Below are 509,930 nucleotides of genomic sequence, written 5' to 3' on the forward strand. Positions count from 1 at the left end.
CTGTTTTCCTGTTCTTGCAACCAAAGTGGATAACCTCACATTTATCCACATTAAATTGCATCTGCCATGAATTTGCCCACTCACCTAACCTATCCAAGTCACCCTGCATCCTCTTAGCATCCTCCTCACAGCTAACACCGCCGCCCAGCTTCGTGTCATCCACAAACTTGGAGATGCTGCATTTAATTCCCTCGTCTAAATCATTAATATATATTGTAAACAACTGGGGTCCCAGCACTGAGCCTTGCAGTACCCCACTAGTCACTGCCTGCCATTCTGAAAAGGTCCCGTTTACTCCCACTCTTTGCTTCCTGTCTGCCAACCACAATAATTTCTACCCCCCCCCCCCCCCACTCTCTTGTACTGTGTTACTCTGTGATTTACCAAGTGACGAACAGTAGTGGAGGCTGGTACTGAACCTTTTCTGTTGAACTGGGAGATAGAAACACTTCCTGTTGCACCACTTGTGAGCTGCCCTAGCACATCCTTCGGGTGTGTTGGTTGTTAACACAAATAACATATTCACTGTATATTTCAAGGTATAGGTGATAAATACAATAAATCTGAATCTGCAAACACGAGGAAATCTGCAGATGCTGGAAATTCAAGGAACACACACAAAATGCTGGTGGAACGCAGCAGACCAGGCAACATCTATAGGGAGAAGGACTGTCGATGTTTTGGGCCAAGACTCTTCATCAGGACTAACTGAAAGGAAAGATAGTAAGAGATTTGAAAGTAGGAGGGGGAGGGGAAAATGCGAAATGATAGGAGAAGACCGAAGGGGGTGGGGTGGAGCTGAGAGCCGGAAAGGTAATTGGTAAAAGGGATACAGAGCTGGAGAAGGGAAAGGATCATGGGATGGGAGGCCCATGGACTCCTCTACTGTCAAGATGAAGCCACACTCAGGTTGAAGGAACAACACCTTATATACTGGCTGGGTAGCCTCCAACCTGATGGCATGAACTCTGACTTCTCTAACTTCTGTTAATGCCCCTCCTCCCCTCCTTACCCCATCCCTGATATATTTAGTTTTTTTCCCCCCTCCTTTTTTTTCTCTCTTTCTGCCCATCACTCTGCTTGTTCTCCATCTCCCTCTGGTGCTCCCCTCCCCCTTCCTTTCTCCCTAGGCCTCCCGTCCCATGATCCTTTCCTTTCTCCAGCTTTGTATCCATTTTGCCAATCACCTTTCCGGCTCTCAGCTTCACCCCACCCCCTTCGGTCTTCTCCTATCATTTCGCATTTTCCCCTCCCCCTCCTACTTTCAAATCTCTTACTATCTTTCCTTTCAGTTAGTCCTGACGAAGAGTCTCGGCCCGAAACATCGACAGTCCTTCTCCCTATAGGAGAATCTGCACCTGTTTCAGACTATGTTTCAAAGTCAGAATGATGGTCATCCTGGAACGGATTTAGAAATATACATTCAACGTCTACTTTACTAAGTACGCCTGTACACCTGCTCGTTAGAGAAAATTCTAATCACCCAATCATGTTGCAGCATTTCTATGTATAAAAGCATTGCAGACGTGGTCAAGGGGTTCAGTTGTTATTCTGACCAAACATCAGATATAGGATTAAAGTGACTTTGACTGTAGAATGATTGTTGGCACCAGAACAGCTGGCTTGAGTATCTCAGAAACTATTGATCTCCCAGGATTTTCACACTCAACAGTCTCCAGAGTTTATAGAGAATGCTGTGAGAAACAAAAAACATCCACTGAGCAGCAGTTCCGGGGGTGAAAACTCCTTATTGATGAGAAAGGTCAGACTGGTTCAAGTTGACAGGAAGACAACAGTAACTCAGGTAACCACACATTACAGCCGTGGTGTGCAGAGCAGCATCTCTGAATACACATGTCAAAGTTTGAAGTGGATGGGCTACAGCACCAGACGATCATGAACATACACTTAGTGGCCACTTCATTAGGTACAGTAGGTACTTGATAAAGTAGCCTCTGAGTGTATATTGACGTTGCTTTATCAGATTTGATCATTGCTGTCTGCCTTTGCTAAGAGGCAGAGACAAGGTTACATGTATAAGGGCCATAACAGCAATAATGTAAGTAATGCTATCGGTAGCTTTGTGTATTCATTGGGACATGAATGGAGTCCCAGAAGAGCTTCTTGATCTTCTTTGACACGTCTTCCTGCAAGGACTAGTGGGACGTCCATTTCATTTGACCCCAAAAGAAGACAATTTCAAAAATGCAGCTCTTCTTCACTAATCCACTTTGAATGTTGGCCTGTATCTCTAAAACGGGATCTAACCCACAGCCTTCTGATTCAGGAGTCACGAAGCTGCTAATGTCAAGCACCTAAAATACTAACATCCTAATATAAAACAGTTACTTACTGTTGAAATTAGAGCCTATGCCAAAGCACCCTACAACCAAGGCCAGGATAACAGCAATTAGGTAACCATTTGCTTTGCAATGGATCATGGACCTCATTCACCCACACATTACTGAAGCAGGCTGATGTCAGGAAATTGCCATTAAATCATTAAATTACCATTTGCGACAAATGATTGAGTTGGTATGTAAAAGGGTGTGGTGACATGTACATTATATATTTGTTAATACTTTACGCTGCATGCTACACTTGTGTTTTTTTTAGACTCTCAAATAGTTGTTGCCTTTGGGGAAATAAATTGAAGTTCTCCGCACAGCCACCCTTTATCTTGGTTTAGGGCAATAGCCTCTGGCTATATTTCCAGTAATTACTCTGGAAAGAGCCACAGTGGAGGCTACTGTGGAAATGGGTGGATGGAAAGAATAAAAGCAGTTTCCTAATTTTCCTTCTGAGTTTCAAATGTTAGCTTTTTGTATATTATGTATATTTTTACAGAATTCCTCAGGTGCATGTGTTACATAATTGAAGTAGGGGGGAGGAGAAGAGGGAGAGTAAAGCCTGTTAATATTCTCTTAACACTGCCTCTGCATGTCTCAATAAACTTGAGTTCAAAGACAATCCCCTGTCAGGTAACCTTTTCTAATAGCAGATAGTCAGAAGTGAAATAAGCTTTCACAGTCTCAGTCTAGTCATTATAGGATATGAATTCGCAACCTCGATCAGTTACTTTAGGCACTTTTACCGTACAGATTTTCAGCCAACTAGAGATATACAACTCCCCTCTGACCAGACAAACTCTTTGCGGGGAAAACATTAGGAACCAATAGATTTGCAAAGCTTCAAAGAGGTGAGTCTCTGAATGTGCCATTGGATAACAGGAGCCAGACTCAGAAAGAAAAATACAGGGAGCCAATCCCAATGACCCACTTTCCACAGTGGGCCTGAGTAACCAGAAGTTAGAGTTAGAATGGCACATTGGATGTCTTTCTGCCAAGACAGGAGGGGCGTTATTTTGCAACAGAGAGATGCCTGGGGGAATTTGGGGAGTTGTTTTAATTGATTATACAAAAGAGGCACATAAACAGTGGAACAACATTAAAACATAATGTTAATGAAAGTTTTTATACATCCTTATCATTATTCTGAGTCTCTCATAGAAACATAGAAAATAGGTGCAGGAGTAGGCCATTTGGCCCTTCGAGCCTGCACCGCCATTCAGTATGATCATGGCTGATCATCCAACTCAGAACCCTGTACCTGCTTTCTCTCCATACCCCCTGATCCCTTTAGCCACAAGGGCCATATCTAACTTCCTCTTAAATATAGCCAATGAACTGGCCTCAACTGTTTCCTGTGGCAGAGAATTCCACAGATTCACCAATTCTCAATTCAAAGTGGGAAATGAAAATAACAAGGTATATTATCTGTTACAACAGCTAAGACTCGTAGCAGGCCAGTCATGTGAAGGACAAGATAAGGGTGATCTAGCCTTGTTGAATTAAGGTTGTGAAGCAATATAGTATGGACTCGATGGGCCAAGGTGTCCAATTCTGCTCCTATGTCTTACGGTCTTAAATAGCACAGGAAAGTTTCAATTTCACAGAATGAATGTATTCAAAAGCAATATTTCAAACAGAAGAGGAGTACAAAGAATGATCATTATAAAATTTAAGAAAAATGGAAAACTGATTCCAATAGACTATGGGCAACATAGGTAGTGCCACTGTCTCATCACTCCATATTGGGCTCTTCAGAGTCTACGTGGAATTTGCATATTCTCCCTGAGAATATGTGGTTTTCCTTGGGAGGTCCTCATTCCTCAAACATCTCAAATTGCCCCCAGCCTCAGAGAGTGGCATGGGAATCAGAGTGGAACTGATAGCCTTGTGTGAGAGTATAGATTACAGAGAAATAAATGGCAGAATGCGATTAATGGGATTGCTTTGAGTGCTAGTATGGACTTGGATGGGCCAGATGGAAACCTATGTCATTAAAAACATGAAATATGACTAGGAACTATCATTGACAATACATAATATTTAAAGCTCAGGTCTTTGAGTTCAACTGATCTGTAAACTGGGTTAATACTCTACACAAGCTTCATTTGTATGTTGCTAATCCAAAAGTTCAGGTAATAATCCAAAAAAATTAATTCAAAATCCTGGATGGTGATTTGAGAATCTGAATTTACTTTTCAAGAAACTCTAAAAATGTGAAATAATGAATTATATCTGTAAAGGCAAATAAAGAGCTGTTGGATTGTTGTGAAAACCTTTATTGCTCTGGACTGGTTCTAGTCCACCTTTTCCAGCAGTTAAGTATATGTGCAGTCCACAGCTCAACGTGTCTCAGAGTTTTAAGCATGAATGGTCAAACAAGAAAGTCAGATGCAGGCTTAAGTGACCTTTCATCCCATACCAGGCTCGACATTGAGTCCAGCAGCAAAGGACTGGGATGCTGAGAAGAAGGTGCATCACATCAAGTCCCATTCATTTTTAATGAGGCTGCTGACAGTCTGTATTCCTTGAAGTTCAGAAGAATGAGGGTGATGTATTAAAACACATGATATCCTGAGGGGACTTGACAGGGTAGATGCACAGATGTCACCACTAGTGGGAGAGCCACAAGAAGGAATTGTAGGTACAAATGAAAGAGCCAGTCATTTAAAACTGAGGTGTGTAGAGATTTCTTCTGTCAGAGGGGATTGACTTTCTGGAATTCTCTGCCCTTGAGGATGGTGGAGGCCAAGTACTCAAATATATATTTACGTGGAGATAAATAAATAATTGAAAATTGAAGAATTGAGGGTTATGGGGTACAGACACAGAAGAGAACTTGAGGACAGCATAAAACACCCATATTGAATGGTGAGATAGCCTGGGGCCTATTCCTGCACGAATTTTCTTGTGTTCTTGTGCCATTGCTTAGGGGGTTTCTGCTTTTACATTATTTTAATATTTTTAAATATTTCTTAGTATTTAAGAAGTTGTAATTTTTTAATGTTTGAAACCTTTTTGTAAATTATATCAATCGCTTTACACAGTTTTAAACTGTTTCTGACTGTGATATGCATCTACAAATGCATATTCCAAAAGCTTTTGACAATGGGAGGGAGCACAGAGCCAGTTCCACTTTGTAGGATACCTCCGTGGTACAAGGGGCAGCTTGGCCAACCCTCCATATCTAAAGGAGGAAAGAGGCAGCATGCAGTCAGCGTAAACAATGAGTTTGCACAGTGGTCCAGATCTTTCAAGGAAGAAACCCTGTAGTATTTACTCATTCTGGCCTATAGGTGAATGAAGACATGCAGCAGCACGGCTGATTATTAACTGATGACTGACGTGGCCTAGCAAGACATTCAGTTGCTTCATTATAAATGCTCCACAGTTGCCAGCTTTACCAGTGATGTCCATTGCTAGAGAATGATCTTTTTATAAATAACCTTTTTTTCCAATTTGATCCTGCATTCTTTTATTCTTTTACAGTCCCGCCTGCATCGAGTCTCCCGTAAACCGATCAATAATATGCGTTCCAACCACTGCATGGGACAGCAGGTCCTTGATTCAGGCTTGCTGTTCTTGGATATTTCATCCTTTAAAGTACAAATGTCAGGTGACTACTGTACACATGAAACAACTGGAAGTGATCTCAGCTGATCTCTGTAAATGTAAAGCAGGTTTGAGTTCTCTGAATCCTTCCTTTATGATTATCTCCAGCATTCTGCAATTGAGGCAAGGTCAAGTACAGCTTACCAAATTATATATATCCACTTCCATTCTGCATGTACAGAAAGTAAGGAAACATGGAGTCATTTAACAAAGGCTCTGTGTTCTGACATTGTCCAATAGAAAGCACATTGAGTCAATCTTTCTCATGAGAGCAGGACAGAACTGACTTCTGCACTTGAACATTATCAGTCTCTACACTGCTTGTTCTACATCATCACCAGTACCTGTACATTCCCTTGTGTACCTTAATTCTTATTTGACCAGAAGGCGTCGAAATTCAATAACACAAAAGCATGCACTAAGATAGCACTGCTTGGGGTACAAAGCTGCTTTGTTCCAATGTCATAATGCATAGTTTCAAGAATAATTTTATAAATCTCATGTAACAAGTAGAATTAACCAGTGCTGATCGACATCATGCCTGTACCTCTTAAATGATCAGTAATCATTAAGTCCAGCCGTGATTGGAAGTAACAGCATGGGGGGGGGAGCATTTTGTACTCAGAGATGCTAAAACAGACCTGGAAGCACACATTCCATTTTACAGACACTGACTTCAACAACATAGCTGAAGAGCTGAGCAAAAGGAGTAAGATTCTGCATTTCTTGTGGTCCCAGAAGGGCGGAGCCAGCAGGAGAGAATCAGAGAGGTCAGTGACAGGAGTAATGTGCCAAGGACTAAAAGCTATTGAGGCCTGAAGCAAATTGATCATGATCATATTGAGTAGCAGGGCAAGCTTGAGGAGCCTGCTTATATTTTCTGTGCATTCCAGTGCCAGTGAAAAAAAAAATAATGACCACAAAAATGTGGTTAAAACCTGTGAACATAGCAAGAAAGCCCACAGCCACTACATGTATTACTGAACATGCACACCAGTAACAACAGTTGTGAATAATCAACACTCTGACCTAAAGCTGTATGCCTGAATCTGTGAGCCACGACAATGGTATCCCCACGTGAAAATCTTCCTTCTTCCTGCTGCTGCACAGTGGATAAAGATTGTGCTGTCATTATGCAGAGAATACTGCAGGGTACCTCCTCGTGGGTTCAGGCAAACAAATGAAAATTAAGGGCCTCGTGGCAATTTCCATAAATAATTTTGTGGCTGTAGATGTAATCCATTTTCCAGGGATGATGTGGATATATTGGGCAAAATGTGTAATAGGCTGATGAGGGTAGCTGGGGACATATGGACTGTAGGTGAGAGTCGTTGGTAGTGATGGGTGGAATGTCACTCTGACTGGTATGGTGACTGAGCTTCAGCTGGCACAGCTGACTGACCCAGGATGAGTCACACAGAGTGTCCAGCTACAGAGCTTTGATCATAAAAATGCGGTTCAGAAGTCCATGTCCAGTGTGGAATCACCTACGGAAAGCTTCCCAAATTCATGTGCCTGGGCTTTGTTCAACAGAGGGAGGTGGAGATCAAGACCTCTCTCTGGAGAGGAGAGAATTTGTGATGTTATGGATAACGAGCTGCAGACTATGAAATGTGGAAATTCCATTTCCATAGGCTGGAAATGGAATTGGTTTATCACTGTTATATGCACAGTGAGAAGCTTATTTCCCATACTCCTCACGTAGATCAATTCATCGATTACACAGTGCATTGAGGTATTACAAGGTAAAACAATAACAAAATGCACAATGAAGTTACAGAGCTACAGAGAAAGTGTAGTACAGGTGAACAATAAGGTGCAAGATCAGAACAAGATAGATATATGGTTAAGGGTCTATCTTATTGTACTAGGGAACCATGCAACAGTCCTATAACAGGATAGGTGTCCCTGAGTTGGTTGTACATGCTGGGATAGGGGAGCAGAGTCTGGAGTAGGGGGGCTGTTTGATTATACTGGTTGCTTTACCGAGGCTGTGAGAAGTACAGGCAGGATCCATGGAGGGGAGGGTATTTCTGTGATGCGCCACAGTTCTTTGCAATCATGTGCAGAGCAGTTGCAATAACAAACCGTTGTGCATCCATTTAGAATGCTTTCTATGGTACATTGATGAAAATTGTTAAAGGTCAACAGGAACATGCCACATTTATTTTGCTTTTGAGAAAGTAGAGACATTGGTGAGCTTTCTTGTGCAAGACATCAACGTGGTTGGACCATGATAGGCTGTTGATGATGTTCACTCCAAGGAACTTGAAGCTCTTAATCTTCTCAACCTCAATATCATTAATGTAGACAAGAACATGTGCACTGAACCCTATCCTGAGGTCAATGGCACCTCTTTTGTTTTGCTAACATCGGGGAAAAGGATGTCATCATAAACATGAGATTTTGCAGATGCTGGAAATCTCAAGCAGCACACACAAACTGCTGGAGGAACTCCGTAGGTCAGGAGCAGCTGTGGAAGGAAATAAGTAGTTGATGTTTCAGACTAAGTGCCTGCATCAAGACTGGAAAGTAAGGGGGCAGAAGCCAAAATAAAGAAGTTGGTGGGAGGGGAAGGAATTCAAGTTGGTAGGTCTTGGGAATAAACAAAGAAGCTGGGAGAGGATAGGTAGAAAAGATAAAGAACTGGAGAAAAAATACCTGCTAGGAGAGGACAGTGGACATTGAAGAAAGGGAAGGAAGATGCTGTTGTCACGACACTCTGTTATTAAGAGTTATTAAGATCTTGATCTCCTTCATGTACTCTGGTTCATTGTTATTTGAGCTAATGCTCACTCCAGTGGTATCATCTTCAAATTTATGTATGGAGTTAGAGTGGAATCTGTCATGAGTTTATGGGGAGTAGAGCAGGGAAATGTGGAATACCAGTGTTGAGAATAATCATAGTGAATATGTTGCTGCCTGTCCTTACTGCTTATGGACTGTTGGTCAGGAACTTGAGGGTCTAGTTGCAGAGGGAGGTGTTGACTGCCAGGTCTCAGCATTTGGTGATGAGTTTGCTTGGAATTACAGCATTGAAGGCAAAGTTGTAGTCAATAAACAATTGTCTAATGTAAGTGTCTTTACTGTCCAGATGCTCCAGAGATGAGTGTATGGCCAGGGAGATGGCATCCACTGTAGACTTGTTTCAGCAGTAGGTGAATTGCAATAGGTTGAGGTTGTCTGGAAGGCTGAAGTTAATATGTGACTTGACCTGCTTCTCAAAACACATCATGATGATGAATGTCAGCCACTGGGCAGTTGCCATTAAGGCACATTACTTTACTTGTCTACCAGCAATCTTCACCAACACCGACAAAGTAGTCCAGAGCTCAGTGTATAGTTGGACCTCCCATTGCTACAGATCTTTTTCCAAGCCTTTGAAAAATCACAGCCCCAAATGTAACTCTCTGCAGACGGCCCCTACCAGGCGTTCTGCTCCCAAAGCCTCCTGGGAATGGACTGTCTTCATAAGAACCATTCTCCCCTTCTCCCTTCTTTGATGAAGAACCCTTGCCCTCACCTACACCAAAGACCCAGTGCAATTACAGCTCTCTTTGATGAAGAACCCTTGCCCTCACCTACACCCAAGACCCAGTGCAATTACAAAGCAACACACACAAAGTTCTGATGGAACGCAGCAGGTCAAGCAGATTCTGTGGAAATGAATAAACAGTCAATGTTTCAGGCCAAGACCCTCCTTCAGGACTGGAAAGGAAGGGGGAAGACTCCAGAATAAAAAGGTGGATGGAAGAGTAAGAGGATAGCTAGAAGGTGATAGGTGAAGCTAGGTGGGTAGGAAAGGTAAAGGACTGGAGAGGAAGGCACCTTAATAGTAAAGGAAGAAGGGAAGGAGGTGGGGACCCAGAGGGAGGTGATAGGCAAGTGAGAAGAAGTAAGAGGCCAAAGTGGGGAATAGAATAAGAGAGGAGGGGGAGGGAGTTATTTTTTTACTAGATGGAGAAATTGATATTCATGCCATCGGTTTGGAGGATAGCCAGATGTAATATAAGGTGTTGCTCCTCTGCCCTGAGAGTGGCCTCATCATAGAACAAGAAGAGACCATGAACCAACATAGTGGGACGGGAATGGGAATCAGAATTTAAATGTTTGGCCTCTGGGAAGTTCTACTTTTGGTGGATGGAACAGAGGTGCTTGATGAATCAGTCCCTCAATTTACAATGGGTCTCACCAGTGCAGAGGCCACATTGGGAGCAGTGGACACAATAGACGACCCCAGCAGGTTCAAAGGTGAAGCGTTGCATCATCTAGAAAGACTGTTTGAAACCCTGAAAGGAAGTGATGGAGGAGGTGAATGGGCAGGTGTAGCACCTCAACTGCTTACAGGGATAAGGGCTGGGAGGGAGGTTAATGGAGAGGGACAAATGGATGGGGATCACAGAGGGAGCGATCTCTACAAAAAACAGAGAGTTGGGGGGTTGGTAAAGATATATTGGTGGTAGGATCCTTTTGGAAATGCCAGAAGTTGTGAAGAATGATGCTTTGGATGTGGAGGCTCATGGACTGGTAGGAATGAATGAGGAAGTCTATCACTGTTAAGGCAGTGGGAAGACATGGTTGAATGTGGATGTTCAGGAAATAGAGGAGAGGGCAGCATCAGTGGTGGAGGAAGGAAAACCCTGTACTTTGAAGAAGATCTCTGATATCCTGGAAAGGAAGGCAGCAGAGATGAAGGGACTGAGAAAAGGCAACTTTACAGGAGATAGGGTGGGAAGAGGGATCATCAAGTAGGACATGGGAATTGGTAGGTTTATAAAAGATGTCAATCGCCAGTTTATCTCCAGAGATGGAGACAGAGAGATTGAGAAAGGAGAGGGAAGTGTCAGAAATGGAGCAAGTGAATTTAAGGTCAGGGCCAAAGTTAGTGGCAAAGTTGATGAGTTTGGTGAGCTCAGCATGGATGTATGAAGTAGCACCAATGCAGTCGTCAATGTAGTGGAAAAAGAGTTGGGGAGCATTACCAGGGAAGGCTTGGAGCATGGACTGTTCTACGTAGCCAGCGAAAAGGCAGGCATAGCTGGAGCCCCTGTGGGTGCCCATGGCTATGCCTCAAGTCTGGAGAAAGTAGGAGGAGCCAAAAAAATTGTTGAGGGTGAGGACTAGTTCAGCCAGATGGAGGAGGGGAACTGGATGGTTCTTTGTTTGAGAAAGAAATGGAGAACTATAAGGCCTTCTTGATGGGGGGTTAGAAGTGTATAAGGACTGGACTACCGTGGTGAAAATGAGGCAGTCAGGGCCAGGGAACTGAAAGTTAGTGAGAAGATCCTGAGCATGAGAAGTGTCGAGGATGTAGGTGGGAAGGGACTGAATCAAACGAGACAGAAGCAAGTCAAGGTATGAGGACATGAGTTCAGTAGAGCAGGAGCAGGCACAGACAGTCTCCCTGGACAGTCCAGTTTGTAGATCTTGGGTAGGAATAAGAAGTTTGTAGTGGAAGGTAAAAGAACTGTGAGTTTAGTGGCAGTGGTTGGGAGTTCTCCAGAGTGGATGAGGTCAGTGATGGAGTTGGGGACAGTTTTCCGATGGTCTGGAGTGGTGTCCTCTTCAAGGGGGAGGTACGGGGAGGCATCTGAGAGTTGCTGCCTGTCCTCTGCAAGGTAGAGGTCAGTCCACCACACTATAACAGCCCTTTGTCTTTGGGTTGGGACTGGTGTGGAGATAGTGAAGGGCAGTGTGTTCAGAGGAGGCAAGCTTCAAGGAGGAGAGAGGAGTGCTGAAGTTGAGACAGTTGATGGCTTGTCGGCAATTTAAGATGAAAAGATCCAGAACAGACAGAGAGCCAGAGCGGGGTGTCCAAGAAGAAGAGAAGGGTTGGAGATGAGAGAAGGGGTCATCAGTGCAGGTTGTGGAATTCCTGCCAAAGAAATGGGCTCAGAGACAGAGGCAATGGAAGAAGAGCTCGGTGTCACCGCAGGCACAGAACTTGCTGAGGCACAGGCAAAGGCAGACAAAAGTAAGGCCTTTGCTAAGGACAGAACGTTCTGCCTCAGACTGGGGAAGGTCAGAGGGAATAGCGAAGACAGCATAGATTAGAGCTGGGATCAGAAGGGAGAAGAGAGTTGATGGCACCAGAGGAGAGGGAGTGGTGAGGTGTTGTGGAGTGGGAGAAAGATGCAGGCTTCGAGCACCCAAGAGGTGATGGTGGATGGTTGAGTGGATTACAACTGTCTTTGATGACCAAAGACCCAGTGCAATAACAACTTTTGTTAATAAGCAAAAGTTTTCACTTCAGGAAAGCTGTCCCAAACTGTTGCATTATCTTGATGAGGCATGTTCAAAAAATGTGATCAAATATGCAGACATAGTATAACCTACCACTATGGCTCATAGTCAAGTTTGTGCCAGAATGTAGACTCATGGCACTGAAAACTGCATTGTGCAACTGAATTTTCACTCAAGCTATCTGAATTTTTACTTGAGTTTACTTTGGTTTTGTATGGTGATGGCTTGTGCAGAGGTAACTGTTGTGCCCCAACTTAACATTACGATAAATGATTGCTTCCTTGCTTTGAAAAGAGAGCACATTGGAGCAAACTGTGCAAGAAATGATGATAAAATATGATACAGCTTTCGATGAATTCTCTTTCATTGGGCTGATCACCTTTAAGACGTTCCTTGTGAATAATCAGTACATTTTTTTCAATGAGAATTGCATTTCTCTCAGTCTGAGGAGTCCACCATTGTTCCAACCAATTACTTTCTGATCCTACGTTTTGTATTAAAGCAGAATTAGAGGTATTAAAATTATTATTTATTATGTTTCAATATTTTAAAACAGCTTTTATTTAATCAATTTTGTTTATTTCCTTTTAAGTCCATATTAATGCATAATTTACCCTTTTTAAATTTGTCTAATGTGAAAGTGGCATCTCTGTTTAAATCTTTATAAAAATGCCACTGCACATACACATTTTACTCTTACTTTACAGTAATATTCCTGCCAAATTTTTGGCACACTGTTCAACCGTGAATTTCTTTCCAATTCCTCCAGTCTTGAGAACAAGTTCACATGCTCTGTGATACACTGCCAAAAATTTGTCTCCAGAGTGTTCTTGTGATCTGGCTTCCAGAGTGAAAATGTGCTACTCTTTCAATGTGACTCAGTCCACATGAGCACTTATGATATGGTCACATAAGCATTACTTTTGGTTTTGACACTGTGACATTTCTGCAAAGTTTTGTGAAACAACAGCTGGGAGGGATGAAACATTTATCATTTATTTTTGGGTTTCAAAAGGCTGTTTGACTAATATAAAATGAGGATTATCATGTTTGGGCTGCTTGTTTTCCCATTAATGAAGCTGTCGCCAAGACTGAGTAATGAACAGGTTTACTTTATACAGTTGATTTTGTGCCTAAGTCAGAAAATATACAAAGATCACTTTGTGGTAACCATACCCCAACAGTTTCATAATAAATTACATCAAAACAACTAACAACTTTCTCTCTGTTACCACATTAAATAATTATTCTTTCTTATTAAAGAAAGAATAATTATTTAATGTGGTAACAGAGAGAAAGCTATTTCTGCCATTCTTATGAACAAAAGTATATACACATGTTGGACTTCCAAATTTAATAATGATATGGAGCTCAATCATATGGAGCGGTGTCCATAATTCAGGATTCAAAACTCATGAACAACATGTATAGCATTAAAGTCCACAGACCCCTTGGTTATTGGTAGGGGTCTATGACATTAAAAAAGTTTGGAAACCCCTGCATTAAAGTGTCCATGGGACTCCTTTCCTAGCTTCCTATTTACATTTATTGTCGTTTAGAGATGTCCAAACAAATTACTTGTATTCCTGAGAAGTTTTAAAGTTTGATACAGTTTAAGCAATTTAGCTATCCATTTTCAAATCACTTACCAGACAAAACTAATTGTCAATCCATATATGGTCACCAACTAGTGAAGAAATACAGGTCAGATTTTCTTTGGAGACTCTCCAAAGACTCATTTTACGCAGGTGCCATCTTTACCAGAAGAATATAAGAAGGTGTTTTGAACTCCCTGAGATGGTGAATGACTCTATGAAAATGTAAGTTATTTCTTGGGGTACCAAGTTATTTCTTGGCTATTTCTTGGTAATACAGTATGAGTTAAAGGTTATGGGGAGATGGTGGGAAAATAAAGATGATAACAATAAATTAGTGGCTTGATGGAAAAATGGCCTAACTTTTATTCCTGTGTCTTACATTCACATGGTCTTTCTCATCTAGATAAATCACATGTACTCTTGCTCTGTTTATTCTATACTCAAAAACTCTTATTTAATTTGTCAAGTCAACTTTTCTTTCATATTGCAGAACTGTCTCTACTTACTTATGTGGAGTTCTCCCAGAGTTAAAGTCATAGAGTCATAGAATACTAACGCACAGAAACAGGCCCTTTGGCCCATCTAGTCTGTGGCAAACTATTAATCTGCCTAGTTCCATTGACCTGCACCCAGACTGTAGCCCTCCATACCCCTCCCATCCATGTACCTATCCAAATTTTTCATATATGTTGTAATCGACCCCTCATCCACCATTTGCATTGGCAGTTCCATGCCCTCTTGAGTGAAAAAGTTCCCCTCATGTTCCCCTTAAACTTTTCATCTTTCACCCTTAATCCATGCCCTCTAGTTCTAGTCTCACCCCATCTCAGAGGAAAAAGCCTGCTTGCATTTGCCCCATCTACACCCCCTCATAATTTTGTATACGTCTATAGAATTCCTCTCAGTCTTCTAGGTTCTAGGGAATAAAGTCCTAACCTGTTCAACCTTTCCCTACAACTCATATCCTCAAGTTCTGGCAACATCCTTGTAAATGTTCTCTGCACCCTTTTAATATTATTTACATCTTTCCTGTAGGAAGGTGAACAAAATTGGACATAATATTCCAAATTATGCCTCACCAGCATCTGATACAATTTCAACATGACATCCCAACTCCTCTATTTAATACATTGATTTATGAAGACCAATGTGCCTAAAGCTTTTTTTTACAACTCTATCCGCCTGTGACTCCACTTTCAAGGAATTATGGATCGGTATTCCCAGATATCTCTGTTCTGTCGCAAAGGAATAAAAGGAATTACAGAGGCATGAGAGTGGAGCTTGCCCAGGTGGATTGGAGGAAGATACTGGGGGGGTTGATGGCAAAGCAGACATGGCTGAAGTTTCTGGGAATAGTTCACAATGTGAAGAATAGATATGTCCCACAGAAGTTGTTCTGAAATGGCAGGAGTAGGCAACCATGACTGACTTCTGAGCGTAAAAGCCAAGGAAAGGGCATATAAGGTGGCAAAAGTGAGTGGGAAGTTGAATGATTGGGAAGCCTTTAAACTCTAACAAAACGCAATTTTAAAAGCTATAAGAAGGGAAAAGATTAAATATGAGAGCAAACTAATCAATAATATAAAGCAGGATTTTAAAAGTTTTTCAGTTATACAGTGAGTAAAAGGGAGGTGAGAGTTGATATTGGACCTCTGGAAAATGATGCTGGTGAGGTAGTAATGGAGGCCAAATAAATGACAGATGAACTAAATGGGTACTTTGCATCAGTCTTCACTGTGGAAGACGCTACCATTGTGCCAGAGGTCCATGAGTGTCAGAGATCAGGAGTAAGTGCCATTGCTATAACAAAGGAAAGTGTGAAAGTGTGTGAGGCACAAACTGAAAGGTCTTAAAGTGGCTAAGTTACCTGGACCAGATGTACTATGTCCCAGAGTTCTGAGGGAGGTTGCTGAAGAGATAACAGATGCATTGGTTATGATCTTTCAAGAATCACTTGATTCTGGCATGGTCCCGGAGGACTGGAAAATTGCACATTTCATTCCACTCCTTAAGAATGAAGTAAGGAAAAAGAAAGGAAGATTAATGATAAAATAATTCAAAGTCAGCATGGTTTCTGTAAAGGGAAATCTTGCCTGACAGATCTGCTAGAGTTCTTCAAGGAAGTAACAAGCAGGGTAGACAAAGGAGAGGTAGTGGATGTCATTTACTTGGTTGTCAGAAGGCATTTGATAAAGTGCCACACATGAGGCTGCTTAACAAGATAAAATCCTATGGCATTACAAGAAAGATACTGGTATGAATAAAGGAATGGGTGACAGGCAGGAGGCAGTGAGTGGGAATAAAAGGGGCCTTTTCTAGTTGGCTGCTAGTGACTAGTGGTGTTCCTCAGGATTCAGTATTGGGGCAGCTATTTTTCACTTTGTTTGCCAATGATCTGGATAATGGAATTGATGGTAAAATTTGCTGATGATACGAAGATAGGTGGAGGGGTAGATAGTGCTAAGGAAGCAATGCGATTGCAGCAGGACTTAGACAAATTGGAAATATGGGCAAAAATTGGCAGATGGAATACAGTGTTGGGAAATGTATGATAATGCATTTTGGTAAAAGGAACAATAGTGCAGACTATTACCTAATTGGGGAGAAGGTTCAAACATCAGAGGTGCAGAGGGACTTAGGGGTCCTTGTGCAAGACTCCCAGAAGGTTAATTTGCAGGTTGAGTCTGTGGTAAAGAAGGCAAATGCAATATTGGCATTTGTTTCAAGGGGAATAGAATATAAGAGCAAGGAGATAATGCTGAGCCTTTATAAGAAACTAGTCAGACCATACTTGGAGTATTGTCAACAGTTTTGGGCCCCATATCTCAGAAAGGATGTGTTGTCATTGGAGAGACTCCAGAGGAGGTTCACAAGGATGATTCTGGGGATGAAGGTGTTAACATATGAACAGCATTTGGCATCTTTGGACCTGTATTCACTGTAATTTAGAAGAATGCTGGGGAATCTCACTGAAACCTACCAAATGTTGAAAGGACTAGATAGTGTGGATGTGGAGAGGGTGTTTCCTATGGTGGGGGTATCCAGAACTAAAGGGCACAGCCTCAAAACTGAGGGGCGATCTTTTAGAATGGAGGTAAGGAGGAAATTTTTTTTGCCAGAGTGTGGTGAATCTGTGGAATGCTCTGCACAGACTGAGGAAGAGGCCAATTCCGTGGGTATATCTAAGGCGGAAGTTGACCATTTCCTGATCGGTCAGAGTATCAAAGGATATAGTGAGAAGGCAGGTGTATGGGGGTTGAGTGGGATCCAGGATCAGCCATGATGGAATGGTGGAGCAGACTCAATGGGCTGAATGACCTAGTTCTGCTCCTATGTCTTATGGCCTTATTCCTCAGTGCCCTGTATGATCTACCCTGGTTGGTCCTTCCAAAGTGCAATAACCAACACTTGTCTGCATTAAATTCCATCTGCCCTTTTTCCAGCTGGTCCAGATCTTCCTGCAAGCTTTGATAATCTTGATGACATCCCCAATCTTAGTGTCATCCAAAGATTTGGCTTACTACATTATTATCCAGATCGTTGATTTAGACAACAAACAGAAAGAGATTTAGCACCAATTTCTGTGGCACACCACTAGTCACAGGCCTCCAGTCGGAGAGGCAACCATCTACAACTAGTCTCTGGCTTCTTCTGCAAAGCCTATGTTTAATCCAATTCACGTTAATGAACATTTACTTAATGAATCTTAACAACAATGAAAGGTTTTATTTAATTTAATTCGTCACTTTAAACAGGTTTCAAATGCTAAGATGAAGTGCTGTCTTTTGCTCCTTTTCACTGTCCCACTTTCTTGAACGATAATGTCAAATTTGCTACCTTTCATTCTGCTGGAATTTTTTACCAAATTGTTAACCTGGATCCTATGAATTCACATCCTCAGAGTCATAGAGTCATAGAGCATGGAGACTGGAGACTGGGTCTTTAGCCCAACTCAAAGCTGAACGTGTTGCTCAGTGAGCTTGTCCCATCTGCCTGTGTTAGTCCCATCGTTCTTGAAATCTCTCCCATCCACGGCTTTTATACGTGGCTAATGTGTCCCCTTCAAACGCTATCCTTGAGACCTCATTGAAAGTACTTTCCAACCACTCCAATTATTTACTATTTACGTTAATAACTAGGCAAAAGTAATGTAATATTTCCAAGTTTGCCGATGCTATGAAAATAGGTGGAAGGACACATTGAAATGTGATTCTACAATGGGATGGAGATAGATTGATTGACAGAGCAAAAGAAAACTGGCAAATGGAGTTTAAATCAAGGAAGTGAGAAGTCATGTACTTTTGAGAGGAGGCATTAAAAGGTGCAATTTTATCTGAAAGTATAGAGACTGCAAATGAAATAAGTTTGGAGAGATCTAGATGTTCCAATGCATGAATCACATAAAGTTGTCAGACAGGTCCAACAAAAAAGCAAACAGAATATTGAATTTTATTGCAAACAGTTAGAGTTTAAAAATTGAGAAGTTACAGTTGCACACTTTTGGTATTCTTACCTAAAAAATGTATATAGTAGCATTGGAGAGTCTCCAAAGAAGATACATCAGGACTCATCCCTGGGGTGGGGGGGACTTGACAGTTTGAGCCTGTATACCTTGGAGTTTGGAAGAATGAGGGGTGACATGCACAATTCTAAGGTGGCTTGACAGGTTAGATGTTGAGATGTTTCCACTAATGGGAGAGTTGCAAACAACGGGATAGAGCCATAAAATAATATGGAGCAGGTAATTTAAAACTAAGGTGTGTAGAAATTTCTTCCCCCAGAGGATAATGAATCTTTGGAATTACCTGTTCCTAAGGGTGGTGGATGCCAGATTATTAAATATACATATTGATAGATAAATATTTGCTTGATTAAGAAATTAGGGATTGTTTGTCTGGTTATTGGGGTTCAGCGGCCCTCTGAGCCACACCACCCAGCAATCTCCCAGTTCAATGCTAGCCCAATCACTGGATAATTTTGCAATGACCAATTAGCCTACCAACTGGTACATCCTCAGACTGTGGGAGGAAACTGGAAATGTTTGCATCACAGGGAGAACATACAAACTCCTTACAGGCAGTGGCGGGAATTGAACCAGGGTTGCCTGTACTGTAAAGCATTGTGCTAACCACTATGCTACCATGCCGCCCCAAAATTATGAGGAACTGGCGAAGAGGAGGAGTTGAAGCCAGCATGGATCAGCCATGATTACATTGAACAGTGGGGCAGGTTTGAGGGGATAGAGGGCCATCTCTGACTCTTATTTTCTTACATATTTGTATCCATGATTTCTAAACAATATAGAATTAGGTGCAGAGAACCACATTATGCAGTTTGCAAAGGATGTGAAACTTAACATGATAAACAACTTTGAGCACTGTTATAACCTTCAGGGGATCATAGATAGGATAGAAAGGCACAGGGAGATTTCAAAGAGAGCTGACATGCTGTGATGCCCTTTGGGAGGGGTAATATAGACAGTGAGTACACTATGATACCATTTTGAAAAGTACAGGCGATCAACAAGACCATGATGGCCCTTAATGGAGACAAAGTGTTTTATGATGTGACTTTAAAAAGTATAAGGATTACTTGTTATTTAAGAAATAGAAACATAGAATAGAGATGTTTGATCACTATTCATTATGGAATAGAGATGTAAGCAGATCATGTTAAAACTTTCTAAATCATTTGTTAAAGATCAACCGCAATACTGTATTGTGGACAATTTCCAGGCATCATGGTTCAGGGAAAATATAAATGCTTGATCGAGGAGATAGAGGAGGTTACCCGGCTAAGAGACTGAAATGACAAGGGACTGAAATGCTGTTATTTGTAATAGTGTAGGTTAAGGTGACCTGATGGAGATTTTTAAGAAGATGAGAGGTTATGACAGAGTATGTAAGAGGACAAATTATTACTTTCAGTAAACAAGCCAAGTAATCTGTAGGCAATGGCCACAACTTAAATTATTTTTGGCATAAAATCCAGTGAGAGATCATAGGAATTTGTTTTAAAGTCAGAGTAATACAGCACGGCAACAGGCCTGTCAGCCCAATTCATCCATGCTGACCAAGATGGCCATCTAAGCGAGTCCTTCTTGACTGTATTTAGCCCATATCATCATCATCAGGAATTTGAGCCATCCCAGCCATGTCCTCTTCAAGAGGGCATGAAGACCCATACTTCAAGGTTCAACAACAGCTTCTCTCCCACTTCATTTTGGTTCTTGAACCGACCTAAGAACCCTCACACTATTTCGGACTATATTTATTTTTCTTTTTTTCAACTTGCACTGGTGCCATGTTTATTTAGTTGTGTATGTTATGTACAATATATGTTAATTTAACTTTATGTTTGTCATATTTGTAATGCACTGTGCTGCTGCTACTACTGATAAAAAGCAAATTTTTCACAGCATTTATACCTGCATGGTAATAACTTTGAACTTAAACCTTCCTGTCCACGTACCTGTACAAATGTCTTTTACATGTCGTTGTTGTCGCTGCCTGAACCACATCCTCTGGCAGTTTGCTCCATTTACACATCACCCTAATTTTATACAACCCCTCAGCCTCCTATGCTCCCAGAAATAAAGTCCTAGCTGCCCAATATTTCCCTGTAATTCAGGATCTTAAGTCCTGGCAACATTTTCATAAACCTTCCTTGCACTCTTCCCATTTTAATGACATCCTTCTTATTACTGGGTAACCAAAATTGTACACAATATTCCAGGAGCAGCCTCACTAACATCTCGGACAACTGCAACATAATATCCCAACTCCAAAAATCAGTGCCCTGACTAATGAAAGCCAATGTGCCAAATGCCTTCTTCACCACCCAGCCTACCAGTAACCCCACTTTTGGGGAACTATGTACTTGTTCCAATGTCCCTCTGCTGTACGGTACTCCCCAGGGCCCCACTGTTCACTGTAGTAGTCCTACCTTGGTTTGACTTGCCAAAATGTGTCATCTACAAACTTATTAACCATGCCTTGTACATTCTCATCAAAATTGTTTATATAAATGACAAACAACAACAATTAGCCCAGCACCGATATCTGCTTGGTGCTGCTAGTTATAGGCCCTCTAGTCTGAATGTTATTGGGATTTAGCCTGCTTAAACTGAGAAAAGTTGTGGAAGTTCATGGATGACATGAGATTAGTAGATTAAATTCATTAGAGTAAAATGTGAGTACAGAGCAAGACCAGAGAGAAAATTTGTCTGGGGTTCGGTTTGGTGAGCTAGTGGAATGGAGAGATGCCACAGAACCAACTGAATGATGGATTATCTAAAGTGAAAGAAAAACCCTTGAACTGTTTGTATATTTTTGATGGGGGCAGGCAGAAGGTCGGAGTAACTCAGTGAAACATATTTCCTGCATATCTAATTACAGGCATCCTTAAAATTGGATTCTAAGCTTTAGGAAGACTATGGATGTACTGAGGTCTTGGAAGGCAGTAAATCTGTTCTATGGGCTGTAAATAAAACCTGTGAGTAACAAGAAGTCTGAAGTGTCTTTGGAAAAGTGGTGGGTTAAGAAGAGATCAGATGTCTGGGTCTAACATGGAGTCCAGATCATGGGCTAGATTAACGAAATTAGTTACTCTGGCATTTTTCAGTTGCCAGAGTTGGGACCAAATTGTAGTTTGGGAAGAGAGGATAGACTACAGGAATGAGGTTGGGATTTACAGGGTAAGATTGTTGGACCTGGAAGAAGTTCCCCTCCTTTAGTGGCTCACCAGACAATGGCTGCCTGGTGATTCAATTTCAACTTATTTACTCTCATCTGCCAAGCTCCCCTAACCAGGAAAATCAAGTCAACAGTTGTTTTCAAAATAGATCTACTCTTGAAAAAGAAGCAGACATTTTCATGGTACTATCTCAAACTAGTTCTTGCAAACAGATTAGCTGTCCTCCCCTGTGATACAGACATTAAAACGGATTTAAACAGGTTCCAGGCACGTTTCACTCCCGGTTTGTTTGTTGAAGCAATTTAAACTGCGGTTTGACTCCAGATCCCATACACCACCCCACCCCCACCACACACAGATGAGTGACCCTCCAAATGTGAGGCATCTTTTGTGCTTCATTAATAAGCTGGTCAGTGATACTGCTGTTACAATGATCTCCAACGTCCCAAATTAGGTAGAGGAAAATGTCTACAGAACCCTGTTCCTTAGCTTGGTCCAGCTGCCTCTGCAAAAGAGAGTTCGTATACCTGCACTGGCATAATGGAACTGCATCCTGACACTCACTATTAAAGCTCATTCTTGAAGAGGTAATACAGGGCAAAAAAGAAGAATCTTGCATTTAAGGGGAACCTGAAGGGGATCTACTTCATTCAGATGGTGGTGAGAGTGTGGAATGAGATGCCAGGGGAAGTGGTGGATGCCAGTTCCATTTCTGAGTGATATGGACAGGTGTGGGTTGATGGGACTAGGCACTATAATAGTTTGGCATAGACATTTTCTGTGGTGCTCTTTGACTTTATGATGATAATTTCGGGCCATGCTGTGATATCTTCTTAATCTAAAAGCCTTTGTTTTATATCACTTCCGAGAGCTGGCAACAATCCTTTAGTCCTACAGTAAAACTCCATAAATACATTATCCAGTTTTTCAGAAATCCAGATTGTTTGGCATTTGGCTCACCAATTAATGTTTCCTGCACTCCTTTTTAAGCTCGCTAGGGCCCGATTTCCACATAAACACATCATGGCCCAGTTCCCCTGCTTCCTCTCACATACCAGAAGCCTGGTTGCTTTGCTTCCTTGAAACTCCCATTTCTCACACTCCTCACTAGAAAAATTATAATACTCTACACTGTGTAATATTTATATTATGTGAATGAATGTGTTTTCCTGTAATAATTGGAGTATCATGCAGTAGTCTGGAGAATCTGCCAGACTGGTAGCAACAAAGTCCCAGGTATTCATTTTTATTGGATATCTACTGTCCATTGAGTTATCAGCACAGATGAAATGCCAGCATCCTGTCTAGGAGCATGAACGTACACCTTCTGAACCAGAAGCAGGATTGCTGTTAGCTAGCCCAACCAAGCCTTAGGAATTACAGAATAACAGTCAAGCTGCAGAGGAAAAGGAGGTCACATGGCCTGATTCTGTAGAAGGGAACTTTTCCCTTTCAAGTATTTATCTGGTTCCATTTTGAAAGTCATGACTGAACATAATCCATAAAATTACCCAGTAGTGTATTCCAGACCTGATCATTTAATGAGATTAAAAATAAACCTTTAGTTATTCATCGTTATTCTGGTGCTTGTCACTTCATCAATGGGCACAGTTTCTCTCTTTCTACTCTATCTCGATCCTTTATGATTCTCAATAGTTCTATTGCCTCTCACTTTCTTCGGTCTATCACAGAACTAAAGTCCCTCATTCCTGGAATTATTTTAATAAATTTCTTCTGTACCTCCTCAAAAGTTTTTCCACCTGTTCTGAAGTGTAGTGACTGGACCAAAGACATTACTGCAGTTGTAACTGAATGAGTGCTTTATAAAAGTTAATCATGGCTTCCTTGCTCTTATCCTATGGGCCGCTAAGTTATAAAGTCCAGGATCCTGTGTGATTTTTCAGTTGCTTTTTCAGGCTGTCCTGCCACATTCAACAATTATCCATATGTGCCTGCAGATCTCTCTTCTTTAAGAATTGTTAATTACCTCTCCCTGTTCTGCCCATGGAAATGCAATGCATCACATTTTTCTGCATTAAATTTCATCTGGCACTGCCCCCAGTCATTTCACTAGCCTGTCTATATCTCTATAAATTCCATCACTCCAGTCCTCAGAGTTCACAAAGCTTCTACTTTTTGTGAAATCTGCAATTTTGAAAATTGCCCCATTCAAGTCATTGCTTTATCCTCACAAGAGCAAAGAACCTGAAGAAAAGCACTGTTCTCTTCCCTCCTGTCTAAAACAAAACCCGTTTACTGCCATTGCCTGAAGAGGTAATGGAGGCAGGCACTCTCACAATGTTTAGGAAGAATTTAGTTAAAATAACAAGGAATAGTAAGTTATGGGCTGAGTGTCGAAAAATGGGATTAGTTTTGATAATTACTGATTATCAGCTTGAACCCAATAGCCAGTTTCTGTGATCTGTGACTGATTGTACTCATCTTTGTCTTGTCACTAAATTCATTTTTAATCAATGCTGTTCCTGTCTCTCTTATTCCACGTGCTTCAGTCTTGATGATGGCCAATATGCAGCCCTATATAAAATGCCTTTTGGAACCACATTGCCCTCTGTGTTACATCACAAAAACCTTGGTCATGTTACTTGGTCATGAATACAATTTGACTTTTGAACATATTGATGTAGTCATAAAGAAGGCAAGATAGTGGCTATACTTTATTAGGAATTTGAAGAGATTTGGTATGTCAACAAATACACTCAAAAACTTCTATAGTTGTACTGTGGAGAGCATTCTGACAGGCTGCATCACTGTCTGGTATGGAGGGGCTACTGCACAGGACCGAAAGAAGCTGCAGAAGGTTGTAAATCTAGCCAGTTCCATCTTGTACATGAGCCTTCAAAGTATTCAGGACATCTTTAGGTGTCTCGGAAAGGCAGCATCCATTATTAAGGACCTCCAGCACCCAGGCCATGCCCTTTTCTCACTATTACCATCAGGCAGGAGATACAGAAACCTGAAGGCACACACTCAGCGATTCAGGAACAGCTTCTTCCCCTCTGCCATCCGATTCCTAACTGGACATTGAAGCTTTGGACACTACCTCACTCTTTTTAATATACAGTATTTATGTTTTTTGTACATTTTAAAAAATCTATTCAATAGACATAATTGATTTTCTTGTTTATTTATTATTATGTTTTATTTTATTATTATTATTTTTTTCTCTCCCTCTGCTAGATTATATTGAACTGCTGCTGCTAAGTTAACAAATTTCACGTCACATGCCGGTGATAATGAACCTGATTCTGATTCTGATTCTGAACATCCATGCGAGGTTTCTCTAACCATTGATCCTTCTCCTGATGATTGCTAACCCCATCCCTGGTTAGGATCAATTTCATCAATCACATTTGCTGCATTTATGCCTTTTGATCATGATGTAACCTTGTAAGTTCTCCTGTCCTGAGGGAGTATTTGCACAGTTTCAGATATCTGGAACATTGTGGCCAATTCCTCCGTAACTTCCATCTTTAATTCTCTTGGCAATCAAGAATGCAGCCCATCTGCTTCAGTTGATTGATCTATCGTATGTGCTTGCAACCTTTCTAGTATCTCCTTTATCAAATTTTAGCCCAAAATTGCAATTATTTTCCTTGGTAAATAACCATTATTCCAAACAATTTGAACTTTGGGTACATTTGATGCATTAAAAGATGTTGTGTATCTTGTTATCACCAAATTGGAAGTCACTAAAAATTCATAAAATTGAGATATACCTTCTCTAAGAAATGGTTATCACGGTTTGCTCCTTTTAAATAATTTTAACATCCAGCCCATGTATTTTACAGACAAGAGTTGGTGCTAGGCTCACAGCTGATCAATGAGAAGTGGGTTGCCAATATGTCCATGATTGCCACAAGTCTGGAAACAGAATAGCAAAAAATGGGATGGGAGGTAGAAAGTGGGGATAACTGTGCACTGATCCCTCAATCTTAACAGAAGGCTTTTGGCAACAATATTTTCAATAAAAATGAGAGAAGACTTTTTTACATATTAAAAGCCATAACATTAATTCACACACAATTCACTAATCTCAGCATAATGCTTAAATTTTATTGTGAGTTAATATATTAGAATCTATTTTTCCATTCAACTTCTGGTGATATTTAACTTAATTGTTCAAGGAGGGAGTGGTTTCATTCAAACACAGTTCACTAATTTCAGTGTGACTTTTATTGAAAGTTACTTATGTAAGGCCAACCTTTTTATCCAGATTCTGCAGCTTTTATAGCTACAGTACATGTATTGATGACATCATCATGTCCAAGAAAATACCAAATGGAAAACTTGCATTTGAGTAAATTGTGACAAGATGTGCCCAATCTAATTTCCTGATGGGCGGGAACGCAACAGGAAATGGCAGGCATAAAGATGTAAAACACTTTATATGCATGAGTTATGCAAATCGTCCATTTTCTGTACATTTGTGCCACGTCAACTGCCTGACTCGACCCACCTCTCTTTTTACTCCTTGTTTACTATTTTTAGGCCCTTAGATCTGAAGAGCAATTTTCCAGCAATAAATCAGTACACTCAGAGAAGATGAGAAAATTGTCAGAAAATAATTGGTAGAAAATAAAGTTTTGGAATATCACCACCAGGGGGACTGGATTACCTTTCTCTTTGGTCTGCTGCATTGCAAAAATTATTACATTATAGCCAATTTATTTACTGTATTACCACTCACTAGTAAATAAAAAGTAATTCTAGTTATTTTTCAGATATAATTTTCATTTAGCTATATTTTGAACACATTTTGTCCAATTTAAAAATATTGCTAGATAAAGAAACAATTAGAACCCTGGTTTGAAAATAATGTGTTGTCACAAACTAGATTATTCCACAACATGAAGCACATAGCTCAAGGAACTTGACAGAAGATTTTGTTCCTGCATAAAACGTTGTCTAAAGACGCAGCTTAAATCAGGAAATGCTTACTTTAATGCTATCATCGATCAGGTTTCTATTAGATAACAAAGAGCCTATACAGAAAGTATGGAAGATGTGTTTACACACCAAGCACACTTCTCTTATGTCCAAACTTGTGCTGTTGAGTTTGGGTGAGATTGGCACAGGAACAATCCCCTCCACCAAGCAAGGGACTCTTATATTGACAGCAGTCCGACCATATTGCTTACAGACTGGCAGGCAATGAATGAGAGAATTAATGATGAACAGAAAATGGAGTAGTAAAATGACAGGAAATTCAAAAATAAAAAAGGCAAAAAATAAACAAAGCGGAAAGAAAAGATGTAGTTACTATACCTCATGAAAGGCCTTTAAAAGCCTGTATTTTTAACGCAGAGGAAAGGTGGTTAGTTTTCACAAGCTGTTCACATTTTTATGAAATTGGGGAAAGCGAAGCTTCATGCATGCATAATTGGATGCACACACAGCACTCTTCACTGGCCTCCCACCACCATTAATGCAACTGTTAAAAACAGATGTGGAAATAGCCTGTTATATTCTATTATTTAAGAAAAAAATGGTAGTAGAGTTATAAAGTTCACATTCAGCTTCATATACTAACTACTTTTACTGCTGCTTGAAGATGACTTCAATAATAATGTTTTTCTCAATTATTTTCACTTAAGACCAACATCTTGTGAGGTGATTTTCTGATATTTACATAATTGTGAAATTGTAATTGATTGCCTGTTTCTCTATTTGGGGGGTCATCATCAGTTCTGGACTCACAATGTGTTATGGCACAGACCGAGCACACAATGTACTAGGGCAGATCAAATAACTCCCCAACTTTAGAGGCAATTTAGCTATTGACCTCAATTATTATTAGGAATGGAAAAAATATCAGTTAAAATATTTAGCTTCAAGTGACATGTCCATATAGATTGGGATGTCAAAGAGCATTAATGACAGTGTTACATTCGACGATTTCCTGGAGTCCAGCATAGTAGCTTTGCAAATTCACAACTTAGTAATATAAGAATGTGGCATCAGGAGAACACAACCAGATCCCTGGATATTGGTTGGATCAGGAAAGCTGGCTCCATCATGAAGAACTGCCAGTAATCCTTTTGCTGGAAGACTGAATATTCTTTTGCTGTGCAGGATCTGAGATCTGGACTTGAAAAGTCCAAGGATCTCACGTACATTGGGGATAAATACTGTTTCTTGAAGTCCTCAGATTATTCAAAGAGATGGACACTTTCAAACTTTACGGGGTCTCTTCTGAACAATTGACTCCTCCCACTTAGATGCCGCTGCTTTGCAGCAAACAGCAATGCTCTCTCTAGTTTGACATCAAGTTGCTGAACTGATGATGTAATTGGGTTAAAACTTTAAATCTCAAGTTAGTCTCTGACTCCTTTTAACAGAAGTGTCACTGCTGTTAACATTAGAGCAGGTTTTTGATTTTCAAGATTTTAATCCCAGCCCAATGTATTCCTCTCCCATCAGTGCAAAGATATTTATTATTGAGGCCAGTGTCCCAAAAGAGAACTTTCAAATAAAAGGGATGACGGAAGCTTGTATATGGACCGCTGTTGAGTATTTAACCCCAATACGTCAAAGCCAACTATATAAAAACTATATATCTGCATATAAAAGATGCAGATAACATTTTGCCAGAAGGCTAAGAACTCTAAGCAATCGTATGACAAGCAAAGTGTGGAAATCCATGTACAATTTTTCCAGCTCATTTAATAAATTGTCTTCAGACTATCATGGTAATAAATTAACTGTGGCTAGAGGATTGCACAAGACACTGCATGAAGGAAGTGATTGCCCTTTGTGAAGTAATGGAAATTGTACCCAGACAATTTAAGTCCCTTTTTGACTTTGGGGAGTTTGTTGATTTAGTGTACATGCAAGTGAATACACCTTTAAAAGTTGAGAGTTCGCTGTAATGTGCCCTTGATTGCATTGTTACATCAGACATTGCTGTTGTTGAGATCTGATGATCTGTTTCTTTTCTTTGCCTAGTAATTTGGAAACAGCGACAACCAGTGAGTTTACAAACGTTATGTTGGTGTTGTGTTTGAAAATTTGCTACTTGTGCACAGTTAATACAGATTGGATTCTCCATGCAGTCGCTGTGGCAGATAGATCAAAGATATGAACTATCTCAGCATTTGCCCTGAGTGGAAATGTTCCGAAAGCAGGGAATGATGACGGGAAGGTTACAAAATTGAGCAACGCATGAAAAAAAGAAGACAACTTTGCTGCTGGTATGGATGAATAACATGGTGTTGAGTCTTTGAGCATCATGAACCCCACAGAGGAGATCTCAAGTCAGGATATTGTAAAAACCTTGAAAGAATATTTTAATTCAAAGCTATTCAAGATTTTTAAATATCACAAGTTTGATGTGATCAATCAATGATGAGAGGAAATGGCTGTTATATATATGGTCAAGTTGACGACCATGGGAATAAGTATATAATTTCCTGACCATTTGACATTGAACACTGAATGCTTAATATGCAGGCTGTCAAATGAAAAGATTTAGACAAAATTAATTTTGATATGACAGACAATTTGAAGCAACGTGCAAAATAGCTCCTAAAATGGAGAAGGGACTTAACTAGTTAAGGCAGTTTTCACCTGGGGCGTGCATCTAAGGTGCAAGTATGGAATGAGCCCACAGAAATGGTGAAAGCAGCATGGTTGCCAAGTCAGTTGTCATCACAAACGGGCTTGGTGAGATAAAGTGGTTGTTAAAGATGGGCCACCCAGGTTCAGAATGCTGATTCCAGCAGGCCCTGTGCTGTATGTAATTTTAAAAGGGTAGGACACTTTTCACTGAGGTGTAACCCCTGAAGAAAGCAATTACATCCATACTGTGTGGCGAGGCACAGCTCAAATGTCATCTATAAGCTTGTTGATGACAGAACTATTGTTGCAGAATTTCAGTTGGTGACGAGAAGGCGTACAGAAGCAAGATATATCAGCTAGCTGAGAGGAGTCACAGCAATAACCTTGCACTCAATGTCAGAGCAAAGAACTGATTGTGGACTTCGGAAAGCATAAGTCAAGGGAACACACACCAACCCTCATAAAGGGATCAGAAGTGGAAAAGTGAGCAATTCCAAGTTCTTGCATGTCAACATCTTTAAGGATCTATCCTGTAACCAATATATCGATGCAGTTACAAAGAAAGCACAACAGCAGCTATATTTCATTAAGAGTTTGAAGAGATTTGTTATGTCACCAAAGACATAAAAATTTCTATAGATGTACTGTGGAGAGCTTTCTAACTGGCTGCGTCACCATCTTACATGGGAGGGGCTATTTCATAGGGATGAAAAAAGCTGCAGAAGGTTGTGAACTCAGTCAGTTCCAACATGGGCACTAGCCTCCCCAGTATCCAGGACATCTTCAAGCAGCAATGCCTCAAAAAGGTGGCATCCACCATTTTGGGACATACCCTCTTCTCATTGTTACCATCAGGGTGGAGGTACAGGAGCCTGAATGCACACACTCAACAATTCAGGAATAGCTTCTTACCCTCTGCCATCCAATTTCTGAATGGACATTGAACCCGTGAACACTAACTCACCATTTTCTGCACTACTTAGTAATATAATTATTATATATATACACATTCTGTAATTCACAGTTTTTATTACTATGTATTGTATTGTACTGCTACTGCGAAAACAACAAATTTTGTGACATATGTCAGTGATATTAAATCTGATCCTGATTCTGAATTTGATTCCAATTCTGAATCTGATTTTCCATTTGCCTCATGCATACTCTAGTGAATTTGGGTATGTATGTTTCCTGGGATATCATTTATAGCCTGGAATCAAATAACATCCATTACACAATGTATAGTAAGGACAGTTTATTTAATGCCATCTCATTAAATCAATGATAAGCATACTAACTGATTCATGTTGGTCTCTTCCAGGTCAGGATATGTGTGAATAATACATCAACACCTTCCATTGAGAGAGAGCAAATGGTATTGGGCACCTATACCTACAGAGAGACTCTGAGTTATGTAGAAAGTAAACTATTAGGTTTCTGGTGACCATTTACCTATCATTATGATTGGTCTGAGGGTACATCAGTGTTCATAGGCACAGATCAGGTTGAGGGTGTGTGCCAATATCAATCAGCACTGGGTCATGAAGAGATGTATGTGCTATCAGGTACAGTGCAGACCCAAACTAATCAGTTGTTAGGTGGGCTAGAGATACGCCAACGGGTTCAATACCCACAGAAAATGGCAGACCGGAGTGACTACAGCTCCAACAAAACATTCACAAAACTGAGAAATCATTTTGCTGGCCCACTGCTGCTAGAGTCAGCAGCAGAAAGCAGAACCCAGAAGAGAGTGCAATGTAATTAGCCAATTAGAAATTGAAGATGGTCCACCTGAACAGAAATGTGCAAAGTTACTGGAGAGGGAGCTAAGCAACTCGAAGTTAGACCTTCCTGAGTGAAGGTTGGGCAATTGTCTGAACAATGCATACAAAGTCTGCATACTAAGGAGATGGAGAAAGAAGTTGACTAATCTGGAGCAAAAGGCTATGCTGAAACCACGTGGCACTAAATGGGAATATGATGTACCCAAAAGTGGGATTGTAATACAAGTTGTCAGTATTAACAGAGAACGTATATTGTATAAAATCAAGAGAATATCAAAAGCCTGCTTCAAACTATGGATTTGCAGTGTTGGTTGTTCTGGTCTCTGCTAGTGAGGGTTGAGCTTGTGCCTACCTCAATGTTGTTTAGCAAGTGAAGCGAATGTTAGATTGTGATGGCAGTGAGTTACGACGGCAGAAGGTGTTGATTGCAGAGTATTGATAGAGGTCACCATAAGGTTGAGAAACAAACCTGTAAAGCAAGGCAACAAGCTGGTCTTGAAATCAGACCAGGGTGAATGTCATTCTGTAATAAACAGCCCAAGTCTAAAACAATAGAAAGCAATTTAGAAGATTTAATTATCTGGCTACATGGTATGTGAGAACTGGTTCACCAGAGAGTCCAGATATTACGTGCCAATCAGAAAATCCACAAACAAGGGAAAAGGCCTGGCATAACACTGTAGGGAGTCTGGCATAGTGCTGTAAGGAGCCTGGCATAACACTGTAGGGAGTCTGGCATAGTGCTGTAGGGAGCCTGGCATAGTGCTGTAGGGACCCTGGCATAGCGCTGTAGGGGGTCTGGCATAGCACTGTGGGGAGCCTGGCATAGCGCTGTAGGGAGCCTGGCATAGCACTGTGGGGAGCCTGGCATAGCGCTGTAAGGAGCCTGGCATAGTGCTGTAGGGAGCCTGGCATAGTGCCATAGGGGGTCTGGCATAGTGCTGTAGGGAGCCTGGCATAGCGCTGTAAGGAGCCTGGCATAGTGCTGTAGGAAGCCTGGCATAGCACTGTAGGGAGCCTGGTATAGCGCTGTGGGAAGCCTGGCATAGTGCTGTGGGGAGCCTGGCATAGTGCTGTAGGGAGCCTGGTATAGCGCTGTAGGAAGCCTGGTATAGCACTGTAGGGAGCCTGGCATAGCGCCATAGGGGGTCTGGCATAGTGCTGTAGGGAGCCTGGCATAGCACTGTAGGGAGCCTGGTATAGCGCCATAGGGAGTCTGGCATAGTGCTGTAGGGAGCCTGGCATAGCACTGTAAGGAGCCTGGCATAGTGCTGTGGGGAGCCTGGTATAGCACTGTAGGGAGCCTGGTATAGCGCTGTGGGGAGCCTGGCATAGTGCTGTAGGGAGCCTGGCATAGTGCTGTAGGGAGCCTGGCATAGCGCCGTAGGGAGCCTGGCATAGCGCTGTAGGGAGCCTGGCATAGTGCTGTGGGGAGCCTGGTATAGCACTGTAGGGAGCCTGGTATAGCGCTGTAGGGAGCCTGGCATAGCGCTGTAGGGAGCCTGGCATAGCGCTGTGGGGAGCCTGGCATAGCACTGTAGGAAGCCTGGCATAGCACTGTAGGAAGCCTGGCATAGCGCTGTAGGGGGCCTGGCATAGCGCTGTGGGGGGTCTGGCATAGCGTTGTGGGGAGCCTGGCATAGCGCTGTGGGGGGTCTGGCATAGCGCTGTGGGGGGTCTGGCATAGCGCTGTAGGGGGCCTGGCATAGCGCTGTGGGGGGTCTGGCATAGCGCTGTAGGAAGCCTGGCATAGCGCCATAGGGAGCCTGGCATAGCACTGTAGGGAGCCTGGTATAGCGCTGTAGGGAGCCTGGTATAGCACTGTAGGGAGCCTGGCATAGCGCTGTGGGGAGCCTGGTATAGCGCTGTAAGGAGTCTGGCATAGCGCTGTAGGGGGCCTGGCATAGCGCTGTGGGGGGTCTGGCATAGCGCTGTAGGGAGCCTGGTATAGCACTGTAGGGAGCCTGGCATAGCGCTGTGGGGAGCCTGGTATAGCGCTGTAAGGAGTCTGGCATAGCGCTGTAGGGGGCCTGGCATAGCGCTGTGGGGGGTCTGGCATAGCGCTGTGGGGAGCCTGGCATAGCGCTGTGGGGAGCCTGGCATAGCGCTGTAGGGGGCCTGGCATAGCACTGTGGGGGGTCTGGCATAGCGCTGTGGGGAGCCTGGCATAGTGCTGTGGGGAGCCTGGTATAGCACTGTAGGGAGCCTGGTATAGTGCTGTAGGGAGCCTGGTATAGCGCTGTAAGAAGCCTGGCATAGTGCTGTGGGGAGCCTGGTATAGCACTGTAGGGAGCCTGGTATAGCGCTGTGGGGAGCCTGGCATAGTGCTGTAGGGAGCCTGGCATAGTGCTGTAGGGAGCCTGGCATAGCGCCGTAGGGAGCCTGGCATAGCGCTGTAGGGAGCCTGGCATAGTGCTGTGGGGAGCCTGGTATAGCACTGTAGGGAGCCTGGTATAGCGCTGTAGGGAGCCTGGCATAGCGCTGTAGGGAGCCTGGCATAGCGCTGTGGGGAGCCTGGCATAGCACTGTAGGAAGCCTGGCATAGCACTGTAGGAAGCCTGGCATAGCGCTGTAGGGGGCCTGGCATAGCGCTGTGGGGGGTCTGGCATAGCGCTGTGGGGAGCCTGGCATAGCGCTGTGGGGGGTCTGGCATAGCGCTGTGGGGGGTCTGGCATAGCGCTGTAGGGGGCCTGGCATAGCGCTGTAGGGGGCCTGGCATAGCGCTGTGGGGGGTCTGGCATAGCGCTGTGGGGAGCCTGGCATAGCGCTGTGGGGAGCCTGGCATAGCGCTGTAGGGGGCCTGGCATAGCGCTGTGGGGAGCCTGGCATAGCGCTGTGGGGAGCCTGGCATAGCGCTGTAGGGGGCCTGGCATAGCACTGTGGGGGGTCTGGCATAGCGCTGTGGGGAGCCTGGCATAGTGCTGTGGGGAGCCTGGTATAGCACTGTAGGGAGCCTGGTATAGTGCTGTAGGGAGCCTGGTATAGCGCTGTAAGGAGCCTGGCATAGTGCTGTGGGGAGCCTGGTATAGCACTGTAGGGAGCCTGGTATAGCGCTGTGGGGAGCCTGGCATAGTGCTGTAGGGAGCCTGGCATAGTGCTGTAGGGAGCCTGGCATAGCGCCGTAGGGAGCCTGGCATAGTGCTGTGGGGAGCCTGGCATAGTGCTGTGGGGAGCCTGGTATAGCACTGTAGGGAGCCTGGTATAGCGCTGTAGGGAGCCTGGCATAGCGCTGTAGGGAGCCTGGCATAGCGCTGTGGGGAGCCTGGCATAGCACTGTAGGAAGCCTGGCATAGCACTGTAGGAAGCCTGGCATAGCGCTGTAGGGGGCCTGGCATAGCGCTGTGGGGGGTCTGGCATAGCGCTGTGGGGAGCCTGGCATAGCGCTGTGGGGGGTCTGGCATAGCGCTGTGGGGGGTCTGGCATAGCGCTGTAGGGGGCCTTGCATAGCGCTGTGGGGGGTCTGGCATAGCGCTGTAGGAAGCCTGGCATAGCGCCATAGGGAGCCTGGCATAGCACTGTAGGGAGCCTGGTATAGCGCTGTAGGGAGCCTGGTATAGCACTGTAGGGAGCCTGGCATAGCGCTGTGGGGAGCCTGGTATAGCGCTGTAAGGAGTCTGGCATAGCGCTGTAGGGGGCCTGGCATAGCGCTGTGGGGGGTCTGGCATAGCGCTGTAGGGAGCCTGGTATAGCACTGTAGGGAGCCTGGCATAGCGCTGTGGGGAGCCTGGTATAGCGCTGTAAGGAGTCTGGCATAGCGCTGTAGGGGGCCTGGCATAGCGCTGTGGGGGGTCTGGCATAGCGCTGTGGGGAGCCTGGCATAGCGCTGTGGGGAGCCTGGCATAGCGCTGTAGGGGGCCTGGCATAGCACTGTGGGGGGTCTGGCATAGCGCTGTGGGGAGCCTGGCATAGTGCTGTGGGGAGCCTGGCATAGCGCTGTAGGGAGCCTGGCATAGCGTTGTAGGGAGCCTGGCATAGCACTGTGGGGAGTCTGGCACAGCAAAGTAGGGGGTCTGGCATAGCGTAGGGGGTCTGGCATAGTGCTGTAAGGAACCTGGCATAGCGTAGGGGGTCTGGCATAGTGCCGTAGGGAGCCTGGCATAGCGTTGTAGGGAGCCTGGCATAGCGCCATAGGGAGTCCTGGCATAGCACTGTGGGGAGTCCTGGTATAGTGCTGTAAGGAGCCTGGCATAATACTGTAGGGAGTCCTGGCATAGCACTGTGGGGAGTCCTGGTATAGTGCTGTAGGGGGTCTGGCATAGCGTAGGGGGTCTGGCATAGTGCCGTAGGGAGCCTGGCATAGCGCCATAGGGAGTCCTGGCATAGCGCCATAGGGAGTCCTGGCATAGCACTGTGGGGAGTCCTGGTATAGTGCTGTAGGGAACCTGGTATAGTGCAGTAAGGAGCCTGGCATAACGCTGTAGGGAGCCTGGCACAGACAATATTAATGAGGAGGATGAGACTGAGTGAGCACAGGGAGGAACTTACTGTACCACTGAGTCCTCACCAACCATTAACCTTCCACTTATTTGAATCTCACCCACATTACTCCCATTTGTTATTATCCCCTCATTTTCATCACCTGCCCTCCGTTCCATCACTAACCTGCCAACCCACACACCTTTGGGATGTGAAAGCAGAATACCCAAAGGAAACTGATGCAGCCACAGGGAGAATGTGCAGACTCCACACAGACAGCACCAGACCAGGCCTGGGTCTCTAGTACTCTGATGTAGTGGCTTTACTCACTGCATCACTATTGCCGAAAGGACTGACTCAAGTGAGATACTCTAATAGAGGCATTGTACAGGCAGTTGAAAATCTCTGAAGAGCCTATCAGGAATGTCACAATAGGTATGGATTTACTGATATCGGCCCAATACAGCCTTGTTAGAGCATGACAAGAGATTCTGAAAATAACGTTGACAAAATTGAGAGCTTTGGAGACACTCTGGCGAGAGAGTCAGGCTGAATGACTTTGTAGCATCAAAATGGACAGCAGGAAAGATGAAAAGTCCAGTGTGTACAAGAAGTCAGAGTAGGAGACAGGATGTCAAATGATATAAAAGGAGAACTTCAAGAAGCAGCCAAGTAGAAATTGAAGTGATTGAATTCATGGTATTCAGCAATGTGCTAAATACAATACGTACATAACTGTGGCTACGTTATCATTGTCATGAGCTCCAGCTAAGTTTAATATAATGTAATCTTATGTTTTGATTATGTAATACAATATATTTATGATTATACATTGTTATGGAGACATTTATGTAAGGAAAACAACTGCAGAACAGGATGCATGATCAGCTGTACATTAGGTTTATCTGGAGAAATGAGCTTCTGAAATTATCAGATGTTTAAGGGATACGAAGATCAGCTCATATGTAAAGTTTTGTAGTTGAGAATACTCAAAACCTGAGTCAGTTTACGTCAGATTAGATTTATAACTGTGTGTATACATATCTCCATGAGTATTAATTTTGGTACAATAAGTAGTTGATTATATAATGACCGATAGTTCGAAAGGGTTTATTACATTTTTAAGGAGAACCAACGTAGTGTTAGTTATATGAATCTGATGTATTTATTAAATATAAAATATACAAAATAGTATGTATTTTGAAACATTGTACCAGCCACAGTTGTTAGTTGGGAATTGACTGCCTTCAATAAAGAAACTTTAATTATTGACTCCATATATGTTACTTACTTCTGTATGCAGCAACTCCTACTAGAGATTCCACTGTAATCATTGATATTGTTCAAATCCTTTTAAAATCTTATCATTCTTTATGAAACAAAATACTTTGTCTTGATAATATAATTATCTAAATGTCTCAAAAAGTAAAATGTACTGTACTGTTTGAGGGGTTGTGGTGGGATGGTTATTAGAGGAAATCCTGACAGATCCTAACTTGCTTTGAATGATGAAATTAATTCTGCTGAAGGCAGTCATCCTCAGAAGGCAAAGCTGATTGTGGAGCACACTAACTAACTGAGCCTTAATGGTTCTCACAAATAAGAGTTCATATAAAATGGGTGTCTGTTGTAACATTCAAAATATTTATCTTTTTAGAGTATCTCAAAAGTATGATCTTCTTGCACTTTTTATCTACATCCTTGAATGCTATGTATATTGCTACACCATTTGATGTGACCCTATATTTGCAAAGCGAGAAATTCTCAGATTTGTCAAATTAGTTGAACTCAGAATGAAAAATGGTTAGGGATCTTGGACCTATAAAGAACAAGCCAGACAAAGTCTGTTCTGCTCCTTCCACTCAGTGTTAAGATCTGAAGGAAAATTGCATGTTTATATTTATTAATGAAAAACAATATAAGATTCATTTGCAATACCAAGTCAAGAGCAAGGAAAATGGTCCAACAGTTCCTTCAATAATTGTAATCTGGTAAAAGTCTCTCCCTTCAAAAAAAGAGGAGAAAGATGGAAATTGGTTCATCGATAAACATTATCTGAAACTAATTTTTAAAACAGCACCAAAATACTTTCTCAGAAGATTATGGTTGACTGCTTTCTGTGCTACTATCATGCATACTGTACTTCTATTTTATTTCAAACTGACATTTCTGACATGGCAGATGGATATTGAAGAATTTATGGAAATGCCTGAAATTATAAGGGTCAAGTTGGCTCCATAAGGTTAAAGGAAACCTTTAACTTTAAAGTTACAGTCTTAGATTCTATAGGCTGCAGTCTTAACTTCTCAACTGATGTTCAGTTGTGGAGTGCAATCGGACTCAGAAACCGGCAGAATTCTTGGCTTACTTGTTAGTTCCTTCTGCTGTCAATTGATGCTTAGATCTCATGGTCTTTATGATAAAATCTTAACTCATTTCCAGAAAAGATTTGGGCTATTGTAGGGAGATTTAAGTCAATGTATTTCTATTATTAAAAATGCACGTATTTCAAGTTTGATGAAAACTCAAATATCTGATTTCATAATATATATTTTCTATGTAATACGAGTCATTGTCTAAAACATTTTATACTTGTAGGATCAGGTGATCATTTTGAGCCTGAAGGTTTCATTACTGTTTTTCAATATGCCAAAAAATGTCTATTGAAAATCTTCTGTAAATTTATTCAGAAACTGCATAATATATTTAAGTTTAAAATACTAAATGAAGTACTAATACAATATAGATTTACCTAAGCAGTAAACTAAAATCCTTTTGATTGGTCTCATATTAATCCATGATGAATTTGATCTCTTTCTGGTCAATGACATGGTTTCCACTCAAGGCCAATGTCAGTTTATAATTCATTGTTTGATTTTCTTTTACTTGAGAAATAAAATCATTTACTGTACAGTATATCATTAAAAAGGGGGAATTTGTGAGAGCAACTGTTGATATTCAGGGTCCTAAACAGAATGGAAGCATTGAGGTTGTGGACCATTCATCCAGAAATGTGACTTTGAGTAGTACCATGACAACTGGGGAATTTAATTTCAATAACTAAATAATTTTGGAAGTTTAATCTCAGACAAGCTCTGCATGGAACATTGAATTGTTGTAAAATCCCATCTGAGTCCTTAATGTCCTTCAGGAAATTAACTCTGCTGTACTTATCTCGATGTGACTCTAGATACATCAGTGTAGTTGACTGTTTCTCAGTTCAGGGGCAAAGAGGATGTGTAATGAATGGTGCCATTCCCAATGACATCCACATCCTGCTAATCTAAACCAAACTTGGGAGATCAATTATAAAAGGACAGTACACTGTTAATGGCAAGACTTTTAACAGTGTTGATGTGTAGAGGGATCTTGAGATCCATATCCATAGCTCCCTGAAAGAGGCTGCACCGGTGTGCTAAAGAATGTTCATCGCGTGCTTGTTTTTATTAGTTGAGATATTGAGCTTTATGTTTCAGCTTTATAAAACTCGAGTTAAGCCACATCTGGATTATAGCATTAGGAAGGAAATGGAGGCTTTGGAGAGGATGCAGAGGAGGTTTACCAGGATGCTGCCGAGATTAGAGGGCATGCGGTATAAGGAGAGTTTGGACAAACCTGGCCTGTTTTCTCTGGAGTGCCAGAAGCTGTTGGGAGATCTGACTGAAGTCATAAGATTATGAAAGGCACAGATAGCGCAGGGGATGTATGGAGTATCCAGAGTGGGGTAGCACCTCTGGTGAAGGGGCTTATTGTTCTATTCTGGGGCATCTCACTCACCTTTGGTCCCTACTGGACACTCGGCTCTCACCTGTGGCTCCATGTACCTGTTTACACGCAACACTGGCCACACCCCGGTACACTGATTTAACAAATGGGCTAAGCCAGGTGAGGGTAGCCAGTGGGTCCCATACCCTGGTGACATGGGGACACACCCGTCCTAGCATGTGAGGACAGCTCCAGTGGACTGGGCAGGTGAGATCCAAAAGCCAGGAAGGTGGTTCTACAACGCTTCGTGGGGAGCGACTGGCACAGAAGAATCCATGGTCAGCTACTGCAGCCAAGGAAGACCCCAGTTAGTGAAGACTGCTCGTACCACTGGAGTTCCAAGGTCAAGAGAGTGGAACTGCGCCTGTGTACGGCTTTCCCACTTTAAAAACTCTCCTGTACGTCCTGTCATTGTTGGATACAACAAACAACCAACAGATAGAGCCAGCATCTTTTTTCCCATGATTGAAATATTTCTATACTAGAGGTCATGCATGTACAGTGAGAGGAGGCAAGTACAAAAGAGATGTGCAAGGCAAACTTTTTACGCAGAAAGTAGCGGCTGCCTGAAATGCACAGCGTGTGGTGATAGTAAAGGGACATATAATAGATAAGTTTAAAAGGCTCTTAGACACACCAGTCTGAACATGGGTGTGTGGAAGATGGAGGGATATGGACAATGTGTAGGTAGAAGAAATTAGGTATTTACTTACTAGCTTAATTAGTTCACCACAACATCATACACGCTTGAGTGCTCGGTGGGGGCACCAATGCTTTTTGTTGGTGTTGGGGGGCATGTTGTTGCTTTTCTGCTGCTTATGTTGGGAGGGGGGAGTAGGGGGGCTTTGGGGTTCTAACATTTAACTGGCATTCATTCTTCAGGGCACTCCTCTGTTTTTGTGGATGTTTGCAAAGAAAAGGAATTTCAGGATGTATATTGTATATATTTCTCTGACATTAAATGTACCTATTGATTGAAAGGGCCTGTTCCTGAGTTGTACTATTTTATGTTCTGTGAGAAGGGAAGGAATTAAATCTTATTCCTGGGATGAAAAAGAAAATGGGGTGAAAAGTTTTACATAAAATGATTGGGAATAAAATATTCATATAAAAAGCAGACAGGATATTTAACTCTCGAAAGTACGATGGTAGTGTGGCAGTTAGTGAGACACTATTACAGCTCGAGGTACTGCAGAGTTTGGACTCTAATTCTGGCTTTCAGTGTGTATGTTCTCCCCGTGACTGTGTGGGTTTCCTCTGGGTGCTCCGCTTTCCTCCCACAGTCCAAAGACACAGCAGTTAGCAGGTCATTGTAAATTGTCCAGTAATTTAGGCTGGAGTTAAATAGGTGGGTTGCTAAGTGGTGTGGGTTGTTGGGCCAGAAGGGCCTGTATCTCCAAATAAATAAAATAAAAGCTAACAACAAACTAACCAGGAGTTCCATGTAAGTGATCTAAATTTGAACTCAATCGTTTGCAACTGTGGCGTCTTATTTAATCCTTAACTGATTGGTTTCATACACCTTTGGAGTATCAACTGTCTATGTATTTGCCTCAGCCCATCTGTTGCTGAAACACTTATCCTTGTTTTTGAACCACTGGACTTAAGTATTCCAGTGTCCTCTCATTCATCCAAATATCTGCTGCATATATCTTAATTGGCACCAGCCCTTCTTTGCTTGCTACCTATGTGGACACAGACCTATATTGAACACTGACTGGTTCAGTATATTATGCCTCTTCAAGCATGGAACACGCTCTTTTCTCTGTGTCCATCTGCATATTTGTGTTGTGACTCCATTGGACAGCAAAGTCATGTGGTATGGATACTTCTCAACCATGTAACAGTTTCACAGATGTCCATTTTGTAGCAAGAGCTTTGTAACTCAACATACAAATAACTTGTGTGCTCTTTTGAGAATAGTCCTCCCCTATATATTTGCTAAGTCTCACTGTTATTACAAATTGGAGATGAGGGTGCACTGAGTGTATTGTAAATTATTAATGATTCTCACATGGCAAGTTTATAAGGTGAGTTTATAGAACCAAATCTGAATATTTAGGATGTTGCATGTATATCAATGAGGGTGTAATCACAACAACATGCGGATGGAAGGAAAACAGTGTTGATCCATGGATATACAGTACTTTCTCTAAGCCAAATTAGTTGTGTCAGTGCTGAATGGGACTGCGCAACATGTCTGCCCATGCAGAGTTTGTTTGTATCATCATTTGTGATACAATGTGATACAAACAATCTTTCTAAAAAATGCAGCACCCCCCCCCCCCACATTTTACTGCAACACAAAGCGGTGTCATTTGTAATGTGTCAAGAAATGAGAGTAGAAGAAAAACATTCTTCCTACATTCATTAGTGAATTTTCATTTTACATCTCAAAATTCTTGGGAATTCTGTAGGATAAAATTTTCATGACCTAAACTGCCATAAATTAGAGGTTGTCTGTACTGAAAAGTCCCTGAAATATTAACTGTTTCTCCTTCTACAGATGCTGCCTGAACTGCTCACTGTTCCTGACATTTTCTGTTTTTATTATAGGTTTCCAGCATCTACAGATTTTTAAAAAAATTTTCAAATTGAGAGTCTTGGCAGCACTCTGCCAAGAATGCTTGAGAAGCATTCGACTCATACATTGAATAAAAGTGGGCATGTATTTTAAAGTGAATGATTTCCTAAATGCTGAAGTAGTCGATGTTCCAAATTGCTGTGGAAATGTGAGTATAAAAATGCAATACCCCTTACAGAATTTGGGCCAGAAGTATTTGGCATGCTTACAAAATTTTGCATGCCATGCAAGACCAAGGATGTCTTGTTTAAAGATGCTGTGCAGAAACAGAAAGATTATTTTGATCTAAGGCCATCAGACATACTAGTGACAAGGAGCCAGAAACAGGGTGAGGCAGCCAGAAAGTACAGGATTTCATTAAAGAACTTATTCTTGCATTGCAGTTCTGGTGCCTTTTTGGATTGCACCCCGCAAGCTAGGTTTGTGTAGATGAACAAAGTCAGTCAAAACTTTTGAACTTGTAAAACCTGACATTCAAACGTTCTTGTCAAATTCCTGCATTGATAACAACTTCACCCAATAACACTGGAGAATTTGGTTCACCACAATCATCTGTTTAGCTGCAGTTCACAGTCAGAGAACTCGCACAGTTCAAGTCTATGAACCTGAGTCTGAATCACACTGATGAGACCAGTTCAGTCAGTTCTTGGCATCACCATGACCATCATTTATCAGAGTCCTGCTATTTAAAAAAAAAAAGAATTTTAATTGCCAAAAGAAATGTTAGGTTTCAACAGCCCAAAGATCCAAAGCTAAGGCAAATAACAAAAGAAATTTCAGAGGCTATTCAAACTACATAAGGTGAGCTTCCTAGTTTGGAAGATTGTTTGGATAATAAGGAACCAGAATTGTAAGTTTCTCTACTGCAAACAGTAAGAGCAACAAGCCGACAGATTTTCAAGTAATGGTATTGATTTACAAACAGTGCATTGATATATCAATTGATACCATTTCAGACCGTTTAGTAATGAGTCAAGATGCTTACTTGATAAACTCAAGTATTTTTCCTCAACATATAGTTAGCCAATTCTCCCTTGAAGGCCATAGTGATCACTGTCTTCTCCACATCAGCAGGCAGCACATTCAAGATTTCAACCACACACTCTGTAGAAAAAGTTTTTCTTCATGCTCCTCTTAATTTTCTTTCCCTTTAATTTATCCCTGTGACTTCTACAATGTGATACTTCTACTGATAGGAACAATCTAACTTTGACCAGGCTCCTCATAATTTTACATACTTCTGTCAGATCTTCCTTCCATCTTCTCTTGTCCATAGAAAACAGTCCCAGATTCAACTCTCTAATCTATCCCTGCAGCTGCATCTCATTCTTGTAAATATCATGGGAACATGCCTCACCTATACCTGAAACATTTCTTCTTTGAAGGCAGCTTATTGTTCTTATTTTTTGTTTGCCAACCTTTGGTTCCAGCTTACCTGGGCCAAATTCACTCCCATCTCATTGAAATTTGCCCTTCTAACAAAAAAAATTTAAAACACAATTAACAATAAAATTTAGAAAACATATATTTTTACTTTGGATTGCTACTCCTTTTCTGTAGCTAACCTAATTTTATGACAATATGATCACTATCTCCCAAATTTTCTTCCATTGAAACTTTGTGCATTTGATCCACTTCATTCATTAGTATCAGATTTGGTAATGGCCCCTTTGTTATTGGGCCAGAAATGTATTCTATTAGAAAATGATCCTAAGCACATTTTAGAAACTCTTCACCTCTCTGCATTTGATACTATTAATATCCAACTTTACACAAAGGTAATTAAAGTCTGTGATTATAAACTACTAGTTCTGTAATCTCCCTGCATATTTGTTCCTTCATACTGCTCCTATACTAGTGACATACAGAAACAGCCAGCAGAGTCATGCCCCCTCCACTGCTGCTCTGCTCCAGCACCTACATTATTAGCTTTAATCAGTTCTACTACCCTTCTACTTTCTCTTCTATCCTTCCGAACACTTTCAATCCAGGAATACTTAGTGTCCAGTCATAGCCTTATTTTTAGCAATTTTCTGCTAATGGTATCTCATTATATCTTTGCTTATGGTTCACTGAACTATTTACAGCACTCTGTGCATTCATATACATGCATTGTAAAGGAAATTTAGTTATATCATTTTCATTTTCACTGAACAGTAAAATCCTTATACTGACCTAATCTACTGTAAACTGTCATCCACATTTCTTCTTGCTTTTTTTACTTGTAATTTCATACCTATAATTTTCTTCCTGCGTCTGACTATTTGGTGATGTGGTTTCACGCTTGTATACTCTGCTCTACTTGATAAACTCTTCTTGTCATTTCCTGCACTCTTCTAGAATGCATCTTCACCTGAACTGCTACCTTTTGGTTCCATCTTTGCTTTTCTCATTTCTGATTCTATCCTCTATCCTCCCACCCTTCGCCAAGTTAGCTTAAACCATTCCCAGCAGTATTAGCAGTCCCCTCTGTTGGAATATTTCTCTCATCTTTGCTGAAACAGTCTCTATTGCTCCCTCATGTTTCTTCCTTTCCCCTATGTAGTCGAGCAACTTGCAGTACCACGCTCCTGTCTTTGACAGCACTCCTCTGAGTAACTACCGTCTTCAACAGGATCTGAAAGAGTAAACCTGAGATTGAATCAACTCCTTATACTACCATGGGATACACATTTGCTGATATCTCGATGAAAATAAGATAGAGAAAATGCTTGAGTCTTATTTGACCAAGTTTGGCTTTCAGGGTTCCAACCGAAACAGTTGTGTCAAAACTTCATTACAATACCAATCAGGAAAACGCACCTTCAACAAAATAGTAGCATTTGTGTTCACAGCCCATCTAGTTTACTTAAGTAGGTAGGCATGATAGCAGGCAATTGCGGGTCCAAGAGAAACTCAGCTGAAGCAGGCAACAAAATCTGAACGGTTCATGTAGACCAAGTGTGACAAAGTAACAGAACCTTCTGAGCTCAAATTCAAAACTAAACATCCCTAACATTGATTCAGCATCAAACCTGTAAGAAGATCAAAAAGGCTCACAGGAAGTTATTAGATTAAATTTATTGTTCTTAGTTATTTTGCCAATGCTTCAAACGAAAGACAGTAGTTTGCAATGCATTTTTTAAGCATGGATATCCTTCCTTATCTATAGTTGTCTGTGTTTATGCTATGATCCGATTGGATTACAGAGTCATGTGGTGTGCCTGCTCCTCAATAATGCAAGAGTTTCACAGACATTCAGTTTGTCTCAAGTGCTTAGAGACCCAATCTGCACATAGAGCTTTATTTTTAGGATACCCTACAAACTATCTATTGGATTTATTTGATGCTGTCTCATACATTCATTAAGACACGAAAGAATACACAAAAGTTAAAATTTACTGTTAAGTTCAAATCCTTCCACTTTCTGTAGAGCCTTTGAAGAACTCCCATTGTCCAAGTCCTCGGTGGTCCTTCAATGTGACCTCCAATGTGTATTTCTATTCTCCACTCCCCGCAATTGCTGGTAATGGTCAGTGGACTGTGGACCTAATCTTTTGGATTCCTCTGCTAAATCAGCAAGCTTTTCTATCAATCTGTAATACTCAAGCCATTTCTTAAAACCTGTTTCTTCAACTAAAAACTGTCTGCATTCCCTCAATCAAATTTTGTCTCTGTGAAACACCTTGGGATACAGATACAGTATAAATATTGTAAACAACAGGTTCAGGAAATGTTATATAAATTTATAAATGTGATGCATTACATAAATATTTCGTACATGTTTACAGAGCTCACATTTTTTCCTTACAAGATACATTGTTTATTTTTCATTTTACACTTTTAAAACATAAATTTAAAGTTAAAATTTAACATTAAAACATTTTCAGATGAAAGCTGAGGATTTAAAGGGGACTTCTTACAGACAGGAGATAATGGGTATACGAAATGAGCTGCCGGACGGAGGAAGTGGTACAGGTGGGTAAAATTACAAAATTTAAGATATTTGGAAAGGTACATGGATAAAAATTCAAAGTTCAAAGTAAGTTTATTATTAAAGTACATTTATGTTACTATCCACTAAGTTTAGGTTTTTTGCAGACATTTACAGGGTAAAATACAACAGAATTTTTTGAAAAACTGTACATCAATGAAGACTGACCTACACCAACGTGCAACTAAACATAATAATGAGAACATGAGTTGTAAAGACTCTCTGAAAATGAGTCTGTACACCAATTCAGAGTAGTGGTGAATGCAGTTATCCATCTCGGTTCAGGAGCCTGATGGTTGTCAGGTAATAACTATGCCTGAATCTGGTGGTGTGTAGCAGTGAGAAGAGTGCATGGTCTGAATGGTAGGGGATGAAGGGTGCTGCTTTCTTGCAGTAGTGCTCCATGTAAATGTTGGAAAGGGCTCTGCTTGTGATGATGGACCAGTTGTATGTACCACTTTCTGCAGCCGTTTTCATTCCTGGGCATTGGTGTTTCCATACCAGCCATGGTGCAACTGGTTAGGATACTCACTCCTGTGCAACTATCGAAGACTTTCTCAAAGCCTTTGGTGACATGCCGGATCTATTCAAACTTCTAAGAAAGTAGAAGCACTGCCATGCCTTCTTTGTGAGATGTCACTAATATGCTGTCCTAGGACAGATCCTCTGATATGTTGAAACCAAGAAATTTAAGACTACTGACTCTCTCCAATTCAGATCCTGCAATAATGACTTAATGAAGAAATGTATAAAGAGATACTAACCAAACAAGGCAAATAGGACTAGCTGAGGAAGACATCCTGGGCGGCATGGACGAGTTGGGCTGAAGGGCGTGTTTCTGTGCTATATAACTCTATAATCATGGTTTCTAAAATACCATGGGCTGGTGTAAATGTTTGTTGTTTCAGACTTGTTTAAATCATTATTTTACAAATATATATTAATTTATAAAATTTGCTCATAAATTGCAGAATATTCAGAAAGATAATCATTCATTGCATCACAAATTATTCTGCTGTCATGGTACAGAGGGTCCCTTATTACACTTATGCATAAGATTCACTTTATATTACCACTGAAATTTCCCCCCTTATGTACATTGTAATATAATCTTAACAAAAGTTATTTTTACATTGGTCTAAATAATTTACCAACAATTCACTTCCAAGTTAGCTTCATAAACAGTCCACCTTCAAGTACAAACATTTGCTCAAACTATCCCTTTAAATGTCAGACAGGGCTGTGGACATTGATGCCAGGTTACAATTGTAAATATAACAGTTGAAGCTTTAAATTGCATTTGAAATTGTTTTTTTAAAACGCTATTTAAATTCTTTTGAAGTTCTATAAAAATCTTGTACTGCCAAAGCAATCAGTTTTACTTCCGCGCTTCAGCATGAAGTAGACAACAAACCATAATGTGGGTGTTTGAAGAAATTAGTTTCCTCCCTCCGAAAAATACTGCTCGCTAGTTATTTATTAATTGGTTTAAATTTCATTGAAAATCTGCATAGCTTCTCATCTTATTTAAAATGCCATATATAAAACTGTTCTGGGCATCATGAGCCCATCAATTAGTAAAGAAAAGCTTTTTCTTTGCCCCTTGCCTCTTTTGATCGAATATCAGATCAACCAGGATTTGCAACTAACCTTCCGGCATAACTGAACCCAACTGACGCTGGGAGACAGAAAGATCAGAAAGACTTCAACAACCATTTTATTTTTACACAAAAAACGCTGAATCACTATTACAAACTTCAAATTTATTTGCAATGAGGGTTTATTTTGCAAACGTCGGGATTATTTGATTGCAAATTGAGAAAAAGGAGAACAAAAGGGACATATCTTTTACCCCGGGCTGACGTCAGTTTGATTTTACTGACAACTATTGATGCGTGTGAAGCAATTGCAAGCAACTCCCTTTCATTAAGTAAATGAAAAAGACTATTAGGATCTGACTGAAAACTTCTGAAATTGGTTACAGTGTCAGCGTAAACTAATTGGAAATATATATCATAAAGCAATTTTAGATTAAAAATAACGATTTTTCACATTTGTTTTCAATGTAAAAAGATCTCCAGAGGGAGTATAGAGGAACAGCAAATAGGCACTGAGCAGAGCAGAGAATGCTTCAACCTAGGAATGTTGTTCATTACATTGAAGGAAAGGACACATTAGAGAAAATAGTCCCTGCTATTTTTTGCAGGATTTTTCTTAACCCCCTTTCTCAGATCTGAGTTGCCACATCAGTCTGGGATAGGTGGTTTTAGGGTGAATATTTTTTGCTGGCAGAGTTTTGATTTGGATGTTGGCAGATGTGTATAAGTTAATAGCGTAAGGATCCAGTGATCCTGTGATTATGTCTAACTCTGAGGCTAGAGAGAAATAGATTGAACCCGGGGCAGGGAGAGAGCAAAGAACTGGACTGGAGTATTCTGGCACACGCAATTTAAAAGAAAAGGTGGCCACTTTTGGAAAATAAAATAACGAAAGAAATTAACTTCAATTTAGTTTTTTTCCCCCCAAACAATACTTTAACAATTGCATTCTCAACAATTAATAGAATGAGTATAATTTTGGTTGGATGTTAAAAAATATTAAAATGGGCTTGCATATAAATAAATCTTAGCAGGGTGTATCATTATTAATACATTAATAATTATGCTGGTGTTTTCGAATTTGGAAACCAAGTTTTAAAGTTGTTGAAGGTAATTGTGCACTTTGGCTTGGTAGATAGCCAAAGCTTTGACTCAGCTGCATTCAGCGTAGAAAAATATTTATATTAACAATAAATTGAATTTTTATGCAAGATTACATAAACAAAAATGAACGAGTTAATTTTATTGTTATTACAGACAATGGAACAAAGATTATTTCTAATATAATGAGAATTGAAACGAGATCTTATTGATCATTATATTTAACTGTTCAGTATCAATTTCAATAGAATGTAGATGTTGCACGTTTTGTCTGAAATAAAAATTAAAATTCTGCTAAGTAAATGAAAGTTTAAAAATGTATTTAAAGATTAATATGTTTAAATAGCTTATTGTATGCATGAGTGAGAGTAGTATGCTCCAGCCCGTGTTTTCGAGTTGATGTGTAATAATAAGACGAATGGATAATAGTTGTTGGAGTGCTCATGCCATGCTGGGCCAGAGGCTCAGCTAGACATGTATTTACCCATATCCGGGTTAGAGAGGAAAGGAAAGTTTGATTTTTAAAACAGATTTGGAGAAAGTTTCCTATCTATTTAACAAAAATAGGAAGAGGAAAACAATGTAATATATTATAATAATCACCCATGCAACAAAAGAAAGCCTGAGCCTTTTTTCCCCTTCTCTCTTGCTTTCAATCTGGAGGAGGACGAGTTTTTTTCCCCTTTTTAATAATATTTAATGATCGGGTGTAAAAGGAAGAGAAGAAGCAGACGTGTCTGTGTGTTTCTCCCTCCTCTCTCGCTCTCCCTCTCTGCCTGATTCTCTCTCAGAGATGATCATGGCCGCTCAAGTAGCAGCAGCTCCGGCCAACAGTAACAGCGGCGGCGGTAGCCCCGGCAGCCGCGACCCCGACACCATCAACAACGGAAAGCCGGCGGCTCCCACTCCGGCTGCGGGAGGAGGACTGCCCGGAGATTCCAGTGGTGACGGCGGCGGCGGCGGCGGCTTGAATCTCAACAGCGTTGATCATCATCACCATCCCCGTCACCACCATCACCACCACCACCTTCACCACCACCTCCAGCAGCAGCAGCACCACGGCGAGCTCAACATGGCCAACTCCTCAGGCCCGGCTAACAACAACAGTGGCGGCGGCGGCGGCGCAGCTGGAGGCTCGGGGTCCAACCCCAGCCTCAACCCGAACCCCGAGCCGGCGCACAAAGAACCCGCCTCGGCCTCGCCTTCCTCGGCATCCACCGCCTCCTCCTCCTCGTCGTCGTCGTCTTCTTCGGCCGCCGGCGAGGCGGGGATAATTCCAAATCACAAAGTGAAGGCGAGCGGTGCTGAGTTGTTGCTCGCCCCCCATCACCAAGGAGAAGGAAGCGGCGGCGCAGACACTCAACATGGAGGTGGCGGCGGCAAAGACAACAACAGCCTCTTAACCGCCGATAGCCAGGGCAACGGCAACAGTCACAAGGCCGACGACGAGCTGCTCAAAATGGGTGACCAGAGGTACGAACACCCGGCAGCCGCGGGACCAAACAACCAGGCGGGCGTTGCCGACTATAATTACTACCGAGCGGGGCCGGCGACGGCGGCAGGAGCAGGCCCCGGGCCCGGCCCTTACTTCGATCAACATGGCGGACAACAAAGCCCCGGGCTCGGCGTTCACCCTTCCACCAACCTGGAACTGAGCGCCAGCCCGCTGCACAACTCGCACGACGGCTACTCCAACAACTACAATAACTACTCGGGCTACAGGCCACCCTACGGCAGCCCCGGCTACGGCATGATGAGCTCGCCCAGGGCGAACAGCATGGGAGGTAGCAACAGCGGCAGTGGGCACCACCACCACCATCACTCCGGCAAGCAGCAGCCACCGCCGCAGCAACAGCAGCCGCCCTTGGCCGGGGCCTTTCAGCGCTACTCCGGTCAGAGCCAGCATTCGGGAGCCACGCCAACCCTCAACCAGCTCCTGACCTCCCCTAGCCCCATGAGGGGATACGGCTTCCCGGACTACAGCAACCCCGGTGCTTCGCAGGCCTCGCTCAAAGGGAGCGACATGGGTTCTCAGTACGGAGTAGGGAGCAGCCAAGCCTGGGCAGGAGGTGGCGGCGGCGGAGCGGCAGCTGGACAAACCCGCAGCCACCCGGCTATGAGTCCCGGTAGCACGGCTCAGGCTCTGGGCAGGGCACAGGTAAAGGTGGCCTTGGTGTGAGTGCGAGAGTGTCGGTGTTGGAGGACATTAGAAAGGAGCTGATGGTCGGGGACTGGGCCCTTGCTGTCTGCTAGGAAGTTTTGGTGACTCTGCCCCGGGTTTTGATGTAAACCCCTTCTGCAGGGGCGTCGGTGTATCGTGCTTAATTTACCCCCTCATTCCCCAAAATGAACGACCTAGACATCTACTCCGCTGCTTGTGAGATGGTGGAAAGGAAATCCTCTTGTTACATCTTTCTTAAATAAACCTGCTAAATTTTCTCTATTATTTCAAACAGCTGTCTTTTTGTTGACCCCACCCTTTTCTCTGTGTGTCTGTGTGCAGTATTTTTGCCCTTTAGCCTGCTCAGGTTGTTTCTGGTTCGTGATGTGTGAAAACTGGCAGCTCCATTCAGTTCGCACTCGACTCTTCACAACTTATTTTGCAAGGTTTGCAATTTGAATTGTGGAGGTAAAAGGCCTGGAATCGAGTCTCCAGACAGCTGCCTCCGAGTTGACATCTAATCTGCCATCTGATTGGCTCTCACACTCACCACTGGGCATTTATCAGTGCTGATGTAAATACAAGTTGTTGAGCGTTACAATCACAAATCCACAGCCAGCACCTTTCCCACTGCAAATCCACACACCTCTTAGATAAAGATCCCTCCTCTCCTGTATTTCAAAACCTTTTTTAAAGGGATGGCATTGTACTTTTGTTTCACTAGTAATAAAATCAGTTAAATTATTTTTAATTTAACCGCTTTCAGGAATGGTAGATATCAGAACAAAATTAATTTGTTTCAAATCAAGCTGTTGAAAAAATATTTATAACCTTCTGCAATAAACAACAGCTTGTGCAAATTTAGTAAAATCAAGTGTTAATTATAAACATTAGTAATTTCATGTAACAGCCTTAGATTGTTCCGTATGTTTCAAAACCTGTTCTTCATAACTGAAGAATTTAAATGTTTATAAGCTTATTGATTATAGGTAAATTAGAGTAGTTCATGAAATTATATATTCAGTACTAAAAAGGTTCCTTTGTAGTAGTTCAAAACAGTCCTAAATATTGCATGCAGATTGTTTAGCAATTATAAATACACCTATAGATGTTTTTGATTCCACATCCATTATTGTAATGCCAAGTATATAACAATTTTAATTTTGTATTTTCTTGAATGTTCTGGAGCGATTCATTTCTCACTGTGTGGTTATCCAGTAGTGTAGATAGAAGTATTAAAATTAGTTCCTGTTGAATACTGTTTAGAATATAATTACAAAGTTACATGTAGTTACAAAATATTGTTTGTAACTTAGTGCCATGAGTGATTTCAATTTGTAACTGAAAGCTGAAAGTCAGTGAGGATTCAGTAGGCTAAGATATTGTGATGACTTCCTCAGTAATTGTTTGACTTGCACATCGTCTTTAAATTACAGTATTTCTGACAGATGTTGAAGAGTGACTGTTGCTTGTAGTATGTTGCCCTGCATGAGGGAAGAGGACAAGGATTTAAAAAGAAAATTAAGCTGTAATTCATTCTTTACAGTAGGAGTCTGTCTTTCCAGTGTTTAACATGAGACTGTCAATCAAGTAGCAATGGAGGGAGGTACCTGCGATTGAATGTGTATCTTCATGGAAGAGTACTTTAAAACTATAAACAATTTTTTTCAAATATACAAATTAATCATTTATCTACATGCCACTAGGATCTTGCTTATAATGTAAATGTAATTTTTTTGGAAAGGAAGATTAACAAATTGGTAATGCAAAATCATACTATCAAATGTTGTTCACTTGCTCTGTTTATATCAGAAAAGAACACATTAGGGTACAGAAGCTTAATTGTGATTTTTTTGTTGTTCTTAAACCAGTGCATCTGACTGAACTAGGTTGAAAGCAGTAATCTAGTTGAAGGGCTTGTTTTGAAGTCTGGACATTTCCAATTAATTACATAACAAAAGTTGCAAATTTGTTGCTTTTTAAGTCTTTCCAGAAACAACTGAATAATGTGTTCCCTAGTTCAGGTACTCTATCTATAATTAGGATTAAAATGTGTGCCATTATCACAGATCTAATTGAAGTATAGACTTTTCAAAGTATTGGAAGAAATTGCTTCATAACAGGCATCTGAAATAATTATGCTGCATTAATTTTGATTGTGTGCATCTAAGGGGAATATTTTAACAATGTTGGCTTGCATTCTTAATTATAACTGTTATATTTGGGGAAATTTCTCATTGGAGTAAGAAAAGATGGAATTTTTGGCTAAAAACTGCTTTGAGACCGTAATCCCTACTGGGGCATAGACTGTTGACAGTAGCTCGCCAGAGTCCTGTCTTTCAAGTTGTCCCTAGGTGTAGCCCATTTTCTTTGTGTATCTTTTTATCTCCTAGGGATGAGGTCTTTGAAACTTTAGGTGTTTCTATAACACTTTTTAAAAAAAAGGAATAGGGTTGTTAGTCCCATGCCCAACCCTCTTTTTCAAAGCCAGGCTTGGGACCGTTCATGGTGCAGTTGTACTGGTTTCTGGTGTGTAACTATTGGCTATGTCTTGTATGACTCTGCTGTCTTCTGTAATTTGTTTGAACAACAAACAAACATTTTTGAAAGCCTCTGCTGCTTTTTTTTCTTTCTGTATCCTGTAAGTAAACCAATTTGGAAAACTGGTTCCAGCATTGGCCACTAGGAGGTGTGTGAGAAAAGCACAGGATGATTGACCTCTTGGTTAGGTTTCTGGGTTACTGTTTTTATCCCTATTTGGGTATAATTAAGACTGTGGTGTAGGTTTTGGGAGAGAATAAGCATAAATAGAAGTGCATAATTCTATGGTCTTAGAAGTCTAATAGGCTGAGCTGTTGTGTCATCATAATTATGTATGTTTATGCATGAGGTGCATCAGAACATTTTTTCCACAGATTATAAAAACTAAATTTATACAGATCCTACAGCAACTGTGGAGTAAGTAATGGTTAATGTCTTTGATTAAATGCATTTTAAGTTACTGGGAATTGGTAAGCTGAAGGTGGTGGAAGGCTGTTATGTTGGAAAGCAGTGAGATGCAGGACGATGAAGCTGAGGACAGATCCTTCAGGATCAGAAGGGAAAATGTAAAGGAAGCGTGGAAGAAGACAACGGAGAGCAATGGGACTCATGGAAAATATAAAAAAAGAATGAGGTGTTAAAATTTAATAAATGTTCTTTGCCTTGGCCTAAATGTCTTTTTATTTTCCTGAAATTACCATATGTGGTGTAGAGTTTTCAGGGGGAGTAGTGGTAGTCTTTTAGGGAATTTTCAGGCATTTGTCAGATGGTGTGGTCAAGTCTGGAAATACAACATTATAGTTGTTAACTGATGTGGTACCATTGACCTTGTACACTGCAATGTCAATAAATTAGATGGAAGTGCTGCTTGAGTGTTTTAAGACTGAACTGCACAGCCAGGGATTTATCACTGTAGAATACAGAACCCAGATTACTTTGTCACCAAAGTAGTCCTCCTTGTCTCCTCCATTGCTTAGTGAGCTGTTGGAGATGTTGGCTAGAGAGAAGGTGGACTGTTATTTTTTACCACCTGCTTCAGGCGAGGAGGCGAGATTAGGTTTCCGATGTGTTTTATTTTGCTGAACTTCAAGCATTTGGAAGTAATCAAAAGACTGCTTGTCATGGCACAGTAAATTCAGGTGGAAGAACTTGGTGGGTCAAGCAACATCTGTGGAAGGAAAGGTTGAAACACTGCATCAGAACTATCTTCCAGCAAATTTTGTTTCTCCAGATTCCAGCATCTGCAGTCTCTTGCTCCATAATAAATTCAAGTTACTCTGCCTAAGCTTGTTTTACTAGCTGCATTTTAATGTGGGGGATACAAAAGGAATCCTTCATTTGCCACATCTAGCATCTTGCCCCAAAAAATAACATTTTTGGAAAACAAGATTGGAAAAAGTGATGGAATATTTTTAGGTTACTTAGGTGGCATATGACAGAAATGGATATTGATGGGTTGGTTAGTTCATGGATTTGGCTTGCTTGTGTGTTCCTTGAGACCAAAAGCTACACCTTTTTCCCCGTATGAGGAACTAGGGTTCAAATGGTTTTAAATTTAGGGAATTATATAATTTATGCTGTCCTGACATTATTGTGAAAGGAATGATCTTGTGCAAGTTCTGTGAAGCAGAAAGAACACCAATAAAATGGCAGAACAGCAAAGCATGAACTGCTCGTCATGCCTTTTAATTTAATGATCTAGTTCAAAGTGACATACCTGGCTTGTTTTTTTTCTCTCTCTTTCACCAAAAGATCTGTTGAAGGAAAATTCTGATGCTTTAAGACGTGTTTTAATAGGCTTAGTTGGTCGTGCTAAGTAGATACTGTAAAAATTGACCACTCCATTTGCTTAAAGCTGCCTTGTATTCCTGTACTTGTATTGCATTTGCATGTTAATATACCTTAACTTCTCAAGGAAGTATAATTTTTTTGTTGTTGCTGGAAATGAGTTTCACCTCATGGCCCATTTGGTAACTGTTTCACCTTGGGATTTGATTCATGCTGATCAGGACAATGACTCATTCACTTGTTTGGTTTGGGTTCATTTTTGAGAGGCTAATCTTGGTTGAAGATTTGGTCCCTACTGAGATTTGCTTCAGCTGGTGGTGTAGTACTCGAAACATCTATCTGGTGAATGGTAGTCAGAAACTCCTTCCAGAAAAATTATGTTGAAGTGACATTATTGTGAATTATTGTAAATTTATCTGATGCTCCTATGATGAACTAAACATATTAGCAAATTAAATGAGCATGCCCACTGGTATGACATAGGAGAATGTTTCCTTGCAAAGGGAATGTATTTAAACGGAGTCTTTAAAAGTGAGGAAACTACATTTCCTTAGATTGACACCTCATAAATTGACTGACAAATCAAAAATCATTAGCTTCCAGAGAAAATGTTTTCATTATTATGCTGTTATGATTGTTCAACACCAAAAAGGATTTTTTTGTATATAGTTGGGTATGCAGGAGTTTTCTTCTGCAAAGTTGAGTTGTGATTTCCCCCCCCCCCCCCCCCTTTCTAATGTTGAGTGTTCTTCTAAATTATCACTATCTTCTGAAGTGGCTTTGATTTCATACTGGTGCAAAAGGTGGGAAGTTTGGCTGATTCAGATTGGTTGAGCTTTTCTTTCCTCTTTCATTGGAAAGAAAGTACAGCTGAAAATGAATGAAAAAGGAAACATTCATGAGGGGATAATGCTCCACATAACATTGCCTATTGATAGCAACATTTTATTTTAGTGCAAGATCTGGGCATTCTCAGCATATGGTACTCATCCCTAAATGTCATTGTAAATTGGGGAGGCACGGTAGCACAGTGATTAGCACAACACTTAACAGTATCCATGACCCAGGTTCAATTCACATTGCTGTGTGTGAAGAGTTTGTATGTTCTTCCAGTGACCACATGGGTTTCCTCCCGCAGTTCAACAATGTACCGTTTGGTAGGGTAATTGGTCATAGTTGTCATATGATTAGGCTAGGTTTAAATCTGGGTTTGTTGGACGGCAAGGCTTGAAGGACTGGAAGGGCCTATTCTGTGCTGTATCTTAATTTTTAAAAAATGAACTAGCACCTTGAATTATTGTAGTCTGTACTTTACAGATCTCAAAGTATCTTAAGATGAGAACCAAAATCTTTATTGAGTAATGTGTGGAACACAAACTTGCAAGTTGTTATGGTGCATAACTTAGAGCATATATGTCAAACTCAAGGCCCGCGGGCCAAATCCGGCCCGCGGTGGAATTATCTTTGGCCCGCGAGATAATATCTAATTACTATTAAAGCTGGCCCCAGTAATCGAAGCGCCTATGGCGTATGATATGGCTAATGCTGAGTTTATTCAGGTAGCGGGTTTTCAGGGTTTTTAGTGTTTATTCGGCAGTCTTCTTCATAAGAAACGGAATTTGTAAAGTGAAACACTTTGTAGTTATAGCAGAGACTGAGACACATGAGAGCAGGCTGAAAAAACGGAGGCAACGAAAGCTGCATTTGCACGCGTCCGACTGATCCGGCCCGCATGAAGCTGCATTTTGCTCAATTCGGCCCATGACCTAAAATGAGTTTGACACCCCTGACTTAGAGGGAGATCTCATCGGCTTTTTCATGCACCTGTTTCTGTATCGCTCCAGCCTCTTAAGATTGCAGATTTGGGAAGAATCAATGTAGTTGCTACAAAACACGTTGATGGTATGTATATTAACAATTGTACCTGTGTGCAGTTTTTTTAAGAGGCCACCTTATTCTGAGTTGCATTTGAGCTATGACATTGCAGTCTATTAGCTGTTGGAGAGGATTCTTTGATCATCCTGACATGTGTTGATAATAGCAGGCTTTGGGGGAGGCAGTTTGTGTTTCACTAGCTAGAGTACCCAGAGTCGGACACGCATTTATTGCTGAGGCATTTATATGGCTAATCCAGTAAGATCTTGTTCAGTGGTGGATTTGGCTCTTTTGTCTTGACCAGAATTATAATGCAGTGTGTATTCTGGTTAATTGGGACACAACAGGGCTAGTACATTTTGGCCAGTTAGTTGGAGTTTCATAGCTTAATAGAAATAGTTATATTTAAAAAAAAGACAAACTCCATTTTAATGAAGTAACAAGTTATGTATTTAAGTGAAGTACAAAACAAATTAGAACTCTTAACAATACAATAAAAGTGCTGTAAATGTGTATATTAGTTTCTAATAGTTATGGATGGAGGAATTAATCCAGTGTACGATGGTGTGCTCTTTTGACTGTAAATGAACAAAATCAATGCAGATAATGGACTGTCTTCATACAATGCTTCTGATGAATTCATTCTCCAAATCTTCATTTTCAGTGTTACATTCAAGATGATTGTCAATGCCTTCAAATTTTTCGTACTTTCTAATTTGTTGAAGTGAAATGTTTCATTTTCACTCCTGGCCATTTCTGACATTTTGCTTAATTTCTCGCCAATTATTGGTGACAAATATCACTGCTTTTTGAACACCAGCACATGCAATTAACACTATTTTAAAAACTGTTCACTCTAAGCATGGTGTAGTATCTTAACAGCCACGTAAGTGCACACGACTGATACTAGTTGGAAACTTTTCGGCAATAGTTTCCTGCTCAATTAAGTGGCATAGTGTCCCAAATAAACAAAGGGAATCCTGGCTATTTTCTGAATGAGCTTTTGTTCTTTAAGAAAATGGCAACCTTGATTAACCTTTGACCAAATTAACTGGAATCCACTGTATTTTGAGGTTTGTCTGATCGAACCAAAACTTGAATATTGCTGAACAAATTATTGATGATCAACTATAGTTTGACAATGCCATTCATCAATTTTGTTGGTAATAAAATGGGCTATATTGTACTTGTCCTTTGTTGCTAAGACCTACTTGGAAATTTTCCTCAGATTGTTAAATAGATTGGCACTGTCACCTTACACTTAGTCAAGCTCCTGTCCAGCACCAGAGCCAGGATTGTATCACTGTCCACAACCTCTGCTTTATGCAGTGTGCTCAACAGTTTCTTTGACGTTGTGTAAATTGATTGGCTGGAGGCTGGCTTCTTTTTCTATGGGGATTACTGGCTGAGAGGCCAAAATGGATTATTCGTTTGACTGACTGGAGAGGGTTGGAAATACTTTGGTGTTTTCTACTAGAATATTTGATCCCCATAATTAACAAATATATTGCAGTTCATGGGATCTCATGTTAGTTGTTTAAATGCTAACCATGATTCATGACTGGATATGACAGGACTGGAGTATAACCTGTGGTGTTAATACAGAAGGTGCATTCTGCCATTGCTTGCTTCTTCCGCTGTTTATGAATGTGTTGGAGCTTCAGCAGCTTGGTATTCCTGTAAATCGATTGCTTTAACTCATGGCAAGTGCATTGCAACAAGTTGGAAGCTAAGTTGCAGACTTGTTTTGAGTTAATCTTTACATCACCTGCATCTGGGCCAGTCTGGAAATTGTATTATTCTAAATTTGGACATCTTAATCAGTTCTACAGTGTCATTCTTGGGAATTGACCAGTTTATCCCCCACTAAATATGTTGTCTGCTTTTTCCATTTGGGAATTGGCATGAAGAATATTAAGTCATCATTTGAGGGAATAAAGTCATCATTCAGGAGGTTGACTTAATGCTTCATTTGCTGTTCCATGGTTTCGTGGTACCAACATTAATGACTATTGGGGCTGTCTCCTCTAGATTGTTTCTGCCATGCTGTGACCAGGTACTTAATTAGTTTATAGAACAACTCTTAAGTTTAAGCATTGATCTCCCAAAATTAGTGAGAAGGACTTTATTGGCTTGGTATGTTTGCTGGACTTGCTGGACCCTTGCTTATAATGTACTTCACATTGTTTTCTCAATAACTGAGTGGCTTTGGAGTCCAATTTGAAAAGGGTTAAAATTAAAAGGACATAAGATTTTCTTCTCTAAGAGATATGGTCACAGACATGTTCTCATTTTATATCACCTGATACTTTTATAGTTATTTTTATTCCACATTTGTTAACTAAATTTGTATTCTCAAACTGTAGGTAGATTTGAATGAGTATCTCAATGTTTCAAGGCGCTTAAATTTTGCGTGGAGGCAATTTTTCTGCTAATTTTTTAGAAATTAATAAAAGTGGATGAGGGGTTGCTGGCCATAAGTGGGATGGAAAAAAAAAGAACAGGATATCTTGGGCTGTGTTAGTTTTATTTTATTTTCATTCGCCCTATTATTTATTATAGCCATTTATGTTCTTCTTGCTTGTTCTCTGTTATTTGGTTGGGACTGCTATTGAATTGGTTAATTTAGTAGAAATCAATTCAGAATTATTGCTTAGAACCATAGAACATTACAGCACAGAAACAGGCCCTTCATTCCTTCTTGGCTTTGCTGAACCATTTTTCTGCCTAGTCCCACTGACCTGCACCTGGACCATATCCCTCCATACAGCTCTCATCCATGTACCTGTCCAAGTTTTTCTTAAATGTTAAAAGTGAGCCCGCATTTACCACTTCATCTGGCAGCTCATTCCACCCTCCCACCACTCTCTGTGTGAAGAAGCCCCCCCATGTTCCCTTCAAACTTTCCCCTTCACCCTTAACCCATGTCCTCTTTTTTTTCTCCCCTAGCCTCAGTGGAAAAAGCCTGCTTGCATTCACTCTGTCTATACCCATCATCATTTTATATACCTCTATTAAGTCTCCCCCCATTCTTCTACACTCCAGGGAATAAAGTCCTAACCTATTTAACCTTTCTCTGTTACTCAGTTTCTCAAGTCCCAGCAACATCCTTGTAAACTGTCTCTTAAACTATATAAAAGGATAAGATTCATTAGTCTATTTTTTAGTTTATTGTTCCACTTCCAAACAAAATTTAAATACCTTCCTTGTGTGTTTGTGAATTGTTGAATTATCTAAACCAATTTAATTATTGTTTTTTTTTTTTCCGGGTGGAATTGAAGGTATTTTTCCCACTTTTGTACCACTAAGTTTGAGATTCTTATTCACAAATGGAGAAATCCTAAATTAGCAAGGCCATTTTTGTTTTCAATGTCCTTTACAGATGGTGTACCAACATTGGCAAAATGCAAAGGTGAGGAAATTTTCTAGCATATTAAATTGGGAAATTACCTGAAAGTTTCCATTATTTCAGACCTGGTTGGAAGTACACTTTCTCCATTGTAGTTGTCCTATCTATTCAAATAAAGGATCAGTGGGTTAGGCAGATTTTTTTTGAGTCTAGATAAGTGTTTAAAATTTGTTTTTTTTTCCCTGCTGGATTTGGAACTGCTTTGTTTTTATGGTTTTTCAGTTGAGAAATTCAGAGGAGCAGCTTAGCAGTACTGCTTTCCATTTGTTTATAGGATGGAACATTTTTCCTTCACCCGCACCACGCTCCTACCTTTGCATGATGGCATTTATGCGTGCAAGGCCATATTTTTCAGGGCCTTGAAATTAAGGACTTGTTGACACTTTGCAGGAAGTTAATGGTGAACCTGCAAGGGTAAAATCATTTTTTGTCGTGCAGATTAGCAGCGACTGCTGACAGTGTCAGAAAGTTCTGAGCCAACATGTTTCAAGGATATGGAATTGTGATTAATGCCAAAAGAATAATTTTACTTACACCTTTTTCAAATAATTTCCATTGATGTATGTATGACTTTTGAATTTTGAATATTGCAAATTTGGATTCATTATTGTATACAATGCAGATTGAAAATACTTTTATCTGGTAGTTTCTTTGTGTTAAATTTATGGTGTTTTTATTTTTGCTTTAATTGAAGATAGTAAATCTTCCTTTGGTGCTAGCAGCTGCTCTTGTGTGACCTTAATGGGCATCAGTGGAATGGATGAATAATATTGGTGGCTTCACTTTTGACTATCGTTGGTTTGGGATGGGTATGTAGGTAGGAAAAATCTTCCCTGTTTAGTATGGAGAATTGAGATTTTCAGCTTATAAGTTCATATTTTTTCATAGTAGTAAACTGAACTAGCATCTTGTGTTCGATCTACCTGACTAATATTGTTGATATAAACTAAATTTAATGTAAATTGGTTTGTGATTTGTTTTTTTTGTTCAGTGTGTTGCAACAGCTTGGATCTATTTGTCATGGATAATTGCTGTTAATGCAGAAGATTTGTTTTAAAAATCAGCATTTAAAAGTATTTTTCATGCCTTTACACATGAGGAAAACTTCAGTGTTCAACTGTAGCATTAGGTATTTTAATATGGTTATCAAAACTCTTTCCATATTTAAAATGGGGGCATGCTAATCTGTATGGAGTTCAAAACAGGACAACTTTCAGTTGTTTTGTGATGTTCATCTGTAAAAATGGTCTGTTAACAAAGTATCATTCCCTCAATCTTTCTTTGTAATTCATGTGCTTGTTCTCAGAAAGGAATCTGAAACCAGGTGTACTAACATGGAGTCACAGCCAACACCAAAGTGTTTCTGGTGAAAGCATCTCTACTTCTTCCCTGCTCCCTCTTGCCCCACACCTATCAATACTATCAAGATACATTGTACTAAAAAGAAAATGCTGTTAACAGTTATTATGATAACGCATTTTTACATTTCTTCTATACTGTTGTGTTTTTTCATTCAGAGTAAATTTACTATCAAAGTACATGTCACCATATACAACCTTATCGAGTTTTCTTGCAGGAATACTCGATAAATCCATTATAGGATAACTATAATAGAATCAATGAAATACCGCACCAACCAGTGTGCAAAAGATAATAAATTGCACAAAAACAAAAAGAAAGAAATAATGATAAATAAGCAATACATATCGATCACATGAGACGAAGCGCCTTGAAACTGAGTTCATAGGTTGTGGGAATGTTTCATTGGTGGTGCAAGGAATTCAGGTTGTGGAGCAGGTTTTGCTAGCCCAAATAATGATAGTGTTCTGTTGTGAGCTGGCTAGAGGTCTGTCTTAAGCAATTGAGCAAGTTGTGTTTTATTTTTAGCTCTTTTGAAATATGGCACTTTATTTGATAATTAGCAAATGCAGGGAGCATGTGAGATTCATTTGACTTTTGGATTTAAACCAGTCACTGTCTGCTAGGAACTTTGGTGTTCTGCACTTTAGCTCTTGTTACTGGGTCACAAGAATGATCTTTAAATTTGGAAATGTTTGAAAAGTTTCAATTGCTATAGATACAACTTTAACAAGTTAAAATTTCACCATTTGTAATGGTAAGTTGTAAATCATATGTTATAAATGTTGGGAGAAGAAAAGTAGACATAGAGCAAGGGATTTAATGGCTTTTCAAGTTAAATTATTGCATCATGTTTTGCTGAGAATTCTGTCTTTGTCATGTCTTGGTGGGTGTGGGTGCAAGTACACTTGGTGCTAATTTAGATGAGATAAAATTTAGCTCATTGGAGATGAAGATGGTAAATTAATTAACAATTTGTTCTGAGGAATTGTTTGAAGATATTAATTCAAAGCCCATTTATGAACCAGATATATAAATTTGTCCATTTTGCTTATTTTTCATTCTTGCAAAAATTGCTTCATGTCAGAAATGTTTTCCAAAATAATGTCTTAAAGGTAAATAATTAAATTTGGTATGTTTGCAAAAATACAAATCCTAAGTAGTGTGCTGTTTCAAGTTAAGAACCACTTAAGTGTTCTCAGTTGTTTTAATCTAGCGGTTTCAATAATTGGTACTGTTCCCATTGCTTCATCTGATCTGTCTTATCCCAGTTATTTAAATCAAAATGATTTTCTGAATTAATAGGATATTGTAAGTGTCTGAATATTTTCAAATGAATATTATTCAAAAAGTAATATGTTTTTTTAGTGGCCTGTCATCTTTTACTCTATCAAAATAGTGTTATTTTGATAGCTTGCCACTAGTAGTTCGGATCTGCTTATTGCATGATATCCAAATATTGTGTAATAAAAGCAGCAAAAAAAAGCTGTACTGACATTTACTTTGGTTACTAGTGTGACAGACTTTTCTGCATATATGCTATATTATAACATTTGAGCTTCAACTTTGAGTGTTTTATGATGTGTTTGGAACTTTCAGGAGTTATACCATTTGATGGTACAAAATGCACGTTTTTAGTAGTTGATTTTTAAATTTGTTTATGAAACAAAAATAGCTTGTCAATTTGCTCTCATGGTGTTTTATTCAGCTTTACAGTTACCAGCATTTTGTTTTGGTTTGTTACCAAAATTCCAAAATTTTAAGTTGGATGCAAGAGTAGGAAATGCAAATTGAAATAAATATTGATATTTTAACTTCTGAAAGTTGCTGCTGTGTGAATTTTGAGATGTCTCAGAAGTATTGGAATGGAAATTCATATTTCCCTGTTGGTACTGGAGCAATTAAAAATTCATTCATTTTTGACATTCAGGGCATGATGTAATTTTTGGTGCCTACCTGTTTGGATTTAAGTATAATATATTCAGGTGTTTGTTTGATTCTCTGTGGTAATTTTGTAATATTGGGTGTGAAATACATTTTGTGGAATTGCTATTTCACTTGTGTTTAAGTCCAGTGAACGTGTAGAATTTACTTAGTGTTGATTAGAATGAAACTGGGATGGCTGTGGGTCTGGAAGCCTGAGCGACCAACACGGGATTATTTGAATGTAACATGAATTTTATTGTGGTGTATGATCTTGGCCAAAATATAGTACCCTGTTTGTTAATAAGAACATAAACTGCCTGGCAAATAGTTTTTTTTAAATAAATAGAACAGATTCAGTAAACTGACACAGCTATATTAACTTTTTTCCTAGGACATGTGTATCTGTAAAACAGTCTGTTTCTGATAATTGAATCTTAATTTCTGTTTGTACTTTGTAAAGCGCAAGGTAATTTAACAATGTGTTATTTGAAATAAGCTTCTACACTCCACTCTGTCCTGTCCTACCTGGAAAATGGTGCCTCATATGCCAGGATGATGATTATCAATTTCAGCTCAGTATTTAATGCAGTCATCCCTCAGAAGCTGGTGGGTAAATTGTCCTCGTTGGTTCTCAACACCTCTGTCTGTGACTGGATCCTGGACTTGGTCACTCTGTGTTGGCAGAAATGTCTCTAGCTCCATCACGCTGACAGTAGTGATCCCCAGGGCTGCGTGCTCAGCCCGCTGCTGTCACGCTTCTGACACATGACTGCACTGCTAGATCCAGTTCAAACCAAATTGTCAAGTTCGCTGATGGCACAGCGTACAGAGAGGAGGTAGAGCAGCTGATAGAATGGTGCAAGCACAAGAACTTGAGTCTCAACGTGGACAAGACCAAAGACATGATGGTGGACTTTAGGAAGGTGCAGGCTGACCTCTCCTCACTACACGTGCACTGCTTCTCTGTGGAGATAGATAGGAGCATCGTGTTTGTGGAAGTGCACATAATCGATAGCCTCACCTGGTCTGTCGATACCAGGACAGAAAAGCACAGCAGTGTCTCCACTTCCTGAAAAGATTCAGGCAAGTGAGGCTCTTCCAACCCCACCTCCTCCCAAATTTTAACTAATTGTTACAGGAGCACCATTGAGAGTGTCCTGATCAGCTGCATCACCATCTGAATGCAGGTGCCTACCAAGGCTTGTGAGGACCGCTGAGAGGATCATCAGGGTCTCACTTCCACCCATCATATACATTTATCAAGGGAGCTGTGTACACAGGGCCCATAGCATTGTCAGTGATTCCTCACATCCATACAACAATCTTTTGACCCTGTTACCATCAAGCAGAGCTGTCGTAACATTAAGACAAGAACTGTTGGGATGGGAGCAGCTTCTTCTCCCAAGCCGCAAGACCACTGAACACCTTGACACCACTCAGGTCTTATCACATATGAAGTGTTAGTAATGTTACACTGTTTACTTGTGCTGTCTGTAAATGCTCCTTTTTATTAATTTACTTGTAATATTACTTCATGCTATGTGTGTGAGTTATATGTACTGTTATGCACCTTAGTCCAGAGGAATGCTGTTTTGTTTGACGGTGTACATGTGTACAGTTGCATGGCAAAAAAACTGAACTGGAACTTGAGCTTAACAATAAGTGTTCATTGTGATGCAAAATTGAAATGGCAGTTTTACTTTAAATTTGCATCAGATTTGCTATTTTAATATGAGATGATCAGAATCTAATATAAAACTTGTAATGCAAGAATACCCATTTCAGGACGCGAAGCGTCTGGAATTATGGCAACCAAACTGCACGGGTATGGTTTTAAAAAAAAATGAATGCACAGAAGGTATAAACTACTCATCCACCAGTTGACAGACTTCTCACTAGAATTTAGCCAATTTTTAAAAAAAGATAACATCTGGTTTGTATTTATAGAATGTCCTTTTCAATGAAAACTTGCAATCATCATCCATTGTTTCTTTATAATTAGTTATTTGTTCTGTGCATGGGAAAGAAAGGGCACATTTAGTTAGTAGGTGAACAGTAGGAAACCTGGGTTGTGAGATAATCTGAATGAATCTCATGGTCAGCTGTGTTGCTGTTTTTTTTTGCTGCTGCCAGAAGCCATCTATTGCTTTTCAGCACTCTCTCTTATTGGGCACTAATCCAAGATGTTTATATCAACCCCCTATGTGAGCTGTTCCAAATTTAACCTCTTTCACTAAAGTGCCATGACCTTCACATATGTAGATTAGCCATGTGCTCTTTGAATTGAAACTTGCCTCAGGAAGAAAAGGCTTTTTACTTGTGAGAATTGACAGGCATTCATCTCTGACCTGGGGAGAAATTGAAGAAAAGGAGATTAGGACTGACTGGAAAAAATGGAAAATGGAACTGTGAGCAGATTCCCTGGCACCACTTTACTTTATCTGTAACTATTCCTTAGGTTTTTGTGCAAATTATCTCCTAATGTGATTTTTTGCATACTAAGGGTATAAAAAAAAAATCCACATGCTTTTTCTTGTTGTTGTATAGGATATATAAAGCACTGTGTTTTCTCCAAAAACATGGACATTATTCTGGGACTGTGGCTGCTCAGACGCAGTCTGGGTCTCTGTGGCATTGCCTGGTCATTATCAGTAATGACCACCGAGGAAAGTACTTAATTGTTTTTCTACATGTATGTGTAATGCAGGTAGGAGCCATTTGATAGTAATTAAGGAGCTTGGCTGACTTCATCCCTGCTGCCAACACACTGATTGGGACACGATACCCCTGAGTTTTGTTGAAATTGGTTAAGTTTGTAAAGGTGGTGTATGAAATAGGTGCCTTTGATGTATTGCTGAGTGAAGTAAGGATTGCCAGTCTGCCAGTCTGAACTGTATGATGTTGTTAGATGTGAGAGTGGTATGAAAAATGTATGGATGTTTGTGGTTTGAATAAAGTGTTCATTTAAAGTAGGGTGTATTTCCAACACCTTTGTCTACCTTTAATACTTTTATTGTACAGTGTATTTCAGGATTATTTCAAAGTCCTATTTGGGGAAGAAAAATGACCATGACACCTATGACTTTTAAATTCATTATAGACATCCTTTATACTGAAATTCTGAAACCACAAATTCAGAGACCTGGCCATATTTCTCAAGGATTATTGTCCTTAAACTATTGACCAGTTCCTTTTGTGACAATTTTTAAAAAATATAACTTTTGAAAATGACAGCGATATGTTTGTTGTTCATCTGCACAAACCCAAGCTACCTATTTTATTTGTCAACTATACCAAAATTATTGATGTTGATGCAAGCTACAAAGTTTTAATATTCACTGTTGGGGGGGGGGAGGAGGTGAAGCTTTATCAAGTAATAATGCCACCTAGATCCTGTGTTTATAAAGGATTGGTTTGATTCTAATTTTTGAATACTAAGCTGGAAGTAACTTAAGGGAAATGAAAACAAATATTTTGCTGATATTGCAGTAAAAGAATTTTTGGAATATTTATGAATAGCTCAGCTAGTTTTTGAGTTGTTGAGCTACAGAGGAAAGGAAAGCCTGATATTGAGTCTAATTAATTTGAATTGACTATAGTTGTGTAATAGAATCACAAATGTTTGTAATGTGGAGAGGGACCATTTGGTCCATTGAGTCTATGCCTGCTCTGTGTAAGAGTAGTCCAACAATGCTAGATGCCCTTGCCCCTCAGTCTTGCAAATGCTTTACACTTCCTTTTGAAAAGTAAAATTTAAACTAGATCTGTGACACCCTTGCCAGTGTGTTGTAGACACTAAAGAGCTTGTTTTGTCTGTCTGTTTTTAAAAAAAATTCTTAAAGACATTTTCTTCTGTCTGCCTTGGTTCCAGACAACTCTGCCTATGGAAACATCTCTTTATAGTATGCTATCTAGATCAGTCATCTCTAGAATAATTTTGTCAAATTTATTCTGCACCCCAGTACTACTGTTCTTATAAATTATGCCTCCAAATTTTGTGACCACTGCAAAATTGTTCCCTATGTACTGAAGTCCATGTCTTGATCTACATTAGGGAAAGCATTGGTCTAAAACAACCTGCTGGCACTTCAGCTGAATGCAGTAATCACTCTGGAAAACTATCTGTTACTATTACATGTTATTTGGTCAATTTTTCATCCTTCTGCAACTCTTTTATTTCCATGGCATTCAACTGTGACATTAGGCTGTTACCTGCCACCTCATCCATTGCCTTTTGGAAGTCTATTTGTGCCACAATTGCTCTTACTGATGCCACTACAGAAAGACACATTAGTTGAACAAGACCTGAAATAAATTCATTTGTTACAATGAGACTGCTTCTCATTCTAAACTCAGGCTGCCAAATGGCAAGCCCCCCCCCCCCCACCAAAAACAATCCAGTGAACCTTTGCATACTTCTAACAAACAGGAAAAACAGACATATACACAATATTCCAGATTTGATCTTTGCAATGCTTTAAACTTGAAGTAATAAGATACAAGTATAATGCTTTTGCTAAAAGAGGCTAACATAGCACTTGTCTTCCCAATGGCTTAATGTATCTGTCTGTTAACTTGCACTGATTTGCGTACAATTTGTCATAATTTGAAAATATATTCCACCTCTTTATTTTCTACCAAGGTGACAACCTCACATATTTCCAAGTTATGTTAATAATTTATTTAATCTGCACCCCCCTCACAGTTGTATCATAAGCAAACTTAGATACAATAGTACACATGCTTCTTCCATCCAAATGCAGTCTGCATCTTTCTCCCTTGCCTTAGCAAACTAGGATTCTTCTCAGTTGAGCCAGATCAGTTAAACACTTTGCACATAGACATTCCAATACCCTCTATTCATTTTTACCTCAAACTTTGCAGAGACTACTAGTTTTGTTGTTGGAGAGATTTATTTATTATCATGTTCTTTCTGTCTTTGACCCCACTTCTCCTGCAATCTATTTTTCTTTGTTCACATGCACACAAAACATTTGATTTTATTCAATTATTTGCTGTCTGTTTTTCCCGTGTTCTCACTTTGCCTCTTCGTATTGCCCTTCTGAAGTTTCTGTGATCATTTCAGTGTTTGCTTGTATTACAAACCTGCTATCACATCTGCTCTTTTAATCTGTTATATTTAACTCTCCTATTTTTTTGTCATCCATTCAAATCTGGCTTTAATTTTCCCACAATTTCTTTTGTAAGAATAAACTTTAAAGACCAAAAGTTTTTAACGTATTTTTGCTGCCAGATTTTGATTCCAAATTATTAGTGCCAGATCTGTTCTCAGCTCTTTGAACTTTGCTCTTTCCACTTGATTCTTTTTACGTTGGAGTTGTCTTGTGTGTTTTCCCATAAACTATCCTCAACTTTTATGATAAGAGTTTTCTAGATGTTCTGCTGGTACAGCTTGTTTCCCAGAGCCATATTGGGATGATGCCACCTCTCATTGGACCAATGCAAATTGATGAAGAACGTTCACTCTAATGGATCTGAGATAATTCATCTATCTCTCTTTGATTGTGATGTAATTGTTATCCCAGTTTATATTTGCACCCATTATTACTGCTGGATGGCTTATCCACCTGGCTGCAGTTTTCCTGCAAAATTGCCTCCCATCCTTTTCACTAGTTGGTAGCAAATAGAATAGTACTTGTGGTACAAACATGCGTCTATATTTTTAAAAGATTTTTGTTGACATGTTTAGTTTCATGGCATTTGATGCTCGATCATAGAAGAACCTCAGTATTAAAGAAACATAAAATTGACCATGTGTTGCTATCCTGGTCTATATATAGTATCATGAGACATTGAGACAAGATGATGTCCTGGATCATACATTTATTTGCTGGTAGCCTTCACTGTTTATAATTGTGCATTATTGCTGACCACTTGGATTGTTTGTTCAATGGCAAAACCAATTTTATTTGAACATGCATTTGAAATCTAACAAACCTTCCGTAGTTCATATTTCTTTTAATTTCTAGTTTCTCCACACATCAGAGATTGTTCATTTTGAGGTCAAACCAGTGTTGTTTTAAAAAATCTTTTTCTACACTGATCAGTTGTTTTAAAACGTGGATCCCTTATGTTCTTTTGTAAGCACCATACTATTACCTTTATGGAATTCTGGCCATGCAAACTTAGGAGTAAAGGTATGCCTACACTTGAGTAAATTTTGGTAGTTCATCCCGCCATGCTTGTGTGAAGAGAAGTTGACTTGTATTTGCCATTCTGATATTTCATCATTTTGTGCTTCTTGAAATTGATTACTTATCAACTGTCTTTACATGCTTTGAGTTAATTGTATGTATTGAAATTAAGTACTATCATGGCATTTTCCATAAAAGCAATGCTATGTCCAGTTACAGCACTTGTGTTTGTGCTGTGAGGGCATGCTGTTAATTGAGAGATGGGTTTAACATGGGGCCAGAATGTGAAGGTTAATTTGCTAACTCACGACAGCAAGCAGTATTGCATGTATCTGTCCATTATTTAGAAAGTGTAGTGGAAAATCCACTGTGCAAGTTTTACATTTCTAATGTACGCTTGCTTGACAATGTATAGTTTTGGGGAGACTTGTGCCATGGAAACAGAAGCAAAAGTCATGATTGAATTGAATAGTGTTAAGTTTGAGTGAGTAGCCCTTTCCTGCTATTTTCTTCTGTTTTTTAGAATTTTATTTATAAAGCCCAGGATCCTTTTTGCTTTTAAAACACTTTACCTTTATTGATGCCTTGCTGATATGAATATGTTTTCCTTTAGAATTGTGCCCTCTAGTTTATTTTTTCATTTTTCCCACCAAATGACAATGCTTTGCATTTGTTGGTGTGAAATGTCAAATGCCACTTACCCACCCATTCCGTCACAGGTCTACACCTTCTGAAGTCCTCCAATTCATTGTTTACTGTTCTTCCAAGTTGTAAGTTCAAGTTTAATTGTCATTCATCCACACATGAATACCTATAAATACTGCTAAACAAAACAGTGTTGCTTTGGAGTCAAGGTGAAAAGCACCAGATCATCAGTCATACGCAGCATAAGGCACATGTAAGAAAGCAGTAAAATACAGTCACACAAAAAAAATAATAGTCCCAAGTCCCTGAGTCCATCCATGAATGTTTAAGCAGTCTGTAGTTGAACCCCAATGGCTTGTCAACACGGGGGGGGGGGGGGGGGGGGGTGTGCAGCATCAAGTCCGGAACTCTGGTAGAGCGCACCAGCTCTGCCTTTGGCTCTCTTGGGAGGCTGTAAACAGGCTCACCATGGCTTGAGGCCTAGTCCTTTCTATGTCCGAGGCTATGCAGCTCCTTCACCGTCCGCCAATGAATCAGGCTTGCAGCATTATCAAGGTCCAACAGGGTCTTGTGATCACAAGGAAAGTGACTAAGCCGATCACTCACTCGCTATTAGACCTCCCAAAAAGAACTGAGGGACAGTTATGTCTTACTGAAACATGGCTTACACCTGTTTCACCTGACTGCAATGTATAAACCCAAGGACTTCTCAATTCATTATATTGACCATATGATGGCTTCTGGCAAAGTTAGAGGTGAAGGGGTCTGTTTCCAAATCAACAAACACTGATACGACAGTCCTGAGTTACTGTTCGCATGGCTTGGAAAATCTAACAGTGAAGTGCTGCCCATACTACTTGTTGTGGAAGCTTATTTCAGCTATCCTGAAAGCAGTCTGTATCCTACACCAGGTAGACATAGCCTGAACTCACTCTGTGGTTGGCAGCTTTAAAATGGGATACCCTGAGGCCTTTGTCATTACTGCTGGCAACTTGAACCAGGCCTATTTCAAAAGTATATTATCAATAATCTACCAGCATGCCCCTGTCCCACCCTGGGCAATTGCTACACTACTATCAAAGACGCCTACCGTGCTACCCCTACTGAGGAAGTAGCTGAAGTTGTATGTGCCTGATTTTTAGTCATTTTAGTCATTGTTCAAAGAGACAGCTGTTGACTTCGATGAATATGTTAACCATTGTTACCAACTTTATTAGCACGTGTGCTGAGGACTATGTACCAAAAAGGATAATCCAGGTGTTCACAAACTGGAAGCCAGGATGAATTGGAGGAACCAGTCCCTACTGAACTCATAGGACTGCAGCATTCAAATCAGGTGATTCCTGACATTTACAAGAAGTTGAGATATGACCTCCATAAAGCTATCAGGGAAGCCAAGAGACTACCAATTCAAACTCAGGTTCCAGCCCAGCCATTGGTTGTGGTAGGGATTATATGCTAAGCAGGCAGCACTATAAAGTTGGGCAGCATTGCCAACAATGGTATATCCTTTCCCAGTGAATTTAACGTCTTCTATGCATGACTTGAATAAAAGGGGATTGGAATGTCACCTTCCTCCCCAACGGCCTCCAATGCACCTGTATTCACATTCATTGTTATCTGCAAATTTGATTTGCATTATTTACAAATGATACTTAATCCAACAGGTTGTGGAACAGAGGTGAAAGCAAAGTCATTTAGGGTAACTTTTACAAAAGTTAGCATGCCTTTTCAGTCAACTACATAATTTTCAGTGCTTTTTCTTAAAATAATTAAGGTAGGTGTCATTTTTTCAGAAAATTATCGTTCAAACTGAAATACCATGATCTGTATAGACATGAAATGTATGCGATTCAAATTATGAACTACAGTCATTTATGATTGTTTAATTTTTGCATATACTTAATATTAGTAAATTGAAGTAGCACTTTTATGTATTTAGGAGTATTTTCTGAAGCAATTTATAATTTCTTATTAGCTATTATAATTGAGAATTTCATGCAGTAAAAAAACTCAATATATTTTCCAAGGATAATTTGTATTTTGTATTACAACCCATGTGGTAAGCAGACATTTGGCTCCTTGAAACCCCTTTATTGTATAATGTGATTCTTGTGGATCTTGTACTTCAACATCATTTTCTTGCCCCATCTCTGTTCCCTTTTGATATCAATAATGTCCAGAAATCTAACTATCTGTTTTGAAAGCAATCTAGGATTTCACATTAATCCGGGATTGAGAATTCTTATGATTTTCCAGATTTTGAATAAAGAAATTTCTCATAACTTGTCATAAATGGTCTGCTTGTTTTGAGATTTGGAACCCTTGTTTTCATGCTGCCCATGAAAAGTTGGGATATTTTCCAAAATGCAATTAAAACAAAAATCTGTGATGTTAATTCACGTGAACCTTTATTTAACTGACAAAAGTACAAAGAAAAGATTTTCAATAGTTTTACTGACCAACTTAATTGTATTTTGTAAATATACACAAATTTAGAATTTGATGGCTGCAACACACTCAACAAAAGTTGGGACAGAGGCATGTTTACCATTGTGTTACATCACCTTTCCTTTTAATAACACTTTTTAATCGTTTTGGAACTGAGGATACTAATTGTAGTAGATTTGCAATTGGAAATTTTGTCCATTCTTGCTTGATACAAGACTTCATCTGCTCAACAGTCCATGGTCTCCGTTGTCTGATTCCTCCTCTTCATGATGCGCCATACATTTTCAATAGGAGATAGATCTGGACTGGCAACAGGCCAGTCAAGCACACTCACTCTGTGTCTACAAAGCCACGCTGTTGTAGCCTGTGCAGAATGTGGTCTGGCATTGTCCTGCTGAAATAAGCATGGACGTCCCGGGAAGAGACGTCGCCTTGATGGCAACATATGTCTCTCTAAAATCCTAATATACACCTCAGAGTCAATGGTACCTTCACATACATGCAACTCACCCATGCCATGGGTACTGATGCACCCCATACCATCACAGATGCTGGCTTTTGCACCTTTCGCTGATAACAATCAGGATGGTCGTTTTCATCTTTGGCACAGAGAACTTGACGCCCGTTTTTTCCGAAAACTAGCTGAAATGTGGACACATCTGACCACAGCACACAGTTCCACAGTCTTTCGGTCCATCTAAGATGAGCTCGGGCCCAGAGAACTCGCTGGCGTTTCTGCATAGAGTTGATGTATGGCTTCCTCCTTGTGTAATACAGTTTCAAGTTGCATTTCTGGATGCAGCGACGGACTGTGTTAAGTGACAATGGTTTTCTGAAGTACTCCTGAGCCCAGGTGGCTGTAGTTGTCACAGTAGCATGACGGTTTCTTAGGCAGTGCCGCCTGAGGGCTTGAAGATCACGCGCATTCAACAGTGGTTTCCGACCTTGCCCCTTACGCACTGAGATGTCTCTGAATTCTCTGAATCTTTTCACAATATTATGTACTGTAGATGTTGAAAGACCTAAAATCTCTGCAATCTTGCATTGGGAAATGTTCCTTTTGAACTGACTAACAATTCTCTCACGAATTTTGGCACAAAGGGGTGAGCCACGACCCATCCTTGCTTACAAAGACCGAGCCTTTGATGGACGCTACTTTTATACCCAGTCATGATACCTCACCTGCTACCAATTAGCCTGCTTAATGTGGAGTCTTCCAAACCGGTGTTACTTGAATATTCTGTGCACTTTTCAATCTTCTTTTAACTCTGTCCCAATTTTTGTTGAGTGTGTTGCAGCCATCAAATTTTAAATTTATGTATATTTACAAAATGCAATTAAGTTGGTCAGTAAAACTATTGAAAATCCTTTCTTTGTATTTTTGTCAGTTAAATAAAGGTTCACGTGAATTAACATATCACAGATTTTTGTTTTTATTGCATTTTGGAAAATATCCCAACTTTTCTGGAAATGGGGTTTGTGTGTATATATATATATATATATATATATTTATATAATAGTTCTATTACAAGATCTAATTGGAGATTGATCATTTCTGTAATCTCAAAAAAATATTTTTAGAGGTAACCAATATTGTACATGATACTGAAGTATGGTCTTACTGAGATCCTATTTGGAAATGGTAAGATGCCTTTATTGTAGTCTTATTCACTTCAGTAAAACCCCTTGAAACTCGATTCTGTATCCACTCAGATTCTTGCATTGTGTCATGTTTGTTGCAAGCTTCAAAATAATCCACTTGACCAAATTGTTTGAGAACAAATAGGCGAAAGATAGTGTGGTCAACAGACTGATGCTTTCTGAAGAGTATCAGTGAAGCTGATGAGATTTTACATCAGTCCAGTTCATTCATGTTTACCATTATTAAATTCCAATTTAAACTTCACAGCCACTGAGGTTAGAAATGTAATTTATCTCTTGGACTGTAATATTGCCCTTGTTTTCAGTTTTCTGATGGCATGTCAGTAAAATTAATTCTTGAAAATCAAGAGCAGCTAACACCTCTGAAAGTGAGCTATTAAATAGGGAAATTTGGGCATTCCTGCAAGTAATCCTTATTTCCACAGGGTGTGCTGTTGGAGCCTTTGCAAATGAAATTTATAAGCATCATAGATTTAACATGAACTTTCTGTGGATTTTTTCTCACTTTTCGTGGGAGAAAATCAATTTCTTTTGAATGGTCTGTAATGGAAATCAAAGTGATTACTACTGAGCAGTGTTTCTGGGGACAATAAATATAATTGTGGAAATCATATCCTTGTTTCAATGAGCAAATAATGACCAACATAATTGCAAAAGGTTTTGCAATTATTTTTAAATCCATCTTAATCCTATAGTCAATTTAGTTTTTTTTGTGTGGTAATACATGGATTTCTTGTAATCTACTTCCCAATTTTTCTTTTATTCTCGTCTGAGTATTCAGTCGTTTTTAGTACCTTTGGTTGCTGAGCCTCCTTGTGGACCACTCCTGGACATCACCCACCTTGCTGATACCAAGCTGAGTCTTGCCATCATGGATTTGGTTAAATCTTATGGGAACTACAGGATCAGTTCATGACTGAAGTTTCTTCAGAAAATATTCTAAAATATGGATGGGCATTCTTGAAATGTCCATTTCATGAAATTACAATTTAGTAAAGCTGTTTAAGAAGTGTCATTGATGTTTAGAAAAAAGCATGTGCATGAGTTATGATGAGGACACAAACTAATTTTTTCTCTTGTTACTTTGTAAATAACTTGTCATTAGTGGGGCATGAAGAATTGCATGTCACACTAAATGGAGATTTGACCCATAGAACAATGGTGTAGTCATCCACCTTTTTGTAGATGTGGAGTGCAATTTTACATTGTGTTGAAATTGTATTTTAAAGCTTTCTATAATGTAGTTGGGTGCAAAGGAAAATTTGATGAGAACAAAATGGGGCAGCACGGTAGCATAGTGGCCAGCACAACACTTTATAGTATCAGTGACCTGCTGCTGCATGTAAGGAGTTTGTACGTTCTCCCTGTGACTGCATGGGTTTCCTCGCACATTCTGAAGCTGTATCAGTTGATAGGTTAATTGGTCATTGTAAATTGTTTTGTGATTAGGCTCAGAATAAATTGGGGATTATTGAGCGGCAAAGCTCAAAGGGCAGGATGGGTTTACTCTGCGCTGTAGAAAGTTAACTACAACTATCTATCCTGATTATGCTGCTCATGAAACTTGACCCCACAAGCAGGGGCAGTAGCTTGTGTATAATATTAAAAGTTGTTTACATATCATCTCACAATATTTTTGTGCTAGGATCCATAAATGCTGCAGATCTATTTTTTAAAAATCAAATCTTTGGAAGCTTGCATCTTTGAATTATCCTTAAAGTAATACAGGTCTGAAGATCTATTTTCTGAATGCCAAAGTAGGCACCAGGACAAATGTTCTGGAATTGTATTTTGACGCACTGATGGGTCTTCCGTGTGAATGATTACTATAGATTTGTAATTCACATTGTTGCAACAATTGCACTGTTGAGATGCAGGCAGCCTAATCTTGAAATGGCAGGGAAGTTCAAAAGTGAACTTAAAATGTGAAAGAATGTTTGAGTAAGAAGGAGACTGCCTTTTCCTTTCTTTGTAAAGACAGTTTGCATGGGTGAGGGGGGAATTTATAAGGACAATCTGTGTTAGATTTACAATAATATGGCAATTCAGAATTTCTTAAGATTTAGGGTGGCATGGTAGCTTAGTGGTTAGTGTAACACTATTGTCTCCAGCTACTGAGGTTCAATTCTGCTGCAGTCTCTGAAAGATCATTACTAATACCTCCACAATATCTACCGCTACCTCTTTCAGAACTCTAGGGTGCCGTTCATCTGGTCCGAGTGACTTGTATACCCTTGGGTCTTTCAGCTTTTTAAGCACCTTCCCGCTTGTAGTAGTAACTGCACTCACTACTTTTCCCTCACGCACTACAACATCTGGACATTGCTCGTGTTTTCCACCATGAAGACTGATGCAAATTACTCACTTAGTTCATCTGCCATCTCCTTATCCTCCGTTATTATTTCTCTGGCCTCATTTTCTAGCAGTCCTAAATCCACTCTCATCTCATTTTTTTTATGTACTTGAAAAATCTTTTACTCTGTCTTGACATTGTTTGCTAGCTTGCTTTAATATTTCATTTTCCTCCTAATGAATCTTTGAGTTGCTCTGTAGGTTTTTAGAAGTTTCCCAATCCTATCTTCCTGCTAATTTTTTCTTTCTTGTATGCCCTCTTTTGTTTTTACATTAGCTTTGACTTCCCTCGTCAGCCATGATTGTACTATTTTGTCATTTGAGTATTTCTTCATTTTTGGAATGTATCTGTCCTGCACCTTCCTCTTTTTTTTCCAGAAACTCATGCCATTGCTGCTCTGCTGTCATCCCTGCCAGCATCTCCTTCCAGTTTACTTTGGCCATCTCCTCTCTCATACCGCTATGATTTACTCCACTGAATTACTGCTACATCAGACTTTACTTTCTCTCTAACAAATTTCAAGTTGAATTCAAACATATTGTAATCACTGGCTCCTAAGGGCTCCCTAATTGCCTCCATTTGATTACGTAATATCCCATCCAGTATAGCTGATCCCCTAGTAGGATCAACGACAAATTGCTCTAAATACCCATCTCATTTGCATTCAACAAATTCACTCTCTTGAGATCCATTACCAACCTGATTTTTTCCCCAGTCAACTTGCATGTTTAAAATCTGCCATGACTAACATAACATTGCCCTTTTGACACACCTTTTCTATTTCCTGTTGTAATCTGTGGTCAGCATCCAGCTACTGTTGGGAGGCCTGTATATAAATGCCATCAGGGTCCTCTTACCCTCACGGTTTAACTCAACCCACGAGGATTCAACTTCTTCCAATCCGCTGTCACATCATTCTACTGATTTGATGCCCTTCTTTACTTGCAGAGCCATGCCACCCCCTCTGCCTACTTTCCTATCCCTCTGATGCAGCATGTAACCTCGGACATTCAGCTCCCAACTACAACCATCCTTCAGCCATGATTCAGTGATGGCCACAGCATCATACCTGGCAATCTGTAAGAGTGCAATAAGATCATCCACCTTATTTCTTGTACTCTGTGCATTGAGATACAACACTTAGAGTGCTGCCTTTTTGATTTTGCATCCTTAATGCACTGATACCTAACCTGCTGGCTGCAATTTTGTCCTATCATTGCCTGCCCTTCCTGACTGTATGACTGCATGCTATCTTTGTTGTTGTTTTTTTACCTTCCTATCCTGAGTCACTCCATTCTGGTTCCCAGCCCCTACCCTCCACCCCCACCAAAATAGTTTAAATTATCCCCAACACTAGCAAACCTGCCTGTGAGAATATTGGTCCCCCTCTGGTTCAGGTGTAACCTTTCCCTTTTGTTCAGCCTATACCTCCCCAAGAAGGTGACAATGTGCCAGACACGAGGTTGCTTACCAAGTTAAGAACCCATGGTTTTATAGGAAAATTACTAACCTGTTTAGAGCATTGGTTGATTAGTAGGAGGCAGCTTGTGGGGAATAAAAGGATCCTTTTCTGTTTGGCTGCCAGTGACTAGTGGTGTTCTGCAGGGGTCAGTGTTGGGACAGTTTCATTTTAAGCTGTATATCAATGATTTAGATGATGGAACAGATGGCTTTATTGTCAAGTTTGCAGATGATAAGAAGGTTGGTGAAGGGGCAGGTAGTGTTGAGGTAACAGGTAGGCTACAGAAGGACTTAAACAGATTAGGAGAATGGCCAAGAAAGTGGCAAATGAAATACAATGTTGGAAAATGGATGGTCATGCACTTTGGTAGCAGAAATAAATGTACAGACTATTTTCTAAATGGGGAGAAAATCCAAAAATCTCAGATGCAAAGGGACTTGGAAGTCCTTATGCAGAACACCCTAAAGGTTAACTTGCTGGTTGAGTTGGTGAGGAAGGCAAATGCAATTTAGCATTCATTTTGAGAGCACTACTATGTGGAAGGATGTTACAGTAGCGTAGTGGTCACCACTAGTGGTTTTCCAGCATTGGGAACCCGGATTCAATTCCTGCCACTTAATGTAAGGAGTTTGTATGTTCTCCCTGTGACCACGTGTGTTTCCTCTGGGAGCTCTGGTTTCCTCCCACAGTCCAATGACGTATCGGTTGGTAGGTTAATTGGTTATTGTAAATTGTCCTGTGATTAGGCTAGGGTTAAATGGGTTGCTGGGCAGCATGGCTTGAAGGACTGGAAAGGCCTATTCCACACTGTATGTTAATGAATAAGTAATAACATTAAGGCACTGGTAAGGCTTCACAGAGTATTATGAGCAGGTTTGGACTCCTTATCTAAGAAAAGATGTGCTGACATTGGAGTGTGTTCACAAAAATGATTTTGGATTGAAAAGCTTGTCATATGAGGAGCGTTTGATGACTTTGGGCCTGTCCACACTGGAATTCAGAAGAATGATGGGAGGTGGGGTGGGGGGAAATCTCATTAAAACCTATCGATTATGAAAGGTCTCGGTAGAGTGGATGTGGAGAGGATGTTTTCTATGGTTGGGGAGTCTAAGACCAGAGGGGACAGCCTCAGAATAGAGGGATGTCCATTTTGAACAGAGAGGAGAAGTTTCTTTAGCTAGAGAGTGGTGAATCTGGAACTTATTGCTACAGGCAGCTGAGGAGGCCAAGTTATTGGGCATATTTAAGGCAGAAATTGATAGATTCTTTATTAGTCAGGGCATGAAAGGATATAGGGAGAAGGCATGAGGGAAATGGTGGTGTCTATATTCATACTTGTGCCTATTGTTTTGGATTTCCAGCATCTGCAGACTTTCTCGTGCTTGTGATTACCGGTAACTTTATTCAGTTTGCTTGTTGCCTGATCATTTTTGACCAACGTACTATGGCACACGTTGAACAAAAAAAGTTTGGAGTGGGTGGGTAGGTGGTGTCTTTATTCATTCTGGAATTTTGTTTTATATGAAGCTTGATTGGAGGATTGGGTCCTTTTTAAAATTCCTGCCTTTCCTAATAATGGGGTATTTATCAAAGTGCTTTATCAAAGCTAATCTTGGATTGGACCTTAGTCAATCCAATCAAATACTTTTTTCTGGTCTGCTTTAATTTAAAACATAGTGTGTAATAATTGTCCAGCATTTTTTTAGCGTTGTTTGACGTAGACCTGATGATCTGAGAAATGTGGATCTTGTGCAAAATTGGACTTATTACAGCATAAAGAGAGCATATGAAGGAGTGAAGATTGCATGAATGAAGTTAATTTAAATGAGCCAAATAATATAATCTGACTTGGTTTCGGTGGAAGAAAATTACATTGTAGATGTTTGGAAAAGTAGATGCATTGTTTCTGCATAAAAATGGCCTGTTACAGAACTAACAGTATTTCTGTAAAGGAATCTTGTCAAAGCTAATAATAGCTCAGTAATTATTGTACTGACTCTGTCCATCAGTATCAGATGATTTTCTGCTAAATAGGCCCACGGGATGTGTTTTAACATTATCTTTCTAACAGCAAAGTATGGCTGTTAAGACAGTCAATTTAGAAATTCCACATTAAAAGGAATCAATGATCAATAATCTTTTAAATAAAAACATTGCTTACTTCAGTGGGACATGTCTGAGTGATGGAATAAATAAATGGTTATAAGGTTAATTGGAAAAATAAGGCTTAAAGCTAAAGTTGTAGTGCTGAATAAAGTTAAGCTATCAAGCTTTTGGCATAAATTAATACATTTATCAAATAACTCTAGAAATGTGTCTGCTAAGATTTTGTTAACCTATTGTCCAAATGTTAAAGTGGGGCCATTATCACTGCTAAAAATTGAGTTAAATATGCTCACTACTAAAAATTTGTTTCCCAATCAGTTTTGCTTGTAAAGTACTTAAGACATGAACAGTAGTGTTTAAATAAGTTCCTTCTCCACACTTTGTTTTGCAAGTGTTCCTTACTTTCTTCAATATTTTTCAGAAATTTCCTTCAGCTAAATATTAAGATGTATTGTCTTTGATCAGTTGTGCAAGCTGTTTCCCAACCATTGACTCCATCCTTCTCCCTTCCATTTTTCAGTGGATAAATCAGACTTTTGGTGACATTCATGATGCACTCTGGTTGATCCGCCGTTCATTTTGGATTAGAAGACTCAAAACATCAGAAGACCATTGATCCTTCGCCATATATAATGTCTTATCATGCCTTTCCTCATCTGTTCCTTTTAAACTTTCACTGGACTTGAGTTCTTCTGCAGACTTGTACCTGGTCTCATTTGTAGCATCTAATCACTATGTTCTAACTTGCATTAATCGTTACCCCTGTGCTTTTGACCTGTATTGGTCCTCAGAGCAACATCTAGAGTTTTTAATATATGTGCTTGATAATTGAAAACTGTTCCTTGTGTATTTGTGCACTGGCATGCCTTTCTCCTTTTTAAAGTTCAAAGTTAATTTATTATCAGAGTACATGGACATTACCATATACAGCCTAAGGTTAATTTTCTTGCAGGTGTACACAATAACTCCATAACAGAATAACAACTGTCGTAGAATCAATGTAAGACTGCATCAATTTGGGCATTCAACCGGAGTGCAAATTCAAAAATAAAGAAATAATAATAAATAAACAAACAATAAACATGAGATGTAGAGTCCTTGAAAGTGAGTCCGTAGGTTGTGGGAACATTTCAGTGATGGGGGCGAGTGAAGTTATCCCCTTTAGTTCAAGACTCTGATGGTTGAAGGGTAACAACTCCTCCTGTTCCACCTTCCTGATGGCAGTGGCAAGAAGAGAACATGACATTTTGTGGGCTTTTCCATTCAAGGGCTGTGATTTACCACATATTTACCATGCTGTGATAGTCAGTATACTCTCCACTACACATTGACAAAAGTTTTTCAATGTTTTAGATATCATACCAAATGTTTGCAAGTTCTTTGGGAAGTAGAAACGCTGCCATGATTTCTTCATAATTGCACATGTGTACTGGGCGCTCCGAAATAATAACACTGAGGAATTTAAAGGTGCTGATGCTCTCCACCTCTGATCCTCTGATGAGGACTGACTTGTGGACCTCTAGTTTCCTCCTGAAGTCAATAATCAGTTGAGTAAGAGGTTGTTGTTGTGGTACCACTCAGCCAGGTTTTCAATCTCCCTCCTGTATGCTGATTCGTCACCACCTTTTCTTTGGCCTAATATAGTGGTGTCGTCAGCAAACTTGAATATGGCATTGGAGTTGCACTTAGCCACATGTTGGTAAGTGTAGAAGTGAGTAGAGCAAAGGGCTAAGCACACAGGCTTGTGATGCCCCTGTGCTGATGGAGATCATGGAGTAGATGTTGTTGCCAATCCGAACTGACTTGGTTTGCAAGGGAGGAAATTAAGAATCCAGTTGCACAAAGATGTATTGAGACCAAGGTCTTGAAGCTTATTAATTACAGTTGGCCCTCCTTATCCGCGGGTTCCGAATGCACGGATTCACCCAACCGTGGATTGGGAAAACCCAGAAGTTCTCTCTACAGCACTGGTTGTTTGAGCATGTACAGATTTTTTTCTCGTCATTATTCCCTAAACAATACAGTATAACAACTATTTACATTGTATTAGGTACTATAATCTAGAGATTATTTAAAGTACAGGCAGTCTTTAAGTTGGATTTGTACATAAGTCAGAACAGGTACATCCGGTATTATTTAGTGTCAGTGAAATGTTTGTCTTAGTATATAGTATATATTTTACCTTTCTATGCATATAAAACACTTAAGAAATGCATTTCAATAATTAAACCACTGCGTTGCTTAGTAATAATTGCAGCTTTCATTGGGGCAGGGCCTTTCACATGCTCCATTATTCTCACTTTATCCTTTAAAATTGTTCCAATGGTTGACTGACTGTAGCTTAACGCTTTTCCAATGACCGATGGTGTTTCATCTCTTTCCGATCACAATTATTTCCATTTTATTTTCAATCATGATCGTTTTAGGTCAATGGAGCAAACACTGCAGATTCAGCAGCAGGTCTGGAGCTCCCCTGGGTCCTAAAGTCCACCCACACTGTGACAGGTTAAATAAGGGACCTGAGCATCCCAATTTTTTGATATCCTTGGGGGGTCCCAGAACCAATCCCCCGTGAATAAGGAGGGCTGACAGTAATATTTGGGGGGATGATGGTATTGAATGCTGAGCTGTAATCGATAAAGAGCATCTTGATGTATGCACCTTTGTTGTCCAGATGTTCCAGTGTTGAGTGAGCACCTAATGAGGTGGCATCTGTCGCTCCTGTAGGCAAATTGGAGCAGATTCAAGTCATTTCTTGGGCCAGAATTGAGTCTCCTTTTGCCCTTTGTGCATGTAGCTTAATTAGAAGTAGTCAGATAGAACTAACAGATTGAATGTAGGGAGGTGCATTACTGGATTTGCTGTAGAAAAGCTACAACAAATAGATGACCAAGAGGCTGTTGATAAAAGTGATAATTATGAGAGTAGAAAGTTAAAAATAAAATGTTGAGAGCCACATTTGAGGCCTTGTATTGCCACATGCCTCCCTTTGACCTCTTTAGCAACATTTATTCTCCCTTGGAGCTGGCCAGGTTCAGAATTCCACTTGATCTTTCAATGCACCTGTTGCTTCAAGGACTCTGCCTTTACTCTGCAAATCTAATGAGATATTTCAGTGATGTTATGCTGTTACAAGTTCTAAATAATCTAAGTTTAAATTTTGCAGAATCAGCTAATAGCACACATTCTTGGAGCAATTACTGTTATCTTTAAATGTGACTAAGACTCAACTGAATAATGCTGAAAACCTAAAGTGTTTAATAGATTGTTTAGGGGTGGCATTTTATGTTTTTTTTTCAAAATTGTATAAATTGCAAGCCCAGTTGCCAGCACATTAGGATCCTAATTATTCAGCATGATGTTGAAAGGAAGTTTTGATGCCTTTTGTCCACCCTCAGTTTTGTCACTGGATTCTATAAAAATATTGACACCTTGATTTGAGCTCATTTGCCAGTGAAATTGTTCATTCTCAAGGTTTGGCAGGTATGAGTGTAGTGATCTCTAGGAGATGTTTTAAAAGATTCCTACATTAAACAAATCAGTGCCAGAAATTGAACTTGCTTAGTTTCTATCAGGATTTCATCAAACTACATTCATAAAAGCAATTAGTTTTATTTCAAAATTCATCTAGTTCATCTAGTTGAGCTGAATTCAACTTTTGAAAAGCGGCGTGAAGTAATGACATGTTTATATTCTATTTTCTTGAAACATGAATGGAAGTTATTTGGCCCTTGAAGTTGGTGCTGTCTCTCGAGCAAAGCCATCAATTTCATTCTCCACTCCCATCCAATCCTGCATTCTCCTACTTGTCTCTTGTGCAATGTTATGAGTTATAGAGGGCATAATGTAGTATAAACTTAATGATGTTTTCTGTGAGGAAAAGAAAAATAAACATGGTTTCAGATTTTATTTTAAATATAGGAGTATGCTCCCTGATGGGGTTTAAATAAAAACTGTATTTATTCAGTTTGTCCCTCATGGTTTATTAAGCATTTTCCTCCTGGCATGATGCTGCAAATTATGGTGAAGTGATTAGACAACTTTTCTTCCTGATTAAAGGATCAGAGTGTCATTGTGTCAAAGGCATTTTTCTGTTATGTTTCATAATGTGTATTGATTTTTTCCCACTCAATTTGCCCAAAAAGATGGCTTTAAACATTGCACTCTTTGGAGGTTCTGAACCTGGCCTAGATTTCAACCTTGTGCCTCTGATGTGGATTTGAGTGCTACCACTGTGCAAGGAACTGGAAAACTATTGTATGCACCTACTTTGAACCAATGGGGCTCCGTGGGCCAGGTTGCTGATCCACTGCCCTCTACTTGGTTAGACTTGCATAGGTTATGTATCTGCATTCATTTTGCATTACATTTTTTGTTTTATTGGCTCTCTTTCCAGTGTTCCATTCCCATAGAAAAATAAAACTGTAGACATTTTAGAGCATTAAGGTGGTCGGTCAGTGCATGTACACACCAGCCAACAATGGGCAATGCAGATTACTTCCATTTTGTAGCACTTTGTTTCCCCTTCAAATCTGCCTCTCAAAAGTAATCCTTGTCCTTTCTACGGCATTGTTTGCCTTTCAAATATTTGAACATCCCTTGGTGGTGAACTAAATGGGATGAAACAGCTCAAATATGCTGGAGGAACTCAGCAGGCCAGGCAACATCTATAGAAAAGAGTAAACAGTCGATGTTTCCAGCTTAGATCCTTCATCACGAGTTACTTTTTTGGGCTGAGACCTTTCATGATGAAGGGTCTCAGCCCAAAACGTCCACTGTTTATTCTTTTCCATAGATGCTGCCTAACTGCTGAGTTCCTCTAGCATTTTTTGTGTGTTTAGATTTCCAGCAGCTGCAGATTTTCTTGTAAAATGGATTGAAACATGGGACTCAATCCATTTAGTTCACCATTATTCTCAAATATTTCCCGATGAAGTCAGAAATGCTGTCCACTAGGACTGGGATGTGGGTAATGAGACTTTTTAGCATCCTTGTCTGTACCTACCATCCTCCAGTGCCCTCCTACAGCTGCCCAGTTGAATGGGACTGCATATGTCTGTGTCTATGTTCATTTCTCCTCTTTGCAGGCATAGAACTGCATCCAGTGAGCATTTTAACTGCCAACAGGCTATTAAAATGTTTTGCCAAGGATTTATTCTTTGCAGTTGTAATTTTCCTCATTGTGGTGAACCTCAGCAATATTACCTGAAAACTGCATTAATTGACATGTCCACAAATTGTATATGAGACCACAAGATATAGGAGCAGAATTAGCCCATTTGGCCCATTGAGTCAGCTCTGCCATTTCATCATAGCTGATCCATTTTTCCTGATCTTCCTCCTGGTCCTTATCCCTGCAGGTGGGACAAAATAGTACACCTCCTTCTCCCGTACCACCATGCAGGCTCCCAAGCAGTCCTAATTGGTGAGCCAACAATTCATCCATGAGTCTGTCAGGGTCAACTACAGTATCTGGTGTCTTCTTGAGCACCTTCACTCTGTCTGCTGCAAAAAGTAGGAATTTACAGTGGCCATTCCCATTCGAACATGTCTGTCTATGACCTCCTGTACTACCACAATGAGGCCACAGATTGGAAGAGCAACACCTCGTACTCCACCTGGGTAGCCTCCAACCTAATGGCATGAACATTGTTTTTTCGTACTAATGGTAATTCTGCTCTTCTCCCATTCTGGCTCCTGTCTTACTCATTTTCATCTTCCCATCACTCCCTCTGCTTCCTAACCTTTCCTTTCTCCCGTGGTCCACTATCCTCTCCTACTAGATTCCTTCTTCAGCCCTTTACCTCTTCTACTTGTCATCTCCCAGCTTCTTAATTCTTTTTCATTCCCCCATCCATCCGCCTTCACCTGTCACCTTCCAGCTTATACTCCTTCCCCTCTCCCCATCTTTTTAGGCTTCTTCCCTCTTTCTTTCCAGTTCTGATACAAAGCTTTTTCCTCTCCATAGATGCTGTCTGACCTGAGTTCCTTCAGTATTTTGTGTGTGTTTCTATGGATTTCCAGCATCTTCACAATCTCTTGTGTTTATCTACAATTGCGGCCTGTAACCTATATATCATTTTCATGCTTATGTTATATTCTGGTGAAGCAACACCACAACTTGAAAATCTGTCTTCTGGTTTTCAACTCTTGCCTATCCTTAATTTCCTACAACCCTGGGGGATTTCTTATCCTGCTTCGGCTCTGGGCTCCTGATTACTCCTGATTTATTTCCTTCTGCCATGAATGGTTATTTGACGCTCCAGAACTGATTTTTTTCTATTATTTTTCCTCATCCTCACACCCCTCTCCACAGTTATCTTTTATTGACCAAACACATGCTGTCAACACTCAGCAAGTCATTCAGCAGATGTATAGAGATAAACAGATAATATTTTTCAATGCTTCGTCCTTTCACCAGAACTAATTTAGTTTATTGACCTGAAAGGCTAGCCGTTTATCTTTCCACAGAGACTGACCTTTTGAGCACTTCCCAGCATTTTCTGTTATTTGTAGATGGTGGAAATCTTAAAATTTAACTTTTGGTGTAGCTTAGATAGATGCCTATTGACTTGAGCTTGAATCCCATATGTTGGTTGGGGAAATGATGTTGGAATATGTCTGTCATCAGTGATAACCATGGAACTGCTAGATTGTTGTAAAGCACATGGTGCAGCAAAGGATGTGTGCTCATGATTGTTACCAGTCTGGCTGGCATATGGATTGTAGAAACTTTAATGTGTTTGGCTCTGAATTGGCAGTGTTTTGACTAAGAGGGCTATTGGGAATTGACAAGAAATACTGCCCTGACAATTGATATAAATTTCCCAAGAATAGAAAAAAAAATTGGGCACACTTGTTACTATTTTTGATTATACTAATGGCTTACTATATTTAAGTGCTACTAAGTTATTAGTCACCATAATACTATTTCTGGACTAAATCTTTGGTTTGTGCATGTATTCTGCTTTGCATCGCCATGTCATGTAATTCCTTAGCATCAGACAGTCATGTAAAATTATTTTTGGGTTTAAACCAAACTTTAAATGATGTCTTGAGTAACCCAAACAGAATCCACTTGCTCCTAAGTGCCTTGATGTTGATGGGTCACAAAGTGTTTCATTTTCAATTTTTTGAGATAATCATTATCCGAGATCTCGGTTTCTATTGGCTAATATTTATTGCCTGTCCTCAATTGCTCTTGAGAAGTTGTTGTTGAGCCACCTTCATGAAACCTGCACTTCTGGTAAACACCTCAGTGTTGGGTGCAGAGTTCCAAAATTTAGACCTAATAATGAAAAGAAATAAGTAATTTCAAAGTCCTGGTAATGTCTTTTACAGTGGAGCCTGCATCTGGTTGTGTTCCCATATGCCGAAAGCCCAACGTCATCCTTGGTGGTAGAAGTTGTGGGTATAGGAGATAGTACTCTGTATCAGAGTACAGATGAGAAACGTGCTAATTTCCAGCACATTTTAGAAATGTAAGGTTGTTTAATGCGCTGGGTGGTGTACCAATCAAGCAGCTACCTTGCCCTGGATTCTTGATGAACTCCTTTAATGCATTTATTCCAGTATGCAGGTGTGCTCCATCATACTCTTGCTTGTGCCATGGAACGGCTTTGGAGTTGGAATTACTCAGCATAAAATTATTTGTTTATTTCAAAATGTGCTTTATACATGAAAAATCTTTAAGCGCGTATTAGAAAATTCAGCTCAAGTTTTCATAGCAGGTTGCAATTATTCCTGTTATAAATTATTTACAATCTTAAGGCATATAGTTCATAGGCTTTGGGCATGCATTTCAACTAGTGTGCAATAAATGACAGGAATGCCCTAAAATATATGGCCTTGCAATAAATGAGTCCACCTTACTTTACTGTATTCCTTGGCATGTAGTCCTGGACCTTTTAGAGTGTGCTAGTTTGCAGCACTTCATTCTGGACTAAGTTTTGCTCTGGTATTCCTGCAAGTTTTGGGCACACTAGACAATGCCCTACACTCTGTTTATTGTTTCACAGTAGCAGCTGATAATTGTGTGTGTGTGTGTGTGTGTGTGTGTGTGTAGTTAAATGTAGGAAGTAAGATGAAGTGCTCTGACATAGGCACATAGTTTTTCTGTTGCCCCTTAAGATGAAGGTACTAAAATGTTTGAAATATGTGATGCACAAGATTTTTGTCATAACATAAGAAATAGAAGCAGGTATTGGCCATCTGGCACGTTGAGTCTGCTCCACCATTCACTAAGATCATAGCTGATCCAACTTACCTCCACCTACCTATCTTCTCCCCCCCACCAAAATCCTTAATTTCCTTGCTATACAAAAATCTACTTAACTGTTTTAAAAGTAGTAAATGAGGTATCTTCTACTGTTTCCCTGGCTAGAGAATTGCACAGATTTGCTACTGTCTGGGACAATCACTTCTTCCTCATTGCCATCCTAAGTTGTTCCAGATCTTGAGGCCATGTCCCCTAGTTGTAGTCTTACCTCTCAATGGAAGTTCTCTATCTTTTCTATCTCTTTGATAATTTTATAAATTTGGATAAGATCCTCTCTCTCTTCTGAATTCCAATGAATATAGTCCCAAGTGATTCAGTCTTATCAGCTAACTCCCTTATCTCCAACATCAACCTGCTGAATCACTTCCAAAGCCAGTATGTTTTTCCTTGAGCAAGGAGAGCAGAACAACACACAGTACTCCAGGTGCAACCTCAACAGTACCCTTACTATTGCAGTATAACCTCACTGCTCTTAAATTCAGTCCTCCTAGCAATGAAGAGGGATTGAATTTAAGCGAAGGCATTTGCCGCCTTTTGTATTGTCAAGATGTTCTGAGAGGTTGCTTGAAGTTTGTTTTTGACAATATGTCAGATAGCAATTACTTTAATGTTGAAGATGCTTAATATTTAATGGTTTTGCTTTGTTCTTCATTTTAGGGGAATCCAGTTGATCAGATGGGCATGAAAAGACCCCAGCTGTATGGGATGAATAGTAATCCTTACTCACAGCAGCAACAGCAGCAGCAGAGTGGACCTTACCCTGGCCAACCATATGGACCTCCCACACCACAGCGCTATCCAATGACCATGCAGAGCAGGAATCAAAGTAACATGGGAGGAATGCAGTATCCACAGCAACAGGTAAACATTACTATTAACTTTAAGTTGGAAATCCTAGCAACTCTTGCACCTTGATTTTGGACAACTTGGAATTAATTTTGGAATTAGTTTTCTTTTTGCATCATTTATTTTGGTAGTCATGGCTGGTGGAGAAAGTATGGAACACAGGTTTTTAAATTAATTGATTGAACTCAGCTTCATTGCAGATGAGACATAAGCGATGTGTGATTGAAGATGTTCAGGTAGTCTTGGCAACATGTATAAAGTTTGTACTAGAGAAAGCTGTTGTCCTGAAACTCTTTCTGCATCCATAGTGACTTTGTAATCAGAAAAAAGAAATACTGCATTTTTGAATTTTGGACATATAAAACACTTTAAATCAATTAGATGTTTTTGAAGTGTAGTCAGTGTAATTATGGAAACCAATCCATGTACAGCAAACTCCCAGAAACAGCAGTCTTATCCTTTCACAAGAGAAAACACTTTGGGTGTTCCAAACATTTCAGCAAAGGTATCTTCTACTCCCTTAGTCGTACTGAAACTCCTCTAGTTCTTAGCTCTGAAGTGGGACCTAGCACTTTTGAATAGAGTGCAATGAGTTGAAACACAGCTGTCAATGGGATTGAAATTACCTCCTTTACCTCTCTTCTAAAGACTGTACTGACTTGGCAGATTCTGTCTCTACAATTAAACGGTGAATTTAACAGTTGAATACTTTGATTGGAAAGTGACTCAAACATGAAATGGAGTCAAAGTATGCTAATGAATGTTGGTAAGTGCAGGACAATCCCTTGTGGATGTTTGGCCTTACAGAATTGACAGGTCAATATCGTGAAATTTGAGATAATGGTGTAGAATTTTCTCTCATAGAACTGGTGTAAAGAACAAATAATTTTTCTTCCAATTTGCATTTCTTGATGCATATGTAGATGACATTCATGTTCATAGAAAATTGAAATATAGACAGCTTTCTGGTAATGTGGTGTAGTCCTGGGGGGATGTGGGGGGGGGGGGGTTCGTCTGTATTAATAATTGCAAAGGAGCTATGCCTTTTGCGTGAACTTGAAGTTAGAATGAGATGATTTTTCTTTTGTCACCTTGGCTTAACAAGTGGTCAAATAATTGAAACACCTTCACTGGGCTATCAAGGTACAACAAATCAATCATTTTACAGCAGCACTCTGCGTATTGGTGGCAGTTTGATGTGGATGCAAATCTGTGAATAATTTAAAGCGCATGAGGTTTGGAACAATGTTCTTTTTATGGTGATTGTGTTGAGTTACCTGATGACAACTGGAGAAATGATAACTATCCTGTAGTTTGATTGGACTCTGAGTTTGCTATTTCCATTGCTGTGTGGTGATTTGTTGTGAAAGTTGAGAATATGAAGGCAGCATTAATTAAGTTTTACTTGGGCTCAGTTGTGATTGTACACTTTTGAGATACAGTTTTCTATTTGAGCATTCAGGTTTGCTCATGGTCTGCAGGTGCACAGTAGTTTTTGGTAAGTTCAATGGCATTTCTTAAAATTTTGTTTTGTCACATTTTTCACTCCCTCCCTGTCACTGAGTATTCTCATTGGATGAAGGACGTCCTCCAGTTTCATATCCCTTTTGTCATTTTTTTAATATGCGAACCCATTGTGAGTGTCCCAGGTGATCTGACTGGTGTTATAATGATTGATACTCAAATTGGATTGTGTTCTGGCAATTCCTGTTGAAAACTAATCAAGGATGTGAAATAATATTTAAGCAACTACTCTGATTTTTACTTGAGACCATTCACAGTGTCTGCTGCAATTATCTTATAAAATGACAAAATAATATTATGCTACTAACTGATGTTTTCACTGCTGTTCCCTTTCAAATACATTGATCACAAAGGTGATCAGAAATATTTGTGAGTGACATTCATGAATCAAAAGTCAAATTTTGATTATTTTTATAGCATATTCTATTCTTTCAAGGGTTTAACCATTCCAATTTTTCTGAGGCTGAAGCCCATTTCAAGATTTTTTTCCCTATAATAGTTCTGATTTTAGGAGTAATCTATTTTGTTAAAATTTCAAAAATAATGTGGGCCAAAGATATCTTTCCGTGTTACAAATGACTCAACTGAGAAATTTTATAGCATATTGTATATGTTTAAATTTTATTACCTTAAGGTTGAGATATAAAAAAAATAGAAGTTTTGGCTGTTAGGATATATTTTGCATTAGTTGAATTTTTTAAAGTGCTGATTTAGCAATACTATGATCTCATATTTATGTGTGATCTTTATTCTGGAATGATGAGTTGTGTAGCGTTGGTACTGCATTTTAATAAGTATTAATTGTCTCAGGCATTTTGTTTTATTGCCAAGTAAAAGGTATTATTACTCATGCTAAATGTTTAGGAATGTGTGATCTTTATTAACACTGGTTATGTTGGGTGATTTAATTTTTTTGGAATCTATTTGGTAATTTAATACTTTAAATGAATGAAATTTCATTATTTGGTTGGCTTTAATTTTGATGTCCAGAGTAATTTTTAATTTTTAAGATGCCTCTCTGGTTGGAAAAAAAGATGAAATGTAACAGTTTCTACCTTGCCTTTATAATTTAGCTGGTAAACTATGAGAATTTATGTCCTTCAAAATACGATTATAGTGTGGTCTGTCAATTATTTTACAATGTGTAGTTTAAGTGAGGCTTTGTGTTCTTTGGACTAACACTCTATTCATTGCGTATGTTTGAGAAGAGGCAGCATTCAGTAAATTTAATTCATTTCAAGAATCAATAAGCAAGCTAATATAGTAAAATATAATATAGGGGAATTAAAGGTTATGGAGGAAAAGGCGGGTCTTTGTGCTAAGGGAGAAAGCCAGTGCATCCAACAGAAATCTACAGAAATGTGTAAACTCAACATAGGCTCCACTTACGGTCAGGATTTATACTGGATGCCTGGGAATGAGCCACTGAGGAACCTCATTAATACAAAGTTTGTAAGTGTTTATCATGGTAAAGAAAATCAATTTTGTTCCAGTAATTAATATTAATTATCTTCAAAATTTAAGAAGTACTGTGCATCTGTCAGACTGGAAAATCAACCAGTGCATCCTGATTCCATCCCTTGGAGTAAAAATAAATTTGTTTTGAGATAGGAATATAGCGTATTTTTTTATATATTACCCCGCCCTTATTCTTTCAATGCCGGGTTTCAACATTGTTGGTCTGCTATTTGGTTAGCCTGGTCGTCCAAACGCAAGGTGCTGCAAACTCAACACTTCACTTCTCAATTTCCTTTTAATAAATTGCAGCTGTCATCTCCCATTGCTTTACTGAACTCTGCTGCTGCTCCAGTCACCCCTCAAGTGGTTTACTCTTTGCGTAAACGGTTCAGTTTCCATATTGAGGAATAATGATCTGTTAAATGAAGTAAATAGTATGTTGTAGCATTAAATAAAAGTTCATTGGCTCCTGAAGTCTGCACCTGAGGTGGAATAATGAATAGCATGGGTAAGATGGTGGGAGAGGAGATGGCTTCAAGTCAGATTTTAGGTTCAAATGTTGGATACATTCATTTTAATTTAACTTTAATGGGATGCAGGGTCCTACCCTTTGTTGTTCATGTACCCTTGAATTTACTATTTGAAACAGTTACAGTATTTCCTTTCTAATGCAAGCTATAAACTTAGTTTGACAAATGACAGTCTTGCTCAGTAGTTATTGTCTGAATATGAAAAATCATGTTTACTTGAGTGATAGCATTTTGAGTTCATATTTTTAAATTCTAGATACTCAAATTGCAAAGCAGTGATGTATGCTAACACAAAATTTCCAATTTTAAAATAATTCAGTCTTGTGCGGATTGTTTAGAAATGCTCAACCACATACCAATCAACACAGAGGAAAATGAGTTGGGGATGGTGTACTCGAAGCAATGAAAATTTCCTGGAACTGATAGGAAAAGGCCCTTAGACTCAAAGATGAGCAATTATGGTGAGCAGTGAGAGCTTGAATCAGTCGTATAATTATGAAGCTCATCTTGAAGATGAGATACTGGTTTTCTGCTGTCAAATATGACTGCCCTGGGGATGTTGGTTTGGTGCCCATGTTTGCATGATCTACTGGTATATCATTAATGGTGAGATGAAATGCCAAAATAACAAAAAACAATCTTGTTAACAAACCAGATATTTATAATCTTTATGTATTTTCCATGATGTACAAACTGGTAAACTCATTGAGTTGTACAGCACAGAAACAGGCCCATGTCAGTGGTGACCTTTTTTAGTCCATCTTCACTAATCCCATTTACTTGAATTAGCTTTGTATCCTTCTACCAAAAAAAACCATGAAATGCTGGAAGAACTCAGCACGTCAATTTGCATCTTTAGATGCTAAAAGTGTAAGTTGTTGATTTGGGTTTTGAACCAGCATCAGGACAGACAACAGGAAAGATGGCCCCAATATAGCTATACATAGTGGGGTGAGGATAGTACAGAGGCTGGAAGGTGATGGGTGAAACTGGGGGAAAATAGATGGGGAGGGAGAGTGGAACAGAATCTGCACATCTTCTGTCTCCATTTCATTTTAGACTTCATCCATGCTTGTCTAAATGTCTCTTCAGTGTGTACTCCTCCACCACCTTTGACAGCAAGTTCCAGGCATCAATTACTACTACTACTACTACTACTACTACTACTTCTTGCACCCTTAACACCTGGTGGAGTCGTCGGGGTGCCGTCGTGACAAGCTTTGCACCAGTCTGTTCCATCTTTCACAGTTGTGTGCCAGGGCCTGGGTCACCACAAATTTTTTCCCTGTCCATTCTTTAATGTTGTCCGTCCATCTTTTCCTCGGTCTGCCTCTCCTTGTTTTCCCCTCCACAGTTTCTTGTAGAACGGTCTTTGCAAGGCCACTGGATCTTGTTACGTGGCCATACCATCTCAGCTTCTTTTCTTCACCATTGTGAGAAGGCCAATGTGGTGCTGGATGGTCTTGCGGACCTGCTCATTTGTGATGTGGTCCAAGTATGAGATGCTCAAGATGTTGCGCTAGCATCTCATTTCCAATGCCTGTATCTTCCTCTGTAGCTCTGCTGTGAGGGTCCATGTCTCGCATGCGTACAGGAAGATGGAGAATATCAATGCACGCAGGAGTCTGATCTTGTACTTCATGGTGATGTTGCTGCCCCTCCATATTGTGTTGAGTTTAGATAGTGCAGTCATTGTCTGTGCAGTTCTCGCCAGGACTTCTGGTCTTGATCCATCATCACTGATGATTGCCCCCAGGTATTTGAACTGCTGCATTGTCTCAAGTTGCTGACCATGGACTGAGATGTCTGTTGTGATGGCACCGTAGGCATTTGCCATGAGCTTGTTTTTCTTGGCACTTATTTCCATTCCAAACTTTGTGGAGGCTCTGTCAAGATGGCTGACCAGGTTGGCCAGTTCGTCCTCTTTTCATGCAAGACCATCAATGTTGTCAGCAATTCTTAGGTTTGTGATGTTCCTCCCTCTGATGCTGACTGTGCCCACATGATCTTCAAGGGCATCACTCACGATTTGTTCCAGGAAGACATTGAAGAGAGTGGGAGAGAGGAGGCAGCCTTGACGGACTCCTACAGAGGTATGGAATCACTCCCCGATGGTGCCTCGAGCGAATACTGCACTGGTTGCCTTGGTGTAAAGCTGATGGATTGTATTAATCAGCTTCTGCGCCATGTTGAATTTCTTCATGGTGGCCTATAAGGCAACATGCATCAATGTTACTCTAGATAAACAAAACTTAATCCCATTTAAAATTCTTCCTTCTCACCTTAAGTAGCTTTCTTGTTTTTGATACTCTTACCATCAGGAAACAATTCTGACTCCACACTCAATCTTTCTTTCTTTTTCAATCTTTTTATTAGTATTAATAATATTATGAACAAAATACAATTAATATATTAATAAAGGGATTACAAACATACAAATTCCCATTACACATGAAAGAATACTTAAGCAATGAATACAGTATAAATAAGTTTTCCTGAAACATGAACCATATAGTATATAATATAAAAAAAAGAAAAAAAATATATGCAAAGTTGACTAACCTACTAATCTAGGATCTAAGGAAAAAAAGGAAGCAAAAAAGAAAAAAAAAGAAAAACTAAAAAAAAGAGAAAAAAAAGGGATGTTTATAGTATCTCACAAGAATACATAAACATCAATGTCGTCAACTCCGATCCTCTCAACATAAATACGATTAAAGCTGAAAAAACCAATAAGCTTGGCACAGGGTCGTATTACATCATATGAAAATATTGAATAAATGGTCTCCATATCTTTTCAAATTTAATAGAAGTATTGAATACACCACTTCTAATTTTTTCTAAATTTAAACATAACATAGTTTGAGAAAGCCAATGAAATACCGTGGGAGGATTAATTTCCTTCCAATTCAACAAAATAGATCTTCTAGCCATCAAAGTGAGAAAAGCAATCATTCGACAGGCGGAAGGAGATAAATGGAGTGAGTCCATCATCGGTAAACCAAAAATTGCAGTAATAGGATGGGGTTGTAAATCGATGTTCAGTACCGCAGAGATAATATCAAAAATATCTTTCCAATATTTTTTCAAAAGCGGACATGACCAAAACATATGAGTTAAAGACGCGATTTCCAATTGACATCTGTCACAAATAGGGTTTATATAAGAATAAAAATGAGCTAATTTATCCTTGGACATATGGGCCCTATGTACAACCTTAAATTGTATTAATGAATGTTTGGCACATATAGATGATGTATTAACTAATTGAAGAACTCTATCCCAATTCTCAATAGGAATAATAAGATTGAGCTCTCTTTCCCAATCATTTTTGGTCTTGTCAAAGGGCACTGAACGTATCTTCATAATTATATTATAAAGTTTTGATATAAGCCCTTTCACACTCAATCTATACCACCTAGTTTATACACGAGGTCCACCCCTCAGCCAGAGAAAATGATCCCAGCCTATTCAATGTTCTCTTCCCCCCCCCCAAAAAAAAACTAAAGTCAATATGTTGAAATGGAGATGCAAGAGACTGTAGGTGCTGTAATTTTTGGGAAAAAGCGTACTGCTGATGGAACTCCTTGGGTCAGGCACCATTATGAGGCAGTCTAGATCCAAGATACGGACTCTCCCTTTGCCATCACAGGTGTTCCATGATCTGTTGATTTCCTCCAGCAGTTCATTTTTAACATGGTGAGTATTCTGCTCTCCAATCACACTCTTCCTGTGGTGTGTAAATTGATGGTAAACGTAACCATTTGCTTTCCTGTACTCAGTTCATGGTTTATTTGAGTTTAAACTGGCTACAGGTTTATTTGATAATAGATAGTAATTACTGTAAGTTTAAAATAGTTGCTATTCTAGTTATTGATTTAAAAGAAAAGACTGAAAAAACTCAGCAGCTCAAGTCTAATCTATGGGAAGGGACACTGGTAATGCTTCATTCATATTGAACACCTGTTGAGCTTTTCCAGTGTTCAGTTTTATTTTGGATTTCCAGCATCTATCGTTTTGCTTTTCAGTTACCAGTTACTGAATATTTTGTGCGTCAACAGCACGAAGAACGTGTAGTGTATGGTGACTTTGCGATCTCAGCTTTCAAAATGCTGCTTCCTCTTTGTGCTGTTCCACACCATTTTCGCAATATGTTTATAAACTATTCTTTATCAGAAAGGCTGGGTGACCTGGTGCAAGGCTTGTGGCCATTGTCCTGTAGCTGTCTGATTTTAAGAAGTAAGCACAGGGAATTAATTTAGGATTTTTCTTTCCTGAAGGTACCGATTTATTTATATTTTTTTTACTTTCATCCAAGTTGCAAATTACCTCAATATCAGTCATGTTTATATTCTGAGTATTGATGCTGTGCCTTCGGACAATTAAAGCCCAATTTAATGTTGTTCACACAATGATAATGATCAGAAACTGCACATGAACGAAAGATGCAAGAGAAGGCTGGTCATGTAGCCTCATCAGTGTGTTCCATCGTTCAGTAAAATTCTGACAGTTTGTGCACTACAGGACTATTTTACTGTCAGAGCCCCAAATCCTCTGATTTGGTGCGTTTAAATAAATAAATAGATAGATAGATAGATAAATAAATAATTGGATTTAGCCTTGAATATATTCAATAAATGAACATCCACGGCTGCTGAGGTAAAGGATTCCTAAATATTTATAGAATTACCTTCTCAAATTTAAATGGCAGATCTCATTTTCCTGAGACTGCTGCTCAGTTCTGGTTTCTACAGCTGGGAAAAACTATCTCTTGGCTTTACCATGTCAGACCTTTGTAAAATGGGTGAGTGCCTCGCTTCCTTCGACATTTCGTTGGATGTACACCAGGGAAATGCACCAGGTTTCATCTTCACTAGTTTCTGATTTTTAAAATTTAAAACAGTCACTAAAACATCATAATCCATACAATTTTTCCACATTACATCATCTTTCACCTTCTTGTCCATTTAACTTGTTTTTAAAACTTTTGCAGACTTTTTGCATTATCCTTGCAGCTTAATTTCTCATTTACTTCTTGTGCCCCCTAATTCCTTTGGCACCCCCCTTTAACAGTGCATTGTCAGATTTGCAGACTTTTCCCACTGTGTTCAGTTCTTTAACCAATCCTCCATTTGAACTAAAATGTAAACCTTACCTCTTTGTAATCTTTTTGTATATTTTATCAACTCTTTGGAAAAATAAAATACGTGCACTGGTTCCAGAACTGGGGCACGTAGCATCAAGATTCGGGGAGTAGATTTAAGACTGAGACTGAGAGGAATTGCTTTTTCCAGAGAGTGATGAATCTGTGAAATTCTCTGGGATTTAAGACCAAGTTGGATAGATTTTTGCATAGTAGGGGAATTGAGGGTTATGGGGAAAAGACAGGTAGGTGGAGATGAGTCCATGGCCAGATCAGCCATGATCTTATTGAATGGTGGAACCAGCTCAATGAGTAGATGGCCTACTCTTCCTGTTTCTCATGTTTTTGTGTTTGCTGTTCTGCTTTGTAAGGAAATTCTCTTAGAATGGTCACACAGTTTTTCTCTCAAAACTGTCTTGACTTTGTCCAATCATTGTGATTTTTCTCAGTGCTTCTTGTCAGAACCGAAATAATGGACTCGAAATGGGACTATACAGTGGCATGCAAAAATTTGGGCACCCCTGGCCAAAATTTCTGTTACTGTAAATAGCTAAGTGAGTAAAAGATGACCTGATTTCCAAAAGGCATAAAGTTAAAGATGATACATTTGTTTAACATTTTGAGCAAGACTACTTTTTTATTTCCATCTTTTATAGTTTCAAAATAAAAAAGGAAAAGGGCCCAAAGCAAAAGTTTGGGCACCCAGCATGATCATGATAGTAACACCCATTTTGGCAAGTATCACAGCTTGTAAATGCTTTCTGTAGCCAGCTAAGAGTCTTTCAATTCTTGTTTGGGAGATTTTTGCCCATTCTTCCTTGCAAAAGGCTTCTAGTTCTGTGAGATTCTTGGGTTGTCTTGCATGCACTGCTCTTTTGAGGTCTATCCACAGATTTTCGATGATGTTTAGGTAGGGGGACTGTGAGGCCCATGGCAAAACCTTCAGCTTGCGCCTCTTGAGATAGTCCATTGTGGATTTTGAGGTGTGTTTAGGATCATTATCCTATTGTAGAAGCCATCCTCTTTTCATCTTCAGTTTTTTTTACAGACGGTGTGATGTTTGCTTTCAGAATTTGCTGGTATTAATTGAATTCATTCTTCCCTCTACCAGTGAAATGTTCCGCATGCCACTGGCTGCAACACAAGCCCAAAGTATGATCGATCCACCCCTTGGCTTAACAGGTGGAGAGATGTTCTTTTCATGAAATGCTGCACCTATTTTTCTCCAAACATGCCTTTGCTCATTGTGGCCAAGAAGTTCTGTTTTAACTTCATCAGTCCACAGGACTTGCTTCCAAAATGCATCAGGGTTGTTTAGATGTTCCTTTGCAAACATCTGATGCTGAATTTTGTGGTGAGGATGCAGGAAAGGTTTTCTTCTGATGAATCTTCCATGAAGGTCATATTTGTGCAGGAGTTGCTGCACAGTAGAACAGTACACCACCACTCCAGAGTCTGCTAAATCTTCCTGAAGGTCTTTTGCAGTAAAACGGGGGTTTTGATTTGCCTTTCTAGCAATCTTTTGAGCAGTTCTCGTGGAAAGTTTTCTTGGTCTTCCAGACCTCAACTTGACCTCCACCGTTCCTGTTAACTGCCATTTTTTAATTACATTACGAACTGAGGAAACGGCTACCTGAAAATGCTTTGCTATCTTCTTATAGTCTTCTCCTGCTTTGTGGGCATCATTTATTTTAATTTTCAGAGTGCTAGGCAGCTGCTTAGAGGAGCCCATGGCTGCTGACTGTTGGGACAAGGTTTGAGGAGTTGGTATTTATAAAGCTTTGAAATTTGCATTACCTGGCCTTTCCTAATGATGACTGTGAACAAGCCATAGCCCTATCAAGCTAATTAAGGTGTGAGACCTTGGTCAAAATTATCTGAGAGCTCAAATCTCTTGGGGTGCCCAAACTTTTGCATGGTGCTCCTTTCCTTTTTTTCACTCTAAAATTGTACAAAACAAAAATAATACACTAATCTTGCTTAAAATGTTGAAAAGAATGTTTCATCTTTAACTTTATGACTTTCGGAGATCAGTTCATCTTCTACTCACTTAACTATTCACAATAACAGAAATTTTGACCAGGGGTGCCCAAACTTTTGCATGCCACTATATATCTGGATAGGAAGCATCTCAACTATTACTTTGGTTCATATTGTCTTGGTATTTAGAATTGTGATCATTTTTGTCTATGTGGCTTTCATACTCTTACTGAGTTGTGCTTTTGAGTGTGAGATATTTGGTGTTTTGGAGATCTGTCCTAACTAACTTGCCAACATTGCTTAAATCTTCAGGTGCTGGAATCTTGTCTTTGAAGTTAATTGGTCATCATTAAGCACATGTACATCCACATCATGCCCCATCAGGATAATTGAATGTGAAAAATTAGGATAAAAAACCAAAAAAAAATCCCAACCCTAAATGTAAAATTGAAAAATAACCATGAAGTTTAAAACTGGAGTGCATACAATAGAAATTCACTGTTTTCAGCCTGTAAGGCCTCCTTTATTACCATACAGCACACATCCAAACATTCCATTTACAATGGAGATGGAGCAGAAATTGAGCTTCTTGGTCATCAGACTAAATGCTATATTTGGTATAAGCCAAACACCACATATGATCAAGGACATACCATCCCTACCATGAAGAATGGTGGTAACTGCATCATGCTGGTGGGGATGTTTCAGTGTAGCAGATCCTGGAAGGTTTGTGAGGGTGGGGGGTAAAATGAATACAGGGAAATCCTGGATGAAAATCTGATGCAATCTGCAAGAGAACTGCAACTTGGCAGAAGGTTGTTTTTCATCCAGACAATGACCCCAAGCATAAAACCAAAGCTACACAGGAATGGCTTGAAAACAAAGTTAATGTCCTGGAGTGGCCAAGTCAAGAGTCTAGACCTCAATCCAATTGAGAATTTGTGGCTGGACTTGAAAAGGGCTTATTTACTCATTATCTCCATGCAATCAGATAGAGCTTGAGCAGTTTTGTAAAAAAGAATGGGAAAAAAATTGCAGTGTCCAGATGTGCAAAGCTGATAGAGACTTATCCACACAGATTTAAGGTTGTATTTGCTGCCAAAGCTGCATCCATTAAATACTGACTTGAAGGGGGTGAATAATGATGCAATCAATTACTTTGTTTTTTATTTGTAATTAATTTATCACTTTGTAGAGATCTGTTTTCATTTTGACAAGGAAGAGTCTTTCTGTTGATCAGTGTCAAAAAAGCCAAATAAATCCACTGTGATTCAATGTTGTAAAACAATAAAACATGAAAGTTTTAAGGCAGGGGTGGGGGAAACAGATGAATACTTTTTATAGTGTTACGGATTCAGCAACAATAAATATATAAGTGAGGCAGGATTTTTTTATAACAAATAAAACATTTATTAAACACTGAAAAACAAACCCCCAAAAGTAAACAAACAACTAACGTAACCGGAAATCAGCTGCTGTGCGGCAGCTTAAACAGTTCTTAAAGGAATAAAGCGAAAACAGTTCTGAAAGCGATGTTGCAAAAACAGTTCTTCAAAGTAGTACTGCAAAAGTTCAAAATGCTTACAGTCCATTAAAGGCGAGACTTTTTAGACGATTTAAATTCTCTCTCACATCGTGTTGCTGCAGTTCCCAGTCTAACTATACTTTTCCCAGAGAATTTACGAAGATGAAAATGAAACGGCTTAAAGGCACTGACCTTTCCTTTACAAATCTGTACCCAACCCTTTCTGCTATTATTTGCAGGGGTTAACACGGGCACAGCCAACGAATTCCTTCCGAATGAGGATCAAACAAGGTCGAACCTGTTTCACCGTCGAAATTGACTTTCCTCAATCTTTTAGCTCCCGAACTCCGATCTTCACTCTCCACTGATTTTTAACCGGCAGTATTATAAAGAAACTGCCGGCAATGACCTTTTAAACTTTAGGCATTAAATAAAACTCCACCTTTCAACGAAACTGCATCATAATATTGGACCACGCAGTGGCATGGAGTCAAAATGGCAAATCCAGCTACGAACTGCCCCTCCTCACAGGGCGGGGTCCTCCTTTAATACCCTGTTTTAAAAAAAACCTGTCACATGACCTCTACTGGCGGGAAAACGACGTCACTCCACCATCACAAGACCACTACCTTAGGTCCAGCATATCTTCAACACCACTGTCACGTGACAAGTACAAGATACCCACGGGTGCGTAACACTACGAACTGCTGGAAATGGTTTTGTGAACTGATCACTTTGAGATTGTTTTAACAGGGAGTATGAAGAAATGAGATGTTCACAAATAGCTACAATGTGGAACACAGTACTGTGCAAGAATTTTAGGCACATGTAAAAAAAAAAATTCTAAAGTGAAGATGCTTTCAAAAATAGAGAAGTTTATAAATATTAAACTATAAAGACAATTAAACTGTAAAAACAAAACTAAATCAAAATAATATTTGGTGTGACCACACTTTGCCTTTAAAACTGCATCAATTCACTTGAGGTACACTGTCGTGAAGTTTGATAAGAAAATTAACTGGTAGGTTGTTCCAAGCATCTTAGAGAATTTGCCACAGTTCTTCTGCAAGACTTTGGGTGTCTTGATTGCTTCTGTCTCACCAGGTAATCGCAAATATGGAATCTAAATCAGAATCTGGTTTAATATCACCGGCTTTTGTCATGAAAGTCACTTACTGTAACATAGAAACATAGAAAACCTATAGCACAGTACAGACCCTTTGGCCACAAAGTTGTGTTGAACATGTCCTTACCTTAGAAATTACTAGACTTCCTCATAGCCCTCTATTTTTCTGAGCTCCATGTACCTATCCAAAAGTCTCTTAAAAGACCCTATCGTATCCATCTCCATCACCATTGGCAGCCCATTCCACGGACTTACCACTCGGAGTAAAAAAAAACTTACCCCTGACATCACCTCGAGGCTACTCCCCAGCACCTTAAACCTGTGTCCTCTTGTGGCAACCATTTCAGCCCTGGGAAAAAGCCTCTGACTATCCATATGATCAATGCTGTAATTGATATGCTTATTATTTTTCCATATCATGAATTGCATTGTACTTCAGCTGCTAAGTAAAAGTGTATATTAAATAGTTAAATTAAAGTAGTGCAAAAACAGAAATAATAAAAGTGAAGTGGTATTCATGGGTTCAATGTCCATTTAGGAATCGGGTGGCAAAGGGGAAGAAGCTGTTCCTGAATCGCTCTGTTCGTCTTCAGGCTTCTGTACCTCCTTCCTGATGGTAACAATTAGAAGCAGGCATGAACTAGGTGATGGGTGTCCTTAATAATGTACGCCAGCTTTCTGAGGCACCACTCCTTGAAGATACCTTGGATACTATGGATGCTGTTACCCAAGATGAGCCCCCCCATACCAGACAGTGATGCAGCCTGTCAGAATGCTCTCCACGACTGTAGAAGGCACTTGGGCTATGCCTGGCCACCCAGTCATGGGTATAAAGAGTAGAGCAATGGGCTGTTCACATATCCCTGAGCTGCACCAGTGTTGATTGTCAGTGAGGAGGAGATTTTACCAATCTGCACAGATTGTGGACGTTTGGTAAGGTTCCATTTGCAGAGGAAGGTATAGAGGCCCAAGTTCTGTAGCTTATCTATAAGGACTGTAGGAATGATTAAATAAAGATAACAGGTGCTCTTGATTAATGACATAATGAGTTGAACAAACTAAACTGATTAACAAACAGAAATAATTGCAGAAGGAACGTAGTGTTAAATGCTGAACTATGGTCAACAAACAGCATGCTGACATGGATGTTTGTATTGTCCAGGTGATCTAAGGGTACACCTATTGTGATGGGCATATTGCAGTGGGTCAAGATCCTTGCTGAGCAGGAGTTGTTTCTAGGGATGACCAATCTCTCAAAGCATTTCATCACCGTAGATATGGGTGCTACAGGATGATAGTCATGAAGGCAGCTCCTATTACTCTTCTTGGGCACTGGTATAATTATTGCCCTTTTGATTCAGGTGGGAACTTCCAACCATTGCAGTAAGGGTGAAAATGTCCTTGAATACACCTGCCAGTTGGCAGAAGTACTCCATTGGGGCCTGCTGCCTTGCGAGGATTCACCCTCCTGAAAAACAGCCTGATATCAGCCTCGAAGACAGAGAAGGGATGTCAGTTTGAGGAATCTTTCATCTGCTGCACTCAGTTTTTGTGGCCGACCACTGTGTTTCTGATCCTCAACTTGCCCATTTCTTTGTGCTTCAAGAGAGCTTGGGTAGCACATCTTGAAACTCCTGTTTGCCATGAAATTTCTGATTAGCGGAGACCTTGCTGATGCATGTTGACCACCTTGTGTCTTCTTGTATGCTCACTCTTATCATCCTGTAAGAATAGATTATTTGAAGGTTAAGTTGTCATATCTGCCACACCTCACTTTTAGTTTGGTTGTCCTTCACCCAGTTTGATTCCTTCTGCACTTATTTCTGTTTGTTAATCAGTTTAGTTCATTCAATTCATTATATCATTAATCATTAGCACCTGTTATCTTTGTTTAATCATGCACTGGGCTATATACCTACAAAGTAATCATTTTTATTTGAAAAGTGCTCTATTAATGTGTATTTCTTTAACAAAATACAAAAGAAAATCTCCATTTAATTTTGTTAGGAAATATTTGGAAATCTAAATTGACATACTATTGACACACTAATGCAGAGGACAAAAAATAAACATCTAAAAAATTCATGTAAAGCATAAGAATTTTTCATAGTACTATATAACCAGTTAGTTCCCTTGCAATATGAGGCAGGGAAACTAACAGGAAAATCAAAGAAAAATGGTACAAAACATGTGAAAGTTAGTACATACCCTGGTAATAGAGAATAGAGGTTGTTGGCAGGGTGAACAGTGAGTTACAAAGCTAATGCATGGACATACATGATCAGTTGTTTGACCTTAGGGCGGTCAGCAGCTTTATGAGCCCCTTCAGAACTTCTGATTTTATAAACAATCCCTTTTTGTCAGTGATTTACTGTTGAACAAGAATTTCCAGCGATAAAATGGGAAGGTTTCTTTATTTTAGCAAACAACAAATTAATTGCTATGAAAAATTGAATAAATAAGACTTGCAGGGCCCTGCTTCTAGTGAATTCTGTTGTGGAAATGGGGATGGATAATGGAGATTTGCTGTTAATTGTTATATTTACTGTTGTTGCTTGGAGCATTGGTTTTATCTGGCCTGCAGATTGGATAGCATTCCACATGCTCGTAGTTTATGAGCTCCTTTGTTGGGTGGGTGCCCAGCTGCAGACAACTTTGTCTCATTGCCGGTTGCCTTGAGGAATATGGCAGTTAGATGTTCTTTTTTGGAAGCCAGTTCAGCACACATCCCCCACAAGTGCATCTGGTTAACAAAGTACTGTATAGCTAATGGGGAATTTTCAGCACAACTGGATCTGAGTGCTAACATGTGTTTTTAATCCATTAATTTGTTGAAAGGCCTATCAAACCCCTCAAAACTAATCAATAAACTTCAACACCTTGGCCTTAGTACCTCTGTGTGTAATTGGATTCTCTGTTTCCTCACTTGCAGACCCTAGTCAGTTTGGATTGGAAACAACATCTCCTCTACAGTCTCCATCAGCACAGGTGCACCACAAGACAGTGTGCTTAGCTCCCTGCTCCAATGTCATATCTAAATTTGTTGACGACACCACTGTCGTAAGCTAAATCAAGGGTGGTAACAAAGACTTGGAACTAATTCAATGTGACAGAGGTGAGGCGAAGCCCACACACCTGAGAATGAGGAAAGATCAGAGGTTTGATAGATGTAAGTGCTGACCCAAATTGGAATGGTCAGGTATGGGCTGAATCAAAGCAGTGGTGCTCGGGACCGAGAGCATATTGAAGCAGCGGGGTATGAGAGAGAGAAGTGACCTGAGGTTTGCATGATTGAAGTGCAAGGGCAGATTGAGAAGGTCAAGGTGTTCGGGGCTCAGAGGTGAGGAATGGGCAGGTGTTCAGATCAATGAGGTTTACTCATCTCTGCACTGAACTTCATCTCGCTGCTTGGCGAGGTTTCTCATCTATGCACTGAACTGAGGCTGTGGTCTGAAACAACGCACATAAAACGCTGAAGGAGCTCAGCAGGTCAGGCAGTATCTATGGAAAAGAGTAAACAGTTGCCATTTTTGGCCGATACCCTTCAGCACTGAGAAGGAAAGGGGAAGGTGCCAGAATTTTTTAAAAAGTGAGGGAAGGGGATGGTGATGGGTGAAACCAGGTGGATGGGAAAGGTCAAAGGCTGGAGAAGAAAGAATCTGATAGGAGAGGAGAATGGACAATAGGAAAAAGGGAAGGAGGAGGGTTCCCGGGGGGAATAAAGGAAGCTAGGGGAGGGGGGAGTTTGCTCACTGAAAGGAGAAATTCGATGTTCATGCCATCAGGTTGTTTAAATGGTTCTATTGTGTTTTTTTTTGTTTTGTGGCTGCCTCCAAGCAGACAAATCTCAAGGTTGTATAAAATATACATACTTCGATAATAAATGTAGTTTGAATCAGCATATTGGAGGGAGATTGAAACTCTGGCTGAGTGGTGCCACAACAACAAGCGCTCACTTAAATGTTAGCAAGATGAAGGAGCTGATTGTTGACTTCAGGAGGAGGGAACTGGAGGTCCATGGGCCAGTGCTCATCGGGGGATCAGAGATAGAGAGGGTCAACAAGTTTAAATTCATTAGTGTTATCATTTCAGAGAATCTGCTCTGGGCCCAGCACGTAAGTGCAATTACAAAGAAAGCATGGCTGCTCTTCTGCTTCCATGTAAGTTTGTGAAGATTTGGCATGGCATGTAAAACTTTGAGAAATTTTTATGGATGTGTGGTGAAGAGTATATTGACTGGCTGTGTCGCAGCCTGTTATGGAAAGACCAGTGCCCTTAAACACAAAATCCTACAAAAAGTAGTGGATGTGGTGTAGTTGATCACGGGTAAAGCCCTCCCACCATTGAGCAGATCTACATGGTGTGTTGTTGCAGGAAAGCAGCATCCATTATAAGGAGCTTCCATCACCCAGGTCGTGTTCTGTTTACACTGTTACCATCAGAAAAAAGGTACAGTAGCCTCAGGACTCACACCATCAGGTTCAAGAACAGTCATTATCCCTCAACCATCAGGCACTTGAACCAAAGGGGATAACTTCACTTAACTTCTCTTGCCACATCATTTGAATGTTCCCCCAACCTATGGACTTGCTTTCAAGGACTCTTTGTTCCATGTTCTCAATATTTATTGCTTGTTTATTTATTATTGTTTTTTCTTCCTTGTTGTATTTGCAGTTTGTTGTCTTTTGCATGCTGGTTGTGTTTCATTGCTTCTGTTATGGTTATTGTATTTGAGTATGCCCACAAGAAAATGATTCTCAGTGTTATATATAGTGATATGTATGTACTTTGATAAATTTACTTAGAACTTTGAGGTTTAAACTCTTGACAGTTAATGGAATACTTTTTGCTGTTTTTGTGCTAAAATTGCATGAAAGCAGCCTTAAATAAAAGTGAAGAGTTGATTGGAACAAGAGTTTGTATATGAGATTATTTAATAAAAATGACACTTCCTTTAGAGTAGTTTAATCTTCAATGCTTCACAAGATCAGAGGCACAACTTTCTCAAAAATTGCTGTCTCTTTTTTTCTGATTTTATTTCCTCCTTCTCTGAATCCGTAAACTTCTGTGGCAGCAGCATGAGGTGTGTAATGTGAGTATATACCAACCTCTGCAAAAGCATCACAACCCTGTCTTACAAATGGAATTATAAGCACCTGATTATAAAGGTATTGGAATTTTTTTTATCATAACTCGATCTCTGGGAAATTATATAAAATCCAGTGCAGATAGATATAAAGGTGTGGATCAGAAAGGGATTACACTTGATTAAAACTGGCAGTATGGGTTTGTTGAATGCATTGTTTCACAATCTTGATGTCTTGCTGTAAAACAGTGGGAAATGCAAATAGTCCGGTTCAGATTTGTGTGATGCATGGTAAGGGAACGTACTGTTTGAGTTAACTCCCTCCATAGTGTTGACGGGCACTGGCTGAAATTACCAAATATTTGACTGAATTAATTAACAAACTGCGTATTATTATCTAATTGCATTTTCAACTGAAATGTTAGTAATTTTAAAATATTTTTACCTACCTTCAAATGTGTTTCCCCCCCCCACCCTTTTCCCATTTAAAATCTTGGCTTCTTCCATGTATTTTTTCCACAAGAAGTGTGTCAAAATTTTCTTGGTCTCACCCCTTATGCTAGTTTCTCAAAACATAATTGGGCACATGGTTTCTTAAATGAAGTGTCCATCTATTTACTTTTGGTTAAATGAAAATATTTTGTTCTCTCTGAGACTTTGTTTCATCAGACCATGTTTACTGCTTAAAAGTTTAAAATTTCTGCAGTCCTGTGTTCTTAATTGTGATTTCAGAATTTTCTTGGCATTTCCTGTTGGGCTAACTGGACTTCTGTTTCCCTAGTTTCACTTTCCTTTTTGTTTTTTGGATGGTAGCTAAAGAAAATGTTGTTATCAAGCCACAAACTTTTTCAAAGAAGTTGGTTCAGAGTAAAAAGGTTAAGGGAGAGATGTTTGGCTTAGTTTGTATGTTATGACTAGTGATCTTTGTCATTTTAAATACAATAAGGGAACTAAAGATTAAATTTGTCTAATTGTGGATGTAAACATTTAGACTTTCAACAATTTCTAACTTTGGAAATTTGAATTGTAATCAAATACCCAATGCTCAGTATTTGGAACTGTGCATCGATCAGTACAGAGAACTGCGATGTCATGGTCATTATAGAGACCTGACTGCCACAGGGGCATGAATGGCTATTGGATGTTCTGCGATTTGGATGTTTCAAAAGGGTCAGGGAGGGCAATAAAAGAGATGGAGGAGTAGCATTACTAATCAGGATAATATCACAGCTGCTGAAAAGGAAGATGTCTTGGAGGGATTATCTACTGAGTGTGTGTGTGTGTCGATGTCAGAAACTGAAAGGGAGCATTCATTCTATTGAGAGTATTTTGAACTTTGATTCTATTGATCCCCTAATAGCAACTGACACTGAGGAGTGGATTGGGAGGCAAAAAATTAACAGGGTTGTTGTTATGGATGACTTTAACATTGTTGATTGCCAGAATGTATTAAGATGTATCCAGGAAGGATTCCTGACATAATACATGGGCCATCCAAGTAGATGTGATGCGATTCTGGACCTAATACCAGGCAGTGAACCTGGTCAAGTGACAAACCTCTTGGTGGCAAGCATTTTGGAGACTGTGACCACAACTCCCTGACCTTTACCATGGCCTTGGACAGGGATATGCCCAGATTGTTTGGGAAAGTATTTAATTGGGGGAGGGCAAAATACGCTATTGGGCAGAAACTTGGCAGTGGTAAATTGGGAACAGATAAGAGAAATATACAAAGGTAATTTGGAGGTTCTTAAGTGAGGATTCTGGTTTGTCCATTGAGGCAGAGAAAGGCTGGTAGGGTGTAGGAATCATGATTAACGAGCAGTGGAATGTCTAGTCAGGAGGAAGAAGGAAGCATACTTAAGGTTTAGGAAGTAAGGATCAGACAGGGCACTTAAGGTAGACAGGATGAAACTTATGAAACTAGTTAGGGGAGCTAGAAGGGGACATGAGAAGGCATTAACAAATAGGATTAAGGAAAGCCCACAGCCATGTACATGAAAAACAGGAGGATGATTGGAGTGAGGGTAGGACTGATCAGAATAAAAAGAAAGTGCCAAGAGGTAGGGGAGGTCCTTGATGAATACTTCAGTATGCACCAGTGAGAGGGACCTTGAGGAATGTGAGGTTTGCATGGAACAGGCCAATATGCTGGAACATGTTGACGTTAAGAAAGGGGTTGCACTAGAACTTTTGAACAAGATGCGCAAGTCCCTGGGGCCGGACAGGGCATGCCAATGCTCCAGTCTACTACAAGAAGCAAGGGGAAAGATTGCTGCACCTTTGGCAATGGTCTTTGATCTCTCACTGGCCACATGAGTAATAGCAGAAGATTGGAGAATATTAAATGTTATTCCTTTGTTCAAGGAAGGTAATAGGGATAATCCTGGGATTTATAGACTGGTGAACCTTACATTAGTGGTGGGCAAACTATTGGAGAGGATTCTTCGAGACAGGAATTACAAACATTTGGAGAAGCATGGTCTGATAACTACCATGGCTTTGCAAGGGGAAGGTTGTGTTTCATGAGCTTGATTGAAGTTATAGAACAAATTGATGGAGGAAGATAGAGCTGTGGACATGGTGTATATGGATTTTAGTAAAGTACTTGACCAGGCTCCCTATAGTAGGTTTTTTAAAAGAAAGTCAAGAGGCTTGGGATCCATGGAAGCTTGGCTGTGTGGATTCAGAATTGGCATGCCCATAGAAGGCAGAAGGTGGTTGTAGGTGGAGCGTAGAGGTCAGTGAATAGCATTGTTCTACAGGCTTATGGGATTCATCTTGCTCTTTATAATTTTTATAAATGATTTTGATGAGGAAGTGGAAGGGTAGATTAGCAAATTTGCAGATACATAAAGTTTGGTGGCATTGTGGATAGTGTAGAAGGTTGTATGTTACAGTAGCACATTGATAGGATGTAGAGCTAGCTATAAAGTCGCAATTTTGACAAGGGTGAAGTGATATACTTAGGAATGTTGAACTTGAAGGCAGAATACAAGGTTAATGGCAGGATTCTCAGCAGTGTGAAAGAACAGAGGGATCTTAGTTACGTTTCAAAATTGCAGGCAAGTTGAAAGGGTGGTTGAGAAGGTGTGTGGTGTGTTGGTCTTCAGTAGTCTGGGGATTGAGTTTGTGAGATGAGGTAATGCTGCAGCTCTATAAAGCTTTGGTTAGACCACTTATGAGTATTGTGTTCAGTTCTGGTTGCCTTGTTATAGGAAGGATATTGATGCTTTATAGAAGTTGCAGAGGAGATTTACCAGGATGCTTGGATTTAAGAGCATGTCTTATGTGGAAAGGTTGAGCAAACTTTTTTTTTCCTCTTTGGAGTGAAGGCAGATGAAAGATTAGTTGCTAGAAGTATATGCAAGATAGTAAGTGTAGAAAGAGTGAACAGCCAGCACCTTTTTCCAGAGCCAGCAATGGCTAATATGAGAGAGCATAATTTTAAGGTGAAGGTTTAGGGGGATGCCAGAGGTAGCTTCAACACAGTGCATGGAATGCACTGCCAGTGATAGTGGTAGAGGTATATACTTTGGGGATATTTAAAGGACACTTAGATTGGCATATGGATGAAAGAAAGATGGATGGTTATGTGGGAGGCTGTATGTTGAATTGATTTCAAAGTAGATTAAAATGGCAGCATAACATTGTTGGCCACAGGGGTTGCATTGTGCTTTTCTGTTCTTTGTTCTATGCTGTAAACATTTAGCAGATTAAACAACATATACAAATGGAGAAATAGATATAAATTTTAAGATTAAAATCTATAATTTGAAAATTTCAAAATTTGCTCATGGTATCATGCTGTGGCAAAAAGTGGAGATTATCTGTCATACAGGCTTGCAGAAAGGGGGCACGATGGAATTGAATACCAAAGTGTGAGATGATGCATTTCAGCAGAAGGGATGATGAGAAGCAATAAATTCGTAATGGCATTGTTGTAAATGATGCAGTAGCAGACACTCATGACTTCATATGTGTAGATCTTAATTGACAGCACTCAATATGTCCTGAAATTTTCAAAGCATATGGGATATTGGCATATGGGAGTTTTGTAACTAGAATTATTGAGAATAAAGCAATAGTTAAGCCACAGTTCAAGTGCAGGCAGTCGCTGGGTTATGCAAGGGTTCCTTTCCAGAGGACTGTCCAAAAGCTGATTTTTCTGTAAACCAGTTTAAAAAAAAATAGTAACTCATTCTATTGTACTGTGAACACTTCTTGTAATTTTTAATTGAATACCCTAACACTACCCATAATTAAGCTAATAAACATGTATTTTATTCAGTTATTAATGAATACCACAAACCATTTTATTTTCGTATTGCTATCTCTAAAAATGCTTTAAAATGTGGGAGATTTTATGTAAAATTGCATGTCCACAAGTTTTGTGATCTGCAACTTGAAGGTTATCTGTATTGTGTTCATTTATGGTCACGACACTTCAGGAAAGGTTTGAATGTCCTAGAAGATGCCTGGAATGTCTGTTTTAGTGATTCCAGGGTTGAAGGATTTTAGTTACAAAATCAGGTAGGTGCAGCTGGGAAGTTTCTCCTGAAAGCAAAGGAAATCAAGTAGAGATCTGGCAGATGTGCACAGAATTAAGGCAGGTTTATATAAGATAGACAAAGCAATGTTGTTTCCAATAGGAGATGTGTAAGAAGATTGGAGCTTTTGAGCAAATATTATGGAGGAGATTGATGTAAAGAAGAACTTCACGCAACAAGTGGTATGAGCCTGAATCTTGGTAGCAGTGAGGATGTTGAAATCAAGTAATTATTGATTTCAAATGGAGTTTTTAGCACAATTGGGAAATAGTATTGAAGAGTTGTGGCAATAGGGCACTGGAATGAGATGACCTACATTGCTGTGGAGTAGCAGCAGTGAATCTTTTTGATAGTATGTGTCAAAATTGGTAATTAATTAAAAAAAATTCTTGTGCATTCTGTGGTAATTTTGAGTAGATATTACCATTGATTTATGAATTAGTAATGATAATTGTATTTTTAAAGGAAAAAGGATGAATGCTCAGCCTTACATTTGTTTTGCTATTAATAAAAGTATAACATTTCAAAATGTATAGAAAATCTGTTAAAATTATTAATATTAATCTTTCAAAAAGACAATTGAAAAATTACATTTTGAAATAGTATTTTTTTTTACCATTTACTATCCAAGTACTGTTGTGTACACCAGGTCTGTGAAGATTTCAAAGCGTATCATCCAATGTCATGTGTTCTAGCAATGATCTAATTGGCACTAAGCCAGAGAGAATCATTCACTGCTTCATTTGGCAGTCAAGATGATCATTATGTTTTTTATTAGGGGTGGGATTTTAAAGAATCAAGGGGTGGCACTGCATGCTGCGTGCCAACAAACTTTTTGCACCTGTCATTTTGGACACATGCGCCATACATTTGTCACCCCTGCGAGAGAGTCAGTATACGCTGACTGACTTGTACTTAAACATCCTGCCTTAAGTTTGGTTTTATATTGTTTTATCTTTCTCTCCTTTCAGGGAATTTTGGCTTTTCAATTAGCTTTTCCTTTTCATATACGCTGTATTGGAGGTTGAGAGGGGGAAAGTACACTATAAATTGGAATTGTGCATGGGATGTTCTTGTTCAGTTGATCATATCTTAGCTGTCAGTCTCAGTTTCCATTCAGTGTGTTGCTTTCACAACACTAATCCTGTTTAGACATTGAGACGGAAACTAGCTTTGAGCATGTGATAGCAATTATGTTGCTGCTGTTTCTCCTTTCATTGCTTTTGCTTATATGCTTGAATATCTTTATTGATTTGTTCTGTCATCATAAAATACTTTAACTTCTTTAAAAACATAACATCTTAAGAAATAGGGGCAAGAGCAGGTTACGTGTCCCATCAATTAAGCTTTCCTTCAATGGGCAGGTCTTCTAACGTTGCTATCCTGCCCAAGCCCCAATCGTTGGTTTTGCTTGGAGATCAGAAATTCATCAGAATCTTGAATGTACTTTCATGTGACTGTTTTGTTCAGTGATACAATGTGGAGCAGTCCCTTTCGGCCCTTGGAGATACACTGCCCCAGCAACTTCCAACAAGCCCAATTAACCTAATCACGGGACAATTTGCAATGACCAGTTAACCTACCTGGTACATCTTTGTACTGTGGGAAGAAACTGGAGGACCTGGAGAAAACCCACACATTCCACGGGGCGAGTGTACAGAGAGTCCTTAGAGAACAGTGCTGGAATTGAACACTGGACTCTGGAACGCCCCTGGCAGGAATAGCATTGTGTTAACTGCTACAATACGGTGTATTTCAGATTCACGTTTTCTCTTTGGCTTGCATATAAATGACCAAGTTATTGTCAGAAGCAGTGTGCTGGATAAACTTGTGGGATATGTCCCTTTTTCCTTTTACCTCCACACACATGCATGCTGGTCAACCCATTGAGCATACTTTGTCAGCAGACTGTGTGTCAGATTCCAGTATCTGCAGTCTCTTGTGTGTGCAAGTCATTGTAAGACCAAGACATGGAACATAGAAAATCTACAGCACATTACAGGCCCTTCAGCCCACAATGTTGTGCCAACCATGTAACCTACTCTAGAAACTGCCTCTGGCTGTCCACATGATCAGTGCCTCATTATCTTATACACCTCTATCAGGTTGCCTCTCATCCTCTGTCGCTCCAAGGAGGAAAGGCCATGTTCACTCAACTATCCTCATATGGCATGCTCTCCAATCCGGGCAACATCCTTGTAAATCTCTGCATCCACATCCTTCCTGTAATGACGTGACCAGAACTGAATACAGTACTCCAGGTGGGGCCAAACTAAGGTTTTATATAGCTGCAACATTACCTCACAGCTCTTGAACTCAATCCCATGGTTGATGAAGCCCAACACACCATACGCCTTCATAACAACACTGTCAGCCTGTGCAGCAAGATCTTGCTGATCCTCCACACTGCCAAGACTCTTACCATTAATATTATACTCTGTATTCAAATTTGACCTACCAAAATGAACCACTTCACTCTTAGCTGGGTTGAGCTCCATCTGCCACTTGTCAGCCCAGTTCCCCATCTCGCTGTAACCTCTGACAACCGTCCAGACTATCCACACACCCTCAACTTTTGTATCATCAGCAAACTTAGTAACCCACCCTTATACTTCCTCATCCAGGTAATTTATAAAAATCACAAAATCCTGTGGAACTCCACTGGTCACCGTCCTCTGTGCAGAATACGAACCATCCACAACCACCCTTTGTCTTCTGTGGTCAAGCAATTCTGGATCCACAAAACAAGGTCTCCTTGGATCCCATGCCTCATAACTTTCTAAATGAGCCTTGCATGGGGAACCTTATCAAGAGAGTCCTCTTGCTATTCTTGAGACCACACACTAGGTCTAGAAGGTCAGATTTCCATAATTGCATTGATATCCAGAATGATATTTTTATGGGATCCACCCTTTGTATCTGTAATGACACAGACTTGCCCAGTACAATTTTCAGTACGTTGGTCATTAAGCTTGTAAATATGCATAATGTATTAGTTAACCATGTAATAATGCTGTTTTACCACCATAAGTATTGGTATTGCATTGAATTATTGCTGTGACCTAGTTAAAACACTTATTAGAGTTGAGTAAAATGAGAAGTGGAATCCTCTAATCTTTAAGTCTTTAAAGAATTTTAGGAGCAATTGATGGAGTAGATGCTGAGAGGATCTGGGCTGGCTGGACAAATGAGTTGAAAATGGCAGATGGAATTTAATGCAAACAAGTATTGGGTGAACAAACCAGGGAGTTGGGGTACTGAGGAGTGTGGCTGAACAAAGAGATCTTGAAATACAGATCCATAATTCCTTGAAAGTAGTGTCATAGGTAGATACGGTTGTAAAGAAAGCTTTGGCACATTGGCCATCATAAATCAATGTACTGAGTGCAAGAGTTGGGATGAAGAAGCATCTAGTGCTTTCCTGGTGTATATGACAAAAAAAAACTCTTATTGGGCTTCCAGCCGGTAAAAGTATTGATTTTTTAACCAACGTTTTGAAGACAAACTGCCATCTTCATCAGGGATGATGCCTGGGCATGTCTTGTTTGATGGTATTTATACCCTCTTAATCTATCCCTCCTGATTGATTAGTCCTCGTCTGATCAAGTTTCCACTGTCCCACATTGTTTACAATCAAATTCCAGTGCTTACTTAAACCAAGACCTTTGTCTTTCTTTAAAATTATTTTCTTCTAGTTTTATTACAATGGCTTCCTTTACCAATTGGCTCCAAAAGTGATTGGTGTGGCACAGTAGTTTCATGCTGTTGAAATCAGTCCTATGGCCATTGCAAATGCAGTGTTCTGCTACTGCTGATTTCTCTGAGTAACCCAGATACACCTCCTGTGCTTCTTTGGTGCAAGTTTCCACTGTGTGTTCCACCAGGCCAATATTCGCTGGTCCACATTCGCAGTGAATCCTATAAATGCCAGCCGTCTTTTTGACCTGCATAAACTGTGATTTAAGCTTCCTTACAGGTTTGTGGATGGGATGTTGGGGTTTTACCTTGAAGTTGTCTAAGACATTGAGGCCTAATTTGGAAAAATTTGTGCAGCTTTGGTCACCTGTCGAGAGGAAAGATGTAAATATGATTGGGGGGAAAAGTGCAGAAAAAATTTATAAGGATGTTGCTGGGTATTAAGGCCCTGAATACAGGGAAGAGTGGAAAGGGTTGGGACTTTAATTGTAGAAGATTGAGGGGCTGTAGATAGTGATGTTACGTTACTGCATCCATATTTTTCTCTTGAATTTTGCTAAATTCTGATCGGTTTAAGGATTCCCCCCAAAAATTCTTACAATAAGACTTTTTGGAGACCTCCAAACATAATCCATTGAATATGGTCAAAATTTATTCCTGAGAGAAATCCAAAGCTCTTCGAAGCCACAATGAAAATTCTTAAAGTTGCAGATCTTGCTGTGGTTCAGGAGCATGACTGCTGTCATTTTAGTCCATTGATATTTTTACCAAAGACTTCTTTCCTGAGTAACCATATCAATTCTGGATGATCATTGAAAATTGGGTATCCCTTTAGAAATGTATTCCGAAGCAGATAGGGCAAGACAAGTGATAGAAGCATAGAAAACCTACAGCAAAATACAGGCCCTTCAGCCCACAAAGCTGTGCCGAACATGTCCTTACCTTAGAACTATCTAGGCATACCCATAGCCCTCTATTTTTGTAAGCTCCATGTATCCATCCAGGAGTCTCTTTAAAGACGCTATCGTTTCCAACTCCACCACCGGCAGCGGCAGCCCATTCCATGCACTCACCACTCTCTGTTTTTTTAAAAAAAAAACAATTTACCCCTGACGTCTCCTCTGTACCTACTTCCAAGCACCTTAAGAATATGCTCTCTTGTGGTAGCCATTTCAGCCCTAGGAAAAAGCCTCTGACTATCCACACAATCAATGCCTCTCATTATCTTGAACACCTCTATCAGGTCACCTCTCATCCTCTGTCACTCCAAGGAGAAAAGGCCGAGTTCACTCAACCTGTTCTCATAAGGCATGCTCCCCAATCCTTTGTCAGGCAACGTCTCGGCCTGAAACGTTGACTGCTCATTTCCACGGATACTGCCCAACCTGCTGAGTTCCTCCAGCGTGTTTGTACGTGTTGCAACATTCTTGTAAAATCTCCTCTGCACCCTTTGTATGGATTCCACATCATTCTTGTAGTGGGGTGACCAGAATTGAGCACAGTACTCCCAAGTGGGGTCTGCAACATTACCTCTCGGCTCCTGAATAAAATTCCATGACTGATGAAGGCCAATACACCATATGCCTTCTTAACTACAGAGTCATCCTGCGTAGCAGCTTTGAGTGTCCTATGGACTTGGACCTCAAGATCCTTTTGATCCTCCACACTGCCAAGAGTCTTACCATTAATGCTACATTCTGCCATCATATTTGACCTACCAGAATGAATCACCTCACACTTATCTGGGTTGAACTCCAACTGCCACTTCTCAGTCCAGTTTTGCATCCTATCAATGTTCCGCTGTAACCTCTGACAGCCCTCCATCCACAACACCCCCAATCTTTGTGTCATCAACAAATTTACTAACCCATCCCTCCACTTCCTCATCCAGGTCATTTATTAAAAAAATCATGAAGAGTAGGGGTCCCAGAACAGATCCCTGAGGCACACTACTGGTCACCGCCCTCCATGCAGAATATGACCCGTCTACAACCACTCTTTACCTTCTGTGGGCAAGCCAGTTCTGGATCCACAAAGCAATGTCCCCTTGGATCCTATGCCTCCTTACTTTCTCAATAAACCTTGCATGGGGTACCTTATCAAATGCCTTGCTAAAATCCATATACACTACATCTACGGCTCTACCTTCATCAATGGGTTTAGTCACATCCTCAAAAAATTCAATCAGGCTCGTAAGGCAAGACCTGCCTTTGACAAAGCCATACTGACTATTATCCTAATCATATTATGCCTCTCCAAATGTTCATAAATCCTGCCTCTCATGATCTTCTCCATCAACTTACCAACCTCTGAAGTAAGACTCTCTGGTCTATAATTTCCTGGGCTATCCCGACTCCCTCCCTTGAATAAGCGAACAACATCTGCAACCGTCCAATCCTCCCAAACCTCTCCCGTCCCCATTGATGATGCAAAGATCATTGCAAGTGGCGTGGCAATCACCTCCCTCGCTTCCCTCAGTAGCCTGGGGTACATTCCATCCGGTCCCGGTGACTTATCCACCTTGATGCTTTCCAAAAACTTCAGCACATCCTCTTTCTTAATATACACGTGCTTGAGCTTTTCAGTCTGCTGCAAGTCATCCCTAGTATTGCCAAGATCCTTTTCAGTAGTGAAACTGAAGCAAAGTATCATTAAGTACCTCTGCCATCTCCTCCGGTTCCGTACACATTTTCCCACTGTCACACTTGATTGGTTCTATTCTCTCATGTCGTATCCTCTTGCTCTTCACATATTTGTAGAATGCCTTCGGGTTTTCCTTAACCCTGTCTGCCAAGGCCTTCTCACGGCCCCTTCTGGCTCTCCTAATTTCGCTCTTAAGCTCCATTCGGCTAGCCTTATAATCTTATGTATCTCTATCATTACCTAGTTTTTTGAACCTTTCATAAGCTCCTCTTCTTGACTAGATTTACAACAGCCTTTGTACACCACAGTTCCTGTACCCTACCATCCTTTGTCTCATTGGAACATATCTACGCAGAACCCCACACAAATATCCCCTGAACATTTGCCACATTGCTTCCGTATGTTTCCCTGAGAATATCTGTTTCCAATTTATGCTTCCAAGTTCCTGCCTGATAGCATCATATTTCCCCTTACTCCAATTGAACGTTTCCCTAGCTTGTCTGTTCCTATCCCTCTCAAATGCTATGAATAAAGGAGATAGAATTGTGATCACTATCTTCAAAACGCTCTCCCACTGAGAGACCTGACACCTGATCAGGTTCATTTCCCAATACTAGACTAAGTACAATCTCTCCTCTTGTAGGCTTATCTACATATTGTGTCAAGAAACCTTCCTGAACACACCTAGCAAACTCCACCTCATCTAAACCCCTCACTCTAGGGAGATGCCAAACAAATCTCCCACCACAACAACAATCCTGCTATTATTACTCCTTTTCAGAAACTGTCTCCCTATCTGCTCCCCGATGTCCCTATTACCATTGGGTGGTCTATTTAAAACACCCAGTAGAGTTATTAACCCCTTCCTATTCCTAACTTCCACCCACAGAGGCTCCGTAGACAACCCCTCGATGACTTCCTCCTTTTCTGCAGCTATGACACTATCTCTGATCAACAGTGTCATGCCCCCTCCTCTTTTGCTTCCCTTCCTGCCCCTGCACCATCCAAGTCACTGTAATGACCGCAACATCATGGCTCCAAGTGCTGATCCACGCTCTAAGCTCATCCGCTTCATTCAAAATACTCCTCGCATTAAAATAGACACATCTCAAATCATCAGTCTGAGTGCATCTCTTCTTTATCACCTGCCTATTGTCCCTTTTGCACTGTCTCCAAGCTTTCTCTATTTGTGAGCCAATCTCCTTTTCCTCCGTCACTTCAGTTTGATTCTCAACCCCCTGCAATTATAGTTTAAACTCGTCCCCAATTGCCTTTGCAAAATCACCAGGATGATTTTGCAAAGTCGGTAAAGCGGTGATCTGATTGTGGCAGGGCAGATAATAGTCATAATGAGAGAAAACCAAAACTGCATTTTATTTTTATGGATGCTGCAAAATAATCCTTGATAAGGGATGCAGGATTGAGAATGGGGTCCAATATGATTCTTTAATGTCAAAAAATACATAATTGTGCTAGAAAATGGAAATTATTGCAAAATTGTCAATGCTCAGTACTTCAGGCAAGAGTAATGATTACTGTTTGGGATTTTGAAAAAATACTATAGAATTATATTAATAAAAATTGAAAAGATTTTTTTCCAAATTTAGTTGCTTTCCAGATTGAATATCATGGGAACTCTGGTAGAAAACAGCTGTTGGAAGTGCAGCCATAATTCCATGGGAACTCAGTTTGGCACAGTGGCTGTAGGTAATTGCAGACTTTGCTTCAGGAATGAAAATAGGCTTACTCTCAAAGTTTCTCTACATCCTGTTCAAATTGCCAAGAAGCCACTTGATCTGTCTGGTCTCCACTTGTTCTCAGTGAAATCCCATCAATCACATCCCCCCCCTCCTACCCCCCCCCCCCCCCCCCCCCCAACTCTGAAACCTATTTTCTTATTTTGCCCATCAGCTCTGCCCTGATTCTCTTACATCAGCCTCGGGATCCAGTGATGTTTTACAGGAGCTAATTAATTTAACAAATAAAATAATCATGATAAACATGTAAATTCCACACAGCATCGGAGGTTGGTATTGAACCTGGATCCCTGGAGCTGTGAGGTTGGTCTACTTTCTGGTGAACTGCACTGTTTCTATATAACCATATTTCAGTTACCGTAGATTCCGTACTACAGAGCGCACCTGATTAAAAGCCGCAGGCTCTAATTTTAGAAAGAAAATCAATTTTGTACTTGTACAAGCCGCACCGGATTGTAGGCCGCAGGTGTCCCACGTTGTAATATGAGATATTTACACAGAAAGATATTCCACGTGAGGATTTTTAAACTTTTAATTAAATCCGTATGGTAACATAAACAAATACATATTGCAAATGCTTTTTTTCGAACCGTGCCTGTAACACGGCTACTTTTAAATATACATACGTATCGGTAACACACAAATTACGTTGCGTATACTTTTTTACTGAACAGTGCACGAACAACATTCCAATATCTCCTAACGACTGGTAAAAAAATATATATACTGCAGCCTACCAGGAAAAGTTATTGATCGCCTTTAACTTAAAAGCAGCGTTCTCGCGCGGGTCTAATGCCGCTCGCCCCCCACCTTCCCGTTTATCTCAAACCGGTATTTCCCACAAGACGCGGCGAAACCGGATGTGACGTCATAGCATCCCGGGATGTAGTACAGAAAACAAATATACTTAAAACACTTCTAACTTTAACTAGAAAATACTAACAAATGAATTACTAAGCGAAAATATTATAAACTAAATAACTGCCATAAAGGCAGCACAATGCTTTTCTTCGAGTGTTTTCCATGTTGATGAGGGTGAGTACAAATGACTGATTTACAATAATTTAATTGTGAAAGTGCGCTTGATTTATCGTACAATTTCATTGGACCTCTGTGAACTACTCATCAATTTTATTGGTCTACTGTTACGAGGCAAAATGTTTTTGGCGGCATGAAAAAAAACCATGCATTAGCCGCACCGTAGTAAAAGTCGCAGTGTTCAAAGCTGTTCAAAGCGTGGGAAAAAAGTAGTGGCTTATAATCCGGCATCTACGGTACTTCCGTTGTATCTAGATTTTCCCAACAAATTAATGCCTTTAAGTTTACCACTTTTAGTTTGAAAATTGCTAGTACTGCTGTTCAAATTCGTTCTGCAAGCTTTAAGAGCATAGAAATCTTGAAGGTATTTAATTGAATAATATAGATGGCTATTTTTTTGTTTGGTGTGTGATAAAATTTAAACACATTACATCAAACTAGGATACCCATATGACCCACTTAAGTTAGGAGATGATTTTGATTATGAGGACCCTAGGATAACATTTGTGCTTGAATCCCTTTTTGGCTCAGTTTAAATTTAGCAGATAACTGCCTACTTTTACTGCTGTAGGAAAACTTCAGAAGGTTCTTCAGTTTAAGTGATATAAATTGCCACAGCTTAAGCATTCAGTTTTGGAATGCAGTTAGAAAGAGTAGGGGATGAACAAGCTTTGTTCAAATCTGGTGGCTAGGTCATACTGCTTTTATTTTTTTTCATTGTACATGTAGAACCTTATTTTGAAGTTGGTTATGTTAATATCAAATGGAAAGAAGTGAGCCAGTTTGGCATGCATTACAATACCTGAAGCAATTGTTTTGGCAAGGAAATTGAATCATCTTGTCAGAGCAAAGTATTGAAAGCAGAAGTAGGAAGAAAATAATGAGATGGGCAAAGGTGCTAGTTGAACTGTGGGAGCAGGTCACCACCTCAATATACAGTCTTGGATTTGTTACGAACCCCGTAACTGGGTTACTTACCAGCAAAGATAGAGACGTCCGTTGAAGTCTGATGATACTATTTTTAACAGTATTTATTAGTAAAAATACACAAAAATAATATCAATGCAAATATACAGATAATATACGTCATCAAATACTAAACCTAAAAGTGCAGATATAATAATAATCAATAAGAAACAAGCTCTATCGTTGTCTAGGGGATAATGAATTGTCCGAGGGAAATATAAAGTTCGCTGCAGTTCACACAAGCTGCCGTCGTTTGGTTGTCGCTGTGTTGCAATTGTTGGAGAGAGAGAGAGAGAGAATGGGAACATTTACCGCTACGGGTTTTGCCAACCTTCCTTTGTGATTTCGATCCGTCAGGTGTCTCGTTGTCGTGGCCGTTCAATTGTGACCTCTCCTTTAGCTAAACTGTTCTTCCGTGGTGAGCCCGCCACCCAGGCAAGGGAGGACGCACACGAGCTCCCACCGGCTTTCGCTATAAAACGCTGTTATGGGATTTCTAGCGTTTCTCCTGGTGCGTCTAAAGGGGTGTTCCCCAGACCCCTCTTTTATCCTCACTCACGGGGTCTCAGATGTCAATCAGGTTGGGATGATGCAATCCCTCAACCAGACCACTCTGGTTGTCCCCTGAGGGGTTTCAATGAACAATACATTGACATCGGTAACTCAATACACAATTCCTTCTCCAAGAGACAATAGCAGTAGTCAGTGGTTCCGTTCCGCTTATGTCAGGAGACATTCCAAACCTTGTGTATTCTGCGTCTCTCTGTCTCATGATGTGTATCTCTCTCATTTCCTGGGTCTCAGACCCAAAATAATAGCGATCTTGCGATTCTCAAAAAGGAGGGGGCGACTTTGTACCCTTTGGCCCCTCAGAGTTGCTCCACCTTCGTAACAGATTGCTCTGCAAATGATTTGCCCTCTGTGTTGTATCACATACATGTGCAATGTACTTGTGTGCATTTAGTTAAAGGATCCTACATATCTTCCTAAAAGGATCACTAACAAGAACAAGCCATGGTTCAGCAAAGAGTTGAGGACTCTCAGATCTGCAAAGGATTGTGCCTTCAGGTCTGGAAACAGGAATATAGTGCTGCAAAATGACAGTTTAATAAAGCTCTGAAATTGGCGAATGCCACTTACAAGGATCGGCTGGACAGAGACTTCAACAACCATAGCCAGGCAGTTTGCAGTTCACTGCAAAGTCTTACCAACTTCAAATAAAAATGCTGCCAAGTCTCCCCCTCCCCTACCTTGGTCAATCAGTTTTATTGTTGATTTGATGAGGACAATTAACATCTACCTCTTCTCACTGAGGCTCCACACCACCCCTTTCAAAATGATTCCAATGTAACCATCCCCTTCACCCCAGTCCATTCACCTTCCTCAGCCTCCCTTTTAACCCTCCCTCCATCCCACCCTGTACTTTCTGTGAAGCAAGAAGAAGTTCGCAAACTATTTGGAAAACAGAATTATGAAAACCGAAGACCTTAATTGTGTGTCACCTGGTACTCAGAGGCACTGTGTGGATTCGCTTGCTAAATGATGTACGTTCCTGACCTCATGAGCTTTTGGTGTAGCAGTTTCTACTGTTTTATTTAGCCATACTGTTCTAAATGAACTAGTAGTTCTTTTGCTTCACACCCTTTGCTTCTTGGGAGTTCAAACTGATGGATAAACAATTTCGTCAATTAAAACAGTATAAATAAGCTAGTTCTAAAATCTGCAGACGTATCATTGCAAACTCCACATTGTTAACACTGTTCGCATTTGGTGTTTCATGTGAGCTGTTTAAAAATGAACTGAATCTAATCTCACTTAAATTTTGTAAATGGCCAGCTTGGGGAGAAACATGATGTTCAAAACTTTCTTGCAAGACAATGGAAGCAGTTATCAAGACTAGCGTTGGCCATGAAAAAAGTGAAGACCATGTTAAGTCCACATTGAATTTGGAACATTTTTGTTGTACACTGTCTCATAATATTTTTAACATATAAATTTGGTTAACACTTATTTCCATTCAGTATCAAAGGGAACAAAGTGCTCATTTGTTCAAATAGTTTGCTTTGCGATTCCACGAATGTCTGAAGATGTATAGTTTTAACTGTACGTGTATGCTTAGTGAACATGCGTCAAGACTGTATGCGCATGCTGTGTCTAAAATCATTTGTAATTTATTGATTAAAAAATGGAGTTAGCTGCATTCTAATTTTCAATGTGGTTAGTTGCTGATCTTCTAGACAAAATTGGTCAAATCAAGCCATAGTATTATTGTCAGTTTATTGTGGTCCACTTTATAAATGGAGAGTTCCTCAGTACGTGCAGAGCTTTTATTTGGTCTTTGCAACTGAATCAAAAAATAACATTAAGGCTTTATAAATTGCTCTGCATTGATCATAATTATTTGAAGCTCAATTATGCATAGTGGCAAAGTGTTCTAATTTTGAAATATGGGAGGAATTTTGTGATCCAAATTAAATATGGAAGCAGCTTGCAGAGCCTAAACCAGTATGTTTCAAAGAAATGCAAGTGTATAATGTGTTCATGGCAATGAACCAGGACATTTTAGGCAGAGTAGTAACCACCAGAATGAGCAGCAGCAGTGAATTTAGGTGAATTGCATAAAGAATAAATTGGAAGTGAGGGTAATGTTGGATCTCACCATAGTGGTTGAGTAATATAAATTTGAAATTTAAAAAAACTAGTCTCAGTAAAGTCAGGAATTTTCATCACACTATTGGATTGTCATTGTGACATGAACTTGTATGATTGGATCATTTGTCTCTTTGGTAATAAACCAGTACACCAGTATTTGTAGGTAATTCTCCAAATACTAACAAAGCCAGATGCCAATTAAAATTGGAGTGTACACGGGGCCTGATGCAAATGTAATGTAATTGTTTCCCTGGTGATTGCTGGGTTTTTGTCAAATCCCATCTGATTCACTGATGATTTGCAGGGAAGAAAATTTGTTGCTCTTTTTGACCAAAATGTGATCATCTCCTAACTGCTGTCTGAAATCAATAAGCAACTCCTCAGTTGCCTTAAAATTAGCTACGGTGCTACTGAGTATATAAAGTGGTTATTGCGATTTTCAGGCACAAAGACATATTCATGTTGGGAAATCTGACTATCTGGGGACAAGTGCCCAACCTAGGAGAATTGTCCTTGCTGATCAGTCAGATTAACACCCAACATGCTGTAAAGATGGTACCTCTTGGGGAAGTTGCCTGATGTCTCTATCACACTTTCTGCCCATCCTCTGCCATTAGCAAGACAGACCCACAGTGGGTGGTGTTAAATGGAATTAAACAGGAGGCAGCATCTCAAGGAGTCTTCAATATTGATCAGACCCTCAGAGCTGAGCAAATATCTTCCCCTGATTACCACCTACCATCCTTCTTCAGTTAATGAACCAGCGTTTCTCCATGTTGAGCAACACTTGAAAGGAATGTGTAAAGGAAGGAAGGACATCTGGGTTTAGGAGTGTAATAAAGTTCTTCAAAGGTAGCATAGTAATCGTGGACCAAGCTCGCTGAATCCAGGAAGTTAAGCCGTTACCAACATGAGGCATCTACTCAGTTTATCTTGACTTTCTCCTGAATAGTTGGAATTTAGTATTGATATGGTGAACCTCTAATTCTGGAGGAGACCTGTTCTCCATGGAGTTGCGTGGCATGACATTTGTGATGCATGGGGCTAAACTCCAAATGGATCTGTCAGTTCAGAGCTGAGCATTTATGTCTGAGGTGCTGTGGCCAGCAGCATTTACCTTTGTTCTTTAACACTTGAACTCCAGAACTAGCTAAGCCGCTGTTGCAGTGCAGTGGCTGACGTGGAAAACTCTGCACACAAAGCAAGACCAGTCTGGTCTTGCTAAATACCTCACTGTCCTCATTCAAATTATCAGAAAGATCATGGAAGGTAGCATCAAAGTACTATCAAATGGTACTTTTGACTTGCTGTTCAGTGTCAAATGGTTACTTACCTCAGGTGCACGCTCTCACTTGTGAAGTGAGAGTAACTCACTTACTGAGTACGAAGCAAAAATGCGTGCTTTCAGGGGGAATCTTTCTCATGTTCATACATCCCAGCCCTTTGGCACCGTGACTGCAGTGTGTATAGCTTATAATGCCCTGTGGTTACTTAACTAAGCTGCTCGGACTGCAGCTTTGCCATCTAAAAAACGAAGAGCATCTGGTGTATGAGTTCAGGACACGTGCAGGATCCACTGTTTAAGTTGTGCACAGTACATTGGCATCAATGCACTGTTCCCTTTAATTTGTAATGACCAGTGTGCGCAAAAATCCTGTGCTGAGCAATTTTTTTTGCCCAGTGACAACATGTGCATACTGAATTTTTAAGTGGAAGAAAACCTGAACCTATACTAAGGATAATAAACTACAGTCCAATTTGTTCTTTGAAAGAAATAAAATAATTATCAATAAAGAACTTTGGTATCCTCTGGGCTTAATCATTTTCACTCTCATTCATCTGCATTCTCGAAAAAAAAACATACATTCCAGGCCTGGGGTGGTAAAGAAGGATTTTCTCACTGGAACTTTTGCACACAGTCTATATATGATTTGCTTGCTAAATAATGTTTTAAAAAGTCAAGTTTCCAAAAATTGCTCCACTTCTTCCCACTTGCAAATTCTCCAGCAACTTCTGCATTGTGTCAATACATGCAGGTAACACCATTATTTCTTATAGCAGCATGCTTCTGACCTCATGAACTTTCAGTGTAGCAATTTCTACTGTTTCATTAAGCCACTCTGCTTTAAATGAACTAACAGTTCTTTTGTGCTTCAAGCCCTTTGCTGCTTTGGAATTCAATATGATGATTTGATAATTTCTTGAATAAAAACAGTATAAATATGCCAGTTCTAAAATCTGCAGACAAATCATTGCAAACTCCACGTTGTCAACACCGTCCACATCAGAAACCGGAAAAGGAAACGATTGTGTATGAGTATGAAATATGTCAACAAGGTAGAGGGTGATAATCTTTCATGCACAGTTTAAATTTCTTTGTATGCTAGTAGCAAAAGACGTGTGCTTGTGAACTTTACAGCAGTGAGAGCCGAACACCCTGCAAACACCAGAAGGATTACAAGTTCAGGAGGATAGCTCATTACTGACTGACTAAACCCGGATATGGAAAGGTATGAAATAATGACCTGATGGTAATTGATCTCTGACCAAAATAACGATATGTTGTAGGTCTGGATATTATGAGCACACATGTACTCAAGAAATCTAAACAGATGCTAGAAGGCTAATTTTCATATTCAGAAGTTCTGGAATGTATCAATGGATAGTTGATATTGCTCCAATGTGTAATCTGAAATCTGTGGGCAAGTTTTTAAATGTTAAATACAGAAATGTTACTAGAACTTGTATTAATAGAGGAAAGTCTAGTAACAAAATATACTGTAGGTGTGCATGTTTTTGTGGACACTTTTGCAGGCTGTTCCGACACATCCTTGGACTGTGGTCGTTGATGCAAACAACACATTTCACTGCATATTTCACACACAAAATGCTGGTGGAACATAGCAGACCAGGCAGCATCTATAGGAGAAGCACCGTCGACGTCTCGGCCCGAAACATCGACAGTGCTTCTCCTATAGATGCTGCCTGGCCTGCTGTGTTCCACCAGCATTTTTGTGTGTGTTGTTTGAATTTCCAGCATCTGCAGATTTCGTTGTGTTTGCTCACTGCATATTTCAATGTTCATGTGACAAATAAAGCTATCTGATCTAATAATGCTGAATAAAATTAGTTAACTATAACCTGATGCATTTTGCTTGAAAAGAGGAAAATATTGTCGTTTGTTTTTTTTTGGTTTAAAAAATTGAAGAGCCAAGGGTTAGAGGTACCTGAATTTAACAAGGTCAAATTAGAAATGCCAACAAAACATTCAGATGTTGGGAATTAAAATTTAAGTTATCTTAAGAGTTATCTTAAACGTACAAAATAGTGCACAAGGGGCATTGACTATAAAATGCACTATTCTAGTTTCCATCCATTTTAAAGAAAATTGAAGTACGAGGGCGATTTATAGCTGGGGGGGGGGTGGCCCATAGGGTAGGCTATGGGAGTAAACCTCAAGGAAAAATGTGGAGCTGGAGTCTCTAAGGCAGTCTTAGATTGAGTTAACACTGACTGGCAACTTGTGTGATGCCACTTGTGCCAAACTATGTTGGTCTTTGCAGTTCCTTTGGATTCGACAGTTGTGTGGGGAGGGGGTACCTGCTACACGGCTAACAACTTGCTCTCCATATCATACTGCTTTGGCTTGTGTATTATGTAGACAGCTGGGATGCAACATCCATGGTCGAACCTAACCAAAGATACTTCATTGATACCAAGGGCTTGAAGGGTGGAGTCAATCCCTGCTGCCCAGATGCCTTTGAAAATGAATTAAACTAATGGTAGATTTACTCTGAGCCACCTGGGAAATTATGGTTCAAATTTAAATATAAAATCTTTAGTGATGATACTTGGTTGTCAGATTATAAAAGACAATAAATTCCTGATTTCCTTCAACCTTTCCCCCCTGTGAATGTTTCCCTCCCTTTTTTTCCCTCTAATCATTGTATTAATACTTGGAGTGGGATATTCAGTAGTCTTTTTGACTTGAGAAGAGTGGGAGATAGTTCATTGAAACATACAGAATTCTTACAGGGCTTTATTAGTTAGGTAGCTGCACCACTGATGTTTTTGTTGGCTGGTGCACTGAGAACTAGGGTTCATTATCTCAAAATAATACGTAGGTAGATCAGGAGAGAGATGAAAAAATAGTTACTGATTCTTTGAAGTTATCTAACCCAAGAGGGCTGTAGATATTGAGTATATTCAGGATGCAGGGGAATTGAAAGATCTGAGATTGATGCAGGAAAGTGGCGTTAGTTGCACAAGTAATAGTTCAGCCAAGACCACCTTAATTGACAAAGCAGTCAAGAGTTGCTGAATGGCCGCATCCTGCTTTTATTTCTTATTTTCTTGTATAAACAATTTTAGTTTAACTTCCCTTGGCTTATAAAGGAGAGTATTCTAATAAGACCAGTTAATTGACCTGAGCTGCTAGATTTAAGGATCTTTAGATCTCTGTATCTGTTACATTTTTGTTACTTTTTTTACTATTATGCATTCCTTTACTTTGTTGCATCACCCCAATTGCACTCCATTTGACAGCTTCTCAGCCAATGGACCACATTTGATCTACCCACAGTCTAAAGCTTTCCTCATTGTTGTCAACTGTGTGCAGTCATTTTTGCTTTCATCTGCAAACTGTAATCATTAATCTTAGCATTATATCATTGAACCAGTTTTGATCTAGTCTGTTATTCTATTGGTTGCTAAGGACATTTTTGATCAACACTTGTCAAAGGCTGCAAGCATCTATGTGGACAATATCGCATGCATTACTTGCATCAACCTTCCTTCTTGCCACCTTATTTGATCAAGTTACTTAGATAGTTCATGATGGCTGTCTTCAAATGACTTCTGTAGTTTGAAATTGTGGTTCATACTATCCCTTAGAATTCATTCCTAGTAGGTCTGTATTTGTGCACTGTATTTTTACCCAACAGTGCAATATTAGTAGTTCTGCAATACTCTAACTCCACTTCGGTAGCCAGGGAAGATTGACAAGTGATAATCAGAACCTTTACTGCTGTTAACAGCCTGGGATATACTTCATCCTGATTTGGAGATTTACCCACTTTGAAATACTGGCTCTGATTGGACTTTGTACTGAAATAGTATCTGAAGGCCATCATTGCCAGAGTTTGTTATTAAAAAACACTTAGAAGCAGAGGTTTTGCATAGCAGAGTAGTCCCGATGAACACGGTAAAATTTAGAGAGATTTTTCAGTCACATTCTCGCTTGATATTGATTTGTTATTAAAATTGTTTGTGTTCAGGGTACTATAATTGCTGATAATTCATGCATATTCCATATGTGACAGCCTGAAGTACTTATTAATGTTACTGAAATTAATCCATTTTTATAATGAAGTGGCTAGAGGTGAAATTAATAAGCTTTTTAATTATAAACACTGCAATGTGTTGGTTAACCCTTCAGAATTGCAGATTAAACTTTTCAGTAATGATACCAATTAAATTAAAAATAATGTGAGGAGCTGAATTGAATGGAAATTATGTCTACTAATTAAATTTCCTGGAGGATGACTGGTTTTGTAAGGTTTTTGTTGCTTGCTTTTCTCCATTGTGTTTGTCATAGTTGGGTGAGACATTAAGTTAATATGCCAGTGTAACTTAAAGACACAAGTGTCTTTAGCCTTCTGTCTGACTATGGAAAGCAGGTAGCTTGTGGCTTCAACAGTGAGAGCAAATTCAAGATAGAAATTTAGTTCCAAGAATGGGTTGGACTGTAGTTCACTGTTTTTGATATGCAAAATCATGTAATAGTGTTGTTTTGAAAGGAGAAGCTAGAAGTACTGGAAATTTTTATACAATTCCAGTTACTTTAAATCAGACATTAAATAATAATACAGTTTAGTTTGTCCTGGATAGATCACAAGCCCTGTTAATACATATGCTGCTGACGTGATCCCATTTTATCTAAGATCTCGCAGTACTGTTATGTTCAATGAATTATCTTGGGATTTAAAAAAAATCGGATTTTTTCCAGATAGACTGGATTAGATATTCTTTATTTGCATTCTCTTCAATAGGTTCAAGAGTTCTCCCCAAGTATAGTACTGTGTTTTTATATGCAGTTTTTTTACTTGAATGTCATTTTCAAGATGGCTGAAAAAAAGATTAGTCATAGAGCTATAGAAAAGTACAGCACAGAAACTGGCCCTTTGGCCCATCTATTCTGAGCCAAACCATTCATATTGTTTACTGTCATCGACCCGCACTGGGTCCTCCACACCCCTATCATCCATGTATCTATCCAAACTTCTTTTGTATATTGAAATTGAGCTTGAAACTTAAGCTGGCAGCTCGTTCCACACTCTCATGACCCATGAATGTACCTACTGCTTGTAGCGACCTACCTGCACTTAGCATTGGCCAAACAAAGTGGATGTTGACTTGCTGCAGGGGGCCTTGTACAAATATAATCATTTTACACAGGGCCTTCAACAAATGTATTACCCTCCATTTAAGTGAATGAAGTTGTTAATCCTGTCCTAGATACAGCCAGCACAAGTTTAGTAAACTGGTTCCATGGATTTTGCACCATATTCTGGAGCTGCCTTTCTGCTTTTCTACCATCTTGTCTTCCTTCAGCAAATTAGTTTTCAAGAAATCAGAAAAATATGATATTTGCACAGCCTGATATGATTCTACCATTTAAGAAGAGAGAAAAAGAAAATGGGCAACCCTTTACCTACTGGATTGATGTTTGTAGTTGGGACAATATTTAAATCTTGGATTAAGGAAGTAGTAACAGAACATTTAGTAGGTAATAGGGTAGATCAACATCATTGTCTGACAGGTTTGTTAGCTGTTTGAGATTGGAGCGTGTAAAACATCTAATTGCAGATTATTAAACAAAATGACAATGCATTTTATTTGTGAAAAATGAACTGGTAGGAATTCAAGATTTGTAAATTTTCAAAATTAATAAGTTGAGTGGGTATTACAGGGGTTGGCACTGTGGCCCCAAATATTCACAATGTCAATGATTTGAATGAATAGATTGTTTGCAATATATCTTATTTCTTGATGATTCAGAGCTGAGTTGTGTGTGCTGTGAGGGGCATGTAGAGAGCGGGAAAGCACTTGGCAATTGAATGTAATGTAGTAAAATGTGAGGATATCTGTTTTGTTTGGAGAAGAAATTAAAACAAATATATTTTTAAAATGGTCTGAGATTGAAAGGTTTGGTGTGCAGAGGAACCTGATCATTGGACACATATCAGTAAATGTTAACCTGTGGGTGTATTGGGGATTGACCTTGCCTTGCGCCCTTAACTCCTGGTGGAGTCGTCCAGGTGCCGTCGTGACAAGCTTTGCACCGGTCTGTCCCATCTGTTGCGGTTGTTTGCCAGAGCCTGGGTCACCGCAAATGTTTTCCCTGTCCATTCTTTAATGTTGTCCATCCATCCTTTTCTCTGTCTACCTCTCCTTTTTCCCCTTCCACAGTTCCTTGTAGAATGGTCTTTGCAAGGCCACTGGATCTTGTTACATGGCCGTAACATCTCAGCTTCTTTTCCTCACCGTTGTGAGAAGGTCTTCATGGGGGCCAATGTGGTGCTGGATGGTCTTGCAGACCTGCTCGCTTGTGATGTAGTCCAAGTATGAGATGTCCAAGATGTTGCAGTAGTATCTCATTTCAATGCCTGTATCTTCCTCTTTAGCTCTGCTGTGAGGGTCCATGTCTCGCATGCGTACAGGAAGATGGAGAATACCAATTTAGGAAAGCAGAAAATATGTTAGTCTATATTGCATGAGTTTTTACTCCAGTTTTCTAGGGCACTTCAGATACCTTATAGAATATTACTTCTGGGTCTCGTCTATCAAAGGAAATATACACATGTGATAGATGGAGTTCAGGAAGGCTTAATAGATTGATTCCTAGTGCACGGGTGTTCTTCCTGTGAAGAAGGATTAAGGGCAGTGTTCTCTTGAGTTCAGAAGAGTTGGAGGAGATTTGATTGAAAATATCATGTTCTTATAGGGTTTAACAGAATAAATGTGCAGTTTATGTTTTTCCTCACTTGTGTAGAACTGTCTCAAAATAAATGAATGGTCTTTAGGAGCATGAGAATAAACCTTCATACAGAGGGAGTCTGTGAATATTTTAAAGCAGATGTTGACAAGTGTACAGTAACAAAGGGGATGAAAAGTATCAGCAGTACTCCTGTCAAGTTAACATTGCTGGGATACCTCGCATGAACAGCCCTTGTCAGGTCATGCCACAGCATCTCAGTTGAGTTAAAGTCTGGACTCTGATGTGGCCATTCCAAAACATGAATTTTATTCATTTTAAACCATTCTGTTCATTTACTCTTGTATTTTGGATCATTGTCTTGTTGCATCATCCAACTCCTATTAAGCTTCAGGTGATGGACCACTACCCTGACATCTTTCTGTAAAATGTCTTGATACAATTTTGAATTCATTGTTCACTCAATTGCAAGCTGTCCAGGCCCTGAGGTTTTGATGTTGGTGTGCGGTGCCCTTTTTCCTCTGAGCACAGCAGTGTGCATTTCTGCCAAAAAAATCTTTGTGATATGGTGCAACTCAAACTACCTGCGTCTCAATATCACCAAGACCAAGGAGATGGTGGTGGACTTTAGGAGATCTAGGCCTCATATGGAGCCAGTGATCATTAATGGAGAATGTGTGGAGCAGGTTAAGACCTACAAGTATCTGGGAGTACAGTTAGACGAGAAGCTAGACTGGACTGCCAACACAGATGCCTTGTGCAGGAAGGCACAGAGTCGACTGTACTTCCTTAGAAGGTTGGCGTCATTCAATGTCTGTAGTGAGATGCTGAAGATGTTCTATAGGTCAGTTGTGGAGAGCGCCCTCTTCTTTGTGGTGGCGTGTTGGGGAGGAAGCATTAAGAAGAGGGACGCCTCACGTCTTAATAAGCTGGTAAGGAAGGCGGGCTCTGTCGTGGGCAAAGTACTGGAGAGTTTAACATCGGTAGCTGAGCGAAGGGCGCTGAGTAGGCTACGGTCAATTATGGATAACTCTGAACATCCTCTACATAGCACCATCCAGAGACAGAGAAGCAGTTTCAGCGACAGGTTACTATCGATGCAATGCTCCTCAGACAGGATGAAGAGGTCAATACTCCCCAATGCCATTAGGCTTTACAATTCAACCGCCAGGACTTAAGAACTTTTTAAAAGCTATTATTAATGCTTTTTGAGATAGTGATTTAGATGCATATCATATGTTTTACTGAGTTAAGTATTGTATGTAATTAGTTTTTGCTACAACAAGTGTATGGGACATTGGAAAAAAGTTGAATTTCCCCATGGGGATGAATAAAGTATCTATCTATCTATCTATCTAAAAAGTTCAACTTCTGTCTCATCTGTCCACAAAACATTGTCCCAGAAGTGTTGTGGAACATCCTGGTGGTCTTTTGCAAACTTGAGATGTGCAGCAATATTTTTTTGGGAGCAGTGGATTTCTCCGTGGTGTCCTTCTGAAAGTGGGCACATGAACAGAGACCGTAGCAAGTTCTAGAGACTTCTCAGGTCTTTTATTGTAACTGAGGGTTCTTTTTCACCTTCTTCAGCATTGCATGTTGTGCTCTTTGCAGGATGCCCACTCCTGGGGAGAGTAGCAACAGTACTGAATTTCCTTCATTTGCAGACAATTTCTCTTGCTGTAAGCTGATGAATGCTCAGGTCTTTGAAATGTTTTTGTAGCCTTTTCCAGTTCTACTAAGGCCCTCTGAAAGTTGTTTTGATTGAGGCATGGTGCACATAAACAGATCTTTCTTGAGAAGAGCATGTTCTGTCAGTAACCTGACTTGGTGTGCCTTTTTTATAGGACAGTACACCCCTACAACCCACACCTCCAATCTCATCTCCTTGATTGGAACACCTGACTCCAAATAGCTTCTGTAGAAGGCATTACCCCAGAAGTTCACATACTTTTTAGAACCTGGACTGATATTGTTTAAATGATATATTCAGTATTGACCAGAAGTACAATTGTTTGTATGTTATTAGTGTAGGTAGATTGTGTTTGTCTATTGTGACTTAGATGAAGATCAACCACATGTTATGAGTAATTAATGTAGAAAGCCAGGTAATTGCAATGGGTTCATACACTTTATCGAGAGGTACATGAATGCTTAAATGGAACATGGATTGGAAAGGTTTAAAGGATACAGGCCAAACACTGGCAAATGGGAATAGTTTAGATGGGAAGCTTGCTTAGTATGGTGGACCATGTGGGTCCATAGACCATATTGCTCACTCTTGTGAATTGTACCTGGAAATTGTGAGACCTATATGTGGTAAATCTCAAGATACCCAGCATCTAAGGAGCATACCATTGGAATAGTAATATTTAAGGGGAGAAAGAGTGGCCTGTGATGGGATGTGGTGGTCTTCACTTTACTGCAGACTTGTTTGTGTTATAAATGTAGGTTTTAACCAAATGGTTGGATGTCAAAATAATAAGAATCAGAGATAACTTGAAACAAATAAATCTTTTGGTTCATACTTGCATCCTTATTTGTAGTTATGTTAACTTGAAAGAATTGTGTATATCGGTGATGTCGATCAGTTTCTCTGACATAAAGACCAAGGCCACAATTGCAGTAAAAGGAAACCATACAATGAATAGGTAGAAATAATGGATTGAATCATATATCCTTCGAAGATTTCAAAGGTTCATTTACTATCAAAGCATGTATCCAATACAACTCTGAAATTCTTGGGAAGCTTTATAAGAAAATAAAATTCAAGTGCACAAGACGTGATAGAAATCAAAATATAGGATGTGAAAAGTATTTTCCGGACTTTTGTTGATCATCATGTCAAGATGAGCCCAAGAGTGCACTTTGTACAAGGTACTGGAGCAAAGATTAGTCAAGTCAAGTCGCTTTTATTGTTATTTCAACCATAACTGTTGGTACAGTACGCAGTAGAAACAAAGCAACATTCCTTCAGGACCCTGGTGCTACCTGAAACAACACAAAACTACATTAGACTTCAGACCTACATGGGACTACATAAAGTGCACAAAACAGTGCAAGACAGTACAATAATTAATAAACAAGACAATAGGCACAGTAATAAGGGGCAAATTACAATATAATGATATAAATGTTAAACAATGCTTCAGCAGGAATTGAGAAAGAAATTAGCAAAAATTGCAAAGGGAGTGGAGTGGTGTTCAGTTGAGTGTGTGTGTAGATTGGAGTCAGGCTAGACTCTGGGAATTGAGGAGTCTAATGGCTTGGAAGAAACTTAATTTGGATCTTTCTTTCATCAGCTCTGAGTACTTCTCTGGGAATGAGATGTCCTTAGCTCTGGCACTGAAGAGGCAATGTAATCTTTAGGAGTCATTGTTACAGCTTCAGAGAACCATCCTTTAATACATATAGTATTCATCCTTTGATTATTGTATCTACTAAACTTTTTTTCATTCTGTCCACTTAAATGACCTATTTCATGATGCTGTAGTTAACTTCCACCCTCTTGTAAGAACTTAATTTTTAAATTATTAATTCAAGAGTTGTAGGCTTCAGAGATGAGCCTATATTTAGTTGTCGATCCCTAAATTTCCATGAGAATGTGGTGGTGTATTATCTTGAACTTTTGTTGTCTCTAAGGTATTGGTGTTCCTGTGTACCTCTTAACCTCTTAGGTTTTTGGCCTAGCATTGGTGAAGATACAATGATATGCTGTATCTCTATGTCCAGATGGTGTGTGATATGGAGGGCAACTTTCAGTGATGTGTCCCCATGCTTTTGCTGCCTTTGTCCTTGTAGTTGGTTGAGGTTATTGGCGTGGAAGGTGCTGCCATGTGGTCTTGGTGAGTTGCTGTAGTGCATCTGATAAATGCTTATATATATATATATAAATTGCTTTTATATTGTGGAAGTGGTGGAGTGAGCGAATGGTTGTGGATAAGTTGCTTATCAATTGGACCCCTTTGTCCTGTATAATATTGAGCTTCGTGACTGTTTTGAAACTGGACTTGTCTAAGCATGTGGGGAAAATATCAACACACTTCTGAAGAGTCTTGTAGATGGTGGACAGGCTTTATGTGTGTGTGGGGTGGGGGGGTGGTGGTGATGGTTAGGGGTGAGGTACTCACTGTAGGAATCCTAGCTTCTGTCTGACCTGCTCTTGTTGTGGATCTGGTTACTCCAGTTCAGTTCTGTTTTTCTGGTTTGAGTTAATCCCCATAATATTGATAAAAGGGTTTCAATGGTAGTAGTAAGTTATATTTTCTCTTCTATAGTATATAAAACTGTTTATAGCTTACAGTTATCCACGGGGGATTGGTTCTGGGCCCCACCCCCCCGCAGATACCAAAAAACGTGGACGCCCAAGTCCCTTATTTAACCTGTCTCAGTGCAGTGGATTTTAGGACCTGGTAGAGCTCTGGACCTAATTTAACCTGTCTCACTGTGGTGGACTTCAGGACCCGATGGAGCTTGGGACTCGCCGCCCGCAGTGTTTCTGTTCGGCTGACGGAAAACAATCACGATTAAAAATAAAGTGGAAATAATAAAGCAGTCGGAAAGAGGTGAAACATCATCTGTCCTTGGAAAAGCGTTAGGCTACAGTCGGTCAACGATTGGAACAATTTTGAAGTATAAAGTGAGAATAATGGAGCATGTGAAAGGCCTTGCCCCGATGAAATCTACAACTATTACTAAGCAACGCAGTGGTTTAATTATTGAAATGCACACCTTTCTTAAGTGTTTTATATGCATAGAAAGGTAAAATATAGACTAAGACAAAAGTTTGACTAATTGACGCTAAATAATACTGGATGTACCTCTTCTGACTTGCTTGTAATGCCTAATGCAAAGTAAATGCTATGTAAATAGTTGTTATACTGTATTGTTTAGGGAATAATGATAAGAAGAAAAAGTTTGTACAAGCTCAAATGAGTGCTGGAGAGAGAACTTCAGTTTTTTTCCGATCCCAATCCGCGGTAACCTATGCACATCCTCCTGTATACTTTAAATCATCTCTAGATTACTTATAATACCTAATACAATGTAAATGCTATGTACATAGTTGTTATACTGTATTGTTTAGGGAATAATGACAAGAAAAAAGTCTGTACATGTTCGAACAACAAGTGCTGTAGAGAGAACTTCTGGGTTTTCCCAATCCACGCATGTGGAACCTGCGGATAAGGAGAGCCGACTATATAAAACTCTACATTAACACAGTAGTCTGATATTTGAAATATGAAGTAGACAATTTACACTCGTACTTCTAGTTGCTTCACATAACTTTTAGCTTGCTCTTAAAAATTAATGATGTATTTTGCTTTAGAAGTAGATTGTCTCAGATTTTAATACTGCTTTTGTTCTTTAGGTACTTCAGTGAGTGAAGATATTGTGCTTCAGGCAACTGGATTGCTGTAATGGGCGCAAGCTTAGCATATATGGAAATGATGTTGCTCAGTGGTGGCCTGTGCAAAGTCTTTTTCAATAATTTCTTGCAAAGGCAGCACAGTAAGGAATATATGAGGACCATTTGGAGAAATGGTTACTTCCTTATTGACACTAGAGCTTACCAACTGAGACGTAGTATTAACAGACTTAACCCAAACCAATTTTATTGCAAGTAGTATCAATGATTTTGTTTATTGATTTTTGTAAAATTTGCATCTATATTTGAGAATAACTTTCATACCTAACTTCTGGGTTGATTGCATATGTTATCTAGTTTTTCCATCTTTAGGTAATCCCCGGGTTATGACAGCTTAGATAATGAAAAATTTGTCCTACAATTCACAAATCACTACCAAAAAATCTTGAAAACAGAATTTTTTTAAAAAATGCCCTTAAGTTATTTATATGGGGGGGGGGGGGAGAAAATCGATAACTAAGCAGTTGCTTTTAAAATTACGTTTCTTCACATGTGCAGATGACATGGTTTCACGTTATGGAAAATTGCAATGCAGACATTTTATTAGAATGCAACCACCCACCCCTGAAAGTCTTTGGCCAAAGGGCTTCTACTTTGTTGTTCTGTGTTCTTGACTAAATCTTGTACATAATGGTAGCATGTTGATTAACTATCCAGATGAGTAACTTAGATTAGTCCAGATATGAGTGACAATCCTACTTGCTTGTGGAATTGAGATGACTAATTTGGAATACAAAATGTATAAGGAAAAGTCTTACCCCTGATAGTTGTAAAAACTTGCCTAGTCTGCCATGGTAGGAAATCTGCCATCCTTGTTTGAATTTCATGTGACTTCAGACCAGATGGGAGTGTGTTTCACTTTTAACTGCCTAATGAAATGCCAAGTCATTTGATTGCACAGCAGCTTCTATGATGAAACAGAAAGAAATAATAAAATTGGACAGGTCACCCATCACAGACCAAACCAGGAAATTCAGACCCAGCAAGATTGCTTCTATCTAAGTTGACTTTGCAAACTTTGTAGTGTCCAAATCTGGAGAGTTAACCCAATAGTTTGACACAGTTGAACTCAGAATCACAACCACAGTTTCTTCCTTCATAATGCCTGAATATGTCCTGTCCAAGCAGCAGGAAAGTGGTGGAATTGCAAAATAGGAGGAATTTTCAATATTAAATTCACAAGTCACGTGATTGTACCACTAAGCAAGCAGAATCCTAAAGGATGCAGCTGCAGGGCTAGATCTACAGCTGGTAGTAAGCAACTTGCTTAAGCTCATCTGGATCAATCTAACTAACAAATACAGCCATTCAGAATACATTGATAGAATTGGTCACAAGGCTCTATCTTGTCACTACAATGCAGGTTAAGTGTTGCGCTGCTCTGACAGCTCCTTCCAAACCTCCAGGATGATAGAAGCAAGCTTGTGAGAATAGTTCCCCCTTCCTCCCCCCCACCGTCCCCAAGCTGAATGCTTTCCTGGCTTTGAAGTATAACGTGTGTGGGAGCACCTTGAGTAGGGGCTCTGGGTAGTTTAAAAGCTAGCACTACGTTGCTCAAGGGTAATTAGAGATGGGTTTCCTTTTTAAAGATGATTTTGAGGATAGCTTTTCAGGTTTGACTGACTTGAAATCAAGAGTGAAGATTTAAGATTTGAAACATTGTGTACGTGTAAGTAAATTAAAGACTGCTGGTAATCTGCTTAGGGAGAAAACTTTGTTCATTGTGAACGTTGCAAGTTTTACCATATTGCAAAGAAGGTGATTCGTGTGAAATAAATATTTTCTGCTAGATGTGGACACGTGTTAATCTTTCCTATTCTAGTTATGAATTGGCAATTAATTAAACCTAATGCACAGCTTTTTTGCTGATGCAGGCACTGAAGGGAAAAAGACGTTCATGAATTAAAATGGCAGAATTTATTCTTTTGTTTCGGAATCAAAATGGATATGTTTTATATGGTATCTAAAATTTAAATGGAACATCTAGAACAGCTTATGATTTAAAAAAAAAAGCATGTGTGTGTATATAACTGTCTTTCATTTTGACACAACTTGTTAAAAGCGATTTCATTCACTCGTTCATATCATGGATCCTTGTTATTGACTTGGAACTTAGAGGAATTTGAACATTCCATGAAGTTCTAAATTCCCATATCTCAGAATACTCACCTCAGAAAGTAAGTGAATAGGATGAAGTTATCAGAGTATTTATAAATGTGCAAAAGTAATTGATTTGATTAAAACATGCATTTTAAACACAATATTGAGAATAGTCTTTTAGAGTAGTAATTAGGAATGGATAAAGTAAATGATTTCAACATTTAATTTCTGGCTGTATGTTTATCATTAGAACACAGAACATAGACATCTTCAGCACTCAGCCCACAATGTTGTGCTGACCATGTAACCTACTCCAGAAACCTGGTCTACATTATAATTGGTCTAGTCTAGGCAGCTATCAGAAAGTTCAACAGAAATGGCGGGATAACATTGTGGATTTCCGTTCTTATCATTTTTTTTCAACTGCATTCTTATCTACTGTGAACTACAAATTAAAATGTTAGATACAACGATAAATTGTTAAATTAGTTGATAATTACTGAGGTACAGTGAAAAGCCTCTCTTACGTATTGTCCATATAGCTCAATTCATTACAATGGTGCTTCAAGATAATACAATCACAAAGTGTAGCATAAAGTGTAACAGTACAGGTAAAGTGCAGGTAGACAGTAAAGTGCAAGATCAGAACGAGGTAGATTGTAAAGTCAAAGGTGTAAAGTATCTTATACTAGGGAAACATTCAGAAGTCTTTTAACAGCAGGGCAGAAGCTTGAGCCTTGAGCCTAGTGGTACAAGCTTTGAGGCTTTTCTCTCCCTTTTGCTGATGGGAGGGGGAGAAGACAGTGGATGAACAATTGAAATTCAAAGCTAGATTACCTATGGGATGGTAGATTGGACTCAATGGTAGACTTGTGTTTGAGACAGATGATGTGGCATTTGAGAGGCATTTCTGAGATTCTGAATAGATAATCTGGGCTGACTGCAGTTTTGAGGTCTTAGTACTCTCTGACGTGCCATCTCTGAGGTGAAATATTAATCTAAAATCTTATTTGCTTTCTCATTTGAACATAAAATATCCTGTAGGACATTTTTGTAGCAGGAAAGGTTAAAACTCCTGATCATTTTGGTGTGCAGCTTCACTGTAATATACTGATTATTTAGCCATAAATACGAAGGTAAAATAAGAGTTGTGATATGTTTAAAATATAGTTCAAAGGCTGTTTCTGTAGAGGTAAAAATGCTGATGACTTTTGTCAGATTTAGAAGATTAATTGATTCTTTAAGTATTGGGATCTATGGGTTTGGTAATGAAAGGAATGGATGGGGATAGGGATCATGCATAGGAAGGCTGTAGAAAGGTTCTCCCAATTATGTTTTCTAAACCAGTCATCGTTTCTCCTTCTTGCCTCCTTGCACCATTATCCTTTTCTTCATTTAATCTCTCTTAGCTTTTCCACTTCATTTCCTTCTTGGACATAGAATGATACATAACATAAACAGATCCTCTGGTCTTCCATGTCCATGCTGACCATCAAATATCTGTATACTAGTCCCATTTACCAAAACTGGATCTGTGGCCTTCTAAGTATTGGTGATTCAAGAGATCAACAGAATCTGACTAAAGGTTGTGAGAGTCTTTTTATCTGCCATTCCCTTCAGAGAGTGCATTCTAGATTTTAACCACACTCCAGGTGGGAAAGCTTCTTCCTCAGATCCCCTCTGAAGTTTTACTGCTCAACTTAAATCAGTGGCCTGTAGTTTTAGATGCCTCAGCATTTATGGAAAGTTTCCTGTACCTCTCATAATTTTGTACACCTACTGTATGTCAGACTTCTCGGCCCTACTGGTCATCATACATAACCTACCCTCATTAGTCCAATCAAAATGCACCACTGCACACTTGACAGCATTAAATTCAATCTTGGCATTACTGTATATGGCTCATTTTGTCAAATGATCAATATGATGAAAATTATGATTATCCTCTTGATTAACAGCACTGTTTAAGATTGGATTGGACTTTTATATGCATCTCATTCTTCTCTTAAACTCACGGAGTGAACAGTATATACTCAGTGGTTACTCAGTTGGGCATCTTCTGTACCTAATAAAGGGGCCACTGAATATATGTTTGTGGTCTTCTGCTGCTGTGGCTCACCCACTTCAAGGTTAACGTGCTGATTCAGAGATGCTTTTCTGCACACCACTATTGTAAATAACATGGTTATTTGAGTTACTATCGACTTTCGTGTCGGCTTGAACCAGTCTGGCCTTTCTCTTCTGACCTCGCTCATTAACAAGGCATTTTTGCCCACAGAACTGCTACTCACTGGATTTTTTTTTTGTTTATCACACCATTCTCTGTAAACTCTGGAAACTGTGCATGAAAATCCCAGGAGATCAGTTTCTGAAATACTGAAATTACCCTGTCTGGCACCGATAATCAAAGTTACTTAGATCACATTTCTTCCCTATTCTGATGTTTGGTCTGAACACCTAAACCTCTTGAGCACGTCTGCATGTTTTTATGCATTGAGTTGCTGCCACGTGCTTGGTTGTTTAGATTTATGAGCTGTTGTACCTAATTGTGGCCACTGGATGTACATGCAGCCTGCAGTTCCATCTCTTTAACATCCCTGAGTAATCCTTTTAATAATAAGCAAAATGACTTGAGCAAAACAGCAGAACAATTTTTATGCATTTTCCACCTTTCTGCTCTTTCTGTCCTTATCTCTTTATCTCTCTCTTTCTTTTGAGCACAGTCCGAAGTGTTGCTGGCCTGAAGTTATGACTCTGTTTCACATTGCACCTTGGACCTTGCTTTCTGAGTTTACACAAATAATTGTACTTTTCAGAATGTTATATGGAGTAATATTCCTGGGTTGTATGGAAATCTATTTGCAGTTCTCTGCCAAAGTAGTATTGTAACTGATATCTTTGTATGAAAAATGTTCAGAGAGAGTACTATTTCTCTGATATGTGCAAGGGTGCCTTTGTGTGCCCTTTGAAATAAGTCTATGCTATTTGATTTCAGTGCCCATAGAGCATATGATGGCTGAAGTATAGACTAGCTTTCTTGTCAAATGCAAGCATTCCGTGCTACCTTTTTGAATGCATGGAATAGACCTTGTACCATACTTGGATATTAGGTGTTTATATTCAAAGCTTTGCTCTGTGTTAAGCATGTGGAGAGGCACCAGTAGTTTCCTCCATACCTCTTTCTCCCACCACTACACCCACGTCTATTTACTAATAGATTCAGTTTAACATTTTTGGTTTTTTTTTAATGGTGAATCAACTTCTGTAAATTTGTATAGATCTATTGTACTGTGCTAAAGTCTTAGGCACATATTTATAGCTAGGGTGCCTAAGACTTTTGCACAGTACTGTAGTAATTTTATGTATTGCACTGTACTGCTGCCACAGAAAAAATTACGATATTTGTGAGTGATGATAAACCTAATTCTGATATGGGTCTCTATTGTAGACTGAGAGTAGAAAGGGGGGCAGGGAGATGGTTAGGAATCCTGGTTTGGGAAAAGGGGAAGGAAGTGGGAAGCACCAGAGAGACATTTTGTTATCAATAAACCAATAATTTGGAATCAACTTTGCATGTTGTCTCAAAGCTGGGTGTGCCTGCATCTGTGTCAGCCCCTGTCCCGGGTGCTCTTTTTCTGCCAGCTGGAGCATACCGCTCCTGCGGATCTCCACCCTCAGCATTCCTAACATCCTGTGTACCCGCTGGATTTACAGACTCACTCTCTGCTCCGCCTGGACATCCGCCTGCTCTTCATCCTAGGAGTGGGTGTCCTGCAAAGATCACAGCAACTGCTGTGTCAGTGGGTGTCAGTTGTGACTTGTGGAAGACCGCAGAGATCAGTGCTTGGATACCAACTGGCTGAGGAGGTGAAATATAACAAGAGCTCAGGTGATGATTCATTACTAACAGTATGTTGTAGTTAGACTTGACCTCACCTGTGGTGAACTGGGACATCTGGGGAGCTGGGAAGAGTGATCCTGTCTTGTTCCCTTGCACCCATGTGGAATCCGTGTTGTTGGGCTTCAGTCAAGTCACTTTTTTATTGTCATTTCGACCATAACTGCTGGTATGGTACACAGTAAAAACGAGACAATGTTTTTCAGGACCACGGTGCTACACAAAACAGTACAAAAACTACACAGAACTACGTAAAAACAAAACAGAAAAAAATCTACACTAGACTACAGACCTACCCAGGACTGCATAAAGTGCACAAAACAGTGCAGGCATTACAATAAATAATAAGGCAATAGGCACAGTAGAGGGCAGTAAGTTGGTGTCATTCAGGCTCTTGTATTGAGAAGTCTGATAGCTTGGGGGAAGAAACTGTTACATAGTCTGGTCTTGAGAGCCCGAATGCTTCGGTGCCTTTTCCCAGATGGCAGGAGGGAGAAGAGTTTGTATGAGGGGTGCGTGGGGTCCTTCATAATGCTGTTTGCTTTGTGGATGCAGCGTGTAGTGTAAATGTCTGTAATGGCGGGAAGAGAGACCCCGATGATCTTCTCAGCTGACCTCACTATCCGCTGCAGGGTCTTGCGATCCGAGGTGGTGCAATCTCCGAACCAGGCAGTGATGCAGCTGCTCAGGATATTCTCGATACAACCCCTGTAGAATGTGATGAGGATGGGGTGTGGGAGATGGACTTTCCTCAGCCTTTGTAGAAAGTAGAGACGCTGTTGGGCTTTCTTTGCTATGGAGCTGGTGTTGAGGGATTCTCCGCCAGGTGAACACCAAGAAATTCGGTGCTAAAGGAGGTTTGACCAATTACTAAATACAAGAGTCACATACTTTCTCCAGCCTGAGCTGTGAATGATTACATAATGTTCAATAAGGACATGCAAGGTACAATTATTTACGTGTTAGTAGTTTAGGCAGATTGTGTTTGTCTATGATTGTGACTTGGATGAATATCAGATCATACTTTATAAGTAATTAATGCAGAAAACCAGGTAATCACAAAGGGTTTACAAACTTTTTCTTTCAACTGTATGTGCCTAAGATTTTTGCACAATACTGTATGTCTCTAAATTTCATTAGTTATAAACTATGTTGTGAAAAAATTCATATTCAATAGATTCTGAAGATCTAGGAGGAGTTCTGTGTATTGATTTTAGCATTGGTGAAAGCACACAGGTATTAATATTTGGATTTTGGCTGATTAATTTACTTTCTGCTGTACTTTGTCTTAGCTCCTGTTTTCATTTCGATTAACTTTACCACTGTTCCATTGTCCAGCCATCATTAAAAACACTAAGAACAGTTTGATATTCCAGAATACTTTGAAAAGTTGCAGGGTGATTGGGCCATCTTGTACATAAATAAACTTATCATTTGGCCAGATAAAGATGCTCATTGAAACAAATGGAATTTGTGTTTTGCACCCATATTTGTAGATGGATCCTATGCAGATCCCATCTGAATTGCTGTTTTCAAAGTGCAAGGATGGGTTTGCTCTTGCAGTGAATTCTTCTGCTAATACAGTAGAGAATCACTATTTGCTGTAACATGGTAGTTTTGATGTTTGCAGCTCTAAATACTATTGACATATTTACTGAAGCTTTTATTGCAGTAGGCATTCTAATGAGTGATATTATGATTGATTTTATGGCAGTATTTATTTGTAGAAAGTTAACACATTCCTGAAATCACCATGTAGGTTGACCCTTGAAATAGTTGAATCTGAAAGACAAACCAAAAGGGTGCATTGCAAAGAGTGGCTTGCTTTTACCAGTATTTACGAAACTGGTGAATTCCTTGAAGAATGTAGCCACCAAACTGGGGTTAGTGACAAGAAGCAAATAAAGGATAAACATGTTTGATTTTACCATTGACAAAACCTTGTGCATCTGCCCGTGATAGCTTTGGGAGAAGTTTTTATATGCAATAAATATCTTGTTTTCTATAAGGATATCTTTCAAAGTGTTTTGTGACACTACAGTAGCAGTTAATGAGATAGACTCAGAATAGATTTCTGAAAAAAATGAACATTCGTGAGCTGCTGTGGACTAACATTCGCAGTGAAGATCAAAACTTGTAACTTTTGTGGCCCATTTTATCTTGTGGGCATCTACTATAATTAATTCAAGGATCAACCCTAGTTGAATGAGGAGTACAGAAGTGGGTGGTTGGCATTGAGTTGCTGCTGCACATCTCCATTGATACATTTTTAATCCGAACGTTTGTGTGGTGTTTCCTTATTTCTCTGTGACCAAATGCTTTTCCTTGGGTTTTGTGGTTTCCTCCATATTCGTTAAATTGTCCTGTAGATAAGTTGTGGGAATGAGGGGTGGAGATGGTCCTGGTGGTCTGGGAATGGTCAGTGGATACGTGAGACAGTGGGTTGCAAGAAAGAAAATGTGAAAAAGGGAACTCTGTGAGAGCCACTGTTGTTTCTCTGAGAGACTAAAATAGTTTTTTATGTCCATGTCTCATGAAATGGAATTGGAGTTGATTTATTATTGTCGTATGTACTGAGACACAGTGAAAATCTTTTCTTACATACTGTTCATACAGATCAAAACATTACACCATTAATTGAGGTAGAACAAGATAAAACAATTACTGAATGCAAAATAAAGTGTAACAGCTACAGAGAAAGTGAGATTTTAAAAAAAGTTGTAAGATAATGAAGAGGTAGATAAGTGAGGACAAGTGTCCATCTTATCATATTGGGTAACCATTCAGTAGTGTTATAATAGCGAGGTAGAAGCTATCCTTGAGGCTTGTGACTTTTGTATATTCTACCCAGTGGAAGAGGAGAAAAGAGCGAATGTCTGAGGTAGGTGGGATCTTTCATTATGCTAGCTCCTTCACTGAGCTATAAACAGAATTCATGGTTGGTTTCTGTGATGTGCTGAGCTGTGTCACAACTCTTCACAGTTTCTTGCAGTCGTGTTCAAAGCAGTTGCTATACCAAGCTGTTGATCATCTGGATTGGATGCTTTCTTTGGTGCATCAATAAAAGAAATAATTAAGGTCATTGGGAATGTGCAGAATTTTATTTATCTCCTGAGGAAGTAGAGTCATTGTTGAGCTTTGTTGGCTATAGCATCGATATGGTTGGATCAGGAAAGGCAATTGGTGATGTTCACTCCTAGGAACTTGAAGCTCTCAAACCTGCCTACCTCAACACTGTTGATGTTTACAGGAGCATGTTTCTGATGTCAGTGGCCAGCTCTTCTGTTGAGAAGAGTCCCAAAAGCAGCAGCAAGCATATCTACAAATAATGAGGTGTCAAAGTCTTGCAAAACCAGATTACAGCTACACAGTAGCAATAACAAGCAACTCAGAACAACCAATGGGTGATATTGAAGCTGTACACTGTTACCATATTGAATTGAAAATGGCGGTATGATGATTGGCAATTAAATGGCTTGTGGGAGGAAGGAGCTCCAAAATCTCTATCCTTTGCAGTGGTAGGATTTCACATGTAATGTCAGCAGCAAGGCCGAGGAGGGTGAGTGCCTAAAAGATGACCCTTCTTGATTTCTTTCTGAGATCCCCACCAACACAGAAGTTAATTTTAGGCCAATTGAATTGACACAATGTATGTAATTTCAATAAATCGGCAAGAGTGCTAACCTCCCTGACAAAATAAGTAATGCATAGAAACTGAACTGGTCCAGCTTCAAAATTATGATATGCCAAAAAAACTTTTGATTTGTATTTAAAATGCTTCATTGGCTATAAACTATCTATTGAAAGGATTGTTTACTTGTGATCTTTCACTATTAAGAGTAAAATCTTAAAAGATTTTGAATGATATGAGTTACCATGGGGATCTGTACCAGGGCAGAGGTGACCTGGGCAAGGGGGATTGGTTGCATCTGAAGTGGAGGAGGACCAGTATCCTGATGAGTTGACTTAATGGAGCTGCAGAGGAGGTGGAAGTAATTGAAATGGGGGGAGGGGTTGCACTACTGATGAGGGGGAACATCACAGCAGTACCATGAGAAGAGATCCAGAGGTAATGTACAGTTAATTCAAATGGGCAAAATTTAGCTTTGAAAAAAGGATCACTCTTGAGAGAGCCTTGTCCAGCTGTATCGCTGTCTGGTACAGGAAATGCAAGGCATCTGACCACAAGTCCCTACAAAGCATTGCGAAGACTCCTGGGAGTCTTTGATTATCAGGGTGTCTCTTGCACCCATCCAAGATATTTAACAGGAGCACTGTATACTCAGGGGCCTTAGCATTGACGATGATCCCTTCCATCCATCCAACAATCTCTTTGACCCTCTACTGTCAAGCACGTGGTACTGTAGTATTATGACAAGAACTGTTAGGGTGGGAAACAGCTTCTTCCCCCAGGCCATGATACTACCTGTCACCACCCAGGTCTCATCACGCATGAAACGCCAGTGGTGTTGTACTGTTTACTTTTTAACGTGATGTAAATGCACCATATAGTGGTAATATTATTTTGTGTTATGTCCTTGAGTTCTATCTATTGTGTTGCGCATTTTGGTCTGGAGCAGGGGTGTCAAACTCATTTTAGGTCACGGGCCGGATTGAGCAAAATGCAGCTTCATGCGGGCCGGATCAGTCGGACGCGTGCGAACGCAGCTTTCGTTGCCTCCGTTTTTTCAGCCTGCTCTCATGTGTCTCAGTCTCTGCTATAACTACAAAGTGTTTCACTTTACAAATTCTGTTTCTTATGAAGAAGACTGCCGAATAAACACTAAAAACCCTGAAAACCTGGTACCTGAATAAACTCAGCATTAGCCATATCATACGCCATAGGCGCTTCGATTACTGGGGCCAGCTTTAATAGTAATTAGATATTATCTCGCGGGCCAAAGATAATTCCACCGCGGGCCGGATTTGGCCCGCGGGCCTTGAGTTTGACATATATGGTCTGGAGGAACATTGTTTCATTTGGCGGTATACATGTACAGTTGAATGACAATCAACTGAACTTAAACTTGATTTTTGGATTACCCTATAGGCTCTCAATGGTTCAGAAAAATCATTTATTATCAAAGTGTGCAGCTCTGGAATTCTTCAGTTCTCTGTGTAGCCTTGAAACCAAGAAAGGAAAGACAAACAGCTTGACCATCAACTCCCAAATCCTACCTCCCCGCAAAAAAAAAAGAAACCTAAATGGAATAGGCATATCAACCCCTCAAATCCCTCCCCCCTCAAAAAAAAAAGCAAGCAAAACAGATCAGGCACATCACCTCCCCCCCACCACACACACAATGGACCAGGCACGTTGACCCCCAAATCCCTCTTTCCACACAAAAAATACTGAGAAGATTGGGTGAAAAAACACAGAATATAAAAGCTATAAGGCTTAAAAAGAGTTATAGTCTGAGTAGTAGTCCATAAGTTGAAGTTACAAACTTCAGCAAGTCTAGTTTTAATGGCATTAGATAATAACTTGCAAAGATTGATTGGAAGATGCTTTCAGGTAAAAGGATATCTGGCAAGTGGGAGTCTTTTAAAAGTGAGAAAACTGAGATTTCAGGATGTAGCTATTAGAGTGAAGAATAGGACCAGCAGTTTAGGAAACCTGCATCACGAGGGATATTGAGGCTTTGGTCAAGAAAAAGGAGGCATGTTAGGTATGGCCAGGTTGGATCTTGTACTCCTCCCCTTGAGAGGTACAGTACAAGGGATGTAGAAGTATCCTTGAGAGGGAAATCAGGAGAGCAAAAAGAGGACTAAGAGAATATTTTAGAAATCCTCTTTTACCTATCTGCACTGGTGTTCTGTGGGCATGTGCCATTGGAAAGGTATGCTCTGTGCGCACTTCTAACTATGTTTGTTGAGTATTCAGCTTTGCAGTGTCTATAACTTGGGGACCATGAATGTTCAGTTGAACTTTTACTCATTGTAAATAAATTATCAATTTACCTATTCAAAGTTGGTGCATTATTTGTCACACTTGCCAGACCCGTGAACCTGATTCAACATTACACATGGATATCTTAGGACAAAAGGGAAACCAGAAGCTCCCCTTAAGGATCAGTATGATAATCTATGTGTGTAGCCACAGGAGAGGGCTGAGGTGTTAAATGACTACTTCTCACCTGTTTACCTGTTTAACATGAAGGACAAAACATGGAGAAGTTTGAGTTCAGAGAACAGTAATATCCAAAAGCCTTTTTAACATTTAGAATCAAGAGTTATTTGTAGTCTTGAAGTGTATCCCCTGGCCTGACCTGTGTATTTTAAAATTTTGTGGGAAGCAGTTTTCTTTGATTGTACGAGCCTGGCACTGGAAGACGGAAGAATAGCCAATTTTGTGCTTTTATTTAAGAATGGCTCAAAGAAGAGCTGATGAACTATAAACTGTTGAGCATAACACCTGTGTGGGAAGGTTGGTGGGATTTTGAAGGACAGGATTTATTTACATTTGGAGAAGGAAAGATTAAGTATAATCAACAGCTTTGTTCATGGGAGATCATGACTCATAAATTTGAGGGGCTTTTTAGTGAGGTCCAAAGAGGCCTGTTGAGGGCAGGACAGTGGGTGCTGTCTGCATGAGCTTCATCAAGGCCTTTAGATATGTTCATCGTGCTATGCTGGTCTGGAAGGTTTGAACACATAGAATCTTGGATCAGATAGCTAATTGGATATAAAATTGATTTTTGGTTGTAGAATGTTGCATTTAAAATTGGAAATGTATCTAGCAGTATGTTGTAGGAATCAGTGCTGAGTATTGCCCACCATATGTATTAATGATTTGGAAGAGAAGATAGCATAATGAGTAACTGTTCAGATTACACCAACATTGATGGTAGAGTAGACAGTGAAGAAGGTTGTCTAAGATTAGTGTAAGATATCCAGGGATGCTAGAAAGTTTGTGAACCAGTAGAAATTTCTCTATTTCTGCATAAATATGACCTAAAATGTGATCAGATCTGCCTGCTCTATAAAAGAGACACACACATCAGGTTACTAACAGAGCCTGCTCTTCACAACAAAGATTTGTTTATATGCACCACGCCTCGATCAAAACAACTTTCAGAGGACCTTAGAAGAAGAATTCTAGAGATGCATGAAGCTGGAAAAGGTTACAAAAGCATTTCTAGAGACCTGAGTGTTCATCAGTCCACAGTTAGAGAAATTGTCTACAAATGGAGGAAATTCAGTACCACTCTCCCTAGGAGTGCAAAGATCACACCAAGAACACAATGTGCAATGCTGAAGAAGGTGAAAAAGAACCCAAGGGTAACGGCAAAAGACCTGCAGAAAGCTCTAGCATTTGTTGAAGACTCTGTTCATGCGTCCACTTTAAGAAAAACACTGAACAAGAATGGTGTTCGTGGAAGGACACTACGGAGGAAACAACTGCTCTCGGGGAAAACAAACATTGCTACACATCTCAAGTTGCAAAAGACCACCTGGTTGTTTTCACTGCTTCTAGGACAATGTTTTGTGGACAGATGAGACAAAATTTGAACTTTCTGGCAGAAGTGCACGCTGCTGTGTTTGAAGGGAAAAAAAGACACTGCACACCAACACCAAAACTTCATCCCAATTGTGAAGCATGGTGGAAGGAGCATCATGGTTTGGGTCTGCTTTGCTCCTCAAGGCCTGAACAGCTTGCAATTGTTGAGGGAACAATGAATTCAAAAGTGTATCAAGACATTTTACAGGAGAATGTCAGGGTAACAGTCTGTCACCTGAAGATTAATAGAAGTCGGATAATACAACAAGACCATGATCCAAAAGACAAAAAAGTAAATCAATAACAGAATGGTTTAAAAAGATGAAAATTTTTGTTTTGGAAAGGCCGAATCAAAGTCCTGAACTTAATCCTATTGAAATGTTGTGGAAGGACCTGAAGCAAGCAGTTCATGCAAGGAAGCCCACCAACATCAGATTTGAAGCTGTTTTGCAAAGAGGAGTGGCCTAAAATTCCTCCAAACTGATGTGCAGGACTGATCTACAGTTACTGGAAACGTTTGGTTGAAGTTATTGTTGTACAAGGGGGTTACACCAGTAAAGCAAAGGTTCACATACTTTTTCCAACAAATACATGGAACATTCAATCATTTTTCTTAAATAAATCAACAAGTATAATATTTTTTGTTATTTATTTAATTGGGTTCTCTTTATCTAGTGTTAGGACCTGTGTGAAGATCTGATCACCTTTAGGTCGTGTTTATGCAGAAATAGAGAACATTCTACAAGGTTCACAAACTTTCTAGCACCACTATAGGTCAACTGAGAAAGTGTGCAAAGGAAAGACAAATGTGGAGTGAAGGATATGGCGAAGTTCAGCCAGGCCAGGATGCACACAGTGAATGGCAGGACCCAGGAGAATGTTCCTGAACAGTGAGATAATAGGCACATATTCATGGTCCCCAAAACAGGCAGATGGAGTGAAGGTGTATACCTAGCTTGTTTTCTTTGGAAAAAGCATTAAGTATAGGATTGGGACATTATGTTACAGTTGTATAAGTTGTTGGTTAGGCTGCACTTGGGGAACTATGTGGAGTCCTGGTTGCCACAGTGTGAAAAGGAGAGAGTCGCAATCTACCGTAGATTCCGGATTTTAAGCCGCTACTTTTTTCCCCACATTTTGAACAGCTTTGAACTTTGCGGCCTATAATCCAGAGCGGCTAATACATGGTTTTTTTTCATGCCGCCTCGTAAACATTTTGCCTCATAACAGTAGACCAATAAAATTGATGAGTAGTTCACAAATCAAGCGCACTTTCACAATTAAATTATTGTAAATCAGTCATTTGTACTCACCCTCATCAACATGGAAAACACTCGAAGCATTGTGCTGCCTTATGGCAGTTACTTAGTTTATAATATTTTCGCTTAGTAATTCATTTTCTAGTTAAAGTTAGAAGAGTTTTAACTATATTTGTTTTCTGTACTGCATCGCGGGATGCTATGACGTCACACCCGGTTTCGCGGTGTCTTGTGGGAAAATGCCGGTTTGCGATGAAACGGGACGGAGGGAGGGAGCGCATTACGCGAGCGGCTTTGGATCTGAGCGAACGCTGCTTTTAAGTTAAAGGTGATCAATAACTTTTCCTGGTAGGCTGCAATATATATATTTTTTACCAGTCGTTAGGAGATATTGGAATGTTGTTCAGTAAAGAAGTATACGCAACGTATATTTAAAAGTAGCCGCGTACGGGCACGGTTCGAAAAAAAGCATTTGCAATATGTATTTGTTTTTGTTACCATATGGATTTAATTAAAAGTTAAAAAAATCCTCACGTGTAATATCTTTCTGTGTAAATATCTCATATTACAACGTGGGACACCTGCGGCTGAAAATCCGGTGCGGCCTAAAATCCGGTGCGGCCTTTACAATTAAAAAATTGATTTTATTTCTAAAATTAGAGCCAGCGGCTTTTAATCAGGTGCGCTCTGTAGTCCGGAATCTACGGTAATTCCTAGGCTAAGAGAGTTTAACACTGGAGGGCATACATTCAAACAAGTTAAGAGTGGAAAGGTTTAAATGCGATCTGATGAGTAAGTTCTTCATTCAGACAGTGATGGATATGTGGAACAACCTGCCAGAGAGAAAGTAGAGGCAGGTACTTTTACAATACAGGTGGCCCCCGTTTTTTGAACGTTCGCTTTACGACAGCTCGCTGTTACGAAAGACTTACATTAGTACCTGTTTTTGCTAACCAAAGAGGATTTTCGCTTTTACGAAAAAAGACTTTCGCTTTATACGTGTGTTTACCCTGAGGAAGACTACCATGACCGTGAAGCCTTGTGCGGGCAGTTGTGTGTGCATGCGTGTACATGCATATTGCATGTATGTGCCAATTCTTTTCCTCCAAATCGATTTTGGCTCGCTATCTTCCCGATTTTGATAAGTGATACGTACAATATTTCTACTTTATATAGGCTGTATATTTATCATATCATTCCTGCTTTTACTATATGTTAGTGTTATTTTAGGTTTTATGTGTTATTTGATATGATTTGGTAGGTTATTTTTTGGGTCTGGGTATGCTCAAAAATTTTTCCCATATGAATTAATTGTAATTGCTTCTTCACTTTACGACATTTCGGCTTACAAACGTTTTAATAGGAACACTCTACCTTCGAATAGCGGGGGAACCCTGTATTTAAAAGGCATTTGGACAGGTACATGGTAAGAAAGGTTTGGCAGTGTAGGGCCCAAATGCCAACAAGTAACAAAGCTGGACATGTCAGTAAACACGGATAAGTTGAGTCAAAGGCATGTTTCTATGTGATACAAGTCTGAAACTTTGAGAACAGAAATTGTAAAGTGAATGCAAGTTTGGTCAGAGCACCTTGATAGAGGTTTATTTGAAGGGAATAAGAAGAAAGTAACTGCAGAATTTTGTAGAGCTGGGAACATGGGTACTCTTCTCTACAACCACAATTAATAATTCCAAAGTTCTATTGCCTGCCCAGCACCAGGCTTAAGGACATGCCCTTGCAGGGCTGAAAAAGACTAAGTTTGTAGTTATCCATGTAGGAACAAAGGTAGAATTAAAAATCATATTATGTTGTTACAGCTAAAAGAGCTATGGTGAAGCAAAATTGAAGAGGGAGTAGTCCAGATAAAGAGTAACAGACGGGCAGTGGCAAAGAATGGTAGTTGTTTTGAACATCAGAAAATAAAATTATTGAAGATGAAAATGAGAGATAATAAGATGAAAAGCTCTAGTGGGAGTAGTTTATAGACCCTTAACTGTGCTGTTGAAGTATTAATCAAGAAATAAAAAGAGCTTATAACGAGGGTAATGTAATAATCGTGAGGGATTTTAATCTTCTTATAGACGGGGCAAATCAAATTAACAAAAATAATTTGAAGAATGAGTTCATAGAATGCATTTGAGACAATTTCCTGGAACAGTACAAGAGGAAACCAACGAGGGAGCAGACTATTTTAGGTCATGTCTTGTGTAATGAGATGGGGTTAATTAATAATCTCATAATAAGGGATACTCCTGAACTGTGTCCATGATATAAAATTTTGCATCAAACGGGGGAGAGACTGAACTGTTAATACACATTGTTACCTGGAGATGCCTGGCAACTTAGTCAAGGTAAATGAGCAACTTGCATGACAGCCAAACAGTCCCAAACATTTCAAGAAATATTTAATCGGTAAAGAATAAGCATTCCATTGACAAATAAAAACTGAACTGGAATAGATGGCTAACTTGAAGGGTAAGAATACTAAGAGATTAAAAAAAACAGCTTGCATAATTGTCAAGAGGAGTGGCAAATCTTCGAGTTGGAAAATTTAGAAACCAACAAAGGATTATTTAAAAAATTGTTAACGGAAAAAAGATGGAATATTTCTACATGTTTCTAAGAAGAAATTATAAAAGGAATGACGAAATGGAGGGTTTAGTTAAATTTTGTTGCTGTCTTTATATTAAGACATAAAAGCAGAAATAGTGGAATACAAACACGAGGAAATCTGAAGATGCTGAAAATTCAAACAACACACACAAAATGCTGGTGGAACGCAGCAGGTCAGGCAGCATCTATAGGGAGAAGCGCTGTCGACGTTTCGGGCCGAGACCCGTCGTCAGGACTAACTGAAAGGAAAGATAGTAAGAGATTTGAAAGTAGGGGGAGGGGAAAATGCGAAATGATAGAAGACAGGAGGGGGTGGGGTGAAGCTGAGAGCTGGAAAGGTGATTGGCAAAAGGGATACAGAGCTAGAGAAGGGAAAGGATAATGGGACAGGAGGCCTAGGGAGAAAGAAAGGGGGAGGGGAGCACCAGAGGGAGATGGAGAATAGGCAGAGTGATGGGCAGAAAGAGAGGGAAAAAAAGGAAGGGGGGATAAAAAGCTAAATATATCAGGGATGGAGTAAGAAGGGGAGGAGGGGCAATAACGGAAGTTAGAGAAGTCAATGTTCATGCCATCAGGTTGGAGGCTACCCAGCCGGTATATAAGGTGTTGTTCCTCCAACCTGAGTGTGGCTTCATCTTGACAGTATAGAGGAGGCCATGGATAGGCATATCGGAATGGGACGTGGAATTAAAATGTGTGGCCACTGGGAGATCTCGAAACAAGTCTCGAAGCGACTTACTGACTGCGTGTTGTTATTTCAGCGCTGTGTGTAGCACATCGCTACAAAAACACAATTTTTTGGTGAGTGTTGAGCGAAAGGTAGAAATAGATGGTGTTTCCCTGAAGAGGAGACAAGATCAGAAATTGGGCTCAGATTGAACATAGAGCTCTATAGCACAGGATCAGGCCCTTCGACCCACAGTGTTGTGCCAAACCAGTTAAAGTAGTAATTCAATGTTCAACTAAACTAATCTGCTTACACAATGTCCATATTCTTCCATTTTTCCCACATTCATATGCCTATCTAAACATCTCTTAAAATTCTCCAAGTGTTTCTGCTTCTATCACAACTCCAGGTAGCGCATTTCAGTCATCCACCACTGTGTGTAAAAAGCGTGCCCATCACATCGTTGAAATACCCCCTCTCACATGCCCCTTGCTATTAGACATTTCAACCCTTGGAAAAATATATTGTCTGTCTACTCTGTCTGTGCCTCACATAATCTTATAAACCTATCAGATCACCCCCTCAGCCTCCACTGCTCTGGAGAAAACAACCAAAGTTTGTCCACCCTCGCATTATAGCACATGCCCTCTAATCCAGGCAACATCCTGGTGAACCTCTCTCGCATCCTCTCCAAAGCCTCGACGTCCTTCTTGTAATGGGGTGACCAGAACTGTATGCAATACTCCAGATGCAGCCTAACTTACTGACTTCTAAACTCAGTGCCTCATCTAATAAAGGCAATCATGCCATATGCCTTCTTAACCACTCTGTCAACCTGTGTAGCCACTTTCAGGGAAGTTTCATGAACTTAGACCTCAAGATCCATCTACGCATCAACACTGTGGAGGATCTTGTCCTACCAAAGTGCAACATTTCTCTTTTAGCCAGGTTAAACTCCATCTACCATTTCTCCATCCATATTTGCAACTGATCTATATCCTGTTGCGTCCTTGGCTAGTCTTCTATGGTACCCTCACCACCACCAAACTTCGTACCATCTGTAAACTTACTGACCCACCCATCGACATTTTCATTCAGGTCATTTACATACAGCACAAACTGTAAAGGTCCTAGTACAGATGTTGTGTCCTAGCTGTCTAGATACGCAAGCCTGGGCAGTACAATATAGAGAGCAAGCTCCCCATCTCCATGCATCTGATGAACCCAAAAGAATGGCAGTGACCAATACAGTTTGATACCAGAAGCATCACAATGGTTGCCAGTCAGCGTTGAACTCAACGTAGGACTGCCTTAGGGACTCCAGTTCCGGAATTTTCCCTCGGGGTTTACTCCTGAAGCCTTCCCTATGAGTGGTGATATCCGTGAGACAGCTTTGAGATCAGAGTTTTCCTTCTCCTAGATGAGCTGCCAACAATGGTTGATGAGCTCCATCTGTCCAAAGGGACTGATTTTAAGGTGTCAGTAATCTGCCTTTGCCCCTTTGCCATGGTTTTTCAAATGCTCGTAAATCCTTTTGCTACGAATTCTCTCCAGTAAATTCCATTGCAGGATTATCCCTGGTTTTCTTCTTGATTAATGGAACAACATTACCTACTTGCTTTGCCAGTGGCTAAGGAGAACATGAAGCTATTGGTCAAGTCTCTAGCAATCTTGTGCTCTCTCAATAACCTGGGGCATATCTCATCAGGCCCTGGGGACTTGTAAACCTTAATGCTCTTTAAGAGACCCAACACTACCACCTCCTTGACCTCATAATGCCCTAGTATATAAATATGCTCAGCACTGATCTCTCTATCCTCCACATCCTTCTCCTTGGTATATATTGATGCAAGTACTCATTAATAACCTCACTGATACCCTCTGTATCCAAGCAAATGTTTCTCCTCCCACCTTCCCCTGAATGGTTCTACTTTCTCCCTAGTTATCCTCCTGCTCTTGATGTATGAATAGAATGCCTTGGGATTCTCTTTAATCCTACTTGCCAAGGACCTGGCTTTCCTAATTCCCTTCTTGAATTCTTTTCTGGCTTCTTTATAATTTTCAAGGGCTCTGTTTGATTTTAGCTTCCTGAACTTTACATATTTTTTCTTCTTGATGTCCAAGGTTTTTTCACCTTGCCATCCTTGCCCTTTCATCTGACTGGAATATACCTGTCCTATACTCTGTGCAGTTGGCCTTTAAACACCCTCCATATTTCAAATGTGGACTTGCCTAAAATCAGCTGTTCCCAATTAACTTTTCCTAGTTTCTGCCTAATGCACTCATAATTTGCCCCAACTTAATTCCGTACTTTCCCACAAGCTCCATACTTTTCCTTATCTAAAGTTGTCCTAAGGCAACAAGTTGTGATCACTGTTCCATTACTGTTAACCCACTGAAAGATCAGTCACCTGGCTAGGCTCATTATCCAACACCAAGTCCATTATAACTTCTCCTCTTGGGCTATCTATATAATGATTTAAGAAACCCTCCTGGATGCACCTAACAAATTCTGCCCAATCTAAACCACTTGCACTAAGAAGATCCCAGTTTATATTATGGAATTTGAAGTCCCATGACAACAACCCTATTTGCTTTTACACTTTAATTCAGTTCCATATCTGTTCCTCAATGTTCCAGTGGCTATTGGGGAGTCTGCAAAGTGAACAGGATAATAAGGAAGGTTTGGTTGGAATCAATGGCATATTATTCTGTTAGGAAATAAAATGCCTGTTTTTGCTCTTCAGATGATCCAAGAATGGATGTCAGGGATCAGTTTAAGATCAAAGTTGGGAAAGGACTTAAACAGATATAAGATAGATGGTTTTGGGTATAGAATCAAACAGTGTCTGTAGAAACAAATGCCGATATCTCTTTTTTTTTAAAAAAAAGGAAGTGGGAAAATGTGGGCAACATTCAATTTTTGGGAAAATGTAGAGGCAATGATGCAAGAGTAGGAATTGGAATCACTGCTGAAAAAGCTTTACATGTAATTGGAACCTTAATGTGAGAATCAAGTTAAAGCAGTTCTAATAAGCTGGATAAGAGGAAAAATATTGGAGGTGTAAGACATGATTAACTGAGATGAAGAAGAGACTGCACACTTTGAAATCTGCTGGAGGAACTTAGCGAGCCTTGCTGTATGTTGGGGGATGGGTGGGCTGGTTGCAACTTAAGCAATATCTTATCCTGAAATATCAACAAGTGTTATCCCACCATTAGATTAGCTTTCTGCAACAGCATTACAAACATGATAGACATAAATTGCATTAAAATTAAAGTGACATAATTTATACATAACTTCACAATAAACAAAAATAAACATAACAGCTTCAGTGAAAGGTGACAGAAATATAGTCTGAGGTAGAATTTAAGTCCAAGAACCTGATGGCAGTGGGAATGAAACTATTATTGAAACTTGAGATACAGGTCTGAAGTCTCCTGTACTTTGCCTCATGGCAGTAATGTGAAAAGAGCATGCCCCAGGTGGTGGGGATGACTGGATGACCCAGACATCCTTAATGATGTTGTCTTCCTGAGAAAATACCTCTTGTAATTGATGGTTAGGGAAGTTACAGTTAGGAGAGTTGTATAGATGATAGAGCCATCTTAGTTAAATCTATTTGTATCAATCAGTTGACTGTAAAAATTAACATCAGTATTTGTAAATTGATGTGCCATCTCTGCAAGCATCAGCAATTCTCTTTCCTGGACACTCTCTATAAAAGCTGCTTTTAAGCTTTAAGATGCCTGATGATGATATTTAAATGAATAATTAAAGGTGTAGCACACACAAAATGCTGGAAGAACTCAGCAAGTCAGGCAGCATCTATGGAGGGGAACAAGCAGTTGACGTTCGAGGCTAAGACACTTCATCAGGACTGGAAAGGAAGGGGACTGAAGCTAGAATAAGAAGGTGGGGAGAGGGGAAGGAGAACAAGCTGGCTGAATCACCTGTGTTTATAATTGAAGGTGTAGAATGCCTTTGATTTCATCTTCATAAAGTTAGGTAAATCGTTGTGCTTTACATTATACTTAGCCAAAATGTGTTTGTTATTCAACACAATTAAGATGTTTCCGACAGAAAAGTGTCTTGAATGTTTCCCTTTGCCTTATGCCCACTAATTCGCTTAGTGATTTGATCAAGTTTTATCTTTGAATGAAAAAACTTTGGAGCCCTTGTGGGACTTAGTTCTTTCAACTCACTGCAGGTTTAAGCAGAATAAATTCATTTGGAAATTATAACACTGATGCCTGAGGTGTACTTTGAGAACTTCTTGCACTACAAACGTTTTTTTTACAATGCATACTGTTTTGTTTGTTGCCAAATCCAATCAATTTACTGAGAAACAGTAATGAATCAATTTCTAGTAGCTTTATCAAATTTGCAATGATTATGAAAAAGATGTGTTTTAGCTTTCAGCTGTTTGTGAGTTAATCTGTATATTTTGTAAGTGAATGGAAAGTAAAATAAAATGAAACATTATGAAAAAAATATTAGGGATACTGAATGCGGTTTTCTTCTGAAGAGAAGGTGAAGTACCCATATTTGAACATTGATCATATTAAGAGTATATAACCACTTTACGGGCTAAGTTATGAGAGGTTGCAAGATTAAATTATTTGTCTTTTGCTGAATACATTCCATCAGTCTGACAATGTAAAGAAGCCTTAAATTTAAAAATGTGGTTTCCACTGCCATTGCATCACCCAATGTTCCTTGCCTCTATTGCAGCTTTTCTGCTATTGGACAACTGATACTTCTGAACTTCTGTATTTCTATGTACTCCAGGCTAGTTGACTTTGATGATAATTGATGTGATCTGAAATTTTGATGCTTGTGCCCTAAACTGTGTCAAATCCTGTTTGCCCATGACCATATCTATTGATTTGCATTGGTTTCTGGTTAGATTGTTTGTGTATTTTCAAATGTATGCCTTTGATAGTCCTTCCACTGCCTGCTGTTCCTGCTATCTCTTCCACGCCAGCTGCCTCTGATGATATACTCTGCTCTTCCAGATCATCTGCAGCATCCACAGTAATTATACCACCTTTGACAAATGAGGCTGCACGCTTTGGAATTCACTCCCAAACTTCCCTTTTCTTCTTTTTTTTCAGATACTGCTTGAAACATCTTTTACTAATTTTATGATTATCTGTCCTGATGTGACTTAATCGAATTTTCATGGTCAAATTTAAGAATGCTATTGACTGTTAAAGTTGCCCGTTAAAAGCAGGTTGTTTCATAGTTTGACTTGTTAATTATGTAGACGTGCTTACAAATCTTGCATTTTAGCACTCAGAATAAATACTTTATAATTAGTAATAAAAGGAAGCTATTACATGTCTACTAAATAGAAAATTGAGCACAAAACATAACATTTAGTTGAATTACCCTGTGCAGATGCTTAAAATTCACATTGGTCCCTTCCCATTCTGTCTTACCTAAATGCTTCAACATATATAAATGTCAAGTGCCCTTTTTAAAAAAAAAGCCATGTGTTATAAGCACGCAGTATGAAGGCAAGTTCTGTATTAAAACAACTGCACATAAAACAAAGTTGGTCTTGATTTCGCCATTGGCATTATTAATTAAAAATTTTGCTTTTAATTTAGTTTTAAGAGGAAGCACTTTTCCTATATGTGTGTTGAACCACCCATCTATAATCTTAATAGCCTCTGTCAATTCCTCTAACATTCCTCAAGGGAAAGGCTAAACTTGCTCAATCTTTAACAATTATTATATAGTCCTGTTCTTTTAAATCTTGCACTTTTAGTTTCATTGCTTTCTTTGCCACTGATCTAATAAAAGTATGCAATCATTTTATTTTAATAGTTTATCTCAAAAATAAATACAAAGATTTTGATAGAATGTTTAATTTTTCTGATTTGTGCTGCTGCTTCTAATTATTCATTGTTACGTACCCCGTAACTGGGTCACTTACCAGCAAAGATAGAGAGGTCCGTTGAAGTCTGATGGTACTATTTCTAACAGTATTTATTGATAAAATACACAAAAATAATATCAATGCAAACATACAGATAATATACGTCGTCAATACTAAATCTAAAAGCGCGGGTATAATAATAATCAATAAGAAATAGCTCTATCGTTGTCTAGGGGATAATGTATTGTCCGATGGAAATATAAAAGTCACTTTAGTTCAGTCAAGCTGTAGGCTGCAGCCTTTTTGGTTGGAGAGAAAGACGGAGGTTTAACTTGCCCATTCCTTTTATGATGTCAATCCTTCGAGAGTCGTTGGGGGACTGATTTCCCCTTCGAGGTTAGCTAAAGCCGTGCTTCCATGGCAAGACCCACCAATTCCGAGGCAAATGGAAAAGGACGCACGTGGGCTGGTTCCACCGGCTTTCGCTGTTACGCTGTTACAGGAGTTCTAGCATTTCTTCTGGTGCGTCTGAGGGGCTGTGCCCACAGACCCTCTTTTATCCTGACTCACAGGGTCTCAGATGTCAACCAGGTTGGGATGATGCAATCCCTCCACCAATCCCCCCCTCAGTTCATTGCCTGGGGGCTTCGATGCATCATACAGTATTCAATACACAATCCCGTCTCCAAGAGACAATAGACGTTATCCATGGTTCCGCCTTTCGGAGGCCAGGACACATTCCAAACTCTTTGTGGATTCTGCATGTCTTTCTCTCATTTCCTGGGTCTCCTGAACTGACTTAATAGTGATCTTGCGATTCTCAAAAAGGAGGGGGCCATGGACGTAACATCATTCATTGCCCCTTGAATCCTCTTCTAGTTTAGTTTCATTTTTTATGGAAGTAATTGCGTTTTCTATGCTGAGTATACTATCCTCCACCTGCCTTTTTAATAAAAAGTTGTCACCCTGCAAGTCAATCTTCTATTATAATGTTGTTTCCTTTTATGTTGGTATTTATCAAAGAATTAATGGCATTGTGACCAAGTTTACACACGATACCAAAATAGGTGGAGGGTGGGAGCCTGCGGAAGGACTTGGGCAAGTTGGGACAGTGGGAAAAGAGGTGGTTGATGGAAAATAATGGAGTTACATATGGGATTATGTGTTTTGCTGGGAAGAATAAAAGTGCAGATTGTCTTCTAAATGGGAGAAAATACAGAAATCAGAGATGCAAAGGGACTTGGGAATCCTAGCTGAAGATTCACTTAAGATTAATTGCAGGTTGAGTTGGTAGTTTAGGAAAAAAAAGCAAATGCAATATTAACATTCATTTTGAGAAGGGTAAAATTTAAAAGCAAGGCTTTATCGGGTTTTGATCAGACCACATTTGGAATATTGTGAGCAATTTTGGGACCCATATCTAGGGAAAGATATGCTACTGCCGGAGGAGTGTCCAGAGGTGGATCACCTGAATGATCCGATGACTTAAAGGCTTGAGGGATGAGGTGGCGTGGGATCTCATGAAAGCCTACCAGATACTAAGGTCCTGGATAATGTTTCCATTAATAGGTGAGTCTGGGATTTATGGGCACAGCCTCAGAATAAAACTGATATCAGGATGAATTTCTACAGCCAGAGGGCAGTGGATCTGGAATTTGAAGGATTCTGGACACTAAATCATTGCGTGTATTCAAGGTAGAGATTGACAGGTTCTTCATTGAAAAACAGATTAAGGGTTATGGGAAGAAGGCTTGAGAAGGGGATTGAAAAAATTCATTCTGATTGGATAGCAAAGCAGGCTGGATGGGACAAATAGCCTAATTCTGCTAATATACCTATTGTCTAATTGTTCAGTGTTACTTGTATCTCAACTGTTTGTCATCCACAAATCTTGCCATTGCTTACATGTAGGTCTAAGTCATTAATATGAATGGAGTCATTGCAGCAATGAGCATTGTAGAAATTGTACTCTACCATATCCCAATTTGGTTAAATTCCTCTACCTTTGAAACCTAATTAATCCTAATCTTAAATCTACTGTCTGGTATCATGTGAGAACTTTGAAAAATACAAGTTTATTCAATGTCTTCTCTATTAACCTTACCTATTTTAAAATGTTGAAAGTACATGTCTGCTCAAGGTGCATCAATGGAGTTAGAAATTCATGGAAGTAACCTTTTATTTCCCTTGTATACATTTAGCAAATCATTATTTACTCTTGCAGAATCCATTTTGACTTTTTATTTTCTGTCTCTACAGAGATTGTTTAGGAGAAATTACGATATATTTTCCAACACTATGTTCAAAGTTCAAAAAGTTTGAAGTCAATTTTTTATCAAAATATGTGTACATCACTGTATACAACCCTGAGATTCGTTTTCTGTGGGCATACTCAATAAACCATAATAGGATAATAACCATAATGGAATCAATGAAAGACTGCACCAAATTGTACATTCAGGCAGGGTGCAAAAGGCAACATACTGTGCAAGTACAAAAAGAATGACATAATAATAAATAAGCAACAAATATCAGGAACATGAGATGGAGTCCTTGAAAGTGAGTCTGAGTTGTAGAAATATTTCAATGATTGGGCCAGTCAAATTATCCCCTTTGGTTCAAGAACCTGATGGTTGAGGGGTAATAACTGTTACTGAACTTCGATTTCTTGAACTTCCGGTAATGCTCCCCCCAGCCCCACCATTCCCCTTTACCCGCTCTCACCTTATCTCCTTGCCTGTCAAGGAGATATCTCCTCCCTCTGGTGCTCCTCCTCCTCCTTTTCTTTCTCCCATGGCTTTCTGTCTTCTATTAGATTTCCTTTTCTCCATCCCTGTATCTCTTTCACTAATCAACTTTCTAACTCTTCACTTCACCTCCCCTCCCAGTTTTACCTATCACCTGGTGTTTCTCCTTCCCCTCCCCCTCTCACACCTTTTAACTCTACTGCTTTTCTCTTTTCTCCAGTTCTGCTGAAGGGTCTTGGCTGCAAATGTCTTCTGTACTCTTTTTCCATAGATGTTGCCTGGCCTGCTGAGTTCCTCCAGCATTTTATGTGTGTTGCCTGAACCTGGTGGTGTGAGTCCTGAGGCTCCTGTACCACCCTCCTGATGGCAGTAGCAAGAAGAAAGCATGTCCTGGGTAGTTAGGTTCCCAGATGATGGATGCTGCTGTTGTGCAATGGTGTTTCATATAGATGTGCTCAATGGTGGGGAGGGCTTTACCCATGATGGACTGGGCCTTATCCACTAATTTTTGTAGTATTTTCCATTCAAGGGCAGTGGTTATTCCATTACCAACCAGTGAAGCAGCCAGATAATATACTCTCCACCACACATTTATAGAATTTGTCGAAGATATAACTGACATGCTGAATCTCCACAAACTCCTAAGGAAGTAGAGGCGATGCTGTGCTTTCTACATAGTTGACTTTGCATGCTGGGCCCAGGACAGGTCCTCCAAAATAATTGTACCAAGGAATTTAAAGTTGCTGACCCTCTCTGCCTCTGATTCCTCCAATGAGGACTGGCTCAGGGACCTCTGGTTTCATCCTCCTGTAGTCAATAATCAGCTCTTTGGTCTTGCTGACATTGAGTAAGAAGCTGGTGTTATGGCATCACTCAGCCAGACTTTCAATCTCCCTCCAACATATGCTGATTCATCAACACCCTTGATTCTGCCTATGACAGTGGTGTCATCAGCAAACTTGAATATGACATCAGAGTTGTACTTAGCCACACAGTCATAAGTGTAAAGTGAGTAGAACAGGGAGCTAAGCACACAGCCTTGTGGTGCACTTGTGCTGATGGAGATTGTGGAGGAGATGTTATTGTTGATCCAAGCTGACTGGGTTCTGCAAGTGAGGAAATAGTGGATCTAATTCCACAAGGGGGTATTGAGGCTAAGCTCGTGAAGCTTATTGAATAGTTTTGAGGGGATGATGGGATTGAATGCTGAGCTGTTGTTGACAAAGAGCATCCTGAGGTATGCATCTTTGCTGTCCAGATGTCCCAGGGTTGAGTGAAGTACCAATGCGATGGCATCTGCTGTGGACCTGTTGCTCTGATTGGCAAATTGGAGCAGATCCAAATTGTTTCTCAGGAAGGCAGTTGATGTTTTTCATCGCCAGCCTCTCAAAACACTTCATTGTTGTGGATGTAAGTGCTGCAAGACAATGGTTATTGAGGCAGGCTACCACGTTCTTCTTGGGCACTGGTATAATTAAAGCCTGCTTGAAGCAGGTGGGTACCTCAAACTGCCAAAGCAAGATGTTAAAGATCCCGGTGAACATTCCAGCTAGTTGATCAGCATGGGTTTTCAGTACTCGGCCAGATACTCTGTTTGGGCTGGAAGCTTTTCGTGGGTTCACCCTCTTGAAGGATACTCGCATGTTGGCCTCAGTGACTGAAATCACAGGATTATTGTGGGCTGTGGAAGATCCTGATGGTTCTTTGATGTTTTGACTGTCAAAGCAAGCATAGAAGGTATTGAACTCATCTGGAAATGAAGCCCAGTTGTTGCCCATGTCACTTGATTTAACTTTATAAAAAGGTGATAGTATTCAGCCCTGCCACAATTGTCAAGCATCCTTCATTGATTCAAGTTTAGTCCAGAATTGCCATTTTGCCCATGAGATGGCTTTCCAGAGATTGTACTAAAAGTCTGGCGATCGAACAGTAATTCTTAAACTTTGTTTCTAAAAATAGCTTTCATATTATTGGGAGAAATATTAGCTGGTTGCTAGACATTTGGCACAGATACAGTTTTCAGTGGACTGTGTCTATTCTCTCTTCCCTGCTTGGCATCTAAACCTTGGTGTTCTGCACTTCAAAGGAAACTTTGGGGTATAATCATTTCACTCTTTACCCATCTATATTAGTGTTAAGTTATTTTGTTGTTTATTATTCTTTTATATTTGTATTATATCTTTGTCATTACCTTTGTGATAATCATTTATATATGTATTTCTTGATAATTTGCATGTATAATTTTTCTTTTGTCTTCCTTGTCCTGTTATTTTTTCCAAGTTCATGTTCCCGTATGACTGTCTTCTTTAATGTGTTCCTTTAAGTTCAGCTTTTCATTTTTTAAAAACATATCTGCAGTTTTCCCATAAATTGCTGGTTATGGACTTGGAGTTGAATGTACTGTATTGTCTTCATTTCTTTTTGTTCCCCCGTTTAAAGAAATCCCAGTGTTCTCTTTTTCAGATCTTATCCCAGTTTACTTTCTTTAGTTCTACCCTCATATTCTCATAGTTTGCTCATAGTTGTAGTTTTCTCTGCATCAGTCTGAATCGAAATTTTGAACTTTCTTGAGGTCACAGCTGCGAAGATGACTTAGTCTGTGTCCTATTTTCTATGCAGGTGCATTCAGTGATTTATGTGTAAATTTTGTCCAAAATTCTGCTCGATTTGAGAGGCCTTTCTTCTTAAGGCAAGTTTCCACAAAGAGCTAAATATAAAATTTACCATAGACTGGCTGAGATAGATAGTGCTGGAATGTAACATTATAAAAATTGCTTTCAGAATTATTGGTTGATATACTTAGGACTGGTAAGATAGCACATTTTCATCAGCACACTTGTAAATAGGATAGTTGAAAATTAAAGGAAGTTATTTCAAGCAATTGTTAGCAGTGTGGAACTTGATTTTAAATGACAGAAGGTCAATGTAAAAGCTATACTTTGTAAGTGTTCCAGTTATATTTGAATATACTAGCTTCATAGTAGATTTAAAATTCCAAGTCCTTTTCAGTGGTCCACCAGTGTGCCCAGTTGCTCGGGGCTTACTCAGAAGATTTTAAATGTGAGTGCATATGGAGTAAACTTTCCGTCTGATTAATTCAGTTTGGGTACATGGTTACTTTTGTGGGCATATCTGGAGTTTATCACCATGTTAGTTAAACCATGTTTTTTTAAAAAATCTAGTGCAAATATCAATTTGTATTGCATTTTGTTTGTGCTTAAAAGCTTGCTGGTTTCTCTTAATTTACAAAAAAAAAATGAACACAACCTAATGAAATCTCCAGCTTATTTTAGGAAGTCTTGGCAACCCTGAAATGTCTTAAATTTCAGTTTCTGGCTGCTAAACCAATTGGCGTCTGAGTGGATTGTATGAAATGACATATAGTAGTTCCCTCAATGATAGAAGATAGAATTTGTTGTAGTGATAAATTGAAATGCATTGTAGTGTTTAACCATTCTGTATAAAAAGCCTATTGGTAACAGTGAGCTTCCATTGTTCAGGGACATGTATGAAGTAGGCAATTGTCAGTGTTTTTGCTAGGTGTTTGGACTGGCTTTAGTCCAACATCGCACCAGTTACTCGTCAATGCAAAAATGAATCTCTGTCCAGCAGCAGAAAACCATCCTAATGCATTCCATTCCTTTTAATATTCCAGGGACAGCTACATGCAATGAAAATAATTTCTTTTGCCCGAGAATAGAATGTTGTTTGTTGTTTAAAGGCCTGCTTTATTTTGTCTTACAAGCAAGCCTTTTAATTACTTAAACTAAATTTAATTTTTATGTAATTAATGTCAATGTGGAATGCTGAAATTGACAATTTTTTTCCTCCCCTCTAGACTATTGTTTCATGTCAGTGAAACCTTGATTACAATTCAATGACTGTTAAAATGCTGTTGAAATTAGTTGTTCTGGGATCAAGTGAATGTAGTGACAGTCCACTCATATTGGACTATCTGATGCTCTTGTACATTATAACCATCAGATTAAATTTTAAAAAAGTAATTACGTTCTGTTTCCGAATACTTTGATTGTTGCCTTTATTTGGTGTTGTCAATATGCTGCAATAATTATCACAACTTTTGCTCCTGTTAAACTTTCATATTTGGATGAATTCAATGACGATGTACCAGTTTAAATCTGTACCAATAAAACACAAATGGAAATTGGTTTGATTTATTCCATCATGCATCAAGGGTGTTGGGGAAATGAAAGATGGTCAGTTTTGTGCGTGCTGTTACTGATATGGCAACTGCCAATTCTTGTTATAATTTACAGACAATTTCCTGCAGCTGTGCTCATTTGAGGAAGTGCGAGGAATGCCATATTATAATTAGTGAAAATGGTGTGAAACCACTGAAGCACAGTATACATGTTGAGAACGGTTGACTCTTCTTGAATTTCCTAGAATTTCATGCACAACCACATGCTCTTTGAATCAGGATATTGAGAGTTTGAGTCTCAAATGTTTGAGCACAAACGTGTCAGATATTCTTAGTGCATTAATTGAGGGAGTGTGGCTTTGTTGTTATGTTGAACCAAGGCTGTATCATGGGATTTCTAAAGATCCCGTGTTTCTTTTTGAGGAGAACAGGTTATTGCCAATGGAATATGTATTCTGTAGTCATTATCAATTACAAAGATTATTTTGACTGCCTTTTACGTGAATTGGCTGCCACATCTCTCAAGAATTGCATTTTCTGTAACACTTTGGATCTACTGAGTTTTGAAAGACTCTGCAAATTTTAAATGAGAAAATCTGAAGATACTGGAAATCAAGTACGGTAGTACACACAGAATGCTGGAGAAACTCAGCAGGCCAAATCCATCATGGAAAAGTGTAAGCAGTTGTCATTTCTGGCTGAGACCCTTCATCAGAATTCACGCCAGTGCACTCTCTACTTTCTTAAATAAGTCAATCTGCTGATTTCCCCCTGAGGTACTTGCAACATATCTGACTTTATTGCATTAAAAAGAAACTGGTAGGATTTCTGCCCTGGACATAGAAAGTCACTTTGCATACTGTTTATATAATTGATTCCAGACACTGTCTGGCATTGTCTTGCCCAGGAAAGATCTTTGCACGGCATTTAAAAAGATGTAAAGCCAATCCCTCTTGGTGGTTAAAAGGTAAAGGTTTTGTTATTAAAAAGGAAAACCTGCAAAAAAAAAATCAAGTGAGTGAGTGTGTGGTCATACAAAAAGCATATTTACATAGGCTATTTGTTCCTTTTAGTGTATTACTCTCATAAATTACTATCACATTCTTTACCATGTATTTATCATGTATTCCATCCTCTTTGATATCCGACTTAGTAATAGGTGTTCATCGTAATGTGAAGTGCTAAGTGCTTGGGATAATGCGACTAGCAGTCTGGCTGAAGGTGTTCTCTGTTACAATTTCCCCCCCCACTAGAAACATGTTTTATAAATGTTCACATGTGATTGGTGACATTCTGGAAGGCTTGATACTTAAGTTTTCTTTCATTTTTCTAGTTAGCTCTATTGTAGATGCAGTAGAATAAACAATTGAGCATTTATGGAATTCTTGTAGCAAGGACTCTCATTAATATATGCAGGTTGACCTTCGTCTTTTATATTGTATTCAACAACTGGTTGTCAAAAGTAAACACAATAAGACAAACTAGAGTGCTTTGAAAAGCTGAAAGAGGGAGTAGTTCGGTGGTCATCTGGTTTAATGAGGTTTGACTATAAATGATGTGTTTCAAAACTATTTACCATTACAAGCAGTCAAAGATGCTTCTATTTTGGGCGCTGCTCATTACTCATTCACGTAACATTCACTGCGTTAGCCTTGCGGCAACAAAGATTTACAAGAATAATTTAACATCTTGAAGTTTCAAATGTGTTTTTTCTGCCCCTGTATTGTTTGCAACCATTATGACAAGATCACAAAAATCACAATGTAGGTAATGGAAGTAACTTCAAGATTGCCTATTTCCCTCCACCTCTGAACAAGCATAGAATGACTTGATGACAAAGTATTGCAAATTAATGGGGATTTTAACTTCTCCATCTAATTTCTTTAGCCATTTATTTGGTGATTGGCTTATTTTTAAAGATTTACTTCTTTTCATACTGTTGTGAAATACGTTTGGCCCATAAGGCAAAAAAAGCAAATTGTTTAAATTAAAAGTTAAGGGTGATGTACTGCAGATAAATATATTATTTTCCAGATACTTTTGGAATCTGCTTTAAGAAAAGTGAGATCGTGATATATGCATAAGATTAGGCTAGGTATTATTTGATGTTTAATTTTCAAAACACCACTTGTTTATTTCTATAACACAAGAAATTCTGTCGATGCTGGATATCCAAAGCAACACAAATAAAATGCTGGAGGAACTCAGCAAATGAGGTAGTATCTATGGAAATGAATAAGCAATTGTGAACCAAGACCCTTCATCAGGACTGGAAAGGAAAGAAGATGCCAAAATTTTTTTTAAATGGTGGTGGGAGGGGAAGGAGGATAGCTGGAAGGTGATAGGTGAAGCCAGGTGGATGGGAAAAGTAAAGGGCTGGTGAGGAAGGAGAGGAGAGTGAAGCATTGGAGAAAGCAAAGAAGGAGGGGGCACCAGGGGAGGTGATGGGCATGAGAGAGGAGGTAAGAGGCCAGAGGAGGAATAGAAGAAGAGGAAAGCAGGGAGGGAATTTTATTTTTTACTAAGGGAAATTGATGATCAATCCATCAGGTTGGAGGCTACCCAGACAGAATATGAGGTGTTGCATCTTCACTCTGAGAGTGACCTCATCATTGCACAAAAAGAGGCTATGGACTAGCATGTTGGAATGGAAGAAGGAATTAAAATAGTTGACCACCAGGAAATTCCTCTTTTGGAGGATGGAGCGGAAGTGCTCAGCCCCTATTTTGTAATGGGATTCATCAATGTCGAGGAGGCCACATTGGGAGCACTTGATACAATAGACTCGAACAGATTTGTAGGTGAAGTGTTGCTTCACTTGGAAGGACTGTTTGAGACCCCGACTGATGGAAAGTGAAGAGATGAATGGGCAGGTGTAGCACTTTGACTGCTTGCACGGATAAGTGCCGGGAGGGAGATCAATGGGAAAGAATCATGGAGGGAGCGGAGGGGATGGGCAGTTGTGGGTGAAGAGTGAAAGGGGATCTCTTTGGAGATGGCGGAAGCTGTGGCGAATGAGCAGAGGCTCATGGGGTGGTAGGTATGGACAAGAGGAACTCTATCATTGATGAGGTGGCAGGAAGATGTGATGAGTTCAGATGCCCTGGAAATGGAGGAGTTCTGGGTGAGGACAGAATCAATGGTCGAGGAATGGTCAAACCTCATTCTTTGAAAAGGTGGAAGGGAAGTCTTTTCCTTGGACTGGATGCAGTGGAGACGAAGGAACTGAGAAAAGGGAATGGCATTTTTACAGCCATTTTTACAGGGGACAGGTTAGGAAGAGGTATGGTCAAGATAGCTGTGGGGATTGGTAGGTTTATAAAAGGTATCGATTGACTGTTTGTCTCCAGAGATGGAGACAGATTGAGAAAGGGGAGGGAGGTGTCAGAAATAGACCAAATAAATTTTAAGGGCAGGGTGGAAGTTGGAGGGAAAGTTGATGAAATTGATTAGCTCATCATTGGTGCATGAAGCAGCCCCAGATCATTCATTAGTGCAGCAGAGGAAGAGTTAGGGAGTCTTACCAGGGAAGGCTTGCATCATGGACTATTCTACTTAGCTAACGAAAAGGCAGGCATAGCTGGGGCCCATAGCTACCTCTCAAGTCTGGAGAAACTGGGAGAAGCCGAAGGAGAAGTTGATTTATGTATTGCATGTTTGTTCATTTTTGTTTGGAAACAATGAAATTGTGAAACATGAAGCAATATGTTATAAATAGAATGCACAGGGTTCCAAAGCTGGACGACTTATTTTTAAACCATACAAAGTAAAAGTTACATATATTTAATGTCCAAGAAAGGTACTTGAGGTTGAAGTTCCTGAAAAAGTGACTGGTGCATTGGTGCAAAGTAGACTGATAGTAATAACTTGATGGTTAGAATGTGCGGGTACATTATTGACTAGCCTTTTACAGTATTTAGGCAAAATAATATCCAAAAACATTTAACCCTTCTGTAAACCCTCAAGCAATATTCTTAAATACCGTGGAAACTTGTTGCTATTTAATTGTGGTTGTGGAAAATAATTTCTATGAAAATTATGTTAACCTTTAGGGATGGCTTCATTTTCTAAAATTTGAGTTGAATAGCTCTAACCACAGGACTGTGTTTGTTATCTTCATACTTCTAAAATCTGCACTGAAAGATTTTTCAAGAATGGAACCGTATTATTTTATTTCTATTTTAATTCTATATTTTATTAAGATTAATGTACATATACTCATTGGCAAATAGTGAATCCCATCAGGAGTTAATAAAAGACAAGAAACCCTAGATTTGCATTTTGGAGTTTTATTGTATCTTGGGAGCCATACAAACCTCCGGTAGATGTACAGCAATTAAGTTAAGACTATGAACGAAGTCACTGACGAGGCACTGAAGCTGGTGATATAGAGGTCGTTATAGCCTCACAAACCCAAAGGTACATTGAATTTTGTACCCCAAAGATCAAATGTACCACTGATGCAATACAATTTCAGTATTTACAATGACATTAAAGATACATAGTGGAAGCTCATTGGTCTGTCTGCCCCAACAGCAAGTTGCTTGTTGGCGGAGAAACTGAAGGATCTGGACTTGGTGTGGATCATGCTGCTACCTGCAGCAGAAAGGCTTCAGAGAAGGTGAAGTAGGTGCAGTCTAACAGTGAGTAACTGACTTTGTCATTTTTCTTGTGATCCTTGTTGGACATGCTGCAATTCCGATTCACTGATTTATCGGCAGACAGCAGAGGAGCTGCATACTCTAAATCATAGCGAGGACTAGGCCACAAGCTACGATGTTGCCTGTTTACTGCCGCCCATGAGAGAGGCGTTGGAGTTGATGCACTCCACCAGAGTGCCAGAGATGGTGTGGCATTGCGTCCAGCCAGAGTTGGTGCTGCTCCCCAGTGACTGTTCAGCAGAAGATGAGCTGTATTGTGTTCAACTGCAGCCTACTGCAACATTAATGGATTCAGGGTCTTGGACTTCTTTTTCTGTGACTATTTTACTGATATCTTATGTACATGCTATCTTATATGTGCTATATATGCCGTGCTTTGTATCACTGTTGGTGCTGTGTTTTGCATCTTGGCCCCAGAGTAATGCTGTTTTATTTGGCTGTATTCATAGGTATCCATGTATGGTTGAATGACAATTAAACTACTATGAACTACTAATTGATAAGACACCTCTGAAGGCCCAAATATCTTTGGGAGAAACTAATTAACACAAATATTCTAAAACCTTTTGATTACAGAGAGCCAGATACAATTAATATTGTCAGGGCCATTTTTGATTATACAAATATGATAAATACACAAGAACTTTTGATTGCCCATACCTGTGGCCATGTTTGATATGCTAAATGATAGCATTTGCCTGGTGTGCCAACTTGCACTCAAGTCACAATGATGCAGATATCTTAGCCGTGCTGTCTAGTTTGATGCAATCCAATTAATACAACTCGCATTGTCTTTAATGTTTGGTTCTTGCAAATGCAATTTTTTAGTCTGTGTAATAGCCTGTGTCTATAACTTCAATTTACTGTTGGCAATTTACAAAAAAGCTGAAGGCTAATTGCAAACTTTCTGAACTTATTTACATGTGCAGAACTGAAGCCTGGTTCTTGATTGAATTAATATCTGATATATTCACATAACTCTGGAATACTTCCCAACAAATTACACAGTAATAGACGGATGAGTCTAATCTATGTTAATTTAATCTGTTCTACAATTCCAGTTGGATAAAAAGATGTGCATGTTGGGGGGTAGCGGGAAGTAGATGTTTATTTAAAAAAAAACTGCACAAGTATATTATAACTGACATAATTTTAAGATCATGCTATTAATTAATTTGTCAGTATCTCCAGTCCGTTCTTTTATAATATCTGAACCATACTCTTATAATCCTTAAAGGGTCCTAGACTAAGGGGAAGTGGATAACTAGTGAATATTAAATTAAAAGAAATATTAAATTCATTGTGATTTTTCTGACACATTAGATTGAAATTTCTGTGTCAAGTTAACATTGGATCTAGCTGAGAACACTAAAAATCAAATTCTGGATGCGAGCAAATTAGGCAGTAATCAAAAAGCAAAAGCTGTAGACTGAGAAAATATGAAATAAAGCCAACAAGTTGTAGAAGTACACAGCAGGTCAGTTAGCATTTATGAAACAAGAATCAGAATTGATATTTCAGATCATTCGTTCATATTGCCAGCATTTCTGTTTATTTGTGCCAAGACTGTTTCACAAATAATTTGAGTAATTATTCTGACTGATTTGTATTCTGTGCCTTGCAATGTTTTTTTCCATTTTAAAGATGGCATATAAGTAGATGTTGTTTTCTCACTGAATATATTTAGAAGGTAAGCGATTTTAATTTGGTAGGCAACTTGGATTTTAGTTAATAGGAAAAAGACAACATAAACCCTTCAATTTGTGCCAGGGCATAAACCACTAATTACCAAAATGTTGCTGAAATATTGGTAAAATGAAGCAGCAGTGAAATAAATGTAATGGCAGCAAGTTTCTGAAGAATTGTTCCCTGCCCTGTTAACTTGCTCTTGTATTGAGCATGTCCATCAGCATGAATTTCCTCATGAAAGCCAGCTGGGATCTGATCTGTGATGTCCCAAGCAAAGCCAGGCCATACTGATTGTCAATCATACACAAGGGCTTTGACAGGTAATGAAGATACACCCCAGGCTGAACTGTCAAAGAGCTCAAATGTTTGTGAATGTCTCAAAAACAAGCATTAACTCAAATTGTACATACTATTTAAAAATTGTAAAAAAAAACATAATTTGAGAAAAGTAAACAGCCTTGAAGACAAATTTAAAACCCATTAAAACAAAAATATGAATGTACCTGTTTTAGCAACTGTTCACGTTCATTGAAGTTGTTACAGTGCATGCTCAGCAGGTTGATTTTCCCTGTAATGTTGGGAAACTGCAGAAATTTAATTCTACTCTTGCTCCATAAGAATTGGCAAATGACATTATCAATTAGGTCAAAAGCAGTCTCTCAGTAAGAATAAAATACATAATTTTTTTTAGTTGGAGTGATGAACTTAATACCAGAACCAGAATTTTAAACTTTAAGCACGTGAATATGAAGTGACAACTGGATAAAGCAGTTTGGAAAACATTCATTAAAAATCATGCTATTGATCAGAATCAACCATTTTATGAAAGGGAAATATAGATGACATCAGAAATTAAATGAAAACTAGTGGGTGCAACTTACTACTTAGTTTGCAGTGCAGCTTTACTTTTACAACTAGAATGCATCACAGCAATGATGCTTATGAGAAATAACTGATAATAGACTGCCAGACTGAAAATTGCCTACTTATTCCAGCTCCTATCTAACCTTTAACCATGCTAATATGTTTATCAATACTGATAAATTACCTTCAAACCCTCACCCATGAACCCTAATTTTATGCAACTACCTTTTGAATATTTTATATTTTCTATACTGTCCACTTAGAGTAAAAAAATTCTACAGTGTAATCCAAAAACCAGCATTTTCTGAAATCGAATTACCTATATGAATAGGTTCAAGATAATGGTGCATCCAGTCATGGCGTCCACTCTGGTTCCAACTGCTGGTGTAATAATTCATCCTTTACCTCTTACTGATGATCACAAGACACTGTTGGATATTAAGAACACCAAGTATTGCCAGTCTACCTCACCAGCAGATCAGCTCCGCAGCTTGTCTTCTGCTTCAGCCACCCAGGGGAGACTTCATCGGAAAGCGCGCTTGTATTCGTGCAAGACTAAAGGAGAAACACTGCAGGCTAGCTCTCCTGTCGATTCTGCTTTCAAATATTCGATCACTAGAAAATAAGCTGGGGATTACCTGGGGCTGAGACGGAGATGAAGGACAGCTGCACGCTCATCCTGATGGAAGTATGGCTCCAGGGTACCACCCCTTGATAGAGGTGTATGTATATATGTTGTTGTTGTTGTTCGTCCTTTGGAGTCGAAGATGACCATGACTTCAGTCAGGTGGGGGGGTTTGTGACTGGATCCGGAGGTGACTGGTGAGGCCAATCCGGGCCCTGAAAGCTCACCCACATTTGGGACACATGAGGGTAGGTGCTGCAGTGGAAGTGGAGGTAGCTCGAGCCTTGTGCGCGGCATGTTTCCTCTGAGCCTCTGCGGTGTGTCTGATTTCTGCTGCATACGCTTCTTTAGTGGTCCTGCTTCACCGGGTTGGGCGGTCCAGAGCAAGCGATTCCCAGCTACTGGGATTGATGTTAAGGTCTTTGAGGGACACTTTGAGGCAGTCTTTGAAACGTTTCTTCTGCTCTCCAACTGAGCGCTTGCTCTGGCTTAGCTCTCCATACAGCAGCTGTTTTGGTAGTCGACTGTCAGACATCCTGACGTCATGGCCAGCCCATCTGGCTTGGGCTTTCTGTAGGAGGATGTAGACGCTGTGGGTGCTAGCGTCCCACATATCAGTGTCCCACACAGCTCTGCAACATCATCAGTATCTTGCAAACCACACACCTTGATGAATCCTTTATTATTGCTGGTAACTTCAAACATGCTAACTTAAAGACAGAACTGCTGTCAGCATGTTGGGTCTCAACACCTGTCTCTGTAACTGGATGATGGACTTCTTGACAGAAAGTCCACAGTCAATCCGTGTTGGCAGAAGCACCTCTAGCTTCAACATGCTGAGCACCGGCATTTCCCTGCTTCAACCCGCTGCTGTTCACACTGCTGACACAATGATTGGCCTCATCAACAGCAACGAGACAGTGTACAGGGAGGAGGTAGAGCACTTAATAGAATAGTGTGAGGACAATAACTAGTCTCGATGTAGACAAGACCAAAGAGATGATTGTGGACTTTGAGAAGGTACAAGCTGACCACTCCTCTCTGCACATACACTGCTCCTCTGTAGAGAGAGTTAGGAGCACCAGATTTCTGGGAGTGTACAGAATGGATGCTCTCACCTTCTCCTCATTGAACCTACTTCCTGAGGAGATTTAGATGAGTGAGGCTCCTCTCACTTTCCTCATTCTAACCAAATTTTACAGGAACACTACCAAGAATGTCCTGACTCAGCTGTTAGTTTGCTTGACATCGGACTGCACTGAGATTGACTTTTAATAAAATCATTGGTTAAAATTGTGGCTGTAACCATGTAGCAGACATAAACTGGAGAGAAACTTTTGAAGGGGATCAAGTTTGAGAATACTGTCGCCCCTCTTGATTGTGTGGTTATTTGAATATGTAAACAAATTACTTTTCATTCTGATGAAAATTAGTAGAATGTAAAGTTGTGGTTAAAGATTTTAAAACTGCAGTGGTTTATACAGAACTTATAACCTGTGTTAAGTTTTTTTAATATCAGTCTCATGAATTTCAATTTTGGTTTTCCTTTACCAGATGCCCCCTCACTATAGTCAGCAGAGCATGAGTGGCTACTGCCAGCAGGGCCAGCAACCTTACTACAATCAACAACAGCAACAACAGTCATCATACATGCAGCAGGCACAACAGAGGTACCAAGCACAGCAGGTACGTTTATCTACTTAAATTCTGGAAAATCTATTGGCTTGGAAACCAACAGCAAAGAATAGTAAATGGCTTACTTTTCACTTAATACTGGCAGGATTGATACTTAGATGGAATATTGACTAATTTCTTTAATTGAACATGGTGTTTAAATGTTTTGAGTTATTTTTATGCAGTAGGTTAGTACCTATTGTGTTACTTCTATTAAAACAGTGGATTCCAGTTAATTGGATCACTGGTTAATCGTGGCAGCTGCTTATTTGCGATAACTCTTTTAAAAAAACAAACGTGAATCAAGAATATAGCCGGGATTCCTTTTGTTTATTTGAGATATTATGCCACTTGATTGGATCAGGAAACCATTGTCGAACAGTTTCTAACTGGTGTCACTTGAGTGCACTTGCCATAGCCATTGGAGACTACACCATGCTTAGAGCGAACAGTTTTTAAATAGCATCAGTTTGGTGTATTTATGTTCAAAAAGCAGTGAATTTTGTCACTGATAGCTGTTGAGAAATGAGCAGTAGGAACTGCAATTTGGAACTGTCTTGCTCATTATGGTTTCAAAAATTCAGGCTTGGCGAGCCAGAAGCAGTCCAGAGTGAAAATGAACCACTTCCACTGCTTCACAAGTTAGAAACGATGAAGAATTTGAAGGTATTGACGGTCATTTTGAATGTTACAATGATAATTAGAATGAGGTGGAGGATAAATGTGTAGCTGAGGGATTGGAGCAGGGATTCAGATTTCTGGGTCATCGGGACCTCTTCTGGGGCAGGTGTGACCTGTACAAAAAGGAGGTGTTGCAGTTGAATCCAAGGATGACCAATATCCTGGTGGGGAGGTTTGCTAAGGCTATTGGGGAGAGTTTAAACTAGAAGTGCTGGGGGGTGGGAGCCAAACTGAAGTGACAGAGGGAAGAGAGGTTGGCTCACAAATAAATAATGCTTGGAGATAATGCAAGAGGGAGGATATACAGGTGATAGAGAAGGGATGCGCTCAGACTGATGGTTTGAGATGTGTCTATTTTAATACAAGAAGCATCATGAACAAAGCTTAGAGCTTGGATCAGCACTTGGAGCTATGATGTTGTGGCCATTACAGAGACTTGGATGGTGCATGGACTGGAATGGCTACTTCAAGTGCCAGGCTTCAGATGTTTCAGAAAGGATAGGGAGGGAGGCAAAAGAGGTGGGGGCATGGCACTGTTGACCAGGGATAATGTCACGGCTGCAGAAAAGGAGGAAGTCATGGAGGGGTTGTCTACGGAGTCTCTGTGGGTGGAAGTTAAGAATAGGAAGGGGTCATTAACTCTGCTGGGTGTTTTTTATAGACCACCCAATAGTAACAGGGACATCGAGGAGCAAATAGGGAGACAGATTCTATGAAAGTGTAATAATAACAACAGGGTTGCTCTTGTGAGAGATTTTAATTTCTGAAATATTGATTGGCATCTCCCTAGAGTGAGGGGTTTAGATGGGGTAGAGTTTTTTAGGTGTGTTCAGGAAGGTTTTTTTGACACAATATGTAGGTAAACTTACAAGAGGAGAGACTGTACTTGATTTAGTATTGGGAAATGAACCTGGTCAGGTGTCAGATCTCTCAGTGGGAGAGCATTTTGAAGATAGTTTTCACAATTCTATCTCCTTTACCATAGCATTGGAGAGGGATATGAACAGACAAGTTAGGGAAATGTTTAATTGGAGTAATATAAGGCTATCAGGCAGGAACTTGGAAGCATAAATTGGAAACAGATGTTCCTAGGGAAACGTATGGAAGAAATGTGGCAAATGTTTCAGGGGATATTTGTGTGAGGTTCTGAATAGGTATGGTCCAATGAGACAAGGAACGGATGGTAGGGTACAAGATCCATGGTGTACAAAGGCTGTTGTAAATCTAGTCGAGAAGAAAAGAGCTTACGAAAGGTTCAAAAAAACTAGGTAATGATAGAGATACAGAAGATTATAAGGCTAGCAGGAAGGAGCTTAAGAATGAAATTAGGAGAGCCAGAAGGGGCCATGAGAAGGCCTTGGCAAGCAGGATTAAGGAAAACCCCAAGGCATTCTACAAGTATGTGAAGAGCAAGAGGATCAGATGTGAGAGAATATGACCAATCAAGTGTGACAGTGGAAAAGTGTGTATGGAAAAGTGGAGACGGCAGAGGTACTGAATGAATACTTTGCTTCAGTATTCACTATGGAAAAGGATCTTGGCAATTGTAGGGATGACTTGCAGTGGACTGAAAAGCTTGAGCACGTAGATATTAAGGAAGAGGATGTGCTGGAGCTTTTGGAAAGCATCAAGTTGGATAAGTCTTTGGGACTGAACGAGATGTACCCCAGGCTACTGTGGGAAGCGAGGGAGGAGATTGCTGAGCCTCTGACAATGATCTTTGCATCATCAATGAGGACGGGAGAGGTTCCAGAGGATTGGAGGGTTGCAGATGTTGTTCCCTTATTCAAGAAAAGGAGTAGGGATAGCCCAGGAAATTATAGGCCAGTGGGTTTTACTTCAGTGGTTGGTAAATTGATGGAGAAGATCCCGAGAGGCAGGATTTATGAACATTTGGAGAGGCATAATATGATTAGGAATAGTCAGCATGGCTTTGTCAAAGGCAGGTCATGCCGTAAAGCCTGAATGAATTTTTTTTTTGTAATTTTTTTTATTGAAGTTCATCATCAAACATTTCCTTAAGATGTATTTCAGACATTGTACATATATATCATATAGATCACAAATCTCCACAAAGTATTTATCTGAGGTATACACTTATAGAAAAGAGTGGAAAGAAAAAACAAGCAAAAGGAAAGAACTATGTACAAGTAGGGAGTGATCTTTTTCTTTACAACAGATTCATTGATTTGTGAGAATAAAATCAGGCCTATGAGGCATTATGTAGTTAAACCATTTTTCCCAGTATGAATCAAATTGTTCTAGCTTATGATTAACAGATGCTGTTATTTTCTCCATCTTGTAAATGTCCATTGTAATTTCCATCCATGTATTTAAAGTTGGGCTCTCCTGTGATAATCATTTCCTAGTAAGAGTCTTTTTACCAGCCACCAACAGTATATTCATTAAATATTTATCTCTTTTCAACCATTCTTGAGGTATATATCCAAAATATATGGTCTTACTCTCTAAGGGTATTTCACATTTAAAGATGTCTTGTAGGGCATTGTGTATCCCCCTCCAATAGTTTTTGATAACAGGGCAGTCCCAAAAAATATGATAATGATTTGCATTTTGATTTCCACAATTTCTCCAGCAAACAGGGAGGTTATTATCATATGAATGAATTTTTTGAGGATGTGGCTTAACACATTGCAGTAGAGCAGTAGATGTAATGTATATGGATTTCAGCAAGGCATTTGATAAGGTATCTCATGTAATGCTTATTGAGAAAGTAAGGAGGCATGGGATCTAAGGGGACCTTGCTTTGTGGATCCAGAACTGGCTTGCCCACAAAAAGCAAAGAGTGGTTGTAGACGGGTCATATTATGCATGGAGGTCGGTGACCAGTGCTGTACCTCAGGGATCTGTTCTGGGACCCTACTGTTTGTGATTTTTATAAATGACCTGGATGAGGAAGTGGAGGGATAGGTTAGTAAATATGCTGATAAGACAAAGGTTGGGGGTGTTGGGGATAGTGTGGAGGGCTGTCAGAGGTTACAACAGAACATCGTCCCTTGCATTGCATGATGGCAGTCCATTATCTGCACTAGATGTTCACACTCATTTTGTTCATTGCGTACACTGGATGAATTCCTCCAAAGATAACTCTTAGGAATTACAGCTTTAGTACCGTATTGGTAGTGTTCTAATTTGTTCTGTTTTCATTTAAATATGTATATTATTTGTTACTTAGTTAAACAGTAGTTTGTTTTTTTTATGCGTTTTTAACTACTTCTGTGAAACTGACCAATTTAAACAATTGCTTATTTGGGCCAAAAATGTACTGGTCCCAATGTATCCCAATAACTGAAATCCACTGCATTAAAAAAAAAAGACAGTTGCATCTGATTCCCAGATACTTATGACATCTTGATGGTGATTAATTTATTTGATAAATTCATGAGGTGTGATCATAAACACTGAAGTATACAAGAAAATACAGCAACTTTTCCTGTCCTGTTTGGCTGATTAATTGCTTGCTCAAGTGGAAAAAAGTAACCAAGGAATAACACACAGAAAATGCTGGTGGAACACAGCAGGCCAGGCAGCATCTATAAGGAGAAGCACTGTCGACGTTTCAGGCCGAGACCCTTCGTCAGGACTCAAAAGTAACCAAGGCATCAATTTTAAGAACTATCTGATTGCACAGAAATAATAGGTTTTGAAATTTACTTTAAGGGAAAATAGCTTAAAATATTTGTTTTCTTGAGTCAGATGCCTCATTATTTCCACCCAACTTCAAATTCATGACTTTACAAAAAAAAAAGATTTCTTTTGTAAACACAAGAGATTCTGCAGATGCTGGAAAACCAGAGCAGTACACCCAAAATGCTGGAGGAACTCAGCAGGTCAGGCAGGGTCTATGAAAATGAATAAGCAATCGATATTTTAGGCTGAGACCCTTCAAATTTTTCTTGTGTTTGATTATGCTGACTTGTTAATCTATATTGGACTAGAAAGTGAGAGCAAACAGATTTATGTACAAAATAACCACTTTACAAATGTCTTACCTGTTTGAAAAAAAGTTATTTATTGAAAAGTTGCAATATTTGCTAATTATAATTAAAACCTTTTAAATTACATTTGTAACTCTTCCAGAATTATGGAAGTTGATTGTGGGGGGGGGGGGGGGGTGAGAGAATAGTCATAACAGTTGAAACCTTGAAGCTGGATTCACTTATATGTAGCCTTTTGTATTTGTAGTCTCATTGGACACTCCACATGAGGCTCTAACTAAAACATCTCAGCTGATGGAAGGTGCCTCCAGGAAAAATATGCTCATGATATTGTTATGTACTGTTCCTTACTGCATGGCATATGTATATTCAGAGAAGGTTACCAGGCAGAAGGAGAATGGATCAAGAATGTTGAAAACCAATTTGCAATTAGACAAAGGAAAAGATTTGAGTTGGTTCTCGAAGCCTCCTGGGGGAAAAAATGTAACATTTCAACTGTTTCCTGGGAATCCCTGGTTCTTAACCAAACGAAAGGAGAGAAGAAACATTTGGAATTATTTTAAGAACCTCAAATCCTTACATAAAAAGGCCAAGCATAATGGGTTTGAAGATACATATTGTGTTTCAAGCTTGCCACCTGTCCTATCAGGCAGTTCCTACACCAACTGCAAAAGAGTGTGTATTTTCTATATTGACCTCCTAAGAGCCTGCAGAACTGGTGTGGAAGCAAATCATCTTGGGCCCTGGGGAACGCATAGAAAGCAGATGACAACATACTTGGGTATTGAACCTAAAAAATTATGTACCAAGATGGAAATTGAGGAACTTAGTAGAAATATTATTTTCTTTCCAGAAGTCATAAGTCTAAGGTTGGGTTATTTTATAATTGTTTGCCCATAAATGTTTTATGATCTTAAATATGCCCATAGATACTCACAAATATTCCTAAACTGAGGAATATTTAAATAGGAGTAAAACACTGGGTTTAAACTGATATTATGGATCCCGTGCAGGTTTTCTTTTTAGTAGAAAGCTTGGGTTTACCTAGACAGAAAATGTCATGATTATATTGTCTCCCTTGGAGGTGGTTGAGTAGACAAGAGTTCTTCAAGATGGGAAGGACTTTGGGTACACTCCTACAGAGCTCTTAAGGGTTATAACAGAGTAGATGTGGAGAAGCTATTACTACTGTAGGAAAGAAGAAAACTGAGTTTCTCAAGGATGGATGGTTGATAATAAGTCTATTTGAAAATACAAAGTGAAGGTAATCACTCAAGCGTGAACCATATTATGTCCATGTACTAACTTCTGATGTGATGAGTTGAGATGTTCATGAAGGTTACTTCTATTAGTTATTTAGTTGTCCAACTTGTGTTCATAGTTGGGTGCAGCCTGGATACAGATGTTAGAATTTGAAGATAAAAATTCTCTTTGCTTGTATGCGGGTGATGGATGTTGCCAGCTGAACCTTGTGGCCTTTAGAAAGGTATTGATACACTCTCTTCTGGTACCTTTGCATAATGTGATGATGGCACTCACACAGTGCTGTTAGAAAAGCGATTCAAGTGCTTAGTAAAGGGTATTTGGAAGTCAAGATAAGTTGTGACTAGGAGAAAAAATAACAAGTGGTCTCTTGCAATTCCCCTTCAAGGTGGTGAATTGTTGTTGAACATCACTTGTATGGCCGTTAGACACTACACCATGCTTAGAGCAAACAGTTTTTAAATAGTGTCAGTTGCATGTGTTTGTGTTCAAAAAGCAGCAATTTTTGTTGTCAATAATAGTGGTGAAAATAAGTAATAGAGACAATTCAGAACTGTTTTGCTCTTTGAAGTTTCAAGCATTTTGTCTTAGAGTTGCCAAAAATGACTGGGAGTGAAAATGCTACTTCAACAAGTTAGTAATTACGAAGAATTTGAAGGCATTGACAATCATCTTGAATGTTATAATGAGGATGAAGATTGGAAGAAGCAGTGGTCGAAAGTATTATATGAAGGTAGTCATTCTCTGCACAAGGTGTCTGCGCAGCTTTTGCTCATTTACAGTCAATCAAAATAACACTGTATGAATATCTCCGATAATCTTAAGAACCAATGCACAGTTTTATAGTACTGTAGTATTATTGGTAGTGTTCTAATATGTACTCAGTTAAATGGTAGTTTTTATCTTTTTAACTATTTCTATGAAACTGCAGCAAATTGGGGCAACTGCTTAATTGAGCCAAAATGTACTGGTTCCAATGTGTCCCAATTAACTAGAATCCACTGCATATTCAAAGCTGATATTAATGTAAGGTTTGGCTGTAATTGACTTGAAAAGGTTGAGGGTAATGTTTTGTTTTACTGAATGCAAATACAAAAATAGTTTCAGTTGCTGATGTAACTTAAAAGCCATGTAGTCCCATAACTAAGTCTAGCGTTTGTATGTGTTGCTTTGATCATCAAAACCACTTTCCTTGACAGTTTTTTTTAAAACTTGAACTCCATCTGCTTTAATTTACATTGTGAACTTGAATGATCTCTTACAGGAAGTCTCTTAACACATTTTCAATGGGTTACTCTGGTACTCAAAAATTCAATTTATCTTTGGTGTTTGTGTGTTGATTGCCTTTCTTAACCTCGGGTTAATCTAATACATTTCACAGCCAATTATTTCAAAGTTTATTTTGTGTTACATAAGCAAATATTACCATTTTGTGGAACCATCAAATAAAGAAAATGTTGTATCTACAAGTGGATTAAATAACTTTGAAATGTAATGCCCTATACATTTACTTTGTATGTCAGTTTAGTCAGTATCAATTTTTAACATTCACACATCTTTCAGCCTTCACAGTTTGAACAAGAGAATAAATATTCTGATGTTAGTTGAGGGATAAATTTTGGCATTACATCAGGAGAACTCTCCTGTAGAAGAAGAACAGTAGGGCCATCTGATAGTATTCCATTTACCTTATTTGCTGCTGCATTGTGGTCAAGCAGTACAAATTTTGGCAGCAGAACAAAATATAACTCAGCCTCTCCCAACTTAGCTGTGAGGAAAATAGATTGGCAGTTTGAGCAAGAGATAGAAGGTTAAATTTAATATGAAGCAATGAATTTTAAGAGAAAACAACATGTATTTAAGGGATGCCCTTCTCATGCTTGAGATTTCCAGAGGAAGCTTTCCTTCTCTGGGGACAAGGGTCAAAAGGAGTGCTGGCCAAGAATGCTCTGGAAAGTGTTCGTGTCAAAGCCCCCTACACTTAATCTTCAGTAATACTTAAAAAAGACTATCTACAACAAGCTTCCTGCTGGTGTGGAGCTAATATACAGGACAAATTGGGAAGTTGTTCAACCCACCTCACTGCAGAACAAGAGTTACTTCAGCTGTGGTGGTCACTGAACTGCAGTAGGAAAGCATATACATGCATTCTGAGTTTGAGCCCTGAGTCATTGTTGATTTATTCACTGAAGTGTGTGGCAGAATTTGCTGAACATAATCATTTACCAACCTGTCCCAGGTGCACAAACCCCACAAACAAACAATAAAGTCCTTTATGAGAGCCAGTGAATATAAACCACTTTCCATATCTAGGGAGCCACCTCTCAAAGAAGGCTTCATTAGTGATTAAAATATTCCATCACCTCTGGTACCAGCTTAACTTTTGACTTCCTGAGGAAAAAAAGTGTTTTATGAGATTTGTTTATTTCTCTCCTTTCTTCCCCCATCCAAGATGCACATTTGGAACCTTCTATCATCTTGCACCAGTCCTATGACCAATGATGTTTAAAATATTTTGATCAGATCCTCCAATGTTTGTACTTTCACATCCAAAACTACTCAATGTAGACCCAAGTGAAAAATATTCTATTTTAGTGCAAGCAAGCATGAGAAAATAGCCCCTGTGCTTTTTCTTTAACTTTGATATCTGGCTTTTCCCTTAAGAATGGAAATCCTTGATGAAGGCAGCATAGAAAAGTAGTAGAATACTGTGGAAGGTACAGCTGGTTTTGGAACATTTGGTGTGACTGAACATTGAAAGGCAAGCTACAAGTGAAGGCTGTCTTGAATCATGATGGATTTTGGCATAATTTACAGTGTAGAGAGGAAATAATTTTCTGTATGTAGTCAACAGATTGTGTTGGAATAGAATTTAAATGCTACTAATGGTCCAATGAACCTCATGGATATCCAGTCTTAAGCTGAAAGATGTGATCTTTGCTTTTGAAATAGGCATGTCTCATGCCAACCTGTTTCATTGCAGATCCATATGTTGTCTACAGTGAAGACTTCAGTGGATTGGAACCAATTCAATTTGGCCCAATTAAGCGGCTGCCTGAACTAACTGTAATTTCATGGAAATAATTAAAAACATATTTAAAAAACAAACAAACTGCCATTTAACTGAGTAGCAAATTAAGAAATTAAGTGAAATACAAAACAAATTAGCACACCCAACAATACTACCACAGAACTATAAAACCGTATATTATAACCTAATAGTTATTGATTAATTCATTCAGTGTACATTCTTTTGATTGACTGTAAATGAACAAAATCAGCACAGACATCTAGTGCAGATAACAGAGTGCCTTCATACAGGTTTTCAACAATTACAGCCTTGGAATCTTCATTTTCAGTGTAACATTCAAGATGATTATCGATACCCTCAAATTCTTCGCAGTTGCTAATTTGTTGAATTAGTGAAGTTGTTTCATTTTCACTCCTGGCCATCTCTGGCATCTCAAAGCCTAAATGTTTGAAACAGCAGTGAGCTAAACTGTTCCAAATTGCCTTACTGCTTATTTCTTGCTAGCTGTCAGTGATTTAAAAAAATGCTGCTTTTTGAACACAAACACATACGACAGACGCTATTTTAAAAACTGTTTGTTTTAAGCAAGTTGTAGTGTTTAACGGCCGCATAAGTGAACATGACTTATCCTAGTTAGAAACTTCTGGCAACAGTCTCCTGTCCCAATTAAACGGCATAGTGTCCCAAGTAAACAAAGGAAATCCTGGCTATTTTTTGGTTTATGTTTCTTTTTGTTCTTTAAGTGTTGTCCCAATCAGCAGCTGCCCCAATTAACCAATGGCCTAATTAACTGGAATCCACTCTATTTGCAAAAATTAAATGAAATGCATCCAAGGAACATAAAGCTCAATAGTGTTTTTTCCCCAAGATGAACTACCATGTTGCCAAACAATAATGGGCCATATGAAGGGATCATTGATAAACAGTAATCAGATGTTGCTTGTTGCCTTGTGGTATGCCATTGTTGTGTTGGCGCATGGCCAGGTGGTAAAGGCGTTCGTCTGGATATCTGAAGGTTGTTAGTTTGAGCCTTGGTTGAGGTTGTGTGTGTGTCCTTGAGCAAGGCACTTAACCACACATTGCTCTGTGACGACACCAATGCCAAGCCATATGGGTCCTAATGCCCTTCCCTTCGACAACATTGGTGGTGTAGAGAGGGGAGACTTGCAGCTTGGGCAACTGCTGGTCTTCCATAAAAAAAAAACCTTGCCCAGGCTTGCACCCTGGAAACTTTCTAAGGTGCAAATCCATTGTTTATTGAGACTACCGGAGGCCTACACTATACCATATGCATTTATGAGTTAGTATTAACAATTATATAAGCAATGTAGATATTTGTTCATCAGAATTCCGAACATGACAAAAGAGTGCCTTGCCCAGAAGAAATTGAATTGTAAATTTAGCGCAGTGTGCATACAGGTACAGGGTGCAGACAATGGCTAAACACAAACCTATGTTTCATACTCGGACAATTCACTATTTGCTCAGTAATTTATGTATAAATTGTATGGAAGTGTATGGTCATGCAGTTTGGTAGAAGAAATGAGGGGTTGACTAATTTCTAAATGGAGAGAAAATACAAAAAGTGGAGGTGGAAAGAACCTAGGAGTGCTTGTGCGGGATTCCCTAAAGGTTAATTTGCAGGTTGAGTCTGTGATGAGGAAGGCATATGCAATGTTAGCATTCATTTCAAGAGGACTAGAATATAAAAACAAGGATGTATTGTTGAAACTTTATAAAGCACTGGTGAGGCCTTACTTGGTGTATTGTGAATAGGTTTGAGCTCCTTATCTTAGAAACGTTGTGCTGAAATTGGAGAGGGCTCAAAGGATATTCACGAAAATGATTCTAGGAATGAACGGCTTGTCATATGAAGAGCGTTTGATGGCTCTGGGCCTGTATTCACTAGAATTTAGAAGAATGATGGGTGACCTCATTGAAACCTATCGAATGGTTAAAGGCCTTAATAGAGTGGATGATGAGAAAGCCTATGTCCAGAGGACACAGCCTCAGAATAGAGGGGCACCCTTTATAACAATGATGAAGAGGAATTTCTTTAGCCAGAGAATTGTGAGTCTGTGAAATTCTTTGCCACAGGCGGCTGTGGAAGTCAAGTCTTTATGTATATTTAAGGCAGAGGTTGGGGCTGAGAGGAAAATTGGATCATCTATGATGAAATGGTGGAGCAGACTCACAGAAACATAGAACATAGAAAACTTATTGCGCAATACAGGCCCTTCAGCCCACAGTGCTCTGCTGAACAGGTACTTAATTTAGAAACTACCTAGGATTGCCCATAGCCCTCTATTTTGCTAAGCTCTGTGTACCTATCCATGAGTCTTTTAAAAGACCCTATTGTATCCGCCTCCATCACCGTTGCTGGCAGCCCATTCCACGCACTCACCACTCTCTGTGTTTAAAAAAAAAACCAACTTACCCTTGATGTCTCCTCTGTACCTACTTCCAAGCACCTTAAAACTGTGTTCTCTTGTGTTAGCTATTTCAGCCCTGAGATAAAGCCTCTCACTATCCATACGATCAATGCCTCTCATCATCTCGTACACCTCAATCAGGTCACCTCTCATCCTTCATCACTCCAAGGACAAAAGCCCGAGTTCACTCAACCCATTCTCATAAAGCATGCTCCCCAATCCAGGCAACATCCTTGTAAATTTCCTCTGCACTCTTTCTATAGTTACTACATCCTTCCTGTAGTGAGGTGACCAGTATTGAGCACAGTACTCCAAGTGGAGTCTGACCAGGGTCCTATATAGCTGTAATATTACCTCTTGCTCTTGAACTCAAAGTCAGACAGTTGGTGAACAAATGGAGGAAATTCAACACTGTTGTTACTCTCCTCAGGAGTGATTTGACTCGATGGGCCAACTGACCTTATTCTGCGCCCATATCTTGTGGTCGTATAATTAAACCACATTTATACATACAGGTACAGAATGCAGACAAAAAAAGCCACCTAAAAATACTTCTGCATGTTATCTTTTAAAATAGTGCATTTTAGCTATTTACTGGCATTTTTTATACGGTCCTTCCTTTCCTGTTTATTTAAGATAATAATCAGCTGGTAACAATCTCGTTTATCAACCTAAAGGCAATGACATTCAGCTCATGTACAGAGAGTTCCAATGAGTATCCTTGTTGCAGTTGATTCTTACTATTTCATCTTGCAAGCTCTTCTGATAACATTAAAATTCTTTCGTCAGCAGTAAATCAATGCCATTCCAGTTGGTTGGTGCTGTGTGCTACTTGATCTGTAAATGGCTTATTTTAGTCATTTCAGTTATTACATATCTATCATGTAAATAATTCTTAGAACCCTCCCCCTATAATAAAGTAAGGTACACGTACTCAGACTTTGATATGGTTCATTGATACTGGAAGAAAAGTAAAGCTTTGCAAACTTGACTTTAATTTGGAAACGCCTCTTCTGTATGTTTCCCCACTGCTATTTGCCTGAAAGATCTTCTATTTCCTGTGGATTGCCACAACATCTTAACATTTACAGTGGTGCCAGAATGTTGGTGAACCCTTTTGAAATTTCTCTATTTTGCATAAATATGAACCTAAAATGTGATCAGATCTTCACACAAGTCCTAAAACTAGATAAAGTGAACCTAATTAAATAACACAAAAATATTTTACTTCATTTATTTATTGAGAAAAATGATCCAATGTTACACATTTGTTGGAAGAAGTATGTAAACCTCCAGGATTATCAGTTCATTTAAAGAGGAAATTAGAGCCAGGTGTTTCAGTCAATGGGAGTGTGTGAGTGTGGGAGGCCCACATTTAAAGAACGTAAACCAGGGCCTTCACTATCAAAGTCTGATCTTCACCACACAGATTGTCAGAAGAGTGCCATGCCTCAATCAAAGGAAATTTCTGAGGACCTCAGAAAAAAAGTTGTTTATCCTCACCAGGCTGCTAAAACAATACAAAAGCATTTTTAAAGAGTTTGGGATCCACCGGTCCATGGTCAGACAGATGGTGTACAAATGGAGGAAATTCAACACCGTTACTACTCAGCTCAGGAGTGGTTAACCAACAAAAATCAGTCCAAGAGCAAGGCATGTAATATTCCAGGAGGTCAAAGAGCCCCAGGGTAACATCTAGGAGCTACAGGCCTCTCTTGTATTGAGTAACGTCAATCTTCCTGAGTTCAACCATCAGGCAAACACTGAGCAACAACGGTGTGCAGGGTGCAAATACAAGGAGAAAGCCACTACTCTACACGAAGAACACTGCTGCTCATCTAAAGATTGTTAAAGACCATGTTGATGAGCCAGAAGGCTATTTGAAGAATGTTCTGTGGATGGATGATTCCAAAATAGAATGTTTCACAAACCTCATCCCCTTTGTGAAATGTGGTGGCAGTGTCATGGTTTGGGCCTGCTTTGCTGCCTCAGGACCAGGGCAACTTGCCATCATTGATGGAAGTATGAAATCTGAATTGTACCAGCAAATTCTAACAGGGAAATGTTAGAATCCATGAACTGAAGCTCAAAAGAAAGTGAGTCATGCAGGACAACAACCCTAAACACACAAGTCAGTTTACCAAAGAATAGTTAAAGCAGAGGAAATTTCACACTTTGGAATGGCTGAGTCAAAGTCCTGATCTTAATCCTATAGAAATGTTGTGGAAGGACCTGAAGCAAGCAGTTCATGCAAGCAAGCCCACCAACATCACAGAGTTGAAGCAGTTTTGTAAGGAGGAATGGCCTAAAATTCCTCCAAGCCGATGTGCAGGACTGGTCAACAGTTACTGGAAATGCTTGGTTGAGTTTATTGTTGTACGAGAGTGGTCACACCAGTTTCTGAAAGCAAAGGTTTGGTGTACTTTTTCCACCAAATACATATACTATTGGATCTTAACAAATAAATGAGCAAGTATAACTTTTTTATATTATTAATTTAATTGGGTTATTTTTATGCAGAAATAGAGAAAATTCTAAGGGTTCACAAACTTTCTAGCACCTCTATATGCAATGCTAATAGAATCCAATTAGCAATCTTACATTGCTAATAATTACTTTAATTATTCAGTTCATTGTTTATATGTTATTACCTGACAATATTTTTTCATTCTTCTTTGAAATTGAATGAAAACATGTAAAGATTTTGGTATTACCTTTCTGCAGTGAGGGGAATGAAAAGTTTCATATTTTCATCTAATAGCCAGTTACATAACCCATGTCAGGCAGAGCATAGGTCTAAAGTAATGATAGTTTTAATATTGCCAAGGAGAGCTAAAGTACATTTTCTTCACTGGAGAGTATGTCAGATGGGGTTCAAAAGTTGAATGAATGTATCTTAATATTTGATTGTTTTTCCTTCTATGTTAAGTGCTCTGGAGTTTGGAGTTCAATTTTCACAATATAAAAATGCTATAGAAAGTGTCAATGTAGTTACCTTTATTCAAAAGCTGCATTACTTGACCATCTCAACTTTGACAAGAACAGTCATATTGGAACACAGTGACTTCTACATCCTTAAAAACTCCAGTGACAAGTTTTTGGAGAAGTGGCACTGATACTTTCAGTAACAGTACATCTTTTGCAAAACATTTATACGTACAAAAATTGATGGGATAACAAGCAGCAACAGTATTTGTCAGATTTAAAGTCTACAGAACTTTTCAGACAACTGTACAGATCCCCCCGCCCCAATCCGAAGGTAGAGCGTTCCTATGAAACATTGTTTAAACTGAAATGTCGTAAAGCGAAGAAGCAGTTACCATTAATTTATATGGGAAAAATGTTTGAGTGTTCCCAGACCCAAAAAAATAACTTACCAAATCAAACCCAATAACATATAAAACCTAAAATAACACTAACATATAGTAAAAGCAGGAATTATATGATAAATAAATAAGATAAAGATAAATATACACCCTATATAAAGTAGAAATATTGTATGCACGGTGTAGTTTCACTTATCAAAATCGGGAAGACAGCGAGCCAAAATCGATTTGGAGATTAAAAATCGGTACGTAAAAACATACGTATGCACGTACACGCATACGCAGACAACTGCCTGCACAAGGTTTCATGGTCATTATAGTCTTTCTCGGGGTAAACACACGTATAAAGCAGGCGTCTTTTTTTCATAAAAGCGAAAATCCTCTTTGGTTAGCAAAAACAGGTACTAATGTAGGTCTTTCGTAACAGCGAGTTGTCGTAAAGCGAACATTTGAAAAACGGGGGGCACCTGTATGTCCAATTGTTGGATATGATTTTGCACAAATTGTGAATGTTTATTGAGAGATAGATAAAGGCAGTTCAGTTCTACAACTGCCTTCTACTCAAAGGCAGTTTGAGCAGTTGTATTATACTTGAGTCATTTGAGTACATTTAACTCAAGAATTCCCCTTCAAATGCTTTCCTAATAAATGATCACAGTGTATTGGGCCGGAAGGGCCTGTTACCATGCTGTACCTCTATCTAATTAAAGAACATTTCAATAACTTCTATATTCCTGACACTCTCTTGTTAAGTTCCATTCTGTGCATACTTTGTGTTTTATTTCTTACAATATATATACAAAAATCAACAGATGATGGAAACACTGCCATAAAAACTATCGACATCAAAATTTATAGAATTTGGATATGTTACTGAAGAAGCATATATCTGTGTTGATCTGCATTGTAGACTGATGGGTGCTGTAAATGTATTCAAGGGAAATGTTTTGAGAGTGTAAATTTCTGTACAGATAGTCATCAATTGTATTGCTCTGGTTCTCCATTTCCACCCGTCCAAACTATGCAACGGTTCAGCAGTTGTTACATGTGCATATTCCACAGGCTTTGAGATGTTTTACTTAAGCCCATCACCCTACACAGACAAAAGCTACCACCAGCAGCTTGCCAGAGGACCCTGTCCTGGACCAGTCCTTTGAGTTGTCCCAAGATGTAGCCCATTCCATAAATGAGGTTTATGGAGCTTCCACTGACATGAGCTTACTAGCCCTATGTCTAATCCATGCTTGGGACTGCCCGTAGTGGAATTCCTGAAATGTTTTGCCAGTTTTGAATTTGCTGTATTCAAATGCAAATTTACTTTACATTTATTCTACTTCCACACATGACTTGGCAAAATTAACTGTTGCAACGATTTTGGCAACCTCTCCATCTTTTCTTTAAAATGTTCTTTTTACATTTTTAAACCAAGCTGTAGTTGAGGTACAGCTTTATAAGAAGTAAGCCAGAGCTCAAAGTAAAATCAGCTAGGCAAGTATTTGAACTGATGCACATTTATCAAAAATTTCAATTTATACCCAAGGCAGGATTTCAGTGCATTCATAAGAGAAATTTGGAGAAGTAATTCAATAATGAATTAAATGACAATATTGTCAGGTTTTTCAAGTTTTTTTTTATGTCCATGATAGCAGATGCTGGAAAGGAAAATGAATTTGTTGGCTGTTTTTGATAGATTCTTGTTTTCGATATTGTTGTACAAATAAGAGGGAAAGAAGACTGATGCAGACCATCTCTGGGTTATCAACCCCTGATACATGGATATCTGACATACGAATGACTTAATTATACAACTTCATTTTGACAAATGGCAGAGCAAGTTTCCCTCTCTCTCCATTTTAATAACTTTTCTTTCTTATTAGTTTTCTATTTTTGCTGCCATTCATTACAATACAGTGGAGGCATACTTACTATATTGAGTGATGTTTGTGTATTTTCTGACATACTGTCATATGGTACCTTGGTGGCATAGTGCTTAGTGTGACACGTTTACAGCTCAGGACGTCGAGTATGGAGTTCATTTCCAATGTCATCTGTAAGGATTCTGTATGTACTTCCTGTGGAATTTGTGCATTTTCTCCAAGTGCTTCATTTTTCTTGCACAATCCAAAGACTTGCTAGTTAGTAGGTTGATGGATCATTGTAAATTGTCCTGTACTTAGGGTTGAGTTAAGCTGAGTGGCACAGCTCAAAGGCTGCAAGGAAGGGCCAGTTCCGCATTGTATCTCAAGTAAGAACGTCATTCAGTTATCTACCCATCTACCCTTTGGACACCCACAAAAAGGAACTTGTTTGTTAACTGGAGAAGGCCTGTAGATGGTGTTTCTTCCAATGTGCTCCTTTGCCAATGATCCCTATCTTCACCTGCATCCAACTTATTGTAGCTTGTGAATCATTGCAAAAATTCCAGGTCTTCGAAAAAACATTATTAGAATGAAGATCAGAGGTTTTAAACAAAATACCTCTACAGCTGCAAGATTTGCATTCACCATTGGGTACATTTGTTCAACCTACTACTTTGGCTAAGTATGAAGAAATAGTTTAGTGCAAATATAATGGTCTGTCTTTGGACCCATTCTGCTTTTTAAAAAAAGAAAAGTATGAAGTATTAAATACCATTAGCTGCACTCCCAACGTTGATATTTTACAGCAAAGACCTTTCTATTCATCAGAAAGATCATTAACCCAAATGTTTCTCCATTTACAGGTGCTAACTGACCTGGTCAGTGTTTGTGATGGTTTCTAAACTTCTGACCTCATGCCCAATATTTATACGGTGGAATCCAGTTAACTGGGACATATCGGAATAAGTACGTTTTGGCTCAATTAAGTGGTTGCCCCAATTATCTGAAGTTTAATAGAAATAGTTAAAAAGGTATTAAAAAAAAAAGACAAAAATTGCCATTTAACTGAGTAACAAATTATATACTTAAATGAAATACTATACAAATTAGAACACTACTAATATTACTACAGTACTATAAAACTCTATTAGTTTATAATGGCTACTGACAAAGAGGAATTTATCAAATGTACACTGGCATAGTACTCAATTGGTAAACTATCCATTCTTAGCCCCTGAAACATAGAAGTTTAACAGTTTTCCCAATAACCAACAATTTATTTTTATCAATTCCTGACGTACTTGAACAGCACAACACAATTGTATGATCAATTTCTTTCTTTCAACCTGTGATAATATTGTGTGTTTGTCAAAGGGAACCTTCTGGCATTGCATGATAAAAAGGCCCATTTTATTGGGATTGTAGACAGCATCTGCACAAAATGTTCTAAGTGAATCGGGGAGTTTTGTAGATTCCTGTGTTTCTGCACTTAGACTGTCGGCACTACCTTTCTTGCTGTGTGCGTTCTTGAATTTAACGTGGTGCCTACTTTTGCATTGAGACTAACAGCCATCTGTTGCTTTAAAATCTTCATGAACCAGCTTCGAAGTTAGATTTTCCAACTTATTTTTTAACATTGGTCCACTGACACACACTCCTCATCCAGTGAAAATGAAAAATTGAGAGCCTCTTTAACATCTCAAAGGTTTGAAGTTCATTTCTGGATCATTATCTTCACACTTTTTTTTGGATGTTCCTTGGTGTTCCATGCAAAGTGCTCATTCTTCTCACAGTTTATTATCAAGCATGCAGTTGTAGATTTTGGCACTCCGGTTTACTCTGCCAGCTAACGATGTGTGGTGTTAGGCTTTTAATTTGGCCCAGTAGGATATTTTTTTTGGCTAGTGTCTAATATTTTTGTGGTAATGAACTCAAAAAAATTTTGAAGTCAAAGTTTTTAAGAAAACTAAATTATCAAAAATCACTGCTTTTTGAATCGGCACCCATCAGCCCAAATGGATAACATACCAACTGATGCAATTGTTTGCTCTACCACTATGTAGTATTGAACGACTACACAAGTGCACGTGACTGTCTCCTATCCCAAATAAATCAAGGGAATCCCGGCTATTTTCTCAATTCATTTTTGTTCTTTAAGAGTTGTCTCAAATAAATAGTTGCTCTGATTAACTGATATTCCAATTAACTGGAATTGTGTGTGTGTGTGTCTCTCTCCCTCTCCCTCTCCCTCTCCCTCTCCCTCTCCCTCTCCCTCTCCCTCTCCCTCTCCCCCTCCCCCTCCCCCTCCCCCTCCCCCTCCCCCTCCCCCTCTCCCCCCCTCTCTCCCTCTCTCTCTCACTCTCTCGGCAAGTATTGGACCTGGTTAATGAAGGGTGGGCCAGAGCAAAGTGGCAGGGTTGTGTGATACTCAATCTCAAGTGACAAGATCAAGAAGCTCAAAGAGGGATGATTTTTCCTACTGCCCGCATAATCACAACCTAACCAAACAGTGACCGCTTTTCACTTTCCCAGTCCATGAAATGCCAATAAAAGGCCGAGTTACCAAGAAGGTGAGAGGGGACAGGGACACACACACATGCGCAGACAGACACGCACACACATGCTTTAACCACTGGTAGATTTGATATCCTCAGTAAAGAGTGAAAAATTAGGAATGATATATGGTAAATGTATTTAAAAGACAGAGGAATGATTACTAATTAGTAAATAAATAGAAGGGCCTTTAACTTTCTGTGACGTATTTCATTATATTTTTCATTGACATTAAGTATGTTTAAAAATTGGGTGCTAGTTTAAAGTGTAAAATCAATCAATTTGTTTTCATTGTAAATGGCCACTGTTTAATTGAAGGTATCATTTCTCTATATCTAAGAAGATAGATTGCTGAAATCTAAAGATAAAATATATTGTCTTATAAAAATTAAAATATCAGGATGTGATGTAACATTGTGAAAATTCTGGATTCTCTTTTTAGTGAGTTACTCTATCATGTATAAGATCAAATTTGGAAATGTTTCCTTGTTTCAGTTGAGTTGGTTATATGTCGTGCTCAAAGTGAAGGTATTTCTCTGATTTTTTTTTGTTTTATAAGGTGAAATGCTAAAGAAAAATTAGGTAGCTGTTTAAGTTCTTGAACTGAAGATCAGAAAATTACAGTGAACAATAACAGCTTTTAAGAATCTTTATTATTGTAAGTTGCAGCTGTTGTAGGTCACTTGGCCTGAAATTGCCCATAAAACTAGATCAGAAAAGCCACATATAGCACAATTCCATTTGCCCTTCAAGCTTCTCGATTTCACATCATTAATACCTTGGATCTGGCAGAGTCGACATATTGTGCTTAATTTTCTTCAGGGATCTAAACTTCCACAAGTTTTGGTAGTCCCAACTGTTTTGGTGGTTGTTCTTCATGTTTGCTTCATATAGTTTCAGACTGTTTTGACTGCATTTCAGAAGAGATACTTGATTAATAAATGGGACAGTATTCTTATTTTTTTTTTACTTCTGCCATGTAATGTGATAGCAGTGGCTTTTACTTTGTGAGTACTAACCATTGCTGCCTGGATAGTACCAGAATTAATGGTGGTTCTTTTTTTTGTTTCCATGCCACATCTGATGGTGCATTTTCTTTATATCTGATGTTTGAGGGTCTTTTCTGCTGATTTCTGTTTATGAATGTTTTGGCTATCTTTATGCTGGGTGAGTCATACCAAATGTTCAAAAATGTCCGAAGTTTTTCCAATAGCTGATTGAAAGGTGTGTTGTCACTTACTACCTTTGTTTTTTTGTAATTTGTATATTTTACTTTGGGTCTGCTGAAGGAGTCCCCCTGGTGATTATCATTATCTGCACCTTTTATTTGGTATTCAATTTCAGATCCCTATTTTGAGCTAGTCTGTAGCAGCTGCAAGTGTTAGTATTTCATGTATTTGTACAATCAGGATGAAGACTCATAATCATATTTTTACTGTCACCATCATTTTGTTGACTTTAATTGAAGAGTATAGCTATTGCCATCTCCTCAGCTCTTTCTTAGTTAAGAAGGTCTCGTGTGGATTCAGGATCTCAGTTGTTACATAGTAGATTTCTACTAGCTAGTTATCATTAAAAAATCTATTAATTGTCTATACTCTCTGCTTTGATAATTTAATAAACCTGCAAAAATATATATTTAGAATTTGGTAGTTATGTTTTAAGTTGAAAGGTAATGAGGCTATTGATAAGCAACTTAGGTTTGCCATTGAACGTTAACTCAAAACATTGAATTGTGCTTTGTAATCTGTATACTTTTGTTATTTGCAGGATGTGTTTCTCCTTGACAAGACTAAGATTTATTTTATTTTGAAGAGTTGTTAGCAATTTATTTTTTTGGTAGTGCAGCAGTTTTGTAGTGCAGTTTTAGGATTTGATCAAATGGTGTTGAAAGGGTGGGTGTACATTTCTATAGCAAACACGAGGAAATCTGCAGATGCTGGAAATTCAAACAGCACACACAAAATGCTGGTGGAACACAGCAGGCCAGGCAGCCTCTATAGGGAGAAGCACTGTCAATGTTTCGGGCCGAGACCCTTCGTCAGGACTAACTGAAAGGAAAGGTCCTAAGAGATTTGAAAGTAAGAGGGGGAGGGGGAAATGCGAAATGATAGGAGAAGACCGGAAGGGGTGGGATGAAGCTAAGAGCTGGAAAGGTGATAGGCAAAAGTGATACAGAGCTGGAGAAGGGAAAGGATCATGGGACGGGAGGCCTCGGGAGAAAGAAATGGGGGGGGGGGGGGGGAGGAGCACCAGAGGGAGATGGAGAACAGGCAGGGTGATGGGCAGAGAGAGACAAAAAAACAAACAACTAAATATGTCAGAGAAGGGGAGGAGGGGCATTAACGGAAGTTAGAGAAGTCAGTGTTCACGCCATCAGGTTGGAGGCTACCCAGCCAGTATATAAACTCTTAGCTTCATCCCACCCCCTCCGGTCTTCTCCTATCATTTCGGGTTTCCCCCTCCCCCTCCTACTTTCAAATCTCTTAGTATCTTTCCTTTCAGTTAGTCCTGACGAAGGGTCTCGGCCTGAAACATTGACAGTTCTTCTCTCTATAGATGCTGCCTGGCCTGCTGTGTTCCACCAGCATTTTGTGTGTGTTGTGTATACATTTCCATATTTTGTTGGTCTGTGGCGAATGTGGCAGTAGCGGTGCCTGCTGCTCTGGTCCCTTTTGGTATTAGCCATGGATTAGAGAAGTTCTTTAGAGAATGACTTGATTGACTGCTGCAGTGCATTTTGTAGGTAGTATACACTACAGTCACAGTGTGCTTTTAATGGACTTTGCTAATGTTACAGTGCTGGATGGATGGTAAGCAATCGAGTGGGCTGAACTGTACTTGGTTGTCAAGCTTCTTGACTGCTGTACTCGTTCTGACAAGTGGTGTGTTTTTCATCACATTCCTGACATATTCTGCAGATGGATGAAAGACTAGAGATTCAGAAGGAGATCCACTTACTGCAGAATACTTCGAATGTGACCATCCTTTGTACTTACGGATTTTACGTGGCTTGTACAATAAAATCTTTAGTAAATGGTGACACTCAGATTTCACCAATGATGGTATTTGCTTGAAGCCTATTATGTAGAGTGCCTTGAGTTTGAGGTTTGCTTTCACTTCAGTTCTGTGGGTTTAAAGGTACTTTTGAGGCCAATGTGGGACTTGTTGATTTTGCAGAACTCAGGCAGGTAAGTGGGTAAATGCAAGCACTGATTGGGAATAGTCAGCATGACCCTGTGCATGGGAAATTGTGCCTCTTGGATTTGATTGAGTTGTTTTGAAGCGGTGACCTGGGCAGTATGGTAGATGTTGTCACCATTAATTACAGCAGGGTCTTTGACAAGATAAAGATTTTAACAGGTCTGGTCTGGAAGGTTAGATCACGTGGAATCCAGAGCAAGCTAGACATTTGGATATAAAACTGGCTTTACGATAAGGGACAGGCTTTGCTGATGGGTTATTTTTTCAGACTAGAGGCTTGTGACCAGCAGTGTGCCCAGTGATTGGTGTTACGTACACAGTTATTTGTTTATTTATTTTGATGAGAAGGGATATGGCATGGTTCATATATATTTGTGGATGACACTGAAATTGGTAGTATTGTGGACAGTGAAGAGTGGTATCTAAAATTACTATGAGATCTTGATAAACTGGGCCAGTGAGCCAAGGAATGAATTGAGAAACAGCAATGAGCTAGGAATAAGAGTGGATTTTAAATCACATAAAAATGAGGTGTTTTGGAAGATAATTCAGGTCAGGACTTGAAAATGGTAGAGTCCTGAGGAATGTTGTAAATCAGACAGTCCTGGGTTATAGATACGTAGTTCCTTGAATGTGGTAACACAGATACGGTGGTAAAGAAGGCATTTGGCATACTTTCATTGGTGAGGATAGATAGATAGATAGATAGATACTTTATTCATCCCCATGGGGAAATTCAACTTTTTTCCAATGTCCCATACACTTGTTGTAGCAAAACTAATTACATACAATACTTAACTCAGTAAAAAATATGATATGCATCTAAATCACTATCTCAAAAAGCATTAATAATAGCTTTTAAAAAGTTCTTAAGTCCTGGCGGTAGAATTGTAAAGCCTAATGGCATTGGGGAGTATTGACCTCTTCATCCTGTCTGAGGAGCATTGCATCGATAGTAACCTGTCGCTGAAACTGCTTCTCTGTCTCTGGATGGTGCTATGTAGAGGATGTTCAGAGTTATCCATAATTGACCGTAGCCTACTCAGCGCCCTTCGCTCAGCTACCGATGTTAAACTCTCCAGTACTTTGCCCACGACAGAGCCCGCCTTCCTTACCAGCTTATTAAGACGTGAGGCGTCCCTCTTCTTAATGCTTCCTCCCCAACACGCCACCACAAAGAAGAGGGCGCTCTCCACAACTGACCTATAGAACATCTTCAGCATCTCACTACAGACATTGAATGACGCCATCCTTCTTAGGAAGTACAGTCGACTCTGTGCCTTCCTGCACAAGGCATCTGTGTTGGCAGTCCAGTCTAGCTTCTCGTCTAACTGTACTCCCAGATACTTGTAGGTCTTAACCTGCTCCACACATTCTCCATTAATGATCACTGGCTCCATATGAGGCCTAGATCTCCTAAAGTCCACCACCATCTCCTTGGTCTTGGTGATATTGAGACGCAGGTAGTTTGAGTTGCACCATATCACAAAGTCCTGTATCAGTTTCCTATACTCCTCCTGTCCATTCCTGACACACCCCACTATGGCCGTGTCATCAGCGAACTTCTGCACATGGCAGGACTCCTAGTTATATTGGAAGTCTGATGTGTACAGGGTGAACAGGACCGGAGAGAGTACGGTTCCCTGCGGCGCCCCTGTGCTGCTGACCACCGTGTCAGACCTACAGTCTCCCAACCGCACATACTGAGGTCTATCTGTCAAGTAGTCCACTATCCAATCCACCATGTGAGAGTCTACTCCCATCTCCGTTAGTTTGTGCCTTAAGATCTTGGGCTGGATGGTGTTAAAGGCACTAGAGAAGTCAAGGAATGTAATCCTCACAGCACAACTGACCCCATCTAGGTGAGAGAGTGATTTGCGCAGCAAATACGTGATAGCATTCTCCACTCCCACCTTCTCCTTATACGCAAACTGAAGAGGATCCTGGGCGTGCCTGGTTTGTGGCCTCAGATACTGTATTATCAGCCGCTCCATGGTCTTCATCACGTGCGACGTCAAGGCAACAGGTCTGAAGTCATTCAACTCCTTTGGTTGTGGTTTCTTCGGTACCGGGACAATACAGGATGTTTTCCACTGTCTGGGTACTCTTCTCTGCTCCAGGCTCATGTTGAAGATGCGCTGTAGTGGTTCTCCCAGCTCAGTCGCACAGGCCCTCAGTAATCGTGGGGAAACTCCATCCGGTCCAGCCGCCTTGCTGGTACAGATCTTCCTCAGTTGACCTTCCACCTGTGCAGCCATAATCCTGGGCGTGGGCAAGGTCTCCTGTGAGTGGTTATTTTCCTGTGAGGGAAGTAAGCCTGGTGTGGATTTCTGCGGTGAGGATGAGATACGGAGTACAGGAGTTGGGATGTAATGTTACACTTGTCCAAGATGTTGTGAAGTCCACATTTTTGCTGGAAATGGTGAAGGAAAGATAAGGATGTACCAGGAGTAAAGGCTGGATTGTCTTGGACTTCTTATCCCAAGAACTTAACAGGTTGAGGGACTTTGACATTACAGAGATTTATAAAATCATGAGGGGCATAGATAAGATGAACATCCAGTCTTTTCCGCAGGTGAGGGGAGTCCATAACCAGAGGGCAGAGGTTCAAAGTGAGAGGGAAAGATTTAAGGGACAAATTTCTTGCTTATGGAAGTGCAGAAATGGAATAAACTTCCAGAGGGGTATTTAGTTACGGCATGGATAGAAGGCGTTTAGAAGTACAGGGGCCAAGGACAGGCAAATCATTTGGGCAGCTTGGTTATTCTGAAGGACCTGCTTCCTTGCTGTATAACACTTGGGAGGTTGTGTGCTTTTCCCCCTGTTTACACTCCCAGTGTTCTCAGTGCCATCTCTTTACTAGGATCAGGAAGGGGCTAGATATCCCAGGAGTCAGTGGGGATGTTGCTCTTTTACGAGAAGGACATAGAAACATCCATTGTTGTGTAAGAGGCAGCCTAAGGTGGAACTATTTTGTTTGAAGGTAAAGCCCATCCTCTTGAACTTCACTGATTCAGCCTCCGAACATGTGTGTACAGCATAGTTCATGTACAGCACCAGACAATTAAGGTTGGAATGGCTGTGCTTGTGCAATGAAGTGAGTTTATAGGAATTATTTTGGAGTGTAAATAGAAGCTATTAATTTATTGACAGATTCTCCTTAAAACTATGATTAACCTCACTTTGAACCAGTACAAGGAGCTCAAACTCTTGTCTTCAATTTTGTGATAACCTTGTTATATGCTTATATGTCTAGCCACATCTTCTGACCACCCCCCCATCCCCACATCCTTCATTGTGATTCCACCCCCCCCCCCCCAGCTTACTTTGTTGGAAGTTAATAGAATGTCATAATACTGGAGAAGTAACTACTTTGTACACATTGCCACATTCTCTGTTCCTGTGCATAAAATACAAAAGAAAAATTAGGATGGAGAGGTCTTAATTATCTGTATTATGAGTTCAGGATGCATAAGATGTAGGATCAGAATTGGACTATTAGGCCCATCGAGTCTCCGCCATTCGATCATGGATAATTTATTATCCCTCTCAACTACGTTCTCCTGCCTTCTTCCCTTAATCTTTGACACCCTATTAATCAAGTACCTATCAACCTCTGGCTTAAATATAGCCAATGACTTGCCCTACACAGCTGTTTGTGGCAGTGAATTCCACAGATTCACCACCCTGTGGCTAAAGAAATTTTTCTTCACCTGTATTCTGAATGGACGTCCTTCAATTCTGAGGCTATGCCCTCTGGTCCTAGGCTCCACTGTAGGAAACATCCCCTCCATATCCATTTTATCCACACCTTTCAATATTTAATAGGTTGCAGTGAGATTCCCACTCATTCTTCTGAATTCCAGTGAGATAGGCCCAGAGCTATCAAACACTCCTCATATGTTAAACCATTCATCCCTGCCAGCGCATCTTTTCTTGGAAAGGGGACCCAAAACTGCTTTCAATATTCGAAGAGCAGTCTGACCAGTGCCTTATTAACCTCAGCATTACATCTTGCTTTTGTATTCTAGTCCTCTTGAAATGAATGCTAATATTGCATTTGGCTCCCTCACTACCAACCCAACCTGTAAGTTAACCTTGAGGGAATCTTGCAGGAGGATTCTTCTGCATCTCTCATTTTTGAATTTTCTCCCCATTATAGCAAATAGTCCACACTTTTATTCCTTCTGCCAAAGTACATGACCACGCACTTCCCTGCATTATATCTTCTCTCCCGCTCTCTCACTCTCAAATTGCAGGGTGAATTCTAGGGTTTGTTTACCTTTAAGCTTCCTAATCAAATCTGGGTCATTACATAATACCCAATCCAGAAATGCCTTTCTCTTCTTGGGCTCAGCCACAAACTACCGTACTCTAAAAGCCATCTGGTAGGCACTCTACAAATTTCCTCTCATGGGATGCAGCACCAACTAGATTTTCCCAATCTACCTGCATATTGAAATTCCCCTTGATTATCGCGACATTACCCTTTTTAAATGTATTTTGTATTCTGGCTACTGTTTGGAGGCCTGTATAGAACTCCTATCAGGGTCTTTTTACCCGTGCGTTTTCTCAGCCCTACCCACAAGGATTCTACATCTTCTGATCCTATGTCACCTCTTTCCAAAGATTTGATTTCATTTTTTTACCAATGAGTCACCCCACTTCCTCTGCCTACCTGCCTGTCCTTTCGATAGTGTGAACCCTTGGATGATAATGACACTAAAGTAACAGGAATATTGGGTTTGGCTGCACTGACTTCTGACTGGTTGATGTGTAGTAAAGTGCTGATGACCAGCATTGCATAGATTATCCAGATTCCTGTGATTGTACTCTGCATGAAAGAGTGATGTATGCTGAAGGCCTGATGCTGACACATTGCCATTGAGTCCTGGGTCATTTTGAAGATTGTGTACACTTTGTCTCTGGCTCCTCAGTTTTATTTAAGCCATAGCCGGCCTGTTGTGCACAACTCTTTTCATTTGAATGAGTTACTGACCTCCATCCAAAAGGAAAACTTTACTAAATTTTATTTTCGAACTGAAACTATTTTACTGTTTATGTTCTAATTAATTACATTTATTACCGTAGATTCCGTACTACAGAGCGCACCTGATTAAAAGCTGCAGGCTCTAATTTTAGAAAGAAAATCAATTTTGTACTTGTACAAGCCGCACCGGATTTTAAGCCGCAGCTGTCCCACGTTGTAATATGAGATATTTACACAGAAAGATATTACACGTGAGGATTTTTTAACTTTTAATTAAATCCGTATGGTAACATAAACAAATACATATTGCAAATGCTTTTTTTCGAACCGTGCCTGTAACACGGCTACTTTTAAATATACATACGTATCGGTAACACACAAATTACGTTGCGTATACTTTTTTACTGAACAGTGCACGAACAACATTCCAATATCTCCTAACGACTGGTAAAAAAATATATACTGCAGCCTACCAGGAAAAGTTATTGATCGCCTTTAACTTAAAAGCAGCGTTCTCGCGCGGGTCTAATGCGCTCGCCCCCACCTTTCCGTTTATCGCAAACCAGTATTTTCCCCACAAGACGCGGCGAAACCGGATGTGACATCATAGCATCCCGGGATGTAGTACAGAAAACAAATATACTTAAAACACTTCTAACTTTAACTAGAAAATACTAACAAATGAATTACTAAGCGAAAATATTATAAACTAAATAACTGCCATAAAGGCAGCACAATGCTTTTCTTCGAGTGTTTTCCATGTTGATGAGGGTGAGTACAAATGACTGATTTACAATAATTTAATTGTGAAAGTGCGCTTGATTTATCGTACAATTTCATTGGACCTCTGTGAACTACTCATCAATTTTATTGGTCTACTGTTACGAGGCAAAATGTTTTTGGCGGCATGAAAAAAAAACCATGCATTAGCCACACCGTAGTAAAGGCCGCAGTGTTCAAAGCTGTTCAAAGCGTGGGAAAAAAGTAGCGGCTTATAATCCGGAATCTACGGTACTTGAAATTAGTCAAACGAATTTCAACTGTTTTCAAATAGTGGCCTCTGTGGCCAGTTATATGAAGCTGCCCCACTAAATGGTTGTTAGACCTCAGTATTTTTCAAGGAAGCTTATAAGCTATGCAGAGCATGAGATTTCAAGATGAAAACTAACACAAGTTGGATAAGGATGACAAGTAATTGCTGAACTAAAAATGACGACTGAACCTCAGTGTGGGAAAAAAAACATAATGGTCTGAATCATTTGCTTGTGTGCAGCGGTTAGGTAGTCCAGCAGTCTGTTAACACATTTGTACAGGTTCAGGAATAAGAAAGGTTCAGAGGGATATGGGGCTATTACAAGTAAGTGGGACTAGCACAGGAAAACACCTTGGTCTGCATGGGCAGATTTGTATGTCTTTCTGATTCTGCATTGGGCAACTGCTGCTTGTTCCCAGCGACAGTCTACATTGACCATTACTGAACCAAACATTGCAGTGCTGAGCAGTAGCCTTTCCAACACCAGTTCTCTCAAGAGATCCAGTGTGATTCATTGAAAAGTGAATGTTAGTAGAGAGCAGCAGTTCACACCAAATTCCCAGTACTCAGACTAAGTGTATGTCTTTTTTAAAAGTTTGGGGTGGGGACGAGCTTTGTATCTGTGAATGTTTGGATTGGAGAATGGAGAGCTACAATGAGTCAGCCCTGTGTGGGATACCAGTATTGTTGCAAGTGTGACAAAAAGTACTGGGGCTACTAACTTGTCACCCTTTACAAAATTGGCTTTGATATGGGAAGCATAATCTTAAAATTCATGGAATAAAATCAAAAGAGTATGGTTTGTCTGGCAAAATACATACATTGCAGATTGGGCATAATTGAAAATTAATTTGACAAGAGATAAATGTGAGGTGCTGCAATTTTGAAAAAATTGCTGAATGGTAGATTAAATTGCAAAATGAGTGAATGAGATTAAGGCTTTCTATCTGTACTATGCCCATTCAATCAAAGGATAAAGAAAAAACAGAGAATGTTGGAAATAATGAGCAAGTCATTCTGTATTTTATGAATCAAGATCATTGACACAAAATATTGTTTCTCTCCACTGACATCTGCCTGGTCATCCAAGTATTTCCTGCATTTTTTGCTTTTATTTCAGTGTCCAGTGTCCTTTTTATATCAGTATCGAATGTAGAATTCTTGACTGATTAACGTACACATAATGCCGGAGTAACTGAGCAAGCAGGTCAGGCAACGTTTATGAAGGGGAAGACAGTTGACATTTCGGCATGAGACCTTCATCGGGATTCAGGACTTGGATGAGTGAATAGTGTGGAAGGCTTGCAGTATGGCTATAATTCAAATAGCATTCAGAATGCCTAGTCTTCAAAAATTCAATACATAATTGTGCAATTGTATGGTCTTGTTTGCTTATTATGATTTATTTCTCTTATTGCTCCTATTCTATAACAGATATTTGTACATTAATCTGAGAATTAGCTGTGAATCAGTGATAGCAAACTCAACAATGATTCTGGGATAATGGGTTCATGGCCATATCCAAATTGTACAATTTTTGAGTTTTATATAGGCACCACCCTGCTTTTAGTGAGAGCCTTTGTGCGGGTCTAAATATTCATTGTAAGTCATGATCAGTATGGGACATTAATAATGACTTGAATACTGAATCTGAGGTGGAAACAATTTATGGCACTGCAGAGAGGCAAGCGAATTGCAAGTATCTGCTGGATGAAGTACTAAAAGAAGGGGCCATCTAACTAACTCCTTTACAGTGCATTTAGGATTGACACTGGGTCTCTGCTTGAATTTCAAGAAATAACTTTTTGAACAATTTACACAAACTTAATCTCAATATGTGAAGTTCAAGTTGGTATTTAGCTGTATCAGGTCTCCATTTAATGCACATTTAGAGTCTATTTAAATCTTTACTGTCTTATTGATGCATATTATAAGTTCTTAGATATTACTGCCTGCTTTTTCCTGTTTCTATTTATTGAACATTTTCTTTTTATTTCTTGTTCATTTTGATAACAATTTAACTTGTTCTCTTCTGTCTTTCCTTTGTTTAATCTTACACCGAAATTTAATTAGATGAAGCCATAATTACATCTGCTGTCATTAGCTGGAACTTTAAATTTTTTTTTATGTTGACGAGTGAGACAACAGATTCCATTTGCAGGACAGCACCAGTACAAACAACACTTAGGAAGTAGGTTGATGCCTGAACGAGATGTGAAATTTTTGCTGTAGCAAAAATACCTGTAGTTTTATTTTACCATAACTGAGAAAACACAATTTTAAAACAGAAGGTTTGTAAATTGGATCACTTTACATTTGATATTTGTCTTTCCCCACATAACTTTGAAACCACAATGATTTATTTTTGAAGTATGTTCTGGGGTCATATAAACACCTTTGAATTGGGGACGTAAGGAGGGAAATGTTTTGCATTACCATATTTACTTTGTTACTTTTATGTGTGTACATTGTTCTGTTTTCCAGTCTCATGTGTAAATGTCAGTCGCAACAGGGGGAGAAAAAGACAAATGAGATGCAAAGTCATTGCTTGCTCATTTTGTTTGTCCATTGTAAAGCTGTCTAACTTTGGTTCCTGATGTAGTGGAGTGAGGAACTTTCAAAGAAAGCTTCAGACATTTGTTGGTTTAAACATCCTTCTTAATCCCTTGCAACCTGCTGTGCTGTGCAGTGTGGGAGGTTATTGTGCCAGGGAAAAGTTGTCTAGCAGTTTAAGATAATCACTTGTCTGTTTTTATGACCTTCCAGAATTGAATTGTTTCCCTCTGCTGGTTATCTCATCACATTGCTAGTCCTTTGCCGTGATAACTTGGCATGCTACAGATTCATAGAGATATAGAGATTTATAAATGAATTTTGTTTTCACAGGATATAACTCAGGAAGGCTATGGAACTCGCACTGCACCACCATTGACATCTAGCAAGCCCAACCATGAAGATTTGAATTTGTTACAGCAAGACAGACCATCAAGTTTGCCTGTAAGTGATTCATAATAATGCTTTTCATGTTGTTGAGTGTACTGTTTAAAGTTACTCTGAAGAATGTGAGATCCTTTATTAGGTAAAATATAAAAGAAGTCATTTTATTACTTAATAAAGAATGCAGGTGACCCCTAAACTAAGGTTGACGGAAATTTGTCCTTATCAAATTTACAAATCACTGCTTAAAAATTAGAGATGGAGAATACAATTTGCTTTCATGGTCTCACAGAATTTATATGAAACATTTTATTAAATCAGCATAGTTTTTTCCTCATGACCCACACGTAAATAGTGTGGTTCCATGTTCTGAAAAATCATGATATGGTGTGTTTTACAGGGACATAACCCCCCCCCCCCTCCCCACCCCACACGCATCCATGGGGAGCACCTACAGACAGAGGTGTTCATCTTACATCATGAAATGAGACTTCATGAGCAGACTATTTGGCTGTCCCTACAAAGAACAACAATCCATTCAGTATTTTCTCACAGATGTGCAGTGCATTTGTTTCCACCAGTTTTAAAGTTCATGCATCCAAATTAATCCAGATGCAAAACTTCAGTGTGTGAGCAAAAGAAAGTTCTACTGTCATTTTTTTGTGTAATAGCAGTAATTTATCTTTTACGAACCCTCACTGGAAGCAGTTTTTCAATATCTAATTTATCAAATGATGTTGAACACTGATCTGCTAAATAGATCTGTTTTAAAACTATGTCACCTTTGTGTCAATGAGTTGAAAACATCAAAATGATATTGAAAAAGTTACTTAGTCATTGAGTACTGTATGTAATTGAGAGTAATTACTCTTCATTTATGGCCCCTTTATGTTACATTTCTGTTTCCATTAATTTTGCAAATGTGTGTCAAGTGTGCCATTATAATTACATACTATGGTAGGGGTGAGCTGTTTGCCCCTGGAAGCTTGAACATCTATTCATATATTAGACCAGTCACATGATTTCAGGAAAGTGTCCCTTATGTAAACCCTTTGAATAGAGAAATCCATTTTCCATACATTTGGGGATTTTCTGTTTTGAAATTGATTTAGTATTCTTATACTTGTGTGCTGACAAAGGCAGTAGAAAATGCATCATAAGATTCTTACAGGTAGTTTATATAGAACATAGAACAATACAACATAGAAATAGATCCTTCCGTCTACAGTGTCTGCCAACTGTGAAGCCAGTACAAACTCATCCCATTTGTCTGCACAGAACCTATAGCCCTCCATTCTCTGTGTGCTCGTGTGCCTCTCTAAATGCCTGATAAACATTGCGATTGTATCTGATTCCATCACTTTCCCTTGTGCATTCCCCTTGTTTAAATCAAAACCTGCCCTGTTCATCTCCTTTAAACTTTCCATCCTCACCTTACAGATATGTCCTCAATTATTTGATATTTCTGCCTTTGGGGGGTGGGGGAAACTCTTATCTACACTATCTATGCCTCTCATAATTTTGTACACTCACACCAAGTTGTCTTTGACCCTCCAGTGTTCCAGAGAAAACAATCCAAGTTTTTCCAACCTTCCCTTATAGCTAATACTCTCCAATCCAGGCTGCGTCCTGGTGAACTTTTTTGGAACCGTCCTGTAAACTTCCACATTCTTCCTGTAAAGCAGTGATCAGAGCTGTACACGGTACTCCAGATGTATCTTAACCAAAGTTTTATAAGATTGCATCATGACATTCTGACTTTTAAACTCAACGCCTTGACCAACAAAAAAACGTATACCATGAGCTTTCTTTACCAGCCTTTTCTGCTTGTGTTGCCACTTTCAGAGAGCTGCAGACTTACAGGTCCACCTACATTTTTGTCACACTGGTCCTCAGCACTGATCACCACTGGTCATAGATCTCCAGTCAGAATAATACTCCTTCTACCCTCTGTCTTCTATGGTTAAGCCATTTTTGAATCTAATCTACCAAGTCTCCATGGATCCTATGTCCTATCTTCCACATCAGTATAGAGTAAGGGACCTTGTCGAAACTTTACGGAAGTTCATGTACACATCCAGTGCCCTACCCTCATCAGTATCTTCAACACGTTAAAAGCCTCAACTCCGCAAAAAGCTATGCTGACTATCTCTAATGAGACCCAGATTTTCCAAATGCAATTAGATCCAATATCTAAGAATTTTCTCTAGTAACATCTCACCCAGCCACTCTCTAGTAAATGTCCCACCCTGTAATTTCCTGGTTTGTCTCTTAGTGTTTTTCTTCAGCAGAGGAACAGCATTGGCTGTTCTCCAGCTTCTGGGGCTTCACCTGTGACTAAAGAGAATGCAAATATCTATTAACCCCAGCAATCTTGGTTGCCTCTCTCTCTAATCTGGGTTGGATCAGGTTCTAGGACTTGTGCACCTTAATACTTTTCAAGAGCCCCTCCTTGTTAAGAATGTGCCAGAGAATGTTTGCATGCCATCTTCACTATGTCCTTCATGTCCTTCTCCTTGGCAAATAGTGATGCAATTGCCATTTGCTCTGGCTCAAGACATACATTCCCTACTTTTGTACTTAAATGATCCTACCCTTTTGTTTTTAATGTATGTTTCAAATGTCTTAGGCTTTACTTTAATTCTATTCGCCATAAGATATTCATAGATCTGTTTTATCCTCCTGATTCCTTGTTTACGTTATTTCTTCCTTCCTTTATATTCCTTCAAGGGCCTGTCCAAATTCAGCCTCCTTTTTGACTAAATTTGCAACCTGTCTTGTTATCCAAAATTCATGAATCTACCCATCCTTGTCTTTCTTTCTCACAGGCCTTCTTTAAATGACTTCCACTTCAGATGTGGACTTGCCCAACAACTGCTGTTCCCAACTTACTCTCCCTAGTTCCTGCCCAATACTGCTGTAATTAACTTTCCCTCAATTCAACCAGTGAGTTTTAGTAAAGAAATTATTAATTTTTCTAGGCCTGTTGTGAGTATCACCCAGTTAAGTGAGAGAGCAGTTGAGAATATTTTCCTCGACACATCAAGTAATCTCTTGCCATGACAATTTGGAGCAGAGTGTTTAAGAAAAAATCTGGTGTAGGGCATGTAAATGATGTGCCCCCCCCCCCCCCCACTGCTGGCTTAGTGAAATAAAGCCTTGATGCTAAAGATGATAGCTGTGGGGTGGGGGAGAATACTGATGTTGATTTGTCTAACTTGCCAGTTTTTGGGGAAGCATTGTTTGTGGTTCAGCTCCAGTGATTTGAGGTACCTGTTTGTGGGCAATTCAAGTCTCGAAAGCGTATGAGTAGACAAGTGAAAATCATTACTGCCTGCAGTAGGTTTGAGCTCATTTCCTTTTCTCGGAAAGCAAGAGGCTGTGTGGGGATCCTGGAATAGGGACTTTTGTTGAAGTTATACTGACATCAGGACTCGTGGCATGAGGGGCAACCTATAAATATTTCAGTGAGAAAATTTTAGACAATGTTTATGCAAGCATAAATTTGTCTATGAAAAAGACATTTGTAACTTGTATTTTATTCCAGGAGAGGGAATGAAATTGACCCTCCTTTCAGAGTTTTCTATCTAATCAATATTTAACAAAAATCAGTCACTGGTTGTTTTTAATACGATTTTCTGGTTTCAAAGAACAACTGCCATTACTTTACAATATTTCACACCCAGTTGCTGAATTGTAATTGAAATTTCTGATTTTCACAGTAATATAATAAGAGTTTCAGGCACAGCCTAATGGGTAGCATTCTCACCTGTGACTCAAAAAGTTTAGTGTTCAAGTCTCATTCAAGACCTATGGACAAAAGTAATGGTTAACACTCTGAAGTTCTGAAAGAATTTTGTACAGTTGGAAGTATCATCTTTAAGGTACTTATTAAGTCAAGACCTGTCTGTTCTCCAAGGTAATTATTGTGGCATAATTTTAAAAACAGCAGTATAGCCGTCTTCATTGTATAGTTGTACCGGGTTTCATATCTGAATCCATTTGTATCTTTAAAAAAAAGCTGGTTACAGTCAAATTGCTGTTTGAGACTTTGCTATGAGCAAATTTGAGGCCATGTTTTTGGCTTTATTAACGTGATTACAGTGCTGAAGTACTTCGTATCAAACTATTTTGGAGTGTTGCAGAGGTGTGAAAAGCACTTGGAAATTTTAAGTTTTTTTTTCAGAATAAAAGGTCTTAACTCCAGCAGATAAATCAAAAAGATTCTCTGTAAGCTGCAGTTTCATCAGTGCTGAACTTAAATAGGAAAATTAAACCTGCGCTCCTCATTTAATCCTATATATTGTGGTTTTTACACCCCAGTTGGAATTAAGTGTCAGAAATCTGTAAACCCATGACAACTGTCGTTTATCATAATTTACACATTGTTTTCTGGTAAATTAGGAAAGTTGTGAAAAATTAACAATTGTTAAAAATGTGAACAGCAAATTTCTTGGTGTCAGTACCAGCGCTGTATTTAATCAATCAGATGATCACCTTAAAGTTGTAGAACTTTGGATAGGTAGTGGTACCTGAATATTCATTCTCAGTGTTTGGATGTTGTAGTGTCGTCACATTTGTAATTGTGTGTTGGAAACAATGGATTTCCATGCAAAGATTCTAAATCTTTGTATTTAAAATTGAGTTTCGTGGACTTGTAAAAGGATTTTTTGATCATGAGTACTGCATATGCATTGAGGAATATACAGTGGCATGCAAAAGTTTGGGCATCCCCATCAAAATTTCTGTTACTGTGAATAGTTAAGTGAGTAGAAGATGATCTCCAAAAGTCATAGAGTTAAAGATGACACATTTCTTTAATATTTTAAGCAAGGCTACTTTTGCAAAGAAGAATGGGTGAAAATCCCCCAAACAAGAATTGAAAGACTCTTAGCTGGCTTTGGGCCCTTTTCATTTTTTGTTATTTTGAAACTGTAAAAGATGGAAATAAAAAAAAGTAATCTTGCTTAAAATATTAAAGAAATGTGTCATCTCTAACTTGATGCCTTTTGGAAATCAGGTCATCTTTTACTTGCTTAGCTATTCACCGTAACAGAAATTTTGCCCATGGGTGCCCAAACTTTTGCATGCCACTGTATGCAGTGTTCTGGCCAACATAATACAAAAAGGATATTGGAGCTATTGGAGCAAAAAAGAAGAGATGAATGGCAATGACTGATTAAATTATGCAGAGCAATTATATAAACAATTGTGCATGATCTCACTGAGAGAAGATCAACTTGGGAGGTGATATAATTGATGTTTCTTGGACTCTAAAAGGATGTGATAATATAAACCTTCATAAATGACAAAAGGGGCTGTGAATACTGGATATGTGAAATAAGAAAAACATGTCGGTCAGGAAAAATGTGTGGATAGAGGAAACAGAGCTTGGACTTAAATTTTAAAGCTGGACTTTTCTCAGGATGTCTGACCTGTTGGGTGTTTCCATTGTTTTCTGTTTGTAGATCATTATGAGCTGTTTTGCCATACTTCAAATGGTGGTACACTGAATACATTACCTGTATATGAAGGGGAATAAACTTAAATGTAATTATGAGTGAGCTTTAAATATAAGTCAAATTTTACAGATAACATTCAGAACATTTTAAGATGCATTTAATCAGACACATGAAGAGGCAGGGAATGGAGGGATGTAGGTCAGATACGCACAGATGGGATTTGTTTAAGTTGATATCTTAGTCGCCACAGGCATTGTGAGCCAAAGGACCTATTCTTGTGCTGTAATGTTCTATGTTCTAAAATGTTGGGATACCACACATGAATGTGACGTGTGGTAATTTAGGGTAAAACCCCTATGTCTTAAACTGATCAGATTATTCACCTATGTTTGACAGTTTAAAACAAAGCAAGAAAAGTTAAATTACTGAAGTAATAATGGTGCAATCCAATATTAAATGAAGATGTGAAATGCATTGAAGATCGGCACAAGGCAGTGTAAATAGTTGAAAAAAAGCAAAGGAGGAGGGAAGCATAGAAAATCTTTGGGCACGTTTTTCAACTTCATGTGGGGGTTTCAATATTAATGGAAGAGTAGATGAGGGTGTCATTGAGGCAGCTATCCTTTAAAACCTCTGAGTATGAAGGGAGCATGAGAATTAAGAGCAGGAACTAATTTGGCTAATTAGTTGCAATAGATTACACCTAAGGTGGGTGGGTAGCCAGAAAATTGGTGGGAGGGATTGGTGGTGGTCTGTGAGAGAAAAAGTTGCTGGGAAAAGAGAGAGAGAATGGGACTAACAGGATTGCCCTGTTGAGTGCCAGCATAGCCTCAACAGGCAGAATAGCCTCCTTCTGTATTGCGGTCATTTAATAATTTTCAAGGAGTTTGATTTTGTAGGTAGGGTCAAGTATTTCTGATGGTAACACTGACCTGGTTGTGGTGGAGTCATACATTTCTTTGAAAGGTTAACATTTGTTGAAGACCACTCTCCAACCTCTATTCCCATAAATGGTGAGGAGCTGTTAACAATGCAGTGTCAGTGAACATATACCACCAACAAAAAAAATCTGAAGATCATAGACACAGCAATCTGATTAATAAATTAGCCAGAGGTATAAAATGGATATGTAGCCAACCACAGTACGAAATTGAGTTAAGAGTCAGATTAGCCTTGACCTTTTTCCCTGTTCTCTCCAAGTACATGCTCGCTCCCTTCACTTTAGTTGCACAGATTCAGCACAGAAATATAAGACTTTCATCCCATTACTGGATAGGACTCAACCATAAGTCCAGATGTTAATGTACAATTTTACAACATAAGATAGTGGATTCTGGTTAATTGGAATACATTAGGATCAGGACATTTTGGCCAATTAAGCAACTTCCCCCAGTTAGCCAAAGTTTCATGGAAATAGTTAAGAAGGTATATTAAAAAAGACAAACTACCATTTAACTGAGTAACAAATTATGTATTTAAATGAAACAAGATAAATTGGAACACTCTCTATATTACTATAAAACTGTGTAATTGTTCCTAATAGTTATTGATGGAGGAATTCACCCGCTGTATTGTTTTGATTGACTGCAAATAAACAAAATCAGCACAGGCATCTCATAGATAATGGACTGCCTTCAGACAATGCTATCGATGATTGCATTTTCCAAATCTTCATTTTCATTGTAACATTCAAGATGATTCTTCGTGGATCCTAACTTTTTAAAGAAGTGAAGTAGTTTATTTTCACTCTTGCCTGTTTCTGGCATCTCCAATCCTGAATGCTTGAAACTGCAGTGAGCAAATCAGTTTTGAATTGTCTTGCTGCTTACTTCTCACCAACATTCAGTGACAAAAATCACTGCTTTTTGAACACAGGCACACGCAACTGATGCTATTTAAAATTGTTCAGCCAAAGGACCGTGTAGTGTCTAACTGCCATACAAATGAAGGTGTCTTTCGCTAGTTAGAAATGTTTGACAGTTCTCCTGCCCCAATTAAGCGGCATTGTGTTTCAAATAAACAAAGGGAATGCTGGCTATTTTCTTTATTTACCTTCATTCTTTTATAGAGTTGTCCCAAATAAGTGGGTGCCCAAATTAACTGATGGCCCAATTAACTGGAATCCATGGTACTTGAAATAAATAATTTCTAAGTATTTATGGAAAAGAATTAAAGCAAATCACTGAATTTGCAATTTTAGATAGTACTCAAGTCCGTGAAGTGGGGCGTTGGATTATTTAAAGTTTTATTTTTTTGTATTTTGATACGAAGGATAATAGAATTCTGGCTGCACATTGGTTTGTATAAGGTATTTTGAAAGAGATTTCAACTGTAGGATAGAAGACCAACAGAGGTTTGTTATTTGACACCATGATACATTATGTACATACTGGTTTGATGGCATTTTTGCCTTTGTTGCTGGGAAAATACTTTCATATGGGGAATATTTCGTGGGGTTGAAAATACTTCTGAGATCTGAGCAGCACTTCTCTCTACAGAGGACAGCAAACAAAAGCAGAATTATTTAACTAAGTGCCTATAATAATTTCTTGTGGAGTTCATAGATTATGGCTGTATGGAGACAGTTTGAAAAAGGTGGGAATGTCCGCAAGATTAATAGGTTCAGTTTGGTTTTGGGGTATGGTCGTTTTGAATTCCTGATGCAGGAAAGAAAAAATATCAACCAGTGTTTCAGCCAATAGTTTTGTGTGATTTGTAGTGTGAGTTTTGAAGCAGGAACTGTAATGGAGCAATTTGCACTCTGCTATTTAGTGTCACAGATATACGTAGTGAAAATCGCTGAGTCTAGCCGGATGATGCAGTTCTAGAAAGAGCAAATAAAATTTTAGGATAAGAATGGATGGAATAAACAGATTAAAAATATTATAACAGACTCTTTCATATATAGAGCAGGTTTTGAACAACATAAAAGTTTACATAGTAACGTAACCTGTGAAGGATATATCGTTCCAAGTTCATTATGCCAGTTAAAAGTTGTAACAATAAGTACTCCTTTATAAAATTGGTTAGTCAATTCGGGAAGTTTGCTTATTTTGAATATAAATTGGTTAAAGTGTGTTCCAGTATTTGGATCTTTTTGTGTCAGGAATTGATATATTTTCTTCGATTATTTTTTCCAATTGAACTTTCTAACATGAGTATCTCATAGTGGGTGGTTCTGATAACCAGACATCCCACCTCTCCTGGAAGTTCCGGGAGTCTCCTGCATATTGATAGCGGCTCCCTGACACCCGCAAATTATATACAATATCCCGGAAATCGATTTTTGAAGCGGGGGGGAAGAGAATGAGAGAGAATCCTGATTGGTCTCTCTTTGTGCTAAGTAGAGCTATCAGTTTTCTCTGTGGGTGGGCTTTACAGTCAACCTCTCTCTGTCTTTTATTGTCCATCAGTTCAGTTTAGTGTCCTGCAGCGCCATGGCAGAGTGTTCCAAAAAAAGAAAATATAAAACGTACTCCACCCCAGAATACAGTAAAGTGTACCCCTGCCTAACAGGGGTCAAAACTAATGACAGTGTTGCTCGCTGCACTGTTTGCAACAGTGACTTTTCTATTGCCCATGGTCTGTTAAATGACTGTAAAAGACATGTTGAGGTGAGTTTAACAGGTGTCATTTGTTCATTAGCATAGCTAACGTTATTTAAACTAGCTGGCTTGCTGCAAAGGAGCTATTCTGTTGATCTCCTACATGATGAGGCCAAACTCCCTGTAGACTTGCTTAAAGTTGTAAAAGAATAAAAAAAAGACTCCATGATAATATAAGTACATATTTTAAAGTCACATTTTTTGCATAAGAAATCAAAAGTCCTGTTTACATACACCCTTGGAGGTCAACCGGGGAGGGGGGATACAGGGTTGTAGGGGACAGGGGTGGTGGTGTTACCTCCCTGAAATGAGTTTTTGCAGGGTGGGTTGTCTGGATAGCCCGCCTACACAGAGGTCGGAGGGGTTGTGACCTGTGCCTCGGTTGATACCTAATAATGGCTTGTGAAAACTATAAATAGCCATTGGTATCAATCTGGACAGATTTTAAACCTCCAACTATTGATATTATTTGTGCAATGTGGGTGCATCTATTAAACTTCATAATATCAAAACTCATTGATTTAAGAGTCTTTAATGCAAATAAGTCTTTACAGATTTAAAGTATGAAAAAGGTGAAATATTATGTAAGATCATGCATGATTTGTATTGGTTTTTTTTAAGAAAATGCTCACAATGATGAGAAATATATTCAGAAATTTTTCAGCGGTGTCATGAATGTGTGAAATTTTTGTATTGTGAATTGCTAGAAACAGCCAACATACATTTAGGAATTTTATCATCTGGTCTTGATAAGAGAACATTTTGAGTTATAAATATAGTAAAACTATAAATACATTCTTCATGCCTGATTAGTACCTCATTGTAGAGAACTGAGTTATGAGGGACGACAAGGGGAAAATGACTTTTCAGTTCAGAATCTCAGTGTTCTTCACTTGGCTTTAGAACACCTTGTCAACAGCAAAACATATGTCAGACTGTTGCTTATCAGTTACATCTCAGTGTTCAACACCATCATCCCCTCGGTACTAATAACAACTTCAAAACCTGGTCCTCTATCTCTCTCTGCAGTTAGATCCTCAACTACCTTATTGGAAGGCCACAATTAAGGTGGATCGACATCTCTTCTTCACTGACAATCAACATAAGTACACCTCAAGGCTGTGTGCTTATCCCATTGCTCTACTCTCTAAACTTATGACTGTGTGACTAGGTACAGCTCAAATGCCATCTGTAAATTTGTCGATGACGCCATTGTTATTGGCAGAATTGCAGATGGTGATGAAGTAGCATAAAGGAATAATGTAGATGGGCTGGTTGTGTGATGGCATAATAACAATGTCAGCAAAGCTAAGGAATTGACTGTGGAAGGTGAAGTCGCTTGAACACACACCATGCAGCGCCTGTGGTAGAAAGGGTGAGCAGCTTCAAGTTCCTTGGCTTCAGGATCTTATATTACCTATCCTGTGCCCAACATGCTGATGTGTCACAAAGAAGGTATGCCAGTGTCTCTGCTTCATTCGGTGTATGAGGAGATTTGGTATGTCACAAACAACTCTTGCAAATTTCTACAGATGTACGGTGGAGAGTATTCTGAATGGTTCATCACTACCTGATATGGAGGTTCCAATGTGGAGGATTGAAAGAGGTGGCAAAAGGTTGCAGACTTGGTCAGCTGTTTGACAGGCAAAACTTTCCCTGCCATTGAGGGCATCTTCTGGAGGCTGTGCCTCAATAAGGCGGAATGCATCATCAAGGACAAATTGGATTTTTGAGTTGGGTGTGTAGGGTGTTTGGGATGAATGAGTTAAGGATCAAATAAAGATCCTCATTGCTATCTGTATGTGTTCAATGGGATATATAGAGCAATGGAATGTTAATACATAAACATATTGCTGATTAATGCACTCTTATATTTTCCACTGAATGTGTTTAAATGCAGAGGCAGTAACAACATAATACGTTTTCACCAGTTCCTGAGTTATGCTTTTACCTCAGTTTCAGAACATGTGCTGTTGCACCAAAATGACTTTTATTTTGTTTTCCTTAGTCAAACATGGATATTTGAAAGAATACTAACATAATATAATTCCATATGGAATGAGTTAATGTTTCACTAATTTTTTTTGCTGTGACTGGATAATTTATTTTGATCTTAGCTGGTAACTTGTAGATTTTGGTGTTCAAGCATATGATGACAACCCTACAATCCTCATTCAGGTTAACAGGTCTTTTGAGTTAAATCTCTGCAGAGCGGGAGATTGCAGATGAGTTGGAGACAATTATTTGTGGACTTCACATGCCAGTTGTAAAAATTTCAGTGCGAACTTTTAGGACCAGTCTGTGAAGTTGGAGTTGGGTTAATAGCAGCTAGGGTGAATTAGCAAGGCTCAATAAAAAGAAGTGGGGTTTGAGTGGAGCAGCCATTGTTGAACTGTCGAGTGTCAGTGAACTAGACAATGTTAAAGTGGTCAGGCTTTGACTCAACAGACCTTTGTAGTAACAGGCACAGGCTATAACCTAAGTTTTAGAAGTTAGAGGTGTAGGCAGGATGGTATTTAAGGCAGTGGAATGCTCCCCCTGTGAGATGTGGGGTTTCAGGGTACCTAACAGTCTCCCTGAAGACTACATCTGCAGGAAGTGCACCTAACCTCAGTTCCTGACTGACAAGGTCAAGGAACTGGAGCTGGATGTACTCAGGACTATCCAAGAGGCTGAAAGTTCATAGATGAGACTTACTAAGGTGGTCACACCCAGAGTGCAGGCTTTAGATGGGAGATCACCAGAAGAAAGGGGAGTAGCCAGTCACTGCAGGGTTCTTCTGTGGCTATTCTCCTCAGCAACCAGTACCCCTTTGGATACTGCTGGGGAAGATGACCTCTCAGGGCACAACTGCAGCAGCCAGGCCAGTGGCATTGTGGCCCGCTTTGACGATCAGCGGGAAAGGGTAAAAAAAATCAGGCAAAGGGGTAGTGATTGGAGTTTCAGTCGTTGGGAATGGTGTACAGGAGATTCTGTGGCTGCAAAAGAGAAGGTAATGAATGCAGAATGGTGCGTCGCCTCCCAGGTGCTAGGGTCCAGGATATATTATCAGAGGAGCAGCCAAAGATTCTCAATAGGGAGAATCGAACTAATGACTCCTAGCCAGAGGTTGTGGTGCACATTGGCACTAATGATGTAGGTAAAAAGGAGGAAGAGGTCCAGGGCAGTGATTATAGGGGTTTGGGAAAATGGCTGAAGAACAGGATCTCCAACGTAGTAATCTCTGGATTACTCCCAGTGCCACATGCTAGTCAGAGCAAGAATAGGATGCTAATAAGTGGCTGAAGAGAGGTGCAGGGGATGTTGTTTCAGATTTCTGAATCATTGGGATCTCTTCTGGGGAAGGTATGACCCTTACAAAAAGGACAGGTTACACCTGAACATAAGGGGCACTGATATCCTTGTGGACAGGTTTGCAAACGTTGTTGAGTATGGTTTCAACTAAGTTGGCAAGGGGGATGGGAACCAAAGTGATTGGGCTAAGGATGTAACAGTTGGTATACAAGTCGATGTAGTGTGTAGTGATACTGAGGAAGAACAGGGAGATGATGGGGCAAAATTGCTGTCAGTGGGCTGAGGTGAAGTATAACATGGGGCAAAATCGAAAAGGTGCTGAACGCAGGACTGAAGGTGTTATATTTGAATCCATGCAGTATACGGAATAAGGGAGTTGATAAGTTGCACAGTTAGAGATGGGCAGGTAAGACATTGTGTGCATTACTGAGATGTGGCTGAAAAAAAATCATAGTTGGGATTTTAACATCCAAAGATACACCTTGTATCAAAAGGTGAGAACAGTGGGTTGGGGTGGATCTGTTGGTTTAAAAAGTAGAAACATAGAATACCTACAGCACAATACAGGCCCTTCAGCCCACAATGCTGTGCCGAACATGTACTTACTTTAGAAATTACCTAGGATTACCCATAGCCCTCTATTTTTCTAAACTCCATGTACCTGTCCAAAAGTCTCTTAAAAGACACTATTGTATCCGTCTCCACCACTGTCGCCGGCAGCCCATTCCACCCACTCACCACTATTTGTGTAAAAAGAAAAAAAAAAGCTTACTCCTGACACCTCCTCTGTACCTATTCCCCAGCACCATACAACCGTGCCCACTTGTGTTAGCCATTTCAGCCCTGGGAAAAAGCCTCTGACTATTCACACAATCAATACCTCTCATCATCTTGTACACCTCTATCAAGTTACCTCTCATCCTCTGCAGCTCCAAGAGAAAAGCCCAACTTCACTCAACCTATTCTCATAAGGCATGCTCCCCAATCTAGGCAACATCCTTGTAAATCTCCTCTGTACCCTTTCTATGGTTTCCACATCCTTCCTGTAGTGAGTTGACCAGTACTGAGCGCAGTATTCCAAGTGGGGTCTGACCAGGGTCTTATATAACTGCAATATTACCTCTCAGCTCATAAACTCAATCTCACACTTGAAGGCCGATGCACCATATGCCTTCTTAACCACAGAGTCAACTTGTGCAGCAGCCTTGAGTGTCCTATGGACTTGGACCCCAGGATCCCGCTGATCCTCCACACTACCAAGAGTCTTACCATTAATACTATATTCTACCATTATATTTCACCTACCAAAATGAACCACCTCACACTTATCTGGGTTGAACTCCATCTGTCACTTCTCAGCCCAGCTTTGCATCCTAGCGATGTCCCGCTGTAACCTCTGACAGCCCTCCACACGATCCACACCACTCCCAACCTTTGTGTCATCAGCAAATTTACTAACCCATCCCTCCACTTCCTCATCCAGGTCTTTTATAAAAATCACAAGAAGAGGGGGTCCCAGAACAGATCTGTGAAGCACACCACCTCCATGCAGAATATGACCACTTTTTGTCTTCTGTTGGCAAGCCAATTCTGGATCCACAAAACAAGGTCCCCTTGGAGCCCATGCCTCCTTACTTTCTCAATAAGCCTTGCATGGGGTACCTTATCAAATGCCTTGCTGAAATCCATATACACTACATCTACTGCTCTACCTTCATCAATGTGTTTAGTCACATCCTCAAAAAATTCAATCAGGCTCATAAGGCACGACCTGCCTTCGACACAGCCATACTGACTATTAATCATATTATGCCTCTCCAGATGTTCACAAATCCTGCCTCTCAGGATCTTTTCCATCAACTTCATCTATAATTTCCTGGGCTATCTCTACTCCCTTTCTTGAATAAGGGAACAACATCTGCAACCCTCCAATCCTCCAGAACCTCTCCTGTCCCCATTGATGATGCAAAGATAATTGCCAGAGGCTCAGCAATCTCCTCCCTTGCTTCCCACAATAGCCTGGGGTACATCTTTTCTGGTCCTGGTGGAGACTTATCCAACTCGATGCTTTCCAAAAGCTCCAGCAAGTCCTCTTTCTTAATATCTACATGCTCGAGGTTTTTTTATCCACTGAAATCATCCCTAGTCGCCAAGATCCTTTTCAGTAGTGAATACTGAAGCAAAGTATTCAAGTACCTGTGCTATCTCCTCCAGTTCCATACACAATGAAATCAAACCCTTAAAAGAGGTGACATAGGATCTCAAGATTCAGAATCCTCGTGGGTAGAGAATCCTTATGGGAAACTACAAGGGTAAAAAGACCTTGATGGGAGTTATATATAGGCCCCTGAACAATAGACAGCATGTGTAATATAAATTTCAACAGGAAATTGAAAAGGCGTGTAATAAGGGCAATATTATGATAATCATGGGGATTTCAATATTGAGGTAGTTTGGGAAAATCAAGTTGCCGCTGGATCCCAAAAGAAGAAATTTGTAGAATGGCTACAAAATGGCTTTTTTTTAGAGCAGCTTGTGGTTGAGGGGAAAGGCAATCCTGGATTGGGTGTTGTATTCAGGAATTTGTCCTGCAGTTTGACTGGGAGAAGATGTATCAGTATTGCAGTGAATTGAAAGTAATGACAGAGACATGAGAGGTGAGATGACTGGACTTGATTTGAAATTGACGCTAGCAGGGGTGACAGAATAGCAGCAATGGCTGGAGATTCTGGGGGCATTTCAGAAGGTGCAGGATAGATATATCCCAAAAATGAAGATGTATTCTAAAGAGAGAATGAGCCAACCATGGGTGACAAGGGAAGTCTAGGCAGGATAGTGAGCCTGATTTCAATGGTTGGGAAGATGGTAGTGTGCATTATTAAGATTGAGGTTTTGAGGTACTTGGAGGCGCATAATAAAGTGAGTCAAAGTCAGCATGGTTTCCTTAAGGGGATATTTTGGCTGACAAATTAGTTAGAATTCTTTAAGGAAATAACAAGCAGGATGGACAAAGGAGAGTTAGTGGATGCTATTTGGATTTTGGAAGGCCTTTGGTAAGGTGCCCCATGGTATTACAGGAAAATACATGGATCAAAGATTGGGTGATCAGCAAGAAGTAAACACTTGGACTAAACAGAGTCTATTCTGGTTGACGGTGACAAGTGGTGTTCTGTAGGGGTCGGTATTGAGACAGTTTCCTTGCAAGTTATATGTCAATGATTTGGATGATGGAATAGATGGCTTTCTGGTTAAGTTTGCAGAGGCTACAAAGATAGGTAGAATTGCAGGTAGTGTTGAGGAAGCGGAGTATGCTCTGCAGAAGGACCTGGACAGATTAAGAGAATGGGCAAAGAAGTGGCAGATGGAATATAGTTCAGGAAAGTGTATGGTCATATACAAATATACATGGTCAAATAAAAGGTGTAGACTATTTTCTAAACAGTGAGAAAATTCAAAAATCAGGTGCACAAAGGGACTTGGGAGTCCTTATGCAAGATTCCCTGAAGGTTAAATTGCAGGTGGAGTCAGTAGTAGGGAAGGCAAGTACAATGTTAGCAATCATTTTGAGAGGACTAGAATAAAGAAGAAAGATGTGACGCCTTTTAAAGAGGGTTTAAAGGCTTTGGTTAGACTGCACTTGGAGTATTGTGAGCAGTTTTGGGCTGTTTATCTAAGAAAAGATGTGCTGGGATTAGAGGGGGTCCAGGGGAGGTTCACAAGAAATTCTAGGAGTGAAAGAGTCAGCATTTGATGGCTTGGGGGTGTACTCACTGGATTTTGGAAGAATGAGAGGATCTCATTGAAACCTATCGAATATTGAAAGGCTTAAACAGAGTGGGTGTGGAGAGGATGTTTATAGTGGGTAATTCTCAGACCAGGGGACACACCGTCAAAATAGATGGACATCCATTTAGAACAAAGATGAAAGGGAATTTCTTTAGCCAGAAGGTGGTGAATCTGTGGAATCCATTGCCACGGATAGTTTTTAGAGCCTAAGTCATTGAGTATATTTAAAGCAGGTTTGACAGTTTCTTGGTTAGTCAGCATCAAAGGTTAGGGAGAGAAGGCAGGAGAAAGGGGTTGAGAGGGATAACAAATCAGCCATGATGGAATGGTGAAGCAGACTTGATAGGCCAAGTGTCTGAATTCTCTTCCTGTGCCTTGTGGTTTTATTGTCTCTCCCATCAGTGCCACTTTGTCAACAGATTTACTCTTCCCTCATTTTCTCTGAATCCAAATGCTCTTAACCTTATTGCCTTAGTGCTGAAAACCTGTGATTGCTATAAAGTCAAGAGAGCACTGTACCAAAGTAAAACAGATTACAGAAATTTAACAAAATTCTGTCTTATTGTCACATTTCTTTGCTTTATATCAATGAATACTTTAAACAAGAGAAGATTATAGTTCAATCATCTTGGAGTAAAAAATGCCTCCTCACAGTGTCTGATGTATGAGTAGCAGCAGGTATTTGCATATAGCTCTTTTTCATGTTTTGAAAAATAATTTGGTCTTGAAATATAGACTGTTATTCACTCCAGCATGCTCATATTGATAATCTTTTAGGAAGTTTCTTGATTAGTTTTGATTTACAAATGACTGTTTCTCAAGCAGCTTTTGATTATATTTTTAAGCTTAAAAAGTGAGGGAAAATGAATGTCAAGATGCCTAGGTGTATTGGGAAAGAAATTAGAGTTTATAGGAACGTGTTGATAGTTTATTGATGAATAATTCAATAAGTAGGAGCACAAGCTTAAACATTAAAGATGTAAACATTGAAATGAGGGATAGTTCATTGAACCTTGTTTTATGTTCTATTTTATTTTTACATTATTGATCAAGGTCACCCCCTGTTCACATGCCATATATGTTGTCATGATATTACTAACACAGACATGTACTAGAAGATAGAGAGTCGTTATGTTTATCTGCTTGTCTTTCAAACTATTCAAAAAAAAACACATTTTCAGTTGTTTGGTGGTCTGGTATTTATTAACTTTCCTACTTAATTTCATGTAAGGAATGAAAAGTATGTTAAAAATTGACCCTTTGTCTTTTGCTGGCAGTCATCTTTGCAGCTTAGCTTCTCTCTGATTTCCGTACCGTGCTTAACTCTGCATCAGAGCGCTTGCTCCACCTCTGGATTCACTATTGACTCTGGCCTTGGCATTATTGTTGTAAACAATGCTTCTACCTCTCAGCCTTATGCCAGCTTATAGCTTATGTGGAATGATCATATTCAGTAAATGATGTTGTTGATATACATTCAAAAGATAATTGTAGGCAAGTGGTTTGTTTTAATTTTACTTCATCCTTACTTTACATTAATTTCGAACACTATTGTTTTTAAGTCAACACAAGAGATTCTACACAGAACAACCCACACAAGATGCAGAAGTAACTGCTTAAGTTCCATCGTTTTGTTTGTTTTTTATTGGTAGATTTTTAAAAATGTTTTAGCAGTTTGAGTTCTGTTGATCTATTTGAACTATTGGTGTACGCCTCTGATTATTAAAAATATTAAAGCAACATTTCAAAAACATTTGACAAGAGCAAGGGTTCCCAACCCTTTTTTATACCGTGGACCAATACTATTAAGCAAGGTGTCTGTGGACTCGAAGTGGGGAACCGCTGGACAAGAGCGAGCTTTTAAAGGTCATCAGAGCATTTGGAGGGCAGAGCTTTGAGACCTGCTCTCTTAGCCCTTGTCAGCACATACAAGGCCCTGGAATGTCACAGGTGGCCACAGCACAAGGCCTTACACTTTAAATGGAAAAATAATGATGTAGAAAGTGCAAATGCCAAAACTGCATGGACCAGAACGTGAACTAACCCTGTGACTTCGAGTTGTACTTCCCATTCATTACAATGCCGATAGAACCTCAACCTGTTAAGAGCAGGATGTTGCATTTTAGGAGTACTAATGAGAGTAGGGTACTCCCATAGAAGGGGAGTATTGAGGAGGATATTCAACAATCTCATCACAATAAATATGGCTGTGAGGAAAGTATACAAGATACTTCCCTTCTGCAGCCAAGGTATAGAATAAAAGAGCAGAAGTGTCTTTGTACAAGTTGATAACAGCTGGAGTACTGCGTGCAGTCTGGTTCCTGTTCTATAGGTAGGGTGTGATTTCACTAGTGAGTGTAGAGAAATTTCACCAGGATGTTGCTTGTGAAAAAAACTGTTTAACTTATGAGGAGAGACTTTTCAAGGTGAGTTTGTTACCCTGACAAAGTCCTGACGAAGGGTCTTGGCCCAAAACGTCGACACTGTTTCTCCTTATAGATGCTGCCTGGCCTGCTGTGTTCCACCAGCATTTTGTGTGTGTTGTTTGAATTTCTAGCATCTGCAGATTTCCTCGTGTTTGCTTGATAAGAGTAGAGTGTGAGAAACGTTAGCTCATAGTTGAGCTTCTAAAGGTTTAGATCAGGGGTAGACAGACAGACATACTTTATTGATCCAGAGGGAAATTGGGTTTCGTTACAGCCACACCAACCAAAAATAGTGAAGAAATATAGCAATATAAAACCATAAATAATTAAATAATAATAAGTTAATCATGCCAAGTGGAAATAAGTCCAGGACCAGCCTATTGGCTCAGGGTGTCTGACACTCCGAGGGAGGAGTTGTAAAGTTTGTTGGCTACAGGTAGGAATGACTTCCTATGTTGCTCAGTGTTACATCTCGGTGGAATGAGTCTCTGGCTGAATGTACTCCTGTGCCTAACCAGTACATTATGGAGTGGATGGGAGTCATTGTCCAAGATGGCATGCAACTTGGACAGCATCCTCTTTTCAGACACCACCGTCAGAGAGTCCATTTCCACCCTCACAACATCACTGGCCTTACGAATGAGTTTGTTGATCCTGTTGGTGTCTGCTACCCTCAGCCTGCTGCCCCAGCACACAACAGCAAACATGATAGCACTGGCCACCACAGCCTCGTAGAACATCCTCAGCCTCGTCCGGTAGATGTTAAAGGACCTCAGCCTCCTCAGGAAATAGAGACGGCTCTGCCCCTTCTTGTAGACAGTCTCAGTGTTCTTTGACCAGTCCAGTTTATTGTCCATTCATATCCCCAGGTATTTGTAATCCTCCACCATGTCCACACTGACCCCTTGGATGGAAACAGGGGTCACCGGTGCCTTAGCCCTCCTCAGGTCCACCACCAGCTCCTTAGTAGGTGCCTGGAGAAGGTCTGAGAAAGATTTTTTTTTCACCCAAAGGGTGGTGAATCTGGAGTAAGCTACTTGAGGGGGCAATGAAGGCAGGTACACTCACAACATTTCAAAAGTGTCTGGAGAAGCACTTGATTTGCTAAGGTATACCAGGCTACAAAGCAAGTGCTGGCAAATGGGAATTAGTATAAGCATGACCAGGGTAGCCAAAGCACCCGTTTGTGTGATCTAAGAGAATGTGCCAATATTAAAAATCGGAGTTCCAAACTGGTGAAGCTTAATGATGCTGAGCTTGTTGACCTCATTAACTTTTCCTCCAACTTTCACCTTGCCCTCAAATTTACCTGGTCCATTTCTGACACCACCCTCCCCTTTCTTGATCTTTCTGTCTCCATCTCTGGAGACGGCTTATCTACTGATATCTACTATAAGCCTACAGACTCTCACAGCTACCTGGACTATTCCTCTTCCCACCCTATCTCTTGCAAAAATGCCATCCCCTTCTCGCAATTCCTCCGTCTCCGCCGCATCTGCTCTCAGGTTGAGGCTTTTTATTCCAGGACAAAGGAGATGTCTTCCTTTTTTAAACAAAGGGGCTTCCCTTCTTCCACCATCAACTCTGCTCCCAAATGCATCTGTCCCATTTCATGCACATCTGCTCTCACCCCATCCTCCCGCCACCCCACTCGGGATAGGGTTCCCCTTGTCCTCACTTACCACCCCACCAGCCTCCAGGTCCAACGTATAATTCTCCGTAACTTCCGCCACCTCCAACGGGATCCCACTACCAAGCACATCTTCTCCCGCCCCCCCCCCCCCCTCTGCTTTCCGCAGGGGTTGCTGCCTACGTGACTCCCTTGTCCATTCGTTCCCCCCCATCCCTTTCCTCCTATCTCCCTCCTGACACTTCTCCCTCCTGGAACAAGTGCTCCACCTGCACACTTCCTCCCTCACCACCATTCAGGGCCCCAGACAGTCCTTCCAGGTGAGGCGACACTTCACCTGTAAGTTGGCTGGTGTGGTATACTGCGTCCGGTGCTCCCGGTGCGGCCTTTTATATATTGGTGAGACCCGACGCAGACTGGGAGACCGTTTCGCTGAACACCTATGCTTTGTCTGCCAGAGAAAGCAGGATCTCCCAGTGGCCACACATTTTAATTCCATGTCCCATTCCCATTCTGATATGACTATCCATGGCCTCCTCTACTGTCAAGATGAAGCCACACTCAGGTTGGAGGAACAACACCTGATATTCCGTCTGTGTAGCCTCCAACCTGATGGCATGAACATTGATTTCTCTAACTTCCATTAATGCCCCTCCTCCCCTTCTGACCCCATCCCTTATTTATTTATTCTCCCCCTCCTTTTTTCTCTCTCTGTCTCTCACAATCATTCCTTGCCTGTTCTCAGTCTCCCACTGGTGCTCCCCTCTCACTTTCTTTCTCCGTAGGCCTCCCTCCCCGTGATCCTTTCCCTTCACCAGCTTTGTGTATCCCGTTTGCCAATCAACTTTCCAGCTCTTAGCTTTATCCCTCCCCCTCCCAGTTTCAAATCTCTTACTATCTTTTCTTTCAGTTAGTCCTGACGAAGGGTCTCGGCCTGAAATGTCGACTGTACTTCTTCCTATAGATGCTGCCTGGCCTGCTGTGTTCCTCCAGCATTTTGTGTGTGTTGCTTGAATTTCCAGCATCTGCAGATTTCCTCGTGTTTGAAGCTTAATGATAAACCTGATGCTTACTAAAGTCAAGCTCAAAAGTCAATGTAATCTTTTTTAATATCAAATATTCAAGGTTGTTTATTGTCATTCTTCAATACAGGAGTGTAAAGGAGAACGGAATGATTGTTGCTCTAGATCTGAAACAGCATAATAAACACAAACTAAAGAATACAATAAAAAATACAAATATAAAAGCAATTCTATAAAACACAATATGCAAGTAACTGTCACATACATAGACCATACGTACATAAAATGACGGTAGGTGTGTGTGTGGTGATGAAATGGTGAGATAGGTTAATGGGTGGAGGTGTTGACTAATCTGACAGTTTGGTGAAAGTAACTGTTTTTGAGTCTAATGGTCCTGGCTTGGATCACTTGCAGCCTCTTCCCTGATGGGAGTAGGGCAAATGTCCCATTAAGCAGGGTGGAGAGGATCCTTTATGATTTTGCTTGCCTTTTTCCAGCTCTTTTCTGTATGTATGTTCTTGATGGCAGATAGACTGAATCTGGTTCGTTTATGTTACCATATACTACATTGAGATTCATTTTCTTGCAGATGTTTGCAGGAAAAAAGAAATACAATAGAATTTTACAAAAAATTATACAAAACTGAGAAAGTCTTGATGGACAACCAATTGTAAAAGCTGACAAAATATGCTGGTTCAGGAGCCTACCTAATGGTTGGAGGGTAATAACTTCCTGAACTGGGTGGTGTGGGATCTGAGACCTCTGTGCTACCTACCTAATGGTAGTAGTAAGAAGAGGGCACCCATTTTATTAGGGACAATTATGTCTCTTGTGAATAATTGATTTATTTTGGGATTTGAAGTTTTCAATTTTTAATTCCATGTAAGTAATAATTACTTTGGCAGACAAACATATGAAATTACGTGAAAAACACAGGTTGGATTGTTAACATGCTAATACAGAAAGTGCCTCAGTTGTGGCAGCATAGACTGCTGGTTGTTGGATTAAAGTTTTACTTTTGATCAGAAATGGATTAGATGGCAAAAAAGTGTTGCAAGATCACTGATGGGTCTTATGTCCCCTGGCTTTCCTTTTAAAATCTTCAAGTGTAGAAAAAAAATCAGTTTTGATATTTTAAAAACTCAGATTGCTAAAATGTTATTAAAAGTTATTCTATTTGTATAAAAATATTCAGGCCACTATTATGATAAGGACAGTGATTCTAGTTAGTTGTAAAAGTTATATTTATTAAATCTCACGAAGCTACACACTAAGAACTCGGCCAAAATGTAGTCCCATGGTTCCTTTACCTTGCCTTCAGCTACTTGGATCTTGAATTCTGCAGATGCCTCACCAAACTTCTCCATTTCTCTCCGAATTCCTCTTAAAACTTACCTCCTTAACCAAGCTACTGGTTACCATCTGTCCCCCCACCAAACAATTTCTTCTCTCAGGATAGTTTATTCTTCTTGAAGAATCTAGGTTCACTTAGAAATGCACCTTGTTTTTTATGCTTAATGATCTTGTAAATGGACCTTTTTCAAAATCGAACTACTGCTGATTAGATTTTGTCGGACCTGTATACATAATTGATTCAAAAGTTTCCGGAAGAAGGTTCTTGGCCGGAAACATTAACTCTGTTATTCATTTCCATTGATACTTCCTGACCTGCTGAGTTCTTCCAGCATTTGGAGTGTGTTGTTCTGGATTTCCAGCATTTACAGAATATCTTGTGTTTATGATTCAAAAGTTATATTTGATTTATAATTGCCAATGACAAGTTGTTCAATTCATCATTTAAGTGCCTAGACAAAAGTGAAATGGGAAAGAAATAATTCTTGCTCTGCCGTCACAGACCATTTATTTTCCCCTAACGCAATATCTTTATTGCTGTTGTGGTGAAACCAAGTTGGAAGTGGAAGTGCTTTCCTTATTTCTCCTTTTTATAAGAGCTGCACCATCTAGTGGACCTGTCAGAAACTGGTGAAGTTTATTCACTTCTGTGGCTATTAACATATCGAAGTGACACTTGGTTTAAGAACATCTAGTTATCTAGCCAAGAGCTAAACACTAATCCAAGGTTGTTTTAAAAGTTTCCAAGCAAGAAATTTACCAGTCTTTTATTGAGTGTGATGTTTTCAAAATTATGAAATATGCATTATAATTTCTCATTACATTTAATTATTTTTAAATTCTGAATGTAGTTTATGTAATTGCGCAGTGCAACAAATAGTAACTCTGTTGCAGACACCAACAGTAAAGAACATCCTGTGATACTTAGTGTTTGTGTTGCTACAGTCCATGTGGAGTTTTGCAGCTACATACAAAAAAAGTCTCCAGGATGATAATCGCATTTGGCATGCTTTTCCATCTTTCCCTGGAAATTTGTGTACAGCATTCTCAAACTATTTTCATTCTCCATATAAATTGAAACCTGTTTTGGTGGCAGGACAAGATTTCAATATCAGCCACACCTGCAGAGCAAATGCCATCTTACTCAGTTGATCAGGTTCTCTTCTGCACAAGAAAGCACTATGCCCACATTACCAGGTTCTTCTCCTTAATTGTTATGATCCTTGTCTCACCTTGCTCCTCCTGTAGGCAATGCTTTTCCACCAACAATTTCCACCATTTGGGAAGTAGCCTTAAGCTGGAGAGGGTACTGCTACTAATTTCTTAAGAATATCATCGTGCTTTGTTTAAAGCATATTTTCTGTTTGAATTTGGTGATGAGCTGTTGCAGTTTCAGGAACGTTGTCCTGTATAGCAGGCAATTTTACTAACTTGCATTGGCATAGCTCTCTACTTTTAAGGTAGGGTACCCAGCATACTAGAAAAAAGTGCCAACTTAACCATCACTTAGGCCTCTTAGGTAATTCTATTTAAATCTTCATGGCATCCCATTTCAACAATAATCGATTATTTTGCTTTCCATACAGAGGAATTAGATTTTTATTACCTGAAATAGCAGATGTTATACTGGTAACAAAGTCAGGCACTTTGAAGCTGTATGAATGCCCACACAATTAGTTGAAAGAATGCCATCAGTGCAGACACAGAAAGGCTAGAAAATCACAGTAGGATTTCCTCCATTAACTTTTTAAATGTTTGTTTCATCAATTTCTCTAACTTCCAGTAATTTCTCCCCCCTCCTCTCTTTTTCTATTCCCCATTCTGGCTTACCTCTTGCCCCTTCTCACCTACCTAGCAGCTTCCTCTGGTGCCCTTCCTTTTTCCTCATGACCCACTCCTCTCTATCAGATTCCTTCTATCAGATTTCTTCTTCTGCCCTTTAACTTCATCTCTCACCTCCCAGCCTCTCACTTCACAATCCTCTCCCCCACCCCTTTCTTTCCAGTCCTGATTGAAGGTCTTGGCCAAAAATGTCAACTTTTATGCTCTCCATAGATACTGACTGACCCGAGTTTCTCCAGCATTTTGTGTGTTTCTGGATTTCCAGCATCTGCAGAATCTTTTGTGTATTTGTTTCTGAACCAGAGTAGATAACTCAATCCACCCCAGCACTGAACTGGTTCTACAACCTATGGACTTGCTTTCAAAGACCCTAGAACTCATGTTCTTAATATCATTTATTTATTATTCTTATTTTGGTTTGTCTCTTTTTTGTATATGCACAGTTTGTTGTCTTTTGCATATTGTTTGTTTCAACTGTGTGCAGTTTTCCATGGATACTATTGTGTTCTTAGACCATAAGACAAAAGAGCAGAATTAGGCCATTTGGCCCATCAAGTCTGCTCTGCCAATCATGGCTGATCCTTTTTTCCCTCTTCAACCCCATTCCCCAACCTCAAGAAAATGAATCTCAGGATTGTATATGGTGACATAAATGTATCTTGATAATAAGTTTACTTTGAACTTTACTTTTTACTTCACTCTATCCTTTTGTGTTCTTTATTTCTTTGCCAGGTACTTCTGAAGCCCAGTTTCTTTAGTTGTGTAACTCTGCAGAATATTTAACTTAGAGGTCTTATTGATTGTTCGAAAACCATTTTTTACCTATTGCTCGATATTCTAATTCTACATGTCTAGAGGATTTCATTTTACTGTTTTCGAATCTTCAAGCCACATTTAAGAATAGCAGATTACAGCTGAAGAAATCTTATGAATTACCTTCTGTCCTGATGAGTTTTCTTGAAATTTTTATTGCAAATAATTCAGTAGTTTTCTGAATTTCCTGTCATTAGGTACAAATGTTAATGAGTTAGAGTACCACTTTCACACTTGGTAATTGATTGTCAGAATTATTGCTTATGAATCTCAAAACTTAATAGCATGGTTTGGCCAGTGAGTAAATCAGGTCATCACTCCTACTTCACTTGAACGTTCAGAAAGAAATAGGTAAATAATCCTTCTTACTTAAAACACCAAAAATATAAATTTAAACTACCCAACAATGCTGGGTCAGATAGAAATTGTATTGATAATAATCAATCTTTTTGCTTCCTACTTGTGGAGGTTTGGACTTGAAATGCACTTCAGATAATACTGCCAAGCTTTCTCGTCATTAATTGGTTATTTAGCTGCAGTGTGCTTTCCACATTAACTTCATGCTAACCCAGCTGTTCACACGCTAATTTCTTTTAAATGACTGAAATGATATATATTAAACACTTGGGAATGTATTACCTGAGTATCAACATTTAGGAAGTATCTAAACAGGCCCTTGAATCACCAAAGCAGGGACCAAAATCTGGCAAATATAGTTAGTATAGATGGTCAGCATGGACAAGGCAGGCCATAGGACCTGCATCTGTGCTGTATGTCTTAAACTCAAAGGAGGAACGTTTGTTAGCTGGATCTAGATTTTTTTGACACTTGAACTTCTATTAGACAAAAATGATAGTTTTCTTATTTGTTTTCTCACCATGCAACACTGGGACTGAAAATGCTTAGAATATGTGACTGGAGTTGCAAAGTGACAACATGTTGGACACTTAATTGTTTATGATTGCTAATTGGCTCATTTTTCCAACAAGGGAATTAGTTGTTGATCACATTGAATCGAAAATTTAATTTATTTTCCTATCTCTCTCTGTCTGGAACTTGCATTTTGTTTGGTTCCTCTCTTGAAGATATTGACTCTCAGTTGTGGATTCAGTTTGGTACCCAATTAAAGTGAATCGTCAAATCCTTGTACAGATTAAAAACTAAGCCTGTTTCCTTTTATTATTTAGTTTAATTACTTGTTATGTTTACAAACTGAGCTCTGCATCAGCAGGCTATTTTTGCAATTAGTTTAAATTCATATCTAAAATATGAATTGGAAATGATTTACAAGTGTTTACAGTGTAAACAATATAGTTTAGAAGTTTCAAGTTTGAGAGACTGCCAGTCATTTGCCAGACTGTTGATTTAATGAATCAAATAAATTAATTTGTTCAAAAGTTTGGGAGGGTGGGGAGCAATCAGCACCTTCTTGTACTGGATCAAAAATCATCTTGATGCCATTATGTAGACTGGATTAGCATATTTTGTCGATTGAATTGTTTTAAACCTTGGTCTTTTTAATAGAGCAGTAAATGCATATGAAATTGATCAGAACCTATTTATAAGAGAATGAGCAGTTATTTTCTTTTATTTTTACTATCAGAGAAAGTAGTTTATGTTGATATTCTTTAAAAATGTTTAATACTCTATGTAATTATTGGCCTCCTTTGGTTGTAGTTGTAGCTTCAGTTAGAAAATCTGTCTGAGGTAAGAGCTCGGGATATAAATTTATATGAGGACGTTATTAGACTCAGAATCAGGTTTATTATCACCGGCATGTGACATGAAATTTGTTAACTTAGCAGCAGCAGTTCAATGCAATACATAATCTAGCAGAGAGAAAAATAATAAACAAGTAAATCAATTACAGTATACATATATTGAATAGATTTTTTAAAATGTGCAAAACAAATACTGTATATTTTTTAAAAAAGTGAGGTAGTGTCAAAAGATTCAATGTCCATTTAGGAATCAGATGGCAGAGAGGAAGGAGCTGTTCCTGAATCACTGAGTGTGTGCCTTCAGGCTTCTGTACCTCCTAACTGATGGTAACTGTGAGAAAAGGGCATGCCCTGGGTGCTGGAGGTCCTTAATAATAGACGCTGCCTTCTGAGACACTGTTCCCTGAAGATGTCCTGGGTACCCAAGATGGAGCTGACTAGATTTTTACAATCTGCTGCAGCTTCTTTCAGTCCTGTGCAGTAGCCCCCCACCCCTCAACCAGACAGTGATGCAGACGGTCAGAATCCTCTCCATGGTGCAACTATAGAAGATTTTGAGTGTATTAGTTGACATGCCAAATCTCTTTAAACTCCTAATAAAGTGTAGCCGCTGTTTTGCCTTCTTTATAACTATGTTGGGACCAGGTTAGGTCCTCAGAGATCTTGATACCCAGTAGCTTGAAACTGCTCACTCTCTCCACTTCTGATCCCTGTATGAGGATTGGTGCATGTTCCTTCATCTTAATCTTCCTGAAGTCCACAATCAGCTCTTTCGTCTTACTGATGTTGAGTGCCAGGTTGTTGCTGCGGCACCATTCCATATGTTGCCATATCTGTACCTGAGAATCATCACCACCTGAGATTCTGCCAACAATGGTTGTACCGTCAACAAATTTATAGATGGTATTTGAGCTATGCCTAGCCACACAGTTACGTGTATACAGAGAGTAGAGCAGTGGGCTAAGCACACACCCCTGTGGTGCTCCAGTGTTGATTGTCAGAGAGTGTTTAGAATACCTCTGCTGTTTAAGAAAGAGAACACTTAAATTTTGAATCTGCTGTGTATTTAGATATTTTTATTTCAAATTAGAAAATAACTTCTCAACACCTGCATTGCAAGTGAGCAAATTACAGTGTGTTTCCCCCCTTGGACTTGGACAAACAATGTACTATATAGTTGAAGCTTTATTTGCTGTGTAGGATATTGTGCAGTGCCATAATATAAAAGACTTCAACCTTTGAATTTTGTTTACTGTTGCATTGAATAGAAAACTACTCAAATCCTTTAAATAGTCTATTCTTCATGCTTTATAATTTCAATTTTAGCTTCAAATTGTTATTCCTGTTTTGTTGGCTTTCACATTTAGATTGGATTTTGGTTGAAATTTGCTTTGGAGTGTGTCAGTGTTATAGCAGCAACTATATTGATGCACGTTTCTTTCCCTAAATTGTGTGCTCAGGCAGTCAACTTGCAGAAAGCAAAGCTGCAGTTAAAATTCCAAAGTAAACATTGCCCAATAGGTTTCTGGTTACATGTTGCTTTCTTTGAATTGTAGTTACTGGACTCCTTTGAGCTGCGATTACTATTCAAATACTCGGAGTCTGTAACAAAGGTAGAAAGTGAAGTTTAATGGCTGTTCAGTGAATTGTTATGCACTTATTCATGGTATGAAATTAACAGAGCTACATTTTTGTAACAATATAGCTGGAAAATTGAGCATTTTATTTATAATGGGATAATATAGGACTGTGAAATGACATTTTCAGTAGATAGACTCTGAACAGTCCATGAATAATAAGGTGTTTCCTAGTTTCGACTCAGGGTTTTTGACCTGAAACATTAACACTGTTCCATTTCCCACAGATGCTGTCTGGCGTAACGGAGTGTTTGCAACGTTTTGTTTTTATTTCTGATTTTCGGGATCTGCAATTTATTGATTTTTCACTGAAGAGGTGGCAAATACGGTAGCGTAGTGGTTAGCGCAACCCTTTCAAATACCAAGCCACCTGGGTTCAATTCATGCCGCTATCTGTAAGAAGTTTGTATGTTCTCCCCATGACTGTGTGGTTTCTTTCCACAGACCAAAGATGTAACGGTTGGTAGGTTAATTGGTCATAGTAAATTATGCTGTGATTAGGCTGGGGTTAAATTGGGGGTTGCTGGACAGTGCAGCACCAAGGGCTGGAAGGGTCTATTCTGCACTGTATCTCAATAAATAAATACACCTGCATACATATGCGGATACGCACACGCACACAATTGGGACAGTCGTTCAGAAGTGTGGCCTCTAAGGTGAGACAAAGGAATTCTGTGAAAGAGTCATCCAACCAGATAGTTCTGATCATTTTAAGAATGTGTTACTTGCATTTAATGTAGGTGAGGGTGGCCTAAACAGACAAGAGTCTTCACAGTCATCATTTAAATATTTGAAATCTTGAAAGTTCTGAAACAATTTTTATTGTCATTTGATGTATTCACAGTAGAGGAAAATGTTAGGCTGGTTCAGCATGCTGCCAATTACCATGTAGAACTCTCATCTCAATATTTTGGGCTTAAATGTGCAGGGACTTCTATCTGCATGGAAGTTCTTCTTCCTTAATTATATTCTTGACTTTGCAAAGCCAAGTTAAAGATACAATAATACAACATAAAAGAAAATTTTACTGGTCAATGAGCGGCTGAATGGTTTGTTTTGAACTTTGAGATGTTTGATAGTGTGTAGTTAGCATGGAAGGAGTTTCACTTCTGCTGTTTGTTGAGCAGAAAAGAAGCATCCTTCAATATGCTCCAGAGAAAGGAACTTGGTGCTCAGTGACTTTTTGCCAGAGATTCACAGAATTGATGAAGATGTCACATTTTTTCCCCCCAAGAGATCTTTGAGATCACTCTTGAGGTGTTGCCTTTGTTCCCCTGGACATGTGTTGTGAGGGGGTTTGGAGTAGGTTAACTGTTTGAGTAATCTGTTATAAATTGTGAAGGTAATGTGGCCCACCCATCAGAGCTAACTGCATATAATTAGATGCTCGGTGTTAGGAATTACTGACCTGAGAGAGCCCTCCTAGCCCTCCTTTGCACACAAGAGACGTCAGCTGCCTGCAGTATTGAAGCAAATTGGAAAAATCTCTTGAGATTTAGCTTAATAACATTGAACTCAATCATATTATGATGTTTGAAAGGGAGTGGGGGAATATGAAATGACTAATAAGATCCTATAGGCAAGCTTCTATGGAATGAGACTACAACTAGACAAATATGTCATTGTCTAAAATGACAGCAAACCATTGGGATATGTTCAGTAAACAGCTGAGCAGCAAGTAAAACTAACAAGATTTACCATTATAAAAATCTTTTGTAATTGAAATTGAAGGAAAAAATCATTGTGGTTCAGAACATTCGAGTTGAACAGCATAGAAATAAGCCCTTTGGCCCATACATCTATGCTGGCGATCATGCTCATCTGTGTGAGTCCTACTTGCTTGCATTAATGGTATATCTCTCTATGCCTTGGTCATTCATGTACCTAACTAAACACCTCCACCACTTCCTCTGGAAGATCTTTCCAGATATCAACTACTCATTGTGTGAAAATGTAACCTTCAAATCTCCTTTAAACTACCTCTGATCTTAAACCTATGCCTTCTTGCAGTGGAAAACACTCTGGCTGATCTGTTCTATCACTGCCTCTTTTTAATTTTATATGCATTGTCCCTGGATCAACATTGGTGATATTATCAATAAATCAAGATAAACAGAAGAATAAAACATTCTAGACATTTAAGGGAAATTAATACTGAATCAGGAATGGATCTTCACTATAATTATTCAAAGCAGATTACTAGTAATGAAGAAAATTACAACTTCTATATAACAATTTGTTCAGTGGCATGCTTTTTGGTTCAACAAAGCCAGGTGCCACCTATTAGAGAGTATCACAGTTAACTTATAGTTAAAAGTTTAATATCTGTCCAAATGTAGTTGGTGATAATCAGCATTTAGAAAAGCACAGGTTAGTCATGAGCAGTAAGCATGGATTTGTTAAGGGGAGGTTCTGCTTTATTCACATAGGATGTAAGCACTGATTTTTAGCTAGGTGTTCCTTACTACATTTACATAAAGCAGATTAACCGGGATAGTCAACGCCTGTATATTCTGATTTTGTACATTGCCAGAAAACAAACTGTAATGTTGTTGCATTTTGGAAGGACAAATCATAGTAAGACATACACAGTATATGGTAGGGCACTGAGGAGTGCAGAGGAACAAAGGGATCTGGGAGTACAGATACATAATTCCCTGAAAGTGGTGTCACAGGTAGACAAGGTTGTAAAGAAGGCTTTTGGCATCCTGGCATTCATAAATCAAAGTATTGGGTATAGGAGTTGGGATGTTATGCTGAGGCTGTATAAGACATTGGTGAGGCCAAATTTTGGAGTATTGTGTGCAGTTCTGGTCACCTAACTATAGGAAGGATATCAGTAAGATTGAAAGAGTGCAGAGAAGATGTACTAGGATGTTGCCGGGTCTTCAGGAGTTGAGTTACAGGGAAAGATTGAACAGGTTAGGACTTTATTCCTTGGAGCATAGAAGAATGAGGGGTGATTTGATAGAGGTTTACAAAATTATGAAGGGTATAGACAGAGTAAATGCGAGTAGGCTCTTTCCACTTAGATTAGGAGAGATAAATACGAGAGGACATGGCTTTAGGGTGAAAGGGGAAAGGTTTAGGGGGAACATTAGGGGGAACTTCTTCACTCAAAGTGGTGGAATGAGCTGCCATCTGACGTGGTAAATGCGGGCTCACTCTTCAGTTTTAAGAATAAATTGGATTGATGGATGGGAGACGTCTGGAGGGTTATGGACTGGGTGCAGGTCAATGGGACTAATGGAATAAAGTTTTGGCACAGACTAGAAGGGCTGAATGGCCTTTTTCCTGTGGTGTAGTGTTCTATGTTTCTATGGTAATTGGGAATTCAGGTTGCTGAAGGCTGAATGCAATGTAAAAAGCTGATCCCAAAATTGTCAATGAGCTTAGTAGTAAGAAAATATCAGTAAATTAGTAGCAAATACATTATTAGCAAAATATGTTACTGGCAAGTGACATTCAAGTGAGGGATTCCTTCTGAAGAGGGCAGAAACATAAGGGAATGCACAATAAGTCGCAGGGTACTACAAAGTGTGGAAGAACAGAAGGACGTTGAAGTTCATGTTATGAAGTTAGCTGGGTTGGTAGATAGTGTCTAAGGAGACTTGTTCTATTAGTCAGTCTGTATGACACCATGACTTGGAGGTCCTACTAGATCTTACGAAAATGGTTTTGGTTGTCATGTAAGAGAGAGAGGAGGAGTATAGAAGGACTTAGGAGAATGCTGTCTGGACTGAAAAGTTGTGTAGTGAGGGAAGATTCAGTTGAGATAGCAGATTGAGAGGCCTTGAACATGGATTTATTATCTTTGGAAGAGGCTTATATTTAAGAACTGATTAAAGAATCATAAAGGAAACAAAATGATAAGGACAGAAAATTTTCCTTTATTGACTAATGGAAACTGGCACTCACTGCCTATATATAAAGATAGAACCTAATAAAACACTAGAATAGTGGTCGCCAATCCATCAATTGCGATCGACGAGTCGATCTTTGTGACTTTCGCAGTAGATCCTGAGAAAAAATGAAAAATAAATACACAAATACTGTTGAGAGATTGTTTCTGGGTTGCGGGGATTTAGTTCCGTTCTAGTGTACCCAACCACCGGGCGAGGAAACGATACAAGTCAGCTGCACCTTTCCTCATTCCCTGTCACACCCACTGTTGAACTTGAACACACACGAGGTCATTACCCAAGCGCGCCAGGGATTACTGGTTGGCCTCGGGTAACCGGCCGGTGGGAAGTGCCGATGCTACTGGCCTGGAGTGTGGACAGATGGGGGCGGGCAGGCGTCCTGTTGCACTCCTCGCTCACTCGGTCACTCTCTCCGGACTGTGATCGCCGCGGCTCCAGCACGGGAACAGCCGCACCTAGCCAAGGCATCTGGCAGCAGGTGGGCGGGAGGCTGGAGCTCAGGCCTAGAGGCTGTTTGATGAGGCAATGAAGCCCTCAAAACTGCTTCAGTACCTTGAGTCCAAGCACCCTGCACTTAAAGACAAATCCACTGAGATTTTTTCCCAGCGGAAAAAACATGAGCAAGCAGGATAGCAGCTGAGAGCCACATAAACTAAATTGCGGAATAGACTGGACATAAGGAACCTGCTTCGAGTATAGCTGTATTCCGGTTGTGTTTAACCCCCCCCCCCGTCGGCTGATCTGCAAGAATACTGTCAATATTAAACCGGTCCATGGTGCAAAAAAAAGGGTTGGTGACCCCTGGTGTTCATACATTATTTCTACTTCTGGGTTGTGGGGTTTTACTTCCTGCCCCGGTGCACATGCTTGTAACTAATCGATTTGGAGTTGATCTTGCCTTTCACTAAGGCTGAGGTTGGGGATCTTGGGCTTAAAAAGGTTGGTGACCACTACACTAGAAGAACCATATCATGCGTTGCTAGGAATAGGAATTAATCTAAAGACAGTTTCTAAATGATGTCGACATGATAAGCTGAATGGCCACCCACTCTGGGAAACCCTAATTTTCAAATGTGATGTCATATTGGTGTTTAAATTGGGCGTCACAAGTTAACATCTTGACTCCTGTAGCCTCAGTTCGTAATGTCAATGCATAATATTCAAATCAACCTGTACACTATAATGGATGTTTAAATGATCACATGAGCTTAATAACAACAACAAAAAAACCACAAAATGCTGTAAGTAATCAGCAGGTCAGTCCACATTTGTCGGAAAAGAAGCAAGATTGATATTTCAGGTTGGAGAATTAGAATGCAGAACACTACAACACTACCCTTTGGCCTATGATGTTGTAACGTCCTTTTAACCTACTCTAAGGTCAGTCTAAGCCCTCCCTCCCACATAGCCTTCTATTTTTCTTTCATCCAAGTGCCTGTCCACACAAGCGGGATGTCAAGCTGTCGGAGGATGTCCACACAATCTATGCCTCTTATCATTTGTACTCCTCTATCAAATACCCTCTCGTCCTCCTTCGCTCTAAGGAGAAAAGCCCTAGATTGCTCAACCTTTCTTCAAAAGACATGCTCTCTAATTCCGGCAGCATCCTGGCAAATCTCCTTTGCGCCCCTTCTGAAGCTTCCACATCCTTCCTCTAATGAGGGAATCAGAACTGAACACAATGCCGCAAGTGAGGTCTGACCAGAGTTTTATCGAGCTGCAACATTACCTTATTGGCTTTTGAACTAAATCCCCCAACTAATTACCGGTATGCTTATCACTTGAGTTATTATGCTTGATAGAGTATCACTGATGAGCTTTGAGTTCAGACCTGAATTTTCCAGTTTTTCCAAGCCTTTGCGAGATTAAAGTTTCCAATGATACTAGAACTAATATTGGTGATAGTCCAGTATGATGAAATTTTTCATTCTGTAGGATGATCCTGCTATTTGTTGTCTTGAAGCATTGGAATAGGTAGAGATTTTTTTTTAACCCTTTGAATCTTTCCATCATTTCATTAGTTCATGAATGTTGTATCAATCCTATCTACCTACTCTAGACCAAACTGAGAAATGTCTTCCCATACAGAGAGTTCAATGAACATTTATCTGACTAGTTCCAGGAATGGCAGATTTGCCAAATGGGGAAAGATCGAATAGCCTGGAAGTGTATTTCTTAGAGTTTAGAAGAATGAGAAGAGATCTTGTAAAAATGTACAAATTTCTTAAAGATTTTGACAGGCAGGATGCAAGGAAGATGCCAGGCAAATAGGAAAGGTAGATATTTAGGATGAAGATGGAGCTCATACCACCAGGTTTTGGAACAGTTATTACCCCTCAACCATAAGGCTGTTGTACCAGAGAGGTTAACTGCACTCGCCCCATCACTGAACTGTTCCCACAACTGATGCACTTAACTTTCAAGGACTTTTCATTTCATGTTCTTGATATTTATTGCTTGCTTATTTATCTTTTTATTTCTTTTTGTTTTGTATTTGCATGCTTTATTGACTTTTATACACAATCTCTTATGGTTATTGGATTTATTGATTATGCCTGCAACAAAATGGATATCAGGATTGTATATGGTGATATATAGGTACTTTTGATAATAAATTTACTTTGAACTTTGAGATGTTTTTTTTTCATTCTTGGGAATGACAAACCTTCTCCACTCCTGTTCCTATTTCTTATTAAAAATGCAAAAACAATGATTTTTGAGAGCCAATGTTTGGGAAGAATAAAGATGTCTGTGTTTATAACCTTAAATGATTTGAACCCATAGAAAATGGAAAGATTCTGAGGGGCACACTTGCAAATTGTGTGGGCTGTTCAACAAACTGCTTGGCCTATCTGCAATTGGAATTAATAGTGTATTATAAGCAGTAAGAAAGATTTTCTATGATGAAAGTGCAATTAAAACAATTTGAAGAAATTGTTGAGCATAAAGATGAAAAGGGAGGTGGAAGAACAAATGTTCCATCTTGGAAATTTGTATGATTAATACAGTGGGGTGGGTGGTAGGAGGGACAGAGGATGCAGTTGAGGTGTAGAACAGGGTGTTCTGCAGGCAGTGTTCACCTTTTGAAATTCTGGAAGAAGAGGGGAGGATGTTTTTGCTCTTGGTATTGTACTGGAGATGGTAACAGAGAGAGCTGACCTCTTTAAGTTTGAACATGGGTGACTTGATCATTGTTATTATTCTTATTTTATTTTTTCTTCTAGATTTTATATTGCATTGAACTGCTGCTGCTATGTTAACAAATTTCACAACATATGCCAGTGATAATAAACCTGATTTTGATTCTGATCATTGTTATACAGAGAAGGAATTAGAACAGGGAAGTGCGGAGTGTTAGCTGACGATATTGGAGAGGAATCTAATTTCTCCTTGACTCTTATTTCTCCACTGTGTCCATCTACTGTTCAAATTCTTTAATTATTGTAATTTATAGTAAATTTTATGTATTGTGCTGTGCTGTTGGTGCAAAAACAATTTTCACACAGTGGCCACTTTATTAGGTACACCTGTGCACCTGTTCGTTAATACAAATTTGTAATCAGCCAATCGTGGTAATATCTCAATGCATAACAACATGCATACATGATCAAGAGGTTCAGATTTTGTTCAGACCAAACATCAGAATGGATGAAAACTGTGATCTAAGTGACTTTGCCCATGGAATGATGGTTGCCGCCAGGCGGAATGATTTGAGTATCTCAGAAATTGTTGATCTCCTGGAATTTTCACGTACAACAGTCCTAGAGTTTGCAGAGAATGTGTGAGAAACGAAAACTATCCAATGAGCAACAGCTCTATGGGCTAAACCGCCTTGTTAATGAGAGATCAGAGGACAATGATTAGACTGGTGCACGATGACAAGAAGGCGACAGTAACTCAAATAACCACACATTACAACAGTGATGAGCAGAAGAGCATCTCTGAATGCAAATATGTTGAACTTTGAAGTGGATGGGCTACAGCAACAGAAGACCACAAACAAAAAAAGTGGCCACATTATTAGGTACCACCTAATAAATTGTATACCAGTGATATTAAATCTGATTCTGATGTCTGAAATGTAGCACTCAGAGCTGAATCCACACATCGTCAGAGTGCCATATAATTGTAGAATTTTATCCTATTGTTTTCTAGCTGCCTTGAAGCAAAGACCAATTTCTATTGGATCATTTGTTTGTAATTTCTCACAGCTACATGATCACTTTATCTGGTTACCTGGGACTCTGTTTTTCCTCAGTCTCTAGATTCTTGCCATCAGCTACATGTGTAAAGTTCTGATCAGCTGCTAGAAAATTCAAGCTTGGGAGTGGGGACAAAAATATTTGGAGGGTGGAATGGTTATTGGCCAAATGCTTTAATTCTTTTATATTAGGAAGATTTGATTTTGCAATTGGAGTGTTACCACATCCTGGTAAACTGCTTGTTTAGTAAATACAGTGCTTTCCTCTGAAACCTGGCTTCCAAAGAGCTTGGATGTTGTGAATTATGTAACGTGGCAAGAGGAAAAGGTGTTAAAGGTTTCTTGTGCTGTCCAATCTAAATTACAATAAAACAAGACCGAGGCAATAAAATCACCTCTTAGTGAGAATGTAATTTTGCAGTATTGAAAATACTTTGTTACCCATCTCAATGCCCTTAGCAGAGGTGAATTGTCATAGACACCTTTGAAATTTGTCAGATAAACAAAAGTCTCTAAATGTTTTGTATAGTTGATCCTACACAGCTATAAGTGTGCCAAATTCATTAATAGAAAATGATTTTTGATTTTCATTATGAAGTAGATTTATCTCAAATGGCGGGAATAAATATTAATAGGCTGCCTACGCAATTAAGAATTTTGCATGCATCTTTGTCCAGCATATATTTTGGTTGGGAATAAGTAGTATTATGAGCATTCCATTCTGATTGTGCTTTTTATACGATCATGAAAAGTCTGAGCAGCAGGATTTTGTAATTTGCTCTTTGTGGCAGCGGTCAGTATTCATATTTGATCTAGTCCTGGTCTGAATTGAATCACAATCTGTACCAGCATCCATATACATTAGAAGGCAGCCTATGTTAAGCTGTAAACACAATAGATTCTGCAGAAGCTGTGTGTGTTGCTACATTAGGCTGTGTCAGATTCAGGTATTCTTATAAATACTCCTTTAAAAATCCATTATATAACACTTGAATCATATGAAAATAAAATTGGTGTCATGAAGTTTCCATCTCCTGCTGGACACTTAGCATGAGAAATCTATCAAGCAGTTTAACGTAGTGTGAAATATCTATGTTTATGGTTTAAAAGACTGCTTAAACATGATTCTTATGTTTCCTATCCAATTCCGCCTCATTGCATCCATCCAAGCACAAAAAGTATAGAAATTGGAGAAAAATGTTCAGTTCAACTCAATTGCTACTTCAAAATCTTGCTTTTTTTTAAAACAGTCAGCAATTTATGCTTCAGGCACATTATTTAATTCTAAACAGAGTCTGTAATATAGAGGCACATCTGACATATCCTGTGGAGTTTTGCTTTTTGATCTTATTTTAAAAATGTATCGTCGGTACTTAAGTGTGTATTTTTTTTCTCACTTATCCATATGCAACAGAAGAATATATCTACATTGCCCAAGTTTATTTAGTTCTGTATCCCCATATTATTTCCATTGAGGAAAAATTGGCCTGAATTCTGCTGACTTAAAAATGGTGGTTCCTTTGGAGGGGCTTAAGAGTCTTAGCTCTATTTCCCAATTTACCATATCTTCAGTGCTTCAGCAAGTACCAAAAAAGTGTTGTTAAACTCAATTGTTAAAGATTAATTCCAGGCAAAATGGCATCTGCTGTCAGAATTTTGCTAATTGTGTCTTTGCCATCAAGAGACAGGAATATGGTATATCAGATAGCAGCGGGTGTAAGTCGAGATGGTATAAATATATGGTTCCTCTGAATTAACTACAATCCATTTTGCTATATTGTTGACTTGCCTTTAATTGTTTCATTTACCAAAAAGGAAAATTATAACACATTCCAAAAATCTTACTCCAAAAAGTCAGCTAATTCTAATGGACACCTGACATTCCAAATCTGTTTTACAAACTTATAGAATTGCATTAATCAAAATAATCTTTCTGCAGGTAACCTAGATATAGTCAGCAAATAGATAAGATGACATATTAAATATGTGTGAGTAGCGGCCCAAATGTGTTGTAGTAGTAGTACAGAAAAGATAGCACAATATTTATGTCAGCACACCAAAAAACTCTAATTTCCATCCTTGCATTTATATTTCTCGCTTTCTTTTTATTCTAAAGATGATTGTTATTGTATTACTGTACCTTCTCAGGTAAAAATTTATTCAAAGTTCAAGTTAAATGTATTATCAAAGTTTGTGTGTCCCCATATACTACTATGAGATTCATTTTCTTGCAGGCATTAAATAGAACAAAGAAATACAATAGAATCAATGAAAATCTACACAAAGACTGACAAACAACCAATGTGCTAACGAATACAAACTGCAAATAAGTGTAACACCATGCTTAAGATTTTTACTGCTATGCTGTAGGTATTTCATTTTAACAGTTCTGTAAGAGCATTCTGTTCTGCCTTTAGCATGTTTGGGTTTCAGCTGAAAATAAGGAGCTTTGCTGATCAACTTGGGAATGTTGTGTAAGCCAATGAGGATCATGGAATTGGCAGAAGGTTCTCAAAAATGCTGGGCGGAGAGGTTTTTTGTGAGGTTTTTTGGTGTGGGTTGAGGTCTTTTCGGCAGGAGCTGGGAGAAGACCAGAGGGAAGATGAAAGCGAATGCTCTCGCTGTTGTACAAGGTGCTTTGTGTAGATGAATGACTTCAAGGAGGAAGAACAAGTACTCCCATGGGGGAGCCTATTTGTTCGAGATGGATTTCGAGTGACATTCAGAAGGTGGTGTGTGCTTTCAAGTAGACCATGGGTCCAGCGCATGAGTTAAAGACAACTTCAAGATAAGCTCCAGCTTATGTGCACATATGTACTGGGTTAATTATAATAGACCCTTTTTAACTTTTTCTCTATTCTTTTTCCTACTAACTATTCGATAAAGCTGAAATTTGTAAATATACTTTCTTTATAATTGTATGTGGTGTACAATCTGTTATTTCTTGCTGAGGGGTAATTGCAAGTGGACAGCATTTACACAGTATTCACTCAGATTGGGGGTGTGGGTGGTCGAAACATCCTGGTTCTCCTGATCTGGTGGAACCCTAGTCATATCAACCTTAGATGTACCTTAAACGTATGGAGTTCAAGAAAGTTGGTTTTCTCACCGCTGAGTCCATTGGCTTGTTCGTGAGTGGTGAACCAGCTGTGTTTCGAGAGACACCCAGTAAAAAGGGATCTCTAACTATTCCTGAACCTGCTGGTGTTGGACCTAAGACTCCTGTATCCATGATGGAAGCTGCTTCTGTGGAATTTGTTGCCACATGCAGCTGTGGCGGCCAGGTCGGTGGGTGTATTTAAGGCAGAGAATGATAGATTCTTGATTGGATATGGCATCAAAGGTTACGGGGAGAAGGTCAGGAATTGGGGTTGAGGAGGATATAGGAAAAAAAAGGATCAGCCATGATTGAATGGTGGAGCAGTCTCGATGGGCCAGATAGCCTAATTCTGCTCCTAGGTCTTATGGTGTTATGTTTTCATGTGGCAGCATTCTTTGTAGATGTGTTCAGTGGTGCGGTGGACTTTTTTCTGTGATGGGCTGAGCTGCATCCACTACTTTTTGTAGGGTTTTTCATTCTTGAGCATTGTTGTTTCCATTTTAGGCTGTGATGCAACCAGTCAGAATGCTCTCCACTGTGCATCTAAAGGAGTGTGTCAAAGTTTTGCATGACATGCATAATCTGAGCACATTTCTAAGAAAATAGAGGCATTGCTATGCTTTCTTTGTAATAGCACATTAAAGTTGATGACCCTTTCCGCCTCCAATCTCTAATGAGGACTGGTTTATGGACCACTTCCTTCCTCCATTAATGCCATTGCTTCTGACCTGATCTTTGCAGCAACAAGAGTTTAATGCACCAAACAAAATCTCTTAGTATTTACAGTATTACATTCAATCCATAACACCTCCAAGTATGAACAGTGTCACAGTGTCTGCTCCCCTTCTTACCCCATTCCTTATTTATTTATTCATTCATTCATTCATTCTCCCCCACCCTCTCTTTTTCTCTCTGCCCCTCTCACAATCACTCCTTGCCTGTTCTCCATCTCCCTCTGGTGCTCCCTTCCCCCTTTCTTTCTCCCTAGGCCTCCCGTCCCATGGTCCTCTCCCTTCTCCAGCTCTGTATCCTTTTGCCAATCAACTTTCGAGCTCGTAGCTTCATCCCTCCCCCTCCTGTCTTCTCCTATCATTTCAGATCTCCCCCTCCCCCTCACTTTCAAATCTCTTACTATCTTTTCTTTCAGTTAGTCCTGACGAAGAGTCTCGACCCGAAACGTTGACTGTGCTTCTTCCCAAAGATGCTGCCTGGCCTGCTGTGTTTCACCAGCATTTTGTGTGTGTTGTTTGAATTTCCAGCATCTGCAGATTTCCTCATACAGTTATTATCAAGTTGCTGTTTACAAAGTCCAAATGTGCAGAAATTGGCTCTTCATTTCCAACTTTGGAACACTTCAAAAGTACTTCGTTGGTATTGTAAGGTTTTGGGGCACCTTGTAAAGGATGTGATATTTAATATATGAATTCTGGTTATGTCTTTAATTTTGCGAAATGTTTCATTACCTGCGAGATCATAGAGTATTCTCCCTGTCCCTCACAGCACTGACCAACAGCCTCTGCAATAAATCACATCAGAATGGTTCCTCTACCAAATGAGTCTTTGCAATTGGAATTGAAGCTTTTGCTTTCATTGGTTTGCCAAAAGGTTTCATCATGCTTTTGAAGAAGCTTGGCTTTTTGTCATGTTGTCTTGTACTTAACACCTCCCAGCCGAGCTAACTAAACCTTCTCTTAACAGAATTGTGATGGCATTTCTTCATTACCAAATGGTAATAGTTTCCTCATTACCAAATTTTACTTAAGCCTTTACAAAAGGTTAAGACTAAATTGAACCAATACATTGATGAAATTTAGATAAACCATTAATTTAATCGAATGACAAAACTGTCTCAAGAAATTTCTGTTCCTGTGTTAGTCATTACCTTTTCTGAATATTTAAGTGTATTTTACTGCTTTATCTTTAAAATAACTGTTCTCTGTTTCACACTAAATTCCTAGCCTGAGGTTTTTGCCTTCACTTAATCCCCACTTTGATCTTTATACAGATTGTTTCTGAACTAGGTAGATTTCATCTACTATTTTGGCTGATCTTGTTCCCTCTCTAGTTTGCTGTGTCTACATTTCACTTCTCATCTTTTTTCTTCATTTGCTTATATTTATTGGTGGGTGGCATGGTGCTGTAACACTTTTACAGTGCCAACACTCTGGTTCAAATCTGTAAGAGTTTGTACATACTCCCCATGACAGCATGGGTTTCCTCCAGATGCTCTGGTTTCCTCCCACATTCCAGAAATATACGGATTAGGGTTAATAAGTTGTAGTATTATATATTAATACTAGAAGTGTGGCAACACTTGTGCACTGACCCCAGTACATCCATGGACTGTGTTGGTTGTTGACTGCAATTACACATTTCACAGTTTTGACAAATAAAGCTAACCTTTAACATACCTTTGACCCCATGATCTCTCATGGTTTTTCCCATTTTTATCCGAATCCCAGGTAATACCTTTTTTTTCGTACATTCTATTAATTTCAAGTTCTACCTCCTTCATTTGCAGTTCATTGAAATATTTTTGAAGCTCTCAGTCTGCTTAATTATTCTTTCTGCTCCATTTTGATACCCTTGTTCTCATTGAAACTATTATTATTTTTTCTTGGCATATGGGTCTTGTGAGGAAGGTTTACCATTCATTGACCCATCCATAATTGGTCACTTGAAGATGGTTACCATCCTCAACTATTGTCAATTGAAAGTTCTTCCAAAATTTCAGTGGATGAAGTGCTCCAGTCATGAAGTACAGCACTAAAACATGTCCTTTGGCCCAACTTGTCCATGCTGCCCAAGATGTTTACCCCAGCTAGTCCCATTTACCGGCATTTGGCCCATATCCCTCTGAAACCCAGTCTTTCTACGTTCCAGTATCTTTTAAACATTATAATTGTACCCAGCTCTGCAACTTCCTCTGGCAACTTGTTCTTTTCACCCACTACTCTCTGGAAAAAGTTGCCCTTTGTGTCCCTTTTAAATCTTTCCACTCTCAGAAATCTTTATCCAGTTTTAGACTCCACTTCTCTGGGAAAAAGACTCTGACCATCAACCTTATAATATTTTCTGCCTCTATGATGCTACCATTCAGCTTCCAATGCTCCAAGAAGAATAAGTCACAGCCTATCTTGGCTCTCCAGTTCAGGTAACGTTGTCGTGAATCTCTTCTGCACCTTTTTCAGCTTCATGATACTCTTTTTATAGCTGGATGATGAAGACTGAGCACTATGCTCCGTGTTGTACAGTTGCAACATGGCATCCTAACTTGTATACTCAGTGCCCTGACCAATGAAGGCCAATCACCCTCCTCGCTAACCTATCTACCTGTGTTGCCACTTTCAAGGCATGTACCCGTACTCCTGATTCTCTGTGTTCTATAGCACTGCAGGGTCCTGCGGTTTATTGTGCTTGTCCTTCCCTGGCTTAACTTGCCATCGTGAACACCTCTACTTGTCTGAATTGAAATTCTCCTGCCATTCCTTGGCCCACTTCTCCAATTCATCTACATCATTTTGTAATCTTAGACAACCATCTTATACTGCTCACTACATCAGAAATTATGGTGTTATCTACAAGCTTACTGACCATTGCTAACTACAGTGTCATACGAATTGTTAATAAACAGTTGCAAGAAAAAGTGTGTGAACCTTTTACATTTAGCTGGTTTTCTGCATTAATCACTCATAAAATGTGGCCTGACCTTCAACTATATCACAATAACTAACAAACACAATCTGACTAAACTAATAACATACAAACAATTGTACTTCTCATCGATACTGAGTACACCATTTAAACAATCACAGTTCAGGTTCAAAAACATGTATGTGAACCTCTGGGATTCTACAAAAGCTATTTGGAATCAGGTGCTCCAATCATTGAGATGAGATTGGAGGTATGGGATGTAAATAAATCACACGTACGTGTGTGTATGTGTGTATATATGTATGCATGTATGTATGTATATATATATGTGTATGTATATATATATAGATAGATAGATACTTTATTCATCCCCATGGGGAAATTCAACTTTTTTTCCAATGTCCCATACACTTGTTGTAGCAAAACTAATTACATACAATACTTAACTCAGTAAAAAATATGATATTCATCTAAATCACTATCTCAAAAAGCATTAATAATAGCTTTTAAAAAGTTCTTAAGTCCTGGCGGTAGAATTGTAAAGCCTAATGGCATTGGGGAGTATTGACCTCTTCATCCTGTCTGAGGAGCATTGCATCGATAGTAACCTGTCGCTGAAACTGCTTCTCTGTCTCTGGATGGTGCTATGTAGAGGATGTTCAGAGTTATCCATAATTGACCGTAGCCTACTCAGCGCCCTTCGCTCAGCTACCGATGTTAAACTCTCCAGTACTTTGCCCACGACAGAGCCCGCCTTCCTTACCAGCTTATTAAGACGTGAGGCGTCCCTCTTCTTAATGCTTCCTCCCCAACACGCCACCACAAAGAAGAGGGCGCTCTCCACAACTGACCTATAGAACATCTTCAGCATCTCACTACAGACATTGAATGACGCCATCCTTCTTAGGAAGTACAGTCGACTCTGTGCCTTCCTGCACAAGGCATCTGTGTTGGCAGTCCAGTCTAGCTTCTCGTCTAACTGTACTCCCAGATACTTGTAGGTCTTAACCTGCTCCACACATTCTCCATTAATGATCACTGGCTCCATAGGAGGCCTAGATCTCCTAAAGTCCACCACCATATACACACACACACACACACACACACTTGACAGAGTCTGCTATTAAGGAAGATATGTTTATGTACAGCATGCCTCGATCAAAACAACCTTAGAAGAAGAATTGTAGAGATGCATGAAGCTGTAAAAGGCTACAAAAGCATTTCTAAAGATCTGAGTGTTTTTCCGTCCACAGTAAGAGGATTTGTGTTCAAATAGAGGAAATTCAGTGCTGTTGCTACTCTCCTTAGGAGTGGACATCCTGCAAAGATCACATCAAGAGCATAATGTGCAATTTTGATGGAGGTGAAAAGGAACCTAAGGGTAACAGCAAAAGACCTGCAGAAATCTCTCAAACTTGCTAAATTCTCTGTTAATGTGCTCACTATAAGAATAACACTGAATAAGGATGGTGTTCATGGAAGGACACCATGGAGAAAACCATTGCTCTCCAAAAAAACTTGCTGCACGTCTCAAGTTTGCAAAAGACCACTTGGATGTTCCCTAACACATCTGTGACAATGTTTTGTGGACTGAAGAGATAAAAGTTGAACTTTTTGGCAGAAACACACACCACTATGTTTGGAGGGAAAAGGGCACTGCACGCCAACACTAAAACTTCATTCCAATTGTGAAGTGTGGTGGAAGGAGCATCACATATTGGGCTGCTTTGCTGCCTCAGGGCCTGGGCAGCTGCAGTCATTGAGGGAACAATGAATTCAAAATTATATCAGGACATTTTGCAGGAGAATGTTCATCAACTGAAGCTTAATAGAAGTTAGATGATGCAACAAGACAGTGACCCAAAATGCAAGAGTAAATCAACAACAGAATGTTTTAAAAAGAGGAAAACTTGTGGGAAGGAGGTTCTTACCAGTTATTAAATAGAAGAGTTCACATACTTTTTTCCAGCCTGGACTGTGAATGACTAAATACTGTGTTTAGTAAAGACATGAAAAGTACAATTATTTGTGTGTTATTAGTTTATGCAGATTGTGTTTGTCTATTATTGCGATCTAGATGAAGATCAGACCACATCTTGTGAGTAATTAATGCAGAAAACAAGGTGATTGCAAAGGGCTCACAAACTTTTTGTTGCATTTGTCCACAACTAAAAAAGATTTAGATGCACACAAATACAATCTTTAATCACATAGATGGGTCATGATTCAGAGCAATAAACCCAGCACCATGTATGTGGTCTTGGGCCTCCAATCTGAACAATACCTCTTAACTACCACCCTCTGACTCCTCCTATCAGGCCAATTTTACATACATTTCTTTTGCTCACTCAAGATCCAATATGACTTGACCTTCCCAATGAGCCTGCCATGTGGGACCACCATCCCGCCTTCATAAATCCCCTTCATTCAAAAAAACTATATCAAATTCCTGAGATACAATTGTCCATGCACAAGCCCTGCTATTTAATCAATCCATGTTTTTCCAAATACAACTAGATTCTGTCACTCAGAACTCCCTCCAGTAAATTTCCCACCACTAACATTAGGCTGACTATCTTGTGATTCCCTGACTTATCCTTGCAGTGTTTCATAATAAAGGCACACTATCAGCTAACCTTCTATTTACCAGTATCTCTGCTCTGACGGAAGATTCCCTGCCAGAGCCCCTACAATGTCTTTGAGGGAGATTGGGGATTGGTGTTCTGAAAATGTACAGTGGCTTTTGGTTAATAGGGACAGCTGCTTATTTGGGATCTTTTAAAGAACAAAAAAAAGTCGAGGAAAAAACCAGGATTCCCTTCATTTATGTGGAATACTATACCACTTAATTGAAGCAGGAGACTTTTGCCAAAATTTCAAACTAGTCAGTCACCCAGTTAGCGTGTATACAAAATTATGAGTAAAGAGGGATGAATGATTAGAAACATTATTCCATAAATGAAGCATCTAGAATTATGGATTATATGCCACAAACCCATTTTCATATTGAAATATAAAACTGATAAGGCAGGCGTCCTGCCGAACATAGAAGCAGTGGGAAACACGCTCCTTTTCATATGCAACATTCAACAGAAGGGTAGGGGAGTAACATTTCTACAGCCTGTCTTTTTAATTCCAGTACCTTTTTTGAATTGGATGTTAGATAAGGTTCAGGATAATGTCTAAATCTTTGAAATCTTTCATTTCTAATCTATTTTGTCATTTAGTCTTGAAGCTCCACTGAAATGCTGCATTCATAACAGATGAGCAGCAAAATATTTACTATAATAGTTAAATGCCACACAGCAAAAGTTGTAACATTTCTTTTTGAGATGAGCTTGATTTACTTTAATGTTTAAGATCAATGAAGAAAACATGTAGCCACTGCTGACAAGATTTGTCATCCATCATGAAAGAACCTCACCATCTGAGGCATTCCCTTTTCTTATTTTTACCATCAGGGAGGGTACAGGAGCCCAAAGTCCCACACTCGATGATTTAAGAATAAGTTTCTTCCCTTCACCATCAGATTCATGAGCTCTGCATCATTATTTCTTTTTTACACTATTATTTTTAAAATTTATAGATATTTGTGTCTTTGCACTGTACTGCACTTGAGTGGCCCAGTGCAGATTTTTACCTGTTCCTTTTCTTGGAGATCTTGGATGAAAGTTTACTGAGTTTTTTAGACAGACAATAAAAATAATTAGCCAATTAAAATTAATTTTTGATTTTCTTCTCATGTTTCACTGCTTACGTTGTTACTATTTCTGTGGTCCATACACCAAAATGCTGGGTTCATCTTGGTACAGCATATGCATATGCTGGCTCCAGATTAACCGAAATTATTGGCCATAATGCATTTTGCCATTGATATAGACAGGCACTCAGCAGTTTCATTTTGTACACATCTTCTGAGCTTCATCTTCAACTTTGTTCCATTCAAAAATTATTTCATGCCCATTTTTGGAGGTCACTGTAATTATTCTCCAATGAAATAAGCATGGAGTCATTTTTAACATGAGTTCTGGCTCCATTGTTCTTTGCACAGTTGTTGTCTTTTGCATATTGGTTGTTTGGATACCCTGTTGGGTGTGGTTTTTCATTGATTCTATTATGGTTCTCGGATTTATTGAAGATGCTTGCAAGAAACAAATACCAGGTTTGTATATGGCGACATACATGTACTTTGATAATAAATTTACTTTGAACTACTTTTGAAACGTCATTCTGATGGTGAAATATTCTTTTGCCCACCTCTGCACTTGTGTACTATACATATAAACATACTGCTTCATTTTCATTGCTGCCAAAAATGTGGTCTTTGCCCTTTTACCATTGTGAGACTCTTAGACATGTCAGTGCATTAAGACTTAAGAATAAAGTAATCAGTGCTTACATCTGAAGCAACTCCATACTGTCATCACGTGGATTCTGTGCAAGTTCCTTTCATTCCAAAGGCCCAGCAAGTCTAAAGACTTAACGGCTTAGTGGATTAGTTCGTCACATGGATGTAATTGGATGGTCCAGGTTTGTTAGGCCAGAAGGGCCTGTTAGCCAGGCTGTATCTGTAAATAAAAATTAAATAGCTCCATATATTTGCGATTTACTCATGAATGTAGTCCTGAGAGTACCCTCCATCCCACTGAAAGTACATTACTGATTAATTCCTGGTCTGTAGTGGATTGCCTTCCTTTGAGTATTCATGTCCTATCTTCTAGAACCTATTTTATTTCTGCACAATATCATCTTCCAGTTGTCCACAATTTCTTCCCACTATCATAACTTATCCACATTATTCTGGTTTAATTTTAATAAAATATTTCAGATTACTTTCTGTATTTATTGTAAAAGCTTGTAATTATTGAGTATCTGTATCATTATTGCCTGGAACAATGTAGAAAAACTTTTGGATTTTTATGAATGTGGAGTTTGGCGTGGAAACCTTTGTTGCTCTTCATGATTCCATATGTTCATGTGTTGTTTTATTTATAGTCTCCCCACTGCTGTGAAGGGAAATTACTTGAATTAATATGCATTTAAACAGTTTACAAACAAACCCTTATGTCAGTAAATGAAAATATCCTGAAAATCTTATGGTTTAATGCATAACATTTGATATCATATTAATATTTTAATATAGTAAGCCATGTTAACTGCTTGGCAATGTGGTCCTATAGATAAATAGGACAAATGAGTGTTTGTGTATTATAATTCTCTTGTATTTAAAAAAGGAAATTTTAAAATACTTTCTACAATTACCTGAATGATATATTTGCACATTCTATGCCACCCCCCCCCCCCCCCCCCCAGTACCCTCACCCTCATCTGCACAGTTTTGGATACCTGAACTTGCTTAAACACGAAGAGATTCTGTAGGTCTACTCTATAACTCACCCTTTTGTATTTTACTCAACCTGCTTCTCGTTCTGATAATCTTAAGTAGAGCAAGACAATTTTACTCAATTTCTCCTTTTCTCCCCCACTTCAAACTTCAAACACAGACACTTTGGACATTTTGTGTTGCCTTTTTTGGGGACCTTTGCACACATGGAATGGCTGTTATAGTTCCTACTTGCAAAAAGAACTTTTTTACTTAAAAAGAACTTTTATTACTTTGTGATCTCTTGAAGCCATGGAAGTCACTAGTACAGAATTTGTGAAAATGGCAATGCAGTTACTCACAAACAACCTTAAACAAAACTTCCTCCTTCAACTATAACTTTTTCCCATAGAGTATTTGCAGTGGTGGCATCACTATTCATTGTGTTCACGGCATGTAGACTGGTACCTTCACTGTGCCAATGTGCACAACTCAATTGCCGATAGTTAATTGCACTGGACTCAACGGGTTTGGAGCAGACCAAAATGCACCTTTCATTGCGCTGGTGTGTAAGCAACAGTTGAGCCCCTGGGAAGAGCCCACAGAGAATGTGACATTTTTCATGGCTTACTTGACAAACGTTCATTCCACAAGGGTATGGATGATGGTCTCTCAGCAACTGCCTCAAACTCATTATAAGGTGGGCCCTTAACACCAATAAAGCAATGCTTTCGTGATTGAATGTTTCAGTGAAAGGTGATTCTACCAAATGATTTTGAAAGTCTGTCCAGGAACCAATCAGTAGGATCCTGTGAGACTTTGAGGACATTTTCATACAGGCCATTGCCTGAGTGACATGTTCTCAAGGCTTTTCTTATGCACAGCCTTCTCTGTTCATTTCAGCAGGACCCCCTCTCATCATGCCAGGTGGGAAGGGCAGTCTTGCTGAAAGGAAAGTTCCATAGCAACATGGTCAGACCGGATCCTTTGCAATAATGAAAACAGGGGGAGCATCAACACTTGCAATCTGTATTCCTGTGCTGTTCTAACAGCCTGATGGAGTTATGCACAAAGGTAACCAACAGAATGAGGACCTTGGTTGTAGTTTTCCTCTGCCTCTAAAGATTTGTGTTTTCATTTTTCGGCAAAAAGGATCCTTCTTTCATCTGTAAATAAAATGGAAGACAGGTGATTTCTGTAGTTCAAAGGTGGGAATGGGCCACAGCCATGCTGAGAGCATCTCCCACCTGGTAACCAGATTCTTCCTTGCAATTGGAAGTGTCCGCTGCTTCCACAATTCCAGTTTCTGTTCAATTTTGATGATGCAAATTATCCAATGCTTGATGCATGTCTTGTCTCACCTCTGAATCATATACTCAGCCCCTTCAGGTAACTAGACGAATTAGTGAAGTAAACAGAATTGGTCGAGTTAGTTACCAAAGAACATAACATCAGTTTAGTGCTATTCAACCTGGTCTCTGGCAATTTTAAACATAAGGCAGATACATATCAATTTTCAGTCTGGTCCCAAACAGAACTTGACATTGCTGTCCATGTACAGGAAGGCTTTGATTTGAAAGCCTCAGTTGTCTGAGATCATCACCTGCCTTATGCAAAAGGCCCAATATGGCACAGAAGTAAGACAGAGAGGAGCAGGCAAATTTGCGGAACTCCAGATTCAATCATGATACTTCCTATTTCCAACTGAATAATTTGGGTTGCACTACTGATGTTTATGTAGAACTTCAATATCAAAATGTAGATTCTGTCCCTCAGGTCCCAATCTTGAGAGGATATCCATCAAGTACATGTACAATAGCTTAGCAAATGTTTTCACCTGATCAAAACTGACTAAACAAGTGTGTACCTTTTCTCCTCCCTCACTTATACAGCCTTTGGAAAATACTGGAGTATCCATGAGTAGAACATAGAACACTACAGCATTGGGCTGCACCTTAGGCCCATGATGTTGTGCCAACCTTTTCACCTAATCAAAGATCAACCCAACCTTTTCCTCCTACACAGCCCTCCATCTTTCCATCATCCATATGCCTATCTAAAAGTTTCTTGTATGTCCCTAATATATCTGCCTTTACCACCACCCTTGGCAGGGTGTTCTACGCACATACCGCTCTCTGTTGGGGAAATAAACTTACCTCTGACATCCCTTCTCTTTACTTTTCCTCTGAAAATCAGAGACCTTTTCTCAGCATGGAAATGGGTAATAAGAGGGGGCATAATTTTTTATGGTGAAGCTCAAAGTAAAGTTGATTATCAAAGTACATATGTGACCATATATAGCCATGAGATTTATTTTATTAAGTATGCCCACAAGAAAATTCATCCCCATTGATTGCAGCTGCAACAGATTTCTAGAAATTGCACAATTCCCTCTCACTCTTCTTAATCAAGATTCTTTCTTGGTTTTTAAATGCCATTTGAGAATGACAAATATCATGATGTTTATTTTAATTGCTTACTACCCAGTGCATTGGAATTAGGGTTTCCTAGCCTCAACTCTCTTTAATTTCTTTTAAGTTCCACTGTGTATTCTGGGGTTAACAATTTCACATTTGGCTTACAGCTCTTTCCTGTCAGCCTCCTTGCCTTCCTGTAGATCACGGTAATCCAGCAGGATACATTGTTCAAAGTCCAGGATTGAATGGCTTGTCATATGAAGAGCGTTTGATGGCTCTGGGCCTGTATTCACTAGAATTGAGAAGAATGGGGGATGATCTCATTGAAACCTATCAAATGGTGAAAGGCCTTGATAGAGTGGATGTGGAGAGGATGTTTCCTAGGGTGGGATAGTCTAAGTCCAGAGGACACAGCCTCAGAATAGAGTGGCACCCCTTTAGAATGGAAATGAGGAAGAATTTCTTTATCTACAGAGTGGGGAATCTGTGGAATTCTTGGTCACAGGCAGCTGTGGAGGCCAAGTATTTATGTATATTTAAAGCAGAGCTTGATAGATTTATGATTGGTCAGGGCGTGAAGAGATATAGGGAGAAGATAGAAGATTGGGGCTGAGAGGAAAACTGGATCAGCCATGATGAAATGGCAAAGCAGACTCAATGGTCCAAGAGGGCTAATTTTGCTCCTATATCTTGTACTCTTGTGGGCTAAATACTGGCATGTCAGAGGTGGATCATACTGGGACTAGATTTACTAATCTGGTCTCAACCAGGTGTATTGCCAGGATGCTGCATTCACACCTTTTACTGTTTCAGTTACAAATCCAGATGTGGTGTCCAGTTTGTTGTCAAATCTCCCAGACTATGCAGCTGCATTGTCAATGCTGTTGAAGTTAATGTCCAAATTGACAAGATGAGACACTGCCAGCAGCAGTGAGTATTGCTGGAAAACAGCCTGAAGAAGTTCACTGGTCAGAGTCAGGGCATACATATCAATGAGGCAAAGAAGAGCATTTTTGTACATTACGTCTACTGTGACGCGACAGCTGCCAGTGGTATTGGACTTCAGTGCTGATGAAGTTGCCTTCCAGCTGCTGAATATCCAGGATGGAGGAGTGACAATTGTTGCCTCCTGATTGGAGGCCATTGTTACCACTGGCGATATTTGTATTATTGTATTTAACCGTTCTCTTGAAACATGTTGTTCTTGGCAAGATCTCCTTAGGTGGCAACATTTCAGACTTCATTCATAAAATTTAGAAATCTTTGTTTTAATTCACTGAACCTCATATTACATTTGCTTATTATCTTCAGATTACTTTGCACTATGTTTTTCAGATATTCCAGTTTGAAATTCTAGTCAGCTGACACAGCTGCAAAGTCCATTAAAAGTGGCTCAGACTTGTTTGTTTTTTATTAGCTCATAGGGATGTTCTTGGAGACAGTGTGGGGAGTTGGGGGTCAAGTTAGGGTTTAGGGAGGGGTGAGGAGAGTTAGAGGTCAGGGGCAGGAGCCAGTGTCTGTGTTTGTAGGGATAATTTAGGGGATAGCGTGGGAAGTTGGGGGTCAGGTTGGGGTTAAGGACAGGGATGAGAGAAGATGAAGAATCAGGGCAGGAGCCAGTGTTTGGAGTCCAAGCTGGAGTGCAGTGCAATCAAAAGTCAGCTGTCCTGGAGTTTGGTCAGCAGCGGCTGAGGAGATCAGTGATCCTCAAGTCAGAAGACACATGGGCATGAATTGTGAGGACTGGTGACCCTGCAGCTCACTAAACTTGGAGGTTTTTGCGAGTCCAGAAATTGAGGACCAAAGTCTCCATGGTCAAAGGTCAGCAATCCCAGAGGTTGGGTCAGCAGAAGCTTAGGACCTGAATGAGGAGGTCTGTTTGAGCAGGAGTTGCAAGGGCCTGTGTGTGCCCCCTTACCCACCCCCATCCTAGGTTACTGAGATCAGGGTCCATGCAAGCAAGTCCAGAAGTCAGGGCACGAAGGTCAAACTTGTGCTTGGCGAGTCCTGGGTTCGATACCCAGAGGTTGGTAGAGGCCTGAGGCCAAAATTCAAGGTTGAAGTTCAAACACAAATGAGAAAATCTGCAGATGCTGGAAAACCAAGCAACACACACAAAATGCTGGAGGAACTCAGCAGGCTAGGCAGCATCTATGAAAAAGAGTACAGTCGATGTTTCAGGCCGAGACCCTTCAGTAGGACTGATGAAAGCTCGGTGAGCTCGGAGGTAGAAAACCTGAAGATTGAAGACTGTTAGACAAGCCTGGACGTCGAGTCTGAGGTTGTCTGAAGCTCTGGGGTCGAGGAATGGAGGCCCAGAAGCAGCCTCATTGAGGGGGTGGGAAGAGGCTTGTTTTACTGTTGTTGCCTTGTTCTGTCCTGTTGTTATTATTGTCCTACTGAACCTTGTAGGCTCTGGAATATATGGCAACACTTGCAGACTGCTCCCAGTACATCTCTGAGTGTGTTGGTGCTTAACACAAATGACACATTTCACTGTATGTTTTTGTGCACATTTGATAAATCTAAATCAGAATTTGAGCTATGAATTTGAGAAATATATATGCATAGCCCAGCTATTCAGTATGCAGGGATGGGATTGTTGCCTTTGCTACATCTTGGAATGTGCCATTCTGCATCATTCAGTCCTTGCCCTGGAATTCCAGCAAATCTTGAGCAAAACAAAGTATGCTTTCCACTGAGTTGAGCATCATATAGCAATAGCTGATTCTTGTCTCAGAAGGGGCCTCTAGTAAAACTGTTGAAACAGTCATGTTATGGACTTTCTTGAGATGAACCTCAAAAAGGACAATCGCATCCATTCCAGACTTACGTGACAAATGCATATTGCATGAAATGGATGGTGCTCTCTTTCCCGTGGCAGCTGCCTTGAGACTCCTATACATAAAGATTTGATGGGGAAACATTTCTTAACATCAGCCAAATAGGGTGTTGGTTCTACACACACAAAATGCTGGAAGAACTCAGCAGGTCGGACAGCACGTGTAGAGAGAGATAAACGATTGATGTTTCTGGCTAAGATTCTCCATCAGGACAAGAATTTGAGTGTAATTTGTCATGGCAATATGGCCAGACCCATCCTTTGCAATAGAGGTAATCAGGTAGAAGCTGAGCACAAATTGGCACTTAGTATTTTTTTTTTACTTAGACTTACAGCAGTATTTATATACCCAGAATCTACCAGCAGCCCCATCCTGAGTGCTCTTAATAAGTGTTATCTTAAAACCTGTTGTACTGATAAAATAATGGTTTATTAGCAGGGATAGTGGATTAGTTGAAGGACAGGAAATGGAATAAGAATAAATAGGTTTGTAATAGGTTTGGAGTACCATAGGAATCAATACGAAGCCCTTAGCTATTAATAATGGATGCAGTGATTTAGAAGAAGAAAACTAAATGCAGCATAAACATGTATGCTTATAATGCAACGTGAAGTGGGAAAGGAAGGAGTAAAGGAAAATGGAGATGCCATTGGGGGGGACAATATTGGAGTGGAGAAATATGAATTTAGAACTGATGCAAGGTTTTCATGTTGAGTTTCAATAATTATATACCTAATGGTACATTGGCATGGTTAAATAAAGATTTATTTATTGTCCTTGGGAATAATCTTAAGAATGAATTTATTTTAATTTTAAGATGATGTCATATCTATAATAACAAAAATGAATTTTTGTAATATTTGCAAGGCAACAAATCATTGTAATAGAAATGAAAAATGATGGAACACTTAACAGCTTAGACAGCATTGAGTTAATTGTCCATTTCCAGCTCAGATTTCCGGTGTCTGCATTTCTAGTTTTCATTTATAGCAGTTTACTGTTCTAGCTTATTCAAAAACACATTCACAATGTCCAATCAGTACAGTAAAGATTAGCTTTATTTTTCATATGGACATTAAAACATACTGTGAAAAGTGTCTGTCAGAGAGGATTGTGATGGGATGCCTGCAAATTGTCATCATGCTTCCGGCACCAGCGTAGTACGCCCACAACTTGTTAACCCTAACCTGACGTCTTTTGGAATGTGGGAGGAAGCTGGAGCTCCCAGAGAATTCCATGTGGTCATGGGGAGAAACGACCAACTCCTTACAGGCAGCACAAGAATTGGGCCCTGATCTGGTGTTCACTGGCACTGTAAAGTGATGCACTAACTGCAGTGCCACCATGGCACCCTTACTATAACCATGTCCGTGGTATAGGTTACCGTGTCTTATCTGAGAAAACAGTAATTGTGAATAATTCCAGGCATTGTTTCATTGCTGCCATAACCAAAATTGAGTTCTGCCCATTCAGTGTTTGACCACATAGATAAATGAGTGGGAACTGGAATATAAAATTCAGTTTCAGTTTGGCTGCAAATTTGGAATCATAAGAATGTCGTAATGTCCTTCTTTAACGCCACTCTCAATTACATTGCCTGATGGCATATACTGACATAAAATGCGGTCATCTCCAAGCAGTGTTTTGAATGTTTGATTGATAATGCTGAAATACATCCAAATCAAATGTTTACAAGTGATAATAAACAGTAATTGCTCCCCTGAAAGTTCAGTGGGCAATTGCACAGGCTAGCTGGATTTCATGCCATGTTGACCAAAGTTTTCTGCTTCAAAATCACTTTGTGTTGAGTTGAGTGATGTAATTATCTTTAAGCTGTGGTTCAGTGAAGAGAGTGGAAAAGAGTAAATGATTTTTGCATCTACGATATATGTAGTGACTATCTACCTTGCACGAGAACATGCATTTAACCAAGATTCATGACAACAATACTTACTGATCTAGCCTGTTGATGTCCAAACTTGCACAAGAATACTTTTGATATGATTACAATTGACAAAGCTAACAGCATGTTGCTGGAATCCATGGAACTGCATATTATGGTAGGTATTATTTTTTGTGGCAACCAGGAGATTTTCAAAATACTTTGATGCACCTTCCTTTCTAGGAAAGAGAATAAAGTTATGGTACGCTTAATTAAAATTAGCTGTACGTAAATATTATTTTTCAAGCCACCTTATGATTAGCAGATAAGCAAGTAAGTGGACAATTATGTTGTTTTGACAGGAATTTTGAGAAGGTGAACATTTACACACAAAACAGGTGTTTTTTGAAACTATTGATATATGAAACTGAGGCATTATCATGTACGACAATGAACAAATACTCAGTATGTTCTGTCAATGACAAAATTGTTTAAAGATGCATCCCTGGTTGAAGTATTCTTTTTCTGATCCTAATATATCAATATTTGTGAAAGTAGTGATACTAGCTGAGAAATATGGTGGCATTATTATCACATCATCAGAACAAGCAAGTCCTGAGCTCATTCTATTGAAGAATGATGACTTAACAAGGTTTATAGAACAGGAGAAAGGTGAAAAAGAATGATACTCTCTTAAAATTCTGACAGATAGGTGAAAACACCCCCAATAATTGTTATTTTGTTTTACTTTTATACTGTACAACCAATAGTTAAGTGTAAATTTGTTTATTTCCCACAATACCAGGTTTCTTGGTTGTTATGCCTGAGGTCCAGTGCACTGTTGCCAACGTTTAAACCTGAAATGAAAATGCATGGTTAATGAATTTTTAACTCAGATTTTAATTTTCTCCACTAATAACAAACAATGAAGCAAGATGCTATTATGCTGTTTGGAATTAATTGGCTCTTTGTTTGTGTAGAAGCTTAGAAATAAGTGCAAGTTGGCTGTTTGATAATTGGAGTATCACTGAGGAGCTAAATTCATGTGCACCTTTCATATTAGGAGGCACTTAAGAATGATTAAATAAAGCATAGCAGCTTGTTTCAATAGAAGTTATCTATAGAGTAACAGAAATGTTCTGTGCACAATATTCTTTCCAGTGGTTCTGCTAAACTGCATTGAGTGTGTCTCAAGTTGTTACCTCTAGTTTGCTCTCAAGTTGTTACCTCTAGTTTGCCTAGAATCGTCATTGCCTTGGACCACTGAGCTGATAATGTGGTACACCTTGTTACATAGTCTTATATATGGTGAGGGTTTAAAAAAACCAATTTGCTCACATAAAATCTTCAATTGTTGTCAACAGACACCTGGAATCATGTCTAGCCTAGAACCTACAGAAATGTACTTTGTTGAAAAGCATCCTAAAAATGATAATTGTTTTGATCCATTAAAAATAGCCTTTTTACATGAAGTGGTTACTTCTGATGGTATTTGTCTCATATTAAATACACATACGGTCGGCCCTCCTTATCCGCGAGTTCTGCATCCGCGAATTCAACCAACCGTGAATCGAGAAAACCCGGAAGTGCTCTTCCAGCACTTGTTGTTCGAGCATGTACAGACTTTTTTTTCTGGTAATTATTCCCTAAACAATGCAATATAACAACCATTTTACATAGTATTTACATTGTATTAGGTATTATAAGTAATCTAGAGGTGATTTAAAGTATACTGGAGGATGTGCTATCTCCAGGTGTGGCCACAGCCACGGTGTAGATGTAGCAAATGCAAAATCCTCACCATATCCTTCCAAATACTAACAGGTGATCTCTTCTAGCAGTATTGTTTATGGACCTGGGGTTTGAGACCATTTCAGTTTTGGTGTAACCATGGATGAGTAACTTGCTATCAGCAAGCTGCAGGAACAACATTCAAAAATTACACTTACATAAATGTGTTTTAGAGCAATTATTGAATGTCATCATTAGGCAAGGCGAGAAAATAGCTAAGAAAAAATGTGATTCCCAAAACCAATATTGGCAAGCATTCCTGTGCTGAATCATCATAGATTCAGTACTAAAATTAATTTTGAAGCCATGAAAGTGGAAATGTCAATATAGTAGATATGTGCCTTGATCTCTTTGGTGTGGGACTGGACTCTGACGCCTCTTGTCAAATAATCTGATGCTGATCATATGTCAGTATAAGGCATCACCTTCAAATAGTGTTTGAGCTGTAACATAATACATGAATTGATGTGATGTTTTATCATATAAATATCACAAAGCTTTAGCTAACTGTTAGTACGTTATGTAGATGGTTTTATGCATTTGTGGTCTAAAAGCTTGATTTGAATTTCAAACTCTCCATCTTCCTGAATATTTCAAATTTCTATTTTTATAATTTTTGACATTATTTCTGCTTGTGTTCCTGTGTAATTTGTGTGCATGTATCTTGTAGTGTTTGCATCAATTTTGTTTGTTGAACTTTGAAGCCTGGGAAATAAGAGGAATTGAAATGAGGTATTACTTCCTGTGAATTTAGGAAGCCCAGGAAAGAGCGGTTTAGGGTTACTGATACTAATCCTGATGATGGAGCTTTGAAATTCATCTCTGATCATCAAATTTAAATAGATGACTCTTTAAGGCACCCAAGACATTGTAACCACTTAAGAAGAAATAAAAGCTCCATTGTACAGATGTCTGAGTTTTTCTGCAGGGATGTTACAAATGAGGCTGTTGACTTGGATGTTTCCATTTGTGAAAAGTGACATGTTCACTGGATTCCTCACTGCAAGTGTTTCTACTGAAGTTCTTACACAATTTACTAGTGACTCTCATTGATCTGTTCTAAATTGCAATTTCAGTGATGCTCTTAATTTGTCTTTCCTTCTCTTTTGAAGATGCATTCCATAATATTACAGTTAGAACTGATTTTGAAATGTTCCCTTCTGAAAGTATTTCACCCCAACCCTCTGAGCTTTTTTGCAGTATTCTGACTACTGCATGGCTGAGAGCAACTAACCAAGTGGAATTGGAAGGAAACTAAGGACATCATGCTTTATATCTGAGTACTCAGTAATATTTGCAGTAATATGGAGATAGTCCCAAATCACATTGATAATTGTGTGACCTTTTGAAGAAAGATATGTGACATACTGAAGTTTTGATGTGGTTAGGAAATCTTTCATAAAGAGGGAGGATAAATCATTTGATGCTGGTGACCAACGGACATTTCAGAATTAACTGTAGCTTTAGAACTACCAGTAAAGTTAAAACTAATCTCTCAGAAAGTTGAACATAACTGGGTATAAATTTCACTGCATAACACAAGTAGTCACATGAGAGTGAAGGACAGCCACTGCCCATGGCGTGGTATGCTAGCAAGGTTTGTGTTTAAGGAAAGAGCTGGTGAATAAAGATCCAGCACAAATAGAATATTTTTAATACAATGCCATCTCAAAGTTGTCCTGAAAATGTTCTCAGGTGTGACACAGATTACAAGTGTACTAAGTTAGATTCAGATGTGTAGTTTTGGGATTTGGGTTTGACTGACTGCATTTCCAAATTTCACAGTTTGTGTACGGAGGTTCTTCAGGGGAAATGGGGAAAATTGACATCCTCTCACTCCTGGCAGTTGGAATCACCAAACCATCATTGAGTGTTGTTCCAGAACTGTTAAAACTGCAGGGTAATAATAATTTCAATCAACTGTTACATGTAAACAACACAGCTAGATTGTGTGAATAGCTTGTAACAAATTAAACTGACAGGTTTTAGTCATGACTTTTCCAAGAAGAAAGGAAGAGAACAACTCACCAAGGAATTTAGAATTAGGTAGTTGTAGTAGGAGTCCATGTAAACATATTAACTGTTTATTTGTCCAGAGCATTATATACTTGCCATGTCACACGTGATGCTTAGCTTAAGCTCTTGATTTTTTGCACTAACTGGAGATTGCAGTCTTTAGTTAAATTAGTAATCAATTAAAACAAAATAATTGTGTAGCCAGTGTCAGTAAACCTGCCATTTACAGCTGAAGAGCCGAAATGCAATTATTCTGAAGTGGAGGGAAGAAGTGTGCTTTGAGGTGTGGTGGGTGAATCATTGCTCGATAACCAAGGTGATAGATCTGCAAATTTTGATGATACAGCATTTGATGTCCTCCTCCCCCAACCCCACAGTCGCACAATTTAGAATTATTCAGGAAAACAACCTTGGCTTACATTGATTAGTAACATAGTAAAGATTCTAACAGTCATTCAGTAACAATAACTGAACACTGTTTAATGCACAGGATGTTAGAACAAAGTCATCAATATTCAGTGTTCGTGATCAGCAACAAAATTTGCAGAAATATGCCACTGAATGTTTAGCATGTTCTTTCTTCTTTACTGAAATATCTGTTTTGCCACATATGATGGTCCCTATGGATTCTATTTTAGCTCCTGTCAAAATTTATCTGTCAAGTAATATCACTAAAACATATTTGTTTCTCACATTCTTGTTTTACATTTTTCTATATAAGAGAATACACTTCAGAAGTAGTTTGACTCTAAAACATTCAAGATCATTATATCTATCTTAATTTTCTATTTCCTTTTTCATATGTTATTTACATGTTTTGTGTACCCTGCAAATTCAACAGTTTTTCCCCAGCCCTAATTGCCATTAAGGGTCTGTGAACTGCAACCTTGAACCATCAGTCATTTTCGTGAAAATGCTCAGATTTTCAGTTACAAGTTACAAAATGTAGATTGAATATTGATGACTCTTCAAATTAATAAGGTGCATGAATTGGAGAAAAATGTGCAACATTCCCAATTACTTGTTGCTCTCATCTGCTTTGGTAGCACAGGTTGTGGGTTTGTAAGTTGTTGTTGGAGGTGTGCTTTTACTTCCTCCCTTGTATTTTTGTAAACCTTCCTGAAGCTGTTGCTATCTCTACAGATGTTCCTTAATGTCCATTTGATTGTGGTACCAGAGGCAATTTACTGGTTATGGAATGAGCAAGAACAAGCTCAATGGATTGAAAATGAAAATAAACTTCTCTGTGGTCTAGGATTTTTTTTTAAACTAAAATTATAAGTTTTATTTTAAAAATTTAACATTTTAAAAATTAAATGGACTCATTGTTTAAAACAGAATTAGTGGTCTGCTTAATAATAAAGGTGAAAACAATTAACCATCCAAGACAGTATTAAATTTCATCTGGTCTTTGGGAATGCAGGACAATTATTTCAAAGCACACAAATGGTTTAATCAAGTTAAAAAAAACTCTCGTTCAGTTGCTTGTTTTTGCTGGTATGTCGTCTTTTTTATGTTACCCAAGCTCCCTTTTTGTTGCTATAAAATATAAAGAGCAGAAGGCTAGCACCAAAGTCCTGTCTGTTGGAGGGGATATTTGAACTGAGATTCCCCATCTGTCGGGCATGTGTCTTTTGTAAAGGCTGTAACAGCTGGCCATGTTTCACTACTAAGCCAGTCATATCATCTGTTTCAGAAATGTGTTACTTTTGGTTTGTAGGAGTTTGGGGAAAAGGAGTATGATTTAGTTCTGCTTGTGGTGAAAGATGCTGCTTAACTTTTCTTACAAAACGATTATTCATGTGTTTTGTTTGTCTTTGAAGTGCAGCATTCAGAACATTCATAATTCAACCCAATTGCATTACGTTCCATTCTTTTTCTATCTTTCCCTCAAGAAGTCACTTGGGACTGCAGAATATAGGAGAACTGACAGCCTGGTGTAAGCAAATCTACCACAAGGTTGACATTCTAGTCAAAGTGGAAAGGTTCAAAGGAGGGACTAATGCAATATTACTAATAAAATTGAATTGGAATATATTATGCTAATACCACATTACCTTCAGCTGCCTTCTACATTTGTGTTTATCCACAATAAAAGATCTGATTTAAAGGAGAATAAAGGACAATTACTTCACACCAGAAGCATGCTTGTAAATTTCTAGCTCTAATAGTCACAGAAAGGCAGCGAGAGTTGGTGTAACATGCTGGCATTTTTAAATGGAAAAACGTTTAATAGAAGCTGGTCTTTTTTGATTTGGAACTTCATTGAGTTTTAATTGAATGGGAGAGAATAGTGATGTGGAATATCTTCAAGGGGGTATGGGAGCAGGTGAATAAGATGTCCCTCATGGATGTGGTATAAGTTTTATTGAAGTTAGATTTTGCTCAGATTTCCATGCATTTTATGAACGTAAACAGAAACATGAAATCTCTCATGAATCAGTGCAGTCTGGCAGAGTTATCAATCGTAATTTATTAGTGACTGGAAGAGGGCATTCTCTGTCACTGCATATTGCTAGGAAATCATCCATTCTTCAATTGTCTGATTAAATATGCTTTGTCTTGCTGATTAATTGGGCTTAAATTAAATATTTCTCATCTGCCCTTGATGCACAAGATCTCCATGCAGCAGTCAATTGGAACTATAACAGGTGTGTCCTATTCTTCCACAGTGGACTGAATTTAGGCTAATTTAAACTGAAGTTAAGGTATTTGAACAGAAATGAAGCACAACAGAGGAAACTTTTTTTTGCTTGTTTCAACAGGTACTGATGGTAACACCAGTTAGATGTTATCATTGGGTGCCTATGCACTTAAGAATCTGCAGGAAACATCACTTCCAAGCTGAGGCATGGACACATTAGTGGGCAGAATCTAGTATGACTAGTTGCTCCTTTGACATGATCTAAATTATTTGGGATGCCTGGTTTAAAACAGATGAAGCTTGGTGGTCCCTGAGACAATTTTCTTCAAGTCTTTTATGCTATTTTATTGCTGTATTACTTGGGCAAGACTCATACAGAAGCTACGGGCTATTGTTTCTTCGCAGCCAAATATTTTTGCACAGAATTCAAATAACTCACTTGACTGTTACAGTTCATTTAGGTTTTGTCAATTCTTTAGTATTATGAGTTAATTTAATATTTAGTCTTGGGGAATAGTAGAGGACTGGCATTGTATACTGATTACAGGCATATCATCTTCGTTGTAAACAAACAACTGTTGTAATTATGACAGTCACATTGTTCCAAGTTATGCCATTCCCACAAACAGTTTCCCTGCAAAGAATGTAATGAAGCCAGTTTCTGGTGCTGCCTTGTGAATACAATTGGTGGTAGCCTTGATTAGGTTTGTATCATAAATTATTCCCTTGTGGCTGAAGAGGCTGCATGCAGCACTGGGCTTTCATCCAAGCCAAACAACTTGCAACTGCATGACACTATTAGCATAGCAAATTATCTTAAAAGCAGTTCAAGTAGTAGACAAAAAGAAAACAGTGCTAATCCAAAGGAAAGGATACATGGTGTCTGACCAAAGCTAGGTCAACTAATTATGTTGTAAGATCTAACTTCAAAGATGAGGGAGAGTAGAGATGTTACCGAAATCAGAGTAACAGTTCAAGATCCTGCAGTCACCTGCAGAATTGGGGAGAGGCAGATAATATACTATGATCAGAGCAGAGGATTGGTGAGATGAAATAGCCTTGTTTTACTCCAATTTGCACAAGGATCAGGTCTGTGATGGACCTGCTGGTTGTAACTATGACTTGTACAATGTTCAAATTAAATTTATGATCTAAGTGTTACAATACTGCATTCTACTTTGAAATTCCTTTTCTGTGAGGCACTTACAGGAAAAAAATGCAATAGAATTTTACATAAAACTATGTATAAGCAGACAAAGACTGACAAACACCAATATGCAAATAAATATAATACTGTGAACATGAGTTGTAAAGAGTCCTTGAAAGTGATCTTGTAGATCAGGGGTGTCAAACTCATTTTAGGTCACGGGCCGGATTGAGCAAAATGCAGCTTCATGCGGGCCGGATCAGTCGGACGCGTGCGAACGCAGCTTTCGTTGCCTCCGTTTTTTCAGCCTGCTCTCATGTGTCTCAGTCTCTGCTATAACTACAAAGTGTTTCACTTTACAAATTCCGTTTCTTATGAAGAAGACTGCCGAATAAACACTAAAAACCCTGAAAACCTGGTACCTGAATAAACTCAGCATTAGCCATATCATACGCCATAGGCGCTTCGATTACTGGGGCCAGCTTTAATAGTAATTAGATATTATCTCGCGGGCCAAAGATAATTCCACCGCGGGCCAAATCCGGCCTGCGGGCCTTGAGTTTGACATATATGTTGTAGATTGTAAAATCAGTTCATAGTGATTAACAAAGTTATCAATGACAGTACAGGAGCCTGATGGTTGGAGGGTAATAACTGTTCCTGAACCTGGTGGTGTGGGACCTAAGCTGCCTTCTGTACCTCCTACCCAAATGCAGTAGCAAGAAAAGGGCATGATTTGGATGATTGGGGGGGGTGTCTTTGATGATCATTGCTGCTTTCTTATGGCAAATGGAGTCAATGGAGGGGAAGGTTTTGCCTGTGATAGACTGAGCTGTATCCACCACTTTCTATAACCTTTTCCATTCGTGGGCATCGGCATTTTTGTACCAGGCCATTATGCAACCGATTTGGATTCTCTCCACTGTGCTTTTATAGAAGTTTGTCAAAGATTTTGGTAATGTGCTGAATCTATACAAACTTGTAAGAAAGTAGAGGCACGGTTGTGCCTTTTTTGTGATGACAGTTATGTGTTTATTCCAGGACAGATCCTCTGATACATTAACACCAAGAAGTTTAAATCTACTTACTGACCCTCTCCACCTCTGTTGTCCTGATGTTGGCTCATTAACTTGGACCACTTCTTCTGTAGTCATTAATCATCTGTTTGATTTTACTGAGGTTGAGTAAGAGGTTGTCTATGACATCACTCAACCAGGTTTTCAATCTCCCTGCTATATGCTGATTTGTCACCACCTTTGATTTGGCTAACAACAGTGGTGTCATCAAAATATTGAATTGGAGCTGAACTTAGCCACACAATCAGAAGTACAAAGTGAGTGGAGAAGGGCACGAAACACACAGCCCTTTGGTGCACCTATGCTGATAGTGATTGTGGCGGAAATGTTGTAGCCAATCTCCACTAACTGGGGTCTGCCTGAGAGAAATTGAGGATTTTGCCAGACAGGGAGGCAGAGAAGCCCAGATGTTGGAGCTTAGTGATGAGTTTTGAGAGTATGGCACTGAGCTGCAGTTAATGAAGACCATCCTGACATGTGCATCTTCATTGTTTGGATGTTCTAGAGCTGTGTGATTATCACAATTCTTATCACCATATTGATAGTGGTAAACACAGTAATCAATATGGACGAGAGCTGTCACAAATTACACAGGACATTAATAGGATTGCAATACAAACAAATAATTGTTGATAATAATACAAGGTATTTAAAGTAGCTCCTTATAATGACTTCCTGAGGCAGATAGTATTGATGCAACTCTATTTACTACAATTGGATTGTCTTTTTTGAAGATGTTTATGCTTACTATGTCTGTGAGATCCCCAAGCATGTTCTCTTCATAGATGAAGGAAATGAGTTGGTGAATCTTTACCACCCATACTTCTTAGTTATGTTATGCTATTCAGGAATTTTATGTGTGAGAAGCTTCTTAAATTTTCATTTTTCTCAGTAATTCATTGTCATGTCTTCTCATGAATATGACACACAGACAGACCATTTGGCTCAATCATGCCATGTTGGTTTATCTCAGCTGGATCCCTCAAGCTTTCTTCATCTCTATTCCCTTCTCTCTCATACTCTTGCCCACCCTACATTTAAATCTACCTGTACTATATGCTTCAATCATTTTGTGTAGCTGCAAACTGTTGGATTTAATTTTCAACCACTTGCTGGGTTTTGCAGGGAGTGTACCATGGAGTCAATGGTACTCATCACAAAGCTAGAACTCCGACAGAAAATTCATTTGAAATATTTGAGGCTTCTCTGATCTCTTGAATAAGACATCCCTCGTTGTTGAGCTTTCAATGGGTTTCAGTGATTGATACGTATGTGGTCCAGTCAATAGTAAAGAATTCATTGGGTCATGATTGTCCCGTATCAATATAACAATTAGCTTATTATCTGAAGTTCCTGCTCTTGCTGCAGCCACCACTGGGCCACAGTTTTTACTGGACTTTGACTTACAGCCTTTAGATTTTTGTATTTCTGCTATTTTCAGTCCCAAGAAGGCATTGTATTTATGGTCAAGACCACAAGTCTATGAGACACAGGAGCAGAATTATGCTATTTATATCATCGAGTCTGCTTGCCATTCCATCATGGCTGATTTATTATCCCTCTCAACCCCACTTTTTGCCTTCTCCCCATAAACTTTGACACCCTGACTAATCAAGAACCTATCAAACTCTAAATATACCCAATGACTTGGCCTCCATAGCCATCTGTGGTAATGAATTCCACAGATTTACTACCCTATGGCTAAAGGAATTGCTCTTTATCTCTGTTTTAAATGGGCAGTGCCCTATTCTGAGGCTATGCCCTCTGGTCCTAGTCTCACCCACTATAGAAAATATCCTCTCGATGTTCACTCTGTGTAGTCCTTTCAACATTTGATAGGTTTCAATGAGATCTCCCCCTTAGTCTTCTAAACTCAAGCGAGTCCAGGCCCAGAGCCATCAAAACCTCCTGGTGTATTAACTCTTTCAGTCCCAGAATCATTCTCATGAACCTCCTGGACCCTTTCCAATGCCAGCACATCTTTTATGTAAGGGGCCCAATACTGCTCTCAATACTCCGTGAAGTCTGTCCAATGTCTTTCTTGTAAAGCATCAGCACTACATCCTTGCTCGTATATCTAATCTCTCGAAATTAATGCTAACATTGCATTTGCCTTCCTCACACTGACTCAACCTACAAGTTAACCTTTAGGGAATTCTGCACAAGGTCATCCATGTCCCTTTGCACTTCTGACTTACTGCACTACCTATCTTTGTATCGTCTGCAAACTTGGCCACAAAACCATAAATTCCTTCATCCAAATCATTGCCATATAGCGTGAAAAGATGCAGTCCCAACACCAACTTTGTGGAACACTACTAGTCACCAACAGCCAACCAGAAAATGTCCCCTTGATTTCCACTTTTTGCCTTCTGCCAGTTAGCCAATCTTCTATCCCTGCTAATATCTTTCTTATAGTGGCAGCAGCCTCATGTGCGACACTTCTCATAGGCCTTTTGAAAATCCAAGATGCTGGATTTGTTCCCATTCATGTTGCCATGGATCTGTTTATTGGTGCGGCTTATGATGGACCTAAAGGCAGACCAGGTATAGTAGAAGAACTCAGTAGAGTGGATGTGTAGAGGATGTTTCCTAAGGTAGGAGAGTCTAAGACCAGAGGATGCAGCCTCTGAATATACGATGTCAATTTAGAACAGAGATGAAGAAAAATTTCTTTAGCCAGAGCATGGTGAATCTATGGAAATCGTTGCTGTGGAGGCCAAATCGTTGGGTATATTTAAGGCAGAGTTTTGGTAGATTCTTGATTAGTTTAGGGCATGAAGGGATACAGAGAGAAGGCAGGAGATTGGGTCTGAGAGGGAAATGGATCTGCCATGATGAGATGGCAGAACAGACAATGCGCCAAATGGCCTAATTCTGCTATATCTTATGATAGAATCTCTGTGGCTTCTGTTTTTTACGAAATATTATGTCTGAAGCCTGTACTCATTGATTGATTAGAGAATTCTTTATGGGGTCTCTGAATTCAAGATTACTGTTACCATCACTGTTTAGGTAGCACTGGTTGGCACTTTCAGAATACGAGTGATGTGGGCATACTTGCAGTACCTTGCATGGACAGTGATGCAGCTGAATGTTCTTTATCAGTCCTTGTCCTTCTAATAGGGTTAAGCCAAGCATTTTGTCAGGGAGATTCTGAAACATAGTTCTGTGCCAGTGAACCTTTACTAGAGTTTTTGTCCTTTATGAATCTGGTATTGAAGTAGTAAAGGAAGATTCGTTTGCCTGCATTGGAACTTAAGCCAGAAATTAGACGAGGTCAAGGTTTGGGTGGCACAGTAGCGTAGTGGTTAGCGCAACGCTTTACAGTACAGGTATCACGGGTTTAGTTCCTGCCGGTGACTGTAAGGTGTTTGTATGTTCTCCCCATGACTGCTTGCGTTACGACGTGATCATTCTAAATGGTCCTGTGAATAGGCTAGGGTTAAATTGGGGGTTTCTGGGCGGCGCAACTCGAAGGGCCTGAAGGGCCTTTTCTGTGCTGTATCTCAATCAATCAATCAATAAAAATAAAATGGAATTAAATCATCTCCTTTTGTCTTTGTGGGTTGTTCCTAATGTTTGCCTTTACAATAAGGAACAGTGTGTGTGGGATTTTGAGAAATGTGCCTATCATGTTTATCATCTTATTTTTGATTGGAAGACCAGTGACCTTGTTCTCTGAACTGACTGGTATGTCTCACTTATGGTTATATTAACATTGGAGCCATGAGTTGCTGTGCATGTCTCTTGCTGCAGGTGTTGTCTAAGAGAATTCTAGTGTTGCCTGTCCCAAGTTTCAGTCTCCAGAAAATATTACCCAATATCATTACCATAATCCATACATGATGAAGATCAGACTACATTTTATGAGGAATTAATGCGGAGAACCAGGTAATTGCAAACGGTTCACAAACTTTGCCTTGCAACTGCGTATGAACTTTGATAATAAAATTTACTTTGATTTTTTTTTGGTTTTGGCCTATTGATAAAGTGGTGACACACAAGCAACTACAAAGAGGCCAGTGAACTTGGGAAGCAATGGTTCAGACAATTTGACCCATCGCAAGAGAGCAGTCATGTTGCAGAGTCAGTAATATCTGTAATATGGAAATCTCTATGGGACTTTACATTTTCCAAGAGACTTCAGTGCTGAGCTTTAAGTTTAGGGTAATTATTTCTGATTGTATAAGGCAAGAATAGTCCATTATAAAACAAAATGGAGTAAAAAAAATAGCAGAATTATGCATAAACTGAGCTAACTATGTAGTTCATTCAAATAGCTAGGACAACATCAAAGGCATGAGTGGCCTTACTCTGTGATGTATGATTCTGTGATGTAAGGGATATGTTTATATATCGACATTAGTATTTTTTGTCTTCATGCAGATTGTATATTTGCTCAGCGAACTAATGGCTTTTGTCTTCATCTATGCAAATAGTAAACCACTAGTTAGGTCTACACAATAAATGATGTTCAGTTTGTCATTTCCAACTAGTCCTTTACCAAGTGGAAGCAATGCCTTCAATGCTGATCTTTCTGTAAACAATAGTAAAACATATTGACTGCCATGGTTTAATAAAAGTGGTATGTGTGGGATGTGGAATTTTGAATTATGGGAATTTTACAGAAAACATGCAGTGTACAAACTGGCCTTTTATCATCAACAAAAAAAGTCAGAACTTGTTTTCTGAAATTGCTCGTCATTGGGGGTAAAGGTTTAATCTTCCACAGTCTTATGAAGAACATCTTCAAATTTATTTCAAAAAAACTTATTTCAATCTCCTGGCTTTTCTCAGAATTTGTCAATACTTATAGAAAAAGTAAGTGTTGAGATGTTTGCTTGCTTTCACAAAAGATTTTGGCCATTGTACCACATGGTTAAAAAATTACAGCTAAAATTTGAAATACTACACATGAAGCTTGATAGCAAAATCTTTGGGTTGAGGAGTTATGAATTTAAACAGCTACCTGCTTTGCTCCTTCCTTTAACTCTGCAGAGTAGGCCACATAAACCAGGATTGTTCAGTCCGTCCTGAATTATCTCATTTTAGCTGAAGTAGAAGTGTTGCAACTTGACTTGAAACCCCTGAGTCAGGGAGGGAAAATCAGCTCTTGTTCCCACAGTCCTGATTAGTATCCAGCAGTCACTGGATGCTGATTTGAGAACTGGATTAGTTTTGGTGTATGTACAAGAGCTACTTGTAGGGTATTGGAAAATCCTGTTTCTTGAGCTTCAAATTTCCAGCAAGGAATTTGGTCTCTCCTAGAAGAAAGAAAGGAAACTTTGATCTTTTTGAGTAAAAAATAAATATTTTCTTTAAAGGAATATTGTGTATCTTGTGATAGATCATTACTGTTTGTTTAGTTTTGAAGCTGTTTATTCTGCTTTGTTAAAATAAAAATTTCTAAGCAAAAAGTAACATTTTCTGAAGGACATCTGGCAAACCCATTGGACCTGAACTTTGGATTGAACTTTTCCAGTATGATGCTAGCAATGTCTGAAAGTGGTTTGGGGTAAGTGAAAAGAAGCTCTCGTGCCAGCTAAATGTTGGAGATTCAAATTCACCTTTTGCCCTTTCTTCATCTTCTTTCAGCACTATTCTCTCCCCACCTCATAGATTGCTGACAAACTGAAAGGGATATATCTTTTGCTCTTCAAGGGAATTGAATGCCAAGTGCTGTAGTTACACTCAAATAGACATCTGATAAAATCACTGAAATATCGCCAGGTGCAATTTGTTTAAACCTGTGAAATAAAATCCAACAAATGCCGCTGTTGAATTGACTGGTTAGCAGTGTCTTGAATAGTTGAAGATTATGTGGGTGAAATTAAAGTGCATCTGTGCAGGAAGAGGACATTTTGGGACATAGTTTTCAAATATCAGTAAAGCTGAATAATTTTACTTTTGTTTTTCATATTATTTATCTAAAACACCTGCTAATTTCTGCATTTGCCGGTGGTAACCTTGAATTATTTTTGGATACTTTTAGTTCAGTCTATTTAAAATCTCTAAGCACAATTTCTGCATACATACAAAATTAGAATTAAAGTTGTACTGAGGAAATTGTGTTTACTGAGGAAAACCAAAACTAAGGGACATCTTCAAAATATTAACATGAGAAATAATCCAACATTAAAACCAGGAATGTGGAAATTACTAATTGTCGTGGCAGTGGGAAGTGGGTTTGTAATTTTTGATGCCATCTCAGGAACATAACAGTGAAGGAGAGCAGGAAACCTGAAACTAACTTGAAGTGTAACCTCCGGGCCAATTTTGACTCCCTTGTAAACAGATTGTGAAGCCTGACCTGCTATTTGGTTTAGTACATATCAGGTCCAAGTAACAACATTGGAATTGATTTGCAAATTTAAAACAGAGCAGCACATCCTCATGAGGAGAGATTGTTCTAAGGTGCAGGACCTAATCCCGGAGAAGCCTTTAAAAAGAGAGTGCTACAGTTGGTTTTATCATTTCTTGATTAAGGAGAAGAGAATTAATAGGTTTTAGTTTCCAACTTGCTTCCCTGATACCCTGGCACTTGCGTAAAAGTTTGATGGATGAACTTGGGCACGGGTACAGTGTCATCAAGACAAATAGTCAGCTGGCTTATTTGTAGAGAATGGCACTTGGATAAGGTACAGGCAGTTAATTGATGCTTGTGAAATATATTCCTGGAAAAGAGAAAAGGTGGACATGGGTGTAAGTATACTAGGAAATAAACTGATTGGTGACATCTTGTATTTTACAAAATGTTGATCCTGTTTCTGACCAATAAACACTTTTGCTATGCAAATAGGGTTTCATAGTAGCATTTTCATATTGTGGTAATCTTCACATTAAAGAAGATTACATTAGTGAAGCTTTGGAGAATTTAACCTGGAAGGAGCATATGGCAATAAAGTATAACTTACTTTCAATTAATGTAATTGATCTAACATAAAAGGAGAACATCCTTGAAGTGCCATCCATTAAATGGATGAATTAACAAGATTTTTTTTGTTCTTTGAGTGCATTTTTAATTTTATTTTTATTTAGAGGTACAACACAGTAACAGACCTTTCTGGTCCAGTAATCCTGTGCTGCCCAGTTATGTCCATGTGACCAATTAAACTACTAACCCATGCGTTTTCGGAATGTGGGAGGAAATTGGTGCACCCATATTGTTTTGAAGAATTACTCATTTCGCTTGTAGTTTTTGTCACCTTTTGAAAACAGACTGGGTTTGTAATCTTGTCTTAGATTTAGGTGAAGTGCCAGAATTGAGTGCTAGATCCATTTTTTCCTCAAGTAATGAGCTAATACGATTGTCTTTCCTGAAATCCTGCTTCAGATGGGGAAAACGATGTAGGGGTTTTCTTCTCCTTTGATATCCCATAATTTTTGCTTTTCAAGAATCCCAACAGCTACAGTTGTAAATATCTGCTGATAAATATTGCCTGTTCACTGAATGAGAAACCAGCCACTATTGCTGTTTGAGATCCTTCTGCATAATTACAATCATCAATCATAAGCATAAAAGGAATTTTTAAAAAGTCAGTTAAATGGAATTCTGTTTCAAACTATTAATTTTATATAGCGTATTTATCAAATTAACTGCATAAGTTTTACTGAGCTAGAATGTAAAGAAAAGAATTGCAGTAGTTAAGATTCTGATATTTTGGGATAATTTATGGACATTCTGAATACTATAATTTTATATCACTCTTTAACCATATTTAAGACACTTCACATCAGTAGTAACATTAAAGAGAGAACGTTATGTTAACTATGAAAAAAGTTGTTTATGGTTTGAGAATCCTGCTGCCAAGGCCATCATTTAAGGCTGGCTCATCCCTAATTGCACGAGAAAATGCTGGTGAGCAATTTCTTGACCCACTGCAATCCATCCACCTCCTTAATAAAAGGTGATCAGCGTTGGTATTTTCTGGAATTAGAATCAGCAAATAATGAAGAAATAATAATAAAGTTCCAAGTTTCGATTATGTATACCTTTGAGAGGAATGTGCCAATGATGGTATTCCTATGCACATACTGCCTTCCTCCTCCTAATGTGGAAGCTGTGGATTTTCAAAGTACTGTTGGAGATAGAATGATCCAAAACCTAGTCAAAAGCTACAATGAATGAGGACAACAGAAAAAGACTAAGGTCTCGTAAAGCAGTGAATTACATGACATAAGCAACAGGTGATTTAAAGGATGGAGCAGAAGACTAGAATTGGAGGAAATGAGTATAGAGAGGGGAATGGGTTTGAACCTGGAGGAGGTTAGAGATGTGCAATCCCGCAGGGGGAATTTAAAGAGAAAAAAATCAAACTGAAAACAAAACAGGAATGAGATGTGGTGCTGGCCAGCAAAGGCAGCCCTAACAATTGAAAGGGACAAGGATTTGTGATGTGTGAGGCTTATACCTGGGTGTGGAAGACATGTATGGCCAAGGGAGTATTGGAATTAAATTTGAAGGTAATACTGGCAGAGAAACTGTTAAGAGGGACAATATTTCAGAAGTAAAGTTGAAAGGACATGAGTTTGGAAATTAATATTAGGATTAAAAATGGCATTGACATTGCAAACAGTACACGTTAGTATGAGACCAGCAGGAAAGATTTAAAATTATTCTTAGTAGTTATCTGGTTGGTACATTTGTATAATCTATGAATTAGCTGTTGCTAGAATCAAATTGAAGCCAACATTGTACATACAAAATGTTGAAGGAACTCAGCAGGTCAGGCAGCATCTATCTATTAGGATAAAGGGTCTTGGTCTGAGATGTTGACTGTTTATTTGTTTCCATAGATGCTGCCTGACTTGACGAGCCCTCCAAAATTTTGTATGTGTTACTCTGGATTTTCAACATATGCAGAATCTGTTGTGCTTATTCGTCAGCGTTATATTGCAGTTTAGTTCTTAGTGTCCATCTTTTTCTGGAAGACAAACCAATTGAAGTATAATATGTGAAATGAAAGAGATCTCCCTGTGGATTATGGTGTAAACCAGATGAGAGAATTATGCAACATGAAAATGAGCCATACAACCCAATATGTCTATGCCAACCAAAGTTAAAAGTCAAATCTATTGTTATTTGCTCAAGTGTATGAATGCAAGGTGCAAAAAAACCTCACTTGCTGTAATGGACATTATTCCATATTAACCCCATCACCTAGTTCTTGTCCAGAGCCCTCCATGCCTAAAAAATTAGTGTTTATCCAGATGCTTTTGGCAGCCCAGCTTCAACCACTCCTTCAGGCAAGGCATTCCAGATAATCATCACTCTCTGGGTGAAGAAGACCCTGTCATATCACCTTTGAATCTCTTCCCCCTTACCCTAAATCAATGTCCTTTAATCTTTTCTGCTGATTAAAGCTTCCTGCAATACCTCTTATGTTTTTTATGTACCCCAGTCATGTCTCCACTTCACCCTGTCTGCTCCAGGGATAGATATCAGACCTAGCTTCTTGAATCTCTCTTCCTAACTCAGCTGCCCTATCTCAGGCAACATCCTGTTGAATCTCCTGTGCACTCTCTTCAGCACAGTTACATTCCAACTTTACCTGGTGACCAGAACTGAAAGTGGTATTTCAGCTAAGGCCTGACTAATATTACTTATTGCATTTGTGAAATGAAATGTGCAGCTATACTAATGTGTGGTATCTGTAGTCATGGTGAATTGTCATTGGCATTTTTCTATTTCTGATACTTTAGGTGTGTTCTCAGATTTGTATTTAACTTACCCTGTAAACATTCAGACATGCATTTTCAGTGAGGCTTTATCAGTGTAAAAGTGACTTGTTTTTTCCCACTAAATAGCATGAACTGAATCTTAAATTTGCGTGATTTTATTTCTATGCCTCCTAAGTTACAGCTTTAATTTTTTTGCAATTTTTGATGCTTATTCCTTCTGTCCCTTATTGTCCCCCATCCTCACTCTCCCCAAACACGCCCTCCCACCACCACCAAACTGTACATCTGTTCGGACTTAGTCAATGGGTTGACAGGCTGTTTACTGAAATCTCAGTCACTAATAATGACTGGAAAAAAGAAATAAAAGCAGCACTAACTAATCACATACTTGGCTGTGTGTGGTTTACCAGGGTAAAGAAATTAAAGCATTTGAGTTACTCAGGAGTGAATCCGTCAAAGGCAAAATGAGCAAAGTGGGAGGATATAAAGAAGAGAAACTCAATTGAGAATTCTAAGCATGAGATGATTAAAAGGTCTTGTGAGGGATACATGCCCGGCACTATTTTCAAACCCAGTACTGACTGTAATAAATAAGCCTTTCCGGCATTGCTTTATTTTAAAAGGAATATAGTAACAAAGATGCAAATTTGAGGAAAATGCATAAAATTATTTCCCCTACCCTTAATTTTATCTTCCCTGTTTATGGATTGTAGTTTGATCATTTTTTGTGGTAGTTCTTCCCTCCCCCGCACATAAAACTGACACACACACAGAAATTCTCCCAGCCTGAATTGAAAATCTGCCTCGTTTCCTCAGAAACCGCAGCTGCTGCTGGTGGAAAACACGTCAGACTGGCCCTCTAACATGCACAGATGTGCCTTTGTAAATCCAGAGAAATGCGGAGATGGATTGTGTGCTGAGGGCAAATATCCTCCCTCAGAGGAAGAAGTCAATGCTAATGGCAGGGTTGCCTCTTTTTTTTAAAAAAAGCATTTGTTTTTCTGTTCCTAATTCTCAGCACATATTATTAACAAAGTTTTAAGTAAATGCATATGAATAAATGCAGTCTTTTAGTTGTAGCTGAGAATTGAGTTATTATTTATAAGTTGTCAGAAACCATTGTTCCTTTGAATGTCCGTGCATTTATTTTTAAAAATATTGTTTCATCCTCTTGCACTCCCCCCATTTTGTGAAAAACAATCTGCCCTCTTTCTTTAGTTGCTTCTCTAATCTTGTTCTTAATTTTCACTTTATGCCCTCCCCCTCCCCTGACATTCTGCTGGAGGTAGATTTATTAGTATCTGCTGACGTCCTGTACTTTGAATAATATCTCATTTAATTTACTTTTAGGAGAGGAGCGTTGTTTATTATGCCAGATCTCCACCTATTTTTCCCTCTCTTCCAAGCCAGATGAGTTGCTGCTAGTTCTATGTAATTAAAATGAGTACATGATGGTGTTTGAGAGGAAAGGAAAAAAAAACACAAAGCTAAGAGGGTTGAAGCTCTGCTGAACCAGACAAAAACAGGGCTGGTTGTGCAAGTGTGGAGGAGGGGTGCGTGCGCTCTGATTGGCTGAGCTCTGGGCTCAGAGCAGCTGTGGGAGCAGAGTGGTAGATGGCAGTTACTGCTAAAGCACTTTAGTTCCATTTGTTTAATAGATGTGAGTTGGAGCCAAATGCATGTTCATCAGCCATGACTGGCGGGAAAACTGAGTCAGGGCATAGTTTCTTTTAAAGGGGGAGGAAGCAAGGGCAGGCTGAGCCTGTGGACATTTCAATCTTAAAAGAACATTGTTGACCTTGAAGTCACTATGTTCCCTTTTGTTCCTACATGCAGAGGCGATTTGGAAACTTTAAAAAAACACCCAGCATAGCAGCTTCTTAACCCTTTGTAGGCTAAATTTTACTTGGTATGTTTTATACATTTGAACAACTCATGAGACAAGGTGGTGCAGAAAAAGTTAGAACAGGGTGTATAAGAATTATTTTGTTGAATGCCTCTTGACATTCATAAACAAACTTTGGATTCTTTTAGTTGTTCAGTTTCATTGATCTACTTTAAATCCTTTCCAGAGTGTTGATACTACCCTCCCTGAAGTGATGTGAATAAAAATTCCAATGCCTGATATATACTTAAAAATTGAGAGATAATCATTGGGAGAGAGGGGTAGTGACTTTTGTGGGACTTTTGTGTCAAGGTTAAACATTCTGTGAATTGATATGCCCTAGATGATATTAAAGCACAACTGGTGGATGTATAATCCATGAGAACAAGCTGTTGGTCTCAGGGTGCAAGATTAGTAACTGGGACAGGAAATGGCCTGTCTTGACTCCAACTTGTTTTCAATGCATTTTTATGTGAACAAAGCTAATTGAACTTTGAAGTATTGACTCTTTGAACGCATGTTCTTGCAGTGTCTTTTGCTTTGCACATTGCCATCTATTGAAAAAGCTGAAAGCATTTTTGCCTGATCTCTTTCTGCCTTTAAACTCTAATTTGTTCCTTTGTGAAGTTTGGTTCCATGAGTACTAATACTTTGTTAATAATTTATCTAGTAGGCAATTCTTCAACTGTGAATTTAAGCATGGACTTCATGGGATCTGAGCCTGCCCTAACTTGTCAGAGCCTCACAGTAGCAATGTGAGGTCGATTAAGTACTGAGCTCAACTGTATCATTTTGAAATTTTACCTTTTTTAATTCACTTACTGAATGGGTAAGCATGGCAAACCATTTTTTTGTTTTAAACCACGAGCAGAAAACTGTCTTTAAACATTGCACAATTTAGCCTAAGCTCTATGTCCAGTGGAAATAGTATCTACCTGAAGGTTCTTCTTCATTTCTTAACTTTAAATCATCATTTTTCATTGTCTAATTGTCTATATTCCTGGGAATTCAATGACAATTGTGTAATAGTCCTCTGTATTTTAGCCTAGGGAGCCTGGTATAATTCTGATGAATCTATGCTGGATTCCTTCCTTTAAGTGTGGTGCCCAGAACTCCCTACAGTACTCCTAGTGTGGTCCAAAACTGGCCCTTCTATAGCTGCAGCATAACATCTAACTGTTTTTACTCAGGTCTTTCAGATGTAAATGCTTGCATTGTTTTTTGTCTCTTCAATTATATTTTTGGAATTTAACGGTTATTAACTACAATGCCACTTATCTTTCATTGATTCACTTGGATAAAATCTTCTTTCATTTTCCAAAATATTCATAAGGTGAATGAGGCAAACAAAGGTCTTTACTGACTACTTCCAGTCATACTTTGCAATATTATATTTATCCATTCTTCCTATGCTGTGTCAAAGCAGATGAGTAATTTGCCTTCATTTCAAAAGAGTGCCTTTTGGACCAGTATAATCAGTACTCACAGATACCTGTTATCTTTGTGTTCAAAGAAGAATTAGTCCATCTTTAGCAGCCACTGTGTACCTTTTTGAATAACTGCTGGATTCCACTGATCAGCTGAATACGTTTAAGGTACTCTATCATGCTATCTTTCTCCAGATAGGAACAGAAGGCATGTTGAAATTATCTGTTCCCACCTAACAGAAGATGCTGGGCAGCAGTTGGCAAATTCACTCTTTTTAATGGGGTGTCCATAAATCGGGTCTTGAACTGTTCAGTCTTGTTCTGTAGTTTTTGCTCTTTTAACGCCTAATGTTCCTTGGATCTCTTTGTCTTCAGCATCTATTTTTGCCTTTAGTTTATTTTTTTCTTTTAGTTTTTTTTTAATCCCCTGTGGTTTTAGTCATCCATTGCTTTTTCTTTTGGCAAGTAAAGCCCTTGGCCCTCCTACAATGTTGAATTCTGTTTAGAACATCCTCTGACCTTTTGTCATTTTATTCAGAAGTGGATTTGCCACTATACCATAAATGGACCTTTTTCCATTGCACTGAAGGAAGATTTACTCAAATCTATAATATTTGTAGCAGTTTCATAGTTTTTGTTACCCTTTTGGCCACTGCATTGAATTTGATTGCATTATAATTGATATCAGAATTTTTTAAGAAAACCATTAAGGCTGTTAACTAAATCTGGTTAGTTATTAAATCTAAAATGATCTACCTTTTTGTAGTAACTTAGACATAATACTGATGGAAGCTCTCCAGAATCCTCCAGCCTAACATTCTGGCTATGCTATATTTTTGCTTAATTTCTGCAATTATGGATTTTATCATTTCACTACTATCATCAGGGGACTTTAATCACAACTCCCACTAGGGCTGTTTTTTTCCCGTTAATTCTGCTGAAGTGTCTCCATTTACATCTAGTTATTAACCTCATCACTGAAGTGACTTCATTCTGAGTTGTTAAGATTATTGCTCCTCCTCTACTATTTCCATATTTTTTCATGGGTCTATACCTGCTATAATTTAGTTCCCATTTCTGACCAGTTTGTAGAAGTTATGCCTCCAATTTTTTTGTAAGATATCTTGCTTTTGGGCCCATAATTCGTTGACTAGTATTGTCTCCACATAGGAACACTAAAGAGGATGAGGATGGAAAAACTTTTAAGGAGTTTCATCAATGAATCTAGCTTGTGGAAAAACATTTTAATGGTACTAGCAAGAGAAAATCAGCAGATGCTGGAAATCCAAGCAACGCACACACAATGCTGGAGGAACTCAGCAGTTTAATGGTGACTGATTCTGGCTCAGGAATATTGCATGCTCCTTAAATGGCCACTGTGTTGAGACTTCTGTAATGAATGGCCACTTAGATGGGAAAATGAAAATAAAATACAAGAAATTACTCACAAAAACACAGTTCAAGGAACGTGGGAGAGGTTGGACGACTTTTGAAAATTAAATGTTCTGTGTATATTTCTGGGATGTAACTAAGTGTAATTGGCACACTACTCATTACGTAATGTGTAAACTTTGGTTCAATGAATCTGAATGTGTAAAAGCCAGGCTTCAGTCTGAAGATGTCCTCAATTGGTGCATTGTTATCAATTTTCAAATATGTAAGCTTAAGTGACTAATTCTTCTGCATGTTTTAGAGTTTTGTTTGAATAATTTTTATTTGGGCTGAGTTTTGCCTTGATAAGAGTAGGGTTTCCAGGTCTCACATAGGCTGTGAGATGACACAACAGTGTTTCAGAAAAGAAAAACTTGATGTTATCAGCCTTGACCTACAAATGAGACCACCCCTACCGCACAGTATTTGGTGGAGGATCGCTCTGACTGATTTTTGAGTAGTGAGGGAATGAGCATGTAAGGAGAGACTGCCAAGGCTGTTCTTGATATTGACTGCCACTTTCCAAGTATTGGTGTTTTGCTTATATATCTTGAAGGCCTTTTCACAATCCTTAATAAAACTTGTATTTTTGGTTTTGATGTTTTATTTCTACTACCATGTCTCTACCACTTGGGGTCCTCGGTGAGCTATGTACGTTGGAGTTCTCTCACACCTTGGAAACAATCAAACCATATTTTGGGCAAGAAAACTCATATGAAAGATGCATTTCTTCAGTGTCTCTGGTTCTAAATCTGGCAAGAGTGTGTTTCAAATATTGTAAAAGTACTGAGTGTAAACCCAGTAACTAATAGCTTATAATTTCCATTGTGCCATGTTGACTGTGCTGGTTTAAGTTTCAGAGGAAATTAATTTTATCACAGGCAGATTGACACTTATTTTCCTGTTGAAAAGTTAGATCTTCAGCTAATGAATGTCACACATGGAAGATTTTGAAACATCGATGTGCACTTTAGTCTTAAAGGTCAAAGATTTTTTGGATATGGCAATTATTGGCATGCTTTTTAACTGGTTTAATAAAGTGAGGTTGTTTCTAGAGTTACTGTTTTGAATATTCATTGAATTCCTTGAATGCAATCTTTTCATAAAAAAGGGAAGATAATACTGAAAACAGGTAAAGATACAGTACTTGGGAACTTAATGGAAGCCACAAGCATAATAGTTCAGCAATTAGTTGGCACCTGGCACCAAGCGGTCAAATCCTTGGATCTATTTAGAGTTTAACACCATTGTTGTGGTTTCCTGCAATGAGAAATATCCTCAACATGCATAGATAACAAAACTAATCTACAAATCTTTTGGATTACTTATGAATCCTGCAGGTTATTCCTCAAGTATTTTTATGTAAGTCTGTCCTTGACTGTTAACGTTACATTTGGTACATATAGTTTTAAATTAGTCAAAGAATATTGATGACTGTGCTGATTGTGTATGTTGATAACCATTCATTATTGTTATTTAAAAGGTTGTTAAATAACCATGTCATTGTCATCTTGGGCAGCTCTTTGTGGTTGAAATCCTTCTTTCCTAGTTCTCTGCGAGTTCCAAGTTGACTGGCGAAGCAATGTGGGACTCACAGACACTGAATGTACTTTACAAGATGAATGGGCAGATTGGAAGCTGGTGCTGTGCTTCCACTGTTACCACTGATCTTCTGCATGCTCGCGCATCCCAAATGCTGCTTCTCTGTTTTAAACTACCATGGACCAGTAATTCCCAGGGTTGATGGGGAGTTTATACCTTTTTAGAGAGGGTTTAAGAATATGCTTAAATTATTTCCTTTATCCACTTGATGATCCCCACTCCAGAGGGTAATTTGTTGGAGGTTAGCTGCACCATTGCACTAAGAAAGATTGAGGGGAAAAGATGGGAGAATGAGGCTCCACTGAGAATGGGTCTCTTGTGGATCCTATGATTCAAATCACTGTGTAGCAGACAGAGCAAGGTGACAGACTTTTGTCAACAGCCCTGGTTGAGGAGAATATTGAAAGGGTCTCTTCAACGGACAAAGTCAAAGGCCTTTGAAAGGTCAACAAAGACCATGTGTGTCTCTTGTTAGCCAAAATCCAGAGTATGATTTAAGAAACAAACACTGGGACAAAGTGGTTGAGGTATATATTTATGATAACCTTGCACAAGGCAGACTAGAGGGGAACTGTTTGGTTATTTATTTTTGGTGAACAGGTGTGCTGCTTCAGTGTCATATAATGAAAAAGTTCAGTTCTATTGTTTAAAACAAAAATTTGAAAGGTGAAGGAAAATTAATAATAGCACTTAGTTGATACTTATATATGTGTGTTCTTAATTAATTAGTGGCCCATGATTGGATGCATACTTTAGGTGAAATATAACAGTTCAAAGCTTAATGCCTTTTATTAAATTGATAAAAATGACTATCACAAATGGAGTAAACTTTGGTGGTCATCAACTCAAAAACATACAGTTTGGAAGAGGTGATATTCAGAAATACAGATCCATGGAAGAGTGAAGTTCTGATATGTGGTGATGTTACTCATTCTGAAGAGAAACGCTGAGTAAACACTAGTGTCCTCTTATGGTGTCAGTAGGGTACTGCATCATCTACTGATAATGGCAATCTGATATGTTCAAGTATTCGTTTATTGTCATTCAACCGTATGCATGTTTATTGCCAAAAAAAACTTTCCTCCAGTCCAAGGTGCACAAGAATGTGCATATAAACTCACACACAACACAAAGTAATACTACCACAAATAAATAAATAAATAAATAAACAAAGAATAAGGTTTATTTTTGCACAAGTTAAAAAGGAAACAGTATAACACTGTTGATGCTTCATACGTAATGAGAACTGTTTTTCTGCGGGGCTGGGGGTGGGATTTAGGATCGTTGTGCCTGTTCCATTTTGTTTGTTTTTTTGTGGAATCCTCTCTGTCCCTACCAAAATGTACAACCATATCTTTTTGCCAATTACATTTCCATTCTGACAGTATACTAAAGCCACTCTTCTCTCTGCTACTTGCATTCTCAAACTGGTGTCATACGGAAATTATCAAATTATTATTTTTGTTCCTGAGTCTAAAAGTGTCAGGCAATGTCAGTATCCGAAGAGAGAAAATTATCCCCTGACATTCAGGTGGAGTTCCCCTCTATCAATAATCCTGGGGCTGCCCTTGACACCAGAAACTGAACGAGAGCAGCCATATACACAAAGTGGTGATAAGAACAAGTCAAAAACAAGGAATCCTCTGGCAAATGAGACATCTCCTAACTCCCCAAAGACTATCTATCTTCTACAAGGTTCAAGTCAAGAGTGTGCTGGAACAATCTCCACTTGTATGGAAGAGAATAGCAACCTGCTTGACTTGCACCCAATCCATATATATCCAGTCAATCCACCACTGATGCACATTAGCAGCACGTTGTACCTCTTGAAACCCACGACTTCTCCCAACTAGGAGAACAAGGGCAGGAAATGCATAGGAAAACCACAACCTGGAAATAGCCTTCCAAGTCACACACCATCCTGACATTGAAATAAACTGCCATTCCTGCACCATTACTTGATCAAAGTGTTCTGACAGCATTTTGGGTATAGTAACTTCTCAAATATTACATTGGTTCAAGAAGTTTACCATCACTTTCTAAAAGGCAACTGGAAATGAGTAATTAAATTAGCCTGTGACACCCACATCCATTGAATGAATATATTAAAAAAATCTTACATGTAAATTACAAATGGCACTGATTTCAGTATCATTCCTGGTAGATTTGTATTTCAGTTCATTTTGCAGGCTAAATAACTACACAACTCCTATTCTTCAGCACAACTATAGATAATAAAGCAGCTGTAACCGAGGTTTGATGCTCTCTAAGTGCCAACAATGGATCTTTTTTCTTAAGAAGATGAGGAAACTTCAGGTCCAGCCATTGATTCACCAGTTATTTTATAGATGCTTCACTGAATCAATATTAACCTACAATATCAGGGAATGGTTTGGAGCAATGAGAACTATCAACCTCAGCCCACTCAACAGTATTACCAGAATAAGTAGTAAAATCATTGGCCAGGAAAAGAATCACTCAACAGCACCCATAAGAGGTGGACAATTAAGAAGGCTCAACAAACAGTAGAGGACATTACATATACACTTCCATATCCAGTTTTGTGTCTTCCTCCATTCACCGCCTTAGCACCCAATTTTGAATATATAGTATGCATTGCACCTTTGATAGTAAAAACAATCAGTTTCATTATGTGGATTTGTATTTTAAGTTACATGCATTAATTTTTAGTATTTATTATCTATTGTGAGTATATTATTGTGTTTAACTATATGTAGTGCGTTGTTGTGCATCTTAAGTTCTGTGATGTTGTCCTTACACTGAACAAAGAAAGTTCCTTATAGAAAATAAAGTGAATTGAATTGAATTCTGCCTTGTAGCTAGGAAAGTTTTGTAGCCTGTCTTGCTTCCCTTTGGTATTTCACTCTTGCCTGCAGGATTATGAATGGAACGATTTTCTCAATGGGATGGTACCATTTAAATCAAAATACAACTTGTTATGGAGAAGTAATTTCTCCCAGTTTTTAATAATTTTTGGCTCCTGAAATTATCTTCCAATGTTGTACATCCAAGCTTATTCAAGTTTTGCTCTGGCACAATGCAGAGAGAGTAATGCAGTGAGTTTCTGCTCATAATGAGAAGATAACCAAGTCTGCACTGTTCCAGTGTAGGAAGCAGACTCCGCAATGGCCCTTGTTTGCAAGCTAGATCCTCAGGGATCCATTCTACCACTGAGCGGTTTGGGCTTTCTCCAGTGGAGGTCTCGCTACATAGGTGTCCATCCCTTTTGAATAGGTGAGCTGCAGCAGAGAGTGCAGAGCAGTTCTGTGCAACAGGTTTAGAAATCAGTTGCCAATCTCAGCTGGCTGAGTGCTATCTGTAAGGGAAAAGCTACATCAGGACTGAGAGCAAAGAGGGGAGATGGCCAGAACAAAGGGGAGTGGTAAAGCAGGAAACTGGAATGATGGATTTATAAATCAGATATTCCAAGTCAGGTATTTCTCTGGTCTAGCTGAGTTCATGTTCCGCAAGAATAGAAATTATAGTCCCTCTTTGGGCATTTAAAGTGGCTGCCCCCTTGAGTTCTGGTTGGATCTGAGCCACATGCTCCTAATCCTTTACACTGGATTTGAGATTGCTCCTGTGCTTGACTAAAGTGTGAATGGGTGGCCAACTTCCTGTCCATCTTCTGAGGTTATTTTCATGCCCCTATGCCTCTGGAGGCAGAACACTCCACATCTGCTAGCTCAGCTTGCTTGGAGGCCTTTTGGAATACAACCTGAACTCAAAGGACTGTTCTACTATAAAGGTTTCTTGTTGATCTTTTAACAAATCCAACAAGGATATATGGTGTTTTGCTTGTATAATAATTGCAGTACTTGAGATATATAATGCCAGAAATAATTTGAAGTATTTTTGCATGCTGTAGTACCAGTGACTATACAGTACACTAAATACCAGAGTTAATTCAATCACAAACAAGAGAAAATCTGCAGTTAATTCTGAGACTTTTTTTTTCTTTGTTGTATTACACACACACACACACACACACACACACACACACACACACACACACACACACACACACACACACACACACACACACACACACACACACACACACACACACACACACACACCCCCCCCCCCCCCCCCCCCCGTGTCCTTGAGCTGTGTTACCTCCTTCGCATGCAAAAAAACAGCTTAGTTTTGCCACCCGTGTCCTTGAGCTGTGTTACCTCCTTTGCATGCAAAAAACAGCTTAGTTTTGCCATAAGCACAGCCTAATGAATCAGTATGGACGGGAAGAGGACTGCAGCTGGTTAGGGTTTCAAGTGCTGCTGCTTACAAAGCTGGTTTTCGTTTAGGCTTTTGAAGATCTGTTTGCCAGCTTAGCTTGATAGATGTTTGAAAATGCTGTATTTCCCTCTTAATGCTACATCATCGCAGAATACTTAAATGATAGTAGGGGTTATTGCTAGCAAATTAATTTCCATAATCTTTAGAGTGTGCTAGCAGTGAAGCTGGAAGCTGTGCAGAATAAAGTGGTGGTGACCATTTGCATATTGCAGTGCTGTGTTGTGATGCAACATTGTCTTTTTCCCATGTGCTTTGTTCCAGCCTGATGCAAACTCACTGGTCAATCTGAACACAAGGGTTAAAACTTGAGGTGTGAGATTTGTATTTGATTTCATAAAGTGCAGATGCTGCAAATGTGAAATAAAACAGAAAGCACTAAAACATATAAAAGGTCAAGCAAAAGCTGAGGATGGCAAAACAATATTTAAGGTCAATGATCTTTCATCAGAATTGGAATCGACTAATCTGCTTCTTTCTCCTCAGATGCTGCATGATGAATTTTGGTTTGTTGCAAAGTAATTGCAGCTCACTAATGTTGCCAGAAAATGGACGCACAGTGTCCATTATGTACTTGATTGATTTGTCAATTTTCTATAAAATAAGATAAAGTTATGATTGGTTATGAACTACGTCTCCCCACTTTTGAGTCATTGTTTGCTCCCATGCAGTGACAATAAAATGCACCAGTTGGAGACCACCATCCTTATTTCGCTGTCTTTGGATTTTGTGTCAAAGTATTCAAATGCAACAAAAAGTGAATACTCCTGTTAAGCTGTCTACTTATCCATTTTATGGTCTTTAAAAACTGAGCCTTGTTAGAGCACAGTATTAGCATGTAGATAATTATTGGCAAATGGAAAGCAGGGGCAAGAACAAGGGGAAGAACCTCATCAAAATTGTGAAATCTGAGTGCTTGCAGACATTCAGTTTGTTTTCAGGTGTCCAACATACATTCAGAATGTTTATTAAATGTTGTCATTTAGTGAAGGGACATCAATGTTCAAGTCCACAATTCCTTGAAAGTGACAGTAGAGGTAAATAACGTGATGGGGGAAGCAAATCAGATATTGGTTTTCATTAACAAGCAGAGAGGTTATACCTTAGTTTTATAGCGCATTGATCAGATCTCAGCTGGAATACCATATGTACTTCTGATCACTATGAGAGGAAAGAAATGATAATGTTGTAGGGATTTAACCAGAATGTTGCCAGGGATGGAGCATTTTGATTGAGGGTAGACTACAGAGGTTAGATCTGTTTTTGTGATTGGGTATGTAAAATTGCTGGACCACTAGAAATGTTTCCCCATATCAGAAACAGATAAAACTAAAGGTTATAAATTTAGTGTAAGGGATAAGAGATTTAAAGGAGATCTGAGGAAGACATTTGTCACCTGCAGAATGGCCAGCACTAGGAATACGTTGCCTGGAAGAGTGGTGGAAGTGGGGTCATCCAACATACAGCTTCCATGCTGAATGGCTTTTGAAAACAGACCTGGATTTATGTGGTACCTTTCAGAAACCATGGATATTCTATGGAGATTTTCAAACGATACATTTTCTAATCATAGTCCAGGATGTAATTGATGGAACTCGAGAGTCATTGAAGTGCTATCTTAAATTTTTACTAAATTTATTACAATTTCTAAAACCGTTATGTAACATTGAAATGTGAACAGAACTGTGCAAAAGCTTTAGGCTAAGTGCCTAAGACTTTTGCACAGTACAGTAGGCCCTCCTTATTCATGAGTTCCGCATGCGCGGATTCAACCAACCGCGGATCGGGAAAACCCGGAAGTTCTCTGTCTAGCACTCGTTGTTAAAGCATGTACACTTTGTACAGACTTTTTTTTCTTGTCATTACTCCCTAAGCAATACAGTATAACAACTATTTACATAGCATTTACATTGTATTAGGTACTATAAGTAATCTAGAGATGATTTAAGGTGCAGGCAGTCTTTAAGTGGGATTTGTACATAAGTTGGAACAGGTACATCTGGTATTATTTAGCGTCAGTTAGTCAAACATTTGTCTTAGTATATATTATATTTTACCTTTCTATGCATATAAAACATTAAAGAAACATAGGTATTTCAATAATTAAACCACTGTGTTGCTTAGTAATAACTGTAGCTTTCATCGGGGTAGGGCCGTTCACATACTCCATTATTCTCACTTTATCCTTTAAAATTGTTCCGATCGTTGACCGGCTGTCGCCTAATGCTTTTCCAACGACCGATGGCATTTCACTTCTTTCTGATCGCTTTATTATTTCCACTTTATTAAATCATGACCGTTTTCTGTCAACGGAACAGAAACACTGCAGATTCAGCAGCAGCAGCGGGCGGCAGGCCTGAGCTGCCCTGGGTCCTAAAGTCCACTACACTGAGATAGGTTAAATAAGAGACTTGAGCATCTGTGCCTTTTGGTATCCGTGGGGGGTCCTGGAACCAATCCCCCGCGGATAAGGAGGGGCAACTGTACTGTATTCATCAACGTGGAGTGGACAACAAGTTTGTAAATCTAGTGGGAGCAAAGGATGTTGGAAATGGCAAGGGTGGAGCGCTACGGGAAGGGTGTAGGACTGGTGGCAGAGAAGGAATGTCAGGAGCGGGGCTTGGGGCTTGGCGCAGGTACAGACACATCCAGCCCTGAGACAACAGGCAAGGTTGTTTGTTTCCAAACCATTAGTTTATTGATTATTACAGAATCTCTCTGATGCTCCCCATTTCCATCGCTGCCCCACACCCTTTTCCCTGCCCCTTCTTGGGCACCTTAACTGTCTATATGTTTCAAAGACTTTTGCCCAGTACTGTATTTTTTAACACCTAGATTGAAGAATTTTTCTCTGTTCAAACAAAAATGCCACAACAAGTGGAGACTTAGTAAAGCATGAAAAGGAAAATTTGGAAATATTAAAGTACTTTTTTTCAATTAACAATATGGTGAAGCCTTTTCATTAATTGTTAGCAATTTTTCACTTACTGGACAATCTGAGAATTGCAAACTGAAAACAGCAATTCTGGACCCTGTTTTTCTCCATTTAGTTCATCCACCTCTTATTAAAGAAGCAGGAAGGGAGTTGAAGCTTTAGGCATGTGCATTGAAAAGTCCAAATGCCTTTTCTTCATTTTTTGAATTATGTTCTTCCCAGGAAATTAAAAGCATTTTTTGTGCTAAAGTATCATTTTTAAAATATGATACTATAAGATTCTGTTTTATTTTTATTATAAAATATCTCATCTTGTTACTGGGCCTGTAAAACTGAGAAAATATATTAAATTGAGACGAGATGGTTTCGGCTTAATATCTTTCTCACCAAACTAAACACTGATATCCAGAAGCTAATATATTTTGAACACATGTGAATTTAGAGCAATAGAGAAATAGTTGTTGGAGGACTGCGTTTTTTTTTCTTTCTCTTTCCCCATGCGAGTCGACTATCACTTTGTGTCAGCAGATTGTGTGCTGCATAGTTAATGAAGGCAGTCGTTCATTACGTTAACAGAATTTCGATTATTTGACATTTTCCGAGGGAGAAGGAACAGGAAGACACACAATATTAACCTCAAGCTTTGTTAGGCTTGATTGAAATACTTTACTGTTTCATCTCTTTTCTACCTTTTTCAAAAAATTAACAAACACATTTTAAAAATCATAATAAAACTAAAGTAGGGTGCTAGCTACTGACTCTAAATCATGAACAAGAGCATGGCTTGTCTGCTGTGCCACTCAGTTTTTATTCTGCAAGAAGGTTTGTGATTAGTGCAGCTTTTGTCCAATTATGCTATGATTATTCCACTGCTCTGTAATTGACTGGGGAGATATGCTAATGCCTGTCATTTGGGGTGATAAAGGATGAGTGGAGGATGCAATGCATTATTTAGCTGGCTATGTGATAGATGAGAGATGCTCAGAGTGCTTTAATTGCTGAGAAGAGGTTAAGCTGAGGGAAAGGATGAATTGGAAATGAGCTTTATAACAGGCCCACAGAAAACAAAACTTTTGACAATCTGCTTAAAATGGAATTGTAAATCAAAGTACCCCAGAATGGTTGGTCAGATATTAAACTCTTACTGTTACCTGGATGTTTGGCACTTATAAAATTTGTTTTAGAATGTGGGAGGTGAAGACAACCCTAGCATTAATTGACCAAGTATTGCTGTCCTTGAGATGTTGGTGAATGACTGTCACCTGGTACTCCCACTGTGTAGTGAAGTCCATTGTTTAGACAATGAGGAATGATGATGCATATCCAAGAACAGGAATTTGACTTGAACAAGAGCTATGAAATTGCAGAGTACCCTTACATCTCCTGCACTTGTTCTTCAGGACAATAAAGGTTTAGGTCTGCTGTCCAATATACCTTGACAATGTGCTGAAGTGCAATTAATCAGTGCTGCATGCTGCATGGTATTCCATTGGTAGAGGGAATGAATGATTAAGTTAGTGGATTTAAACCCAACTATGCTGCTTTGCCTTGGATAGTTTTGAGTGCCCTAAATGTCGTTTTGAGCCAAGTGGAAGTAGGACATTGTTCTCCCTTCCAGGAGAAGCAGCAATTCACCCAAACATCTTCCAGTCTCATGTATAGCATACATTGTTCATGATGTGGTCTTCTTTACCTCAGGAAATTTAGTTGGTTTAATTATTCAACCATACATGAATACCCATGAATATAGCCAAACAAAATGGTGTTCCTATGGGACCAATGTGCAAACCAACAATCATACACCGCACAAAGTACTTAGCACATATAAGATAGCAAGTAAAAATACAGTCACACAAAAAAAATATATATAGACAAGTCCTTGAGTTACATGTCCTGTAAATTGATGGTGCATGGGTGTCATTGACAAGAACAAGCAGTTCTCGGCAATCTGCAGACAAGCGTATGCACGCAATCCGGCTAGTCCTTCCACTGATCAAACACTGGATGGTAGCACCAATAGAAGGGGCCAGCCCTCAATCCAGCATGGTTACCACACTACACTCACTCTGGACTGCTGCAATAGGCAAACTTGAAGCCAAGTCCTTACTAAAACCAAGGTCACACAGCTCCCGCGCCATCTATCTTACCAATAAAGAAGGGAAAAGGATTTGCAATATTTTATAGTAACAATGGCCAACAAGGTCTTGCAGTCACAAGAGAAATGTCCAAGATGTTTAGACTCGCTATTAGACTGCCCACCGGTTTTGTGCATGACTCTGATGACTTTTTGTAGTACGCAGTAACACAGCCCGCACTGTGTCCAACCCCTCTGCCAACAAACAGCTATCTGACTGGATAGATCTGCAATACTTGAAGTTTTTAGTGTCCAGCATTGTCTTGTGATTGTAGAAGAGATGTTTAATAAGACAGGAATACTTTGGTTGGCCCCTGAGAGGCCCCTGCGTCAGGGCGTGCCAACATCTTACCTAAAGGAACAGATATTGGGTGGTGTCATTGCAGAGCCCCTCTGTTCTGTCCACAGAGGCAAACCTGAGCCTGCGGTTGCCTGTCATTTTAATTCCACAGCTCTCTTCTACTCTGACCTACCTATTTGTGGCTTCCTGGACTTATTACAGCAAAGCCCAATGTAAATTTACCAAACAGCACCACATCTGGGCACATTGATGCCTTCAGGACTCTGATGCTGTCTGATCTGCTAGGAGTTTCCGGAATTTTTTGTTTTTATTTCAGATTTTCAGTGTGTTTTATTTTAATTTGTACTTACTATGGTTCCAGGCAATGGAGAGTTTCCCATTGATTCTCCTCATAACATTACTACTACTGCATTGCTTGATGCCAGCTTGACGTGTCTATGACTAAAGGGTGTCTTGCCTCTAGAATTCATCTCTTTTGTCTGCAATGAGGTCCTGGCAACACAAAACAATATTAGTGATCGGGTTATTAGTGAGTAAGCATCCCTTAATCACACTACTAATGACTCCTTCCATCAATTTGTTCATTGAAAAAATAATTAATGGGGTGGGAAAAAGTAAATTGGCTTTGTCCAGTTTTTTTATGAGACATTTGCATTTGGTAAATCAGGAAACAGCTAAGCAACTTGCTTTCAAAGGATTCTTGCTTCTGAGGAAAAGATAAATGTAGCACCAACATGCAACTTGCAGGTTTAGCATTAAAATAGCATTAAACTGTTGAACCTGTGGATCCCATGATGCTAGTACTACAACTTGAAGAACAATTTGTTTTAAAATTTATTTTTAACTGTTTTGGCACAAATCCATTTATGCACAGAGAAGTAACAATAGTGGATCTGCATTCTGTTTTGTCAATTGTATTCGCTGTAATGACATTACATATTTATTTTGGAGACTTGGCAGTTTCAAAATGAAATACCTATTTTGTAATTCAGTCATCTTTCTATAGTCTGCCCACAAAATCACACAGCTCATTTGTAAGGAAGCCCGTAAAAGATAATGGTTGTAAAAAAAAAAGTAAATAATGCATTGAATCCAGATTTTATGATCAGCAGTAAAGACATGGTCCTTGTTACTGATCCCTAAGATAACTCGTGACAGAGATTTAGTGAATGCTTTAATTTTGTCCTACTCTGTCTCATGGGAATAAACCCAGTCTATCATCATTAGGGGCCATATAGAGTCCAGGAGGAGTGAGGCCATCAAATAGAATGATGTACAATTGAGACTGAAGAACTCTCAAACAGCAAACCAGGAAGTGTTATCCAGAAACACAACATTAGTTTCCACATGGATACTAAAGTCACCCAGCTCTGCCTTGCTAACACTTGAAATCCTTATTGTCTCTAAATTATCAATCTTCTCTGAGATCCTTTATTTCTCTTTCTCACAGACAACTGTTTGAAACTGAAATAGACTGAATGAAACCTTATGGTCATTCATAAACCTACCACAAGTTTTGGATAATGACACGTATTTTCTACCTTTCATATAATTGACTATTTCCAATGCATAGGAAGTATGTTGTGAACAATCCTGATGAAGCCAGCATTTGTTGTCCATCTGTAAGTGTCCTGAAACACTTGCATTTCTGTTGAAAGTCAACTACATTGAAACATCCAGGATAATATATTCGTCAAATCAGGTTAGGATGGCAGTATTCCCTGAAGTAGGTGGAATTTTACAATAGTCTTATACCTTCATGGAATCTAAATTTTCCCATCTTGCTAGTAAAATTTTAAACTATATCTCTGGCTCAATGCCCAGACATCTGGACCACAATAGGTCAACGGCAGATGCAATCTCAATGACTTTAGATCAACTGGACAACACAAACACTTCCGTCAGGATGTTGTTCATCAACTATAGTTCAGCATTTAATACCATCATTCCCACAATCCTGATTGAGAAGTTACTGAACCTGGGCCTCTGTACCTCCCTCTGCAATTGGATCCTCAGCTTCCTAACCAGAAGACCACAATCTATGCATTTTGGTGATAACATATCCTCCTCGTTGACAATCAACACTGGCGCACCTCAGGGTTGTCTGCTTAGCCCACTGCTCTATTCTCTATATATACATGACTGTGTGGCTAGGCATAACTCAAATACCATCTACAAATTTGTTGACGATACAACCATTGTTGGTGGAATCTCAGGTGGTAACGAGAGGGCGTACAGGAGTGAGACATGCCAACTAGTGGAGTGGTGCTGCAGCAACAACCTGGCACTCAAAGTCAGTAAGGCAAAAGAGCTGATTGTGGACTTCAGGAAGGGTAAGACGAAGGAACACAGAGCAATCCTCATAGAGGGATCAGAAGTGGAAAGAGTCAGCAGCTTCACGTTCCTGGCCGTCAAGATCTCTGAGGAACTAACCTGGTCCTAACATATATCAATGTAGTTATAAAGAAGGCAAGACAGTGGCTATACTTTATTAGGAGCTTGAAGAGATTTGGCATGTCAAAACTTCTATAGATGTACCGTGGAGAGCATTCTGACAGGCTGTATCACTGTTCAGTTTGGAGGGGCTACTGCACAGGACCGACAGAAGCTGCAGAAGGTTGTAAATCTAGTCAGCTCCATCTTGGATACTAGCTCAAGTGAACACAGCTCAAGACATCTTTAGGGAGCGGTGTCTGAGAAAGGCAGCGTTCATATTAAGGACCTCCAGCACCCTGGGCATGCCCTTTTCACATTGTTACCATCAGGTAGGAGGTACAGAAGCCTGAAGGCACAAACTCAGCGATTCAGGAACAGCTTCTTCCCCTCTGCCATCCGATTCCTAAATGGACATTGAAACTTTCGACGCTACCTCACTTTTTTTAAACTATTCAGTATTTCTGTTTTTGCATGCATTTTAAATCTATTCAATATACATAATTGATTTACTTGTTAATTTATTATTATTTTTTGTTTTATTTATTTTTTCTGCTAGTTGCAGTGAACTGTTGCTGCTAAGTTAAGAAATTTCACATGACGTGCCTGTGATAATAAACCTGATTCTGATTATCACTCTTGGAAAGGAGGTAGAAATCAACTGTGCATCAGTACAGGTAATAAATTTGGAGGGAAGAACTCCAGGAAAGAAAAGTGTAATTGAGTTTGGGAACAATAGCATTATGTTTGCAAGTAAAATTAGGAAAGAGCTGACATTGAGATTAAATGTCTGTAATCAATGTGTGTCATGGGGATTGGAGCTGGGTTCTCTCTTGTCATATATATTAATGACTTGGATGAGGACTTGGAAATTTGCAGATGACACCAAGATCTAGATCTGGAAAAATAAGCCAAGGATTGGCAGGTAAAATTTAACTTAAGCAAGTGTAGTGATAAATTTTGGGAAGGTAAACTAGAGCACATACACAGTGAACAACAGGGCCATGGGAAATTTTATAGAACACGAAGACCTGGTACATATTTCCCTGAAAGTAGCAACAACACAGGTAGATAAGGTTCTGATGAAGATATATGGCATGCTTGTCTTCATCATACAGGGCACCATGTTATAGCTAAAGATGCTGGTGAAACCATAGGTAGAATTGTGTGTAGTTCTGGTTGCCATATGACAGGATAGATGTGATTAAGCAAGAGATGGTGCAGAAAAGATTCATGAGGATGTGTCTAAAATTGGAGGGTTTTGATTTATAAGGAGAGAATGGATAGGCTGCAACTGTTTTTGAAGAAAGCTAAGGGGTGACCTTGTAGAGATATACAAAATCATGATGAACATTAATAATATGGGTTGTCACACTTTGTCCCCAGGGTAAGGGAGTCTAAAACTGTGTTCACTTGAGCTGTGATGCTGACTTCTAGTGCTTTCCACTCGCACAAGCTCACTGTAACTGTGGGTTTCCTCAGCTGCTCCAGTTTCCTCCTTCATCACAAAGACAAGCTAGCAGATTGATCAATTTGTTAATGTTGATTACTCCTAGTGCAGTGGCTGCTGTGAGAATCAGGTAAGTGCTAATGGGCATATGAGAACAAAACAGCTTCCTTGGAAATAGGTGATTGGAGATGAAATTGCTAAGAGCCAGCACAAACACCTTGTATGCCACTGTAGTATAAAAATAAAAGTATATGCAAGTATTATATAAATTACAAGTTGTATGACATCATTGACCTTTAACTGAAAAATATCCCTCAGCAATACTGTCACAGAATGATGAACTCCACACCATATTTCTTAATATTTCCATCTAAGATATTGTATAAACTGCAAATTTTAGATACTGAATTTCACTTTGAAACTAAGATGAAAATGCAAATATATAAATTTTGTAGTAAAACAAAGGCTGCGAGAACTTAGTGCAACATGCAGTATCTGTGGAGTGAAAGGGATAGTTCATGTTTTGGATGAAGACCTTGCATCAGGAGCAATTCACAGATGCTGCTTGACCCGTGGAGTTTCTAGAGCAGCTTGCTTTTTACTTAAGATCCCAGCATCTGCAACCTACAGTCCAGGGGTGGTGAATCAATGGGACACACAAAAATGTTGTTGGCACTCTGTTTTCACAGGGGATGTCTCACACTGCTTGGCACCAGATAGATTAGTGGTCACCAACCTTTTTAAGCCCAAGATCCACTACCTCGGCCTTAGTGAAAGGCGAGTTCGACTCCAAATTGATTAGTCACATGCGCACTGGGGCAGAAAAGACCGGAAGTAGAAATAATGCATAAGCACCAGGGGTACACACCCTTTTTTGCCCCGTGGACCGGTTTAATATTGACAATATTCTTGCGGACCGGGGGGGGGGGGGGGGGGGGTTGTTAAACACGACCTTTGTGACTCTCGGCACTTAGCTGCTGTCCTGCCCTGCTCACGTTTTTTCTGGTTCGTCTTTAAGTGCAGGGTGCTTGGACTCAGGGTACCGAAGCAGTTTTGAGGGCTTCATTGCCGCATTAGACAGCCTCCAGGCCCGAACTCCATCCTCTGTCCACCTGCCGCCAGACGCCCTGGCCAGGTGCGGCTGGTCATGGGTGGGGTGAGAGGACAAGGTCAGGGCCGGAGGTCCCCGTGCCAGGGCCGCGGCGATTGCAGTCTGGACAGAGCGACCAACCGAGCGAGGAGAGCGAGAGGCCCGTGCCCGCCCCCATCGTAGGATCTATCGACCGACAAGAGTTTGTTTCAGCAGATCGCAGCGAGGTGGCTGCTCTGATACTTACGAAAGCTTGAGCCCGAATTAGGTCATCTGCGAATATTTTAGCACCTGGATTCCCCACAAACATTCGGTGTGCTAAGCAGGTTCAGAGGCAGCGCCCGTCTGTCTGTGCTCTGGCCCTGTAGCATCGGGTCTTCCTGCCAGCTGCGCGTTTAGGCGACTGATGACCTCGCATGGGTTCAAGTTCAACAGTGGCTGTGACAGGGACTGAGGAAAGGTGTAACTGACTCATATTGTTTCCTCGCGGCCCGGTGGTTGGGGACCACTGAAGTATACTGTGTAGTGCGGGGGAGCTACACACATGCGCACTGGGCAGAAAAAACGGAACGAAAACCCCACAACCCAGAAACAATCTCTCAACAGTATTTGTGTATTTCTTTTTCTTTTTTTTTGGGATCTACTGGGAAAGTCTCAAAGATCGATGGGTTGACGACCACTAAGATAGATGATAGTGAGAACATATGATGTTGGATAATACATTTTGAAATTCCTGCAGACCTACTGCACGTCAGTATTTGGATAGTGAACAGTCAGATCAGTTGGCACTGGCTTCACTCTGCTTATATTTTTTCTTCTATAGTTTGTGAGTAAACATTGGATATTCAGTAATTATAACGGTAAATACTGTAGGTAGTTTAGCACCATCAACATATGTGAGTCATTGTTTCAGTGATTAGATAAGATTTACTTATTAATCACATGTACAGCGAAACAAATCACTTGCATTAATAACTAACAGAATCCAAGGATGTACCGGAAACAGCCTGTAAGTCTGGCCACACATTCCGGCACCAACAGAGCATGCTTACAATGCTCTGCACCAACATACAACAAGCAACAACAATGGAACAAACCCTTTCCGCACCCTTACCACACACAGAGACAGGCCTCCACCCCAGGTCAGGCTGCCTTCAGGCTGCTGATCTCAAGATGTGGCTTGGAGGGACAGCCAACCTTCATTCTTGAGGTATGCACACCTTGGACCTCCCATCTTTGGGGATTGCTGGCCTCCAACCTCGGAGTGTTTCAGCCTGAACTCGAGCTCCTTCCCCTAGCTCTTCATGTACTGCTGACCACTCACTCCTCTAATCTGTGTCCCTACTCCCAACCTGACCCCAAATTTCCACGCTGTTCCCAACACAATCCTCAATGCCGTTTAAAGGAAATATTTCTTATTGTTAGTGCAGCAGCAGAAGTGTGTTTATTTTCCTTGATCTTTTATGAATATGCTCCAAAGTTTTATAATTTCATTCACGTTTCTTCTGTTATATATGAGGTACAAAAACAATACCATTTAGAAATGTAACTTTTCAAATGTCTTCGTAAAATATTAATAAATTTTAACAGGTTTTCTAAAATGCTTCATTTATTTCAATCTGTTACTTGTATAGTAGAACAAGAAATACACTTAAATAGGCAAACACGCCCTTTTTTCTTTTAAAAGGTCCATAACTAATATTACAAATTCTTTAATCGATGATAATATCAACTCAAAATTACAATACTATTCAAAAGAATTCTTTTCAAAAGATTATTGTCAATTAGAGGTTCTCCCTCCCTGCTCTTGTATCTCTTTCTAAATTTTGCCCTTATAACAGGATGAGAATTTAAGATACTATAAAACATTTCCATCAACTTGTCCCTTGAAGTTGATGAATAATGAAGTGTTAAACTGATTATTTATGTGAACAATTAACTAATTACCATTTGCAGGAAAATGAAGTAGGACAATTCATTTGCTATTCAAGAGTGCATTGCATTTTAACTGCAGAAACTACACACAGAATAACAATTCTTTGAAATTTTATACAAATGACATTGCGTAAGACAGGAATATCTTGAGTTCTAATGTCAGTTTTCCCAAGAAAAAGTGTTTGAATGAATGTGGGATTTAAAATTTTGAACAGATCAAAGAACATGATCAATATGTACATACATTTATATCAATATTTAAAAACCTGAAATACCACCAATTTCTCTTCTCACAGAAGCTGCCCAAACTGCTGAAACTTTCCAGTTTTAATCTTAGATTTCCAATATCTGCAGCATTTTGCTTTCACAAACATCATGACCTCTGATTAGCAACCTGGCACTTGGTGTGCACCAGGAACAGTAGAAAGCTATTTGGAAATTATGAGAAAGAAGCTAATATGTGCATTGCTCATTTCAAGTTCTGAAATTGACAGAATGTGTAATGATTTCCAGATATTGGCCCTGCACCTACTATGTGCAGCTGGATCCAATATGTAAAATCAATGGAAATATTCCCCGCTTACCTGCAAGGGATATAAAAACCAGCACAAAAATGCTTACAATTACATTTGGCTGATCAGGAGCAAATGGGACTTCAAAAAATGAGTACCAGTCAATCACATTGTAAAATAAGGAAATGTGGAACACTGAATATGTTGCTGATCAGTATTTATACTAAAAGGGTGAAAGCATTGTAGATATTCCATGGAAAAAATACCAAATTAAGAACCGATACCCACAAACACTAAATTGAATGAAATAACACTATTGAAGAAAAATTATACTACTTAAGAGAGAAAAAAATATATAGGATCCAATGGACTGAATCATAGGTTTTATGAAAATTACAGGATAATGTTGCAGACACCCAACTATAATTAACCAAGATCTTTTGGTTTGCAAACTATTGCTTTTAGATTGGTAAACTGTACATCATACATTTATGGAAGCAGAAAATTTTAAGTTGAGCAATGGGTGCAGTGCCCTGTTAAAAATCCATCATTATATTACTTCTACTTTACAGAATCTGTATTTTGGTAATTTTTCCCCCTCCTTTGACTAGTCTTTTCCTGTACGATTGCCAATATTATATTCCAATTAATAAGGGGGGGGGGTGGTTTGTGGATGAGGTCTGTTGTGAATGTAGCTGTAACAGAAAGATCCTGCAGTCAGTGGGCCTCACTGTCACTGTGAGCATTGATGTTTAGTGACTTTTTATATTGGTGAAAAACAAGGAAAAAGTACATTTAATACAAGATCTTCAAGTGATCCTTTCCTGAATGCTGAATATTTTTTAACATCTACAGTGTGTGATATTACATCTATACTATACCCTCTCTTCAGACAAAATACAAAGAAAAATATAATAGCTAAAAGATGCCAACTTGTCACAGGCATAACTAAAATCTAAGAGGGGAGTCTGGGGAAAGAAGCTCATCATTCCTGTAATCATTCTTTAATAGCTCATAGAAATTGAAGTTTGCGCCAGTGGGAGAACCATACCTGCCAGTGCCATACTTCAGTGTTAATGAGTGGCAGACCTGTATTGTGTTTTACAGTTCAGATATCTCCACCAGTACTGTATCCAATTTGTACAGCAGTGACAAGCCACTATCCACTATTATTGTATCCACGTTATAGAGACAGAGCCGTTCAGTACGTTACATTATACGGTACTTAAACAACAGAGTTCAAGTTCAGTCCGTCATTCAATTGTACACTTGTATTCTGCCAAATGTAACAATGTCCCTCCAGACAAAGGTGCAGACACAATACATATAACTTACATACATAATGCACAAAGTAATATTACCACAAATAAAGTAATAAATTATAAGATTCATTTATGACAAAAGTTAAAAAGCAAACAGTATTACATTACAGGCGCTTCATGGGTGGTGGCAGTGTTCGATGGTCTTGCAGCCTGGCGGAAGAAGCTGTTTCCCATCGTAACAGGTCTTGTCCTAATGCTGTGGTACCTCCTTCTAGAGGAGGCCACATGGGCAATTGCGTCTCTATCAGTTCCAAGTAATCCCATTCTATTCCTCCTCCTCAGCTTTCCCTGTAATTTTACAACTTGTTCTTCACACATCTTGTCAACTCTACTTTGATTCTTTTTGCCATTAACCTGCAAAAAAAAACCTGCCAGTGCATTTTTGGGATGTGGGTAGAAACTAGAGTGGGTAGAGGAAACCCAGATGTATTCCTTTGCAAGTACATAAAATACAAAGCCTGGCCATTTGCCTCCTCAAGCCCCAAACATTCCTTCCAAACAAAACGGTAGTTTGGTTTAATTGCATTTGCTGCTCATTTTGCAATTTCCTCTATTATCAGGGAGACCAGATGCAAATACAGTGATTGCTTTGCAGAATACCTCTGTAACTGTAAACTTTATCTAAGGTTTGGGGTTGTCTGCTACTTGAATTTGCTTTCCCATTTCAACTGGCGGGTCTTGGCAGTGTCCATTAAAACTCAACTAGGGATACAACTCAAACTTAAACCAGCGGAAGTACAGACTTCTGGACTCAACACTGTGTTCCAAAGTAAGGATTGTCCTGTCGCTATTTTTACTACTGCTAGCTATCATTTTACCATCTCAACAACAGAGCTAGATCCATCCTTCGCAAAATCAATTTGGGGACAGATAGAACCCCAGCATGTAGTGGAACTTTGAGCCCATGTATTTAGGTTCCACACACAGCCTGATGCAGCCACCACACAAAGGTGGTCATCAGGGTGAAGGTGAAGGCATGTTTTTGCTTCCATTGTTAAGGAACGTGCGTTGTGACTCGTCTTGGATTGCCAGATGAACCTGAAGACAGCTCAGAGGTGCGGGGGGTGGTTCACACCTGTGCTAAGTACAACAGCCCTGAGAGCACCTCACACCTAATGACCAGCTTCTTCCCAGTTAGCACCCTTCCCACAGTCCCAATTTCTGTTGTACCTTCCCAGTCCTCCCCAGCCAATTGTTGTTCAGAAGGCACTTCATGTACTTCGGGGCACTGTTAACCAAAGCTACCATAGAGATTATGGGGGTCACTGTCCTGCCGAAGAGTCTCGGCCCAAAACGTTGACTGTACTCTTTTCCATAGATGTTACCTGGCTTGCTGAGTTCCTCCAGCATTTTGTGTGCTTTTGTTGGGAGGCACTGCGGAATGTTTTTAACAACTTTATAAATGTAATTGTTGTAGTGCTGCGCAATAAATGAAGCATTAACTCCCAAGCATTACTTTTTCACTGTATTTTACCTCTTACTTTCACGTAAGTACTTTTCAGCTATGGCTTTTCTCTCCTATTCTTGTACTCAGTGCTGGTCAAATTGATTTTGGCGAGATTATCCAAAGCATTCAGTTGCCAAATATTTTCTATTGCACACAAGGTGTAATGCTCCCTGATTTTGCCATTAACAATGGGCAATTTGGGTAACATCTCTCAGCTGGAGGCTTTTAATTGCTCTGCAAATGCAACAATTGAGGCTAACAGCTTCCTTATTTACAACCTTGTAGATGCAAGTAATCTGAGAAGATTGCCTAGTGACTTCAAATTTGACAAAAAAAATGCTGAGAAACTTTTTGTCTGAAACTATTTATATTTTTTCCACTACCTGTTTCCCCTTTTGATTCAAAATTCATTACCTAGCAGAGGGAATGTTTGATTTTGGACTGCTGAAAGAGAGGGAAGGAAAAGGCGTATTTGAAAATTTTTAAAAATACTTGAATGTGGAAGCCACACTCACCCCTTCCCATTCCTTTTTATCTTTTAAATCTACCCCACTAGCCTCCATGTTCAGCAGTAGACAAATTGATTTACAACACGAGTCAGCACCTCTATTTATGTTTTGTGACAATTTGAATGGTAGAGTGTGAAGTACCGGTAGATGTGCCATGCCATGGTATTTGCTTTTGTTGATCTCAGGGAACTCTTCATGAATAATGGTGGTGTTTGGATGTCCTAATATACAGACGTTTTGATTTGTGTATAAAACCACAGTGTGCCGCTAGAGTCATTGAGTCAGAGTCGTAGCGCATCGCACCACAGAAACACACTCTTCAACCTAATTAGTCCGTGCTGACTTGCTCTTCTGCCTAGTTCACACAGACCATATATTTCCAGAGCCCTCTCATCTATGCACCTATCCAAACTTCACTGAAGTGTTGCAATTAAGCATGTATTTACCACCTCCATTGTCAGCTAGCTTGTTTCTCACTCACATCACTCTCTAACAGTACAAACTTCCTCTTAGATTGACCCTTGATTATTTCACCGTTCACCCTATACATATAACTTCTAGTCTCAATCAACCTGAAGTGGAAAAAGCCTGCATAAATCCACCTTATCAATATTCCTCTTAATTTTGTATACCTCTATAAGATCTTCCCTCACTCTCCAGCATTTCAGGGAATAGAATCATAACCTATTAAACCCTTCCCTAAAATTCAGGCCCTCAAGTCCCAGCAACATCTCTGTAAATTTTCTCTGCACTCTTTCAAGCTTATTGATATCTTGCTTATAGGTAAAGTGACCAGGACTATGCACAATACTGTAAATATGTCCTTTGCAATGTCTTGTACAACTTCAATGTACTTCCTGTACTCATCTTGATTTATGAAGGTCAATGTGCTAAAAGCTGTCTTTACTATCCTATCTGCCTGTGATGCCACTTCAAGGAATTATGGAACTGTATTCCCAAGTTCCTTGGTTTGTCCTTCCAAACTACAACTCCTCACACTTGTCTGCATTAAATTCCATCTGCCATTTTTCAGCCCATTTTTTCAGCTGGTCAGGATCACGCTGCAAACTTGATCACGCTGTCCGCAACACACACAATCTTGGTGTCATCCGCATATTTGCTGATCAAGTTTGCCACGTTATCATCTAAATCATTATGATAGATGACAACAATAGACCCAGCACCAGTCCCTGCTTCATACCTCTAGTCAGAGACAGCCATCTGTCAATCTCTGACTTCTCCCACTAAGCCAATGTCAGATGTAATTGACTACTACAGTCTGTATACTAAGTGACATAACCTTCTGTGCCACACCTCCCCATGAGGGACTTGGTCATAAGGCTTGCTGAAATCCATGCAGACAATGTCCACCAATTTTCCTTCTTTAGCCTTCTTGGTAACCTCCTCGAAAAACTCTTAAGATTGATTAAAAATGACCTATCACCCACAAAGCCCTGTTGACTATCCCAAATCAGGCCCTGTCTATCAAAAGATATTTATCTATCCTGTTCTTTAGAATACGTTCCAATATTTTACTCATAACTGATGCCTGGCTCATCGGCTTGTAATTTCCTGGCTTATTCTTAGATCCTTTTGTGAACCAAGAAAGCTATTATCATGAATAATGGGGTTTTTTTGTCTTTTACCTGTTTCCAGTTTTTGTATGTCAAAATAAATTTGAGTTACCTTAACTATTGTTGTTCTTTTCCCAGCAGTTATCTTTTTTGTTCTTGTGTTGAAGGCTTAAATCAGAACTCCTGTTCCAGCATTTATTAAGATCACAGGTGGACATCGACATCAACTGCATTTCCCTCCCTTTCCCCGATATTCCGTTGATGAAATTGTATAATATTTTTATACCTCCAGTTGGTCCCAGGTAACTCCACAAAGTGTGAAGTAGAGCTGCTGCCTTTATGCAAGTGAATTTGCAAGTATCAAAGCTTCACAAACTGTAATTAGATTAATGGCAAATTATTCTAATTACCTGTGATGTTTAAGGAAGAAATGTGAGCCAAGGCATATGTAAAACTTCCTCCTACTCTTATGGAATTGTTTGATTTCACCTAATAGGCACTAAATCTAAAATGCAAGAATCATTTCAAAATTGTCAATTTTTTTTGGTCAGGTCAAGTATTCTAACTTAAATATTGGCCCCCTTCATCATCAGTACGCTGGCTGCAGGTGTATCCTGTCCATAAATAATAACTTACAAAAGTATCTTAAACAGCATCTCCCAGATCTTCAGCGACTACTATTAACACCATCCTGAAAGGCAAGGGCAACAGGTCACGGAAACAGTACCAACTGCAAGTGCTCTTCTCGGTCTCACTTAGAAATGAATCAGAAATCTGGAATTCCCCAATTAACTGCACCACAATATTGTGTTTCAATGTGGTAATTTGGCAGCAATTTCTGAAAGACATTTGCAGTTTAATGAATGTTGTCCTTGCCACTGACATTAACATCTCATGATTGAACTAAAACAAAAAAAGTGACCACTGACTAATACCTCTGATAATTGGTTTGTGGCTGTTGATGTGTGTGTGACTGCAGCTTCAGCACAGTTAGAGATGATGCCGTAGTTATCTGAACCTTGTTGGAGCCCTCTGGCTAGATTTCGCGCTCTAGAACTCCCCCTCTAAATCCTTAGTTGTTTCTCATATTGTTCTTTTTCTGGGCCTCTGACCAACCCTTTAGTCTTCTCTCATATTCTTTTCTTGTTACTCTTCCATGTAATTAATTTGTTTTTTAAAGTCACAGTTAATGCAGGCAGCGTCAATCATCGAAAGGGATGCATTTCTAGTAATGGTTTTCCTGTGATGACAGTGTTTGAGGCAATGTGTTCTGAAAGTGACATTACCAAGATTTATGGTTTGGTGTGTATAGGCTAGTAACACTGAATATGAAATTCTGTTCTTCCCATCTTCAACTCCAATTATAATTTTAATGTGTTCATTGTTCATTACTTGTTTTCATTGGAGCGTATTTGTTTAAAAGTTTGAAATATTTTGATTTTGCCTTTACTGTAATGGCTTGAGTATTTTGCATCCACTATCTTGCTGTTAATAAAATCTTAAAAATGTACATTCTTTCGTTCGGGTTAGCTGTTGAAAGGAATTACTCGATGAAATTGGCTGCTCAGTCTGTTTGCTGGATGCTAGAAGTCCCCAGGAGTTGATGCCAGCTAAGACAGATGCTTGATAGAGGGATGTCCACACTTCTGCGGTGCTAGATTTTTGTGGACAGGATGGTGAACACAATTTCTTCTGCATTGATCACCAAGTCAAAGATAGTCTTTGTAATGGCAGAAAACTTTGATATGTGTACTGTATTTTAATTAAATGGAATGCCAGCTGTGCACTTGATGGAAGAATTAGCATCTTTACTAGATTAATGTAATTTTTAAATTATGCAATTATTTTATTCCAAGTTATTTTCCCTCTTTGTGAGCAAGCATGACAAAAGATGGTTATATTTTATATATTGGCTTACAATGAACCACTTTAAACGGGCTGCAAAAAGGAAGAGAGACCCATTTACACTTATCTCTAATTTTCCTGGCTCAGTGATTTTTGATCAGATACAGAATTGAGGTGATCCTTTGGTTTACAAACCCGTGTAAAAATAGACAAAGCATGTTCTACCCTGGATGGTAGTAATGAGAACCTTCTGTGTTTATTAAATAAAACCTTCTACCTAAACTTAATATTGTTGTTTGGCCTTGGCTCCTGTGGAATCCAAAAGCCAATATCTAGAAATGTCTTAATATATGAACCTTATAAAAAAATTTCTTATTTACTTTTCCTTGTTCGTAGTTGCAACTTAATTCTTCCAAATGATCATTTGTTTTAGTGTAGTATTTATACATGCTGGAATATAGTTCAGTGTTGAGACAATTTTCATTAGTTCTTTGGCATTCTTCATTCTCAGTAGTGAATTATCATTCAAATTTATAGGTTTTCAGAGAGCTTGAAAAGGTGGTTATTGAATGCTTATTTGCTCACCGGGAAGTTTAGGACCTTGGCTGAGTTGAAAAGCAATTTCTTTATTGATACAGCTTTAAGTCATTATCACCCTACCCTTCCATCAAATCTCCTATAGTTAGTTATTTCAGCTAACGGTCCTGAGAAGTAACTCAGACATTTCTCTAGGTGAAATAACTGCAGCTTGTTTTATTATGTGATTGTGATATCCGTGGCTCTCAAATTCCTCTGAATCTGCCCCAAATAACCATGTTGTTAACATTGGTAAAAGCTTCTGTAGCAGTAAAAGGATGACATGATAGTTTAATTTTAGTCTCCACCTGCCAGTACATTAGACCCTGACCAAAATGATGCAGGAAACTTGCTTTCAGTTACTGTGAAGTTAAATGCAATAAAACCAATAATTACCAAAAAAATGCCCTTTACCATGGCTGGCCCAGTTTTGAAAATGCCCTATTTGAACTTTTAATTGTAACCATCTGTCAGTCAGTTATCTTATTTGTGACTACCCTGCCCTCTGGTTCTGAACTTACTGGAGTTACTATGGTATTCCTTCAAAATCTTGTACCATCCTGGAGCATCGCACTAAAGTTGGGTGATTCCCAGATGATTCAACTGTTCATTTTATCAAGCTGATTCAGACTGGAGAAAAAAATTAAGTTGGTAAATTCCTTTACTATTGTCAAATGTACTGAGGTACAGTGAAAAACGTCCTGCATGCTGTTTATGCAACATAATTAATTTCAACAGTGCACTGTTAATACAAGGTAAAACAATAACTGAATACAGAAATACCATTACAGAGAAGGTGCAACATAGGTAGACAATCAGGTGTAGGGTAATGATGACATAGAGTGAGGTCAGGAGTTCTTCATATCATATTAGGGAACTGTTCATTGGTCTAATAATAGCAGAATAAAAGGTGCCCTTGAGCCTGGTGGTATATGCTTTCAAGTGTTTGTATCTTCCACCCTCTGGGTGGTGACGGGGGGGGGGGGGGGAGGTGTGGGGGAAGAGAGAATGTCGGGTGTGGCTGGGGTCTTTGGTTCTGCTGACTGCTTTCAAAGGCAGCAAGAAGTGGAGTCCACGTATGGGAAGCTGGTTTCTATGATGTGCTGAGCTGTGTTCACAACATTGCTATTTCTTGCAGTTACTGTACCAAGCCGTTATGCATCCACATAGAATATTTTCTATGGTGTATTGATAACAATTATCGAGAGTCAGAGGGGACATACCATTTTTTTAGCATCCTGAGGAAGTCGAGGCATTGGTGAGCTTTCTTGGCTATGGCATCTTATGTGGCTGGACCAGGACATGCTATTAGTGATGCTCTCTCTTAGTAAATTGAAACTCTCAACATCAGCACCATTGATGTAGACAGGGGCATGTACCCTGCCCCCCTTTCCTGAAGTCAATGACTGACACTGAGGGAAGGGTTGTCATGACAACATTTTACGAAGCGCTCTATCCCTTTCCCTGTACTCTGTCATCGTTATTTGAGATGCGGCCCACTGTGATGGTATTATTTGCAAACCTGTAGAGTTCAACCTGTCCACGCAGTTATGATTGTACAGGGAGTTGAGTAAGGGGATGAGGACTTGGCTTTGTGAGGCAGCAGTGTTGTGAATAATCATGGCAGAAGTGTTGCAGCCTACCTTTACTGATTACAGTCTGTTGGTCAGGACGTCAAGGATCCAGTTGCAAAGGGGGGTGGGGAGAGGTGTGGGTATTAATTTAAAGAAAATCAAGATCAGTGAAACTAAAGAATTAAATACCATTCAAATCCAGTTTCCCTCCAGCAGATTTATCCGGTGGGATGGCAGTGTACTTGTTTGCAGCTGCCTCTCCAGGTCCAAGCAAAGGTGTAATTGTTCATCCTTTATGTGGTTTTTATTGCTTGCAAGGCACTGCTAGATATTAAGAACATCAAGTACTGCAGGTCTCCCCATCAGGGAGTTACTCGATGGCCATGGAGCTGGATTTGTTGCATCTGTGTTGTCGCCTGAAGTTGTTGTGTACAGTTGTGTGGAGGCGGTGTGCAGTCCAACAAATGGTGCAAATGATTGCCTTTGTTTTTATTGTCATTACAAGATGCTGTAAGACATTGGTAATGTGAAACATTGAAGGTCTGGTTCATTGGTGAGACCGATGGCTGAGAAGCTGCATTGTCTTGGTTGTTGCATGGACCGGGCCCTCATGTTGCACTGTCATCTGTTGTTCAGGAAGAGGGATGCCAGAGGTGATATGGGGAAGAGCACAGGCCTCTATGGGCACACTGGAATCTGTACTGGGTTGGGGACATTGGTGCTGCTCTCCAGTGTTCACTCAGTGGAAGACATGCTGGAGCAGGACAAAATTCCATGCACCACTAATCTACAAGCCATGCCACCTAGGGACTTGGGCTGTATTTTTGTTACTGCATGTTTTTCAGCTTTCATAGCTCTATGTGTTTTATTTGCTATAAGCTGTTAGTACTGTATTTTGTACCTTGGTCTCAGAGAAATGCTGTTTCATTTGGCTGTATTCATGTATATGGTAGAATGCCAATTAAACTTGAACTTCAGTCACTATATTTCAAATAAACTTTATTGAATGTAAAGCATGTGAAACATAGTGAATTAATATATTAGTTATATGTTGCAAGTTGAAGTCTCTTTACTTGAACCTTGTTTCTCTTTCTAGAGATGCTCCCTGACCTGTTGAATGTTTCCACATTTTCGTTTTTATTTAAGATTTTTAGCATTCAGTTTTTTGATTTTCAAGTAAATTTTCCTTCTCTGGTCAGGGTGTTATCAGTGCATAGGAAACATTTAGGAAATGGGTAATTTAAACCTGCCTTAATTGTATTCTTGCTGAATGCTAAGAAAACCATGTCAATACTTTTGTGCATTCTTTTCTTCAAATACCAAAACATGAGCTAGTAACAGTGATCTTGATGAACAATATATGTTAAGATTTAATGAAGTTTTTCCCCTCCTGTTGTTAACAGGAACGTATGTTAAGTTTTACAATTTTTTTTGAAAAAAGATCTTTTAGGCTTGTGTGCCTCTGACACAGTATCATTGGCAAGGTATGTAATATTGTGTGGATCTTGTTACTCTCATTTCTTGAAATAAATCTACTTTATTTTTACCATTCTGCTTTCCTTAAAGAAATTTCAGGTCATACAGAAACATTTTAGTTGTTAATTATTTTGGTAAATTATGCAATGTAATAAATAATACTAAGAATTTATCTAAATTTAAGGTATGTTCTTTCTGTTGAGTAGAGCCAACTGTGAGTGGTTAATGTTTTGGAACTTGAGTCACAGGTCCTTACTGTACAGTTAATACAGGCCATTACTGGGTTATAGATGTCCAACATAAGTTTGCCCATGTATGTGATCTCATAAATGTTATTAAATTCAAATGAGAACCAGTCTTGGGGCAAAAACACCTGTTTATACGTAATCTCCCTGAAATATTCAGTTACCATTGTCTTTTAAGAATACAGGCTGTCAGTTTCACTGGGGGAGACCAATTGTGAGAGTTTGTTTGGAAATTGACAAGCAATTGCTTCTATTGAGTTTGTGCAAGAATACTCAATATCAAACCTACTGGTATTTCAAGCCTATCGAAACCAGCTGTTTTTTCTACAATGTGGTGGGGAAGTGATGAGTTGAAGCTTTCAAATTGGAAGATCATCTCAGGAACTGTGATATTGATCCACCTTTGAGAATGAACTCAGCAGCAGCTTGATTTGCTAAGTCTCAAAGTCTGGGAAAATCTCCTTATGTCAGCTTTCTCAAGCTCCATACACAGTCATATACAGTGGATTCCAGTTAATTGAGCTATCAGAGAATTGGGACAGCTTTTAAAGAACAAAAACTAATTGAGAAAATAGCCATGATTCCTTTTTTTATTTGGGACACTATGCTGTTTATTTGGGACAGGAGACTGTTGCCGAGCAATTTTGAATCTGTGCCAGTTGCCAATAGACACTACACTGTGCTTAGAGCAAATGGTTTTTAAATAGCATCAGTTGTGTGTGTTTGTGTTCAAAAAACTGTGATGTTTGTAATTGATAGTTGGCAAGAAAAAAGTAGTAAGACAATTCCAAACTGTGTTGCTTACTGCAGTTTTAAGCATTCGGGATTGGAGATGCCGGCAACGGCCAGGAGTGAAAATGAAAATGAACTTCAACAAATTAGGAACTATGAAGAATTTAAAGATATCCACAATCATCTTGTGAATGTTACAATAAAAATGAAGATTTGGAGGATGCAGTCGTTGAAAGTATTGCATGAAGGTAGTCCATTATCTGCACTAGGTGTCTATGCTAAATTTTGTTCATTTACAGTCAGTCAAAAGAATATGGCAGCGTACACTGGATGAATTTCTCTGTCGATAACTATTAGGAACTAATACACAGTTTTATGGTATTGCGGTAGTATTGGCAGAGTTCTAATTTGTTCTTTGTTTAACTACATAATTTGTTACTCAGTTACTCAGTGGTAGTTTGTCTTTTTTATACCTTTTAACTATTCACATGAAACTTCAACTAATTGGGGCAGCTGTTTAATTGGGCCAAATCTCCTGGTCCTGATGTGTCCCAATTAACCAGAATCCACTATTTGGAATTCTCTGTGGAAGTGAAGTTATGGAATAGAACTGAATGAATATGTCATTTATTTTCTTTCAGTATATTAATAGCTAGATAGAGATTACTTACATATAACATCTAAGACAATCTGAATTGAGATACAAAATGGGCAATCAGATATTTATGTCATGTTACCGCTTAGTATTGCATTTATCCTGAAGCAAATGGTACAGGGAAAAACTGTCTTTCTGTATGTTAATTCTTATAGACCTGTGTGAAATATCCAACTGCAGAGGTAAGTGTCCTTGCACTGAGGCATGGCATTAGGTTTTTTGCTGAATACTAAGTTGTAAATTCAGTCCTGTTTGAACAAAAAGTAGGGAATAGCCACAGCTGAAATAATTAAGCCCAGAAACTCAAAAACGAGAAAATCTGTAGATGCTGGAAATCCAAGCAACACACACAAAATGCTGAATGGTTTCAGTCCAAAACATTGACTGTACTTTTTTCCATAGATGTTGTCTGGCCTGCTGAGTTCCTCCAGTATTTTGTGTGTGAAGGCCAGAAACTGCTGGTTTACATCTCAGAAAAGTAGTTTTTGGTGGTTTCTATTTTTCTGAGTTGATGTATGGGCAACCCCTGTGTTATGTGGGTAGAGAAGAGGTTGCATTCCCAGAAAAAAGACAATATTGTGGTTTTCTGTAAAGTGAATCCCTGCTATCTGTGCTTCCATCAAGAAATACCAGTTGAAAAAAAGTTGTGGATCTGTTTACATTTATCATATAAATTCTGTGAGAAAGAATTTTATTCTGTATCTCAAGTTCTTGAAGACTGATTTGTGGATCCTTTGAAGATGACTTTCCATAACCCAAACAAGCCGCAACACAGGATTTGCTGTTGTGTGTAATCTGTAGTTTAGCTCTTTGATTATATCAGCATTTTATAAAACGGTTGGTCACGTGCACACATTTGATTACTAAAAAATTGAGATGTATAAGTGGGGGCATATATTAAGTAAAACACTAACCATAAGCAATAACCCCCACCATTGTAACTTTTTGGGGGGGTGGGGGGGGGGGAGAGAGATAGGACCGGGGTAGAGTTGGGTATTTGGGGTGGAGGTTTCACAGCAAAGGAAGGTGGGGTGGGAACTGGGAGTGCAGGGAGCAGTGGTGAGGGACATTGCAGTAGGGGCAGGGTTGTAAGAGGAACTGAACTTATGGTGATGTTGGGTGAACTTGGCCCCTGGAGGGGAGAGGGCTTGGGTTTATGGGGATGTGTAAGAAGGGTGAAGTTAGGTTTAGGGCAGGATTGAGGAATGGGAATGGTAATTACTATGAAGTCTGAGATAAGTGATAGATCCCTGGAATTCTTGCAGTCAGTCATCCTAAACACACACACTCACAAAGGCACTGCAACCGACTAAACCAGAGCTCATTTAATTCTCACTTTCTCATTGAGATACTTACTTAAAATTGACCCGCTCACAGCTCATGGCCCTGATGAAGGGTCTCAGACTGAAGCATCAACTTTTTATTTATTTGCATTTATAGATGCAGCACGACTTGACAGATTCTTCCAGAATTCTATGTGTGCTGTTCAAGATTTCCAGCATCTGCTGAATATCCCGTATTTTGTACCCTTTGTCTTGTCTTCATTAATGTAACTCTGCGCTCCTAGCCAACTCCATTGGACTGACATAGTTGCACTCTTCCAATTGAAGCAGACTTTCTCGTATCTGTCTGATCCTATTGCCACCATATTGTGATTGTCCTGCAAGAGTTTCTTTTTTGTATTGTAGTAGGAATTAGTTGCAGTTATTTACTGCCAACAGTATACCCAGGTTTAAAGTTTCATCCTTCATTATTACATCTGACACAGAGAGGCTTTAGGGATCAAGGAGCTGATTATTGACCTCAGAAGGAGGAAACCAGAGGTCCATGAGCCAGTCCTCATCGGAGGATCAGAGGTGGAGATCTAAAACTTCTGCAAACCTTTATAGATGTGAGGTGGAGAGTATATTGACTGGCTGTATCATAGCCTGGTATAGAAACACCATTGCCCTACAAAAGGTAATGGATACGGCCCACTCCATTATGGGAAAGCCCTCCTTACTGTTGAGCACATCTATACGAAGCTTTGTCACAGCAAAGCAGCATCCGTCATCAGGTACCCCCACCACCCAGAACATGCTCTCTTTTCACTGCTACCATCAGGAAGAAGGTACAGGAGCCTCAGAACTCACTACCATCAGGTTCACAAACTATTATTACCCCTCAGCCATCATGCTTTTGAACTAAAGAGGATAATTTCACTCAACTTGACTTGCCTCAACATTAAAATATTCCAACAACCTATGGACTCACTTTCAAGGACTCGTCATCTGATGTTCTCAATACTTATGGCTTATTTATTATTATTTCTTTCTTTTGTATTTGCAGTTTGTTGTATTTTGCACACTGGTTGAACACCCAAGTTGGTGCAGTCTTTCATTGATTCTATTATGGTTTATTATTCTATTATTCTATTCTGGATTTATTGAGTATGCCTGCAAGAAAATGAACCTCAGGGTTGTATATGGTGACATATATGTACTTTGATAATAAATTTACCTTGAACTCTGAACTTTGAACTATTCTTGTGCGTGAAGTACTAGAGGAAGTAACCTAGTGAAAGTGAATGTCAAATGCTGATCTTTGCTTTCCCTGTTCAAAGTAGTTGATATAGCATGATTTGTATTAGTCCATTTTAAATGTGCCATTTTTCTTCACTAAGACACTGCATTTCTAAATAATGTATTGTGTGAGAGATTAACAGATGTGTCATGATGATGAATAAAAGAAAATGTTATATCAGCAAGGAAATGGGGAATGAATAAAGAAAAAAGAGCAGGTGAAATAAAAGATCAAATGAGCAAATCAGTTTATCTGAAAATAAAAGCAATAAATAATGGGAACACTCAGCAGGCCAGGCAATTTCTGTGGAGCATTAAGCATTTGGCAGTTCAGCTAATGAGAGACTTTTAACCTGAAATGTTAACTCTTTTTCTTTTTCTATAGATGCTCCCTGCTTTTCTGAATGTTAATAGTATTATTTGCTTTCATTTCAGGCATCCGTTGGTAGTACTTGTTTGTCTTTTGCTGATCGTTAACATCTCTCAATCTCACTTCCATGTAATTGACTTATTCAGAAAATATCTCATTAGATTTCTTTTTATTATTTCTTTTTATTATTTAAAAACTTTGTTATCTCTTTGTGAGATTTCAGAAAATTCATTGCTATCATGTACTTGGCTTTTACTTCATCTCTGCATGAACAAGGAAAATGACTCAACCTTTTCAGAAATGATCACTTCAGACAAGTGTGCAGTGAACTTGCATTATCAGTTATTTTTAACAGCTCAGTGCTTCCAATCATTCTCTCATAGGAACCATGTATCCTGTTTGCTTGCACCAATTCATGGGGAGAAGCTGTCAGTCTGTTTCGTAAATTTTCATTTGACCTGGCCACAAAAGCTTTTTGATGTGAGCTTAAGAGTTCTACTCTTTTGTAACTACCCAGTTAGGGAAAGAAGTTTCTTTCTTTGTATATGTCACTTTCTGGTCAGAGTGCAGTAAGTTTGTTTTCTTATTGCAATCTACAAGCATGGTCTTCTAAACACTGGGCATGCTAAATGCAAGTAATCACATCTGTTCATTTAACTGGAAGATCAAAATTAAGTTACTTTTTAATTTTTGAAATGCCAGAAGTGTCAGCAGTTTAAAAATGCGCCATATCTTTGAATTAGGCTTTGGATCCTCATAAAAGGATCACTAGAAGTCAGTAATCAATAATTTACAATATATATATTTTTTAAAAGTATCAAATCAAGCAAATTTTTGAAGAAAATGAATATGATTTAATTCTTAGAATATTTAACCAAAATATTTTGCATCAATGGTGATTCTACAAACATCTGATAGAAAATTTCTAATAAAATCATAGCTGTGGTAAACCTTTAAGTGAAAAGACAGGTCTGTCAGCTACTTGTGAGCCTACTTCATTATTCATTGGCGAACAATTTCTTAACTCCATGAACCTGATTTGGTTCTGTAATCATTAATACACTTCTCTCACCATAAGAGTCCATTATCGAACTTCTCCATTGATGACCTTGGCAGCTTTTTGAAGACAATATAAGATTATGCTTTCCCTTGTAATAAACTTCTGGAAAGTTTAGAAAACATTTTGGCATGCTAATCAGCTACTAAAATTTTCTATAAGGAAGAGAATCTAGATTATGCCGACTCTTAACCCTTCTACGTTTGCTAAACCTGGAGAATTTTTAATGAAACTGTTAATGCACTGTCAGAAAGGCAATGTCTAGAATTGAATGCGGTTCTGTAGATATATTCAACCCAGAGCATTTTACATCATTTATTACTGCCAAGACCAGAAAGAAAGTAACTCAAAGCAAGATGAACAGCAGGGAGTAGAGTAACATGTCGATATTCAGAATAGAACACAATGAAAACAGATTCCTTAAGTATTGTTGCCGGGAACACTTCTTTAAAATTCATACAATCTAAATTGAGTTTTAAAATGAAAAATACATTTCTGAATTTCCAATTATCACTAAGTTGTAAAGATAGTTAACACTAAGAGAGTCTGTAACTATTTGGAAGAAGGCATCAACAAACTTGTAGAATGGAAACATAATAAAGTTAAATGGAATGTGTAAGCAATAACTTTTTGGTAATGAAAGTTGAAAGACGTTAATCAAGTGTTGTAGTTTCCCTCATTCACTCTTGAATAGGAACATAGAAAACCTACAGCACAAACAGGCCCTTTGGCCTACAAAGTTGTGCTGAACATGTCCCTACCTTAGAAGTTACTAGGCTTACCTATAGCCCTCTATTTTACTAAGCTCCATGTACCTATCTAAAAACCTCTTAAAAGACCCTGTTGTATCTGCCTTCACCACCGTTGCCGGCAGCCCATTCCACGCACTCACTACTCTCTGAGTTAAAAAACTTACCCCTGACATCTCCTCTGTACCTACTCCCCAGCACCTTAAACCTGTGCCCTCTTGTGGTAACCACTTCAGCCCTGGAAAAACGCCTCTGACTATTCACACAATCAATACCTCTCATCATCTTGTACACCTCTATCAGATCACCTCTCATCCTCCTTCACTCCAAGGAGAAAAGGCCGAGATCACTCAACCTGTTTTCATAAGGCATGCTCCCCAATCCAGGCAACATCCTTGTAAATCTCCTCAGCACCCTTTCTATGGCCTCCACATCCTTCCTGTAATGAGGTGACCAGAACTGAGAACAGTACTCCAAATAGGGTCTGACCAGGGTCCTATATAGCTGCAACATTACCTCTTGGCTCCTAAATTCAATTCCACGATTGTTGAAAGCCAATACACCATAAGCCTTCTTAACCAGAGTCAACCTGCACAGCTGCTTTGAGGGTCCTATGGACTTGCACCCCAAGATCCCTCTGATCCTCCACACTGCCAAGAGTCTTACCATTAATACTTTATTCTGCAATCATATTTGACCTACCAAATTGAACCACTTCACACTTATCTGGGTTCATCTGCCACTTCTCAGCCCAGTTTTGCATCCCATCAGGGTCTCGCTGTAACCTCTGAGAGCCCTCCACACTATCCACAACACCCCCAACCTTTGTGTCATTAGCAAACTTACGAACCCATCCCTCCACTTCCTTTTTAAAAAATTAAATGTGTTTTGTAATTCATAACTAGCCTGTACAATTCCCTCATTTATTTCCTTACTTGAGGTTCTGATATTTCTCTGATTTTAACATCTTTCTCCCTTACTGTTGGAAGAAACAGTAAATTGCTTTATCTGATCTAGTTTAAATTTGCATGGTGGTTTTATAAATTATCCTCTACTTAAATTTAAGATAAAATCTATCAATGAAATAAGCCATTTCCAAGTTATCTTCGTATGTTACTCAGTGTACATGTTCCATATGACTTATTTCATGTAATGTTAGAAGCACTCAATAGTGAAGCAGCATTTACAATTTATGAGTAATTCTTATTGACTATTAATTCAGTTTAGTGACTGTTAGGAAAGAATTAGATTGTACAATAGATGTGGACAACTATAAAATTATCTCTGCTTATTTTCAAATGATATAAAGTGTTCACCAATAGATCAAGTTCACCACAGCCTGAGGAAAAAAAAATATTTTAAAAATTATTTGTTCCTTGATTTTATCAAAATGTTACAAATGCATACACAACATACAGTACCTGGCAGCTCTAAGATGAGCTCTCAAGATCTTAAAATAAAGTCAGATTAATAAAGCACTAATCCAAGGACAATGGGAAATTTTGGTATATCTATATCAACAGCAGTATCCAGTTTTATATAATAAATATTGTGACACTGGGCAGGAGAATGGGTGTGATGAGGCACAGTATCTGTCTTAGGATACCTGAGCTGGGAGTTGTTAAAGAACAAGGGATGTTTTTTTTGTCCATCAGAAAACTGAGGGGAGGTTTTCAAGATTCTTAATAGTAAAAGTAAAATGAATAATGGTTTGTGAGTACCATTAGACCAAACCAGGGATATGAGCTTCAGTTGAACACTTAAGTTTAACTATTTTACTTAAAGCATGGTATAAATATAGAAAAGTATCAACTTTGTTCCAGTGAATGATTTAAGTTGAATCAAGTGCATTTACTTTCTGGAGTGTTGTCAGACATGTAGAGAACTTGCACTTCAATTCTCCATAACATTGGATGAGATGAATACTCACTCTTTCGGTGTTGGTTGAAAAAAGTATGTGGACTTGGGCACTCAGTGAACTGTGCTATTTTTGTGGCCTTTACCCATGTGAAAAAGAAGACATCCTTTGTCATCTTGGGTACCTTCACTGCTGAAAGAGAAAATCTTGATGTAAAAGTCCGACTACAGTTCTGTATTCAACACCATAATTACATCCAGCCTCGATAGGAAGTTCAGAGACCTTGGCCTTGACCCTGCCTTATGCAGCTGGATCCTGGACTTCCTGTCAGCAGCAGGTAGTAAGAGTGCATTCCCTCACCTCCATCCCTTTGACACTCAACACAGGAGCCCCTCAGGGCTATGTACTAAGTCTCCTTCTTTGCTCCCTGTATACCCATGACTGTGTTGCCACCCACAGCTCTAATTAAATTTGCTGACGACACTACATTGATTTGCCTAATCTCAAACAATAAAGAGGTGGCCTACAGGGAAGAAGTCATCTCTCTGACACAGTGGTGTCAGGAAAACGACCTCTCTCTCCCTCAACGTCGCAAAGACAAAGGAGCAGGTTGTGGATTACAGAAGGAATGGAGACGGGCTAACCCCTATTGACATCAATGGATCTGGAGTTGAGAGGGTAAACAGCTTTAAGTTCCTCAGCATCCACATCACCAAGGACTTCACATGGTCTGTACACACAGCTGTGTGGTGTAAAAGATACAACAGCGCCTCTTTAACCTCAGACAGTTGAGGAAGTTTGGTATGGGCTCCCAAATCCTAGGAACTTTCTGCAGGGGCACAATTGAGAGCATCCTGACTGACTGCATCACTACCTGGTATGGGAACTGTACCTCCCTTAATCTCAGAACTCTGCAGAGAGTGGTATGGACAGCCCAGCACATCTGTAGTTGTGAACTTCCCATGATTCAAGACACTTAAAGACAGATGTGAGAAAAGGGCCCGAAGGATCACTGGGAACCTGAGTCACCCCAACCACAGTCTATTCCAGCTGCTACCATCCGGAAAGTGGTACTGTAGCATAATAGCCAGGACCAACAGGCTGTGGGACAGCTTCTTCCACGAGGCCATCAGATTGATTAACTCACACTGATTTGAGTGTATTTCTATGTTACATTGACTGTTTATTATAAATTACTATGATTGTACATTGCGCATTTAGACGGAGACATAAAGATTTTTACTCCTCATGTATGTGAAGGATGTAAGAAATAAAGTCAATTCAATTCAATGTGAGTTTGGAGTTCAATTCCAGTGTCATCTGTAAGGAGTTTGTACATCCTCCCCGTGAATGTGTTGGCTTCCTTTGGGTGTTCCTGTTTCCTCCTACATTCCAAAGAATCAGTCAGTAGGCTAATTGTAAATTGCCCTCTGATCAGGCTAGGGCTAAATAAGTGGGTTGCTGAGTGGAGTAGCTCATTGGGGTGGAAGGGCCTGTTCTGCACTATATTTAAAAATAAATTAACATTTTTTTAAAAATATGTCCAACTTGGTGGTACAATAATATCAGCGCCAGACTCCGGAGCGAAGGTTTCTGAGTTTGAATCCAAGTCGAGTTGAGCATCGAGCTAGCAACTTGGCCTCGTCAAAACAAGAATAGCTTCCTACGGAAACACCGTCATGACGGCGCCCCGATAACGCCACTGCCGAGTTGAGGGCTATTCTTTTTTTAAAAATGTTGCAGATCAAATCCAGAATTTCACTTAAATGTGGGTTATTTACATGCAGATGGAGTTTCCTGGGAACATTTTGTAATGATAACCTCTGGTCTTGAATAGTTGTTTCAAAGGCCTTTGGGAGTGCATTACTCCATCTATAAAAATCTACTTCCTTTACATGTAAATTAGTTATTTTTGCATTTGAGCTTCATATTTGTTGGAAACACATGGCCAGTTGCAAACATCTTAACATTATTATTGAAGACCAGTATACGTAGTCACATTTAGGGAAATAAACATTACTAAAATAATTCTTTACTGTCGGTTGCCAGATCTAATTTAAATCTATCCCATCTAGCATGGTAGTATGCCACATGATATAGAGAGTCAGAATCTTCACGTTCATTACAGTAGCCATTCCTACTCATTTTGGCTTCCATAATGATCTTGTGAAGATGTTGACTCTCCATGGACAAATGAGTAGTTGGTTAAATTGTATCAAGCACAGTTTCCCTTCGCAGTCTGTGTATTATCTACTACAAGCCTTGTGTGGCACTTGTTGGGCCCACCCAGATTGATTAGTGGTGTTTCAAATAATCCACTGTTGGTGAACTTTCGGAAACTTACTGGAAGTTCTGTGTGGCTTTTCTACACTAAGTGCAGATTTGTTCAAGTGGGAATTACTGATATATCAATTAAAGATGGCAGTTTCAGGAGAGATAAAGTCCAGTGTCAATGTTGAGAAGGACTCCCCAGGTCATTCCATCATGGCAGTAATTTTGAAGAAACAATCTGTTGGAGGAATTAGGTGAGCTGTAGGGGGTGGGCAAGGGAATTTTGGTGTTTTAGCTTGAAACCCTGCATCAGGATGATAAACAATTTTGAACGAACTCTTCTGTCCATTGGATGAATCCTTGGGATATTCTTGGAAGAACTTGGGAGGTACAGTTCTTTGTTGAAGTTTAGGCACATATATAAAGCTAGGGTGCCAGAGATTTCTGCACAGTAGTGTATTTGTAAATGTGGAGTAGAAAGCAAGTTTGTAAATCCGGCAAGAGCAAAGGATGTTGGGAATGGTGAGGGTGGAGCGCTGCAGGAGTGGGTGTGGTGGAGGCAAAGAAGAATTTCCAAGGACAGGGAGTGGCATGGGTGCAGACACACCCAGCCCTGAGACACCAGGCAAGGTCATTTGATTCCAAACAGTTGGTTTATTGATTATTACAGGATGTCTCTCTGGTGCTTCCCACTCCTCCCCTCTTACTTTCCCTTTTCCCAACCATAATTCCTCTCTCTCTGTGCCCCCTTTCTACTCTCAGTCCCATATCAAAATCAGCTTTATCACCACTCACATATGTCATGAAATGTGTTAAAAGTTTTATCCAAACTGAAGTAATTCCAACAACATAGAACACTTTTTCAACTGAAGTGTTACCTAAAATGTGTAATTTGTTTCTGGAATTGGGTTTAAACCAACAACTTTATATCTTTGACTGTAGGCCAACAACTGAGTCAAGAAAATATTTGACTCTCTTCTTCAAGATAGATGTGTACAAGGCAGATTTTGTATGCCTAGGTTTTTGTGCAATGAATATTTACAGTGAAAACCTGGATTTTCTTTACACATTTACTCATTTTACTATTACGAAATTCAAATAATAATAAGCTTCTCTAGAATTCACATTATCATTGCTTCAGTAACTAATCAAAGCAAGCGTCATTGTTTTAAAGTGTTATTGATAATCAAATCACTTTGCTTTCGAACTACCAGTAAGTTGTCGCACATCTTTAGTAGCACAATCTTACACTGGATGTTTTGAAACCCCTTCATAAATACTACCTTCGCACAATGAGGTTTGACTTGCAAAGGAGTGCAATCAACAAATGTAGTTAGATTGAGTTAGATCAGGATGCAGATTGTTAAGAAGAAAAAAATATTTATTTTTATAGAGATACAGCATGGTAACAGATCCTTCCACCCTAATGAACCTGCACTGGCCAATTACACATGTGTCCAATTCATCCATTAACCCATACCTCTTTGGAAAGTGGGAGGAAACCGGAGCACCCAGAGCAAACTCGTGCTGTCTTCATACAAACTCCTTACAAACAGTGCTGGAATTGAACCCGGCTCAGTGGCACTGTAGTAGTGTTTAGCTAACTGCTGCACTATGTTGGCGCCACTACTATCTTAAAGAACCTTGACAAGTAACTTTGTGTTGAGTGACATTTGGCAATATTAATTCCAAATATCTTTCTAATGACGAAGAGTCTCGGCCCGAAACGTCGACAGTTCTTCTCCTGTAGATGCTGCCTGGCCTGCTGTGTTCCACCAGCATTTTGTGTGTGTTGATCTTTCTAATGATTTAATTTTGTGAACATCATTTGTGTAATACACGCAGTTCTATTTGCAGTCAAAGGTTTGTACAGATTATGAGGACTCAGAAAGTGGCCCATCAAGTTTGCTCTACTATTTTATCATGGCTGATTTATTTTACAGCTTAGCCCCATTTTCTTGCCTTCTCCCCGTAATTTTGATGCCCATACTAATCAAGAACCAATCGACTTCTTCTTTAAATATACCCAGTGTCTTGGCCACAACAGCTGTTTATGGCAATGTATTCCTCCACATCTGTTTTAAGGGGCCTTAGCCTATTCTGAGGCTGTGCCCTTTGGACCTAGACTCTTCCACTAATGGAAACATCCTCATCCAGGCCTTTTAATATTCACTAGATGCTGGTAGTGTTATAAGCTGCAACATTTTGATTGTATTTTCAATGAAAATATTCTGCCAAGGTGATAATTATTTCATTTCATTTTGCTGTTGACAGAAATCGACCCCAGTCCAAACATTTTGGAGGTATTTTAAGGAAAATGGAGAAAAAAATATCTTTGGAAATAAGCAAAACAAAGCAGTAAAAATCTTTTACCTTAATTTTAGTACTCTGTGCATCATGCAAGTGATGTTTACAATGTGTCAAATATCGGGTGACAGAGAATATGTTAACGTTTTCTGAAGTGTTGAACCAGTCTGTGCTTGCTTCGTTTGATGTAATACAGTACATGGGAGGAGGAAGGACAAGGGAAAAGGTCATATGAGAATCTTGTCTGTGAATGAGTTACATCAGGTTTATGAAGAAATTCCTGAAAAGCATTCACTAAGGAATTGTCTGACCTGTCATTCTTTCCTCCCTGCAGGGATTAGGTGAAGTATAATTACCAACCCGACTTGATCGGAAATTACTTGAATCCAAATAGAATTGGCTGATTTATGATCATTTCACAAGATATACAAGCAGTAATAATGTTCACTCTGTTGTTCTATTATACGGATATTATTCCATTTCCAGAGGACCCAATGCTATATTGTTTACAAGTAGTAATAGTTATGGAAGTTAAAAGTAGCCTTTTGACACACTTCTTGGTTTTCTGATATTTGGCAACTTTAATACTTTGCTTTTCGATTGTTCAAATTATCAGATATAAAGTAGTAAAAGGGTGAGAGTTATCTAATGCTAATGGTCTTCCTATAATCCTGCTTTTCCAAGATATGTTGAAACATATAATTTAGCTATCAGTAAATAAAAGTGGAAATTGTTCACTGAAATTCATTTGTTGCGGCCTTTGTTCACTCGCAAACCTTGGATTCAAGTCATCATCAAGAGCTGAGAATTTATTGGCTTTAAATCCTTTTACATTCTCCAATATTAATTTTGTACAGAAACTATACGAGCTCCTCATTCACTCTAGGTCTCTAGTTTTCTAATTTTGTGATGTTTGCTGTAACATCTGTGAAGACTGTCAAAAAATACAATTTTTCTACCATTTCCTTATCCCTCAGTAAAACACCTCCTATTTTGTTCTGCAAGTGAAGTGTTTTGTCCCTGTATTATTCTGTGAAATCTCCTCTGCACAGTGGGATGCAGCTTGGAACCAGACTTTTCTGGCATGACCATCAACCACACTTTTAAAAAATTCTTCCCACACTTTTATCAACATACTGATCACCAACATACTGGAGTAATTTACAGTGGCCATTTAATCTACCAACCTGCACACCTTTAGAATTTAGTTCCCAGAGGAAACCCATGCAGACACAGGGTGAACATGCAAATTCTACAAAGATAGAACCCAAGGTTAGGATTGGATCAGGACCTCTGGTGTTGTGAGACAGAAGCTCTACTAGTTTTGCCATTGTATCTACGACTTGTTGTGGAGTAGTTTTATAAATGTAGTTCAAAGTTCTTTGCTCCTGTACTACATCTCTATTTATAAAGCCTTCCTGTTTCTGCATTTTTATTGCCTCCTCTTGTCCTTATCAAAATGTAACACCTTGTATTTTTGTGCATTAAATTTAATTTGCCAAATTTCTGCCCATTCAGCAAACAATTCACTATACCTACAAGTTTTGTGTCGTTTGCAATGATGCCTTGTACACCCAAGTCCAAGTTGTTACTATTTTGTTATGGAAAGAAATAGTCCTAAAGCTGACCCCTGCTGAATCTCCACTCTACGCTCTCCTATATTCTGAAAAACATTGGTTTATGCCATTTAGCTAATTTTCTATCCGTGCTGCTGTTCACCTTTTAATTCCACATATTGTTGTATTGATGACAATATTACCAAATGTTAGAAAAAGAAATTGCAGAATTGATTTCACTCTAATGTCATCATTGTTTGACCTCTATAGTCAGTGGTCTTGTAGTGGCTGGCAAAATATTCTGATCATATTTCTGACTGAGAAGCATCTCATATGGATTAATAATTAAAAAACAACTTAAAATGATGTTTACATGAGACTTTTTGGATAATTGCATAACATAGTTAAATATCAAATTGTGTCTTTGTTTTCTTTTTGCTAGGATTTGTCTGGGTCCATTGATGATCTGCCAACGGGGACAGAGGGAACTTTAAGTTCTGGAGTTAGCGCTTCAGGATCCTCGACTGGCCAAGGAGAACAGAGTAACCCTGCACAATCTCCCTTCTCGCCCCATGCTTCCCCTCATCTCTCTGGCATTCGAGGACCCTCTCCTTCCCCTGTTGGTTCTCCTGTTGGAAGTAACCAATCTAGGTCTGGGACCATGTCCCCAGCAGGTGTACCAGGTAACTTTGCTTTTTTTTTTCATTCTAGTCACTGTCTAGAATTGTAGTATGTCACAGCATAGAAGCAGACCATTTGGCCCATGAAGTTTTGGCATTGCTTTGTTCCACATGATTTCTAATCCCATTCTTGCTTGAGGTATTTTATACAAATATCTAATTTCTTTCAAAAAAATACCTTTTCAACTCTCAGCAAAATTTGCTGTTTAAACAAAATTATGTATTATTATCTTCATTGTATCTTAAATCCTCCAAGTATCTTGAGTTGTGCTGGAAAATAATCGATCACTATGATATGTTATAATTGTTTCAGATGTAGGGAAAAATTCCAGTTTTACATTTCTCTTTTACTAAACTAGTTAACACCCAAGTAAATCTACTTTTCTATTTTTGTTCTTCCAATTTATGGTGCCAAGTATTGGTGCTTTGTACCCAGCATGATACAAGTCTTTTTACATGAGCTCAACATTGTCTTCCTTCTGTACTCAAGGTCTGTAGGTCTAAAACCAAACCTTCCTCTATTGTGATCTTAGCTACTCATGCTGCAAGTTTAATCAGAATCTCTGTTCTCCTTTTTGGTGCAAAAAAATTATAATCCACAGTTCTTTATTTCTAAAATGTATCCATTCAACTTTTAATGCCTTTTATCTTGACCAGTATTTCTGTTGCATTTTATCTGCTGCATCTTCTTTTGGAAGAGCCTCATTTAATTTGATCTGAAAGAGTAGATAGTTCAAAGGACCATGTCTTGAGTCCATAGTAAATTTATTATAAGATCATAAAAATGCTATATTAGAATTATTTTTTAACTTCCTTTGACATAAGATATCTCTGCAGATTTTATTTTTATTATAACATTTCAGTAGATTTATGCGATCTCCCAGTTAGCTTTTAATTTTAAATGAAATGATTAATTTATAAACCTTATGTAATGTTTTACTTAATGTTCTGGCAAGTCTTGAAATAGAAATGAGAGTCTATTTATTAAACTCCACACACCATTCAAATCAAATATTTAGGTGTGGGAACCTTGATAAGCCAATTTATGTACCACTGCTACTGCCTGCTGTCATGTCAAACTAGAGAGTTTATTTACCTCTGCTACTAATTTTTACTGTTTTTTTTTGTTTCACCTGATTTTTAACAGACTTCTCTTTCTGAACTTTTTCATTTACATTTTATGAAATAGTTTGGTGTAAAGTATCCTGCAGAACCCCATGGACTGCATGGGCTTGCTTCCTGCAAGAACTCCTTATCATTAACCCAATTTCATGATCTTCATCACATCTGATGAAGCTGGCATGCCCCTGTCCACTGAGTTTGGCCTGAAACCATCCAGGTGGAGAAACTTAAGTCAAGGTTCATAACACATCACAGTAGACTTCACTACTTGTTTGAAGAGGTCATTAAATTTGAACAAATAAGATAATTTAAGAATAATACAAAAGTAGTATTACATAAGAAGTTTGTGAAATGGCTAAAAAATGTAAAATACTCAATATTGATGTACATTCATATTATGTACCTTTATACAGCTTACATACACCTTTCTCTGACTCAGTCCTTAATTCCTTTGCAAATTACTGAAGTTGGTCCCAAGGTTTCCACTTCACTCACGTCACATACCCCATCACTGAACTGTTCACACAACCTGTGGACTCACTTTCAAGGGCTCTTCATCTCATGTTCTCCCTATCACATTTCAAGTTGAACTCAATCATTATATTGTGATCACTGACTCCTAAGGGTTCCTTTACCTTAAGCTCCCTAATCACCTCCAGTTCATTACATAACACCTGGTCCAGTGTAGCTGATCCCCTAGTAGACAGTGATGCAGCGGTTCAGGGCACTGTTGATGGTGCTCCTGTAAAATCTGTTTAAAATGGAGATGATGTTAGCCTCACTGGTCGCAATCTCCTCTGAAAGTGGAGATGCTGCTGTGCTTCCTAAACCAAAGAGGTGTTGATGTACCAAGTGAGATCATCCATCATCTGCATTCCCAGAACCGTGGTGCTCCTAACTCTCTCCACAGAGGAGCCATGCATGTGTAGTAAGGAAAAGTGGCCAACCTGCACCTCTTGAAGTCCACAATCATCTATTTGGTCTTGTCCAGATTGAGACTCAAGTTGTTGTGCTCACACCATTCTATCCAATGTTCCACTTCTCTCTCTATGTCGTGCCGTTATCGTTGTTAATGAGTCCAACCACAGTTGTGTCAGCAGCAAACTTGATGAATCGATTTGAACTGGATCTAGCACGGCAGTCATGTGTGGGCTGAACACGCAGCCCTGGGGAGAGCCACTGCTCAGCATGATAGATCTAGAGATGTTTTTGCTAACAGGGATTGACTGTGGCCTTTCCGGCAAGAAGTTCATCATCCAGTGTAGAGGAAGGTGTTGAAACCCAAAGAGGGCAGTTTAACTGCCATCTTCTGAGGGATAATCCTATTAAGTGCGAGCTGAATTTAATAAATAGCATCCAGGCATTTGAAGCACCGTTTTGTAGGTGGATCAGGACTGAGTGGAGTGCAGAGACTATGTAATCATCAGCGGACTGCTTAGAGTGATAAGCTAACTGGAAAGAATCCAATGTAGCAGGAAGATGGGATTTAACGTGGTCCATAACCAGCCACTCAAAGCACTTCATTGTTGTTGAGGTCAGTGCCACTGTTGTTGAGGCTGGTTACTGTTGCCTCGGGCAATGGGGGGATGATGGCACCTCGAAGCCTGAGGGGACAGTGAGATGTTGAAGATGTGTTTTAGAATTTCAGTTAACTGAGCTGAGTAGTTCCTTAGCACCCAACTAGTTATTATGACCTGCAGCTTTACATGAGTTGACCCTGGCTAGTGTCTCCCTCACATCAGCTGTGGCCAGAGAGAGTGCCTGCCTTCTTGGGGAGGAAGGGGGGGCCTTCCTCATGGGCACATCGTTCCGTGTATCAAACCAAATTTAGCCTATCAGGAAGAGAAACATCACTGTGGACTAGCAGTCTGTTATGGCCTGAATGCCCTGCCACATGTGCTTCATGTCTGTGGTGTTACAGACTTGGGCATATATCCTCAATGAATAATCCTGTTTTGCCCACCTCATTCCATGGGAAGGTGTAACTCTTGGTGACCTGAGAGCTGTCTTATCATCCTCATCTGACGACGGCATCCAGATTTCTGCTTCAGCCATGGCTGCTGATTTGCTGTCACACAGATGAGTTTCATAACAGTGTCATCTGCAATGCAGTCACAGATCTCACATATTCATTGACATTAATGTGATGGTCATAGTAGACGCCTTCCTGAGCATGTTCTAGTCAGTTATTTCAAAACAGTCCTGTAATGCTTTGTATGCACCAAAATAAAAAAAATACCTGGGTCTTTCTTATAACTGTTTGGTAGCCTCTAATCTGTTTTGGAGTTCTCACTTGAAGTTGGAAACTCACAAAACATATTTCAGCCATGATATTCAGTTCATTGACCTACAATTCACTGTTATGCTGACCTCTCTTAAGAAAAAAAGAGACACAATCCTAAACAAAGAAGATACTGAAGTCTTACGAGCTGTTAACTTCTATGATTGACATTGGAAACTTAATCCTCTCAGCCTAAAATCACAAAATTTTGAAAATGTTAACTAAAGTCAGTAGAATTATGTCCATTGATGAAAAACCCATGAGCACTGCTATTAGTGAAGGAGCAGCACGTATAATGAGCTACTATTTCTCATGCTTTTGATACAGTCTGAATCAATTGCTGCTCTTGCAATGTATTTCTGTGGTCCTTGTTAAGCCACTGACTTGATGAAATTGGTTGTAAGGAACGTCTCTGGCTATGAAATTACGAATTGGAATAGAATTCTGCAACAAATGTTTTGACTCAGGCTATGTCCAAACTAGACTGGATAAATCCGTAACCGAAGCTTTTCCTCTTCGTTTTGACCCTTCATCCACACTGAAACAGCGTTTTCCTCCCTGAAAACGGAGCTTTCCTAAAACGTCCTCCAGAGTGTGTAAATTTGAAAACACCGCTTGGGTAAGAGTAGTGTGGACGGGGTAACCGGAAATTTCTAGAAACGCTGTCATTACATGCCAGAAGAGATAGTGGTGACAGCGCGGCATTTCATTGTTTTCATGAGCACAACTCCCACACAACCTAACAATTTCAGAACAGACGGCAATGAGACTGAAGCCAGAAGAGTTAGAAATGTACTCACCAAATACTTTGACCCATAACTTACTGAATAAATAAGTATACTCACTTTGCCCTGTTTTCTGTCCTTGCTTGTATGAAGGTGGTTTACCTATTTATGCAAGTACTTCTCTGACAATAGATGTGTAACAGCCTAATGTAACATTGTATGGAAATACAAGATAACACTGATGCAGACATATTTTATACATTTAACAAGGTGCTTTATGAATGCAACAGAGTTAGTCAGTTTTTCAATGTTCGTCGTCAGCCAGGTCATACTATCGGTAAACTCCCTGTCGGTTGCCTCCATACACTCCAGTATTTGGTTTTTTTAGTTTTAAGTCCTCCTGCATGAGAGCCATCAGCTGTCCATCATTTGGCAATTTCCCTTTAAGTTTTTCTCATCTGTAACTGCACAAACGCACACTTTCACTGCGAGATTCGACACCAAGCATGTCGCTTGTTTTCTGTAGATGTGTCCTGCGCATGCCCAGTAGGAGGAGATTTGCCCAAATACCCATTTTAATGTGGACAGAGGTATTTTCAAAAACGCTTGGTGTGGACGTGTATCATTTTTATGCAAAACCAGTGTTTTCAAAATTATCCGGTCTAGTATGGACGTAGCCTCAGTGCCTTACAGATATTCAGGCTGCTAAATCTGTTCTGAAATGATGTCATGTTGCATGATGGTAGAGCCACATAACAGGATGCGGAACGACATCTATCAGGTTATACTCTTCCAATGGAGAAGATTGCCAAATATATAGAGAAGAAGATCAAAGAATGAGCTCAAAGCTTCCCTGAAGAAGAGCAACATCCCCAGGACCTATGAGCACTCAAACTGAGAAGGAGATTCAAAATGGTATTGTTGGGAACATGCAGAAACACATGCTAGCCATGAGAGATGTGTGCCACCTCACCAGCTGCATATGCACCATTCCCTCAATGGGTCCCTTTCATGTAGGACTATGTGGTTCCCATGTGGCCGTATTGAGTCATCTCATCATTCATAATGCCAGTGTGGAGGATTCCGAGGGGTTGCATACAATGAAGAGAAGATGCTTGTCAAGGGCTATATCATGCGAGGAAGACATTTACAGGTCATCTTGTTCTGTGCAAAAGTTGTGCATTAAATTCCACTCCCTTATTCTTTCCCCATATCCAAACAAATGCTTCTCTTTCAAGTAGTTATCCAAACCCCTCTTGAAAATTTGCTTACATTATGCTTTCAGGCAGTGCATCTCAAGCAACAGACTGCTGCTTGATACATTATTTTCTCAGAAGTTGAAAAATAAAAAGCTGAAGCTGGAAATCTGTTATAAAAACAGGAAACAGTGGAAATACTTGGGTCTGGCAGCATCTTTATTGAGAAAAACAGTTAATATTTTGTTTTTCTTCTTGGCCAGCTGCATGTATTTTCCTTGTTCATTTTAATTTTTCATGTCATTTCTAATTTTCTTGCAATTTATACTAAACTCATCTTCTGGTATCCAATCAAATTTGCAAGGCAAAAATAGCTTGTCTTTATTCATTCTGTAAAATTTCTTCAATATGTCTGTCCCTTTTAATTCTCTTCTCTTAACCTTCCCTGTTCTAAAAGAAATGTGTTCTATTTTCTCTTTTATCTGGTCTGTCATCAGTGATGCTGTTTTATAGATTTTGTCTGTAATGTCACTATGACCTTGAGATCCTTTGCAGATTTCAATGTAAAACTCTTGATTATACCCACTTAGTGTTTTAGAACATAACTTAGTTTGCACTGTTTACCTTTTGTTTATATAGCCATAGATACATAAGGCTTTTATATAAATTCTCTTGTCTTTCCATCTTCAAAGAGTTGTGAATGACATTTTTTCTCTACTACTCCTTAAAATTTACCATGATTTATGTATATTTATTCAATTTCTTCATTTTTCCTCTAAAACTAACCACTTTCTACATTAAATTTCATGTGTTACAAGTCTGTTTCATTAGTCCAGTATATTGTAATTATCTTTGCTATTTGTTGTGTTACTATGTTTTATACCAAGGCCAGGTCAATTATTGACAGCAGTGTTAATGTTAAAATTATAGACTAGTTAGCCTGACTTCAGTGGTGGGCAATATGTTGGAGTTCACTATTAAGGATGACATTTTGGGGTACTTGAATTCACATGATAAAAAAGGCTGAAGTCCTATGGTTTCCTTAAGGGGAGATCTTACCTGAGAAATCTGTTGGAATTCTTTGAGGGAATGACAGGCAGGATAAACAGAAGTCACTGGATGCTGTTTACTTGGATTATCAGAAGGTCTTTGACAAGATGCCGCACCTGAGGCTGCTGAACTAGTTAAAAGCCTATAGTATTACAAGAAAGATACTAGCATGGACAGAAGATTGGCTGGCAGAAGGCAAAGAGTGGAAATAAAGGGGACGACTTCTGGTTGGCTGCCAGTGACTAGTGATATTCTGCAGTGCTCAGTGTTGGGTCTGTAATTTTACACATTATTTATTAATGATTTGGATGATGGAATCGATGGCTTTGTGGCCAAGTTTGTAGATAATACAAAGATAGGTGGAGGGGAAGGTAGTGTTGAGCAAGTGAGGAGCCTGTAGAAAGACTTTGACAAATTAGGAGAATGGGCAAAGATTGGAAGGGTAGGGTCATGCACTTTGGTAGAAGGAATATTTTCCAAATGAGGAATTAATTCAGAAATCAAAGGTGCAAACTTGCAGGTTGAGTTAGTAGTAAGGAAGACAAATGCAATGTCAGCATTCATTTTAAGAGGACTATAATTTAAACACAAGGATGTAATAAGGAGGCTTTATAAGGCAATAGTCTGATCACAGAAGTACTGTGAGCAAAGTTGGGCTCTGTATCTAAAAGAATTTGCTGGCATTGGAGAGGGTCCATAGAAGGTTCATGAGGATGATCCCAAGAATGCAAGTATTAACATGGAGCAGCATTTGATGTTCTCTGGGCCTGTACTCACTGGAGTTTAGAAGGATAAGGAGGTATCTCATTGAAACCTACCAAATATTGAAAGGCCAATATGGAGTGGATGAGGAATGGAATGTCTAGGGCACAGCCTCTGAATAGAAGGATGTCTCTTTAGAAATGAGAAGAGCAGAAATTTCTTTAGCTAGAGAATATTGTGGAATTCATTACCACAGACAGTTGTAGAGGCCAAGTCATTGGGATATTTAAAGCAGAAGTTGATCAGTTCTTTATTAGTAAGGCATCAAAGTTTTTGGGGAGAAGGTAATAGAATGGGGTTGAAAGATCAAATAACAGAGCTGACTCAATGGGCCAAATGGCCTGATTCCATTCCTACATCTTCTAAGAGCTGGACTTCAGGAAGGTGCAGGTCAACTACTTTTTCAAAGGCTCTGCTGTCAAAAGAGTGAAGAGCACAAAGTTCCTTGATGACCACAAAACAGGCGATCTAACCTGGACCCACAGAACCTCCTCATTAGTCAAGAAAGCACAATGGTATCCACACTTTCAGAGGCAATTGAGGTGCAAAATTCGCCCCATGCCCGTTCTAACAACTTTGTACAGGAACACCAGAGGGAGTGCCTGTTTGGTTACATCATTGTGTAGCTGCAAGGCATCGGATCGCAAGACCCTACTGAGGATAGTAAGAATCACTAAGGATTATCAGGGTCTCTTCCCCCCATTTGTGGCATTTGCTAGGAGCGTTGTATGCAAAGGGCCCAAGGCATTGTTGAAGGATTCCTATGACCCATCCCACAATCTCTTTGACACACGACTGTCAGGAAAGAGTTGCAGAGCATCAGGGCTGGGACTGCTCGACTGGATAACAGCTTCTTCCCTTAGGCTGTGAGGCTAATGAATACTTTGCCACCACTAAGGTCTCATCGCTAGGACAGCAAGCTGTTTACTGTATACCTGTGCTGCCACATGCACTGTGAATTATATTTTATTAAATTATTTGTGGTAATATTTTGTTTTATGTGCTGTTTGTGATATACTGTGCCTATAAAAAGCATTCCTTCCCCACCCCCCCACCCCACCCCAGAAGTTTTCATGATTTATAACACTGAATCGCTGTGGATTTAATTTGGCTTTTTTGACACTGATAAACAGAAAAAAACCTCTTTCGTGTCAAAGTGAAAACAGATCTCTACAAAATTATCTAAATTAATTATAAATATAAAACACAAAATAATTGATTGCATAAGTATTTGTCGTCCCCATCCCCCCCTTAATATGACACACCAAATCATCACTCATGCAGTTAATTGAATTTAGAAGTCACATAAGTAGTTGGAGAGCATCATGTGCAGTCAAGGTATTTCAATTAATTGTAGTAAAAATACACCTGTATCTGGAAGGTCCAACTGCTGGTGAGTCAGTATCCTGGCAAAAACTACACCATGAAGACAAAAGAACATTCCAAGCAACTCCTCGAAAATGTTATTGAAAAGCACAAGTCAGGAGATGGATACAAGAATATTTCCAAGTCACTGAATATCCCTTGGAGTACAGTTAAGTCAATCATCGAGAAATGGAAAGAATATGGCACAGCTGTAAATCTGCCTAGAGCAGGCCATCCTCAAAATCTGAGTGACCTTGCAAGAAGGAGACTATTGAGGGAGGTCAACAAGAGATCTATGACAACCGTGGAGGAGTTACAAGCTTCAGTGACCAAGATGGGAGAGTCTGTGCATGCAATAACTGTTGTCCGGGTGCTTCACCAGTCGCAGTTTTATGGGAAAATGGCAAAGAGAAAGCCACTGTTGGAAAAAAACTCACATGAAATCCCAGCTAGAATTTGCCTTAAGGCACGTCAGAGACTCTGAAATCAGCTGGAAGAAAGTTCCGTGGTCTGATAAAACTAAAATTGAGCTTTTTGGCCATCAGGCAAAACACTATGTTTGGCATAAGCCAAACACAGCACATAATCAAAAACACACCGTCCCTACAGTGAAGCATGGTGGTGGCTGCATCATGCTGTGGGGATGCTTCACTGCAGCAGGCCCTGAAAGGCTTGTGAAGATAGAGGGTAAAACGAATAGAGCAAAATACGGGGAAATCCTGCAGGAAAACCTGATGTAGTCTGCAAGAGAACTGCAACATGGGAGAAGATTTGTTTTCCAGCAAGACAATGACCACAAGCAAAAAGCCAAAACTACACAGGAGTGGCTTAAATACACCAAAGTTAATGTCCTGGAGTGGCTAGGTTAGGGTCCAGACCTCAGTCCAATTGAGAATTTGTAGCTGGATTTGAAAAGGGCTATTCACTCATGATCCCCATGCAATCTGACAGAGCTTGAGCAGTTTTGTAAAGAAGAAGAGGGAAAATTGCCGTGTCCAGATATGCAAAGCTGACAGAAACCTATCCACTCAGAATCAAGGCTGTAATTGTTGTCAAAGGTATTCTTACTTAGAAAGAATGGAGACATTTCACAAAATGTCTGTGGAGCAATTATTTCCTATGTCTGTTTTTGGAAAGCTTTATTTTACACATCACACTTTTATCACTCTCAACTGTTCCTTGTCACTGCCTTCAGATCATCTGAACTTGCAGTTTATAGAAAATTTTCTGTAAAATGCCCATATTTCTGCTATTTTGTCCACAATGTATTATTTGAATTCTGATTCTACCAGCCAAATACTGACAATTTGTTTTTAACTACAAAAAAATTACATGATTTCTGTTGAAACTCTATAAGCTACTGTGCTTTCAGGAAAGAAAGTCTTTCTTCTTTCAAACCAAACAAATACATTGCAATATGGTTGCTCTACAATGAAGCATCTTAAAAAGTTCAAAGTAGTAACTTGCAGCTTTACTTAAGTCTTCTGCTGATAAACAAAAATTCTGTTCCACAATGCAGGAAATCAGATGCCAGCTCAGCCCCCCAACAGCCAATCAGATACTAGCTCTCATCCAGCCATGAACCAATCACCAATGTCACAGGATAGAGGTCAGTAACATCAATAACTTACTTACTGTATGGTTTTTGAATCTAGTTGTATAAATTAAGTAATATTGTTAGAGCATGTGCTTTAATTTATTCTTGGCAACAACTTGATTTACAACTTATTTTATGAAGCATCTACATTTGACATACTACCACTTTGGAAAATTATATTTGTTAAATATTTAATATTCAAATAAATTATCAGAAACTGACCATTGTCAACTTCACAAAATATAAAATATGAAACTGATCTTTGTTGACTTCACCAAATATAAAGTTATGATGTAAAGTAGAAATTTGATTTAGAGTTTGAAATTCAAATTCTAGGAATGTGTTCATAATAATTTACTGTGTCAGGATTTGCTTTCCATATTCTTATTCTTAAATGACATTATTTTTGTATCATGCTCATGATATTTGAATATTTGTGAGGCTGAGCATAGCACAATAGAATTGAAGTAAAGGACATTCTGTTGAGATTCAAACAATTTTCATCTTTGTCGCTCTTTTTTTCATGCTTGGTCATGCAATAGAATTTAGAATTCTCTCACCCAGTCATATTTTCCAAGCATCTAGGCCTCAGAAATGTAGACATAATTCATAAATTTTAGAGTTTTAAAGCAGAGATTCTGTTCAATTTAATATCTCTTCAGAATCAATATGGTTTATTATCTCTGTGTGTATCTATAGATATAGATACACACACACACTATTTACAATAAGAATTATAAAAACAAATTAGAGTAGTGCAAAAAGAGATCAAAGTACTGAGGTAGTGTAATGGGTTCATGGACCATTCAGAAATCTGATCGTGGAGGGAAGAAGCTGTTCCTAAAACTTTGAATGTGTGTCTTCAGACTCCCGTACCTCCTCTCTGAATGGTGTATTGAGAAGAGGGCAATTCCTGGATGATGAGTGTCCTTCATGATGGATGCCACCAGAATCAGAATCAGGTTTATTATCACCGGCATGTGTCGTGAAATTTGTTAACCTCGCAGCAGCAGTTCAATGCAATACATATTATAGAAGAAGAGAGAGAAAAATATAAAATAAAAATATGTATAATAAATAAGTAAATAAATTACAGTATATGTATATTGAACAGATTAAAAATTGTGCAAAATACAAATAATATATATTTAAAAAGTTAGGTGGTGTTCAAGAGTTCAATGTCCATTTAGGAATCAGATGGCAGAGGGGAAGAAGCTGTTCCTGAATCGCTGAGTGTGTGCCTTTAGGCTTCTGTACCTCCTACCTGATGGTGACAGTGAGAAAAGGGCATGCCTTGGGTGCTGGAGGTCCCTAATAATGGATGCTGCCTTCTGAAACACCGCTCCTCGAAGATGTCCTGGGTACTTTATAGGCTAGTACCCAAGATGGAGCCAACTGAATTTACAACCCTCTGCAGCTTCTTTCGGTCCTGTGCAGTCCTCCCCCCCCCCCCCCCCCCCCACCCCCCATACCAGAGAATGCTCTCCCTGGTACACCTATAGAAGTTTTTGAGTGTATTTGTTGACATGCCAAATCTCTTCAAACTCATAATGAAATACAGTCGGCCCTCCTTATCTGCGAATTCAACCAACCGCGAATCGTGAAAACCCGGAAGTGCTCTTCCTGCACTTGCTGTTCGAGCATGTACGGACTTTTTTTCTTGTCATTATTCTCTAAACAATGCAGTATAACAACTATTTTACATAGCATTTACATTGTATTAGGTATTATAAGTAATCTAGAGATGATTTAAAGTATACGGGAGGATGTGTGTGGGTTATCGTGGATCAGGATCGAAAAAAATTGGAAGTTCTCTTACTAAGTAAGTCAGAACAGGTACATCCAGTATTATTTAGCGTCAGTTAGTCAAACGTTTACATTCGTATATAGTATATATTTTACCTTTCTATGTACGGTATATAAAACACTTAAGAACGTATGTTTCAGCACCAGGCTCAGGAAGTTCCCGAGTTTGATCTAGTGACAGATTGCTATTGAGTGCGCTCTCTACCGTGCCGGGTTGATGTGGAGGATCAAAAACCCAAAATCCCAAAACCCAATAATTAAACCACTGCGTTGCTTAGTAATAATTGTAGCTTTCATCGGGGCACAGCCTTTCTCACTTCATCCTTTAAAATTGTTCCGATCATTGACCGAAGTAGCCTAACGCTTTTCCAATGACCGATGGCGTTTCACCTCTTTCCAATTGCTTTATTATTTCCACTTTATTTTCAATCGTTATCGTGATTATTTTACTAAACAGAAACACTGTAGATTCAGATCTCTTCCGCTGGGTCCTAATGTCCACCACACTGAGACAGGTTAAATAAGGTCTTGGGTTCCGCTGGGTCCTAAGGTCCACCGCATTGAGACAGGTTGAATAAGGGACTTGAGCATCCGCGAATTTTGGTATTCACGGGGGATCCAAGAACCAATCCCTCGCGGATAAGGAGGGCTGACTGTATAGTTGCTGTCTTGCCTTCTTTATAATTACATCGATATGTTGAGACTAGGTTAGGTCCTCAGAGATCTTGACACCCAGGAACTTGAAACTGCTCATTCTCTCCTTTTCTGGTCCCTCTGAGGATTGGTGTGTGTTTCTTCGTCTTACCCTTCCTGAAGTCCACAATTAGTTCTTTCATCTCACTGATGTTGAGCGCAAGGTTGTTGCTGCGACACCACTCCAGTAGTTGGCATATCTCACTCCTGACTCCATCTTGAAGCATCACATTTTGAACTTGATGGTGAGGAGGCTTGTGCACGTGTAGTTCATGTTATGATATGGTTCTGCTTTCTGGTTCCCCCTTTTTTGCTACTACTTTGTGCAAATTTGGACCGTTGGCTCTGCAGCCTAAAGTTCACGAATGACACAGTGTTAGATTGAACTGAATATGCCTGGACTGTTTTGATCATTTTTGGTCTAATGTTTTATATTCTGTATTTTTTTGCATTTTGTGCAATTTTGGTTTTGTTTTGTGTTTTGGGGTGTGATGTTTTTTATTGTACAGATTCCATGGTTTTCTTTCTTTCTTTCATGGCTGTCTGTGAGAAAACTAATCTCGGGGTTGTATACTGCATACATAGTTCAATAATAAATGTACTTAGTACCGAATTCACTACCTCCAGATCAAAGCTGTGGCAGTTTTCTTCATAGCCTGGTGTTTTTTATATCCTTATGTATTTAAAGTTACTGTTTTATTCACTTTGACCAATTCAAGCTTCTGCTTTGCAAACAGTATGTACCATAAAACTCAGACAATCTGGTATCCTCGGGACTTTAGTGGTACTAAATTGGCAGATTTCCCCAGATTAGTGGATGATTTTTGTATTAAAACATCAGCACATTTTAATTATTTGATTTTAGGATATTACACAATAATGTAAATAGTATGAGAAATTTTCCAATGAACCCATTCAGAAGAAGCAAGGCCTCATGAATGAAGCATGGGAAATCGGTCCCCAGTGTGTTTGAAGGGAGTGTGGCAAATGGGCCCCTGACAAGCATCTTGTGCACATTCATAACACATTTCTGACTGCACATTTAAATACTCCTGTACTGTTGTGTAAGTCAAGCAAATGTGTACCAATCAACTCTAAACTGGTTATTTTAGAGAGCATAACGACAACAATATTCACTGACTAAACTAGCTAGTACTATTATCTTCTCAGCTCCTTGACTGTAACACAGCTTATTAACAGCATTGTTAGTATAATTAAATGATAGAAAGGAAAGTGGATGGTACTCCATGACATTTAGCTGAAGAAGCATTTGGCACCCCAATTTTAAAGAAGAGCTGTATCCAGCAAGGTGGTGTTAGCTTTATAATTAGATTCTGTCTTTTATATATCTGTCTAAACTTCTTATATCTTGTCCTTGTCTCTGTAGGTTTCATGCCAAGTGTCCAGAGAAATGCACAGGTATCTCAATATGGATCTCAGCAAACCGGTCCGCCCATGTCTCCGCACCCATCACCTGTTGGACAGATGCACACTGGTATGGGGTCTTATCAGCAGACCAATTCCAGCAGCACTTATTGCCCCCAAAGTGGCCAGTATGGGCCACAAGGTAAGAAAAGGAAATGATTTTTTAAAGGTATGAATGAATCATTGATTCACCAATTAGAAACCTACTGTGCAAAGCCAGCCTAGCTTCTTACAAGCATTTTCTAGTAGCACAGTACAGTATAACAAATATAAAGATATATGTAATGATTGCCTGGTTTTCTTTACTGAAAATAGTAAGTTTCAGTATGTTGTTAATGCTTTGGAACACATTGCTAGAAAGAATGTTGGAAACAGTCACAGTAATGTTGAAAAGGGAAAATATTTCCAAGACAGTGGGACTTAGTCTTCCTTACCACAACTTCTTCTCCGCCCCTCCCCACCACCCACATCTTCCACATTGATATTACCAGCCATCTGGTAGCTTTTCCATCTTCCCCAACCCCCACCACTCCCCCACATCAACTGCTGCTAGAGCTCCTGGGGATACATTTTGAGGATAAATTCCTGATCTTCTGATATTCTGACAGGAATTCCTTTCTGTGGCCATCAGATTAGTTTAACACCTCTGGATGGTTGTAGCATCAGTTAGAGACAAAACTGTAAACAATGGGGAGTCAAAAGCAGATAACATAGGACAGAAGAATATCTAAGTATTTTAATGAATATGGTGTGTGTAAACATTAAGGATTCAGCACTTTTTACAGAAAATGAAATAGTCTTGACAAAGCTACTATTTAATTTGAACTTTTGATTTAAAATAGCACTTATAAAAGCCCCCATAATGTGTACAGTCCAGATTATGCTGTTATACAGTAAATTCAGACAGGCTGGAGCACCACATGGCTGGAGTTCTTTCAGGAACTCTATATCTTCTTTGAGGAGTTGTATTGGTAAAATTGGCAATGTCTTCAGTGTTACCTTTAAAGTCATAAAAATCAAGATATAACCGTTAAGGATTTGTTAAATACTATGGTAGTCCTGCTCACTACAACTAAGGAAGCAATTAGACCCGTGGGGTCTGTGCCAGCTCACAGCAGAGCAATGTCACCAGTCTAATTTTTTCCCCTGCCCCCCCCCCCCCCCCCAGCAACTTACTTCGTCTCACATTGCTAGCCATTCTCTCTTGATTTTGTTTTACTACATGTTACACTAATTCCTGGATGAAAGCAAGCTCACCTCAATGAAATAAAACCCGTCTTTCTCTTAGTTTTTATTTGCTGAGTAGAAAAACTCTTCATATGCAAGTTTTGATGTGCATTGAAGTAGAAAGCTGAATTATTTTCGGGGAGTTTAAGTATATACATTCCAAGAAGCCCATTGGTTGTCATTGTACATAAGGAACATAGATTAGGTGTTGGATGATGAAGAGGTCTTCATTCTGATTTGTTCCCAAAATAGGTAAATTAATAGTTTGACTTTTAGAGGATCTGCAAGATATTTTTTAAATCATTTTTTCAGGATTTAACTGTAAATCTACTTAACCTAAAATTACTTTATTTCAAAGGCTTCCCTTCTTACTTTATTTACAGTGCACTGATCAGAGTCCACAGTCATATGATTCCATGTTGATTAGTTGTGTGTTCTAATGCATACTACATATGGATTTCCCCCAATAATATGTGATAAATTCTATGTTCTGTTCAACGTTATTTCAACAACATGAATCTATTGATTGTGACTTCTCAACACAATATCCATTTCTGGGCTGGAGTTTACTAATAAAGTACCTTCCTTCTCCTGTACCCAATCCCAAATCTTATCAATCAGTCAATATGTTACAAACTGACCATTCCTCAAAGATATTCAAATGAATACCATCTCAACCACCATGTTGGCTTAAAGGATTAGTTAGTCAAGATGTGTAGCAGATACTTTCGGGGATCTATCAGAATACTTAAATTCCTGTGAGAAAGAAAAGTTGTGGGTTTGGGGGGGGGAGGAGACCGACCAGCCTTGGTTAATTAAAAAAAATAACAGCATATAAAACTTAAAGAAATAATGTATAATTGTGCAAAGATAAGATTTCTGGACAAACAACTGGGCAAAATATAAAGCAATAAAGAATAACTAAAAGACTAGAATAAAAAAGCTAGTGAGTAATGCGTAAAAATATAGGAAGAACTTAGATATTTTTTAAAAAGCTGACAAATTAATGGAAGGCAAGGAGCTCACAGCTAAATTAAACAGATATTTTGATCTGTCTTCAATGAAGACAACTCAGGTTGCGTCCCAGAAATATTTGTAAATTAGGAACTGGAAGTGAGGAAGGAAATGAGGAAACTTCCAGTCACCAGGGAGGTGGTTGGACCTGTGGGATGACATGTCTTCAGGTCCTGATAGAGTTCATCCTTGGGTTAGAGATATATGATGGGTTTTAAATTTTCCCAAATTCCCTAGATTCGTGGAAGGTTCCTTTGGATTGGAAACCAGCAAATACAACTCCTTTATCCGAAAAGGTAGAGAGAAAAAAGGTGAAAACTACAGGCCAGATATTACAGCAGGGCAGTTGGAAAATTTTAAGGTAATTAGGAAAATACAGCATGATTTTATGAAAGAAAACTTATGTTTGACCAAGTTATTGGAGTTCATTGAAGAAATTAAGGAGAACGTAATTGGTTTACCATATGGCATGAAATATTATCGTTGAAAATGAAAGTCCATGGAGTAAGTGGAAATATTTCGGCATGGATAGAAGATTGCTTGGCTAACAGGAAGTGGAGAGAAAGCAGTAATAGGTTTTTTTTCGGGTTGAAACAGTAGAATAAGTGGAGTGCCATGGAAACTGGGGCTGGGATGCAAATTGTAGAAATGACTTGGATGATGACACCAAGCATGTGGCTGCTGATTTTCTGGTGAGACAAAGGTAGGAAAAGACATAAGAACTTGAATGAAAAAGTAAGATCGGTATCTTTTAGTGATCTAATGCATTGGTTAGACCATGAAGAGTATTGGTCTTTTATTTAAGGAAGGAAGTTGAAATGTTGGAAGCATTAGGGGGCATGTTTATATAAATATTGCATTAATGTACAGGCTAGGATTGGAGTTCATTAAACATGAGATTCTGGAGGGTGTGAATAGAATGGATCTAGAAGTGATACTCCCCCCTTGGGAGAATCTTGAACAAGGAATCACTGTTTTAAAAAAGGCATCACCCATTTAACATCACAATGAAGTGAGGAGAGATCTTTTTCTCTGAGGGTTGTAAGCCTTTGGGCCTCCCTTCCTCAGAGTCTTGGAGAAAATGAATGGCCTACTGCTTCTAATTCACGTATTCAAATACTCTGGATGTGTTAAGGTGCAAATATTAGATGTGCATGTAATGAAGGAATTCTGGTTTTTATAAGGCTGTTTAACTTTTATATGATTAGGGACAAGTAATCTATATCCTAAAATTGACAGTTTAGTCTTGAGTCTGAGCCAGATTTAGTTATCAGCATAACATTGCATGGACAAGTAGCTAATGATGATGGTGGTGACTACCTGGATTTTGCTAAGAGTCAGCAAGCTTCAGACTTTGTGCACTGTTGCTGAAATTTACACTGTGCCCTTGCTGGCTAAACTCCACTGGGAGTTTGCCATTGTGGTTTTCCCCTGTATTTCCCATGATTTCATGCAACTATGATGAGGAGGGATTCACTTGGCTTTTCATTGAGGTATCTGTTCTTGCACTCTGCCAGTTTAAACCTGGTGCATTATCTGAGCCCATGTATTTTAATAGAGATTATCGCATTCTAGGGAGAAAAGAGTGTGTTCATTTTGGCTATCCGTTGTACAGAGTTTGTGCTGTATAAAGAAGGCCTAGCTACATTCTTGAAATGTGCCATGTTTATCAAATTATTATATGTAATGCTTGGAATGAAATAATGATAGCAGAGATGAAGATTTCAGTAATAAGGAACAGCAAGAGAATTTCCCCAGTACTGTTGGGACAGAGGAGGATAGGTGAATGATTGATAGAGATATTCATGGGGAAAGGTCTTCATAAAGCAGAGGGGAAAAAAAGGCTTTTCATTTTCAATTAACATAGGTAGTAGGAGAACCAGAGAGAAGACATTTTATGCATAAAATTCTTATATGTATGCACTGCCTGAAAGGATGTTAGATGTTGATTCAATACTAACTTGCAAGATGGAATTAAAATAATTTACAGTATTGTAGATCAAGAGAAGTAGAACTATCGGGACAATTCTTTTTAAAGTTTGGCACAGGGACCTCGAGCTGTATGACCTGAATGGGTCCAAATCTGTAGTGAAACTCCTTTGGATTTCCAAACCCAGGATTGCTGAGATCTAGCATGAATAAATTTACAATGACAGTTTTCCACTTGCTGCCATATGGTTAGCAGGAAAAAGTGTTTTCTTTTGTAATTGTCAAAGAGTTTATGCCAAGAAAGAAAGGAGTAGAGGATTTTAAACTGCGTGCCAATTAGATCTCAACTTTGGCATCTCTGACGCATGTGCCTTGAGTTCAACTCCCTATCAGAGACTTGAGCACAAAATCAATGTTAGTGCTGTTGAGAGGGATTCTGTTTTTCAGATTAAGCATTTCACCAAAACCCTTTTTGTAGCAGGTGAGTACAAAATATCCAGTAGGACTATCTGATGAACTAAATCATTCTCCCAGTGTCATGGCTAGCATTCATTTCTCACTAAAACAAACTGGTCATTTATTCTTTTGTATGACCTTGCTGTGCCAAATTGGCTGTATCACCTGAAAATGCTGAATTAATTGCAGTGTCTGGAGTCTCTTGAGCTTGTAAAATAGACTTTGAGAAATAAATTCTTTACATTTGCACTGCTGAATCCGGCTTTATATTGGTTTGGTTCTCACATCACTGTGGCTGTAAGTTGTTTATTGGACATGTTTGTTGTTCCATATTGGAAAGAATTCATTTAGTTGTCCTCAATGTGGATTAGTACTTGAGCCATCCTCAGCTCTTTGCTAAGGAGGTTCTGATTAACAATACCGTCCCAGTTGTCTGAGGTCAGGGATCCAGTTTGTTTCTTGGTGTAGAATTTGCTTAACTATTACCTGCCTTGATTTTCAAATAGTCTGCATTCTGTGCTACTACCTGTGTCATAAATACATAGATAAAGGATCTTATAGGGCTCGCATCATTAAGATTTTAAAAAAAATACTATCTGTCAAACTTTTGTGATTCAAGATCATAGGAGAAGCCACAGTTGACATACTGTATGTTCTCAAAACAGATGAATGATACCACAGTGCACTGTGGTTATTACTGTTTGTTCATTTTGGGTTATTTGAATTTGTTTTTATCCCACTTATTATGCTTATTCATCTCAACCTTATGTAGTCTTCTGCTCATGTTATTTTGAGCAAAGTATATCACTGGACAATCCAACTACAGTCCCTGTTGGATTATAACAAACTGAAAGCTTTTTCCAATGGATGCATCAGAGAAAAGAAACTTAAACAATAATGAAAATCTCTGTTGATTAAAAGGTGTTGCAGGAAATAAAGGGAATAAAGGGAAAAGGGTGGCAAATGGACAGCTAGAGCTTGAAAGATAAAAAGGAAGTGACAAAGCTCATGAGGCAAGTGTATAAAATAGAAAAGGTGGAAATTACTGAGTCCAAATATTCAGATTTCTGGCCTTCTACTGATTCTCATCCATTGAACCTGGTTTGAGGAGCAAGGGAGGAAACTATTAATAGATTTGGCAGCTGAGTTGTGAAGGAGACCGTGGTCCTTGTGTTTACTGTGGCTTCTCCTGGAGCAGGTTGTGCCATGACAGTTAAAAGAAATGGCAGCACCCATGGATCGGAAGGAAAGGAAAGGGGCGCTGTCGGTCTGGAAGTAGCAAAGATCGTCGACGAGACTGTTGGAGGTAAGAATCTGACAGAGGAAAGTACAAAATAGGAGGGTTTGATAGTTGAGAAATGTCATACACAGCACAGCATAAATATAAAGAACAAAAGAGGGAAAGTGGACATTAAAACACTAAATTAAATTCATTTGGGAGAAGGGAAGGTAAAACGTTTTGTGAATCTGGGGCTAATCAGGCCATAGCAGTGAAGCCAGTGTGTATTAATTGCCAATACTAGATTACTGTGGTGTGCAATTCATTCCTTTCAGTTAAATGCAGTCAGTGGCTGGAAATCTAGACCAATTACTAAAAGTCTGCAAGAAGTTTTCATGCTGAAAATTACATTAAATAAAGTGCCTTTTTTGAGAAATATTTTGGTTTCAATTTAGATTTAACAATACAGTTGAAAGTGAGAGCCTTTTCTTTAAACCCTGGTCCAGCCTAAAAAGATTGGCATATATGTTGCTTTTAATTTGTAGGGCTTTATTTAGGTAACTTGACAATTTAATTTTTAGCATTAAATTTTATTCTTGTTTTGTAATCTGTTACTGCAAACAAATTATTGGGTGATTCCATTTTGAACATAAAAAATAATTTAGTCACAAGTGGATTGTTATAGTTAGTTAGCAAAATTAAATTCTCTGGCATATGCATATCTCAACGTTGCCAAGAGCTTCATCATTGTAAATTTTACAGCTTGCAGCTGCTTTTGATTAACTGCTGTTGTGTTGATCTATTTTCTTCCTACCAAATTTGTTCCCAGTCCATTTATTGTAGTTAAATGGATTAGAAACTGGGTTGACATTGCCCAGACACAATTTGTAAGCAGTAGTGTGTCCAGATGTTAGCATTTTCAAGATTTATCATGTTCATCCATGCCCAAACACTTAAATAGCTTCCAGGTCTTAAACAGTGTAGATTCTCCACATGGTATCAGATTTGGGGAAGAACTCAATTTTGCCTTGTCTTGTCTTGAACTCCCCCCACAAGGAGAAGAAGGCACTTTGATTTTTAATCAATACACATATTACCAGTTTGTCCATGGAATTTCCAGGTTATTCATAAAGTTATATTAAATGAGGTTGTTGTATGAGATATTCTTTGATGATCCACTTCTCATAACACATTGCACAACGTGGATAAAACAAAAGTTGCACCTTATGATTTGTTGAGTGGTCATTTTTTATAATCAGTAAATCAAAGCCTTGTAGTTTTGTATAATATAATATAATAGCTTGTTTATGCACCCATCTCTTGTTTGTTTGAAACAATACATTTCTGAACTCCACTCTCCTGAAAATAGTGAGAGATTCTTTGACTTAATGACTGCTTCCTAAACTACTTTTCATAATGTAAAATGCAATTCAATAAAAACTTTCTGAACTAGATGGAGGCAGGAACCTTCCTGTGCAATGGGTGTGATTTACTTGGTAATTACCAGGACAAATTGACATACATGTTTATTTGCAAAAATTAAGAAAGCATTATAAAATTCTACAGTGAAATTTTAAGTACCATGGGCTACAGAGCTTTTCTCATATTAGAAATAATATAGCTAACTATACCAGTCTCTGAGGCTCAGCAGGGAAGGGTAAAGTCAAGCAAAACAATGGTGATATGAGCTTCAGTTGTTAGGGGAATAGACAGGAGATCCTGTGGCCGCAAATCAGACAACAGATGGTGTGTTGCCTTCTAGATGCCAGGATCAAAGATGTTTCAGAATGGCTGTAGAACATTCTTGGTGGGGGGGTGCGGTGGAAAGTTAAGTAGTCAGAGAGTATGGTATAGATTGGCACTAATGACATACGCAGAAAGGGGAAAGAGGTCCTAAGCAGAAAGTACTTAGAGTTAGGAAATTGGCTGAAAAAGGACCTCAAAGACAGTTATCTCTGGATTACTCCCAGTGTCATGTGCTAGTCAGGGCAAGAATCAAGAAATAAACCAGATGAACGTGTAATTGAGGAGTTAATGCATGGGGCAGGGTTCAGGTTCTTGGAACATTGGAACCTCTTCTGGGGCAGGCATGACTTGTGCAAGAGGACAGGCTGCATCTTAAGGGAGCCAGTAACCTGATTAAGAGGTTGGCTGGTGCTACTTGGGAGGATTTAAACTAGTTTGCCAGGTCATAAAGTGGAGGGACTGAAAGGAATATAAATGTCATGAATAGTAAGAATAAGCAAGATCAAGGTAATAGGCGCAATGAAACAGGTGGGTTAAAGTATGTGTTTTTTAATACCAGGAGTATTATGGGTTAGGGTGATGAACTTAGAGCATGCATCAGGGTATGGAACTATTATGTGGCCATAACAGAGAGTTGTTTGAGAGAGGGACTGGAATAGATACTTGCAGAATTTCATTGTTTTAGAAAAGATAGAGGAGAAGGTTATGTGAGGAAAGGGTCATTGTGCTAATAATTTGGGACAGTATCAAAGCCGTACCTAGTGGGGACATAATAGAGACCTCATCAACTGAATCAAAATGAGTAGAACTTAAAAACAAGAAAAGTGGAATCATTGTAATTAGACCCTTCCCCCCAACCCCACCCATAACCACCGGTTTGGGGGGAGGGGACATTGAGAAACAGATATGCAGGCCGATTAGGGAAATGTCTAAATAGGGTCAATGTAAAGGCAATTTCAACATTCCTAATGTAGATTAGGACCTCCTTAGTTTTAGATGGGGCAGAATTTGTTAGGTCCATCCAGGAGGGTCTTTAAAACAGGATGTAGGTAGTCCATCAATGGAGGGGCCAGACTGAACCAGGTGTTGGGTAGTGATTCTGGCTCAGTGGCTGGCCTTTCTGTGGGAGAACAATTGTGGAACAGTGATTGCAGCTCCTTATGTTTTAAGATAGATTTGGATAAGTATGGATCTTTTGGGAGTATATTAAGTTGGAGCATGGCAAATTATGAAAGTATTAGACAGGAACTAGAGAGAGTTAATTGGGAATAGTTGTTTTTGGGCAATCTACATATGACATGTGGAGGTTGTCAAGAAGAGCAAGAAAGTATTTTTGAGATTCAGGAAGCTGAAAAGAAACAGAGCTCTTGATGATTATGAAGAAGCCAGAAAAAAAACTCAAGAAGGGAATTATGAAAGCTGGAAGAGGTCATGAAAAGTCCTTGGTAAATTGGATTAAAGAGAATCCCAAGGCATTCCATACATACATTAAGAGCAAGAGGATGACTAGGAAGTGGATAGGATTGCTCAAGGATGAAAGAGGAAATGTGTGTGTGGAAGTGGAGCATGTGGATGAGATCCTAAGTGAGTACTTTGCATCAATATTTACCAAGGAGAAGGACATGAAGAACAGAGAGAGCAATGTGGAGTGTGCTAATATGCTAGGGCATTTCAAAATAGAAGGAAATAGAGTTGGGACTCTTAGGAAACATTAAGATGGATAAGTCTGCAGGTCCTGATGGGATACACCCCAGGTTATTGAGAGAGACAAGAGATGAAACTGTTGGGGGCTTGACCAATATCTTTGAGTCCTCTCTATCTACAAGCAAGGACCCAAACGACTGGCAGGTAACATGTTGTTTCATTATTCAAGAAGGGAAATAAGGATAATAACTATAGACCAGTGCATCTCACATCAGTGGTGTGGAAATTACTGGAGAGGATTCTGAGTGATGGGATTTATGAGCATTTGAAAAACCACAATGTAATTAGAAACAGTCACCATGGCTTTTTGAGGGGCAGGTTCTATCTTACTGCCAGACTGAGCTTTTCAAGCAGGTGGCAAAAGTGACTAATGAAGGTAGAGCCCTGAAAGTTGCCCACATGGATAGTTTGACAAGATCTTTCATGGGAGGCTTATCCAGAAGATTAAGATGTATGGGTTCCATGGTGAATTCACAATTTGGATTCAGAACTGGCTTGAACATAGAAGATGATGGTCAGTGGTACTTATTCTGGCAGGTCAATGGGTCTGTGAGTAGTAATGTTCCACAGGAATCTGTGCTGGGATTCCTCGTACAATAACCTGGATGAATCACAGATGGGTGGTGGTGTGTATTTAATATTTCAATAATATTCGAGTAATAATGTGTGTGTGCGTGCGCGTATGCATGCATGTATATATATATATATATATATATATATATATATATAGAGTTTGATTAAGTATTCTTTGTTTAAATAATTAATTGCAGGTATATATAAAGTACATTAATTACATATATCATCACGCTTCCACATTAAACGTGTGCACCTCACTTAAAAGTATACCCGAAGTTAGACCTGCATTCCCCGATTTCTTCATCTTCTTTTGAATTAATGTTTTAAAGTTACAAACATATCATGAACCTGAGATGGTTACCATCCTGTTGAAGTGCAGCAAGATATTCGAACTAAAAAAAATGCACCAAGCAACGTCGAGTTTAAAAAAAAATCAGCATAGTACATGCTCTTCCGAAGGGAAGACATGATCGAGTTTTCTTTAAAAAGGGAGTAAAATGAGGAATTTCATGGGTTCCTAAAGAGTGAGTACTAGGTGACGAAAAGTCATTTAAAAAAACAGATACGGCTGGTTATATTGGAAAAATTGACACATTTGATTTCACAAACCATAACTAGAATACATATTCTGAACCAATTCAACAATATTTTGAAGCAAATAAAATAGCCAATGAGAAAAGAGTACCAATATTGCTCAATTCATTGGGCTTAAATGCATACAGTTTGTTTCAGTTTCACTGCACCAACCAAACCATCCAAAATGATCTTTACTGATATTGTCAAAGTAATGCAGGAATATTTCTAACCTAAGGTATTGTTGATTGCAGAACACTTTAGGCTTCATAAGCAGAGCCTAAAAGAAGTGAAATCCATTTCAGCATACATGGCAGAATTGAAGAGATTGTCTGAGCATTGTCAGTTTGGTAATAGGCTTAATAATACTAAGAGATTGTTTAGTTTGCAGAATCTTAAAGAAAATATTCTGCTTACATTTAAGAGAGCAGATAAAGTTGTGGTTTCAGTGGGAACTGCAGAAGCATTGAGTTGCAGTGAGGAGTGAAAGTGAGCATTAACAGAATTGCAGTGTTGCCCGGCTGAACAAAGTGTGTTACCATTGTGGCAGCGGCTCACATGCACCAAACAAATGCAGATTTAAAGTTAAAACTTGCAGAAAATGCAATAAAGTCAGTCACATACAAAGTGCATTTCAGGCGGGCAAAATAAATGGACTGCACAGAGAAGAGAAAATGATTTAAAAAAAAGTCGTTGAAGTTTCTAAAACAGCACTAATCTGCACACTGTTGATGAAAACCTGATGATGAAAGTGACACAGATTGTGTAGTCCTGAGGTTTACAGTTTGAAAATTAATAGTAGACGAGCACTATGGCTTACGCCAGAAGTAAATAGCAAATTAATTAAAATGGAATTGGACACTGGCTGAGCTGTTTCAGTCTTTCCACAAAATGAGTGTGAATGGTATTTCAAAGATACCAAACTGAAGCCTGCAGATATTCAACTATGAACTTATACTGGAGAAAAGGTAACTCCTGTGGGAATAACATTCGTTAACTATGAAATACACCAACAAGCTACATTGAGCTTGTTTGTATGTGGTAAGAACAGAAGGATCAACATTATGGGGGCATGATTGGTGGAAACAACTACAACTTGATTGGAGATTGTTCCACAATTTACAAACCACATTCCTTACAATAAAGCCATATGAAAGCAAATTAAGAAATGTACTGATGAGGTCACAGCTGTCTCTATGCTGAGCATTAAGAACTGTTCCCAACAGAGGACAGACAGGTGTTGGTGCCAACCTCTCTGCCTCTGGTTGGAAGGCATATTGGGCCAAGGGGGGACCATGCTGCTCAGAGGAGTCATGAAAGTGACAGAAGTAGTGGTCCAACTACAATAGCTTTTTTTAGACAATGTATCTGAGAATGCTTTTAATGTGTTAATCAGACAGTTACTTGCAAAATGTGGCTTGGTTTTGAGCTGGGAGAGAATTCAAGGAGTTTCAGGAAAGATGCAAGCAATCAGCTTTTGTGAATATAAAGAACCAGAATCTACTTTGTGTATATTAAGGTTATTGCATGAATTTCAAGGGGGAAGACAAAAAGCTGCTTGTAAAAGTAGATGCAAAGACCAAAGCCAATCTTCCATTTTTGAATGGAAGACCAAAAAGAAAGGTGTCAATGGAGACACAAAATCAGGATTCATCAGATGATGATGTGGATGAGGAAGCCAAGAGGAGAGATCGATCGTAAAGGGAGCAATAGAAAGATAAATAAGAGAATATTCCAGTGAGCTAAATACGCCTTCCCAATGTCAAGGTAGGCAAACTAGAAGAAGAAAAAGGACAGAGAAGAAAGGTGTTCAAATGTGTCAGAATCACTTCCTGTTGTTTCAGAGTCAACTGCCACAACCACCACAGAAGAGGCCCCCAAACCTAAGATTGTTTCACAGTTACAGATCTCCCCTGCCAAGTAGAGTGACCCTCCGGTCAGGGAAAACCATTATTCCACAAGAGTGAGAAAGCCACCACAGCAATTTAAACTTTAAGCCTGTTTTACAATGTTGTGGATGTCTGTATATAATAGTTATATAGTATACTGTGTACGTAGCTGAGATGCATTCCATATTGAGTTGGAGTTTATAACGAAGCAGAGAGGAGTGTTGTGTATTTAATATTTCAATAATTTTGTAATTGTGTGTGTGTATATTGTTTGATTAAGTATTCTTGTTTAAATAATTAAGAGTTATATGTAAAAATATGTTAATTGCGTATGTCATCGCACTACCGTGTGATATGTGTGTGCCTCACTTAAAGTGAACCTGAAGTTAGACCTGCATTCCCAGATTCTCATGTTTCCCTTTAAATTAGTTGAATGTTTTGAAGTTACAAAGAATAACAGGTAGGTTAGTAAGTTGCAGATGATAGAAAGATTGGTGGAGTTGTGGCTAGCATAGAAGACTAACAAAGAATACGGTGGGATATAGATCAGTGGCAAATATGGGCTAAGAAATGGTAGTTTAACCTGGCTAAATGTAAAGTTTTGGGAGATCAAATGTAAAGGGATGTAAACTGTTAATGGCGAGATCATAGGGTCCAAGTCCATGGATCCCTGTAAGTGGTTACACAGGTCGGTAGGATGGCATGCTTGTCCTTAATGAGTCGAGGAATAGAATTCAGGTGGTTATATTGCAGCTTTTTCAAACTCTAGTTAGGTTGCATCTGGAGTATTGCATTCAATTCTGGTTGCCGGATGTGGAGGTTTTGGAGAGGGTGCAGAAGAGATTTACCAGGTTCCTGGATTAGAGGGAATGTGCTATTCTGGGTAGTTTGGACAAACTTTTGGTTGTTTTCTCTGGAATGGTGGAGGCTGGGGGGGAAATCTGATTGACGATAATAAGATTTTGAGAGGCACATAGACTCTTTTTCCTGGGGTTGAAATATCCAAAACCAGAGGTAATGCACTTAAAGTGAGAAGGAGTAAGTTCAAGGGAGATGTGTATGACAAAATTTTCACTCGATGGTGGGTGCCTAAAATGTGCAGCTGGGATACTGATATGACAGAGACATTCAAGAGGCTCTGAGTAGGCACATGAATGTGCAGGAAATAGAGGGATACGGGCATTGTGTAGGGTGAAGAGATTAATTTGGCTGGACATTGTTAATTTAATTAGTTCAGCACAAGGTCCAAAGCATTGTTGAGGATCCCTACCACCTATTCCACAATCTCTTTGACACTGTACGGCCAAGAAGGAGGTATAGGAGCAACAGGACTAGGTCTGTCAGACTAGATAACAGCTTCATCCCTCAAGCTCACCCTGACACCACCAAGGTCACATCACTAGGATGGTGAGCTGTTTACTATTTACCTGTGCTGTGCTTTACTATGTGCAGTTTGAATTATATTTCATTAACTTGTACTGTAATATTTTGGTTTATGTGTTCTGTGTAATGTCGTGTGGGTGCATCATGGTCCAGAGGAACGTTGTTTCATTTGGTTGTTTATATGTAGTCAGATGACAATAAATTTGAACTTGATCATGGGCTGAAGGATCTGTTCCTGTTCTATGTTCTGTGCTGTAAGAAAATATCAGTCACAGTTTTTGTTAAATCTTTTCTGTGGGATAGTTATCTAAACAGTCTCAGAATTTTACTCCCACCAGAGTAGAACTGCCACGAGTTCTTGCAGGACCTTGGAAAGAGATAGATTATTCTCATGCAATGAGTCTGAAGTGCTCCAAGGGACTCAGGAAAATTGTCTTGCAAGAGGCTGAGGATACCTTCAGCAGAGCAGTTATCAGCCTTGCCAGCTGTCAAAGGATGGAAACAATAAAAATGTCCTGATCCCTGGGATTTGCAAAGCAATGTGTCCAGTCACCTGGATATATCAGTGTAAATGCTAGAACTCAAACTGAAAACAGACCAATATAAAAGCAGAGAAGAGAAAAAGATTAATTCTAATCCCTTCCTTCCGTCTGGGCTCAGTTTGAATTTGAGGCCCAGAAAACATTGCTGCTCACAGAGCCACTCTGTGCCTGGAACCAATTCTTTAAAACTACACACGAATACGAAAAGGCAATTTTCTAGGTAATGATGCTTAGAATCTTAGTTTATGAATGGTCAGAACCCCATAAATATGACCAGCATCGGTCAGTCCATGATTGTGCTGTGTTCAGATTTCTCCCCTGCCATAACATTGTCCAGTTATCTTGTTTATGATGAGTTATGTTCGGTGCCTGATAGATTCGTCAGAATTTCTTATTGTGTAACAGACTCTTCACTGAAGAAATTTCACCAAAGCCTTGGGAGAAAATTGATTGCTCAGAGTCCAGCTGAACTGTGCTGGTCAGGCATCTGTTCAGCTGATTCTGTTTAATCACTTCATCATCTGTTGCCCATCAGGATTTATGCCAACAAATTGCTAACCGATTAAAGTAACATGGAAGTACAATTGCATGCTGCTTTGTGGGAGGGCTTGCCTTTTTCTTGTGTCATTTGTTAGCCTCTAGTTTGAGAATTATAAACAATAATGTAATTAGTGTAAACAGTTACCAGCTTAAACAGAGTGTCTATTTTCATGTTACAAATGTTCAAGGAACTGATAAAGCAACAATTAGCTACTTTTTGACAATTGCTATGTCTTCCATAGAATGGTCATCGCTGTTTTCAGGCAATTAGAGACATTGCTGACCAAAAATCTTTAAAATCTGTCAACAACTGAAAAACAATGCACATGCTTTCTACTAAGTAACCTGCATGCACTGTTCTCGATTCTAAGGCTGGCTATTTAAAATCCATTACAATAACAGAATGTTTAAATGTGTCTTCCAATTTATTACATTGTTTCTTATTTTTATCATAGTTTCACAGCCCGTAAGAACATTGAAATAATGCAAGCAGTCTACATTCATTTAGTTAAGAATATTAAGACTATGTGTGTTGCTGGGAGAATTTAGTTAAAATTTATTTAGCAATACAGCACAGAATAGGCCCTTCCAGTCCTTTGAGCCATGCTGCCCCAGCAACCCCACAACTCTGATAACCCTACCCTAATCATGGGATAATTTACAGTGACCAATTAACCTACCTGATATGTCTTTGGACTCTGGGAAGAAACTGGAGAACCCGGGGAAAACCCAGTCATTCCACAAGACTCCTGACAGAATGGCACTGGAATAATTCCAGACTCCGGAACGCCCCGGCTGTAATAGCATCATGCTAACTGTTATGCTACCGTGGTGCCCCAGTTGCACTAGCAGTCCCACATTGAAGGCTGATCTAGAAGGTTCAGTCGCCTGGGATTCAGGGTGACCTAGAGAGGTGGATTCAGAATTAGCTCGATAATAGGAAGCAGAGGGTGATGGCTGAAGACTGATTCTCTGACTAGATGCCTATGACTAGTGCTGAGCCCAGTGGTTAGTGTTGGGATCTCTGTTTTTCATTATTTATGTAAATGATTTGGATTTGAATGTTCATGGCAGGATTAGCAAGTTCGCTGATACTAAATTAAGGGGTCTTGTTGATAGTGAAGCAGGTTACAATGAACTGCCTAGAGACCTTAATCAGTTAGAAAGATGAGCTGAGGAATGGCAAATGGATTTCAGCTTAATTAAGTGAGGTGATGCATTTTAGACAGTCAAATTAAGATAGGACTTGTACAGTGAACCACAGGGTACTGTCGAGTGTTGTGGAACAGTACAAGTGCACAGTAAACTGAAAGCGACCGCACAAATAGATATGGTGATGAAGCAGGTGCTTGGCATGCTGGCCTTCATCAGTAGGGCATTAAGAGTTAGAACATTATGTTGAAGTTAAAGTTGGAGGTGAGGCTATGCTTTGAGTATTGTGCACAGTTTTAGTCACCCTGTTATAGGAAAGAAATTGTTAAAAGATTGACAAGGATGCTGTCTGCACTAGAGGGCCTGAGTTATAGGGTGAGGATTGACATGATGGGAGGATGGAGTGACTTCACAGAAATTTATATAGATGAGAAATATGGATAAGGTGATATGGATAGACTTTTTTCTAACATTGGGGAGTCCAGAACTAGAGGGCACAGATACAAAATATGAGGGAAGAGATATGACAGGTAACTTCTTTCCACCGAGGGCAGCAAGCACCTGGAATGAGCTGCCAGAGGAAATGGTTGAGGCGGGTGTACTTGCAGCATTTACGAGGTATTTGGATAGGTACATGGAGGGGAAGGACTTGATGGGTTATGGGCCAAACATGGGCAACTGGTACTAACAGAGGATGCTGTGGTTGGCATGGTCCAGTTGGAGCTAAGGTCCTGTTTCAATGCTGTAGTACTTAATGACTCTGTAACAGCAGTGATCCAATGCGCAGTGAGTATTTTCTGTTGGCTTCAAAGTCAAGGTTTCAGTATTTTTGATGTCTTATGTGATATTGAAAAAATAGGAAGAATATTAACCAACACCTGCCTGCCCCCCATCTTGTCAAAAACCAAGCCTGTTTCTCACATCTCCAGTTCTTCGTCCCCAGTTCCAGAGTTTAATTCCTTGCCTTCACCTGTTTGTAACTTAAATTCTCTAACCTATTAACTCTTCACACAGTATCTCATTCTGGTTTGTTATGCATTTTTCCACCAGCTTCCTCTCTGATTTCACTTATTTCTCCAAATTCCTCACTGAAAAACTCTTTTTTAAAACTTACTTCTTCAGCTTAGTTTTTTCTTGTTTTTCCTTTTGAATCAGCATTTTTATTTTATTCATTTACACTTTTGCAAAATATTTTGTAAGGTTTTCCTGCCTTAGCATTTCAATACAGGAATTACCATTTTAGTTGCAAGATGATACCTATGATAGTAAAATACTTCAGTAATGCATTGATAGGTTATTTCATATACTTTAATTTCCACTATGCAATTTTAGTTTGCGACCGTATGATTTGGCTAAGCGTGCTTCCCAATGTGGTCTTTTAAGTTGTTTCTTTATCACATCTGTTTAGTTTTAGAAGTGTGTAGATAAATGCTCATTTTTATTTATGGATGACATTGAATTGAAAATATATATTTGGGTTTGTAATGTTGGAGGGGAATGGGGTTGTGCTCTGTGAATGTAAAGCTGTATATCCTAAAATACAATGCTGGTAGTTACTAAGAATTGACAGAACTTAAAAGATTAAATTCAACTTTCAGTTTGTGTGAATTTTATAGCCGAGGCAATCTTATACTCAAAGATTTAAAGGTAGAAGCATTTAATGGAAATGGTTTCTGGAGTATAACACAAGTAACAAATTAAATTTGACATGTTCCTCAAGGCTCACATAATATTTATAATTTATTGTTAATAGAGATAAATGCATTATTGAGCTAATGCTAGAGGCAGGTGGCATTTTTGTATACATGCTCACACACTCTATTTTGAAGGTGATATTTAGCTGATTTGAAAACTTTCTTATCCCAGTTTTCTTTAGGAAGGTAAAGTATTATTGTGCCTAACCAAAGTGTATAGATTAGGTCATTGAGGAATGTTGCAATCTATCCAGTAATTCTTTGTTACTGATTCTTCTATCCCCTAGCATTTTAGATTAACCACAATGCTGAAACCAGGTGCAAGTTTAAGCTTATAGCTTTGAAAGGTTTGTGTCATGTCTGAGTAGCTATTCACATGTAATTTTAATGATTTTTCCATCCATTAACACATGCAGTATATTTGTGCCCAAGCAAGATGTATAACACACCATGATGTACATGGATTTCTGCAAGTGAAAAAAACTTACATTGAATGCTGTTTAAAACAGGTTGTTTATTGCCTGAAGCTGTACAAGGAGTTTGAGACTTATTAAATCCATGAGTTTTTTGATTTGTACATCGGATATTGATATTCTGTTGGACAAGATAAAGATAGCTTTATTTGTCACATGTACATTGAAGAATACAGTAAAATGTATCAACAACCAACACAGTCTGAGTATTTGCTGGGGGCAGCCACAGGTGAAGCCGTACTTGTGGCGCCAATATCGCTTGCCCACACTCACTGACCCATATGTCTTTGGAATGTGGGAGGAAACTAGAACACTCAGAGGAAACCCACACGGTCAAGGGGAGAATGTGCACAGTCCTTACAGATCGGGCTCCTTTCAGACCTGATTCTGGGGCAAGAAAGATGGTTTGGAATATCCCCAAATGTACCTGAAACTATTCAACCCATTAAACAAATACGCTTCCATAGTCAAAGCACATAGTATTATTCAGATAGATGTCAACTTAGATGTTTGATTAGGTACACCAATTTAAATTAGCTAATTGGTTGATGAAGTGTTTGCAACCTGCTCTTTGAGGCTAAGCATGAGTAACTTTCAGCTTTGGTTTACTTTTCAGTTATTAAAATTACATTTTCAGCATTGGAAGGACTTTTGAGATTTGCAGTCTCTTGTTACAAATGTTTTCCTTCAGTACTCTAATTGAAGAAATATTTAAATATTCATTTGAAACTTGTAATTAATTATTATTGAGATGTAGATACATGCTTTAGAACTGTGATCTTAATATTATTCCTAGCCAAATTTCACTTTTAAAGGGTCGATGTAATGTCTCTGTTCTAATTGTCCAATAGTTGTCATTTAAAATCATGTAATGTTACTTATTTCAACTGATGAGTGATTGTTGCATCCTATTTTTTTGACTACAGACGTTTCATTGCAGGCTGAGACCAACTTATTCCAATGGCTTTCTGTTTTAGGTAATTATCCCAGACCGCCTAATTATGGTGGAGTACCGAACGCCAACTACAGTGGTCCAGGTCCAGGCATGAATAACAACATGAGTGTGAATATGAACAACCAGATGCATGGTCAGGGTCCAACTCAACCTTGCAGTAACATGACAGTAGGGAGAATGTCATCATCAGGGATGTCAAACTGGCCTTACTCTGGCAACATGAGCAATATGACCCCAAACTCTCCAAGCATGTCACAGCAGGTTGGCGCAGGAATGGGACCGCCAATGGCAACTGTAAATCGCAAGGCTCAGGAGGCTGCTGCTGCTGTGATGCAGGCTGCAGCAAACTCTGCTCAGAACAGGTATGCAAAAAACAAAATTGTCTCTATAGGTTGGATGCTGTATTTGTAAACGTCTTTGAAATTTCCAAAATAGAAGACGTTAATGAAGGCAATCAAGTAAATTTTGGCTCTGATTGTCAATCCTCACACTGACATTCATTCTTAAGAAATAGATATGTAGCTGATTTAAATTAGGCATAATTAAATTTGGAAATTTCCACTGGTACAGTGCAGAGTGCTGTTGACCTGACTGTAGTTTTAATCTGTTTTAATTTATGATAAATGGCAATATACTTGTCAGATATTAAATGTGGTTCCTGTCATGAGGCTTTTGGATAATACTGTCATTTTCTAAACAATTGTATATGGCTTATTCATGTTATTACAGTCAGTCAAGCATTTCAGAACTCAGAAGGGCTGCTTGCAGATTGTCTCTGTGCTGCCCATGGTATGCACAACTTCTCAATTTTCTAGATTTCCAACAGGTACAGTACACACCGGACTAGAAACTCTTGGGGAGGAAACATAGCCCTGTCTAGTTATGCACTTTTCAGATCATTCCCCCTTTTGGATGATTCCACAACTGCATTGTTTCGACAAGCAGGCTGAATAATGAAGTTAGAAAAGACTGAAAATATGAAACCATGAACCTTGTATCCCTTTTTCTCAGTTTACTTTGAACTACTGAAATAGATAGACATTTGAAAGAAAGTTGCAATGATTTAAAGATTTTAAATGCAGCTTCTCCTCTCCAAATAGAGTAAAATCAGAAGTATTATCAGTGTTTACCTTTTGATTATAATATAAACTGACCACAGTTACAACAGTTAATTATTCTCAGCTCTCAAAAGGCTATTTCCATTCACTAAGCAGGTATTACACATATACATAAATTTGTTTATCAGTGCAGCCATTCTTATGGCAGTTGGTTGACAGAATTACCAAAGTACATCTCAGTATTTATTGTTAACCAGTGATATTTTTGCCTAGGAACTAAAATCAATAAATCTATACAGAACGTTACCGTGAACAATTATTAAAAGAAGCTGTAGGTGATTTAAGTAAGTAACAAATGTTAAGCTTGCACAGCACAGTGTTTTACTTAAAAGAAATACGTTAACTGTAGACTCCAGAAAATTCATATTTTCATATAAGTTTTTTTCCAAAAAAAGAATTCACTTACATCTATTGTTAGACAAGACAATAAAATATTGTCAGTAGATTTAACATTCAATCATTATATTTAAAATGTTTCCCGTAATCTGAATTTCCAATTGTTTCTTTTTTAATAAAGCAAGTAATATCTGAGAAAATCTATGAATAAAATCCAATTCTGAGTATTTCAGAATATACTTAGTTGCAAGAATGAACTGTGTTCAGTCACATTCTTTCCAAAGAAATGTATGGCTTTATATCAGATGAGATTAGTGAACAAACTGTCTTTCATACATGCTGAATTACATTCTCAGTTAATCAGTTCGTGTTCTTGCTGTTTGATGGTCATGATGTGGAAGCAAAGCATTCCATTGGGTCCCTAGGAGCTAACAATTGGGCTGCATACCTCTAATGTGCTTCCTATTGGAATAATCGAGGAATGTCATTGGAGTAAGTTATGGTGCAACTATTTTTAACTTATGCGGAAATACTTGAGACTAAATGCCTGTAAGAGAATTAGAAAACAAACTGAAGCAGAAAATCTTAAATTACTGGTAAATTGACAAAATATTACTTTTTGCCCCCCATTGCCCCTGGGAATATAGCCCTCTCTGATACAAATGTTGGGACATACTACTGTAGTGGACTACTATTGTAGCTCCTTGGTAATCTGTTGATTTTTGCTTTATTTCCCCCAGCTTTGAAGCTTCTGAATGTTTCTTTTTTTTGAATGGCTGAGCTAGAAACTTAATACAGCCATTACACATTGGTTCACTCTGGCTGTCTCTTCAGTGCAGGCTGGGTAACTTTTTACCTTTCTCAATTAGTGTCCTGTTACCATTCATGCAGCCATATATAAGCCTTGAATGTTTGAACTGAGAAATTAATGATGTAATTGACATTATTTTGTGGTTCTGATGTTGTGTGATACAGAATTACTTTCTGTTGCTTTATTTGTATTTCCCTTCAATAATAATTGTGCTAGTTTTAACTCCATTTGTTATAGTTGCAGGAAGGAAGGATAATTGCTCTGAAATGAGTATTTTTTATTTAATGCTCATTCATCAATATTGAATTTTATAGTAATTTTACTCATCAATAAGCAAACGTTGTTAGCAGCCAAGTATTTTAAAGTTTAAATGTAGTTCCAATTCTGCCAGAATATGTTGCTTTACACTCCATGTCCAAAATATTTATGTGCATTAACATGCAATGATTACAGTTTCATGTGAGAAATAATATGTAACTATTCGTGCAACATTTTGCAATGTTGGCAATCAGCAAACCAAAAATTCTTCCGAAGTACAGAGCATTATAGGTGATGCATGCTTAATGGAGAATATATGACAAAACATATATGAAGGAAATATGCCATTGGTTTGCACAGAATGTTTTCTTTGATCATCTGATACACTCTGCTTATTGTTAATTTGCACACAACACAAAGGTTGCAATTTTAGCAATTAAAAGTGCAATTTGTATGGGCTGGGAGTAGAGTACTGAAAATACGGGACACCCAGTTTTAGCCTTACTTGTAAATTAGGCAAAGCCCTTTCCATTTGCGATTCCTTGTTTGGATGCAAGTTGTGTAGAAACAGAATGTGTTATCCAATGAGAAGCAATCAGACATTCAGACAAAAAGATATTGCACTATCCAAAACAACAAACACAAAATGTTGGAGGAACTCACCAGTTCAGGCAGTACCTGTGCAGTGAACAGTCAGTCAACATTTCAGGCTAAGACTCTTCTTCAGGACCGTCAGCATATCTTCAGTTTGAGCAGTTTTTGTGAAGTAGTGTTATAATTCAACTGGACAAATGTATAGATGACCAGCTAATGAGGAGCTATTAAAAAGTATTTATATTAATAAACACAGGTCAATTTACCATTACAGGACTGAAATAAACCTGGTGCTGCACTACACTCTTTCAAGGCTTTAAAGAGTTCTTTTAATTCTTACTCACATTTTCTCTGAATATTTGAAAATAAATGAAAATACACAATCTGTCTTAACTCTGTCTGAAGTAATTAGAGTTGCAGTTTCCTTCGGAAATGTTAATCATTTTCTGGTTAGCACCCAGTCTGAATAATTCTTTCATTCTGAATATTAGATTTGGTTGAATATTGTTTGAGTTGCTAGAAGCTCCATATGACAGCCTTGTTATACAAACAATAAACCACTTGATTGTTACAATTTAGTGGGAGAAGCAATTTGAAAATTCTGTGTTTCTCTGTGGTTTACTGTCAAGTAACACCTATTTAACACTGTTTTAAAATGGCACCTTGTCAAACCAGAACACTTTGTGATACATGTTTTGGATTTGTGTTTTTGTGGGTTGTGTTCAGAATATTTTTGTGGATCAGTTTTAAAGTTTGAGTATTGGATTCTTTTGTACAATATGAAAAGATATTATTTGAATATCTCTTTTTATACAAACTAATTCAGAAATTTCATTGTTTTAAAATTTGGCATAATTTAAATTGACCTTTTGATAATATACCTGAGTAACTAGAATCCATTCTGAAAATTAACCTGTCTCAAAACTCAGTAAGCAGCTTATTATTCTGTCAGGTGGTGTATATGCTTTGAATGTGTGGTTAGTGAAAAGGATTCTCCTTAATTTGTGTGAGCTCTTTGTTCTTCTGCCCTTCTTTCCTGACTATCCCTCAAATTTCTTGTGTACCTTGTCCATGTTAGCATTTTTCATTAATAGAGTCTAACTAGAGTGGACAAGAGAGGCTCAGAAAATCCAAGATTATCCTTTTCTCAGCATTTGCTTATGCACGTCACAGCAGGAGTTACTGACTAGTAATCAGGAATAGGGAAAGTCAGTAAATTTTTGTATTCATACTATTGCAAGGTTTTGTACTCATCAGAGATTGGGCTGGAACATTCCATAAGCTGAATTGTTCAGCACTTCATCATGTTATCCACCAAATTTAATGGTTTTGATGAAAAGTACTAATGTACATTTATAAAAGCCCAAAATGCTGGCAGAACTCAGCAGGCCAGACAGCATCTATGGGAGGAGGTAGTGACGACGTTTCGGGCCGAAACCCTTCATCAGGAGTGAAGTAACATGGGATGGTCAAGGGGGGATAAGAAGTGGGGGGAGGGATAAAGTAGAGAGCTAGGAAGTGATAGGTTGGAGGGAAATCGGCTGGGGGAAGTTGGAGAATTATGGGAAATAAAAGAGAAAGAAAGGGCTGGGGGGGAGATATATTGTGGGGGGGTAAAAGAGAGAGAAAGAGAACCAGACTGAAATAATAGATAGAGATGGGGGTAAGGGGGGGGGCAGGGGTATCAACAGAAGTCTGTGAGTTGGATGTTCATGCCGGCAAGAAGGAGGCTACCTAGGCGGGAGATAAGGTATTGCTCCATCGACCTGCGCGCAGCCTCATCTTGACGGTAGAGGAGGCCATGGACAGACATGGCGGAGTGGGAGTGGTCTGTGGAATTGAAGTGTGTGGCCACAGGGAGATCCTGCCACTGCTGGAGGACTGAGCGCCGGTGTTCGACGAAACTGTCTCCCAGTCTGCGGCGGGTCACCCAATGTATAAATGGCCACATCGGGAGCACCGGATACAGTATATCACCCCAGTTGACTCGCAGGTGAAGTGGTGCCTCACCTGAAAGGACTGTCTGGGGCCTGAGATGGTGGTGAGGGAAGAAGTGTGGGGGCAGGTGTAGCACTTCTTCTGTTTGCAGGGATGAGTGCCCGGAGGGAGGTCCATGGGGAGGGATGGGGGGATGAATGGACAAGGGAGTCGCGTAGGGAGCGATCCCTGCGGAAAGCCGAGAGTGGGGGGGGAGCGGAAGATGTGGCTGGTGGTGGGATCACGTAGGAGGTGGTGGAAGTTACGGAGGATTATACATTGGATCTGTAGGCTGGTAGGGTGATAGGTGAGGACCAGGGGGACTCTATCCCTGGTGGGCTGGCGGGTGGATGGGGTGAGGGCAGAGGTGCGTGAAATACGGGAGACGTGATGGAGGGCAGAGTTGATAGTGGACGAAGGGAAGCCCATTTCTTTAAAAAAGGAAGACATCTCCTTTGTCCTAGAATGAAAGGCCTCATCCTGAGAGCAGATGAGGCGGAGGAATTGAGAGAAAGGGATAGCATTTTTGCAGGAGACAGGGTGGGAGGAGGAATAGTCTAGGTAGCTGTGGGAGTTAGTAGGTTTGTAGTAGACGTCGGTGGATAGGCTGTCTCCAGAGATAGAAACAGAAAGATCTAGAAAGGGGAGGGAGGTGTCAGAAATAGACCAGGTGAATTTGAGGGTGGGGTGTAAGTTGGAGGTGAAGTTAATGAAGTCGACGAGGTCAGCATGCGTGCAGGAGGCAGCGCCAATGCAGTCGTCGATATAACGCAAGAAAAGAGGAGGACAGATACCGGTGTAGGCTTGGAACAACCTACTACTGCTTCGGCCCTGAAACTTTTGGATCACATGCTAACCCAGACCCCGTATTATAGTTCCCGTATTTCACGCACCTCTGCCCTCACCCCATCCACCCGCCAGCCCACCAGGGATAGAGTCCCCCTGGTCCTCACCTATCACCCTACCAGCCTACAGATCCAACGTATAATCCTCCGTAACTTCCGCCACCTCCTACGTGATCCCACCACCAGCCACATCTTCCCCTCCCCCCCCACTCTCGGCTTTCTGCAGGGATCGCTCCCTACGCGACTCCCTTGTCCATTCATCCCCCCCCCATCCCTCCCCACCGACCTCCCTCCGGACACTTAAACTTGCAAATGGAAGAAGTGCTACACCTGCCCCCACACTTCTTCCCTCACCACCATCCCAGGCCCCAGACAATCCCTTCAGGTGAGGCACCACTTCACCTGCGAGTCAACTGGGGTGATATACTGAATCCGGTGCTCCTGATGTGGCCATTTATACTTTGGGGAGACCCGCCGCAGACTGGGAGATCATTTCGCCGAACACTGGCGCTCAGTCCTCCAGCAGTGGCGGGATCTCCCTGTGGCCACACACTTCAATTCCACAGACCACTCCCACTCCGACATGTCTGTCCATGGCCTCCTCTACCGTCAAGATGAGGCTGCGCGCAGGTCGATGGAGCAATACCTTATCTCCCGCCTAGGTAGCCTCCTTCCTGCCGGCATGAACATCCAACTCACAGACCTCCGTTGATACCCTTACCCCCATTCCTATCTATTATTTCAGTCTGGTTCTCTTTCTCTCTCTTTTTTCCCCCCCTCAATATATCTCCCCCCAGCCCTACCTTTCTTTCTCTTTTATTTCCCATAATTCTCCACCTTCCCCCAGCCCATTTCCCTCCAACCTATCACTTCCTAGCTCTCTACTTCATCCCTCCCCCCACTTCTTACCCCCCTTGACCATCCCATGTTACTTCACTCCTGATGAAGGGTTTTGGCCCGAAACGTCGTCACTACCTCCTCCCATAGATGCTGTCTGGCCTGCTGAGTTCTGCCAGCATTTTGTGTTTTTATTTATTTCCAGCATCTGCAGATTCACTCGTGTTGCCTTTGAATACACATTTATAGTTGTACCAGCAATATGATTGATTATGATCACATGCCTACCCTGCAAAGAAGACTTGTATAATAAGGTATTACGTTTTAAGTATAATAACCCATAGTTCATATGAAATCTCAATGAAAAAGATTACGCCATTAGAAGAATAAAACCAACTATCATGCATATTGTAAGAGAGCTTTACAACAATGTGCATTCACAACTTTCAATGACTAGGTTTCCATTGTTTCGGTTTAGAATTGCTTGGAAAGCAACTGAAATCTGAAATAAATAAAAGCCCAATAAGGATAGTATCCACTCTGACACTTAAGAAATACAGGCCATAATGTCTCAGAATTAATTACTATTGTAGTATAGTTGACTTCATCCAGACCTGTTGACGTGACATTACTACTGATCTTCGTGTCTCCAATGTGGGACTCACTTGTGTAGACATCCAGTGAAGACAGAATCAAATGATGCTGTCACTCCTCCTTTAGTCTGTTTAGTCTGTCAGAAATTAGTCCCTGCGTTGTTCTTATTGTATGATCAACCGGACAAGGTTTTGGCAAATTAATTCAATTTATGGAAGTGAACCTCAAAAGTTATTAGTTGAAGATGAAAACAGTCAATTGAGAAAATGGAAAAAAGTATCAGTTTTATTGTAAACAGTTAATCTTTAAATCTGATAAGTTCTCACTATTAATTTTTAAATTATTATTAATTTAATATATATGAGAATCCAATACTTAAACCTTAAATACTTAGAAAATTAAGGAAAGGTTATTGGACATAGAAAAACATGAAATTAAACTTTAAAACCCATCATGCTTAAACTGACTGTTAAATCTTCAAATCTCATTTTGATTGTTGAGGATTGATGGGTTAAATTGTAAGAGCTAAATGAAGAACTGACACAGAATAAAAACAAAGGAGCTATTTTTTTCCCAATTTAGGCCACCGTACATTAGGTCGCCTGGTTATCCCAGTCAGACTGGGCCTGGTGGACGTCCTGTGTTTCCACCACAACATCCCAACTATGGCAACACTCAGGCTCCCTTGATGTACCAGCCTGACCAATACGGGTAGGTAGCTGTTATATGATTGGTTCTGCTGTGGGACCATGGTGTATCCCAGCAGGATTTATAACCCAACTGCAAAAAAAAAAGAGGATTGTTCTTTGTGATTTCCTTTTTTGATTCTGTTTAGTTATGTTTTGTACTAACCAGAGCTATGAAAGAATGAAAATAAAATGCATGCCTCACACCTGCATGGCTTTTGGCATGGCTGAACCTCTTCCTGCCTAATAGGGAAGTTGTAAACCGCAGTGCAGAGCTATTACATTACAAAGACTGGGGACTGCATTCAAAAATTTCAAGTCCTTCTCATTACACAGTTTATTCAAGACCCATTGAGGAGCTGAACATTCAAGTGCAAAAAAAAATGTGATTGACTCTCAAGCACGTCTAACTCTGATACCTTTAGTCATTGGATTGAACTTTAACTGAACACATTTAGTTTTTAGTGTGTGTAATATTATATGGAACAGAAATATTCACCTGATTTATTGGAAAAACGCCCCCAACATTGACTGTAACAATTACCTTAATGAGTGATCTGTCATGCTGTTTTTAGTGGAAGAAGATGGGGAGAGTCATGACTCTATTTTGCCTTTTTTTAAAAAAATCATTTCAGGAGCCCCTCTCCTTGAATAGTGAGAGGTTGGCTTCTAGCTTCAGCCAGTATCACTTCAGCTGATAGTTGAAGGTGCATCCCAAGCTTACTGGCCTTTTACACAATATTCCCCAAAATAGTCTGGAAAAGTATCTAAGCAGTATAAACCACCTGCACCTCCTAATTTTAGGCTCAGAGTGAAATGATTAACCGCGCTTTGTTTAAAATGGCAGTTTTTGATGAAATAATTGGAAACAATATCTGAAGACTTTGGTCCGAGAGGACTGTTAGTTCACTCAGGGTATTTCAATAATTGTGCCATTTCTTGTGCATATCGTGTTCTCTCCCCAGCAGTCTGCTACAATGTCTTATTATTTTGCCAATAGGAACATTGACAGCTAATGTTCAAATGTATTGTACACAAAATCTCAAGGTATGGAACCCATGTTATGAAATTCCTTGTAATCTTTGCATTTCTAACACAACTAAAAACAACAAGAAAAGTTCACATGATAGTGATTTGATGTAAACGAGTTTAGAAGAGCATTTTCAGCAATGTAAAGTTCTTCTAGTATTTGCCTCTAGGGTGTTACAAAACACAATTTACATGTGCAATGTGTTTTTAAAGGCTTCATGCTTAAATGTACAATAAAACCAATATTGATTTATTAAAAACAGCTGAACTCTCTATGATATCTACGATAGTCTATGATATTGAAAAGGCTGAGAACTTAAAGTTTTGAATTTTTAGTTAAGTGTTTTTGTCCTTTTTCAGAAGGAGGGCATACGTTTGTTCTGGTTTGTATTGTCTGTGATTCCGGATTGAATCTTAGACACCAATCCAATACATTTTAATGAAAATAGTGATATATTTATCAGGTTTATAATGATAAAAAAAAAAACAGAAAGCTTGTATTACTTTTTAGTCATGGAAGTGATTTTGCAGGTCTTACTTATAATTCCATTGGATGTGTGTGTTACAAAGATAAATCATTGAAATCTCCTCGGTATACAATTTGGTAAGAGAAGACGTTTCTTTGATAAATATTTATGTGCTTGAAGTTGTAGCCATTAATTCTGGTTGCTATTCAATGAAAAAATGGAATGAATTGAAAAGTATTACCAAACCATGGGTTAGAAGCAACTTCTATATCTTGGAAAAAAATGGAGGATAAAATGGCAAGTACAAACTTTACAGAAGGATCTAAAAATAAATATTATTGGTCATTTTTTGAAAAAGATCAGTAACTATTGAGAGCAAACCATTCATCAAACTTTGCTATAGCCACTATGCTATCACCTCCTTTTGGATGCAGATTAGTAGGTAATTACATTTACAAATTTGAGATAAAGAGCCACTTTTAACTAAATAAAATTCAATGAGTGATCACTGATGAGTTACTGGAGTACAGTTAGAGGTTTTTCATTCACGGGATGTGGGCGTTGTCAGCTAAGTCAGCATTTATTGCCCATCCCTAGTTGCCCTTGAGAAGTTAGTGATGAGCTGCCTTCTTGAACTGCTGCAGTCTCTGAGGCGTAGGTACACCCATAGTGCTGTTAGGGAAAGAATTCCATGATTTTGAACCAGCAACAATGAAGGAACAGTGATATGTTTCCAAGTCAGGATGGTGAGTGATATGGAGGGGATTTCCAGGTGGTGATCTTCCCAGGTATCTGCTGTTCTTGTCCTTCTAGATGTTAGTGGTCGTGGGTCTGGAAGGTGCTGCCTTAGGAACTTTGGTGTGTGGTGCAATGCATCTTGTAGATAGTACACACTTCCGCAACTGTTCGTCGATGGTGGAGGGATTGGATGCTTGTGGAAGCGTTGCTAATCAAGTGGACTGCCTTGTACTGAATGGTGTTGAGTTTCTTGAGTGTTGATGGAGCTGCACTCATCCAGGCAAGTGGCGAGTATTCCATTACACTCCTGAACTGAGCCTTGTAGACGGTGGGCAGGCTTGGGGGAGTCAGGAAGTGAGTTACACACCGCAGGATTCCAAGCCTTTGACCTGCTCTGGTGGACACAGTGTTTATATGGCTAAACCAGTTCAGTTTCCTGTCAATGGTAACCACCAGGATGTTGATAATAGGGGAATCAGTGACGGTGAGGCCATTGAATGTCAAGGGACGATGGTTAGAGCCTCTCTTGTTGGAGATGGGCATTGCCTGGCACTTGCATGGCTCGAATGTTACTTGCCACTTGTCAGCCCAAGCCTGGATATTGTCCAGGTCCTGCTGCATTTGGGTATGAACTGTTTCACTGTCTGAGGAGTCACGAATGGTGCAGAACATTGTGCAGTCATCTGCGAACATCCCCAATTCTGAGCTTATGACAGTAGGATGGTCATTGCTGAAGCAGCCAAAGATGTTTGGTTCTAGGACACTTCCCTGAGAAACTCCTGCAGTGATGTCCTGAGGATGAGATAATTGACCTCCAACCACCACAACCATCTTCCTTTGTGTCATGTATGATTCCAACCATCGGAGTATTTCCCCCTAATTCCCATTGGCTCCATTTTAGCTAGGGCACCTTGATACCATACTCAGTCAAATGCTGCTTTGACGTTGAGAGCCTGACCACTGGTATTTAGCTCTTTAGGCCATTTTTGGGCCAAGGAAGTGATGAGGTCAGGAGCTGAGTGGCCTTGATGGAACCCAAACTAGGCTTTCATAAGCAGGTTCTTGTTGAGTAGGTGCTGCACGATGGCATTGTTGATGACTCCTTCCATTACTTTGCTGATGATTGATAGGGCGGTAATTGGCTGGGTTGGACTTTTCCTGTTTCTTGTGTACAGGACATATCTGGGCAACTTTCCATATTGCCAGGTAGACACCGGTGCTGTAGCTGTACTGGAACAGCTTGGCAAGTGACACGGGAAGTTGTAGAGCACTAGTCTTCAGGAATATTACCAGGATTTTGTCTGGGCCCATAGCCTTCACAGTATCCAGTGCTTTCACCAGTTTCTTGCTATCACATGGGCTGAATCGGATTGGCTGTATACTGACGTCTGGGACTTCTGGAGGATCTACTCGGCACTTCTGACTGAAGATTGCTTCAAATGCCTCAGTCTTTTGTACAGGTGTGCTGGGCTCCTCTATCATTGAGGATGGGGATAGTTGTGGAGCCTCCTCCTCCAGTGAGTTGTTTGATCATCCACCACATTTCACGGCTGCATGTGGCAAAACTACAGAGCTTACATCTGATCCGTTGGTTATGGGACCACTTAGCTCTGTCTGTTTCTTGCTGGCTATGGTGTTTGGCATGTGAGTAGTCCTGCATTGTGGCTTCACCAGGGTGACACCTCATGTTGAGGTATGACTGGTGGTGTTCTCATCATTCCTTCCTGCACTCTTCATTGAACCAGGGTTGATCCCCTGGCCTAGTGGTAATGTAAGAGTGGGGGATATGCCAGGCCATGAGGTTACAGGTTGAAGTTAAGTACAATTCTGCTGCTGCTGATGGCCCGCAGCACCTCATAGATGCACAGTCTTGAGCTGCTAGATCTGTTTGAAGTCTATCTCATTTAGCGTGGTTGTAGTGCCTCACAACGCAGTGGAGGGTTCTTCAATGTGGAGATGGATTTAGTCTCCACAAATACTGTGTGGTGGTCACTTCTGCCAATGCTGACATGGACAGATGCTTCCGCGGCAGGAAGGTTGATGGAAATGTGGTCATGTGTTTTTCCCTCGTGTTGGTTTCCTCACCAACTGCTAAAGTCCCAGTCTAGTAGTTACGTCCAATACGACCTGACCAGCTCAGTCTGTGCTGGTACTACCGAGCTACTCCTCTTGATGGACGTTGAAGTCCCCCAACCAGAGTATATTCTCAATTCCTTCTCCAAGTGCTGCTCAACATGGAGAAGTACTGATTCATCAGCTGAGGGAGGATGGTACGTGGTAATCAGCAGGAGGTTTCCTTGCCTGGTGCCATAAGGCTTCATGGGGGTCCAGAGTCAATGTTGAGATTTGCCAGGGCAACTCCCTCTTTACTGTACCCCTGTGCCACCACCTCTACTAGGTCTGTCCTGGCAGTGAGACAGTACATGACCAGGAATGGTGATGGTGGAGACTGGAATGTTAACTGTAAGGTCTGATACTGTCAGTACAACTATATCAGGGTGTTGCTTGACTAGTCTGTGAGACAGCTCTCCCAACTGTGGCACAAGTCTCCAGACGTTAGTAAGGAGGACTTTGCAGGGTTGACGTGGTCGTTTCTAGTGCCTAGGTCCATGCCGGGTTCACCGTCTGGGTTAATTCCTTATTATTTTCGTTTTGGTGGTTGGAAAACTACTGAATGGTTTTCTAGGCCATTTCAGAGGGCATTTAAGAGTCAGCCACATTGCTGTGGGTCTGGAGCCACATATAAGCCAGACCAGGTAGAGGACATGGTCACCAGAATGATTCCAGGAATGGAAAGGTTACCATATGAGGAACGTCTGGCAGCTCTTGGGCTGTATTCCCTGGAGTTCAGGAGAATGAGGGGGATTTCATAGAAACATTCTGAATGTTAAAAGGCCTGAACAGATTAGATATGGCAAAGTTATTTCCCATGGTAGGGGATTCTAGGACAAGAGGGCACGACTTCAGGATTGAAGGACATCTTTTTAGAACTGAGATGCGGAGAAATTACTTACGTCAGAGGGTGGTAAATCTGTGGAATTTGTTGCCACGAGCGGCTGTGGAGGCCAAGTCAATGGGTGTATTTAAGGGAAAGATAGATAGGTTCTTGTTTAGCCAGGGCATTAAAGGGTATGGGGTGAAAGCAGGGGAGTGGGGATGACTGGAAGAATTGGATCAGCCCATGATTGAATGGCAGAGCAGACTCGATGGACCGAATGGCTTACTTCTATATCTTATTCTCTTATGACAATAAAGGACCAGATGTAAAGGACATTAGTGAACCAGATGGGTTTTTACGACCATCAATAAGGTTTCATGGTCATCCGATATTTTAAGATTGAATTCAAATTCACCATCTGCCATGGTGGGATTCGAACTCCCCTCCCCAGCATATAACTGGGTCTTTGGATTACTGATCCAGTAATTAGCACTACACCAAATCTCCCCCAAAACTGGTTGTTTTGATGGGAGATTTGTTTTGTTGTTTTGACAGCTACCTGGAAACCTACAGACTCTCACAGCTACTTGGTCTATTCCTCTTCCCACCCTGTCCCTTGCAAAAATGCCATCCCCTTCTCACAATTCCTCCATCTCCGCCGCATCTGCTCTCAGGGTGAGGCTTTTCATTCCAGGACGAAGGAGATGTCTTCCTTTTTTAAACAAAGGGGCTTCCCTTCTTCCACCATCAACTCTGCTCTCAAACGCATCTCTCCCATTTCCTGCACATCTGCCCTCACCCCATCCACCCGCCACCCCACTCAGGATAGGATTCCCCTTGTCCTCACCTACCACCCCACCAGCCTCCGGATCCAACATATAATTCTCTGCCACCTCCAATGGGATCCCACTACCAAGCACATCTTTCGCTTCTCCCCCCCCCCCCCCTTTCTGCTTTCCTCCGGGATCGCTCCCTACGCGACTCCCTTGTCCACTCGTCCCCCCATCCCTTCCCACCGATCTCCCTCCTGACATTTATCCTTGCAAGCGGAACAAGTGCTACACCTGCCCTTACACTTCCTCCTTCACCACCATTCAGGGCCTCAGACAGTCCTTCCAGGTGAGGCGACACTTCACCTGTGAGTCGGCTGGTGTGGTATACTGCGTCCGGTGCTCCCAGTGTGGCCTTTTATATATTGGTGAGACCCGACGCAGACTGGGAGACCGTTTCGCTGAACACCTACGCTCTGTCCGCCAGAGAAAACAGGCCTCCTATCCATGGCCTCCTCTACTGTCAAGATGCCCCCACACTCAGGTTGGAGGAACAACACCTTATATACCGGCTGGGTAGCCTCCAACCTGATGGCATGAACATTGACTTCTCTAACTTCTGTTAATGCCCCTCCCCTTCTTACTCCAACCCTGATATATTTAGTTTTTTTCTCTCTCTGCCCATCACTCTGCCTGTTCCCCATCTCCCTCTGGTGCTCCCCTCCCCCTTTCTTTCTCCCGAGGCCTCCCATCCCATGATCCTTTCCTTTTTCCAGCTCTGTATCACTTTTGCCAATCACCTGTCTGGCTCTCAGCTTCCCCCCACCCCCTCCGGTCTTCTCCTATTATTTTGCATTTTCTCCTCCCCCTCCTACTTTCAAATCTCTTACTATCTTTCCTTTCAGTTAGTCCTGACGAAGGGTCTCGGCCCGAAACGTCGACAGCGCTTCTCCCTATAGATGCTGCCTGGCCTGCTGCGTTCCACCAGCATTTTGTGTGTGCTGGTTGTTTTGAACCAGTTTAAGTGCAGCACTGAAATTGAGCTACATGCCATACTAACTTTTAATTATGAAGTGCAAAGTCAAACAAACAAACACAGTGAAACTAGGGAAAGGCAATTTAGGACTGCTACTGGCATAAAATTTCAGGCTGCCCTTTTCTCTGCTCATAGGTCCACACTGACGTAGATTGCAGTAACTTGGTCTGCGCGTTTGACGGATCTGATAACTGAAGTCCTGTGGAGCACAGGAACAAGGATCTGTTTTCATAAGTAACGTCCAGCAGGACAGTTGCTTTCACAGCTGATTTAACCATTATGTAGTGATAGAACTGTAAAACACCAGTAATTTTGAATACAGTACATCTTGGCATAATTAAGCGGTTGCTCCAAATAGCCGAAGTATCATGGAAATGGTTAAAAAGTATAAAAATCACAAACTACTGTTTAACTAATAAATTGTAATTAAATGAAATACAGAACCAATTAGAACACTGCCAGTAGTACTGCAGTACTGTAAAACTGTGTATCTGTTCCTAATAGTTATTGACAGAGGAATTCTGAGTAAGGCAATCCCACTTATTGTTTGGGAAATTTAATCCGACAGTATGATAAACCAATTATTATTTTATCTCTTTGTACTTGTATGTCAGTTTCTTTAACTTCTGTTGACTTATGGAGATATCTTTTAAGATGCATCTTTTTACATCTCTCCATGGCCTTGTTTGAGGCACCTTCAAGGATATCTTCCCTCAATGTTGCAGAAATGAAATCTTTGACTAACCCTTTTTAATCCTGCCTCTGTTTCATCTGAAAATTCTGTACCTTGTAACATTAAATTGCCAGAGCTGCCCATTGTTCAATGATGTTTCACTGATGGCAACAATATCGTGGACCACAATCTTAATTAAAAATTTGAATTTCTCTGCTTTACCTATTACACCCCGTGTATTAAAGCAGACATAGTTTAGCTTTGAATTTCCTTGATGTGCACTTACTCACTTGTTCTGCTGACTGGGTTCTTTCTCCTCTAAGTGCATGTACCTCTATTTGACCTAGGTCCTTGTATGTTTCCTTCATCCTCAAATATGCATGAATCTTAAGAATAATGACAAATCATTTGACTACAGAGGACCTTGCTCAGACATAATCCAAAGATACTGCTGTTTTTTTCTCTCTCACTAATAAGGACATAATATTAATATTAGTGTGTCTGTGCAGCTAGAGTTGCAGTGACATAATATGATTTTGATAGATCAAGGTTCAGATTTTCCTTGCCTGTGATATTCTGCTACTTGTGGAATAATAAATTGACTGGGTCATTGGCAGAGTAATAAAATTCATTTGCCATTGGTCACTTGGTCTTTTTCCAGTTCTGCTATTTTATTTTGCAAAACAATATTCCATTATATGATATTGGCACAATGTAAATTCTCTAAAGCAATAATAAATGTAGTTAAGTATACAAATTTGGCCTCAAAATGCAGAGTTAAGAATAGAGTATGGGTTTAAAGCTTGTTTTAAACACAGATTTATGAAAGCAAGGCACATTATGAGCAGCATTTAGATTTTCCTTATCTGCTTTATTCAATAGTATCTGGAGGCCATAACTTCTAAAAATAGTCTCTTGGGTAAAGTACACTTGGAGCAAAGAAGAATTTTCAGCCACTGAGTGTGACAGAACCTTTATCTCTATTGAACTGATGAACTATCTCACTTTCATGAATTGACCTCAGCAGAACAGGGTTAATGAGGGAGCAGAAAAGTCTCTGCGTTCAGTGATGTTTCGTTTATGAGCTTTTAGGGCAATTTTCAGTAGAATTTTTATCGTCTTTTGAAGTTCTCCAAGGATCACAGATTGTTTATGGAGGATGAAAAGTGTTGTATTAAAGCTGGCTACATATATAATTCATACTCTTGTTGATAGTGCAGGCAAAGCACTGCTTGCTTTCTTATTTTCTCAGAAGCCCTGGCAATGTCATGGTAATGATGGGCTGAAGGTTGCTGGGAATGTTAAAATAAATGGATACAGTGCATTGAAATGTCAAAGGGAAAGAAAAACATTCTCTGCCAGCATATGTTAGTAATTACAGCTATATATGCCTCTTAACAAAATGAAGTTCTAATTTAGCACTTTGATCTTTAGTATTTTATACTTTAGCTATCTCTTGTAAAATTATATCCATTATATTTCAGTTTGAGACTTATTGTTACTGCATTTTCATCATCAACATTTAAACTAATTCATGGGTTTTACATAATCATGCTATCTAGCTTACAAAAATCATCTATTTTGTGCAACTGAGCTGCATATATTCCTTTGAGAGTAGTCTTTACCTTAGACACTTCATATTTCTGCTCGATGCAGTCTATATCATGGTTTCCTGTAGACACGTGGCAGGGTGTCTCGTATTATATTTGTCCCTTGTAGATGATTGGATTAACTGTTACTAATTGGTGTCAATTTACAAAACAGCTTTTTATCAATATTATAAAAGATGTGCTTTGTGACAGTGACCATGAAGTGTAGAGATCACATACTCTCTTCAGTCTGCAGTGCTTGATAAAGTACCACATTTCTGGGCAAACAGAAATTTCCTTCAGCTAAATACTTGGAAGTCCTGAGACATTGTTGAACCACAAACTCTGTTTCCTCATCACAGATTCCACTCCTCTGTCTGCTATTTGACCAAGTTATTGAACACCTGTGTTAAATACATGGCTTTGTGTTCAAATTTTGTTTGATCATGTTTTCATAATAGATCTTGGACCTTTATAATAAAGCTGTATCAATGCAGGTTTCAGCTGTCACATCATTTATTTAGCTTATGCTCCTGGAAGTCTGCAGCATGGCCACCTTTGCTTGTAAATGTGCTGACCCTTAAATGTTGATTTCTCACTGCATTAACAATGACTCCTGTTCAGATGTATTATTTTGGAAAAATATTCCATTCCTAGTAGTGCATGTAGTAGCCAGTGCCTGAATTTAAAGTTCTTTGAAATATTTTGCCTAAACTAAATGTTTAAAGTTCCTTTCTCTGAATTTGCTTTTGTAGTAGGAGTCCATCATTCTTTTGCCATTACACCAGATGGCAACACACAATCCCCTGAAAAGCGGAAGCCAGTTAACCATAACTGGAAGTTTTCTGATTTACGATGCAAGTGCCAACCAAATGATAATTAGGTGGTGGTAGCTCCATACACCATCAGGTGGGCAAATGTACTGTGTGCCTCTCAAGTGGCTTGGACCACTGAAGGTTATTTTCTTTTCCCCTACAGATTGGTCTCCTTACTCTGGCTAAGAGGCTGAGTAAAGGACCCTGGTCAGAGGAGAGTTTGTGCATCTTCTGCCATTCCACGGGTGAGTGGTGTTGGAGCTATGCCTGAACGAGCCCAAGAATCTGCTTGTCCCATGCAAAAACTGCCACCAACTCTTCATGATAGAGATATTTTTGTTAGCCCAGATTTTGCAGATAAAATAAAGAACTGAGGTTGCTAACTGCAATTTCCCAGTCTTCCACAAGGTGTACTCTTGAGAAGTTTAAGCTCTATGAGGAGTAATCCTGCAGTATTAAACCTTGTAATTGAGACATAATTTGTTTTTTAATACTGCTTCACAATTCTTTTGACTCTCAAAGGAAGCTAATTTTATCTGTGCAGGTTGTCATTCCTTCACAAAAAATATTTCAAAATTCTGTGCTATTTTAAAGTTGATATTTTAGTTTTCTTAATCTCCTGATGTCTATTTGTAGCTTGTAAAATGTCTAAACGAGTTATCTTATTCCTTGGTTTTCTGTCCCTGAGTATCTTTGCTGTTCCTTTTCCACGAAGACATCATGATGCAGAATGATAAAGATGCTCGACAGCAGCTGACTTTAGGAAGGAAGATACTCATGTCCCAGAGAACACAGACTTTTTGTATAGCCTATGCTTCTGCGCTGTCACTCCACTCTCCGCATGCCCTTTTTGGTTTGTGGTTGATAAACTTTCTGTGTTGCTGTTTGATCTTGAACTTGGAGTTGAATTAGTTAGCCCATGTTTCTTTCCTTATCTCGATGCAATTCTGAGCAATATTACATGAAAGGAGGATGGAACATATTATTATCAGACATTTATTCAATTTTTAACATTGTTTTCTCTCAAATCTTCCTTTGAAATTCCTGATTTACGGCTTTCACAAGTAGAAAATTCCAGATCATGACAGTCCTTGGCAAAACTCCTCCTTGCAATTCCCCTCCCCCTCTATACTTTAAATCCTTTTCCTCTTCTCATTGAACACTTTTTTAGTAGTAACAGCTTTTTCTGTTGAACTTACCCTAATGCATCATATTCTAGTACATCTCTGTCAAAGCTCTTCATTTTCTTCAAGGTGTGTTCTAATTACTAAACTCTTATAGTACATAGGGTTAGAGTATTTTTCATTTTGTTGTTAACTCTTTTTTAGAGAAAAGTAGTGTGAGTTTCAGTTTCTTACTTTCTGATTGTCGCCTGTCAAACCAAGACACAATATTGCACTTTATATTTAGAAAATAAATTTTGAAAGGTGTAATATTAAGACATAATTATTCTTTTAGCTTAATTTTTTAACTTAGTTCTTTGTGTCCTAAACACGTAGCAATGACCTAACCAAGTTTTGAAAACAAAAAACCTGGGAAAGAAGTTAGGCAGAATATAATCTTGTTATTTGATTGTAGAGTCAAAGAACCACACGAAGAGTAGGAAGGAATAGATCCTCAGTATTATTGTACAAGCTTAGTTTGAGCAACCAAAGACCCAATTCTACCCTGGGATTCCAGACCTTTTTTTTGAGAATCACAACACAAAGTACCCAAATGCCATTGATTCAGTTGAAATGTGCATGCATTGGAACTAAGGTGGGACTTCCATATTAATCTGTTAGTGAGGGAGAACATTAAAGATTCAGTAGATTAATTCCTAGAATTGAAATAGAACAAGATAAGGTGGACCTGATTTGTATTCACAAAGGCTGGAAAAAATGAGTGGATATCGAATAAAAACTCTTGTGATTATAATGGGGCTAGAATCATATATGTCAAACTCAAGGCCCGCGGGCCAAATCCGGCCCATGGTGGAATTATCTTTGGCCCGCAAGATAATATCTAATTACTATTAAAGCTGGCCCCAGTAATCGAAGCGCCTATGGCGTATGATATGGCTAATGCTGAGTTTATTCAGGTACCAGGTTTTCAGGGTTTTTAGTGTTTATTCGGCAGTCTTCTTCATAAGAAACGGAATTTGTAAAGTGAAACACTTTGTAGTTATAGCAGAGACTGAGACACATGAGAGCAGGCTGAAAAAACGGAGGCAACGAAAGCTGCGTTCGCACGCGTCCGACTGATCCGGCCCGCATGAAGCTGCATTTTGCTCAATCCGGCCCATGACCTAAAATGAGTTTGACACCCCTGGGCTAGATAGTCTGGATGCCAGGAGATGTTTCCCCATGGTTGGGTTGTCCAGTGAGAGGTGTTATAGTCTCAGGAAAGAATTTAGAACATCTAGAACTGAGATGAGGCAAAATTTCTTTGCTCAGGGTGATGAACCTGTTAAAGTCACTGAGTATTTCTGAAGAGGTAAATAAATGTCGATATTTAAAGACATATAGTGAAATAGAGTGAGAGGAGGAATATGCTTTTGAGGTTGAATGATAGTTATGGTCACATGGAATGATAGATCAGTCTTGAAGAACAGAATTGCTTGTTCCTTTTGTTCCAAGTTTCTGTAAGCTGAGTTATGTTAATAGAAGTGGAAGAGGCTGTTATTGCCATCTTGTTTCTTACCATCTCTCGCATTCAGCTTTGAGAAAAATCTCAAAATTATTTATGAATAGACTTCCCTAATGAGAAATTGCCATTACTGTTAATCATCATTTGTAAAGTGGACTGCCATGGAATGCTTCTTGTAGACTTCTAGGCATCATCTGAGGCTTTTATTAGTAGTATCATCAAATACTTATCAAATTAAGTTTTGCTATGCAAGTTGGCATTTTTTTTAATAGGTTTTAGAAATTAGGTGCACTGTCTTGAAACAAAGAGTTGTAAAATATACTCTCCTCCATCATAAGCACGTGAAATGCAGCCAAAATTCTAATGCATTAAATAGTTTTACTCACAGTTTGTCTGCGTTGTTTATGTATTGCTTAAAACAATTTATTCCTGCTGTGGACTGTTGGAATCCAAACCATACAAAAATATTTTTGTGTTAATAATAGACTTGTTTTCCTTCTATTCAGTATTGTTAAGTCATCATCTAACATAACATGCATTTTCTGCAAATGAAATAAGATTATGAATTACAGAATAATATGTAAACAAAGTATAAGGAAAACGAAGCAGGAATAAGCTATTTGGTCCCACACCCCTGCTCTGCCAATTGGTAAGAATGTGGCTGATTTTTTCCCCCCTTAATGCCACTTTATAACAATAATCCCACATCCTTATGATCCCTTGAGAGACAAAAATCTATTAATGACTGTCTTAAATTCATAAAATGACAGAACATCTACAACAATCTCTCAGGTGAATTTGAATGGGTTCAGTGCTCACTGGTTGAAAGAATTTTTTCTGAATTCAGCTTTGAATGAGCATCTTTTTTTTTTGAGATGCCTGTGCCTTATCCAGAGATCCTAGCTAGTGGATCCGTTATCCATACATCTGGCCTTCCAGACCAACATTTGTCCACATCTACCTATATTATGTATTGCTCATTCATTTAGTCTGTTCATACCTCCTCAAAACTTCCTTACATTCCACACTGCCTCACACCTTTGCATCCTCAGCAAAGTAAGATAGGTTATACTTGATCCCCTCGTCCAGTGACTCAAATTGTGAGCACTGGGGCCCAGCACAACTGTCTTTGTTACCCAACTAGTCATAGACTCTCAACTGAAAATTATATGGGCCAGCGCAATAGCACAATGCATTACAGCACCAGCTGTATGATACCCCTACCACTCTCTCTAAGGAGTTTGTTCATTCTCCCTACACCCATGTCGATTTCCTCTAGTTTCCTCCCACAATTCAAAGATGTACAGTTAGAGTTAGTGAGTTCTGTGCCTGCTATGTTGGTGCCAGAAAATGTGGCAACTCTTGCAAACTGCTCTGCACAATCCTCGGTGATTTGGTTTGACACAATTCACTGTATGTTCGATAAACGTGACAACTAAAGCAAATCTAATCGAATTCTGTCCCTTGGAGTATTATTTGCAGTTTTTGTCACCTACCTGCAGGAAAGATGAATAAAATTGTCAGAGTACAGAGAAAATTTATAAAGATGTTGCCAGGACTTGAGTTATAGGACAATGTTGAATAGGTTAGGACTTTATTCCCTGAAATGTAAGAAAATGATAGAATGATAGAAGTATACAAAATTGTGAGGGGTATAGATAGGGTAAGTAGAAGCAGGCTTTTTCCAATGAGATTGGGTGAAACTAGAGCTACAGGTTAAGGGTGAAAGGTGAAGTATTTTAAGAGAACCTGAAGGGGGAACAACTTTATCGGGGTGATGCAAGCATGGAACAAGCTCTCAGCAGAAGTGGTGAATGCGAGTTCGATTCAATATTCCCTATAAGGTGTGTATGTGCACACGTCTTTTGCTACTAGCGCCCAAAGGAATTTAAACTGTTGCACAAAGGTTGTCACCCTCTACCTTCTTGACATGTTAAGTGTATTTCACGATTGTATGAAATTATATCTCCTTTCAAGTTTCTAATGCAGATACTGGTGACAATGTGGAGTTTGCGATGATTTGCCTGCAGATTTTGGAACTGGCTTGTTTATACTGTTTTTATTGAAGAAATTGCACAGCACAGGATTTTTGAGCACATTGGTCATTACAAATTAGAGGAAATGTTGATTCAATTGTAACATTTGAGAAGTTTGGATAAAAATCTGGGTGGGAAGAGTATGAAGTGCTCCAATCCAGCTGCAGATTGATGGGCCAATGCAGAATAACAGTTCAGCAAAATCAGATGGGTGTAGCACCTGTTTCTGTGCTGCAGTGTTCTCTGAATATAATGTCCTCAATCCACATCAGTGTATTCTTTTGGGCTCGACTTCTGTTCAAAAATTTCTCAGGCGATACTCTTTCAAAGGTTTTCTAAAACACTGATATTCTCAGTTCTGCTCTTTCCTTCTGATGTATCGGGTTAAAACCTATAGGCAACTTTTAACAGGTTTGTCAAAATCTTTTTTTCATCCAGTTAGATTTTGAGCACTCATTTTGTTCCAAGTGTCCTGTACCAATTACTTAACAATAAATGTGACCATTTCCCCTATGACTGATGTCAGTCTAACAGTTCTATCATTCCTGGTTTTCTCTCTCCCTCTCAAATAGTGGGATTCAGCTCTTCTGGAATCTTCAGAATTTTGCAAGATGACGACCTGTGCATCCACAGTCTCCTTAACTACCACTTTCCAAAGTTTTGAAAGCACTATGAGGATACTGTCTCAGAATTAAGGATCATCCCTTTAAAACTGAGATGAGAAGAAATTTTCTCAGCCAGAGGATGGCGAATATGAGAACAGGTTGATTGGTACTTGAATGATGAGGGTTTAAAGGTTACGGGCAGAAGGTGGGACAATGGGATTGAGCAGTTTGGCTATCCATTGTAGATCCTTCCTGTCCACTGCAGTGCAGTTTCTGTTCATGCAGTGATGTAGCATGTTAGGATGTTAGGATGTGCATCTGTGGAATGACATACATATAGATGTACATAGTCCAGCTTTCTTCAGCCTCCTCAGAAAGTAGAGGCATTGGTGAGCTTTCCTAATTGTGTGGAATGTGTTCTGGGACCATGAAAGATTGTACAAGATGTGCACTCCCAGGAGTTTGAAACTACTGTCCGTTTCCACTACTGTGGTGCCTATGTAAAGTGGGGCGTGAGTGGTACAAGTTCTCCTCAAGTTGATAACGCCTTTTGTTGACATTGAGGAAGAGGTTATTTGCCTGAGAACAATCCTTGAGCTCTTCCATCTCATCCCTGTAGGCTGTCCCATCGTTGTTGGTGATAAACCCCACCACTGTCATGTCAGCAGCAAACTTGACAATGTGATAACTCGGCTGTTTGACCGTGCAGTCATGTGTGAGCAGAGTGTACAGCAATGGGCTCAGCATACAGCCCTGGGGGGGAGGGGTGGCACCCACATTAAGGATGAGGGAAGGGAAGAGCGGTTGTGCATCCTGACTATCTGAGGTCTGTTGATCAGAAAGTCCAACACCCAGTTGTACAGCGGTATATTAAACCAAAGAGTAGGAGTTTGCTCACCAAGATCTGTGAGACAATACTTTTGAAAGCTGAACTGAAATCCAGAAACAGCATTCTGACATAAGTGCTCTTGTTTTCTAGGTGGGTCAGGGCCTGTGCATGACAGGTACTATGGCATCTGTCATGGAATGTTTCTATTGATAAGCATATTGATGACTGCTCAGTGTGGCAGGAATGGAGTTTTTGATATGTGCCATTACTAGCCATTCAACGTACTTCATGATGATTGGTGTCAGTGCCACTGTGGGGGTGGGGGTGGTCAATTCGTTCTGAAGGTGGAAGAGTTCATTGGTACAGGGATGATGATGATGAGTGAAGTGTTGAAGATGTCAAGTGAGCTGGTGTGCACACTCCTGAGTATTCGGCTGGAATGTTGTCTGGCCTGGCTGCAGAGTCCTCCTCCTTTTTGCTGTTGTTACAGACAGCGGCTGCTCACCTGGAAGGGCAGGAGGGGTTTACTTTTATGAGCAAACAAATCAATCTATGTATATAAGCTATCCTATGTATTTATATTTATTATGTTTTTATTATTGTGTTCTTTATCTTGACTTTTTTTTGTGCTGCATGGGATTTGGAGTAACAATTATTTCATTCTCCTTTACACTTACGTACTGAAAATAACATTAATAAATTTTGATTCTTGAAAACTCACACATGATTGAATGGCAGAGCAGACTTGATGGGCTGTGTGGCCTAATTCTGCTTCTGTCATCTTATGGTCTTATCTTAAAATGGACACAATCAAAATATTTTCTGCTGTTTCTTGAACAGCGTTAGAAGTTTATCACATTTATTACTTTACTGCATTTTCTTGGTTGTTGGTTCCCACACTGTTTCCCAACACAGGCTGCTTGCCTTAGGCCAGACATTCTTCTCCCCTAAAGCGGAGTATACTTGAGAAAGTCAAAGACTGGAAATTTCACCTGCAATAAAACAAGCTGGAGGAACTCTGCAGCATGTGTGGGAGGAAAGCAATTATTGACGTTTTGTGTCGAGACTCTGCATCAGCTCGTGGTTAATGGGATAGCGCTTTGGGTTGCACTATCTCTGAGTAAATTTTCTGAGTAAAGTTGAAGCTAGCTTTTGTATTTTTTTATTCAATACCTTCTCACACCTTTCATGTTTGGCAGACTCTGCCCTGGAAGATCCTAATAACGTTTTATTGGAATTATTTAAATATAAAGAGTTTTATGTCACAGGCCAAAATATCTTTTGGAAGTGTAAATACACTCTAGTGTTAAAGTTTGCAGATGAATTTCTTAGACTTGTTTCCTGATGTTCATCTTAATGAAAACAATTTCACTTGGGGAAAACGTTTAATTTTCCAAAATAAAAAATTCTTGCAGCCAAACTTCCCCACAGCTATATTTAACAATTCATTGCTTACCAGTCATTTGCAAATGTAGTTCTACTAATAGTTCACTTTCATATTGTAATCTCCCCAAAGTAAAGGTCTGGAATTGAGCCATTATTTACTATGTGATTTACTGCATCTTAAGAGTGTTTTAAAATTCCAAGATCCGAAATGAAGAAAAACTAGATTGTATGTTAAACCCTGCAGTCTCACACCATTGCAAAACATTGCAAACAGCTAATTTAACTCTCCTGCATTGCTTTTTAATAGCCATTCAGTGAGGAAACTGTGTTCTTTGATGGAAATTTTCTTTAATCCCCTGAAAATGTGTTACGTTGGCGCTGAGATTACTGACACTGATTATTAAGTTAATTTATGAATACTTATTTTTAAAAAGGTGAGCTATAATAGTAAAACTAAATGTGTAAGTAATTTGAGCATCCCATGCAGGTAGCACCATCATCCAGCTGTTGTGTATTGTTGCCTGGGACTGACTCAAAGGCATAGAAAGCAACAGTTAATCTTGGTTAACTACCACCGTGTTAAAATCAAGTCCCAGAGAGCCGCTGACCATTAGTTACTTTGTTTCCATATGTATCCTGGGACTGTGCTTGAAGCATTGGTATTCTTCTGCTGATATTCCTCGGTCTAATAAAATCTAAAATTTGATTTATCCCACTAGTCAAATTGACATTGTTAAAATGCATCGTATTTTATGTAGTAGCCTTTCTACATTTGTTTTACACTTTTGTTTAATAAAATGCAGAGGATGCTTTCTCAGAAGTCATCTCACACTAAAATGGGCTTTTCAGTCCAGTTTGTCTTATGTTGACCAAGTTGCTCACCTGAACTTGTCTCTTTGCCTATTAACTGTTCCACAACAGATTCCATATCTTACCTTGAACTGAGTTGATCTGTGCTGCCCTGTGTCTCAGTATCTAAGTGGGTAATAATGAAAGCAGTTATTCTGACATCAACTATTTGTATCTTTTCAATATGAATTTCTTAATTATCTCTGAAGGGAGATAATGTAAATGCTGGGCAAGATAAATCCTTAAATAGCTTAATGGCATTCAAGTGATTATACAGAGCAACAGTTGTGATTGCTTTCACTTTTTTCTGTTTTTCTCTAGTATTATAAAATATGGTGAACTTGTGGCACTTCCCCAACATCATTTGTAATTAGTGAGTGGAATAGCCGCAGTTCTGTGTTCATTCAACCTAATCTTCCTTCATTACCATTGTTTTGGACATCTGCAACCATCTCTTCACAGTTTCTTAAGCATTTGATGTGAATTTTTTTGTTTAATCATTAATACGAGAGAAGTAGTTCATTATTTACATTGGAGAAAACAATGTAATTACACAAGCAACATGCTTAAAATGAAACTAATTCATATTTAAAAAGTCTTTCTCTGAACAAAAGCTGTAAAATTCCTTTATTTGAACTGTACATCTACCCATACTCCATTATAGCTCTATATTTGCTCAAATATTTATCAAATTTTCTTCATAAAGTTGTTATTGCATCAGTTTTCATGATTATTTCAAGAATTATAGTTTAAAATTTTACTTTAGTTCTTGTGCAATTTTGTTAACACTGTTTACTCTCTTTCTAGCCACTAACATTAGACAGTTTTTCTTTATTTATATTAACAGAACCATTAATGATTTTGAATATATCAGCAAAGTGGAAATATTTTTTTGAACCAGTCCATAAAGGGAGATGAAACAGATTGATTCATGCAAATGCAAATTAGATAGATTTTTCTGAGCAAATAATATTTTGGAATAAATTATACTCCAACTTAAAACATGCGTATTTAGGAGAAACAGGTAATTTTGAGCTTTTCTGAGCTGAAACTTTCAGAGCTTTCTATTTCTGTGGCTTTCCTTGTCTTGTGTCTGATTCATTCTAAATTAAATAGAGATTTCAATGATTAGCCAATAACTCCACATTCACAAGCTTTTTAGTGGTAGAAAAGTAACTAAGATCTTGGCCTTTTTTCTACAAGTGCAGTTAATGAAACAAAATTGTAAGATCAATATCGAAAGGCAACAACATAAAATGTGATGCATTTTTAACAACAAGAGAAAATAGCACAGCTTACTAGGCTGTCAATTTGACCAATGGGATAAATAAAATTTCAGGTTTTATTAGACTGAGTAATATCACCAGAAGAGCACCAATGGTTCAAGATTCTAATTCCTTTGTAGGAAGACTCAATACAAGTGGATTTAATCTGTCGATTGCAGAATGTTTCAACTCTAATTGCTAGGATTATTTCCAATTGCCATTTTTTTATATTAGTGGTTTAAACAGAGAGTCTTGACAGTTTTTATTTTGAAAGGGATCCACGCTAAACTTGATGGTCCTCACCTTGACCAAACCATGTTTTTTCCTTCGCGATCCTCTGCACACATTTTTTTCAGGAGGCATATTTGGTTCCAATTGATTTTCTTTCTTTCATAGGCCAGGTTTATCTCTTGTACTGGTGGACATGAGTAGTTTCATCACAGAGGAAGAAGTTCTCAAATGGCAGGGATAGGCAACCATGCCTGACAAAGGAAGTTAAGGAGTGCATAAAAGCCAGTGGAAAGGCATATAAGGTAGCAAAAATGAGTGGGAAGTTGGATGATTGGGAAGCTTAAAATCCAACAAAAGGCAACTGAAAAGTTATAAGAAGGGAAAAGATGAAATATGACGGCAGGTTAACCAATAATATGAAGCAGGATACCAGAAAGTTTTTTTCAGTTATATAAAGAGTAAAAAGGATGTGAGAATTGATATTCGACCACTGGAAAATGATGCTGGTGAGGTAGTAATGGGGGGACAAAAAATTGGCAGATAAACTTAATGGGTACTTTGCAACAGTATTCCACTGTGGAAGACACTAGCAGTGTGCCAGAGGTCAGTGAGTGTTCAGGAGCAGGAGTGAGTGCCATTGCTATTACAAAGAAAAAAGTGTTAGGCATCCTATGGTGTGGCTATCCAGAACTAGAGGGCACAGCCTCAAAATTGAGGGGTGACCCTTTAGAACAGAGGTAAGTAGGAATTTTGTTAGCCAGAGAGTTGTAAATCTGTGGAATGCTTTGCCATGGACTGCAGTGGAGGCCAAGTTTATGCGTATATTTAAGACGGAAATTGATGGTTTCCTGATCAGTAAGGGCATCAAAGGATATGGCAAGAAGGCAGGTGTATGGGATTGACTGGGGTCCAGGATCAGCCATGGAATGGTGGGGCAGACTCAGTGAGCTGAATGGCCTAATTCTGCTCCTGTGTCTTATAATTCACTGATAAAGCTTCGCACTTTCAGAGGTCTGTGACATTTGGCACCACTTCAGCAGCTTATATAATTTAACAATTTTTGTAATATTTAAGAATAGTAAGCTGTGTTGGAGGTAAAGTGACACCTTCCATGATGTACCTTGAATCAATTCTTTCAAAGGAACTTGAAAGAGAAGATTAAAATCCTTTTCTGCTCCCTTTGAAATCTGTTGGAAGTAAAAGAGATAGATTTTATGAATGGGTAACAGCATGAGTTTTAGGGAACAACACACCCTTTGACGAGTAATCTAGAAGAATCAGAAATTAGAATTGTCGCACCATCTTGAAATTCCAGAAATACAGGGTAAAATGCTCATTGGTTACAGTTGAGTATTTTACAACAAACCCTTCTTGATATTAATTCTGATTTCAAATTTGTAGAATTCTTCACTGTCCTTAAGGGATTCCAACGAAATGTGTTGATTATAATTTTGTAAATGGTTATTGTATATAATAAAGCTATAAGAAAGCTTACACTAGTTGTCATCCATATTAGCAAGTGCTGTTGATTCATTTTGATAGCCTGAATGTAGTGTTGGTGACACTTAGTTATCAGTTCTCAATGTTCCTGGACATCTATAATATACAAACAATCATTAAAGTACAGTATATTGAGACATAAATAGAAAATGAATTTTAAAAATCAAACCCATGCCGTTTGCAATGGTTCTGGTAATTCTGTGGTATAAATGTTCCTGAAAATTGGCAATGATATTGAGTGACATGTGAGCTTAATGGAATACGGTTTGTTTTAACTATTACCGTTCCAGTGTTGTGCTTGCTGTTGCTTAACATTTGACCTCTTTTCATTCTTTATCCTTGCTCTTCCTTGGTGTTCCACACTGTTGCTTTCAATCCAGCATCTGTCTCCAAGCCCTGGAGTCTCCCCCCACGTTACTGATCGTGGAGCATGCTGCTGCTGTCAGATATGTACATTTGTCTCTTGCTTTACATTCTTGGTCTCTCTGTGTCATGTTTATGCAAACAACCATGTATGCTGTCTTTTTTTTCAGGCAAGCTGGATACACTGGCATGAACCAAAGTGGTATGATGGGCTCTAGCTCTCCCTACAGCCAACCAATGAACAACAGCTCTTTAATGATGAACCCTCAGACCACTACTTACAACATGGCATCCAACATGGTGAACAGCTCTTCAGGTAAATTGCGTTCAAAATGGGGAGAATTATACCGTTGAAAAGAACAGAGTTCCCTTTTGAGAAGCTAGGGAAGAGGTTTGATCTCTACTGTATGCACTTTCAGAAGTTAAGAAAATTGCAGGTACTGTATTGATGAAATGCAATGCATATCAATTACCAATTCATGCATTTTGCAGGTACTTGAGAAAAGAAATATCTCCTGTTTATTGATCAGAGATGTAACAGATAAACTGAACAATTATTTTGTCTTCTAACAGTTCAGTTATTTTAGGGAAAGCCGATAAATTGACAGCAGATTATTTCTTACAAATTGAAGAAAAAAAACAATGCGAAGAATCTGATCATTGGGAAATTGGCTTCCTTTGACTTAGTATCAAAATGTCCAGTTGCCTGCATTTTTGTACAGCTTTTTGTACTTTCACTTACTTGGAGAAAACATTAATTCTATGCTTGGGCTATGATTCCTAGATGCCAGACGGCTAGCATCTTACCCAAGGGTCGGATTTAACATAATTCATCAGCCATTTTACTGCTTCTTTTCCCATGTTTCATATGTACCAATGGTGTTTATTGGATATCCGTAGAGGGAAAAAAAAATTCCTTTTTAGCTATTTTATTTCACCATCTTTAACTGGGGTGTTCAGATCAAACCTGGATTTTTACAGGTCCGTATGTTTCAGCGGCATTAGTTCCTTCTGTATCCTTGCATTCTTCCTTTCATCTAGAGTGTCAGATCTTAAATCACTTACTTAAAAGATGATCAGCTACACAAATACCTAATAATTCTTCACCTTAAGGAACTAAGGAAAGAGCTATGAGTGACATTAGTTTCAATTCTAATACAAACTCCTTGACTTTATAGCCAGTGATCCTGTGAATAAAATGATAGACAAAATCATTTGTTTGTTTGAAATTTCCAGCTGTAGTTAGAATATTGACTACATTAGATTGTATATAAACTGGTGACAGTCTACAGACATATCTGACTTAAAGCATCTGGAATGGTACTGATACTACTTTCTGAATCAAAAACCAATCTGTTTTTAGTAAAAGTAGGTGGTTAAACCATACTGAGGCAATATGACGATTGTGATTATAAATATGCTAAACATCAGCACACCCAAAAACACAAGCAGTAAGGTAGCTTCATCCCCACTCTAAAGATCCTATTCAATGAAGGCAGGCGTGCCATGCATCTTTCACCAATTTCTCACAATCTAGGAACAATATATTTGTAACCCTTGATCTTTCTGTTCTATGACACTCCCCAGGGCCTTTTCATTCACTGTGCATGTCCTGCCATGGTTGAACTTCCCAAACTGCATCACTTTAGCAGTTAATGAGTAAAATTGTATCTTCCATTATTTAGCCAACTTTCCTACTAGATCAATGTCTTGTTATAACCTTAGATAAACTCCTTCACTGTTGACCACACCACCAATTTTGGGTTATCTGCAAACTTACAAATGGTATCCTTATCACTCAAATCATTACACGTAACCAAATATAAAGGCATATTGTGGACATGATCCTTACTCTGCAACTTAAAGAAAAAGAAGGAGGAGATACCATCTACTATTTACAGTCTTTCTCAGCCTTGCTGAAACTTTTGATTCTTGTCAATTAGGAGGGGCTGTTGAACACCCTTCTCAAACTTGGTTCCGATAGAAATTTCTCCCCTCTTACCTTTGCATTACGGTGGCATGGAGGCCTTGATTCTCACCAGTGGGTAAAAAACAGAGCTCAGTCCAGTGAATTAGGTAAGATTACACCATTGACTTGACATTGTTGTTTGCAGTGCTGCTGCTCCCCTCCAAGCTTCCTGCCAAAATGGATAAAGTATACAGCATTATTAGTAAGCTAAATCAACTGACCTTCCAGAGCAAAATGCTGGCAAATGGTATAGGTGTAGATAAGTACTTGATGGGCTTAGATGTGTTGAGTCTGTTTCTGTGTTGTAAAACTCCATGAAAGAATGTTGCCCCAGTTCTGAAATTTACTGTTCTCCTTTGTGCGCATTCAGCACAAAGCCACTGTTAGCTTTATTCACTGAAACATATGAGGAGATGGGTCTTGTATGCACCCACAAGACAGAAGTCCTTTACTAAATTGGCCCCATTACACAACAACACTCTCCAGCAACAAAGGGCCAAGAAAAAGTAGGTTATATTTCTTGTTGTATTTATCGACAAAGATACCGTGTGCAAACTTAAAGCACACGGTATTGGGGGTATGGTATTGATGTGGATAGAGAATTGGTTGGCAGACAGGAAGCAAAGAGTGGGAGTAAACGGGACCTTTTCAGAATGGCAGGCAGTGACTATTGGGATACCGCAAGGCTCAGTGCTGGGACCCCAGTTGTTTACAATATATATTAATGATTTAGACGAGGGAATTAAATGCAGCATCTCCAAGTTTGCGGATGACACAAAGCTGGGCAGTGGTGTTAGCTGTGAGGAGGATGCTAAGAGAATGCAGGGTGACTTGGATAGGTTAGGTGAGTGGGAAAATTCATGGCAGATGAAATTTAATGTGGATAAATGTGAGGTTATCCATTTTGGTTGCAAGAACAGGAAAACAGATTATTATCTGAACAGTGGCCAATTAGGAAAAGGGGAGATGCAACGACACCTGGGTGTCATTGTACACCAGTCATTGAAGGTGGGCATGCAGGTACAACAGGCAGTGAAAAAGACAAATGGTATGTTGGCATTCATAGCAAAAGGATTTGAGTACAGGAGTAGGGAGGTTCTACTGCAGTTGTACAAGGCCTTGGTGAGACCGCACCTAGAATATTGTGTGCAGTTTTGGTCCCCTAATCTGAGGAAAGACATTCTTGCCATAGAGGGAGTACAGAGAAGGTTCACCAGATTGATTCCTGGGATGGCAGGACTTTCATATGAAGAAAGACTGGATCGACCACAGCTGTTTACAATTTACGTCAACAATTTAGATGAAGGCATTGAGAATAACATCAGCAAATTTGCTGATGATACTAAGCTGGGTGGCAGTGTGACATATGATGAGGATGTTAGGAGAATTCAGGGTGACTTGGATACACCTGGAGTATTGTGTACAGTTTTGGTCTCCAGGGTTAAGGAAGGACATCCTGGCTGTAGAGGAAGTGCAGCGTAGATTCACGAGGTTAATTCCTGGGATGTCTGGACTGTCTTACGCAGAGAGGTTAGAGAGACTGGGCTTTTACATGCTGGAATTAAGGAGATTGAGAGGGGATCTGATTGAAACATATAAGATTATTAAGGGATTGGACAAGATAGAGGCAGGAAATATGTTCCAGATGCTGGGAGAGTCCAGTACCAGAGGGCATGGTTTGAGAATAAGGGGTAGGTCATTTAGGACAGATTTAAGGAAAAACTTCTTCTCCCAGAGAGTTGTGGGGCTCTGGAATGCACTGCCTCAGAAGGTAGCGGAGGCCAATTCTCTGGATGCTCTCAAGAAGGAGCTAGATAGGTATCTTATGGATAGGGGAATCAAGGGATATGGGGACAAGGCAGGAACCGGGTATTGATAGTAGTTGATCAGCCATGATCTCAAAATGGCGGTGCAGGCTAGAAGGGCCAAATGGTCTACTTCTGCACCTATTGTCTATTTGTCTATACTCACTGGAATTTAGAAGATTGAGGGGGGATCTTATTGAAACATATAAAATTCTAAAGGGATTGGACAGGCTAGATGCAGGAAGATTGTTTCCGATGTTGGGGAAGTCCAAAACGAGGGGTCACAGTTTAAGGATAAAGGAGAAGCCTTTTAGCTCCGAGATGAGGAAAAACTTCTTCACACAGAGAGTGGTGAATCTGTGGAATTCTCTGCCACAGGAAACAGTTGAGGCTGGTTCATTGGCTATATTTAAGAGGAAGTTAGATATGGCCCTTGTGGCTAAGGGGATCAGGGGGTATGGAGAGAAAGCAGGTACAGGGTTCTGAGTTGGATGATCAGCCATGAAGGGCCGAATGGCCTACTCCTGCACCTATTTTCTATGTTTCTAAATATTGATGAACAATTTCACCATCAGTTACAACATACTTACTGAAGAAAAGTGGATTTAAAGATCAAAAACTCAAACCTATTACCAAACTTGTGTTCAATCAGAAAGCATTGATCCCTGTCTTCAGTATGTTCAGAGATCTGAGCCATCTTCCTCATGTATCAAAAGGGACTGAGAAGATACTACCAATAAACAGTCCTCCAGATCCGCTGGGAGAATAACAAATCACTTTCAAGTATCCTCAACAGGCCAAAAGCCCTGGCACTAATTCCCTTATTGACTCAGTTGGCTTTACTGAGCAAGTCACATCATTCTTGTGCTCAACACTCTGAACCCAAAACAGGTACTTTGTTTGGCGCTACATGCACGGGAAAATTACTGGGCATTCAGAGAAAATGTTTCAAAGATGTTCTCAAAATTACTTGGGAAAACTGCAACATTCCTACTAGTTCTAGAGAGTGCTGGAGCCAAAATAGAGGAGGAGCATTCAGGAGACACTGAAAACCACGTCCATCCACCAAGAACAGAGAGAACCCCAGTGTAAATCGCACAAGGAGTGCATCATTTCACACTCACCAGCCCAAGCTAAAGAAAGGAGATACCAAATGACAAATGTACCACTCTTTCAACTGGCAGTCCCATGGATAGTTTTGAGCATATGCCAATTCAAGTAGCACATCCTCCTAAGGGAATATATACGTGACATGTCCTTTGTCAGGCAATGGCCTGTTAAAATCGCATTTCCAGGAAGGATACGTACAAATATCTGCCAAAAGTCAACAATATTAGGCAATTAACATAGCTTTTAAAACTGTAGAAGTCCCATTAAAAGCATTACAAGGCATTATCCTTAAGCACTCCAGTATAGGGTTATTCCAGAGCACCTCTGTGTATCAAAATAAATTTCACAAAGACTCAGCTTTGGACTTCTGACTCTAGTAAATTTAGAACAATATTATTTTAAATTTCTAGATTTTGTTTTTGATATAAAACAAGTAAATAGGTCAGTATGAACTTTGTTCTCGTGCCTCCTTATTCATGTAATAAAGAAATAAAGTGTAATGCAAAATGGAAATCTCAAAGTAATTTTCAAGCAGATTTTCTTTGAGTTGATTATTTTGTGCACTTGTGACTCAGAAAGAATATTTAAATCACAAAGAAAATTGGAATAATGACATCCCAGAGCCTCCCTGATGTTAGTTTGTTCAGATTCTGTTAATCACAGTATTTCCTTCAGATGTGAGTTTGAGAAATTCAGCTTTCTAGCAGTGGTACATTAATCCTTTGCTCAATCTTGCCATGGATCAAACTGTTCAGCTACATTGTCTATAAATGCTTATTAACTATTTCAGAACCACACAAGACTTCTTGTGCCAATCATCCTCTTTGCCATCTCATTGGTAACTCAGCCTGTAATTGGTACAGACCAAACGATGGTGAGAGCCTTACAGCACATCATGTTAGATGCACTTGATAACATAGTTATTTTTTGGTTTGGAGTTTATGCAGAAATTAAATAGATTAATAATTTTCCCTTGTAGCGGTGTGCTACACGGAGCGCTAAAATAACGACACGGAGTCGGTAAACTGCAATCAAAGAATATTTTATTCGAACTTCACAGCTTTGCTTTAAAGCCTCCCTCATCCCGCCCTCCCCGGGCGCAGATGCTGTAAGGGACACGTACTCACAAACCCACGCAGGCTTTTTCCCTTTGTTGCGGACCTGGCCTTTGTGCCTGCACGCTGGCTAATTGTGAGCCAGTTCGAGTGCGCTAGCAAGTGGGTCACCACATAACCCCCCCCCCCCCCCCCAGAACCGGCGATACACCCCCCCCCAATGTCCACAGTCTGGGCCGGACCCTGTTTGGGAGGTCGGCCTCTGCGCCGCGGAGCGGGAAACTCGACCAGTTGTGCCAGGTCCACGTGGGCCGGTTTGAGTCGGTCCACCGTGAAAACCTCCTCTCTCCCCCCAACGTCCAGCACGAACATGGACCCGTTGTTCCGGAGCACCGTAAACGGCCCCTCGTTGGGCAGTTGTAGCGGTGGCCGATGCCCACCCCTTCGTACAAACACAAACTTACAGTTCTGCAGGTCTTTGGGTACGCAGGTCGGGTTCTGCCCATACTGCAAAGTGGGTATGGGGGCCGGGTCACCGAGCCCCTCGCGTAGTCTGCACAGGACTGCTGCGGGTTCTTTCTCTTGCCTCCTTGAGGCTGGTATGAACTCCCCGGGGACGACCAGGGGTGCGACGTACACCAACTCGGCCGACAAGGCGTGCAGATCGTCTTTGGGCGCCGTGCGGATGCCGAGTAGGACCCAGGGAAGCTCGTCCGCCCAGTTAGCTCCTCGCAGGCGGGCCATGAGAGCCGACTTTAGGTGACGGTGGAAACACTCCACCAGCCCGTTCGACTGTGGGTGGTAGGCAGTTGTGTGGTGCAGCTGAGTCCCCAAAAGGCTGGCCATAGCTGACCACAGGCTGGAGGTGAACTGGGCGCCTCTGTCGGAGGTAATGTGGGCCGGTACACCAAAGCGGGACACCCAGGTGGCGATCAGTGCCCGGGCGCAAGATTCGGAGGTGGTGTCGGTGAGCGGGACCGCCTCTGGCCATCTTGTGAACCGGTCCACGATAGTGAGGAGGTGCCGCGCTCCATGCGACACTGGCAGGGGGCCCACGATATCCACATGAACGTGGTCGAAACGCCGGTGGGTGGGGTGGAACTGCTGCAGCGGAGCTTTGGTGTGCCGCTGCACTTTGGCCATCTGGCAGTGCATGCACGTTCTGGCCCATTCACTGACCTGCTTGCGGAGTCCGTGCCAAATAAACCTGCTGGAGACCATCCGGACGGTAGTCCGGATGGAGGGGTGAGCCAAGTTATGAATGGAGTCGAAAACACGTCGCCGCCAAGGTGCCGGGACGACGGGACGGGGTTGGCCGGTGGTGACGTCACAGAGTAGGGTCCTCTCACCTGGGCCTACGGGGAGGTCCTGGAGCTGCAAACCGGAGACTGCGGTTCTGTAACACGGGATCTCCTCGTCTGCCTGCTGCGCCTCTGCCAGTGCCTCAAAGTCTACCCCTTGGGAAAGGGCGTGAATGTTAGGGCGAGACAGCGCATCCGCCACGACATTGACCTTACCCGAGACGTGCCGGACATCCGTCGTGTATTCAGAGATGTAGGACAGATGGCGCTGCTGGCGGGACGACCAGGGATTGGACACCTTCGTGAACGTAAAGGTAAGCGGTTTGTGGTCCGTGAACGCGGTGAAGGGCCTACCTTCTAAGAAGCACCTGAAATGCTGGATTGCCAGGTATAGCGCCAACAGTTCCCAGTCGAAAGCACTGTATTTGAGCTCAGGTGTTTGCTGAAAAACGCCAGGGGTTGCCAGCGGCCCTCGATGAGCTGCTCCAGTACCCCACCGACTGCCATGTTAGATGCGTCCACTGTGAGGGCGGTAGGGTCGTCCATTCTGGGTTGCACTAGCATTGCGGCGTTTGCCAAGGCTTCCTTCGTTTGAATGAAAGCGGCGGCGGACTCCTCGTCCCAGGTAATGTCCTTGCCCGGACCGGACAGCAGGGCGAACAGGGGGTGCATGATCTGGGCAGCTGAAGGGAGGAAGTGGTGGTAGAAATTGACCATACCTACGAGTTCCTGAAGGCCTTTGACCGTGGTGGGTCGGGGGAAATGGCGGACCACATCTACCTTAGCGGGCAGAGGGGTTGCCCCGTCTTTAGTAATCCTGTGGCCCAGGAAGTCAATGGTGTCGAGCCCGAACTGGCATTTGGCCGGGTTGATTGTTAGACCGTAGTCACTCAGCCGGGCATAGAGTTGACAGAGGTGGGACAGATGCTCCTGACAACTGCTGCTGGCTATGAGGATGTCGTCCAAATAGATGAATGCGAAGTCCAGGTCGCGTCCCACCGCGTCCATTAACCGCTGGAACGTCTGTGAGGCATTCTTCAGGCCGAACGGCATGCGGAGGAACTCGAAAAGGCCGAACAGGGTGATGAGAGCCGTTTTGGGGACGTCGTCCGGATGCATCGGGATTTGATGGTATCCTCGGACGAGGTCTACCTTGGAGAAAATCCGTGCACCGTGCAGGTTTGCTGCAAAGTCCTGAATTTGCGGCACAGGATAGCAGTCCGGTGTGGTAGCCTCGTTCAGCCTGCGGTAGTCGCTACATGGTCTCCAGCCCCCTGTTGCTTTGGGCACCATGTGCAGGGGGGAGGCCCATGGGCTGTCGGACCGCTGGATGATCCCCAATTCCTCCATCCTCTTGAACTCCTCCTTCGCCAGTCGGAGCTTGTCCTGGGGAAGCCGCCGAGCACGGGCATGGAGGGGTGGTCCCTGGGTCCGGATGTGGTGCTGTACGCCGTGTCGGAGCATGGCTGCCGTGAACTGCGGTGCCAGAACCAATGGGAAATCCGCCAGGACCCTGGTGAAGTCGTTGTCGGACAGCATGATGGAGCTGAGGTGAGGGGCTGGCAACTGGGCTGCACCCAGGGAGAACTTCTGAAAGGTCTCGGCGTGGACCAGTCTCTTCCTGGGCAGGTCGACCAGTAGGCTGTGAGACCACAAAAAATCCGCACCCAGAAGCGGTTGGGCTACGGCGGCCAGTTTGAAGTCCCACGTGAACTGGCTGGAGCCGAACTGTAGCTGCACCTGACGGGTGCCATAGGTCCTTACTGTGCTGCCGTTCACGGCCCTCGGGGGGGACCCGGTGCCCTGCTGCGGGTGTCGTAACTCGTCGGAGGTAAGACGCTGATCTCGGCACCGGTGTCGACCAAAAAACGGCGTCCCAATCACTGGTCCCACACATACAGGAGGCTATCCCGAAGGCCAGCCGCCGTAGCCATCAGTGGCGGCTGGCCCTGACATTTCCCGGGAACTTGCAGGGCAGGCGACAGCGGCGGGCTTCTGCGCCCCACTGCTGGTGGTAGAAACACCATTGTTCGTTGGGCTCCCCATCCCTGCCTCTGGGGCTAGCAGGCTCTGCGGCCGGGCCTGGACTGGTTTGCTGCTGGGAGCGTGGCCGGGTGATCTGCGCGATGGATGCCCCACTCACCTTCTTGGCGTTCCACAGCAATTCCGCCCGGGCTGCCACCTTCCGGGGGGTCACTGAAATCCGCATCGGACAGCAGCAGGCGTATGTCCTCGGGCAGCTGCTCTAGGAATGCCTGCTCAAACATGAGGCAGGGTGTGTGTCCGTCAGCCAGAGACAACATCTCATTCATTAAAGCTGATGGAGGCCTGTCTCCCAAGCCATCCAGGTGCAGTAAACGGGCAGCCCGCTCGCGGCGTGAGAGTCCGAAAGTCCTTATGAGTAGGGCTTTGAATTCCGTGTACTTGCCGTCCTCCGGGGGAGACTGTATGAACTCCGCAACCTGGGCCGCAGTGTCCTGGTCGAGGGAGCTCACCACGTAGTAGTAACGGGTGTCTTCTGAGGTTATCTGCCGAACGTGGAATTGGGCTTCTGCTTGCTGGAACCATAGGTGAGGTCGTAGCGTCCAGAAGCTTGGCAGTTTCAACGAAACCGCATGAACAAATGCAGCGTCGGTCATCTCCAGTCCAAAAATCATTTGGACCGTCGGGGTCACCAATTGTAGCGGTGTGCTACACGCAGTGCTAAAATAACGACACGGAGTCGGTAAACTGCAATCAAAGAATATTTTATTCGAACTTCACAGCCTTGCTTTAAAGCCTCCCTCATCCCGCCCTCCCCCGGCGCGGATGGTCCAAGAGACATGTACTCACAAACCCCCGCAGGCTTTTTGCCTTTGTTGCGGACCTGGCCTTTGTGCCTGCGTGCTGGCTAATTGTGAGCCGGTTTGAGTGTGCTAGCAAGTGGGTCGCCACACCCTGTTATTTCTTGAGGATAAAGGCATTTTTAGAAGTTGAAATGTGATACGGTGAGCGAATGTGAAGTTATCCATTCCAGTGGATGGATAAAATAAGACAGTGTATTATTGGAATTGTTCATGTACAAAGACAATTGGATGTTCTGGTTTACCAGTTATGAAAAGCAAGTATTTCAAGTGCAAGCAATTAAGAAAGCAAATGCTATTTTGGTTTTCATCGGAGGATTTGAGTGGAGAAGCAAGCATGTCAATGTCCTACTATTTAAAGCATCTGGAATACTGTGTGTCTTTTTAGTTCAGGGGTAGTTACAGACAGCAAATATTTGACAACATTGCCAATGATCCCATCAAGAAAAAATATATCTGCTGTCCTGTGGAACTCTTGCATCCATTAACCGTAACAGTTAAAACCAATGAGGTATTTAGTCTCTGATTTTTAATGTGTCAGGTCTCCTTTATGACACATTCAAATATTTTTTAACTGTTAAGAGTCATCCAGTGCAGTGAAGAACCTTCAGGCTGCTGTCCACACCAGTTAGCAACTATGCATTTACATTAATCCTGCAATGCTTCATTCTTCCATATTTCCATCAACTCCCCTCCCCCATCCCCGACTCTCCCACTCATCTACACTCTGGGGACAACTTACAGTTAACCTACCAATCCTAATACCATTGCGATGTGTGAGAAAATACATATTAAGACTCTGCATCTAGCTGACTAGTAAACAATGAACTGTAAATCTACTAATCATAGACATACATTGAGCAGTCAGTCTTATCAAATGAGAATTTGAGATAATTGGATTGTTTTGTGTCCTAAATTAAAAGCGAGAAACGCTGAAGAAAGTAAGTAAAAGCAAAAGGTAAATGTACAGAAACACAAACACTTTTGCATCCTGGCGACTTAGGAAAATACAAAGTACAAGTTCAACCTTGGTATTCAGGCACTTGGGAATATTGGGTGTAGATTCTGTCTCCTTGTGTAAAAAAAAATGTACTTAATTGATGATTCACTAGGCTAGTTCTTGGGATAGCAGTTCTGCTGTATGAGGGCAGTTATGTAGACTGCATGTAATCTTTAGTGTTTTGAAGCATGAGCAGTTGAAAACTGAAACTTCATGCAGAGCTCAACAGGTTGGTTGGATGGATGGAAGGAAGATGCTTCCCCTGATTGAAGAGAAGGACCAGCAGCCACAGTAAGAGGATACTGCATTTAGGACTGAAATAAGAATTCTCTTCAAAGAGAGAGGTGAATCTTTTGAATTGTCTGCTCCTAAACGCTGTGGGAGCTGAGTTAATGAGTTAATTCAAAGCAGAGATTATGGATTTCTTATATTAAAAACATCAAAGGATGTGGAGGTACTGGAGTAAGGGTGCTAAGGTGCCAAGAAAGCCATGATCCTAATGAATGGCGGAGCTTAGATCCGGATGCCGCTTGTGCTTCATTACATGCTCCTACATTGTAGCTTCATGATTTGAGGAGAAGGTAAATGTATGAAGTCGTTGCCTCATCTATGAGACATCTCTTCCACTTTAAACACCTGACCTCTGATCTTACTTGGAGGGCTTTCATGTGTGTTATGTCCAGATTTAGTGCTTCAGGTGAAGCTGGGTTATCTATCCTGTTCTATTGTAAATTGGGTAACCTGCTTGGTCACTTCAGAGGGCAGTTGAACTAACCACATGCCTGTGAAACCAGAATCCCTTGTATCCTATTTTGATTATTCACTCCCAGAACTCAGCAAGCAGCTAGCAGACGAATGATCTGTTTTTAGAAATAATTTGAGTTGGAACTTTGGCCTAAATGTCAAATGTACCCTGTTCCTCATAGATAATTTCATACACTCTGAAGCATCCACGTGATTAAGTAGAAGCAATAATGTGACATTAGTTTCATGTCAGAAATGGTATTCCCAACTGTATAGCAGCTTCCTAAGTAATTCACTGCAAATTCACTCTGACTCAGACCTCTAATTTTCTGATCCATTGGTCAGCAAGTGAACCAGGTCATCACTGGGTAACATAGATTTAATGGTTTCAGTCACTTTTCTTTCTGGTTTTATTGTGGAACCTACATCAGATTTTTGCTTCATATATAGATTCTAATTTGATCCCCTTGAAACTGCTGTGAATTATGGTAAGCTCAACATTTCTAGAATTATCTTCCTTGTCACATAATGACTTTAAAAGATTGGCACAAGTTTTTATAAGGGCTCCTTTTGTGTAGTTGCATGAGTGTTTCATGGTGTTACATTACTGTTAAATAGCTCAATTACATTGGTGATTAAGGGATTAGTTTCATTACTTCAAATATGATTTTATTGCAATGAATCATTATAAGGTGGGTATTCTTGCAGTTGATTATCTTGCCCAGCAGTTGTTTCAGTTTGACCCAAAGTGTGAGGTAAGCTAACGGCTGTGTAGTTTGTGGGGAGAGAAGGAAGCTTGTTGAGATGACAAAGTTACCACTCACTTGTATCATACAGGAAATGCTGTGCAGCAGGCTGCAGATCACTTCAGTTCTTGCTTGTTAGTTCCGTTAAACTAAACTGAAAATAGCTTTAACAAGTGTACAGAGTTTGGTAGTGACTTTCAGATTATAAAACAACGTAGACTAAACTTGAAAAGCAACTTACTCATAACTTTTTATCCAAGCAGTTTAGCATGTTCATAAGTTCAATGGACTGCACTGGAAATGTCATGAATATTGAACCACTTCTTGATTTCTTTCAGCATTTTTATTAAATAATTTGCTGTGTAGGATTCAGGATATTAAAATCTTCAAAAGATTTTTGCATTAGATATGTTTATTAGAAACAACAGTGAGAAAGTTTATGATTTTGCTCCAGTGAGAGAAAATAACTGTGAGGAAATATAAACATTTGTCTAAAACCATATGGAAATAGTTTGGTCTTGTTTAATTTTTTAGATTAATTTCTAAATTGAGGTAAATAAGGAGTTAATGTTAGTTCACAGCTTGAGCAATAGACTTGGGTGATCCCAAGTAATGGATTTCATAATAGCTGTCACAAAGCAGAACGCTATTTTTCAAATCTTTAAAAGCTGACTGCAGTGCCACCATATTTTATCACCATTCCAATACAGGCTTGAAAAAGCTTGTACCTGTCCAGATTATCAATTTTGAATATATCATACACATCTAGTCTTGTTATTTCAAAACTGAAACAATTACAACATTCATTTAGGATTTAGCTGTTATTTCATGCTTACCATTTATCTGAGAAAAGAAATTTTTTGTCAATAACCTATTAACTGATTGTTGTGCAGCTCCTGCGTGGATTGATTTTATGTATGTAAAATTGACTTGAATTTCTTATATCTCTCATATAGTTCATTGAGAAAAGGTATTGTCTATCAATCAGAAAAATTAGGTAAGATGCAACTGGCTGATAAAGTCAACATATTTTGACTGCCAGTTTTGGATCATTGGCAATTAAGGGAGTATTTTGACTGCCAGTAACAGCATTCCCCACTCTAACCACCACTCTCCCACCAGCCCAACACACACTCCTTCATCACCAGAGTGTGGAATTTTGTTTCATGCACCCAAATAAACTTAAAATTTTTATCCAATCCTAGACAGCAAGAACTGAACAATCATCAATTCTGGCAGTTAAACCCATGACCTTCCTGTTGAGAGTCAAGCATATTTAATAGAGTCTTTTTTTCAGGCTGACCAGCATGGTTAAGCTCCAGGTTTGTATAAACTTTAATCCTTGGCTGATTCTTTACTGATTTGCTGATTCTTCCATACCCAAGATTAACCTATGCTGCCTTGAAGGATGTTTGAACTGTAGAGTTTGCTCCTGAGGCCAGCATATAATGCTGACAGGGTTACTTGCATTTCTGCAAACTAGGTTGCCAAGCAAGATCATTGTTTTTTTTTGTAAGAGGATAAACACTTATGAGTACACAGGCACAGATATTTATGCCTTTGGAGAAAAATATGTAAAATACACAACACATTTCCAAGATAGTTTCTCATATGTGCTTTAGATTTTACCAAAAACTATTCAAGGTGTATTTTTAATAGTAAATTTTATATTCTACAATTTTTGAAGGGAGCAAACACACCAGCATAACCACCAGGAAGAGATGATGTTTACTGAGATCTTGTGCATATCTTCAGAAGTAACCCACTTCTGAGTTGGGTGATTTTATCAATTATAAATAGAATAATTAAGAGGTTTAAATTGACCAATTATCTCAACAGGTATGCATACGTCTGATCTGGTCAGTCTGTCGAATGAACATGTGCTGTGCTTTTCATCTATTTGTTCTTAATTCTTTTTTCTTCCTGAATGTCTTGCAAGAAACATTATAGACCATATTCCAATATCCTGGTGGATGCAGAATATTTCAGGGCATACTCGATAATATTAACACAGTCCTGAACTGAGTTTTCTTGCTTTCAACATAAGGGTTGTCCCTCTTTTTGCTCGTATTAATAATAATATTGGAATCAGAAATCATACGTCCACCCGCCTGGAGTGTGTGGTTTGTGCCTATGAAGCTGATGCCTATCATCTTGGCCCCTATACGAGCATTTTTCTAAACCTTGTAAATTTATTATTATGTACTCCTCAAGTTAACCATCAATCAAACTCTGTGTAGTCTCAAGTCTATTTAATGAAGACAATTATAAGTTAGGTTGGAATAGCCACAATATACAAGCAAATCAATTCCTAATGTTGATTTATATATTTCATTTTGGACATATTACAATAAGAAGTTATAATTTATTTGATCAAGAATTTGTGCAGCATCTGCAATGGTTTTAACTGTCAACAAGAGACCTGGTCTGGATAACTCTGAATCCTTGATTGCACTCAGTAGTCCTGTTACCATTTGTGGTGTCTGATAATTTGGGTGTATGTTAACATTAAACAATTTTGTTTTTAATAAGAAAAACCAGAAAAGTATAAACTAATATTCCCCGTATAGTCTCTTTGAAAGTTAGCTGTTTAAATGGCCTTGCTTAATTTATCCTGCGTTGCATTGTTTGCGGCACAAATTTTTAATGCAGATTGCTGTAGGGGCTGCACTAGAATGGGCAAAATCTGTAAAATGAACAAAGTTGCTCTCACTTGACTTCTGGCACAGGTGCTGATGTTGGGCAAACTTCTACGCATATTTCAATATGCTCATTAAATTTAAATTTTACATGTATCTTTATGCTAACTAAAAGAGAGTGTGACTAAGGCACTGGAGGCATAACTGCATAAGCCCCCTCCCTTTTCCAGATCTTTCCCACCTACATGCGGAACACCTCATACTCTCCATGATTCTAACAACTTCCAATTCCCTGACCTCTACCGCTTCACCTTAAAGCTATGACATCCAGTTGCTATTTGCCTCCATATCCCCAGTTTATTTCTAGAATGTTGATCATACAAGTTCCCCTCCCACTTTTCTGCTCTTATCCCACCTCTGCCCACCAAAATGTTGGCTATGCCTTTTCCTGATTTGTCGAATTCCTTCAGCAGTTTTTTGCTCTTAAAAGACAAAATGCTTGCTCTCAGAATTCAGATCCTCCATTAATATGGCCACTGTCTTCAAAATCTTGTTTTTTCTGGTTATCAAACGAAACCAATAGTTTTTTGTTTTATAGACATTCAATTTATTTATGGACAAATGTTTTATTTGCAAGAATATTTCAGTTTGGTATGAATTCATTAGCACAGATTTGTAGAGCAGGATCACACTGTATCTTGGGATTTCTTGCAATTTATTTGATTCACTGTATTCATTTACAGAGGTAACACACTTATTTGCTGTAATGCAGCTGAGGAAACTGCTCTATCGTGGCATCATGCTCTCATATTGGATGATGAGCAGCATTGCTTGGTGCCAGGATCCAAAAGGAAGAGGGAAAGAAAAACTTGTACAAAATCCATTCACAGATTAGCCGCACTGTGCTCCAGTGTGTAAGCATGTTTTTTGCAATAATTAATTGTAATTGCAGCAGCCAGAGAGCAATATTTGGGGAAATTAGTTGGCAAGCTGTGTGGTATTACTTTGCCAATACAGGACAAAGGAGAATGCCAACTTGCACTATCACTTCTTACCTTATCTGCATCTTGCATTGTGTATACACACGGGTTACTTTTAGTTAGAAATGAAATACCTTATGCCCCATATCTTTGTCAATATATTTAATTAAACCTATCACTTTGCCTTTATTCAAGGAGATTGGAAACACAGGCTTTTGCAGTTCAAGCTGAAAACTTTGTCAGAATAAAGCTAGAGTTGTTACAGTGCATACACATCTGAAATGTCATTCCTGAAACCTTTATTCTCTTTATCTCCTAGGGCTGCTTCTGTCATTACAGCTCAGTCCCAGACTGCGAGGATTTTTGCTAATATAAGTCATGCAGTTGTGAATGAGCTTTTATTTATTTAATTTAATGCTAGTTCTCCTTCCTGCCATTTGCACAGTACACTGAACCACAGTGCCACCTCCAGACTAGCTCACTTCTAAACTGCTCTTCCTCTTTCTAAAAAAAGGAGGTTGAACATCTTAATTTTTACGCCAAGGTTATCCTGTTGAATAATAAAATTGTAGGCAAAATTCTAAACCGAGTAACTTGGTTCTAAGCAAATTTAAAGAAGTTTACATCTTGAATGGGCCTTCATAATCCAAATAGAAGTAGAGTTTCCTATGAATTATCTTGTGTAGATGATTTATACACAATAGATTTTTTTGTCTTGTGTCTAAGAGAATAGTTGTACTTGGGTTGGGCTGTCCTATACTCTGTTCACTACTGTGTATGGTATTAAATATTTAGGGATTAATTGAACAGAGTAGCAAAAAACTGAACAGGAGTGATGAGAAATTGGAGTGCACCTTTTACATGCACTGAGCAGATACTATGGTATAGTGCTTACACCAGATCTGATAACCATCAAACATTAGTGTGAAAATCATTATAGTAGTTTTCATTTTGGTCCACACATAACAAAACTTTACCCATCTGGTTCTTGAACCAGTTGTGAGCAGTCCTGCTGAAGGGACTTGGCCCGAAATGACATTTGTACTTTTTTCCTGGCCTGCTGAGTTCCTCCAGCATTTTGTGTGTGTTGGTTGGATTTCCAGCATCTACAAATTTTCTCTTGTTTGTGAGCAGAATTTGCAGTGTTTATGCAAAGGATGCCATCAGAGCCTTGAATAAACAATTTCCACAGTAACCATGTAGTAACTGTAGAAATGTCTGCTATAAGAGGTGAGAGAAAATGTGGGAGAGTAGGAACACCTCACTTCAGGTGACAAGCCACTCCTCACAATTTTCTGCGCATAATGAGTTCATAAGTGCTCCATGCCATTGTTAGCATGGCTCATCATGCTGAAAAATATAACACTGTGTGTCAATGCAGTGAATCGTGTATTAGGGCTACTATATCTGATGGGTCACCCAATAACACTGTCAGAAATTTGAAATTTGCTGGTGAATAGATGCAAAGAGTACGTAATACATAAATGGAACATGGAACCTTTCAGGTCACATCACTTTGTCATCTACTTGGATAGTGTAAATGTTCCATGGCAAATTAGAAACACAGATCATAGCTTGTATCCTTAACATCCTTTTTTTTTGGATAAATGCAAAATGAGATGCTGAACACTGAATGACCTGTATAATATCTGGAAAGTGAAACACTATTAGGGATTGAGAATCTGCCCATAATAATCAGAATCACATTTATTATCATCGGCATGTGATGTATAATTTGTTAACTTAGCAGCAGCAGTTCAATGCAATACATAATATGGAAGAACAAAAAACAAAATAAAATAATAATAAATAAATAGATCAATTACGCTATACATACATTGAATAGATTAAAAATTGTGCAATAAACAGAAATACTATATATTTTAGAAAATGAGGTGGTGTCCAAGGGTTCAATGTCCATTTTGGAATCGGATGGCAGAGGGTACAAAGCTGTTCCTGAATCGCTGAGTTTGTGCCTTCGGGCTTCTATACCTCCTACCTGATGGTAACAGTGAGAAAAAGGCATGCCCTGCGTGCTGGAGGTCCTTGAAAATGGACGCAGCTCCTTGAAGATGTCCTGGGTACTTTGTAGGCTAGTACCCAAGATGGAGCCAACTAAATTTACAACCCTCTGCAGCTTCTTTATGTCGTATGCAGTAGCCCCTCCATACCAGAGAGTGATGTAGCCTGTCAGAATGCTCTCCACAGTACACCTATAGAAGTTTTTGAGTGTATTTGTTGTACCAAATCTCTTCAAACTCCTAATAAATATAGCCGCTGTCTTGCCTTCTTTATAGCTGAATCAATATATAGGGACCAGGTTAGATCCTCAGAGATATTGACACCCAGGAACTTGAAACTGCTCACTCTCTCCACTTGTGATTCCTCTATGAGGATTGGTATGTGTTCCTTTGTCCTACCCTTCTGGAAGTCCACAATCAGCTCTTTCGTCTTACTGACGTTGAGTGCCAGGTTGTTGCTGTGGCACCATTCTACTAGTTGGAATATCTCACTCCTGTACGCCCTCTCATTACCACCTGAGATTCTACCAACAATGGCTGTATCGTCAGCAAATTATGTGTAAATGAGTCCAATTTATTTCCATTTAAGTTTTTTCATAAGCAAACTTGAAAATCAGGGACACCAGACCTGAAGTGCTGCTGAAAACTAATTCCACAAATAATCATAAAGGGGGTTTGTGTACTTGTTTAAAAAGATGAACCTGGAGGATTTTGGGCAGACAGCAGGAGTGTGAATTAAGTAAGCCGTCTACATGGGCACAAAAGGCTGTTGACTCGCTGTATGCAATGAGTTTTGACACTTCTGTAATTCTGTAAGTTAAACATGTGATTTATCTTTCCCATCTTATGAACTCTGAAAGAGAACAGCATGGTTTACCTGCAATCTGAGCCAGCACCTCAGAACTGAGAAGTACTGTTTGTCCAAGCTTTCGGATCATTGCACTGGTAGTTTAATGGATGTCAGCATCCCAGCTAATATTCTTTAATCAAAAGACCAATAATAGCTATTCAAAAGCAAATATCTGCAGATGATGAAAATCTGATAAAGGGCCATTGTCTGTAAACATTAATATTCTTGTCACTCCACGGATGTTGCCTGACCTGCTTGTATCCCCAATATTTTGTTTTTATTCTCTGAAAATAGCAGCACTAATTTGCTGAGTCAAGACATGATAATTGTCAGTTTCTTTAACATATCACCTACATTTTAAAGGTTTCCCATTGCTTGTAAAATGCTTTGAGATGCCTTGAGGACATTGCACTTTATAAATGCCGATTCATTTGTTTTTTCCCTTTTGATTGGAATGTTGCCCACTAAATGAGAGGCATTGTTTCGGTAGAGATGCCTAGCTGAATTTTGGGTGGAAACATTTGGTTAAAGTATAGTTTTGAGGCAATCATCTAGTAAATCCTTTGAATTCACATAGTGGAAAAGTTAAGTGCCGAAAGCTGATATGTTGGACTAATTTTCAAAGTTCAAAGTAAATTTATTATCAAAGTACATACATGTCACTTCATGCAACCCTGAGGTTCATTTTCTTGCGGACATGCGCAGTAAATCCAAGAAATACAAGACCGCACCTACAGACAATTTAATTTGTTACATATCCTTCTGTTTGTAATTCTAGAAATTTAAGTTTAATTCCTAAATGTACTGAAAATTAAACTGTTAAACATTTATATTTGACAGGATTGATGCCCCCCTTATGACACAAATTTTAAAAAACTGGGACTCCATGTCCTCATAAACACAAAAAATTCTGCAGATGCGAGATATCCAAAGCAATAAACACAAAATGCTGGAGAAACCTAGCAGGTCAGATAGCATCCATGGAATATCCATGGAACGAAAATATTTTGCTCCAAGATCATTCCTCAGGACTGGAAAGAAAGTGGGTAGAGGAAGAAGGATTAGCTATAAGGGGATAGGTGAAGCCAGCTGGGTGGGAAAAGTAAAGGGCTGGAGATGAAGGAGTTTGATAGGAGAGGAGGCCATGGACCAACATGACGGAACAGGAATATGAATTAGAATTAAATACTGGGCCACCAGGAAGTTCTTCTTTTGGCAGATGGGGCACAGATGTTTGACAAGCGGTCCCTCAATTTACGACAGGTGTCACCATTGTAGTGGAGGTCACTTTGAGAGCACTGGATGCAATAAATGATCTCAGCAGATTCGCAAGTGAAGTGTTAGCTCACTTGGAAGGACTATTTGGGGCCTTAAATGGAGGTGAGGAAGGAGGTGAATGTGCAGGTGTAGCACCATAGCTGCTTGCAGGGATAAGTGCCGGGAATGAGATTAGTGGGGATTAATGGATAAGAGAATCAAGGAGGGAATGATCTCTGGAAAGTGGGAAAGGGGTAAAGATGTATTTAGTGGTAAGATTGCTTTGGAACTGGCAGAAGTTGTGGAGAATGATGTGTTGGATGCTGAGGCTCATGGGGTGCTAGGTCCGAGAGGAGCTTGATCATTGTTAAGGTGGCAAGAGCATGAGGTGAGCATGGATATCCAGGAAATAAAGGAATTGCAAGTGACAGCAGCATTAGTTGTGGAGGAAGGAAAACCCTGTTCTTTGAAGAAGGAGGGCATCTCTAATATCCTGGAAAGGAAAGCCTCATCCTTGGAACGGATGTGGCAGAGATGAAGGAACTGAGAAAAAGGATGGGAAGAGGTAACATCAAGATAGCCATGGGAAACAGTAGACTTATAAAAGATGTTGTTCAACAGTTTGTCTTCAGAGATGGAGACAGGTTGAGAAAGGGGAGGGTGGTGTCAGAAATGGTTGGTGAATTTAAGGGCAGGGTGGAAGTTGGAGACAAAGTTGATGAAATTGACGAATTCAGCATGGGTGCATGAAGCAGCACCAATGCAATGTCATTGTTGCAGAGAAAGAGTTGGGAAACATTACTGGAGAAGGCTTGGAACATGAACTGTTGTACATAGCCAATGAAAAAGCAGGCATAGCTGGGGCCAATGTGGGTGCCATGGTTATCCTTCAAGTCTGGAGAAACAGGTAGGAGCCGAAGGAGAAATGTCTTTAGTCTATTCACCAGTACCTAAAACTGCTGGATGAGGATAATATTCCAAGTGTGAAACACAAATAGTGTTTGCTCAATCTATATTACATGTAGAAAACATGGTTCCGGTAGAATGATTGTATTGGTATGCTCATATGTTCAGGATGAATGTAAGTATGTGGTAAGCATCCTGCTTGCAGTAACAATGTTTTTAATGAGTAGCATTTTAAATATGAACTTAAATCAAGTTTATTGCAGCCTCTCAATATTTTTTAAAGTGCAGTTCATTTTTCCATCATAAATTGTGATACCTATGTGGTTATATATAAGATATTTTTTTTAGGAAAATTGTACACTGTGCATATCAACTTTAAAAATGAGGGACTAGTTTGAAGTAGGATATTCAAGAGGTGAGAAGTTTGGTTGACAGACAATGAGACTTCACTTTTTTAGAATTATATTTTCTTAGTTTTTATTAGTATATTTGAAATGAGGCTCTGTTTGTTTTATCCCTATCAGTTCCCAACAATAGCCTGAATGAAAATTGGAAATATGTCTGTCTGTGTGTGTGTGACATATAGTGGATTAACTTTAGTTGTCCAAATTCTTATTTTGTGAATAGTTTCAATGGGTCTTGGAGCTGACATGATGACACAAGGCGATTCCAAACTGCAGGTACCTCAGAAAATGGATATCAAAGAAGAAGGCCTTCCTCTAACTGAGAGCAAATCTAAGGTATTTCTTTAGCACGGTTGGTGTTGGTTTGGCTGGACAAGTCTGCTATATTACATCATTTGGTTTTCAGCCTCTCTTTTCTATTTTCTGCATGTCTTCTTTTGTGTGTCTTATCCTCCGATCCTGTAGGTGAGAAAGTTACTAGTTCTAAAGTCACTAAAAGCAGTGGTAAATCTGGCATTATGGTGGTACAGAGACTCTTGCCTGGTTTTATTAACTCCAGCTGTTTCTCCTCCAGTTATGGCTTTCTGTGCGGCATTTGCAGCAGCAAAGGCACATTTAATATTTTGCTTTCCCGCCTTTTTAAAAAAAATAAAACTGGGTTAATGGCTTCCTTTGTGGGAATATCTCTTGTGCTAAGCATCTCATATCAGCTTAAAAATTAAGCATGGTGGCTCAGCAAAGCATTCAGCATTTTTTTAAAAATTATGCAGATTATTAATGTTTTAATTGTTTTAATCTGTAATTTAAAGTTAGGCAAAATGTAAATTCAGTTAATATAACTCTTTTCCTCTTTTGAATGAAACTTGTCCTGCCTATGTTGTATTTTTGTCCCTTTACTACAGGATAGCTACAACTCACAGGGTATTTCTCAGCCCCCTACTCCTGGCAACCTGCCAATCCCTTCCCCCTTGTCCCCAAGCTCTGCTAGCATCTCCTCAGTGCATGGAGATGAAAGTGATAGCATTAGGAGCCCAAGCTGGCCAAAGACTCCGTCAAGCCCTGTAAGTGGCTCTGTTTTATTTTCCTATATGTTTTGTAATGTTTGTGTGCTATGATAAAGAATAAGATGGAATTGGGTGGGGGAGTTGTTTGAATTTCCCACGTAACCTGCTAATTGTGGTAACTGCTGAATAGATTTCGGAATAAGTGTTGCAATATAAATGGTGCAATCTTTCTAAAAAGATTCTTAGAAAGCTCTTAGAGCTGTAGACTGAAGGCTTAGAGAAAAGTTCTTTAAATACAGGTACAAATGTAAATATTCAACTGACCAAATTAATTCACATTTTTATTTGTAGTTCATTTAATATTTATTTATATAATGCAGGGGTGTCAAACTCATTTTAGGTCACGGGCCGGATTGAGCAAAATGCAGCTTTGTGCGGGCCGGATCAGTCGGACGCGTGCGAACGCAGCTTTCGTTGCCTCCTTTTTTTCAGCCTGCTCTCATGTGTCTCAGTCTCTGCTATAACTACAAAGTGTTTCACTTTACAAATTCCATTTCTTATGATGAAGACGGCCAAGCAAGACTGCCGAATAAACACTAAAAACCCTGAAAACCTGGTACCTGAATAAACTCAGCATTAGCCATATTATACGCCATAGGCGCTTCGATTACTGGGGCCAGCTTTAATAGTAATTAGATATTATCTCGCGGGCCAAAGATAATTCCACCGCGGGCCGGATTTGGCCTGCGGGCCTTGAGTTTGACATATATGATATAATGGATTATTTTTGTTAATCAATGTGATAAAGTACAAGTAAGAAACAAATTTGAAAGTTTTGGTCCATTTTATCACCACTGTTATTTGTGTAGTGAGACTGTGGGGCATAACAGATAAAGCCAGGTTTACAAATTTCCCTGCCCTTTCCAGATTGAGCTGACACAAATGTTGAAACAGCTCCAACTAAAGGTTCCCACAAGAAAGATTATTGTAGAAGTAGACGATCGAAAGGCATTTCTTAATTTCTTTCAAATGCATAATGTAGAAATGTATTTTGTTCATTCAGTTCCTCAGTCCTTTTATGCCATTCAATGAGCCCATCTTGGTTTCATAACTCCTATTACTGTAGCAAAACAAGAATATTCATTTCACTTCTGGCACATTAATTTTACCAAGTCTCATTAGTTACATTTTGCCAGAATTACTGAGTTCCATTATCCCTTGTGTAAAAGTAAAAACAGAATATTATCCCAAAACAGTCATGCTCTAATTTTAAGATTGTGCTGCCCTGTTCTGGACACAGCCAGCAGAGGAAGTTCATTCTTTCCACCTTCATTCATACCTCTGTGATCATTGAGTCAAAATATTGCCGCATATTAATTGCCACATCAAGTCTGCCTCAATTCATTGTGGAGCAATTTGTTGCAAATCCCCTGCTCTTGGGCAGAAGTGATTGCTTAGATCCAGAGCAAGAGTACTTCACAGCCCTGTACAATTATAACATTACTTCCGCTCCTTTGTCTATTCGCCTGCTTGAGATAAAGACCAACATTCCATTAACCATTAATGTTTTTGGTATTTTCTATTTTTGGGCTCCTAAGTGTTTCTCCACAGCCACATGTATTATTCTGTAAGTCTGTCAACAAATCTATTCCATCTTTCTTCATTCCCAGTTGATGCAGCATTGATGTCAATCTGGTACAGATTTGTCCACCAACTTAACATGTAGACTGTAAATATCTGCTCCCAACATTATTCATTTAATTTGTCCTTCATTAGTACTTTTAGATACAGTGTTCTTCCTTGATCCAGGTCATTCATAAAATATAATGAAAAACTAAAATCCCAAGGGAGATCCCTGGGAGAAGTTAAACTAATTATATTCTTACATTTTGAGTGTGTAGTCATTATTCATTCTCTGTTTCCTGCTCTGTCTCCTGTTTCTCAACTATTGCCTCCAATTCCATTGTTGTTAACAGTCTCATTTGTGGAGAATGCCTGTGAATGCTCCTAGAATATAGTAATTAGTTTTTGGAGCTCCAGTGGGGCATTGAATAAAGCTACTTTGTAGTCTGACACTAAATCATTCCAATCATTGCCAGTATTATGGGTACCACAATCAGGCATGATTCATTTGACAAGGCAGGGATTCTGCACATGGTGATGCCCTCTGGAAAAATATGTGGTAATCTGAGGTGACTTCCCTACAGTGTTTTCTATATATCTGACTGATCTTCTTCATTTAGCATCATCTATAGAGCCTCACTTTATAGAGCACCCCTTGATGAGGTACAGCAAGTAAAGTTGAATTCCTGGAGAAGTTGGTGGTTTCAGGAGTGGAAGAGAATATATCATTAAGTTCAGGTCCAAATCTCATAGTACTACATTAACAAATTTTGAATTTTTTATGCTGAATCATGGCAGTTATTCTCTTTAAAGAAGTATAGAAATTGTGTTGACTATTATGTTATTCAATATAATAATTATGATTAGTATGCTATTATGTTATATCTTTATAACAATGGTTTAAATTTTAGGTATTTAAAAAGTTGTAAAATATTCTGTGTTTGTTGATAGTGATATCCAAGTATAGTGTATCAGCACCCAATCTGTAGTTGAAATTCTGGATGGAAATAGTAATAATTTTTTTTTAATGGTGCACCTCTCTAAATCAGGAAAAATGGTAAAAATGTTGTTAAGGTCATTATTGTCTCACATTTTCGATGAATGTTCTGAGCAGGTGACAGCAACATGAATTATCAAATGTATTCTTTATGCAGCTTTAAAATGTTAATGGAATTTTTTTCATCATTAATTATTAGTTGTGAAACAACATTAGAATGCAACACAGTCATGTTTTCATCATCGAGAAAAACAGGAAGAATTAATGTGATTTTTTTTGTCTAAAGTCAGCTTTCCCCTTATTGTGAGACATTTCATAGCTTATATGAACATGCTATAGCAGGTTTCCAGCCCAGGTTTGGTGTGTTTTTCAGGTGAAAATGAAGCCCAAATAAATACGGTGTTTTTTGTTCAGTGCTGTCCGTTGACTCATATAATTGGCAGAAAATTTGTAATCTTGAGTTCAACCATTAACTCAAGAAGAACCAATTTGTTCACTGTTTATAGACCTGAGTGAAGTGATACAGATTGAAGAAACATGACACCTGTGAAGGGTTAGTTTCCTATCAAATAGTATTGTATGTCACATCCACATTTTAGTTTGTTACACTTGTTTTTTTTATTGACTAGGTGGCCTTAGTGCACACCTGACAAAAAATGCAACAATGCATTTGCTTTCATACAGCCAGCAACTCAGAACTCCAAATTAGTAACAATTTGGCAAATTTTCTGTTGTGATCTGAAGTTAGAAAATTGGTTATATTTGTAACAAACAATGTGTTACTGGATGATGAATGGCTGTAGATTGAAAATGTGATCAAACTTTGTTTTGAAAAGGCCAAATTGTACATGTTTTTTTTTTGTTTGGCCTCTGCCACAGACTTGTATCATTGACCTAAAGGCCTGATTGTTAAATTGATGAAATATAAAAGCACTAAGCACTGGAATGGAAACATAGCAATAAACTGTTTATTTGGTGACTGCCAGAACTAGTAGCCTTCATTCCTTGACTGTTTTTAAATGATTGTCACTTCTGTTTGCAATTAAAAATATTCATATTTCTGCTTTGTTCTGCCTGCTTATTCCAGAAATCAAACTCTTCCACAACTGGTGAGAAAATAACCAAGCTATACGAACTTGGGAGTGAGCAGGAGCGTAAAATGTGGGTAGACCGTTATTTGTCCTTCATGGAGGAGAGAGGAACTCCAGTGGCTAATTTGCCTGCTGTGGGCAAAAAACCATTAGATCTCTATCGACTTTACATTTGTGTCAAGGAAATTGGCGGTCTGGCACAGGTAGGTGCTGATAAATATATTGTGCAGTTCAGGATTATTTATTGGACGTATTTTGTCTGATGTTTGGATGTTATTGCAACAAAAGATTCATTTTGCAGTGTGTATTGGTAAAAGTTAATCTTGCAGAGAAAAATCTTTCTGTTAACTTTGACAAAGTAACAATGCTGTCTGTGATGAATCATTAAACATGTTTCAAGGATGCTTGTAGTTTATAAAATGTTCTGCATGTAAGCATGATCGTTATTGTAACTGCAGCCTGGTCGCTTGACCGCTGCATTCACGTCAGAGCATGACGCAAGATTTCACTGCCATCTTGTAATATCACTGAAATAGAAACTATTATTATATTCAGCTTTTATTTTTGTATTTTACTCCCCAAGTGCTAGACCAATTATCATCCACTGTTTACTGTGACTTAATACTATGTAAAAGTTCTGTATTGAATTCTTCGGAGTCTGGAGATTTTGTTCTATATATTACTTTGTACGACATTAAGAACCACTACAACAGAAGCCCAGTTTGAGAATTATGAAATTGAATTACAAGCAAGTAGGACAGGCTCAGTATTAGTTGCAGACTGACAGTTTCCCTGAGGTGAAGTTACACTTTTACATGTTCCACCACACATATTCCTGAATCCAAAATTATTCACCTGTCAATTAGTATGTGTTCATGATACATGATTGGATCAGAGTTAATGGTCTGTCATATAGCAGGGTAGATGGTATAAAAATTAAGGGAAACATATGTCCCATTAGAGAATGAAAATCACAGGTAAGAAATTTAATGATTAATTGCTTAATCTGATGGTCTTCAATTGAATAAACACTGCAGTGGAACAGGACATACAGTACTTATGACTGTGGTCACCTATCTTTAGTGACAAGGTTGTGTAAGTTGATTAAATTTCAACCCAGCAACATTAAAATTTAATGAAGATAAGGAGGCAGTGTGAGTAATATACTTGAATTTGGCTTCATTTGACTAGTCAACCTGGGTCAAATGATTAGTGCAATCACAGGTGGTTGTACAACTGAGATACTGGGCACAATATGATGAACAGCCCAGCTCAATGTAATCAGAAGGAAGTCAAAATTTTACTTTGAAGGTTTGGCCAGGTGTATGTTTAGAGTTGTGATGTAGCCTTCACTGGCTAGGACAGCATCTATTGCTTTTCTTATTTGCTCTGATGAATATATATACAAATCTGAATAGCGTGCGACTTGGAGCAGAATGTCCAGGCAATGTGTTCCTGTTGCCCCAGACCTTTGAGGTGGATGAAGTTGAAGACTGAGATTGAGGTGGATGAGGTACTTTTTTGTAATGCCTCATATAGATGTTGCTTGTAGTAGCTGTGGTGTTGCCTTCGATTATGTTGTTAGGGCTACAGACATGCAGTAATTGGAAATTATTCTATCAAGTTCCTAATTTGCACCATGCAGAGAGTGTTAAGTCTATGAGGAGTGAGAAGATGAGATGTTTCCGGCAAAATGGTCTGCTGATAATTAATTTTGTAGCTATTGCATCTACGTGGCTTGTCTGGTTAAGATTATGATCAGGTATGTTCCCCAGGGTGCCAGAATGCTGTAGGTGAGTTGAGCTCCTTTTCAATAGAGTCTGTCATCAGCTTGGACTTGAGATATAAATGATGCTTGCTACCTAAAAGTCCAAGATTGAAAATATAATGGATAAACCAGCAAGTTTCACTTTTGCTTGTGGATGAGGTCCTTATTTTCATTTCCTGTTCTCATCTTGCTATTCGTGTGTCTAGTCTGCTTTATTGCATTAGATATTATGAATACAGCTAAATGCTGTACCATCAACAGCTTAGGTGGCACGGCTGGTTGAATTGCTGCCTCAGAGCTCCAGCAAAACAGGTTTGATTCCGACCACAGTGTTAATTTGTAGCATCTACCTGTGATCACAAGGATTTCCCCTGGCTGATCCAGTTTCCTCCCACATCCCAAACTGATCACCAGAATGGCAGGATCTAAGGGGTATTGAGGGTAATATGAGGAGAATAAAATGGAACTTAGTATAAGTGGGTGTGTGATGATTGGTGTGGACTGGATGGGGCAAAAAGCCTGCTTCTGAGTTGTATGACTCGATATCCCCATTCATGTGAAGGGAGAGACAACAGTGAAGCTGCTGTTTAGACCCTGGGGCACTCTCCTCAAGAGCTTTCCCAGCAGTAATGGGGATTGGCCTCCAACAACCACAGTAATATTTATTTGGCTTGGTATGAGGCCATCTAATGAAGAGTTACTTTCTTGTTTCTTAGTACCATTAACAACCTTCATATCAAGGGCAATCACTCTCATCTCACTGTAGCGTTTCCTGTAAATGTGTAGACCAACATTAATTAGATCTGGAGTCATATGATTAAGCAGCATTTTTAATATAGTTAAATATAGTACTCTGTCATTTTAAACCTGTTTCTTTCTACCTAATCTGTTTCTGTATGTTTCCCCATCCCAATTCAACACCAAAAAAATACAGAACCACTTGCTTAAACTAATTTGCCCAAGATTAATCAAACAGGAACATTCTCTTTCAGTTGCATCAACATTTTTGGCAGGTGAATTTTGTAAATTTCTAATTAGGTCTCTCGACCTGTATTATAAGTATAAGTGAATTATTCCCAATTCACTTCAAACTCAATGCATTCTGTTTATGATCAGTGAAATTTCTTTTAGAAGATGCTTTGGATCTTCAAAAGTGAGGAAAAAGATGGCCAGAGAATTCAAGAATACAACTAAATATTGTATTTCAAATACTTTTAAAATAATCAGACAGGTTCTCATTTTAACTTTTTCTTCCCAGGTGAACAAAAACAAAAAATGGCGTGAACTGGCAACAGCTCTGAGCGTAGGGACATCAAGCAGTGCAGCAAGCTCACTCAAAAAGCAGTACATTCAGTACCTGTTTGCCTTTGAATGTAAGATTGAACGTGGAGAGGAGCCCCCTCCTGAGATGTTCAGTTCTGCTGAATCCAAAAAGCAACCTAAGATACAACCCCCTTCTCCTGGTAAGTACAAACACAGCTCTGGGCTCTGCTTAAGCTGAACTATATCTGTACTATTGTCTCAAAAATATTTTGCTCTTTGACTAAGAAGATAAAAGTCTTTTAAGAAACATTTGCTTATCATTTCAATGATACCACCTTGTGGGCAAATATGTATTCCTTTCTGAGTTTTAAACAAGAAACTATTTTATACACAATTTAAATATTTTAAAACTATATTCCTTTGAACTTTCACACTTCCAGAAGCTGAGTTACATTTTAGTGAAGATTTAGTGAGTGTGTTTTGTGGTTTTAATAGAAGCAGCTAATTTGAAGACCTTGATACGGTTGTAGTCTACTAGTAATGATCTCCAAAGAGGGGCAATTGGAAGCAAGTTGCTCTATTATGAGCTGAATTACAGATGCATTGAGCTTGGCTATTCTGGCTTCATGTTAAGTTACCCCTTTTGAAGATGAGGGAAATGATGAATGTGTTCTTTGTTTCTCTATAATAAGAACACTAAGTTGACACCTGTTGCATTTGGCTACATATCAAAGCACATGGAATTCCTGTGCACTCAGATAAAAATATATAGAACAAAATGTTTCTTATTCCCTGCATTTTGAAGTGGCACCTCATTTGAAATTAGATTTTTTTAAAGTTAGAAAACAAATAATACACAACAAAATTTGATGTGACAGTTTGATGCCCTGTTTCTCACATCACTTTCTACTAATGTTTCCTTCATCAACCAAAAACACATTCCAGAGAAAAGTTTCCTCTGTAGCCATTTATGCATCTCACATGGCAAGGTGAATGTGCAACCTCAGATTAGATCATGAAGAGGCACTAGCAGGAGAAGTGCAATGCAGCATTGTTGGAAATTCAGTGTAATCTTTAAATTAGGATAATGCTCATCTCCCAGGACAGACTTTAACTTTTCGGTCATCCAGCATGTCACTTATCACCCAGACACAACAACCTGAACCAAAAGAAGGCCCTCTTTAACTGTCGACTCAGCTACTTCATGGTGTTTGCCAGTCTCTGGACCAGGACAGAAACACTTATCTTTCCTCTGTTAATCTTTGGTTGCTGTATGAATAGCAGATGTCTAATCTTCACTTATGATGCACAACCAGCTCGGTTTAACTCAATCTCCATGGAAATGAGGCAGAAGGTCCACTTATTTGCATTAAAAATTTGGAATCATAAATTAGAAGTGCTTATAGCTAAATTTTCAGATCACCCAATATTACAGTTAGTACCAAGGAAGACTGCAATAAAAAAAATCAGAATCAGGTTTATTATCACCGGCATGTGACGAGAAATTTGTTAACTTAGCAGTAGCAGTTCAATGCAATACATGATATAGAAGAGAAAAAATAAATAAAATAAAAAAAATAATAATAATAATAAATAACTATACGTATATTGAGTAGGTTTAAAACATGCAAAAAGCAGAAATACTGTACATTAAAAAAGTGAGGTAATGTCCAAGAGTTAAAAAAGTTACAGAATGGGTGTCCTGGTATAGCAATCTGGCTAGATTGCTCTCTTAAAATGCAGATACTGAGAAGTTAGTGGAAATTTTCAGGATTTACTTGAGATTTGAATGTGGAAGGGACTACTCCATAGCAGCAGGGTCAAGGGCACCATAAGTAGAGACCATCTGGTAGGGTAGGAAGTGGCAGAGATGCTTCTCGCTGCTTCTTAATTGGTTTTCAGAGTTAGTGACAGTGAAGGTAACAACAATATGAAGAACTGAAGTACAAGTCCATGACACGTTGATGCAAATAACCACACAGCAGAATACTGCTTCACAGCTCCAAATGGTAACTTTTAAAATCAGGTCCCTGTCTTTCAAGAATGATTCACAATGTGCAGGCAACTTGGAATTAACTTTCATTATACTAAGTTTCCACAAAGCCATCATTAATATTAAATCTAAGATTAATAGCTTTCTGTTAAATAGTACACCAAAGAACATAGAGGTATTTGCAGTTGAGTGTAAGATCAGCAATGATTTCATTGAGTACAGCACAGGCTTGAGCTAAAATGGCCTCAATCCCTGTTTTACTACAAACATGTCTTCATAACTATTTCTGCTCTTATTTTATTCAACCCCCTTATGTTCTTAATTAATTTGCTTAAAATTCTGACTGTTGCACTATTTCATATGAACTACTGTTGCTACGCTTACTTCTTTCCTTTATCAGTTTGACATGAAAGACCCTCATTTGAATATCTGTTTTTTACATATCATTTTCACCTCGGAATTCACTAAACTGCCCCCCCCCCCAGTGTGTTTGTGCTACTAAAAAGCATCTTAGGAGCTTTCTCATTGCATGTCCTGTTTGCCTACCTCATGCGCAAACTTATAAGCTGTTAAATATCATGTAAAGCTGTCTAAGTGATTATCAATCAGGGATAATTCCTATTTTTTTCTTGGTTTCTCTTTCTGCCTGGCAACATGAATTTTAACAAACCGTGTTTGTCATTGTCAGCAAGTTTCCCAAATACTGCTGAGTGTTTGCTGACAAGTGGTCATTGAAATGTCACATGTTGAGATAGGGAAATATTTGAGGCAAGATAAATTAGATGGAATGGTCTTGAATATAAACAGAAATTACCTCCAAGTGACCTCTGATCAGTGCAGATTAACTGCTGGACCCACAACATCCTGCCCCTAAAAGTAAGGCAGTGAGTTCATACTGAGTAAATTGTCTTCCCAGCATGATAGCTGGCAGTGTAGTCTTAAGTATGTGTGCATACTTAACCTCCAGTAACCTTTTATTGTTTACTTTGGAGAATAAATTGCAGCTTCTGGCAAGAGGTAGGGAAATCCTTGCAGTTTGCCAGCTCTTTATTAGCAAGGGTTTAATGTTCTGATTTCACATGTTCTGAAGAAGAAAATATTGGCATGCCATGTGGTATTTGTAGGGATGAATAGAAGCTGCTGATAAACTGCTGCAGCCCTAACTAAGGAGATTATTTCCAACTTTTTCTACTGTAACTGTAATAAATTAAGCCTTATGAATTTAATCAATCCCAGATCAGTACTTTTTTTTGGATTATTTTGGAAGAAACTATTTTATAATTATTACCCATGAATCTAAGTTACAGTTCTTGGATTAGACTTTTAACTGTTCCGTTTTTCTTGGGGTTCCCTTGCATTCTATAATCATAAACTAAAAGTGAAGTGCACGCATGTCGACATGTAGAAGCAACGGTCATGATGTATCTCAATGCAGATGCCAATATTTGTAACCTGATGTGCATCCTAACATATTTGTTATATCTTATATAATACAGATGGAATCTGTGCAGGGATTTCCACAGAAAAACATTTCCTTTCCATGATGTCTTTGTTTCATAATGTGCTTGCTTACTTTTCTAAAGCTGATTAGTTGAAATTTACTGTGGCGTATACCACTCATAATTCTTATTATTAAACTGAAAGTTGGTTTGACTTTATGCTTTTGATGTCTCTTTTTGCATTCTTTAGTACTGTCAGTAAAATGTGTACACTTTATAAGGAAACAATGGAAATAATAAATACGAGGGGTGATTGATAAGTTTGTGCCCTAAGGTAGAAGGAGTCAATTTTAGAAAACCTAGCACATTTATTTTTCAAAATAGTCCCCTCCTACATTTTCACATTTAGTCCAGCAGTTGTAGAGCATACGGATCTTGGACCTTCAGAAAGTGTCCACAGATAAGTGATTGATAAGTTTGTGACCCAAGGTAGAAGGAGATGAGTTATTAACTTCAAACTTTCTGCATAATCACTCAGAGTTGAACTGCATGTACATGTAACAAGAACTGTATAACTCATCTCCTTTTACTGTAGGCCATGAACTTATCAATCACCTCTCATAATATGTTGCTAGCTTCATTTTGTACATTTGATAAGTCAATATCCAGTTCAAAGCTAATGTTTTTCTTAAATATTTGTCATGACTTGCCCTAATTTACTTCACAACCTATCACCCCACCATAAAAATATAAAGACATGGTCAAATTGTGAGGTGATCACCTAATTCTAACAGTTCTCTTTCTGTGGATTTAAATGTGCCTATCCAATAAGACAATTGTCCCTGATCTTAATAATCACTTGTTTGCACTTCCCTTGAGTATTATGTTGGCCTGCCACAGGGCTAGTTGACTTCACAAAGGGCTGGATATTTAGCATTCACTGTTACTACACCATGAATATGACAGCTTTGGATTACATATGACAGAGGTAAATACAGACATCTGGAAGTTCCTGTCAATAGCACCCTGCTTTTCCACAGAAGTACTATTTGCAGTGGTATAAAAATTAACAAAGGTGTAATATAAAGGGGAAAAAATGTTAAATTTTGCAGCATGACTGAGAGAGTTTATAATAGTATACTTTGCCATTAATACTGCTTAATAACCAGTCTGGTCCTAACTTGTGTGTTGTTATTGCCACACAGAAATATTATAAATATAAATGAGTTTTAAACATACTTATAAATGTTTGTTAATGTTATTTCTGCTTCTTCCTTGATCTAATGTTTAAGCTCCAAGTTTTACTTTGCACTGTTTAAAATGTCAGTTAAATATTGAATTTTGATTAAGCTGTTACTATGTTAGGCCACATGATGGCCATTACCAGCTACAGTACATCTATAAGACATGGTGGCTTACAGGAAAAATCATTAAAAAATGTACACTATAGTGGTCAATGGAGCTTTATGGACTGTTCCCCCCCCCCCCCCCCACACACAAGTCAGCAAAATGTGCAAGGACTTTTGCTGCTAACTGACAGAATCCAGTGCTTACACCATTAGTTGACTTTGGGGGGAACGCAGCCCATGAAGCTCTGCTGACTGCTATGGTGCAGATTTTTAGATTTTTTTTCCCTCTGTTGGCCATCATTTCCTATGGATGTACGGAAGCCGGCATAACCACTTTCAGAATGGATAATAACCCACTAAGCTTGCAGCAACTGTTGTGGCTGGCCAGTAAAAGAGATGATTGAAGTGAGTTGTGTTTGTTGTCTACAACTCAATATGGAGTTATGTTTCTTGCAGCCAAAAGTGCTAGTCTGATCCTGACAGTTGTTCAGCCATTAGCCTGCTAGGATCATTGGTGAGAGAAAATTAATTAAAGAAAGGTAATCGACCTGAAACAGTAGCTGTGTTTTTCTCTCTCCACAGTATTTACCTGATACGCTTTCTATCTAAATCATTTTCTGTTTTTAAATTTGGTAGGGAATTTAGTCTTTTATTATGTTATCTGTACTGTGAACATTTTCAGTAATGAGACACTAGAGTTATTTGAAGAATCTTCACAGGAATTGCTTGATTGAAGTAAATCACCAAACAAACCAATTGATAAACTAATATATAATACATAATATAAGAAAAACAATCTTTCATTTTATAGCAGGTTCCGGTTCTCTACAAGGACCACAGACACCTCAGTCCACAAGCAGCTCTATGGCAGAAAGTGGGGATTTGAAGCCACCAACTCCTGTATCAACCCCCCATGGACAAATGACACCCATGCAAGGGAACAGGTATTGATATAGTAATTTGTCTTTGAATTGTTACTGCTTTTTGAGAAATGAATTACTGTTGTCAAGATAGAAAGGTTGGTATAAGCACTGTGCTGACAGACCCCATCACTGACTTTTGGTGTTAATACCATTAAGATCGTTATCTTGCCTGAAGTAAATTTTACTGTAAGTAAGCAAGCAATTATTTAATAATCATTGTTAGAACAGGAACTTGCAGCTTAGATTCACAGGGATGGCACCAGGATTGGCAGATATAGTTAGGCTGGAGATATAAATGACTCTGTTCATTGGAGCAGAAATGGCTAAAAAGGAGTCTTGGTTCAAACCAAGAGGAGCTTTCTCTAAAGAATGATTATTCCTTCAAATTGTTGTAAGTTATTATAATCAGTATTGCATAGCCTGTAAGGGTACTGGAAGCAGTCAGTAATATTTTTCAAATATGAACTGGTAGTGAAAGGAGAAAGGGATAGTGAGGCCTATTGGCTAGCTGTACTAACAAAAGGTGCTAAATATTCTGTTTTGTTCTCTATAGATTCACAATCCCATTTGGTAATTCAGTGATAAAGGGCTGTTAATTTCAAATTATCATTAAAAGAAGAGAGATGCTGAGATTTATTTTTGTCATTGTTGTGTTAGTTTGAAAAGAATGGAGTTCAAATAGAAGGGGGAGAGAATAGAGAAAAACATTTAGGTTAAACAAATTATTTTTCTGCCAGTACTACTTGTCAGTTTTTCATTGAAATTTATTGGGTGCTCATTTATAATAGCTTACAGTGCCATCTTATCACACAGTAATATTAAAAATATGAATTGAGTTATTAATGAACAAAACCTTCTAAGCCAAACATTTAATGTGTTTTAATGCAATAGTTCCTAAATTATGTAAGATTAAACATTAGAATATAGAAAAATAAGATCATGAAGGTTCCACTGAAGAACTATTTATACACCAAAAAATAAAATAGGGCATCAGGCTTTTGTGCATAAAGCTTATTCAGTAAGTTGAATTTTAAGAGTTAATATTCCCACTCTACCATTGGCTGCAAGACAGTTTGGCAGATATTGCACATGCATAAAATCAAAGCAAATTATAATGTACGAGCTTTTTATTTAGGGGAAAGAAGTCCTTAAAATAATGATGAGTGGTGGCCCAGGACATACTTAAGCATGTCATGCCCAATTAACATCCACGGGCAGCTCCCTTTGAAATTAGATCATCATGATTTGTAATGTGTGTCATCTCACAGACTAATTTGAGCATTACTGTTGGAGTTTAATTATCTGTGACCCCAGTATTGTTTGGGATCATTGAATTCCTTTATAAATGCAAGTGAATTAAGCTCACAGCAGTCTGTCGCTATCTAAAAGTAAAACTGTCATAACAATTTTACAATTCCTTGGGGCATTGTTAACTGATTCTAACGAGCTTAAAGTGGCATTAGGCTGAATGTCAGGTCAGGTCAATACGGTCCCTTCCCTGTTACAACAATAATGCAGAAGTTCTATGGATCGCTGGCAACAATGCAACATGTTGCAATTATTTTTTTCTGTTATCTTTTCTGAATGCTGTTTGTATTCAGTCAGCTGAAAGGATAGAGTAGTCTGAAGGCTGAACTTGTTGCTCTCATTCGGAACTGTTGCACAATGAATTATCTGCAGTTTTTGCATTGCAGTCATTGTTGCTTGCCTATTGCAAGCAAAGTGCTTTAGCCGCATGATGTTTCTGCTGGCGACTATAATGTAAATGGCAAAAACAGCTGTAATGGTTAAATCAAACTTGAACAGCAAGTACTGTACCTCTAGTTCACTTTTGGGAGCCCCCAGTAGAAAAAGGAATACAATATTCTAAAGTGGTAGACTGTTTTTTTCATTGACAATTAGAAATAGGTAAAATAAGAACAGGGGTTAAGTCATACAGCCCTGAATTTGTTTCACATTCAGTTAGATCTTGGAGGATTTGTATCTTAAGTACATTTACCTGCCTGAGTTCATAATCTTTAATATTTTTGCATAACAAAACTCTTAACTGTTTAGAGATGTTCAATTGACCTCAGTGACTTCAGAGTACATAACTCCAGACTTCCGCTAATCTCTGTACAAAGAAGCATTAACTATATTGTTCATGACAACCTTCCTGCAATTTTAAAGTCATACCTATTTGTTCTGAAACCTCTCAAAAGAGGAAATAGTTGATTTCTCTTCAATAAACTATAACCATCCTTGACCATTTTAAAAACGAAGTATATTGTCTCTCCATCTTCCACACTGAAGTTTAATCTAAGAAACATCTCTTCATAACGTAACCCCATTGGCTCCAGGCACGATCTGGTAAAACTCTGCTCCACCTCATCAAAGTTCATTGTATGCTTCATGAGGTGGGCTGCCCCATATTCTAAATAGAGTATAATTAGAGCTTTATGTGATAATAAAATATTGACCATAGAAACCGCTTCTATTCTAATTTATTTTGTTTTCTTTTGAATTTATTGATCTCTATCAGTTTATGAGCATCAGTGTCTCTATTTTTAACCTGAACAGGAATAATGCAATCAGCGTACAGGATCCCTTCTCGGATGTTAGTGACCCAGCATTTCAGAAATGGGGCTCCATGACACCGAATACACCATATCAACCAGGCATGAATATGCCTGAAATGATGAGTCGAATGTCATATGAACCCAATAAGGATCCCTTTGGTGGTATGAGGAAAGGTAGAAAATACTTCTTTTAATTTCCAACTTTAAAATTCCAATTAAGATGGGAAAATAGCACTGAGGAAGAATGATAGTTATTACCAAGAATATGCAGAAAGGCTGAGGATGGAAGTTAATAACCTAAATATAACCAATTGAATTGAATGCATTTTGATCAGGGAAATCTTGCGACATACCAGAAATATACATACTCATTCTGCCCAGTTGAAAGCCATGAATGTATTTAGATATTTATAAACCTACTCATGCATATGGAATCTATTTGAGCAGCTACAGTAAATCCCTTCAGAATTGAGCATCAAAAGCTAAGATGAGTTATCTTATTTGGAAATTCCTGTTAAAATGTAAGCATTTAAACTCTGCTACTTAATTTTAAAAGCTGTTACCTAGCTTTATGAAGCAATCATTCTATACCAGCATGGGGGTTGTCTTCAGAGAATTGCCCTTACCATCTGCTCCTCTCAAATGTTTTGATCTGAAGAAGTTACTACTGATTTTTGTTTTATTTTGTGTGCTGACAGATGGTGAAATAGGCACTAATGCCACGCAATAATGTGACCATCCATTATAGATGTTCCACTTTCACTTAAAGCACATTGTGCCAAAATTTGCTATTCTATTTATGTATATGTCAGGGGATCATAAACAAATCCAGTCATGCACTTGCTCATTTCAGCACACTGGATGATAATCAGTGAATTCCAAGTAAATTTTTCCCCTCTTTCCTTGCTCATTGTCCATTGTCCAATTGTAGCTTTTCACTGCCCAGCCATCTTCTAGGTAAAGAATCAATTGTGGGATCTTCCTATTTATGGTTTGCAGTTTCTTATCATTAAAGCCAGTATCACTAGATAATTCACTCTTACATTCAGACAGGCATCCGCAAGCTGGGCATTGCTTTATGTTTGATTCAGTGCTTACACTCAATGGCTGGTCACATTCAAATTGCATCTACCTTTATTAATGCAAAGTAATCTGGACAATGCTGGAGTATCTGCATGCAAAATCTGTTGTGATTAGTGGACAATTGGTAATTTTGTTTTACTTGATCTTATTGTTTAATATACCAAGTCTAAACATGTCCAGAAATTTCAGTAAGGACGAAAGATGAATACTTATTTGTGAAGTTATCCATTTTCTTCTTCTTAAAGGCAACTGTTGACCGCTTCTTTATGAGCTAAATATGTTCCAATGGCTTCATTCACACCTTTTTAACGCTGTGCTTTAAAAGCATGAGTTTAAGTAAAGTCCATTAGTCATTATTTATATTCAGATTTCCTTTTCCTGTGCTCAGGTAACTACCTGAGAGTTTAACATAATCATCTGATTTTGTCCCTCTGTTTATCCCTTCTGTGTCTATATCTGCACTTAAATCTTTAAGACTTCTAAAGCCCATCCCATCAGAATCTAGATCAACTGTGCATTCAGTTCCTTGAATTTCTTGATAAAATGCTTTTACTGGCAAAGGTATAATTTAACTGAAATGTGTAAAACTTGAACATAATTCATCTAACATCTAATATTTTCTAATAGCCGTCTGTGCATCATTTCCCTTAATCAGTCTTTAACACTATAGCATTGCATTCTAGAAAACACATATATTTATCATTGAGTTTTGTGCCTGTAAGAATATAGAAATATGTCTACGAGTATACATATGTGTAAAGATGTAGATGGCTACCATGTTTCAAGTGATCTGTACATTCACTTAGTACGATCAACATAGTCAATTATCACCCTCAATTAGAAATAGAAGTCTATCATACCTAGCACCATCTTCAACCTGTATGAACAAGCAGTTTTAATGCACTTGACTTGCTTAGTGACTTGTTAGTTAAATAAATATATTTGGAACAATTGAAATGGTTTTACTGTCATGATGGATTTTATATTTCTTAAGTCCAGGGTCTGGATTGGTAGTTCAATGACATAACCACTGTGGTTCTGTACCCTGTATAGCCAGTTTCCCAAAATAACTGATTGCACACCCCTTCCATGTTTCTCAGATAAAATGAAATCTAGATTTTGAAGTAGCTTTAAAATATTACATTTGAAAAATCTTTTTTAAAACTCATCTACTTTCTAACTTCAGTAAGGGAATAAAGACAATATAGAGACTTTATAAATGTGAGCTGTTTATAATTGCAGCCAGTTCTTGACCAGGAACATTTCTATCAGTGCATCTGTTGTTCTGTGTCTTGCATTTTTTGAGAAGGTGCTGTGATGTACCTCATGATACTGCGTCAGTGGTTGAATATTTTACACTTCTCAGAAATGAAACCCGTGATTACTTTTTCCTGGGATAGCTGATGAAGTATTTGACTAATTAAGTCTTTTGTAGTAATCACATCACTGTAGTTTCAAAATATAATATTTTTATCCATTTCAAGCTTAGACCTTGCGATATGCAGAGAGAAATTTGCAAAAAGGTTCTCTACCTTTCCTTTTCAGTACTCCTTTAATTTTGTACTTTGTACTCTGTATTTTTTAAGTAACTTGACTTATTTCACCATAGTGCCTGGAAGTAATGATCCTTTTATGCCTCCTGGAGTCATGCCTAACAGTGGGATGCAGGATCTGTATAACCGTACTCCATCAGGAGGAATGGGCAACTTGAATATGGGTCAGCGGCAACAGTATGCTTATGGATCCGGCTATGACAGGAGGTAAATACAACATTATCATGGAGCTTTAAAAAATCATTATTTTATTTTTCAAGTTGAGTATAGAACAAATCATTTTTGTTTTTGTTCCTTGTAGCAGCATTAGAAATTCTGCTAATACTTATTTTTAATTTGATCTCAGAATGCAGATGTCCTGACAAACATTTATTGTCTACCCTACCTGAAGGTAATGATACTTGAATTGCCACAATTCTTGTGTTACCACAATTGCTGCAAGTTGAAGGAATTGCGTTATTTACAGCTACTCATGATGAAGGGTTCACAGTAGACATCAAGTCAGTATGGTGTCTGATGGGAACTTGGAAGTGAAGGTGTTTCAATGCATCATTCACTGTGTTCATTTTGTCAATGCAAAATGCAGCATTGAGAGGTGATAAATACACACTACAATTCACCACTGGTGGTGCAAGTGAATACTTAGGAAAAGCATTTGGTAATTTTAATCAAGCATGCAGCTTTTTACCAACAAGAATGAGGTTCTTGAACGCAATCAGGTGGAGAGTATTCATCAGAATCAGGATTTGACCTTGTGATGAAGTAGAAGCTTTGGCAACTCCACGTACCCAACCATGCGTTGCTATTGCAAAGACTCCTGCCATAAATATACTGGGCTGACTTGACAAGAAATTGAAACTAATCATCCAAAAGGAGGGGTCAGAGGCTGGCTATACTGTGGCAAATAGCCTGTAGGCAGAAATCAGGAGTGCAATGTCATACCATCCACTTACTGGACGAGAGCGATTTCAAAGCACTGAAGATGGCCAACATCATCCAGGACCAGACAGCCATCTTACTTGGCACTCATGAGTGGATGCAATGTGGCTACTTTGTACGTTGTCTAAACATTGCACTGCCGTGGTTTACCTAGTCTGTCTGATTCTAACTCCCTTACATCTATCCGGACTTGGATGATGAATTCTTGGCAGGTTATTTCCAACAGTTCAAGGGACATAATTTCAGAAGGAATGCAGCAGTTCAAGAAGCTGATATATACAACAAATGGGCAATAATGCTAAGACTGCACACAAAATGATAATGAACATGGTCTGGGGGATATTCAGGAATGTTAAGAATAAATTGTAAATGTTTATGTTGGAAAGCTGTGAATACTGTGGTGCTACAGGATTCTGTGCTGGGGCCCCAGTCATTCATTGTCTCTGTCAATGACTTGAAGGAGGCCACAAGTGTAAAAATGTTTAATATTCTCATAAAAAAGTTACTCATCTGAAAGATTCACTTTTTCTCTCCCCGTAGTTGCTGCTTGACCTAATGAGTATTACATCATGTTCTGTTTTTATTTTGGGATTTTGTTTTTCACTTTTTGTGTAATATCTTCAGATTTGCTGCTAGATGGTAGTGTGAGCAGCGGGAAAATGTAAAGACGCCGATGGATTGTGGCCAGTTAAGAAGGAGTATGTGGCAAATGGAATATAAAATGTGAAGTCTTTCATGTTTTTACATGAAAACATAGAACATTTTACTTTGACTTTAAGTGGTGAGAAATGAAATGACGTTGATGTTGAAGTAGTCCCAGACTTCCATCTACATAAATCACTGAGAGTGAACTAGTTAGGAAGGCAGACAGTCTGTTCGCAATTACTTCAAGAGGATTTGAATTTAAGAGCAAAACTGTCTTGTTTAACTACATTGGGCCCACTGTGATCACATCTGGAATATTGGAATATTAGGCTAAGATTAAATCGGGATTGCAGGGCGGTGTGGCTTGAAGGGCTTATTCTGTGCTGTATCTCAATAAGTAAATAAATCTGCAAAGGATGTTATTTGTGATGAAGTAGTACAGCAAACACTCAGCAGATTGATTCATTACATGGTATTTTTTCAATATTTCACAGTTGTTTTGCAATAAGAGGAAACATTAAGCAGACTTCTAAGCTGTTTTCAGTTTAGAAGAATGAGAAGCCTTCCTTCCCATTGAAATGTTTTTAAAAAATCATATGGAGCTCATCAGGCTAGATATAGGCTTGGTGTTTCCCCTGACTGAAATGTCCAAAAGCAGTTGCCACTGTCTCATATTGTGGTTGATCAGTGGGTGGTGAATCTGAAAATTCTTTTCTCAAACATGATAGAAATTTTCAGGGATCAAGGGAAATAGGGTTAATTCTGGAGAGTGAAGCAGAGGTGAAAGGTCCATCATGATGCAGCATGCACAAGGGGCCAAATTATCTACTCTGGTTCCTATTTCTTGTAAGACCATAAGACATAGGAGCAGAATTAGGCCATTAGGCCCATCAAGTCTGCTATCCCATTCAATCACTGCTGATCCTTTCCCCCCTCCTCAGCCCCAATCCCTGCAACCTTTTCAGGATAACCTTCGATGCCATATCCATTCAAGAACCTATCAAGATCTGCCTTAAATACACCCAACGACCTGGCGTCCACAGCTGCCTGTAGTAATAAATTCCACAAATTCACCACCCTCTGGCTAAAGAAATTTCTCCACATCTCTGTTTTAAATGGAATTCCCTGTATCCTGAGGCTGTGACCCCTTGTCCTAGACTCCCCCACCATGGGAAACATCCTTTCCACATCTACACTGTCTAGGCCTTTGAATTTTCGAAGGTTTCAGTGAGATTCCTCCCTCATCCTTCTGAATTCCAGTGAGTACAGACCCAGACCCATCAAATGTTCTGCATATGATGATTTTTCATTCCTGGAATCATCCTTGTGAACCTCCTCTGAACCCTCTCCAACACCAGCACATTTTTTATTAGATGAGCCCAAAACTTTTCACAATACTCAAGGTGAGGCCTCACCAGTGCCTTATAAAACCTCAGCATCGCCTCCCTGCTCTTGTATTCTGGACCTCTTGAAATGAATGCTAACATTACATTTGCCTTCCTCATCACCAACTCAACCTGCAGGTTAACCTTTAAGGCATATATGTCAAACTCAAGGCCCGCGGGCCAAATCCGGCCCACGGTGGAATTATCTTTGGCCCGCGAGATAATATCTCATTACTATTAAAGCTGGCCCCAGTAATCGAAGCGCCTATGGCGTATGATATGGCTAATGCTGAGTTTATTCAGGTACCAGGTTTTCAGGGTTTTTAGTGTTTATTCGGCAGTCTTCTTCATAAGAAACGGAATTTGTAAAGTGAAACACTTTGTAGTTATAGCAGAGACTGAGACACATGAGAGCAGGCTGAAAAAACGGAGGCAACGAAAGCTGCGTTCGCACGCGTCTGACTGATCTGGCCCGCATGAAGCTGCATTTTGCTCAATCCGGCCCGTGACCTAAAATGAGTTTGACACCCCTGTTTTAAGGTGTTCTGCACAAGGACTTCCAAGTCCATTTGCATCTCTGACTTTTTGGAATTTTCTTCCTGTTTAGAAAATAGTCTCCACATTTATTTCTACTACCAAAGTGTATGACCATGCATTTTCCAACATTGTATTTCATTTGCCATTTTCTTGCTCATTCTCCTAATCTGTCTCTGTCCTTCTGCAGCCTACCTGTTTCCTGAACAGTACCTGCCCTTCCACCAATCTTCGTATCATCTGCAAACTTGACAATAAAGCCATCTATTCCATCATCTAAATCATTTATATACAGCATAAAAAGAAGTGGTCCCAACACCAAACCCTGCAGAACACCACGAGTCACTGGCAGCAAATCAGAAAAGGGTCCTTTAATCCCACTCACTGCCTCCTACCAATCAGCTAATGCCAATAACTTTCTGTAATACCATGGGCTATCTACTTGGTAAGCAGCCTCATGTGTGGCACCTTGTTAAAGGCCTTCTGAAAATCCAAATATACAATATCCACTACATCTCCTTTATCTACCCTACTTGTAATCTCCCCAAAGAATTCCAAAAGATTTGTCAGGCAAGGTTTTCCCTGAAGGAAATCATGCGGACTTTGTCCTAACTTGTCCTGTGTCACCAAATACTGCTTGACCTCATCCTTAACCACTGACTCAACATCTTCCCAACCAGTGAGGTCAGGCTAACTGGTCTATAATCTCCTTTCTGCTGCCTTCCTCCTTTAAACAGTGGAATGACATTTGCAATTTTCCAGTTCTCTGGCACCATGCCAGAGTCCAGTGATTTTTGAAAAATCATTAATGCCTCCACAATCTCTACCGCTACCTCTTTCAGAACCCTAGAGAGTAGTTCATCTGGTGTTTCTAAGTATAAATTAATTTAAAATTCTTAAAGATGAAATTTAAGTAATTTTGTTTTGGGTGACAGTATTATTATTCACATCTTATGTCTATTGTAAATAGAGCTTTTCAGTGATTTCATTGGATGGGCTCCTAAATTTGGCAATAGGTATTCATAATTAAGAGAAGAGTCAGGGAGAATGGAGAATAGAGAGCCTTTGAAGAGTTTGTATGGAAAAAGTGCAAAGTTCCATGCATATTACTGCAGTTGAGAAATTATAGAAATGTAGAAAACCTACAGCACAATACAGGCCCTTTGACCCATGATGCCATGCCGAGCATGTACTTATTTCTGAAATTACCTGGGGTTGCCCATAGCCCTCTATTTTTCTAAGCACCACGTACCTCTCCAGGAGTCTCTTAAAAGGCCCTATCTTAGCCGCCTCCACCACTGTTGCCAGCAGCCCATTCCACGCACTCACCACTCTCTGCATAAAAAACTTACCCCTGACATCTCCTCTGTACCTGCTTCCAAGCACCTTAAAACTGTGCCCTCTTGTGTTAGCCATTTCAGCCCTGGGAAAAAGCCTCTGACTATCCACACGATCAATGCCTCTCATCATCTTAATACACCTCTATCAGGTCACTTCTCATCCTCCGTCGCTCCAAGGAAAAAAGGCCAAGTTCACTTAATCTATTCTCATGCTCTGCAATCCAGGCAACATCCTTGTAAATCTGCTCTGCACGCTTTCTATAATTTCCACATCCTTCCTGTAGTGGGGTGACCAGAAATGAGCACTGTACTCCAAATGGGGTCTGACCAGGGCTTGATAAAGCTGTAACATTACCTCTTGGATCTTAAACTCAATCCCACAGTTGATGAAGGCCAATGCACAAAGTCAACCTGCACAGCAGCTTTGAGTGTCCTATCGACTTGGACCTCATGATCCCTCTGTTCCTCCATACTGCCAAGAGTCTTACCATTAATACTATATTCTGCCATCATATTTGACCAACCAAAATGAACCACCTCACACTTATCTGGGTTGAACTCCATCTGCCACTCCTCAGACCAGTTTTGCATTCTATCAATGTCCCGCTGTAACCTCTGACAGCCCTCCACACTATCCACAACACCCCCAACCTTTGTCATCGGCAGATTTACTTAACCCATCCCTCCACTTCCTCATCCAGGTCATTTACAAAAATCATGAAGAGTAGGGGTCCCAGAACAGATTCCTGAGGCACACCACTGGTCACCGACCTCCATGCAGAATATGGTCTATCTACAACAACTCTTTGCCTTCTATGGGCAAGTCAATTCTGGATCCACAAAGCAAGGTCCCCTTAGATCCCATGCCTCCTTACTTTCTCAACAAGCCTTACATGGGGTACCTTATCAAATGCCTTGCTGAAATCCATATGAACTACATCTACTGCTCTACCTTCATCAAGGTGTTTAGTCACATCCTCAAAAAAAGGCACAACCTGCCTTTGACAAAGTCATGCTGACGATTCTTAATCATATTATACCTTTCCAAATGTACATAAATCCTCACATACAAAAGCTGGATGAACTCAGCAGGTCAGGCAGCATCCGTTGAAATGAGCCGTCAACGTTTCAGGCTGAGACCCTTCATCAGGACTGAAGAAGGAGGGGGCAGGGGCCCTATAAAGAAGGTAGGGGGAGGGTGGAAGGTGCCAGGTGAAAAACCAATCAGGAAAGATCAAGGGGTGGTGGAGGTGAAGGGGATGGGCAGGAGAGGTGAAGAAGGAATGTAAGGGGAAAGCACTATGGGTAGTAGAAGAAGGCAGAATCATGAGAGAGGTGATAGGCAGCTAGAAGAGGAGGCAGAGTGAAAGTGGGATGGTGGAAGGGAGAGGGAAGGAATTACTGAAAGTTGGAGAATTCGATGTTCATACCAAGGAGCTGGAGACTATCCAGACGGTATATGAGGTGTTGCTCTTCCAACCTGAGTTTGGCCTCATCATGGCAGTAGAGGAGGCCATGTGTGGACATATCCGAATGGGAATGTGATTCTCTTCGAGGTATGCCTGTTCATAAATCCTTGCTCTCAGGATCTTCTCCATCAACTTAACAACTACTGAAGTAAGACTCACTGGTATAATTTCCTGGGCTATATCTACTCCCTTTCTTGAATAAGGGAACAACATCTGCAACCCTCCAATCCTCTGGAACCTCTCCTGTCCTCATTGATGATGCAAAGATCATTGCCAGAGGCTCAGCAATCTCCTCCCTCACTTCCCACAGTAGCCTGGGGTACATCTCGTCCAGTCCCAAAGACTTATCCAACTTGATGCTTTCCAAAAGCTCCAGCACATCCTCTTCCTTAATATCTACGTGCTCAAGCTTTTCAGTCCACTGCAAGTCATCCCTACAATTGCCAAGATCCTTTTCCGTAGTGAATACTGAAGCAAAGTATTCATTAAGTACCTCCACTATCTCCTCCGGTTCCATACACACTTTTCCACTATCACACTTGATTGGTCCTATTCTCTCAGGTCCTATCCTCTTGCTCTTCACATACTTGTAGAATGCCTTGGGGTTTTCTTTAATCCTGCTTGCCAAGGCCTTCTCATAGCCCCTTCTGGCTCTCCTAATTTCATTCTTAAGCTCCTTCCTGCTAGCTTTATAAGTTTCTAGATATCTATCATTACCTAGTTTTTTTTTGAATCTTTTGTAAGCCTTTCTTCTTGACTTGATTTTCAACAGCCTTTGTGCACCTCGGTTCCTGTACCCTACCATCCTTTCCCTGTCTCATTAGAACGTAGCTATGCAGAATGTCAGACAAATATCCCCTGAACATTTGCCACATTTCTGCTGTCCATTTCCCTGAGAACATCTGTTCCCAATTTTTGTTTCCATGTTCCTGCCTGATAGCTTCATATTTCCCCTTACTCCAATTAAACACTTTCCTAACTTGTTTGTTCCTAACCCTGTCAAATGCTATGGTAATGGAGATAGAATTATGATCACTATCTCCAAAATGCTCTCCCACTGAGAGACCTACCTGACCAGGTTCATTTCCCAATAACAGATCAAGTACAGTCTCACCTCTTGTAGGCTTCTCTACATACTGTGTCAGGAAACCTTCCTGAACACACCTAACAAACTCCACCCCATCTAAAGCCCTTGCTTCAGGAAGAATTCAGTCAATATTTGGGAAATTAAAATCTCCCACCACAACAACCCTGTTATTATTACACCTTTCCAGAATCGTGTCTCCCTATCTGCTCCTCGATGTCCCTGTTGCTTTTGGGAGATCCATAAAAAAGCACCCAGTAGAGTTATTGACCCCCTCCTGTTTCCAGCATCCACCCACAGACTCAGTAGACAATCCCTCCATGACTTCCTCCTTTTCTGCAGCCGTGACACTATCTCTAATCAGCAGTGCCATGCCCCACCTTTTTTGCCTGCCTTCCTGTCCTTTCTGAAACATCTAAAGCCTGGCACTCTAAGTAACCATTCCTGTCCTTGAGCCATCCAAGTCTCTGTAAAGGCCACAACATCATAGCTCCTAGTACTGATTCAGGCTCTAAGCTCATCCGCTTTGTGCTAAATTATGTACTATCAGTACATCTGAAAGGTAGAGAATGAGTTAGAATGACAGGAAATCATACAAGATCACCATAGGAGGAGGGAATCTTCTGAAGATTAAATAAGATTGGTTATTAAGAAGATTTTCCATGAACAATTCCTTTGGAAATCAGCAAGTTTTTTGTAGGTTGCTACTGCATCCTACATTATGAGTTTGGTATTATACCGTAGATAACAAGCTCTGTGTTCTTGTTCTAGGCCTGAACATGGAATGGGTCCTGAAGGAAGTATGGGACCTCCAGGAGGTCAGTCCAACATGATACCTTCTAACAATGACCCAAGTATGTACTCACCAAACCGCTACCCTGCACAACAAAGGTAATTTTTAACATTCTTTTTCATTATTAAACACTTGTGACATTTTCCTTGAATCTCCGGAATTTCAGTGTGTAGGAAAAAGAGCTAAACCACTGCATCTCCAACTCAATAGAGGGTACAATCTCAGAATAGATTACAAGCATTTAGAACAGAGATGAGGAGGAGTTTCTTTAGCCAGATGGTGGTGAATCAGTGGAATTCAATGCCACAGGCAGCTGTAGAGGCCTGGTCATTGAGTGTATTTAAGGGAGAGGTTGATAGTTTCTTGTTGTGTCAATGTGTGAAAGGCAAAGGGGAGTAAGCAGGAGAATAGGATTGAGAGGGACATGGATCAGCCATGAACAACTGGTGGAACTGACTTGATTGGCCATATGGCCTAATTCTGTTCCAATATCTTATGCTTGAATAGTGTTTTTTATTGACGCGGGACGTAGACCAGATTGACTATTATGTCATCTCTTCTATGGTCTCCTGTCTGTTCCATGGTACTTCTCAAAAGCAATTCTATTCTTACCCCAGTCAATTTGCCATGCAAGAGGGCACTATCACCTGTTACTGGAACTTTGGTATAGCTTATACATTCTGAGGATTGCAAACATTACTATTCCCTGAATTAATTTTTTTGCTATGTAGCTACCGTAGATTCCGGACTACAGAGCGCACCTGATTAAAAGCCGCAGGCTCTAATTTTAGAAAGAAAATCAATTTTGTACTTGTACAAGCCGCACCGGATTTTAAGCCGCAGCTGTCCCACGTTGTAATATGAGATATTTACACAGAAAGATATTACACGTGAGGATTTTTTAACTTTTAATTAAATCCGTATGGTAACATAAACAAATACATATTGCAAATGCTTTTTTTCGAACCGTGCCTGTAACACGGCTACTTTTAAATATACATACGTATCGGTAACACACAAATTACGTTGCGTATACTTTTTTACTGAACAGTGCACGAACAACATTCCAATATCTCCTAACGACTGGTAAAAAAATATATACTGCAGCCTACCAGGAAAAGTTATTGATCGCCTTTAACTTAAAAGCTGCATCATATGTTTGCAGCGTTCTCGCACGGGTCTAATGCGCTCGCCCCCTCCTTTCCGTTTATCGCAAACCGGTATTTTCCCCACAAGACGCGGCGAAACCGGATGTGACGTCATAGCATCCCAGGATGTAGTACAGAAAACAAATATACTTAAAACACTTCTAACTTTAACTAGAAAATACTAACAAATGAATTACTAAGCGAAAATATTATAAACTAAATAACTGCCATAAAGGCAGCACAATGCTTTTCTTCAAGTGTTTTCCATGTTGATGAGGGTGAGTACAAATGACTGATTTACAATAATTTAATTGTGAAAGTGCGCTTGATTTATCGTACAATTTCATTGGACCTCTGTGAACTACTCATCAATTTTATTGGTCTACTGTTACGAGGCAAAATGTTTTTGGCGGCATGAAAAAAAACCATGCATTAGCCACACCGTAGTAAAGGCCGCAGTGTTCAAAGCTGTTCAAAGCGTGGGGAAAAAAGTAGTGGCTTATAATCCGGAATCTACGGTAATTGAGACCACTAGTCTACCACTCTGTTCAATCTGACATTGTGGCTGATGCTTATAATGTCCCATTATGTATAAACCTAGGTACTACAGGATAAAGTTGTTGTAGCTTACTAGTCATACCAACAAAACTTCATTCTTCTTGGGAACATCACAACCAAACACTGATAGAGATAAAACACTATCCTAACTTGAATAATGTGGATTTTTTATTGTTGTGAGTCAGACTTCTCAAACTCCCTGTTTCTGAGGGGTTCAGGTAAACCACCATTTCTGCTTGTCCTTTAGGTGTAGGAACTAATTACTGGCCTTGTCAGTGATGCCTATATCTCATGAAAGAATTTGGAAATAAAGATCTTTGTATCCTATCAGCAGTTAGAATCACATTACTTGACCTTTGAATTCTATCATTTCTTATTTTGCCTGCTACCTTGTTGGTAATTTAGCTTGACATTTCAAAGTACTGACATTTGCATTACCAAAATGGCTGTAATGTTTTTTAAAATGTCTATGCTGGCATAATTAAAATCCAGATGGAACTGAGTGTAATTAAATTTATGAACTAATAATATAGCAGTCAAACTCGTGGTTTGCATTTTTGACAATACACAATCGTGCAAACATTTTTCTACAGGCACGATCTTTATGGGCAACAATATCCAGGCCAAGGACCCCCTTCTGGACAAACACCATATGGAGGCCATCAAACTGGAATGTATCCTCAGCAGCAGGTAGAACCATCTGTTAGAGTTACCACTGATGGAACATAAGAATAGTAAAATCATGTTGAATACTAATAACTTTCCATTTTAATACTGTACAATTGTTTAATTTTTCTGACGTCTATTTTTGATTAAAGGTCATCAGCTTGCAGTGTTACCTCTGTTTACATAAACCCCAGGAAAAGAATTACTTGACATAAGTAGTTCAGGCTAAATCAAGATTTGTTGTTGGATAACAAAGTTTCTCCTTAAAGGTGTCAAAAACATGATGTCTATAAAATGCCATTTTCTTGCATACACTAAATCAGTTGTATTTATGAATATGGGAACAGAGAGAAGTCAGTCAGTCCTTTCAGGCACCTCCAGTTTTTACTAAGATTTGTGACCCAGCTTGCCCTTTCCCATATTCGCTTAGAATATCGACTTCAGATAGAAGGATAAATTTTGATTTAGTATCAGTTGATGTCTTCAGAACTTCCAAATTCCACAACATTTTAATGCAGCTACTGCCTTCCATTGTAAGACTGCTGAAATGATTCATCGGATTTGATCCATTGAAATCAGCAGACCCACGTTTCCCTAAAATTGAGTTGTACTGGATTTGAAATTAGTGCACATTCAGTGAATTCATTTTCCAGGTAAATTTTAAGCAGTCATGTCATCAGACTCATCCATTTAAACATTAATTTGGAAGACGTACGGTCATTAAGAGTAACTTGCAAAAGTTATCATTTTAGTGTATGCCATGTTTATCTAGTTTTTCGTGCAGTTGGTGAGTGGAGTGTTCTAAAAAAAAAACCCTGTTCATGAAATTCAGATACATTAATGCCATGAAAGTAAGCAAATTCAAACTTGACAAAGTTTTAATTAGTGTAATTTGCTTGCATCATTACCTGCAAAAAATTGTTCTTTCTTTCTGGGATGCGCAGTTACTAATTCCATGAGTTATGCTGAAATAACCATGTTTTTGTACGTAGCTTGATCATAATTTAGATCCTTGTTCTAGCTGGCAGTGGATAAAGTTTAAAAACATAATGATCAATGAACAATAAAATCAATAATGATTCTCTTAACTTATTCTTTACATTTTTGCATGTGCTCTGTTCAGTTATTCCATTACCAATCTTTCTTATCTTCCACTCTTTGTGTCACTTAATTTCAACTTCTTTCTACTCTGTTCATCGTGTTTTCTTCACCACAATCCCATGTCCTCTCTGTGTATTTTAAAGCTGGTTAACTCATATAAAAGATAGGCAGCACAGAATGTTGACTTGATTTTGTGTCCACAGTTGCTGAATGCCTTAGTTTTTCCAGCATTTTCTGTTTTTAGATTCAGATTCATTTATTTATCACATGTACATTGAAACATACAGAGAAATGCATCATTTGCATTAACAAGGAACCCACCCAAGGATGTGCTGGGCACAGCCCTCAAGTGTAGAGACACATTCCGGCACCGACATAGCACACCCATAATGCTCAGCAGAGCAACACAAAAAACAAGTGACAAAACAACAACTGCAAAACAAGCCCTATCCTCCCTCACGTGCACACATGCACAAACCTTGTGCATGAATGGAGAGTCATCCAACCCCGGGCCTCCATGCTTCCAGTCTCCAGGCATCGGGCTTTGACTTCCTTAATGATTTTGTTAATGTGTCGTCTATAAAGAATACATTATATTATTATTAGCACAAGTATTCATGTTTATTTTTGTTTTATTGTACAGAATTATAAGCGGCCCATGGAGGGCATGTATGGTCCCCCACCAAAGCGCCATGAGAGTGATATGTACAATGTGCAGTATGGCAGCCAGCAGCAGGAAATGTACAATCAATATGGAAATGCTTATACTGGACCAGACAGAAGATCCATGCAAAGTCAGTACCCATTGACGTATAATAGAGACAGGATGCAGGGTCCAGGTCCAATGCAACAGCATGGAATGCCACCACAAATGATGGGAGGACCAATGCAAGTGTCCTCTACTGAAGGGCCACAACAGGGGATGTGGCAGTCACGAAATGATATGCCTTATCAGTATCCAAACCGGCAAGGCCCTGGAGCACCTCCGCAGGCATCGCCATATGCAGGGATGAATCGCACTGAAGAAATGATGTTACCTGATCAGAGAATGAATCATGAAGGCCAATGGCCCTCCCACATGAACCAACGTCAGCCTTCGTACATGCAATCAGCTTCTATGGCTCCTATCACGCGACCTTCTCAGTCCTCCTACCAGACTCCTCCTTCAATGCCAAACCACATCTCCAGAGCTCCCAGTCCAGCTCCATTTCAACGGTCTCTAGAAAACAGAATGTCCCCCAATAAACCTCCATACATATCATCCATGAAGATGCAGAAAGTTGGTCCTCCAGTTCCAGCCTCTCAAGTTGCAGTTCCACAACAGCAGCCTCCCCCTGTGAGGCGGGAAATTACATTTCCTCCTGGTTCAGTGGAAGCATCGCAACCAGTCTTAAAAGCAAGACGAAAACTTACCTCAAAAGACACTGGTAAAAACTTTTACATTTGAATTAAGTTTGGGTTCATGAAATAATTATAATAGTACTGATAACAACTTAACAGCTGTTAAATTGGAAGTCTTGGATACTTTACAAGTGAGAAAATATGTAAACTTTTTTTTAAAGATTAAGGATTGCTCAAATATTTCAGCACCAGATCCCTTAAATTTAATTGTTTCTAAAAATCAGGTAATGGTAAAGTGGAAGGGTTTCTCACCTCGTGTTTCTTGTGTTGTAGCATTGATTGACATCATTTCATGTAAAATACATGTTTTAGAAATACACTAAATAGTGAGGATTAAGGGAATGCTAATTACTTTGAACATTTTCATTTTTTTCACCTGTGCCCCTCTCCCCTCCAGCAACAAAGGTATCAAACAAATGCAAATATAACTTAACTTTGGCACTTGTATAGTGCAATTATATCTTTATGTTATTCATGAACCAGATAGCAAATGGTAAACCACTTCATATCAGTTTCCTAAAATTGCTTTCATCTGTAGGAAAGTTGGTCACAATATAATATATATATAATATACAATAACATTTTGGTTTTTTTTTGTGGTAGAATCATAGACATTTTATGAGGCCCATAATGTGATGACTGATTGAAAAAGAGTGACCGAGATCAGTCCCGCTATCCAGGATTAGATTTGTAGTCCATTAGTCACAACTCTAATTACATCTCAAAGTATCTATTAAATAATCTGCATTTCAGTCCCTGTCATTCTTACAGTCAGGGAGTTTCAGAATATGTGAGTTTACTTCATCTCCCATCTAGTCCACCAACAGATTACTTTAAATCAAAGATCTCAGTCCGAAATGTTGTCTGTTTATCTCCCTCCATAGATGCTGCCTAACCTGCTGAAATCCTCCAGCATTTTCTGTACCTTAAATCTTTGCCTCTTTGTTTTAACCCCTGTACAAAGCAAAGTAATTGTTTTGTTATGAATCAATTTAGATGTCCAAGGAGAATTCCAACCTATTCCATATTGTTTCATGATTAAAATTTTTCTGTCATGGCAACATCCTACTAAATCTCTTTTCTAGTGCATACATTTCCTAAGATTTGGTGACCAGAACTCAGTGGAATATTCAATCTGTTGCCTGACTAACTGTTACTGAAAATAGTTAGACGCCATATCCATGTTCTTGTATTCTATATCCAGGCTAAGAAAGGAAATCATTTTTAAACACAAAAGACTCTGCAGTTGCTGGAAATCCGGAGCAACACACACAAAAAGCTGGTGGAACTCAGCAGGTCGGGGAGCATCTATGGAAGTGAATAAACAGTTGGCATTTCAGGCCAAGACCCTTCATGAGGACTGGTAAAGAAGGGGGAAGATGTCAGAGTAAGAAAGTGGGAGGAGGGGAAGGAGTACAAGCTTGAAGATGATAGGTTAAGCCAGGTGGGTGGGGGAGGGGAATGAAGTAATAAACTGGGAGGTGATTGGTGGAAAAGGTAAATGGCTGAAGGAAAAGGAATCTGATTGGAGAAAAGAGCGGATCATGGGAGAAAGGGAAGAAGGTGTGGCACTGGGGGAGGTAATAGGTAGGTGAGGAGAAGAGGTAAGGGGGGCAAAATGAAGAAGAGAGAAGGGGGAGGAGAAAAAATTATTGGAATTTGTAGCAATCTATGTTAATGCCATCAGGTTGGAGGCTACCTAGAAGGAATATAAGGTGTTGCTCCCCCACCAAAGAGTAGCCTCCTCTTGCCAGAAGAGGAGGCCATGCACCAACATGGGACTGGGGATTGGAATTGAAATGGTTGGCCACTGGGAAATCCTGCTTTTTTGCGAATGAAGCAAAGAGTTCAACAAAGCATTCCAGCAATCTCCATTGGGTCTCACCAATGTAGGGGAGGCTGCTGAATACAGCAGGTAACCCCAACAGATTCTCAGTTGAAGTCACCTCACCTAGAAAGACTGTTCGGGGCCCAGAATAGAGGTGAGGGAGGAGGTAAATGTGTAGGTGTAACATACCTGCCACGTGAAGGAATAAGTGCTAGGAGGGAGATTAGTGGGACAAGACGAATGGGCAAGGGACTCATGGGGGAAACAATGCCTGCAGAAAGTGGAAATTGTGGGGGGGGGAGTTGTGTTTGGTGGTAGAATCTTGTTGAAGATGGCGGAAGTTTCAGAGAATGATGTGTTGAATGTGGAGGCTTATAGGGTGGTAGCTGAGGACAAGAGGAACTCCATCCCTGTTAAGACAGCAGGAGGATGAGGTGAGCACAGATGTCAGGAGAAGTGGGTGAGCGTGGTATCAATGGTGAAGGAAGGGGATCCTCCTTCTTTGAAAAAGGAGGACATCTCTTATGTCCTATAAAGGAAAGCCTCATCCTGGGAACAGATGCAATGGAGATGAAGGAACGGCATTTTTGCAGGAGATAGGATGGGATGGGATATAGTCAAGATAGTCATGGGAATCAGTAGGTTTATAAAAAATATCGGTAAACACTTAGTCCCCAGAAATGGAGACAAAGAGATTGAGAAAGGGGAACGAGGAGTCAGAAATGGACAAAGTGAATTTAAGGGCAGGATGGAGTAGCAAAGGAACAGCTGGGAACCATTACCAAGGAAAGCTTGGAACATGGACTGCTCCACGTAGCCCACAAAAAGACAGGCATAGCCAGGGTCCATGCTGGTGCCCATGGCTGCACCTTGAGAGAAAGTGGGAGGAACCGAAGGAGGAATTCTTGAGGGTGAGGACCAGTTCCGCCAGGATAGTGGTGATGGTGATGAGGAACTGGTCTTGTGACAGAGAAGACGATTTGGCCCATCAATGCTCTACTGGTTCTCAGAGGAATCCCATCGATCCCTACTTAGTTTCCTGTAACCTGTTTGACCTCATTCCCATTAACTATCTGTCTGTTCTCTTTAAACCATGAGTGATAATTTACAGTAGCCAATAAATTTACCTACCAGCTCATCTTTGGCAGCACTGGGAGAGGGGAGGGATTCCCACAGATTCTGCACAGAGGATCAGACCTGAGTCACTGGAGCAGAAAGGTAGCAGTTCAGCTACTTTGTCACTCTGCATTTGTCAGCTTCTTGGCCCACTGTCTAGATGTCAATATCTTCCTGCAGAATAAATCCCACTCCTTTATTGTCGGCAGAATATAGTCAATCCTTCTTTCGTCTGCAAATAACTTCTTCATGCTCCTTTAGAGGAGTCTGAATCATGAATCTGTATGAAACGTGAGACTGAGTACAGAGCTCTATGGAACCCAGGCTGGTAAATGCCTTCTGGTTATCCACTATGCTTCCTGCCACCATGCTGGTTTTTGTTCTAATTTGACTCTGTACTTTGCATCCTAGTATTTCAGATTAGAACATTAAAGTGAGGTTGTCTGTCTTTGTGGACACTGCAAATCACATGGTCATACAGAACAGATGGCCCTTCAGCCCATCTCTCATTGAATGCAACACACACAAAATGCTGGTGGAACGCAGCAGGCCAGGCAGCATCTATAGGGAGAAGCACTGTCGACGTTTCGGGCCGAGACCCTTCGCCAGGACTAACTGAAAGGAAAGATAGTAAGAGATTTGAAAGTAGGAGGGGGAGGGGGAAATACAAAATGATAGGCGAAGACCGGAGGGGGTGGGGTGAAGCTAAGAGCTGGAAAGGTGATTGGCAAAAGGGATACAGAGCTGGAGAAGGGAAAGGATCATGGGACGGGAGGCCTAGGGAAAAAGAAAGGGGGAGGGGAGCACCAGAGGGAGATGGAGAACAGGCAGAGTGATGGGCAGAGGGAGAGAGAAAAAAAGAGGAGGGGGGAAAAAACTAAATATATCAGGGATGAGGTAAGAAGGGGAGGAGGGGCATTAACAGAAGTTAGAGAAGTCAATGTTCATGCCATCAGGTTGGAGGCTACCCAGCTAGTATATAAGGTGTTGTTCCTCCAACCTGAGTGTGGCTTCATCTTGACAGTAGAGGAGGCCATGGATAGACATATCAGAAGGGGAATAGGACATGGAATTAAAATGTAAAAAATTTAATCTCATTGAATGCTATCAAGTTGCCTTCCTCAGCTAGCCCCATTTGCCTGCATTTGACCCAGATGCTCCAAATCTAAATCATGAACCTGTCCAGATGTCTTTTAAACATTGTAATTTTAAATGTTGTCTTGAACAATGACTTTAACTATTACCCTAAAAATACTGGTGATTCGCCATTATTTCTACGCTATGCAAGAATAGCTGTGCATTTTAAATAGTTAATTGTACAATAAGTTCAGAATATTTGTGCAGCCTTGAATTCCCCCATTTCAAGTATTTGATTGAATGGCCAGTACCAAGAACTTAGTGAAGTGATAGGAAGTGGTCTCAGAAAGTGTTTGAAGGTTTTAACTGTGGAAACCTTGGCAGTAAATGATGTAGCTTTGACAACAAAAGACTTCTGGCAAGGACTCACCACCCTGCACCAATGACACCTTCTCCATTCTTCAACCCTCCTCCTCTTCCTGGACATTCTGCCCTGGTCTTCTGCCTGCTCTGAATCTTTTCACTGCCAACTGCCAATGGGACATCAACCATCTGGACTTCAACTCTCCTCTCTCCAATTCCAACCTTAACCCTTCCGAACATTCAGCCATCCATCCATCCATCCGCACCAATCCAAACCTCATCATCAAACCCGCAGATAAAGGGGGTGCTGTAGTAGTCTGATGGAGGTCTAGTGCCAACTCTCAGACACTTCCTCTTACTTGCCCTTCGAACAGAACCCCACTAAGGAACACTAGGCCATTGTCTCCCACACCATCACCAGCCTTGTTACTCTGGGGATTACCCATCCACCACCACCAACTTCATAGTTTCCGCACCCCGCATCTCCTGTTTCTACCTCCTACCCAAGATCCACAGACTTGCTCGTCCAGGTACACCCATTGTTTCAGCTAGTTCCTGCCCCACTGAAATCATATCAGCATACCTCAACTCTGCTTTATCCCCTCTAGTTCAGTCCTTTCCTGACACCTAACATGCTCTGTTTTCAGTGATTTCTGGTTGCTGGCCCCCATCTTCTTATTTTTACTATGGATGTTCAGTCCCCCTCCAGGAAGGCCTTAAAGCTTTCCATTTTTTTCTTGACCTAACCAGTACTCCTCCACCATCACTCTCCTCTGCCTAGCGGAACTTGTCCTCACTCTGAATAATTTCTCCTTTGGCTCCTCCCACTTCCTTCAAACAAAAGGTGTAGCTATGGGTTCCAACTATGCCTGCCTGTTTGTCAGCTACACAGAACAGTCTATGTTCCAAGCCTACACTGGTGACTGTCCCACACTTTTCCTATGCTACATCAACGACTGCATTGGTGTTGCTTCCTACACCCATGCCGAACTCATCGACTTCATCCACTTTGCCTCCAACTTCCACCCTGCCCTTAAATTTACCTAGTTCATTTCCAACACTTCACTCACCTTTCTTGATCTCACTGTCTGTCTCTGGAGACAGCTTATCTACTGATGTCTATTGTAAACCCACGGACACTCACAGCTACCTGGACTAACCTTCGTCCCACCCTGTTACTTGTAAAGATGCCATCTCCTTCTCTCAGTTTCTCCGTCTCCACCGCATCTGCTCTCAGCTCTCAGGTTGGGGCTTTCATTCCAGATTAAAGGAGATGTTCTTCTTTTTCAAACTAAAGGGCTTCCCTTCTTCCACTATCAACACTGCCCTCAACTGCATTTCTTCCAGTTCATGCACGTCTGCTCTTACCCCATCCTCTTGCCACCCTACCAGGAATAGGGTTGCTCTTGTCTTTACCTACTAATCCACCAGCCTCCGCGTCCAGAACATAATTCTCTAAAACTTATGTCATTTCCACCAAGCACATCTTTCCCTCCCCCCCCCCCCCCACTTTCTGCTTTCCACAGGGATCGCTCCCAGAAATGACACCCTTGTCCATTTGTCCCTCTCCACTGATATCCCTCGCACTTAGCTTTGCAAGTGGAACAAGTGCTACACCTGTCCCTACACCTCCTCCCCCACTACCTTTCAGGGCCCTAAACAGTCCTTCCTGGTGAGGCGACACATCACCTGTGAGTCTGTTGGGGTTATCTGCTGTGTCCGGTGCTCCCAGTGTGGCCTCCTGTATATCAATGAGACCCAACGTAGAATGGGAGACCGCTTCACTGAGCACCTACTCTCTGTCTGCCAGAAAAAGCGAGAACTCCCAGTAGCCACCCATTTTAATTCCACTTCCCATTCCAGCATGTCAATCCATGGCCTCCTCCATTGTCGTGATGAGGCCTCACTTAGGTTGAAGGAACAACACCTATTATTTCATTTGGGTAGCCTCCAGCCTGATGGCTTGAACATTGATTTCTTCAACTTAGGTAATGCCCCGACTACCCCTCTGCTTCACCATTTCCCAACCCCTTTTCCCTCTCTCACCTTATCTCCTTGCCCACCCATCACTCCCCTGGTGCTCCTCCCCCTTTTCTTTATTCCATGGTCTTCTGTCTCTTTCACCAATCAACTTCCCAGCTCTTTATTTCACCCTCCCACCTTTTAAATCTACTCCTCAGTTTTTTTTTTCTCCAGTCCTGCCTAAGGGTTTCAGCCCAAATGTTGACTGTACTATTCTCCATAGATGCTACCTGGACTGCTGAGTTCCTCGAGCATTTTGTGTATGTTTGGATTTCCAGCATCTGCTGATTTTCCCTTGTTTGTCTTTGCATTAAATCTCTTTTTATAAAGAACAAAATATAATGAGAATCAGATTTATTATCACTGGCATATGTCATGTTATTTTGTGGTAGCAGTACTCTGAAAAAAATCACTAAGTTGCGATAAATAACATCACAATAGACCAAAGTAGTGAGCTAGTGTACATGGGTCATTCAGAAATCTGATGGAATTGGGGATGAGGTTGTTCCCAAAATGTTGAATGTATGTGTTCAGGCTCCTGTGCCTCATCCCTCATGGTAGTAATGAGCAGAGGACATTTCCAGGGTAGTGAGGGTCCTTGCTGGTGGAGTGAAATCTCTCAGCTGTGACATTTAACTGTAGAAGTATTTCATTAGATATAAAGTGCTTGAAGAAATCCCAAGATTGTAAATGGAAGCATATAAATGTATGTTTCCATCCCTTTTTACAATAACTACCTCTGAAAACTTGGGTAATTACATCCTGCAGTCTTTATGGAGGTGCTACAATTTCCCTTTTGCTGACGAGTGTAATTATTGTTATGTGTATTATGTCTGTTCATCATATAGTATTTGGATGTAGGAGCTTAGAATGATAAAAGAAGGATTTAATAAATGTCTCTTTAAATAGATATTGAACTGCATGAACTACGTGAACTTGCAGCTACCATCTGCAAAAATCAAGCAACAGTCAATCTGAGTATATTTCTTTAATTGCATTGTTACATCATTACCAATGCCAGCATTTATTACCAATCTTTTTATCCTTAAAATAAAAATTAGTGGTGAGATAGACTCCTGTCCATGTGTTAGAAATGCTCCCCCTTCCAATGCTTTGAATAGGTAGGTCCAGTTTACTGACCCATTGACAATAAAGTAATAGCCACATTCATTATGCTGGTGCTTGATGGTAGTGCTTCTATGCACATGTCGATCATGACTTTCCAGCATTGCACGCCATTTGTAAATATAAACCTGAATGTGGTCTGGGTGTTGCTGTATTGAAGAAGGACAAATGGAACTGAACATTCTCCACTCATTACTGGGCATCCCCACTTCCAAACTTCATGATGTAATGATCTCAGACAGAAAGGTAACAAGTCCTCAGAACAGGATGATCTGCCTTGAAGGTTTTGCAGGAAGTGACTGTGGCTATAGTGGATGCACCACTGGTTGTCATCTTCCAAAATTGACTCTTAAGTGTCCCACAGAGTGGAAAGTAGAAAATGTTAACCTTACATTTCAGGAAAGTGAGGGAGAACAAACCAATTAGCCTAGAGTAATATGGAGATTACTTGAATCTATAATTTAGGAATCTATAATAGGACACCTAGAAAATAATAAAAGTATTGGGCAAGCTCAGTATGGATTTATTAAAATGAAATTGCATTTGACAAATCTGCTGGAATTATTTGTGTTTGTAATTAAAAAGAGTGAGCCAGTTGTATACTTGGGCTTTGAGATGATAACAATATTATTGCATGGTAGGAACAGTTTCCTGGTGTGGGTTGGGGATTGGTTCAACAGGCTCGAAGCAGTGTAGGAATAAATGGTTCATTTTTAGAATTGCAGGGTTGTGGATGCACAACTCTGTTCAGGAGCCAGAATTCTTCACAATCTGTATCAGTGTTTTGGATGAGATAATAGCAGTATATTAACGCTTACTGATAAACAGCACAAGCTGTGAGGAACATGCAGGGAGACTTTGGGGATAGAGGCAGGATGACTGGACAGGCAATTACATGGCAACATGGAAAAATGTGGTGATATCCTGTTTGGTAGTAAGAAAATGTAATAGTGGAATTTTTTTATGTACTTTGAGATTAAAAGGTGTTAGTGTTCAGAAGCACTTAGTCTACCATAAATCACTGAAAGTAAACACATAGTTACTTCAAGCAGTGGAAATGGCTAACAAACAGCATGTTGGCCTTCATTGTTAGAGCATTCGATCAGCAGGGTAGAGATGTCTTGCTTCAATTATATGGGGTTCTGGTGTGACCAGATCATAAATATTATAAACAAATCTGGTCTCCCAACCCAAAGATTAATATCTTTGCAAAAGAGGAGAACTGTGAAGGTTTGTCAGATTGTTGTGTGAGGGAAAAATTGAGCAGACTGTGTCAATACTCCTTTGAATTAAGTAATTGGGAAAAGATCTGATTGAAAGATACTTAATTTCTGCAGAACTTAGCAGACTAAATATTGGTCATATGTTTACCCTGGCTGAGGTATCTGAAGATTGAGGATTGGCCATTCAGGAGAAAGATGAAAAGCAATTTCTTGCACCCAGAGAGTCGTGAATCCCTGTAATTTTCTACCCAAGAATGTGTGGAAGCTCAGTTGCACAGTATATTCAGAACAGATCAAGAGCTCAATATAATCATGACAAAAATCAATAGATTTTTAAGAAATTAAGAGCATTGAAGAATGTGTTAAGGTGACACTGAGGTAAAAGATCAACAGTGACCTTGCTGAACTGTAGAGCAGGCACAAAGGACTGAATGGACTGCCCCATCTATCTCTCATGTCCTTGTGGTATTTCTAAATCCCACCTCCTTTTGTTGATCTTAAGGAGCAATTTTCTTGTGTTTCAGATTACACAGTATACTTTCTAAAATGAATAGGCATGATGCCAACAGAATCTGACATCCTTGAGTATAAGTGATGTCTCAATCCAATTGGAAAAAAATCTAATAAAAATTGAATGAATATATGTCTGTCTTTAAAAGAAAATTAAAAATTTAACACAAGGTTAAGAGTAACTAAGTGCAGAGTAATTTCAAAGACCAATTTGAATACCATTTGGCAAACTAACCTAGCATTAGAGCTTCAAACATTTTAGATTAACAAAACTGTTGTTAATGGAATTGAAAACTGTTTACATAGCTGTTTAATTGTCAAGTTACAGAAGGTCAAGAAATTTTACTAAAATTTCACAGCATAATTGAACTTAAACTAAAACAAAGCAATTTTTTAAACTTTTCATCAGTTTTGCTCATCAAAGTAAGTACTCCAGGCAGGATAGGGCTTCAGTTTACTGTGCTAAAAGCCTGGCCATGGCTCAAGGACTTTCCTTACAGAATAGCAGTGAGGCCATAAGTGCAGTGGGACTGGAACAGGCACCAGTTCACTCGCAGACATCCCACAGGAGAACAGGCAGTGTGGGATGATTCAAACTCAATCCAGTCCAATGCCTCTCTTTCTTTGTTCCATTACTCTCCTCCTCACAATTATCTATGTTTCTGAATTCCACTATCTCGTTATTCATTCACAGTGTTGTTGCCTTGATTGTGAAGCTTTTTCAAATGCCCTTACACAGACCGACTTGGCAGGTCACTTGAGAGAACAATTGACCATCAACTATATTACTGTGGTTGACAAGAGTCAAATGAGTAGATTGATGAACTGAACCTAGTCGGATAATCCAACAGTTTAACTGTTAACATAACCGAAAGAGCTTTTTACTTAAGGCTTATTCAGTAGAATTTCAAATCTTCATATGGGTCTAACTGAGGAATTCAGGTTTGACTAATACCTGTTTGAACTACTATTCATAATTTTTCAGGAGCCCCAGAGGCATGGCGGGTTATGATGTCACTCAAGTCTGGCCTTTTGGCTGAGAGCACTTGGGCTCTGGATACCATCAACATCTTACTTTATGATGATAGCACTGTAGCGACATTCAACCTCTCCCAGGTAAATAAACCATCTTGAAATTAAGACATTGTGTTTTAGAATTTTATGATCCTCTTTCCTGAGAGTTCTGTTTCAGTCTAAGTTTGGTGATTGCTGAATTGATTCTCTCCCAACTAATCTTTATCTTTTCAAGCAAATTTGTACATTTTGTACTTTTCCTGTGGATATCATAATTTAAAAATCATTTTCTGCGCAAGCAGTCAGAGAAATTAGATTAACTAGCATTTTTCCCAACTGCTGGAATCAATTTCTCAAGATCCTTTTCAACCAAGAGACTGTGGTCAAATCAATCGGCAAACGTGGTGAAAAGCTGTGTAGTGGCCAATTGCGTTAAACTAAACTATGGATTTTGAGATCACAGTTTGGTGAACGATTTATTCAGAAAACAAGCAGTTTCAAATTTAGAATGGTCTAGTCATGTTATTTGCTTGAATATGACAAGGTGTCCTTGACACATTTGATTATAAACATTCAAAGGAATTTTGAGATTTCAGTTTATATCTACTGTTCATCCCACTCTGACTTTCAGCTGTAAGAACTGTTTAAATAGCATAGCTTTGCAGATTTTATTTTTCCCTCTCAAGGATATTGAAGCACTGGATAAGACGTAGAGGAAAAAACACAGAAGAAGGGTATTACAGCAAAAAGGATATATTTACCTGGAATCACTGAACAGGTTTTGTGGAGCCTTCATCAAAACTATAGTAATGAAAGATCAATACCCTAAAATGTGATTTTTTTTTTCCTCCAAACAAATAGTGGCTTAGATGCTCAATATTTAAAGATGTTTCTAGGTGGTTTTTTTGTTTTGGATTTTCAGAAGCTGTAAAATTTATTTTGTATTAGCATTTAATTATCACTTCCTCAAATTCCAAGATGCATCATCACATTTTTCTGTAATTAAATATAGAATAAAATCTGAGAGCTGTCCTTCCATCTCATCAGTATGTCTTCCTGAAATCTTCAATTTTTGTGATATCGACTGATCTTTGGTAGTTTGTTGAACATGACTGTAGTTGTTATTCTCTTGCTTTTGGCGTAATATGCTAGAATTTAATGAGTAAGTGTCAGCGTTCTTAGTCACAAGTAAATAAATAATTACAATGAACTTGCTGCAAAATAGATCCATTTTGGTACTAGCCTGTTATAAAGTTTAACAACATGGAATCGGGCCCTTTAGCCCAACTCATCCATGCTGACCAAGTCAACAAACTGCACTTTATTCTGAGCTTATTTTTGAACAGCTTGTTGCTGACATAAATTAGTATTCTTTTGAGTGGCTTTCAAAATATTGAATATGAATCTTAATTTCTGAAAGTTGGTGTAGGTTAGCTAAAAAGCATTGGGGCAGCACAGTAACTAGTGGTTAGCACAACGCTTTACAGTACCAGTTCAGTTCCCACCGCTGCCTGTAAGGAGTTTGTACGTTCTCCCCATGACCGCATGGGCTTTCTGCGGGTGCTTCAGCGTCCTCCACAGACCAAAGATGTACCAGTTGCTAGGTTAATTGGCTATTGTAAATTGTCCTGTATTAGTCTGGGGTTGAATCAGGACTGTTGGGTGGCATGGCTCAAAGGGCCTGTTCTACACTGTACCTCAATAAATAAATAAATTCATACAAACATATCTGTAAATGCAGCATTAAATTTATGTAGCTACAGTTGGAAAAGATGAGGGGTAAAAATAGAAGGAAAATATACATCGTAGTTGAAACAATGCTTGGTGGTATACTTAGCCCAGTTTGTGCCAGCAACATAAACAACAATAAAATGCTCCATTTTGGATCAGATTCTCTGCAGATTCACTTTAATAAAGTGGTTAAATTTAAAGTGAATGGAGAATAATATGCTTGAAGTTCTAAAAATAAGTCCTTTTATCTCTGTTTTTGTTGCAGTTGTCTGGTTTCCTGGAACTTCTAGTAGAATATTTCAGAAGATGCTTGATAGAAATATTTGGAATTTTAAAAGAGTACGAGGTTGGAGATCCCGGTCAGAAGGCTCTACTTGATCCCAATGTATTTAAGAAAGATGATGGTAACTGTACTAAAGATGACATAACAGAGGAAGAAGAGGGGGAAGAAATTGATGATGACTATGACGACGATGATGATGATCAAGAAGATGATCAATCAGAAAGTGAAAACAGTCAAGTCAACTTTGCAGCAGATGATTTGCAACTTGGTGAAGAAAAACCAAAACAAGCCAGTAAATTTGACAGGCTACCACTGAAGATTGTAAAGAAGAAGGACCTTTTTGTTGTAGATCGCACAAATAAACTTGGTCGAGTTCAGGAGTTTGACAGTGGATTGCTCCATTGGAAGATTGGTGGAGGTGACACAACAGAGCACATTCAGACCCATTTTGAGAGCAAAATGGAAATATTGTCACGCAAGAGGGTGACGGGATGTTTAAGTATACCAACTAAAGAGAAAAAGATAAAAGAACATGAGAACAAAAAAATCATCAGTACAGAAGAACAGCCAGAAAAGAGCATCACAGCAACGATAGATGATGTGTTGTCAGCTCGGCCCGGTGCCTTGCCAGAAGACCATTCCAATGGTTCAGCTTCTGAGACAGAAAGCAGTAAGTTTCTCTTTGGCATCCACCAGGCAAAAAATCACAGAAATATAAAGTTACTGGAGGATGAGCCTTGCAGCCGTGATGAGACTCCATTGTGTACAATCTCTGACTGGCGGGACTCTTTGGCAAAGCGTTGTATTTGTGTGTCAAATATAGTTCGTAGCTTGTCTTTTGTGCCTGGGAACGATATTGAAATGTCAAAACACTCGGGCCTAATACTCATTTTGGGAAAGCTGATTTTGCTTCATCATGAGCATCCAGAAAGAAAGCGAACACCACGGACATATGAGAAAGAGGAAGAAGAGGATGAAGGGGTGGCCTGCAGCAAAGACGAATGGTGGTGGGATTGCCTTGAGGTTTTACGGGAGAACACCTTAGTTACATTAGCCAACATTTCTGGGCAGCTGGACCTGTCTATATACCCAGAAAGCATTTGTTTGCCAATTTTGGATGGCTTGCTACACTGGATGGTATGTCCTTCAGCAGAAGCCCAAGATCCTTTCCCAACAGTGGGACTGAATTCAGTCCTGTCACCACAGCGACTTGTGTTGGAAACATTATGTAAACTCAGCATTCAGGACAATAATGTGGATCTCATCCTGGCAACTCCCCCATTCAGCCGTCAGGAGAAACTATATGCTACTTTGGTTAGGTACGTGGGGGACCGGAGAATTTCAGTCTGCCGAGAAATGTCTGTTGCTCTGTTGTCAAACTTTGCCCAGGGAGACACGTTGGTTGCAAGAGCTATTGCTGTGCAAAAAGGAAGCATCAGCAACTTGATCAGCTTTCTTGAGGATGGCCTCACTGTGGCCCAACTTCAGCACAGTCAGCCTAACCTGATGCACATGCAGCCTCCGCCGATTGAGCCCACCAGTGTGCACATGATGTGCCGGGCAGCCAAGGCTTTACTTGCCATGGCTAGAGTAGAAGAGAACCGCTCTGAATTTGTTTTACACGAAGGTCGCTTGCTAGATATTTCTATATCATCTGTTCTGAACTCTATGGTTGCATCTGTCATTTGTGATACACTGTTCATGATTGGTCAGTTATGACAGAAGTGGGAAGCCAAGCATGTGTGAGTGGAGACAAAGAAGTTGCATTTGATTGGCTGTTTCTATTATTTATCCAACAAAAAAAGTAACCTTTGCTCCTATGCCCCGTTTACTAAAGAAATTGGGCTTTAAAAAGTAGTCAAATTGGTCAAATATAAGATGGAAATAAATATTTGCTGTATGTGTATAAGTACTTTTTAAAACATTTTTTTAACCAAAGTTGCTGTCTAGTACAGTTGGGGTCATCTCTATCCCTAGATTCCCTTTGGGTGTTTCTTTCATGTTTGTATGATATTTTTGGAAGCAAAACAGGTGAATTTTGAAATGTGGCAAACATTGTACAATTAAATATTCTTTACCAGTTAAAAAAGGAAAAAAAATGGGGAAAAACAGATTAATTTTGAAATGTACACACCACAGAAAGCGCTGTGCAATAGAACTTAGTGACCTAGGTATAGGGGATCAAAAAAGGTGTGCATAGTCAAAACACAAAATATTAAAATGCATTAGTCTAGCAGCAAACAATTGTTGACCTGGGTTGGGGGGCTGGGAGAGAAAGTGATGATAAACACAAGTTGCTTCCTCATGATACTGTCATATTCATACCTTTCTTGACCTTCCACAGTATGACAGTCCTCAGCAGTCTCTTAGTTCACTTAGTTTATGTTTTGATATTTTTTTCCAACAGCCAAAGGGCTGTAAATGTATATAGAAGTTGTACATTGCACATACCCTCAAACTATTTCTGTTGTGTTTGTTTTTTTTTGTTTCTTTTAGAATGAGGTTTACAGTTTTCCTTTCTCCATGATGTGGTAAGGTTTAAACAAAGTGGTAGATTTTAATTATTTTTTTTATTATATATTTTTGGCCATATCTCCAATGAGGGTGATGTACAAGTTTCTGTATGTATAAAGTTGTGCTCTATTTCAAGGAGAGCAGCTGATCACATTTTGCTTCGTAATCAAGGTGTGGAAAAGGTTAAGTACAGGTAATGATCAGAAATTTAAAAAAAAATGAAGAAACACAATTTCAGAAATTTTTCAGTGATGCGAATCAGCATATTTGTATTTCAGATAATGTAGTTAAAAACATTGATGTAAATTCCTCCTTTTCCTCTGGCTTAATGAATATCATTTATTCAGTATAAAATCTTTATACTATATGTTCCACATGTTAAGAATAAATGTACATTAAATCTTGTTAAGTGCTGTGATGATTGTTCTTGAATAATTTTTTAATGGATGCAAATACTTTGGAAGGTTCTACCTGTACTGCTTAGAACTTATTTTTATGGTGGAAAAATGTATTGTACTGCAGGAAAAATTAGTTGCATTGTCCATTAATTTCTCTTCTGTTATTGTTCTAAACCTGGACAACCCTTGGTGCAACAGAGGTCTCAGAAGCAGCAGGATATTCTAAATCAATGATACCGATATAACGGTCATGGATGGCCTGAAAGAAGGGTCATTCTCCCTGAACTCAGAAACAATAATACAACGTTTGACACAATCATTTGATTTTATTTTACCAGTTGTACTGTTATGTTACTTATGGGAGTTTTCAATTTGCATTTACTTATATCAAGTTTAACATTTCGAGAAGCCTCACCTTTGTTGAATCTGACAGAATGTTCATGACAAAATGTCGTTGACCATTCAGCTGGTTGAAAAGCATTGCCAGCAGTGGGTCATCTGTCACTCAGCATATCAGAGTTAAAATTGTTGGAGAATTTTAATATTTAGATTATATTTTTGCTTCTAGTTTCTTTCTGTCACCTAAATGGCATCTCCAACTTTGCTTATCTGTGACACTGACTTACAAACTGGTTTTCCAAAACTGTTAACTAAAATACTGACTTAGTCCTGTTGTAAGCAGTTTTGTCAGCTACCATCCATCATCCCTTCAAATCCACTGTCATCCCTGTGCTGGAATCTCTGGTTGAATATCTGCAGTCTTACCAATACAGCTTTTAAAGTCACAAAAGTGTAATTTATTCCCCTTTATGTTTCTCAAATGTCTGCATTCCTTGACATCAGTAGCCACAATCCTGTAATACTGTTTTCCAGGTGTAAGTAACTACATTTACATTGGAAGGGTAATTTCCAATTATTACAATGACTTCTTCTCCTGCACTTGCACCGTTACCCATGCTGTCTCCTGAGGTCTGTCCTTGGCCCTCTCCTCCTTTCATCTACATGCAGCCTTCTGAACAAAAGCATCCTAAAGTTCATTGTCAGTTTCCAAACCAATATTGAGAGAAAACAGCTCTGTTTCAGTATCACCTCCATTAATACCACCGTCCCTTTAAACAGCCCCAGAGCTTATCTGACATCCCATACTAGATAACAAGAAGCTTCCTTCCACTTGGGGAGAACAAAGCGAGTGTCTTTAGTGTCTGTCACGACATTTCCATGACATCTGTCTAAAGTGTCATACTGCTCTCTCATGTTGTTACAACCTGTTTTTACCTTCATAACATTACCGGCTTATCTGTTGCTGAAATCTCATCCATGCTTTTGTCATCTTTAGATTGTATAATTCCACTGCATTCACATCTGGCCTTCCTTGCTCCATATTTGAAACTTCAGGTACTGTGCTGCTCTTGACTAAAAATGCATAAACTGATCATCTCACAGCTTTTGACATCCATTCTTTTTTTTTCTTTCTTAAGCAAACCTCTTCAAAAATTCCATCTGTGATTTCATTCTACCATGGGCTTGCTCCTTCTTATCATCTCCAAACCAGCAATCGTCCAAGAATCCTGCATTCACCCATGTTTGTCACATTGATCTTCTCTGAAATTAATCATTTTAGTTCCAGCTCCCAGAAACAGATTCCAGAATTTTCTGCTTTACCTTTCTTTCTTCCTTTAAGCTGATCCTTAAAACCTACCTCTTTGATAGTCACCTGCTCATATATTACCTTGTGTGACTCATCAAAATCTATTTGTTGGCACTCCTGTGAAACGCCTTGGGATATTTTGTTACATTAAAGGTGTAAAAATAATTACAAGTTGCTATTGTTATGTTTGCCAAACTTGTCTAATCAAATCTTAAACACTGAGCTCAGTGTTACACATGAATTCATGCTGCAGTTTGAACATTATTTTTGATTGGGCAGCCAGGGTTTCTTCGCTCTCCCACTGAGAAGAGTTTTCATTAGTCAGTCATGTCGTGGCTGCTGTACTTGACAATCTTTTTCATGAATGTTGAAGCACTAGAAGAGGCTTTAAAGCAACAGAAAACATATAAAAATAAACCACAAACAAATAAAAGTTTAAACTTCTAGTTATTCTGTAGGCACATTAACTCTAAGAACCATTTTTCTTTTTGTCTTTGAGGGGTGGGGATGTGGAGGAAAAACACAAATCAGAAGTGGTAGTCAGAGATGTCTTGATAGATGAGGGTCACATCTGCTGGTATCATCCACTTGATTGAAGCAGTGAGTGCTTTGAAGCATCTGGTAATGTACCATTTGTAAGAGTGAAATAATGCAATTTTTGCAGACTTCCCCCCCCCCCCCCAGTAAATATTGGTTGTTTGATGCTGTGCTGGAGAATGTTAGTGACAGCTAAAAACCAGCACAAAAGCCTTCTCTAGAAAAATGCTCGAGTCGTTGTAGCAGTATAATGCTTTGTATTAATAACCTGGTTTGCTGCTTGCGTGATGTTGGAATAGGAAAGTCTTATGTTTATACATTATTAATATTTAACATTGCCTTTCAGTTCATCAGCATTTAGGACTGCCTTTTTAATGATCCCAGGCCTAATGTAAAATGTTATCAATATAGTGGAAAACATGAATCTTACTTGATCTGCATCACTTGTGGCCCAGTACCAATGAAAGTGTTTAAGTAGCTTGGATAGTGCATTGTTAAATTGTTTCATAGCGAGTTCCCACTATCCTCAATAAAACACGTTGCTCAGGTTCTATCAAGATTAGCCATTCCTCTTGTGAATCTCATATTCGGGTGTATTCACTGTGGGAACCTCCATTATCTCCTGTTTTTGCATGCTGTGTTTGGAGTACAGCTCATACACAGGGTCATGGTTCTCCTCTGCTCACTCTCCATGAAGTTTAACTGGGATACAATTGGAAGCAGGATCAGCTGGTAGAGCAGAAAGGAAGAAAATAGTTAAAAGGGTGATCAAGAGTGGGGAAGGTAAGGATTGTGATTCAAGGGGTGGTTTGGAGGATCACATCAAGAAAGCTGGAGATAATGAAATCTGGAGGTTGAGTTGGGTGGAAGGGTGTTTGTGGACCAAAACAGAGAATAGGTGTTCGTTATGGTGGAGAGAAGATGATGGGAGAGATTTGGGTCAAGTTGGGCTAAAGTTAAGAGGTGGGAGAGGGAAGGAAGGAAAAGGTGACTGAGAGATAAACTCTTGTTTATAATGTGAGTAATCAGAGCATCTGCAGATAAGGGTGAGTGATCTGAACTGGGCTTTTTTAGTGAATGATTGTTTTCACTAGTGGGCAAATGATACACTGAACCTGAGTAAATCCACTGTTTAGCGCACACCTTGACTTTTCAAGGACTAATTACTGCCAGTCACATGGATTGAGAGAGAATGAGCCACATTCCCGGGTCCCTCAGTTCTTAGGCCAACACTGGCAACTCATCTCTTTGTGCTGTCCCCAGCTTAATTCATCTGCTGTTGAAGCTTTCATCCTTTCCAAGTTGTTAAAGTTAGGATTATTGAGTTGCGGATGTGCTGTGTTCCTGCCAGAAGCATGGTGGCACTTGTGAGCTGCCCCCAGCATTTCCTCAGACTGTGTTGCTTGTTGACATAAATGGTACATTTAACTGTATATTTCGATGTACATGAGACAAGAAGAGCTAATCTTCCTTTTGTTCCCTGTTAATTGTTCTAACACAAGCCTGGCTGACCTCGTTTATTCTAAGCAGCTTCAATTTGAACTTACACAAAGTTGCAGTACCCATATCCTAACTTGCACAAGTGAAACCTCTATTTTAAATACCAATTCGTGTTAGTAAACCTCTCCGTGGCCTCAATCTTTACATCTCTGTACATCATGCAGTCCTAAATCCTTCAGAGATTTCTGTGCGCCTATAATTCCAGACTTGCTATGTTAATTGCCATTATATCTGTGTTTTTCATGGGCAAGACTAATTTTTATACCCCTTGACACCCTTTGACCCAAAATTTTGTTGCAATTAACGTTTTTGCCTTGTGTGGCTTGATATCAAGCGTTAGTTGACAGCAGTCCTGAAGCAGGTGGCATTCTGAACTACTGTAAAGGCACTCAAAGTACTACATTGTTACTGCTGTAAACAGAGCAGAGCTGACTGAACACTGAACTTGATATATTTTGTAAGTGGAGGTAATCATGGCATTGAGGATATAATGTGTAGAAAACTTGAACTGTTAACATAGGGAACAGGTGTATATAGTTATTGTGTTACATCTTGATGGATGTGTTGAAACTTCTCGTCTTTTTTCATCATTAATTCTAGATAGTTCTCTCAATCAAAAAAATGGCTGATGACAGCTCCATAATGTCTAAGACTGGAGAAAACAGAAGGGCTTACTGTGAGGGATTGGTCACAGAAGACCTCAATGTTTAGCTTAAAGGACCAAATTTTATAGGTTATGGTAGACCTTGAAATGATAACTGCTTTGCAGATTTTCAAAACTAACAATGGTTGAGTTTCACAGATGAGACACCTCTCTGTTTTATGTGTTTTTATGCAATGTCTGAATTAAGTCTGTATGTGACCTTATAATTGATGATAGCAATAGCATTCTTGCTTTCTTTCCTTTGATTTATTAAGATTCTTGTAGTTGATTTTGGACTAAATTTTACCAACAGTGTTGAATTTGCACGGTGCAGTTTGTTAGAGAGATAGATGGTTTAAGATGCTGTGTGAAGGCTGCTGCACAAGGCAACCCAGTACTTGCAGTGGCTTCTAATGCGAACTTGAAAATTTCAGTAAGATCTTGAACAACCTACTCCATTTATTTGATGGTGATGGAAAAATCCAACCTTGTATGACAACTTAGTTGACTTGGCTCATTTGCATGAGTGAATACCGTTCAGTGTGGAGCCCAGATGAAAGTTGTACAACACCCCTTCAAAAGTAAGGCACTCTAAGCTAGTTTGTAGGTCCTTGATTAACATATAATTCCCAAAGCTCCACTGCAAATGAGACAAATGAACCTAAACATCCAGAAGCTTAGAAGCATTTGTACATTTTTTCCACAGATTCTTCAAAAAAAATTCTGAAAGATACAAAAGTGAATTTGATAAATTCTCAGTCACCTCTAAAATGTTTGTTCTCCAGTATTCAAATGGTCAACAGTTTCCAGCTGTTTGATCTTGTTCCACACAGGCATAATCTTTTATCTCTGAAGATCAAATGATATTTTAACTCAGCAGTTTTTTTTGACAGCAAGTCTATTAAAAGGCAAGAGCTAATAACAAAAAAACTTCAACCTACAGTGATGATTGCCTTTCCCTGATAAATGTTGCAGTTCAGACTGTCAGAAATTTGTCATCTTGTGTGTAGCTGGAATTGTAAGTGCTTTATCCTTGTGGATCAGTTTAGGAGATCCTGCAAGTTTAAAACAACATTTTGTGAGCAGTTGTATTCCAAATATCATTTTACATTGATGGTTTGGCCATATTTTAGAAAACCTCAAATTGTGGCAACGGTTCATGAAGATCAATAACTGCAAGATTCAAACAGCCATACCTAAACAAATAGGCCTGATATTTGCTATATTCTGTGATCAAGCTGTCTACCATGTACTATTTGAGGAACTGCCTTGTACTGTTTTTGAGATAATTCATTGAATGTTTTGCTGACAATTGCAAACTTAAAATGCGTCAGTGGAACACATGGCTTTATTTTAGCTTCTTAATATAGCTTTTAAAAAACAGAATCTAAGTCAAAGGCCTACACATTTTCTTTCTTTCAGACCATTTGTGACAGCAGAGTCTGAAAACAAAAAAAGCTTGTGTATTTGCTATGAGGCTGGGTCTGTGCCATTTATATTCTTCCAGGATTTTAAAGCATGAGAGCACTATTCTCCAACATGAAAATTAAAAGTTTCACAGCATGATGAAGATTAACATTCCTGCAGGAAAAGCCACAGTACAGCTGTGAGCTGCAGAAACAGAACGCTGGGGATGTATGTAAACCTTTTGAAGGAGGAAATTTGCTAAGAAAGTTCTCAGAACAAAATTATGGGCAATAAAGTATAAATGATTGGTTAGACCCTGTGGAATATTGTGTCCAGTTCTGATTGGAGCACCTGCTCTTTATGATGCACATCAGACTTGGGGACAATTTGCAGAATGGATTTATTGAAATGATAAAAGCATAGAAATATAAATTATCTGGGGTGCTGCTTAAAACTGAGATGTCTAAGCAGAGATGTATTAGTTCAACGTTAAGATTAGATGAGATCAAGTAATCTTGTCTTACTACAAACTGGGAGTACCCAAGCTGGAGCTTGGCCGGTGTCAGTACCATGACAGTGCAGCAAAATAATGGAGACCCTGTAGAGCAGGTGTTCCTAACTCAGGGTGCTCAGGCCCCTTCTTTAATGGTAAGAGTCCATGGCATTAAAAAAAAGGTTGGGAACTCCTGCCTAGAGAATGACTTGTGACCTCCACCAGCTTCTGCATCTGTGAAGGCCTGGTCAGCAGTGAGAGATTTAATTGAAATAACAAGGTAAGAAAGTTGAAGCATTATGAATATCTTATTTTACTCGTTTATTTTACAGCCCTTGTTTGGTTTTGGATGCCATGTGGCTCTCTGATGTTTTAAGCATTACCCATTGGGAGAGCCGCATCTCTGTTGCCATCCAAGAACAGCAGAGCACCAGTGATATTCACCACCTCTTTTGCAGGTGTCTGATCTCAAGGGAAAAGTGACAAGGTTGTACCCAATGGAATGAAGGTGAACGTGGATCTATACTTGCCTGTTTGGTTTAAATTCAATGCCTGCATTAATTTCAGAAAGTAGACTCTGGTCAATCATCTCTTTGGCAACTTCCAGGCCTTTGTGGTCCACACCAATTGTTAGGGAATAGTCTGTACTTTCCATAGCAGCCCAACCTGGAGGATCAGTGAAGTGGATTGCAGCCATGATGCATCTTACTTTCACTTTTCACTTCAGATTTTTCACAAATGCCCAAGTTCCTTCTTAACATTATCCTTATAGATGCCAGAGATGAAATCATATCAGAGTCAGGTTTAATATCACTGGCATATGTCGTGAAATTTGTTGACTTTCATAATGTAAGAAAGGGAAAAAACAGAATTACAATAATTATATATATATATAATATATATATATATATATAATTTAATAAGTAGTGCAAAATAAAGAAATAAAAAAGTAGTGTTCATAGGTTCAATGTCCATTCAGAAATTGGATGGCAGAGGGGAAGAAGCTGCTCCTGAATTGAGTATATGCCTTCAGGCTTCTGACAGTCCTCATCTGTGAAATTAATAATATAAAACAATTTTTCTTAAACTTAGCACATTTAGATGTCAGAAACCTGAGTAAATAGTCTATTAAAATAAAATACTAACATGAAATAGCAAGATTCTATTTGAAAACATTCACAAATGTCAAAACATCTAAAGACCATAGATATTGGAGCAGAATTCAACCATTCACATTGAATCTGCACAGCAATTCCATCATACCTGATTTATTATGCTTCTCAAGCCCATTCTTCTGCCTTCTCCCCATAATCTTTGATTCCCTGACCAATCAAGAACCTATCAACCTCCACTTTAAATATGTTCAGTGACTTGACCTTCACAGCCATCTGTTGCAATCAATGCCACAGATTCACTACTCTCTAGCCAAAGAAATTTCTTCTTGTCTCTGTTCGACATGGATGACCTTATGTTCTGAGGGTATGCCCTCTGCTCCTGGACTCACCCACCATAGGAAATACCCTCTCCACATCCATTCTATCTAGGCCTTACAATATTTGATAGGTTTCAATGAGATCCACCCCCCCCCCAATCATTTTTCTAAACTCCATTGAGTACAGGCCCCGAGCCATCAAATGCTCCTCATTCTCATGAAACTCGTCTCAAATGCCATGACATCTTTTCTTACATAAGGAGTCCAAAACAGCTCACAATACTCCAAGTGCAGTCTGACCAATGTCTTATAAAGCCTCAGGATTACATCCTTGCTCTTAAAGTCTAGTCCTTTCAAAATGAATGTTAACAACACATTTGCCTTCTTCATCCCCAACTCCTGCAAGTTAACCTTTAGGGGATACTAAACAAGGTTTCTAGTCCCTTTGCACCTTTGATTTTTGAATTTTCTACTAGTTTAGAAAATAATCTCCAGCTTTGTTCCATCTACCAAAGTGCATGACCATATATTTCCCTATGCAATATTCCATAGAACATAGAAGTTTACAGCACATTATAGGCCCTTCAGCCCACAATGTTGTGCCGACCATGTAACCTACTCTGGAAACTGCCTAGAATTTCCCTACTGCATAGCCCTCAATTTTTCAAAGCTCCAAGCTCCATCTTACAATTCTTTGCCTATTCCCCCAATCTGTCCCCCAATCCCCCAATTCTTCAGATTATCTGTTTTCTCAACTCTACCTGGTCCTCTTATCATCCACAAACTTGGTCACAAAGCCATCAATTTAGTCATCCAAATCATTAACATAGCATGAAAAGAAGTGCTCCCAACACCAGCCCTTGTAGAACACCACGTCACCAGCAGCCAGCCAGAATAGGCCCCCCTTGATTCCCACTCTTTGCCTCTTGCCAGTCAGCCAATCATCTATCCATGTGAATATCTTTCCTATAATATAATGAGCTCTTATCTGTGTGTCACCTTGTCAAAGATCTTCTGGAAATCCAAGTGCACAACATCCAATGACTTCTTTGTCTATCCTGCCTATTATTTCCTCAAAGATTTCCAACAGATTTGTCAGGCAAGATTTTCCTTTAAGGAAGCCATGCTGACTACGGCCTATTTTATCATCTGCCTTCAAGTACCCCGAAACCTCATCCTTAATAATGGACTCCAACATCTTCCTCACTGAAGCATACAAAAATATAACATAGGGATTAGAAGCAGACCATTTAACAAGATCATAGCTACTTCTTTTTAACAACGGCTCAACTTTTTAGCACCGCCTATTTTCCATTATTCCTCTTATAGCCAGTAATGCATCTCTTTTGAATACAGTCAGTGAGCATTTGCTGTCCCCTTCAGAGAATTCCAAAGTTCCCCTCTGCTCTGGATGATGGAGTTCCTTCTGAACCCTAACATGACAGACCCTTTTGAGATTTTGGTCCCTGGTTCTTGGTGCCCAGGATAGTAGAAACATCTTTTCCACATCAGGCTGCTAATAGTCACATCTGACTATTCAGTCAGGCTCTCTATGATGTGAAGGTTGTTACTGCGTGTATTGAAGAAAGCTGGATATATTTCTTCCATATTGGGACTGTTGGGAATGAGGGCTTAGAGTGGGAAAATGACACTGAGGTATAAGGTCAGCCATTGTATTATTAAATAGCAGAACAGTCACAAGGGGCTGAATGGCTTATGATTGTGACTTATATTCTTAAGGAAAATGGTAATGCAGTTATGCTGGCAAAAGCTGTATGCTATGTTGATATGCCACAGGAAGCAGCATAGATTTGGCTGAGTGTTGTGAGAGAAAGATATTGTTGGAAGGTCTGCTGAGTGTAGACAGAGGAGGTATGACAGAGGCAATTTATGGTAAGTAATGGGTTCTTTCCTGGAAAGGGAAAGAGAAGAAATATTCTGCCAATTATGAATGTCAGTAAGATTGCATTCCCATCTAGCATTGGGGGCAAATTTGAAAATAATGAACTTCTCCATTAGCACAAAAATAGAAAGCAACAACAAGGTTGTGAGTGCAATGGATAGAAAGAGGTCAAAAGGAGAGGCTGGGCAAAATTACTTACACACTTGGCCACAAAACATTGCAAGAACAAGCTGGTCACATAGGATCACTTTTTACTTCAAAGAAAGGAAAGGTGCTTAATGGAAAGCTGTTATTGGAACATGTTTATCCAGTTTGTGGAATGTTATAGTGAATGGCCACTTGTTGGCTAGTGTTCAGGAAAACAAAGTAAATTTCCAACGATCACTTTTAAGAGGATGGCAATCAGGAAGTGGTGTGTACACATGGACTAAAGATTATGATTAGAGCATCCAGAGGAGTCATAGCTGCAATTGGTTAAGTCAAAGGGAGAGAAGAGATTAAATTTAGAGAAAATAAGTCCTATGGGAAATCAGTGAAAATCTTTTGTCCTCCCAAGACAGTCCTGTTGGATGGAAGCTGGAGGCAAAATGTGAGTTTGATAGATTATAGGGATGGAAACTAGAAATAAATTTCCTTGTGGTAACACTTGTAACAAAGGATTGCAAGTCCCGTGACAGTAAATATACTCAAATTCTTAATGATAGTTTTTAAACAAGCTTTATTTACGTTGCATAATAACAGTGTTAGGCTTTATTTGACAGTTTTACAGTATTATTAAATGTCAAAGTGACATGCAAATAAGAAGTCCTGTTTCCCAGACCTGGAGTGATCATGTTTTGCTTTCTTTGGTGTCGGCAATGCTGTGGGTTTCCAACTGATCCTAAGAATGCTCTGACTCTCAAGGCAGCAGTACAGCTTAGAAAGTTTCAAAAGGGAACTGAATAAATACGTGAATAGGAAAGGGCAGGGAAGTGTGTGTAATTAAATAGATCTTTCAAAAAGCCAGCATAAGCACAATGGTCCAAATAGCTCCTGGGATGCTGTTGTGATTCTTAAAGTGAATCCTGTATTTTGCATTTTCTTTAGCTTTATGAATGGTTCCATTTCAATGAAAGCCAATTACTTTGTTGTTTTGTCAAACAAATTCCTATTTTTTAATCTTTGATTTTACATTTCAGCCTGCTGACCTGATAAGCCCCAGTTCACCAGTTCACCAGTTCAACTGTTCAGCTTTTACAAAGATCAGGATCAAACCACCATGAGGTCTGATAACAATGGAAGCAAACTGATTCTGCAACCTGTCCCACTTTTATTGCAGTTCCTTCAGGTGAATGTCAACAGTTTAATCTTGCTGAATGCTCAAACGAAGCACTAATCGTGGCTCCCTGCTCAGCTCATCCCTCTCACTCATCCTTCCCTTACCCCTGGCATTTTACCCTGCCTCACAGTAGATGCAACGATTATCCTTGCACGTTCTCCTTCACCATCCAGGGACCTAAATAGCATTCAGTGCTCCCAAAGTGGCCTCCTCTACAAGTGCAGATTTAGTGACTGTTTAACAGAACACCTACGCTCAGTCCACAAAAACGGTGCCAAGCTTCCTGTTGCCGACCATTCCAACACCCCTTTTCATTCCCATACTGACCTATCCATCCATGACCTTCTCAACCACACACACACACCCCCCCTGAATAAAACAACTTTCTTCTAGAGCCAAGATGCAAAACACAGTACAATACATACAATCACACATTGCGCACAGCTCATATAGTTAAAATAGCACATACATAAAACAATATTAGTACAAGTCCCTGACTGGCATGAGCTGAAGAGTGATGGTGAGGAATATTGTTCTGGAGCCATGATTCTGCAAGAACAAGCAGGCAGCAGTTCCCCATCTCCCACAACCGAAGTGAAGGTAACTCCAGCTCATCTTTTTGGGAACAAACACCGGAGAACAGCACTGACAGGAGGAGACCCTAATCCCGCATGGATTCCAGTGTGCCAGCCGTGCCTCTTCTCTCCCACACCGCCTCCAGCGTCTCTTCCCCGGGTACCAGGTGATGCCGCGGCAGGAAGGCCTGATCCACATAACTACTGAGGCAGCTGTCTCCCATCTCTGCATTACCTTTCCCCATCCTATTCCACATGTTTTACTTTTTTTTTCCATTTCTCTCTTGGTTAGAAACATTGAAATCTACAGCATATTCCAGGCCTTTTGGCCCAGAATGTTGTGCTGACCATGTAACCTACTCTAGAAGCTGCCTAGAATTTCTCTTATCATATAGCCCTTTATTTTCTAATCTCCATGTACCTTTTAAAAGACCCTATTGTATCCAACTGCCTCCAACTACATTCACCTGCCAAGTCTTACAACATCCCATGCTCACCTCCCCTACCAGTCACTATCCAACTGTCATCTTACACCCTTCCTCAGTCCACCAGTCGCCTGGGAATCCTTTCTTGCTACTCCTCTCTACAGCAGATATCTCATCTCTCCACTCACAGTCCTGATGCAGGGTTTTGATTCATAATGCTGACAACTTCCTTCCACCCCTAGGTGCCACTCGACCAGTTGAGTTCTTCCAGTAGACTGTGCATTGTTGCTGTCTCTTGTGTCTCCAAGTAAAAATTTGATGCTATCTAGAAGTACACCACCAACTGATCCTGACCAGGACCTTCAGGAATCTCTTGGTGAATTTTCAAAGGAAAATCTCAAATACTTCCAGTGAATCTTTCCAGCTGAATTGTACATTCCCTGGAATGTTCAACAAGAAAAACTAAAACTAATTAAGTTCTTTATGTTGAATGTATTTGTATTTTAAGTAACTGCTGTTATTTTTTCATGTGAATTCATAGACTATGGATAATAATTTTGTTACTAACCAATTCATCCGGAGAATAATTTTAAATAACCTGCGTTTTGTATACAATTTTGTCATTTGATTAACCTTTAAGAAAATTGGTTTTTTTTGGAGCTTTATACTTGTATCTTGATACAAAAGAAATAACATTTCTTTCTTAACAATGAGTTTCTTTACCTTTCCTTTACCTCAGGAATCATTGGATTGAATTCAGCCACTATTAATGTGAAATAAAATCCTTCTCTTGTGTTAATTGTTCATTTTGCAGGGAATGGATATCCCTGGAATGCCTCATTCCAAACTATCTGAGCCACGGTGAACTTTTGATTACCCTTTCTGTGAAGACACGGTAGATAGCCTTTCCCAGTGTGTAGACACAATGATAATGAACTGCAGGTGATATATTTCCATGAATGATGTTTGATTTGGAGGGGACCTCTGGGTTGGCGGCTTACATTAACGTGGTAAAGTGCATGTGTTTGGCAAATTCTAGAAGCTGTTGATCACTACATGCCAATTGTGGAGTTGGTAATCGTTTTGGTTGACGCTGCTTTGTCCTGGATCATATCTTTGTAAGAGTTGTTGGATCTGCTCATCCAAGCAACTGACGAGTATTCTGACACTCTTGTCCCTTCAAGACTTGTGCTTTGGAGATGTTGGAAAGGCTTTGAGGTGTCACTCACAGCTGGATTTTCAACCATTGCTGCTCAATATTTACATGGCCAACCCCACTTTCTGTTCAATGGTCATTACCCCTACTCCTACTCCCCACATCTAGGATGTTAATCGTGGAGAATCGCTGACAGTACTGATGTTAAATGCTTGGAGTAATTGATGAGACTGTTCCTCATTGAAACTGATTATTAATGTTACCTGGATTATACTGCAGGCAAGTGTGTTCAGCTTTATTTGCCCAAAAGTTTCAAGTAGAGCTTAGTATTATACAAAACAGTTTAGGACAGTCTCAAGGAACCTTTAGTCCCATGTGTCCACTGTAAAATGCTGCCCACAGTGTGACAATAATGCAGCAATCGGATTTGAGAAACTGATATCCAAATTAAATAAATATCAGAAAGAATTTATAAAAATTGCATTGGCAGTAGCCAAAAAAGCTATTGCAGTTACTTGGAAATCGGATACATATTTAAGTATAGATTGTTGGAAGAAAGAAATTTATGGCTGAATTCCACTTGAAAAAATTACTTACAATTTAAGAGATAAATATGAAACATTTTTGAAAATTTGGCGCCCTTATTTACAAAAGACAGGATTAAATATATAGGTGCTCCGAAGATGAAACAATTGGTTACTTGGGGAAAGAAATAAATATATATACTAAAGTTATTACAAACTCCATGGAGCATGTGGGGATCCTCCAATATCCAGGCATTCCTTTTTTTTCTTTCTTTCTTTCTTTCTTTCTTTCTTTCTTCTTTCTTTCAATAGGGATGTTAGGGGGGAGGGGTTAAGAGGAGGGGGGATGGGTAACACATATTTTCTTTTTCACACACTTTTATTCTGTAACTATTTGAAAACAATAAAAAAAGTTTATTAAAAAAAATCATTGGGGAAATGAAAGTGACCATTGCAATGCCATTTGAAGTTGAAATTCAGTCAAATAGAGGGAACTCTTCCCTCTATTCATATGTTGTATAAAGAACTGTTTCATAATAACAACATACAAAATTAAAAAGCATTTAAGCATCCAAGACTCAATAAGTAAGGACATCTCATTTCATTTGCGGTTGAAGGAACATTTGCCTTTCACATGATAGGCTAAATTAGTGTTGATGTACAATTAGTACATTTGCATTATAAAAGTTTCATGAATATAATTGGTCTTTTCTAACTCAATTTTTTTTAAAAAATGTGTGCATTAGCCACAGCACTGGAAGTTGTCATGTATTCCATGAAATTTGCAAGTTGTCTGAAATGACTCCCAGCAGAAATCTGCACCCTTTTCCCCCTCAACCCATTACCCCATCTCACCAGGTCATCATCAAATGCATTGGGGGGGCCATGTGGCATCCCCTCTAACTGTGGTCAACTAGACAGGTATATATCACGCCTCTCAGTCTTCAAACGGAATTAAGTAAATTCTGTGAATTTTAAGACCTGTGATTGTAGGCAAGGGATCATATATAATCTACACACAGCATTTGTGTGTGCTTATGTGTTTTACTAATATTTTTTTTTAAATAGTGTGAATTTATTTAATGTCTTCTGGCTGCAAATAAATGTTGACTCTGAACAGCAGAATTTCCATCTCTTTTACTCAGGTGAAGCTTGACTAAGATGAGAAGTCATAGGACGAACTGAGCAAGGCTCCAGCACCATTCTGAACTATTTCCTGTTATTCTTGGAGTGTCAGGATATCAAATCAATGACATTTGTAGGACATGCTAATTTGTTGCGTTTGGGGAGAACTTAAAAGCTTATGCAATATACCCAGAGTTAATTATTATTTGTAAAATTAATTATTAATCCTCATGCAGGAGAATGCTTTTCAAGAGTCAAAAGGTTAAACTTTTATATTCAGTTTTGTAAGTGTTCAGCCTCTTACCTCTGAAATAATCTTTCCCCTAAGACTGACTGGTTTGTTGTCGGAGTGAACAAGTGTGTGAATCAAAATCAGGTTAATTATCTGATATATTTATCTGATATATGACTGACATTTGTCATGAAATTTGTTGTGGCAGCATTAGTTTGATACATTAAAATTACTATAAATTACAATAAAATATATAAAATCATAGATAAATAGTGCAGAAAGAGAGCAGAATAGTGAGGTAGTATTCATGGGTTTATGCAGAAATTTGAAGCAATTCCTAAAACATTGAGTGTGCATCTTCAGGCTCCTGTACCTCATTGATGGTAGCAATGACGAGAGGGCATGTCCGAGATGGTGAAAATCCTCCATGATGGATGCCACCTTTTGAAGATGAGACTAGTGCCCGTGATGGAGCTGACTGAGCTGTTTTTCTGATACTGTGCAGAGGCTTCTCCATACCAGACAGTGGAATCAAATCTTTTCAAACACCTAATTAAGTCTCGTTGCTGGTGTGCTCTTTTCATAACTGCATCAAAATGTTAGACCCAGGATAGATCTTCAGGGATGCTGACATCCTGGAACCTGAAAGTGCTCACCCTTTCTACTGCTGACCCCTTGATGAGGACTGCTGTGTATTCTTCTAATTTCTCCTTCATGAAGTCCACAATCATTTCCTTGGTCTTACTGAGGTTAAGTGAAAGATTCTTGTTGCCAGACCACTCTACCAGCTGATCTATCTCATTCCTCTGTCTTCTGCCAACAACATTTGTGTCACTGGCAAATTTATAGATAGATCTGAGCGGTGCCTGGCCATATAGTCATGAATGCAGAGTCAGTAGAACAGTGGGCTAAGCATGCATCCTTGAGGTACGCACTTATGCTGATTGTCATCAAGGTGGAGATATTAATGCCAATCTGCACAGACTGTCAAAGATCCATTTATAGAGAGATGTTTAGACACCCAGCTTTTGAGTCTTGTTGATTAGTACTGTAGGGATGATGGTGAAATAAATCATCAGTAGCCTGATGTAAGTTTTGCTATTGTCTCGGTGGTCCAAGGCTAGCTGGAGAGCCAGTGTAATTGCATCCTCTGTTCTACTTTGAAATCTATAATTTCACAATATAAAAAACGTGCCTTTCATTTCACACAAAATAATGATATAATGGAGTGTCAAATCATATAACTTAGAATATTACAGCACAGAAACAGGCCCTTTCGCCCAGAATATTGTACAGAATTAAACTAGTAATTAGATTCCTAACTTAACTAATCTCTTCTGCCTACAAAGGATCCACTGTCAGGAGTCTGTATGTTCTTCCTGGGTGCTCCGAAGACAGTCCAAAGACAGACTGGTTGGTAGATTAATTGGTCATTGTAAATTGTCTGGTGATAGGTGAGGTTAAACCCGGGGTTTGCTGGGCTGTGCAGCTCAAAGGGCCAGAAGGGCCTATTCAGTTCAGTATCTCAATAAGTGGATATTCCTCCATTCATGTGCCGATCTAAGAGCCTTTTAAACGCCTCTGTTGTATTTGCCTCCAGTACTTTACAGGCACCCACCACTCTGTAAAAACTCAGCTGTTACTGGCTAAGAAGAAACATTAGGAATCTGATGCAGTTAGATTTGTGTCTTTATGTATAGTAATAATTGATTACAGTGCAGCTCAGTATTTGATTTATCTATCTGATAATAACTTTGGATTAACCAGAGCTTTCTTTAACAATGTCCGAAGCATTTTGTTCTCATTTGCCACCTTTCCCTGGATGGTTAAGTGGTGTAATATGAATGGTTTGATACAGCTTTGACCTCCAGAGTTGAAGATGTTAAGTCATTCAATCCAGGATGCTGGCTCAGAAGAAGCACACGGATGTATTGCAGTTCAATAATTTATTGCTCTGGCAAAAAAATAGGTCTATTACATTCTGCTACTTATACCACTACTGCACATGATTTTGCTTGTAACATCCATTGTCCTGTCACATAATCAGCTTCAAACAGTGCTGAATGCCGTCAGGATTCCCTTTGACAACCAGCTGATCACATGGTGCGATGTTATCAGTAAATAGTATAATGTTACTTCTTACTATCCTGTCGATTTCCTCATTGTCAGATTCACTTATAAATAGAAGCTGTTTTGTGATAGCTCAGATATAATTTCTGCCTCAACAGCTTTTGTGCAGAAATGCTGTTGGGCATCTCCTGCTTCATTTGGACTGCTCACAATTTTGTGTCATTACCTGCTTTCAAATGCAAATACTGCTAGTGACACTGGTATTATCTGCCAAACAAAATTAACACCATGAAATCTACCAGAGATTTCAATAAAGGGCAGAGATGTTAGCATTTGTATGCTTTTCAAAGTAGATGTATGACTTGGCTTTTGAAAAAGCAAGATGGGGATGCTGTGACTACTAACCACCAATCTGTCAGTGAGGGACAGTGTACAAGAGAACCCATTAGAGGGAAACTGCATGCATACCTGATGCCTCGCTCCATCTCAGGATTTGTCATCAAGTCGAAGGTGTGCTCTATGTTGTCAGTTAAGGAGCAAGTGCACTTGGTATTTGGCCCCTCAGTTTATATCACCCATAGCTGGTACCAGTGACCCAGCCCCATTCTTTTGAATGGGGTCACCAGACTTCATTTAAAAGGTAAACTTCGAGTATATTTCTCTTATATATTTAACTAACAGCAGTTTTGTGTGATTTAAATAAAATTAGACTTGCTAATAATTTTGCAATCACTTGTTTCAAGTGTTTCCAAAGCTCCCTGTCATTGACATATAGAAACAGTAGAAAGGCATCAGGACACTTAAGTTGTCTGAAGGCACCATGCTGGCCTGAGATTGGAATTTTCATTCCCGCTGCCTTGTTGCCCCTCATGCCTGCTATGCCTCAAATGAGTAATAATAGTTCAGCTGTGGTGTTAGTGAAGTTTAGGCTGGGATCAGCACAATCTACCCAAAGGTTTACTAAGAAGTCCCTCAGAGATGCATTAAATCTGCTTGTGCTGGGTGACAGGTATATCGTGTAAAGCTGTCAGTCCCACCTGACTCTGCTGCAATAGATCACAAATCTAACTTCATCGCCAGGAAAGCTAATGGATTTATTGGGCTTCCAGAAAACCTGTAACTAGGAGAGCTTGAAAATTCAAGTGGAGTTTCTGGTGTTTAACTCTAGAACGTAATCCCAGTAATCTACCTAGCAGTGCCTTAAGTGCTAGCAAACTCAAAAAATACAAGGACTGATTTCACTCTATTTCTCCCACTAATCAAATTTTTATATTGGTAAATTAGTTTATTATTATCACATGTACTGTGGTACAGTGAGAAGTGTGCGTTATATAGAGTCCATACAACATCAATTCAATGTTAATACAGATCAATTCATTGCAATAGTGCATTGAGGTAGAACAAGGTAAAACAATAACAATGTTACAGTTACTGGAAAAGTGAAGTGCACTTAGGCAATAAGGTGCAAGATCATAACACGGTAGATTGGGAGGTTCAGAGTTCACCTTTGTTGTGTTAGGGAACCATTCATTAGTCTTACAATGACAGTTTAGAAGCTGGTGGTAACGTGCCTCCAGGCTTTTGTATCTACTGCCCGATGTGAGGAGGGAGAGAGGTGAACGTCTGGCACGGGTGGAGTCTTTGATTTTTCTGGCTGTTTTACCGAGGCAGCCAAAGTTTTGACAGAATTCACGTAGGGGAAGCTGGCTTCCACAATGTGCTGAACAGTGTCTGCAACTCTGCAGTTTCTTGTTGTCAGGGCAGAGCAGTGATGCAGACCAAGCCAGGATGCTCTCTGTGGGTGTTGATCCAAGATTAGCGAAGGCTGATAGGGGCGTGCTAAGTTTATTTAGCCTCCTGAGGAAGTAGTGGTGGCACTGGTGTGTTTTCTTGCTGTAGTGTCAACATGGTTGTATCTAGACTATTGAAGATGTTCACTCCTATGTTCAACCCTCTCGACCATAGCACCGTTGTCGTACATTGGAGCATGTGTACAGCACTCCTTCTGGCTGTGACCAGCCCTTCAGTTTTCCTGAGGGAAAGGCTGTTGCAATGACACTATGTCACTTAACCTATTTCCTTCTCTACTCCAACTCATCACTATTTGACATACGGCCCACTACGGTGGTATCATCTGCCAACTTGTGGATGGGCTTGGAGCAGAATGTGGCCACAGTCATGAGTGCATTGAGTAGGGGACTGAGGATGCAAACGTGTGGAGCACCAATGTTGAGAATAATAGAGGCAGAGGTGTTTCTTCCTGTCCTTACTGATTGTGGCCTGTTGGTCAGGAAGTCAAACATCCAAAGGAAGGTATTGAGTACCTGATCTATGAGTTTGCTTGGAATTATGTTATTGAAGATGGACCTGTAGTCAATAACCAACAGTCTAACGTAGGTGTCTTTACTGCCCAGATGTTCAAGTTGAGTGTAGGTCCAAGGAGATAGTGGTATGTGAATTGCAATGGATCGAGATTGTCTGGGAGGTTGGAGTTAATGTGTGCCATGACCAGCATCTTGAAGAACTTCATGATGGTAGATGTCAAAGCCACAGATGGTGGTCATTAAGGTATATTATCTTGTTTTTCCTTAGATACCACGATTTCTGCAAATATCCCCACCAGCTGATCTGTGCAGGACCTAAGGAACGTAGCCCAGAACCTCATCTGGGCCAGATGCTTCCCATGGGCTCAGTCTTCAAAATGCTGATCTTATGTCTGCAATGGTGACTATGCATTCAGGTGCACCGGAGGTTGTTGGGGCAGATGGTGACATTCCAATCCTGTTTGGTTCAAAATGTGTAGAGAATGCATTAAGGTCATTAGGAAGGAAGGAATTGTTGTCAACAATGCTGCCCAACTTCATTTTGTAGCCTTTTATAACATATAAGCCATGGCACAACAGATGGCTGCTCTGGGACTCGATTTTGGACTCATCTCCTGTTCCAAATTAAATAACAACTTATTGCATATTTAAGCTATGCAGAGAATTATTCTTTGAGTGAATAATTGTGGATCACTATTTTTTCATCAAAGAAGGAAGTCTGGGACAGATCGTGGATATCACTCCAAAAGAAACAAATCCCATTGACCACTTAAAATCCCTATGACCTGTGGCTGAAATTCAGCATCGTACTGTATGTTAAAACTGAGCCAGTGACGAGACTGGGCTTGGTTCATCCTGTGATTCACAGTAATCTTCACAGCACAACATTACTGAATCTCATAATGTAGATGGAACTTTTCTGCTTCTATACAGAATGAGAAAAGCTCCAGTTGGGACTTTATTTGAGATATGAAAGATAATGAGTGACAAATGGAGAAAGGTTCTGTGGTTAATGTTTTAGTCGGCATTATATTAAATCAGTATTCCCTCACAAAGGAGTGCAGTAACACCATTTCTGAGTTATTTTATACCACTCAGGAGATTTGATCAGACACCTGCTGGTGTGAGCTACCCTTGCATCATAATTTGGTTTGTCTGCATTCCTTCTGTACCAATGTGGAGATCTTGGGCATGTCACAGGAGGATAGCCCTTTACTTGGGTTCATTCCTTAACTTGGCTGTCACCTGTGTGGAATTTGCACATTTTCACCTGGGTTTCCCACAGGTGCTCAACTTTCCCCACAACCCCCCAAATAGGGGCGGACAGTAAGTCAGTTCGCCCATTGAAAACTGTGACCCCCCCCCCCCCCCCCCCGGCTTGGCTAAGTAGCAAAATAATCAAAAGAAGAATTGATGGGTATTTGAGAGGTAGCTTGCAGGGTTACAGAGGAAATGAGGAGGAGGGAAGTGGAATTGATGGGATTGATCTGCTGGGAGCTGACGTGGAGCTACTGAGGGAATGGCTGTCCTGTGTTGTAATCGCTTTATGTTTTTCAAAGACGGGCTGCAGTGCCACCTAATGGTTAGTCCTGGTAACTGGTCGTGAATGCAGGAAGAAAGTCGGAGAGGGTGTAATTTATTGAAGTTTCCCTGAAGCTCCTCTGTAGCTTAAGCTTGATGCAACAGACTTTTAAGATACTACTTAGAAAAAGAACTCTGAACATTCTTTCTGTTTTCTGACAAATAGTCATCACGCCAAAAAGAAACAAGTTATCTGGTGATTTGTTGCTAGTTGTTGGAACTCACAAATTTGTTTCAGTTTCTACATAAAATCAATAACTGAAGTAATTTGTAAGCTGTGCAGTATTTTGGGTACACAAACAGATAGTAAGCTCCACCACAAAATGGTGCACACTTAACCTCTCCTGAACTTGCTGACCACCAAGCACCCTATTGTCAGCACGAGTGAATCTGCAGATGCTGGAAATAAATAAAAACACAAAATGCTGGCAGAACTCAGCAGGCCAGACAGCATCTATGGGAGAAGGTAGTGACGACGTTTCGGGCCGAAACCCTTCATAAGGAAGGTTTCAGCCCAAAAGATCGTCACCTCCTCCCATAGGTGCTGTCTGGCCTGCTGAGTTCTGGGAGCATTTTGTGTTTTTACCCTATTGTCAGACTTGTTGGAAGTCCTTGAACTTCCTGCTGCTATCCATTTCATGCCTGTCTTTCTCATGGTCCCCTGTTGGAACACCGAGATGCAGGTTTCCACCTCTGTCACAGAAGTGAAGCAGCCCTCATCAAAGTCACAGTGTGCCCTGGGTTAGCTATGAATTTTCAGTTTTGTTGAGCTCCGTAATGTTTGGGTTCAGCTTTATCAATTCATTTTGAGTTAATCTGTTGTCTGCTTCCCATCTTCATAAACAAAACCTTCTCAGAACTCTTCTACCTGCATTTAAACTGGCAGCAGGCTAGTTTGCTGAGAATCTGCGTGCTTACAGAATTACACTAGGTCCCAATCTCCTGCATTTTCTCACGGGGCCAGGCCACTTCATGCACAATAAGTGCATAATGGGATGAAAATGAATCTCAGGGTTGTATCTGGTGACATATATGTACTTTAATTACAAATTTACTTTGAACACCGGCTCACTGGATGTACACTGTGTGTAGATTTTCCTATCACCACGCTGAAACTCTCTATTGCATTATATTCCAGCTGTCACTCGCAGAATCAGGTTTAATATCACCAGCAAATGTCATGAAATTTGTTGTCTTTGCGGCAGTAGTATAATGCAATACATAACAATACATAAAAAACATGAATGACAGTAAGTATATATTAAATAGTTAAATAAGTAGTATAAAAATTAAAAAGTAGAGAGGTAATGTTCACGGGTTCAATGTCCATTCAAAAATTGGATGGCAGAGGGGAATAAGCTGTTCCTGAATTGCTGAGTGTGTCTTAAGGCTTCTGTGCCTCCTTCCTGATGGTAGCAATGAGAACAAGGCATGACCTGGGTGATGGGAGCCATTATTGATGGATGCCACCTTTTTTGAGGCATCAGTCCTTGAGATGTCCGGGATACTACAGAGGCTAGTCTGCACGATGGAGCCGACTGAGTTTTCAACTCTGTAGCTTATTTCAATCCTGTGCAGTAGCACCATACCAGACACTGATGAGCCGGTTAAAATGCTCTCCACAGAACATCTGTAGACATTTGCGAGTGTTTGGTGACATAACAAATCTTCTCAAACTCCTAATGAAAAATAGCCACTGTCATACCTTCTTTGTAGCTGCATCAATATGTTGAGTCCAGGTTAGATCCTCAGTGATATTGACACCCAGGAACTTGAAATTGCTCACTCTTTCCACTTCTGATCCCTTCATGAGGACTGGTGTGTATTCCCTCATCTTACCCTTTCTGAAATCCACAATACATTCTTTGGTCTTCCTGATGCTGAGTGTTACAATCATTCAATGCAACACAATTGACAGCAAGTGGACCATTTTAAGAAGTCCACACCAATGTTCCATCAGAATCCCATCATATTTAATTGAACCAAACCTTTAATCTTGTTCCTCGTTGTCTGAATGTATCAATGCTACCTACTTCATTTTTATCTTTGCAGGTTGGAGTTCCACTTTCTCAGAACTCTGAATAATGACTTAGGGTGAGAACAAGCACAACGGGTGCATAAAGGGATGAAAATAAAATATTGAAATTTTGGTTATTAGGTGATATGGGCTCCGACTTGCTCACACAGCCACTGTATTAATGTGGTTATCAGGATGTAGGTGATCCTCTTTCCATCTGGGTCAGAAGTGAGGAAGTCTGCAGATTACACAATGCTTAACTCCATTAGCTTCAGCTCAGCAGCCTGTCGAAATGCAGCAAGTCTCAGTTAATGTTCAGGCAAGTGGCAAGTAATATCTGTGCCAGATAAATACCAGGCAACAACCATCTCAATAAGACAGGGAATCTGATCACTTGCCTTAGACATTCAATGACCATGACCCCACTGTGGTTAACCACATGGAGCGGAAATTCAATTGGACTGGCCACGTTAAAACTGTGGTTTTCCTCTGCCAACACAATGGCCTTGCTAGTCTTGCCTACATCTCAAAAAGTAAACAAACTATGCTTTTCTTGTCAACAGAAAGGTGCTTCGACTCTTTGAGGAGTGGTGGTTGTTAGTTTACGTGACATACTGTTTATCATACTACTAGATCTTTTGTGATTTAATGTTATAAAATTATCTGTATGAAAGCTTTGACTACAGCCATTAGTGTTATCCTTGTTGGGAAACAAATCCCTTGCTCAGTTTAGTTGTGATCAAGCCTTTCCTCCATGCTGCAGTCAGCTCAAATGGTTGCTCACCTGATTAAAATAGCAACCCAGTGACTATCTGCAGTTCAAACCCAGTGCCATTGATTTGAATAAATCAGTGAATGATTACCTTTATTTAGAAAAATTGTTAGTTTCTGCATTCCAATGCCTCATGTTTTAATTTCTATTTAGTGCAGTAGGAGCCATGCCTAATGCTGTCTGTGGAGATGTTTCTAAAGCTGAGGGAAAAACTGAATTAACAAGGTAATGCCAAAGGAGTAAATTTTCATTTATCACTTCAACATAAATGAGCAGCAATTTTTATCTGCAGTTACAATGCTTTATGAGTAATTGTGTGGGTTACTTATAATGTCACCGTTCGGTATACATTATGTCAGCTTGGCATAGTAAATGAAGCTGTTTCTGCACTTAAAATAATGGCTCAGTTAATTTTTCTGTGTTAAGATTTAGCATGTTTTTCATCCATCACTATGATAGGGAGCACAGTGGACTCCTGAGAGACACAATGTGAGTGATAGGCTGCACACGCCAACATTGTAATTCGAAGCATTACAGTTTTTATAATAGCTGCAACAGACTCGGTAAGAACTCTGCTTCATATACCTGTTACCAATACAGCTTAATCTTGCTTAGTTCCTGGTGGATTTTCCCTGATATAAACCTGAGTGTTAAAGATGCCTTTATTGGATAAATATTGTATCAGTTCCTCTCCAATTACAAACATAGTCAAGTTTAATTACAAAACAAAATCAATTTTAATTTGATGTAAAATGACGTAACTCCATTAAGGTTGTAGGGGGGGCTCTGGAGTAGGATGCAGTGTTTTGTATCTACAAACCTTTCAGCTCAGTGCAGGAATAGTTATTATTCCTTCACTTGTTGTCAGTGTAACAATACATCTAACGAAGGATAGTAGCTCTTCCTGGACAGAGTACGTCAGGCTCCATACATTCTCAGCTTTACTATTTGATTGTGTGCAGAGAGATGATGGTGTCATATGCCTGAAGTTTCCTACCTCAGTAAGCGGCGTAATCTCTGAGGAGCTAAATTATGGTCTGGTATCAGTAACCAGGGTGTCTGGTATTCCAGACCTAGGGAAGGTTTTTTCTGAGCTTGATTCAATGTCTGCCAGCTGAACTAAACCGTACACTTGAATAAAGGTTGTGTTCAGCCAAGAAGTTTAGATCGGTGCTAATCATCACTAAAATTTTGTTCATAGTGTCACATTTGAGTATAAGTTCTGTACTTGGCTAATTTCAATGTGCCAAACAAATTTGGCACTTTGAAATACATTGCTTTCACACTGATGTCTCCCAGCCAATAGAGATGATCCAAACTCCTCAAATGCAACCTTCTTTGCCAAGATATGTGAATCAGCAACTGACAGCTGCTCTTGACATTGCTGGCTTCATAAGTTATCCTTTGAACTAACTGTACAAGGAAATCCAACACTCAAAGCAAAAGCAAAGACGTTCCATCATCTCAACTTGACCCTCTCATTTGCCTTTAAGGGATCATCTGCATTCAGTCCTTTAAGCACTTCCCTAAATGCATCTCAAAATGAAGGTGTTTGAAGTGCTCATTTTCTTCACGTATAAAAATCACAGGTACAATCAGAATCAGGTTTAATGTCACTGGCATATGTCATGAAATATGTAGTTTCATGGCAGCAGTACAGTGCAATCCATAATTTTTAAAACTACAAATTACCATAAGAAAAAATATATAAAAATAAATTAAATAAGAGGCCAAAAAATAGTGAGGTGGTGTACGTGGTTTCATTGTCCATGCAGAAATCTGATGCCTATTTAACATTGTGATCTAACATCTGTGCTTAAATTACCACCATCCCCTCCTCCTTTTTTGTGAAAAGTATGTTCAAAGGAAGTCATTGCAATGTCAGCAGTATTGTTGAATTCTGTGAGGTGTTTGAGAGGACAATTCTTTCAATAGATGATGATCTGTTTCATCATCCCTGTCCATCCAGCCATCAATGTTGGTTCCAAACACAGGCAAACCCAACTGCCTGGAGATCCTTCAGGATCGGTGCACGTTCCATTGTTGCCTTCTGTTGATGCCCCTGCTGTACAGGTAACTGGTTATCCTACTTACTTACTGCCAGTCATGCTGCTGGTGTTCATGGCAGCAATGAAGATCCTCCATCTCTGTCTGGTGTCCAGAGCTTCCTTCATCGTGCCAGTAGCTTCCTCTTGGTTTTCACTACTGTAGCCGTGCAAGTCCTGGGTGGAGACTCAGGAATACTGTCACACTCAAATGTAGGATTCTTCATTGCTGTTTCTATAACAGTTTTGTTTGACCATTCAGTGTTGGCCCTGAGTTGAACCCAACCCCATCCCAACCTAGAGAACCGGTACACCTCTCTTTATCTAGCCTCTGCCCCTTTGACCTGTTTGGTATGGGTGACCCTACCAAGAGCCAAAGCATAAAGCCTTGACTTCAGCCAACATAGAGTCATTGAGGCATGCAAGCCCCCAAATCATGACAAGGTTGTGGTCCTCTTGGAGGAACTGGTGATCCAGCCTGTATCAATGTTGCTTCATGATCAGACTGAAATAAATTTTGTTTTAAAGTAATGTCTTAAGATCAAAACATCTATAAACCAATATACAGAATCTACCTTAAACATTTTTCAGCAACACGTCTTTGGATTCTCCCCTGAACTACTCTGTATTGTTTCTGTTTTTAAATGCTTGAAAAGATTTGCCATATCTAATAGATGTCTTGAGCAAGTCTGAACAAACATTGGATCCTTGGTCGTTGAAGGGATCTCCAACAATACTTTACCTGACTGAATCTGCATCAATAACTACAAACTCTCACCTTGAAAAGTTACTTTATCTTTTTTTAGCACTTCCACTTGCTCACTGTACTTTTGAAAAAATGCATCTGAGTATATATTGTGGACTTGAACAACTACTCCCAACTTTGTTTGAAACTATCAGCAGTGAAGTCCTCCCACCAGATCATACATATTCTTTTAGAAATCTACTGATGAAGAACCGATCCCAAATGGCCAACACTCATGGTGGTTCCTTCCAAAAGGATGAAAGGCAAGTGGTTAAATATGAAACTTGTTGATCTAAACTTCATATCAAATCTATTTCAAACATCAGGAATTGTAAAAATCTGAGCATTATGAAGGTGCATACCTGCATCTTCCAGCACTAGCAATAGGCAATGTTCTGTTTAGTAGCTTTATTCAATTCTTTATCACGAGAACTATCCAACCATGTCAGATGACAATATCACTAAAATGATCCAAATCATCGGTGTTGCAGGAACAATATCTGACTGGACCATCCAGTCATTACTTCGTGTTTATCTCCAAAGCTGCAGGTACTGACGACGTTCATGTTCCACCAGGTTAACTATTTCATAAAATCTCTGTCTAAGTTGTCTAATTCAATCAATAAGTACCTGAAAGAGTTCTGCATTAACAGCTAGGTGATTGGCTGATGGTCATTTTACATAGGTATCATGAATCCAGTTGATGTGTGCTACTGAAGCATCTTTATCATTATACAGATAATATTATCTCCATATGATAATATCCATGCTCAAAACATGCCTCTGCCCAGCAGGGGTGAAATGGTTGTGCTATCCACAATTGTTCCTGTCCTTCCACAGGGAGACAGGCTCCAACATGAGCTACAGAACAATCACACGTGCAAGTGATTCTACCTTTGTAAATTTACAATCTTTGGTTATTTTCTTGAACAAGTGAAGCAGAATTACTTTGGACTTCACAATCTACTTACAACACATTTCTCATGATCCCCCCCCCCCCCCCCCACAAGCTCTAACCTCAAACAACAAGAACTGTTGTCATTGGGTCCTTACTAATTATTCCAGCTGTTAATTTATCTGGAGATAACTCCTTAGCTCTGAAATTCTTAACAAATGATTGCACTTTTTTCATGTTGCAAGTTTTATGAAAGGTGAAGGCAATCTCCAAAAGTGGTCATGGTTCCTCCCACAGTTAAAACACACTTACTGGAGTTTATTTAGCCTGAGTTTGGGCTTTTATTTAAAGACTGGATGAGTTCCATTTGTCACATATCCATTGTGCCGTTTGAGTCAGTGACTAACACAGTCTGAGGGTGTGGTGTGGGCAGTCAGCAAGTGTCGCCATGCTTCCGGTGCCCACAGGACTTGCCGAAAGCTCGCTGTTCCTAACCCATTCGTCTTTGGATTTGGGGAGGAAACTGGAGCACCCAGAGGGAACCAATGGAGTCATGGGAAGAATGTACAGAAAGTGGCAGGAATGGCACCTCAATCTGTGATCACTGGCACTGTAAAGTATTGGACTAACTGCTATGCCATCATGCTGTCTTTGTTCCTGTTGCTGCTGGAGACTCCTTCGCGTTTACATATTGCACTCACATTCTGTCCTGTTGAGATGAACTACTTTCATCTTCACTCTTTCTGCTGCACAACAGATCTCATAGTTTTCTCCAAGGTCCAGCCAGTTTTTGAAGTACAGTATTTTTTTCCTTCCATGTTTGTATCTTCAGTTCAGTCTCTGAGTAATTCTTCAGTACACTCATCACAAGTATTGCAGCTTTTCTCTGCCTTGGTCATAAGATTCTTTTTTAGTGTTAAATTTACATGTTCTGAAGGGAAAGCCTTTCTGAGGGACAGTGAGACAAATTTTTATCTTGTCTTCATCTCCACCTTCAGCCCCTGCTTTAGTGGAACAAAGCCCACCTGTCTGTCCCTTCGTGGTAGGTGGTGTCCAGGACTTGTCTGTATCCTGATCCAGCTCCATTGCTGTGGCACCATCTGCCAAGTTAACTTGAATATTCCCATCTGTCTGTAAAATTTCCATCATGTACTTGGAGGACCTGTAGAGTTGGTTGAGCCATTCCCAGAGCCAACACACTCACCAGGAAGTTCAGCAGCAACTTTCAAACAACTCAACCAAAACAGTCACCTAAACATTTTGAGAATTTCACATTCACCACTTCTTCCATTCTCCTGACTTCTCTTTAATACTAAGTGCAATTGAGCTTTCTTGCAGGAAGAATTGACTCTTGTTTGCTGCTTTAGTTGCTCCAGATCGTTCTGATTCCATGTAAGAATACCTGATCTCACTGACCACTCCAACAGTGCTTAATCACCGCTTTCCAAATGTGGCTGTTGAACAAAAGATTGTTATAGGGCAGAATATTTGTACAACACGTTGTGCTTTCAAGTGTTTCAGAGTTGAAGGATACAGTTCAGAAACTCCACTCTCCCACGTTGATTGACGATTTATAAGAGAGCACTGAATACAGACCTGAAACTCCTTGACTGAGTGGGATGAAGTGAGGACACATCAATCCATTTTCACTGAGCTCCTTCAGAACAATGGATGAAAAGTGACGAACATCTGGTAGTTCTAGCAGCATCTTTTTTGGGCAATATGTCCTTCTGTTAACATCTCGGCCTTTAAGCAGCATTTTGCTTTTACTACCATTCAGCCTCACCCCACCAGAGCTGAGAGTGGACAGTATTCCTGCTCCCAGTGTGGCCTCCTCTTTGCCAATGATACCAGACGCAAACTGGCCAACCATTTCACTGACCAACTCCACTTTGTCCACCGTAGCCCTCTGGATCTCCAATTTTAATTTCCTTCCCCATTCTCACACCCACCTTGACTTTCTCTAGTGCAAACACATGTACTACCTAGGTAGCCTACAACCCCATGGAAAGACATTGAATTCTCCAACTTCCTGTAAATTGCTCCCCCTCCTCTGTCCCTTTCCTATCTCCTCCTGATCTTCCAGTTCTCCCTGCAGTTGTCCCAGGCACAATAACACTGTTACTTTCCCTTCCTCCATGCACTCCATCTGACATTTCCCACACACTCCTCCACCTGGGTCCCATCTACCCACCCCACCCCACCCCACACCCTTTGTTCCATGCTCCACCTTCCTCTCCAATCAGATTCCATCATCTTCAGCTCTTTCTCACTTCCACCTATCAGTTCCCAGCTTCCGGTGCAATTTTCATTGTTCCGTCTCCCCCCTCCCCTGTGTTAACACCCCCACACTTGGATTCATCCTCCAGCCAGCTCTTGCTCCACACTTTCTCTCAATGTTTTTATATTGGTGGTCTCCCCTCCACCTTTCAGTCCACAAAATATTGAATTTCCCTTTCCCTCTGACCCACCCAGTTTAGAACATAGAACAGTCCCCTCAGCCCATCATGTTGGTCTGAACTAATAAAGCTAATGATACTTAATCCCTTCTTTCTGCACATGGCCCATATCTTTCCATTTCCTGCACATTAATGTGCCTAAGACCCTCTTCAGCAACTCCTTCATATTTGCCTACACCAACAGCCCTGGCAGCAAATTTGAAGTACCTACCACTCTGTGTGGGGGGAAAAAAAAATCCCCAAATATCTCCTTTGAATCTATGTCCTCTCACCTTAGTGCACACCCTCTAAAATTAGACATTTGTACTCTGGGGAAAAAGATATATATTCTGTCTGACACTGCCTCTCATAATTTTATAAACTTCTGTCAAACCTCCTCTTAGCTTCTGCTGCTCCAGAGGAATAGCCCAAGTTTGTCCAACCTCTCTGTTTGGCACATTGTCTCTAGTCCAGGCAGGTAAACCACTTCTACACCCTCTCCAAAGCCTCCATAATGGAGCAGCCAGAACTGGATGCAGTACTCCAGATGCTGCCTAACTAGAGTTTTATAAGGCTGCAACATAACTTCCTGACTCTTGAACTCAGTGCCTCAACTTATATCATTGGGCTTCATCACCGCTCCAAGAATTTGTGCGACCACTTTCAGGGACTGTAGACTTGCACCAATGGTGGGATCTCATGATAATGCTGTTGAGTGAACTAGATTCTCTTGCTGATACAGACAAGTTTGTGGTGTGAATGTTACTTGCTACTTGTCGGTACACACCTGAATGTTTCTGCATATTGGTATGGACTGGCTCATTGGTTGAGAAGTTGAAAGAGTAAATGGATTTTTTTATCGACATGTGTACTGGTGTACAGTGAAAGGTTTTGTTTTGCATGGCTTCGACACAGATCACTTTATCACATCACTACATCGAGATAGGGCAAGGGGAAAGCAATAAAATAATGCAGAATATGGTGAGCTAGTTACAGACAAAGTGCAGAGCTTGCAAGACAGTAAGATGCAAGGCGATAATGTCGATTTGTCTCAAGTTTTCATCTTCGGTAAGAGATCCAATCTAGTCCTGTCAAAGCAGGATAGAAGGTGGTATGTGCTTTCAACCTTTTTTATCTACTGACTGATTGATGTGTTGAACCATGTCAATAATTCTCTGCAGATTCTTGCAGTCTTGGGAAAAACAAACTGCCATACTAAGCAGTAAGCCATGATTGTAAGATGGCGTCAGTGATCATTGGTGACATTCCGTGGGCTGCAGAAATAGTTATAAATGTACTGTTAAAAATACCGCTTTCAAATTACTCTGACTACATTCTGTAGCATGTAACTTCCCTCTAAGCAATGTACTTTTAAATCAGCTTAATAACCTACAGATCTCACGATCATCTGAAGGATTTGGTGGATCAGGCAGGAACGACACTTTCAAGTGGATGAGGCGAGGCAGGTGGCATGGGGGGGGGGGGGGGGGTGGACTACAAGCCAGGCTGAAATGCAGAGATGAGGCCTCCTCTACCCAGTGTCTTGTTGGCAAATATGCAGTTGCTGAAGAACAAAATTGCGGTCCTGAGGACAAGATTGCTCCATCGGAGAGAAATGAGATCCTGTTATATTCTACCTCTTACTGAGACTTGGCTTTCTTCCAGCACGCCAGATACAGCAATCAGATCTGAGGATTTCCTGATTTACGAAATGGACTGAGCTGCTGATTTGGAAAAGTTGTGTGCACCATGATGAACTCAGGGTGCTCCAATGTGGCAGTTTTGTCGAACTTGTGTTCCCCCGAATTGGAACACCTAATGGTTGAATGCCGTCCGTGCCACATACCACGGGAGTTCTCATCTATAATCCTGACTGCAGTTTACATACCCCCAGAGGCCAACGGTAATCAAATGCTTACGATACTGCACGATGCCGTTTCCAAACAAGAAGTTGTCCATCCTGATGCTTTTTAAATCATAGTCAGAGACTTCAACCAGGCTTGTTTGAAGAAATCCCTGCCCAATTGCCATCAGCATATAACCTGTAGCACCAGAGGTCCCAACACACTGGACCGCTGTTATACTGAGATAAGGAATGCCTACCGTCCGTGCCCTGACCACATTTTAGTAAATTAGATCACTTGGCTGTCCTTCTCCTACATGCAAACAGGCAGAGGTAAAATACAAGGCTCCAGAGGTTAGGACAACAAAAAGGTGGTCACGGGAGACAAAGGAGCAGCTATGGGATGGGTTCAAGTCAGTGTACTGGCTGTGTTCACAACTCACCTTGGGACCTGAATGAATACACCATGGTTGTAATGGACTTAGAACAGCTGTAGGTGTGTGTGCCCTCTGAAAATCATTCAGAGTTTTCTTAATCAGAAACCATGATGAACTTTGAGATCAAAAATCTGCTGAGAGCCAGGTCAGAGGCATTGAAGTCTGGTGATCAAGAAAGTTAAAAGAGGGCTAGGTACGATCTCCAGAAAGCCACCTCATGGGTGAAGTGATAATTCTGGACCAATCTTGAATCAATGAGGGATGCTTGACAGCTGTGACAGGGCTGAATACTATCACCTCTTGTAAAGTTAAATCAAGTGACATGGGTAACAACTGGGCTTCGCTTCCAGATGAGCTCAAAACATGAAGGAACCATCACCAACACCCACATCAACCGATGATCCTATGATTTTAGTCTCTGAAGCCGATGTGCAAGCAGACTTCAGGAGGGTCAACCCATGAAAAACATCCAGTCCAGGTGGGGTACCTGGTCAAGTACTAAAGACCTGCGCTGATCAACTGGCTGGAGTGTTCACTGAGATCTTTAACCTCTCACTTCAGCAGTATGAGGTACCCACCTGCTTCAAGCAGGTTTCTATTGTACAGTGCCCAAGAAGAGCGTGGTGACCTGCCTCAGTGGCTTTCACACAGCAACACTTACATCTACAGTGATGAATTGTTTTGAGAGGTTGGTGATGAAATGTCTCAACTCCTGCCTGAGAAGCAGCTTAGATCTGCTCTAATTTGCCTACCAGAGCAACAGGTCCACAGCAGATGCCATCTCATTAGCTTTTCACTCAACTCTGGAACATCTGGACAGCAAAGATGCATACATCAGGATGCTCTTTATTGTGATAGCTCAGCGTTCAATACCATCATCCCCTCAAAATTAATCAATAAGCTCCAAGACCTTGGCCTCAATACTGCCTTGTGCAATTAGACCCATATTTCCTCACTTGCAGAACCCAGTCAGTTCAGATCGACAATAACATCTCCTCTACAATGTCCATCAGCACAGGTGTACCACAAGGCTGTGTGCTTAGGCCCCCGCTGTACACTTATAACTGTGTGGCTAAGCACAGCTCCAGAGCCATACTGAAGTTTGCTGATGACACCACTGTCGTAGGCAGAATCAAAGGTGTTTTACAAATCAGCATATAGGAGTGAGATTGAAAATCCGGCTGAGTGGTGTTGTAACCTCTCATGCCAGCAAGACCAAGGAGCTGATTATAGACTATAGGAGAAGGAAACCAGAGGTCCATGAGACAGTCCTTTTCAGAGGTGGAGAAGGTTAGCAACTTTAAATTCCTAAATGTTATTATTTCAGAAGACCTGTCCTGGGCCCAGCACATGTGCAATTACGAAGGAACATGATAGCACCTCTACTTCCTTAGGAGTTTGCAAAGATTTGGCATGTCATCTAAACCTTTGACAAACTTCTTTAGCTGCATAGTGGAGAGTATATTGACTGGCTACATCACAGCGTGGTATGGAAACACCAATACCATAAACTGTCAGGGACTCCCACCACCCAGGACATGCTCTCTTCTCACTGCTGCCTTCGGGAAGTAAGTAGAGGAGCCTCAGGACTCACACCACCAGGTTCAGGAACAGTTACTACCCCTCAACTATCAGGTTCTTGAACCAAAGTGGATAATTTCACTCGACATCACTTGCTCCATCATAACCAATGGACTCGCTTTCAAGGATTCTTAATTTCATGTTCTCGATATTTATTGCTTATTTGTTTATTATTATTATTTCTTTTTGTATTTGCACAGTTTGCTGTCTTCTGTACCCTAGTTGAACCCCTTTGTTGGGCCGTCTTTCGTTGATTCTGTTATAGTTATTATTCTATGGATTTATTGAGTATGTCAACAAGAAAATGAATCTCACGGTTGTATATGGTGACGTATATGTACTTGGATAATAAAAACTTGGAACTTCAATGCATCTGTAAGTGTTGTTATGGTACCCTCCCCAACCACTTTCTCTGGCTCTTTACCGCTCAGATCAAATTTCATCTGCCATTTTTCCACCAATATCTGTAACTGATCTGATTCCCATTGTAACTTCTGGCAATCTTCTACATTATCCATAACACCACCCATCTTTGTGTTATCCGAGTTTCTCCAGCCTTTTGAATATTATGTGTTAGATCATCCAAAGAGGGAAACAAATTCTATCTTTGCAGTCTCAAAGGACCATAAAACAGAGGAGCAAAATAAGGCCATTTGGCCCGTTGAGTCTCCTCTGTCATTTGATCGTAGCTGATTTATGTTTCATCTCAACCCTATTCTCCTGCCATCTCCCCAAAGCCAGTGAAGTTGCTTACATCAGGACCTGATAAAGGGTCTTGGCCCAAAACATCAACTGTTTACTCTTTATCTCGTAGATGCTGCCCAGCTTGCTGATTTTCTCCAGCATTTTGTGTGATATGTGCTCTTCTCTCTGCTGCCATCAGGAAGGAGGTACAGGAGCCTCGTGGCTCACACCACCAGGTTCAGAAATAGTTATTACCCCTCAGCCATTAGGCTCTTGAACCAGAAGCAATAACTTCACTCGCCCCAATACTGAACGCAACCTATGGACTCACTTTCAAGGACTTTTGATCTCACATTCTCTATATTTATTGCTTGTTGAATTATTATCATTTGTAACAGAGAAGGTCTGTCTGACGATGCTGATGTTACGCTTGTCAAGTGCACACTCCAAGACAGAGGCATTCTTTGACACATCCTGGTTGTAGTTGCTTCCATTTTCAGGGAGAGCACCTGACTGATGGGTGGGGTCCAGCTCTCAAAAAGGGCGCCTGTTTGAGGTGACACATGCTCATCGGAAGTGTTCATTTTGGGGGATGGGGGGAGAGTGCTGGATCGGGGAAAAATGGTTAGTTGTTGACTGATTTTGTTGCGCAATGTCATTATGATCTTACTGTGATTAATGTATTTGTGGACATTTGCGATTGTGAAGAAGGATGTGAAATTCTGCTTTGGTTTTTGTGCAATTGTTCAGGCTCATGGTAATAGCTCCCCCTGCATTCCAAAGAATGGAATATCCCTTTTCTCCGCAAGAAAGGAGATCCTGAAGGGTCTTGGCCCGAAACGTCGACAGTGCTTCTCCCTATAGATGCTGCCTGGCCTGCTGCGTTCCACCAGCATTTTGTGTGTGTTGCTTGAATTTCCAGCATCTGCAGATTTCCTCGTGTTTCCTGACTGAAAAGCTCATTTTGTTGCAGGTGGGGAGGGACAGAGGGTGTGGTAAGGTGTGATGTATTAGTTCAGACTGATGTTTTTGGAGCTGTAGTCCTAAATTACTGCATTTTCTCTTTTGTCATTTTTGTTATTTGCCTTTTTTTTGCTCTGTAAATATTTTTGCACTCTTCTGAAAATTTTGCACCTTCTGACGCACAATAAACACCGCTGCACTGACTGTGCTTTTGTAGCCTGCTGCCTGATTTTCAAACCCTTCACCTTCATAAGGACTTGCAGTCCTCACCAAAACCCAACGGTGTGACAGCAGTGAGAACACAAGCCACAAGAAAGTAAAGCTGTTGAAGAAAAGGACTGGCTTGTGCTCACAGATACCCGTTTCAACTCAAGCTCATCTTGACCATCTTGAACTGCACCAAACAACAGCCCTAAAGGTCTCTTCTCCCAGCATCCCACCTTGTTTAAGCTACAACCTGAGCAAACCAACCTGGTCAAGCACACCAGCCAGGTAAAAGATGATCAACCCATTGGTCAGAGACCACACAGAATGACTGAGCATCTTGTCAGTGCCTTGAAGACAGAGATAGGACCGTGTTGGAACTAGGTGTCATCGAGCCATCAAACAGTGAATGGTGCAGTCCAGAAGTTAATGTGTTTAAACCTGATGGTTCCCTGAGGGACTTTAGAAAGATCAGTGCCATCTCCAAGTTTGATGCTTTTGCATGCCATGGATAGATGAGCTACTGGAGAGGTTGGGGCGTGCTCAGTATATCACCACACTGGATTTATGTAAAGGTTACTGCCGAGTTCCACTGAATGAAAAGTCTAAAGAATACATTGCTTTCTGGACCCCATTTTTCCTTTACACGGTCATGTTGTTTGGTTTGTGTGGAGCTCTAGCAACATTTCAGCACCTCATGGAATGTGTGTTGAGGGGGCATGAACAGTTCTACATGGTCTACTTTGATGATGTGATTTTCAGCACAAGTTGGGAAGACCATCTCCAGCATGTCGACTAGGTCCTGGGCCAGCTAGCCTCAGCAGTCTTGTGCTCAACCTACAGAAACGCAAGTGGGTAAAGACAGAGACAAGGCAAGGAAAGGAATCTCAGGGTTGTAAATGGTGACATATATGCACTTTGATAATAAATTTACTTTGAACTTTGGTACTTCGAACTTTGAGGCCCTTACCAATCAAGAACCTGTCAACCTCTGCTTTAAATATATCCAGTGATAGCCTCCACAGCTGTCTGTGGCAATGAATTCCACAGATTCACCACCCTCCAGCTAAAGAAATTCCTCCTATTTCTGTTATAAATGGACATTGCCCTATTCTGAGGCTGTGTTGTCCGGTCCCAGACTCTCCCACCATTGGAAACATCCTCTCGCTGTCCACTCTATCCAAGCTTCCAATATTTGGTAGGTTTCAGTGAGACCCTTCCCCATTCTTCTAAACTGTAATGAGTACAGGCCCAGAACCATCAAATGTGCCTCATACATTAACCCTTTCATTCCAGGGATCAATCTTCTAAACCACTTCTGAACCCTTTCCCACGCCACCACATGTTTTCCTAGATATGGGGCCCAAATCTTACAATACTCCAAAAGTGGTCTGGCCAATGCCTTATAAAGTTTTAGCATTACATCCTGGCTTTTATACACAGGACCTTTCAAAATGAATGCTAACAGTGCATTTACCTTCCTTACCAGCGACTCAGCCTGCAAGTTTATCTTTAGGGAATTCTACACATGAACTCCCTAGTCCCTTTGCACCTTCAATTTCTGAATTTGCTCCCCATTTACAAAGTACACTGTGCCTTTATTCCTTCTACCAAAGTGCATGAACATACACTTCCCTATGCTGTATTCCAACTACCACTTCTTTACCCATTCTCCTAATCTGTCCAAGTCCTTCAGCAGACACCCCGTTTCCTCAATACTAATTGTCACTCCACCTACCTTTGTATCGTCCACAAATATGGCCACAAAGCCATCAATTGGGTCATGTAGATAATCCCCCTTTCTGTGGGTAAGTGGTAAAAAGTTGTGATGGGTGATGGGGTACATGATTGATATCTAGGCATTCTCACTGCAGGAACAAAGTTGTGAGGAAGGTGGGGGTGGGCTAAGGTGGAGAACGGTTGGACTTGGAGGATGCTTCACGTGTGACTTGAGGCACAATCTGAATATTCATCCAGGTATCAGACATGCATTTGAGAATGGGGCAGACGGGTGGTGGGGAATGGGTCACAGAGGAGAGTGTTAGGACTGTGAAATGAATGACTTCCAGTGTTGTAGTCACCATGATCTGATGCATACCCTTCTTTCTCGGCTGAGGAGGTGTGAGTTGTTGAGAGTGTTGCATAGATACAAGTTTGATGGGCTGAATGGCTGCCTCTTAAATCTTAAATCAAAAGGAATTGGAACGAGTAAAAGATGTTCCAACCTGGAGAATGGCTTGAAATGTCCATGCTCTACTGAGTTGTGTAGTAGACAATCCGTAGTGATTTCCATCACATTCATGAGGACCCCGCCACTGGATTCATCGCCCCTCCATTCCTCTCCCCTGACTTTTAAGCATTCCAAAGGTACCATTCCTTCCACAACTCCACGGTCCACTCTTCTGTCTCCACAAGCCAGTCCCCTGTAAGCGGCATTGGTGAGAGTCAATGGGGATATGCTGAATTTCTTTAGCCTCCTAAAAAGATTGAATGTGTGCAGTCATTGCCACTTTGAGCCATTGAAGGGAAAGCTGAAGATGGCTGGGCTGGGGACACTGCCCCAAGCATCTTCCTGGCAGCAAGACATGACTCCAGCCACTTCATGCTCATTGTCTTCCATTTAGCCCATGCTTCTTGATGTCACCCTCAAGGGCAGTCATTTTCACCTCACTTTTGGAATTCAGCTCTTTAGTCTGGGTCTGGGTCTGGGCCAAAGCTGTGATGAGGTCTGGGGCAAACTGGTACTGGTGAAACTGACTCTGTGTCAGTGAGAAAATTGTTGGTGAGTAAGTGCTAATCAATATTGCTGTCAATAACACTGAACATGACTGGTTGGGCTGCAACTACTTGTCTTGGATTTTATTATTTGCTAATTTATTTGTGGTAATATGTGTTGTGTGTGAGTTATATGTACTGTGTCGTGCACACTAGTCCAGAGGAATGTTGTTTCCTTTGGCGTTTTGCATGTATATGGTTGAATGACAATAAACTTGACCTTGCCCTGATTTTTGTTAGCCTTTGGCGCCAAAGCATCCTTGCCCGCTCTTTGTGCAGATCAGAAAACAAATAGTGATGCTCAATCAGCTGATTAAAGAAAAAGTGATTTGTTAGGGTGCATTTGGAAAATCGATCACACATTGACATCTTTTAAAAGCAGTCTGGTCACACCCTAGCTTGTCTGTCGATGCCAGTGCTGCCTAGATTTCCAGAAGTGGGAGGGCCGTCACAAACAGCAGGAGGTACCTTCACTGAACATCTGATCTTCTGACACAAAACACCTGGAAGTGCCAGCAATCACGGCTGTAACAGACAATGGCTGCTTGTTCATTGAGATAATTTCACCTGCTGCAGGCATCTGTTCTGGATGTTGATGTCTGCACTAGGAAAATTAACATGCTTTTTTCCTCGCCCCTGGATCAGATTTAGTTTTGCATGTGAAAATGTGATTCTTACAATCAATTATGATAAGAAAGTAACTATATTGAAATTCTTGTCTCCATGTTCAGATGGTGTTATATGCATCTCTAGTTTCCTTGTGTGAAGTGAAATTCTTTGCATGTTTGTTCATGTGACCTTTTCCACTATTATTCACACGGACACCATCGCTGAACTCCAAATACGACTTGCATACCTGCCCAATTATTAGCTCTTGTCACCCAGTCTCTATTAGGATTAGGGAGCATCAGAGGAGAATTCTAAAGATGTAGAACACTTCTTCATGTTATTCAAATTTTTCAGTTCATCAGTAAGAAACCATCACAGAGGTTTTAAAGGATCAAATATACAACTAACAACTATTTCCATGTATTATCTCATGCTAATGATTTGGTAGCATGAGATGAATACCATTTACCGCTCTGTTCAAAGACAAGCAAATGGTGCCAGGAAGAGGAAATTAATTTAAAATACCAAGGTAAACCCAAGTTCATTTGCGGAAATTCACTCTGTTATAACAAGATTCATAGCCTGAAAGAAAATTTGTATCACTAAATAGTTGGTGTTCATGCAAGTCCTTTGCCTAAACCTCAGGCAAGTGTAAACCAAGGAGCAAATAATTGTAAGCAAGTTAGATCAATTATTAAAATGGCTGACAGGCCTTCTGCATTCTGTGTTTTGAAAAGTGCTCATTTGTTGGAAAATATTTTGGCATGGAACCGAAGTCTTTATTTTTTGTGCTTGTGCAAACGATTATACCTTTATCCTCATTCTTTTCTCACTAATCATATACACAATTAATCAAAAATGGAATCCAAATTAGTCACGTTGTTCCAAGCAACATTTGACGCAGTAACCCACCAAGGTACTTCAAACGTAAATGAAAATTGCTTGCAGTGTACACTATTATCCAGAAGATGGCGCCGTTATGCATATTATTCTGAAGCAGGTTGGAATTTTAAGGTAAATTTACACTATGATGGCATTTTTCTAGACTTTGAGATTATTTTATGCAATATGGTTTTTTTCCATCTGAAAGAACCAAAATATTTTGAAGAAAAATATAATATGGGTTTACACTTTCTCCAAACCTTCTGGTGGAAAGAACTTACATTTAGGTAGGACTAAAGGGACTTTCCTATGAGGGATTGCTCATGTTCTTGAATAAATATCTCCACTAAGAATGCTTTACCTTCTTTCATCAGTCCCAAGGTATAAAATGATGAAAACTGGGTAGATGCAGACAATGGGTTAGCAGTAACGATTCAATGAAAGTTCTCCTTTGCTGAGTTCTCATTGCAAATCTAATTAGGAATTCCTTTAGAATTTGGGAAGTTAAGTTGAAAGGTTTATATGTGGCATTGTTTAGATAGGACATGAAAATAAAACTAAAGCAGTTTTCTTTCATAGTTTGTTAAATAGAGGAATACAAATAATATAAATAATAATAATATCAAATACTGATCTTGAAACCCAGTACTGGTTGGGTAATTGATAAGACCAGTAAAATGCATATTTCCTCCTCCTCACTGTAGGTTTCATGCTGGGGGAGAAATAACTGACACAAGTCACGGGCAAACAAAATTAACTGTAAATACGTCACTAGGCAGATTAGCACACTGGAATTTTGACCTTTGAGAAAGTCATGCACCCTGGATTGTCAACAATAATGAATGAAACATAAATGTTAATCATTTACTGGAAGTTTTTGGGATATTTCAGATATAAATACCTAATTTTCTTAAACTGTCTCTTGGAATAGAGGATGACTCTAGTTCTGGTGATTCTGAAGTGTGGAGATACTTTGCAGATGAGGTTGGTGGTGTCTGACAGGGATGAGAGAGTGAGGGGAGAGCAACAGTGGCATAAGCAAAGAAGCAGGGCACTTTTTCCAGCATTTACTGCTCTTCTGCATGCTCTGTATGGATTTGATGCTGCTTCTCCACTTCGTGTGGTCATGGGCCAATGATTCCCAGGGATCTAATTTCAATGTTTTCAAAAGAACGTCCTTGAATCTTTTCTCTGTCCACCAGATCATCGCTTCCCAGGATAGAGCTCAGACTTGGGTGCCTGTTGTTGGAGTGCAAAGGACATGGAACGCAGAGCTGACTGTGTGCGAGGGTGTCTCGGTAGCTTTGCAGTTAGCTTGAAGTTATTATAGCTCGAAGTTCAATCCCAGTGGCCTCGATAAGGAGTCTCTGTATATCCCATATCCATTTGTGGGTTTTCTCCAGGTCCTCTGGCCTCCTCCCACAGTCCAGTGACTGACCATTGTAAATTGTTCTCTGATTAGTGTGGATTAAACTGGGGTTTCAGGGCAGTGCAGCTCAAAGGGCGAAAAGGGCATATTCTGCACTGGATCTCTAAATAAATAGATATGAGTGTTTCCTTGTGGAAGAGCACATTGACATGGTTTGCTTATCTTCTCAGTGAAGTTTGTGGTGACCATACTGGTTGAATTTTCCATTGCCTTGAGGTGTCTTCTGTAGGGAGTCCAATTGCCATCAGCAGAACAGGATCACTGTTGCCTAGTAGATCACGTGCATTGTACCACATCTGAGGGCATGATCTTCAGGCACACTTGCCCTCCTTTGACTAAAAGCTGCACTGGTGCATTGAAGGCACAGATGAATTCCATCATCAAAGTTTGCCTTGCCAAGAGGTTGCTCCTGAGGTAAAGGGGCGATTGATGTTTTTCAAAGTCCTACTGAATCTTTATTGTCAGGTGGTGGTAGCCAGTAGAGTGTGGACTTGCAGATGTTGAACATAACTCCTACCCTCTTGCACCCTTTAGTGAATGAAGCTCAGGTTCAAAATGAGTTCAAGTTTGGTTTGCGTTCTTCAGCTACCGACCAACATACCCGTCAGGTTAATGTCCTGCTGTTTCTCCTTCCTTTAATCAGATTGTAGTTTCACATTCTAGAGCACATATTTTTGAACTTTGTTAAAGGTACAACAATTCACCAAGTGTGGATTGCACAGGGAAGAACAATTCACCAAGTGTGGATTGCACAGGGGAGAACAATTCACCAAGTGTGGATTGCACAGGGGAGAACAATTCACCAAGTGTGGATTGCACAGGGGAGAACAATTCACCAAGTGTGGATTGCACAGGGGAGAACAATTCACCAAGTGTGGATTGCACGGGGAAGAACAGTTCACCAAGTGTGGATTACACGGGGAAGAACAGTTCACCATGTGTGGATTACACGGGGAAGAACAGTTCACCAAGTGTGGATTACACGGGGAAGAACAATTCACCAAGTGTGGATTGCACAGGGGAGAACAATTCACCAAGTGTGGATTGCACAGGGGAGAACAATTCACCAAGTGTGGATTGCACAGGGGAAGAACAATTCACCATGTGTGGATTAAACGGGGAGAACAATTCACCATGTGTGGATTACACGGGGAAGGGCAAGTCTTAACAATAGCCATGTGCCTGGAACTGCACTTTTTAAAGGCTTGCCAATTGATTAAATGTTTTGCAGGGGATTAATTTGGATCTGAACTTCATTCGTTGCATAAGATGACGTTAACAGTCATGCAGTATGCCTGAGTGAATTATAAACTTGTTTGTCTTCCAGAATTACTTATTGTAGGTAATTTAGCAATATTCCCTCCAATGATTCTTTTGGACGTTTCTCTTGTGATCGCAAGACCCTGTTGGACATCGGTAATGTAGAATACTGCAATTCCAGTGTACTGGTTCATTGGCGAGACCAGCAACAGGGGAGCTGTGTGGCCTCAGCTGTTGCGTGGGCCAGCCCTCATACCGCAGGGTCACATGTTGCAGCTGCCCAGGGCAGGAGACGCCGGAGCCGGTGTAGTACAGTAGCTGCCCCAGCTGTGTTTGCTCGGAGGAAAACAAGCTGGATTGTCTTCGTCTGTGCCTGCACTAGAATGAAGATGAAGAGGGCTGCTGTATGCTTATTCTTGCAGACACGGCTCCAGGACAACATCGCATGCATCAGCAAACTACAAGCTATGATACTCAGGGACTTGGGCTATATGGCTATCTAATTATATGTGCCTTGTGCTGTGTGTGAATGCTGGTACTGTGTTACACCTTGGCCCCGGAGGAACGCTGTTTCATTTGGCTGTATTTATGTGTATGGTTGAATGACAATTAAACTTGAATTAATCTACGATTAACAATTTATAAAATCTGTAACTAAATTCAGCACCTCAGAAATGACAATGGATTTGGCAGCCACAATTTCTTCAGATTGGCCCTTGTTCTGACAAGCAATTGAGGTTCAAGGGGAAGGAAGTGAAACAGGTACAAGCTCTGGAAAGCTGGTGAACTTCGAAGGAATGAAGCCCAATTGGCCATTGCAGATTGAGCATAACTACTGAGAGACAAAATTGTACAATAGATATTTTGAAAAAGTATTTGTTTTGTGCAGTGTCATCTCTAGATAAGCTCTAAAGGATATTTGATTAATAAGAGGTGAAAATATGGACCAGACTAACCCTTGGGCAGAGTAGCTGCTAATCACCATTAAGCATGTCTATTAAGCATAACAATTCCTACCCCCCCCCCCCCCCACCTCTACAGATGCTACTCAGTTCCATCAGTAGATTGTTTGTTGTTCTAGTTTACAGTTTTTGACATTGCTTGTGTCTCCAGGTTAAACTGATGCTGGGTCACTGAAATGAATGTGAGACATCATTTGATTTGATTTAATATAATTTAATTTAAACACTTTTACTTATTGAGTATTTAACTTTTAATTTGATAATTCTCTTTTTTAAACTTTATATAATGTTTCATTGTGAACTGTATCCTTCTCTGAAAACATGGGCTTACAGGCTTTGAAAGTGATAGTAAATAGGAAGGTGGAAGATTTTGAAAGGGATCTCTGAAAGGCAGCTGAGGCTCTATAGCCAGTTGTGTTAAGAGAGATAGCTGAGAGGGAATAAGTAAATATTTTTTGGAATGAAAGATTCAAGTAAGTCTTATTTTGAGGACCAAAAGGAAAATAAGGTGGAAGAAACTGGATGGGAGGTTGATGGCAGTCAAGCAAAAAAATTGAAGATGAGGACAAAGTTCTGTCTTTAGAGAAAGGGGATTGTGTGAATTATCTGAAACAATATTGAAGATAGGAATGTAATTTGATAAACACCAGCATTGTGCCACCATGCATCAAATACCTTTGTCACATTAGAATTAATCTCTGTAATGCAGTCATAGTCAAAATCTTATGAATGTTTTCATAAATTCCCCAGATGTGCATCTCTTATTTCAAAAAGAATACCCAATGAGGGGAAAAAATAACAACATCCTATTCAATCAACACGAATTCAGTGTTTCTCCTACTCAGCCCCTATACTTGTGCATGATTTCTGGTTTGCCTCATTGACTAACATTAGAGGCTTTGAGGACCACTGCTTATTTTTCTGGTGAGAGGTGCGTGAGATGGCTCCCATTGTGAACTACATGCACTGGAGGGCATAGAATGCACTAAACCCCCTGCAGTTAGATAAACATTGCCTTTCCTCAGGGGTCATTGATGGGATGTACCTGGAGTGGTAGCAGCCAATGGGCAATGTGTATTTTCACATGTACGGTGCAGAACTCTCTCACGCATCAGCAGTGATGTTAAAGCTTTTGTGATGGTTTCCTTCCATGTGAAGCGAGGGGGGGGAGGGGGGGGGGGAGAGAGCTGAACGCATGCAATGGGTAAGGATGAAAAACATTGTAGTTTCCTTGTTGGTTGTACCAACAATGAGTATATGTAAAATGTAATAAACTGATTAAGTATATGTGGGTCACATTTTTTCACTAATTTCCGGAAAGCCAAATAAAAGTCCGGAAAACATGATGGTGTGTTGGCTCTCTGCAGATTTTCCAGAAATACCCTCTGCTCTTTGCCTCAACAGCAACGATGGCTGATGTGCTGCTATGCCAGTGAAAACTCCAAATACCCCGAAAGCAAAGAGGGAAGTGGATTTGCCACAGGCTGAACTTGTGCATTTGGTTGGTATTAAAAACTATAAACACTCATGGAGAGTCCTTGTTATAGAACTGTATAGTTACTTATCTTAGAGTTAATGACATCTGAAAGTATTTAATGCGGGAGGGATGAGGATGTCAATGAACAGAATATGAAGTTAGCACAAATGCTGCCTAACATAACTGCACTTGCACAGCCTCAAGTCACTTCATCTCCAAACTTGTGTGTGCAAAGTTTCCACACAGAGCAGTCTATCGTGACTGAATGCAAAGAAGAGCAAACTTCCTGCAAAGGTAAATCTGTTTCACAGTTATTTAAAAGAAATTGGTAATTCTAGAATGTTAGGTCCTGTTTGCTAGATATTGCTCACTATAAACACATTAGAACTATTCAGATTTGTACTGAGGCATTAAGGTAACACATAAACAAGTTGTCACAATTGTCCCACT

The 509,930-nt window shown here is 39.5% G+C and overlaps 1 protein-coding gene across 6 annotated transcripts; it reads left to right on the top strand.

The window, feature by feature from the left end:
* The first annotated feature begins 48,716 nt into the window (after positions 1-48,716).
* On the top strand, positions 48,717-466,382 carry arid1b (AT-rich interactive domain 1B). 6 transcript variants are annotated; one of them, XM_073051134.1, is made up of 23 exons: positions 48,717-50,453; positions 89,124-89,327; positions 178,636-178,767; positions 209,973-210,083; positions 332,894-333,134; positions 343,152-343,241; positions 347,116-347,295; positions 352,978-353,085; positions 366,248-366,587; positions 374,178-374,306; positions 396,199-396,344; positions 417,882-417,994; positions 418,561-418,719; positions 422,370-422,576; positions 425,400-425,604; positions 430,997-431,129; positions 433,668-433,840; positions 436,359-436,509; positions 444,470-444,589; positions 446,791-446,887; positions 448,608-449,391; positions 459,615-459,745; positions 461,640-466,382. In XM_073051134.1, the coding sequence occupies exons 1-23, from the start codon at positions 49,089-49,091 to the stop codon at positions 463,374-463,376; spliced, it is 7,056 nt and encodes a 2,351-aa protein (XP_072907235.1). In that variant the 5' UTR covers positions 48,717-49,088; the 3' UTR covers positions 463,377-466,382. The 6 variants fall into 6 exon arrangements, with proteins under 6 accessions (XP_072907235.1, XP_072907238.1, XP_072907237.1 ...); XM_073051137.1 differs by lacking the exon at positions 418,561-418,719 and having other exon boundaries at positions 48,718-50,453; XM_073051136.1 differs by lacking the exon at positions 374,178-374,306 and having other exon boundaries at positions 48,718-50,453.
* The last annotated feature ends 43,548 nt before the right edge of the window (positions 466,383-509,930 follow it).

Source organism: Hemitrygon akajei, chromosome 7 (assembly GCF_048418815.1).
Source record: "Hemitrygon akajei chromosome 7, sHemAka1.3, whole genome shotgun sequence".
NCBI lineage: Eukaryota > Metazoa > Chordata > Chondrichthyes > Myliobatiformes > Dasyatidae > Hemitrygon > Hemitrygon akajei.

Excerpts from the sequence above, each read along its gene's own strand:
- arid1b (XM_073051134.1), top strand. The coding sequence starts at position 49,089 with ATGATCATGGCCGCTCAAGTAGCAGCAGCTCCGGCCAACAGTAACAGC. Across the intron at positions 444,590-446,790 it reads CGCTACCCTGCACAACAAAG|GCACGATCTTTATGGGCAAC; the intron begins GTAATTTTTAAC and ends ATTTTTCTACAG. Across the intron at positions 446,888-448,607 it reads GAATGTATCCTCAGCAGCAG|AATTATAAGCGGCCCATGGA; the intron begins GTAGAACCATCT and ends TTTATTGTACAG.